General features: G+C 46.2%; 5 protein-coding genes, 1 long non-coding RNA gene, 1 other non-coding gene and 1 pseudogene across 19 annotated transcripts; 7 read left to right on the top strand and 1 right to left on the bottom strand.

Annotated features, from left to right (window-relative positions):
- The first annotated feature begins 18,932 nt into the window (after nucleotides 1–18,932).
- Nucleotides 18,933–19,880, top strand: LOC122201098 (olfactory receptor 6M1). The gene has a single exon (XM_042907010.1). The coding sequence runs from the start codon at nucleotides 18,933–18,935 to the stop codon at nucleotides 19,878–19,880; it is 948 nt and encodes a 315-aa protein (XP_042762944.1).
- Nucleotides 19,881–20,651: 771 nt separating this feature from the next.
- On the top strand, nucleotides 20,652–20,754 carry LOC122201501. Its single transcript, XR_006194207.1, has one exon. It is a non-coding gene; the product is annotated as a U6 spliceosomal RNA (small nuclear RNA).
- A 35,288-nt stretch (nucleotides 20,755–56,042) lies between these two features.
- Nucleotides 56,043–56,109, top strand: LOC122201579 (annotated as a pseudogene).
- Nucleotides 56,110–70,943: 14,834 nt separating this feature from the next.
- On the top strand, nucleotides 70,944–71,934 carry LOC122201149 (olfactory receptor 6X1). Its single transcript, XM_042907095.1, is given in 2 exon segments — nucleotides 70,944–71,269; nucleotides 71,271–71,934. Coding segments are annotated over 2 exon segments (948 nt in total). The 5' UTR covers nucleotides 70,944–70,985.
- Nucleotides 71,935–79,240: 7,306 nt separating this feature from the next.
- ZNF202 (zinc finger protein 202) lies at nucleotides 79,241–95,518 on the top strand. Of its 6 annotated transcripts, none has more exons than XM_042905645.1 (8): nucleotides 79,241–79,325; nucleotides 80,655–80,768; nucleotides 89,165–89,671; nucleotides 90,389–90,599; nucleotides 90,965–91,053; nucleotides 91,986–92,115; nucleotides 92,667–92,786; nucleotides 93,317–95,518. In XM_042905645.1, exons 3-8 carry the CDS (start codon nucleotides 89,270–89,272, stop codon nucleotides 94,309–94,311), a joined length of 1,947 nt encoding a protein of 648 aa, XP_042761579.1. In that variant the 5' UTR covers nucleotides 79,241–79,325; nucleotides 80,655–80,768; nucleotides 89,165–89,269; the 3' UTR covers nucleotides 94,312–95,518. The 6 variants fall into 6 exon arrangements, with proteins under 6 accessions (XP_042761579.1, XP_042761578.1, XP_042761580.1 ...); XM_042905646.1 differs by lacking the exon at nucleotides 79,241–79,325 and adding an exon at nucleotides 79,864–80,139; XM_042905644.1 differs by lacking the exon at nucleotides 80,655–80,768.
- Nucleotides 95,519–153,905: 58,387 nt separating this feature from the next.
- SCN3B (sodium voltage-gated channel beta subunit 3) lies at nucleotides 153,906–180,596 on the top strand. Its single transcript, XM_042906622.1, has 6 exons — nucleotides 153,906–154,071; nucleotides 154,498–154,579; nucleotides 161,154–161,317; nucleotides 164,170–164,395; nucleotides 168,476–168,614; nucleotides 180,366–180,596. The coding sequence occupies exons 2-6, from the start codon at nucleotides 154,525–154,527 to the stop codon at nucleotides 180,427–180,429; spliced, it is 648 nt and encodes a 215-aa protein (XP_042762556.1). The 5' UTR covers nucleotides 153,906–154,071; nucleotides 154,498–154,524; the 3' UTR covers nucleotides 180,430–180,596.
- A 5,071-nt stretch (nucleotides 180,597–185,667) lies between these two features.
- Nucleotides 185,668–427,087, bottom strand: GRAMD1B (GRAM domain containing 1B). 8 transcript variants are annotated; one of them, XM_042904719.1, is made up of 21 exons: nucleotides 354,902–355,290; nucleotides 320,891–320,968; nucleotides 232,367–232,577; nucleotides 226,039–226,059; nucleotides 215,467–215,551; nucleotides 214,575–214,678; nucleotides 213,720–213,815; nucleotides 211,735–211,815; nucleotides 208,348–208,463; nucleotides 206,378–206,534; nucleotides 205,016–205,205; nucleotides 203,027–203,170; nucleotides 201,946–202,064; nucleotides 201,572–201,714; nucleotides 200,060–200,163; nucleotides 199,287–199,490; nucleotides 198,103–198,193; nucleotides 193,869–193,976; nucleotides 193,431–193,548; nucleotides 190,769–190,862; nucleotides 185,668–186,745 (listed from the first exon to the last, which is right to left on the bottom strand). In XM_042904719.1, exons 1-20 carry the CDS (start codon nucleotides 355,273–355,275, stop codon nucleotides 190,773–190,775), a joined length of 2,634 nt encoding a protein of 877 aa, XP_042760653.1. In that variant the 5' UTR covers nucleotides 355,276–355,290; the 3' UTR covers nucleotides 185,668–186,745; nucleotides 190,769–190,772. The 8 variants fall into 8 exon arrangements, with proteins under 8 accessions (XP_042760653.1, XP_042760655.1, XP_042760652.1 ...); XM_042904721.1 differs by lacking the exons at nucleotides 185,668–186,745; nucleotides 354,902–355,290 and adding an exon at nucleotides 426,994–427,087 and having other exon boundaries at nucleotides 190,324–190,862; XM_042904718.1 differs by lacking the exon at nucleotides 185,668–186,745 and having other exon boundaries at nucleotides 190,324–190,862.
- A 7,111-nt stretch (nucleotides 427,088–434,198) lies between these two features.
- Nucleotides 434,199–465,107, top strand: LOC122199571. Its single transcript, XR_006193564.1, has 3 exons — nucleotides 434,199–434,242; nucleotides 460,008–460,986; nucleotides 464,466–465,107. It is a non-coding gene; the product is annotated as an uncharacterized LOC122199571 (long non-coding RNA).
- The last annotated feature ends 88,348 nt before the right edge of the window (nucleotides 465,108–553,455 follow it).

Genomic DNA, 553,455 nt, shown 5'->3' with positions numbered 1-553,455 from the left:
GAGACAATAGAGGGAGATTTTACCACACAAGAGATGGTAATTTGATAACAGAAGCAGAGAGAAATTTGAAGATGCTGTGCTACTGCCTGGAAGACAGAGGAAGGGGCCACGAGCTAAGGAATGCACTTCTAGAAGCTGGAAAAGGCAAGAAAATGAGTTCTTTCCTCTGGCACAGCCCACTGACACCTGTTCAGGCCCGTGGAAGCCGATTTTGGACTTCTGGTCTCCAGACTGGGATAAAATATCTCAGTGCTGTTTTAAGACCCCCAACTTTGTGGTAATTTGTTACAGCACCCACGTTCCTCTCTACGCCAACTATTTTACTTCACTTCTCCGTGCACACAGAAGGTAATGGCTGCTTCAGTCATTTGTAAATAATGCCTATAGGCAGTCATAGATATATATTCATACAAGCATATATATTGAATGCACTTAAATATGTTGATATACATGTAGACAGAGAATTTATTTGGATATATATTTAAAATGATCTCAGGTCAAAAGCCAAGTTCCTGGAAGGAAGAACCAATTGGTCCATTGGAGGTGAGATGCCCTCTCCTGATTCACTGATTGGTGACAGGAAAGGTTCACAAGGAGTTAAATTGCCTTCTATTCATGCAGCCACTGAGCAGGTGCCATGGAGACAAGCACAGCATAAGAACAGGGAGAAAACAGTAGGTATCTCTAAGATCAAAAAGAGTCCCTACCAGTGTGGTCATTAACCTTCTAGCTGCATGAACAATGACTGACACCTTAAGAATTGACGCGACTCTATCTTGCGAAAACAGGCAGAGAAAGTGCTGCCTTAAGGATGGATTCAGAATATCATAAAGGAACACCATCCATCCTAAGATATTGCGGCAAACAAATGTCTAAAGATCAGAAGAAACTAGAACAATATCACCAGGAATGAAGCACTCATATAATGATCTGCTATGCACTCATTACCAGACACTAAATGAGATAAGATTTAGAAAGTTACTATATTAGCTTCCTAATGCTGCCATAACAAAGTTAGCAGCTTAAAATAACACAGATTTATCATCTGACTGTTCTGTAGGTCACAAGTTCAATACAAGCCTCCCCAGCCCAAATTCAGCAGGCTGCATTCCTTTCCAGGGGCTATAGGGGAAAATCCATTCCCTATCCATCTGACTTGTTGACAGAATTCCCTTCCTGGAAGCTGTGGGACCAAGGTCCTGTTTTCTTGCTTGCTGGCTATCACCCAAGGGCCATTCCCAGTTTCTAGAAGATGCTTCAGTCCTTGACTCATGGCCCCCCTTCCTCTACCTTCAAAGCCAACAATAGCAGGACATGTATCTCTCAAGTCTCAAATCTCGCCTTCTTCCATCTCCCCTATGACTTGGCTGACAAAGCTCTCCACTTTTAAAGACTCATTTGACTGGAGTGGGCCCACCTTAATATCCAGGATAATATCACCAATTCAAGTGGATCAGTCGGTCAAGCATCCCACTTCAGCTCAGGTCATGATCTCATGATTTGTGAGTTTGAGCCCCATGTCAGGCTCTGTGCTGATGGCTCAGAGCCTGGAGCCTGCTTTGGATTCTGTGTCTCAGTCTCTCTGCCCTTCCCCCACTCGTTCTCTGTCTCTGTCTCTGTCTCTCTCTCTCTCTTTCTCTCTCAAAAATAAACATTAATTTTTTTTAATAAATAAACATTAAAAAATTATATACATATATATATATATACATATATATATATATATATATATATATATATATATATATATATATCACCAACTCAAGGTCCTTTTCTTGAACTACATTTGCAAAGTCCTTTCTGCCAAGTAAAGTAACATATTCACAGATTCTGGGGATTAGGACATGAATATCTTTAGGTGCCATTATTCTGCTTGCCAGCATTATGTTGCTAGTGGTAATGATCCAAGAAAGGAAGAATAAAGAACAGAGCACAGCAGGATTTCTTAAAGCCATTATTACATCCTTAGCTTTATCTTTCATCACTTAAAACCAGAAGAATTTACAAATTCCAGAATACGAAAGACTAGTGAAAAGCAGCAATGTTCAAAAATACATATATGAATTAGCTATGTTTGTTTTTATGTAAATCATGGTTTGCTAAAAATGAATATAGTCTTCCCTTTCTGCTGTTTTAATTTTTTAATGAATTCCCATGTTACTCAAAACCCCTATTCTGGTATCATTAACACAGAAAAGAAAAACCCAAGCAAATAGTGAATTTAAGCATGATTTTGGTACCCAGCTGGGGCTGGCCCCAGGTTGAGCCAGGCTTAAAACTGCAAATATTTTAAAAAGTTCATAAACTCTGAAAAATAACATAAATATACTGTTTTACTTTGATGTCGATTATTATGCTTATGATCAATATTGTTATAATAAAAGATAATCATAGCAGTTTCTACATTGATTCAAATTAGTTGAGTTACTTTTCCCAAATTTCGGGACATCTGGAAGGTTCCTTACTTTTCCCATCTGCAACTATGACTAGATATTTTAAACTACTCTCTTTTTCAATATGGAGGAAAGAGGAGGAACAAACCAAAGCACATCCACTTGCTAGATGAATTCTATTCCTCCAACTAAGGATGAAGGGCATCCCAACCAGGGAAACACTGTCAAATGTAATGAGTTTAATGAATTCATTGATCCTTCCACTTGCCAGGTAATTCTCACGTGCTCCTTCCTCCTGACTCAGTTGTAATACAATATTCAGCAACAACAACTATGAACATACACCTCAATCACATCACAAGAATGCGATAAAACATACCAAATTATTGTCATCGGTAGTCAAGAGTTTAGCTAAGCTACTCCGTTTGGCACCCATTTGGCCAACCATTTGGCCAACCAGCACCCATTTGGCCAACCCATTTGGCCAAGCAGCCTGCTGTGACTTTAAACTGACACTAGTCCCCTCACGCAAGCACACACCCTAGATAGCAGTCTGCAGAGTCACAGACATAGGTCACTTTCTGACACGACCTCCCCCACGGTCCTTGTGCTCAACCGTCTTCCCCATCCACCAGCACCTTCCCTTTGTGCGCCCCTTCAATAAGGCCCCAGTGTAACTTACCAAAACTCACTCTTTTGGTTACAATTGACCAATGTGGCTTTAGCCCGGGAACCCCAAAGCCCTCCAGGTTCTAATGAAGGCATATGCCCCGGGTGATTCCTCTCTGTCTGCATTCTGCCTCCAAGAGAAGCCCCCCCAAGGTATGCCAGGTGCCTCCTCCAAGACCTGTGAGTAATAAACTCTATCATAACTCCTCTTGTGGTCTGTTCGACTGCAGCTCACCCTTGGCAGGCACCGTCTTCTCCACTTAAGAAATGTTAACTTGACAAATTAATAACAGGGGGGTACAACTACATGACTGTTGGCTTCATTCTTAAAATGCACTGAAAAATAATTTGTGTTTGTGCATGTGTGCATGTGTGGTACATTTCAGAAGTGTGCATTTCTTCTGTGAACTTTAAAAACCTCTTATTAAAAACATCTTTTATCATCTAGGATCGCTGGCCCTCCCCAAGAATGTTGTTTAAAGTTAACTAGGGATTCCTTCATTAATACGCTTTCTTACTTTTAGTATTTGGCAGAAAGTAAGGTCCCTTTTTTAAGAGATGATAATGTTGGGGCACCTGGGCGGCTCGGTCGGTTGAGCGTCCGACTTCAGCTCAGGTCATGATCCCACGGTCCGTGAATTCGAGCCCCACATCGGGCTCTGTGCTGACAGCTCAGAGCCTGGAGTCTGTTTCGGATTCTGTGTCTCCCTCTCTTTCTGTCCCTCTCCCACTCACACTCTGTCTCTCAACAATGAATAAATATATTTTTTTTAATAATAATAATAATTAAAAGATGATAATGTTGAGGGGCACCTGGGTAGCTGTGTCGGTTAAGCATCTGACTTCAGTTCAGATCATGATCTCGAGGTTTGTGGGTTCAAGCCCTGTGTGGGGCTCTGTGCTGACAGCTCAGAGCCTGGAGCCTTCTTTGGATTCTGTGACTCCCTCCTTTCTGCCCTTCCCCCACTCATGCTCTGTCTCTGTCTCTCAAAAAATAAATATTAAAAAACATAAAAAACAATAAAAGATGACAATGTTGAAAATGATTATGTATAAACTCTAGCTATAAAATTGTCAGTAATTATTTTTTAATCTTAACCTATTTTTTTAAATTTGTTAATGTTTATTTATTTTTGAGAGAGAGAGACAGACAGACAGAGCACCAGCAAGGGAGGGGCAGAGAGGAAGACACAGAATCCAAAGCAGGGTCCAGGCTCTGAGCTGTCAGCACAGAGCCCAATGCAGGGCTCCAACTCACGAACCGTGAGATCATGACCTGAGCCGAAGTCGGACGCTTAACCGACTGAGCCACCCAGATGCCCCATACTCTTAACCTATTTTAGATTTTTTAGCCATTCTGAGATCTCGAAAAGAATTGACCATCTTATAACCACACAATCAGTGTAAAAGAGAAGAGCTTGAAATAACACGTCAAATGAGAGAATACTATCTATGACCAATAAATAAAATATCAAGTTATTCTAATACTATTAGTAGTTATATAGTCTCTTCATGTGCAGAAATGCATGTATATGCCCTCCCGACACTGTACTGAAATCAGAGACATCAGCTGACTTGAGGAGAGTGTATAAAAAATGCAGTGTATCATTTTACTTGTTTAGGCAAACGCATCTCATCTTGTTTGGGCAGCAGTCACGACACCGACTCTGAAAAAAACCTATACTTACATGTACAAAACCATTTCATTCATCATATCCCAAAATTAAAAATAACCCGAATGACTATTTGCAGGATAATGGATAAGCAGATATAGTATTTTTTTAAGTTTATTTATTTATTTTTGAGGAGAGAGAGATAAAGGCAGGGCAGAGAGCTAGAGAGAGACAGATGGATATGGAGAATCCCAAGCAGGCTCCACGCTGTCAGCTCAGAGCCTGACATAGGGCTCAAACTCTTGAACCATGAGATCGTGACCTGAGCCAAAATCAAGAGTCAAACACTCAACCAACTGAGCCACCCAAGCACCCCAGATATAGTATGTTTTTACAGTGGGATATTATTCAACATTAAATGGAAGAACCCAACGATGCAATAAGCTAGATGAATTTTGAGAAACATTATGTTGAGTGAAATAACCCCAATGTAAAAGAACTACATGATTACATTTGTGAAGTCCATGAACAGGCAAATCTGACCTATGCTCATAGAAATCAGAAAATCATTGCAGGTATGTAACGACTGGGAAGGACATGAGGGAACTTTCTGGGGTAATTAAAATTTTCTGCATCTTGTTTGAACTGGTGGTTTATGGCCATGTACCATCAACAAAACTTTTTGAACCAAATTTTAAATTTTAGTGCCTGTTATATACAAATTAAACCTCAAAAAACAATTTTCTTATATCTCTACACAAGGTAAACTCAGGCTCAAATTTACAAGTGAATTCACCAACTACCAAAGAACAAGTCATTTCAACCTTATAACTCACCAAAAGATTTTTAATATTCAATTCTCTCTTACTGGTTTTAAGGGTTACTTTAACATAGATCCCACCACCAGATTTTATGAGAAAGTAAGAGTATAGGCTAATCTCACCCATGAATCTAGATGGAAAAATTCTCAAGAAAATACCAGCAAACAAAATATATGAGAGTTGAGTGTATCCCAGGAATGCAAAAATGGTTTGACATTAAAATATCAAGAATTATAATTTACCACATCAGCATAAACTATTTTTTTCAGCAGAAGACAGCTGAATGGATACAATACAATACAATACAATACAAAACAAAACTGTGGTATCTCCAGACAATGGAATATTACTCAGGATTAAAAAGCAATGAGTTGTCAAGCTATGAAAAAACATGGAGAGAAATGCCAATGCATATTATCAAACAAAATAATCAACTTGAAAAGTTACTTCTCTATGATTCCAACTCTACGACATTCTGGAAAAAGCAAAAGTATGGAGCCTGTAAAAAGATCAGTGGTGGTGTGAATGGAGGGACATCACCAGGAAAAGCAGAGAGGATTTTTAGAGCCGTGAAATACTCTGTGTGGCATATACTGATGGATACATATTATATATTTGTCTAAACCCATAGAAGATACAACATCAAGAATGAGCCCTAAAATAAACTATGGGCTGTATGTGATGTGACAGTGTAGGTTCATCAGTGGCAACAAATGTACCATTTTGGTGAGAGATGTTGATAATGGGGGAGGCCCACACACAGAGGGGAGCGGGTATATGGGAAATCTTTGCACTCTCCTCACACTGTTGCTGAAAACCTAAAACCGCTCTGAGAAAATAAAGTCCTTCAAATAAATAAGGGAATTAGCATTAAGAAAAAGTATCTTTCAAAGAAAAAGAAATACTTAAAATATCCTCCCTGTATCAACAGTGAACAGTGTTAATATAACACAATAGTATAGAAAGTCAGTTTGGGGGCACCTGGTGGTTCAGTCAGTTAAGTGTCCCACTCTTGATTCCAGCTCAGGTCATGATCTCACAGTTGCGGGATCAAGCCCTGCATCAGGCTCTGCACTGACAGCGTGAAGCCTGCTTGGGATTTTCTCACTACCTCTCTCTCTGCCCCTCTCCTCCCCTCTCTGGCTCTCAAGATGAATGAATGAATGAATGAATGAATGAATGAATGAATGAAGAAATAAATAAATAAATAGATAGATAAATAAATAAATAAATAAATAAATAAATAAAATATTTTAAAAAGTCAGTTTGTTCAATCAGAAGTTACGATATCTTGGTGCAGGAGATATAGGAAGAAGAAAAATGACCAAAGAACTTAACACTCATCTTCATAACAGGAATTTAATAGACAATGTGTAAATCTGATAGATTCGGAAAGAAAAATATAAGCATTCATTTTAAAATATGAAGGTAACATTAGAAGAGACAAAAGTCTTTAAAGGACTAAGAGAAGGGAAGGAGTAAGTGACTTCTCTTTTTCTAGACCAAAGTTTTAATATTCATTAATTTTTAACTATGTAATCTGTTTAGGGTTTGTTTTTTTTTTTAAGTTTATTTATTTATTTTGAGAGAGAGTGCGTGCGCGTGCGTGAGGGAGGGGCAGAGAGAGAGAGAATACCAAGCAAGCTGGGAGCTGTCCGCGCAGAGCCCCATGCAGGGCTGGAACTCACAGACTGCAAGATCATGACCTGAGCCGAAATTGAGCTTAACCAACTGAGCCACCCAGGCTCCCCCTGTACCCTGTTTAGTTCTTAAAATGAAAATCAATTTTAAAACAATGGGAGGAAAGTGTATCGGTTCAGAATGAGGGGGAAATGAGACCAGAGGAAAGAACAGCTTAGTTCCCAACCAGGAGAGCATGGAAGTAAAGATGCCGAGCACTCCCAGAAATTCTCAGCTCACAGTGATGGAGCACAAGGTGCTTAGAGAGCCAGAGTTCATCTCGGGGTAGATGGAAAAGACATTCGAGTGTCTGAGTTGCTGGCCGTTAACACACTTGAGGTAAGCAGCAGGGACATTGGACTTGTGGCTAAAACAGTGAATGTGAAGGCTGGTGCTGAAGAAGCAAAGCAGGGAGACCAAGAATCCCCATCGCCAAAGCACAAGCTACGGATTCACCCAGCATGTTCCTCCACCATGGAAACGGACTTGTGCAGCAATACCCGTATCACGTACATGTAGAAAGAGGAACACCAGTCCACAAGGACCCACCTGAAAACACGCCAAGTTGAGTGGCAATTCTCCCCGAGGGTAGAGCACAGAGGAGAGAAACAGAGTGACTGTATCAGTATGTTAACACTGATTATCTCCGTAAAAGGATTTTAATTGAGGGGCGCCTGGGTGGCTCAGTCGGTTAAGCGGCCGACTTCGGCTCAGGTCATGATCTCCCGGTCAGTGAGTTCAAGCCCCCCGTCGGGCTCTGTGCTGACAGCTCAGAGCCTAGAGCCTGTTTCAGATTCTGTGTCTCCCTCTCTCTGACCCTCCCCCGTTCATGCTCTGTCTCTCTGTGTCTCAAAAATAAATAAACGTTAAAAAAAAAAAAAAGGATTTTAATTGATTGTATTTTTCCCTTCATAGTTTCAAAGTTATCTTCCTGTGTTTATGTATTATGCAAAGTGTTTAAATTTTTCAAAAGGGCCACTGCTGTTCAGATGAATCATTGCCCATCTGACCTTAGGGCAAGATTCAACTTGAATCAAACTTGGTCCTTGCCTCTAACTTGAGAAAGGGTTGGGAACTGTTCCTAAAATGTTCTATTTTATCAAAACAGCGTCTAGTTAGTCCTTCCCCAAACAAATTCAATATACTCCCCAAACAAGTTCAATATACGCAATCCATCTATCTGTCTGTTTCATTAAAAAAAGACGGAAAATCTTTTCAAGGATAATGATGTATTTAAAGAGTCACAGAAAGTCCAATGTCTGTAGCCAGAAGATACCAGAAGATACCATAGAAACAGTCCATTTTGGGTAATGTCTGACACCAAAAAAAGACCCAATACACAATGAATGCATGAATGACAAATGAGTGGATAAACAAAAAGAATGAAATAAACTATCTTAAAATTATTGGCTAGAAATCTTAAGGGAACTAAGAATATTTAAGGCAGCACGCTCAGAGACAAAATAGCATGACCTAAGTTGCAAAATTCTTCACAGGTTCTATTTCCTGACTGTTCTGAATTTGTTATAGCAGAATTATGTAGAACTTCTTCTTCGTTAGACTCTGCTCCTCTGGATTCCCTTTCCTTTTTGCTCTCAGCCTTCTTCCCTTGGTAATTATTTCCATACTTACTGTTCTCCGGCTCACTTCCCAAATCCACAAGGAATAGCCTGGAAAGGTTGAAGAGTTCAAGAATTCAAAATGTGGTGTTTGGGTTCTTGAAGTTTCAGAGTTAGAATACAAGATACCAACAAGGTAATTAAAACAACAGCATCAGAAACAAAAATCAAATAAGTCCTGCTGGGAAAATCTTATTGTCAGAAGAAAATGAACTAATATTCATAAATTTAATTTTTTTCATGTAGGTACAGGTTCATAGACTCCTTTAATAGGTAGGAGCAGTCTATAAACTTGGGACTAAGTAGCCTAATTCTAGACAGAAATGTATTTCTCCATCCACCTCTGTAGATAGAGACCTATCACAAGCTCTGTTAAAATCCAACAGCAGTCCATCCTAGACGAGTGATTCGAGAACAAAGCTACCACATTTTAGGGAACATAGGAAGCATTGCTACTTCCCCCTTCAAGCACTGGTCCTCAGGGACTTGATGAGCTTTACTCCTCGGCACAGCTAACTAAAACTGCTGAGCCCTTAACCATGGGCACATGCAGGGCAACCTTCCATGCCTCGTTGTGTCTCACTTTTAGATAACCCTACAGTGGTAATGTTATCCCCACTTTACAGATGAGTTAACTGAGGAGCTGAGCTAACTGTCCCAAAGGCACTCAGCTGGTAAGTGAAATCAAACCAAGAACTGTCTGACTTCAAAACCCATGCTCTTAACTTCCCACACCATCCTGTTTCCCCTCTGTGGTTAAAAAAAACTGCAGGAAAGGCGTTTGTAGTGACTATCTCCCACAGATACAGTTGTAAAATCAAAGACATGGAATGAGAGGATTTAAAGAGCATCCTGCTCAAACATTTCACGTTACAGGTGAGAGAACTGAGACCCAAATGGGGTAGAATTTTCTAGATCTAAGTGATAAGAAAGGCAGGACCAGAATCTGTCATTCTGGTTGCCGGTTTAATATTATTTCCTTTATGGCATCAAGCCACCTATTCAGTCCACATTTCTTAAACACATATTAAATGTTAGAAGAGAGTCCTATAAAGAAAAAATAGAAGAGAACAGACTATAACAAATCTGTAATGGTGTGGACATAGGAGAAGGAAAATTCAGGAAAACGCTACAGAAAATTTGCGTTCAAGTCAAATGTGTTTGTTCTAAAATAACACTCTTGGTGAGGGGCCTGGGGTGGCTCAGTTGGTTGAGTGTCTGACTCTTGATTTCGACTCAGATCATGATCCCAGGGTCATGGGACTGAGCCCCACGTGGGGCTCCTCACTGGACATGAAGCCTGTTTGGGATTCTCTCTCTCCCTCTCTCTTTCTCTGCCCCTTCCCCATGTATGCTCTCTCTCTCAAAATAAATAAACTTAAAAAAATTTTTTAATAAAAATAAAAAATAAATTAAAAGAACAGCCTTGGCTTGCTAGTTAGTTAAAAGGTCTGTTCCACCACAGAGCACCCCTTCCACGTTTTATCCCCATTACACTGGGCTCCTTAAAAACAAATTGTTTTGTTTTTCTAAAGGGTAAGAATAAGGAATTTGGGGGTGCCTGGGTGGCTCAGTAGGTTAAGCCTCCAACTTGGGCTTAGGTCACAATCTCACAGTTTGTGGGTTGGAGCCCCTCATCGGGCTCTGTGCTGACAGCTCAGAGCCTGGAGCCTGCTTCCGATTCTGTGTCTCCCTCTCTGCCCCTCCCCTGATCGTGCCCTCTCTCTCTCTCTCTCTCTCTGTCTCCAAAATAAATAAACCTTAAAAAAATTTTAAGAATAAGGAATTTGCTCTAGGTTTTGATGGCTGGGGTACTGAAAGTGGTGAGCACAGAGAAGAAATGTTTCCCTGACAATTATTTAAAAGCGATCATGAGATGCCATCCTATCTAATTTACCACGATTCCCATGTATTATTTCTTATATATTTTCTCACCAGCACTCCTTCTAAAACTGTGTCCCAACTTACAGTCCTTCTGAGTATCCCAAACACAACACAACACAATACAGCGCGCGTGCACACACACACACACACACACAGCTCAGGTGAAGTGTTGCACTACTCAGTCTTCACCCCACTGGTGAGGAAACGAGTTCTGCCTTAGGGATTTGGGGGTGGCTGACCACAAGGCTCTTGATACGGGACAGATAAGACTGACAGTAGCTAGTTAGTCACATATGCTTACAGCCCAGGGAGGAGGACACCACCTGCTGTGTGGGACCACGTGGGGGATGCCCTCAGAGGCAGAGTGAATAACTGTTTGCTTGGCAGTGAACCAAAGCCCTTTTCCTTTCATGTGTTTGTTTTGGTTTGGGTTTGGGTTTTTTTGTGCATCTTTAAAAATTTCTATTTAAATTCCAGTTGGTTAATATACAGTGTAATATTAGGTTCAGATGCAGAATTTAGTGACTCAACACGGCCATACAACCCCATCACACGTGCCCTCCTTAATACCCATCACTTATCTCCCCCATCCCCCCCACCACCTCCCCTCTGGTCACCAGCAGTGTGTTCTCTATAGTTAAGAGTCTGTTTCTTGGTTTGCCTCTCTCTCTCTTTTCCTTTGCTTGTTTTGTTTCTTAAATTCCACACATGAGTGAAATCAGATGCTATTTGTCTTTCTCTGACTGACTTATTTTGCTTAACATAATACTCTCTTGCTCTATCCACATCATTGCAAATGGCAAGATTTCATTCTTTTGTATGGCTGGGTAATATTCCATTGTAGATATATACCACATCTTCTGTATCCATTCATCAGGTGGCTGAGGACTGGGGGCTATGCAGCTGGTCTGGCTGAGAGGGAACTAGCCAGACAGGGGTCTTTTCTGATGCGGGGGATATATCTGGCAAAAGCAGGGGAACTTCACTAGGCATTTGGGGCCCTGTGAGGCTCAAAGATGTCATTATAATGCATCTCCCCAGTGTTACTTAAAATATATTTTAGAGGCACCTAGGTGGCTCAGTGGGTTGGGCGGCTGACTACAGCTCAGGTCATGATCTTGCAGTCTGTGAGTTCGAGCCCTGTGTCGGGCTCTGTGCTGACAGCTCAGAGCCTGGCACCTGCTTCCGATTCTGTGTCTCCCTCTCTCTCTGCCCCTTCCCTGATTGCTCTCTCTCTCTGTCTCTCAAAAATAATAAACATTAATATATATATTTTAAAATCTTGCCCTCAGGCTCTTTTTTTCATGTCAGCTTCCATTTTATGTATCTTCCGCTGAAAGAAACTATATATTCTCAGGGCGCGTGGGTGGCTCAGTTGGTTGGGCATCTGACTTTGGCTCTAATCACGATCTTAACAGTTCATCAGGCTCTCTTCTCTCAGCATGAATCCTGCTTGGAATCCTCTGTCCCCCCTCTCTCTGCGTCCCTCTCTCTCTCTAAAATAAATAAACATTTAAAAAAAGAAAATATATGTCCTCTTTCACTCTCTCTTCCCTCTCTCTCTCTCTCTCCTTTGCAGAAACATATAGATTTGCAGCAAAATATATTTTATAAATATATATTTGAAAAAACATATACACACACACATTTTTACAAATATACATATATCAGGCAGAAAAGCTGATAAGGAAAAATGGGATCTTCCATAGGCTGGAGATCTAGGTGAGGCCATGGAGTACGTGTTTAGGAAATAAAACTATAGAATTGGGAGATTATGGTCCAAGACTGATACCTTGGAGTTTGGGACTTCGGAGATTGAGTAATTCTACATAATGGCAATACTCATGTTAAAATAATGGAGTTGATGATTTAAAGGGGAACGCAGGTGACACTCACTGGAAGTAAGATTAAGAAATTCAAATTTTAGTATATTTTATTAGCTTTTCACATGGAAATTAAGGTTTCCCACAACAATAGCAACCCTTAGGATGAAGCGCAAGACCAGGAACCACTAAAAAAGCTTTTACTCAATGTGTCACCCATGGTTTTCCTGTTTTGAAATTCGATTTAAAAGACTCCTCCCTCATTGTCTTATCTGAACACTCGTGGAAGTTCTTCGCTTCTTTCTTGAAACTCAGGCAATATACCGCAGAAACAAAGAAAGCTTACAGGATTGTATAATGTGAGCCTTGGAGAAGTTTTACCAAAAACCAGAGGAATGGTGATTTGAAAGTGGAAATTGGGAGCCAAAAAATACCACCAACAATAGCAACAATAATACGGAGCCCGTCCTCCAGCCCTGCACCCCTTGCCCTCTGGTACAAGGAAGGGACGAGAGCGCACACGCTTGTAGGAGCCACAGGGCAATCAGTATCCTCCAGTGAAAGTCAGATTTGTGTTATGATAAAAAGGTGCTAGGTTTTTGGGTAAGAGGGGAATGTTTAAAGGAATTTTCATTGAAAAAATATAGGTATTAGGGAATACAGTGGATACTTTTGGCAAGCTTGCAGCTGGGGATAAAGTCAGGAGGTTGGGAGAACAGAGTCGAGCTGGGCTGACTCCAGCTCCAAGGGCTTCTCTTTCTGAACAGGAACATGACAGGAATGAAAAGCATAATGGCATTTGCTACGTCTCTCTGGAATTTGAAATAAAAACATTTTAAAAACATCCTACGCTGATAAGAGACAGAGGTATTGGATGGCATCTGAAACTCTAGAATATTTATTACTGGAAGACATTTTCTATTTTATCAATCACTTAAAAAAGACAAAAAGTTTTTTTAAGTATTCATTCTCCTTTAAGTAGATAGAGCAAAACCCCTGGGGAAATCCCTGAGGAGCCACTAACAGGACTATTTGGCACCTTCTAAAACTTTGTAATTGTGATTAGGTAGTTCAAAACCACCATTCTTTTATAACAATATTAATTAACTTCCTTTGACCCATATCCCCAAGAGCTGTTTTCATCTAAGTCTCTAAGGCAAATGAGCCTGTGAAAACACACAGTTCATCCACTTATGAAAAAAAAGTTCATAGAATAAAGGAAACTTTATAGAGAAAAGGAACAAGGTGACTTTAAAAAAAAATACTCATTCAAATACTTGAATTTGGCGATTTAGAGTATTCAAGACCATTTAGCAAAATAAATCTTCAGTGGAAAACTTAATATTCTAGTAACCATGAAGGTGGAATGAGATACCAAAATCTATAGTAAGTTCCCCTCCCTAGGCTGTCACTTAGCAAGGATGCCGTAAGGATTCTGAGTCAGCCACATCTAAGTCAGTTAGTTGTAGGAGTCTCTCTCTTCAAAACAGCCCAGTTACTAAATAATTCGAATGACTGAGAATTAACCAGAGCCAAAAATAGCCTTCTTGCAAGGGGAAAAAATACCTGTGAACTGAGAATCAATGATTTTCTGGGCTAATTTGTTTTAATGGAGTCAGGGAGGATCTACTCCAGTAGAGCTGATTCATTCCTGCAAGATTTTCAAGACTCTTAACGCTTTACTACCACATTCTCTATCTGCAAAACCAGACTCTAGAATCATGTTGTGTGGATCTCACCAGGAAGTTGTAGGGCAAGGAAGAGACCTAGATCGTTGAGGTGTTTAAGACCTGCCATGGCGAAAAGGGGCAGTATTTGGTTGGAAAGGTCAGAACATGAACGTGCGTTTGGAAGTTACAGTTTTCCATTCAAGACAGGAGTTTTTCATTCAGCCAGGGCTAAAGCAAGACAGTGACTTCCAAGTCACTGAAGGCATCCAAGCCGTGACTGGATGGGCATGTGGTTAGGACGCTAATCAGCAGGACACATATTGGGTTAGATGGTTCAGTGACTTAGTCAATTTTATCTTATCTTTAAGAAGTATTTCTATGAGCTAGAAATGGAATTGGCAAAAGAAAAGTTTCAAAGTGCAATATTTGGAGTAAATCATTCACACATAATAATTGAAGTTTGAACTTCTTACTATGTCTGCACGTACGAAACATGTTGGGAGAATCTTACATCATCTATACAATCAGGGAAATGTAAGTATACTTTTCCACATATCTTTTAATTACTAATGTATTACTTCTGCTAAACATATCTTCTTGTGTGTGGCCTCTCTGATCTGTCATATTCTTAGTGGGGTCGTATGCAGATCTGGGGGCTTCCGATTAAGTATGCATTAAAAATATCCCTCAGTCCCAATTAAACTTTCCATAATTTATCGTTATTTATTCAAGAAACAGTTTGCTGTAATTATTCATCTCCTTTAAGTTTATCCCAATCCTTTCTGAACAAAACCATATTTTTAGCAAGAATCTGTTATCGTCATGTTTATGATTTAATTTAAATCTCACAGTAGCTCATTTTGAATGTTGTAATTATCTAACACTTGAATCTGAAAGTGTGAACTATCATTTGCCTGTTGAACAACCTCATGGAAATAATAATACAACACACACACAAAACAGAAAACACAGTACCTCCGACAGAAAGTTCACTCAAGATTTCACATGCTATAATGTTGGTATAGGTATTCATAATTATCCACTTCTGTGTGGTAATTTATAGAATCATTCGAGAGCTTGTTTACTGGAGAATGAGTTAGAATCTTTGAGGTGGGGAAGGAAATTGAAAAGTAACTGGAAATAAGACTTGAAGACACTGAATGGATCTTATAAATGTATGGTCCAACATTTTAATTTTTCTGATAAGAATACTGACGTCCAGGGACACTGGGCTGGCTCAGTCAGTGGAACATGCGATTCTTGATCTCGGGGTATGAAGTTCAAGCTCCACGCTGGGTGTTGAGATTACTTAAAAATTAAAATTAAAATTAAAAAAATAAAGAGTACTGAAGTCCAGAACACAAAAGGAGGCTTTGAAAAAAAGACCAAGAGAGAGCACAGCAGCTTACCCTCGCTGAGGCATCAGCTACCCAGAGTTAGGTTTACGTACTGAGATTACCTCAGAAAAAGAACCCAGGAAAGAGATCTATAAGTGATTTTACAGGCCCTGCTACTCCAGTAAGCTGGTAAAATCTAATATTATAGGAATAAATCTTTTTTGGATTCTTTAATATTATGATAGATATAGAACAAGTATCTTATTAGAAAATAACAGTATTCTACGGAGTAGAAACAGCTGCACAAGGGGCACCTGGGTGGCTCAGTCGGTTAAGCGTCCGACTTCGGCTCAGGTCATGATCTCGCGGTCCGTGAGTTCGAGCCCCGTGTCGGGCTCTGTGCTGACAGCTCAGAGCCTGGAGCCTGTTTCGGATTCTGTGTCTCCCTCTCTCTGACCCTCCCCCGTTCATGCTCTGTCTCTCTCTGTCTCAAAAATAAATAAACGTTAAAAAAATTTTTTTTAAATAAAAAAGAAACAGCTGCACAAAGATTTATGTGCAAGAATATTTATTCAGTCATTATCTATGTGGGAACGAAATGCTGATCACCTAAATTACCAAAGCTAAGCAAACGGCTAAATATCTCACAGTCCCATCCATAGAATCAAACACTACACGACCCTTAAAAATGTGTTGTGTGAAGGAAGCTCTGGTAGATGTTGGATGTGTCTGTTACCTTAATTGTCGTGATGATATTATGGGTGTTTGTATATGTCCAAACTCATAAAATTATGCATATTAAATATGTGCAGTTCTTTGCGGTTGTTGTTTTTAGGATTTTCTTTCTAAGCGATCTTTATACTCAGTGTAGGGATCGGTCTCCCAACCCTGAGGATCAAGAGTCACATGCTTTTCTGACTGAGCCAGCCAGGCACCCCTATGGGTAGGTCTTTGTGTATCAATTGTCCCTCGAAAAAATCTGATTTTAGAAAGTGATTTTATAGAGGGGCACCTGGGTGGCTCAGTAGGTTGAGTGTCCGACTTTAGTTCAGGTCGTGATCTCACAGTTCATGGGTTCAAGCCCCACATGGGGCTCTCTGCTGTCAGCGCAGAGCCTGCTTCTGATCCTCTGTCCCCCTCTCTCTCTCTCTCTGCCTCTACCCCACTCACACTCTCTCTCTCAAAAATAAAGATAGACATTTAGAAAATGATTTTGTAGAGTTCTAGTAATTGACATGGAAAGATGATTTTTTTTTGAGAGAGAGAGAGAGAGACAGAGAGAGAGAGAGAGAGAGAGAGAGAGAGAATCCCAACCAGGCTCCACACTCATCACAGAGCCCGTTGTGGGGCTGAATCTCATGACTAGTGAGATCATGACCTAAGCCGAAATCAAGAGTTGGACACTCAACCGGCTGAGCCACTCAGGTGCCCCAAAAGATGAATGATTATTATTAAAAAAGAAAAATAAGAAAAGCTAGCTACAAAATAGTATGTCAGCATCAATTATTTTAGATATATATGTATACGATGTAATTTTGAAATGGCCCGGAAATACATTTGCCAAAATCTGGTCATTGTATCCCTAACAGGTTTGATTGCAGATTATAATTTTTTTTTTTTTTTTGCATTTGCATGCTCTAATTATTTGCACTGGGAAAAAATGTGAGGGTTTTTTTGTCATGGGAAAGACTTCAAATAAAAAATGAAATAGGAACTTTTTTATCTCGGAGATGGGGTAGGAGGGGAGGTGGGAAAAGGAAAATGAGGGGAACGGCTCTAACCTATCTGTTAAGGAAGAGCTAAGTAAAATCTAGACAAGGAAAGCATTGAACTTAAAGAATGGGTGCTTTTAACCTGAAATGGGATACTGTGCCAAAGAACACATCTCAGATACTGGGATAAAGAACAACTGTATGATCTTGATGTACACTTTGATGATTTCAACTGATCAAGTAAATGAAGTAAGCTAAATTACCTCCATTTTGCCATCCTGTGTATAATGTGTACCTCTCTGGTTTTATCACATTGTATAACATCCTCTTAAATAATCAGCCAGAAATAAGTCAGACAAAGACAAAAACCATATGATTTCGCTTATATATGGGATCTAAAAGTAAATAGATAGATAGATAGATAGAGAGAGAGAGAGAGAGAGAGATAGATAGAGAGATAGATGATAGATAGATAGGATTAAGAGAACCAAACTTCCACTCATAAAATAAGTCATGAGGATGAAAAGTACAGCATAGGGAATATGGTCAATAATACTGCAATAAGATATAGTGACAGTAACTACACTTATCATGGTGAAACTGAGTAATATATAGGATTGTTGAACCAATGTGTTGTAAACCTGAAACTGATATAACATTGTATATTCATTATACTTCAATAAAAAAATAATAATCAGCCAGATATTTGATGTATATATTATTACATACTTCACAGAATTTGTAGAAGGTAGGTTTTGGATACAGGATATAACCTAAAGATAAAATATCCAGTATTCCCTTCTGATGTGTCATCTAAAGTGATTAGCAGGAAGCCTGAACCATTGTCCATTTCAGATATTTCTTGTCTGTTTCCATAAATCTACTTGTGTAAGGAAAAGACTTTCAAAAATGAGAGACTCTGGAAATCACCAAGTATCGGAGGCAGGGAGAGTCAATCTTTATCTCTTACTCATGGCAAGTCATCATTATCAACTGTCAAAGTGAAAGAAAATTTGTTATAGAAAAAACTGGAAAGTATTTTAAAGGATTTCTGTCTCAGTGACTGTAAACTTCAGAAAAAATAGTTCTAGCTAAAGTGTGAGTCAGTACTTTATAGCATATTTTTAACTGGGAACATGAAGCTGGCTGCACTGAAGAGAAGTTTCATTTAATGAGACTAAATAGAATTTCATTACTGGAAGGAAGCTTAGAGGTTTTTTTAATCCAGTCTTCTCCCTTCATTTTATGGAAAAAGTTGTGTCTAAATGGTATTTTGACTTTCCCTAAGATGCACAAGAATGATTTTCTTTTTTTTTTTTTTTTTTTTTTTTTTTTTTTTTTTTTAATTTTTTTTTAACGTTTATTTATTTTTGAGATAGAGAGAGACAGAGCATGAAAGGGGGAGAGTCAGAGAGAGGGAGACACAGAATCTGAAACAGGCTCCAGGCTCTGAGCTGTCAGCACAGAGCCCGACGCGGGGCTTGAACTCACGGACCGCGAGATCATGACCCGAGCCGTAGTTGGCCACTTAACCGACTGAGCCACCCAGGCACCCCAGGAATGATTTTCTGATCAAGGGCTAAACCCGTGACCCATCTCCCAATGTAAGGCAGACTCTACAACACATTTTCAACAGATATTTATAAAATTATCTCCCAAGCTGATCTTCCTTTTCTTCTTTCTTAAGGGAGACCCTGCCTGCTGTGTAGCCATGCCCATGGGAAATTGGAGCACAGTGACTGAATTCACCCTGATCGCCTTTCCCACTCTCCTGGAGCTTCGAATACTCCTTTTTGTGGTTCTTTTGCTGACTTACACATTAACAGCAATAGGAAACATTGTCATCATCTTCCTAATATGGACTGATAATCACCTGCAAACTCCAATGTACATTTTCCTCAGTAATTTGTCTTTTCTGGATATTTTATACACCACTGTCGTTACACCAAAGTTGCTAGCCTGCCTCCTAGGAGAGAAGAAAACCATATCCTTTGCTGGCTGTATCACTCAAACATATTTCTACTTCTTTCTGGGGACAGTGGAGTTTATCCTCCTAGCAGTGATGTCCTTTGACCGCTACGTGGCCATCTGTAACCCCCTGCGCTATACCATCATCATGAACAGCAGGACCTGCCTCCTGCTGGTTCTGAGCTGCTGGGTAGGAGCCTTCCTGTCTGTGTTGGTACCAACCATTGTAGTGACAAGGCTACCTTACTGTGGAAAAGAGATCAAGCATTTTTTCTGTGACATTGCCCCTCTTCTGCAGGTGGCCTGTGTAGATACTCACCTCATTGAGCAGATCAACTTTCTCCTCTCTGCCCTTGTCATCCTGAGCTCCCTGACATTCACTACTGCGTCCTATACCTACATCATCTCCACCATCCTGTGCATCCCCTCGGCCCAAGGCCGTCAAAAAGCTTTTTCTACCTGTGCCTCTCACATCACGGTCATTTCCATTGCTTACGGGAGCAATATCTTTGTGTATGTGAGACCCAATCAGAACTATTCCCTGAATTTTGACAAGGTAGCTGCTGTCCTCATTACAGTGGTGACCCCTCTCCTGAATCCTTTTATTTATAGTTTGAGAAATGAAAAGGTGAAAGAAGCGTTGAGAGAGACAATAAACAGAATCATGTCCTTGATACTAAGGATAACCTGACATTAGTGCTTAGTACATCACACATTTCTTATCTTCAACACATTCATTCTGCATGAGTACTGTGCCATGTTGGCATTCCAGAAACGTGAGACTGTGTCAACAGGATGAACAATGACCATACCGAACTGAAAAAAGTTCTTCTTACATCTAGAAAAAAAAAATTGAATCCATAAACCCTTGTACATTCATAGCTTTAAACCATGAAACATTACCTAAGTAGGACCCAGAGGTTTCCAACTCTAGTCTTGACTAAGTCAGTTTATTTTCCAGGTGATTTTGACCATGTCACAACTTACCTGAGACTTGCTGTCTCCATCTCTACATGAAATAATAGGTAATAAAGTATCACTGTTTGTCATAAGACATTTAAAGTTAGAGCATTTTAACCTCTTGTTAGGCATGCTTGAAAATTTCAAGAGATTCAGTTTCCACCTCTTTTATTTACCTAGATCTCATGTGGTACGAGAAGTGAGGAAAAAAGAGGGAAGACTCAGGATGCCATCAAGCCTGTGTCTATAAACCTGAGTGAGTGCTCTCTTTGGCAGCACATATACTTTTATTAAAAAAATGTTTAATGTTTATTTCATTTTTGAGAGAGACAGACAGACAGAGCATGAGTGGGGAGGGGCAGAGAGAGAGGGAGACACAGAATCCGAAGCAGGCTCCGGGCTCCGAGCTGTCAGCACAGAGACCGATGCGGGACTCAGACTCACACACCATTAGATCATGACCTGAGCCAAAGTCAGACGCTCAACCAATGGAGTCACCCAGGTGCCCCTACAGTACATATGTTAAAACTGGAACAATGCAAAGAGGATCTGCGTGGCCCCTGCACGAGGGTGACATCCAAGTTCATGAAGCCTTCCATGTTGCTCAGTGGCAGATGGTAACTAGACTTGTCATGAGGATCATTTCACAATGTATAAAAACATTGAATCACTATGATGTACTCTTAAAACTAATTTGTGAATCAATTACATTTCAATAAAAAAAAAAAAGTCACTGAAAAAGAAAACCCAAGTGAAAGGTAGAGATGTTGGCCGAGAAAAGGAACATAAGAAGGGCAGGTCATGAATAACTTTGGTAAAATGTTTAATGGAATTTGGGGGGTAAAAGCCAAAATAAAGCAGGTGAAATAGTGTGCATACATAAAGAAAATATAAACATAGTGAACACTTTCAAGAAGGTTAGCGGATCATCAACAATAGCCAAATTATGGAAAAGCCCAAATGCCCATTGACTGATGAATGAAGTATATGTGTATATATATATATATATATATACACACACACACATACAATAAGGAAGATTTTCAAATCAGAGCTCCCAGCTGTTGTGTTAAAAGTCAGATTTATTAGTTCTTTTCTCAGTCACTTAAATCGTTTGCAATCTAAATATCTCTTGCCTTTTTCTGACTCTAAAAGAAAAAAGAAAAAAAAACAGAAAAGGACTGCCTGGGTGACTCAGTCAGTTAAATATCTGACTCTTGATTTTGGATCAGGTCATGATCTCATGGTTCATGGGATCAAGCCCTGCGTGGAATTCTGCTCTGTTGGCAAGAAGCCTGCTGGGGATTCTCTCTCTCCCTCTCTCAAACTAAATAAACATTTAAAAAAAGGAAGGGAAGGGAAGGAAAAAAAGCCTTAGTTAAATTGTACAGTCCACAGAGGTGCCTGGGTGGCTCAGTCAGTTGAGCCTCTGACCTAGGCTCAAGTCATGATCTCATGGTTCATGAGTTCAAGCCCCGCATCGGGCTCACCGCTGTTAGTGCGGATCCTCTGTCCCCCTCTCTCTCTGCATCTCCCCTATTCATGCTCGCTCTCTCTCTCTCTCAAAAATAAATAAACCTATAAAAGAACATTTATTGTAGAAGTACTCTCAAACAGTGGTCACCATTATAATCATTATCACTTATGACCATTCTCTTTGTCCTACACTTTCACAGCTTTAAAAAAAAAAAAAAAAAAACCTTTGTATTATTTTATGTTTTGTTAACAACCATTATTCTTAGACAGAGTTGGCCATGGTGATACCATACTCTCAGGATATTAGACAAAGAGCCTTGTAGAAAATGGGGGTTTTTTTTTGCCTGAAATGCAATATGCACGAACTATAGACAAAGTGTCCATAAAAAGGGTTTCCACTAGTTTTTCTACCCTTTCTCTTTCAGGCAGTATCACATGTAGGAGTTGGGACCCAATTTCCTCTTGACCTCACCAGTCTGTGGACACAAAGCAGGTCACAATAAAATTCCAAATGTCACTGGCACTTGCCTTTCTCACCCAGACACATACCATAAACTCTCACTCTCCTATGCAATTACTACAAAGTGTTTCTTGGATTCCCCAAGAGATGTTTCATGTGTAGGTATGAACTTCCACCTAATACTATCTGGTTCTGGCTGCCCTTTGCTGATTTACGCCTTTTTTGAAGAGGCTCGAAAGCACAACTTTCTCATTGTCACTGCAGACTATTCCCTCTGTAAGAAAGTGGATGTAAGTGACGAAGAAGCTTTTGGTGTCTTTCCATGATCCCAAAACAGCAGACTACTGAGATGCTGGATATGCTGCTCTGTGCTCTGATGTATCTGCTATAGGGACACGAAGCCATATCCCAAGTAGAAGTTAGGAGAATCCCCATTATCCTGCTTCACTACCTGGGCACAGATGTAACATGGCTTATGCCCTGTATCTCAAAGAGCCCTTCACCTTCTTCATATGGCCCCCTGCTTATAAGATTTAAAAATGAATCCACGTGACGTGGGTAGGTGATCAGTATCTGAAACAGATGCCCTGTTATCTTCACCACCATGATGCTACCCACACGTGCCCACCATCTCTAGCCAATATTCTGATATAAATTGACTCAGAATTTCTTTGCCCACCAGCATGTCACATATCCTAGTCTCCATCTGGGACCCCTAAGGCACATAAGTCAGACACAATTCCGACATAGTATATTTGAATATCTGAGACAACTTTATAAGAACTCTCACATCCCATCCAATTCACACAACTGTTCTCTGAGTAAAGTGAAGAAACTAGAGCACTGTTGTACATGCTCCGTACTGCCCTACATAAAACAGAGACAAAGAAGAGTAAGATATTAGGGGGCGCTGGGTGGCTCAGTCGGTTGAGCGTCCAGCTTCGCTCAGGTCATGATCTCGTGGTCTGTGAGTTCGAGCCCCGCGTCGGACTCTGTGCTGAGAGTTCGGAGCCTGGAGCCTACTTCAGATTCTGTGTCTCACTCTCTGCCCCTCTTCTGCTCACACTGTCCATCTCTCTCTCTCTCTCTCCCTCAAAATGAATAAACGTTAAAAAAAATTTTTTTTAAAGAAGAGTAAGATATTAAAATTCTTGCAAAAGGAGTGCTCATGAATGCCTTAGGAGTTTGAAAGTGATTAGCAAATACAAGAAAAATTCTCTGGATACTGTTATATTTAGAAATGTAACCCCTAGTGTTTTAATATAATCAAACAACAACAAAAAGATTCAATAATAAACCCATCTTAGTAGCAAACTGAAAATCCACAAAAATCCATTCTTTGAATTTAGTAATTTACCAGGTTTAGCCCTGACTGATAGAAATTTTATGCTCTGCCTTTTTTTTTTTTACTGTTTACTTATTTTTGACAGAGAGAGAGAGACAGAACATGAGCGGGGGAGGGGCAGAGAGAGAGGAAGACACAGAATCCAAAGCCGGCTCCAGGCTCCGTCCGAGCGGTCAGCACAGAGCCCGACGCGGGGCTCGAACTCACAGACCGCGAGATCATGACCTGAGCTGAAGTCGGACGTTCAACCGACTGAGCCACCCAGGCGCCCCTATGCTCTGCCTTTTTAATACCTAATCACGTTTTTGTTTGTTTTCATAAATACCATAAGGATGTTCTTCATCTTCTTGGGGTTAAAGTTGAGCATTAAGCTTCATTAGTAACACACTCTAACCACCAGGGGGAGTGCAAGACACACGTCACCTGCCACCCACCTCTCCCCCACCACCCCTCCACACACACACACACACACACACACACACACACACACACAAAACCCCCAGACAATTTATCTCCTCCGGTCAGAGGAGGAGTAATTAACAAGTCCAATGAATTGCACTATACCAGGGGGTCACTTGTGCACATTGTACTCTACGACATATTTCAAATTCAGGATCTTTTAGATCCAAAGTGTTTTGGTGCTTTAGATGTGATAAGTGAACCAGTTCAAATGTTTATGAATCTTCGGAATCCTCTTTCACATATACATGGCTGAGATATACATATACTGAAATATATACATACATATATATGGTGCAGTAAGAGAAACTTGAAATCTCCTACTGCTGGTTGTCCTTCCCCTATTGTAATTCCCACATTACCCATTGGTATAGGGCAGAGAGGCATGACCGCCTCTTTACTGAAGGCCTGTGGCTTTAGGTCTTATAGGCAAATTCTTTTTCTTCTCCCTGGTGTGTTTTCCCTTGGACCCTTGGATTCTTTCCATGCTTCTGCTTTTTTTTTCTTCAATCTTCAAGTGTTTTTGAAATATTTATTTTTTATAAGCAAACTTTAAACACAAAATGTTTCCATCTGAAAATTCATATGCAAAAAGTAATTTTAGGAGTGCCTGGGTGGCTCAGTCGGTTAAGCATCCGACTTCAGCTCAGGTCATGATCTCACGGTTCGTGGGTTCCAGCCCTGTGTCCAGCTCTGTGCTGACAGCTCAGAGCCTGGAGCCTGCTCCAGATTCTGTGTCTCCCTTTCTATCTACCCCTCCCCTGCTTGCTATCTGTCTCTCTTTCTCAAAAATAAACATTTTTTGGAAAAAAATAATAAAAATGTAAAATATATTATGCCCACGTCCATTAAAATAACCTGTTATCTAAATATTGACAACTAACATAAATAGAATACTTTTCATATACATGCATGTACTTTAATCAGATTTTCCAAGAATGCATCTTTCTGAGTTCAGTGTTACTTCTTAAACATTTCAACAAACAAAAAAACTACAATTTTTTTTCAAGGTTGCGTTCTTCTTAATTAAAATATATACCCAGGGAGAGTTACCGAAATTCCATTGTTTTCATCATGAGCTAATAGTGAATATAACAAAATTCAGTGGAATTATTATCTTTGTTTCTGTAGCCAGTTTGATTTTATACTGTTTGAGCACCTTTAAATTTTGGTTGCGTTTGGTTCAAAATTAATCAGCAATATTCAACCAAGCTGTTAACAGATAGTGCCAAATAGCTCCACGTTTTAAGATTTAGAAAATAACAATTATTGAAAACGGAGCTTGCAACCATTAATACATTGAAATGTATACATACTAAACCAAGGGAAGAATTGAGCAAACCATAAAATGAAAACTCCAAAGGTATACAATACTTAATTTTGAAATCCTTTTCATTTTTTAGAGTAACTTTGTGCATAGAGTAGTTTGTTTTTCAGGGACAAATTTAGAATGTCTAGAATTAAAACTAGCTAGTCTTGGAAAATATGAACTTTTCTAGAATTAAAACTAGTTAGTCTTGGAACACATGAACTTTTCTAAAAATGAAAATTGCCCTCTAAAAATTTTATATTAATTTTTATTACCAAACACTGTTTATAGGAACTACCTGAGTTAAAAAGTACCCCTGAAAGAATATATTGGGCCCATCAAGATAAAATCTCAGAAAACGAAGGCAGACTGATAGACAATAATATTAGTGAATAATTAATGCAATTGTGCCAAATTACATTACTTCAAGAGTAATTTGTTTTTATTATAGCAAGAACACTTCATATTAGACCTTCCCTCTTAACAAATTTAAAGTCTACAATACAGGATTGTAATCTATAAGCACAGCATTGTACAGCGGATCTGGAGGACTTATTTATCTTACAGAACGCAGACTTTAGATCTTTGAAGAGCAACTTCGCCCAGCCTCTGGCAACCACCATCCTACTCTCTGTTTCTATTAATCTATTTTAGATTTCTCATATAGGTTGGAATCATGCACTATTTGTCCTTCTGTAACTGGCTTTTCCATCATGTACTCCAAGTTCATCCATGTTGTCACGTGTGGTAGGATTTCCTTCATTTTTAGGGCTGAATAGCATTCCATTGGATGTATATGGCGCCATTTTCTTTATCCATTTATACATCGGTGGACATTGGGTTGTTCCCATATTTTGGCTATTGTGAATAGTGCTACAATGAACAGAAGTGTGTTATGGGAAAACTTTTCCTCTCCTCTTCTAGGTTCTTTGCCTGGCCTGATAATTAAATTGGCACAAGATGGACTAACAGAAATGAACTAAATTTAATTCCATACATACTGAAGCCACACAAAGACAGGAGAGGCTCTCCAATAATCAGGCAATTGAGGTTTGCCTGAGCTAAAGACAAGGTGGGAGGGGTCTGGGACCTTAAAGGGAAGGAAGACACTTCACAGAAAATGGGAAAAGCCAATGTTTAGTAAAGAAATGTTTGTCGTGCCACATGAAGTCTTCTTATGTTAAAAAAAAAAAAACAAACTGTGGTGCCTGGGTGGCTCAGTCCGTTACGCATCTGTCTTTGGCTCAGGTCATGATCTCACAGTTCATGGACTCGAGCCCTGCATCAGGCTCTATGCTAACAGCTCAGAGAGCCTGCTTCAGACTCTGTGTCTCACTCTCTCTCTGCCCCTCCCCTGCTCATGCTCTTTTGTGTTCATGCTCTCTCTCTCTCTCCCAAAAATAAATAAAAACATTAAAAAAATTTTTTTAATAGAAGATTATCTTTGGGAATAGCTCTCTTCCTGGAACATCCTCCCTATCTAAATTCTTTTAGGCAATTTAGGAGGAGATAAAAAGTTCTTTTTGAGCCTATTGGACCTTGAGTGTCTTCAGCTAAAAATAATTGACATGCCAAAGTGGCACATTCTGGGGAAGCTTGCCTTGAACCCCACCAAAGTGCAGCAATCTTTTCAAAATCCTGATTTCAAATATTTTGGGTATATATCCAGAAGTGGAATATTTTTTAATTTTCTGAGGGATCTCCATACAATTTTCCATAATGGCTGCACCATTTTACATCCCATCAATGGTGTACCCAGGTCCCAGCATTTTCACATTGTTGCCAACACTTGTTGTCTTTTGTTTTTTTATATCCATTCTGACAAGGGGTAAGATGATATCTCATTATGTTTTTGAGTTGCATTTCCCTGATGATTAATAATGGTGAGCACCTTTTCATATACCTATTGCCCTTTTTTTATGTCTTCTTTGGAGAAATGTTTATTCAAGTCTTTTGCCTACTTTAATCAGTTGCTTGGGGGGCTCTTTTCTGACTTGTAGGAGTTCCATATATTTTTTTGGAAATAACCTCTTATTACATATATGGTTTGCAAATTTTTCTCCCATCCTGTTGTCTTTTCACTCTTGATTTTGTCTTCCACTATGCAGAAGCTTCTTAAGTTAGATGTTGGTCTGCTTGTTTATTTTTGTTTTTGTTGTCTGTGCCTTTAGTGTCACATTCATGAAATCATGGCCAATCCCACATCATGAAGTTTTTCCTCTATGTTTTCTCCTAGCAGTTTTACAATTTTAAGTCTTATGTTTATTTTTGTCTTATGTTTAAACCTTTAATCCATTTTGAGCTCATTTTTGTGTATGGTGTGAGCCCAGTTTCATTCTTTTTCGCATAGATATCCAGTTTTCTCAACATCATTAGCTGAAGAGACCGTCCTTTCCCCATGGTGTGTTCTTAGCTCCCTCATCAGATACCGGTTGAGTGTGAATGCATGGGTCCATTTCTGGGCTTTCTATTTGTATGTTAAAAAGAAAAGAGCCACAGGCCCAAAATGGGGTCACTTAGACCAAGTTACCAAACTGGGGCTTGATATCTAAACTAACTGCAGTTTCAACATCCCCCAGAAATGTAGTCTTAACTGATCAGTCAGGAAGTTTCTGGTCAGCACCAAAGAGGTAATCTGTTACATGGGCCCTCTCCATCCACCCCGCCCCAGCAAGGAAGATGAGGGAATCTGCATGATAAGATCCACTACTCTTCCCCCAAGGGAAAGAAATCTTGCCTGAAATAATCCTTTCTTTTTTCCTTTTGCTAATTATCTCACCCTGTTTCTGCCTATAAAATCCTTCCTTTTTGTACAGCTCCTTGGAGCTCTTTTTTGATTGCTAGATGGGATGCTGCCTGATGCATGAATCACTTAACAAAGCCAACTAAATATTCAAATTTACTCAGTTGAAGTTTGTTTTTTAACAGGCTCCGTTGGTCTATGTGACTGTTTTTATGCCAGGGGCATACCGTTTTGATTACTGTAGCTTTTTAATACATTTTAAAATCAAGAAATGTGAAGAGGTGCCAGGGTGACTCGGTGGGTTAAGTGTCCAACTCTTGATTTTGGCTCAGGTCGTGATCTCACAGTTCATGAGCTCGAGGCCTGAGTCAGGTTCTGCACTGACAACACTTGCTCTGTCTCTCCCTCAAAATAAACTTGAAAGAAAGAAAGAGAGAAAGAAGGAAGAAAGAAAGGAAGAAAGACAAAAAGAAAGAGAAAGAAAAACATGTGATGCTTCCAGCTTTGCTCTTTCTCAAGATTGTTTTAGCTATTCTGGGATCTTTTGTGATCCCATATGACTTTTTCAATTTTTTTTCTATTTCTATAAAATATATATATATATATATATATATATATATATATATATATATTTGCCATTAAGACTTTTATAGGGATTACATTGAATCTGTACATCACTTTGAGTAGGATGGACACTTGAACAATATTAAGCCTTCTGATTCATAACCATAGATGTCTCTCCTTCTATTTGTATTTTCTTCAATTTTGTCATGAGTGATTTGTAGTTTTCAGTGAACAAGTCTTCCACCTCCTTGGTTAAGTTTATTCCTAAGTATTTTATTATTTTTTGCACTGTGATAAATGGGATTCTTATTTAATTTTTTTGGATCGTTTATTGTTAATGAATAGAAATGTGACAGATTTTTGTACGTTGACTCCTTTCTAAGCTTCTTTATGCCGTCAAAGGGGGAAGATGTTAAGGACCAATATTAGAGTGTGACCCTGAGGGATGAACCAAATCTACTTTTAGTCAAAACTCTACCTCCTCTACCAGGCAGGAGAAATCGTGGCATATCCCACATCAAAAAAATACGTCGAGATTGGGCTCCAAGACTAGTAACAAAGAGCCTTGCTTTTCTTGGCCTGACCCTCTAGGAACTCATGGGAGAAGCTGCAGCTGTTATAGACAGCTGGTCACGAAATGGAGACTTTGGTAGCCTGGGTCCCAGGCATCTCTCTCTCTCGACTGATTTTCACCTTAGACGCAAATCTTAAAATTTAGAGAGAAGTCTGTGGCGCACACAGGAGAAGAATTAAGGTTTTTGCTATTTGCAGATTACATTCCAGATAACAGAAATTAGCAATGAAGGCTCTGGAGACAAAATGCGTAACGTCGGCATTTGAAAAATTCAGTAACTCACACAGCAATGGACTTCCAACTTGCAACCCAGAAGGGTCCCCGTTTTGGAGCAGAATCAGGTTCACGGAATGGAAAACTCAAATTTCATTTCACGCAGAATAATATTTTAAGGAAGTGAGAAACAAAAGTCTCTTACATCAAGTGTGCCAAGGAGGTCACAAAGGAGCCAACTCTATAAACTTGGAAAAGCAGCCTCGTTGCCATAAATGTCACTAAGGCGTACGTGACGCACACTTGCAATCTGGGCCCGGGTCGCATGGCATATTGACAGAAAGCCCAACCGCGCTCTCTTCTGCGCATGCATGAGAACATACCACAACCACACAGTGCCCGAAGGCGACTGGCAGGGGAACCATACAGCTGTCTCCTGCATGTGGACCAAGACCGGACTCAGAAAGAACAGCTGACAGGAGCAGCTGAGGCTGACCGCACACTGACACAGATTAGAGAGGGGGGGAAAACCTGACCAGGGATGACCCCTGTGAAACCTGGAAATGCCAGAGTACTCTGTGGTGTAGAAAGAAGCCTTCAGTGAGAATCAGAGGTTCTGGGTTCCAGTCAGCGGCCCGGCCACAAACTAGATCGGTAACTTCGTGCAAGTCGCTCCGTTTCTGAGTTGCTCCAAGGATAAAAGGTGTGGTTGTGCTGTGTGCAATGTCAGGGCTTCGGCCAAACCTGTCACGGTGCTTCTCAAACTTGAATATCATGGCAAGTTACCTGAAGATCTTGTTAAAAACTGTAGATTCGCATTTGCTTGATCCGAAGCGGAGCTCAATGTTTTGCATGTCCAATAAGCTCCTGTGAGATGCAGTGTTGTGGATTTGTATATTATGCCGTGTGTAGTAAGGCGCGAGAATTTGCTGGTTCAGTATTCCTAGGCAGGATCAATCAGTAAGTGAATCCTGTCTAATCGGCCCTTGCGAACGAAGCGTCGAAGAAGGAAAGTGAGTAGAACAGAGATTAGGCCAGGAAATTTGGGGTTTTTTGTTTGTTTGTTTGTTTGTTTGTTTTTGTTTTTGTTTTTTTTTAGGCCAGGAAATTTGACAAGGACCAAAGCACAACTCCAAACCACAAAGAACTGAGACCAGGGCTTACCATGCGTGTAGGTGTTCAATAGTTTTGTCAAAAACCAAAAGATAAAAGTGTTGCTAAGAACTTTTGAAACAGTAAGAAACAGCAGCCTTAGGGGAATTTCATTTGTCAGTGGGTTAGGCTGCTAATGTTTTGGTTTTTTTTTTTTTTAAGTTTATTTCTTTATTTTCAAAGAGAGAACGAGGGAGGGACAGGGAAAGAGGGAGAGAGAGAGGATCCGAAGCAGGCTCCACACCAGCAATGCAGAGCCCAATGCGCGGCTCAAAGTCAGGAACCGTGAGATCATGACCTGAGCTGAAGTCAGCCACTTAACTGACTGAGCCAACCAGGCACTCTGCTAATGGTTTAAAAGTACTTATGAAAGCATTCTTCCAGTTGGTCACGTGTATATTAAACTTGTCCATGGTGTACCTTGTTGGAAAAAAAAAAAAAAAAAAAAGTCCTGGTTTTGAGATAACTCAAATTTATCAATTCTTGGAGTTATAATTTATGAGTTTGAACCCATCCCAAATTACAAAATCATTTTCCTACATTTTCTTTTTTCTTTTCTTTTCTTTCTTTCTTTCTTTCTTTCTTTCTTTCTTTCTTTCTTCTTTTTTAAAGGCTTCAGACCCAGCACAGAGTCCAACACAGGGCTTGAACTCACAACCCTGAGATCAAGACGGGAGCTGAGATCAAGAATTAGATGCTCAACTGACTGAGCCACCCAGGCACCCCTCTTCATTTTCTTCTTTACAGTTTTGTTTGTTTTATGTCTTTTACATTTGAAAACCTTCATCTCTTTGGAGACTTCCTTTTCATGAGATGTTTCATACAGATAAAGCTTCAGTTTTCTCTTCTGTTTTAAGCCTTTTCTTTTTGTAATCTTTTTCTTGTTTATTTATTTTTGAAAGAGAGAGAGAGACAGAGCATGAGCAGGGGAGGGGCAGAGAGAGAGGGAGACACAGAATCTGAAGCACGCTCCAGGCTCTAAGCTGTAAGCACAGAGTGTGATGCCAGGCTCGAACTCACGAGTGGTGAGATTATGACCTGAGCCGAAGTTGGACACTTAACCAACTAAGCCACCCAGGTGCCCCTATAAGCCTTTTCAATTAGAGACTTTTCTTTTTCTAATTCTGGGAAATGTGTCTCTATTATTTCCTCGAATATGACCTCTCCATTTTTTTTTCTTTCCTACTGGAACTCTTCTGTATCTCTTAGCTGTTTGGTTTTTTAAAAGAGGTTTTATCTTATCCTTCTTTCCTGTTACATTCTACAGAGTCCGCAACGTGATGTTCCAACTCACTAGTAAGATTCTCATTTATATCCATGCTACAGTTTATTGTGTTTTAATTATTACATTTTGCATACCAACATTTCCTGTTGGGTTCACGCTTGACTTCCCATTCTTTTTTATTTTTCTGGTATCTTCCCTGATCTCCTTGAATATTCTTATTTTGCATATTTAAATTCTGTTCTCTCAGTAACTCAGTTGGTAGGTGTCTGTTTTGTCTTTTTTTTTTTTTAATAGAAATTTCATTCCTTTTTGTCTGTTGCGTGCCTGTGAATTCATGTACCCTTGGAGACACCAAATGCTGGTTTTGGTAATGCCTGTTGGCAAGGAGCCAAAGGCCATGTATTAGTCTGCATCAATCTGATTAGTGTGAGAATAGTCTGAAAATTATGGCCCATGGGCCAAATTGGACCCATTGCCTGTTTTTATAAACACAGTTTATTAAAGTGCAGAAATTTCCATTTGTTTACATATTATTTATGGTCGTGTTAGCACGACAGGGACAAAGTTAAGTAGTTGCAGAGAGACCAGATGGCTCACAAAGCCTAAAATATTTACTATCTGGCACTAGTTGGGGGGCACCTGGGTGGCTCAGTGGGTTAAGCGTCTGACTTCAGCTCAGGTAATGATCTCACGGTTCATGAGTTCGAGCCCCGCATTGGGCTCTGAGCAGACAGCTCACAGCCTGGAAGCTGTCTTCGGATTCTGTGTCTCCCTCTCTCTCTGCCCCTCCCCTGCTTGTGCTCTCTCTCTCTTCCTTTCTCAAAAAAGTTAGTTGACCTCTGATCTAAGAAGTGGATAGAGTTGAGAGCCCGGGTGACGAGGAACAACTACGACAAGGCCTTGTCATCACTTCCAGCTGTGGCTCCTCTGTCAGGCAACACCTCTGGTCTGATGGAGGTGGCCACCTGGAGGTGGCTCCCCTGGGCCTTGGCGGTTTGCAGGGGAGCCGTGAGGGTGTGAAGGCTTGTGTGTGGCTGGCCGCTTCACACCTGTTTCCATCAGTTCCTCACTCAGTCCAGAGTTTTGCACGGCCCTGATATTTCATGGTTGGACTGTTTCTACTTATTTCTGTGATGAGAGGGCAGGCCAGGATTGGTTCAAAGCATTGCAGATGAAAAGCAATCTAGTCCCCCAATGCTTCCTCTTGCTGCCAGGGACTAAGTGGCCACTATCCACCCAGTTAAAAAAGACCACCTTCTGTCTCCTTGGAGTTTCTTATGCTTTGTTTTTTGGTTTCATCGTCATTATCATTCGGTTCTGGAAACCATGCTTCCCTCTTGTTTCTTTGGTTTCTCCCAGATTGTTTTTTTTGTGAGGAAGCCAACAACACATGTTGCTTCACTCTTTGACAGAAACCAGAAGTCTCCAATGTTTATATAGATTAAGCCCATCTCCATGGCAACATCTTTTCCAAGCCCTTCATTCATTCCTAATCCTTCCCAACACAGAAACCAATACAGGCATGCCTCTTCATTTTATTGTGTTTCACTTTATTGCACCTTGCAGATACTGTATGTTTTAGGAATTTGAAGGTTTGTGGCAACCTGGCCTCGAATAAATCTAGTGGTGCCATTTTCCAACAGAACTTGCTCACTTCATGTCTCTGTGTCACATTTCAGTAATTCTCGAAACATTTCAAGCTTTTTCATTATTATATTTGTTATGGTGATCTGTGACTCGCTGGTTAGCATTTTTTAGCAACAAAGTATTTTTTTAATATTTATTTATTTTTCAGAGAAAGAGAGTGTGATCGAGGAAGGGGCAGAGAGCGGGGACAGAGGATTCAAAGCAGATTCTGTGCTGACAGTAGCAAGCCCAATGCAGGGCTCAAACTTATGAACCATGAGGTCATTACCTGAGCCAAAGTCGGACACTCAACTGACTGAGCCACCCAGGCACCCCAGCAACAAAGTATTTTTAATTAAGGTAATCACATCGTTTTTTAGACATAATGCTATTGCACACTTAAGAGACTACAGTATGATGTAACTTTTATATGCACTGGGAAACCAAAAACTTTGACTCGCTGTATTGCAACATTTGCTTTATTACAGTGGTCTGGAACCAAACCTACAATATCTCCAAGGTACACCTGAAACCCAGAGGCACTGGGGAGCCAAGAGATAAGGAAGAGTCAGACTTCCAGGATTTTCTCCAGGAGTCTTATCTAGTGGTCCTTCCTTCTCATGGACTCCACACAGCTTATTATATACTGTTATGGACCAAAATTCATAAGTTGAAGCTCGAATCCTCAGTGTAACAATATTTAGAGATAGGACATTTATGGAGGTAATTAAGGTTATTAAATGAGGTCATCAGGGAGAGACCTAATCCAATATGACTTGTGTCCTTAGAAAAAGAGATACCAAGAGTATGCATACAAAGGAAAGGTCACGTGGGAAATTCACAGTTATAAGATGGCTCTATACAAGGGGGGGGGGGGGGAGGAATGGCCTCACCAGAGACCAAGACTACCAGCACCTTGACCTTGGACTTCCAGCCTCCAGGACTATGAGAAAATACATTTTTGTTGTTTAAGATACCTATTCTGTGGTATTCCATTATGGCAGCCTGAGCAGACCAATACACTTGCCAATTAACACTAAAAAAATGCCCAGAGGACTATAGGCTCTTATAACATCCTGATGGCAGGGTTGCTGCTTATAAAACATGCCCTCCCCAATATACTATATATATATATACATATATATATCTATGTATATATATGTATATATATATACATATGTATATATATATATAGATGTGTGTGTGTGTATATATATATACACACACACACATATATATATGTATATCTCACACCAGATCTCATACATCTTATCCCACAAGTGCAGAAAAGGAAAAGAACCCAAGTTGTAACCATCGAACTATATCCCAAATGGATATCATAAAAATATGCTAGATGAAGAAAAATACTTCTCTGGTAGAGAAAGTAGATGCTGAATCTCTACTCCCACATATCATGATTCCACCTTACCAAATAAGGGATGTCTTTTTTTTTTAATTTTTTTTAGTGTCTATTTATTTTTGAGACAGAGTATGAACGGGGGAGGGTCACAGAGAGAGGGAGACACAGAATCTGAAACAGCCTCCAAGCTCTGAGCTGTCAACACAGAGTCCGACGCAGGGCTCGAACCCAAGGACTGTGAGATCATGACCTGAGCCGAAGTCAGCACTCAACCAACTGAGCCACCCAGACGCCCCATGAGGGATGTCTTAAACATGCATGAGGAAAGACTGTTAATAGAAAAAGAATGAAACATCATCCAAGCACATCTGGGACTACCATAGAGTTTGTGAGGCACTTGGGAGATACTTCTTATGCTAATCACAGAAAAAAAGGGCAAAACATTTAACAGTCTGGAAAGAACACATACTGCCCAAAGCAATCTAGAGATTCAAAGCAATCCTTATGAAAATACCAACAGTATTTTTCACAGAACTAGAACAAACAATCCTAAAATTTGTATGGTACCCAAAAGACCCAAAATAGCCAAAGTAATCTCGAAAAAGAAAAAAAAAAGAAAGCTGGAGGTATCACAATTCCAGATTCCAAATTATACTACAAAGCTGTAGTAATCAAAAGAGTATAATGCTGGCGCAAAAATAGACACATAGGTCAATGAAACAGAATAGAGAGCCCAGAAATAAACCACAATTATATGGTCAATTAATCTTTGACTAAGGAGGCAAGACTATGCAATGGGAAAAAGACAGCCTCAACAAATGGTTTTGGGAAAACTGAACAGCAACACGCAGAAGAATGAAATTAGACCACTTTCCCATACCATACACAAAAATAAACTCAAAATGGATTAAGGACTTAAATGTAAGAATCAAAACCATAAAAATCCTAGAAGAGAGCACAGTAATTTCTCTGACATCAACCATAGCAACATTTTTCTAGATATGTCTCCTGAGGCAAAGGAAACAAAAACAAAAATAAACTATTGAGACCACATCAAATAAAATATGCACAGGGTAGTTCTATTTTTAATTTTCTGAGGAACCCCCATAATGTTTGCCAAAGTGGCTATACCATAAAAGACTTTTTTTTTAATGAAATTTATTGTCAAATTGGTTTCCATACAACACCCAGTGCTCATCCCAACTGGTGCCCTCCTCGAAAAGACTCTTAAATAAAGAGAACAAACTGAAGTTCCTGGAAGGAAGGTGGATGGGGTGGATGGGCTAACTGGGTGATGGGCATTAAGGAGGGTACTTGTTGGGATGAGCACTGGGTTTGTTTGGTTTTTTTTAACATTTATTTATTATCAAGAGACAGAGTATGAGCATGAGCATGGGAGGGGCAGAGAGAGGGGGAGACACAGAATCTGAAGCAGGGTCCAGGCTCTGAGCTGTCAGCACAGAGACCGACGTGGGGCTCGAACTCACAAACCGCGAGATCATGGCCTGAGCCGTCGGATACTCAATTGACTGAGCCACCCAGGCACCCCGAGCACTGGGTCTTATACATAAGTGATGAATCACTGCGTTCTACTCCTGAAACCAATACTACACTGTATGTTACATAACTTGAATTTAAATAAATAAATAAATAAATAAATAAATAAATATGCACATCAAAGGAAACAATCCAGAAAACTAAAAGATAGCCTACTGAATGGGAGAAGATATTTGCAAATGACATATCTGATAAAGTGTTAGTACCCAAAATATATAAAGAACTTCTACAACTCAACACCAAAGAAACTCCCAAATAATCCAATTTAAAAATGGGCAGAAGACATAGACAGACATTTCTCCAAAGAAGACATACAACTGGCCAATAGACACATGAAAAGATTCTCAACATCACTCATCATCAAGGAAATGCAAATCAAAACCACAATCAGATATCACCTCATACCTGTCAGAATGGCTAAAATCAAAAACAGAAGAAACAACAAGGGTTGGCGAGGATGTGGAGAAAAAGGGACGGGATTCTCCGTGCACTGCTGGTGGGAATGCAAACTGGTGCAGCCACTGTGGAAAACAGTATGGAAGTTTCTCAAAAAGTTAAAAGTAGAATTACTATATGATCTAGTAATCACACTACTGGGTATTTACCCAAGGAATATGAAAATACTGGTTCAAAGGGATACATGCACCCCTCTGTTTATTGCAGCATTATTTACAATAGTCCAGTTATGGAAGCATCCCAAGTGTCCAACAAGAGATGAACAGATCAAAAAGATGTGATATGCATACACAATGGGATATTATTCAGCCATAAAAAAGAATGAGATCTTGCCATCTGCAACAACACAGATGGATCTAGAGAGTATAATGCTAAGCAAAGTCAGAGAAAGACAAGTACCGTGTGATTTCACTCATATGTGGAATTTAAGAAACAAAACAAATGAACAAAGGAAAAAAAAAAAAAAAAGAGAGACAAACCAAAAAGCAGACTTTTAACGATAGAAACAAACAGATGGTTACCAGAGGGAAGGTAAGCGGAGGGGATGGGTGAGACAGGTGAAGGGGTTTAAGAGTATACTTACTTTGATGAGCACTGAGTAATGTATAGAGTTGTCGAATCACTATCTTGTATGCCTGAAATTAATATAACACTGTAGGGGCGCCTGGGTGGCGCAGTCGGTTAAGCGTCTGACTTCAGCCAGGTCACGATCTCGCGGTCCGTGAGTTCGAGCCCCGCGTCAGGCTCTGGGCTGATGGCTCGGAGCCTGGAGCCTGTTTCCGATTCTGTGTCTCCCTCTCTCTCTGCCCCTCCCCCATTCATGCTCTGTCTCTCTCTGTCCCAAAAATAAATAAAAAAAAAAAAAAAAAAAAAAGTTGAAAAAAAAAAATATAACACTGTATGTTGACTATATGGGAATTAAAATTTTTTTAATTAAAAGATCTAAATAAATAAATAAATGCCTGGAAAGACCAAAAATATGAAGAATATAATGAAGAGAGACTTACATATTCCACTTACATGTGGGTATCCCCTTTCCAGCCCTCTCAACATACTGCAGATAAGGGCATTGTGGGGATGCTCCAATCAGATATGGGACCACTAAATGTGGGGCATCCCAGTTGGGTGGGGGCCGGTGGTGCAGGCAGTAAAAGAATTCACCCAAGGCAGAACAAAAGAGCTAGAAGTGTATTGAATACACTGCAAGGGAGCAGCGGGCAGGACAGGAAAGGAAAGACCATATTTGCGGTGGTGAGGGGCCTCAGTTACAGGGTAGGGTGCGGAGGTATGGGAACCTATGGAATGTTCCCTTTTCCGGTAACTGTGCCTGGTTGTAAGTAGCCCATTGGTCAGTTAAGGCCTATGGCTATTTCGAGGTGGGTCACTTAATGAGTCTGTTTGTATTCAGCTCAGCAGTCACTATGGGCCCTTTGCCTGGCTCAAGTTTCCATTGTTCAAGCCTGTTGCCTAAAACCTGCCTTTCCAGGGACCATTTCCATGAATCATCTTGAATTTTCTAAAATCCTAAATGGAGAGGGTATTCATTAATGTGGGGCCCCTAAATATATAAGATGTGATTGCAACATAAAGAAAAAAAATTTTTCATTTTCTTGCGTGGAGAAAAGTCGGCATACGAAGTACCAACATTGCATCATACTACACCCATTCATTCTCTTTACAGGTTTCCATTTATGTGACCGTTGAAATCAGAACTCCTCCTCTGGTAGAGAGAGTGGCTTGCTAAATGGTGAGCTCCACCTGTCATGAGCCCACCCTTCAGGCTAAGGCTAACCAACAGTGCAAAGCAAATGGAAAGGAGTGTCCCTGAGAAGGAAAGCTGGTAAAAAAAAAAAAAAGCAGATAAAAAGGGGCAGCCAGATGTCCGAGGCCAGATACTCCCCTTGCATGCTTTTGGCTTCCTGCAAGCTGTGGATGCCAGGGTTCAGAAAATAGCTCGCCCGATATATCAATTATTAAAGGAGACTCAATCCCGCCTACTCACTCAAGTAAATAAACTGGGGTCTGACTGATGGACATTGTCTCCAGCACTCGGACGGTTACAAACAGAGCAGGGGCAATTACCGTTGCCGAGCTCACAGAGCTAAAAGATCATTAAAGCACTGCACCAGAGCCTTCATTTAGGGAGGGATAAGACTTATCAAACGGCCCAAAGGATGTTGACTGAAAAAATTTGTCAAGGACAGTTCAGCAAACAGTATCGGCCTGTAAGATATGGTAAACGGCTGCCTTGACTCTTTCTCTAATAGGACTCCCAATTCTTGGAAAAGTTTTACACCTCGAAATAAAACAAACTGCTTATACTCAACAAAACTATAACACCGCACAAACACTAAATGCTTTTAAAAAATTAAGTAAAGTTAGGGTTAAACTCTTGGAGAAGAGAGCCTCCATTGATAACTAAACAAAAATAGGTGATCTAACCCTAAGGCAACAGTTGGGGGAGGTGTGGTGGGGGGGGAGGTGCTTGGTTCTACCCTAAACCTTACACCACTGGGTAAGGGAATGAATCAACAAACAGAGGCAGAAATCAGCAGACTCAGTGGAACTCTTGAAGCAGCATATGGAATCGGGCATCCTGGCTCCTCCCTTTAGCTGGTCCTCTCCTAATGCTTTTCATAGCCCTCCTGTTTGGTCCTTGTATTCTTAATATGCCAACCAGGTTTGTTTCCTCTCCCCTAGAAGCTATAAAACTCCAGGTGATGCTCCAATTGGGCCATTCTAGTTGTCGCTGCTCTCCTTTGGATGGCGAAGAACCCTAACTGTCAAGAACCCTGTCACATTCCTCCCTCCGATGTTCCTGCCCAGCAGGAAGAAGCCAGATTGGTCTTCGTCCCTCCCCCTGGCAGCAAAGGGTTCCCTGCCCCAACAAACTGATTTTCTCTAAGTCTGCTAAAGCAGCTTGAGGATCAAGAGGGGGGAATGAGAAGGAAAGATGATCAAAAAACAGATAAAAAAGGGCAGCCAGAGGTCCAAGGCTAGATACTTCCCTTGCATGCTTTTGGCTTCTTCAAATCTCACTTGCCTCTTGTATCAGCCTGTAGCCAGGAACCAGAAGCTTGACTGTACTAGCCCTACCCATTCCAGAAGCACATATATAAGACCAGTACAAAAGACCAGTAAAACCCAAGCCGGATGCTCAACCTTTGGAGGTGACTCCGCTGGGCTGGCACCAGTCTTTTCTGATTCCCCGAGTGCTTGTCGCTTGTCTCTTCCTGGGTGCCGAGTATTTGCTATAACATCCCCTTGCCTCAAAGTGCTCCCACCGCATCTAAAACAATTCCCTGCACATAATTTGCATATCAGAAGTACTTGCCCAATGAAAAAAGTAAAGAAGACTAATGATGGCATGAGACAGATGAAAATGGCAATGTCACCATTTCTGCTGATTGAATTGATAGAACGTGTCTCTGGTTCACCTGTACTTCATGCAGGAATCACAGGTCACACGCTCTGGTCAAGAGCAGTGCCCTAAACAGACGAGCACGTTATCTGAGGTGGCACTTGCTCAAATAAGCCTACACATGGCGAGAGAACAGACTGAATACAGCACACCCTCTCAGAAGGTGGCAAGGTCTGAAAAACAGAGCTCCAAAAGGCAGGTAGGTCAAAGGTACTCAATTCTTTCTCCCAAACTTGCTGAAGAGATAAATCTGTTCTCCTTCGAATGAGTGTGGGTGGAGGTGTCAAAATATCCCCACAAGATAACATGCCTCCAGCTCCAGGCATCTTTGTTCTTTATTTTCCCACAACTTCTTAAGTTGGATGTTAGCCATGGTAATTTTCAGTCTTTCTCTTTTTCTTAGATGCATTTCTAAGCACTTTAAAGGTATAAAATGCCTTTTATATACCAATTTAGCTATGTTGCATATATTTTGATATTTAATATTTTCATTATCAGGCAGGTCCAAGCATTTTCTAATATACATTGTGATTTTTTTCTATCAATTTCTTAGAAGTGTGATTTCAAAATTTCCGAGATAGATGTCTTTAATTATCTGGGTTTTTTTTTTAATACGTTAATTTCCATCTAATTTAATTTCATCATAGTCTGAGGTATGATCAGGTATGATCCTGATTTTTTAAATATTTTTTAGGACTTGATTTATGATCTATGTAAACGTCCTGTGAGTTTCTAAAAAGAATATATATTGTCTAAGGGAGCCTGGCTGGCTCAGTTGGTACCTTGATCTCAGTCGGGGTCATGAGTTCAAGCCACATGTTGGGGACACAAACTACTTAAAAAAATAAAATAAAATATTTTTTTAAAGAAAGAATTCATATTGTCTAATATGTAAAGAGTTTTACATATATGTTCATTAGTTCAAGCACATTGTTATGATTCCAGTGTTCTATAATCTTATAACTTTAGTCATCCTGATCTATAAATTATTGAGAGAGATGTGTTAACATCTCCCACCAAAATGATCAATTTATCAATATCCCTTTGTACTCACTCAAGTTTTATTCCTATAGTTTGGAACTGTTTCATTTGGTACATGAAAGTTTAGATTCCTGTTGTGTCTATGTTTTGGTGAATTAAATGTCATTAATAGGGTCATTCTTTAGCTACAATAATACATTTTGTCTTAAATTTTATTTACTCTCTTATAAGTAAGGCTACACTTGCTTTCCTTTGCCTGGTCTATCGTTGTTAATGCTTTTGCCTTTAACTTTTTTTTTGTCCTTATATTTTAGGTGCATTTCTTGGAAATGGCATACAGTATGTTCCTTTTTTCAAATCTAATCTGATATTCTGTGTCTCTTACCTGAAGAGTTTAATTCAGTTACACTTATTTTTATTATTGACATATTTGCACTTATGTTTACTTGCAGCTTTTTTTTTCCATTTGTCCATTTTAGTGTTTCTTTTTATTTTTCCTTCTTTGTGGGGGCGGTTGTTGTTGTTTTGTTTTGTTTTTATTTTTTTAAAGTTTATTTTTGAGAGAGAGAGAGAGACGGCGCATGAGCAGGGGAGGGGCAGAGAGAGAGGGAGACACAGAACGCTGAGCTGTCAGCACAGAGCCTGACACAGGGCTCAAACCCACGAACTGTGAGATCGTGACCTGAGCCAACTTTGGCCGCCTAACCAACTGAGCCACCCAGGCGCCCGGAAATTCCTGAGATTTTTAAGTGCACGTTTAAAATGTCTAAATTGACCAATATCCTTCCCCTCCTTAATAATAAAAGACATTTTTATCTCCACTATCTCTCTCCTGGCTCATGTACTATTGCCATCCTGACAGCTTTGTCTTTTTTACGCTCTCAAATTAGATGTTTTATTAGAATTTCTTTCATTGAGAGCTTCTTGGTGACAAACGCTTTCAACTTTTGTTCATCTGAAAGTGTCTCTTTTCTTCTTCTTCTTCTTCTTCTTCTTCTTCTTCTTCTTGTATGCTGGGTGTGAAATTCCACGATGGCAGTAATTTCCTCCCCTACCTAGTTATCACTGTACTGTACCAATAGTCTATTTCATGTTCCTTCATGTGTAATGTCTTCCCTGGCTCATTTTATGACCTGTTCTCTTTGGTATCCTGCGATTTCACTCTGATATGTCTGTGTGTTGATTTCCTTTTACTTAATCCACTTGGGATTCACTGGGATTCCTAAATCTGAGAATTGGTATCATTCATGTTTCAGTGATTAACGGATTCATTTTTTGAATCTTGCCTTTCCCCATTATCTTGAATCTGTCATTTTTTTATATGCAGTTAATTGGTTGTTAGAACACTCTAGTCCAAGGGTCAGCGAGCACTTGTATTCACTGGAAGCCACCTGGTGTTCGAAAAATTACAACTGGAACACAGCCACATAAATTTATGAATTGACTATGGATGCTTCCAGGCTACAACAGCAGACTTGGGTAGTTGTAACAGAAACCAGAGGCCCACAAAGCCTAAAATATTTATCATCTGACTCCTGAAAAGAGAGTTATCCGATCTCTGCTTCTAGCCTTCATGTCTTTTATTTACTCTTTCATGTTTTCCATGTTTTTGTCTCTGCATATGAGTAATTTCTTCCTATCTTCCAATTCACTATTCACCTCTATGAATTTCTTATTGAACTCAACCATAAATTTGCTAAATTTAATTGCTTTTCTATAAGCCTCACCTATGTCTTTTTCACCTCTTGAACATTTTTTCATTGTCTCTAGCTCTTAACTCATTTTTGATTCCTTCTGACTTTAAAAACACATTAAATACACTTTTTTCTGGATCCAATAATTCTGCTGCTTTAATACTGAAGTCTTTACAGGCGTAGTTCTGCTGTTTATTGTTTCTGCCCATTGCTGTCAATGACCTTGTACCCTTGTGAGTTTTGTACCTTTTTTGACCTATAGGTTATGTTTCTTATCTCTCTGGAGGGTTTTTCAGGCCTCGTTTCACGATGCCTTCCTCTACAAAAGACTTGCATTCACTCCTGCCAGTTGCCTGGAAAGCACTATACTATCTACCCAGGTCTACTTTAAATTAACATTTACTGCTTATAGTTTTCAAAGAATAATGGTGTAAGGGTCATTAAATCACAAAATGACTATTTTCCCTCAATTTATAGCCAAGGTCAAAATAGAAAATTAGGATGGATTTCTTTTTTAGTTCACTCTTTTTCTGAGAGTGTAGCTCATCTTTGGTCTGTTTGTGGGGGGTTTAATCCTACCTCCGTGCCCTTCACAGGTGCAAGGCTTTGTTTCCTGTACCTGAGGGTACTCCCATCACACCAAAGCTCAAGTCCACCTGGTGTCAAAAGGTTCCACATACAGCTGGTTTGGTGCCCCCACTTTGTTCTGGCTTGAGAGAGTGCCCCTACTCTCAGGCAAGTTCACTTACGTAATTAAAAGAGTGGGATTTGGGGGCACCTGGATGGCTTAGTTGCTTGAACATCTGACTTCGGCTAACGTCACGATCTCACGATTCTGGAGTCCCGACCCCACATTGAGCTTGCTGCTGTCAGCACAGAACCCGCTTTGGATCCTCTGTCCCCCTTTCTCTGTGTCCCTCCCCCGCTTGAGCTCTCTCTCTCCAAAATAAATAAACATTTTTAAAAAAGATTAAAAGTGTGGGGTTTTATTTTAATATTTTATCCAGAATTACAAAGGTGGTATAGAAGGAGACTTTTAAAATATGTAATCTGTAATATTTCCAGGAGTAAGTCAAGGTTAATTATATCTAATTATTTTAAAATTAAAACTTCTGCATCATAGAAAACTTCCATTAGTTATGTGTGAGGTGGAGGGAGATGTTGAGACAAGGAGACGATATTTGCACCACAAGAAATAATGTGTATGCAGATTATACAAAGGATTAATTTTTTAATGGTTGAACAATCTCAGAAAAATAGGCAATTTTATATAGGCAAATATAGGCAAATTTATATTATCTATTATATATTATATATATTATATTATATATATATAAATATATATATAATATATAATATATATATTTATATAAAATATAATTATATAAATTATATAAATTATATAAATATATAATTATATAAAATAAAATTATATAAATATAATTTATATAAATATATAATATATATATTTATATAAAATATATAAAATATAAATATATATATAAAAACACAAAATCACTTATTTCTCATAGTTCTGAAGGCTATCAGGTCTAAGTCAAGGTATCATCAGATTCAATGTCTGATGAGAGCCTCCCAAAGGTCTCATCTCCTAATACCATCACACTGGGGGTTAGAATTTCAACATATGAACAAACATTCAGTGTGTAGCTACCTAAGATCAGGCAAATTCACTTGAGAGGTATATTACCTATAGAAACACTGCACAAGGCATGGGCAAGAAAATGGACACAATAATTTTCATTATATGAGTTACAATACTGAAAAATTGAAAACAGTATCTGTTCAGCAGGAATCAACTCCAGTTTATACCTACATGAAATATTATGCAATAGTTAACAAGAATGAATACAATTTTTCGGTGTCAACTTGGACAAATCTAAAAAAAACAATTTACTAAGAAGAAAAAAGCAAGGTATAAAATAACAGTTGCACTATAATATCATTTATTTACATTTTAAACACACAAAACAACACTTTATATTATTTATGGACACTTAAATATCTACAAAAATGTAAAAACATGTATGGGATCAATACCCTTTGACTTTGGGGAAATAGTTCCTCTAGCAAGAGAAGCAGGAAGAGAAAAGAGTGGTATTTTAGCACTATCTGCAATGTTCTTTTTGATAGAAACGTATCTAAAGCAAATATAATAAAATATTAACACCTCTTAAATTTGGTGATATATATATATATATATATATCACCAATATATATAAATTTTGTAATGTTTATTTTTGAGAGAGCCAGAGAGTGAGTGGGAGAGGGGCAGAGAAAAAGGGAGACACAGAATCTGAAGCAGGCTCCAGGCTCTGAGCTGTCAGCACAGAGCTGAACGCAGAGCTTGAATTCATGAGCCATGAGATTGTGACCTGAGCTGAAGTTGGAGGCTCAACCAACCAAGCCACTCAGGTGCCCAATATAGCATGTATGTGTGTGTGTGTGTGTGTGTGTGTGTGTGTGTGTGTGTGCCTGTATTATTTTCTGTGCGCTTCGGAATGTCTAAACCACCTTATAACTATTTTTTTAAAGGAATAAAAGAAGAAGGACAAAATTAATGAGTGTAAAAATTGCCAAATGATTTTTGACAAGAACACTTATGAACAGGGATTTGAACATAAAAATACTGCCACAGGAAAATAAAATAATTAATCAAGGTTTCAGAATTTAGTCCAGAAACCAGTCCAAGTATTGACTGGATTGTAAATTCCATAAGAACAAGAATTTTAACTGTTTTCTTTTCCCTGAACTGCCAGCACCTAAACAGAGTCTGGCACATATTAGCACCATAAAAATGTAAAACTTCTACATGGAAAAAGAAAGTACAATCAAAGTCAAAATGATAGAGTGGGGAAAATATTTGCAACAATCATAATGGGAAAAGGTTAATATTGCTGATATTTTGAAGGCACCTACAAATGAATTAAATATAAAGGACCACCTAATAGAAAAAAAGGTCTTAGATATTGAAAGGGCGGGCCTACCCCGGCCGACTCCATCTTGTTCTGTGTCCTTCACCTTGACCACACCTCCTCCCCTTGAGTAACCCCCCCCCCCACCTGCCTAACAGGACTCGGACCCTTCCCCAGCCAACCGGCTGAGGCCATAGCCATTACCTCACCAACTGCCCCTAGGCCCCAATAAAACCTTTGTCGTTTTGAAACTCGCTCTCTCTCCCCGGTATCTCACCGCTGCGTCGGTGCAGGTAGGGGATTGAGCTCGAGCTAGCTCGAATAAAGGCTCTTTTGCTTTTGCATCGGACTCGGCTCCCTGGTGGTCTTTGGGGATCACGAATTCTGGGCATAACAATATATGAACCAGCATGTCACAAAAGAGAAATTGCAAATGGCCAACAAACACGAAAAGACAGGCACCCTAATTATTAATTAGGGAGATATCAATTGAAACAATAACTTCTCTGCATATCTAATTGGCAAAAATTTCAAAAGATGGATAACATCCAAAATCGGCACTGGTACAGGGAAACTGACACATTTACAAACAGTTCATAAAAATGTAACAGCGAAGATGCAAACTATGCAGATAAATTTCCCTCAAGTCATTGTCTGACTCCTAAAATGTTCAAGATAGCCAGAGAAAAGCAACATCTGGAAGGCTGAGAAAGTGGAATTTCAGTTCCTGCTCAGGACAAAAGAGAGAAAGCTTGAAGCTTGAATTCCATCAATTTAGGAGGGATGGTGAGCAACTTGGAGTTTCCGCTGAAATTGCTGAGAACTAAAAGCTGTGCTTCAAGACTAAGGAGTTGTTCTAAGAATAAAGGCAAAACCAAAACAGACCAGCTTTAAAAAAGTACAGGAACAGGGGCACCTAGGTGGCTCAGTCGGTTAAGTAGCCAACTTTGGCTCAGGTCGTAATCTCACAGTTCATGAGTTCGAGCCCCACGTCAGGCTCTGCACTGACAGCATGGAGCCTGCTTGGGAGTCTCTGTATCCCTCACTTTCCGCCCCTCCTCCACTCTCTCTCTCTCTCAAAATGAATAAACATTTTTAAAATGTTAAAAAAAGAAGTATAAAAACAAATCTCTACAGGTTCAAAGTGAGTGATCAATAATTTGTCTTCCTGAATATAAATGCTCTCCAAAGAAACCTTATAGAACCGAGTCTATACAAATTATCATTCTCCGGAACACAGTGTATATGGAAACAATACAAGCAAAACTCACCATATCTGTGAAACATGTGACCCATAATCAAAAGAAAACGTAGTCAATAGAAACGGACTCATGGATGATCCAAACACGGGAGCCACCAAGAGCTTTAAAACAGATACTATAAATACACTTTAATTTAAGGCAAAATGTGGTCATAAGGGGCACCTGGGTGGCTCAGTTGGTTAAGCATCAGACTCTAGATTTTGGTTCAGGTCACAATCTCTTGGTTTGTGAGTTCGAGCCCTGTGTCAGGCTCTGTGCAGACAGTGCAGAGCCTGATTGGGATTCTCTCTCTCTCCCTCTGTCTATGCCCCTCCCCTCCGCTATCTCTCTCTCAAAATAAATAAATAAGCTTAAAAAGAAAGAAAAGATGAATATGGTCATAATTAATGAACAAATGGCGAAATCTCTGCAGAGGAACGAAAATATAAAGAAAAAAATAGAAACTCAAGAACTGGGAAGCAAATTATCTGGAATGAAAAAGCCATTGGTTGGGTTCAATGGTAGAATGAAATGGTAAAATAAGGGATCAGTGACCACAAGGACAGAGCAGTAAAAATTGTTCTATTTAGTGAAATTGATTTTTTAATGAAAAAAAGTACAGAACTTCAGTGACCTCTAGAATAATATCAAGGAAACACGCGTGAGAATTATCCCAGTTCTGTTTGAATTCCAATAGAGATGGACATTCATTATAAATATGCCAAACTATTTCGGGTCATTAAATTTTGTTTAAATAACTGCATTGCCAAATGTGACATTTTTATTCCACAAGATCTGAGGGTTGAAAAATATTTTCAAAGAGAATTTCACTTATTCTGTAAACAATGAGAAAGTATACAGAAGTGAATTGAAGAAATGAGACACCTGCTCGCAAGCCCCGCCTCTTTCCCAGTCCTTCCTTTTTCTTAAATTTTTGGCCATTAAATCATTGCATGACTCGCTTTAGGATTATAAAAATTAATGTGAGATTTGTCTAATTCAGAATAATAAAGTGTTTTTGGTGAGGGGATGTAGAGGATAGAGGAGTTTAAGCTGATCGCTACCTAAAAACCAATTAACATCTTTGATGGCGCCCTGCCATTGAGGTCCTTTACCTCCATTCCACTCCTCCTCCCCCAATTCTTTTCCTCCTCCAATATATTTCCTCTGAACTTGACCACAGCCTAAAATACTTCTGTGCAAACACACACAATTGAATATACATAAATAAACATTGATAAATCTATGTGGTCATTAAAATATTTATTCTGGGGGCGCCTGTGTGGCTCAGTCAGTTAAGCGTCCAACTTCAGCTCGGGTCATGATCTCACAGTCTGTGAGTTCAAGTCCCACGTCAGGCTCTGTGCTGACAGCTCAGAGCCTGGAGCCTGCTTCAGATTCTGTGTCTCCCTCTTTCTCTGCCCCTTCCCTGCTCGTGCTCTGTCTCTCTCTGTCTCAAGAAATAAATTTTAAAAATCCAAAAAAAATTAAATAAATAAATAAATAAGATTTTTATTCTGCCCAGGGCCTCATAGCTTACCTTCTATAACCTTCTTGGGCTCATCACCCTCCTCACAAGAGCTCTAGGGCCCTCTCTTCCTTTTCTAACAGATGCCTATTGTATACGTTGGAAGAAATGTTTGCTTTAAGTGAAAAATGCTCTTCCAAAGCTATTTGCTTGTTCCATTTTATTTCCTGGGAAATTCAACCCAATCACATCTTGTTTGATCTCTTACACAAGACCTGAAAATGTAGATTTGAAGAAATCCAGTCTCCAGGACCCCATCACCCACAAAGTCTGCAGGATAAGCTGGACAAGCTTGACTAAGGCGGGCCTGCCTGCAGCTGTTGGAGAACTATTCCCCGGAGTTTCTAGGGTTAGAGCTTCTTCGTGCCAAGTTCTCAGGATGTGTGTGACTCCTCTCCTGCCAGAATGCAAATTCATCTGAAATGTCCTCTCCCCTTTCCCCAAACCAGCTACTCTTCCCTTCCGTGCATGGTGATTCCTTTCTCTTAATGCTTTTGCAAAGTTTCACAATGAGACTCACTTTTTTTTTCTTTTTTTTTCAACTTTTTTCTAAGTGTAAATTAAATTAATGCATGGTCATCATAAAAATAGTTGTAAAATTGAAAAGGCATGTAAAAGCACTTCACCTCTCTCACCCAAATACAACTGGCTTTAATTTTTTACTGAGTGATTCTTTTTGGGTCCAAGGCCATTGGAAAATATAACCTCAAAAAGTGTGCGTGCATTAGACAGCCAACAATAACTTCATATTCGGCATGTAGAGCCCTATAGGGAGACATTGCAATGAAAGGTATGAGAGATACTATAGAGAGAGATCTGGAGAGTTCTAGAAAACCAAGATCCTGTCCATAGGTTCATTCACTCTGCAACAGTGACTACAATTGTTTTATCCCCCTGAGATCAGTTTCATTATCTATATAATAAAGGGGTTTGGGCTCCTGGTCGGCTCAGTCAGTTAAGCGTATGACTCTTGATTTCAGCTCGGGTCATGATTTCAAGGTTCCTGTGGTTGAGCCCCAACTTGGGCCCTGTGCTGACAGCCTGGAACCTAGTTGGGATTCTCTCTCTTTTCTCTCTCTGCCTCTCCCCTGCTGGCCTCCTCTCTCTCAAAATAAACTTTAAAATAAAGGGGTTAAACTTGGTACCTTTAGGTTTACTTCCACCTGGTATTGTTATATATTTTTTTGCTGTCCCACCCCAATTTGCATTTGACTTTCCTGTGCATTTGAGTTTTATGATTATTTGTTTGTATCTGTGCTCCTCTGTTAAATTAGTAAATTAGTCTTGTGGGGACAAGGCCAGCCAAACATGCCACTTTTAGCATATTGATTATTTTGAATTAAAGTTACGACAGAAACGGCCAATGCAAAAAGGACATTCTGTTTGTCCTTTGCCTCTCTGAAAGCAGGAAATAAATCTTGCAGAAGGAACCCTCCCTGTATCAGGAGGAAGAGAGACATCCTTATCACCAGAGACAGAGAATTTAGGGCCAGGAAGGTTGTATAAACAAACCTTGTTACTTTACTGATTTATACCCAAGGCCAACTTCTTTGTCTTGGAAATTCCTCACACATGTATCCTTTCTTTACCTAAAAGATACAAAAGCTGCCTGATTTGATCACTTATTTACTATTTTGGTCTCAAATTTCTAAGCACTCCTGCACCTGTGAATTAAATTCTTTTCTCCTATTAATCAGTTTCATGTCAATTTAATTATTAGACCAGCCAAAGAAACTAAAAGAGAAGAAAGATTTTCCCACCCCTTACAGTCTTATCCTTTGCATCTGCCCAAATACAGTGTTGGTTAAAAAAAAAAAAAAAAAAAAAAAGGAGAGAAAGAAAGAAAGAAAAAAGAAAAGAGAAGAAAAGAAAAGAAAAGAAAACTCAAAATGAAGACATCCCCCCCCCCACCCCCTCCTGCCATGGAAGCAAACAATGTCTGAATTACAGGTTAGATGGAAATGTGACCTTTTAATAAAAAGCTTCTGCTCTGCAAAGGAAACAATCAACAAAACTAAGGCAACCAACAGAATGGAAAAAGATATTTGCAAATGACATATCGGACAAAGGGCTAGTATCCAAAATCTATAAAGAATTCACCAAACTCCACACACGAAAAACAAATAACCCAGTGAAGAAATGGGCAGAAAACATGAATAGACACTTCTCTAAAGAAGACATCCAGATGGCCAACAGGCACATGAAAAGATGCTCAACGTCGCTCCTCATCAGGGATACACAAATCAAAACCACACTCAGATATCACCTCACGCCAGTCAGAGTGGCTAAAATGAACAAATTAGGAGACTATAGATGCTGGAGAGGATGTGGAGAAACAGGAACCCTCTTGCACTGTTGGTGGGAATGCCAACTGGTGCAGCCACTCTGGAAAACAGTGTGGAGGTTCCTCAAAAAATTAAAAACAGATCTACCCTATGACCCAGCAATAGCACTGCTAGGAATTTACCCAAGGAATACAGGAGTGCTGACGCATACCCCAAGTATGCTGACGCAAACTTGTACCCCAATGTTTATAGCAGTGCTTTCAACAATAGCCAAATTATAGAAAGAGCCTAAATGTCCATCAACTGATGAATAGATAAAGAAATCGTGGTTTATATACACAATGGAATACTACGTGGCAATGAGAAAGAATGAAATATGGCCCTTTGTAGCCATGTGGATGGAACTGGAGAGTGTTATGCTAAGTGAAATAAGTCATACAGAGAAAGACAGATACCATATGTTTTCACTCTTATGTGGATCCTGAGAAACTTAACAGAAGACGATGGGGGAGGGGAAGAAAAAAAAAAAAAGAGAGGGAGGGAGGCAAACCATAAGAGACTCTTGGATACTGAGAACAAACTGAAGGTTGATGGGGGGGGGGGGGAGGGGAAAGTGGGTGGTGGGTGATGGGCATTGAGGAGGGCACCTGTTGGGATGAGCACTGGGTGTTGTAAGGAAACCAATTTGACAATAAATTTCGTATTAAAAAATAAATAAATAAATAAATATGTGACCTTTTAAAAGTCAATCTGAAATTTCCTGATCAGCACTAGAGAAGTAATCTACATGATAAAAACCCTTCTGTTTTCTCCCCCCTCATCCCTCACCTCTCCCCTCATCCCCCTGCAAAAGATTATGTCCTGGCCTGAAACAATCCTTCCTTTTCTTTTGCTAATAACAACTTGCCCCACCCTCCTTCCTATAAAAACCTTCTGGTTTGTACAACTCAGAGCATCTCAGTACTTGCTTAGGCAGGATGCTCCCTGAATCATGAATTGCTTAATAAAGCCAATTTAGATCTCCCAATTTGCTTGGTTGAATTTTGATTAACAACAGTGTATAGCATCTAATAGGCGCTCAGTTAAGGGAGGGAGGATAGAAGGAAGGGTGCTCTTAATACTGAAGACAGTTTTTACCCTTTCAAAGACTCAGATAAGAGCTTTTGGAAAATAAAACAGATCTACTTGCAAATTTTTATTAGATAGTCTAGACTTTTGGAGAATTGGCTTACCAAACAGAATGAAAGAAAATAAGTTACCAAGTGTACAGTTAAATCTTCGTAGTGGAAAATGAGAATATTGTGAATGTTTTGTTTTTATTTTTGAGGAAGACCGAGCACAAGCCGGGTAGGGGCAGAGAGAAAGGGACAGTCAATCCCTAGCAGGCTCCACACTGTCAGCGCGGAGCCCTCTGCGGGGCTTGAATCCCACCATGAGATCACGACCTGAACCTACATCAGGCGTTGGCCACTTACCCGACTGGAAAATGAGAATATTCTAAAAGAGTGGTTACGGCCACAAGGCCACAATGTCGTTACGTATCTTTACGTATCAACATTGCAAAGGCTTGGAGCAAGGTTGTTTTTGTTAGACAGTCGGTAATTCATAGGAATTGCTCAAGGTTTCATTTATTTTAGGGACTAGAACCAGACAGGATGACCTTGCTTGTTTTCTTGGAGGGCTTGGGGGTAGGGATTGTTTATTTATCTCAGTACAAGGTGGTGGTACAGCTGCCAGTGTCCTTGTTACCGACCTTGCTCTTAACCATGGAGGTGATGTGCACCTTTACCCCTCATTCAACAGGGAAGGTAACAGCTTAATTCTCACAGCCCTCGAAAACAATAAAATCAAAAAGGGGGTTAAGTGAGCCAGAACAAGTATTATGAGGCAGATTTTTCCTATAAAGATATGACAAGGAACACTTTCAGTAAAGATAGATCTCCCAGGTCATTCCAATTTCTTTTTCCTTTGTTTGAAAAAAGCTGAAAATATCAGGCTGGAAAGGAATCCTTCTGTCATGTAAATAATTTTGCTCCCAAATTCATTGGTTTGCAAATGACAAATTAAAAAAAAAAGTTTTAATGTTTATTTCTTTTTGAGAGAGACAGAGTGTGAGCAGGGGAAGGGCAGAGAGAGAAAGAGAGGGAAACATACACAGAGTCCAAAGCAGGCTCCAGGCTCCAAGCTGTCAGCACAGAACCCGACGTGGGGCTCCAACCCAAGAACTGCGAGATCATGACCTGAGCCAAAGTTGGACACTTAACCAACTGAGCCACCAAGGTACTCTAGCAAATGACAAATTAAATGTCAAGATCATAATGTGAAGTATTCTGTGGAATAATGTAAGGGGCTGTCCCATTGGGAAGGACCTGAGAATTTGGGGTGAGGGAGGGGGCAGAGCAGTTGTCCCTACAACGGTAAGAATTTTTCCTCACCCTCAAAGACACTTTCACCCCCATACATCTTCATCCCCCACCCCCACCATAGTCTGGCCTTTTTTTTTTTTTTTTTTTTTAATCTTATCTTATTCTACTTATTTATTTATTTTATTTGGACAACTCGGAAGGCTTAACTTGAGCTAACTCAAGGCTTGTGTCCTCTAGAAACCAGGTTTGTTCTGTCATATCTTGAGGCCTGGAAGGGATGGTGGAACCAGGGATTTATTTGCCTGAAAATATTTGGAAGGAATGTGAGAGGAGCTGAAGATTTTGTAGAGCAGATGTTTGCTGGACCACAAAACGGTTGTTTTTAGTGACCATTTCCATGACCCTATGTCTGTCCAGGATTGCAATCACACGAAGCACTTGGCTTAGAAGATCTTTATGCCTATTTCCTAAGTCATGAGGATTAATGTACAAATGGTGTACTTGGGAAATTTTTGAGAAGAAAATGAATATTGAGTAGAGACTTCGAGTTTGTAGACTTCATACCAGGGAGAGATAATGGCTCGATAAAGAGGAAGGTGGCATTTCAAGCAGGGAGTATACTGTGTACCAAAGCTAAATGATGAAGTATAAAGATATTTTACACATCCAGTAAAATTGATTTCGATTGTGGTTAAACATGGGCTTTGAAGCTAGTAAAAGTAAAGAAATTTACTCGCTTGATGTTGCGTTTCTAGGAAGTTAGGGCTGATGTCCAATATACTCGCTTATCTAATAGCAATATATAATCAAAGCTAGTATAGCCAAGAGCGGTTCCTCAAAAATTTTCCCTGAATTTGAAAAACTATTTGAAGTTCATGTTGCCATAACTTTTTGGATCACTCTCCCCGCTCCTGATACACACTGCACTGTCGTCAATTCCCCTTGCGTAACTAATCCTTAGTTAGGAAAATCCTTAGTTAACTGAACATCCTCATTGATATACTTGGAAAGAATAACTTTTTTTTTTCAATATATGAAGTTTATCGTCAAATTGGTTTCCATACAACACCCAGTGCTCATCCCAAAAGGTGCCCTCCTCAATACCCATCCCCCACCTTCCCCTCCCTCCCACCCCCATCACCCCTCAGTTTGTTCTCAGTTTTTAAGAGTCTCTTATGCTTTGGCTCTCTCCCACTCTAACCTCTTTTTTTTTTCCTTCCCCTCCCCCATGGGTTTCTGTTAAGTTTCTCAGGATCCACATAAGAGTGAAAACATATGGTATCTGTCTTTCTCTGTATGGCTTATTTCACTTAGCATCACACTCTCCAGTTCCATCCACGTTGCTACAAAAGGCCATATTTCATTCTTTCTCATTGCCACGTAGTACTCCATTGTGTATATAAACCACAATTTCTTTATCCATTCGTCAGTTGATGGACATTTAGGCTCTTTCCATAATTTGGCTATTGTTGAGAGTGTTGCTATAAACATTGGGGTACAAGTGCCCCTATGCATCAGTACTCCTGTATTCCTTGGGTAAATTCCTAGCAGTGCTATTGCTGGGTCATAGGGTCGGTCTATTTTTAATTTTTTGAGGAACCTCCACACTGTTTTCCAGAGTGGCTGCACCAATTTGCATTCCCACCAACAGTGCAAGAGGGTTCCCGTTTCTCCACATCCTCTCCAGCATCTATAGTCTCCTGATTTGTTCATTTTAGCCACTCTGACTGGTGTGAGGTGATATCTGAGTGTGGTTTTGATTTGTATACCCCTGATGAGGAGCGACGTTGAGCATCTTTTCATGTGCCTGTTGGCCATCTGGATGTCTTTTTTAGAGAAGTGTCTATTCATGTTTTCTGCCCATTTCTTCACTGGGTTATTTGTTTTTCGGATGTGGAGTTTGGTGAGCTTTTTATAGATTTTGGATACTAGCCCTTTGTCCGATATGTCATTTGCAAATATCTTTTCTTATTCTGTTGGTTGCCTTTTAGTTTTGTTGGTTGTTTCCTTTGCTGTGCAGAAGCTTTTTATCTTCATAAGGTCCCAGTACTTCATTTTTGCTTTTAATTCCCTTGCCTTTGGGGATGTGTCAAGTAAGAGATTGCTACGGCTGAGGTCAGAGAGGTCTTTTCCTGCCTTCTCCTCTAGGGTTTTGATGGTTTCCTGTCTCACATTCAGGTCCTTTATCCATTTTGAGTTTATTTTTGTGAATGGTGTGAGAAAGTGGTCTAGTTTCAATCTTCTGCACGTTGCTGTCCAGTTCTCCCAGCACCATTTGTTAAAGAGACTGTCTTTTTTCCATTGGATATTCAGAAAGAATAACTTTAAATGTTATCCTACCAATTTGGATGTTTGAATTTAAAGGGGGACTATAGAAGACTCAGAATAATCCAAGGTCAAAAATAATTACTCTCCAATGGTGATTTTCGGGTAGATAACAGGGTGGATGATTTGGGACAGTTTACCACCTTGCTACTGCTAAACTTCTATAATGTAGCCTGACTTCATGTAAGGTAATCCCTGGGTATCCCTACAGTGGAAAAGAGTGGTATCCTCAACCATTAAAGGTTTATGAATGCTGATTTCTATCATTTATACCGAATTTGACAAAGACTACCTGTGCCCCAACTTATAGCACAAGCAAGTTCCAAAACACAAGAAATGATGATTCAGTACAAAAATGCAATGAGATCACTTGTGCTTAGTGGTTACATATCATAGAACTGCACTAGATTTCTCTCATAAAAATATTCACTTAGGGCCTGTTTACCTCATAAATTAACTAGAGTTATATAACTTGGAAGATGGGAAATTAAAATCACTGTGTAAATGTTATCAGTGTTCCGTCTACTTTATGTAGATTACTGTGATTCCAAGCTATTATACCATATATGTGCTAGCTCGTATTTATTTCATCTACTTTTAATCGCTTCTCGGCCTTTTGGCTAAGATCAAGTGTAGTATTTCATCTACTTTTTCTGCCAGACCCCAGGAAATAATAGTGATCTGTGGTTATTTACAGCAGAAAGAGACACTGGGAAGAATGTGAAGTTGGCAATGTGAAGTTCCACAGATGGAACAAAATAAAATTTCAGAGGATCCCAAAAGATGAAAATAAACCATCACAGAGAATCTGGGGCCGGTGATAGTCAGGAGCCAAGCAGGTAGGCATGTAGCATCCATGTAGATAATCAACCAGTAGGAAATGTTCCAGCTACCAGGATGATGTTGGGACAAAACTCCAATCCTGGGAGGAGATCTGGCAAAGGCCCAGTTATTACAGATTTAAGTTTGAGTTGGTGGAAGGTTGGGGACTGAAGAAAAAAATCTGGACCTCAGGATGCAGGCCAAAGTTCAGTCTTCAGAACTTACTGAGATTGGAAACTGAACCACTTGATTTTAGGAGATTACCTTCTGCTGTAGGTCAGGTTTGGTCATGGGAATGGGATGAAGAATGGCATTTGGAGTGCCTGGGTGGCTCAGTCGGTTAAGCATCCGACTTTGGCTCAGGTCATGATCTCACGGTTCATGGATTTCAGCCCTATGTCGGGCTCTGTGTTAATAGCTCAGAACCTACAGCCTGCATCAGATTCTGTGTCTCCCTCCGTCTCTCTGCTCCTCCCTCACTCACACTCTGTCTCTCTCTCTCAAAAATAAAATAAACAATAAAGAAAATTAAAAAAAAAAGAAGAAGAAGAAGAAGAAGAATGGCATCTGAAAAGGATTATCTAGCTATGGTAAAGAGGCATGCAGAAGCCAGGCCTATATTTGGACCAAACCCTTCCTTGGACATCATAGCCCTCCTTTGTGGTTCTCTTTGTACTTCTATAAATCTTTCCTCTTCTTTCAGAAATGCTATTTTCTCAAACTCAATCTCTGAAACCATATTTCCTGGGTTGAAATTTTCATTTAGTATTGATATGGCTTTGGTCAAGTTTCTTCACCATTCTGTGTCCCAGTTTCATTGTCTATAAAATAGAAACAATAATAATAATAATATTACTGCCCAGGGCTCTTGTAAAGATAACAAAGACGCATAAGCACACTGAGAATAGTGCCTGGCACACAGTGAGCGCTATGCAAATGTTTGCCTTGATTGTTATTATCTTTATTTTTAATTTGATTTTTATTTTTTGATAATTTAAAAAATATTGTTCATCTTTTTTATTTTGAGAAATTCATACTTTTTTCTGACTTGGGTCAACCACAAATTTCATACTTGAATTTGTAATCTCAGCTGAAGCTTTGGAGAACAGAAAACCGATACATCAGAATAATGTTCTGAATCTATAAATGTGGTGATAACCTAAGACTCTTTAAAAAGCAATGGGAGAGGCGCCTGGGTGGCTCAGTCGGTTGGGCGGCCGACTTTGGCTCAGGTCATGATCTCGCAGTCTGTGAGTTCGAGCCCTGCGTCGGGCTCTGTGCTGACAGCTCAGAGCCTGGAGCCTGTTTCAGATTCTGTGTCTCCCTCTCTCTGACCCTCCCCTGTTCATGCTCTGTCTCTCCCTGTCTCAAAAATAAATAAATAAATAAATAAATAAATAAATAAATAAAACGTTAAAAAGCAATGGGAGATTTCCTAACACTCTTCTGAATCTGTATACTAGTTTTCAGTTTTGTACCTAGTAATTTTTTTTCAAAACCCAGAAATTTCACCAGCAGTTCTGAGGCACCTGAGTTTTGAAACAAAAGATGGCATTTAATGTTTTGAGAACCAGAAAGAAACAATTTGTTTTGTTTTATTTTGTTTTTGGTGATGGCTGCCCACTCAGAGAAGATGCTAACATAGGTAATTGTCCTTGTAGCTGATGGTTTAATCTTTTTAATGTTTGTGATAATGGATCCAGAATTGTGGTAGCTAAAGCAATACACTTTAAGAATACTAGGGGCGCCTGGGTTGCTCAGTCGGTTAAGCCTCCGACTTCAGCTCAGGTCACGATCTCGCGGTCCGTGAGTTCAAGCACCGCGTCGGGCTCTGGGTTGATGGCTCAGAGCCTGGAGCCTGCTTCCGATTCTGTGTCTCCCTCTCTCTCTCTGCCCCTCCCCCGTTCATGCTCTGTCTCTCTCTGTCTCAAAAATAAATAAACGTTAAAAAAAAAATTTTAAAAAAAAGAATACTAAAGGCCATCTTTAAGAATACTAAATTGAAAATACAGAATAGGTGGAAAAATTAATGTGCATTATATATATATATTTATTTAAGTTTATTTATTTTGAGAGAGAGAGAGCACACATGTGTGAGCAGGGGAGGGGCAGAGAGAGAGAGGGAGAGAGAGGATCCCAAGCAGGCTCCTTGCTGTCAGCATGGAGCCCGATGCAGGGCTCAATCTCACAAACTGTGAGATCATGACCTGAGTCAAAGTCAAGAATCAGATGTTTAATTGACTGAGCCTCCCAGGTGCCCCTTAATATGTATTTTAAATGAGAGGGGAAAATAACGATCCACAATTTTAAAAAGCAGCCAAATAATGTATATATCACACAACCCAAGAAAACAACACAATATTTCATTAGCTGATAGCTTCTCTTGTTAGTGGAAGCTCATGGTTCTTTAGTTTATGAAACTATCTTTAACATATGTTTGATCATACAACAGTGACTTTGTATCACTTTCTGTAGAGAAAATGGAAAGTTAATTGAGATTTTTTTTTCGAACATGGTTAACAAATATTTTTAATGTGTTTATGTTAGAGAAATCACTTTTAGCTTCACAATATATTACTTATAATAGATAAGTATAATATATATATATATATATATATATAATAGATAAGTTTTGTATTGTATGTATTGTATTGTATGATAAACCACTACAGTGCATTTATGTACATTACAGAGTATACACCTGCCAGTAGAGAATTTCTTTTTTTTTTTTTTTTTTTTTTTTTCAACGTTTTTTATTTATTTTTGGGACAGAGAGAGACAGAGCATGAACGGGGGAGGGTCAGAGAGAGAGGGAGACACAGAATCGGAAACAGGCTCCAGGCTCCGAGCCATCAGCCCAGAGCCTGACGCGGGGCTCGAACTCACGGACCGCGAGATCGTGACCTGGCTGAAGTCGGACGCTTAACCGACTGCGCCACCCAGGCGCCCCGAGAATTTCTGCTTTGAGTAAGCACTGATGATACTGTCTGCTTACAGTTTCACATGACCAATAACGGGAAGAATCTTTCACAGACTCGCTTCTCATTCTGTATCCTTCTGGTTCTAAACATTCTAAAGCTTGCGTCTCCTCCATTACCCACCGTTGGGGAAATATAACTAAAAACAAAATCTTCCAACCCACAAAGGTTCTCTCCACAAAGGTGGTAGAGAAAGAAAATACTTTTATTATTAAGTAAGCATTAAACCAGAGTGTGATGCCTGCCACAGGCAACCCACCAAGAGCTTGCAAAGACGGAGAGAAATCTCACCCTTTTATGTAACCAAGCGAACACAATCCATTACATACACACTCTGAAGATAAACAATAACTGGTTCTCAAGTAAGAAGACTTGACAACACCATTTGTAACACAGAGTTCCTCCCAGGCTCATCTGGTGATTGGAATGACCATCTGTGTTAGCTAATTGGCTTTACCCAGAGGAAAAACAATCTTCTTATATCTTTTTGACGGGAGATGGTTTTGTAACTTAGAGTAAGGCACCCAAGGAAGTTAGGCTCCTACCCTCCCACAGAAACTGTGAGATAGAGTACGATTACCCTTGCAGTTTACGTTTCAAAGAGATGGTTCTCAGGGCCTTGAGAAAGACATTTCTGAGTCATAAAGCCAGCAAAAGGTTTATTTAGCTTCTAAAAAATTTATACACATTTCAAAGAGACAAAGAAAGAAATTATAATTAGATGTGTTCTATAGGAAATGCTCCATAAAAGGGAAAAGAGAGAAGTTCCTTCCCTTATTTTTGATAGGGAGAATTAAGTCTCTTATATTTTATTTGTATTTATCCCTACACCACATATTCCAGTGCTTGCCAGGAAAATCTCTAGTCCTGTCCTTTCGGGTCATGACATCCAAGTGAGTCAACCTGGTGGGCATCCTTGGAAAAGAATTCCTATGGCTATTTTGTTCCCTCATAACAAAATTCTTCATTTGACCCTGGTCTTCTCATTCCCAGTGCACAAAGGCACTCTAGGACAGAGGACAGATCAAGAGAGTGGGCAGCCATGGCTTCTCCTGTATTGGGAACCTCACTGTCTTCTCAAAAATTATCCCACTCATAAGCCAACCCTACCTACCAGATTTCTCACATATGGTGATTTTTTTCCTTCAGAGTTTAGAATGCTTGTCTGTAATACACTTCACTCAGGGGTCATCTCAATTTGCAAATGTATAAATATTCCAATTGTGAATGGGCTTTAAATTTGTGCCATCAAGATATATGATCTAACGATCTGATTTAAACATCCAAATATTACAAGATAGATGAGAAGTTTGCTGAGTATTACATAACAAAAGGTTGGTGTAATCAAAACGTATGGATGAGTTCAGTAGGGTGTTATTATATTATTGCAGGGACCTAAAGTGTTCTCATTTAATCAAGATGTCTAACTTAATGTTAAGATGTCTAACTTTTAGTTATTATTGGGGCTGGACTGGTTTTATACAAGAGAAAAAATAAGTTATGAAAAACTGAGACCTTCCCCTCAGAAATAAAAGACAAGGGGAAGGAGAGAGAAGGAGACAGAGAGGACAAGAATGTGTAGTCCTAAAAGGCAGGAGAGAGGAGAGTTCCAAAAAGGAAGTAGTTAGTGGTATTGACTACTACAGATTGATTTAAGGGGGAAAAAAAAAAGCACTAAGAAAATCCGTTTGGATTTGAAAGATAATTTAAAAATTTAAGAATAATCTTAGGTATATAAATTCAATAAATTATTAAGTGGAAACTAAATCTCAAGAATCGAAATACGGGCCAAGAAATAGAGGTGAAGTTACATATTATTTAAGAAATTTTGCAGTAAAATGAATCCAAGACACCTAAAGCAGTCAAAATTTTGTTTTGTTTTGTTTTAAGACAGGGAATTATGCCTTCTTTTTAAATTTTTTTTTAATTTTTTAATGTTTATTTATTCTTGACACAGAGAGAGAGAGAAAGGGCCAGCAGGTGAGTGTCAGAGAGAGGGGGAGACACAAAATCCAAAGCAGGCTCCAGGATCTGAGCTGTCAGCACAGAACCCAACGCGGGGCTCAAACCCACCAATCGTGGGATCATGATCTGAGCCGAAGTTGGACACACAACAGATTGAGCTACCCGGGCACTCCGGGAATTGTGCCTTCTTAAGGAAGAAGAAAAGGAGTCAATTTGGTATGGGAAGGGAGGTGCAGTTGCCAAAGAAAGTAGAAGAGAGATGATAAGAATATCAATAATACAAACAATAAAGCTAACACTAATAATTACACACATAAGTAGGATATGTGATTCTTCTTTCAACTTCTGCTAGAGAAAATCTTCCTTCTCTAGGATTATCATCTTTCCCCTTCCTTATGCTGCTTTCCTTGCTTTTGAACAATCTCATGTCTCTTTAGTTATGAATAGATCATCTGTTGGGTACCACTGCACCTTCCAATTTCCATGTCATTATTTTGGAAGAATCCAATAAACAGCCATGACAAAGTAATCCTACCAGACTAACCTTCCGATCACAAACACATAAGAAAAACTAGACAAAATATATGAAACAACAATTTTCAGGCACTGGACAAGAAGTCAAGGATGGAGATCCATGAGAGAAGGGAAACAAATTAGTTGAGCCCAAGAATAGCCAGGGCTCTCCACCTGGAGGCTTCTACTAGACAATAGTGGAGGGCAAACCCAAGCAAGGCACGGCAGGTGCAGAGACAGAGTTCGGGGTTCAAGGAGGCTGAAGCAACTGAAGGACAGAATACAAAAAAGAAAAACCTTCAGAAATCTGCAAAGGATTAGGGGATTTCAAATAGCGATGGTAAATATGTTCTAAGATTTTTTTTAATTTATTTATCTTGAGAAAGAAAGAAGGAATGGGTGAGGGGCAAAGAGAGGATCCCAAGCAGGCTCCAGGCTGTCAGCACAGAGCCCGACACAGGGCTCAATTTCACAAACCACGAGATCACGGCCCGAGCTGAAACCAAGAGTGAGACGCTTAACCCACTGAGCCACCTAGGTTCCCCTGAGATTCTTTTTTTTTAATGTGAACATAATGAGGGAAAAAAAATGGAAGATTAAAAAATAAGTAAATGTAACTGAAGATCACAAAGAAATGAAGTGAAAACTTTACTGGATGTATTTAACAGCTCATTAGGCATTTCAAAATAAAATAATTTGAAGATTAAGTGTGAAACTATCTAAATTACATGTCAGAGAGGGAATAAAAACTAAAAACAAGGGGTGTCTGGGTGGCTCAGTCACATGAGCATCTGACTTCAGATTAGGTCATGATCTCATGGTTCCTGAGTTCAAGCCCTGCATTGGGCTCGCTGCTGTCATCCCCAGAGCTCACTTTAGATTCTCTGTCCCCTTCTCTCTCTGCCCCTCCCCGCTCATGCTTTCTCTCTCAAAAATAAGTAGAACATAAAAAAAAAAAAAAACCTAAAAACAATGAACAGAGCTTCTGTGGCTTTTGGGACACCATCCAACAATCTAATGTATGTATAACTGGAGGGCAGAAAAAAAAATTTGAAGAAAAAATTCAAAGACATAATGACAAAGAATTTTCAAAATTGGATAGAAAACAAATTCACATGTTCACAAAGCTTGATAAATAGCAAGCAAGACAAGTAAAAGAAAATTACACCTACACGTATCATAATTATATTTCTAAAAATCAATGATAAAAGTTAAGACAATAGGAAATTAAAATAACCCCCCCATACACACACGTTACAATTCATGTTCTATAAATACAGAAGTATACATAATACACTGATGATGTCTCATAAGAAACCATGCCAGCCAGAAGACAATGGAACAAAATCTTTAAACTGCTTGGGGTGAGGGGTGGAGTGGGATAAACTACCTGGAATTCTTTATGCAGTAAATATATCCCTCAAAACGAAGGACATGTAAATATTTTGCACAAAAACTGACAAAAATTTTTTGCCACCAGACCTTCACTGCATGTTAAAAATTGCCTCAAAATGGAACCTACACTTCAACATCTAAGAGAAAGCATGGACAAATCTTTGCAATCTTGCGGTATGCAAATATTTCTTAGATAAGATGCAAAAAAAAAAAAAAGAACCATAAGAAAAAAAAAGAATAAATTAGGTTTCAAAAATTGTAAATGCTTACATATCAAAATATATTATTAAAAATTATTAGTAAGCCATAAACTGGTAAACAATATTCTCAATATTTTTTCTGACAAAGGACCCATATATAGAATAAAGAACTTTTGTGACAATAATGAAAGGAAAATTAATCTAATTTTTAGGGGACAAAATATTTAAACTAATTCTCTACAAGAATTAAATATATGAAGTCAGTAAACATATAAAAATTTTCTCAGTATCACTAGTCATTACAGAAATGCAAATTAAATTAGCAACAAGAAAGCCCTACCTCTACAATAATGCCTTTTTAAAAAACTGACAATAACAAATGTTGGCAAAGTATGGAGCGGCTAGAACTCTCCTATGTTGGTTGATGGGACTGTAAAATCTCACTGGAGAATAGTTTGGCTCTTTCTTTTTTAATTTTTTTTTTTAACGTTTATTTATTTTTGAGACAGGGAGAGACAGAGCATGAACGGGGGAGGGTCAGAGAGAGAGGGAGACACAGAATCTGAAGCAGGCTCCAGGCTCCGAGCTGTCAGCACAGAGCCCGACGCGGGGCTGGAACTCACGGACCGTGAGATCATGACCTGAGCCGAAGCTGGCCGCCTAACCGACTGAGCCACCCAGGCGCCCCTGTTTGGCTCTTTCTTAAAAAATTAAACCTACCCTTACTTCACACTCAGAAAATTCATCTAAAATCTGTTCACCTAAAACAAATAAAAACATATGCTCACAAAAAGATTCCCACATGAGTGCTCACCACAGCTGTATTCATATCATCAAAAGTGAACCAACTCAAAAGCTCATCAATCATTAAATGAATAAATAAGGTGTGGTTTGTTCCTAGAATATGGAATATGTAGGGAAGGAAAACTTTTCCTCTCTTCCCTTCTAGTTTCTTTGGCTCGTCTAATAATTGAATTGATATTAAGACAGATCAAGGGGAGGAAAAAAACAAATTTCAATTTTGTATGTCCAAGAACTCATAGAAATATAAGACTCAAAGAAGTGACCAAACCAGGCAGCTTTTAGATCTTTTAGACAAAGAAACAATAAATTTGTGAGGAACTGACAAGACAGAAAAGTTTGGGCTTCGGGAAGTAAACTGGTAAAGTAACAAGGTTTGTTTATAAAGCTTTCTTGGCCCTAATTTCTCTATCTCTGGTAGTTAGGATGTCTCTCTTCCTCCTGGTTCAAGGAGGGTACACTTCTCATGGGAGATTTCTTTCCTGCTTTCAGGGAGACCAAGAAAGGTCAGAGTTTCCTTCACACATTGGTTGCTTCTTAAGTAACTTTAATTTAAAATAATCAATATGCCAAAGTATTGTATTTTGGGTCAACTGCCCTGAACCTTATCAAATACTACTCAGCAGTAAGAAGGAATGAACTTTTGGGGCTCCTGGGTGACTCAGTTGATTAAGGACCCGACTCTTGATTTCAGCTCAGGTCATGATCTCATGGTTTGCAAGATCGAGCCCCATGTCAGGCTCTGTGCTAATAGCAAGGAGCCTGCTTGGGATTCTCTCTCTCCCTCTCTCTCTAACCCCTCCCCTGCTCATGCACATGAATGCACGTGCTTGCTCTCCCTAAATAAATAAATAAATAAATAAATAAATAAATAAATAAATGGAAAAAACATTTTTTAAAGGAATGAACTTTAAATTTTTTTTTTATTTTTTACATTTATTCATTTTTGAGAAACAGAGTGAGACAAAGCGTGAGCAGGGGAGGGGCAGAGAGAGAAGAAGGAGACACAGAATCTGAAGCAGGCTCCAGGCTCTGAGCAAGCGGTCAGCATGGAGCCTGATGCAGGGCTCGAACCCACAAACTGTGAGATCATGACCTGATCCGAAGTCGGACGCTCAACCGACTGGGCCACCCAGCCGCCCCAGGAATGAACTTTTCATATTTGACAATATGGATGAATTTCAAAAATAGTTTGCCAAGCGAAAGTATCCGGATACAAAAAAGTATACCTACTGTATGATTTCATCCATATAAAATCATACAAAAGTCAAGATTAATCTGTAGACGTAGAAATCAGATCAGTGGTTGTTGGGATGGGAGAGAAGGTGTTGAGGTAGACCAACAGAAAGCATGCACAAAAGAACTTTTTGGAGTGCTGAGGACGTTCTAAATCTTAATTTAAGGTGTGGTTCCATGGGTATACACATCTGTCAAAACTCGCTGAACTATATACTTAAAATGTCTGCATTTTCTTCTATGTAAGTCCACCTCATTAAAGTCCTTCTAAATTACGATTCCAGCTCTATTTTCCTGTTTTGTAGAGCGTCCCCCAACAATTAACGGCACTTGCTATCTCCATCAACTGTCTGCTGACCCTCAAGAGTTCAAAACCCCATCTTTTCACTTATCACCATAAGATTCTATGCTGTTCACTCTTGCATTTCTGCATACCTGGCTACTTTTCACGTTATTAATCAAATTTCCTACCCTTAAGCCGACTTAGTTCATTAGAGGATCCCATTTAATTATTAAGAAACCACTGATTTTTCTCCTGGCAGAAACTAAGAAATTCAAGATCTCAACCCCATGGATTCTCAGATTTTGGTGAATTATTTCAGGAGTGGAGGCATGACTGGTACCAATGAGAATTTAGAAAGCTGCAATGTCTCACCCTGACTTATGAATAAACTTTTAGCGAGACTTTGTTTTCTCTCGGGAGTCTCCGGAGCACATCCATGGAGACTAATGTCCCAGAGGAAGCTAGGAAAGTGCCCCACTAACAAATCATTATTTTGAGAGAAGAAACCTTGACCTAGTGTGAACTGATCTATTAATCACTTTCAAAACAATTCTCTTAAACACTGAAGCAATGTTGCCATTTCTTGAAAGCTTTATGAATAGAAGTCGGCAATGCATGACAGCACTTACCTTAAATTCTAGAAAGAGAGATGCATTTTCCTAATGCAAAAAAGAAGGAACTTTTCTGTTTCAATTCTGTGGCCTTATAAGAGTCTCCTTTTCTTTCAGTCCACATGTGGGCAAGCATGCACCTCAGGACCAGAAGTGTTTCCTTGGGAATCATTAGTGCTTGTGAGTATTTCTTTGCTACAGAGAAGCAAAGAGTACTGTTTGGGGTGAAGTTTTGCTTTTCTCTAGAATGAAAAGCTACGGCTAGCCTTGCTGCCTTGAAGCCTTCAAATGAATTCCAATAAATGAATCTCAGTCTCATACAGAAAAGTCATAACCCTGACTTGGACCAGCAAACAGTCTTAATTTACTGCATTTTACCCAGAACCATAAATCCTTGGAACGAATTTCAGACTGGCTATCTTTATTTGCATCTCAGTATTGCACAGTCCCCCAAGTAGTGATTCTTTTTTTTTTTTTATGTTTATGTATTTATTTTTGAGAGAGAGGTGGGGAGCAGACAGAAAGGGAGACAGAGAATCCCAAGCAAGCTCCATGCTGTCAGCACCGAGCTCAATGCAGGGCTCGAACTCACCAACGGTGAGATCATGACCTGAGCCAAAATCAGGAGTCAGACACTTAACTGACTGAGCCACCCAGGTGCCCCACTCCAAGTAGTGATTCTTGATGCATTTGCCTTTGTGGAACTGATAGAGTATAATCCAGGTTCCTCTGCTGGAAGGTCACACACTACTGGGCATCTTCACATTGACTACATGATCAAAGTCCAAAAATTCAAGAAATTGCCCCCTATCAAAAGTTAAAAAGACAAAATGAATAAGCAAACAAAAAAATGATGAGGCTTGGGACACATTGCCCTTAGCCCAAATCAAGAAAAGATACATGTTAATATTTTTGTACTTTTTGGGGCGCCTGGGTGGCTCAGTCGGTTAAGCGTCTGACTTCAGCTCAGGTCGTGATCTCACGGTTTGTGGGTTTGAGCCCCACATCGGTTCTGTGCTGACAGATCAGAGCCTGGAGCCTGCTTTGGATTCTGTGTCTCCCTCTCTCTTTCTCTGCCTGTCCCCTGCTCATGCTCTGTCTCTCTCTTCCAAAATAACTAAACATTAAAAAAAAAAATTTTTAATATTTTTGTACTTTTTTTCTTTTGAGACTATGAAAAGTTTGAGAAAAATGAAGGATGCTTGATTGCAACAACATAGCTCAGAAAAAATGATTCAACTGTGCCTCAAACCCTTGAGCATTAAGTGGGTTAAGAAAGCTCTCTGTGCTCGGGGCCAGTCTGGAGATCTGGGAGAATAATCAGAATGCAGTAAGAAACTCATATCCCTGAGTAGGGATAGACGGAAGAGCAGAAAGGTTTACATGCAGCAAAATTTACATAAAAGCTGGAAGCCGAAGCGGACTTGGAGACAAATTATTTAGCCAACAGTCCTTGTTATGTGCCTAGCCTTTGAAATAGAGCAGTAGCATTTCATAAACATAAGCATGTATCAGTCTATGTAAACTCATAGGTACCTGGGGATACAATGTCAACAAACTATCCATTTATATAATCCTCCAGAAAATATCTCTTGAGGGCTTATTTTATGACAAGCCCATACTTAAGCCCTACAGATATTATTGCCCTACAGATATATACCGCTTACGACCTTAAAGTTTATGGAGGAAGCCAAACAAACTATAATTAAAATTTTGTAAGCGTTCAGATATGGAAATGTCCAGGGGGTCACGGAGGGTAGGAGTAGCACTGGAACTAGATTGGAGATGGGAAGTCAGGGAAGGCTTCCCATGACATGGGTCCTTAGGTGAGGTCTAGACTTCAGATAGGACTTAGCCAAATGCTGGAAGAGATTGGGGGAAGGTATTCTAGGCCAAGGGAACAGCACACAGTGATTAGGTGATGAGAGAGCTGATGACACCTTCAGGGAACCAGAGCAGAGATCAGCAAACTGTTGCTGTAAAGGGCCTGATTCTGAGTAGTTTAGGCTTTGGGGGCCCTATAGTCTCTGCTGCAACTATTCAACTCTGCCATTGCAGCACCAACGAATTAGTGTAGTTCCAGTGAGATCTTATGTACAAATAGTTAGCCAAACTCTAAACTTGGGTAAGTCAATAAGCACAGAGCATGGAATGGGGAAAGAAAAAGGAAAACGGCAGATCAGTCTGGAAGATTGGGTAGGGTAAGACCAGGTCATCAACGGTCTTGAATGTCACACCAAGGATTTTGGATGCTACCCTCAAGGTTCTGAGAAGTGCCCTACCTGTTAGCTTATCACAAGTGCCTGAACAGGCCTGACTCCCAGCTTCAGCTCAAGCTAGATTCTATGCTTTAGTTCTATTTCACAAACTTCGGGCCTTGTCTGGAATGCATTCTTCCTCCCTGTCCCACTCTCTTTTCCTATTGAACTCCTTTAGACTCGGCTGAGGCACCTCCTTCTCTGGAAAACCTTCCCTAACGTCTGCCAGGCTGGGTAAGGGGTCTCTGCTGGCTGTTCCTAAAACAACCTGCGCACAACTCCATAGGATCACTCCCTGCACTATATTGTAATTATTATACATGGTCTCTCTCTCCCTATCAAATGATAAACTCCTTAATCCTCTAGTAGGACTTGGAACATAAGAAGCTCTCAACAAATGCCTATGCTATTTATAGGTCCAATTCTCCAAATTGTGGAATGTTTAGCGCTTAGAAAATTTGTATTAACCGGGAGAGAATGCCATTCTCCTCTGAGTGCAAAATGAAGATAAATCTATATCTACCCTATTTGGAGGGACCAGGCTCATGGCCGGTTATACTGGCCATTAGTACACATTCAAATGCTTCTCCGTCTCTTACAGCCTTCATGGGAAATAACCGAAGCTTGTGACATTATAGGCAAAAAAAAATAATCCTTTCCTGGTCTAGAAAAGAGGTGGGAGGAAATGGGAGTATTTTTCTCCCTTAGGCTCTCAGAGAATTCTTGTTCTCTAATATGGGGATAGAATTAATCCTCATATCAATGAACTGTGAGCTTCTTCTCTCAGGCTAAGTTTCTCATACTTTGAAAATGGGGCAATTCATTTCATAGCAATGTACCTTACCCATTGCAAAAAAGAACCACGTAGAAGAATATCCTCAATAGGATAGGAAGTAGATTTACTGTTTTCTAGTGAATTTTAATAGAACAGGAAGAAAAAATTCTCAGCTTATAAATTTTCATATGCAAATAGGAATGCTTCGGTTAGTATGGACAGATACTTAGTCATAAAGGAAGGTTTTGGTAGGAATGTACTTGCCAGGATCCAGTTTGTTATCCTAAGCATTTGCTAGCCTTTTTACTTTTTTAGGTTCGTGTTTAGGTTTGTGGGTATTTGTGTGTGTGTGTGTGTGTGTGTGTGTGTGTGTGTGTATCTTTATCCAGTGTACATTTATTAGGTACTTCTGCATATTAGGCCCTAATTCAGCTGGTCTTGGCATTTTGGTTTTTTTTTTTAATTTTTTTTTAATGTTTATTTATTTTTGAGACAGAGTGTGCGTGGGGGTGGGGGAGGGGCAGAGAGAGGGGGAGACAGAGAGTCCGAAGCAGGCTCCAGGCTCTGAGCTGTCAGCACAGAGCCCGACGCGGGGCTTGAACTCACACTGCGAGATCATGACCTGAGCCGAAGTCAGGTGCTCAACCGACTGAGCCACCCAGGTGCCCCAAGGCATTTTGAATTAAAGCTTAGTGCATTTTCCTACTTGCTAAGCAGTTCTCTTCATTTAGTTTGAATATTTTTTTAGTCTCCTTTGTTACAAGTCTGAACTAGAATTTGGAAGTGGATTCCTGAGAAAACATCTGTTCTATTATCTAAGTTGTATTTCACCACTAATATATAACAGCAAGGATTTTTAGTTGTATAAATACACACACAGAGACATGGGGGGAGTTGCAAAATCAGCTTTCTTAAACATATTTGTAATATAAATGGATAGTTTCTTTTCAAATATAATAGGAAAGTGTGGATTCACTTCTTATGAACCCACAGCTCAGTTTATGCAGACATACCATTATGTATACTTTTTTTTTAATTTTTTTAATGTTTATTTATCTTTGGCACAAAGAGAGAGACAGAGCATGAGCGGGGGAGGGGCAGAGAGAGAGGGAGACACACAATCTAAAGCAGGCTACAGGCTCCGAACTGTCAGCACAGAGCCCGACGCGAGGCTCGAACCCACAGACTGAGAGATCATGACCTGAGCCGAAGTCAGACGCTCAACAGACTGAGCCACCCAGGTGCCACTCGTTATGTATACTTTAAATACTAATTTGGGGTGTTCTATGTAAGTGATGAATCACTAAATTCTAGTCCTGAAACCATTATTACGCTGTAAATTCACTAAATTGGATTTAAATAGAATAAAAAATAACAATAATATGGATTATTGACAGCTAAAGCACATTGCAACGGTTATTCTCATAGCTATACATGGATGGAAAACTACTTTTCCACTCATCAAGTATACTAAGTACTTTCAAAGTCCATTAGGTGCTGGTTTAGTCAACCAAAGGATAAGCCAAATCATGAGTAAGGAAGGAGGGCTTAGGGTGTATATGTGTATGTGAAGGAGGGGGAGTGTCCTGAAGGATCTTAAATGGAATCAGAATCCTCCTTTTCTTTCTTTTTCTTTTTTTTGTCCAAATTAGTATGAGATTCTAAAGAGCTACTTTCTTGCCTGTCTTTCTAGAGAATCAAGGGACATGACAAATGGCACGACCATCACAGAGTTCATCCTTCTAGGCTTTCCTGATACCCAAGGACTACAAATCCCTCTCTTTCTCGTGATCTTTTGCAGCTACATATTAACCCTTGCAGGCAGTGGGCTCAAAATTGCCATCGTCTGGGCCGAGCCCAGGCTACAAATACCAATGTACTTCTTCCTTTGCACCTTGTCCTTCCTAGAGATCTGGTTCCCTACCACGGTCATTCCCAAACTATCAGAAACGTTTGTGGTGGCAAGAACAGCTATCTGCATCCCCTGCTGTCTTCTTCCACTTTTTCCTGGGAACCACCGAGTTCTTTATCTTCATTGTCATGTCTTCTGACCATTACCTGGCCATCTGCAAGCCCCTTCGCTACCCCACCATTATGACCAGCAACCTCTGACTGCAACTTGCCCTCAGCTCCTGGGTGGTAGGCTTTACCATCGTCTTTTGTACGATGCTACTGCTCATCCGGTTGCCATTCTGTGGCGACAATGTCATCAATCATTTCTACTGTGATGTTGGTCCCATTTTGAAAGCAGCCTGCACAGACACAAGCATTTTGGAGCTCCTGGGTCTTTTGGTGACGGTCCTGGTGATCCCAGGGTCACTCCTCTTCACAGCGATTTCTTATATCTGTATCCTGTCCACCATCCTACAGATCCCTTCAGCCACTGGCCAACAGAAGATTTTCTCGACCTGTGCCTCCCACCTGACAGCAGTCTCCCTGCTCTGTGGTGCCGTTTTGTTCATGTACCTGAGACCCACAGCACACTCTTCCTTGAAGATTAATAAGGTGGTGTCAGTGCTAAATACTATCCTGACACCCCTTCTGAATCCCTTCATTTATACAATTAGAAACGAGGAGGTGAAAGCAGCCCTAAGGAAGGCAATGGCTTGTCCAAAGACTCATCATCCAGAGGAAAACATGCGACACATCAAATGAACTTAAGGCAAATACAAAAATTAAATGTGAAAGAGGACTGTGGAGAAGATGAGGATGTGAAAGCAAACTATGATGGTAAACCTTCCGTGTAAGAATTTGTTCCATATAAATGAACCACGAGTCCTTCTTCAAAAGAAGGGACCGAATTCTCCAACAAGGAAATCCCAGAATACCTTCTGATGCATGAAGTGCCACTAAGGACTTTCTCAATTGTAAGCTGAAAGTAGAAACCACAGAAGTCAAGGACAAGTGTCAGTAACTTTTTAAAAAAATGTAAGGAATCCCGTCTCCCTCTTTGTTTACAGTAACTCCCTTCGCCTCATCTCCTTGTCAAAGGCATGAAGCATTCTCAGTACTTATCTTCTTCATAGTCGAAGTCTCACGTAGTCTCCTAATCAATTGTAATGGTCTTTCAAAAATGTTTCAAATAAACCACGGTTTTGTTTGACAATGTCTCAAAAAGGGGACTTTCATTTTGATATAATACAAATGTTTACATACACCTAAGGGTGTTTATTCCTAGATAATACCAAAACTTGAGGGCATGATATGAAAATTTCACTTTAGATTAGGTCAGTTCCTATGCTTCAGTAGGAGTAGGCCGAGTGCCTAGGAAACCAAAAGAAGTCTGAGAGACAATATACTATGAAGGCTTTCCTGCTGGAAAATTCAGCCCCAAGGTTCCATTAAATACAGAGTTTGCATGTGAGGTTTTCACAGAAGGTCCTCAAGGTAAATGATACACCTATAATTGTTTTAACCATTTTCTTGGGCAAGACATTTGACAGAAAAGTTTTTTATAGAATGACGGCGCAGGTAAGTCACAGTTCATAATAATGAGTGTCACAGATGCTTCTCTTCCGACAGCAAAGAAAGACTATCATTAAAAGCCCATTAAAGTGTGATTTTTAAAAACAAGGATTATTGCACATTCCTTTTAGTACTGAATTGAAAATTGCAAAGCAAAATAAAGTGTAATGAGGTGAAAATGCTATTATCTCAACTGCCTGATCTGATTTTATCTTACAGAGGAGCTGTCTTGGGGCTGGGCAGGTGAAATTGGTCATTTGAAGGCGAAGAGAGAGATCCTAAGGACGAATATTATCAAGAGCCCTATCGTCAAAAGAATGGTTTAAATGGCCCTGAGTGAGAAAATCCGGGTAATGACTAAATGCTCCTCAGAGAGGAAAATGGCACAGAAAGTAAAGAGAGGAGAAATGAGGCAGAAAGATGAACGTAGCTGAAAAGTCTGTGGGAAGAAGCCAGTGGAAATTCTCCACAGTTGAGGAGCCTACAGAACATTTGAAAGATGGAGATGCTTATACTCAATCTGAGGCCACATTTCTGTGCTGTTAAACTGTTTTCCCCTTCAACCTTCAGTAAAGTCTTCTACGTTAGCTAATGTATTATAAAACGGGATGTGTATGTCACACGCACCGGTGTATGGGTGTGCTGTATGTGTAAGGAAGAATTGAGTTTCTTGTCTGGAATGATGTGGTTTGAATTAGAGACAGCCCATAGACAAGCTCACAGCAATGGCCCCAGAATATGTAGAAATTTCAGGAAGAACTCCAGACTTTCATTGGCTTAGGTATGGCTCTAGGTAACCTAGATCTAGGGGAACTGAGACGCAGGGCTCATGTTATTACTTTAAAACCTGTTTAAAAAACTGCTTTTAAGTTGCACAAATATTAGTTTTCCTGGGTCTGGCCTATTGCTTTAAGAGTTACCTGCGTGACGGCCAGACAGAGGGTAACATAAAACACCTTGACAATTTTTTTTTTTTTTTAATTTTTTAGCGTTTATTTATGAGAGAGTTAGAGACAGGGCACGAGTGGGGGAGGGGCAGAGAGAGAGGGAGACACAGAATCTGAAATAGGCTCCAGGGTCTGAGCTGTCAGCACAGACCCTGACTCGGGGCTTGAACCCACGAACGGTGAGATCGTGACCCGAGCCAAAATCCAGAGTCTATCCGACTGAGCCACCCAGGCTCCCCAAAACCCAGATTCCTTTTAAAAAAAAAATCTTTTTAATGTTTATTTATTCTTGAGGGAGAGAGACAACACAAACAGGGGAGGGGCAGAGCAAGAGGGAGACACAGAATCTGAAGCAGGCCCCAGGCTCTGAGCTGTCAGCACAGAGCCCGATGTGGGGCTTGAACTCGGTTCATGACCTGAGCTGAAGTCGGAGGCTTAACGGACTGAGCCATCCAGGTGCCCCTAGACAGATCCTATAAAGGAGACAAGAACAAGTGTGAGAGTGCCACCTGGCTCCAATTCAGGAAATGCAAAATAGACACCATTTATTCACGCATGATTATCACGTTCTATGGATGTATTGGTATCATGTACTAAGCGATGTGCCAGGTACTGATTCTGTTGAAAAAAACCATTTTTTGTAGTCTGCCAGAAAATCAGTTCTAGGAATTGGAAATACCAAGAGTTGGAGAAGCCTATCCAACAAAGAAGCTCCAACAACCTGAACATCAAGAATGAAATGAGCTACGAGACTTCTAGGCAGCCCTGCCTTAGATCTTCACCAACATGGTCCCACCAAAGCCCCCAAGGAGTGTGTTGTGTATGTCTATTGCCTGCAGCAGCTGGAGTGTTGTTCTGAGGAAAAGGAGCCACGGCCACAAAGACAACATGCCAGAACTTGACCTTCACATTGTCCCTTGTTTCTTAAGGCTCTAGAGCCCAAATCTCTTCCCCAAATATACATACCCCAGCTTTCTCCAACAGAATAAGAAATTACACAAGAATTCATCCAAACAATATCATAAACAACCTCTTACTCAGATCCCTGGGTATTAATTATTTTTCTACTGCTGGTAACTCTAATGACAAGGTTGAGCTCATGCATACATCTGAGCCAAATCCTTGACAATGAGCCCTTGAGTTCATTTGTTCCCGAAAACGTACACACTTAATTTAAGCAGTTGTTTCCATGATGCGTTCCATAATACATTCGTTATTAAAAGCAGGGCTCAAGTATTCAAACTGGGGGAGATACAGAGTTAGACAAGGTTGAGCAGTTTCCTTTACCACTCAATTTCTCAGAATTTTTAACACTATGTTGAAAAAAAAATTCTAACTCCCAAGCTTATGCATATAAAACTGACTGTTAGGGGCGCCTGGGTGGCGCAGTCGGTTAAGCGTCCGACTTCAGCCAGGTCACGATCTCGCGGTCCGTGAGTTCGAGCCCCGCGTCAGGCTCTGGGCTGATGGCTCGGAGCCTGGAGCCTGTTTCTGATTCTGTGTCTCCCTCTCTCTCTGCCCCTCCCCTGTTCATGCTCTGTCTCTCTCTGTCCCAAAAAAATAAATAAAAAACGTTGAAAAAAAAAAAAAATTTTTAAAACTGACTGTTAGATCATCTCGGTTTTACTAAAAACTGTGCCCACTGTTTACTGATGTAAACCAGAGCAATGACCACTTTAAAAGGAGACTTTACAATCCTCTCCTTAACCAATCAAATGGCCTCACGATCCTGCTTTATCTGGGCAAAACTTCTGTTCCTTACCCAATGTAGCCCTTCCCTTTTAACTCAGAAAGACCAAAGTCACTTTTGAGCAATACAGCTCTCCCTTACCTGTCAAGTAATAAATTCAGCCTTACTTTTCCAGTTCTAACGATTTTCACATGCAGTAGAAACCCCCACGAGGAAGACATGCCTTTCCAAAGCTTACCCAGCTACAGACCACTTTTTTTCAATGTGCCTTAGACGAAAGATTTCCCACTATCTCTGTTAAAGTGCATCTAATGTCATTTATGTTTTTATCAGGCTGTTATAATTCCATTACATTCATAAGTGACCAACCTACTTAGATGTAAAATTTTATTTTTTTTTAACGTTTATTTATTTTTGAGACAGAGAGAGACAGAGCATGAACAGGGGAGGGGCAGAGAGAGAGGGAGACATAGAATCTGAAATGGGCTCCAGGCTCTGAGCCGTCAGCACAGAGCCCGACGCGGGGCTCGAACTCACGGATTGTGAGATCGTGACCTGAGCCGAAGTCGGCCGCCCAACCGACTGAGCCACCCAGGCGCCCCAAAATTTTAAAACTCCCATACAAGAAAAGCTGAAGTACAATAACACAAAGAATTGGAGATAATCATGTATTTACCTAAGTATCTAGCTCCTGACCAAGTGGCTCACCACCGCTTTAAACCACATATTCTCCTTGCAAGTTTAAATGACTCCAATTATAAAAGTCCCATTTACACATAACCCTTCCAGAACTATCCAATTTCTGTACCTGGTATTCAGCTAGGCTTGGCCCGAACAATTCAAAGAGTAGAGCTACGCACACTCTCAGATGAGCCCACTCTACTAACTACTCCTACCATTTCTTTGATTTTTGGAAAATGGTCTCTCTCTTCCAAGTGCAGAAACAACCATTTTCCTAAGAATTAGTTCTTTACCCTTCATCAGATATTGTTTAAAAAAAAAAGAAAAAGAAAAGAAATAATAACCGAATGCCCCCATCTCCACATTATGGCTTTAGTCCAAGCACTTGACCTATAATAATAACTCTGTAAATCACCTTTCCACATCCAGTCTTGGACCCCTTCATTCTCATCAGAGGCCGAAAGGATTTTATAAAAATGTATATCTAATCACGTCACTTAATTAAAATCCTTCAGTGGCTTCCCATTAACTATAGCAGGCAATGCTTACGTTAGTCCATAAGACTAAATATATAAGAGACAATATACTATGGAGGCTTTCTTGCTGGAAAATTCAGCCCCAAGTTTACATTAAACACAGAGTTTGCATGTGAGGTTTTCACATAAGGTGAATGACCTTTGGCCCATCAGATCTGATCCCTGTTCACAATATTAGGTCCATCTTACACATTTCTCTATTGTTCTCTGGCCCTAGACACACTATCTTTCTTTCAATTTCTCCAAGCTCTTCCCCAAGCTCTTTCCCACCTCGGGACCCTTGCATACACCCTATTTCCCGTTACTTCAAACATTCTCTCTTGGGGCACCTGGGTGGCGCAGTTGGTTAAGCGTCCGACTTCAGCCAGGTCACGATCTCGCGGTCCGTGAGTTTGAGCCCCGCGTCAGGCTCTGGGCTGATGGCTCGGAGCCTGGAGCCTGTTTCTGATTCTGTGTGTCTCCCTCTCTCTCTGCCCCTCCCCCGTTCATGCTCTGTCTCTCTCTGTCCCAAAAAAATAAATAAAAAACGTTGAAAAAAAAAAACAAAAAAAAACATTCTTTCTTGCTCATCCCACTTCTCACTCCCATCCCCAATCTCAGCCTGCCCCCTCATCCTTCAGAATTCTGCTCAAACGGTACTACTCCAGAAGGCCTCCCCTGACTGCTTCTCTCCCAGCACCACCATCAGGATGAGGACCTCCAGTTAGTTACAAGCTCTCATAACATGCCGTACCTCTCCTTGGTAGAAAGTCTCACAATCATAAGTAAGTTATTTAAAACTCTGTTTCTTTCCTCCCAAACACACATACCACATGAAAGTCAGCTCCATGAAGACAGATATTACAACATTTTTGTTGCCCATTATATTCCATACACCTATCACAGTGCCCTGCAATCTTAATTCCTCACTAAATAAGTCACTGATGAAGGAAGGACCAGACTGAACAGTTTGAGCCGCGTGTCAGGCTCTGTGCTGACAGCTCAGAGCCTGGAGCATATATTAAATGATTAGTATCAAGAATATGTAACATCTAACGATAAGAAAAAAATCCATCTGCGAAACAGGCAAACTCAGAGGAAGACTACAAATCACCAATAAACGTACAAAGAATGTTCATCTTCATTCTTAATCACGGAAAGGAAAGGTAAAACAATGAGACATCACTTCTTACCCATTTTGCAAGTTTAGCAAGCAGTGGCATGGACATAGGGGGAAACTATTCTTATATATGGCTGTTAAGATTACAAACTGATATAGTCTCTGGGAAGTTAATTTGGTAGTATCAATTGAATACATACAACCTATGACCCAGCAATACTTTTTCTCTGTCCCCAAGTAACATTTGCATATATGCACCAAGATGTTTATTACGGCATTGTTTATGACAGCAGCAATTATAAACAACATATATTATCCATAGGCAAATGGCTATTCACACTAAAGGATGTTATGCAAAAAGCAGAAGGAATAAAGGATATCTGTATGTGCTATGAACAGGCCCAATACTAGGAGAAAATAGCAAATTGAGGAATCCAACATGAGTCCACACATATATGCATATGCGAACAAAATAATATTATGTGATTTCTATGAATACGTATGTGTATTGTATGTAAAAGCACAGAAAAAAGTCTGGAATGTAAATGCATAAGAATAAAGATTTGGTGAGAGAGATGAGGAGGCCAGGATTAGTAAAAGGTCATTAGCTTTATCTGCAATGTTTGAAATGGTTAGAAAAACATTTATGTATCATTTATGACCTGAATATTAATACTTAAAAATATTAAATGAAATATAGACTGAAAACACGTGGCACACAGTAGGCCTTCATGAATTGTACATTCCTGTCCCTCCACCACAGGTAATGAATACTTTGGGTTCAAACACGGTAGACTGATCCCAGCGCCGTGTCCCATGAAACGCAATGTGTAAGACATAGTAGGGAGAGAGAAGGATCTCCCGTGGCACATGGAGAGTGGTGACTTGGGGGCTAAAGGGACAGATAGTAAAAAGGAAAATAGATGCAGGCAGAAACGTCACTGACAGAGACAACCTGAGCAAAGGAGATCGGGGAAGTCAGTCTTAAAGAAACACAAAGACGTGTCCAAGGAAACCAGAAAAGAACAGGATGCCACAACTATTCTCAGCAAGCTTCTGCTGCGTTCCAAAGAGTTCACGTGCAATATTTCCCTTCGCTCTCGGAGCAAGGGAATGGTTACACCCATTTTAGATGGACCCTGAGCTTCGGAGAGGTTGGAAGGGTTCGCTAGAGGCCCTACAAATGGTGGCCAGCGCAGGAGCCAAACTCAAAACTGCTGTTAGCAACCGTGCTTCGCGGACAATCAAGAAAAACGAGTAGACGCATAGACGCCAAAATCAAAGCAAAGATCAAAAACAGAGAAAAGCCTGCGTGTGTGCAAACCGAGGGCTGCGGGCCGCAGGAGCGGGGCGCGCGGGCAGAAGGGGTCCGGCCCCAGGCTTTCCCCCGCGACTCTCTGGGTCTCTTCCTGCGCGGCGCCCACAGAGACACCAAACCTCCCGGCGCCTAGAAGGGCTCCAGCCGCGAGGAGGCGGGGCCAAGCGCAGCTTCCGGTTCCGGGCGCAAAGGCCCCACGTGTTCCGACCCGCCAGGCCCCGCGCGGCTCGGATCCGGCGGCGCTGCTTCGGCCGGGAGTGGGTGGGGGAGAAGCCGGGGCAGGGGAGGAGCCGCCGGAGCAGTCGGAGCCGTGAGTGCTGAGGGGCTGGGCCGGGCCGGGCCGGGCCCGATCGCGCTGAGCCGGGCTGGGCAGGGCGGGGAAGAGAGGGAGAGGTCGGAGACCCCGCCCCCCGCCCCCCCCCCCCAGAGTCTGGGGAAATCGCACTGTCCTGGAGAAGGGGCGGCGGCAGTATAGTGAGGGGGCAGAGGCGTAGTGGTCCCCGGGGCTCCTGGTGGCAGGAGCGAGAACCTCCGGGGACGCGGATGGCGCTTTGGGCTTCTTTCGGTGCAGCCACCGCCCTCCGCCCCCTCCTGAGGCCTGCAGAAACGCAGTTAGTTCGTACCTCCCATTGCTTCCGCGCCAACTGGCCCCCCGGAACCGAGGGAGGAGTGGTCTAGGCCCCTTTAGTTCCCGTAGCTTTTTCTCACCCAGTCTTTCAGATTGTTAGAGGCCCCCCCACAGCACCCCCCGGCAGGCTCCTGGCCCGGGCAAGCCCCATCTCTTTCCACCACCAACCCCCCCCCCCCCCCCCCCCACATACACACATACACACACACACACACACACACACACACACACACACACTCTCACCCATGATCTTATCACCCTTGGACATCGTCTGGCTTGTGGCTTTTCAGCCCCCACTGTGACCGACCCCAAGCTTCCCCTCAAGCTAGTAGCTTCTGTCTCCACTTGCAACTTCCCTGCCCCCAACCCCTAACAGCCAGTTTTGACACTTCTGAACACCACCGTTACCCTCCGCAGGAGTACATAGGCCTCTGCTGCTTGTCCGGTTTGACCAAAAGTTTGTTAGTTTGTATGCCATGGATCCGCCCTCTCAGGTGTAAGGCGAATTTTTGTTTTTCTGGGCGTTAGATATTCTTGTGTCCCAGGCGCTTTGATTTCCTTGTCTGTCATGGGTAGGCTCCTAACCTTAGCGGTTTTTTGACCACCTGGGTCCTGGAGAGCACTGCCACATCCAGGCTCTCCCTTGGAAGTTAGGGTTAGAACTGTTACTCTTTCTCTGTCCACACTTGGCAGGTGACACTCAGGGCAGCCTTACTCAGGAGCCACAGAAAGCTAGTGGAGTCCTCCTTCTCCCCCCACCTTCTCTCCCAAGTTGCCCCATGGGCCTTGATCCAGAAAGCCACTTCAGAAAGGCTGTGAGGAAGGCACCGGGAGGCATGTTGGTGGGAAGTATGTGTCAGCCAAGCAGTTAGGGTTTAGGGTTTGGGGCCATTTGTTTTGGGTAACTTTCTGCTGGGACTCTTCTAGCGTCAGAGGGAGGAAGGGGATATTTCCTCTTTGGACCAGATACCTGGGATTCATCATCTTTCCCCCCCTTTCTCCTCCCTCCAGCTATACCCCTTTTGCACTCTTAAGCACTATTTTGCAGTAGACAGTCATTTCAAGGGCACAGCAAGGTTTACATGATGTGAGGGACTCTTGGGTGTTACAAGCGGTACAGATGAGGTAAGTTACAGGTTTACAACATTTTTTCCCAGTTAATTTGGCACAGGCAGAAAACAACAGTCCTAGGCTCTTTTGGCTTTTGCAAACCCTCCTTTAAATTTGGCCAGCACTGGAAAAGTTGGATCCTTTCTGCTTGAACCTCAGCTTTACTTCCTTTGCCTTAGGTACCGGCTCTCAAACCTATCAGGCGTCTTAAGCACCTGAAGGGAGGGTCTGTTGAACAGATGGCCCCCACAGTTTCTGATCATAGGGCGGGGCCAGGGCTTGAAAATTTGCACAGTTCGGACAAGTTTTTAGGTGTTTGTGCTGCTGGTTTGGGTTTCTCAAACTGAGCACCGCTGCCCTTGGCCAATCTTCACATAAGCGGTGCAGTGGTTTGGGCGATCAAAAGACCTGTGTGTTTACCTTCTGCACTAGAAGCTAGTAATATGATCTTGTGTGGATAACTTAACCACTGAGTTCTTTCGTTTTTAAAATTGAGAATGTGAGCTTAAAAAAAAAAAAAACCCTCCAAATGCTAGTTATCTTATGCCAACTGGAAGATGAAATATTGATGAGTTTTTCCCTTGATTTTCTTAATTCTCTTGTTAGGAGCTTCCATATAGCTTGTATCCATATTTAGGTTTTTGCTGTGAGTCGCTAGTGCGCTGAAGTCCTGCTATACCTTAACTACTTATTAAATTCTTTAAGGTCAGAGCCAGTGTTTTTCTCGTCTTTCTCTGCCTGCACCTTGAGTTGTGTGGGATGCACCATTGATGCTCAGTAGATACTTGGAGAATGGATAACCCCATCCCCTACTCTCTTTTCCCTTTGAAGAGGTTTCTCTCCACTAGTCCTGTGCCACATAGTAAAGCAGTATATGGCTATGCCACCTGATTCGCCCAGGAGATTGGGATTAATGTCAATGCCAAATTCCTGTAACTGTCCCTATGAGTGGTTTATTACTCAGAAGCCCCGGCACCCGTTGATTCTGAATTTTAGTGCATCTGTATCCATGTTGGAGTAAGAGAAATAGCTTAATAAAATTCAGCAGCTGTTTATTGAGTACCTTTTCTACCAAGCCTTTGACAAAGTGTTAGGCACTTGGAATATAAAAAGGAATAAAGAGGTCCTTGCCCTCTGGGACAGGGCTCACAGCGGGGAGGTAAAGACACTAAACTGTGTCCACAGCAAGAATGCCATTCTGGGATTCCTTCTACTTTGGACCTTCTACTTTGATTTAATCTGCGGTGGAAGCCTGCTACTCCTCCAGTTCCTCTGGTCTGGCAGGCGTGGGTCCCATCTTTCACCATCTCGTCATAAGCAAGGGAGCCTTGGGCAATGCCAGAAGGAAGTCCTCTAGATACAAAGCAAAGGGTCTTTTGACAGAGTATCAGTTACAAAACTAAAAGCATAATACATGATTTTTGAATTGACTGTTCTGAATTACCCATATTTACTCCTCAGGCCAAAAGCCCTATTTATAAAATATATTATCCTGTTATTTTTCATTAAATAATGGTTCCTCTCACTGCCTGTGTGATGGGCATTGACCATGTTTATTATAGGAATGAATTGGATATAGCTAGTTTAACCCTGGCTGCCCCCCCCTCATCAGGGTGGGTGTCAGGTATGATGACTGCCCTTTTCCCACTTCAGATTAGTTTGTGATTTTTTTATTTTTAGATTTATTTATTTATTTATTTATTTATTTATTTATTTATTTATTTTTGAGAGAGGCAGAGACGGGGGGAGGGGTAGAGAGAGAGAATCCCAAGCAGGCACTGCACTGTTAGTACAGAGCCTGTGGGGCTTGAACCCACAAAACGGAGATCGTGACCTGAGCCAAAACCAAGAGTCAGATGCTTAACTGACTGAGCCACCCAGGCGCCCTCGTGATGTTCTGTTTTAAACCGAAGCATATAGATTGACCTGCATTATTAAAGCCACTAACCACCTCTAGGTAACCCTTAAGGTTAAAAAGCCTCGGGGTGCCTGGGTGGCTCAGTCAGTTGATCGTCTGACTTCGGCTCAGGTCATGATCTTGCAGTCCGTGAGTTCGAGCCCCGCGTCTGGCCCTGTGCTGACAGCTTGGAGCCTGGAGCCTGCTTTGAATTCTGTGTCTCCCTCTCTCTCCACCCCTCTCCCACTTATGCCCTGTCTCTCTCTCTCTCTCTCTCTCTCTCTGTCAAAAATAAATAAACATTAAGAAAAATTTAAATATAAAAGCTTAGCTTCATGGTGGAGGCTCACCACTGTCATGATGGCCAGCTCCTCAATTGTGGACTCTTAAAATCTGTTTTTGGCCTCTAGCCCATCTTAACTCTTGAATAAATCCCTTTCACCATCTTAGGCTAATACTCTATGGCCCACATATTCAATAAAGAAGCCGTATATCCTCGTTCTTCTCCAAGCCCCTCTGTCACCATCAGGAAGCATGATGGTTTCTCAAAAGATGACCCAGCTCTCTGCCCTTAGGTGGAGAATCATTCCCATTTTCAGGATGACGCATCTTGAGGAGGTGGAACACAGATCACCCACCTCCAAAGACAGAGCAGCCAGCGGCCCAACACTGCCCCTGGGCCTGTAGGAAACATTTTCATTAAAAATAAAGTGAATTGCTATGGTATTTATAGCTATATTTTACATTATTTGTGTTTACATCCATCGACTCTCGATGACATGTTTCTACCCACTCTGTACCTTGATCCTAACTAACCACAAGGTGTGTAGAATTTCAGGGCAGAAGATGTTCACATCTTAGCTTCCACTGGTTTCCCTGTACCACCCACTGCCACTGACTTGTTTGGCTTTGTTTCTTCCTATCTTCTCCTTCACTCCGACTCATGCTGTATCTTTGAAACCCATTGCAGTAAGCTTTGAGCCACTTCTCTCCTTGCTACTCAGATATATTATGCTGAAGGAAAGAAATATTTAAATGGCAAAAATATTAAAAATTTTTAATGTTTATTTTTGAGAGCGAGAGAAATGGAACACAAGCAGGGGAGGGGCAGAGATAGGGAGACACAGAATCTGAAGCAGGCTCCAGGCTCTGAGCTGTCAGCACAGAGCCCGATGCGGGGCTCAAACCCACAAACCGTGAGATCATGACCTGAGCCAAAGTCGGGCACTTAGCCAACTGAGCCACCCAGGCACCCCTAAATGGCAAAAATATTTAAAAAGAAATCGTTTTTAAACGTGGTTTGAAGCATATTGCTCACGATGCATTAGAAGGCCAAAAGTCCATGAATGCGTTCCCTTTCATTACTTTGGCCTTCTGGGTTAAATTTTCAAGGAACTTAGTAGGTGTATTAACTGGGCTTGCCCCAAATTGCCTCCTCCCAGTTACAGGGAGGAGACAGGACTGTGACATTGGTAAGTAGAAGCACTGAGAACCTGTCTTTGAGTTTCCATCCCATCTGTGTTCCAAGGATTTTATTTAATCTTAGCTTGTAAGTCTTTCAAAACAAGGACTCCTTATAATACTTTACTTTTTATTTATTTATTTTTTTTGTTCGTTTATTTTGGAGAGAGAGACAGCGCAAGTGGGGAAGGGGCAGAGAGAGAGGGAGACAACACAATCTGAAGCAGGCTCCGGGCTCAGCTGTCAGCACAGAGCCCGACGCAGGGCTCGAACCCCTGAACCATGAGATCATGAGCCAAGCTGAAGTCGGACGCTTAACCGACTGAGCCACCCAGGCGCCCCTATAACACCTTACTTTTGATATAATGGTAAACAGACCAAGATTTTTCCTGTGCATTTAAAAATTTTTTTGGAATTATGAAATAAAGGACTGTTTGCTTGTTCAACGTTTAAATCTTGCCTTCTTCACAAAATGATTTAAAGCAATTTGAAGGAAAGAGAACAAAATATATTGAACATTTACTCTGTCCTGGGCTCTGTGCTGAAGTGATTCTATATGTAACTTCATTTACTCCTTAAAACAACCATGTAAAGTAGATAGTATTAGCCACATTTTGAAATTGAGACCAAGACTTAGGGAGTATCACATGGCCAGTAAGTGAGGAGAGGGATCCAAACCCAGGGCTCCAGAGTCTCGAACCCTTATATGGAAAGCACGGATAATTGTATATGGGACAATTGGCAATAAAAGATCATCTTTTCAGTAGAAGGATCATACTAGATAATCTTTAGTTTTAAACAAGAATACAGCATTAGCACAGGGCAGTTAACAAATGTTATTAGTTGATTTCTATTCTAGAACAATAGGAGCAGTGGCATGGTCTGGCTCGGCCCAGAGAGTAGACATAACCAGTTTTCCAGGTTATAGGCCAGCATTAGGGTAAAAAATAAGAATGGCAACAGGAGGGGAAATAGGGGTCTGCTAAATGCGATCATTTGAACCTCTCTGATCACTACTTCTGAAGACTATTTGCCGATAAATGAGTATTTCTCTATTAAGTAGATACTATATGACCACAAGCCTTGTCATTTAGGGTCCAGAAAGATCTCCTGAAGCAGTAACATTGTAAGGTAGGGAACCAGATGTCCCTTCATTGCCTACCGTTTTCTGTTGTCAGTAGAATGGAGTTAAAGCCTTCAGTGGCATGTGACTCATTTAGATAAGGGACATAGGTATTGTACCAAAGATTGGAGAGAGCGCTTTCCTTTTCCACATCTCCCCAGTCCCACTCCCTATACCCTAGAAACTATGGGTTCTAGTCAAGAGACTATGTCATGGAGCCTGCCCAGCCCTAGGCTTGTGAAGCTCTTCTGCAGACATTGTTTCAGAGCCTTCAGGAACCAAGCTTTGCTCTTCCTGGTCTGGCTTCTGTCTATATAGTCCTGTTCGCTTTTTATAGGTCGTCGCGGAGCCCTTCCAAGGACAGACTTTGAGGGAAGGTATTAGAAAAGCAAGGGCAATAAACTGCAAGGCCGACTGGGCAGTGTAGCATATCCTACGAACTGCAGAATAAAATAGATAAAATAGTGTCCATTTTCTGTTTGTGATAAGGACACTTGACATTTGCACAGCACATTTTAGTTCATAAGCTCCCAGAGTTCAGCTAATCCTGGGAGTTAGGAAAGCAGTTCCTGCAGCAGGCTCTCCCCTTTACGAGGGCTGTTGTGTGTGTCATCTCACGAAGCCCTCAGAGCTGCTCCAGTCACTTGACCATGTGGGGCTGGGACGCGCATCTTTCCACAGCACCGCCTGCCTCCCATTCCTTCCCATCCCTTGCCCCTTGACTTCTCTTCCTTCATCCCGCTGTTACCGATCCGTTTGCCTTCATCGATTTCTAAGCTGCCAAAGTAAATCCAAAACAAGCAATGGAAACATCAATTCCTGATTTCTGAAGAGCATTTAAAGACAGGTTTTATGTGGCGCTGTTCCGTTCCTTTTTCTTGGTGGAGAGTACCGCCCTGTGAGAGCAGGAATGCTGCTTTCCATGCAGACTTGGTAGAATCCATAGACAATCTGTTGTAGCTAGTGCCACGTGGAAACAAGGAGAGCTTCCTAGTCTGCCTCCCTGGGCGTGGATTCTTGGACTCTGAAGATAATAGAGATCCCTTCGTTAAGCCAAAGACCATCAATTCCATCTTCTCTCAGGACTCCCAAAGAAAATAATCTTACTGAAGAGGGGCATAGAATTTTAAAAAACTACAAGCCCCGTAGAGAACCGACCACCATGAGGTAGACTGATTCAATTGGTAGGAAAATTACCACGTAAAGATGTAGAAATTATGGGCCTGCCTAGAACAGGCTATGAAAATCTGTAGTGGATGTTTGAAGATCATGGACGTGAAGTAAAAGCACAAATGAATGAAAAGCTATTTGAGCCTGAGATAATAAGTAATGTAATTGAAATGAAACTCCATTTAATGGGCAGCATGACATTAGACCCAGCTGTTAACAGTGGATTGTTCGCTGAGACTTGTAATGAAGCCCAAAAAGACTAGAAAATGAAGAATCCCTCAGGTTGCATGTGGAGAGTGGTCTGGAGGGGGCAGGACCAGGAACACTGGTAAAACTTGAAGCAAGTTGTTCATTGCTTAACAAGTGCGTGTTAAGTGCCAGTGTGGTGTAGGAGAGGGTCATGTTCAGAAGGTCCTGTTAATACTTTTTTCAGTGGCTCAGAATGGCTCAACCAGGGGAGTGACAGCGGAGGGAAGATGGATGAATTTGAAAGGCATTTAGAAGGTGGGATTAGCGAAATTGATGAATAAGAAAGTGGAGGGGAAGGTGGACTCTTCCTGACAAAAAGGACAAAAAGTTTGTGAGGTGGAGGTTTATTTCTTTAAATGCACTTACTGAGCGCTTCGTTACGTGTGTTGGAGACTGATGGAGAACAGTCCCTGACTTCAAGGCGTGACATCGGGAGGACAGACACTGGCTGTATGATACCACCGCCGGCGTGTTAGAGCTGTGCCCAGGTTGCTGTAGAAGCACAGTGGTTTCCACCTGTTTTCAGGGTAGGGGGAATGGGATCAAAGGAAACCTCTCAGAACGCACGAAGCATGAGCTGTCTCCCAAGCGGTTTAACCCAATGAAGGGTAAAGAATCGCAAGGAACATGTTCTCAAGCCAAAGCGCAGAGGGCTTTTGGTGCTTCCCACGCACGTACAAAGTGTGTGTCTGTGTGAGGAGGGCAGAAGGAATAACAAGATGAAAGTCAGCCTGATACGTAATACTTAGAAGTCTGTCTGTCACTTACAAGGCAAGGAAGAATGACTAAAGATTTTAAATAGGGAGGGGACGGGACCAGGTTTGTCAAGAGTGCCAGTCACTCTTGAGAGCCCGTCAGTGCTAACTTGAAGGTAACCAATCCGGAGGCGGTTGGAGCAGTGCAGACAAGAACCGGTAAGTACCCAAAGTGTGAATCACGGGAATGAGGAGGAGGGGAGCGCCCCCTGCAGCCCTAGGGGAGCAGCCTTCCTGCAGACATGGTGGCCTGAAGAGACCCCCCCCCTTTCAGGAGATGAGCGGTGCACCCTTTTCAGTCCGTGAGACACAGAAAAGGGTAGGATAGGAGGCTTGAAAAACCAGCCGAGGGCCGGCGGTGAAGAGCTTCACGTGCCGTGCCAAGGATTGTAGAGCTGATCTACCCGACAGAAGTGTTTTCAAATGTGAGCAGTGCGGTTGGGACTACAATTTAGAAAGATAATAGTTAACATTGGGGTGCCTCCGCTCATCCAAGCCCTTCACAGCTTGGGATACGTTTAACCCTCGTCGTCGTGCTGTCGGATGGATGCCATTCTTCCCTCCGAGCCGTGAATGGAAACAGGCAGAAGGAACGTAGGAACTGAACGGTGGCCTCACCCCTGGGAAACGGTAGAGCCCGGATTTAAACCCTGGCAGTCTGACGCCAGGGCCCTCGTTCCTTACCTTACACACCCTAGATGTTTTCTCGGCCGCGAGGCACATCAGAACTTCGTGTGCCGTTTCTAAAGATAACGGTTGCCTCAGTCGACTAAATCGAAGTATCCAGAAGAGTGATGGTGTGATACTTGTCTTGCAAAAAGCTCCACCATAATTACGCTGCACTTTACTCCTGGTCCAGCACTGCAGGGATCCCAGTTGGGGAGTTCTGGCGGGAGTCCAGGGGAGAGCGGAGGGCCCAAACCAAAGCAGTCTGTGGGAAAGAGGAGGAGGAAATAGATCTAAGAGGCTTAAGAGGGAGAACTGGTTTAATGAGCTGTAAGCAATGGGGAAGGGTCAGAGTGGAGTCCAAAGGTCACAAAGTTGAGTGTTTACCTTAAGAAGTGACGATCGCAGCCGAGACAGGATCCCGGCAGGAGAGGTAGATTTGGGAGCACGCGTGACAAATTCAGTTTTGAACACCTGGGTCTGGAGGTCTTCCATGAAGACGCCTTGATAAGGGGAAGGTTGCTTTTGGGAGTGCCTCTGTGCCAGCCACTGGGCAAGTGGCTTTCCTTGCTGTTGCCTCATGCGGTCTGCCCCTCTAGTCGCCGAGAGTCCCCCCACTGTTCAGCGGCATTAATACCAAGTGAGTCCGTGCAAAATGATCCTTCATAAAGGCCTCCCCATCTGTTTTAGCCTGGCTGAGGTGTCTCTTCTCAGACTATACATCCTGGTGCGTACGTAAACGTGTGTGTAACACGGATGGTGGGCAGTATACCTGTTCCAGCAGGTGATTAACCGTGTCCTTTGTCCTCGACGGCTCACGGGTTTCATGAAGTAGAGATGCCTTTTTTTCTATTTCTCTGTGGGGTGTGAGCCTGGCCTGGGAAAAGGGGTAAGAGAACATACCTTCAGGCATAGATCATCTTATTTCAACCAAATCTATTTAGGGCTGATGGCTGTGAAGACGAGGGGCAGGGGATTTAATAGTTTGAGGAGGTGTGGTGCGTGCAGGGTTATGGTTGAACTCAGAAGCGTTGTCCCTGTGTGTGATCTCATGCTTATATGGTTGTCTGTCTCTCCTTCTCTGCCCCAGGTCCCTTGGGAGAAACTCCTTGAGGTGCCCAGGCTGAGACTGGGGGGTAATGACACTGTGAGCTCTAGATGGTGTGAGACCCCTCCCCACCCCCAGAGCCGAACAATGGCTACAGCCTTGGAACCAGAGGACCAGGATCTTTGGGAAGAAGAGGGAATCCTGATGGTGAAATTGGAAGATGATTTCACCTGTAGGCCAGAGTCTGTCTTACAGAGAGATGACCCTGTGCTTGAGACCTCACACCAGAACTTCCGGCGCTTCCGCTACCAGGAGGCAGCAAGCCCTCGAGAAGCTCTCATTCGGCTGCGAGAACTTTGTCATCAGTGGCTGAGGCCGGAAAGGCGGACGAAGGAGCAGATCTTAGAGCTGCTTGTGCTGGAACAGTTCCTTACCGTCCTGCCCGGAGAACTACAGAGCTGGGTGCGGGGCCAGCGGCCAGAGAGTGGCGAGGAGGCCGTGACGCTGGTGGAGGGTTTGCAGAAACAACCCAGGAGACCAAGGCGGTGGGTGAGGAGGGGGAGTCCTGATCTGTGTGATGTGGAGGGGGACTTTTGCTGGAAGGATGGATTTGGGGGCAGGGCATACAGGGCCCCCATAATTTACCCTTTAAAATTAATTGGCTCTGCTTGTGGGTTGCACCTGCATCTGTATGGGGCAGAGTGTGTGTATGCCGTGTGTGTTTGTGTGTTTGTGTGTGTGAGTGAGTGAGTGAGTGTGACTTTCTGGTTTTTGAAATGCCTGCCTTGGGACCACCTTAGAGACCTCAGCACCCAAGGATCGTAAGGCTTTGGTTTTCCTTCCTGTGAATGTCAAACCTCCAGTTCCTGAGGAGGCCAATTTTGTGACTTCCTCAGAGGTTCTCCTAGATGCTCGGTCACAGGGGCCCCCTCTCTTACCCAGGACAATAAGAGAGGGAAACAAACAGCAAGAAAGCTGCAGGTGGGAGAGGTGGGGATGGGAAGGACGGGCACCTCAGAGCCCTGGGTGACAAGGGCAGGCTTGAGGGAACTGAGCAAGCGGTGCAGCGTCCAAATGTCCCTGCTTTGTCCTGGTGAGGGTAGCCTTCGACAGCCCTTGCATGCCCCAGCGGGACTGGAGCGTCTCCTCCTCCTCTGGGACCCTCTGGGAGTTTTTCTGTTGACAGCTTCTCCTAAAATAAGCCCTGATGACAACTGAGACTTTCCTCTGGACTCCATGCTGACTGGAAATTGGAATCCTTCCCAGGTGACTGTCCATGTTCATGGGCAGGAAGTCCTGTCAGAGGAGACGGTGCATCCAGGAGCAGAGCCCGAATCACCTAACGAGCTGCAGAACGCTGTGCAGACCTCAACTCCTGAGGAGTCCCACGAGGAGACCACGCAGAGCCCAGACCTGGGGCCACCGGAAGAGCCGAGCGTGTGCCACGAACTGGAATTTCAGCCCCTGCAGCAGAGCGGTGGGAAGCCTCAGCAGAAAGGGGGCATTGTGGCGGGCAGAGTGCGGGAAGGGCGCTATTTCCCCTCTACTGAGGAGGCTAGGTAGAGCATCGTGGGAATAAATCACAGAATCCGGGGCATTGAGGGGAGACCGTACTAGTTGGAGTCCCCCAGAAACAGAGCCGAGCTGAAATGGCAGTATTCTTGGTGGTTCTCTTGGCCTGCCAGTGGCGTTCCAGGTGGCGGCATTGGGATGACCCGAGCTGCCCTTAGGCCAGTTTCTGGATTCCCACCAGAGATGATGAGAGCTGCCTGCCAGTTATTGGGAGGGGGGCGGGGGGGGGGGGGCTGCCTATTGCTGATCGCTGCCGCCTTTTCTTCTCAGAGGTTCCAGTGCCACAGGGCCCAGACCTTCCTGAAGAGAGGAGCCCTGGAAACCCAGAGATGGTTGCCTTTCTTACTGCTCTCTCACAGGTGTGCTCTCGTTTCCCTCTGTGCCACACAGAATTTGAAGAAGCAGCAGGCATTAGCTCACACCTCAGCACCCTCAGGTCAGGCAGGACGCCCGTTCCCGCTCTCCTCCTTGTCAGTTTAAGCTCTCGGTTCTAGACGTGTCTGCGGCGGGAGGAGCTGCATGTGACGAGATAAATCATAATTGTCGCGGCCAGCCCGTCAGGCTCCAGAGCCTCTTTATTTGCCGCCGCCCAGAGAGAGGGACTAACCGAATGCGATTATTTTGGAATACTCCAGCACACCTTGAGTGAGTTGCTGACTGAGGGCTTGTTTTTGTTTTCTCAGGAGTAAACTTGGTAGTCGTTTGTCAGAACGGCCACTGTGCTGCAGAAATGATTTCTGAACTTGTGTGGAATCCCCTTCCTGGGACCGCATTCGGTCAGGCCGTGGCCTGTGCGGAGCTGTCACCGTGGCCACGCTGTGAGGCTGGAGAGAAGCCGTAGCGTTCACCCGTGGTCGCAGATCATAGCCTAGCTGCAGGAAGGGGTCCCGCGCGTGCTGGGTCGACTGTGTGAACGATAGGGGTGCCCGGAGAAGGTCAGGGAAAGCTTTCTAGAAAAGGTGAATTCTTGCAGAAATGTAGGTGGCACGAAAGCCTCAAATAGGGAGTTAATGACGACTTTGAAGACTTCTCCTGTATTTTAACCAATATGCTCCAGAAGAAGAGCAGAGGCTGGCCCTTAGAGAAAGCAGGGGGACCGGAGGGCACAGAGCAGGGCCCATGCAAAAGTAGGAAGTCGGGGAGCAGCAGCCGAGGGTGACACGGATTTCCTGAAAGGGAGCCCAGAGTCCCGCGAGAGTCCCTTTTGTCTCCTGGCATAACCTTCACCCCAGGAATGAAATAGGAGGCTCCAGGAAGCGTCCCGTTTTCACTGAAGCCTGTGTCATTTCAGGGATTGGTAACTTTCAAGGACGTGGCTGTGTGCTTCTCCCAGGACCAGTGGAGCGATATGGATCCAACACAGAAAGAGTTCTATGGAGAATATGTCTTGGAGGAAGACTGTGGAATTGTGGTCTCTTTGTGTAAGGAATTTCAAGTGTTTCTAGAGGGTTCTGAGCACAGAAGTCTTTCCCTGTTGGAAATTACAAGGAGGAGGGTGCGGGGGGACCGGGTGGGTCTTAGACCCTAGACCGGATGCATCACTTTTCTCTTACGCCTCCCCCACCGATGAGATTGAAGGATTAGCTAAGGAAGATGGTATCTTTCAAGTTCAAGGGAGGAGAAGAGGCTTAGAAAGTGGTTGGAAACTTGTAACAAGAAAATAAAATGACAACATGACAGCTCTAGTCTATTTGAGGCAGCGTGTGAGTTTTGAAGCCAGCAGTAGAAGGGTGATCTGCTAACTTGAATGCGGGGAAGGAGAGAGCATTAGCAGTCGTACGACTATTGAGTTGCAGGTGAAGGGCAAGAAATGTGCAGGATTTGGTGAGAGGTGCTCAAGCTAAAAGACCAGCTGTGGCCCACTGATCAGGCTGTACACTTGTTCTATAGTCTACCCAGCAGAAGAGGTCTGCTCTTAGCGCAGGGCATCGCTGAACCGATCGTAATGTCCCGCTTTCCCTCTCTTGAGCAGCGTTTCCAATCCCCAGACTAGATGAGATCTCCCACGTTAGAGAGGAAGAGCCTTTGGTCCCAGATATCCCAGAGCCTCAAGAGCCTCAAGAGCCAGAAATCCTGAGTTTTACCTACACAGGTGAGGAACGACAAAAGGAATCTCTCCCTGCAGAGCTGGCAGTCCCCTTCCCCCTCTGGGGCGCCCCCCTCCATTGGTTCTTCCAACCTGTTGGCCATTCCCCCCGTCTGCCTCTGAATGCCAGATTCTGTCCTCACCCTCCTCTTTCCCCTCCCGTCATTCGTGTGAGGGATATGTCGTGCAACGTGGTGAAAGATAAAAAAAAAAACACGGAACTTTGGAACTGCAGCTCTCGTCATTTACTAAGCAGGTCACTTAAATTCTCGGTCCTCACGTTTCTGAAACGAGGATAATAATCTTTGTCCATACTAAGGCTTGTTGACAGCACGAGATAATCTATCAGAAAGTGCCTGGCACATGACAGAATTCAGCTGACTGGTCATTTCCTTCTCTCCCAGCCTCTACGGTGTGAAATGTGGGCTTCTCTCTATCCGGTCTCGCCTTCCCAAGACTTTAAAAACCCCGCCATTGCGTAGAAAGCATCGTTAACCTCTGTAATTTCCCCTTTTCGCCTCTCACCCTCTCTACAGGAGACAGGAGTGAAGACGAGGAAGAGTACCTTGAGCAAGAAGATGTAAGTTTGGAGGATATACACAGATCTATTTTGGGAGATCCAGAAATCCACCAGACTCCAGACTGGGAAATAGTCTTTGAGGATGATCCAAGTAGACCTAACGAGAGAAGCTTTGGTACAAATACTTCTCAAGTCAATAGTTTATCGAATCTTCGGGAAAGCATGCCTATCTGCCCCCTGTTAGGGAGACACCACGACTGCCCTGTATGTGGAAAAAGTTTCACTTGTAACTCCCACCTTGTTAGACACCTGAGAACTCACACGGGAGAGAAACCATATAAGTGTATGGAGTGTGGGAAAAGTTACACGCGGAGCTCACATCTTGCCAGGCACCAGAAGGTTCACAAAATGGGCACTGCTTATAAATTTCCCCTAAACCGGAAGAATTTGGATGAGACCTCCCCTCTGGTCCAGCCTGAGAGAACTCCTCCCGTTGAGAAACCCTTTAGATGTGACGATTGCGGAAAACACTTCCGCTGGACTTCGGACCTTGTCCGGCATCAGAGGACACACACGGGGGAAAAACCCTTCTTCTGTACTATTTGTGGGAAGAGCTTCAGCCAGAAATCCGTGCTGACGACACACCAAAGAATCCACCTTGGGGGCAAACCCTACCTGTGTGGAGAGTGTGGAGAGGACTTCAGTGACCACAGGCGGTACCTGGCGCACCGGAAGACGCACGCGGCAGAGGAGCTCTACCTCTGTAGCGAGTGCGGGCGGTGCTTCAACCACAGCGCCGCGTTCGCCAAGCACCTCAGGGGACACGCCTCGGTGAGGCCCTGCCGGTGCAACGAATGTGGGAAAAGCTTCAGTCGGAGGGACCACCTCGTCCGGCATCAAAGAACACACACTGGCGAGAAACCATTCACGTGCTCTACCTGCGGAAAGAGCTTCAGCAGGGGCTATCACTTAATCAGGCATCAGAGGACCCACTCAGAAAAGACCTCCTAGCTCGGTTCCCGTGGGAGGAGATGTGCGTTCAGCCCTTCCCCGGGGACGGGCTAGGAGAAGCCCTCTCGTCAGCTCGGGGAGACCTCTTCCAGGGAGTCTCCCTGACTTGCCCAGACCTCCATCACCTCTTCCCACAGCTAAATGAAATCCCCCAGGCAGAACCTGTCAACCTTCTTCTACACCTGGAGGAGAGCTTTTGCCCAAAGTACAACCCGGGTGGAGGCTTCTCCTTGACTGGAGGCTCTTGCCTCTACCTCATGGGTATGAAGTAGGAGATTTAGAAGACTTAAGAGGTCGTGGCTATTCTGTTTTACCCAAAATAGGCTGTTGCGTATCCTAAAGACTGCTTAACAGCCTCAAGTGTGAAGTTGCCCGGGACAACCCTTTAGGTTTGGCAAGGGACCAGCCTCTGGGATTGTGTCCTCACTGGGCCCTACTCTTAAAAGCACACAGCCCGGAACTCAAGGCAGGAGATTTGCATCCTGACGGCTTGGCCACACGCTCACGGGATGACCGTTCAAATATCTCACTGGTTCACTCCTTCACCATGCACTTTCCTTCGATCCTGGGGAGAGCGGGGAGGAGTGTCTGATGGGGGAAAGCCTTGAGGCTGTTCCACGTGGACCTTGTCAGGCTGCTCCCTTCCCCAGTGCCAAAACGGTGCCAGGTGCCAGACCCTGCTAGAAAGGAGGACCTGGTCAGAAGCCTCTTTCCCTGTGGGGTGTTTTCCTGTTAGGATTCTCATGCCCAGCCTTACCTACTGTTCTACCAGCCTCGGTCTTGCCCCCAGCACTTCTGCTACAAGTGAGGTGTAACAGTTGGGTGCTGGGGGATTCAGTAAAGCGTAATGAAATCATGAAATCATTTACATTCCCAGCCGTGTACAGGCCCACGCGTCCTGCCCACTCTGCGTGGGTTTGTGAAGGGATTTTGGAACAGTTGTCAGCTTACATAGATATTACAATAATTCTAGAATCATGGTTGACTGGGTCACTTCATTTACATGAAGAAAACAAGAAGATCTGAGACCAAATTATGGGGGGAGAAAAGTTTTTTTTAAAGCTGTTGCCGTTGCCTAAGGCCATCAAGACTATTCTGACACCCAGCCCCTACTATCCCTGCCTTGGTTCTCTGATATCAGGGAAAATTATGAACCCCAGCACCTGGGACCCTGAAGAATTTGCCAGGAGTAAATGGCTTTCATGTATTTGCGTTGTTTGCTTTTTTTTCTGTGATTTCATTTTTATGTGATTAAGAACTAAATAGTCGTATCTCATGGCCTAATGGTAGGATCTCTGTTGCCTGATAAAGGTTCCACAGAGATGAGGCTGAATAATTAGGAACCTCACCTGCTCTGCTTGTGGGAATGGCAAGGACCGGATAAGCGTCCTCCATAAATGGAGCACAGGGTATGGGATTAAAGCATGAGAAGGGCGATTTGTCTTTTGTGCCTGGTTTCTTCAGCTGTCTCTCAGTCCGTTATGTGCCAGTGCGTACAGAGAATACGGGTGTCATAACAAGGCCATTCTCGTTTAGGTCAGTCATGGTATTCCACCTGACCCGTCTGGTTTTAATACCAGTCAGCCGTTGTCCTGGAACTACACACAAATAAATAAATAAATAAAAGTAACACTGGCAGCCATGTTCCCTGGTTTCTGGAACTTCCCATTTTATTCACTTTCCAAAGCTTCAGGTTCCAGATTGTTCTGAATGTCATACATACAAAGAGATCAGGGAGTACAGAATAGTTCTCCACAAGGCTAGAAAAGGCTTGGCGTGGTTAGCAGAACCCCAGGTGGAGTCGGTGCATACTGAGGTAAGATCTGTGCCTGTGGTTTGCAGAAGGCACTCCTATCATGTGCAGACATTTCTGAGCCATAGAGCATTGAAGCACAATTTGTCCTGGGTGAAAAGTCCTAGCCTCCAAAGATAATCTCTCCTAGCTCATATCAGTTATGGGAGTTAATAAAATTCTAGAGACAACAGAACACATTTGTTTGAACAGAACAGCGGCTTTATTCACTGATTTACCTGAGGAGCCGTCAAGAGAATCTACAGGAGGGAGAGTTCGAGAGACCGGTCCAGTCTGTTGGAACATCAAATAGTTTTCGTTGCCAATCCCCCTGCAAAGTTTTCATGTCCCGATGCTGAATTTCTGCTTTCTTATAAGACATATTTTCTGAGGTTCGTGGAGGGGCATGCTGTGTCCTGAACCTGAGCGTGAGCAGAACTGCAGTCTATAGCAGAAGAGAAGAACCTGCAGTGAGCGAGAAGTGGTATAGCGGAACGTGGACGCGTGCTGGGGCACGGGTTACCCTTCCTGCTCTGAAGGGGCTCCCTAGAGAACTTTGTAAACAGTTGAATAGCGGTGCTCTGAACTACTGTACTAAATTAGTTTCTGGAAAATAAAGAGGCAAGATTTTAATGATAATATTTGGAAGAAGCTCCAAAATAAACCAACAACTTAAGAAATTTGCTAGATGGCTGGAAATGAAGTGCCATGCTAATGATGTTATGAAATTAAAGTGATAGTATCTGAGCTTTTGGCCATTCTTTTAGGGATAACCAAGGAATGTTCAGCCTCTTCTCCATCCCAGTTACCCCAGAGAAATAAGTGGAAAAAGATAAAGGCAGAATATAATTTTGTTATCTCGATCTTAGGCCTCAAGGTCTAGAGCCGAATCTAGTGATCTCAGATGAACTCCATGGAGAGTTTCATTGACTGTATTAACATCAACGTGCAAGAAGCGAAGCAAGCTAAAAAAAAACGTGCCTCTTTCGCCAAAGCCCAACCCAACCGAAGGATCTACTACGACGTGCATTCTTTCCACTAACCAGCAAAATAGGAGACAAGAAAATGCCCCACTGACACCTGCAAAGTTGGCAGAGATCATTTGCTCCAATCCTTGCATGTCAGAACAGTGACCTCCAGATCACCCCCTTGCCTAAGGAGAAGCCAACGTGCACCCCTTCCTAAGTCATTTTGATTCACCAAGCTCCCATGAAGGACGCCATTCCAGAGGAGCGTTAATCTGAGCCTATGGTGGTTTTGTACAATGAAAGCTGTACTGAGAAACAGTAAATTATGATATGCCATGCATGTTAGTAATTTGGTAGTCTAGTCTTCCACACAGGTATCTTTGGTTAGTTTTGTCTCTAACATCTCCCTCAGCTGACCAAAGTGTTCCTTCTAGCCACAATAACTCCCCTGAGAGAAATATACATGTAATTTTTTTTCTGTCTCTTTAAATTTCTAGTGGTGTTGGCCAACTGACCTATTAATCTGATTTATGGGAAAGGAACAAACTAAAAGTAAGCCAAAAAAAATGCGTGCCCTACCCATGTACTCACTAACCTTTGTTTTGGCAGAATACAGTGTTAAACGTGGAGCCTGTCTCCTTGTAGGTAGAATAACTTGATTCCTCCTTGGGGAAGCCCTGAGAAGGAGGCAAGGACAAGCTTTGCACTCTCTTTAGATATCAATTGTTGTAAATTATCCTTAAGAAGAAATGGGGAATTCTGGCCAAGGCAGCAAAAGTAAGGATATCCTGTAATGTATAGTTCCTGTTTTTACGGTGTGTGTATGCTCATGGGGGTTTCAGGTAAAAAGGAAGAAGAAGGAATGCAATTTGATTTAAAAAAAAAAAAAAAAAAAAAAAAGCACAGACTAACCTATTTGGAAATCTGTAAGGATGGGGCTCTTCAGTGGAGAGTGGGAGGCAAAGAACAGAACTTCAACAAAGACTTCCACCCACAAACAAGTAGTAGGTAGCTGGAGTAAGGAGACCCAGCCCTCTGCAGAGGTGTGTGAAAAATAACAATCTTCATTTAAGTAGAGTATAAATCTTAGTAATGATCTGCACAGACTATGACAAGGCTTCACAGGCCATTTGTACAGGAAGGTAATGGCAATTAAATTCCCAGGATTTCCCATAAGACTACTGCTCTGGGCTCTTATCTGTGCTTCCTCCATTAGTTGTACATCTTATGATCCCTTAGAAGAATTTAAAAGGCTAATCAAGGGAGGATCTCAGGAAGAGGACCATGGCAACATTTTGGTGCTTCAGTTTGCTTACTGAATCTCTGCAAAAGCTCTACTGAGAAGCAGTTCAAGGCTAAAGACCTTGGGGGGGAGTTGGAAGAAAGTACCCAGTGAGTTAACCTTGAGCCAGGAAACATTGATACTAAAACAGAAAACTGGATCCGTGAAACACAGGAAGAAGATCTCTGCTTCCTTCTTTACCTCTGAGGAGATATTCTAAGAGGCCCTCTACTACAATGAAACTATATTTTGGATAAACTATTAAAGTAGAGAACAGAAATATCACGTAAGTTGGGGTAGGGTGTTGAGAATTTAAGTGTTTTAGCATTCACCAATTGTTCAGCACAAGCTAGAAGATGTTGGTTAACCTTGGATATTAAGTGTGCACTATTAAGTTCTTAAATTAAGTATGCACTATACAATTTCAAGGATACTCATTCCAAGAAGTGGAATAAATAATGTCCTAAATAGTGGAGGGAAAATTGGAAATAAGAATTTAAAAACAAAAAGTAGGAAACTAACTCATATTGTCCAAAGGCAAAAAATAAGCATCTGAAGATGGGGCAAAAAGAACTAAAAAATGCAGAAAGCCCAAGTACAGGAAGAAAACAGACAAAATATTGGTTAAGTGATAGAGATTATTAAGGTGGGCTCAAAAGTCAATTAGAACAATAGGCTACATACCAGAGATACACAAAAATACAGGAATAATGAACAATTAAAAGAATGGAAAGAATATATATACCAGGAGAATACTAACCTAAAGAAGCTAAGGGAATTATTTTAATATTGACAAAAGGTTTTTTTAATATAAAAAGTCTAATTAGAAGTAAGACATCTACATACTTAAAAGTTTAATCCACCACAAAAGTATAACAAGTCTATATTTCTATGTTGTTAATGGAGTAACCTCAGATCACATACCAAAAATTGGTAGAAATACGTAGGAGAATTGACAAACCCATCACCTTAGTGAACCATTTGAATACACCTCCTCCAGTTATTGCTAGAGCAAATGGAAAAAACCAGTGAGGATATATATTTGTACAACACAATTTAGTAATTATGGGCAGTAAAAATCCATGCCTCACAATTATAGAATATATGGATATAGGATATATGGATATAGAATATAGGATATAGAAAGGAGATAACTACAGAAAGTAATGACCAAAAATACATTAACAAAGTAAAAAAGCTGGTTCTATGAAACAATGACTAAAACTTCTGACAATATTGACTAAGAGATGGAAATATATGCAGTAAATAATAAGCTACAGAGAGGTAAACATGTAGATAAATATAAATCAATACTGATTGATATGAAAATAACGTCTTATGAAAATCAAAATATGTGTCAATAACGTGTAAGATGGGGAGAGTGGGTGTAGTTAAATGTTCTAAGGTTCTAGCATTATTGGGAAAGTGGTGAAGTACTGTTTTTTTAGACAGTAATAAAGGAGATATGTTGTGATCTCTGGGTAACCACTAAAAGAATAGGAAAGGGAATATAATGAATGAACTTGTAAAAGATTAACACAAATGAAGGCAGCAAAAGATAGCACAATGAATACCACAATGAATAGCTAAAAACCCAAATATATAAATATTATATTAAATATAAATGGATTAAATCTCCCAATTAAAGACCAAGCTAACATTATGTACACACACACACACACACACACACACACACACACACACAGAGGAGACAGATCTTAGAGACCACAAGAAAGCTGAACATAGAAAGCACTCTTTATAATGAATTGTCCCTGGAGAATGGATGTAGCCAAGAAGGGAATGAGAAAGACCATCTTTATCACAGTACTGGAAGCAAAGAGGACACGTTATGAGAAGACCCGTTCTGAGCCAAAGAAGAATAGCAAGTTTGAGGGGAAAGAAATGGGATGGGAGGGGCAGGGGCAGGAAATTGAATGAGCAAAGAATCATCTGTCCTCCCTCAGTTTGTGATTCCTGCCCTTCAGTTACCACTCATTTGTTGAGTATAATCCACTCATTATATGCTAGATGCTTAACATAGCTTACTTAATCATGAAAATGTGTTACAGGTATTTTTATTCTTATTTCACAGATTAAAAACACCAAGTCTGAAAGGAGCAAAGTTGCTTATTCAGTGTATAGTCATTAGTGGAATGGGTTCAAAATCAGAACTTTGACTCCAAAGCCAGTCATTTTTACGTGAGCCTACTGTCTAGAATAGAGCCAAGGAGAAGGGATGCATAACGCCGAAAGAACGAAGAAGGAAGGGAGTAAAAGAAGATGGTGGTATTTCTATCCGTCAGTATTTCTATCACTCCTGTATAATAACACAAAACGTTGGTGACTTTCAACAATAAGCACGATAGTCTAGATTTCCAGAAGCTGATCTTGTCTGGATTTGGCTGAGTGGCTTTGCTTCTCCCTGGTGATGTGTGGGGCAGCAGGGGCAGTTGGGGCTCCACATGTCTTCCATTCTCTTCCTGGGCCCGGTGGTGCTAGCCATGGTATATGATCCCGATAGTGATTGCAAAAGTGTGAGATGGCCAAGCCCAACTGCCAGGAGCAAGCCACACCTAATGTCTCAAGTCAGCTAACACCTGTTGGTGAAAGCAAGTCTCATGGCAGAGCCCAAAGTCAAAGGGTGGAGACTTTCCCTGTGTCTTTAGTGGGAGACTGCTAAGTTCTATGGCAAAGTGAAATGTGGGGTGAAAATTAGATAAGCAAGTAAGAATGGAGAAAGAGACAAATTACAGAATGTTGAGGAGACGGAAAGAAAGCTAGAGATGGAAAGAAAGCATGTGGCAGTTTGGGGAGATTCAGTGTCAAAGTGGTGAGCTTTTGGGGTGCCTGGGTGGCTCAGTTGGCTGAGCATCTGACTTCGGCTCAGGTCACGATCTCATGGTTTGTGAGTTTGAGCCCCACGTCGGGCTCTGTGCTGGCAGCTCGGAGCCCGGAGCCTGCTTCAGATTCTGTGTCTCCCTCTCTCTGCCCCTCCCCCACTCATGCTCTGTCTCTCTCTCTCTGTCAAAAATAAAGAAACATTAAAAAAAATTTTTTAAAGAAACTTATAAAGAAAAAAAGTGGTGAGCTTTTCTTGGTGTAAGGGAGACTCCAAGCAGAAGACGAGGCAAACTAACACATATCCACTACCTGCTATTTTCCAGACACCATGCTAGCTGTGCCAATACATATTGTCAAGCTAAACAACCTGAGGAGAAGGAACAGGGGAGCCAGAAACATTAAAAATACAAAAGGGGGGATAGTGGAGGAAGCAAATCCTTAAGAGGATGGGATCAAAAGTACAGGTGCACAGATTAACATTTAAAAATAGCTCACTTTGAGACAAAAAGGACAAAATGTTCAGGTGAATACAAAATGTGATCATATTTGTATACGGGGGCAGGGGAGGAAAATCAAGGGAATAACTGAGGGTTTCTATCTTCTCCTGCGATAAGTGCTGTGTTCATCATCTGAAAATGGACAATGTAGAAGTAGAGAAATGGGCTCAGAAAGAGTAGGAAAGAGTCGTGCTTATTATGGAGAAGACTGTTACATGAACACAGAGAAAGTAATTGTATGTAATTAATTGTTAGTTGTAGAAAGTTGTTACTGAACTGACCAACAAAAAGTTACTCTGTGTAATTACTGCTCTATAGAAATAATTCTTATGATGGATTTTCACTTTTTTTTCTTTCTAAATTATTGTACTTTCTAAATTATTAGAACTTATTGTTCTAAATTATTGTGGGGAGGACAAACAGGGGACTGACCTGAGCCCTGAGTCCCTTATGCTGAATTTTCTTAGTGAATATCTATCTGCCTGTAGATGAGTAAGGAAGCGTCTCAATTAGAAGTCCACGGTCATGGGATCACAGAGCTGGAAACACACGTACAGCACGCCCGATCCAGTAGATCAGAACGTACAGTTCCTGAACTACATGATGAGTTTCTTTGCCTTTTCTTTCATATACTCAGAGAGCATTTAGTAAATACTTATCATGTAACAGATCCTGTTCTAGGTATTAGGGAAGTGGCAGTCAACAAGAGACAAGAATCCCATCTTCACGGAGCTTATATTATGGTGACGGGAAACAAACAGTGAACCAGATAAGTTACCGTTTAAGTGAGGTAGCATACTAAAAGGTGACAAATGCCAAGAAAAAGAATTAAGCGGGGGGAGTGTAGAGAGTGCTCCTGGGATAGGTCAGAGAGCCGGGAAGGAAGGCTCACTGAGAAGGAGATATTTGGACAAAGACTTCAAAGAGTTGATGGAGCAAGTCATGCATATTACAGGGAAGAGCATTCTAGAGTGTATACTAAGTGCAAAGTCCCTGAGACAAGGTTGGTGCTTGGCTTACTTGAGAAGCAGAAAGCAGTTCCTGAGAGCCTGGAGCAGGGAGAGCGAGAGTGAGGGTAGTAGGAGGTGTGATTCGGGGGATATGAGGAGACAAATCATGGAGATCTTTATAAGCCACTGGGACAACTTGGGCTTTTCTTCTGAATACAGTGGGGATCCACGAGTGAGTCTGTCATTCAAAAAACCGACATATGATCTCACTACAATTATAGAAACGTGCAGAGAATGAGAATGGAGTGTAGGGGACAAAGATGGAAGACAACCGGGCAGGCTGATACGGTTGCCCAGGCGACAGATGGCCGTAGTTTGGACAAGAACAGTAGCAGTGAAAGCGGTAAGTGGTAGGGTTCAAACTATATCCTGAAAGTAGAATTTGTGGGATTTACTGGTGGATGCGAGACTTGAGGCAAAGACAAGTTAAGAAACACTCTAAGGTTTTGGCCTGAGTAAATGGGAGAGAGTAGATACCATTTGGCTAGGATGGGAAGGATGTCAGGGAAAGCACATCCTGCCAGGAATAGGAGGAGCATGGTTTGAACACGGTAACTTTGAGAAGTCTACTAGACAGAGCAGCGGAGGTGCTGCCTAAGTGTCTAGTTTTAAGAGTCTGGAGAACAGAATAATAATAACCACCCATTCATTAGACATTTATGTGCACCTGCTCTGTGCCAAGCATCGTGTTAGATACAATGATGAGTAAGAGCTTTGCTTCCGAGGAATTCATGAACTGGTGGGAAAGACTAGCCGCTAACCTGATATATGAGGTGGGCTAAGTAGATAGAGAGCATAGAAAGGGGGTGGTCAACTTTGCTGGAAGAGACGATTCAATTCAGACAGAGACTGACCAGGGCAGTGGTTAAGAGCACAGACTCTGGATAAGTAGACCTGTATATAAGGACCTGGATTTGCATCCCACCTCCATCATCTATAAGCTATACGACCTGGGCATGTAAGTTACTTAACACCTCTAAGGCTTCTCCTCTGTAAACCGAGGATATTAATAGATCCCTTAGAAGCCAATATTTCTATGAGTTGTCATATTAATCCAAGTTACTTAATGGCTGGACATGTGGCCAGCCAGGCTCTACCTCCTCTGTGTGAGACAGGATGTGTGTATCAGAAAAGTCCCACCTATGTTTTCACGATCGCCTGACTCTGATTCTTACCACTCCTAGGATCAACGAGAAAACCAGTTTGGTGCCTCAGGACCATTATGAATGCCTCTGTTTTTATAATTCCAGAAGCCACTGAGGTGAAAATGTTACTTCACATCCACCTTCTCTATGGCACAGAATACACTGAGGGGGAGGCAGGGAATCTCTTGACTCAGATTCATTCGATATATCTACCCAAACTTGCCAGAAAAGGTTATCTAATGAGAACCAGATGATAGTCCTATAATAACCAGTGTATCACCTTAAAATATCTTAAAATTTAAGCCATCTTATAAAATTGAATAATATGAACTCCCTCCATTTTCAAGTAAATCTTCTTTTGTAAGTAAATTACAAAAAGTAAGTTAAATCCCCCCGCCCCCCAATAATCTTAAGTTTGTCTTTTACCATAAGGAAAACCTAATATCCCAACTGTGTGTTGAGTCTTTTCATTCTGGTCCCTGAATGGCGCCCAGTTATCTTCTCCAACCATGGGTCAGACTGCCTGCTGTTTAGGACTCAAAGTGGCTCCAAACTATATCACACATTTGTCTTACTCTTCCAAGAATCCAAAGTTCAAGGATAAAGGATTGTCCTAGCACCAGCCCCACACCCACCAAGTTTAGGAAACTCAAGGATGTCTCATTAAAAAAAATGTTTTTAATTTTTATTTGAGAGAGAGAGAGAGGAGAGAGAGTGAATCTCAAGCAGAATCCATGCTCAGCACAGAGCCAACATGAGGCTCAATCCCACGACCCTGGGATCATGACCTGAGTCAAAATCAAGGGTCAGACGTTCAACTGACTGAGCCACCCAGGCGTCCCTAGAAAACTCAAGGATGTCTCAGAACCTATGACATCAGCAGCCTTGCCAATTCCATAATACAAACCTGGTTCCCAACTATGGATCTATGTTCTTAGGTCCATATTGTCTCCTAAATCCACATTGCTATTTCCGGCAGTTTTCCAGCTATTTTCATAGCTGTTTGCAGATGCAAATAATGGCAGACATTTTAGTAACTGAGGAGAAGAAATTAAAAAAAAAAAAAAAAAGAGTGATAAAAAGACTATGGTTTTTGCTTCTATTAAGTATAAAGCAATTCATGTCCATCATTTACACTGAGAGAGAAATCCCCCCTTAAGAAGCTTCCTATGTCCTAGGGAAAAACTCATCTCTCTTGCAAACCCTCTCCTCTCCTGAAGAGTAGCTTTTGGAATCCTTCTCTGGCATGATTGGGAAGTTTCTGGCCGGTTTGTGGTTGTTTCTCAAAGGAATCCCTTCACTTAGCATCCACAATATGTTTTTCACATTTCTTAATTTCCCTTCCCAATTCTCACTTAATTCCGGAATATCTGGCTTCCCACTGTTGAATTCTTCAGAGAGGTAGTGAGGGTCTGTCTACCTTGATTGACAGCCTCCACTTCCCTGTGTTGTGGAGTCAAACAAGCGAAGTTCATAGGCTTGTACCCCTGCCCCACCCAAATCCCAGTCTCCTGCTCTTATCTCTGTATTTTTCCAATTTCAACAAAATCCTAAATCTTTCCTAGCCCTGTGATGCTGCTGGTGGTTCTTTCCAGTCTTGTACCTCAGGGACCTCCCCCCATCCACACCAAACCCCCCCACCAAAAAAATAAATAAATAAAACCCCCCAAAAACAATAGGGTGGATACTTGCTTATCTACTGTGATTGAGATCAGTAACTTGTCAGTTAATCTACAAAGCTGTTAAATCATTTTACAAAGATAGATTCATCCTATACATTTCTTTTTAATTTCAAACCTGCAAATCTGTTTATTCCCCATTTTGCAAGGCCAGTATTACATGGTGAGTAGTCTGAGTTTAAATCTGGTCACATTATTTACCACTTATGTGACTCTAGTGATTAATGAGAACAAACACTTAGGGAGCACTTACCATGTGGCAGTCAATTTCCTAAATGCTTTACTATGTTCACTAATTTGCTCTTTACAAGAACCCTAGCGTATTAGTTTTCTAGGGAATGCCCTACCACTGACCATAAACTAAGTGGCTTAAAACAACAGAAATTTATTCTCCCAAAGTTCTAGAGGCGAGAGGTCCAAAATCAAGGTGTCAGCAGAACCAGACTCCTTCTGAAGGGAAGAATTCTTCCTTGCCTCTTCCCCGATTTTGGTGGTTGCTGGCAATCCTTGGCATTGTTTGGTTTATAGCTGCATCACTCCAACATCTGCCTTCTACTTCCCACAGCAATCTTGCCTCTGTGTGTGTCTGCAAGTCTCCAAACTCTCTCTCCTTATCAGGACACCAGCAATTGGATTTAGGGCCCACCCTCTTGCAGTATGACCTCATCTTAACTGACGAGATAGGCAAAGGCCCCATTTCCAAAAAAGGTCACAGGTACCAGGGATTAGGACTTCAGCAAATCTTTTGGGGGATCCGAATCATACACCTAAGAAGAAAGAATAGCTGGTTAACTAATTTCACACGTAAGGAAAGCGAGGCACCAAACGGGTAAATAACTTGCTTCAGGTCACACAGCTCGAGATTAATAGAACCGACATTGAAATCCAGATTCCAATCTGGCTCACAATTCTCCCTCCTCACCACTGTGTAAGACTCCTTCTAGTCAGAAGAAGAAACCCGAGGGTAGTGAGGGGCTGTGCGTGACACCACCAAAACCGAAGCTGGAACTCCGAGCTGCCAGCGGGGCAAGCAATGGAATCCGGATCCTGATCTCCAAGGTCAGGTTCTGCTCCGTTGCAGTTTAAGGAATTACCACTAGAGGTCGACACCCAACGCTGGAGGCTTGGCTCCTCCACAGAGACTCCAGATCTGCAAAACCAAATGTTGGAAGGAAAGAAATAGGGATACGTCCGGGACCTCAATATTTTGAAAGCTCCCTACTACTGCCTCAAAGTTTAAAGAGGTATCTGTACAAAAACTGGACTGCCTGTGACCACCCAGATCTTTGGACCTCAAGCCTTCATATGCTGTCAAGCTGAGAGGCGATACATTCGCCTTCTGGCACTCTGACCCTGAACGGTGTAAACAGGCAAGTGATCAAGGTGCCTAAGGAATTCAGTACAAAAATACATCACGATGCCCATGGACCTTTTTCCTTATTACACCAAAAATGGTAAGTCCTCCCCCAAAACAAAAAGAAGTTGGGGTAAGGAGTGGGGACAGAATTGTAACTAAAGCCAGCATCCCCAAATCTATTACCCTTCTTGAAAGTGGCCGTCATCTACCTCAGGCAGAAACCTGTGATTTGTCCCAGATTCCTTCCTGTCCCTTTCTCTCTGTATCCCATTAATGATGCTACTCTTAAATTATCTTTACCGACTGCATCTGTGTCTTGCTCTCTTTTCCCTCTGCCCCCTTCCCCCACTGCAATGGTTCAGGCCTCATCGTGTGAGTTATTACAATGGCCTTCTGATATATTCGATTGCTTCCAATGTTGCTCCTTCTGAACTCCTCCTCTGCATGATTGCCAGCAAACTTTCTAAATATCAAATTCCATCCTTTTACTTCTATTCTATCCAATTGTTCAATGGTTGCACAGCACATTCAAGGTGGAATATCAACACCTTAGCCTTGCCAACAGGCCATTTGCTGAGGTAGCTTCTTCCGTCCATCCCCCACTCTGTCCATGGCTCCCTTCCTACTCTTACCTGCTAATTCCTTTTTATTTTGAAAACTCAACTCTTGGCGCACATCCTCCAAGAAGTGTGCTCTTATTTTCCCTTCATCTGCTTCTTACGTGGCCCTTTGATCATTGAGTTGTGATCATCTGTTACCTTTTCTCTTGAAGTTAACACTTAGCACAATTCCTGATCCATAATAGCAGGAAATCAATAAGTGTTTATTGAATACTAATCTAATGTCTGAAAAAGTGTAAGAGGATGTGTAGAAGTTGACTGATGCCGTCATAGGCACTATTTGGGAACTGGTCTAATGGAAGATAAAAAGAGGAGCTACCAACTTAATGAAGATGTTATTGTAGGGAGAGGATCAGGGAATACTTCCTTTGACCAGCTACCCTATACACCAAGCTCCCCAGAGGAGATATAAGCAGAGAAGAAAGTAAGATAATTAGTTGAGACTTTAGTCCCAGAATCCCATCCCAGAACTTGAGTGGTTCGGGCCGAACCCCATGTTCTACTTTCACCCCAAAGCCCAAATCTGCGTCTCAGGTCTTAGCACTCCAACATGAGAAATTCCAGAATATATCTGCTCACCAGAAGTACAAGAGGAAAAGCATGCTAGGATAAGTGTCCCAGGGCTTAGAATAAAGCAAGTCTAAGACACCCCCAGTGGCCTTTCTCAGAAGGGAATTGCTATGCAGGCCTATGCTACCTGAAAACATGGCAGTGTCTGAGAGGCCACACCATGTGAGCTCTCGCCATCACCCTTGGCAGAGACTTTACCTATGGGTAAAGGAGAACTATTATGTTTCTTTTCCTTTTTTTTTTTTTAAGAGACAGAGAGAGCATGTGTGAATAGTAGAGGGAGGAGCAGAGGGGGAAAGAGAGAGAGAGAGAGAGAGAGAGAGAGAGAGAGAGAGAGAGAGAATCTTAAGCAGACTCCACGCTCAACACAGAGACCAATGTGGGGCTCGATCCCATGACCTTGGGATCATGACCTAAGCTAAAATCAAGGGTTGGATGCTCATCTGACTGGGCTGCCCAGGTGCCCCACGAGTACTATTATGTTTTAAAGCCTGATCAGTCCTTTGCAAACTTTCTTCTCCTTGGCCGTGGATTGATTCAGAAGTAGTGAGTAGAGGAGACAAATAACTGAGAACTGTGAATTTCGCCACCTCCCGTCCACCTCAGTATGCCTCACGGAAAAGCATTTTTTACCTATGACCACCTTGCTCTATGTGTGATTTTTTTTTTAATGTTTTAAGTTTTTATTTAAATTCTAGTTAGTTAACATATAATGTAATATTAGTTCTGTGTGTAATCTTAATAAAGACTGGAGTCTCACATGGCCCACTGTCTGCAGGGATTTACATTGGAAAGACAAACATGTAAATTCAGAATCATTGAAAAATAATATGTACTTTTACTGTTAAGTTTTCTTAGAGTAGTCAGGTTTTAGACCACACACCTTTGGATTGCTATTACCTACATAGTACTTGGTGCTTGGTAAGTGCTTAATAAATATCTGTTGAATAATGAATGAATGAATGAATACCTACATCAGGCATTTATTACAATACTTCACTCTGATTTTTTGTGTTTCTCCCTTCCTTACCTATAAACCCCTCAAATCTCTTGAATATACTTCAGAGTACATGTTGGCACCTACCACAGGGCTAGAATATAGTAAGCACTGATTGTTTTATCTATAAATATCACACTCGGCTTTTGAAAATGTAATCACCCCAAGAAAAAGTTCTCCAAGTCCAAACTCTAAATAGATTTGAAGAAATTAAAGTACATTTGGCAAACTAAAAAAAAAAAACCAACAAGTATTCAGAGCCAATGCAAAAAAATAATTAAAAAGAAAAATCACATCTAAGGGAAAGCTCAAATAGAAAGCCTAATGAATTGTCTACAGCAGGCCTCGCATTCTTCCATTTCTCATTCACCCCATTGACACCAGATGGCGACATTTCATCATGATTGACTGCGTCCTGGACATTTGCTAATTTATTCAGCAAATGTATAGTGGGACGCTTATGCTAGGCCCCGAGAATTCATACCTGAATGACATCTAGACCTTGATGTCAACAAGTATCATTTAGGGGCGCCTGGGTGGCTCAGTCCGTTGAGCGTCCGACTCTTTGTTTCAGCTGGGGTCATGATCCCAGGTTCGTGAGATGGAGCCCCATGTGGGCCTCCACGCCGGGCATGGAGTCTGTTTAAGATTTTCTCTCTCTCCCTCTGCTCCTCTTCCTAGCTCATGCTCTCTCTCTCTCTCTCTCTCTCTCTCTCAAAAAAAAAAAATTTTAAGTATAATCTATTGGAGAGTAGATAGCTATATTGTCTGATCATTAAAAAGTACAATAGTAATGATACAAAATAATAGCTAACATTTTTTAAGGGACAAAAGACCTAAAGCAACACTTCATCAGCAAGAATTTCCAAATGGACAAAATGCACACAAACGTGGTCAAATTATTAGTCATCAGGAAAATGAAAATTACAAGCTCTGTGAGATGCTATATCCCCCTTACAGTGACTAAAATGAAAAGGACTCAGAAAACCAAACGATGCAGAGGCTGTGGAACATCCGGAAATCCTACACACTGCTGTGGGAAACAGAAACTGGCACATCTTTTGCAGAACTGCTTGGTATATCCACCAAGGCTAACCTTGTGACCTAGCAATTCCCCTTTTGGGTATATGACAAAAGAAATGAATGCTTATGTGCACCAAAGTCATACACAAGTATGTTCATAGCAGATTATTTATAATAGCAAAAAAAGGAAACACCTCAAACGTTGATCAATAATGTAGCATATAAGTCAACTATGGTATATGTGTAATATATTCAATAAGTGGAATGCTATACAGCCATGAAGAACAAAATACTGTTATTTATGGCAACATGGATGAATATCACTAAATATAATGTTGATTGAAAGAAGCCAGACCCTAAAGAACTATATGAGTAATGTGAAGTTCAAGAACAGGCAAAAATTAATCTGTAATAATAAAGGTTAGAATATTGGTTATTTGGGGGAGCAGGGTGGATACTGATGGGAAGAGGACAAAAATGAGCTTTCTATTGTGCTAGAAATGTTCCATATCTTGATGTAAGGGTTGCCACATACGGATACAGAGGTGCAGAAATATACAGAGCTAAAAAAAAGAAATTTACAGGGCTATCTAAGATTTGTGCACCTCACCACACGTAAGTTATTTCTTAGTAAGCAAGTTAATAAAAATAAAGCAACAGCTAACATCATTGAGTGTTTATTAGGTACCAGACATTTTGTCGCTGGTGATATAATGTGAGATATATAATCTCACTGAGTCATCATAATAATTCTTTTTCAACTAGCTCTTTGAGATATAATCAGCACACAGCATTGTGTGAATTTAAGGCGTACAAGGTCATACTCTGATACACGTATATGTTGCGAAACGGTTACCACAATAAGGTTAGCTAACTGATCCATCATCTCACATAGTTACCGTGTGTGTGTGTGTGTGTGTGTGTGTGTGTATGTGTGTGTGTCTGTGTGTGCGTGTGTGTCTGTGTCTGTTGAGAGCATTTAAGATCTACTCTCATGGCAACTTTCACATTTCAAATATACAATAAAATATCGTTAACTATTGTCACCATGCTCTACATTAGATCCTCAGAACTTATTCATCCTATAATGACAGTTTATAAACTTTGACTGCCTTCACCCATCCTCCCCATCTCCCCGCTCCTGCCTGCCTTAGGCAAGCACCAATCTAGTCTGTTTCTCTGAGTTCACTTTCTTTTTAGATTGCACGGGTAAGTGAGATCACACAGCATGTATCTTTCTCTGTCGGTCTCATGTATCTTTTTCTATCTTTCCATTTTACTTAGCACAATGCCCTCAAGGTTCATCCATGTTATTTCTAGTGGTAGGATTTCCTTTTTTTGGCTGAATAATATTCCATTTTGCATATATATCACATTATCTTTAGCCACTCGTCCACTGACAGACATTTAGAGTGTTCTCGTGTCTTGGCTGTTGTGAATAATGCTGCAGTGAACACGAAGGTGAAGATATCCCATCAAGACACTGATTTCATTTTTATCCCACAATAGAAGTGGGTATATACCCAGAAGTGCAACTGCTGGGTCAGATGGTAGTCCAGTATTTCATTCTTTTCAATGTTTATTTATTTTTGAGAAAGAGAGAGAGAGCATGCACGCAAGCAGGATAGAGGCAGAGAGAGAGGGAGACAGAGGATCGATCCGAAGTGGGCTCTGTACGGACAGCAGAGAGCCCAATGCAGGGCTTGAACTCACGAACCATGAGATCATGACCTGAGCAGAAGTCAGATGTCCAGCCAACTGAGCCACCCAGGTGCACATAACATACATGTGACAGAAGAAAAACCTAGATCAGGCTGGATATAAAGCCCAAGCTACTATTTAATTCTTTCCCCATTTTACAAGGCCGGGTAGGAGTGATGAATTCTGTCTTACAGGGAAGTAGGTTATGAAAGACTTCGAAGAAAATGATGCCACACTTTGAATCAAAAAAGTGAACCAAAATGTTATTAGTCTCCTTGTCTTCTAGCAGAACTTTGGAATCCGGGATTTGAAGGAGGTAGAGAGATCATCTAGTCTAGTCCAGTCCTTTGTTTTATTTGTGAAAGAAATAAAGCTCAGAGTGGCCACAACACTCACTTAAGGCTCGCAAAGAACATAGAGAAGGCAGTTGGAAAATGCTGACCTTAACCAGAGAGGTTAAGTAATTGCCCATGGCCATCTGGAAATCAGTGATGGCAACAATATCTGAATCCAGCCAGCGTGACTGTAGAGACTCTTAATCACTGTGCCAAACAGGGTCCTTCCTCCCAGCTCCGAGCTCCGAGCTCCGACCGGTGCCCCAGCCTACCTCCTTACACTGCACTGAAATGTCAGTCCATTAGGAGAGCCCCCAGGGGTTCCAGTCCGCTGGAGGTGGGGAGGCAGACAGGGAGACTGGTGTGCTTGCCATGTTCAAGCGGGCCAAATCCAAATGCAAGCAAATTGGGCAGGTAATTGGGAACGGCTGGCCAAAGTCAACTTTGAGCAGAAAGAAAGCAGGCATTGGGAAACCACCTAATCTAAACCAAGGGATCATTTCAAGACTCGAATTTAGACGAGGCGGAAACAAAGCTCGGTTTCAGCAAAGTTCAATTAAGGCATAAAAAATCCAATTTGGATGGAATGGGGAGGTCTGTCTCAGCCCAGGGTATGACGCTTATCTGGCCAAGGCACCTCAGCCCTGAGTCAACAGCTCACCCCTCCCTCCCTCTGTCTCCACGCTGTCTGTCCCCCCACCCCACCTCCCCAGCAGGAATTCTTCCTAGTATTTCCTGGGACTTCTGCCATCCTTGCCCACTTCTCAATGTTCCCTTCCATGTATCAGTGGTCTAACAGACTGGGGAGCTTTGTCTTGGTACACTTGGCTTTCCTGAGCCTTCCCTGCCTTATGTCAGATGACTGTGGTGGTTGTAACAAATACCACGATCTTGGCAGCTGAAAACAACAGCAATTTATTGTCATAGTTCCGTAGACCCAAAGTCCAAAACCAGTGTCACCGGGCCAAAATCATCCCATTAGCATAGGGGCAGTCCCTCTGGGGGAGCTAGCGGGGAATCTGCTCCTGGCCTTTGGCAGTGTTAGCTAGCTGCCCGCCCATGTGGCATCCCCGGGCTTGTGACTGCTTCACTCCGGTGTCTGCCTCCCTCTCCACGTGTGTGTGTGTGTGTGTGTGTGTGTGTGTGTGTGTGTGTGTCATCTGCCTCGGCCTCTCTCTTACAAAGACTCACCTGGATAAGCCTGGATGGCCTCCTCATTACAAGACCCTTAATTTAATCACAGTTATGACCATATAAGATAGTATTCACTCTTTTTCCAAATAAGGTAATAGTTACAAGTTCCGGGGATTAGGATTCAATCTCTTTGGGTGGCCCTCATTCAGCCTGCTGGTTTTCAAGCTGTAGAACTCCAGAAAGACAGACTTGTAAAAATAAGGAAAACCTCTCTACCAGCCCACTAAAGCTGTCACCATCAGGAAGGCCTCTCTTGAGCCCTCTTCAATCTGACTTTTCTTCCTCACTGTCCTCTGAAAGCACAGGGACTAGGTTTGACTAGGTTGCCAAATCCCATGATGATTTCTCAACCCCTATGCTCTTCTAGCAGCATTTGACACAGGAGAGCACTTCCTCCTAGAAATTACCCTCCTCTTCTCCCTCCTCCTCTACTGGCTACTTCTTTACAGTCTGGTCTCCTGGATCATCATCTTCATACAAGTTCTGAGCATCAACATGCCCGTGGCCCTGCCCTTAGACCTCTTTCTGTCCTTGCCTGTTCTTATCCTCTGAATGGTGTAATCCGGCCCCCGACCAGCGGACATCACCAGTACCCTGATGGTCCTGCGTCCCCATCCCAGTCTCTCCTATAAATACCCAACTTTTTTTTTGTTTAAGTTTCGGGTTTTTTTAGTAGTCCCCACACCCGACATGGGGCTCGAATTCACAATCCTGAGATCAAGAGTCGCACACTCTTCCAACTCAGGTGCCCCTAAGCATCCAACTTTAATAAAGAGCAGCTTACTTGACATCTCCATTTGAATGTCTAACAGGGATCTCAATCCTAACATGTCCCAAACTCCCATCCAAACCTGTTCTTTCTCCAGTGTTTCCCATCTCAGCAGAAGACTCTATTTGCCCTGCCACTCGGCCCCCAAATCCTGGGGTCATCTTTGGCCTCTCTTTCTCACAACTCCTACAGCCACTCTAACAGCAAATGTTGTTAGTTTCATCTTATCAAAAGTTTTCGAATCCTACTACTTCTGTCCACCTTGACCACTACCACCCCATCCAAGCCATCATCACGTCGTGCCCGGACTGCCACAGTAACCTCCCAACTGGTCTCCCTGCTTGCCCTCTTGCCTCCTTGCAATCTGTGGAACCAGGGAGATTATTTTAAACACAAATCCCATCATGCATTGCCCTTCTCAAAATGTTCTAATGGCTTCCTGTTATATTTAAAATAAAATCCAAAGTCTTTACCATGGTCCATCATGCTTCTCCAACTTCATTCCTTATTGTTTCTCACCCTGTCCCTTGTACCCCAGGCCCATTGGCCTCTACTATTCTTCAGCATAGGAAATATTGGCCACTCTCACTCCTGCCTCAGGACCCTGAACTTTTGGTACCCTCCCTTAGACCAATTTTTCCCAACTATTTCCCCAGCGTGCTCCTTGACTACATCCAAGTCTCTGTTCATTTGTCATTTCCCCAGGGAGACCAGTCCCCTCACCCCCCCCTTAAGAGCATTTCTGTTACCCGCCCCCCCCGCCACCCCATGCCATCACTTACTCTCTTCAAGACATCCATCACTACCTAGCATTATAATATGTATTTATTTGTCTAACTGATTGATTTCTATCCCCCCAACTAAAATATTGGTATTCCGAGAGCTGGAATCATGTCTATTTCTGTTCATCACATGATCTCTGGTGCCTAGAACAGTGCCTGACACAGAACATGTCAGACATTTTTTTAAATGAATGACTGCATGAATAGTTAAAGATTTCAGAGGGTGGCTGGCCGGGGATATAAAAAGGAAGCTCTTGGAAGCGAACTCCCTCCACTGCCCCCCACCCACCCACCACCGCAGACTCTGATCCTTGGAGCTCTGCTTCCCCGCCCCCTTGAACAGCCCTCCGGCTGCAGTGAATGTCAGCTCAGCAGAGGCAGCAACAGCCTCCACCCCCATCTCAGCTTTCCGCCCAGCCTCCCCTGGGAAGTGGGTAGGCAGAAAAGCCACCTAGGACAGCGCAGCTCTTGTGTGCTTGTGTTACAGCAACTGCTATGACATGCAAATGCTGTGTGTTTTAAAAATAATAATAATAAAAGTAACCTAGCAGGATTCTTTGCAAGCTCCCAGCAGAAACAGCTTCACGCGGTGCACCACTTGGGGCCGCAGCTGAAATAGACAGCAGCCACAGTGTAAGTGCCCTCCGTGTCCTGACAGGGGCCTCTGTGGGTCACAGCCCCAAACAGGAGGCAGACACCGCTCCCCCCTCCACTCCGCCCCCATGGAAAATCACTATGTGCTCAGTGGCCAGGAGGAACCCACGGAAAGTACAGAAGCCGTGTAACGCAATGAACAGCCCAAGGGTTGGAGGCAAGCCCCAGTCTGAATTCCCAAATTATACTGGTAGCGCTGTCCTTGGGGAAGTCACCGATTGAGCCTCTGTTCTCTCAACCGTAAAACCAAAATCACGCCTCTCACTCGGTTAAGCGTCTGACTTCAGCTCAGGTCATGATCTCATGGCTCATGGGTTCGAGCCCCGCGTGGGGCTCTGTGCTGACAGCTCGGAGCCTGGAGCCTGCTTCCCATTCTGTGTCTCCCTCTCTCTCTGCCCCTCCCCCACTCATGGTCACTCGCTCTCTCACCCTCTCTCTCAAAAATAAATAAATACACATTAAAAAGAATTATGACTCTCAGGGCCCTCGTGAGGATGGAACGGTCAAGCCCTGGGTCTCAGTGACTGGTGGTTGGTGGGTAGGAAGGCAGGGAGGAGGAAGGGGAGGGTGAGGAGGGCTAGGGCACCAACATCCCACCACACGATTGGCACTAGAGAGTGGCCAGCCTGCTCTGTGGAAGCCAGAGAATCACAGAATGACACGGTCACAGAAAATTTCACAGACATTGAAACAAGTAAACAAAAAAACCTTGCGTTTGACAAAAACGGAAATGGGCACCCACCCAGATCTCCGCTGTTGGTGTCACGCTCTTACCAGAGCTTCTGGGTGTTTCCAACAGCCTGGGTGATTCGTGAGCTCCCCTGCCGCCCAGACTCCCCGGCCTCAAACCGCACGGCAGGCCCAGCCGCTGTAGCCCGTGTGCCCCAGCTCAGCCACAGCCTTGCCAGCCCGCCAGTCCTGCGGGGCTCTCTGCCCCCGTGTCCCCATCCCCACTCTCTTATCTCCCTTTCTTCTGACCCTGAACTCCCTGCTTCCCACTCCCTCCGGGCCAGGAGGCCCGCTGGCCTGTTGCAGAGTAGGACATTTCCGGGAGGTGAGGGTAGGGGAACTGCAAGGTCACTCTGAGGCCCCCCTGTGCTTGTGTGGCATCTAAAGCCCTCAGGGTGCCATGTTTCCCAGGCCAGGCCTTTGTGGGGCCTTTCCTGTCCTCACAGCCAGTCTGTAAGCTGGTTGGTGATGCCATGGTGCCAGTTTCCCTAAATTAAAAAGGAAGGCAACCCCCGCAGATCTCTCAGGCCAAAGACCACAGGCCTGGGTGCCCCTTTCGTCTCTCTGTTCCTTTTGAAATCTCATCTCTTCTGCTGAGCCCTTCAAATGGAGGAATCACTCTGAACCAGGGCTCAAGTCCTCAGTTCCTCCTCAATAGCAGTGTGACCTCTCTGTGCCTCAGTTTCCTCATCTGAAACGCAGGAATCACAGTATTCTCTCTCTCCCAGGGTTGTTGTGAGATTGTGAATTGATACGCATAAAACACTTACATAAATGCCCGGAACCAAGGAAACCCTCAATAAATATTGTCTATGATTATTATTGTCATTATTATTATTATATGACCATGGAAACTGGCCTTTCCCATTTCAAACGGGAATTTACCTGGGACTCCAAAAGCCCCATCATGTGTATTTCTCCCTCTTTCTGTCCATAACTAAGTATGTATCAGTGCCTCACCTAATGTAGTCCCTCTTCATTATTGGTTGTCTTGTCTAGGGGCCAGTGTCTGAAGTAGGGAGAAGTTCCCAGCTGGGCTGGGACCAGACCTAGTTAACCGTCCTCTTCTGCCAAATGGATCTAATCCCACGTGCCTTGTGCTGCTAAAGGCGTTAACTGAAATGACATCAGAGAGTAACAGGTAGATAATGCGATCACCCTTATTCCTGGTTATCTATGTAACCTGACTTGTCTTAGGTTTATTATAAGAAAGCGTCCATTTAAAAACAATTTTTTAAATGTTTGTTTATTTTTGAGAGAGAGACAGAGCACAAGCAGGGGAGGGGCAGAGAAAGAGGGAGACACAGAATCTGAAGCAGACTCCAGGCTCTGAGCTGTCAGCACAGAGCCCGATGCGGGGCTCGAACTCATGAAGTGCAAGATCATGACCTGAGCCAAAGTTGGATGCTTAACCAGCTGAGCCACCCAGGTGCCCCGAAAGCATCCATTTTTAGTCGAATATCAGCAATTTCATATGGTTCAATCTTACAACAGTAACAATAATTACAATAGTGCCCTATGTTTATTTCATGAGACTGTATGCCAAGTACTATCCTTTTCAGTTCACACGGATAAAGCCATTTGATGTCCATGGCCCGTGAGGTATGCATCATTATCATTCCCATATGTCAGATGAGGAAACTGAGGCAGCAGTTTAGTAAATGTCCAATGATAAAATAGCTAGTAGTGGGATGCAAACCTTGGGGACTTAATTCTGAGCTCACACACCCGACAGACACTCTACCACTGGGCTTTCTGAATCCAGGACTCTGCCTTGTTCTTGTAAATTCATCATTCAAGCCTCAAGGATGAGAACTCTATCTTTGACACCCGGCTGGTGGCTAAGCTCCTGCCACCTGATGAGAAAATGCTCTGATTCTTCCTTTTGTCTGCTTGAGTCCTTAAATATTGCTTACTCCTAGTTTCTCTGTCGCTATGTTCTGTCTGTCCAAGGAACATTCGCCCAATTATTCATGTTAGACCTTCCTGGTGCAAAGTGCTTTACTGAATAGCTCCCATTATGTATGTAGTGCTGTTCATCACATGCCATGTCTACATAGCAGCCATTACTTGTTCCTTCAACTTCAGCTAAGCCTTCCTTCCTTCCTCCTCTCCCTCTTCAGCCCCTTCCCCATTCCTAGGAGGGTTCTAATGTCACCTCCGTGCCCATGCCCTCTGTCATTTCCTGCCAGTTCAGGCATTCATACCCAGCCCTGCTCAGGCATATGACACTATGGGGGAGTATCCTGGGGGTGCAGAGACCATGAGACTGGTCCCTGCATGCAAAAGGCTTGCAATCCCATTGGCAGAAGGGATACAGAAAAAGAAATGCAAGGGAGTGCATACTGAGTGATGATTAAGTGGCACGAACATTTATTATGCAGTAAAGGTCTAGCAATAGGAAGAGAACGAAGAATCGTGAGCAGGATACAGTCCAAACAGTTCCTGTCTAATACCCGCACCGAGCCCGGTTTCCCAGTATTAAAGGCAGCCCAGAAAGGGTACAAAGGGAGCTCACCTAAAAAGCTAGGGTGGCAAAGAAGCTCTCTACGTAATGCAGTAGTTGAATCTCGTTTCTGCGCCTCACTAGAGATATCCTAAGCCTTCCTCCACAAATCAGAAGCCCAGTAACCATAATTTGAATTCTCCCCAGGGCCTGGCCTGGCAGGGCCACAGTGAATTGCAGCCTAAAAGCCGCATTTATTTTTTGTTTGGACCCGCACAAACCATGCATTTTTTGGCAATTTTTTCCAGCCTCCCTTCTGCTAGCTGAACAAGCCTCATTTATCTGCAGCCATTAAGTCTGTCCACTGGCAGGTATCAGGCATGACCAAGAAATCAATACGAGCCAGTGAAACAAGATATGTCCTCCCTGTTTTGCTCATCTAAATGAGGAAAGCTTCCAGCGGTGATCAGGGAGCAGCCGGCTGCTCCGTGCCCTTTCCCTCTCTCCATGCGTGGCAGACACAGGAATTATTTTCTGCCAAGAATATGGGCCAATGCTAAATTCAAAGACTTTAATGGTGTGAAGAAGCCAGGCTCAAATACTCTTCACGTCTTGGAAGCTATTACAGAATCTGTTCGGGAAAGGGTAGGAAAGGGGGATCAGAGCGTCATCGGGTGGAGATGTATGAGATGATTAGGCTCTCTATTTCCAGATGGAACCACTCACATTCACCTCTAAAATTCTCAGAAACCTTTGTTTCTGGCCCCCATCGTAAAGACTTGTATCTTTACACACTGGGATTTGTTTACTACATCCAGCTTTTATTCATCTCAGATAATTTATTATTGATGACAGCCATTTTTTTTCCTGAGCCTCTGTTGTTCACTAAGATTTTGGAACTTAAGCTTTCCGACAAAACATCAGGCTCCAGTCACCGTCAACTGGTAGAGGTAGACACTGGGTGCGTTTGAGGAGGAAACCAACAGATAAGGTACACATCTTGGGGCAACAGATGAGGTACACATCTTGGGCTGCTTGGAGATGCCTGAACAAAATACCATGCCCTGGGTGGCTTAAACAATTTATTTTCTCACAGTTCTGGAGCCTAGAAGCCCAAGACCAAAATGCCAGCATGGGTGATTTCTGGCGAGAGCTCTCAACTTGGGTTACAGATGGCCACCTTCTCACTATGTGCTCATTTGACCTCTTCACTGCAAAGGAGAGAAAACAAGCAAGCTCTGGTGTCTCTTTCATAAGGACATGAATCTCATCATGAGAGCCCCACCTTTATGACTTCATCTAAATCTATTCCCTCCCGAAGGCTGCATCTCTAAAACCCTCACCACATTAGGGATTAGGGCTTCCACACACTAGGGCTTCGACGCAAAATGGCGGGGGCGGGGGGAGAGAAAGAGGGGCACAAGTCAGTCTATAGCAGCATTGTGTCATAGATGCTCTCTGTTACTATGTGCACTATCTTGATCGGGGGCTGAAGGGTGCATTAGACACACGACCACGTATTTCCCTGATGGCTTCTTCCGTGTTTCCTTGTGCACCTGTTGTTGTGTGACGTGATGTGATGTAGTTTTGTGTTGCGGTAGGATCTGCACTGGATTTGCAGTCAAAAGACAAGGTTTCAATGACCTCACACCCATTTGGATGGCTACTATTAAAAATACAGAAAATTGGGGCACCTGGGTGACTCAGTTAAGCATCTGATTTCGGCTCAGGTTAATGGGTTAATGGGACCTCACGGTTGATGGGTTCGAGCCCCACATCGGGCTGGGTGCTGACATCACAGAGCCTGCTTGGGATTCTTTCTCTCCCTCTCTCTGTGCCCCTCCCCCACTCTCTAAATAAATAAATAAATAACTTTTTAAAAAGCCCAGAAAATAGTAAGGGTTGGCGAGGATGCAGAGGCATTGAAATACTCATGCCCTGTCGCTGGGATTGTTAAATGGTGCAACTACCATAAAAACCAGTATGGCGGTCCCTCAAAAAATTCAAAACAGAACTACCAGCAATTCCACTTCTAGACATATATACAAAAGAATCGAAAGCAGGACCTTGAAGAGATATTTGAACACCCACGTTCCAGGCAGCATTATCCACGATAGCCAAGAGGTAGAAGCCACCCAAATGTCCACCAAAGGATGAGTGGAAAAACAAAACGTTTTGTTTGTTTATATACATACAATAGGATATTATTCCCCCTTAGAAGGAAACCTTGTCACATGCTGTAACACGGATGAACCTGGAGGACATTGGGCTAAGTGAAATGAGCCAGTCGCAAGAAGTAAATACTGTATGGTTCCACGTATACGAGGTATCTGAGGTAGTCAAAATCATAGAAACAGAAAGTAGAATGGTGTTTTCCAGGGGCTATGGGTGTGGGGGTGGGGGGGATGAGGAGTTGTTTAGTGAGTAGAGTTTCTGTTTTGTTTCTGTTTTGCAGATCTGGAGATCTGCCGTACAACAATATGAATATACTTAACGCGACTGAACCACTTATAAATTGTAAAGATCGTGAATTTTCAGTTATGTGGTTTTTACCACAATTACACACACATACACACATGTTCTAAGTCCAACCTCAAACAGGTGCCGGCAATGAGAGAACCATTTAAACTTTCTAAGCTTCAATCCCTTCATCTGTAAAATGGGGTACTAGTGTCTATCTCAGAGTTATGGTGACATCAAAATAAGACAAAGGGGAACAGGAGGGTTGTGGACAACTAAGCACGATACCAAAGCAGTGCGCTAGTCTGGAAATTGCTCAGCCACAATCCTAATTGTATTAAATGCATTAGTTACCTAGAAGTGTTTTGATTCTGGCCTCTGTTAAGAGCCTTAGGCAATGTAGGCACAGGAACTGCCCGCCAGATCAATTCCCAGTTTTGGAGAATGGTGTACATTTTAAATGAAAATTTAAGATTGACAACAAATCACTCAGCAGGAAAGAGAACAAATTACCCAGGTCTGAAAGCATTCAGCTAGGATTGGTAAATGGTAACCTGGACTCATTAATGATTTCTATTTGTTAGAGAATGGTCCAGAGGACTGGTTTTATGCGATTCATTCTCCAACTGCCATTCAGGAAAGGGCAAGCCAGTCAAATCCATTTGTGGGCTGTGAAACACTTAATGCTCATTTGTACTGATGTTCTATCATCAAGAAAAAAGCTCATTTATAAAGGGGACAGCAGGAATTAGGAAGTAGCACATATTCATACTGACCTGCCTGTGCATCTTCGAGAAGCTCTATTCCGAGATTCCTGGGTTTTAGATAAAAGATAGGGACCACACATAAGCTCCCTGCCACCCCCTCAGACTAGAAAGCCAGGGTCCTTTCTCCTGTTAGCAGAACTCAGTGGTCTCCTTTGGGCGTCTTCAAAAGAGGCAAGAAAATATTTGAAGGGAGACTTTTAGTATTTTTTCATCCATAGACCTTTCCCAGAGGGAACGGTCACAAAACCAGCAGATGTCTGTTCAGACGGCCCTGCTGCTCACTGTGGGTCTTCGAGGAGGATCGGCACCAGGGTGGGTCCTGGAGTGTCAGCGACAGGGTGTGACATGTCTGCAGTGCAGTTGACTGTCACCGACCCCGACAACACAAGGGAGCAATGAGCAGCGACGGGACCAACCCCAACGAGTACTAATATCTTTCAAACATTGACTATGACTTCTGTGTTGCTATTTCTTTTAGAAAGCTGATTGGGAGCGTGTAATTTAAAGGAGCTTTTCTCTTTGTTTAGGACCACAGTCTCAGTGTCTGAGAGGCCCGATCAAAAGCATTTTTGCTGTTTCTCTAAGACAGACTTGTATTGTCGTTCCAATTCCTATCTTAGCAGTCTGCCTGTTATGTCAAGAATCCTGAAACAGACCGACCCATGAGGGACCCAGCCAAAATATTGTTACAAATGCATACAAACTACACACCCAGACCTCACGAGAGTGTCAGCTCAGTGAGGAAAGAGATTTTTATGTGTTTGGATTGCTGTTCTAGCCCCATCACTTGGCAGAGTGCTGAGCACAGAGTGGTGCTCAACAAACTATTTTTCAAACTGCACACACGCACGCACACACAGAGGTGGTGAGAGAGTACAGCAAACAGTGTCTCGTGCAAGGGAAACACAGGCATGCCACATAGGATGGAAGATGGCCAATTTTTCCAACATGATGGTGAGGTCTAATACATCTATAACTGGAAAGAAAATATGTAATGACGCTTGTGCTTAAATCCAAAAACCATGTCCAGGACGCTAAGAATGTATTAAGCTCGGGGAATCTTTTTTTAATTTTCTTTTACGTTTATTCATTTTTGAAAGAGAGGGAGAGACAGAGCATGAGCGGGGGTGGGGGGGGGGGCAGATTGAGAGGGAGACACAGAATCCAAAGCTGGCTCCAGGCTCTGAGCTGTGAGCACAGAGCCCAACACAGGGCTCAAACCCACGAACTGTGAGATCAGGACCTGAGCTGAAGTTGGATGCCCAACCAACTGAGCCACCCAGACGCCCCTCTCTTTTTTCTTTAAATGTTTATTTTTGAGAGAGAGAGAGGAGAGAGAGAGGGCCAGAGAGGGGGACAGAGGATCCGAAGTGGGCTCTGTGCTGACAGCAGCAAGCCCGATCCGGGGCTTGAATTCAAGAACCGTGAGATCATGACCTGAGCTGGAGTCAGATGCTCAACCAACTGAGTCACCCAGGTGACCCGGCATCTTAAAATTTGAGAAAACAGCATGTAAGTAATGAGAACTATAAAAACAACCGATGTGGTCCTTTGAGCAGCCAAAAGATGTCAAACTCTTAAAAATTAATCGTATCATGATTATGGACATCAGGTGTCGGGGTCTAGTTACTGCTTTATTATTTTCTTTCTTAGACATAATTTATAAAGATTTTATCTGACTTGACTGTTAATCTGTGACCTTAATAATGAGTCCTTGTAATGCGACACACTTCAGATTTGTAAAAAATAGCTTCTAGCACATTACACCTTCCAAAGAATCTTCACATACGTTTTCAAATTTAGGACATCTAGGGGCTCCTGGATGGCTCAGATGGTTAAACATCTGACTCTTGACTTTGGCTCAGGTCATGATCTCACGGTTTGTGAGTTTGAGCCCCACATCAGGCTCTGAACTTACAGCGCACTTACACTTACAGTGCAGAACCTGCTTGGGATTCTCTCTCTCTCCCTCTGTCTCCTCCTCCTGTGTGCTCTCTCCTTCTTTCTCTCAAAATAAATAAAATAAACTTAAAAAATTTTTCAAGGCACCTGGGTGGCTCAGTCGGTTACGTGTCTGACTCTCGGTTTTAGCTCAGATCATGATCTCACAGTTTTGTGAGTTCGAGCCCTGCATGGGTGCTGTGTTGGCTTCTCTCTCTCTCTCTCTCTCTCTCTCTCTTTCTCTCCCCCTTCCTCTCTACCCCTCCCCCACTCACACTGTCTCTGTCTCTCTCAAAATAAATAAATAAACTTAATTTAAAAAAAAAAGACACACAAAGACTAAGACCAAATTTCTGAAATTCAGAAAGCCTGAGATCATCCAGTTTATATTTTAGTTTTTCCTCTGCAACTTGCCTTCAGTTACTAATCTCGACTCTCTGTGGCTTCCCTTTAGCACAAGCTAAGGGAAATGGAGAAGGAGAGGTAGAATTGAGATTTATTAGCCCCTAAGTAATTGAAATTAGAGTTCTGGATATGTGTGCCCCCTGGGTGTCTGTGAGGTCTGTAACGGTTCAGAACACAACAGGGAAGTGAAAATCAGGGTAAGTAGCAACAGCTCCCAGCTAGGCGTGGACAACTTTGCATAGAAGGCCAATGAGAAAGTGTGTGTGTGCATGTGTGTGCGTGTGCATGTATGTATGAGTGTGTATTTTGCAGGAGTCATCAGACTTTGGAGTCAAATGTCACCCCAGCATCAACAATTCCCCGCAGTCTGCCAAAGTACTGATTCTCAACCCTGGCTACACATTAGAAAAACCTAGTATTGACTGCACATACCCACTTTGGAGATTCTCGTTAATTTCATCTCGGTGGGGTACAGGCATCAGCATTTTTCAGAGCTACCCAGATCATTGTTATATACAGCTGGAGTTGAGATCCACTGGGTCATGCCTTGCAGCGGGTTGGATTGACATTGGAATTTACCATTGATGAGGTTGTTTGATCTTGAACCTAGGAAATTTATAAATACCATCTTGTGGGCTTTGGAAAAGGAAAAAAAAAAGGCTTTGAGTTATATATAGTGAATTAAATATGAGTTGGTCTATGTTCCCTCCTGAGTTTCCACTAAAGTGAGAGTACAAGTTTCAAACCCACAAGGACAGACAGAACAGAGAGGAGGACACAACAGACAAGAGACGTCAACAAAATGTGGGGAAATGGAATGCAAATAGAAAAATAGAAGCTGACTTCATGGAGCTAGAAAAAGCGAAAGCCTAAGTGTTTGCGGAGGGGATGGTTGATGAGAGTCAAGCTGATTTGTGTTCAAGAATCCTTGAAAGGCTCAGGAATTGGAGGCCCCAGCTGCAAAGATGGGAAGAGGGGATAGGATTGAAAACAGGAGGGCCAGGTCCCTTGGGAGTCTGTATAATGGGCAGTAAGTCCCCTAAGTCTTCGCCCCATCATGAGACGCCAGGTGACTCTCCTCCCTCTAGTGTAGAAGGAGCTAGGTTATTCCCTGGAAAAACCTAATCAAGTCTGCGGACAAGATAGGGAGGAGACACAGCCCTGGGCAAGCTAGATCATCACCTTTGGGCCTCCAGCCCCTTCCAGCCTCTTGGCCTCGAGACTGTTGACAGTTGACAAACAAATTCTTCCCCAGGCAAAGACCTGGGGAAAATCTTTCTTTGGAGAAACTGAAAAGCCCTAAGGGGGAAAAAAAAAAACCCTCTGAAGAATGACATTTAGAAGACCCACAGTAAAACGACCGCTTCTCTGCCACATGACCACAGAGTAAAGGCAATGATTTGACAAGCCACACCCATTATCCCTGAGAATCTAATCAGCTTTTTAGAGGCGCACTCTGAATGGATAACGCAGGATCTCCAGATCCTTGAAGAAAGCTCCCGTCTAGTGCAAAGAAATACACAAAAAGAAATGGAAGTCAAAGCAAAGAGAGACAAAAAGGATATTCAATTTATAATTGGTATTCTCAGAGAAAAGAGAGGATACTGCAGTCAGGAAGCAAGAACAGAAGGGCTGCAAAAAATATATAAAGCTTCCAAGAGCAAAGAGTTCTCAGGAAACAAAAGTCCGGTAGCTCTGGTAGCTAGTCCCCAAAGATGGACCCCAGTGAACCACGCTACCCAATACCCATGCCCTTGCACAGTCCCCTTCCACATGGAATCCTTGTTGGCCTTGTGGCGCACTCTAACCAACAAAATGGGAGAAAGGTGATGCTATGCCCACTTTGGGCCTAAGCCTTAGGAATCTAGCACCTTCTGTTTTCGTGCTTTTGGAAGCTGACCTGCCATGTAAGAAGTCTGGGCACTCCACTGGAGAGACCCCATGGAGAGCTCACGTGGAGAGAGAAAGATCCTCGGACTACATGAAAATGGGAGGCTCTGCCCTCCCAGGGTCGTCGCGGAGCCTCCTCCAGCCGTCTGGCCAAGGCAGATACATGAATGTGTTGGACATTCCAGCCCCATCTGCCCTCTGAGAGGAAGACCACATGAGAGTGCCCAAGTGAAACAGATGAGTCCCAATCAACCCACAGAATCATTTAAAAAAAAACAATAAAATGGCTGTTGTTTTAAGTTACAGATGGTGTGTTATGCAACCAATGATATCTAAAATAATTGCCAAAATAAAATGATGCATCTGAAGGGGATCAGACTTCTTTTTTTGTTTAATGTTTATTTTTATCTTTGAGGGAGAGAGAGAGCACACGAGCGTGATCAGGAGAGGGGCACAGAGGGGCACAGAGGATCCGAAGTGGGCTCTGTGCTAACAGCAGTGAGCCCCATGTGGGGCTCAGACTCACGAATCTTGAGATCATGACCTGAGCCAAAGTCAGATGCTCAACTGACTGAGCCGCCCAGGTGCCCCTGAGTGGATCAGACTTCTTAACAATAATCCTGAGAGCAATAGCTTGAAAAGCCAGTGGGGAGGATAGGAGGTACATTATTTCAATCTACAATTCTACACTCGGTAAAATTAGCAATCAATCATAAGGTTGGATTAAAGATTTCTTTCAAGGCCTCAAAAAAGGTACAGTTTGGGGTGCCTGGATGGCTCAGTTGGTTAAGTGTCTGACTTGATTTCTGCTCAGGTCATGATCTCATGGTTTGTGAGATCGATCCCCACATCAGGCTCTGTGCTGATGGTGTGGCGCTTACTTGAGATTCTCTCTCCCTCCCTCTGCCCCTCCTTGGCTCACTCTTTCTTGCCCTCTCAAAATTAATAAATAAAACTTTTAAAAAGTGTATAACTTATGCAACCCTTCTCCTGAAGCTATTGTCAGATGTAAGTCAGTCGAATGAAGGATTAAACCACAAGTTCTCAGCTGGGGGCAATTTGGCCTTCCAGGGATATTTAGCAATGTTAGGAGACATCTGGGTCGTGGAAGGGGGTGGTGTTACTGGCATATAGTGGGTTAAGGCCAGGGATGTTGCTGAATAGCCTGTAACACGCAGGACAGACCTCCACAGTAAGGAATTATCTGGCTCAAAATGTCTAGTGCAGAGGCGGAGAAACCCTTGATTAAGCCAAGAGAGAAGACATGATATCAGGGATAAGGTTTTCAACACAGTAGATCTGCAGAAGCAAGTCCCAAGTCTGTAGCTGTCTTACAGGCTTAGAGAACAGCCAGTCCAAATTGGAAAGGGATCATAAAGGATTCCAGGAGGAATATAGAGATATATCCAGGAGGAAAAAAAAGAGGAGAATGGAACTGGAATAACACCTGATTATTTGACTATATGGAAAGAGTATTGGGTGGAAAGTTTATAATCCTTTAGTGATATTTAGTGATAGGGACATGAAAAAGTAAAAAAATTTAAAAACGAGGCAATTACTAACCACAAAAGAAATGACAAATTATACAAGAAAGGACATACAGTAGGGCGCCTGGGTGGCTCAATCATTTAAGCGTCTGACTTCGGCTTAGGTCATGATCTCACAGTCCGTGAGTTCAAGCTTCGCGTTGGGCTCTGTGCTGACAGTTCAGAGCCTGGAGCCTGTTTCATATTCTGTCTCTCTCTCTCTCACTCTCTCTCACTCTCTCTCTCTGCCCCCTCCCTGGCTCGTACTGTCTCTCTCTCAAAAATAAATAAACGTTAAAAAAATTTAAAAAATAAAAGAAATATAGTTATATTCTCTTGGCTTAGCAAGTTGGTCTTACATAGTAGTAACAATGTAATCATACGTTAATGATAATAACAGACATATATATGGCTTATTATAGCACTGTTCTAAGTGCTTGACATATATTTACTCATTTAACTGCCACAAAGTTTTTGCAAGGTATCTTCAGCAAAGGCACAGAAGAATCAAGCCATTTGCCGGAGATCGCCCAGCTCTACGTAGTAGAAGCAGGATTTGAACTTAGGAAGTCTGGTTCCAGAATTTTGACATTTTTCTACTATCCTCGGCTGTTTTACTAATTTAAACAAAAAATGTGATATTCGTCTTATATGCATTGGTGTGGCCAGGCAGCTTGCAACTGTTTTGCTGTTCTCCAGCAGTTACTAAGTGTCTGGAATATCACTCCTGGAACCAGAGCGGAAGGACAGACGGTGGCGGGGCGGGGAAGGGGGCGGACAGAGTGTGAATGTACTAAACCTTCATCCACTATAATAGGATATTGATATATACACATCTAAAATTGACAAGTAAAGATACAGCAGCACAAGCATGCTGTTTTGATACATGGAAGAAAGCATCAGAAGAGAAGCTAAGAGATTAAAGCGGTTGCCCTAAGGGGATGGGACTTAGGAGCAGAGAGGGGAGAGCTTTTATTTTTATAAGGCTTGTAATACAATTTGGCTTTAAAATTATGTCTACTACTATATAAGACAGAGCGTGAGTGGGGGAGGGGCAGAGAGAGAGGGAGACACAGAATTCAAAGCAGGCTCCAGGCTCTGAGCTGTCAGCACAGAGCCTGACGTGGGCTCAAACTCACAGACCGAGAGATCATGACTGAGCTGAAGTCAGACGCCCAACCGACTGAGCCACCAGGTGCCCCTGAATGCTCTCCTTCTGTGATGAGGAATAAAGCAAGGATGTCCACTCTCATTACTCCTATTCACATAACAGCAGAAGTTCTAGTCAGAGCAATATGCCAAGAAAAAGAAAGAAAAGGCATACCAATTAGAAAGGAAGAAATTAGACCGTCCAAATCTGCAGACGACATATTAGAAAATCCCAAGGAACCAACGAGAAAGTTCTCAGTGAGTTCTAATGAGTGAGTTTAGCAGGTTCACAGGATACATGATCAACTGCAAAAACCATTGTATTCCTACGTACTAGCAACGAATATGTGGAAAACAAAAACTAAAAACACAATACCATTTATACTTGGTCCCTCAAAATGAAATACCGTGAGACAAATCTAATAAAAAACATGTAGATCTATATGCTAACAAAACACAAAATGCTGGTGTGCCTGGCTGGCTCAGCTGCTAGAACATGCGACTGTTGACCTCGGGGTCATGAGCTCAAGCCCCATGTTGAGTGTAGAGATGACTAAAAAAAAAAATTTTTTTAAACACAAAATTCTAATGAAGGACATCAAAGAAGATCTAAACAAATGGAGAGATGTACCATGTTCAAAGATTGGAAGACTCAATATGGTGAAGACAGTCCATTGGACCTACAGATTTAATGCAATTCCCATCAAAATCCAAACAGGAATTTTTGTGGATATAGAAAAACTTATTATAAAATTTGTACGGAAAGGCAAAGGAATAGAATAGCTTGAATAATTCTGGAAAAGGCAAAAAAAAGTAAAAGGAACAACTGTACCTGATGCTAAAACGTTATGCAGTGACAGTAGTCAAGAAAGTGTGGTATTGGTGGGGGGATAGGCACGTATATCAATGGAACAGAATAAAGAACCCAGAAAGTGACCAACACAAATATGCCCATTTAATTGCTGACAAGATGCAAAAGCAATCCAATGGAGAAGGATCGTCTTTTCAACAAAGGGCGATGGAACAATTGGACGTCTGTGAGCAAACGTAATGAATCTTGACACAAACCTTGTAACATAGACACAAATTAATTCAAAATGCATCACGGGGTTGACTGTAGTGTGAATCTACAAAACTTTTAGAAAAAACAAAACCGTCAGAGAAAATCTTTAGGCTAGGCAAAGGCTTACTAGACAGGACGCTGAAAGGACAATACATAAAAAGAAAATTTGGTAAATTGGACCTCATCAGGACTGAAAACTTGCGTCCCATGAAACACCTCATTTAAAGGATTAAAATAAAGTCTACCACGAGGAGAAGATATTTGTAAACCATATATCTGACAAGGACTCATATCTAGACCGTATAAAGAGCTCTTGAAAATCAACATTAAAAAACAAACAAAACAGCGATAAAACATGCAGAAGACATGTGCAGACATTTCACTTAGAAGGACATAAGGTTGGAAAATGAGCACAGGAAAAGTTGCTCACCGTCATAGCCATTGGCAAATTAGAATCACAATGAGATACCATTATGCATCTTCTAGAACAGCTAAAATAAAAAAATAAAAAAATAGTGGCAACGCTAAAGCTGGCAACGATGTAGAGAAAACTGGCTCACTCATAGCTTGCTGGTGGGAGTGAAAATGTTACAACCACTCCAGAAAACAGTTTGGCAGTTGCTTATACGACTGAACATGCAACTGCCATATGACCCAGCAATTTCATTCTTGGGCATTTATACCAGAGAAAAGAAAACTTAGGTTCACCCAAAAACCTATATACATGAATGTTCATAGCAGTTTTCTTCATAATAGAAGAATACTGGTACCAACCTTAAACTCTTCTTTGAACAAACGGTTAAAAAAACTCTGGTATATCCACACAACTGAATACCACTTTCAATCAAATATTCCAATATTTAAAAAAAATTTTTTTTTACATTTATTTATTATTGAGAGACAGAGAGACACAGAGTGTGAGCAGGGGAGGGGTAGACAGAGTGGGAGACACAGAACCCAAAGTAGGCTCCAGGCTCTGAGCTATCAGCACAGAGCCCGACGCGGGGCTCGAACTCACAAACTGCGAGATCATGACCTGAGCCGAAGTCGGTCGCTTAACCAACTGAGCCACCCAGGCGCCCCTCAAATATTCCAATATTTTTAAATAAAAGGCATACCAATTAGGAAGAAATAAAACTGTCCAAATGTGCAGATGACATGATTAGAAAATCCCAAGGAATCAATGAGAAAGTTCTCAGAACTAATGAGTGAGTTCAGCAAGTTCACAGGATACATAATCAACTGCAAAAACCATTGTATTTCTATGTATTAGCAACAAATACATAGAAAACAAAAACTAAAAACACAATGCCATTTATGATTACTCCCGTGAAATGAAATACCTTGGTACAAATCTAATAAAACGCATATAGATCTCTATGCTAAAAAACACAAAATGCTGGCACGCCTGGCTGGCTCAGTTGGTTTCAGTATTTTACTGAAAAATATTTCAATAGAAATAAATAAACTACTAATACATGCAACAACCTGAACAGATTTTAAGGGGATGAAGCTTACTGAAAAAAAAAAAATCAATCTCAAAAAATGACATGTATGATGCTATTACTAGACTAGAACATTCTAGAAGTGACCAAATAAATAGAGCTAGCAAACAGATTAACAGTTGCTAGGGGACAGGAATGGGAATAGAATGGGGTGGGGGTAGCTGTTCATCCAAAGATGTAGCATGAGAGTGGTCTTTTGTGGTGACCCAATAGTCCTGGATCTTAATTATAGGGATGGTTATACAAATCTATACATGGGATTAACTTGCTTAGAACTATACACACACAAACACATAAATGAATGCAACTTTCTGTTTATTTATGTGTTTATTTGTTTATTAAAATTTATTTATTTTGAAAGAGAGAGAGAGGAGAGAGAGAAGGAGAAAGTGTGAGCAGGGGAAGGGAAGAGAGAAAGGGACAGAGAGAAAATTCTAAACAGGCTCCATATTGTCAGCTTGGAGCCCAACAAGGGGCTCAAACTCACAAATTGCAAGATCATGACCTGAGCCAAAATCAAGAGTCAGATGCTTAACTAACTGAGCCACCCAGGCACCCCTGAATGCAAGTTTTTTAAATGGTGAAAACTGAATAAGGTTTGTAGTCTGGTAAACACTAATGTACCAATGTCATTCTGGCTTTGATGTTGTGCTACAGCTATATAAAGTGTCACCACTGGAAGCTGTCCAAAATGTGCACAGGACTATTTGTACTGTCTTTGCAACTTCTTAAGGGTCTATAATTGTTTCAAAACAAAACGTTAAAACAAGGGGAAAACTTAAAAAATGAAAAATAAAAATATTTTTTTATTTTATCTAAAAAAATTTGTTTAAATTTCTTTAATGTGTTTATTTTTGAGACAGAGAGAGACAGAGAAGGAGCAGGGGAGGGGCAGAGAGAGAGGGGGACACAGAATCTGAAGCAGGCTCCAGGCTCTGAGCTGTCAGCACAGAGCCTGGCACGGGCTCGATCTCAGACTGTGAGATCATGCAGGACCTGAGCTGAAGTCGGACGCTTAACCGACTGAGCCACCCAGGCGCCCCTAAAAAAAAATGTTTTTAATGTTTATTTATTTTTGAGAGAGACGGAGAGACAGAGCACAAGTAGGGGAGGGGCAGAGAGAGAGGGAGACACAGAATCCGAAGCAGGCTCCCGGCTCCCAGCTGTCAGCACAGAGCCTGATGCGGAGCTTGAACTCCTGAACTTCAAGGCCATGACCTGAGCTGAAGTCAGGCACTTAACCAGATGAGCCACCCAGGCGCCCATAAAAATATATTTTTAGAAAACAACCTACCTCCTTAACATTTCAAAGGCCTCTTGGTCTGTCAAAGCAGTCTAAAATAACTGTAAGAGAGCCTTTTCCTTATGCTGAAGACAGATGTGGTCATGGCAAGAAAGCCCAACAGGAAAGCAATTACTAAAGCGAACAAAGGTAAGTAGGCCAAATCTCTGGAACCTACAGGAGACAAATTATATGCCTGGAGCAAAGAAGTGAGCTACCGAGTTTAAATTAGAAGGAAGCTGTGTGTTCACTGACACCCAGGCACAGAGAAAGTAACAGTGACAGACGGGCTGGAGCAAATCTGGGTTTGGGAAGCTGGAGGGGGAGGAGAACATCTCTGTGAGGGTAGACGGATGATAACACAGAGTCTATGCTTTGGGTGCAGCGGGTGTGACCGTCCAACCTTGTGAGCGCTGAGACCCAAACCATCCCCTGTCCGTGGACACCTGCAGTCCTGCCTGCCTCCACAGCGGGAGCTCTGCTCACCTCCTCTCTTCTTCCCTCCACCTAAACCCAAGGCCTGTTAATAATAGTCATCATCACAGCCCACATTTGCATAGAACCTGTGCAGTTTTTCAAAAACGTTCCATATCTTTGACCTCATTTTAGCCTCACTGTTCACTTGTGAGATAGTCAGGAAAGGTGTTTTTTGTTTTGGGGGTTTTGTTTGTTTGTTTGTTAAGGGAAGACAGTTAAGCAATACAGAGGTTTCTCTGATTCATGTGGATACGGTGCTACATTTTGGGTCTCTGGGCCGTGAGAGTCAACACCACAGTGGCGAATTGTGACCCCTGTTTTCCTACTGGACCACGTCAAGTTCTGGAACTCAGACTATTTTGCAGCGTGCTGTGCCGGGAGTGAGAAATTCAGAGAGAAAAGCTACCAGCAAAATTCAGCCTCATAGAAAGAGCTCTGCTTTTCAAGGAGCCATAATAACAGAAAAAAAAAACCATCAGTTCGTTTCTTCGTGGGTTTTATTTTTCTTGCGAAAATAAAGGAAATTATGAGAATTCCATCCTGACTGGTTTTATGTTTTCAGGTAATTCCTGAGTCTTAGTCATACGTGGGTCTTGGATTAATCAGAATTTATTTTTATCTTCCAACCTTCCGGCTGACGCTTAGAGTGCTGTTCTTTGCTTGCTGGGTGAGGTTGCCATAGAAACTCTTTCAGGGAGAGCAGTGTTTCTCTTTACAATGTTGTGACAGCAAGCAGGGGCTGAGGCCGACCAACCACTCCCAGATGAAGGAGAGTACTCTGGGGCTCAGAAAGTGATGCATCCCCTCTACTCCAAGATTCCTGCGCCCTGAGATGTGAAGTGCTTCCCCATCAGTGTCCATGCACACAAAAGAAAATATCCTTGGGAATGCAAGCTGGTGCAGCCACTCTGGAAAACAGTATGGAGGTTCCTCAAAAAACTAAAAATAGAACTACCTTACGACCCAGCAATTGCATTACTAGGCATTTATCCAAGGGATACAGGTGTGCTGTTTCGAAGGGACACATGCACCCCCATGTTTATAGCAGCACTATCAACAATGGCCAAAGTATGGAAAGAGTCCAAATGTCCATCGATGGACGAATGGATAAAGAAGATGTGGTATATACATACAATGGAGTATTACTCGACCATCAAAAAGAATGAAATCTTGCCATTTGCGACTACGTGGATGGCACTGGAGGGTACTATGCTAAGCGAAATTAGTCACAGAGAGAAAGACAAAAATCATATGACTTCATTCATATGAGGACTTTAAGAGACAAAACAGATGAACACAAGGGAAGGGAAACAAAAAGGATATAAACACAGGGAGGGGGACAAAACAGAAGAGACTCATAAATGTGGAGAACAAACTGAGGGTTACTGGAGGGGTTGTGGGAGGGGGGATGGGTAAGGGGCTTAAGGAATCTATTCCTGAAATCATTGTGGCACTATATGCTAACTAATTTGGATGTTAAATAAATAAATAAATTAAATTAAATAAATAAATAAATAAATAAATAGAAAATGTCTTTTGTCCCCTGAAGCCTGATTAGGAAGCACCACCATGCTGGAGCTGGCTTGCATTGGATCCCAAGCCTGATGTGTGCATTTCTCCCCAACTCCGTGTTCGGAGATGTCATCTTGGTAGCTTGAAAATGCTTGAAAATTAGCCCCGGCGGGAATAGTTACACCACAGAAACTGGTAAATCCTGAAGATTAGGGCTTCCAGCTTTTCTGCCAGCCCGCTAGTGAGAACCTGTCTTTCTCAGAAACTCTAAGAAGCTTTAAATAATCTGATTCTGAATACTTTGTCTTTCAAATATTCCTTGGTTGTAGGTATCCCTGAGTCCAAAAGAGAGAAAGTGATTCAGATTTCCACCGGAGACTAGAACCCAGGTCTCTTCAACTTGCCCCACTTGCCTCATATGTGCCTCGGTTATCACACTGCGCAGTTTTATTTCAAACGCGGTCAGCTTCATTCGACTACTGGAGAGCAAATATTCCTTTTTATACATCTTTATATCCCTCGTGCCCAGCATAGTGCGTGATATGCAGTAAGTGCTCATCAGATACCTGGTGAATGAGTTACTGAATCAGTAAATGTGTGTTAGAGCTGGAGGGGCCACGAACTAATCTAACACAGTCATTATACTGGTAGGAAACCCCTCCCAGGAAAGTAATAGTCAATTGCCCGAAGACGCAATCATGTTGATGGTAGAGACAAGATGGGGATTTATGTGATACCTTTTTATTTTTATTTCTTAATTTTTTTTTATGTGATACCTTTTTAAACTCTACCGTGTTGTCCCCTCGTTCCAAACGTCCAGTACTTGTGACAAACACCACATTTGATCTGTAGCCTCAGCTTTTCCTATTACACCCGAACGTTACTTCCTATCATCTTGTTAGACAAGGAGCCCCCTGCACTGGAACTTCTTCATCCTTGTCTAGATGTTTCCACCATCTCTAACACCCCCTGTTCCTGCTCCAGTAAGAGATGTGACAGTAAGGGAAGCAGCTCCAGGGCACTTGTGTCAGATCATGTGCCCTACTGTCTTCCTCTCTTCCCTTCCCTTTTCTCTCCTTCTCTCCTTCCCTCCCCACCCCTAGTCCTGGATAGGCTTCTTTACTTGAAGGGTAGGAACCTTTCATAAATCATACCTTGAGTCCTTTCCCTACAAATTCTTAATGTACAATTCTAAATCTCATCAACGTTCCAAATATATAGGAGGATGTCACATACAAGGAAGGGTGAGAAAGGAAATCACATCAATAGATGTGTTTTAATGTCATCCCTGCAAATGTCAATATTCCTAATATGGTGTCTCACTAAATGTTGCTTTTCTCCCCTGCTTCTCCCCTATGATCTTGACCTAAAGCTCTTCTTTCTCTCCTCCTCCTCTTGATTGTTCTTCTCTTCCTTCTCATCTTCCACCTCCTTCATCTTCTTCATAAAATAAAATGTAAGTGTTAAAATTATGGAATAATGTACTGAGCGCCCAATGAGATCTTAGTTTGTCAAAATGGTAATATGTTTGGGGTAGTTTTTACTAACAAGTACTAAAAACAAAAAGCAAAGCAAAGCAAACAAATAAAAGGAAAGAAAAAAAAGAAAAGAAAAGAAAAGAAAAAGCTTTTGCCAGAACTATAGCTGCATACCAGGTTCTTGATGATATGTTGATTTGCTCCAGTAAAAAAAAAAGCACATCTCAAACAGCAACTGCTACTGAAGTCACCACCTGATGGAATGTCCAGGAATCCACTAGCATTCTTCAAGATTCAGCTGTCTTCTGAGGCGCCTGGGTGGCTCAGTCAGTTAAGCCTCTGACTCCCACTCAGGTCATGATCTCATGGTTCATGAGTTCTAGCCCTGTGTCGGGCTCTGTGCTGACAGCTTGGAGCCTGGAGCCTGCTTTGGATTCTGTGTCTCCCTCTCTCTCTGCCCCTGCCCTGCTCACACATACTCTCTCTCTCTCTCTCTCTCTCTCTCTCTCTCTCTCTCAAAAAAAAAAAAAATTAAAAAAAAAAGATTCAACTATCTTCTGTGCAGGTGAAAAAGTCAGCCATCAAAGCAAACTGTGAGAGCTACTCCCAGTCATTCAGGCTAAAACGCTGAATACAGAATCTCTGGTCAGTGCACCCGTATCAATAAGTTAACCCTGATCCAACCATTCTCATACATATTCCTCAGATTATTTTTCAATGGAAATTGTCAAAATCTTACAACTTGGTTATGTATCTTCTCATTGGTCACACTTGTACCTGATCCCCAGGGTCTGCCAGAACTTGTGCTTTGATCTGTAAACAGAGATTTAGAAGCAATGAGAGGTGGGGAAGGTGAGTCTTGAGGGTGATCAGTGCTCCCCTTCAGGACAGTGACCTCTGGAGTGATCATTAAAGCTTCCTCAGGCAAGGCAAGCTAACTTCCTCAGACAGGGAAGGTGAAGCAATTGCCACAAATAAAACAGGGTCGGCAGAATTTTTGGTTTTACGGACCTCAGTGTTATCAGAATCTGCCCATTTGTTCCCAGCCTGATTTTTTAGGGTCCCTGGTCTTCCCTATCAATACTCTAGCTTTATCAGGAGAGACCCTGTGAGGCTGTAAATGCAATTTGTGTTGTCATTCAGCTTTTGAAAAATTCAATTTTGCATTTGGTTTTCAAATATCTCGATGTCTAGGCTATAGGAGATAAAGGTTTATTTCAGGGGAGTTACAGAAACTCTCTGGTTCCTTATCTGGACCTTGAGCTGGGAATTTAAGCTCTGATGTCACCAGTTTCTTTCTCCAAGTCCTCCAGTGAACTTGGAAGAATCCATTTAACACCACAGCCCTTTACTTACACTTAATCATTCTATGGCAACATCTTCTTGAGCATTCAGAGCCTTTCCTTCTATAAACACTTGAGATAACATCGGGTGATGACCAACTAATAACTTTGCCGTTATTTGTTTTTGACTGCTGGTATCCTATTTACCAGTGACAACGTAGTCATTGATGGCTTTAAATTTAGCCAAATCAGAGAAGCAACTCAAATGCTCATCCTTCAAATTCTTCTCATCTAGAACTACATTTGGTTCCGAAAAAGTAGTAGAGAAAGAGAACTACAATGAGTATTACAAATATAAGAGATTTATGGTAAGAATTAGCCCTCTCTCTTTATTTAATTTTTAAAACAAATTTTTTTTAACCTTTATTTATTTTTGAGACAGAGAGAGACAGAGCATGAACAGGGGAAGGTCAGAGAGAGGGAGACAGAGAATCTGAAACAGGCTCCAGGCTCTGAGCTGTCAGCACAGAGCCCGACGCGGGGCTCGAAATCACGGACCACGAGATCACGACCGAGCCGAAGTCGGACGCTCAACCAACTGAGCCACCCAGGCACCCCTCTTTTTTTTAATTTTTAAGAAATCTCTACACCCATCGCGGGGCTCAAACTTACAAGCCAAGATCAAGAACAATGGAAGCCATTGTCCTTAGTCCCTGCCTCCGTGGGTACACAGCCAAGCCGAGGGTTGCTGTCTAGGAGACAAGCTGGTTACAGACAGAGGAGGATAGGAAGGTACTTCTGTGTCTGTCTATGATGAACTTCTGAGAGTAATGGCTACTGCTTCACTTCGGCCTTCTAGATCTCATGTAAGTCTGGCTTTCGGCCAACTCTAAACTAGAGCCGTACATGGTAGATGATTCTGAGAAATACAGTCCCCAGTTGGACCAAGTCGATGCAGCACAGCCTAACACAACCTAACCTTCTAGGGGTGCGCAGGCAGAAGCAAGTGACCTTAAGTGAAAAGCCAGAGCAGAATGTGCAAATACACAAAGAGCCATAGGATGTGCTGAGGGACGAACAAACTTGTGATGGCAATTGCATTGTGGTCAACTTTATCAGGCTGATGCTGAGAGGTGTCAAAAGCTGGGAATTGAAAAGAAGAGAATTATCACTTTGCACCCTTTTTACTCTGACAGACTTTGAAGTTAAATGTTTCCCTCCTCTATATTTTCAATATTTATGAATCAAAAAGCAAGGAGGATGGACAGTTACAACTCAGCTAATCCTCCAAAGAATCTACTCCTGGGGGGATATATTCACCGAACTTGTCATTCTAATCCTATTGTCTATAAAATTCCGCGGTTCTTTTTACTGTAAAAAAACATGTAGTATTAAGAAATTTTCCTCACTTGATTTATTAAAGCATTGTCCTGTTTACATGCTGTTTCCTTTTTGGATTGGTTTCGGTAAATCTTCACGGAATCATAGAGATAGGTAAACGAAATTATTTGTCATTGTCCCTTCCATGCCTCATTCTGTAATCTTACTAATGCCATGAAACACTTTCATTGCTATTTCCTAATAGGCACACGCAAGGTGACTTTAGGTGATATCTGGAAAATTAGATCGCAGTCCTAACAATTTGTGTCAACAAGGAATTTTGAAAATTACAAGGCACTTTCAAATGTTTTGACATTTGAGCCTCAGAACAATCCAGTGAAGTGAGCAAGGCAGATGTCCTATCACCATGTTTACAGATGTGGAAACTTGGTCTCTGGGCTTGTAAACAACTCGCTGTTGCCAGAGCTGTTTTGGTTCATCGTGAGTGAGCTAACAGAACTTACACAACTGATTGTGGTTACCGGGCCAGATGCTTTTCTTTTTCCCCAGGAGTGATGATGGATTGCGCTCCATTTCATCCATACTGTGTCGCCTGGTAGGTTGTATGATCAGTGCACACATTTCAAGGTAGAAGAAAATGTGTTTTGGTAAGAGGACAGCCTGGATCTGAAAAACGGCTCCATCCCTTACTAGTTTTTGTGGCTGTGGACAAGCTACTTCATCTCTCTGAGCTTCGGTTTCTCCTTTTTTAAAAACTGAAATAATTGTTGCAAGGGTGTAAAGATGACGTTATAAAATGCACGTTGTCGGGATGCTTGACGAACGCCATTTTTCATCTACAAATCCTACTTACTCCTCAGGGCTGAGTGCAGTTCCACACAAAGCCCTCCCTACTTAACCTGTCATTTTCCCACTTTCACTGTACCCCAAACCACTCAGAGCCCTGCTTAATTGTTCTCAAATTGCTTCATAACGTTCTACACATTTTCATTCATTCAACACATCTGTAGTGAGTGCCAACTATTTTCAGACACTGTACTAAACTCTGGATATAAAATAGTGAAGAAAGCAGACGTGTTCCAGCTCTCTGGGAGCTCACGGTCAAGGAGGAAGCAGACCTCTTACCGGTAAACACACAGGTAGATAAATGGTAACAAACAGTGATCAGTGTTGTAAATGCAAACACCAAGTAGCAGTGGGGAAGACTGAGTTTAGCTTGGGTGGTGGACGACCTTCTTGGAGTGACATTTAAGCAGAGACATGAGGGATAAGAAAAAGCCAATCATGTAAAGATCAAAAACTAGCGTCTCGTAGAGAAGAGTAGATGTGGATACCCTGAATGGGGGAGGAAAACACTTGAAAATCAGCTTGGTTGGAGCAGAGTGGATGAAAGGGCTGTGGCTTGAAACGAAGTCAGGAGGCAGGCAGGGGCCGGACCACACAGAGCCTTTAACTTCAGTTGGCCTCTCCCAGAAGCAAATCCCAAAACCAGATTTTGAGCACCCACAGTTTACTTAGGAGGTTGGGGAGCGGGGAAGTGAGAGGGGGGAGAAAAGGAAGGCGATAAAGGGTGCCTTAGTGGACGGGTTACCATTGGGTGCCCCTGGATCTCCACTCCCTGAGAAAACTCCAAGAGAGGATATATTGAACACCCACCCAGAAAGCCAGGAAGTTGGGCGCTTAATCAACCAGAGTCCCATGTTCCTTCTGGCATTCATTCTCTGGCACTTCCAGCTGGCCATGTGCAGGCCTACCACGCTCATGGCCAGGGAAGGAAGCCCAGAAACAGAGAGCTTTAGATATCTACTGAAAACAGCCCTCAATGTGTACAGATGCGTGCTGAGTAGCGGGGGTGGGAAATGAAGGAAGCCTTCCCGGACACACCGTTTATAATGAGGAACAATGGAAGGATTTTTAAAAATATTTTTTTATACATTTATTTATTTTTGAAAGACACAGACAGAGCACAAGTGGGGGAGAGGCAGAGAGAGCAGGAGACACAGAACCTGAAGCAGGCTCTGGGCTCCGAGCTGTCAGCGCAGAGCCCCACGTGGGGCTCGAACTCACGGACCGCGAGATCGTGACCTGAGCCGAAGTCGGTCGCTCAACGGACCAGCCACCCAGGTGCCCCACAATGGAAGGATTTTTGCAGTTTAATATGATAGAGTTTAGGTTGTTAGTTTTGTTTGTCCAGGTGCATTGTAAGATCCTTCAGAACAAAGAACGCACTTCACGGTCCTTCAGCACCAGCCACACTGATGCCACCACACCGTTTACATACCAAGTGCTAAGTCAATACGTTTGATTCACTGTCCACGAGTAAGAAGTATTGATGGCTCCAAGGTAACCGGACCACAAAAGATCAGATGAAAAGTTTTTCATAAGCGTGTTTGGCATCACTTTTTACAAAGTCTTTTCAAGTGGCCAAAGGGCACGTGGGCCACCTTGGTATCCAGGGAGTTCATTATAGTTTGGATTTTTCATAGGAAATATTCCAGAGAGAGTTCAACCATCAGACGAGAGACTCTAGCCCGCTTGTAACCCTGAGACAGGCGGAGTAGAGTTGTGGTCGAAGGTACTGGTTTTGGAGGTCCACCCGGATCAGACGGGGTCTGTGCTGTAATCCTTACCAACCGCGGGCCCGTGAACAAGTCCCTTCATCTTGTTAGCCCTCAGCGGCTTCATCTCTAAAATGGACATAGTGAGAGTTACATTACCTCACAGGGTTAGTATAAAGGCAAGACAAAATAATATTCTATGCCCAGAATGTGATGAGCATTCAATGAAGGTTATCATTACTGATATTTTGACTTTCCTTAGGGTTATTCTTACAGGTTTTCGGGAACACAGATAAAAATTGACTCTCAAGTTTAAGCCAGACACAGAGTCAGGAGAAGACTCTGGTCTGCTTGCACTTCAAGCCTATACTTTAGGGGGGGCAAAAATCCCCAAACCCTCATTTCCAGTGGATACTTTTTCCCCAGAAACAGACTCCACCTCCCTCCAGGAATTAAAGGACATATTTATAGAATGAACAGAAGTGTGGGGGAGGCCGAGTATGGACTCACACCCTCCCTTTCCTGGAGAACACAGAGGGTATCCTCTCTATATATAGATGTACATATATATAATTTATTTTTGAGAGAGCATGAGTAGGGGAGGGGCAGAGAGAGAAGGGAGCGGAGGATCCTAAGCAGGCTGTGCACTGACAACAGTGAGCCCGATGTGGAGCTTGAACCCATGAACTGTGAGATCATGACCTGAGCCCAAGTGGGGCACTCTCAACTGACTGAGCTGCCCAGGCGCCCCACGACCTTGAAGTATCTTTATGCCAAAGGCCCGACCAGCTGAGACTGCATTGGCCTGCACATTAGTATTCATCTTTTCCCATTTGCATTTTTTTTTCTGATTTCAAAAAGATATGTTCTCCTCCTGGAAATTCTAGAAAATGTGAAAAAGCATAAAACAGTAGGAAATAAGTTCTGTAAAGTTTCTCTAGGATATGACTGTATTCCCACAGGGCATGTTAGCTGAATTTTTTTTAATAACCTTAGAGTCACACGCTTTATTTTATTTTATTTTATTTTACTTTATTTTTAAATGTGTATTTGTTTTTGAAGGAGAGAGAGACAGAGTGTGAACAGGGGAGGGGCAGAGAGAGAGAGAGAGAGGGGGGGGGACACAGAATCCAAAGCAGGCTCCAGGCTTTGAGCTGTCAGCACAGAGCCTGACGCGGGGCTCGAACCCACGAACCATCAGATCGTGACCAGAGCCAAAGTCGGATGGATGCTCAACTGACTGAGCCACCCAGGCGCCCGAGTCACATGCTTTAAATGGTGCCTGACCTAAAGTCTTTTACAGCTTTCTTCCCTTTCTTCTTGCTCTGGTCTATGTGAAAACATACATTTCTCTGCCTCTGGGTGCCAGCAATTGTCCACTCTTGTGCCTCCAGCCCCTGGAAGAGCATTGGCCGCCAGGAGTAGCAATGCCCAGATCAAAGTCAAAATGACATTAGTGCAGGGGGGCAAACCCAGAGCGGGGCAACGACCAACGGCCAGGCGTGCCGAGCTCAGGTGAGGAGTCCCCACACTGCACGATCTGCTACTGTAGTCTTCCGGCCACAATTTTGAATCCAGCCCCGGGAAAGCGACTCCGTCTCCGGCCTCATCTCCCCGGAACAGATACTCACCCAAATGGAGAGCAGAAGGTGACTTTTTCAGGGAATCTAAATAAAGCTCTCGGATTCAGCAACTGTTCAGAATACCCGTCTTAACTCACTAGAGGAGAATGACTTTCGTGCTGCTGGCACTGGGATTTCTAGAAAAGTTGTGGATCTGGCACCGCTCATTCCACAGGGGGTGTTGACTCAGTGGGGTCTGGCTGGTGACGAGTGGAAGTTGGGGCTTCTCCAGTCCATGTCATGAAACCAAATAAGTGACAAGCTGTTGCTCTGTCCCTGTCCTGCCAGCCAAGAAAAAGAAAGAAAAAAGAAAAGAAAAAGAGAGAAAGAGAATAAAAGAAAGAGAGAGAGAGAGAGAGAAAGGAAAATACCTAAATCACCCCAGGAAGATGTCTCTATCCTTGATTCCCACTGTGTGTTAAGCACTCAGGAAGTTCTTCTTGAGCTCAAACCCAGGTTTCTCTTATTGCCATTTAACCTCATCTCATGTTTACTTCCTCTGAGAGATAAAGGAGAGATAAAAGTACCAAGAAAGGAGGTATAGGTGGGACTGGGGTCAGACAAGCGTGGATCTGAGCCCTGTGACTTCGCAGACTTTTCTTGGCCATGCTGTACATCAGTCTCCTTCTATGGAAAATGGGTGTAATGATAACACATGCCCATTAGTGTTGTTGTAAGGATTAAATGAGATAATACATGTGATGTTCCACAATGGCAAACGCAGTAAGCATCATTTATAAAGATAATAGTAACAGCAAACACTTACGTGGCATTTGCAGCGTCTTTGGTACTGTGATACAATTTTTTAGCTGAGTATGAATTACCTATAGTTCTCTTGGTTTTTTTCTTCCCTTTTTAAAATTTTATTTTAAAGAAAGAGAGAGACCAAATGCGCACGAGCAGGGGAGAGGGGCGGAGAGGGAGAGAGAAAGACAGAGACTCTTAAGCAGTCTCCGCGCTCAGCATGGAGCTCAACATGGGGCTTGATCCCACGACCCTGGGATCATGACGAAACTCCTCATAAGGTCATCAGTGACTTTCTGATCACCCAGTCTCCCAGCCAATTTCTATCTCACCTAAGTCTCTGCTACAGCATTCACTGTAGGTATGGAACATCCCCACCTTTCCTCCCTGATGCAGCACTATCTTGATCTCCTATCCCTTTGATCACTCTTTTTCCAACTCTGTTACTGGCTTGACTGCTTCCTCCTACCCTCCTAAATTTAGGTATCCTTAGATCTCCTAACACTTTATAGTCTCTCTTTCAAATATTATCCATTTCCATTACTTCAGTTATCACTCTATAAGAATGACTCTCATATCTTGATCACAGAGGAGAGCCATTATCTCCTCTGAGGACTGGTGCATCCACACGATTCCTGAAACAGAATGCTACGGGCACCAGTGACAGTCACAACAAGGTTTATTGCAATGAGAGGCAAGGCCGACCGATCGGGACTGACACTCTTGATCAGAGTGCAGCCTCGGACAGCTGGGGGTACAGAGTTTTTATAGCCGACCAAATCGTCTTACCATCACCTGGGAACAGAAAAAAGAAATAGTTCCCAGATGGGGGTGGAAACAGTTCAGACATGCCCTTGCCCCAATCCAATCAAACTCTAATCCAGTTGATTTTCCTTGAACTTTTGTCCCCTTGATTGATAGGACAAGGCTGTGATCTCTTAACCTACAGTATCAAAACAAAGCTGTTATTTCTCAAGGCTACAGGTTAGCCCTACACTACAATTTAACCCTTACAAGGACAGATTTAAATTTCCAGGCAATCTATCCGAATCTGCAACACAAAATACACCAAATAAAATCCAAAGTGCATTAGTTTTCTCCCCCAAATCAGCACGGCTGCTATCTTTTCTATAACTTTGAATGACATCAAAGTTGTTCCCTCTACCATGACCAGAGTGAACTTTCCTCCCTTGCCCCACACGTGGTCATTTGCCAAATTGAAAGTATGACACCTTCACATCTTCTTGGGAATCAGGTATCTCCCACTCACACTACCCTACATCAGCTCCTTTCCCCTTCTTACTACGGCTACCACAATCATTTCTCCCATCTTTCCTAGTCCATATTTCCAATTCTGCCAGATTAGCTTTCCTAAACCCTATTTTATATCACCTCACTCACATGCTTTAAAATCTCCAATGACTTCCAATTATCTCTCAGACTAAGTCTAAGCTCCTTAATGGGCATTAAAGACTATTTCCTTAACTTATGTGTCCAGCATTATTTCTCTATCTAATAGAGAAACTTTATCTAATTTATCTAACAGAGGTCTGAAACTTTTCTGCTTCTATGCTTTTGTTCATGTTGATTTACCTGCTAAGGACGTCATGCTTTTCAATCACTTCCTGTCAAAATCCTATCTTTATCTCAGGAAGGTTTTTAAATGTACCTTTTAGGTCTACCTTTTCCTGTTTGAGATGTAGCGGCCTTTTTATCTGATCCTCTATATCTTATTCTTATTCTGTTTTGTAGCATATCCATTTGTAAATGTGCCACATTCTCACCCCTGATGTCTTACCCTCACTATAGATTGTCTTTAATGCTGTCTTCCAAGAAATTTGCTAATTTCTGCAGATTCAAAGATGAATAAAAATTTTCCTAATTTCCCTGGGAAATTCAGATTTTCCTTACCCAAAGGAAGCCTGTATTTATGTTTTTCATCCTCATTGACCAATACAGGTTTCTCATTCATCCGAAAGGTGAGTGAGTTCCTACTGCCACTCCTTAAAGGCGGGAGAACACAGAGAAGGCGGGACCATGTTTACCTCCATGGCAAGGGAGCGTGTATTCTCAAATCCCCCTCTTGGAATTCAGAATGCAAATCTTTGCCCTAGAGGGGAGAGTGCCCCTAGTGATGGAAACAGACCCCAAAGCACCCAGCTACAAGGTTATTTGACAAACACTGTGGTAGAAATGTGTGCTGTGGGAGCCATATCCATCATGGTGTGGGAGCAACGAAATCTGAGGGCAGCGTGAAAGACCTGGGCAGCTACTCAGCTCAGTAAGGTTTTCTCAGTGTGGCTTCATGAATCATTCTGAGACACAACGTCCAGAACTGTGCCTTTCCCAAACACTAGGCATAGTCACATTCTCTTTTTACAGAAATGCAATTATTTTTTAAAAGCTATGTTCTTGTTTCGTATGGTCTGGATATCAAGGCTCTTCCCTTTCCTTCTCCAAGTCCTGGAGTTGAGCCCCTCCTGGCAACACACAGCTGCTGGTGGAAATCTGAGTCCTACCACTAGTGGGGGAGGTGCCTGAGGGACATCAGAGAGTAGAAAACAAGGAATTGGTTCCCCACAAAGAAGTTGAATGGCCAAGCCATTGAACTTCTCTTGAATTTAATTTCCTTAAAAACAAACAAACAAAAAAAAAAATGCAGGGGCACCTGGGTGGCTCAGTCTGTTAAGCAGCTGACTTCAGCTCAGGTCAGGATCTCGCGGTTTGTGGGTTTGAGCCCTGAGTCCGGCTCTGTGCTAACAGCCCAGAGCCTGGAGCCTGCTTCGGATTCTGTGTCTCCCTCTCTCTGCTCTCTCCACTTGCACTTTGTCTCTCTCCCTCAAAAATAAATAAACATTAAAAAAATTTTAAAAACCGCATACTCTTTATTTATGAAGAAAGGGGGAAAATAATATTTGTTAAGTTTATGTCAAGGGGCATCTGCCTGGTTCAGTTGGTAGGGCATATGACTCTTGATCTCAAGGTTGTGAGATGAAGCCCCATGTTGGGCATAGAGTTTATTAAAAAAAAAAAAAGTTTATGCAAAGGGCCAGGCATTGCTTCAGGTGATTTATATGTTTAATTTATTCAATCGTTATAAACAGCTACAAAGTAGGTCGTAGTAGTATTATTCTCATTTTATGACAGAAGAAACTAAGACTCAGGGGAATTAAATAGCCTGCCCAAGATGACAGAAGTAACAAGCAGAGTGTCCAGGATAAACTTGTCTGATCCCAAAGATATCATTCTTTTCCATTACTCCATTCAGCCACAACAAATCACGGCCTTACCTGAAAATGGCAGTGTTATTCGGTGATACATGCCCCAGATTAAGAAGTAGGAGAGTGCATCCACAAGATAAGTCCCTCAGAACATCCCTTAACCCCCAATCTACCATTTCCTTCCTTTGGGGAATTTTACTCATCTACTCAAATATTACTTCTTTCAAAACCTTCCCAGCTGTCTCCCTGCTCCCCAGGCTCAAAGCATAATCTGTGACCCCATCTTCCAGGCTACCTGTGTACCATAACCACACCATTTCACAGGTTTTTTTCTTTTAAATTTTTAAAAATGTCTATTATTTTTGAGAGAGACAGAGTGCGAGCAGGGGAGGGGCAGAGAGAGGGAGACACAGAATCCCAAGCAGTCTCCAGGCTCTGAGCTGTCAGCACAGAGCCCGATGCGGGCCTCAAACCCACGAACTCACAGTTGTTTTTTAAAGCCAGACACTAATTCAATACCCAGCATGGAGTAAGCACTCAGTTAGCCCAGAGCCGAACATTGGGCTCGAACTCACAAACTGTGAGATCATGACCTGGGCCAAAGTTGGGGCTTAATCGACTGGGCCACCCAGGTGCCCCTCAGTTAAAGTTTTATAAGTGAATGAATAAGTGAAGTTTAACAGTACACAAGTAATTTAATCTCTCTAGGTATCAATTTTTCCCATCTTTAAAATAGATGACTATTCTCTCATATGTCACAGGTATTTCATGAGAATTCAAAGAAATAAGTTGTGTTCGTAAAATAAAACTATAAGGTGAGGCGAAGCAGTTGTTGCTCTTGCAAATAGAGAAAGAATTCTCCCTCCCCCACCAATACACAAACAGACCAACAACAAGGAGGTTTTCATTCACATTAATCCATGTGAGCTCTCTTTTTTTTTTTAACTTTTTAATGTGTGAGTAGAGGAAGGGAGACACAGAATCCAAAGCAGGCTCCAGGCTCTGAGCTGTCAGTCCAGAGCCTGATGCGGGTCTTGAACTCACAAACTATGAGATCATGACCTGAGCTGAAGTCAGACACTTAGCCGACTGAGCCACCCAGGTGCCCCAGCCATGTGAGCTCTCTTAAATGATAAGTGATTATAAGCCCTCCCTTACTCTGCAAGAAAGAAAGAACAAAGAAAGAAGGAAGGAAGGATGGAAGAAAGGGAGGGAGAGGGGGAGGTAGGGAGAGAAGGAGGAAGGGAAGGAGAGAGGGAGGGAGGGAGGGAGGAAGGAAGGAAGGAAGGAAGGAAGGAAGGAAGGAAGGAAGGAGAGCCTGACTGGCTCAGTCAGTTGGAGGATATGACTCTTGATCTTGGAGTTGTGGGTCCAAGCTCCATGTTGGATGTAAAGATTACTTAAAAGTAAAATCTTAAAAAGGAAAGAAAAGAAAAGAAAAAAAAGAACAAACACAAATTATACTGGTTTATATGTTGTTGTTGTTGTTGTTGTTGTTGTTGTTTTGTCTACTGGAGAAGAAAAGCTAGTAAAAACAAGACAAAAGGGGCCAGCCAGATGCCTGAGGCTGGATACTCCCCTTGCACACTTTTGGCTTCTGTAATCTTGTTTGCCTCCTGTGTCTACCAACTGCCCGGAAGCACCACTGATAAGAGCCCCCTCCCCTTTTTCTTTTGTCTCTCAACCCCCTCCTATCCCAGCCATAAAAGGAGGCCAATGCCAATGCCTTTGGAGGTGATTCCATGGGGCCAGCACCGATGCACAATAGTCTTTTCCTGATTCCCCGACTGCATGTGGCTTGTCTCTTCCCTGGGCGCCGAGTCTTTGCTGTAACATACTTACTTAGATTCCATACTTTTCTAGAATACTTGAAGTTTTGTTTGTTAAGGGGTTATACCTAGCTTTCCTCACATATAAATACACACACACACACACACACACACACACACACACAGCACTCATCTTAGAACTTCACACTGCGGGGGCACCTGGCTGGCTCAGCCAAAGGAGCGTGTGGCTCTTGATCTCAGGGTTGTGAGTTCGAGCCCTATGTTGGGTGAGGATTACTTACATAAACTTAAAAAAAAAAACTTTTTAGTAAAAAAATAAAAATTAAAAATCACATCGCATAAGGAGTCGTTAACTTTCTGACTGATTTGCAGTCTTCACTTTCGATGGTGAAGATCTTATAGGAAGAAGTTAAGTCCTTAAGACTTGAAAGACAAAGAGCTTTGGGTCTGAGCAATAGCTCTGCCATATGCAAGTTGAATGAACAAGTTATTTAACTTCTCTTGTACTTATTTCCTCAAAAAGAGAAAGAGTAATAGTGTCTACTCGTTATAATCGGTTTGAGGATTAAATGAGTTAATCTAATCAAAGAGCAAAGCACTGTTCTGGGGCCAAAGCAGGCTCTCAAATATGATGATGATGATGAAGATAATGATGTTGGCGATGAAAATGATAACAAATGTGTTGACACATCATGAAAAGTTGATTATTCCTCGTCATGCTGAAGTTAACAGCTGAGTACATCTCTGGAAAGATTAAAGAAATAATCTAAACAGCAACCTAACACCTCTTGGTTTTATGAGACTTTACCAAGTCCAAAACACATCCACACATTAGTTCATTTGTGCTTCCAGTAACTCTGGGAGGCAGACAACTAGAGAGAGAAAATTGGTTCAGAGTGGTCAGGTGAAAATGTCAGTACTATCTCAGAGTTGAAAGAGGCCTGAGACAGGCTTCCTGTCCCCCACCTGGGGGTCATTTTGTGGTTTCTCTTTTCTCCTTCTTCTCTATCGTTTCTGGTGAGCATTTAGGCAACCGGGGCTCAGGTGTTGGCTCCTGCACCACACATCAGAATAATCATTTAGTTCAGCAGCAAAGGCAATAATGACACTTACTTCTCCAAAAGACTTTTTCCATCTGTCCAGCCTAAGAGCCCCAGCCAGAAATGCATAAGAAATTATGCCAGGCTAACAGCAATACTTGAAATATAGCTTTTCTTCTGAGGAGCTTGCAGTACCTTATCACCAATTATATTTTCCTTTTTTCCCCATTCGAATGTTTCGATTATTGTAACTACCTAGCGACAGCTTTCTCGTGAATGTGTACCAGGGGCTTCCTGAAGATGGGATAGGAACAGTGTGACACTGGCTTCTCTTGCACACAGAGTGTGTTATGAGTGTTTGTGGGCACTCCTGGGTGTCAGGAAAGTTCTGGCCTTGCTGACCATTCGGATGAAATTCAATTCAATTCAACAAACATTTTTGGCCTCTTTTTACCTGCCAGGCTGTCTGCCATGTGCAGATCCAGGAAGGGATTGCATAGTCTGGTCATCATGTCACTATTTCCTGTCCTAATCCCCAACTTCCCTTGGCTGGTGACAGTAACCACACAGCTGGCAGTCAGGATGAGGGAATGATCCGAAGGAGCCTGAATCTCCCAGTCCCACGTGTGCACTTTGGCCATAGCTTAAACATGTTTTTTTGCTCTCCTTGTCCCCTGGGTTATGTACTATTTTTCAAAATCCATTTAGAATAGCAAAGCAGGTCACTTGACTTGTCTACCCTGGGCTCTGATTCCTGCATCTTGACTCTTAGCTCAGGTATATGCTGATCTTGAAATGCATCAAGAAGGGGCCCACACCGTCTCTCTTGTCTGTAGCTCCCCTGTTCCTCCCCACCCCCTACTTTCAGTAGATACTCTTGCTTCTTGCTTTGAGAAGATCCAGATGTGTATCTTAAAGTATCTACTTTATCTTTACTCACAGGGTCACTGCTCCTAGTGCTGTCTCTAATTTCCACCCTTCCCCCCACCCCATAATCTTAGTGAAATGGGTTTCTTTCCTCAGGAAAAGCAATGTCTCCATCCATATCTCAGATGTCATTCTTCTTATTTACCTATCAGAGTCATCCTTCCCCCTCCACCTCAAAATCTTTAAATACCTTCGGCCCCATACTCTCCTCTCCTTTTTCTCAATCTCTGAGCCCATTTGGCTGCAGTCCCCTCTAAGGAGCAGTGCCCCTCAAGTCGTGATATTCTCTTTCCTCATCTATTGTGGCATTGTGTCTTTCTGGTCTCCCATTTCTCTGATGATTTTTTGTTTCTGTTCCCTCTTGATTATGGCCTGGGCTTGTCACTCTTCCCACACTATTCTCACTCATTCATCCACCCATATACTCATTCATTCAGGATTCATAGAGTATCTAATAATCTGCCTGGTACCAACCCCGGCATAGGAGTACAGCAGCACACAGAACAAACAGGATTGCTTTCATGAAGCTTACATCCCGATAGGAGGAAACAGAAAATAAGCAAGTGTGTTAAATTTCAAATAAAATCATTTTGGAGGGTAAGAGAAGATATAAAGGACAAGAAACTGGATAATGACATAGAGAGTAGCTTCAGGTGGGGAAAGTGGGCAGGAAACCAGTTTAGAAAGTGTGACCAGGAGTGCCATCACAGGAGAAGTCATTTGAGGCAAGACCATAATGATAAGAAACCAGACCTAGGATGAGGAGTATTCTGGGAAGAGAGGACATCTGGCACAAAGACTCTATGATGGGGAAAAGCTTAATACATTTGAAGTACATTTAAAAAACAATAAATGTGGTGGAACATTGTGGACAAGACAGGGAATGGTAGCATGGGTGTGAAGAGATAGCCAGGGTTCAGGGCGTGTCTTGTTAGGCCATGGTGAGGAGTCTAGATTGTATTAAGTGCAATGAAATGCTACTGAAGGGCTTTGAGCAAGGAAGGTACATGACCTTATAAAATATAAAGAGTGCTCTGGCTACTGTTTGTAGACCTTGAATGGCTAGTTTCATCCATCAACTGTAAGGGGAAGAGGACCATCAAATTGGAAAAGATTAAAAAACAAAGCAGCAAAATGGATTGAAGCCAAAATGGCAGAAAGGAGGAAGGCATAGCTTAAACAATTAAAATGAGTTAAAAACTCTTGGAGAAAGGCAGAATGTACTTCAGGGAACTTAAGGTACTTATGAAAGTGACTGAGAGCCACTGCCAAAAATCAAAGGAAATGTCAGAAAACTGAGAAGACCACATGCTCCTATTTTCAATAGAGGAAAGACAAGGGAAATGTCATATGCCTACTAGAGGCAAATACATTGTTCCTAAAATCTCATGTAAAATCCTCAGAGTGACTAAAATGGTATTGGTAAGCATTTAGAAAAGAACATTGTGATTATTTCCTAATAGCACAAATGGATGTGACAAAAATGTAAAATTAAGCCAATTCCCACTGTGGTAGTGGTGGTGTTGGTGGGGGGGGGGGGCGGGGGGAGGGTGGCGGTTGACAGATTTATCAGACTGAAAGTATCTCAGTTGCTCTATGTATTTGGGTGGGGCTTTCAGAAAAATTATAGAATCTCAAAGGCTGTTGGAACTTTATCAATAATCTATTCCAAACTTCAAATCTAGAAGATATTTTTCCCCTGCAACATCCCAGTAATTCTTTGGATAACAACTGCCTGAACATAACAAAAGGTAATTCATTCCACTTTGGAATGGTTTGAAACATATTGCCGAAAATCTATTTCCATGGAGAGATGAATAGGCCAAGCCTATTCATCAGGAACGTTCTTGGGGGATTCATGAATTGGAAAGATTGAATTAAGTCAACTTTAACTTCTCTTCCAAGTATAATGCACTGCGCTTCAAGGGTTGGCCTTCAAAAACAACATAGAGTTTATGGCCTGGTGGCTCCCTGCCCAGGAAGAAGATCCTATCTCGGAGACCTTCTGTTGTTCTGTCATATGTTAGGGAAGAGAATTTCCTGCCTATGGTTCGTTTACAGTCAGCTGTCACTCTGCGGTTCTTTTTTGGAATATCAGTGTCAAGTTTCCCCTTTTGGAAAGGGAATAGGAGGGGATAAGAAGGGGGAGGGGCAGATTTTTGTGTTAATCTTTCATTTCAGCTCCAGGCATTCCTAATCTGTTACGTCAATTTGAGTTTATAACAAATCTGAGTTTGAATTTAAAGTTTCAGGTTTCCCTTTCAGAGATGGGGCGGGGGCACTGACACAGCTGAGAAGCCTAGGGAGTGGCTAATAGAAGAGGCCAAACCACAATCTGCTTTTAAACTAAACTAAATAAATCATAATCATAATGATAATAAAGAAAATAAAGAAAGAACAGGGAAAAAAGCGATTAGAGCAAGAGGGAGCTGCCCCCACCCCCAGTGCTACTCTCGCGCTGACATTTGGATCGCCTCACTGGATGAGGAGGTGACCATGGGAACAGGTGCGCCTCACTCCTACCCCATGTCTCCTAACCAGGGATTATCTTGCTGGGTTTGGTGTGCCCGGAACTAATTAATCAAGGATAGACAAAGAAGAGTCTAGAAGAAGAGAAGGGGATGGGGTCGGGGAAGAGAAGCCGCGAGCTTCTCGTGTACAGTGTGCACGGCAGATGACATCATTGCCTGAAAGAGATTTGGCCCTCCCCTTCCCGGAGCTGGAGGCTAGCTTGCCTGTGCTGTAGCAGGAGTGGGGTTGCCTGGAGGGTGCGAATTGGTGGGAGGAAGTGTGCCCGCGCTGGGAGAGGTGTGGAGATGTGAAAGGGAGACCTGGAGACAGCCAGCGAGAGCAGAAACCGCGGGGTCTGGAGGTGTTTGCGCAGCTCCAAGCTCCGCCCCGCGCTGGGCAGCCTCGCTCGGCCACGGGAGGGACACGCCTGTTTGGGGGTGGGGAGTGTGTGCACGAGGGGTGGGTCCGTGGTGGCGGTGGGGGTGGACAGCCGCCTGCGCATGTCAAGGCTGACTGAACACACACGGTCAAGAAGGACCCGGAGAAGGGCAGTTGGTCACCCGCCACCCAGAATCGGGGCCCCGGCACTATCTGGGGGCGAGCTCCTGGGAAGCGGCCCACCCTCCCTGCCCCTCCCCAGAGATCTGCGGCCGACGGGAGCTCCCGCCTCTTGCCCCGCCCCTCCGGACCTTCCTGCGGAGCAGAGGGCGGGCGTGGACGGGACCGAGGTGGAACGAATTTTGGAGCTCAGACGGGAGGCCCCGGTGGCTTTGGGTGTGGGTGGCACGCCCAGCTGGAGAAGCCGGTGCAGGCTGATGAAGCCGAAGCTGCCGGGTCTTGGTGGATCCTGGTCGGAGCGTAGCTGTTCCCAGGGGAGGTGAGAGGTGGATCAACATGGACCCCTTCGACAGCCCAGCTGCCTAGAGCCAGCCGTGCTGCTCGCCTCCGAGCTGAGCTGTCACCGAGGCGCAAACCCGAGAAGCAGCTGAGCAACTGGAATTTGTGAAGTTCCGGGGTGGGCGGGGAAGGTACTGTCCGTGGTGCTGAGCCGGATCCCAGCAACGGGCTCCGGGGAGGGCGCGCGAAGCTGCTGATCGGCTCCCTCGAACTGGGGCGGTGCACTAGGGTGGTTTGGAGCTGAAACCCCCGCCCGGCTCGAAACCCCCTGAAAGCCTCCCCAGTCGCCGGCGCTTGGCCCTCATTTCAGTCCGAAAGTCGCCCCCTTGGGGCAGTTCATCCCAAAGGGTTTCTTCTAAAGTATCTGAGAGGGCGAGTTCTTGACCGAGGGAATCTCTCTGTTTAGCCCCGGAAGCCACCCGCCAGAGAAAAGATGCCTGCCTTCAACAGATTGTTTCCCCTGGTTTCCCTCGTGCTCATCTTCTGGGGTAAGTACCAGCACCCTGCCATGCGAGATGCAGATAACAGTAATAATGCCAACAATAATAACACTAATTGATGTCGTTTGTAACAAAAGGAGCCTTGGTTGGCTTCTCTCTATGCATGTCTGCCAGACATGGAGATCCATAAGGGTTACATGACAGCTGGGATTTTGAGACTGGAAAAACACCTCACTCCCCTGCTGTTAATTAATTCCAAAGTATTTTTTCCCTTTTCCTTTTGTTGAAAGGGAATGCAGTCACGTTCATTATGAAAAATCTCGGTTGCATTTACCTTTCATTTTTCAATGAAAAATCATTGGGTCTTCAAATTAATTCCCACGTATTTTTTTAAAAAGCTAAATGCATGCATTTTGAGAATGAAAACACGTTGTTGAGCCATTTATTTAATTTTAATAAGGAAAATAGGCTTCAGCCATTTGCAGCTACGTCTTTGATAAATAGGCACCTGGGCATTGCATCTTTATTCTTTTTCATGAACATGTGAAGCTAAGGTGCTTTGGTGTTTGGGGAGCTATGTTTTTTGCTTTCAAAAACGAATAGGTTCTTGTTTGCTGTGAGGAAATAAGGTGACCTTCTCCCTCCAAATAAGGAAGACCTTCACTTGCAACACTAAGGCTAAGCAGAGTGGTGTCAGAGTAGGGTACCTGCATGGGTGTAGAGAGAGCTAATGAGTCTACGTGATAACATCTGTATATGTGATTGAGAGAATGCTTTACTGTGTCGTTTATGCCTCAGTGTTTGAATGTGTGTTAGTGTATGTCTGAGCATGTTAGTATGGGCATCTGAATGGATTGGTGAAGATGTGTGTGTGTGTGTGTGTGTGTGTGTGTGCGTGTGCACGTGTGTGTGATTGCTGTATAGTTCTAGGCATCCCTCTCTTGGTGACTCTGATTAGATCCTCAGGTCAAATACAGGTGCTGTTCAGTTGATATATTGCTTCACATGATCGTCTACATTTCTACTTTTTACATGCTTTTACCTTTATGCTAAAAGTCAATAACCAGGATAATTGTGCCCACTTGCTTTATTGAAACTAGGCGTGTGGGATTTATTCTCCCGTGGTTGGCATGAAACTCATTCTACTTGTGCAGTGGCAAATATGCTGATGGGAATTGCCTCTTTGCCTTAGTATCACTTTATTAAACCTCCAGGACTTATTGGCTGCCAGCATTATCTGGATTTTACATGTGACCAAAAGCAGAGCCAAGCTTCATGTTGAACAAAATGCATGATGAGACAGTCTGGAAAGGACAAAGAGGGAGAGTAATGCCAGTCCCAAGGGCAGATTCATCACCATCCATCCCCAGTAGAGTGACTAGACCTGAAGATGAAGCAGACATAGTGGGTTGCCAATGATCTCACCTGCCTTGACGATTTAAGGCTAGGATTTCCTCAGGGGAGGCTAAGACTAGGGAAATGAGCCTTAGGAGAGGTTAGTCTGGCTGGAAAAGAAAGAGTATTGATAAATCAATGGAAGATAAAGTTGCAGAGAAGGACTGGGGTGAGATTCTACAGAGCTTTTCTTCCCAAACCTTAATTTAAATTTTTAGCATCCCTGCCTGAATTCCAGTGGAAGGGTTGAGGGTGCCACATGCTAAGCCCTTTTTAGGACTTATAAAGCCTGGCTTGGAGTCTTAGCTGTGCCATTAGCTTGCTATGTAACAACCTTAGAGTATCTGGTTCCTCACATGGAAAGGTCGGAAGTTGGGGCAGATAACATCTAAGACTGAAAAGTAAGGAAATATTTACAAAATATTGCTCGACTTGGTAGCATCCACCCCTCTCCTCACCTCCACTTTCCACCCCATCCCCAAAATAAAACCTTTGGAAGAAGCATGCACATCACACCCATCATGTGCTCATTCTCAGCTTCTTTGGCTCATGAAGCTTAAAAGCTGCAGAAGGAAAGAGGGATGGTTCAGGAAACCTGGTCATCAAATGTAAGAGAAGGGCCTCATTTCACAAATGCAATTTCATTTTATTTGAATGTAATTCTAGGACTGGAAACCACTTTGACTAGATGCATTCTCCCTTCCCAAGTTGCTTTATCACATGATGCAAATATAAATGGAAAGAATATTTTCCATTGTATTATTTTCTGCATATATTGAAAAAAAGTTCCCTTATTTCCTTTAATAAAGTATATAATAATAATTAAAAAAAAACCCTACACTTCCCTGGTGCTTTATGGTTTGCGAAGCACTTTTCAATCTGTTACTTCTTTTTGGTCACCATGTCAATCCTTGGGGGTAGCTAGGGAAAGTAATATTACTTCCAGTTTAGATGTGAGAAAATGAGCTCAGGGAGGGGGAAGGACTTGCCAGAGAGCTCTTGTCTCCTGATTTCAGTCTTCCAGTGCTTGTTCTGGCACTTCTAATGAACACATGTACTGCTATGCAGGATTGCCGGATGGGCTCTGTCCTCACATCCCTCTTCAGAGCCACCACCCTCCCACCCCTCCCGCCATGCCTTTCCTTTGCCCTCCCCATCCAGGCCCTAGTGTCTTCTCTGCTCTTCCTCTCTGGGTCTAGTCCCCCACATGTGTGCTCTGTTGGGGATGCTTTCCTCTCGTCCCCCAGAAGCTCATCATGCACCCCATTCTTTTCAAGGCTCTGCTAAGTGACTGGCTAACCTGATAGACAAATCATTTCAGGTTGTTAATGCCTACAGATAACTTCATTTATTACCCCTTTTGGCAAATATTTACATTCTAATAAAAGCCTGCATTATCTTAGCACAAAGGAATGCATTCTAGAGCAAGCTCAGGAGGGGCAAGCTAGTAATGGCCAAAGAAGAAAAAGATTTGAGGGTATTAGAGGAGTTGGTTCAACACATATTACTCTTCACCTCATGATAGATTGATACTATTCCTTAGTTAAATATAATCATTAGTAATATATCTACCTAGTCTACCTTCTCATAAGTTTCCTCATTTATTACTATAGAAATTGGAGAAGAGACCAGAAGTCAAATGATTTGGCCAAGATTATTCCAGGAGTTTATCATTTACAGTCAGCAATGTGGATTGAGTATCTACCATATGTACGACCTTTTCTTGGGTATCTAGAGGATTTCACAGAGAGGCAGTGGTGTACTAGAGACTCATGGGGTGGGGAAACAGATTTCACCTCTTGATGGAAGAAACATCACGTCATATGGCAAAGGGCAAGCAAAGAGACAGGAGAGAATTTTGTGACCATTTTGCAATGTACTATCCAGGACTTCATGAGCAGAATTCTTATGCCTTGAAACTGGACTTTGGCCATGAGAAGGGAATCAGTAGTGCTTGTTCTCTGATGGTACACTGGGTTGCTGTCATCTCAGGAGCAACTCAGGAAAAAGAGAGATTGCTGTGCAAGCCACAGCCATCCTCCTGATTGCATATATTTTGCCCTCCCTCCTTTAAATGAACTAAATGTGCTCCTATTTAAGACCAATTCATCTACTTGCTCACTAAAGCACATCAGCTGGCACGTATTCGAGGATGTTGGTCCAACAAATTGTTCTTTTTCAAAGCCCAGCAGCTCTGCTACCGCCTTCATCCAAGCCAAACCACTGAGCCATCTCTCAATGTGATCAGTGTACCAGCCTCTTAACTATCCTGTTTGCTTCCACATTGTCCTTAGTCACCTCTTCCGTTTATTCTCAACATAGCCAGGTCATGTCAGTTTGTACCAATCATGTTATTCTTCCACTCAGAACACTCCAATGGTCCCCATGTCACTCCAAGCAGAAGTCCAAGTTCTAATCAAGACCAGCCATGATCTGGCCCTGGCTTATGTCTCCTTTCTCACTTTGTTCCCTGGGCTTCATTGTGCTCTGCTTTCGACAGACACTCCTACCCTAGGACCCTTGAAATGCTATTTCCTCTGTTTGCACACTTCCATGGAGATATTCATATATCTCCTTTCTTGCCCTCATTTCTTTCCTTCAGTGCCTGCTCGATGTCACCGTCTCAGTGAGGCTGTCTCCGATGTTCCCATGCGCCTCTACTCTGTTTTACTTTTTCTCATTAGTACATACTACAATGTCATGTTTCTTATTTTTATTACCCTCCTCTGGAATGCAGGCTCCATGAGAGTAGGAATGGTTTCTGTTTTGTCCCCTGTTGCATTGTCAGTGCCTAGAACAGTGCCTGGCATACAATAAGCACGCAATATATTTGTTGAATAAGTGGGCAGATAAATGAAGGAGAAAATACATTAACAGGTGATATATGTCCAAAGCACATTCATATAGATCATTCCATAGAATTCCCATGATGACGCTATTAGATGTTATTTTCAGCATTCTGTTGATGAATAATCTGAGTCTCAGAGGTTAAAGAGTAGATACACACAGGCCTTCAGTTGCCAAATTCATTTTCTTCCTGCCTCTGTATTTGTAACTGTGCATTCCTTGGTACATCTTCCTATGCTACTTTCGAAGTCATCATCACTGAACTAACTTATCTTTACCATGTCTCATTAAATATGAATGTGCCTCAAAGCTGCCTGCCACACAGATTTCTCAGTGCACATTCTCTGCACCTGTATTCGTTCCCAAACTTTTGCACAGACCACACCTTCTTTTCTTTTCTTTTCAACCAGGCTTACAATCGAGACTTCAAACACATCACATATTGAAAGTGTTTCTGATCAGTTCTCTCTAGATAGAGATCCTCTCTCCATGAAAGTGATGGTCCATATACAGAAGCGGGAGACTCTTTTGCAGACTGCCTGATAAGACCAGCCCCAGCTAGCTTGAGAGTTTTAAAACCAATTAGTTTTATTTCCCCTTGATGTTTTAAACTCATCATAGTGCCACTTGTGTGTTTGTTTAAAAGATTTTTAATGTTTATTTATTTTTGAGAGAGAATGTATGAGCAGGAGAGGAGCAGAGAAAGAGGGAGACACAGACTCAGAAGCAGGCTCCAGGCTCTGAGCTGTCAGCTGGCTCTGAGCCAGACGTGGGGCTCGAACTCACGGACGGTGAAATCATGACCTGAGCTGAAGTCAGACTGAGCTACCCAGGCACCCCAGCGTACTAGGGGTGATATTTTTAAATATCAATGTGTATTGTTTCATTTTCTTTAGGAGTTTTGTTTTTATTATTAATTCATGGAAAGGTAGCACTAGAAGGGGACTTAGAAGTCCTGACATAAGATCATCCCATTTTTGAATCTTCCATACAATAAACTCTTACCAAATAGTTTTTTGTATTTGTAATCAGCTTCAGCACCAGAAAATTCTTTTTTTTTTTTTTTTTTTTTTTAATGAGCCAAGTTTACTTTCTTGTAACTTTTGGAATTAGACACAATCGAATTTCTCTTCCACAGGCCTTCAAATACTTGAAGGCAGATAAGTTCTAGAAGTGTCCAAGCCAGACACCCCCAATTCTCCCATCTGTTTCTCCCCAGACGATGTCTCCAGACCCTTCTCCATCTTGCTCCTTGCTGGGCATGCACTCACTGAACAACTTCCTGTTGTCAAGTGTGACAGCTGAACTGATCGGAACGGTCCAGATTTGTTCTGCACGGTGCACAGGCACTGTCTCTCCCTCGTTGTGCACATCGTGCATCTGTTAACGCAGCCCACATTTGCACTCGCTTTGTTGGCGGCCTCATCCCACTTTTGACTCATCCTGAACGTGCAGTCTGATGTACTCACCCTATTTTTATGGGCCACAAGTTTCTAGAGGGCAGAGACCATAAGTCCAGACCTCCATGTGGCAGGCAAGCTATCGCCCCAACCTGACCTCTCTCCAGATTTTTAACTTTGTCTCTCTCTACTCCTCTGCAAAAAGCATTGCTCTAGCCCAGTGGCCAGCTCACCGTCTTCCTCATCTGCTGTTCCAGCCTCCACCAGGCGTCGGAATTACCTACTTTTTAAAATAAAATTCAGACGCAATGATTATCTCTCCATGGCTTGCCAACATCTGACCCCTCATGTTGTGAAGGCCACACAAAGGTCTTCACAACGTGGTCCCCGCTCCCTTTCTAGACCCCTGCCTCATCTTCCTTCTCTTCCTCTCTCCCCAGCCCAACCAGGAATAACTGGCCCTCCTCTGGGAACAGAACACGTCACCAGCATGGCACTCGCCATGGTCCCGTTTGATGATACTTAGAAGTATGCGTTCCCTGCTAGATTATAAATGCCTTCACGGTGTGGTTGGTGTTTTATTCATCTTTGTGTCAGCCTCGCATCAGGCCTGGCACAGAGTAGATTTCGGTGAATGGTGGTTGAATGAAGGGTGCATGGATGGGTGGGTATGTGTGCCCCCGGTTTCCCACCGAGACTCTAAGTCTTTGAGGGCAGGGCTCAGGGCTGCACCCCGGGAGGCTTTCAGTCAACTCAGAGTCATCCGTGGCTCCTGCAGCCCATGCCCTGCCTGTTCTGAGCGCGCATCCTGGGGAGCCCAGGTGAAGACGTACACGCAGGTACATGCGATCTTCAGGTTTGTCTCATGATTCTTCCTTCTCTGTCTCTTCTCCCTCCCTCTTGTTCTCCAATGCCGCTCTCCTGGTGCCCTCCTCCCCAACACCTCCCTGTCCCTTCCCTGTCACTGGGCCCCTCTCCAGTCAGTGTCTGCTTCCCTGTGTGTGTGGAAGTGCCCTCGGAGACGGAGGCCGTTCAGGGCAACCCCATGAAGCTGCGCTGCATCTCCTGCATGAAGAGAGAGGAGGTGGAGGCCACCACGGTGGTGGAGTGGTTCTACAGGCCCGAGGGCGGTAAAGATTTCCTTGTATGTCTGGCTGCTGACTCCGGCCTTTCTTTTGCTTGCCTCTGCTGTTATGTGCCTGGCTCCCGAGAGTCTGGGGAACGAGGCTCTGACAAACCCTGGCTCTTTCTTTTCAAAGCGTTGACAGCTCCCCAGCAGATAACTGACGGCCTTAGTGTAGCCCAGCCTCTGTGATGGGAAGGGCACTTGGCCAGCCGCAGGCATTCCTGGTTACCAGCGGGGGAAGGGGGAGAAGAGAGAAATGGCATGTAGAGCCTACCGCGTGCTAGCCACCCCACAAGGCACTTTGCAGGTGCTTTCACGGGCTCTTGTGCACCATCACGTCGGACGGATTAAATTAGTAGAAAGATGGAAATAACACTCAGCCTCATTCTATGGGAGAGCATAGGTTAGCTCATTGAAATCTCGCAATCCCAGTGAAAAAAGAATGGCAGGGATGACCCAGGCTGATGTTCAACTGGTATACCCAGTACAGCCGCATCTGTGAGTGAACTATTCGAATAGGTCTATAATGGGCACTCGCCGTGCTAAGCTTCCCAAGCGGCCTCACCATCATCGGTCCCACTGGGAACCTCCAGACCTCCCCCACGCAACTACGGGATCATCCTGACGGAACGGGGCGCCTCCGAGACTCCGCTCTGTGCTGTGGCTGGTGTCAGCTCGGCCTGGTTCGTGCCACGGCCAGTACCGTTACATGCTTTGAATATCACCTTGGGGATGACCCTTATTCACACTTTCACGGACTCTGGAACCCACGCTGCCTGGGTTTGATTCTCCACTCTACAGCTTGTTAGTTCTGTGCCGTATGACAACTGGCTTCACCTCTCTGTGCCTCCGTTTCCTCATCTCTAAAATGGGGATGCAAACCACAGCTACCTCATACAATTGTTACCTTCAAAGTTGTTAGCTTTCTTTTTTTTTTTTAATTTTTTTTTTAACATTTATTTATTTTTGAGACAGAGAGAGACAGAGCATGAACGGGGGAGGGGCAGAGAGAGAGGGAGACGCAGAATCGGAAGCAGGCTCCGGGCTCCGAGCCATCAGCCCAGAGCCCCACGCGGGGCTCGAACTCACGGACCGCGAGATCGTGACCTGAGCTGAAGTCGAAGGCTTAACCGACTGAGCCACCCAGGCGCCCCATTAGCTTTCATTTTTAAGGCATTTAGAATAGCTCTGGAATATAGGAAGCATGATACACGTGTTTGCTAGAGAAAAGGTATACGTACGTGAGTGAGGTACACGGAGGCCCAAAGAAGTTAATAAGAGACCTTAGATTCGAACCAGGTTGTCTGACAGCACATACAAAGCCCTTTTTACTGAGCTATCTCACCTTCTTGAAGGCGAGTTTCTTCTGTACAAAGACTTAATGGAGACGATAGCAGGGTGAAATTGAGTGCTCCAATCAAGTGTTTGTTCCAGAACTGGAACCAGTAAATTTCCCTGAAATCTCGGGCTTCCCTCAGAGTTGACTGTGACTGAGGCCGGTCCCCAGGGGACAGGAATCTGGATGTCTAGGCCCGATGCAAAGGCCCCCATTGGCCTCAGGCCTGGTTGTGTGCCAGCCACCTACTCTGCTTCTGCGTCTGCCCAGAATGAGTAGAAGCTGACTCAGAAGGAGGAAAAGAAACTTTAAAAATTGTAGTGGACAAAGCGATGCTGTCTGCTAGAAATTCCTGTGAAAATGGAAATGTTCCATATTTGTGCTGTCCAATACAGTAGCCACTAGCCACGTGTGGCCACTGAACCCTTGAAATGTGGCTAGTGCAAATGAGGAAGTGAATTTTACATTTTCACTTCTAGTCATTTAATTTTTTTTTTAATTTTGTTAATGTTTATTTTTGAGAGAGAAAGACACACAGACAGACAGAGTGCAAGTAGGGGAGGGGCAGAGAGAGAGGGAGACACAGAATCCGAAGCAGGCTCCAGGCTCTGAGCTGTCAGCACAGAGCCCGACGCGGGGATCAAACTCACAAACCGTGAGATCGTGACCCGAGCTGAGGTCAGATGCCCAACCGACTGAGCCACCCAAGCACCCCATCTAGTCATTTGTTTTTTTGTTGTTTTTTTTTTCTAGTCATTTAATTGTTAGCATGAGTAGTCTCCATACGGCAAGTGGAGACTAGAATGGGCAGCACGGCTGTAGAGAATAAAAAGGTGTGTCAGAAGGTGGAAGTGCTTGAGAAAAGAAATTTCGAGACCACATTTCAGTTATAACTCAGCCCAAAGTGAAAAACCTGCATATCTTTTGGCAGCTCTCTGCTCAACCATGACACTTTGGCGCCCAGGGTCCCCTTCCTGTGGCCTGGCCCAGACTGACCACATCCCCTCAGTGGCAACCAGATCAGAGAGTCCAGTCTTGAGGCCAAGGCTTTACGATGTCTTCGTGACTCGTGAAGCTGCCTCTCTCGGTCTCTATGCTCTGTTCTCCCACTGGCTGCCCTCGTGACACAGCTTACTCTCTTGCTCTGTCTGTCTCCTTCCAATTCTTTCTTTCAGTTTCCCCCTCCTGGTCTATCTGCTTTACTCACCTTCTTTTGTTCTCTTTCTCTGTACCTCTTTTTTCCTGCCAGCCTTCTTCCTGTCTACTCCTGTCTGCGTCTTCCTTTGCTGTGTCTATACGCCCTGATACCTGTTTACCTTTGCTCATCTTTCCCTGCCTCTCTCTCTCTCTCTCTTCCCTGCCCTCCCCTGAGCCTCCTCATCACACTCCCAAACTTGGGATCTCCTTGTAACTTTGCCCGCTCCCTCCCCTGTCCATGCACGACTCTGCTCCTTTTCTCTGCCCTGTCCCCATCCCGGCCCCCCTACCCTGTTTTCTCTCCTGGCCCTACTCTCTTCTGCTTCTCTACCTGCAGATCTATGAGTATCGAAACGGCCAGCAGGAGGTGGAGAGCCCCTTCCAGGGGCGCCTGCAGTGGAATGGGAGCAAGGACTTGCAGGATGTGTCCATCACCGTGCTGAACGTCACCCTGAATGACTCTGGCCTCTACACCTGCAACGTGTCCCGGGAGTTCGCCTTTGAGGCACATCGCCCCTTTGTGAAGACTACACGGCTGATCCCCCTCCGAGTCACCGAAGAGGGTGAGGCTGGGACGCAGGGTCGCGGGGGTGCCCTCCTCTTAGGGGAGGGAGGACAGTGGGTTTCCACACAAATGAGACCTCTGCAGAGTGCAAAGCCCATATATCTGGAGGGGTGACATCTAAAAATGTCACCATTGATTTAACTTCCTTGAGTGGCCAGCTTCCTGCAAACTGCCTGACAGCTTGCCTGTCTGTGCCTTTCCTCAAAGCAGAAAGGCTCAGAGATGACGGGAGAAATACCTGTTCCCTGATCCCCTGACTTCTCATCCTTAGAGAAAGAAGTCAGCCTCCATGAAGCCTAAAACTGTCAACTCAGCTACACCTTCTTCTCTGATCTGTGTTGAATCCCTGACTCAATGGGCAGGGGAAATCTCATGAGCTTATCTAGAAGTCCTCTAACCCTCCTGTGTGGAAGCCATACATACCTCTGAACCAGTGGTGCTCAAATCTCAGCAAGCCTCAAAATCCTCTGCAGGACTTAAAATGCAGACTTCCTGCTTCTGTGGATAGAGTCTGAGAGTTTACATGTCTAACAAATTGCCTGGAGATGCCCATGCTGCCTGGGACCGCACTTTGAGAACCACTGCTCTAAACCAAGTCTTCTGTCTTCCCCAAAATGACCACACAAGCAATCCCTTTCCCATCCCCTGGCATCTATCAGTGCAAAACCTCATTCTCAACTGGAAGAAAAAAAACTTTCTAGTCTTTGGCTTAAAATCTTCAGATTTCCCACAGCCAATTTCTTATGAGGGTGGGAGGTGGGGGGATCCTTCCATCAACCCAATTCAAATGTTTCTGTTTTAATCCAGTCCAGAATCTTGAGGGTAAAGTTAGAATGTGCTCACACACTGCTCTGTTCTGGTTTCAAGGGACTCAGAAAACTGTGGTTTCCAGCCGCTTGCAAACACTCCCTCATGCGTCAAAAGACCGATATATGCCATCTCCTTTTGTGTCTTCTCATCCAGGCTACGTGATGGCTCCATTTTTCTTAGACTGTTCCCAGGCAATCTATTTCCAGCATACTCTTAGCATTATCACTGCCCCAAGAGGCAGGATGGTGAGCAGGTAAAAGGTGCGGGGCATGAAATAAGAAGTCAAATTCATGATAGCGTTCTTCCTAGGATTCCCAAGAATCCCGACTTCCAGGCCACAAATTTCCTCATTTTTTCCTCCTGTTATTGCGATAGAATTCATGAAGCAAACTTGAGAGTGCACGGCAGGGCAAGAGATGTCATGATTTTGTCCTGATGTGGACAACATGACTAAAACGAAAGGTAGGTCAATTTTTTTGAACGTGCAGAAGCACTCTCGGACCACTGGCATTTAGACCTGATAAGCCATTCTCCCTCTCTGAACCCATCACCTCTTGTGTACAGCGCGTGCGTTGGGCTAGAAGCTCTCTGAGGTATTTTTCTGTTTCGAAGTTCCATTTTCCCTTCTGTTTACACACCTCTCCTCCCCGGGGAAAAGAGGCTGGCGCCCTCTACTGGTCACTGCCGGAACTGTTGGCTGGTGACGCCGATACTAGGAAGGCGCCGCCGGTGTCTCTCAGGCTCTTGCCTCCAGAGTCCCTGGCGCAGCCCGTGGAAAGTGTGGCAAAGCTGAACCTGTCCGCCTCCGGGGCACCAGAGCCAGGCTTGGGTAAGAATAGAAGGAAGACGAGTTTGTTATCAGAACCACAAAGCCTCTTGGGATGTTAGGGCTGGAAGGAAGCTTGGCTTTCATTTCCTGCAGAGGTTCTGAACAAAGAGCAGGCAGGCCTCAGAATTGCCCAGGGGCTTTCCTCGCGTGTAGCAGTCTCCCTACCGCTCTTATGAGCCTGAGCTCTGTGGCCTGGAGTGAGGTCTCGCGTATGTAAGTAGAAATGACCCCCCAGGTGATTGATTGGAGGGTGCAGCTCTGGTGCCCCTCATTTTGCGGCGGGGAGATCGGTGAGGCGCTTGCCCAGAGATAGGAAGCGAGTTAGCGCCAGACGCGGGCCTACGGACCAGATCTTTTGGCTACCGGGCTAGCTCTATTTCCAGTACATCTTTCCCTTTGACCACCATCTCTCTTTCTGCTACTCCTTTCTTTTCCTTCTTTTCATATCTTTTCCTTTCTCCTCCCCCCCTTCTTTTCCCTCCCCTTTTTTCCTTCCTTCTTTCCTTCCTCTCTTTCTTTCTCTCTTTTCCTCTGTGACCCGTGGCCGCCTCTGAGAATACCCCCCTCCCCGCAGCCAAGATCTGCTTTCATAAGGCTCAGAGCGACAGGCGCCACCACAACGCAACGTGCTACATCTCCTCCAGTCCCGTGGTCCCACAGAATCTCCCTAGTTCTTGGCTCGAGCTGAACGTATCCTGTCCTAAGCTCTGACCTCCTGGCTCTAAGACAGAAATCTGAGATCTAGAAGCGACTAAAAATACTGAGCATGGATAGCTTCCTGTGTTCCTACTTCTGGGCTATTGCATTTAAAAAGAGCGTGCTTTAAGCCAAGAACATCACAAATCAGGTATTACCCAGCCCACAAAAAAGATACTTTATGTGCATGGCGTTCTGTGGCGCATGCTGTATTTATGACCTCCAGCTCCAGTCAGGAAGCCTGGATGATCGTGGAAGCTTTGGATTGCTTCTCTGAGCTGAAGGTCATGGCTATGGCTATTCTGTGCTTTTAAGCAGTGAGGCCTGATGGATGACTGGGGCCTATGAATAACCAAGGACCATGAATCTAATTTGCTGGAGGAGTTAGCAACAGGAAATGTGGCTACAAACTTCTTTCCCACTAGAAAGGACGATGTGGACCAGGACCTTTGCCTTATATCATCTTTTAATTGTCATTCTGGTTGGCTGTGAAACAAAGATCAATGTTTATTTGCATTCATTCACTCAACAAATACTTATTGAGTACTGCAAATATTCCAGGATTAGACAACAGGCTGATAATGTAGAAATAAGTGAAATATGTTCTTAATAAGCACACCGTCAGTGGAGAAGAGAGAGAAACACATCACAGCACAACCCGAGAGGTATTAGAATGCGCGGATGAGAAAAGTGCACAGAGAAGTACATGAATAGCTCTGCACGAGAGGCCGAAGAAGGTTCCACAGAGGAAGGGACTTTGGTGGAGTTTGGAAGAATGGTCGGGACACTGAAAAGCAGGAGGGGATGTTGGGAGAGAGGTAGCTGAGGGGTGTGCAATACAATTGAGGAAGAGGAAATGGGGATGAATAAACGTCTACAGATCCCCAAAGAGCCCACAGTGTAAATGAGAAGTGAAGTTTTGCTGGTCCACTGAATGGAAATGAGGAGAAAAGGGCTGGATTGTGAATCTTGCTTGCCACGTTCGTGGTCTGGTCTTTATCTTGAGGGCGGGATGGAACACAGAAAGGTTTAAAGCGTGAAAATAGCAGGGTCAGTTTTGTGTTTCAGAAAGCCTGGGTAATATGTGGAATGCTCCAATACTCATTTTTGTTTGGGTTTGGGATGGCCTGGAAGAAAGATGAACTGGGAAGGACCCTGTTTCCAGTCCAGACTTGTAGAGGCTATGCCCAGATCACTGGGTGGGCCGACCGCACTGGCCCCGTACATGTTTCCCATGCTCACTCGCTCTGCCACTCTATGCTCAGTGGTTGAACTAGACCTGTCCCTCACATGTGTGTAGACTTTCACATCTCACCGGATATTCCTGAATACACTAGGTAAGGTAAGGTTGTGAACTGTCACCCTTAATTTACAAGTTAAGAAAGAGAGTTTCCAATAAGGGAAGTGACTGTCCACACAAAATTGGGACCCGGTTCTTCCATCTCACCCCGTTCCAGGATTCCTTCCACGGCTCCCTTTTCCCCTCCACTCCTCATTCTTTCTCACCCCCATCCCCGCCCCCACTCCCACTCCTGAAAAAAGTCAGCGAGGAAGCTGACAGACAGGAGAGTCAGAGTCATTGAATCTCTTTGACGCCTTCTCAAGTTCCTTAGAGCCAGGGCTAATTTAAGCCATACTTAAAAAAAAAAAAAAAAAAAAAAAAGGTCTCATATATCTCCGACCCAATGACAGTTCCGGGTTTGTCGCACATGCACGTTCTGAGCCTCACTGTCCCCCTTGCAGCTGGAGAGGACTTCACCTCTGTGGTCTCAGAGATCATGATGTACATCCTCCTGGTCTTCCTCACCTTGTGGCTGCTCGTTGAAATGATCTATTGCTACAGGAAGGTCTCAAAGGCCGAAGAGGCAGCTCAAGAAAACGCGTAAGTTCCAAGATGCCAAAGTGATGGTAGCTAGCACCTTCAGAGTGTTCGCCCTCACGGACGAGGTGCTAAGCGATTGACACACTCCTCCACTTGCCTCACAACCACCTTTGAGGTAGGCAGCGTTCATATACCCATTTTACGGATAAGAAAACCGAACCTGGGAGAGTGTGCCCGGGACCGTGATAAGAGGCAAAGCAAGGTCTGGATTCATGCCTGCTAACTCTTACCCTGTACTCTTAACCACTGATGGAAAGCCCATAGCTACCATCACAATCCCATGAAATTAGCATTATTATGACCATTTTATGAAGCGGGCTTACAGAGGGTTGTGTGGCTTGCTGAGGCCATGCGGATGATGAACGGAGAGGCTGGGATTTACCTCTCTGTTCCGAAAGTCCGTGCCCTCTCTGTCGCGCTCAGCTGTTTGTTGTACACTGTGGAGCTCATCGGGCCATCTGGGCCCTGCCTTTTATCAGCTAAGGAGCTCCGAGCCACATGTTCTTGCCCCTGGAGCCTGGCAGCAATTGGATACGCGGAGTAGAGGCTCTCATCCTCCAATGTCCAGACTGCACCTCGGCCATTTTCACCAAGGCCCTAGTCACTCGGGAGTGAGCACATCTGAGAAAAAGATGGGGTCTGAGGGCCCAGGGGGCCCCTCTGGCCTGTTATTTGGGGAGAAGAAAAAACAGAACTCTCATAGATTTACAAGGCTGGCAACATGGCCGAGGGGATACCTAAAAGCTGTAGACTATTATCACCTAAAAATGTTCGATATTTTGCATGATATCTATGATCCCAGGCAAGTAAAAATTACAACTGATACAAGGTTAGAAAGTATTGATATACAAGGGAGGCTGTCGTTCCTGGCGGAACCTAGGGTGCTTGGGTTTTAGTGCTCTGACAGGAAGTGCCCACACTTGGACAGGAAGTGTCTACAATGGGGCCTGCACAGAAAATAGAGTCATATACCCACTTTATGGATGAGAAAACTGAACCTGGGAGAGTGTGCCCCGGACCATGTGGCCCGAGGCCCCCAGCAGAGCCCGGATCCTCAAAGAGCTACAACACATGCAAAGGACAGATCAGAAAATCAGTCCACCCGCCTGGGGCAAAGCCAAGGAAACATATCCATCTTGGCCTGACTCCCAAGTAGAAACCTAAAAGATTCTTGAGAATTAGTAACCGCAAGCCCACTCTCACAATGTTTGGGATTTAAATTTTATACTACTTACATGATCCAGAAAGCTTCAAGCTGAGAAAGTCAATTAAAAGATTAATCCTCAGACAGCGATCACCACGTAGAAGCAAATGAAAAACCATTCTGAAGGGACCTACCCCACAGCTGAGGCTTAACAGGATTCCCTACATAAAGCATTGCTGAATCTGATTTCACAATCTGATCCAAAGCTAAAAGACACAGCAGCAAACAATCCAGCACAAGCAAGAGAAGTAACAAATGGCAAGATTACATCCCAGGAACTTCAGACACAAAAAGGACCTGGTAGAAGTTAGAAAATAAGTTTATTTAAAAGAGTGAAAGCAAGGGGCACCTGGGTGGTTCAGTTGGCTAAGTGTCTGACTTTGGCTGAGGTCATGATCTCACAGTCCATGAGCTCGAGCCCCATCCACATTGGGCTCTGCGTTGACAGCTCGGAGCGTAGACCCTGCTTTGGATTCTGTGTCTCCCTCTCTCTCCGCTCTCCCCCACTCACGCTCTGCACTCTCTCTCTTTCTCTCTCAAAAATAAATAAACATTTAAAAAAAGTTTTTTAAAAAGAGTGAAAGCAATTAAAAGAGGAACCAAAAGCCTAAGAACAGAATAAGTTGCGAAGAAAAAAAGAACAGGCAGATTTTAAATAGGAAGCTTAAAATCTGGAAATGAAAAATAAAGTCAATAAATTTTAAAACTTGATGGATTGGTTCACCAGAACAGTAGATAACAGACACGCTGGAAACAAATGTAAGGAAGTTATAGAGAATGAAGCGCAGAGATATAAAAGGCTGGAATATCAGACTGAAACATGAAGAAAGAAAATGAGAATATCTCTTAGAATAGAACAGAGAAGGGGGAGAGGAGCCAAGATGGCGGAACAGCATGGAAGTTTTTTGTGTGCCTCGCGTCCCTGAGACAGAGCCAGACCAACACTAACCCATCCTGCACACCTAGAAAACTGATCTGAGGATTAACACAACAGTTTGCACAACCTGAACCACAGAATTCAGCAGGTACCCGGCGCGGAGAGGTGAACTGGGGGAGACAGAAGCCACAGAGGGCAGGGAGCTGCTTTTGCATGCGGAGAGAGGACAGAGGCCGCAGTCTCTGGGTGCAGTCTCTGGGTGTCAGCAGCAGCACGGTCCCGCAAATGTTCCCGGGTGCGGCCGGCACCTGGCCATTGCTCAGTGAGACCCTCTGCAGAAAGGGGCCAAAGCCGCAGTCCCTCAGAAGTAAGGAGTCGGGAAACACAGCCGCGTCTGAGACAAAACTCGGGAGGGAGGTGCTGCCTGGGGCTTGGTCACGAACCGTGTAAAAGCGGGGAGTAGATGGAAGCCGAAGACAAAGGACGGGTGCACGATTGCTGATCGGGGAGAACAGAATTCAGATACTACAGACCGGGTGGCTGGGTGACGCCATTTAACCGCTCCCGCGCATGCGCATACGCACCTACGAGCGCCACAACCATCTGCCCCAGTAAGCTAAGCAGCGCCATCTAGTGGAGAACAGAGCCATTACGCTAAGCCCCGCCCAACTGGGCCAACCTCGAGCTTCAGGAACACAAATCTCTCCGCCAGCTTAGTTTATGGACTATAAAGGGCTTCATAGTTTGACTTCTAAGGGAAAATGAAGTAATTTCAGTCGTATTTTTGTTCCACTGGCTGTTTGCCAGTCCATCTATTCAGTTTTCTTTTTTTTTTCTTTCTCGTTTCTTTTCTTTTTCTTGAATACAGAAAGAGAAAAAAATTCATCTTTATTTTCAATTTTTATTAAAATATTTTTCAATTTTTTTCTACTATATTTTTTACTTTTTTTGGTGTGAAAAAGATGATTTTTTTTAATTAATTTTTTTAACGTTTTTTATTTATTTTTGAGACAGGGAGTGACGGAGCATGAACAGGGGAGGGTCAGAGAGAGGGAGACACAGAATCTGAAACAGGCTTCAGGCTCTGTGCACTGTCAGCACAGAGCCCAACGCGGGCTTCGGACCCATGGACTGCGAGATCATGACCTGGGCCGAAGTTGGCCACCTAACCGACTGAGCCACCCAGGTGCCCCAAAGATGATTTTATTAAGGCATGGGGACAGGACCCATGGGCAGGAAGAGCTGCCTATATTTTTTACTTTTGTGTAAATTTTTTCAAATTCTATTTTACTTCCATCATTTCATTTTAGTCTACTTCAGTGTATTAATTTTTTTCAAATTTTCAAATGATTTCCTTTTTTTTTTCTTTCCTCTTTTTTCTCTAATCTGTCAAGCCCCTTTCAACACCCAGACCAAAACACACCTAGGATCTAGATCTAGCATCATTTACCCGATTTTGTGTGTGTGTTTGTTTTTAATTTTTTAATTTTTTTAATTTTAATTTTACCTCATTAATTCCTTTTCTCCCTTCAAAATGATGAAATGAAGGAATTCACCCCAAAAGAAAGGGCAGGAAGAAACAACAGCCAGGGAATTAACCAACACAGATACAAGCAAGATGTCTGAACCAGAATTTAGAATCAGGATAATAAGAATACTAGCGGGAGTCGAAAATAGATTAGAATCCCTTTCTGCTGAGATAAAAGAAGTAAAAGCTAGTCAGGATGAAATAAAAAATGTTATAACTGAGCTGCAGTTGTGAATGGAGGCCACGGCAGCAAGAATGGATGAGGCAGAACAGAGAATCAGCAATATAGAGGACAAACTTATGGAGAATAATGAAGCAGAAAAAAGGAGGGAGATTAAGGCAAAAGAGCACGATTTAAGAATTAGAGAAATCAGTGACTCATTAAAAAGGAACATCATCAAAATCATAGAGGTCCCAGAAGAGGAAGAGAGAGAAATAGGGGTAGAAGGATTATGTGAGCAAATCATAGAGAAAAACTTTCCTAACCTGGGGAAAGACACAAACATTAAAATTCAGGAAGCACATAGGACTCCCATTAGATTCAACAAAAACCAACCATCAACAAGGCATATCATAGTCAAATTCACAAAATATTCAGGCAAGGAGAGAATCATGAAAGCAGCAAGGGAAAAAAAGTCCTTAACCTACAAGGGAAGACAGATCAGGTTTGCAGCAGACCTATCCACAGAAACTTGGCAGGCCAGAAAGGAGTAGCAGGATATATTCCATGTGCTGAATCAGAAAAATATGCAGCCAAGAATTCTTTATCCAGCAAGGCCGTCATTCAAAATAGAAGGAGAGGTAAAATGTTTCCCAGACAAACAAAAATTAAAGGAGTTTGTGATCACTAAACCAGCCCTGCAAGAAATTTAAAAAATTTTTTTAACATTTATTCGTTTTTGAAAGGCAGAGAGAGACAGAGTGTGAATGGGGGAGGGGCAGAGAGAGAGGGAGACACAGATTTCTAAGCAGGCTCCAGGCTCCAAGCTGTCAGCACGGAGCCCGATGTGGGGGCTTCAACTCATGGACTGCAAGATCATGACCTGAGTCAAAGTCAGCCGCCTAACTGGCTGAGCCACCCAGGTGCCACCCAGGTGCCCCATCTACAAGAAATTTTAAGGGGAACTCTCTGAGGGGAGAAAAGATGAAAAAAAAATAATAATAAAGACCAAAAGCAACAAAGACTAGAAAGGACCAGCGAACACCACCAGAAACTCCAACTCTACAAGCAACATAATGGCAATAAATTCATATCTTTCAGTACTCACTCTAAACATCAATGAGTCCATGCTCCAATCAAAAGACCTAGGGTAACAGAATGGATAAGAAAACAAGATCTATCTATATGCTGTTTGTAAGAGACCCACTTTAGACCTAATGACACCTTCAGATTGAAAGTAAGGGGATGGAGAACCATCTATCATGCTAACGGTCAACAAAAGAAACCAGAGTAGCCATACTTACATCGGGCAATCTAGACTTTAAAATAAGGACTGTATCAAGAGATGAAGAAGGGCATTATATCATTATGATAATTAATTATAATTTATATTATTATTAATTATCATAATTAAGAATTATGATAATTATATCATAATTAAAGGGTCTATCCACCAAGAAGACCTAACAATTGTTAACATTTATGCGCCAAATGTGGAAACACCCAAATATATAAATCAATTAATCACAAACATAAAGAAACTCATTGGTAGTAATACCATAATAGTAAGGGACTTCAATACCCCACTCACAGCAGTAGACAGATCATCTAATCAAAAAATCAACAAAGAAACAATGGCTTTGAATGACACACTGGACCAGATGGATTTAACAGATATATTCAGAACATTTCATCCTAAAGCAGCAGAATATACATTCTTCTCCAGTGCACATGGAGCGTTCTCCAGAACAGACCACATACTGGGTCTCAACAGCCCTCAACAAGTACAGAAAGACTGAGATCATACCATGCATATTTTCAGACCACAATGCTATGAAACTCGAAATCAACCACAGGAAAAAATTTGGAAAGGTAAGAAACACTTGGAGACTAAAGAACATCCTACTAAAGAATGAATGAGCTAACCAAGAAGTTAAAGAGGAAATTAAAAAGTTCATGAAACCAATGAAAATGATAACACCACAACCCAAAACCTCTGGGACGCAGCAAAGGCAGTCATACGAGGAAAGTTTATAGCAATCCAGGCCTTCCTAAAGAAGGAAGAAAGATCTCAGATACACAACCTAACCTTACACCTTAAAGAGCTGGAAAAAGAACAGCAAATAAAACCCCAAAACAGCAGAAGGCAGGAAATAATAAAGATCAGAGCAGAAATTAATGCTATCAAAACCAAAAAAACAGTAGAACAGATCAATGAAACCAGAAGCTGGTTCTTTGAAAGAATTAACAAAATTGATAAACCATTAGCCAATTTGATCAAAAAGAAAAAAGAAAGGACCCAAATAAATAAAATCAAGAATGAAAGAGGAGATTGGGGCGCCTGGGTGTCTCAGTTGGTTGAGCGTCCGACTTTGGCTCAGGTCATGATCTTGTGGTCCATCCGTGAGTTCAAGCCCCGCTTTGGGCTCTGTGCTGACAGCTCGGAGCCTGGAGTCTGCTTCACATTCTGTGTCTCCCTCGCTCTCTGCCCCTCCCCCACTCATGCTCTGTCTCTCTCTCAAAAATGAATAAACATTAAAAGAAAAAAAAAGAGTGAAAGAGGAGAGATTGCAACCAACACAGCAGAAATAAAAATAATAAGAGAATATTATGAGCAATTATATTCCAATAAAATGGGCAATATGGAAGAAATGGATAAACTCCTAGAAACATATACACTACCAAAACTGAAACAGGAAGAAATAGAAAATTTGAACAGACCCATAACCAGTAAGGAAATTGAATTAGTAATCAAAAATCTCCCAAAAAAGAAGAGTCCAGGGCCAGATGACTTTCCAGGGGAATTCTACCAAACATTTAAGGAAGAGTTAACACCCATTCTCTTGAAGCTGTTCCAAAAAATAGAAATGGAAGGAAAACTTCCAAACTCTTTCTATGAAGCCAGCATTACCTTGATTCCAAAACCAGAGACCCTGCTAAAAGGGTGAACTATAGACCAATTTCTCTGATGAACATGGATGCAAAAATCCTCAGCAAGATATTCGCCAACCAGATCCACCAATACATTAAAAAAATTATTCACCACATCCAAGTGGGTTTTATACCCGGGATGCAAGGCTGGTTCAATATCCACAAAACAATCAATGTGATTCATCACATCAATAAAAGAAAGGACAAGAACCATATGATCCTCTCAATAGATGCAGAGAAAGCATTTGACAAAATACAGCATCCTTTCTTGATAAAAACCCTCAAGAAAGTAGGGATAGAAGGATCATACCTCAAGATCATAAAAACCATATAAGAAAGACCCAACGCTAATGTCATCCTCAATGGGGAAAAACTGAGAGCTTTCCCCTTAAGGTCAGGAACAAGGCAGGGATGTCCACTCTTGTCCCTGTTATTCAACATAGTATTGGAAGTCTTAGCCTCTGCAATAAGACAACACAAAGAAATAAAAGGCATCCAAACCAGCCAGGAGGAGGTCAAACTTTCAGTCTTCACAGATGACATGATACTCTATATGGAAAACCCAAAAGATTCCACCAAAAACCTGCTAGAACTGATCGATGAATTCAGCAAAGTTGCAAGATATAAAATCATTGCACAGAAATCAGTTGCATTCCTATACACCAACAATGAAGCAACAGAAAGAGAAATGAAGGAATTGATCCCATTTATACTTGCACCAAAAACCATAAAATACCTAGGAATAAATCTAACCAAAGAGGTGAAAAATCTATACACTGAAAACTATAAAAAGCTTATGAAAGAAATTGAAGAAGACATACAAAAAAATGGAAAAAGATTCCATGCTCCTGGATAGGAAGAACAAATATTGTTAAAATGTCAATACTACCCAAAGCAATCTACGTATTCAATGTGATCCCTATCAAAATAACACCAGCATTCTTCATAGAGCTAGAAGAAATGACCCTAAGATTTGTTTGGAATCAGAAAAAAACCCGAACAGCCAAAGCAATCTTGAAAAAGAAAACCAAAGCAGGAGGCATCACAATCCCGGACTTCAAGCTATACTACAAAGCTGTAATCATCAAGACAGTGTGGTACTGGCACAAAAACAGACACGCAGATCAATGGAACAGAACAGAGAACCCAGAAATAGACTCACAAACGTATGGCCAACTAATCTTTGACAAAGCAGGAAAGAATATCCAATGGAAAAAAGACAGTCTCCTCAGTAAGTGGTGCTGGGAAAACTGGACAGCGACATGTAGAAAAATGAACCTGGCCCACTTTCTTACACCATGCACAAAAATAAACGCAAAATGGATGAAAGACCTAAATGTAAGACAGGAAGCCATCAAAATCCGAGGAGAAAGCAGGCAAAAACCTCTTTGATCTTGGCCGCAGCAACTTCTTATTCAACATGTCTCCGGAGGCAAGGGAAACAAAAGCAAAAATGAACTACTGGGACCTCATCAAAATAAAAAGCTTCTGCACAGCGAAGGAAACAATCAACAAAACTAAAAGGCAACTGACAGAATGGGAGAAGATGTTTGCAAATGACATATCATATAAAGGGTTAGTATCCAAAATCTATAAAGAACTTACAACTCAACACCCAAAAAAATAATCCAGTGAAGAAATGGGCAAAAGTCACGAATAGACACTTCTCCAAAAAAGACATCCAGATGGCCAACCGACACAGGAAAAAATCCTCAACATCACTCATCACCAGGGAAATACAAATCAAAACCACAATGAGATACCACCTCACACCTGTCCGAATGGCTAACATGAACAACTCAGGCAACAACAGATGTTGGTGAGGATGTGGAGAAAGAGGATCTCTTTTGCATTGTTGGTGGCAATGCAAGCTGGTGCAGCCACTCTGGAAAACAGTATGGAGGTTCCCCAAAAAACTAAAATTAGAACTACCCTACGACCCAGCAATTGCACTACTAGGTATTTATCCAAGGGATACGGGTGTGCTGTTTCGAAGGGACACATGCACCCCCATGTTTATAACAGCACTATCCACAATAGCCAAAGTATGGAAGGAGCCCAAATGTCTATCAATGGATGAATGGATAAAGAAGATGTGGTATATATATACAATGGAGTATTACTCGGCAATCAAAAAGAATGAAATCTTGCCATTTGCAATTCCGTGGATGGAACTGGAGGGTATTATGCTAAGCGAAATTAGTCAGAGAAAGACAAATATCATATGACTTCACTCATATGAGGACTTTAAGACACAGAACAGATGAACACAAGGGAAGGGAAGCAAAAATAATATTAAAACAGAGAGGGGGACAAAACATAAGAGACTCAAATATGGAGAACAAACAGAGGGCTATTGGAGGGGGGATGGGCTAAATGGGTAACACCTAACAGAGGGTGTGTGGGGGGGATGGGCTAAATGGGTAAGGGGCATTAAGGAATCTACTTCTGAAATCACTGTTGCACTATATGCTAACTAATTTGGATGTAAATTTTAAAAAAATAAAATTAAAGATTAAAAAAAAAGAATAGAATAGAGAAAATGGAGGAGAAACAATATTCGGAGATACAATGGCTAAACAGAGCATGACTTCTCAGATTCAGGAAGCACGCATGTCCTGAGCAGGATAAATATTAAATGTAAACACCAATCAGGGTTGCTTGGGTGGCTCAGTTGGTTGAGTTTCCAACTTCAGCTCAGGTCATGATCTCACAGTTTGTGAGTTCGAGCCCTGCATGGGGCTCTGTGCTGACAGCTCAGAGCCTGGAACATGCTTTGGATAATGTGTCTCCCCCTCTCTCTGCCCCTCCCCTGCTCACGCTCTCTCTCTCTCAAAAATAAACATTAAAAAAAAAAAATCAAACACCAATCATCTTTAAAGTGATAAATGGCAGCCACTGAGATAACCTCCAGCAAATACCATCTGTGTTATAATATTAGACACGTCTCCCTGCTTCTATTAATATTATATTGCAGTTTGTGGGTAGTGTACTAAGTAAATACAAAGGGGAAAAAAAGAGTAAAAATTGTAAGGGAAGAAACTAAAGAATCATGATTCACACCCAGTATAATTATCTACTGTTGGTTTGAAACCTCCTATGGAGCTCCCCGGCTGTCACCTGAAACCTGCCCCCATACACGGAAGGCAGGGAGAGACTGAAGGAAGACGCAGGCCACCCCGGATTGGGAGCTGGCAGGTTGAGTGAGCCAGGGTGCGAACGGAAGGCTTTTCTAGGGCAGCCACAAGATAAGCCTGCCAGAGTCTTAGAGGTTTATGTAGAGAGGCCTTAGCTGGGTTTGGACATGTATATTGTCCAGATAGTCTTAACACCACATCCGTGTCCTAAGATGTGGCCTTGGAGCAGCTTCTGGGAGTGGGGAAGGCAACTGGAAGGGACACCCCAAGGAAAGTGGAAGGGGGAGCCCCTGATTGCTGGGGTCCAGCTTACAGGTCACCTGGCAGCCACATCCTTTCCATGACCCCCTCTACCACCTACATAGAAAATACAATGGAATCTACAGACAAACCATTAGAGTGAGTGAGAATGTTCCACAAGACTGTTGATACAAATCACAACATAAAAGTATAAAAACCACCTATGGTTCCAGCCACAAAAATTTAGAAAAACATTTAAATATTGAAAACATTGGAAAACATTTCCGTTACAGTAGCAACAAACAGTCTCCAGTACCTGGGAATACATTTGATAAAAACGTGCAAGACCTTTGAGGAGAAAAGCACAAAACTTTACTGAAAGACTTAAGACCTAAATAAATGGAGAATAAAAGCTCGCTGTTGTAAACACGGCAACTGTCTCCTAAATTAGTCTGCAAATTCAATGGCATTTCAATCAAAATACCCATTAGATTGTTCAAGGAACTCAATTAGCTGGTCTTAAAAGTCACATGGAAGAGCAAAGAGCCAAAACTAGTCTAAACCAAGCGATGGCCAGATAGTGAATATTTTAGGCTTTGCAGGCTACACAGGGTCTCTGTTGTATATTGTTCTTTGGTTTTTCTTCTTTGTTCGTAACCCTTACAACTGTTCTTAGTTCACGAGCCATAGTTTGCCTATTTCAAAAAAAGAACAATACTTAAGGAAGGTGGCTGGTAGGACTTTTCCTATCAGATATGTAGATTTCTTATAGAGAAATTAAAGAATTTGTTGATACTGTCTTAAGCATACAGCACAAAGAGAATAAAACAGAGAGCCCCCAAATAGATAAGTGTGTACATACAATTTTAAATAATATATGACAGAAGTGGCACCACAATCGCTTAGGGAAGAATGAACTCTCCAATATATGGTAGAAGGACAATTCCTTATCCATATGGAAAAGAAAGTAAGAGTCCCCATCTCTCACAGTAAACAAAAATAAGTTGTAAGTGGATGTAGAGATGAGATAAAACGTAAAACTTGAAAATTCTATTAAGGGAATAGAAGACAGTATCTTCATTACACACAGAGAGGAAAAATGGATAATTTTCATGACACTATATCTAAAAATCTTTTGTTCATTACAAGAATCCATAAACAAAGGTTAGAGAGAAACCACAGACTGGGAGAAGATTATTTTCAAGACACAAAACGATCAAAGAAAAATCCATGAGAGAGACATCTCAGAAGGAAAGCTGCCAAAGCAAATGAACAGTCTAATTACAGAAGCAGTAATCCAAATAGCCTATAATCTTATGAAAAATGTACATCAGCAGTGATCAGGGAAATAAATGTTAAAGCAACTATAAAATATAATTTCACATCCATCAGTTTGGCCAACATTTTAATCTAACAATAAGAAGTCCTGAGACCCATGTGGATAAATGGGAAGATTCACACACTGCTAGTGGAGGGAAAAAATAAAAACGCCTATTATTCTAGTTCCCTATGAAAGGACCATTCTAGTTTTCTCTTGGGACACACAGGAAGAAGGAAACGCAGAGCTATTCTATAGATGTCCTTGTTCCTGTGCCCTTGTTCTTTCCCTTTTCTTGTGTTCCCACCCCTGGGTACTAAAGTATTGATTCTCTCCCCCCATCTGCCCTCCTCCAGGTCTGACTACCTTGCCATCCCATCAGAGAACAAAGAGAACTCTGCGGTACCAGTGGAGGAATAGAAGGGTGTGACTGAGGTGATGTACAGGGAAGGGCAGGCGAAGGTGGATAAGGATGGCAGCTTGTACAAGTGACTTGGTCACCCACACCCAAGTGACTTTAAATTTGACCCCGTAGATTTCTACCCTACCCAGAGTTCCCACCCTCGGGGTACTTCTTAAAGTCGATATCCAGGTCACAAAGCTCTGTGTGACGTCAAGCCCTTCAGAAAGTGAATTGCTTTGGCCTGAGCAATGTGAACTTCTTACCCACAGCGACAAAAAGTAGTTCCCCCACTCCCTCCTTTGTAAGGATTGTGGATTTGGTCAGTGTCTTTGGCTGGCCTGGACTGGGCCAGGCTGGAAATTCTCAGTGAGTTGTTTTATTGTTGGTAGGTGGGCTGAACACTGAGGGACTGGATATTCCAGGTTCAGCGATGTTAACAGCATCAGGAGGGTGCCCCAGGGGCCAGATCACTTCCCTTCATGCATCCATCCTTCTATTCATTCATCATGCATCCACTCACCTCTGAACTTTCACCTCTGACTTCTAACTCCATCAGACCTCTACACACCATAAGACTTGGCCAGTACTGAGGAGTAAACATTTCTACACGGACTCAACCTCACCCTGTTCCAGCTTTCAAGCAAGGAGCTCCCATGCCAACTGGACTTCCCTGTGCTCCAAATGACTTTGTACAAATGCTGAAGATGGCACACCCCTCTGTCCCTAACTGGTTGGAACTGGCTCATTCTTCTTTGTTGCAAGTGAATGGATGTCTTAATGGAAGGAAGAATGATTAATTTGGTTAAAGCAGGAGCATCATGAAGTGGGATTCCTTGAAATCAGTCCCTCCACCCCCACCCCCCGCCAAGTTCCTGGCCCACTTGACTAGAGCATCAGAGCAAAGCATGCCTTTCTAGGATCTTCAGTGATAGAAAGTTTAAGCATGGACCAAGATGTTCTCTGGAACTTGGTACTCTGGGGCTAGATCCCGATAGGTCTCTAAGGACTAGGTTGGCCTCAGCCCTTCAAGAAGCCAAAGACAGAAGTGGCCCTCAAAACTCATACAACATGTTCATCACCCTATTAGGGTAATGTATGTGTGCCCTCCAAGTGGAGCACACCATCTGAGATGGCTGGGAAGCATTATATTCTTGTGGGCATTGAAACTGAAATTTCTAAATTCTTTTCCTCAAAATTCCTGTAGGTCAGTATTATCCCTCCTTTTACAGGAGGCAACTGAGACTCAGGGCTCAACTAAGAGATTTCAGAGGATAAACTGGAACGTAGTAAGCCTTAGGCGCTTCCCACTTGACACTTTCAGAGATGGGATAATTTTGGTTTTAAAAAGACCTTGAAACTGAGTTTGGCTACAGCCATGCCTCTTTCACAAGCACAGGGGTGGACTGTCTGGCTGAGGTTAACTCTGATAGACCCACACACCTGGAAAGTAGCCAAAAGGCAGAGAGGAGGACATGGGGTAGACATGAAGAGTTTCCTTAGCGAAAAGATTTGTGACTCTGAAAAATCCTCCAGAGACCGCATCTGGGAATATTTAAACTAAGAAACGTGCTTTTTAGTCTGAGAAGGATGATGAGAGAATGAGTGAAGTGATAGGGGCTCCAGGATGGGCTAGGTGAATCCATGATGTCTAGTTGTTGAGGGTTTCTTTCCTTTCTAGATTTTGGGAGAGCACAGGGACACTGGAAAACTTTCAGTCAGTATCTCGTTTCGTTTTGAGTGGCTGGTCCAAATGTGATGTCCTTCAGCACCTAGTGACCGAGGGGAAGGCTGCTTCATGGGTTCTGAGAACATGCAAGTGTCTGGGACTCAATGACAGGTGTCCCTCAGATCTGGGGGAATTCATGGGGAAAGATCACACTCCTCTGTCTTTGGGCCTCACCCGACGAACTCATTTTTTTTCCCAACTCTTCCATTCTTGGGGAAGTACTTGACACAAGTCCTTGTTCACACGTTCAAGAGTCCAATTTTATTGAAGAAAATACTTGCAGTAAACTTACGGCCTTTCTCATCGGTAACTTTGCACATGATTCCTCCGATATTGGGGACAGAATACAGATCATTTTTCGTACTTTATAGAGAATAGGCGTGGATTACTGTGCGGTTCTCCTGATCCCGTGGCTGGTGGATGGCTGAGCTTTCAGTAGGAGCGAGCTACTTCCTATCACCCCACCTTCCTCTTGCTTCCAGTAGACAATGCATCTAAGCATCGAACTCAAAATCAAGTCATATGCATGATGGCTGCCTTTTTGTTTTCTTTTTAAAAAAGCCCACCCCAGATATTTCCTGAGTGGTTTTTAATGAACTGAATGGCACCTACCATCTCCCCCCCACCCCCCGCCCTTATTTACGTTTTACAGGTAATCTTTTTTTTTTTTTTAACTTCTCAACCCTTCTCATTCTCAATTCTGTCATTAGAGCAATATGGTTTACAAAGTGCTTTCGTTTCTGTTACCTTAGTTCTCCACAGCTAGCCCTGTGGGGTGGGTATTACTGATACCCACATCACAAGTGAGCAAGCACACTGAGGCTGCTGGAGGCTAAGAAGCCTTACCACATGCTAAGGTCATACAGCCGGTAAGTGGAGAGCTCAGTTCCTTTTTCCACTTTGATCACAGCTGCATCGTTTCCTCTCATTGATGAGCTTTTGCCTCATCTTTGCCTCTCCTGCTTGTCCTGAGATGTCTGACGTCTTCTCTCACCCCTAGTGCCACCCGACGGCTCCTCTACCGCTTTGCTTCTTAGCCAGTGCTCCTAATGTGCTTTGAGAGTCTATCTCGTTTTGGTTTTCTCTTTCTAGTTGGTTTCCACGTCACTCTTTCTCCCTTAGCGTAATTCAGCTCCTTCTTGGGAGACTTGATCAGGACTACAGAACTAAGGGTAGTGTGACCCCCCCAACCTGCTTCAAATCCTCCCCGCTCCCCATATTCCTAGAGGACCCAGACCAAATGTGCATTGCTCTGGAAACTTCATCTGGCATGCTGTTCCTATAAAGGGCTTAGAAATGTTCTCAAGGGCTATTATCACTTTAGGAACCCCATCTGTTATCTTGGTGCTGGATATTTTCCATGACCAATCCTCAATAACACAATTCACTAAAGACCAGGCCAGGCTTAGGTCTTATTTTCCTTTTCCTACTGCTTAACAGCCAAGAACTTGACCCTGCTCAAATCAGTTGGCACTGTATACACCCTGTCCTACTGACCTTTACTGCTAGCTCAGTCTTATATCACAGCCCTGACTCCTGTGTGGACGTACTGTGACAGACACTGCCTGTACCTACTCCCACCTTTATTTTGTTTGTTTAAAAGCATTTTCCCTTATTTTCTCCATCCCCCAACATCCACACTCCCAGATTTCTGATACTCTTGAGTTTCTGGTTTCTCCTTCGACGCCCGACTAGATGTTAGTAGGAAAGGAATTTTTCAAAGCAGGAACATGCTGGATACATGTGTATAGCAACGAATGGTTAAGACAAGAGACAGTAGCTCCCTCCTCTTCCTAGGAAACTACTAGATCAAAAAGGAAAGTATACCCAACTCAGAATCTGTGAACCTGACATCAATCGGAGGGGAAAGGCTGTGTAACTGGCATCTTTGTAGGAAGAAGCAAAAGCTAGACACATTTCAGAATAGATCTTGGTTCTCCTTTCCCAAATTAACAAAGAAATAGAAAAGTACAGTAAAATGAAGCCTTCCTCACCCCTCCTTTTGTAAATGAAAGATCCCTAAGCCAGTGAATTCACCTAGTCACTGTGAGTGTATCTGAGTAGTACTGTGTTCATCCTCCAATCATCCATCCATTCTGCATTTCAGCACCCACTCTGCCTGGAGCACCAATCTAGAGCCTCAGTGTGCCCCGTGGTCTTAGGTCTGAAAAATACCATCATCCAAACTTGTCCTAATCTCTGAAACTCCACCATAGCAGAGAACTCATGTTGAGTTATCTTACTTGAGTCTAGTAGGACCCAGTAGAGAAGGACGTGCAGCAAGTCTGAGTCGTAGTAATCAAACTCAATCCCGATCACAGGCCAGATAAGCCTCAACGCTGGTAATACGTCTCCCTTACAGACCCCGAGTCACCCTCAGGCAAGAGCTGCATCTGATGTCAGCGTGTGTGATGGGGAGGGAGGCCACGGAAGCACCGTGCTTGTAGGTTTGGGAAACACCATCAGATACCATTAGTAAACTCCTGAGGTCTTTCAACTGATGGATCTCCTTGCCACATTGTCACCTTCATAGTGCTTTTTCTTCATTTTCCACAGCCAATCTTTTTCTGAACTCTAGCAATGTCGTTCCCGACCACCCAAGCTCTCGACAACCTAATGGCAGTATGTAGTGTTTTTCAGGAAATACCCTGTTCGTGTCAATAAAGCGTCTCTACACACAGCTTGCTCTGGTTTTGCTCTACAATGTGCGTCTGCCACGAATACTATGGCCTCCACCTCCCCCTCCAGCCTGCATCAATTCCTGACCTCACCATCAGTGGACATTTTCCCAGGCAATGAAAAATGCATTTAACAGTCTGAATTAAACACCATAAATGTGTGATCTGGCTGTTCTTTCCCTCTTCTCCTGCCCCCCTCCCCCTCCCCCCCCCCCCCCCCCCCAAATAAAAGAGTCAATAGTCCTCTCCTGCCTGACACCAAGAAAGTTTCCCACCAGGTGGCAAGGGGCTAACTCCCTTACCGGTCTAGGTTAAGGAAATAGAGCAAAGCTGTCTCTCAATGTCCACCTTCCTGGAAATGCCAAGGCACAAAAGGGAAAAGTTACATAAGAAATTGTTGTTGGGACTCAGTCTACCATATGCTCCTATCATAATAGTACTGGCTAATAATGGAATAAAATTATCTCAGTATGGTACCAGGCACTATACTAAGAAACACACACACACACACACACACACACACACACACACACACACACACTTTTATATTATCTCTAAACAACTGAGGCTTGGAATAATGGCTGGGGACCAAGGTCACACAGCTGATAAACAGTGATGCTAAAATCTCTACTCAGGTATGATTCCAAAACTCATCCATTCACCTTTATCAGGCTGCCTCCCTCCCCAGGAAAGGGCGTCCTAGATGTTGGGCGGATGGCTGTCCATATGTGTATGAGCATGCCTACACACACACGTCTTTGGGCCTTGCCCTCATCACATCTGGGAGAACCAAAAACATTTGGGACAATGAGTGCTGATGAGTCCAGCAATAAACACACACACCATTTATTATTTGTAGTTCAATACTTTTTTCTTTTAATTCATACTGTACTTCCATGGCTCTAGCTACTTTACATTAAGATTTGGCTGGGAAGCCGTGTATGGTTTCTAGGTAATAGCAGTTAAGTTTTCAGACCTTGCGCACAGCGCCAGGCAAAGTACAGTTACAGATCCAAATACAGATGGCCAGACAACTCGACTGCAATCAACCTGTGTTCTTTCCCATATATGGCCCAGTGCAGGTGTTGGGGGCTGCTCCCTCTGCCTCACCCCACTCCACCCCTTGTCAGGATTATCCAGGGGCCGCTATGGCCTCTGACCCATCCTCCCCACCTTGAAGTCTAGGCTGAGTGGGGGGAAAAGCACCATGGGTTTGGGAAGATGATCTGGTCCATGCAGAGAGTGGTCTGGCCCTAGAGTGCAGGATAGGGAAATGTGGGGAGCCACACACTACCGTTGGCAAATATGGTTGCTTTTGTTACGCGATCTCAGCACGTGGCATCCAAGCCCAGGGCCAACTCCCCAGACAGCCAGCTGTCTTGCCTGGAGCAGAGGCCGCCATTTTGCTTCTGCAGCGTCTCACTGTGTCGAGAGAAGCAAGGGGGCCAAGGGGCAGAGATGACAATATTCTTTATGCTTTCACATGTCGGGTAGATCGTCTGGCATCAGCTCCTCTTGGCAGGCAAGGTGCTTCTCGCCAGCAGCCAAGGCTCCAATCCAGGCTCCCAGGCCTGCTGAGGACCTCAAGTCACAACAGAAAACAATGCCCAAGACCCCTGAGCTGTCGTACAGAACACCAAGACAGGGAGCTGGCTGGGCCCATCGCAGCCATGGCTGGAGCAGGAGTGAGGTAACAAGGCTGGGCAGAGAGGTGGGGAGGGAGCTCTCTACACCTTGTGCAAATCCCTGCTCCACATCAGGGAAGCAGGGGCGTTAAAAAGACGGCCTTCCAGAAAATCGCTCCACTCGGACCCAAAACGCATCTTCTGGAAGAAAACATAGAGGTGGAGGGAGTGGGGATAGCCTGCTGGAGGCTAGGGGACGAGGGTCAAGGATGTCAAGTGGTGGATGGGATGATTGTCCCACAGCCTAGAGACAAAGGGTGGGGGAGGAGAGAGTTAGGAAGCCAGGTTCTCAAGTTTCTGACTGGAGTGGGGAGGTGGGGTCCGGGGGTGTGGGGAGGGAGACCACAGCCCTGCCACCTGGGGGTCCTAGAGAGGAAGGGCTGGCTTTGGCTGCCCTGCAGAGCTAAAGCAACAGCACAGTATGGCACAGAAAGCATCCTTCTGGGACCACAAATAGTCTAGAAAGAGTCTTCCCCTAGTCCTTTCTGCAAGATTTCACCCTAGAAATGCTGTCCACAAATGATTTAGACATGGTTCGAGCATGGATCAGGGAGAGGGACACAGAGGGAAGCCATTTCTAGCAAAGCATTCCTCTTTGAGGTTTCTTGATCCCCCTCCCCCTTCCTAAAATCCCAGATTCTTAGGGTCAGTGCTCTAAAGCAACCCAAGGATTTTAGCCAAAGGTTCACAATTAATCTAAAACCCAACAAGGTTTGGATTGAGCCAAAAGAGAAGTGCTAGGGCCAGGAATGGCTTCTCTCCAGTGTTTCTTCTAGCAAGGAGGAGGAAGGATGGACAGATGAAAGGCTTTATAGCCTAGAGACGAAAGATGAGCTCAATCCAAGATGGTGCCATTCTTGCCATTATCCTCCTCCCAACTTAGAGAAAGTCCCTTCCCAAACAAAGACTAAGCCCACAAAGGAAGAACCACCCTCCTAGGTTAATACTGGGAAGTACGACAAACTTTATCTCCCCTTCCCTACCTCACTAGGCCTCCCTAGTCCTGCCAGCCCATAAAGAAGAAAGTTAACTACCCTGGATTTCTTGGGAACCCTGATGCTGTCCTACTACCCCTCTAAACACCAGGGAAGCTCTAGCTCAGACGCTTGTTCTCTTCTGGCAGAGCACCTTCCACGTTTGAGAAAGCCCTGCCTTGCCAGTCTCTGACCCAGCCTCCAAGACAATGCTCAGCTAGAACCTATCTTCGAGACAGTCTAGCCTACCCCCCTTCCTATTACAAACGAGGATACTGATGTTCAGAAAGGGGAAGGGACTTGTCTAAGAGCAGAGCCAGGCCTCGGGCCCAGGTCTCCTGACTCAGCCCAGTGCCCTTACAGACAGCTTTAGGTTGCCGGTCTTGTTGCCCCTGTGCCAGGGAGGTGGACGGGGGACGGACGAGTTGTAGACACGAGTGGATTCTCCAAGGCCAATCTTAATCCCTTCAAGTACACTGCAGTTGGAAGTATAGACCCAGTAGTTGTTTGCCACCTGGTTAGAAACTTTGCAAAATCTTTGAGCGCAAGCTCTCAATTGTTACAACAGGAATCCTCACATAAAGACTCCTATGTGACCAGAGTTCTTACATGAACAAAAACAAAGCACTGGCTGGAAGAAGTAACAGAAAGGGTGGTAGTTTGGATGCTCCCAGGTAGACAGCTACAATCAAAGCTGCTGGATTTGAGTTGCAATGTTATGTATCAGTTTCACTCCCAGACTTATCTGCAAGGGCAAGATGAATCCCTTTTCTTCGACAGGCTATTGAATAAGGGGGGGGGGGGGAGCTTTTGTTTGGGAGTCAACAGAGGTGCTGAGCTTTCTCCTGGTTTGAAGGTTTAAAACGTTATTATATCAGAGAGGGCCCACCAGAGAGATCATGATTCCTAGGAAAGAGGCAGGTGGAGGGACGTTCCCTGTGTGTAGACCCTGTCTCCCGGGCTCACACCCCCAGCAATCATGATGATTCCTTGGACATACTAAATGCGTCCCTCCCTGTTACCTACTCCTCCCTGGAATGGCCGAAGAGGTAAAGCAAAAGCTGAGCAACTCTGCGTAGCCAGGCCCACTTGTATTGCTTTACTGCCGGCAGAGAACCCTTTGTAAGTCACCCCAAAGGTCCCACCATGGGACCTTCAACAATTGAATGGATTTAGATAAATAATTGTACATGGATTAAGTTAGAGAATTTATCATTTTTGCTTTCAAAGGTTTCTGACACTAATTTTGGCTTCTGGCCACTGCACCAGGAAAATTTCTAGCAGTCTGCACTATTCCTCCTTTGGCCCAGGGCCCACGAGCCCTGACCCTCACCAGGGTGTCTCCCATTCAGAGCCCCGGACAAGAATGAGTGGTGACCCACTGACCCGTGGGCCTATGCACCCTTCCCAAGGATTATGTTCAACTCCATCCCTCACATCTCCTTTTCTAGAGGAGGGATATCAATTCTAGCTGATTCTGTGGAGCCTTCTCAGCCTACTCCCCTGGGGCATGTATTCCTGCTCTTAGGGCAATAATAAGGCCATATTCTCAGACTAAAAAGTCAAAAACTTGTCTTTGATTATAAAAGTGGGATGTTCCGGCCGTTCCAAGAGAAGAACACAACTTGCCCTTCTTTTGGGCCACATCAGTGAGAAGCCCTGCGTTTCTTCTGTCCCTCGCATCAAGAGGCCCACTAGAATAACGAGCAATCTAAAAGAACTTTCCTTGCCAAACTGGTACGATCCTTTCCTGACTGAGCACTGTGAGCTCTGCCTGGGGCTGGCAGGATCCCTCTGGTCATTATATGTTAGAATAGCAGTTAGTGAATAAAAAATGGTAATCGTGGCTACAAGGGCCCGACGAGGTCAGATAGAGGTCAGATAAGTGCACGAATCCTAGTGAACCAACTCCAAAATGGATCTGGATGACTCCCTTTCTCCTCCTTAGTGCTCTCCTACCTCCCTGGGGCCAGAGACCAGAGAAGGCTTTGCCCCCTTTACCAGAATTCTCCTAAGTCTTAGAAACAGGATTTGGAATGGCCTCCAAAGGGCAGAGACTCAATCAGGCCTTTTCCTTCACAAATGCACGCATGTTTCCCAAATGTATTCCTTCCAAAAGCCTAGGTCTCCTTCCTTGTGCAGAAGGTCTCCAGTGTCTCCCTTGACTAAAGTTGGCTCTTCTCTTAGAGTAAACGATGCTGGCAGCCAAGTGAGCACTCACCAAGTTGCTCACTACTTACACAGCGTTCCGTGTGAACCCACAATATGTACAATGTGAGGGCACTCGCTCTCCCAAACCCCGGACGTCCCTAGGGCACCCTGGATCGTCCCAGAAATCAAATGGACAGCTCAAAATGAAGGAATTAGAGCCACAGGCCCGCCTTGCTTATAACCACTTAAAAAGGGGTTTAACAAGATCAAAAATGCTCCATCCTGGCTAATAAACAATGTGTGCTCTTAGGGCACAGAGAAAAAATAGGGCTTTAGGCACTAAAAAGTGACACTTCACCCAGATCCAGCCTGGGAGAAGACCAGAGAGAAGGGGGGTGGGAAGGTCAGAAATTCCCAGCCCTTATTGGGTCCACACCCTACACGGGTTAGGGGAAGGTGCAGGGGTGATGGAGGAGAACACCGTTAGGTACACAAGTCCCCAGGGGAGCCTTCAGCTACAAAGCCCAATCACGCAGGCACAGCCTTCCCAGCCCTCCAACCCCCCAACTGGGTTGGGGGCGTGGCGTCCACAGAAAGGGGCGTGGCCACAGGTGGCAGACTTTTGATTGGGCTCCGGCCCTGGATGCTTCCTGTTCACAAGAGAGCACCTGGGGAAGCGCGGGGAGGGGGCGGGGGGGGGGGGGGGGGGGAGATTCTCTTTTATTTTGGAGACAAATCAAAAGAGGATTGGGGAATGAAGCACCTTAAGCAATGCCCCCTTGAGACTTCGAGACCCCAGGGTCTTCACAGGCATAACTTTGGCTCAACAACATTTCCCTTCTCAGAGCCAAGGACGGCCAGTGAGGGAAAGGGTTGGGGGTGGGGGAAGGGATGGGGAGGAGGAGGATCAGGGGAGGTCGGTGCTGAGAGGTGGTCCCTGCCCTCCTCGGCCCCTCGGCCCGGCCAGCACAGGAGGCCGTCCGGCTCCTTCTCCCTGGTACATAGGCATTATCTCTTTTTAAAATCTGTATATAATATATATATATTTATATTCTGTATATATATATATATTTATATATATATATTTATATGGTCTATGTACACGTATTGCACAGGCCTCTTGCAGCCACCCCTGCTCCTGCCTGGTCAGTGATAGCGGTTCCTCTTCTCTTCACTTCCTGATGTGTAGTCGCGGGACCTGATGCCGTTCTGAAGATTGATGAGAGAGTCCTTCATCTGGAAGACAGGGAACCCCACCCAGCTACGGGTTTGCACCCCCAGTGGGCTTCTTTGTCCAGCAGCACCCACCACGCCCACCTAGGGCAAGTCCCCTATCATGCCAGCAAGTTCAAGGGAGCCGGGCTCCTAGGACAAGGTAGGACATCGTCTCAGGCAGAAAGGGGACAGCCAGTCTAGCACTGGGAACCCCTAGGGTGAGGTTCACTGTGTCTCAGTGATTTGTAGTCCTTCTGTTGCTGAATGAAGAATTCTCTCAGGGTTAGGGCATGTGGGTGGCTCAGTCAGTTAAGCATCCTACTAGTTGGTTTCAGCTCAGGTCATGATCTCATGGTTTGTGGGTTCAAGCCCTTTCCGTACTGACAGTGTGGAGCCTGCTTGGGATTCTCTCTCTCCCTCTCTGCCCCTCCCCTGCTCACTTTGTCGCTCTCTCTCAAAAAATAAAAAAAAAAAAAGAATTCGCTCAAGGTGCCTGGGTGGCTCAGTGGTTTAAGTATCCGACTTTGGCTCAGGTCGTGATCTCACAGTTCGTGAGTTCGAGCCCTGTGGGCTCTTGTGCTGACGGCTTGGAGCCTGCAGCCTGCTTCAGATTCTGGGTCTCCTTCTCTCTCTATTCTTCATGCTCTGTCTCTCTCTCTCCTCTCTCAAAAATAAACATTAAAAAATTTTTAAAAAAAAATTCCCTCAAAGCATTCAATTGCTATAAGGAACCACACTAGGCGGTCTTCTACTCATTGGATTTGGTTTCCCCATTGACCCTAACACTCGGTATTTCTACCTTTGTACGTTTTGCCACGTTGTTCCCCCCGCCTAGGACTCGTCTCTCTTGCCCATTGCAGTCTCACCCATTGTGGACCCAGCACAAATCCAAACTTTCTCTGGCGCATAATCCTCTTTCTTATTCCTGGCCACCTGGAAAGCACTCACTAGGACTCTGCAGTGGACTCCTCTGTAATCGCTTTGTTTCGTGTGCGTCTGGACAGCATATACACCCCGCATGTCAAGCAGAGAATGGACGGCTGAGTAGGCTTCTAGTTGTACCCATATCACGGAATTAACCTTGACTGAATTTCTTCCTCTTAACCTCCTTTAAGAAACAGGCACACTAATATGGTTAGGTCAGCGGCAGAACCCAACTGGCTTGTCCTACCACGACACATTTCAATACGGCCCCTGAATAAGCCGCTCTATGACAACACAATGCAATTAACATTTCGTGGCACACGGTCATGGATTTTCAGATCCTCTGATCTCTGCCTAATCTACAGCTTTCTTCTCTCCGGGTCTTCTGTACCCCCCCCTCTGCTCCTCGGGGATAGGGGGTTTGTTATTAATTCTTTTAGAAGCTACTCTTAAAGGGAATGAAACAAAACACCTATCCTGTTTTCCTCACCCCCGTCTTTCCTTCTCCCGGGCATATCTTTAATTCTATCAACCCTTCTTGATAGGACAGGTCTTTTGAAACGCCTGCTATGCTGTTTACCCTTAAAAAAAAAAAAAAAAAAAAAATCCATGGCTTTAAAGCTAAACATGATATCCTGAAACACCTTCAACCGGATCCTGACAGCTGCATTAAAACTCTCTCTCCTTAATTTAGAGCAAAGACCACACCATGAAGGGGAAATAAGATTTACTATTAAGGAGTGTCTCCCATGGACCATCAAATCCCGACAGCAATTTCATGAAGTTACAATTATAATCATTTTATAAATGAAGAAACTGTAAGTCAGTAACGTTATGTCCCTTGCTCAAGGTCTAGTTGGTGGCAAGGTCGGGATTCCACCTCAAGTCTGGCTGGTCACCAAACATAAGGAACGCCTTAGGAACAGAAATTTTAATGGGAACAAGACAAAGCCTCAGTCTCTTATCTTCTTAACTGTCTTTAGAGCAAAGGTAGCTTCTTGCTGTCTTGGCAACTACATGGCAGTTTTGTATAAGATGTTAACTTCTTCTGGGGGAAGTCAGACGCTCCCGCCCTTGATACAACTAAACTTATTATTGGTTTTGCCCCAGGATTTTCTGAAACAGATGCATCTAGTTTTTGGAAGGAATACAGGCACCTGTACTAGAAGATGTTATGGAAAGATGACTTAGTTCACCAACCATTTTCCCAGACTAGCAGCGCAGCCTCGGGGGAAGAATGACGTATTAGGGGTTGTGTGTTGGCTATGTGGTGTTCAGGGCGGGGGAGGGGGGATGGCATACATCAAAAGGGACTAGAAAATTAGGCCCTCTGGGAAGACAAATCTTTGTGAAATAGAGGTTCTCTCTTCAAATGCCTGTCAGATGGCTGTGAGTTGCCAAAAAAGAAAAAAGATTGGTCCTTCCGTGCAACCTACAACTTTCCCGCAAACTTCATTGTTATTATTTGGGGGAGTGCACCTGTGTTTCCAACAGCCCATCCCAGGATGGCTTTAAAATCAGAACATCGGATGGCCCAGGGTAAGAATGAAATGGGAGAGTGAGGTCCGGTGGGTGGGGATGGGGATGGTGATCTTTCCCAGAGCGCAGGGAAGGAGCTCCATCTCTGGAAGACGGGGGCAAGGAGAGAAGGTGGGGACATCTCACCTGGTCAAGAAGCATCACTGAGGATTTGATGATCTCCCTCCATTTTTGGAGCTCAGTATCGTGGTACTTTTGTTGGGACTCCAAGAGCTGGGCCCATTCTGTCTGAGACTGGGGTAACCTGTGGGGTAGAAGAAGGGGTACCCTGGCAGCTGGAGTTATGCTCAGTGGACTCTCCTGTGCTCCCAGACCCCTAGAGGACAGAGAGTCACATCAGACTGCTTTGTCCTCTGCTCAATGCCCCCCGGTTCCCCTGTGCCCCCGATCTGAAGCAGACTAAAGCTACGCGGACAGTTTTCATAGCTTGCCAACGGATGCATCCCCAAGGGTTACCCACTGGCCAAGGGCAGCAGGGCAGTCCCAAGGAGACTGGGCGGCAGGAACTGGGGCACGGTACCAGGTGGGGTGAACGTGGTGGCAAAGGGAAGAGGCAAGGATTACCTTTCTTGGAGCCTCAGACCCTGCCAGGCAGTGAGGGTCTGGGTGGTGTATTCCAACATCCAGAGTTTATAGAAGAGCATCATGTTAAGGATGACCAGCAGCACCAGACTAGGGAAGAGACGAGGGGGGAGGGGGAAGCAACGGCCATGAGACGTCATCGAGAATGCATGCTCCCTCTAAAAGCCAGGGATGTCCCCCACCCCAGAGGCAGCTGCTGTCCTTAACCACTGGTCACCTGAAGCATTGCAGTGAGTGAGGTGGAAGGATGCAGCAAGGGAGAGGAAGGGGGGTGAAGAGAGAGAGAGAGAGAGAGAGAGAGAGATAGAGAGAGACTCTCATCTGGAGGGGCCGGGACACAGCAGGAGAGCCATGGGGAGGTATGTGGGTGAAGGCATTGGGAAAGAGAGACACGCAAGAGCCACCCAGAGTCTGGGTGCCTGGGGGAAGAGGTAAGATGGAGAGGAAAAGAGATGAAGGGTAAAGGAAGCGATCAGAGAGCCAGTACCTGAAACAGATCCTAATGGGAGCAAGGAGGAAAAACGGGGAGGAGGCAGAGGTTAGAACAGACCAGTGCAGGGGGAGAGTGGGGAGAGCTGCACTGTAACCAAGCCAGAGAGCAACTGAGAGGCTGGGGGAAGGAAACACCGGAAGCAAGCATCCATGGATGAGGAGACCCAGCAAGCAAGGAGCCAGAGAGAGCAGCTGCAAACAGATCTTCGGTGACAAATCGAGGCAAGTCCTCCCACCCACCCAACTTGAGGCACAACAGAAGGTCAAACTGTGGAGCATCTGCCTGATCCACGTCACAGGTGTTAGCGGGATGCCTTAAAAAGGGCAGTCTCCTCCTGGTACCTGCCCAGTCCCAGCTGGGGTCACGAGGCTCCCCGGTCTGGGCCGGAACTGGTCAGAGACAGGGAGGTGGTAAGGAGGATCCGGGGGGACAGAGAGCCACCGAGAGAATGGGGACATTCTCTCCTTCCCTCGGTGTCATTGGCTGCCATCAAGATCATCTTAGGACACAAGTCACGGAATAGAGGGATGAAGACCTGGGTAGCAAGGGGACCGAGAGACGCACGGAACTGGGAACGATCCCGGCTTGCCGCTTCAAGGTTCTTAACTTCTGATGAAGTTCCCTAGCTTCTCCGAACCCCCTTCCTCAACAGGGACGGTGCCTACCGTGCTAGAGCTGTGACACGCATGGGTCGAAGTGGACATAAAGCACCCAGCACCCAGGAAGCCCTCGACGAAGGGCGGTTTTATCGTTAGAGGAGGTACAGGCCCGGATCAGGATACACACAGGAAAAGGGAAGATGGCACCCCGGGAAGACAGAGTGAAAGACGGAAAAGGACCAACAAAGAAAGTCCGACACTATGCCTTTGACCTTTCGAAGTGTGTGTGTGTGTGTGCATGTGAGTGAGAGAGAGAGAGAGACAGAGAGAGAGATTGAGAGAGAGAGAGAGAGAGAGATACTGTGCTGTTCTCTGCATGCAAGGTAGTATTCCTGGAGCTGGCAGCTGCAAATGCCTGACCCTACCGGGCCGTGTTCTCAGGGCTCTGTGAGTTCTCCAGAAGAATCTCTAAATACTGCGTTGACTTTCAGTGGATACTGTCTTTAATCGTATCAGCACACGCCAGAGGAGATCGGAATGCCCGCCTCTTCGGCATGTGCCGCACACAATCTCAGCTCCTGCATTTGGGTCTGTGTTTATTATAATCCTGCCTGTGCTCAGTGAAGGTCCAGGGACACCCCTGCATGCTGAGGGAGGGTCCTGCGGTGGTCTAAACAGAGAAAAGAGGAGGGAGAGCCGAGCTGCCTCGAGGCAGGCGGACGGCGGTGCGGGCCTGCCAGACGCAGGGCGGTCTGTGCCACACAGGTCCATTCCACACGCACACGGTCAGCAGATCCCTCGCCTGAGCTCCCTGGTGTTGAAAGGCGAGGTCTGATTATCCCAAACTAATAAAGCCCCAAAGTTAGTTAATGCCATGCTATACCACTGACTCAGGAGAGCAGGCCTACTTAAATAAGTACTTAATTAAGAGCAGGCCTGCTTAAATAAGTCAACATGCAGAAAAAGCTCAGGGAACTTACCTGAGGTTAAAGTTTTCTATCTCCCAAACCCAACCAGGAGAGACTTTACAGAACAGTACGAATCACATCAGATGGATGCTGCTAAATGCGAATTTTACTGGTCTTACAGCTGTCTTTGCATTTGACTTTTTCTAGGATTTATTTATTTATTTTGAGAGAGAGAGAGAGACAGAGAGAGAACATGAACAAGCAGGGAGGGACAGAGACAGATGGAGAGAGAATCCCAAGCAGGTTCCGCATTGTCAGTGCAGAGCCTGACATGGGGCTCGAACTCATAAACCATGAGACCATGTCCTGAGCCGAAACCAACAGACGGCTGCGTAACTGATCTGAGCCACCCGGACACATCCCTGCATTTGATTTTGTGAAAATAACTTGGCTTCTGAGGCCACTCACAGAAGAATTTTCCATCTACTTTTGTTACATACTCAGTTAAGGTTAGCAGAGAGCCTGCCTCACGTTCCTCACAGGGGCCTTGTCTGCAGCCCTGCTCTTTCTCGCCCCCACCCACCCCGCTGTCCTCGGAGGATGGTCTCATCCGCACCCACGGCTTTCATGCTACTGTTGACTAAACCAGCATCCGCGACCCATGCTTCTCTGCCTCGCTCCAGGTCCGCATCAGCAAGTACCTGTCACCTCCACCTGGATATAACCTTTGGCAGCTCAAGACACACGCGGAATGGAGCAGCTTCTCTGACAACCCTGTGCCCGTTCTGTTAATGACAACCATCTACGGGTGCTCGCTGCGGTCATTCCTCTTCTTCGGCTACCCAACGTGGCTAACGGGTCTTCCCCCTGCAGGACCTGTCAGCCCCAATCGCTCGCCTGCCGGACAGTCACGCTCGCCTACGTCACTGCCACTTACTCTGACTGGCCTGCCCGCCTCCAGCCCTTCCTTCTCTAGGCTTCCGCGCATGGCTGTCACAGTGACTTTTTTAACTAATGCAAAAGTGGGGCATCTGGGTGGCTCAGTCGGTTAGCGTCTGACTCTCGATTTTAGCTCAGGTCATGATCTCACGGTTGTGGGACTGATCCCCACGTCGGGCTCTACGCTGACAGTGCGGTGGCTGCTTGGGATTCTCTCTCTTGCTCTCTCTGCCCCTCCCCTGCTTGTTCTCTCTCTTTCTCTAAAATAAATAAATAAACATTTTGGGGGGGAAAAAAAAAGGCAAAACAAACCATGTCACCCCAGGGCCTCCTTCAGTGCTCCCTCATGGCTGGGCTGTGCCCCTGCTTCTGCCTCTCTGAAAACACTTTAGTGGGGGTTGAAGGAGGGAGGAGGGGGTGTCACAAAAGGAAGATCTGGAGGCAGGCTAGTGCCTGGTGCACGACTGTCAGGGCCTGCGTCTAGGCAGCCCCCACGCCCCTCACCAGCTGTGCCCCCATAAGCTCACGGCACAGCCCAACCCCCAGGAAAGGCGGGGGTAGAGGCACCAGGTGAACAGAGCGCGAGCGGTCAGCACTCGGCTGTCTCAGGCACCCCCAGCTCACAGGGATGCAGGGGCGTCCGGGGCGGGCTGCGGGCTTACTAAGCTGCAGACAGCTGTGCTCTCCCCACCCTACACCCGCATTCTTTCCATGCCCTCTCTCCCTGCCCGGCATCCTTCTGTGAATGGCACTGAGCCTACCGTTTTATAACATTATGGCACTATTATAAATTATTTACATGAATATAAGCATATGCCTTTCTGGACTGTAGTCATTGATTTTGTCTGGCTCTCCCGCCAAAGTGGGGGCCCAGGAGTGCATGGTCCTTGCACCTGGCACACAGCAGAGCCACAGAACATCCCTCCCAAATGAACGAATGGGCTCCGAAGATGCTGTGTAGCATCTCTATGTTAGCATTTTCCCAACGGTGTGGTAATTCTGAATTTGCTGCCTGTCCTATCCCCTTGAAACTGAGTTCCTAAGGGCATGGATGCAGAGAATCCCCTTCTCAATCCCGAAGGCCTAGCTTACAGCAAATGCTAAATAAAACAGAGAAAAAGAAGCAAAGAGGCAAGGAATGACGGACAGAGCGACTGATCTGAAGGAAGAAGCCTAGAGGACAAAGAAGAAGCAGGGCTGTGGTGTGGAGGTGCTCATACGCCTGAGGGGCCAGCAGGCAGGGAGGGCAGGTTGGGGAAGAGCCTGGAATCCCTTACACACAGCTGATAACCAGCAGCAGCTTGGACACACTCTGCAGGTGGAAGCCGTTAGGGGTGTCCTCGGGGACATGCCGTGTCTGCGTGGAACCTGTGGGGGAGAGTAAAGACGCTGTCACCATTGTGGCGCTCAAGTCCGCTGGCTGCTCTGACGGCGGTCACGCACAGAGCCTCAGGGGATGAAGGACAACCGTCCGTGGCGCTGTCATGATGACAGGATAGATACACTCGGCCTCCACAAAAGTACAAGGGAAACTCCTCGAGGGCAAGGTCTGGGGTGGGCCCAGCAACGTGGACATTAAAGTCACCAAACGCACGGGAAACTCAACAGCCTTATGTAACTGGGACACGCAGGGGCGGGACAAAGTGCCCACAGCTTAGCCATGGCTCAGGCAACAGCCCGCGGCGAGGACTAGAGACCGCTCTCCGCCCTCGCTTTATTTATAACCCGCTACGAGATGCTGAGCAAGTCTCAATGCTGGAGACTCAGTTTATTCAAACGCCGTGCTGGTCAGAAATCCTACGTATAAAACACCTAAGGCGGGGTGCTCTGGTTGAGACTGAGGGGAGGGACGTGGAAGGCTGGCTCTTTCCTCCTCTCCTGTCCCCATCCTGAGGAACGCCTACGGCTGTGCGAAGCATAGCCTAAAAACTGCCGGATTAGCCGTCTCTAAGGCTTCTTATGGCTGCATGTCGCCATGACTGAGAAGACATGAGGCTGTGCACGCTGGATGCAAGGGGGAGACAGGTCAAGGGAGTCCACTGTCCGGTAGGGCAGGTCCTCAGTGGGCCTGTGGGGGCCAGGGGAGGGGGGCTGCCTTGGGCTCTCTGACATTCAGGTTATGAGGTCATCTCTGGCGTCTGCACTGGGGCTTGTCCCTGGTGCATTTGCCCCAGGTTTGGAAGTTGCACATTTGAGTCTATCCACAGGGACACGGAGTTCAGGTCACGTCTATTCAGCAGGGGGTACCCCACATGTGGGTTCAGCAGGGACTGAGGACATTAAAGGGCAAAGGGAAACAGGTAGAGGATCCGGAGGCTGAAATTTAAGGAGTCGTGTGCAAATCATACACAATCTATACCCGAGGATGCAAAATGAGCGTGTGCACGCATACGCCTCGGCCTGGGCACACGGCTCTGGGTCAAAGCCCTGAGCCACGCCCCCACTCCCACCTGGCACGCACCTGCCACGTGTTTGATCCTGTGGCCCACATCTTCATCAGTGGGTGTGGTGACGGGGCTCATCACCTCTTCCAGGTGAGGCACCCGCAGGTGAGCATGGGGGCGCTTCCTCCTCCGTACCGTTGGGGGCTTGCTGGCCTTCTCTTTGGGAGACTGTCTGTGCATCTCAGCCAGGTAGGTGCTCTCCGTTTTGGTCAGCTCGCTCTCTGTCACAGACGAAAGGCCATCTGCCTATACCTCCAGCTCGACACACTGGCCTCCAGAAACAGCTGTCTGCTCCTAGCTGAGACAGCCATCTTCCCGTACTGTACTCTGGGACACTGAATGCGAGGGCGGGGGTCCCTCGGGGATGGCCACGGGCCTCAGGAAGCTGGGATTCAGCCCCACCCCAACCCCTCTTCAGGGTTGCTCAACATTTTGTAGACCTAGGTCCCCAGGATCTGCACCCTCATGCACACAGCTTGGGGCATACCCCATTTCCTAATGGAAGCATTCACAGGCCTTTATTTCCTCTCCATAACTGAATTACCATCAGTGTGATCAGATGGGAAAGTCACAGATCCCGTAAAAGTTACAGGCAGAACCTCTTGGAAAATGCACACGTTCCCATACATGCCCAATTCTGTATCCATTTCTGGGGCGGACTTAGGGACCCCATGATACTCCTTCCCCATCTCGGTCTGTGCCCCCCTCCACTCTCCATGTCTCCTGGTCCCCTGGATGGTGGCGGCCGGATGCAGTTCAAGCAGCACCGATGGCTACAGCGCATGCTCACCCAGGTGGCGGAAGTAGTCCTCCAGCCCACTCCAGAAGTTCTTCTCGATGAAGGTCTTCACTAACCCCCAGGGCTGTTTTCGATAGCGCAGCTCTGTGGAGACCCTGAGGGAAAAGCCAGAAACACGATCAGCCATTTCCTGGGCAGACCCTCCCCTGCCGCGCAAAAAGAATTCAGGTTTAAGTCCACACTTGATCTTAGCCAAAAGGCCGAGAAGCGATTTCAGGTTTAAGTCCAAAGCGGCTTCGCATTTGTGCCGCACTTTACGAGGTGAAAAGTCCCTTCACACCACACCCACCACGTCATCTGGTCTCCCTGGCCGCCTTTGGAGATCAGTGGAACTGGTGGCTTTATCCTCACTTTGCAGGTGAGACAACGGGAGTTCTAGACTAGTCTAGCGGACCAAAGGCTAACAACAGGGCTCTCGACTCCAAGCCCATGGCTCTATTGTGACACCACGCTCTCCTCCAGATGGTGCCAGCCAGCCGGCCAGCCATGGGGGTCCTTTTTGCCTTCTGCAGACACTTTCAAGTCCAAATCAGGCTCTAGGGTTCCATCATTCCCACCTTTCAGAGCATGATCTGCTACCAGCCCTGGCTCTTGCCTCCCCACCTTGACCTTGCCAGCTCTTGCTTTTTTCCAAATATTCTCTCTCCCAGTCATGGGTCTCTCTGCTTGCATACTATCCCCTTCCACTCCTACACAGCGGCTCTGAAACAGGGCTCCCGTCTTTTTAATGTTTATTTATCTTGAGAGAGAGAGAGAGCGCACACACACGGGAGGGGCAGAGAGAGAGAGAGGGAGAGAGAGAATCTCAAGCAGGCTCCAGGCTGTCAGCACAGAGGCCGACACGGCAGGGCTTGATCCCACAAACTGTGAAATCATGACCTGAGCTGAAATCAAGAGTTGGACGCTTAACTGACTGAGCCACCTGGGCACCCCTATGCTCCTATTTTTACGGCTGCCTGCCCTGCTCTCTCCCCAACCGTCCTCAGGGATGCCCTGGCCTGACGTCAGCATGCCTACGCTTGCGAGCCACCTCACCCTGTCCCCCGAGAAGTGTTCAGGGGGTTACAGGTGGGCGCCTTTCTACAGAGGTTTATCTGAGGTCAACAAGCTGCCTCTGTGTGAACTGAATAGAAAGAACGTCTAGTCAGGAAACTCTCCAAAGAAGCTGGAAGGGAGAAGCCTAGACACTGTATGGGGGCGAAGGATGGAGGGGACAGGAGGTACGAGGGGGCGGCAGGGGGGGGGTGATAAAGGAAGGAAGGAGGGAGGTTTAGATAAACGCAGACAGCAGCACAGACACCCCCCCAAAAACTGTTTTTTAAAGCAGAGGATGAGAAAGGTGCAGGCCCCTTTGAGATGTGGGTGTGCAGAATGTCCCGATTCCCAAGAGGGCTCCCTGTAGCCTTTCACCAAACACCCGTTTTATTGCCACTGCATGAGCGAGGACATCCGTGCACACCAGGGACTTCCTGTGAACCCGCTCAGGCCCTCCAGACGCCACACCTGAGTCGACTCTTGTTCCGAGCCACGCGGGTGAGGGTGTAGCGATTGATGGTGTAGAAGTAGTCGTGGTAGGGCACGTCGTGCGTGAGGACCTCGGCGTCTATCACGTAACATTCACTCTCCTGGCTCGCCTTGTACATGGTCTGTGGGGAGAAGGGTCCACCGGACATCGCTAAAGAGAAGCAAGGAAGGGAAGCATCTCCCCTGCCCACCGCACACTTCTAAGCGGAGGACCCAGAAACACTGGGAATGGAAGGACGTTAGGTGTTCCCACCTCAGGGCTAGACGATGCTTGCAACCCGGAAACTTCTTCCTGGCGTACTAGCCCTGATCCTTCTTCCTGCCGCTCTTCGGTGCCCCTGCCCTCAACTCACCTGTGTCTCCCTGACAGTGGCAGTTTTAGGAGCCAGAGGGTTGGTGAGGGTGATGGTATAGAGAATCACTCGGCTCTGGTTGCCATTCTCTTCCTTCTTCCATGGATGGAAGATGATATCTGAGGGTGGAGAAGAGCCCTGGGATGAGGGAGGGAAAGAGGCATGCCCTCACCATATCCGAATTTCCCCTCCAAGTGAACTCTTGACTGTACTGACTGCCGACTGACCCCCAAAAGGAAGCCAGTGGGAGCCTGAGGCCCCGGAGAGGAGGAGGGGAGGTGGGGGAGTCGAAGCAGAAAGAGGCTCATTGTAGCATTGCCGAAATTCTGCATAGGGCTCCGGAATGCTGATTGTTCCTGGGGCTGGGACAGGCAGTCTCGGGGCCACCTGCGGGGGTGCCGGCAACACTGGAGCCACTGTGACGAGGGCCTGGGATCCTTGGGAACAAGCCCTCTCCTCTAAGGCGTGTCCTCCCCGTGCCCGCAGCATGCCCTCTCCTCCTGGCAGAGGGCTACGCTCTAGATGCTCTTTCACAGACTCAGATGCCTAGTAGCTCTGCTGGGCCAGAGCCACACGCCTGCTGGGGAGCAGAACAGGGGCAAGGGGAGGAGACAGGAGCACGCAGGTACAAAGCAGGAACGCAGAGAGTCCTAGGTTTGAATCCTGGCTCGGGCTCTACTTGGCTGCGTGGCCCCGGGCAAGCAAGAACGGTCTGAATTCTGGTTTCCTCCTCGGTACCCTGGGGATCGCAGTGCTCGCACACGTGGCAGATCCGAGGGTCACATGAGATAACGTCATGTGCCTGGCACACCACGGGTGCCCACTGAGAAAGGGTCGCGGCTACTCTTTGTCAGACGGTGGACTCCGGGAGGTCTTGCCCGCTGGTGAGCCTCCAGGGCCTGGCACTGAGTGCTGGGGGGGGGGGGGGGGCGGGGGGAGCAACCAGCAGGGCCCTGGGGGAGCCGGAAAGGGGGTGCCCCGGGCCATTGGGTGGCCTGGAACAGGAGGGAGCTTGGGGAGAAAAGGAAGAAGTGTGGCCAAGAGGGAAGGGACGGGAGGCACCGGCCCCGGAAGGACTGACCAGAGAACCGCCGTTGCTCCATGAAGTCCCGCTGGAAGGGCGAGTCGGTGAACAGCAGGTCATAGAGCTTGTCCACACTGAAGTTGAAGACTTCATTCACGTACTGCCGGCCACTCAGGTCCTCGTAGAAGGCCTGGACCTCCCCTGCACCGAAGAGCCACGGAGAGTGAAGGCAGAGGGGCGGACGGCCCCAGGGACGCCCCCAGAGCAGTTACGTGTCTGTGGCTTATGTGGCCTTACCAAGGGTCAAGGGCGGCCGGGGTGGGTAGTGGTTAATGACCTCACCTCTGCCCTGTCTCCTCCTTCGCCCGCGCGCACAAACTTACTCTAACTGGCATTCTATTCAGCCTCGCTTGACAAAGAGTATGGAAATGTGCTATCGGCTCTTCTGTTTTCAAGGCTTCCTTCCTAATCAAGGTGATCTTAGACTAACACTCAGATCTCACTTCCTGAGCTGAACTGGTAACCTCAAAGTTATCAGTTATCCAGAGCTTGTAAGTTAACCACGACAGACGACAAAAGGCATTGCAATCATGGCACAAGTGCGTTAAAGGGACATGGATTCATCTGGAATAACCTGTTTATATAAAAGCTTCTAAGGCTGGGCTGGTCTGCAGGGCCGTGATCCCTTAACCATACAAGCCCTGCTCCGCTTCCATAAGGCACTGCGATGTTTCGCCCAGGATTTCCACACCCTCCACCTTTCTCCGGTCTCTATTTGCTCCGGGAGAATGTTCCTGAGGGTACAGGCGTGCTGCTAAAGCCCCAGAGCTCCTCCCAAGCCCTCGGCACCCCACAGTCCCTAACTGCCGCACCTACGGAGGCTGGTATGTGATCTCAGGCACGATGCCGCCATTGCTGGCACCCCTGTGGCTCAGAAGCGTCACACAGGGCCCATGACTGCACAAGACAAGCACTATGGGAGCGGTCATGTCTGAGTTTACGTGACTGGCGCCCTTGCTGCTATGCGGCACCCAACCCGTGCAGTCATTTGCACTGGCCCTGCATCCTAGATGGAGTAGGGAAACCAGGCATTGGGGAGAAAGACACTCGAGGTGACCACAGGAGGGACTGTCCACGGATGTTCAAATGAGCACCGTCCACATGCACTTACTAGTCAAGCCTACCACCAGTTCAGTGGATCAGCCAATTTCATGAAGACTGACAATTTGGCTTCTAGCCCTGGAATGTCAGAAGCAAAACATCCCCAAGCTGGGTCCTAGAAGCTAACCCTGTGCAGGAATGAGGTACGAAATACTACCTAGAAGTACTGGAGAGAAAGGCAGACTCTGGAGTCCGAGTGACCCAGCAATACCTTTCCTTGTAGCCTGGTCTGAAAGCCCAATGCTGGAGTCACTAAAGCAAGGTTCTAATAAAATCTGATTATTTCCAGGGGCGCCTGGGTGGCTCAGTCGGTTAAGCGTCCGACTTCAGCTCAGGTCACGGTCTCGTGGTTTGTGAGTTCGAGTTCGAGCACCGCATCGGGGTCTATGCCGACAGCTCGGAGCCTGGAGCCTGCTTCGGATTCTGTGTCTCCCTTTCTCTCTGCCCTCCCGCTCGTGTTCTGTCTCGCTCAAAAATAAACAAACATTAAAAAAAAAAAAAAATCTGATTATTTCCAGGAAGCAGCTGACTGGCACTTTCCTGTGGCATATACACTGCCCTGCATCGCATCTCTGTGGGCAATGAACAAGGCAACGGGGAGGTACACTCAGTGACAAGATGGGATGGCAGGACAAAACATTATCCATCGAGTGAAGAAAGACAAATATGGCATAACATGGATCCTGCAATGACTACCCTGAAAAATGTATGTTAAAAACAAATGAAATTTAAAAAAAAAAAAAAAAAAAAAAAAAGGCTCTGTTACCCACCCGCCCTTCCACTGGAAGCCCAGACACGGACTCCAGCCTTCCTACACAACATCCCATTAGCCTTCAAAATGGAGAGAGGAAGGGCCACGCTGCACACCCATTTTCCAATGCCCACCTTCATCATGGGTGTCGGAAGAGTCACTGAGCTCGGTGGGGATGTCCTCGTTGTCATTGAAGTCCAGCGAAGGGGAGGTCACGGGTGCGATGATCTCCATCTTCTCCCCGATGATGTTGTCAATGGCAAGCTCCTTCTCCAGGGACCCATCGCCATCCAGCACCTCCTCCTCCAGGGGCAAGCCATCAAACTAGAGTGGGGACGAAGCCGTCACCCGACAGGGGCAACCTGCTGGGGGGTCTCCAAAGGGAGATTTCCCCAGCCTGGGAGCACTCACGTTCACAACACAGCTGCTCAGGAGCTGGGCTGGAGTCACACTCCAGGGGTTTTCCCCAGCTCCACCGTGGAAGATGGGAGAACACAGAAGAAGGTTCTGCCCTTGTCTCGCTCACCAGGGAAGAGCACACCAAGCCCCAGCAGTGAGCAGAGTTAGTGCCTTCAGGCACAGCTCTGTCCCTGGAGCCAGGCGACAACACGTCAGCCTGCCTCTGGCTATGACCCGTCTGCTCAGAAGCTCAAAAGCTTCATCGGCGGTTTTAAATTTATTCTCCCCTTAGCCTTGGAAGGGAAGAGATACAGGTCTTTCCGTTTTTGAGATAACCCCAGAGACAGAAAATGGAGATTCGGCACCAAACGAATAACGTTTTCAATCCAAGGCCAAGTGGTCTGCCTGACCACTACGCCAGTGGAATAGGAGGCCCCCCTCTGGGGGAATCCTTTCCAAGAAACCCCACCCATTCTTCTACCTGCCAGCCACCTGACACTTCCTTCATCAGGTTTCCATCCCCTCTGTAACCAAGTCTCAGAGAATAAAGGTCTTTCTTCTGAACACATTTTTCTCTCTTTCACAAAGTCTAGCTACAGCGGGAAAATAAATCGGGAGAGTATACACACTAGGAACTCAAAACCTAATCCTTGAATGAACAGGGAAGAGGTATACAGTCCCAGATTCATCCATGATTTTGACCTCAGATCAAGGCAGTAAACACACACACACACACACACACACACACACACACACACACACACACAAAACCCTGGGATAATTCTCCACAGAGGGGCTGATCTGGAACACTCCGCCGGGAGTGAAGCCCACGTCAGTGAACTTGGAATGGTTTTTATCCACTCAGAAAGCAAACAAGATCTTATATTCAAGGCACCGAGAACCCGGCTCTGGATCCTGGGACTATGCTGTTAGAACAGAGAGCCCACCGGCTCTAGGATGCCTCCGTGAACAAACTGACCACAGGGTAACCAACCTCCCTTCTGCCCACTCCCCGGGCTGGGGTCCTGTGAAGTTAGCTCAGCTGGGAAACACCGGCCACTGGATTGGGGGAGGAAGAAAGGTCTTACTGCCCATACCGACACGGGGGCTTCGCTGCTCCCTGTGGATGTCAGCGTGCTGTTGGTGATGGATTTCTTGGGTAGCTGAGGACTGGCATCTGGCTTGGTCTCGATGCTGCTTTTCGACGAGCTGTCATTCACTTCATTCTCTTCCACGGGGATCTCCTCACAGTAGCTGAGAAAGGACACCATACATTCCTGTTAACCTTGCTGCCAAGACCACCAACTATTCTAAGAGCCCCAGATCTGTCCACCCCATCCCAAACTATCGGCTTTCTTGCTTCTTTGCTTTGTGAATGATCTTCCTCAAAACACCACCCCCCTGCTACACTGTTCTCCTGACGCCTTCTCCCCACCCTGCACCCCCAGCCCCACGTACAATGTCTGGCTCCAAAGTCACCTTTTCTTAGATTTAACCATGCCTAAATACAACTATTATGTGTCTTAAACTATCTTTCGCCCGCTGGCATCCCATCCCATCCCATCCCAACCTGACCCTTTGAATGAATTAACCGGTCTCTGAACACACATTTTATTTCCCACACAGTGATGAGGATGAGACCCCGGACACGAGGGCCTTTTGTTGATAATGCCCAGATTCTGTATCCTAACTAGTGAACTTCTTTGCCTTGGACACCTGAAGGGAAACCCTCCTTGAGGTAGAGGTGGGTGTCCTTGTAGGGACACTTCAGGGACGTCACTGTAGCCTTTCCTAAGGGAGCAATCATCACCGTCACCAACATCTTAAACTTTACCTATTGCCCCATCTGGATGCATGACAACTCTTGAGTAATCTATTATGTGCCTCCTAAAGATAATCAAATAGACAGATGTTCACAGAGATTAAGTGATAACTACCACTAAATGTCGGAAATCCTACCTGAGCCCGGGTCTACCTACGACACATTCGGTGCTCTTTCCTGGCCTTCTACTGCTCTGTGCCTCACACAACACCACTGGGCCCCCACCTACCCACATTCCCATCTTTCTCAATCCATCGACAGCATGAGATACAACGATGCTTCCTTCTCCCTAAAGCCTCCTTCCCTTGGCCTCTAGGATGCCAGGTCTCCCAGTCTTCCTCCTGCCTGGCTGGCTGTTCTTCCAGGATTTCTTTTGTTGCTTCTCCTTCTTGTTGAGTGTCCCCAAGCTGAGTCCCTGAACTTCTTTTCTTATGTTCATTCAGCCACTTGGTGGCTTCAGCCAATCTCACGGCTATCCACTCATAATTCCCTAATTTATGTCCCTCGCCCAGACTTCCCTCGTGAACTCCACACTCACAAACACAAATGTCTATGTGACATCTCCACCTGGCTAACAGTCCTCTGAGACCCAACCTGCTTGATCTTCTCCCCCAAATCTGGTCTATAGTATTGTCCATCTCGGTTTGGAACTTCTCTACTCTTCCAGTTGGTAAATCCAAGAAAACCTTAAAGCCATTTTTGGTTCCTTTCCAATCTGTCAGCAAATCCTTCAAAATGTATCTGGTTCTACTTTCAAAAATATATTCAGAAACTAACCACTTGCTGCCATTTTTACTGCTACCCTCCTGGTCCAAACCACCTTCACCTCTCATCTAAATGATCTAAATTATTCAAGCCTCTTAGCCTGTCTGCTCTTGCTCCTCCCTGATCTATTTTCAACCCAGGAGCCAGAGTGATCCTATTAAAATGTTAAGTCAGTTATCAATTACCTACTCAAAGCCTTCCCAGGGCTTCCTGTCCCACTCTGAGTGAGAGCCAATCATCATGTTGGCCAAAAGGCCTTCAGAATCTGGCCCCTGGCCTCACCTCTTCCCGCTTGTGCTTTGTCCATTCCACCCACCCACCCACCCGCTTGCTTTTGTCTCTGCCTGGGAAAGTCTCCCACAGGTAAGCTCATGGTTGACCCCCTCACTTCCTTCAGGGCCTCACTTAGACATCACTCCCCGGGAAGGCTGTCCCCACCATCCCAGTCCCTCTTGGAGAAGCTGCCCTCTGCCTTCTCACCCCATAGTGTTGAAGTCGTCATCGGGGGGCACGTAGTCCTCGTCGTCACTGGTAAGGCCCAATTCATTCCCATAGCACTGGTGAACAAAGTGCCAGAGCTCCTTGGGACAGAGGGGCTGCAGGAGACAACAGAGTGACTGTGACCCTTCCTTCCTCAGGACCCCACTCTACACGGAGGCACTGAGTTGAGCTGGACTCCCTTGAGGGAAGGAGAAGCTGGCCTCCATGCTCCCTTGCTGGACGAAGAGGAGAGTAACGCCTCTGTGACAGCTTCCTCCACCTCTTCTTCCCTTTTCCAAGCCCATCGTCAGACACCTATCTTCTGCCAACAATATGGCTTTCAGTAGAGCCAGGAACTTGACCTGTCCCCACAACTCAGGTTTGCATAATGGAATCAACTGGCCCCTTAAGGATGGTAACTAGCCATCTTTTGCTCCTATGGATGAGGTCGAGCATTAGGCGTCATAAGCCAGTGTTACTCTGGGGCCAAGGTGATCACAGAGCGTCTGATTCGGACTCGGTCCCTTGAGCCAGTCTCCCCAACACCTCAGAAATCTCTTTATACTAATGCTGGTCACGTAGGCCCTACTGCCTCATGTTCAAGAACGAGGTGTGACCTCAGAGGCCCATTCCATAGTTGGAAAGTTCTTGTGGTTGGAAAGAAACCTATATTCTCATAGTTCAAGGGACCTCAAAGGTCATCACATCCAACCCTCTCTTGGCTACCTGCACACTTCCTTCTTTATTGTCACGCAGAATCAGTTTGCCTACAGTTCTATGTATTAGTTCTAGTTTCTTATTTCACTGGGTGTCTACAGGTCCTCAAAAGTACTGTCCTCAGAAAAGTGAGCTCGCATGGGGTTCAGATTTTTGGGAAAGAGGCAACAGAATGTGGAAGAACTAAGACTGGAGGGACCATGAATGAGTCTTAAACTGGAAGGAGGGGGAGCAGGTGGTAAGGGAAGTATGTGAAAAAGAGAGCAAGAGAATTAAGAAAAAGAGAAGCAGTCAAAATACAAAGATAGATTTTTAAGTCAAACATAAAGAATGTTTCCCATCAATAGATTTGATGAAGAATCTGAGAATTCTCCGAGTCCATCCTTTCAAGGTTATGGTTTAAGAAGCAGGTGCTGGGGCGCCTGGGTGGTTCTGTCGGTTGAGCGTCTGACTCTTGATTTTGGCTCAGGTCATGATCCCAGGGTCATGGGATCGAGTCCCACATCGGGCTCCGTGCTATCAGCACAGAGCCCGCTTGAAATTCTCTCTCCCCCTTTCTCTGCCACTCCCCCCGCAAATAAAATTAAAAATTAAGGGAAAAAAAAAAGCAGCAGGTGCTGGCAGATTGCCAGGAGCCAGGGTTCTAGGTTTCCACCTAAGGAGAAATGCCTAGAATAGCATAGTCAGGGCTCTCCCTGGGCTGGCGGGTGCTGGCCCTCACAGAGCCAGAGGGAAACATCTCCTTTTCCTTTATCTGGACCTCCTGCCTCCTATCTTTGGCCCTTATGTATAGCATTCACCCCACCTGGGACGCCTTTGCCATTCTATATTCTCCCCTTCTCCATTCACCCTTCCCTGACCATTCCATTTGGCTTGGCTTGATTGACCACAACCAGGTCAAGGACAATCGGCACACATCTATTTTGTGAGAGTTCCTGTGAACCGTATGGACGTCCCTCTGTCTTATCCAGCAATGACAGTGGTTGTGAACTGAAGATCCAAACAGGCCAGTGGGCGTTAAAACACATTATCATGTTACTACTGTTGATAGCTACTTAAGGCAGAACATCTCAGCTCAAATAAGTTACCTGGATTTATGCCATGGCTGTAGATCTTCAGGTTAGAAGAAATTCTAAAATTTTTTTTTTTTAACGTTTATTTTATTTTTGAGACAGAGAGAGACAGAGCATGAACGGGGGAGGGGAAGAGAGAGAGGGAGACACAGAATCTGAAGCAGGCTCCAGGCTCTGAGCCGTCAGCCCAGAACCCGACGCGGGGCTCGAACTCACGGACCGCGAGATCGTGACCTGAGTTGAAGTCAGACACTTAACCGACTGAGCCACCCAAGCGCCCCATGAAATTCTAAATAATAAATCTACCCAGTTTATTTCAGATTGTTCAGGATAGAATCAGGGTAGATACATACATGTCATATATATAATAACTAATTATAACCATGTAACTTCTTCCTATGTCTCTTTCCCTGGCTTGGGGGCTATTTATCAACACACCCTCCGCCCTGACATCTGAGTGTGAGTTTTCTAAGGAATGTGGCCATGATATCACATTTATCTGTGTCCCCTCAGTGTCCTTCAGACACTCAAGCAGTCAAACTTGTGGCTGTATTAACTCTATTTCCCTATTTTCTGTATTTTTTTTTTTTAACGTTTATTTATTTTTGAGACAGCGAGAGACAAAGCATGAACGGGGGAGGGTCAGAGAGAGGGAGACACAGAATCCGAAACAGGCTCCAGGCTCTGAGCCGTCAGCCCAGAACCCGACGCGGGGCTCGAACTCACGGACCGCGAGATCGTGACCTGAGTTGAAGTCGGCCGCTTAACCAACTGAGCCACCCAGGTGCCCCCTATTTTCTGTATTTTTGATGCTCCGGGATCTGAGGCCTTGCTCACTGGGGAGGGACTGCCGCTCCTGGGGTTAGGTAATTCCCGCAGATAGAAAACCACGTGCCTGAAGTGCATCTTTCACACGCGACTGACCAATCCGAGGTGGATACCACCTTCTTTTCCAGCTCTTACAGTCCAGGTCCCTGGTATGCAGCTTTATGTACCCCAGGGACAGGTACCAGGCACCCAGAGACAGCCTCTGTGCCCTGAAGCCAGATGGAATTATTCAAAGTAGCTGATCCTCAACCTGTCCTCCTGCTTACCCTGCCTCACCTATTGCTTCCTGCAAAAACAAAAAATCACAACAGAAGCTCTGGCATGCTTTCCCCCTCGCTCTCTCTGCCTCCTGGCTGACGCCGGCTGGCACTTCCCCGTGTGTTTCTGCACGGTGGGATGCACCTCTGCCTCTAGGCCCCCGTAAGCCTGAAAACTGATCCTTTCCTAACAGTCACCTCCACCTCTGTGTGTCTCACCATTCCTGACTAAAACAAACGCTGGCACATTTTACAACAGTGGGACTGGAGTGTCTGAGGTCCAGGAAGGCCTCGGTGCAGACAGCGACGAGGCTGCTCACACCGCACCACGTGTGGGAGAAGACGGAACTCACCCCGAGTCTGGGGGGCTTTCCCGAACCACGTGGGCGGCTTTGGAGCAAGCCAATGTCCCAGTAAGAGCAATCTCTCCGTGGGGCCCCCACCTCAGGGGAAGGAGCATTCCAGACGGATGTGCGTGCTGAGGCTGAAGGAAGGAGCTGGGCGGCACTCACCTTTTCGAGGAGTGCATTCTGCCAGAGCCGGAACATCATCATGTACGTCCTATCCCGGGCTCCGAATGAAGTGAAAAAGTGCTAGATTTGGGGAAAACAGCAAGAAACATCTGGTAAGACTCACGATATAACGAATGGAGGACACAGGGTGCTTCATCCTTTAAAAAAAAAAAAAAAGAAGCTGCTGGGGCACCTGGGTGGCTTAGTCGGTTAAGTGTCCGACCGTTCAGCTCAGGTCACGATCTGATGGTTGCTGAGTTCAAGCCCCGCGTCAGGCTCTGTGCTGACAGCTCAAAGCTGGAGGGTGTTTCAGATTCTGTGTCTCCCTCTCTCTCTCTCTGCCCCTCCCCCATTCACACTCTATCTGTCTCTCTCAAAAACATTAAAATTAATTAATTAAAATAAAATAAAACAAAAATAAACAAAGAAGCTGCTGAATTCATCCCCAAATGCTACAGTTATCAGTGACCATGACACCAGGGTACTCTCGCGATGGGGATGAATCCTCGGGGTCTGTGTACCTGGGACCCCCTAAGTCCTCACTGTCACCAAGTCCTTCATTCACCCATGTTAAATGCTAAATGCTAAGTGCTTCTCTCTCTGGGTGGACGTTTTCACCTCCATAAAAGCTTCTTTTTCTTTCCAGCTCCAAAGAAGCTTCTTCCACCTACTGGCTAGAACTGGGTTATTAAGTGGTGAGCTGTGAACTGGCCCTTGAGAAGACAAACCCACTAACCCACTCACCCTTTCAATATTAAGTCAACAAATAACTGAATGTGGTACGTGCTGGGTACGATTTTACACATTTGGGATACAACAGCAATCAGGACAGGGAGAGAGGGACTCCTGCTCTTTGTGCTTACACATTAGTGGGGACCCTGTGTAACGCGCGGGGGGGAAATGATGGAAAACCAGATGGTACTGAACACGATCCAGGCGCTTCCCAAATGCTGCTGCTTCATTTTAATCACACAAAAGCCTGGGAAAATAAACATAACTGCTAATACCTAATAAACAGGCTGGTGGGGATCAGGTGACGTCTGTAATCACAAAGCTGATTCGTGAGGAAAAACAGAATTCAAACCAAACACCATCTGACCCCGAAGTCTCATGGTTGCTGCCACTGAACTGCCTCAGTCCAAGGGCATGGTGGACCTGTGTTCAAGCAGAAGCCTGGTCCACCCCTACCCCTGAAGCTATCAGTCTTCAGGCTCTGGTTAAAGATCAAAGATCACAGTGTTTTCTCTGCCCTAAATGTTACCTACCACATTTTCCCCATCCTGATGTGCTGAATCCATTTCCTACCAGACTCTCATCCCTCTTTTATTTATTTTTTTAAATCTTTTTTTTTTTTTTAATGCTTATATTTATTTTTGAGACAGAGAGAGACACAGCATGAGCAGGGGAGGGGCAGACAGAGAGGGAGACGCAGAATCCGAAGCCGGCTCCAGGCTCTGAGCGGTCAGCACAGAGCCCGACGCGGGGCTCGAACTCGCCAACGGCGAGATCGTGACCTGAGCCGAAGTCGGACACTCAACCGACTGAGCCACCCAGGCGCCCCTGACTCTCATCCCTTTTGATGAGCGCTACACGGATATATAATAACATCTTACATGTGTACAACGCTTTACGATTTAGTGTTTCCAAATATGTGATGTCACTTCAAGAGTGTTATAGGAATGGCTGGCTCCACTTTATACACGGGAAAACTGAGGCTGAGAGAGGCAACGGCACACACCTATGGTTACGGGACTCAAATTTAAGTGTTCCGGCTCCAAGGGCAACGTTCAGCCGTTCCATCTTCACCCCTGCTCAGAATCCAAACACCCTGACCCAGTGGAGGCGACCCCCACGATCTGCATCACCTGACCATCCCTCACTGCCATACTACTGGCTTCCATATTCATGCAACCGAGGGACAGAAGCGGGAGGCTTGGGGCCAGGGGCAGCGGGGAGCAGAAAGTCCAAGGTCAGACTCCACTTACCTTTTCTGAGTCAGTGCAAACTTGGATGGCATTGGGAATGAGGCGGGCTGTTTTTTCTTTAGTCATGGAGCAGATGTCTTTCAAACGGACAGTCAGCTGGCACCCCACAGGGAAGGGAGGGTGGATAACGAGAGGAGACATTAACTGAGTCGGCAGTGAGCATTCGCATGGCCCCAGTTCAGAGAGGGGAGATCACGTGTCAGTCTACGTATTTCTAAACCTAGAAGGGACCTCCTCGGAGATCACCTGGTGTAGCCCCCTACTTCACGGAGGCCACAGGGCGACGTGGTGGCTGAGCCTCGCCTAGAGCCCAAGGGTGCCTCAGCTCCTGGTGCAGGGAGCCTTCTTTCTCAAGTCTACACGGTCCGATTAACGTGCAGAGGCCCCGTGCTACTTGCCACTTACAGAGACACAGAACACCGGCACTGGATGCAACCATAAAAGTAACCCAGTTTACCTCTTCCCACTTGATCTCCTAAGATAAGGAAATAGAGAAAGAGCAAAGGACCAGCCTAGTAGCACACAGCTCACTAGGTGGAGAACGCAGATAACGTACAAGCCAGTTCTGAGGCCAATGTTCCTTTTACTCAACTATCCTACGCCTTGCAGGATACTTAACTGCATTTGCCGAAAGCAGATGCTCCCACACTCTCTTCCACACCCAAGAGGGAGGGAGGGAGGGAGGGAGGGGAAGACGTGGTAGAGGAGGTCTATCCCTCAAGACTCGGCCTGTACATTTAGGAATTGTGCAAAGGTGTGGGTGGAGCACGAAGTCAACAAAAAGGGGCAGGTGGGGGGCAGCTCGTTCAGTCACAGCCAAGGGGACAACCCCGGAGGCAAGCCCCAGGTCTTTACCAGAGTTTCCCAGCGGAAGATGTTGCTGTAGAAGCAGATCCAATTTTCAGAGAGGTAGAGTCGGCCCTGAAGAAGAATGTCTCTTTGGAGTGCACATGAGTAATCTGTGGTAGGATGGGGGGCAGAGAGCTCAGAGACGGGACACATCTTCAGCGAACCACGAGTTAAGCATGCGCGCCCTGCACCAGCACTGGGGGAGCCCAACTGCCTCCCACTCGCTAGGCTCACTAGGTGGGTGAGACCCTTGAACTCGTGGCCAAGGGAGTCCCTGGTGTCTCACGTGATTTGAAATATCACCGTGCTTCCGCCTGGAGGCAGAGGAATGGATGAGATGGCAGAGGCGGGGCAAAGACGTCGGAGGTAGAAAAGGCCACGGGGCGCCTGGGTGGCTCAGTCACTTAAGTGTCCGACTCTTGATTTCAGCTCAGGTCATGACCTCACGCTTTATGAGACTGAGCCCTGCATGGGGCTCTGCACTGACAGCATGGAGCCTTCTTGGGATTCTCTCGCTCTGCCCCTCCCCTGCTCATGCTCTCTCTCAAAATAAACACTAAAAAAAAATTTTTTTTTTTTAAAGTCAACGAACACCCCTCCCCTACACAGTTACCCCAACCCTTCACCGCTGGGCCATCTACAGAGGTTAAGAATGGCAGAGACTCCTTCCAGGTTGGGTTTTCTGTCAAGGCCACCACACACATGGTACTTAGCCCTGAGCCACAACCACCGGGGTCGGCGCTCTGGACATCTTCTCTCCCTGCTCCCGGACAGATGTTCTCGCTTGGGCTGGCTTTTATGTGGGCAACCTCAAGACAGAAGCAGCCTGAGTGCTGTCCTTGGGATCCCAGACTTCCTTCTTGCCCCCTGCCCTCCATCCCCAGGTCTCCCAGCTCACCAACAATGAGGCGCTCCGTGTCTGGAAGTTGCTTAAAGAGCTTTCTGAAGTCTTCATTTCTCTGCTTGTAAGTTGGGCTTAATACCTGCACGACAACGGCCAAGGTTAGCAGGATGCTTCCAGGTTCCGTGGGGCTGGGGAGGCAGATGCAGGAAAAGCACCTGCTTGCGTGTTTAAAAGGCAAAGATGAGGCCCTGTTATCCCACAGACCCTAAGCGGCCAGGTTAGGCAAAGGGAGCTTCGGTATTATGGAAAAACACCACGGAGAGAATCTGCCACTGAAAAAGTGGCCATCGACGCAAAAACGTCAAACAGACGAAGCAGGGCCCACATTGCATTCCAAGAAGAGAAAAGAAGGAGGGACACGTCCAGGGAGCTTCCTGGGACCCACCATGAGAGCTATTGCTGTGCTGCCTTCTGCCAGCAGGAAGTACCACCTTGACAGTGAAACAGGGGCTCAGAAGGGCTCCCTCAGCCCCCCGGGAGGACCCAGAATATGACGGTACTCAGTGCATCCCTCAGAAGTGGTTATCATGACTAACACAGTAAGTACTTGGCCGTGTATGAAATTCACAACAAGGAAAAAAAAAGAAATCAAAATGGAGGACTATATCAATGTGACATCTCAATTATATCTCAGGAAAACGGGGCAGGGAGAAGACCTGCACTTCACCAAGACTGGATTTTAAAAAACCCATAAAGCTAGTACTAGAGTAAGCACACAGAGAATTTAAAAGCACACCTGGCAACTAGAGGCACGCAGCCTTCATTCCCTCCCCACCCTTTATAAGACTATCCACTCCAACACTTACATTACTGATGAGGAAACAAAGGCCAGAGAGGAGACCCCTCCCCAAGGTTTCTCCAGCTGGTCAGGGGCAGCTTTCTGGATTCCTGGTCCTGAGCTCACCTCCCATCACTGGTGCCACCAGGTGACCCTGTGCCCACCTAGCTTTTTGGGTGCCTCCGTGCAGGCTCGTACCCATAAACTACCTTAGCAAATCCTCCATGGAAATTCCATCAGCCAGTTGAATAGACAGGAATCCTGATCTTTCCAAACTTACAGTCTTAAAATTAAAATGAAAAATTAAAAAAAAAGGTACCCGAGGATGATACAGGAAGACAGGTGCACAACCCAGAAGAGCCATGCATTGCGACAGAGAAACATGTGTACTCCACCCAGGAGGTTCACTGACCTACTTATGCCAGGAGTGCACGGGTGCACACAGATTGTCCTGATGATGGCGACAGATAGATCTTGGCCATTTACACTCTCTCAGCCACTTCCCTGGGAATCCACTGACATACAGCTGGGTGCAATGAATTGCAATGAAATGCACCTTAGACTGTTCGTTTTTGGCTTTCTGTGAAGCTCGCTGGCCTGTGAGCAAACTCAGGCTGTGGCCCGACCACATTCAGAGCCTGCAGTTGACTACCTGAGCTAAGTGGCTCAATGGCTTTTGTGCCAGAGGGAAGAGGAATATCACAGGAAGTTGAAGGAGACGTAATGACAGGACTTCAGTTTGGGGAGGATTTCTGGAAGAGATTTCCAGTGGATGCCGTGCTACCTCCCACCCCCCAGGCAATGCTATGCTGCAGAAGCCCAAACTGCAAAAATCACCTGCCGTGTGTTTGAACCAAGTATCAGGGCCATTGGGAGTGAGTATCTAGAAGCCAACCTCTCCTGTGGCTAGAAAAGACCTCCCAATATAACACTCCTCTGGCCTATATGATAGCTCCAAACCGATACTGAGATATCCAATCTAACTGGCTGCCTGGCCTTGCAGAACAGAGCCTGCACAATGAAAACCCCTGCTTGACCACCTGATCATCAGTAAGTTCCTAATTATGTCTGACCTTCTTTTTTTTTTAAGTGTATTCATCTATTTTGAGAGAGAGAGAACGCACAAGCTCATGCATGAGTGTGGGAGGGGAAAAGAGAGAGAGAGGGAAACAGAGAATCCCAATCAGGCTCCAGCTGTCAGTGTGGGGCCGGGCGCAGGGCTTGAACCAAAAACTGAGTCAGATGCTTCACCGACTGAGCCACCCAGGCGCCCCTTCTAGAGCTATAGTTAAGTTAATACAAAATGAGTTATTACCATGTACCAAGCATTGTCATTGTTAGCCCTTCATATACATCATTTCCTTTGGCCACAGATTGTTTTCATTATCCCATTTTACACACTAGGAAGTTGAGGCACAGAGAGGTTAAGCAACTTGTCCAAAGTATGTGGTTACCGAGTGGGAGAGGAGAGCACGAACCAAGGTGGTCTGAACCAGAGCCCCTGGTCGGAGTCACGGCTCCATGTTGCCTCAGGATCTCGGTGCCAAGAAGGAAACGACAGGATGCCCCAGCAGAGCACGCTCTCTTGCGGATGAGATGTTCACCTGCTTTGGGGCCCCTGCTAGCCTTTCAGGCCCACGAGTGGGTCTTTTTGTCCAGGGGCGTGGTAATAAAGTTTCAGTTTTTCAAGGGGAAGAAGTTCTGGAAATTGGTGGCAGTACAGTGTGAATGCACTTAATGCTACTGAACTGAGAAATACTTAAGATGGAACATTTTATGTTCCTTACCACGATTAATTGTTTTTAAATGAATGCAACGATCAAGCGGGTCTTCATTACCACACTCCAGTTATCAGCCTGAGGACCAGCCTACCAGATGGCCCCGAGCCCCCTGCAGGTGAAAGCGGGCATCAGGCATCCAGTTACCTGAAGCCCAGAAGTGTTCCTATTCCTAATGGGCTTTCCATAGTGCTCCTTCACCCGGATTTCCACTGGGAACTCGGGCATTTTACAGAGGTGCACAGTGCATGGTGTCTGGCCATAATCTCCACACCAAACCTCTGGCAAAGGGAGGGAGCCACTCCTCCCCTCTCCTCAGAACAAAGCTGCAGCTGTACGGAGGGGGAGGGCAAATCCCGCCTTGACCTCTGACCTCAGCCAGTTCTACAACAAGTGGCTTGGGTGTAGGGACTCCTCAACTTGGTCTTGCATATAAATGCTCCGATTTCTTCCCGGCTGGCTGCCGGTGTGGATGGCGGCCGCCTTTGCTTCCTAGACTCTAAGTAAATACACGGTAGGACAACCTGCCACCATAGATCCTTGTGACACAAGAGACCTGACCCCCTGCTCCCCGCCACGCCCCCCCAGCCCGCTCTTAAAGCAATCTTCTCCAAAAGTGAGCCATGGCTCACCTATTTTAATTTAAAATCGTCAAAGAACTTTGGCTCAAGGATTATCAAGATCTGGGGCCCCTGGGTGATCTGGGGCCAAGTGACGAATTACAAAGGCCCAGCGGAATGTCACTCAGGCCCGGAGGGGTTGGGAGGCACACTCACGGCTGGGATTTCCTCAGATCCGTGCCCAAAGCAGAGCTCTGCACCAGCAGGTGTATCTGGAAACTTCTTCAGGTACCACTGCAAAGGCTGGCTGTCCTGCTCCAGCAGGAGGCTCCAGAGGACCCCAGACTCCGTCAGAGATTCCATTGCTCCCCACGGCTCCGCCTCCCAGTGGAGCCCCGCTCCTTGAGCTCTGATTCCCTCAGGATGAAAACAGTCCGTCTTGTCTGGGCCGGACACAGATGGGCAACCTCTGGTGGCTTGGCAGAGAGCCTTCGTGACCCTGCCCGGCCTCCTTTTCCCTCCTAGAGCTCTGCTCTCAGCACGGAACCTCACGAGTGGGAGGGTGTCGTCCGCATGGTTCCTGGGACAGGCTGGCCAGCCAGTCTCCCATGGCCAGGTTTTGCTTTGTCCCACTTTGGCTCCCACAGTGTGGCCGGTTGTTGGGCTGAGGGTGACCCAGAGGGGATGTGGTGAAGCCCCTCCTCTAGTCAATGTGGACAGCCACTTCAAGAGGCAGGCAGGGGCCAGACGACGCAGACACACGGCAGGTGCACAGGGCCAGCTGAGGGCTCTGAACAAGCAGGCTCCTGGAGGACAGACCGACTGCACAGGAAGAGGATGACCCCACAGCCAGGTGCACAGGTGCACCCCGCCGGTTACTCACACACAGCTCATAGTTGGTCAGAAACTCCCAGGAGAGAATGAACTCCCAGCTTCCCAGCTCTGTCTGGCCTGTCCCATAAGGCGGGCTGTTCACCGTGCAATCTCTTCCCTGGGCGGGCGCCGGTCCCTATGACTCACGGCCCTCTCCCAGGCAGAGCGGCCACCACTGGCTGTGGCAACAAGGCCTGCTCTCACCCCCACCCCTACACACACCCCTTTCCTCCCAGACCGTGCTCTGCTTAGCTGCCCAGCAAACAACTTCTTTGTTAGAGTTGCCCGCCCGTGGCAGGAGGGAGGCAGGGTGGGTGGGCGGGCAGGGCCAGAGCCCTCCACATGCTTCAAGTTACAGGATCTGGGTGACGGTACTGGCCAACGTCCTCCAGTAACCCCCCGGCCTAGCCTGGCCTCCCCAGCAGATGTTTCCTGCAATGGAAAGTAGCTGGCCGGGGCTCCTGGTGGGGGAGGGGGTGGGGGAGGTGCCAGGAGCACTGCTGCTGTGGTGAAATCTGAAATCGGAGACTCTAACGGCCAGGGACTTTGGGGGCACACTCTCCCCTCACTGACCCACCGGTCCACCAACTACCCTGTGCGCAGGGGCAGCAGGAGGTCGGGAAGCTGGACTCTTCGCACTGTAGATATGCCAGGGGGGAGAAGTCGGGCAGATCGCCTGGAGAAGCTGACGTCACCAGCTCCGGGGACCCTGCCCTGCCTCCAGCACTGGCAGGAGGGGGACCGAAGGCCAAAAGGATTCCCAGGCAGCTCCTCAGACCTTGAGGGCCAAGTAGCAATGCTAAGAGCAGAGAATCTGACCCCGGGGTCAAAAGGAGACATGGCTCACCTATTTTAATTTAAAATAGTCAAAGAACTTTAGCTCAAGGATTATCAAGATCCTTGGGATCTTGGGAGCTGAAGCCAATGGGGCCAGGAAGGGGTCCAGGCAGAAGCGGGGGCAGTGAAGAGATAGCCCTGGGACTGGGAAGACTGGACTTGGGACCCCAGGAAAAGTCAGACCTCTGAAACAAATGGGGCACCTGCCCCACGCCCACAGCTATGCCCACTGTGTCTGCCTCAGGGGTCCCAAGTCTGCACATGATGAAGGAGGGGCCTCTGGCCTAGGAGTTTCCAAGGTTAGAGCCAGCGGCACTCAAACATGAGCATGCTTTAGAAGGACTACAGGAATGCATTACAGATGGAGATCCTTGACTCCCAAACTCCCAGATTCTGACTCTGAGGAGCCCAGGGTTTCCCGGTTAAAAGGTTTTAGAGAAAGTAGAGCTTGACTCCTTTCCCAAACTCCTATCTCCCTGTCTTTAGCATCTGCACACCGGACACAGCCCCACGGCCTCCACCCGTCACAAGCGCAGGCAGGTAGCTTCATCAAACCGCTGTCCTCCCCAGGAGGGGTCTAAACCTCAAACAGCCCTCTATCTTCTACAGCACCGAGCATGACGTGTTCCAGATGTCTGCTGCTCCAAATCTGTTTACCAAACGATCGCATTCCTCATACACTTCTAGAACTGTTCCTGTTTACGTCGCATCTCCTGTGTGCACAGCCACACAGATCCAGTAATACGTGCATGGCTTCCTGGTGCCCAGTCCCTGTCTACGCTCTTCAAACCATACACCTGAGCTTCTCTCTGGCCTGTGTGTGTCAGCCCTACCCTCTGCGGTATAGCAGGAGAACCGAGTAGTTCCATTTTGCAGGGTGACCAGAATGCCTCCCTCCTGGGCCATACCAGACCCCAAGATCTAGGCAGTACCTACACCCACGAAAGCTGCATCCTTACAGTAATTGCCCAGAAACGTTTATTGCTGCAGGCCAAACAAAGGGATGACCTCGGTGGGTCGGGTGAGGCATAGGCAGGATACACCCAGAGAGATAACTCTTAAGAGACAAGTCTCAGCGCTCAGCCTTTGTCTCCTACACCCCCGACAATGGGCTGGGCTGGGCAAGGCAGGACGTCAGGCAGCTTGGGGCTGAGACGAGGGAAATGACCCCGAGCTAAACATTAACTCTATGGCAAACACTGGGAGCTGGGACCAAGTGGTACCCCCTCCCTGGGTATGACACGGGGAGGGAAGGGGTGGAGGAGCCCAGGAAAAAAAACAGATGGATTTTGGAGGAGTCCTGGCCTCACCTGAGAAGAATTCAATTAAGACCCTCAAAGGAAATCCTGGCCCTTCAGCCAAGTCCAGGTAGGGAGAAACCAGATGTAGGAGACAGGGGGAGGCAATGAACAGAGAGGAGAGAGATAGGGGCAGGACGGCATCGTGCAGAAAGTCAAGGAGGGGGTAGGACTGGGAGGGGTTCTCATCAGGAGAGACGGGACCATTCTAGAGAAGGTGAAGGGTGGGGGTCGGGGGGCAGAGGTCAGGAAGACTCTTGGAGACCATGGGTAAACAGGTGCGGACAGACGGGCAGAGCTGAAGGAAGGACAGGTGGCCCCACCTGGAAAGAACAGGCTGCCGAGGCTGTCAGCAGGTCGTCTCTCAGACCCTCCATTTTCTACACTGTCCCCCTAATGTCCCCGGTTTCATGCCCACAGAGCTTTGTTCTCTTGCTCTCAATCTCGTGCCTGCCAGGCCTCCTTGGTCAGTCATTCTGTAGGATTGGCGCGATCGCTTTCCTCGCCACCAAAAAGCCAGCATCCCCGACCAGGGGCATGGGGCAACTTGGGCACTGAGTCTCTCCCAGCCACCAGGGTCTAGGCTCCTGACCTCTGACCTCAGACAAGCTCCTTCCCTGGGTTGCCATGACCACTGACCGCCACAAAAGGGGTGACGCAGAAGAGGACGGTACCTGTGCCCACGCGAGGCATCGGACAGGAGAGCTGTAACTGCTTCCTCCAAGAAGCGAGCCCACTGTACCCAGCAGGTGCCATCTTTTGGGGGGCAGACTACACCCCTTCCACCCCCAACTCTGCCCTTGGCTCCCTCCACAAACTAAAGCACTGTTTCTGCTCATCCCTCTGGCTCAGGTCTGCCAGGGGCTGTGCCTCCCAGGCTGGGGGCCTCGGTGAATAACGCTGGTATGGTCAAGTAAGTAGAGGGGGAAGGGTTGAGGGGAAGAAGCGTAGATATAAACAGGCCTGGGAGGGCCTTAGGGCAGTTGTGGATTGCGCTGCCTTCACATCCCACTCTTGACCTTCATGTCATATCCCTGGCTAGAGACCAGAAGCCCTCACACCTCAGCCTTTCCACGTGTCTCAGGACCTAGCCACCTCTTGCCACGGGCCCACTCTTTAGGCCCGGTTGGTCTGCCATCATGCTGACCGCTCTTCCCTGGCTAGATAGTAAAATGTGGAAGGGAGGCAGGTAAGGAGGGAGCTGGGAGTGGGCGGGGAGCTGCACACCCAAGCTACTCCGACAACCTGAGATGTTCTCTCGGTGGTCAGCAGCTCTGCGATGACCCCCCCCCCCCGCTCCTGAATCTGACCAGGACATTTGTGACTGTCTCCAGAGGTGGGATTACAGAGCCTTTGCCCATCCCGTCAATGATGGCACATCAGCCACCACCAGGAGTGTCAGGGGACAGATTACAAAGAGAGTTGTCAGTAGAGATAAGCAGGGGGGATGGGGCAACACAGTAAGTGTCTTCTGGAAAACCATGAATGGACTATCAGGGGGCAGTGCAGAGGAGGGGAGCGGTTTGAACTGAAGTTTCCTGATGGGGCCTCTGCACGCGAGAGCACAGGCACACGCGTGGCACACAGCAGGGGGGTGTCCAGCCACCCAAGGACGCAGGCACTGGGGGTATGAGGGCACCCCACACCCGTGTGCATCGATCCAGGTGGCTCTGGGGAAACACCCAGGTGGTGGCTTCTTCCTGATCGAGGCAGGGCAACGGTGACTCGGGGAACGGTCACGCTCAAGTCCGTGCTACAGATAATGAGCACACTGGTACCATCAGAGCGGGCAGAGACGGGGTGGGGGGAGGGGGGGCAGGGGATGACACCTGCTGTGTGGAACAGGCAGCATCTGGCTTCCCCCCCAGACACCCAGAAGTGGGCCAGGCACCAGCCTCGGCCTCAGAAGGAAAGCAGGGTTTTCACCCCAGGTTATCTGAAGCCAGCCTTTCTAGGGCTCTACCCACTATGCTAGCCGCTGATCTCGCTCCTGATGTAAAAACACACGGAGGCAAAGTGGAAAGGTCACCTAGATACAGCTCCTCACACCTCTGGCTCGGGCCGGCTGGAGGTCCCTCGTCACCTCTCCGCGTCCGAGCCTTTGCTCGGCTCTGCCTCGTCCTCCCAGCGTCCACCTAGCCCTTCTCTGTCCTTCTGACACATCATCCCATTCTGTGGCCTGTCCCTGTCCCGTGTCAGACCTCCACAGAGGCAGCCGGGGAGGAAGGCAGACAAGGAACCGCATCTGCCTGGCAATGCGGGATCAGGGGGGAGAGGAAAGGGGAGCCACAGGAAAACATTTCTGGAGGGGGCTCGTGGGGTCTGGAAGAAGCCCCAGAGTGGAAGCACGCGTCCAAGAGAGCGGTCATCAGGAGGAACGCTAAATGCTGCTCTGCAAAGAGTCCCCCTGTGCACTTGGCCTCTGTGAGCTAATGACTCGTGCCAAGGGGAGAGTCGATAGATAATGTTTCTGGGATTCATGCGGGGTGAGGGGTGGAGGCCGGAGGAGACACGGACCATCTGTGAGCCCCAGGGAGGCCCGGGAGACGAGACGGAGTGGAGGCCCGTTTTAGAGGGAGACGTGCGGTCAGCGAGGGTCTCCAGCCGCAAGGCATCGGTCAGGAAGCAGGGCTTTGGCGGCCCGGCTCCTCTACCATCTCCCACTTATCTGTCGCCGGAACGCCTGAGTTCTGGACCTCACGTGGTGGCTGGCCTTTCCAGCTGGCCTGCGAGAGGCAGCGTCCACTTCTGTCCTTCCCTCAGCCGCCAGCAGTGATGTGCGGGGCTGGGAGAGGCGCTGAGGGGAGAGTGTGGGGAACCTGCCGGTGGCAGACAGGAAGGGAGAGCCGGCCAGAGAACGGGAGTCAGAGGGGAGAGGGAGGAGGAGCCAGATGGAAGAGCCAAGGCAAGGAAAAGTGAGGTGGAACAGAGAAGCCTGACTGAAAGAGAATGAGAGCGAGAGGGGCAGAGAGAGAAGAGGCGAGGGTGGGGGCCGGCAACCAAGATGGGCACTTGCACGTCCAGATTTGGAAGTTTCGATGGTCTGACACGTCTGCAGCCACCTGCTTCCCGTTCCTTTCGGGGATGCAACTTTTTGGGGCGGGTTTCGTCAGGCAAGGGGCGCTGGAGCCCCTGCGCAGCTCGCAGGAAAGCGGCCCCCACCCTCCTCCCTCACAGAAGCAGCGTCTCTCTCCTCCAGGAGGTGAGCTGTAAGCAGCGCCGGGGTAAAGACCAAGGTGGGTCCACAGGGAAGGGCTGGGGAATGAGAGGGGACGGTCCGGCTTTTCCCTGACACAGGCCGCCTCAGTCAGCGAGGCCCCCCAACCTCTGCCTTGGCTGTGCCAGGCCAGAGGGGCACAGCTCCCCACGGAGCAGCAGGAGGTACCTGACCTGGGGGAATCACTGAGCCCTGTGGGAACACAGCCCGCACGTACACACAAGCGATCCTGACCCAAGTCCCTACGTGAAACCCAAGCCTCCCCACTCCCACCCCCGCCCCCGTGTCCACAAGCTCTGTCACTCACGGCCACCTTCTCCCACACTTGCTGCCCCCCCCCCCCCCCGAAGCCTGCTGAGGCCCGGCCCGGTGCTGGGGAAGGTGGTACCTGCATGATCAATCAGACTCGAGTGTGGGGAACAGCAGACTCGGAGCAGGAAAGACAGCTGACCTGAGGCCAGGCTCTCCACTAGGCAGTTCCAGAGGGCAGAGTACAATTCGGTGGCAGGGGCCAGCTGAGAGACTTCAACCGGCTGCTCTCCAGGGGGAAAAGTTCAAACTGCTGCAGCCCAGTCTACGCGATGGGGGTTGGGGTCTCGGAAGGGACTGTTTACCCCACTAAACAGTTTCTGGGTCTGCAGCAGCTGGCTGAGCCACCACCGTGGACGACATCAGGCTACGCCTCCATCACAGAACCAGGAGCAGTGGGCGTCTTCTAGAAGGAAGATGCCCCTCGGGACTACTGAGGTGTGCCTTGAGGCAGAAGTCAAATTCTCCTAGATGGGACAGCCTCTCTACTTAACGGGGGAAAGTTTTCTGGCTGCACTGCCCCCAAAATGTCTTGGCTGAAGGAAGGAAACTTTGCCCCTACGTTCAGGCCCCGGGGCTGTCCGAGTCCCAGAATTCTGTCTGGTCTCTGGACGCCTCCCCCAGCTGGGCCCCTCCACTGGGGCTGGAAGAGCCCCGTCCAGGAGTCGAGGGGAGGGCCATCCTTCCCAGGTCTCCCTGAATCAAATCCTCCCTCACCAGCAGTCCTGTCCTCCTGCACAGGAAAACCAGTCTATCTGGTGTTTCAGGGAGGGGGCTGGTCAGGGGCCCCTGAGCTTGCTTGAGCAAGCCCACGGGGCGGCCAAACCTCTCCTCGCCACCTCTCCGTTCCCCAACCACCTCCATCCACCACCCGCTTCCCACGTGCCCGGACAAGAAGAGAAACAGGGATACTTACGTTATACCAACTCTGGCTTTTCTGAAAGGACAAAATAAGAGAAAGCACAATTAGTCTGGGACGAGATGGTGGGAATGGCCAGGGTATTCCTGGCTCCAGAGGGAAGGTTACACAGACAGCAGAGGGCGGGCAGGGAGGAGGAATCCAAATGCAGCCGGATGCTTCCCATGTGGCTGCTCGAGAGGGGTCCTCCTTTCTCAAGACAGCTCCAGAAAGGAGGCCCAGGGAGCAGTCCATGCTGGAAACCTCACCGAGGTCGGGGCGGCAGGCAGCGGCAGCACCAGCCAGAGCTCAGCTGGAAGGGAGTCGGAGCCCCATCATGAGGTTTTCTGATGGGGGTGAGGGGTGCGCTGCAGGCATCCGAGACCCAGTCCCCAAATGGGCCCCGACCAGAAGCAAAGTGCAGAGAGAGACCAACCCAGCCTTCCGCTCCAAGTCAGACCCTCTGTAGAAGGCAAGATGGGGCCTTCGGGTAAAGGAAGCAAAGGGGCTGCCTGGAAACTTCCTCCCACTACGCTCTCGGCGAGCAGAGGCGTGAATTCCTCCTTCTGCTCAATAGCTGGCTGATGACCCAGGTGGCAAAGGGGTCCTGGGGAGGTTCTGCGCTGAGAGGAGAGTTGAAGCACATGATTGCCGGTTGTCCCTCCCCACTCTGTGCTGCTGTAACTCGGTTCCCAACAAAATCAAGACTCCGTCCCAGCTCCAGACTTCAGGAGCTGGTTCATTTCCTGCCCTGGGCAAAGGTTACTCGTTTTCATGGCAACTGAAAGTTCTTTAGAGCAAGAGGGATGGCTAACATTGTGCTTTGTCTACCTCCAGTCTCTAATCCCACCTGAAAGCTAGACAGGTGGACAGGAACACACACGCATACCTGCCTGGGCCCCAAAACCGTGAGGTGCTGATCCAACGGTTTTAGATTGGGGATGGGGTATTTCAGGTTGTAAAAAACTTGTCAAGGGTGTAATTCCAGCCAAGAATCACTGCATCAGGGAAACTGCTGGTCAACAGCTGTACACACAGGTGTGGATCCTGGGCACAAGTGGCAACTTTTACCCTCCCACCTCGTTGAAGGGGCCCCGACTCCTAAGGGGAGGAAAAGGGCAGCCACTGTCTCAGAATGTCCACCGGGAGCAGGTCTGGCTGGGAGGAGGGTGGTCATGTGACCACCACCCCCCTCCTCACCAGCTCCCCCGTTCCACCAGAACTCTCTAGATGCTCTCTGTAGTCATTTCCCAACAAAGGCTATCACTATGGCCCATCTGGAAGCCACACACTCGAACCACGGCCTTACCTTCTCCTCTATTCCAGAGGTCTTAGCAGGTAAAGGGGCCAAATCTGAATATTTAAAACCAACTATTTCACTGTTGAGGGAGCTGTTGCCCCATGGGAATCCTGGACCTCGATCTGAACATGAGCCTGTAATCATTTGGCGAGAGCCACCCATTTCTGGAGGCGAGTGGATGGGGCAAAGAAGCTGTGTCTGACCTTACTTGTACCTTGCGAGGTCTTCATTCCCGGGTCCTGTCTCTGAGATCACAGGGCATGAGGCTGTGCAGGTATCCACTGAACCACATCTCCCAACAGCGGAGAGGAACCTTCTAGGATGTGCCAGCCTCGCCCGCCCCATGGTTTCTGGCATTTCACCAAACCGAAGCCGGGCCCTCAGATATCTGCTTCACAGCTGAGAGAACTCTCCGTCACCCGCCCCCTAGCTTCTCACCCCACTGTCCTGGCCTTCGTGTTAGACCCTGGGAGAAAAGGGGACAGCAGGAATGAAATCGGGCTGGGTGCGGGGGACCCAAGATCCTTCATGATTACTCTTACGTGCTGCTCCCACTCCTGCCTTAGGTATTCCTGTACTGCCACACAGATAGATGTCCCTTTGGAATCCGTTCAGAGTGACAAAGAGCCTCAACCAGGGAACCGGTGTCCCATTTCTGTGTGACACTTTTGTGTAATACTTGCTCGTTCATAAAGGGGGGGAGGGGATAACAATTTGTGTTCCCAAGTACTGAAATGTGTGAAATGAACCAGCCAGAGCGAGGGCTTCTGTCCTGTCCCTCAGCATGACACTCTACCCTCATCAGCCATCTCCAGGCAGCTTCTCATCTGTCACCGCTAAGAAAAATGCCCCCCACCCCACCCCCCTGTCAAACCCATAGTAGCTCCTAGGAACACCCACTGCGGGCACGAGTCCCTCAACTCTGACCGGCCTCCTGGAGGCAAATTTCATCCTCTGGCTTCACTCTCCCAGGGCTGAGTCCCCAGCTCACGGGGGCAGGGAAACCAGAGGGGCTGCGGGCGTGGGAAGGGAGGAGGGAGCGAGAGCAGAGGCATCCAGGGACACAAGTTAGGGTGTCTGCTATTGCAGCTTCTTTAAAATGCCCCTCCTTCGCAGAGAGGGCCAGAGGCATGGAAAAAACAGAACTAGGGGGTGGGGGTCGAGGCTTCTCTGACAGGTTATGAATGGATTCGGCTAAAAGGGGAGCGGGGGAGTCAGGAAAAGTACTCAGAGCTGCCCAGGACAGGGAACTGAGCAGAGGACGGTTCCACTGCCTCCTAGAAGGGGTCTAAAGAACAAGCACTAAAGGAATACGAGGCCTCTGGAAACAGACCCACCTTCCCTAGAGACATCTCCCCAGTGCAAAGGCTCCTGGGGTCGGGAAGGTGGGGGCTGGGGGGCCAGAGGAGGGGAAGAGAGGAGCTCTACTTATAGGAGGTACGAAATAAAAGAGACTTCTTACTTTGATCAGGTTAAGTCTGTCATACTGGAAAGAAAAAAACCACAAAAATTAGGGTTGGAAAACAAGGAGAAAGGTCAAGGGGAAAAGCTGCAGCGAAGCCACGGGCTGGGTGACAGAGCACACCCAAGGCAGGAGGACTCCCCTACTGGGGTCATCGCAGCGGCTGTCCTAGAGCAGGAGCTGGCCGGAGCGGGGGAACGGCCGCTGGCTCCCCCTAGTGGCCGCAAGCCAGTACTACAGAGCAGAAGCTGGGTGGCCGCACAAACTCCAGGGGTCTGGGGAAGAGGAAGGAAAGGACGCCTTGACATCTTCTAGCTCGCTGCTCTGGGCGGGGCTGCACCCAGAAGGGTCAGCCTCAGCAGTACAGTTACACACTCACAGGAGAGGGGCCTTACGGATCACCTGGTCTGACCCCTCCATATTAATACGAGGAAATGGAGGCCCTGAGAAGGCAAGGCAGACACCGCCCATGCCTGGCTCCAGGGAGAAGTGGAAGTACTTTCCAGGCGGCCTGGAAAATATACGTGGTCGTCTCCTCTAGAAGGTGGATGAGAGACGGGGTGAGGTGGCCTGGTGGCCATAATAGCAACAATAGCTCTGGCGACCAGAGCCCTTTGCCACGGATACGTCTGGTCAACCTGAGACCACGTTCCAACTGGGGGAGGGGGTATCCTAACCACAGGAGCACGCCCTCCACCTCTCCTCACCTCACCTCTGCAGCTCTCCCTCACTTTCCGCTCCAGGCCCCTGACCTGTGTAGCACCTAATTCCTGAAGTCTGTGTGTCCCTCACACACAATGGTTTCCCAGACCGACCTCAGCTGCCACCATTTCCCGCTGAGCTGGCAAGGCACCCCCGTCACCCACAAGTCAGTCCTGTTCTAATGGCGTTTGGAGGATGGTGGTGGCAGTGGTGACAGCTGTGACTGGTGGGAGAATGGGGCCGAGGGGAGGCATCCACCCAAACCAGGGACTCGAGGACTATGTGTCTGCCTCACCGAAGCCCATCAAAGGGAAAGAAAACCTAGACCACCCCCCCTTTCCCAGCACCTCCCTCTTCAGCTCATGAGAGGGGGACCAAGGCTAACTTTGAATTCAGCTCTTGGCCCCTTCACAACGCCTCATTCTGACTCTCAGAGTCCCAGCCTGGCTCAGCGGACCAGCTGCATGAAACACGCCCGTCACCCCACTCATTTACGAGTCCTCCAGCCTCTGACGTGTAACGTCCCCAACTACACACGAGCCTCTACGAGTCGGGTCTGGTTTCCGGACAATCTAGGCACGTTTCTTAAGGTTTCTTATTTCCCTTCCTAGCCTGTAGGCTGCCGGGGGGCAGGCATGGGCCCGTTACTCGTTTCCCGAGGAAGACCTACCATTTAGGAGATTTTTAAAAAATCCTCCTTACGGACTACTCGCCTCAACCCAGCACCCGACTAAAAGAGGCTCCTCTGTGGGTGGTGGCTGACGGCCGTCAGTAACGTGCTCACCGAGCGCCCTGCTGGCATAGGGGTGAGAGGAGACGAAGCCCGCAGCTTCCGCTCAGACACAGCCAGAGAGATGGAATAACCCGATGCCTGGGTCTAGCGACACGTGTCCTCTCGCCAGCCAGAGCTGTGAGGGGCTGGGAGCGGGTGCTGACCCCACGGAGCACTCCTCACTCCCCACAGGTAGAGCTCCTCCTTCCCTGCCCACAGCGAGCAACCACCATGTGAAGTCTTCAGAGCCAAGATGTGCTTTGAGCCTGAAAGGTCACAGACTCTGGGCTCAGCCCCGTAGTCTCTTGCTCTTCCCTCAGGAATGAGAACAGCTGTTCGCCCTCCTCCTCCCCAAGACACTTACAGAGGCTCAAGACTATTATTAAGTCATCCCTCTCTTTTTCTTCTCCAGGCGACATCCCACCTCCTTTTCCCCTGTGGGGGTTATTTCCTGAGCCCTGCCGTTCTAAAATACCTACTGCTCACGCTGGACTCCCTCCAAGTTCTCTTCGGACCTCTGAGATCCTGGGGGCCAGGGCAGACTCTGGAACTGCCCCCTGACCTCGTCGCATTTCTACAGGGCCTGGCAGGGGCTACTATCGATGTCCATCGACCTCCAGATCCTGGTACCACGCCCTTCTGGAAGAATAGCTCCGATCTGATCACACTTCAGGATCCTAAGAATACCACAAGCCCCCGGGCTGGGCAGTGGGTGGAAGCCGTGAGGGATGCCCAGGCTGAGCAGCTGTCAGTGGGCAGGCAGAGGGAAGAAGGTGCCAGGTAGAGCTCCTGAGGTCACTTTCCCACACCGGGGAACTCACCTATGGGAATCTGTGACCCTCAATCATCACGTCCGGGGACTCTGGTCTCACCCACTAAAGCAGGTGTAAGCGGGTATATCAGGACCCAAAGCCCAGCTGGATGGGGCTTCCCTTCCCCCAGAGCAATGAAACTAAGCCCCGGCAGGACTCTGCTTCTAGATGGCTCCATGTAAGGAGGGAACAGATTCCCAACCCAAGGCGGTATTTGGGGAGCAGGCAGAGACAGGGGAGGATGGGAGACGGGTCTGTTCTCCGACTTTGGGTGCAATAGGAATGGTCCCTCTGTAACTTCAAGCCAGCCTGCCAGGGGGCAGTGGGGCCGGCCCTTCTGGGAAAGGGACCAAGCAAGACATGGGCCAGAGTGGGCGGGGGCAGAGGGAGGGGTGCGGAGCGCTACAGACAATTCAACACCGGAGGGGAGACCAAAGACAGAGACAAAAGATGGCTTACTTTTGAGAGGCGCTTGTGAGACTAAGACCATGCATGCAAAGGAGGTATTTGGGAAATGGTGGGGAAGAAGAGGAAGAACAAGAAAATCAAAAGACAAATCAGGTGGGAAGCCAGCTCCCGTGCCTCCCAGGGGCCCCTTCCCCTCCCCGGGGCCTAGGAGTCCAGCAGTAACGAGAAGCTTTCTGAAGGAGCATCTAGGCAAAGACCACCTCCTGCTTCCCAAAGGACTGAGGAGGGGGCAAGAAAATCTCTGGGGACCCATAAGTAGTCCGGGCCCCCCTGGGGCTCATTTTATGCCTTTCCTTAGGCAAAGGCCCAGGCCCTCGGCAGGTGGCACTGACACTTGCAGGGGATGGAGAGGCCCTGTCACCGTCCTCCTGGCCCAATGAGTACCAAGTGGGTTATTACCAAAGGTGAGGCAGAGTGATAGCCAGGGCGGAGGTTAAAAACCCCTCTCTTCCCTGAGGACTCTCTCTTCCCGGCACTACGCTCCTCCCAGATAATGCTCCCCTCTACCCCGAATTTGAAAAAAGGAAGCAGGACTAAACGGATGACCCCCTCCTGGTCCCCAGAGCACCCTTTCTCCAAATCTCAAGGCACGTGAGGCTCCCTACCCCAAAAGGAGACAACAGTCACCGTGGAACCATGTAACTAGTGCTTGGGGCACTCTGAGTGTTCCGCTGAGAAGATAAACTAGGGTCTCCCCCGCCTGTCCTACCCTCGCCTCACTGACACAAGGGCCCTCGAGGAAGGGGTTGTCTACCTCGCTGACCCCCAACACTGGCTTCCCCGCAGCCAGCTGACGAGCAAGTAGAGAGTCCCGGCAGCGCCCGACTCACCTTGGAATTTTTGCCGCCACTCCGGCCGGACTGCGAGGAGCAGCTGCGCTGGACGCCCTGCTCCGGCGTGGACGGGGACTTGTCCGAGGAGTGGTCTGAGCCCTTCTCCACCATGGTGTCTCCGTCCGGGCTCTGCGGGGTTGGCGAGCGAGACCGTTTCCGGAGGATGGGGGAGCAGGCCGGCGTGCTGCGGTTTGAGTTACTGGCAGTGCTGCAGGGGCAGATGGAGAGAGGGAGTGGGGTGGAAAGGGGGGAGGAGGAGGAAAGACAGGCAGTCAGTGATTGAAGGCCAAAGACGGGTCCCAAGGAGCCAGCTCAGGGAGCCAGGGTCAGGGGCTGGGGAGAAACAGGGAGAAAAGGGCCCAGCTATGATCTCACTGCACCGTAATACTGCTGCTGGCCAGGAGGGGGCGGTGGTGCCGATGTGAAATGGAAACAATGTGAAGTGACATAGAAGGGGCAAGTAGGGCAGTTAGACATTTAGATATTCATCCATCCATCCGACCATCTGTCTGTCCATCCATCCAAATATCGTTCGAGCCCCTATTACATGCCAAGAACTGTCTAGGGAAAACAGAATTTAAGAGCTGAAAGGCTCATTACAGGTCATCCAATACCACGAGCTCCTTTTATGCACACTGCATAACTAGTTCCGACATTTTGTTTTGCAGATATGTGCCCATAAAAATAGTTAAGAATAATCCTACTTTCAAAGCAGTCACATGCATATTATTTCACTGAGGCATTATTTCTTAAGGCATTCCTAACGGCAAGTGCCATAATCCCTATTTTTAAGGTCTTCCGACTTGCAACTCAAGCACAGCATAGTATTTCCTTGTAAGCCATGTTACTCTCTGCTTCCCCTGCCCAGGGGAAAGATGAACACAGCAGAAGTTCTCACATTCCATAGCCCCCTCCACCCAAATTCGTTTCCAACAGGCACCGTATACATCCCACAGTACCAAATCCGCTCACGCCAAGGCTTACAGGCTGTAATTATTTACTATTGGACACTTAGTGTGTGCTCTTGATGGAGCAGGATGGGCGTAAAGAAAGAGGGGAGGGGAAATGAAGTTAAGTTCTAACAAGTGTTTGCTTTGCCCTGAGAGAATGGAAGGACAAACATGGAAAAGGACATGGTTAAGTGGGAAAGAGACAGGGGGAATGGGAAGGGAAGCATGGACGAAACTGCAAAGGCAAAGAAAGAAGCACAAGGGTAGGGGGATGAGAAGCCGAGGGCCCCCTCACCCACTCCGGTCAGAGAGCAGGGTCAGGCTTCAGGGACAGCCCAGATCTGAGGCTGTGAGGGCCCCTCCATCCCAGCCTTCCCTAAGTGAGTGGCACGCAGGGTAGGGAACACTGTCATTTGCATGAAGATCCAGCTGTGACCTCCGATGTCCCATCGGACCCATTTGCAATGAAAACCATGCCCCTCTCAGCAGAACCTTGCACCTGGGGATCCTCAGCAGAGAAGGAAGGAAGCCCAAAGCCCAAACCGGCAAGTGGGGAAGGAGGGCGGCAGGGGGTGAGTGCAATGCTCTAACTTTTGAAGGAAACTGATGGAGAGAAGACAAAAAGGAGGCCAGACAGAGAAAAGGAAGACAAAGGTGACCAGAGGACGTATGGAGACACGTTAAGACCCAATGTTTTGCTTCCCCCTAAAACAGAATTCAGATAGATATTGCTTACAAAACTAATAATAACTGTGCTTTTGAAAAAGAAGCTCTTGGGCACCTGGATGGCTCAGTCGGTTGAGCGTCTGACTCTTGATTTTGGCTCAGGTCATGATCCCAGGGTCATGGGCTCAAGCCCCACATCAGGCTGCAGGCTCAGTGGGGAGCCTGCTTAAGATTCTCTCTTTTTCCCTCTGCCCCTCTCCCTCTCTCATTCTAAGATAAATTTAAAAAAGAAGTATTTCTTCAAGTTCTCACTCCCCCCCCCCCCACCCCACTCATTCACTACTGCACACCGAGGAGAGGGGAAATTATGTTCCTTTTCTTCACTTGGAAAAGCAGAGTCTTGGAATGGTGGTGAGGAGATTCTCGGGACATGGTCCCTGGGGGGAAGCCTCCGAAAGCTCCTGAAGGGTAAACTCGGGTGCTCATCGTTCTGGGGTAGCTGCCTCTCACTCAGGCCAACTTCAACCCACAGCCAAGTACTCCAAGGATTAAACTGTCTTCTAGGATTACTTTGCTGGAAGAACGGTCAGGAACTCTACCCCTAACCTCAACTAGTTTGCTCACAGACATACCAGAGTGTGGACGATGCCTAGCACACGTCCATCTCGGTCACAACAGCTCGGCTCCTGTCTTTCCCTTCAGTCAGAGACATCTTGACACATGGCGAGTCCGGGTGCGAGAATGGAAAGCAGGTCTCCTTATCCTTCTCCAAACTCTCCATCCCCACTGGTAACAGGCTGTTGAGGAGGGCTTCATTCAGCAAGGGCTGGGCACAAAATTCTAACCTGGAGGAAACTCGCTCCAACTACCCAAAACCACATGAATCTCCCACTCAGTGATCAAAATGCCCATGAGATTCCCTCAACCACTGAGTGGCCCCGTATCAGCTGACCTGACTGACACGTGCCACCCAATGGATACCTAAATTCCTACTTTCAACACATCCGTAAGCTTATCCTGTCATTTGTCGTGTTAGTCTCTGTGCTTTGAAGGCCACTGATGATCCGTGTTGTTCCTGAAGCGCTCTTCTCCGCTCCGTGATGCCACACAACTCTTTCTATTCCTCTTCTGGCCTCAAACGCTGGTTTCTCTCTTGCTGACTCCGCCTGAAGTCTGGTCCTTCCCCACGGCCCGAACCATCGCCTGCATAACTTCAACTGTACCTCGCAGCAGAAGACTCACTCCCCTGCCTGTTTCTGGCTTCGATCGCACTTGCTCCCTTCAGCTCAACAGTCTGCGGCCGAGTGGACAACCCCTCCGAAGAGAGGTCTCAGTTCAGACTGAGAACCGAGCTCACCATCCTTCCTCCCGAAACTTCTCCCACTACCACCCCTCGTCAGCGGCATTACCATTCCTCGTCTCCCAGCCTGCAAATCCACGTCTTCTGTGTCACTCCGCAAAAAGTGAGTCACCGGCTCACATCGATTCTATCTGCGGAAAGCTTCTTAACCCATCCTTCCTTCCCTCCCCTCCCCCACCCGGGGTCTCTTGCCTAGATGCTTCCACGAGTCGTTTAAGTGGTCTCTTTCATCTCCTTTCCCTGTCTCGTACTCATTCCCATCTCTGTCATTCGATCTATTTTTTTAAATTAATTAATTAATTAATTAAAATTATTTATTTTGGAGAAAAAGAGACAGGCACAGAGTACAAGCAGGGCAAGGGCAGAAAGAGAGGGAGAGACAGAATCTGAAGCAGGCTCCAGGTTCAAGCTGTCAGCACAGAGCCCAACAAGGGAGATCATGACCCGAGCCAAAGTCGGACACTTAACCAACTGAGTCACCCAGGTGCCCTTGTCATCAATCTTTCTAAGTACAAGCCTGATACGATCTTTCTGCCCACCCCCCCCCCACCCCCGCCACAGGCATGCATCTTAAAGTCTCAAATCCTCAGAATGGAAGTCAAAGTTCTCTACCGAAAATGATGTTGACACTTGCCTGTATTCCAATACTTTATCTCTCCTTATACAGTCTTTGAGGGTTTCCGTATCTTAGTCCCATGTATCTTCCACTGGTGTTAATACGCACTCGCTTCCTCCTGTCTCCAGGCTTCCATACCTACCACTACTTGCACGTGAAGGGCTCTTCCCGCCCTGTATCTATCTACCTACTGGAGTCCTATTCAGCTTTTAAGAGCCATCTCAAACCTCACCTTCCCCACAAATCTTTTTAAAATCTCCACCACTGAGACACCTGGATGGCTCAGTCGGTTAAGCGTCCAACTTCAGTTCAGGTCACGATCTCACGGTTCGTGAGTTCGAGCCCCGCGCCGGGCTCTGTGCTGACAGCTCAGAGCCTGAAGCCTGCTTCGGTTTCTGGGTCTTCCTCTCTCTTTGCCCCTCCCCTGCTCATGTGCTCTCTCTCTCTCTCTCTTTCTCTCAAAAATAAACATTAAAAAAATTTAAAAAATAAAATAAAATCCCCACTAATGAACTGACTAGAGCATTTAATATATTCTGCCTGGTACACACACTCTTGGGGGCACCCACCTCTGCACCTCCCACGTGGTTTCATGTGACACCTTATAAGTAGTGTGTGCTCCGGGGATGTCTGCTGAATTACGTAACAACCTAGTAAAGGTTTTCACAATCTCCGTGGCTTTAACAATCCCCAGGATCATGACACCTCCCAAACAGGTACCTCCAACCTGTTAATAAAAATAGCTAAAAGTTGGGGCGCCTGGGTGGCTCAGTTGGGTAAGCATCCGACTCTTGATTTCAGCCCAGGTCATGATCTCAAAGTTCCTGAGTTCGAGCCCCACACCAGGCTCCCTGATGACAGTGTAGAGCCTGCTTGGGGTTCTCTCTCTTTCTCCCTCTCTCTCTGCCCCTCCCCGACTTCTGCTGTCTTTCTCTCTTAAAATAAATAAACTTAACAGAAATAGCTAAAAGTTTATGAATGTTTATGAGTTCCTGGCATGGTACCAAGCACTGATGAAGCACTAGTTTATTTTATTTCCCAGCCAACCTATGAAGTGTTGATGGAGATTATCATTCGTCCTCTTTTCAGGTGATAAAACTCAATTACTGACAGATTTAGTAATTTGCCCAAAGTCACACAGACAGGTAAGTGGCAAGAGAGGATTTGACATGCAGGCCTATCTGATGATAGAGCCTATTCTTGGAACCAAGCATTCGGTAATATTTGCTGGGTGAATAGATAGAAGGATGGATGGGGTGGCTGGGTGGGTGGAAAGAAAGAAGGAATCAGCTTCCTGCCTGCAGTTTTTAATCCATTCCCTATTTTGCTGTTACAATGAACTTTCTAAAAAAAAGTGATTTTGCCATTTTGACCATTTTCTCCCTTGCTTGAAGTCCTCTATGGTGCCCAACCTCCTTAGAATGAAATCTGAACTCCAAACTATGGCAGAGAAGCTCCTCAATGATCGTACTTCAAGCTACCTCTGAAAGCTCCATCTGTGCAACTCTTCCCAGGGGACCCTCTGCCTCAGCCATCCAGGACTCCTTAGAGATCCTTGTGCCACGTTCTTGCCTTTCCCTATCTTTTCAGTCTCTCTCATGCTGAAAATACCATTTCCCCCTCCAGGCGCCCTCCCAACATTGACCCCTCAAGACTAAGCCCAACTACTCCCTACTCCATTCCCCATTCCACTCTAATCCTTCACTATACAAGAAGACAGCTGGGATTCTAACTCACCACAATCACTATTTGATTTGCTACATGCATACCTAACACTCTTCAAAGGTATCCCCTTATCCTATAGATTTGGATGTCCTGCTGAGCAAATAAAACCCAATTCCTCTGCATCTCATAACCCTACACTATTGTTGTCTTTCCAGCGAACTCTACAATGGGCCATTAATCCAATCCTGCCACCATTATTAATAATAGTATTACTTTCTATTTCAAAACCTTGGGGATTTAAAGCTAAAAGGGACCTTGGATTTACTACCTAAAGGAAAGGAAGACTGGTATTGTAGGAGCTACTGGACCATGACCTCCCTTCCAGAACTTTGCACATAGCCACACATAAGAAATCTAAGAAACACGGAGGCTGCATGGCTGCCAGAGTGATACGCTTTCAGACCTGGATCTTCTGCTCCATACACACACACACCCACACACACACACACAAACACACACACACACACACACACACACACACACACACACACACCGAGCATGCGGTGTTCAAGTCCATAATGGTGAGTGACAAAGGATCCCTGTGCTTGGGACATTATTATAGTCGGGAAGAGCCAGACACGTGTTCTGCTCCTTCCAACATAAGCAATGAGTGGCAAGACAGGGAAGAGTCCAGGAATCTTACACAGACTGCTTCCTTGAGAATTCAGCACTTGAGACGTGAGCTGGGTCCTAAATAACGTGTCAGAGTCAGCCAGGTGAAGGCATGGCAGTAGGAGGGAAGAGAATGTGCCCAAGCAAAACAAAACAAAACAAAACAAAAACCCTGTATAAACAAAGGTGTGGAGACCTAGAACAGCTGGGGATACACAGAGCATTGCAAGAAACTGTGTTACTGAAGCGTAACATGCTTAAGCTGACGCACATGAGACTCCTCAGACTATCAACTCTCCCCAGTAATAGGTCCGCTGAGACCCCCACCAGCCACTTTTAACCCACTCACTGCAGGCGGGGGGGGGGGGGGGGGGGCAGACCTCATTCACTCACTTCCCATCTCTCCCTTTTTTTTTTTTTAATTTTTTTTTTAACGTTTATTTATTTTGGGGACAGAGAGAGACAGAGCATGAACGGGGGAGGGGCAGAGAGAGAGGGAGACACAGAATCGGAAACAGGCTCCAGGCTCTGAGCCGTCAGCCCAGAGCCCGACGCGGGGCTCGAACTCACGGACCGCGAGATCGTGACCTGAGCTGAAGTCGGACGCTTAACCGACTGAGCCACCCAGGCGCCCCTCATCTCTCCCTTTTTAAAGATCTCCAACAACACTTTTTCATTCCTCTCCTGGTTACCCTGCTAACAAACAGTGAGTGCTTCCTTAAGCCTAATACCTCATGTCGCTCCTGGGTGCGGAGCGACAGGCATGTGTCTTGTAATCTCTGTGGCACAAATGATTACACGGAAGGCAAACAAGTGAACCTGAATGAGGAACACCACCTAAGCTGCTGGGATGGCAGCAGCCCCTTTCCTACACGCTAACACGTTCCACTGGCCTGGCTCATTCCCAGATTCCCACTCACCCTCCGCACACCTGGACACTTACTGTTTCACATCATCCCTTCCCCCAAGCCCAGCCCCGCCATGACCTGTCTGATCAAATGGTTCGGCCATGATAGTTTCGGTGCCAGGACATTGGTAATTTTTCTGACTCCCTGATATATTCCAGGGCACCCCCAAACTAACAGGAAGAACATTTAATTAGAAATTCAGAAAGCCAGTTTCAAATGAAACATCTGTTTGCTGAGGGCCTGCTTGGGCCGTTATGTCAGGATTAATTGCCGGCCTGTAGAGTTGTGTCAGCAGGCTCAGGCTTGAGTCCCAGCTCTGCTACTTGCTGGGTGACATCGGTCTCTGAGTCTCATTTTTCTGCTTAGACAAATGAGAGGTGTTAATGCGTATCTCATAGGACTGCTATGTCGAATGAAATAACGTGAGTGAAATATTTAGCGCAGGGCCTGATACATAACAAATGCTCAATAAATACTATGGAGCTTCTATTATTCTTCAGAAAACTGTTGTTCTGGGGCGCCTGGGGGGCTCCATCAGTAAGCGTCTGACTCTCGAAATCCGGCTCAGGTTGTGATCTCTCAGTCATGAGATGGAGCCCCCGTCAGGTTCTGGGCTGAGTCTGAAGGCTGCTTGGGATTCTCGCTCTCGCTCTCTCTCTCTCTCTCTCTCTCCCCACCTCGGTCTCTCTGCCCCTCCCCCACTCATGCTCTCTCTCAAAATAAATAAACATTTTTAAAAAAGAAGAAGGCGGCTTTTGTTCCTCTTTGTAAAATGTGGAATAAATACCCTTGCCCTCTTTCCTCAGAGGATTATATGGACATGCTTCAAATGCTCCCAAGCAGGACTTCCGGGGACCACATCCACCTGGATGTGCAGGATCCTTGAAGTGCAGAATCCCAATCCCACCCCCACGCAATAAATGACAATTTCCAGGAGATGGTGTTAGGAATCTGCATCCTGAACAAGCACCATAGTAGACATTGCGCTCTAAAATTTGAGAGGACTCCCAAGGATTCGTCAAAGGGTAAGTGACCGATCTGTCCCAGATGACAGATGACTCCTTGAGTGAACCGCCCATTCAGAGTCTCCCATGTCACCAACTCGCTGGAACAGAAAAGGAGTTGAGTCTGTCATAGAAACTGGCAATGGAGAATCGTGAGCTGATGAGGAGTCGGCTCAGAGATGTCGTTCTCGCAGTAAGGCCACGACTCGGCGCTCGATGGGATTGTGTCGCCTTCGTTTGATGTGGGAGCCTGACAATTATCATTAGAGTCCATGCCCACAACCATATGACAGGCATCGAATCCCTCCCTGCCTTTAGCAGCATCTAGTTAAAACAGATTCTGATCTCTGGCGGTCCCTAATTCCTAGCAGACGACCATTCTGTCCTCCAATTCTGTGCCTCCCATCGCCATGCCAATCGTGAGGTTTTGTCAGTCACTCTCCTCAGTTCCTTCTATCAGCACTGCAAACATCCATGTGAATTAGCCGGCTCCACTTTGAATCTCCCCATAGCACAAAGCCCACAGGTATATTTGGGTAGCATTGCCTGAAATTTACACGCTGCCTGCAAACGCCTCTGTGAGGTCTCTCCACCTAAACCGGTTTCCTCATTCAGTTTAGTAGGGCTCCCTGAAGCTGGCTTTTTTCCCCAATTCCTCTCTATACTCCAGCTTGCCACTTGACAATGTCTCTGTACCCTCTTAAAACCACAGCATACTAGATGGGAAGGGCGGGGTCCAACAGGGACTTTATAGACAGGGGACTATGACCAGAATCACAAATCCCAGTGGAGACCTCAATTCCCCTTGGATCCTCCTCCTTAAAAGAGCAAAACACCAAGTCATTGAGAAAAAAAAAAAAAAAAAATCTTCCCAGGGCCCAGGCCTGCTTCACTCCTTGTTATGATGTTCCGCAGTTGCCGACCTTGGTCCCCTGTACCCACGAAGATAAAGCCAGCCTCGGGTCCCCAAGAGATGACGGGTGCAGAGCAAGAGGTGGAAAGTCTCACCCTGTCCGGTCCTCTCACTGACGGATGGGAAGCACAGGCCCAGAGAGGTGCCACGACTGCCCACCAGGGGGATAAAAGGGAGCTGGACATCCCAAAGCTCAGCACAGGGGGCTCAACAGTGCAAGTCTCAGTGTCTCCCCAACCCTTCCACTTTTTAAGATACTGGATGGAGAGGAAGTTTCAAAGAATGAGAAATGTACTACGGTTTCTCTTAAGAGGAGCTCCCTGTGACCGTGTATGAAACCCACCCTCTGTGGACCTATTACTTGGAATCTAAACCTGGCGACAACTCTACCATTAGGTCGGTTCCTTCTTTACGGAAGAAAGCCAACTGTTGCCTTTTGTGTCCAACAGTGATTACCTGGTTGAAAACAAAGGCCAGGCAGCACCTAGGAGACAGAAGCTTTTTTGCTGTTGCTGTTGTTGTTTTTTGTGGGTTTGGGGGGGGTGGGGGGGGGTTGTCATTGTTGTTGTTGTTTTTGATGGTGCAGAGGTTCTCTTCCCAACTTCTGCTACAGTGGAGTCTCGGCCTGGCCCAGCATGCCATGCTTTGGCTGGTTGTGGCAGCACGCTGCATTTCAGCAAGGGGCAGGAAAGGAGAGGGCTCCCAGGACACTGCCTTTCTCCCTATCACAGTTCACAAAATGCCAGCAGCAGAGCCCAAACCAGAATGGGCCTCCCTCAACTGCTTCAAGAGCAAGATTTTGACAAAGATGAACATCTCGTCCCCTGTCCTCTGTTGGGGTAACCTGCTGAAATTCCCTGAGGACTTTCCAGGTTGGGCCTTTAGGTGAAGTATACAGGGTGTTCAGGGACAAGTTCTGTTTGAAATTCAGAACCCAGAAGGTAGAACTACAGGCTGTTGCCACATCAGATCACAGGCAGAGAAAACTGACAAATGGAAGACCAACAATTCTCCAGACTCACTAACTGGCCACTGGTTATCCACACACTGGCCCAGGCCCTGCCCTCTGCCTCTCATGAGTCCTCATCTCTGTAGATATTGTATAGATAATTCAGGTCACTTCCTATAGCCAACAAGCTTCGCTTACCCAATCTTCCATTCCTATCTTGCTCAAGTAACTACGGAAAGTTAAAAAAAAAAAAAAAATGTGGGTTTTTTTTTGGGGGGGGGGTAAATTTTACTAAGGAAATAAAGATAGCAGAACCCATTCAGAAACATTTGCAAAACATTTAATACCTAGATGTATCTCATTAGAAACCTACTTAAGCCTCGAGGGAACTACTTGTTGTGGGGGAAAGTCCCAGCAGGGACTTCAGTTGTTGATGAATTTATTAATTGACCTATTAATATAAGGGCCAGGTTCATGGAAAGTCTTTGGCCAAGCAGAGAAAAGCAGACCTTCAATTACCCTTCTACTGGTGTTCTCGGTCCAGGGAGGTGATGCGTGGAGAGAGAGCCCTGATCACAATGGCTGGAGCCTCCATCCATCCTACTCCCCCACTCCCTGGCTCTCCTGCAGCTTCTGTTCAGCCAGAGTTTGGAATTCAATCCAGGCACAGGCATGACAAACACTATTTTTCATTTCCATGGAGACCAAGGCCTGCAATAGAACCAGGACTCCATGCCTGAAATGCCAAAACAGCCTGACCCACTTTTCCCCCTTCCTACAAAAACAAAATAAGTTTGTTTGGGTCCTGCCAGAGCTCCGGTTATCTCTATGGACACTTTGAAGAGGAAGGAATGATAATAACCTTTGAAAACTCTGACGATGCTACAAAAGCTGTCAGAAGGCAGACACGAATTGCTTCACCCAAAAGGCTCTCAGACCAAACCCATCCTGTGTCCTCGTCTTAACCTTCTGGAGGGAGAGGGTCATATCCCCTAAGACATGTACTTAATGGCTGGCGACACTACTCCCAGAATCCAAAATCGGGGAACTGTTTTCTTCAATGTCCTCTTATGCCACTCTGCCCCTCACTCTCTTCTGGCCTCCCTGGACCCTTCTGTTCCTCGAACACACCAAGTCCACCACCTGCCCCAGTGTATTTCCCTTCTGTCTGGGAACTCTTTTGAGTTTTGAATTCTGGTTCCTTTTCAACCTTCAAAGTTCAAAGGCTACCTCCCTAGAGCAGCTGGTCTTGAAGGACCACTGGGTCTAAAGTGCCCTCCCTTGTCTCCCAGGCAATCATGATCATGGCCTGCCTTTCCCCCTTGATGGCATTTAGTAGGAGCTGAAATTGCCTTTGTCGTTGTTTTGCTGCGTTTCCTATCAATAGAGTGAACGCTCCGTGGGGGACAGGGCCTTGTCTACTTGTGTGGGTCGCCAGTGCCTCTAACACAATGACTGGCACAAATCTGGGACCACAGATGCACTGCATGAATAAAGGAATGAGCTCTTTTTAAAAGCCATTCAATCCACTGTTCGGCCACTCTGTTAGACATTTCTTTCTTAAGCCTGCCCTAAATCTGCCTTGTTGTAACACCAGCCCACTGGTTCTTATTCTGACTTCTGGATCCATGCAAACTGAAATTGGTGACATCACTTCCAGGTTCTATGCTGGCCTGGCCACTTTCTCTAAACATCAGTATGTATGTCTGAGTTTAAATTCTGAGCTGCTTCGTGCTCTTGAGAAAAATGATTTTATCTTTCCGTGAGTCTGTGTTCCTTGTCTGTCAAAGAATCACAACCTACCTTACTGGGGTGAGGGGCAGAATCTTAAAAAGCAAACAAGCAAACAAACAAAGCGATTTGGACAGTACCTCCCCCTAAAATAAAGGTCTTCCTATAATTGCTCACCGAGCAAAAAAAAAAAAAAAAAAAAAAAAAAAAAAAAAAAAAAGTGTTAGAGAAGCAGGAAGTGAATTCCTAGTTAAGAAACTGAATCCTGTTTCTAAATTCTGTCCCTTTCTTCATGGCACAGAGGGTGAGAATATCAGTTGTTGCTATGCACGCCTTCAGCTAGTTCCTCCCTCCATGGGGCTGGGAAGATAAGGACTTAGGATGGAGCAGAAGATGCTGAAATTACTCAAAGGAACTTAACTGGTTTCGTACCGTTTCCTTTCCCTGAGATTATTCACTGCAGGACAAACATCTACGTTGGGAGACAGTCGTGCTGGGTTTGCGGGCAGTGCTGGCTGAACTGATCTGTCATAACAGTCTGTTGCTTGGAAAGTGCCTTGGTGGTCATGTAATCCAACCTGTCACCAAGCGCAGGGGTTTTCTCCGCAAGGCCCTGACAACCACCATCCAGCCTCTGCTTCAGATCTCCAATGAGAGAGTACTCACTGGGTGGCCACATACATGCCAGGACAGCTCTCAAGGGATTTTTAGGACCATGGTCCTTATTTCTCCATGATTCTTGGAGATCATTATCCATCCAGCTCTCTCTGAGCTTCACAGTCTGTGGAAATTAAGCTAACCCTGCTGATTTGATGTCAGTGAACAAGCATTTACTGAACACCTACTATGCACCTCCAACCCTGAGAAACCTATTCATCCTGAGGGCCCCACAGGGCAGTGACTTGTGTCATGGTTCTATGTAGATACACAGAGATGAAATACACAATACTAAACATGATTATGGGCACACAGTAGGGACTTAATGCTTTTAAATTGGACTCACTATCAATCTCAGCCAAATCTAAGTACAATCCCACCCTAAGTATTTCAGAAGCCTCAACACTCAGAAGAACGGGACCTTGTAAAAGCAGACAGGTGCTAATAAGCTATCCCAGGAAGCCTTCCTTGAAAGAGATTTCCAATCCATTGGGAGGCCAGAAACCACCGGAGCAAGGCAGGGCGCGGTTCAACTGAATAGAACTTCCAGCTTCTTCTAACTTTGCCCCCATCCTCAGCATGAGAAATGTTGCTACTAAAACTGAAAAGGAACTTCACTCTGTCTCTCTCTCTCTCAAAAATAAACATTATCCCCCAAAAAAAATTTTTTAAGGGGGGAGGGCACCTGGGTGGCTCAGTCGGTTAAGCATCCGACATCGGCTCAGGTCACGATCTTGCGGTTCGTAGGTTTGAGCCCCGCCTCGGGCTCTGTGCTGACAGCTCGGAGCCTGGAGCCTGCTTCAGATTCTGTGTCTCCTCCTCTCTCTGCCCCTCTCCAATTTGCACTCTGTCTGTCTCTCTCTCTCTCAAAAATAAATAAACATTACCAAAAAACAACAACAACAACAAAAAACTGAAAGGAACTTGTGCCGGATCCATCCATCCATCCATCCATCCATCCATCCATCATCCACCCATCCACCCATCCATCAATCCAGTAGCTGAGGAGACCACACTCCATGCCGGGTAATGCTCTAGGCATTAGGGATACAGGCTCTACCTCTAAGGAACTCACAACGGGGTGGGAGAGACAGACATGTAATGAACTAACACCATGCGATAAGAGCTCCTTGGCCTCAATCAAAACAGCTCCCTTCACTACCTGCCAAAGAGTCAGCCAGTCCTGACTCAGCCCCTTCCCTGAGTATAACCTGGGAGCAAACCAGTCCTCTCTGAGATTCAGCATTAATTATGCAACAAGAAGGCGTGTGGATGCCACCTAGTCCCCGCAAAGATGTGACAGGAGGATGACAAAGAGTGTCTCAAGGATACACTGGGAACTAGTGAGAGGAAGCAGCTTCTCTGACATAGAGGGACTCCAATCTAAATTAGGTGAGGGATTCAGAAACGAGATCCTGGGGTCCTTGTTAATTCAGACTCATCAGCCTTCCCTCTCATTGAGGCTATGCCACATCAGGCACCAGAGGCTGCTGCCATGCTGTCAGAAGAAAATTCTGGGCCAAGCAGTCTCGTAGACTAAGGGGTACGTAGGGTGTAGGTGAATGACGGTTAAGTAACAGCACTCAGTGCACCCTTCTCTCCTATCACTCCTGCCTAAGCTCATGGTTAAAACCAAGTGCGGCGAATCCTTTCCAGACTTCTATGGATTCAAATCCAGTTCTGATTTCCTTTTCTGCTGGAGATCAAACAGAAACAGGCTGAAGAACAACCATTATGTTAAAATTACAGAAAATTTTAGAACAAAGAAGTCTGTAAGAGGTCAGCCAATATGTCTGGCTGCAGGCAAACAGAAACACCCAAATCACCCAAGAGGCTTCACCCTACTTTAGCATATATCCGAGGTACAAAATGCCAAGGCTCCCCTTTGTGATCCTTCTCACTGCCCTCTGCGATCATCAGGAAGTTCCTTACGATTAAAACAAAAGTCTAGTAAAATGCATTTAATACCACTTTCTCTTATTCCAGCTTTCCAGAACTCGAGGTCAGTTCATTAGCTAGAACCCTTTCTCAGTTCCCATACTCCTTTCTTTGGGTTGGAATGATTCCAATTCCTCAAACCTATTTTCAGAAGTGAAAAATCATTTCTCCTACAATCTCTCCAAATCTCTGTTTAGATTATACCTCAAGTGACAGAAAAGTCATTAATTGATCGTGCAGTTCATTTCACCTTTGGACAACTCTTTTTATTTTAAGCTCAAACTGTTTCCCGTGGCTCCCTACCAAAGGTCCCATTTCTACTCTCCCGGCAGACATAGAATAATCTAATTCCTTTTGCACGTGCAATCTGCACACGGCTCGCATGCTCGCTCAGTCTTTTCTCCTCCAGACCTGCCAGTCCCTCCAGCATCCCTTGTACAGCATGGCTATGGACCCCACAGCCACTGGCTGGGCTCATTCCAGTTCATCCCAATCCCCCTTACACTCTGGAGCCCAGGCATTGTAATCCCACAGAGAAGTGCTCTCTGATCAGCTCAGAATAGAGCAGAGCCACCACCCCATGGGCTCTGGAAATCAGAATGCAAACATGTATTTTTGGACTCCTGTTCTGAATCAGGAGACTCTGGAATTAGTCACTGTTCTCTTACGAAGTTTCTGGCTACAGCCTATAGGCTAAGGAGAGTGCCTCCATGTATGCCATACATATGCATATCCCTACAGGAAACACCCCACCCCCATTTTCCCCCTAACCTGACAAACCTGAGTTCGGTGAGATGATGAAGAATCCATCCAGTTCTTGCCCCAACTCAGGCTATATCCCAACTCTGAATGTGTTTATATGAATTATCTCCAGGCCAGATGCAAAACCACAGCCCTTAGAGATTCTCTCACCTGAGGAGGTCAGATCCTTAGAAAATGTTTTCTCTCCCCCTAGTCCACACACATTTGTTCCTTGGACCCTCACAGCCTGACTCACAGATAAGCTGAAGTTTCCCCTAACTGGCCGAAGCAATACTGTGAGGTTCTGAGGTCGTTAGGAAACCTGAATCCAGCCCTGTCGTGTCCATAACCAAGAACAGAAGGGTGCGTGTGTGCAAACGCATGTAGAGTGAAGGCTGTCTGCTCCCTTCACAGCTTTCTAAGGCGGTCTCAGGACTCTCCCATCAGGACTGTCTGATTCGGGGTCAGCAAACTATGACCCACAGGTCAAATGCAGCCCACCATCCATTTCTGTATGACCCGCGAGACGGTTTTTACATTTTTAAATGATTAGGGGAGAAAAGAAGAGTACCTTGTAACATGTGAAAATTATATGAAATGGAAATTTCAGAGTCCACAAATAAAGTTTTATTGGGAACTCAGCCACCTGTGTTCGTTCATAGGTCGTCTGTGCCTGTGGCTGCTTCTGCTGTACAAAGCAGAGTTGAGTCGTTTCAACAGAGAACAGCACGGGCCCACAAAGCCTAAAGTATTTACCATCTGACCCTTTACAGAAACAGTTGGCCAGCCTTTGGTCTAACAATATATGCCCCCTGGAAAGGTGGTTTCCGGGAGCCTGCTTCTCTTCTGACACATTCCATCAACCCCCGGGGCCCCAACCCGCCCACCCGTGTATGAGGACTTCACAAGTTGAGGGAAGGGGTTCCAGGCTTGCTCCCACCTGCAGAGGAGAAATGTAGGGCCAGGAAAGAGAGGAAGCTTTTTGTAGGTAGTATATAAAAGTTCCTCTCCTTCATTCTCTCCCCATGGGGTACTACTTTCCACGGCCTTGATGGTGACACTCTTCTGTCATGGGCAGCTCCCCAAAACATCCCTTTCTGCATCCCTTCTTTCAAGGCCCGCTTTTTCCACTCTGGTCCCAAACTTCTTAACCCGTGGTGTGCCACTCGTGGATGTCTGGGCAGAGAGGTGGGGCAGTAAGCAGAAGAGCAAGCGGGTGGGTCTACAGGAACACAGTTGGCTTAGCAAGGGGAAGAGGCAAAGTTCCCTGTCTCCAGCCCTGGCTGAGAGCTTGGCTGAGTCCCCAGGAAGACAGGGAGCTTCAAGCCCTCCTCCCCACTCCTCTACTTGCCTAAATCAAGCAAATAACTAACAATGCAAGGAGGTGCGGGGGAGTAAGGACCAGCCACTGGGTATCTATTTTCTGAAAACACATGGCAAATCTCTGAGCCAAATGCCTGCTAAGCCAAAGAATAAACAAATCCCTTTATTTCTCTGAGACAGGAGCTATCAACTTCCCCTCCGGTCCTTTCCTTCCGCTAGCCAGATCCATCGATCCCATGGTCCTCTCCCCGTGGGAGAAGCAGCATCTGTCAGCATCTAGGAGGGGGGCCTGCCTCCTCCCCCTTGCTAACCACTGCTCTGGTCACCTCACCCCCACCAGGGGCACCCCAGAGCTCAGTTGGTGGCTGGAGAGCACATGGCCTGTCCACACCTCCCCCAGAGGCTCCGGCCAGCTCTCCATGACGCATCGCTAATTCAACCCTCTGCCCTCCTTTCTCCAAGCTACAGGACCCTGAATAAGTCTTGCTGGGCCAAGGGGACCCCATCCGCCCAACTCAAGCCCTCCTTTCACCCCACCAGGGCCCACCGCTCAGTGCTCCAAAGGTCTGCTCAAGCTGTGCTACTATGAAGCAGGAGAGGAAGGGGGGGGGGGGGGGGAGGGAAAAGCTAGGGGGTGAAAAGAATGTGGCATCTCTGCAGGATGATGTCACGCTGGCTGCTTCCAGATCCCCCAACACAGAACAGAAGCAAACAACATGGACTCCGGATTTACTGTCTTGAAAGGTTTGTGTTCTCAGCAGCTCTGAGCAGCCTGCGCCAGCTGGAAAAAGCACACGGCCAGACAGACAGGTCCTCTCTTTACAGCCCCCGGGGGGGCCCCAACCCGACCCCCGGATGGAGAGGGGCGGGGGGAGGGGCGGGGGGGGGGGCAGAGCTACCCCTCCAAAACAAATGCCCAGAGGAAAACAAAGATAGACTGACACATACACACACACAAGCGTCAGTTAGCACTAACCTGGAAGCCATTAGGAACGGTAGTGGAGTGCAGTGCAGAGGAACTCATTCATTCATGCATTGGGCAGTGGGGGACGGGGGCGGGGAGCGGGGGCCCTGAGGACGTCGGAGGGCACTCACCTCCATGCCCACCCCGCAGCCCTGTTTCTAACCGGGGAGGGAGTGGGGGCGGGGTGCTCATAAGCTCGGGGAGCTGCCTTTCTCTGCTGTCTCGCACGGCTCTGGAGTTGTAAGCATGACCCTCCCCCTTTATTTTCTCCCCCTCCCTCCCGCCGCGGCTGTTACTTGGTGTGGTCGGTGTGGTCGCGCGGCTACAGAAGTCCCTCTCTCCCTCGCCCTTGCTCCCTTTCTCTCCCCGACTCCCTCACAGACAGCTGTTCTCCGGCCCCAGCACGCACGCGCACAGGCGCACACGCGCGCGCGCGCGCACACACACACACACACGCACACACTCAGACACGCACCCCTCTCGCGCGCCGACACACGCGCGCACACGCACAAGCGCGCGCGCACACACCCTGCCGCCTGCCGCTTTACATAATGCAACTCTTTGGTGCGGTCAGCTTGCCAGCTCTCAATTATTTATGCCAGTTTGGAGGACAGAGCCGCCGGGCGCCCCGCGAGCATGATTTCCCCTCCATCCCCAAACCGGACCAAACGCCAGATGATGCTCCCAGGAGATCCTGTGCCCTTTGCTGCCACCAATTATTTCCCAGGTGTTGCCTATTAGGTCAACCTGTATCAAGGAGGTGACGCTGAATCAAAACACAGGCGCCTGGCTCAAAATAGAGCCTTGCCTCTTTCAAAGGATGACAGCTGCTCTCATGGCCCCAGCCTTGGGAATACAGGAGAGGAGGAAGGCAGCGCTGGAGACCAGACTCTATGCAAGAAAATGGCTGAGGGCCTCTTCAGGGTAGCCTCTCCCAGACTCCCAAGACAGCCGGGCTGATCCTCACAGACAAGGAAAATAACACTCAAGTAAAGCACTTGCAGTCATGACAAAGGAGGCTCATCTGAGTTTTTGAACTCCTAAGCTGCGCCTCTTAAAAAGGTTTTTTCTGTCCTCTCCATTCACTGAAACGCAGTGATTTCAGTGGTACTGCAAAAGCCCCCAGACAAGTGTTCTTTCAGTCGAGAGGCAGGCAGTCTATTCAACAAGGGTAGTAATGAATATTTTGAAAGTCATCTACGGCCCGCAAGGCACTTTCCCTCACATTAATTTGCTTTCTACAACAATCATCTATATAGGCCTCATTATGACCACACCAAACGTAAGGATGCTGAGCCCCGGAAAGGTGGATGGTCCCGCGGCAAGAAAGGCTGAGCTGGGAATCATCACCAGACTAGAAATCCCATGACAATGAACTGCCTAACACCCCAGGCCCAGGCATGACCTTGAGCCTCTGGAACATCACCATCACCTTTTGACAGAGTAGCAAGGGAAGCCCAAACATGAGCCCAAACAAACAAATAACAAAAAGAATGATGGCGGTTAGCTCAGTGTTTCTCAAACCTTAATCCCCCAAGGATCTTGTTAAACCACAGATTCTAACATCTACGGGAGGGCCCAAGAGTTGGCCTTTCTAACAGACGCTCAGGTGATGCCCATGTTGCCATTCCACAGGCCACACCTGGGGTAGCAAAGGGCTGGTTTATGCATTCTTGCTCTCTGGATATTCCTAAAGGACAGAGTTTTGTCCGTCTGCTGCAGCTACACAGGATAACCTGCTGAAGGTGAATAATAATTATAATCTATTGATGTCCCCCGTGTCCTGCTCACCAGACTCATGCTGGGAGCTAATACTTCTTGGGCATCTGTTGGCAGAAAGTCTCACTCTGGGACTGTCAAGCCTTATCTATAAGGCTCAGCCTGAAAGGCCTTTCCAGGATTGTTTCTGTCTGCAATCATCGATAGAAGAGTGCTTTCACTGTATCAAGAAGCACACAGGTTTGGGTATCTGGCCTCCACTTCGGTTACCCGGAGGAAGTTCCTTCGACTCCAAAGAAAGGTGTACAAGCAATACCCTAAGACACCAATTCTGCCCCAATTCTACCCACCAGTACCTGTCTGGCTCAAGTCCTGCCCCCTTCTCAAATACCTTCCTCACTCTGGACCTTCCAACTCCCTCCCCTCTTCTCTTACTCCTTAGAAAGAGCTTGCACTGTGCAGTTGAATCTGCATGCAAAGCTAAGCTTTGCTGCTTTCTGGCTCTCTGATCCTTGTGTAAATCCATCTACCCCCACCCCCACCCCCTCATTTCAGACTCGGCCTCTTCATCTGAAGAAGCCAATAGTATCTTTCCTCTCTGATACTGTTGAAAAAATGATGGACTAAAACAAAGGCATGGAACAGGAACCAAGAAAAGCTGGTATCTCCCCCACCCCAGCCCTTATAAACTAGAAGGAACTTAACTGGAGATTCTTTTGTTCACTCCATTAGTTTTCTCTTCCTAAGAAGGTTGTAGGCTACTTTTCTCATGTCCTTCCAACATGTAGGAGTTCTGGGTACAGCACAGGTACTCGGTAAATATCTTTGTACTGACTGTCCTGTCCTCTATTAACAGACTTAACAAAGGGGTTGGTGGAGTCAACCAGCCAGAGGCTTCGTCTTGGCTCACTTACCGCGTGACTTTGGACAAATCATACTAACTTTTCAGAGGCTTTCCTACTTCCATATAAAATGCACAAATTCGTCTTTCCTCTGAAACACCTCCACATCCCCCTATCGTGTTAGTATCTTCAACAGTTTAGATTAATAGCGGTGGGTTAAAAGGGCAGGCTGAGATCGGACCAAGCAGACTTCATATACTGGCTCTCTCAATTCCTAATTTTGTCACCTTTGAAAAAAGTTAGCCTCACTAAGCTTCAGACTTCTTAATCTTTAGTCAAAAAATAACAGAAACTTACTGGATTCTGCGAGGATTAAGTGAGGTAAATACATGTAACAAGCTTTTCACTTTATCGGACACAGAGTATCAGTCCAATGAATCAAAATACCATGATTATCAATATTGGTCAAAAACAACAGCTATTTAAGAAAGAAAGAGAAAAAGAAAGAACTTCTAGTGGTGAGACAGGTATTCATAAGCCTTCAACTGAGTCTGAGTCTGGACCTAAGAAAAATCTCAGTTCCATAAGCTGCAGGTTATGCCCCCTGCCATTGTCAGAATGTTCTTTGCGACTCCCCAACTAGACCTCACTGAATAGTAGGAAAGTTACAGAGCAAGCAAATCAGAGAATCTGGGTTGTATCTACTGTGTTATAAAATGTAAACCTTTTCTCCATGATTTGAAGCTCCTCACTTGAGCTACATAAAACCAAAATTAACCTGATAATAAACAGAAATAGAGTACTTTCTGCGTGTGATGCAACTTGCTAAGTCTCTGAAGTGAACGATCTCATCTAATCCTGCCAACAATGTTATGAAACAGGTACTTCTCACCCCCATTTTTTCCGATGGGTTAATAACTTAAGAGGTGGCAGGTTTGCTAACTTTCCTATAGCATATGGTTCATAAACAGTAGAACATGTATCTGAAACCCCGACTGCCTTACCCGAGTCCCACTTTTTTTTTTTAATTTTTAATGTTTATTTAATTTTGAGAGAGAGAGAGAGAGAGAGAGAGACAGAGTGCAAGTGGGGGAGGGGCAGAGAGAGGGAGACACAGAACTGGAAGTAGGCTCCCGGCTCTGAGCTGTCAGCACAGAGCCCGACACGGGGCTTGAACTCACGAACCGTGAGATCATAACCTGAGCCGAAGCGGGATGCTTAACCGACTAAGCCACCCAGGCGCCCCCACCCGAGTCCCACTCTTAACCACTGCATCGTGCATGAAAAGAAGTGCTACTGACACATCATGGGGGGGGGGGGGGTGGGGGCGGGGCAGGCAGGGGCCTTCTTGTGCTAAGAGGGCTTACTAGATTTGCACTGCTTTCTCGTTGTCCCTGAAAGGCACAGCACAAACTCTGCAGAGGCCGCTGAGTCTAAGAGATCGAAGACCTGTGATCCGAAAGGAGCAAACCGGCTTTCTGCAGATGCAACCGACACCCCCAGACTCAACCTCCGCCTTTTAACAGCTGAGCTCTTTGGCACCTAAATTCCCAAACTGCTTTTCTGTAAATGAATTTAGGAAATGGGAGGTAAAAGTAGGTATCTTTTTCTGAATTAAACCTTTCCCTTAGAGATATGGAAAGCTGACATTAGGTTCTATTTTTGAAGAGACAAAGAGGCTTTCTGAGTCCTGTGCAATATCAAAAGCACTTTCCAAAGAGCACCCTGGAGGAATCGGGGGAAGAAAGAGAAGTTAAGGTGCACCTGCAAATCCAATCCGGTCCCACTCGACATAGTCCCGTTCAATCACATTCTACAGAAAGAAGGTTGGCGTGCACCTAGTATCTTGTTCACCTCAAGCACTTAGTAATTGTTGTTGACAAAAATGGGAGACAAAGGACAAGGTCCTATTCTGTCTTTGAACTCTACTCCCATCCCAATGAAAACAAAAGACTTTTTTAAGTAGTACTTTCATTTTAACGAAATCTGAATTTCTTGAATTACGGGGAATGATCGACTGAAGTGAACCCGATTACATTACTACCACCATCATCCAAAATACAGGTGCTAATCTAGGAGATCCCTGAAGTGTTTGGTAAATCAAAGAAGGAAAAGGAATAGAGATAGGACATTTACTGAGAATCTACCATGTGCTAGGCACATATCTTATTTACTTATAAAACTTCTTTTTAATCTGATGATAAGACTAAATATAGAAAACTATCCTGGCTCAGTTGGTTGAGTGTCAGACTTCGGCTCAGGTCATGATCTCACAGTTTGTGGGTTTGAGCCCCACACTGGGCTCTGTGCTGGCAGTGCAGAGCCTCCTTGGGATATTGTCTGTCTGTCTGTCTCTGTCTCTCTCTGTCTCTCTCTGTCTCTCTCTCTCTCTCAATCTCTCTCTCTCCTTGCCCCTCCCCTGCTCACATGCTCTCTCTCTCTCTCTGAAAATAAGTAAAACTTAGAAGAAAAAAAAAAAGCCTATCCTTATCCAAGGTCACATAGGTATTTCTAAAACCTATGTTTTCACCACACCATGCTACCTCCATAAACAAACACCTATGAAGTAAAAGGCACTTCAAAAGTTACCGCACTTGGGGCACCTGGGTGGTTCAGTCAGTTAAGCGTCCGACTTCGGCTCCGGTCATGATCTTGTGGTTCGTGGGTTCGAGCCCCGCGTCAGGCTCTGTGCCGACAGCTCAGAGCCTGGAGCCTGCTTCAGATTGTATCTCCCTCTCTCTGCCCCTCTCCCGTTTGTGCTTTGTCTCTGTCTCTGTCTCTCAAGAATAAATAAATCTTAAAAAAAAATATTTTTTTTTAAGTAACCGCACTTAACCAAAAGCAGTTACAATCATGATATTGCATTTAGCCCTTGAAATGACACTGCAAGTCAAGTCCCATTGCTCCTACTCAGGCCAGTTATCCATTTATTGCCCCTCAGGTCCAAATCCACCCTTCTTTGCCCTGACTCATGATGCTGGAGCTGTACCTGGTGAACACTCCGCTGGCCTAATAAGCCTCACTGGCGCCCCTAGTGGGCACTTGCCTGTTTACCAGCCCCAGCCTGCGGCACCTCAGCAACCTTCTGTGCCACACACTGGGCCACCCCCACACTGTCTCCAGTGAACGTGGATCTCCACCTTTGCATGGGGATCACCCTTGTAGGTGTTTTCCTTCGTTGGGTTCTCTGCCTCAATCCTAAAGGTGGTGGCTGCTCCCTACATCTGTTATTCCTACGTTCTTCAGAGCCTTCTGTTTACCTGTTAATGATTCTCAACGTTGTATCATCCCTGTTCAACTCACGGCTGTGCTGTCTCCTGACAGAAGGCTCACTGATACACTGCCACAGCAATGAGCGAAAAGAAGCACCGTCCCTGCCCTCAAGTGATGCAGTAATAATGGCTAAAAGTACCTAAGAGCATTCTATGAGCCAGACGGAGATTTTGTGGATTTAGAATGTGTTCCTTCATTTCCTCTTCCCATCGACCCTACTTTACAGGGAGATAACTCAGAGTTTAAATAATTTCCTCAGGTCACAGAGACAGTGGACCGAGAAGCCAGGATAGGTCTCTCAGCACTCCTGACTCCACAGTCATCCACGCTGAAATGCTGCCTCCATCAACTGGCTGCAAAGAGCGACAAAGGGCCAAGGCAGTGCGAATGGGACGTATAAACACATCAATCTTTCACAAAGATGGGACAGAAGAAGGAAGAAGTTAAATTGTTAGCCAGAGAGGTCCACATATACCCAAAGAAATCAAAATACGACAAGGGGCCACCATGAAGGGTCTTTCAAGTTGGTCTCTGTAGTGCACAAGAGCTGGGGTACCCTGGTCGACAGATGCTCCAAAGACCCCACTAAACAACTCGTTCCAGATTTAACGCTCAGGATATTGCCCACGTGTTATGAACCACGCATGCAAGAGAACTGACAATCGGCACGCTTCCGCCCTGCCCTGAGTTCCCCCAGCTCAGACTTTAAGCCACGGAAGCTGGGTCGGGGGTGTCCGAAAGGGTATATTGATTGCCTGTGACCCAGCTGTAACCCAAGACATCGCATTAATACTGCATCTCTCACATGAGGAGCGGAGATGTCTATGTAATTAAAACCTGAAGCAAGACATGGGGGAAGGCGCTGAGGGTGCGGGCAGCTCTAACACGGCTCTGCTCTCGCTCTGTGGAGAGCCTGTGACCCCACTGAGCCAGTGCCCAGTCTTTAGCGGCTATAAAAGCCACATAGGCTCTGGGCAGTCAGATAAGAAGACCTAGCCCCTAGCCCACTGGGAACAGAACTTTCAGGGCTTAGGGCTCCTTCTATACATTAGTCAAAGAAAGCGCCATTCGCCATGCCCGCCAACCCCCTCCTCCCAATTTTCTCCTAATCCTACACAAACAGAAGAATTAGCTTTTCTGAGTATCACCTTTTTCTTTTCCAAATGTTCCCAACCATCCATTCTAGATTTTCAGCCGGGATCAATTGTACATCCACTGAGTGGTCTATGCAGGTGGTTCCCAAACTTTGCCATACTTCAGAATCACCTAGACGTTTTTACACATTCCCAGTGCACAGGCGCACCTCCTACCAATTACATCAGAATGTCTGGGGATGTTTTTAAAGATCTCCAGGTGACTGCAAATGCGGCAAAAATTTAGATACCACTGGTCTGTATGACTTCAACCTTAATTCTCTAGTAATGTAATATAGAAATTATTTCTGGGGCGCTTGGGTGGTTCAGCTGGTTAAGCATCCACCTCTTGATTTCCGCTCAGGTCATGATCTCACAGTTCGTAGGATCGAGCCCTGTATCAGGCTCCACAGAGCCTGCTTGGGATGTTCTCTCCTTCTCTCTCTGCCCCTTCCCCGCTCAACATAAATAAATAAACTTTCAAAATATACAGGGAAATTACTTCTGAAAGTATAGTCTAATAATCTGAATTCCCTAGAAATCAATTATTTTAATCTAAGACATTTTTCCTCTCTTTTAATGATTTTCCAACTAATAATCAGAACTGATACTCATTGAGAACTACATGCCAGGTCTTGTTCTAGGCACATTATGAAGGTTACATTGGGTTATATCTCAGTTAATCTTATTATTCCAATTTCACAGAAGAGAATTTGACCAATTTCACAGAAGACAAAAAAGATTATGAGCACATCTGTAAGTGTATTCGGTACACCTGAGATGTCTCCCATCGAGAACTAGAGACTTAAGCAAGTTTTAAGAAAGTCAAAATTGCCCTCTGTTCTTTTCTCTGATATTTGGGTTTTAATTCCACCCAGTTACATTTGCTCTATTCTTCTGGTTTTGAAAATCGCTCTTTTTAAAAGACAGGATGGGGGTGGCTGGGTGGCTCAACCGGTTAAGCATCCAGCTTCCGCTCAGGTCATGATCTGGCAGTCTGTGAGTTCGAGCCCTGCATTGGGCTCTGTGCTGACAGCTTAGAGCCTGGAACCTGCTTCGTATTCTGTGTCTCCCTCTCTTTCTGCCCCTCCCCCACTCACACAGTCACTGTCTCTCTGTCTCTCAAAAATAAATGAAACATCAAAAAAAAATTTTAAAAAAAAGAGAAAGAGGACAAGTTTGGGTAAGTTTGGTGATATTCTTCAATGCAGTGAAAATTTCTCCTCCTAGATTTACAGAATCCGGGCAGGTGCTCAGTGGCCACAGCAAGAATCTATACAAGGTGGCCGGCATCAGACTGTTCTGTCCCCCACCCCCGCTGAGAAAGCACATGATCAGAACACCACACCTTGTGGGCAGAAAGTTCCAGGCAACTAACTGGAGTTGATTCCCGAAGAGGAAAAAAATGGAACTGGGGATAAATGAAATCATATCTGATCATGACTCTGTGGGAAGCAGGTAGGGGCAGGAATCGACACGGGGTCCAGAAGCCACAGAGACATCGAAGAAGAAAGGGCGAAGAGGTATCAGGTGGGACTGGAGTCCGAAGGGCCAAATGGAAGGTCACCTAACAGAAAAAAGCAAGTTGTCCTCTTTCCAGGCAATTATAACTGCTCAAGCAAGAAGGTCCTGAACAAGAGACTGCGAGGAGGGTGGCCACAAGCAAGGCTGGAGCCCTTTAAAACATGGGCAAAGAGCTCATCTAATTACTTAATTATGCAAATTAAGTAGTTTTAAGTTTAATTTAGCCCTCAATCCCCGGGTTAACACAAGTTAGCATGGAAGAGGATTAAACAATGACACAGACCACTCAGTCCAGTGTTCTTTCCGCCACCCAGTCACCGAGTTCTGGATATGGTCTGCCACCAGCTACCCTCAGACCCTCCACCGTGACCCTCTCTGTCAAAGGGAGATAGCACCTGTTGTACAAAAGGGCGACTGGGAGAAAGAGAAGATGTAAGTAAGGTCAAGTGCAAGTCCCTGGGTCCGAGACACATGCAGGAATATTATCATGTAGTGGTAATTCTGCCTCCCAGAAACAGGCATTCGCTTTCCCAGCTCCGAACTGCCCTTGACCAAAGAGAACAGCCTCACCGAAGAATAATGTCTTCTCCGTAAAGACAGACCACACCTAATGGACAATCCCTCCTCAAAAGGTCATGAAATCCTGCTCCTTTGCCTCAATTTGGGATAACTCTGCGAGGCCACTCCAGAGCCAGAGCTTTTCACGGAACTGGTCAAAGCCTCCTGCAAGTTCGTTAAAGTTTAACTTCTTCCTCTGTCCAATTCTGATTCGGTCACTTACTTACAGGTCTGTTCCCAAGAGCCATTTCCCAATAAAGCTCCTGCAAGGCAAATTTGTCTGAGTCCTTTCCAGAGTCTCTTTCCAACCTAAGACATACCCCAATTACCATGAAGGAATGTGTGCGAACAGGGAGGTGCTGAGAGACACACTGCTCAAGTGTAAGGAAATGGCCAAATCTCAAGACTCAGGAATTCAGTACAAGTCTGGGATGTCTAGAGAGTTCTGGCCCCCCCCCCCCCCGGGACAGGCAGATAACCATGGTAGGCCTTCTACCTCTGTCCACTACAGGATATTAGGGGAGACTAATCACCTCTCTGCAGAGGTAACTGACCTCTCTTTAATCCTGGATTAAGGTCTTTAAGAGGGAAACCTGCTTGCCGGTGCCCCAGTTAAGATGTTGACATGTACTTAAGAAGAGAACGTGAGTCCCTCCTGCCACTGGCCAAAGGCTTGGGCAACATGACCATCCCTCCATCTCCCTCCACCCCCTACCCACTGTCCGTTTAGCTTAAAGAACCAGGAAGCTTGGGTGGCTAATGGAGCGGACATCATGAAAATCGCATTGCTAGGCACAACACTGGGTGCTAGCGAGAAAGACAGGAAGAGTGCTACGTTAGGGCAGAAGGGGGTGGGGGGATCATGATGAGTTAAGAAGAAATCCTAGTCAAAGCAATGACTGCCCCCAGGTGGGAGGTCTTTGGGCCATGCTAGAGACGCTGCTGTTGCCTCCCGTTCGCTATGCACGCCCATGTGTCTTAGAAGCTTGGTTGGCCAGTGGGGCCAGGCAAGACCGAAAAAGCAGGTGGCAAGCAAAGCCCCGCAGCTCAGTTTTCAAGCATTGTGACCTAGCTCCTCCTAGAAATCAACCCTGAGTCTCCAGGAAGTCACTAAAAGGGCATTGGGAGAATTTCCATAATCTCTCTTGCCATGGGGTGGCACACAAGTATGGACTCCATTTTCCCCATACATGTCCAGCTGTGGCAGTCAGCCTGCTCAGTCACCCTCCCCAAAGGGTCTCGCTGGGCTGCTAATGCTATTGCTCCCAAGATGGGCCCCCCTCCGAGGCAGGGACCCAATATACACTTGATTCTAGATGAGGGCAATGCAGGCTAATGCAGGAGTGACTGACATATGGCAATCCCAAACTCGTGTTATAAAAGCGTCCACCTTCAGGAGGCTAGGCACCTAGAGGACTCTGGCGTGTGACCCTGGATGGGCCTCTGGGCCTCAGTTTCCCCATCTGGTATATGAAGGCGTTGGGTCTAGATGCCCCCCTCATTCTTCACCTCACACATGTCAAAGTGCTAATTAAGAACAAAAAGATGAGCTCTGTGACCACGGCGGGGGGGGGGGGGGGGGGGGTCGGAGGGGCAGAGCAGGAAAAGGCACTAATGCTGATCTATTAAAGCAGATAGGGCCAGTGACCCAAGCCATGAGTTTCTGGGTCCTAGTCTCTTTCTACTTTCCCCCTTTTGGCCACATCACCGCCTTGAACTAACTGCCTCTCCTCTTCCTACCTCTGCACCTCCAGCCTCTCCAGAGAAGAGCTAAAAAATGCTGTGCTGAGCAGCTGGCAGGTTCTCTCTCCAAACTCCAAGCCAATCCTCATTAGAGAGTTTCGGCACTGCCTGACCAGTCAACACCTCATTGGGGGGGGGGGCGGGGGGTGGGGGTAAACAGGTAGGGGCAGAAGAGATGCGAGTAAGGAGGCAGGCTGGTGACACTTACCCGCATATGCTAGGACATCCTGGCAGTACAACACCCTCCAACCAAATTAAATCTCACCACAACCAAATTCCCTTCTCACAGTCCACACAGTGTTGACCCTTCAGCCGCGCGCCCCGGACATGAGGCTGCCTAAAGCAGGGGGCGGGGGTGGAGAATAAGCCACTGGCCTGCTGGCAAGGACCTTTCTTCTCCAAAGCTTGAAGGAGTGTGGAAGGCTAGCTACTGGTGGGCAAAGACCAAAGCTCGGCACGGACCCAAACTACAAGGTGGCTTTGAGAATAATTAAAATAAATTCGCGGGGGCGCCTGGATGGCTCAGTTGGTTCAAGCGTCCAACTTCAGCTCAGGTCGTGATCTCACAGCTCGGAGCCGGGAGCCTGCTTCGGATTCTGTTTCTGTCTCTCTCTGCCCCTCCCCCCTGAACGTGCACACTCTCTCTGTCTCAAATATAAATAAACGTCAAAAAAATAAATAAACGTGGGCCTCATGTGGGCCTCACCGACAGAAGCAAGTGGAAGAGGTAATCAACTTCCCACAAATAATACTGGTAGGAGTGTACCTAGAAATACTGCCACACTTTACGAGGTCTACTGGTCAGACAAGATAAATAAGACAGCGTGGGTCTGCCCTACACAAAACTGCAGAGTAATTAGATATTTAGACTGTAGGACAGATGCCTCAGAGCAAGCAGGGCATCCCCTATTTGAAAAGAAGGAGGGAAGAAAGAAAGCCAACGGAGGAGCCTTATTTTTTTTGTTTCTCCAAAGGGAAGTTACCGGGTGGCATAACTGGGTTTGGAATACGAGGGGATATCCTAAGAGTTGTGGCAGCCACACGTTGCAAGAGGCCGGCTCACAGAGGGTGAGTTCCTAGTCAAGTTGCTGGTTTCACATCCCCATCTCCTCCAGGAGGGTCCAGATGACCTTCCCAAACCTCCCGACTCATCCGCAGTCAGCATCTGTGGCAAAACAGGCCCGAGTAGTAGATGATGTCCAGTGAGGCTCCAGCGTGTCAAAGAGCACACGGTCTTCCACTTTTTGTAGGGAAAACCACTGGGGATCTCCATCTGTTTCAATTCTGTACGTTCTTCTTCCCCAGACGGAGAGGTACGGTCTTCCTCTACTGTTAGGGGCCAAAAATAACATCCACAGCCTCTACCCAGCCCCAGCGTAGAAAGGCCTTTTGATCTCACTCAGCTCAGATCCTCACCCAAAGCAGTGATCTCCCCTGCAGCTCCTCTGAAGAGAAGGAAGGGGGGGAAAAAATGGAACTTTTCCATTGGCTTCCAAAATGATGAATCAATATTCTTAAGTGATAGGGCAGGTGGCCAAATCCTTCTCCTGGGGGAGGCTGACAAAATTAGTCTCTCCATCCACTGAGGTCCTGCTCTTGCACATCACTGTGGGTCTCTGAGCCACCAAAGGTATCAAAACCACCTCTCCCCTCCCCGCCCCCCCCCCAAGAACACAAATGGTCCTGTGAAGCTTCCTGGAAATCTTGTAAAATATGCTCCAGTAGGAGTGAGTGGATGCTAGGAAAACTCTGCCCACTGCCGCGTTCCCTGTATGCTGACATTTGCAATCAAGATGGAAAACATCCACGAGACGTGCCCCGGAGGACTGGCTTGTTTTCTTCTAAATAGTCTAGCATTTGACTCCCCCAAAACCCTTGTATCAGGATCTATAAAATACCACTGCCTGGGTGTATGGCATCAGAACCCTCTAGTCTCCCCACGGCCTTTTGTCCAGCCTTGATGATTTCACAGCACACCCTGGGGCGGGAATGGGGGCCAGGTAGGGGCCAAGTAGAAGTAGAAGAGCCCAGTCCTCCCAGGCTGGGTGTCTCTCCCCCAGCCTCCTCAACCTCACGCCATGTCCACAAGCAGCCGGAGAAATCTGACTCCTGAGTGCAAAGAGAAATGACAGAGCACGGGAAGAAAACGAAGCCCTGAGCTGGATACTTAATGTGGAAAACTCACGTCCAACAGGATCATTTCCAGAAAAGTAACGGTTTTGCAAAACCAAAAAGTTATAATAAAAACTTGTTTGCATGCTCAACCCTAGTGCCTATTTTGGCTCAGTGGTGCCCCTGAGGGTGGCGCCTCCCATGTACCCTTGGTTACACACCACTCCACCCCACCCCACCCCTGCTGAGCCCACCACGGACACTTCTGTCCATTCTCCTTCCTTGAGGTCAGGAAAGCTGTGCAGACGGTTCGATTTAACTCAGGGGACCGAGTTGGGTGTGGACAGTAATTATAATACCTTGTATTTATGTCGAGCTATTTCTGGCCTGAGTTTGTTTTCCCATCCTTCAATTCCCTCTGAAGAGGTCAGTCAGCCTTATAGATGTGGCCTCTGGCCTTTCTTGTGATAGCATTCCAATGCTTACCCACATCACCTCTCCTAGAGGTGGAAGCCAGGCAGGGATTTCTCTCCTTACTCTATAGGGCAGGGCAATGGTAGGCCGGCCTTTTCACAGCGAGTCACGGAGATGCACCTGAGAACTGCCAGTCATTTACTGAAGCCACCAAGGCCAGCTTAGCCAGGGGACTTTGCCACAAAAAGACTATTCAAATCATGATCTCTGACCTGGATGATCAGCTTATAGAAAGAAAGAAAGAAAGAAAGAAAGAAAGAAAGAAAGAAAGAAAGAAAGAAAGAAAGAAAGAAAGAAAGAAAAGAAGGGAGGAGGAAAGAAAGAGAGAGAGAAAGAAAGAAAGACAAAAAAAAGATTTCACCAAAAACGTATATGGTGCTACTGATGTGTTAATTCTATTGTAAGAACTCTATAAACATCAACTCTGTTAATTCTCATAATCACCCTACGCAGCACATACTAGATTATCCCTATATTCCAGGTTAGAAAACTGAGTCACAAGAGAGGTTGAGGAACTTACCCAAGATCATAGAGATAGTAGCTGGTGGGGCCAGGATTCAAACCCAGTGCACCAGCTCCAGGGTATCTGCTCTTAACCACTAAAGAGAGGCTCCCTTGCTCAAATTCATGAGCCCCACCCAGACAGTCTGATTCCACATGTCCCCACATGATTCAGATGGCCAGCCAGGTGTCCAAAGTACTGAGTTAGTGGTTCTCAAGCTATGGTGTGCTTGTTGCTATTCAGATTCTGCGGCCCCGGAGGTTCTAGAACCGGAACCTAGAACGTACAGTTTTAACAAGCACCTAAGGTGGTTCCAGCGACGGCGGTTCACAAAAGGCACTTTGTAGAAAACCAGTCCTGTTGCTTCACCTGGACAAGTAAACAACTCATGGGGCACCTCACTGCAGCCTGCAGAGACCATTCATTCTCCACTAGAGCGGCTGCCCTGGGGGAGGGGGAGCCGGAGGCTGTGTGAGGGCTAGTCTGTTCTTTAGCCTTGGTGACTGAGGCTGCCTTCTGACTGCGGAGGAGGAGGGGAGGGTGGGTGACTGAAGACAGCTCACCGTCCCTCCACACTTGACAGGCTGCACATCAGAGGGGGACACGCGGTTGGTAACGGGAAAAGAAAAAAAGACTGGGCGGTCTGGGCCCCCATCTTCCACTGCCAGAACAATGGCCTCTTCAAATCCCTGGCATCTGAACTGGCAGCCGGCCACCAGGAAAGAAAAGAGCTCGCTGTCCCTTTAAGGACGCCCTCTCTCCGCAAAGGTCAGAAATGCCAGCTCAGCCTGCCCAGCGGCTGCCGTTTTGCCACTTTGGTGCCCCGGGGCCCTGGGCCGTGCTCCCCCCTCCAGCTGGTTCTCTGGGCACCTGCTGTCTTCTGAAAAAGGCAGAGCACCTGGGGGGACAGCTGCCGCTCTAAATGAGGTTCAGCGATCCATCCGGCAGGAACTGCTGATGTGCAGGGAACCCAAGACCTCATTTGCCTCTCAAAATCATCCCCCCCCCCCCAGGAGAGTCAGCCCCAAGAAAGTGGAGCTTGGGGGCCAAGGTCAGAAAGATGACTACAGGAGGGGGGATGGGGTCAAAAAGAAAACTGACCGAGGAATGGATGCTCCAAGAGAAACATGGTATTTCGTCCAGAAGAGCAAAAGCTGATGAATGAAAGATCCAGAAATCACAAAGAGATGGGGGTAGAGGGTGGAGGTTGGGAGGAAAGGGCGAGGTGTGGGGTGGTGGCAGGCAATGCAGGGGAGGGGTGGGGCAAGGGCTCTCCTCCCACAGGGTTCAACTGCTACCACTTTATGTAATCCGGGCAGCTTCCCTAACTTCCCTGAGCCCCAGTTTCTCTGTAATTTGGCGTTTACTGAACAGCAAATAAATACCAGAAACTAATAATGGCTGCTATATTAGGGTACTAGCCACTCCACGTGGGTCTCCCAGGCAGCTCAGATGGTCAGACTATGTGCTCAAGAAGCCTGAATCCTAGACCACACCACCGGTTCGAAGTCATCTTGCAAATATGTGCCATGAGGAAAAGGGGCACTCATTTAGCAAATGGCATGGGTTGGTGCAAACCAGGATTCTCCTGGAAAAACAGCTCAAAATTAGTCATCTATTCGTAATATAAAGCAGGGGTCGGAAACTTTTTCTGTAAAGGGCCAGATAGCAAATATATTGGGCTTTGCAGACCACAGAGTCTGCCATCAGCACTGAACTCTTCTTTCCGTAGGGTTAAAACAGCCAGGGACAACATGGAAAGGAAAGAACGTGGCTGTGTCCCAATAAAACTTTATTTACAAGAAGAGGAGGCAGGCTGACGGAGGGCTTTCGTGGAAGAAAGGGTGAAATCCTTACGGGATTTATTCCTTAAGGAATAAAAGATATGGAGGCAGAAACCTATTTCTTGCTCTTCTACGCTGGGATTGTATTGTACCCACTAATTTGACTTCCAAGAAAAGCTTCCGGCCAACACCAGCCAACTGCAATGACTCACGCGGAATCCTTCAGCATCTAGGTCCAGAGTTTGCTTAGCATCTCTTTGCCCTTCCAAGCCCTCTTTTTCTTGTTCTTCTGGACTTCTATTCCTTGAGATTGGAAGCTCGGAAGAGGCAGGGTCTCCTTCCTCGGCAAGGTTAGCGGGGTACTGACCAAATGGCCCACCCTTCGAGGTGTCCTCCTCGGCATCCCTCACCGCGAAAACGTCCACCGCCCGCCCAGCTTCCCAGGCTGCGGCGGGCCGGGGCCCTTCACGTCTGTCCATCTTCCTGAATGGCTATGCATCTCAGTGCTATGCCTATTTTCACTCATTCAGGGGAATGTCTACTGTATGGTGAGTAAACCTTAGAAAAGGCCAACTTCACCTCCGTCTTGAGTGGAGCTGGAAAAAGACTGATACGGTGCGTCCTCTCAGAGGGCCACCCTCCTGTTCCTTGTGTTCCGTTCCCACTCCCTGGAGTCTTTCTACCCCAGAGCCCAAGCACTTCAAGAATAACTTTCCTCAACTGTACGAACAACGTTTGTCATGACAATTTCTAACTGGCACTAAAAGCAGGGAGCATAAAAAAAGCTGAGAAATGAGGAAACAGATCAAAAGCAAAGGAGGTGGGAAAAAAAAGCAAAAAAAAAAAAAAATCACTACTTCAAATTAAAAAAAAAAAAAATACTGTTTGCTTACATCATTCTATCTGCATAAAATGACCTCACTCCACGAATCCCTCCTATGCGGCCCCAACCTTCCTTCAAAAGCTCTGCTCTCAATGCACCTTCCCCAGGGCGACTTCCCTGATGAACTCCCCCATATCTCTACAGCATCCCCTGGAATTCTCCAGTGTGGTTCACTGTTGCTTATGTACCTAATGCATGGTGTATGTCAGCCTACGGGTCCTAACCCTTATAATGCCACCTGCTCAAAACCCACATGATAACTTTTCCTTCTTCCACATGTAATTGGCCAGTGCTCTCCTGAGACTGTTGCTTTGGCCAAGGCTCTGCTTCCATGGAACAGCTCCTGCTATCTCACGTTATCGTCAGTGACCTGTTACCACTGTTCACACCACCATTCCTTCCTTCATTCATTCGGTCATTCGTGCGTTCAATAAAACACACGTGGAATATTCACGTGCCAAGCAGTGTCCCATAGATTGTCGTTCATCTCATGTGCAAATTCATTTAATCCTCAGGCCAGACTATTATTAACACGTAACTGGCACACAACAACAGAGGTGATTTCAGAAGGAATTATGGTAAATGCGGGCACCTGCTGGGAAATGGTAGACTGTCGTACTCTGGGAAAGAAGTGCTCGTCTACCTGGTGCTCTGATGCCAGGAAAATGGACGGGACCTATCACAGTCCCCTCTAGGCCTGTGCTGTGTAATTTAATCACCCGGGTTTTATAAAAGTAGATGCAATTATATGTCAAAATGAACCGATGCATTAAACTTAAAAAACCAAATCCCAGAAGGACTCAAAGAAAGCAAAAGTGAATGTGTATACGGTACTGGTTTGGGAGGAACTTTCTGTGAATAATGCCAAACACAGAAACCATAGAGGACAAGAGTGATTAATTAACTGGATCACAAACAAATACACTTCTATGTGCCGAAAACAGCCTGAAGTTAAGACACACCGCCCAGGGAAAATACTTATTACATGTATGACCTAAGGGTGAATATCCTTATTCCAGTCGAGTCCTGAGAGATGAAAAAGACAAACACCTCAACAAGGAGGTGGGCAGAGAACAAAAAGGTATTTCACAGGAGAAATATACATGGGTAATAAGGAAATTAAAAGCATGTCACCAAGGATCAAAGAAAGAGACGCAAATGAATGCAACTCTAAGATATCACTTGTGGATTATCAGATTGGCAAAGACTAAAAAGAATGGTAATGCCGAGGCACGCAAGGACAAGGGGAAGGAACAAACACTCATAACTTGCTGGCGGGTGTGTAAATTGGAACGACCTTTCCGAAGGGCAACTTGGCGCTCTGTATTAAAGCTGCTGACCTAGGGGCGCCCCGGCTGGCGCAGTGGGTAGAGCATGCGAGTCTTGATCTCAGGGTTGTGACTTAAGCTCCACAGTGAGTGTAGAGATTACTTAAAAATAAAAACGGAAAAAAAAAAAAAAAAAAGCTGTTGACCTAGAAATCTGGCTTCTAAGGTATTTACCTGAAGAATGTTAGTATGACATTATTTTTAATCTTGAGGAATAAGAAATAACCTAAGTGTCAAACAGGAGGAGAATAGACAAGTACTTGCATATTTGCAATACTGCCCCTTAAACGTAATTATGTAAATCAATATTTATTATTATAGAGAGATCAGATGCTGTTAATTAAAGGATTCCAGAACAGTGTATAGAACGAGTTATAAATTTCACCTATGTTTATCTATGTATAGTATACATAGAAAAAATAGCTCAAAGGATAAAAACCAAAATATTAACAGTGATTATCACTGAGGGGTGGTATTATGATGGACTTCTTTGACTTTGTATTTTCTAATGTTTCTACCAACATTAGAATACGCAGAGGCAATGGGTGATGCAAAAAAACCATAAATATTCAAACAAGTTAAAACTACTGATTATCTTTTTCTGGAAAAAAGCTCTTTACTTCTGATTTTTGGAAGAGAGAAAATATGTAAAAGAACTCTGAAAAGCAGAAAGGACTATACAAATCCAAGAGGGCCATCAATTATCCAGCAAATCTGTTCTGGGCACCAACTATGTGTAAAGCCTTGTAGAGAGCACCAGAAGATAAAACAAAATTTGGAATGACTCTCTCGTTTCGGAAAAGATTTAATATGTTATAAAAGACAGAATGATGCTTTGATCCAAGACTGAAATGATGGGGATCCAACTGAAGTGCACAGAGAATGGGAAAGGACGAATTAATTCCTAACTGGAGATGAGATAAACCTGGGGTGGACTTCTTCAAGGTGAGAATGAAGACAAGTCTGAAAGAGAAATGGGATTTCTACAGCCAAAGACCGGAGAACCATAAGCAAAGGGGTAACATAACCCAAGACTGCAGTGATAGGACACAGTACGTGGGCGACACGCCCCTCGCTAAGGAAAGGAGTGTCGGGATGGTGGGGACAGTAGAGCCCCGTGGAAGTGTGGAGTGACGACGAGGCTGGACAGTCACCATGGAGCCAGAATGGGGAAGGCCTGAAGTGCCATGCCCCAGTGTCCGCTGTATTTTGTAGGTTCCTAGGGGCCAAGTTCAGTTTTAGGGGTTGGAAATCTGACCTGTATGATAGATGAATCATTAATGGACCTCAAGAGTTCCAGGAAGAGATGAGGTTATTCAGCCATAAAAGGGGGAAGAAGTGCTGATACATGCTATGATTTAAACGAATCTTGAAAACATTACACTAAGTGAAAGAAGCCAGTTCATGATTCCATTCATGAAAAGTCCAGAACGGGGGACTCTACAGAGACAGGAAATAGATTAGTAGTTGCCGGGTTGTGAGGGTTGGGATGGGGGGGTGGTGGTTACCTGCTAAAATGTACGGACGGGGTTTCTTTCCGAGGTGATGAAAATGTCCTCAAATTACCCGTCGTCTTGTTGCACATATCGTGAATATACTAAAATCCACTGAATTGTACACTTTAAATGAGTTGTGTGGTATGTGTATCGTATCTCAAGAAAGCTTTTAAAAAAAGAAGAAGAATAAAAAGTGATCAGCCAGGTGGCTACTGCAATAGGCCAAGCAAGGAATGGAAGGTTGGTTATGAATTAGGACAGTGACAGTAAGTCATGGGAAAGGACAGAGGACAAACCAGAGAGGCTGCAAAGAGAACTAACTATGTGGAGAATGAGGAAGAACAAAGGAAAAAATAGCTCTGAAGCTTCCAACGTGAATGATTAGGGCAAGAGGATGTGAAGAGAAGGCTGGCTGGGAGATTATCATAAATATGCTTTCTGCGCAGCCAGGGGCTTGGCCCCTGCAGGCAGCGAGGAAGCAGAGAGAGAGAGGTGAGGGCCTGGAGTTCCCAGCCCTTCTCCTGGCAGTGGTGGTGAGAGACGTCTTTTGTGACTGGTGACAAGTACCAATTCCGTTTAGCAGGAGGGATCAGCTCAAAAGTGGTCCTAACTTAGGCTTGGAAATATACTCGGGGGAAGGTGCACAGAGAAAGAAGGTTAGGACGGCAGTAAACAAGAAAAACCAATTGTACAGCTGCACACACAATAGTGTCAGCATTTAACAGAGCGGAGTACTGCTCTAGGTCCAGAGTTTTGTAAAAAGGAGTACCATCACGGCTTCCATAAACGTAATGGCTCATACAAAGACGGCTCAAGAGGTGAATGGCAGCGGTTAGCTCCTCTTACCAATGCGCCTCCCAGGAATACAGATTTACTCCACTTGTTTATATCAAAGAAGAAGACAAGAGCATGAAGTAGAAACGCTTGGTTCACGGAATCAGAGATTTAAAAAAAAAAAAAAAAAGCCGTTTGAGGGCCGCCTGGGTGCCTCAGTCGGTTAAGCGTCCGACTCTTGATTTTGGCTCAGGCCGTTATCTTACAGTCTCATGAGTTTGAGCCCGACGTGGGGCTCTGTGCTGACAGCACAGAATCTGCTTGGGATTCTCCCCCTCTCTCTGCCTCTCCCCTGCTTGCGCTCTGTCTCTCTCAAGATAAATAAACTTAAAAAACAAAAAAGTCATTTGAACAAGCAAGGGTCAACAGAGACTCCATAAATAAGAGTATGCTTTAGACTCAAAAGATGGCTAAAAAATAATAATCATCACGTGCACAGCAGATCACCTCCAAAAGCCCAGTGGTGACAGTTCCCAAAATTTGCATCCTGGGGCTTGTGGAGTTGAGCCTCTGGGAAACAAAGGCGTTTTGCATGTCATCATGCCACCGGATATAAACTCCGACCATTCAGTAAGGCATAAAGAGTTGAGGTCGCTGCAGGGAAGCTATTATGAAACAGTGAGGCTCCCAGTCTCAGGAGAATGGGTCCAAAAAAAGATCTTAACTGGAAGATAAATCTATTTGCACTCCAGCAGGAGAGGGATCTGAGTCCCTCTGTGGAATTTTCCTACAATATGCAGCACTGGGAGTCCGGGTCTGGCTCCCCACTACTTTAGTCAAGCCCCCCACCCCTCCACCCCAAGGCAAGGACTGGTTGCTCCTGGTCTTTGTGTTTCTACCACGAGCCCAGTGGGCACTCCAGAAATGTTCAAGTAAACAAACGAATAAATGATTAAGAAGAGGACGGCAAGAATCCAGTGGGAACTTGAGACTATTAAAGGGTCCTGTACTCCAGAGAACCTTAGCCTGAAGTCCATGGGCATCCAGAAGAGAGAAAATCTGCTGTTCTAATCTCAACTATCATCTTAGAGATGTGGGCGCTGGTGCCTTGACGAAGAAGGTCACACGCTCAGTGAGTGGCAGAACATATCCTAGCCTCCAGTTAAGTGACCAAGTGACCATACCCGGAGGGGGCAGCAGACAGAAGAGTTCCAGCAGCGAGACTGAAATACATGATTTGGGAGGCTGTTAACTTCAAAGAAGGAGTAAAACTGACTGAAAGTAAAACTTTCCTGGCTGTTCCAGGAAAGATCATGATCAGAGTTCTCTGTATCCATCCAGGGCGTGAGAGACAACTGTGGATGTTAAGTATGTGGAGAGCCAGGTTATGACCATGCTCTCTTTTTGCACAATGTCAAACGTAAGACAATGACAATTTTAACAGCAGCTTAACCTTTATAAGGTTACAATGGGCCAGGCCTCCCCCTGAGTACCTGCTCAGGAATTATCTTCCCAAAGCCCTCCAAGGTCAGGTGGGATTAGCTCCATTTTATAGATGAGAAAAATCAAGGCTTGACAGAGTAGGTAACTTGCCCAGAATCACCCAACCAGAAAGGAACAGAACCACCTATGCCTGTCCCTTAGGGTCCCCCACAGAGCTAAAGGGAGGGAGCCCTGTGCTAGGGGCAGCCATTCGAGTCCAGAGTCCGTCAGAACAAAGAGGCACTGCCTGAGAAGTGTAACATACCCGTAACATACCCCCTAGGGGAGGGGGGGCGGGGCAAGAGTACTTGGCCCAGGTGCAGGTGCACAGGTACATAGTGCTCAGTCCCCAAGACCTGCATTTTCTGGGGCTTATCCTCCCAGCCTTTGAATATTTTCACAAATCTTATACAACAAACAAACAAACTGAATGGCTTTCAAATATTTAGGCATTGTTATAATGCTTAACTGGATGACGAACAATGTTTAGTTTTTCTCCTTTAAGTTGAACAGCTATACATTATATGCTTTCTTTTGGATGCATGATACGTTCTACAAATTAAAAACAAAAAACAAAAAAAAAAAATTTTTTTTTTTTTAAATAAACCCTGACCCAGCCCCAAAGTGAAGCCACCAGATCAGCAATGACAAGGGTCATGGTTCAGCACAAAAGTGAACACTTTGCAAAACTGTTCTACTATATGATCGCCTGATACAAACGACACCACTCCCCAGAAAGACCACCACACCTCCGCACCAAACCCTTCCTAAATTGTTAAGTTTAAAGCTCTAAACTTTGGGGGCACCTGGGTGGCTCAGTCAGCTAAGTGTCTGACTCTTGATTTCAGCTCAGCTCATGATCTCATGGATCGCCAGATCGAACCCCACTTCAGGCTCTGCACGAACAGTAAGGAACTGGCTTGAGATTCTCTCTCCTTGCTCTCTCTGGCCCTCCCCCATGCGCTCTCTCAAAATAAATAGACATTTAAAAATAAATAAATAAAGCTCCAAATTTCTACCAATAAACACTTTTCCCACTAAGAAGTCAAGTACTTAAGTGTAGAGGTTAAGAACACAGGCTTTACAGACAGACAATTTCAGTTTTATCCCAGTTCTGCCAATAACCATGGGGTCCTGGCCCTGTTACTTAAACCTCTTTTGAGACACAGTTTCCTTACCTGTAAAAAAGGGATAAATACCACCTTCCCTGTCGAGTTGTGTGAGGGTTACATGAGATAAAAAAGAGAGAAGGGGGGGATAGAGAGAGAGAGGGAGAGAGAAGGGGAGGAAGGGAGAAAGGAAGGGAAGATGGAAAGGGAGGGAGGGGGAGAAGAGAGAGAGAGAGAAAGAGAGAGAGACAAAGAAAGAGAAAGAGAGGAAGGAAGGAAGAAAGAGGTGCACCGGGGCGGCTCAGTCAGTTGAGCTTCGGACTAAACTTCAGCTGAGGTCATGATCCCAGGGTTGTGGGATCAAGCCCTGCGTCCAGCTCCTCACTGAAGGTGGAGTCTGCCTAAGATTCTCTCTCTCTCCCTCTCCTCTCTCCCCCACTCATGCGCTCTCTCTAAAATAAAATAAATTAAAAAAGGAAAGAGACAAATAAAGAAAAGCTCACAGAAGCATTGTTTTTAATTTGCAACACTATTCTTCTTGCCTGCTCTCAAACCACCCACTTACGCTCCAGGCCCCAGAACATCTTGCCCACCAAGTTTGGAAATACATCTCCACCCTCTGTGGTCATCCTGAACCCGAGGGCTTCTGCCGGCTGAGTACAGCAAGCTCGCATGTCTCTGCCTCACCTGTGAGACGATCCTATCTGTAGGTGGAACCTGTCTTACCATTTGAGTATCTACCCCCGTGTCCCCACACACCCCTGCATTCTGATCAGGACACGCAGCTCTTGCTTCCTGCCACCAGGCCCTCAATGTGGTTTCTGTGGTCTAGTTCTTTCTCTTGAAATTTCGGGCGTCCTCGTCGTTCAAGGCTCAACCCTCAGGAGGGCTGGGTGGCTCAGTCGGTTGAGCATCGGACTGACTCTTGATTTCGGCTAGGGTCATGATCCCAGGGTTGTGGGATCGAGCCCTGCGTCAGCCTCCGCATTGAGCATGAAGCCTGCTTGGGATCCACTCTCTCTGTCTCTCCCTCTACCCCTCTCCCTGACTCATGGTCTCTCTAAAAAATAATAAAAATAAATACATACATACATACATATCAGGCACTCATTCTACCTCCTCTTTAGGCCTTCTCCATTTACTTTGCTCATTACTGCTCTCTCCCTCTCCGTTCTTGCATACCTTTCTAGTTGTGATTCGTCTTCATTAAACACCTTCATAGATTACCTTGCCAAATTCTTCTAACTTTTCAAGAGTATCAGTCTTCTCTCTCCTCACGGGCAAAGCCCGTGTTCCAGCTGCTTTATAACTGTGGTGGTTAAGAGCACGATCTTAAGTCAGACTGCCAGCTTGAACACTTTAGGGGCTATGTGATCTTGAGCTGATGACCTAACCTCTCTGTGCTTCGGTTTAATGATTTGTAAAATCTACACCATAATAACATATAGATCAAAAAAACAGCTCTGGGCTAATATATAGAAAACATTTAAGATACGCGTGATATAGTAAGTTACAGTAGAAGTATTAGCTATTACTATTAATATCCTTATCCTTACTATTATCCTTATCCTTACTATTAATATCCTTATCACGGTCACCGTTATGGTTTTTTGAACACTGTTACAGCGTTTCGAATAAGACCGCTAGCTCTACTAAAGTATCCAGTGAAAACATATCACTTTGCTGCATTTGAGAGGCATCTTTATCCGTCTAAACTAGGGGGCAGCAAACTTTGTGTAAAGGGCTAGACAATAAATAGTCTAGCTTTGTGGGCCATAGGTGTCTGTCGTAACTGCTCACTTCTGACACTGTACCACGAAAGCAGCCACAGACAATGCCATACGCCAACGAGTGTGGCTGGGTACAAATAAAACTTTATTTATGGACATTAATATCTTAATTTCATATAATTTTCACGTCATGAAATACCACTCTTCTCTTGATTTTTTTCAACCATTTAAAAAATGTAACAACAAACAAACAAACAAACCCCCAAAACATACTTAGCTGCATGAAAACAGGCAGCAAGTTGAACTTGACCCCTGGCTGTTGGGTGCTGACCCCCTGGTCTAAGGTTACACAAGTCCTTCCATGACATTTCAAATCAAGGCCTTTATCCTACAGGCAATAAGAAAGCCATGCGGGTTTTCAGGAGGGGGGTGGGCCCATGGCTGCACTTCCATAAAAGCAGCTATGTGGCCATGACTGGTGCCCAGCAAGACTCCTGGTTCTCCTCCCCTCCTGCCCTTCAGAAGCCTACTGTTTCCCGGCCTTCCTGTGGTCAGGCCACGTGATGACCATGGACCATGCTGAAGGGCAAGGGCAGCGTGCTCGCTTCCGAGGAGAAGCACCGAAGAGCCAGGCTCTCCTGCCCCCTGACCTCTGCAGTGACTGCGGAGGGGGCGCCAGGAGACTCTACGGCCTAGATCACCGAGCCACCGTATGCCTCACAGAGGACAGCCTCCCTGGGGTCTTTTCCAGAGCCTCAGAGGGGCTTGCAGTGCTCAAGAGTTAGCTTATGATGAGTCAAGCTACTGAGTTTGGAGGGGGCGGGGGAGGACAGTGGTTGCTGTCAAAGCAGAACCTAGCCTACCCAGTTTAACTCAACATCTTTGTGCAAATAGGAACCAAAGAACGGCGTTAAGGGTAAGGACACATAACGACATCTAGCAGTATCTACTTTACCCAGTCTTTCACCTTAGCTCATTTGGGAAACAAACGTCCGGCCTTCTGGACAAGGGATCAGAAGCGTTCTATCACGAGAAGCCCCAAACCATCTCTTCCAAAAATGAAATTCAATGACAAAAAGTCTCCGAATGGCCAGGAGAAAGGGTCTCTAACCAGAACAAAGAAGCCCAAGTGCCCCCTATCCGCGGGGGGGGCGATCCACTCAAAGACCCCCAGCGGACCCCTGAAACCACAGGCGGACCGAACCCTATACAGACGACCCTTTTTCCCACAGGTACACACCTGTGATTAAGTTTAATTTACAAATTAGGCACAGTAAGAGATTAACAACAAATAATAATAGAACGATTATAATATACTGTAATAAAAAGTTCTGTGAATGCGGTCTCTCTCATCCACACACACACAAAATGCCTTATTCTTCTATACTCACCCTTGTTGTGATGATGTGAGATGACAAAATGCCTACGTAAGAGGAAGATGTGAGGGGGACAGGGGGGTGTCATGGCACTGTGTTGGGCTCCTACTGACCCTCTGAGGACACGTCAGGAGGGTCACCTGCTTCCAGACCACAGCTGGCCACGGTAGCTAACACCTCACAAAGCAAAACCACGGATAAGGGGGGACTGCTGTCCCTCCAATCTGATTTGCTTTGACACCATCCCTGTCAACCATCTCCCACTCTAATACAGTACATTTCTTTCTCCTTAGACTAATGCTAATGGTGGCAAGAAGAACAATAAATCATGTGGCCTGCCATTCATTTCAAGCCAGGTGCAGTTCCCAACGTAGAAACCTGGGTAAGAGGTGGGAACGGCCCACCCTTTGAAAAAAAAAAAAAAAATCTGTAGAGTCAGATCACAGCTGTCCTGATCACTCATGGGATTTAAATGCTTAGGTGACCGGCACTCCGTGCCCTGGATGTGACAGACCATGGGGAAATCCCCGATTCCCATCCCACCAAATAATAAAGTAAATCTTGCACTGTTAGCTAGAGGGTGTGCCTGCTGGGGGATGTTTGTAAATGAGCATTTAATATTTTCAAATGAAGGGGTTTTTTTTTTAGTATTTCCTGCTGGCTAGGGAAGCACACCAGAGTCCACATTACGAGCGACTGCTCTGTAAGAACTGTGGCCTTTTTCTAAACCATGAGTGAAAAGGAAGCTGACAGACAGACTAATCCGCCCAGCACTGTCATTTAACCCTGCTTTCAAAACAACTACCACCCAAGGCAAACAGAAATCACCTACCAAGGCCACACAGCAGGCGAGGAGGTGGTTACAAGGTTTGGATTCTTCAGAGTCCAGTCGGCTCTCCAGAATCTCAAGCTACTGAGCGACCCCAACCTTCACTGCAGCTCACCTCCCGGTAAGCATCTGAATGCCTTGGGAAGCCTGGCTCTGAAGGAGGTCACACGCAGGCCTTCCTCCTCCTCGAGAGAAAATGTCTCACAGAAAGAACCTCGAATGAGAAAAGTATAACCTGGTCTGGACCCTCCCCAGAGAAAGAAATTCTGAACTTTTCCTTTATGTCTAACTTAAATCCTCCCAGGCACCGTCACCCGTTTCTCCTTTCACGGGTCTACAGCAGGGCTAAAGAAGGAACAGTGTTCCACTTGTTTGCAGGTCCAAAGGAAAAAAAGCATACTGGACGGCTGATCTTTGGTATCTAATGAAATACGGATGATCACAAATCTCCATGAAACACGGAGGAAATCGAAAATGAAGTTCGGTCCCCGCTACCTGGGGAGGCCCTAAGTGAGCAGGGTCCCTCACACAGCGCTCACATTCCTCAAGAAACGGGGTGAAAGCTCACTCACCTGCTCAAACACAAACAGGAGCTCAAAACTTCTCTATGTGCGGACCACGGCCTGGCCACAGAAATGCTTCCCCTGCAACGTGTCGAGAACTGTACTCTCGTTCCTCTATTTTCCCAGAACCACATTCTTGCAGCACATGGGCTTTCCTGAAGGTCTGGCAGAGCCTCCAGGCTCTGTGAAGACCGCACCCACCAACCCCAACAGATGTGAGGACCGGGAACACAAGGACAGCGAATGAAGACAGATGTCACTGCAGTCTGCCAAGTCCTCTGGGGGCCAAAACAATCTGTACATGGGGCACTCCACCACACTGGAGAGCTTCTTGGTGTTGGGACCCTACAGGGTTTAGGAATATCTTTACATATTTCACACACACACACACACACACACAAATAAGTAAATAAGTAAATAAGTAAATAAATAAATAAATAAATAAATAAATAAATAAATAGAAACTCTGTAGAAGCTCAGGACTGGTGAATGCTTCTTTAAAAACATTACACGGCTTCCAAATTGTCTGTGCTCCCAACTCTGCTTTGGCACGGCCCCATGTGTTTGCACGTGCCGTCCCCTCCACCGTTGCCCTTAACCTCGTGCACCAAGTTATCTGAAGACAGAATCACAGAATCATCTTTGGAGAGAGTCTAAAGACCCTGTCAGGGGAGGCTGAAAAAGCAGGATTTCCCTCTCACAGTCCAGCCGCTGTCAATCACGGCCACGTGCCTTCATCAGCGTCATCCAAAAGCATCTCCTATGATAACCTCCCAACACCATGAGGGGCAGTATTAATGCTGTACAAAGCACAGCCTCTACTTACCTAACATTGGCCAGGCTTCGAACCCCCCACTCAAATGCCAATTACTCTGGGAAGCTTCCGGGTCACCCCAGCTGAAATGAATCCCAGCCTCCTCTCAATGTCTACAGTGCTTGTTGTCTATTGCATGTATCTGTTCTTTAGCATTTACTGACTTGTTTTGGAGAGAGAGAGAAAGTGTGTGTTTGTGTGGGTGTGGGTGCGCGTACAGGGTGGCTGAAACTTATTCTATCTGTGAAGCTACCAGTCCCTAGAAGTCAGAGGCAATGCCCTTACATTTTTTTAGCCCCCACAATGCCTAAGCACAGGACTGTGAAAATAATAATTACTTGGCCAACATTTGTAGAATGAAGGGAAGAATGAATAATGGATGTACAGACCCTGACTCTGCCCTCTGGGAGAGTAGGTCTAATGCAGATACAATTGCTCGCAAAACTAAATAAGAGTCCAGTAACAGGAGTGCACCCTACCTTTTTCATTAACCAGTTGCATGAATTTAGGCAAAACTCTTTACTACTCTGTACCTCGGTTTCCCTGGTTCTCAAATGGAGATGTCAGCTGCTTCGTGGGGCCATAATAAGGATCAATTAAGATAATGCATTTCCTTATACTTTTTTTTTTTAAGAAACTTGTTTTTTTAATGTTCATTTTTGAAAGAGCGCGCTGGTGAGGGAGGGGCAGAGAGAGGGAGACAGAGGATCCGAAGCAGGCTCTGTGCTGATAGCAGAGTCCAATGTGGGGCTCAAACTCACGAACCATGAGATCATGACCTAAGCCAAAGTCGGGAGCTTAACCGACTGAGCCACCCAGGCACCTCACTTCCTTACACTTTTAAAAGTCTAACTAAAAAAATAAGTATAAGGCAAGGAGACCACAAAGCAGGGGGGAAAAAAGCGCCAATATATGGTATTGCTGCATGCAGAGGAAAATGATCTATAGAAAAGCAACCAAGAACAGGTGAATCACTAGGGAAAATTACCCACAAGTCCAAAGCCTGATTCCTATCTGTACACCCTCTCTGTGACTCAGTTTCCTCGCTCTGTAAAATGAGGATCTTAACCACACTGCCTTTGGCACTATAGGACTTCACGTATGTGAAGTGCTTGATATGGTCCTTGACACCCCCGTAAGCACTCAATAAATGTTAGTTGCCATTTTTATTCTTTTTTAATCAGCATTATTATCATTTTTTAATATCACTAACACATAGTAGGATTCCAGAAATGTTTCTAGAAGTGACTCAAACACCCAATTAATTCCATCTTCTTCCGTACGCGGATAACATTACCCAGCACAGGGTAGCCAATATATTTGGTCACCTTGTTCCTACCAAGTCTCCCCATGGACACAGAAGGACTCTGACAGGGGATACCACCAAAGGGAGCCGCATTTCAAGCCCACACATTCACAATACAACTACAACGTTGGCCCCTCGACCAAAATGGACCAATAGATCTGCACCTAATGAAAGAAAGAGGGAATCGTAGGATCTAACACTAGCCAGGCAGATACAAACGACAAAACTTCCCCATCTTTGTAATATGGTATTTGGCTGAAAAAGACAAGGTTACCCCAATTACAGTTCCCAGCATAACAATGATCTCCTGGTGAAATGCATCAAGAGATACTCAAGGCAGATTTTTAAAGGCACATGTCTCTGCATGTCCCTGAGGGACCAATAGGGGCTGAGCAGAGAAGCATTTCTGTGTTAAAGTGATGTCTCATCCTGAGAGACAGCCAGGCACCCCTTCAGTCCCAACCGTGGCTGCTGACAGTAGGGGCATGGAAGGACACGGAGGGATTTCCGAAGATGAGCCCAGCACCCCCACTCTCCCAGCAAGACCTGGGTCTTCCTTGGAGGCCTCATCCAAGTTACAGGCCCAGGTTGGCTCAGCTGAGGGACCAAGGGGCGGCTCTGGGTGCTGACTGGGCCTGGCAACAGATTCTGCTAATGCCTTTCCAATCCTGAAGAACAAGGAACCTGGCCCCAAGAAAGCAGGAATGGCATTGCAGTACCTCTACGTCCTTTTCTCAACCTCAGGGGGGTGGGGGTGGGGGTGGGGGGCCTTCAGCACAAGAGCTACAGATAGGAGGGAGTGATACCCAATCTTGAGAAGAGACTACAGGCTGGGGGCGGGGGTAACTGACTATTCACGACCTCAGTTTTTAAGAGTTAAGCTCACAAGAACTAAGCTCCTCCCTTTCCTTTCCGCAAAGTACCTTTTGAAGACCCACCGAAGAGCCCTCTTGCCTAGAGGAGGGCTGGGCTAGATTAATCCTGTTAGACTTTAACCTAGAGTAGGAGGTTCTGGAAGGCCAGATGTGAGCTAGAGCCAGGATAGGACGACATGTATTAAACTGCTCAGTACCTACCCCGATTCTGGAAATCACCCTCCCAACCACAGAGATCATTTCCCATGGTCCCACCATGGAGTGCGGGTGGACGGCTGGGAGCCACAAGGAAGGCAGGGCGCATCCCCGCAGGAAGCTTTCCCAAACTCTCCTCCTCCCACCCTCCGCTGTCAAGGAGAAAGGCACCATCCCCAGCCCAGAGAGCTGGTCCCCGGTAAGCTGCACACACTACCCCGTGGGGAGGGCCAGATCCCTGCCGTGACAAAGTTTCCCAGGCGAAATCTCCAGTTTCTCAACCAGATAAAAAAGCCAATTCACCCACCCACCCACCCGATTCCGAGGAGGAAAGGGAGAGGTGAGGGTTTTATTTTTAAAATGGAAGGTAAAAATATTCTGACTGCTTCTGCGGCTACCAGACAGCTAGCTCACATCCCAAGCAAGAGGAGGCTCTAATATCCCAACATCAGGCTCTGCAGGAGGTGCCTCCAAAGCCCCAAGGTGTGTGCGTGGTAGGCACGGCAGAGGGGCCACCCCACTCTCCTTTGGACGCCAGGCGTGCCAGAGGTCGGGGCCTGGTCCTCCCGACTTCTCAGAGAGAAGCCTCGAAGAGATCAGGGCCTGCCCGCTGGGATGAGGGTACCCTATGGAGCAGGGTGAGCAAGGCCCCTGGGGCTGGCTGTCAGGCTGGGTAGAGTGCCACTGCCCCCACCACCGGCCGGGCGTGACCCAAGGGACCCTTCTTTACCAAGTTCCCTCAGCATGCACCACCCATCAGGTCCCTCAAAGTTGGAGACTCTTTCCAGCTGCACTTGGATTCTCTTCACAGCCCCCCAACTTCCACCAACCCCCTCCCCCAGGGAAGATGCTGGCAAAACATAACTGCAGCGGGGTAGAAGCTAGGATGAGCCAGGGAGAGTGACCCAACTTTGTAGGGTGTGCGGCCCCCGTCTTGACTCCTTGAGAACCATGGGGGGGTGGGGGGGGACAGGCCTGTGTGAAGGAGACCTCGAGGATGCTCAGGTGCTGAGGAGGGACATGGGGTTGAAGAACGATGACGAAGAGGAAGGGGCCGTACCCCTCTCCTCTACTTACCAGGATAGCTTGAATCCTTTCATTAGTACAGGCACGGTAATCCACTGACCGTGTCCTTAGCATCCCCGTGACAGCTCCGGAGGTCCCAGGACATATTGGAAAAGATGACGAAGTCCCCAAAGAACAGAAGCCCATGTAATGTGACTTGAACACAGAGAGAGAAAGAAGACAGAGAGACAGAGAGAGAGCCAGCACCAGCCAGAAGAGCCGCGGCAGGCTGGGCTCGGAGGCCAAGGGCAGCCTCTGCAAATCCAGCCCCGGGGCTGGAGCTGCCTGCGGAGCCTTTGCTGCCACTGCCAGCTTCTGATGGGGACAGGCAACGGCAAGGCTGCAAAACAAGCCTGGAGTGGCTGTCAACAGGCAGGCCGGCCGGCCACCCGCCCACCCTCGCCTCCTGCCGGCTCAGAGCAGCCTTTGGGGGGAAAGGACCCAAGGAGAGCCCGGCAGGAGAGCAAGAACCGAGCAGAACCTGCACCTCTCTTCCCCCAGGCGGCGGCTCCCGCAGCTCCATATAATCTCCTCATCAATGCAGTACCCAAGCAAAGCACTGCCAGCCACTTCCGCCCATTTAAAGACACAGCACATGTTTTGTCCCGGGATGGGACAGAAAGTCAGGGAGAGGGTGGGCGAGCAAGGTGATGCCCAAGGTGGAAGAGGAGAGGGGGCAGGAAGAGCGCGAGTCGGGCACTTCCATGAGCATCCATCCAAGGTGTTAAAATGCCACACCCCGGGGCGGGGGTGGGGTGGGGGGGGGGTGGGGGTGGAGCGGAGCGCTGACCCCAGGCCCTCTGCAAACGTCCGGAATCCCGAGCAGACCTGAAAGCGCCCCCCCCTCCTCCCGCGGTTAGTGCCTAGAGGCCCAAAGGCGAGCTGCTCAAGACCACCTTAAATAGAATCCTCACCCTTTCCCCAGCAAGGCGGGGCCCGCGCAGCAATGAGATCCCAAGCAGTTCAAGGCATACGGAACACACAGTTCTCTTCCCCTTCTGGGGAAAGTGCTCGGCCCCAGGGCCACCACTTTTGGGGCGCATGGTGAGGCAGCAACTTATGGTGGTCCAGCAGCGCCCCAAGTCACCTGGGGCCTGGAATCCTTTTAAGGTGGCCACGAGGGCCTGGTGTGGGATCTCAACAACATTTTATCACCAATACCGGGCTCTAAGATGATTCAGACCAGACACAGCATCAAAGAGAGGAGGCACTGAGATTTTCAACTCCAACTAGAACATACAATTCGCTCTTAAAATCCTCCAACCTGGGCCCACTGTGTTCCAGCCCCAGCAACTTCCATGGTTATGTGACTTTCTTTTTTTTTTTTGGCCTCCCCTAGATTGCGGACTATCTGGGTCAGTAATGCGGATGGGTGAGAACAAACAAAGAAGAGATTAATTATGAAATAGCAACCTCCAACTGAACCATACTAAGCCTTTACCCTGAAACTTGCCTCAGAGCAATCTACAGACACCCATACGGGTTGTGTGCACATCATCTATACTTGACCCCCAAGGTGATAGACAGTCTTAAGAAAAACCAGAGCGCAAGATCCCCACTGGTAACGCTCGCTGTACTTGTAATTACTTATTACCTGCCTTTTTAGATGGTAAACTCTAAGTGGGCAGGGACAGTGTGTGAGTCCACCATCTCACTGACTTAGGATGGCTTATATACACTAGATACTACTAGCAAGAGTTTAATTGAAGTGGCCTTATTCGAACCTAACTAAAACACTGCAGCCTCTCTCCAGGGTCCAGATGGTCCAGCAAAAACACCCTTTAAGGGATCCTGAGCTTTTAGAGATGTACTCTCAAAGCAGCCCTGGCCTATGGAATTCTCCTCCGTCCACAGACCCAAGCCAGACAACACTGAAACGCTCTCAAGACCTCAGAATACATCTTTAGTTATGTATCCAGGCCATTCTTTCAACTTAGGTATTGTAGGGCTGCATAAGTTCTCCTTTACAACCTAGGTAATTCACTCCAAGGGCCTCCAGGGACCAATGATGCCAGCCTCTAGGCAAATGGCACCTAGAATTCTCTAGGTAGATGAGAATACTCTCATCCTATCCCCCCTGATCACAGGTAACACATGAAATCTGAATCAAAGCTTTCCAAGTATTACATTAGACACACATTACTAAATAGTGAAAATTCTATATTTTTCAATAAAAATTTTAAAAGCCGTCAAATAAAAAAAAAAAAACCTCCCTTGCAACTACTAACAAGAATTTTGGGGGAGCTTATTTATGTCAGGCATCGTGCTAATAAGCATTTTACTTGTATTATCTCACTTAACACTCACATCCGTATTATGAAGTAGTGACTATCAGTATTTTTCAGATGATGTTATTGAAAATTAAGACTGTAGCATCTGGATTTGCCTAATGCTAAATAACCAACAAGGTGCAAGCCTGAGACTTGAACTTGGGCATGTTCAAACCCAAAGTCCAGTCTCTTAATCAGGATGTATGCTTATTTAAAAAAAAAAAAAAAGAAAAGAAAGAAAGAAAGAAAGTCTGTGAGACAGGCTAATAAGGGCCCACACGCTCCCAGGGCAAAAAGAATCCAGGCAACAGGTAAAAAAAAAAAAAAAAAAAAAAGATGCTAAATCAAGTTAGCTGCTTCTTTCTATTACTATTGCTGATAGGTCAGTACATGAATGTGATGGGAGGAACATGAAAAGGAGAATCTAGTTGGTTGCGAGACCATCAACTGCCTCAAATTCCCCTTGGCTCTTTCCTGTTTCTGTAACCTGGGCTCTTCACAGAGCTCGGCAACCTGGCTCCATTTTTGTGGTCCATAAGAAGATCTCAAAATATGACCCAAATAGGGCTTTAAAGAGCCATGGGATTGCCAGCTTTCCTTGAAATATATTTAAAGAATAAGACCAAGCAAAATGAAGAGGTGTTCATCATTTAATGTATCTTCCCTCTTTGATCTTCTCCTAGAGGGCAGACAGTTCTGTAGGTTCGCCAAGTTTCCTGACCGGTGAGGTGTCAGCACTGACATCATTCTAGATGACTGTGGGGGTGAGTACACAGGTTAACGGTCAGGCAGGTGCTTTCGATTCTCCTGCTTCCGCCTGAACTGCAATCTGGCTGCTCCTTGAGATCTGTATTTCAGGAAGGATAAGAACTTTTACGGAAAAGAAGGAAGAGTTCCATTTCCGGCAATATGGCAGACTAGCTATCCTAATGGACCTTCCTGCTAAAAACAACTAAAAATGCTGGATGAAAGAAAACATTTAGAAAGAAAAATAGAGAGGAAATTTTTAAAAAAATACTTGATGAGCTATCGAAACAATAAGACAAATTTAGAAACCATAAATTCAGTGAGGGCAGAAACTCAGACAATTAAAGAAAGCCTTACAGATATGTTTTCTAGAGAAGGCACTTGTGGCACCCGTAAAACGGCCTTGGTTTTCTGGACCTCACAGAACACAGTGAGCAGAGACAGTGCACAGGCCCACTAATGGGAGGAGGAAAGGGGAGATCACCTCATACAGTAGGAGGCCCTGCTGGCCTCCCCTAACCCTACAAGTGAGCCTCCAACAAACTCCCACATGCTGCTGAGGAACTCAAAGACAGGCCTGTCTTCAACCTTGGCAGAGACCAAACAATCTCCCCTGATAAATCATAATTACCAACTGATCCTCACACAGGCGGCTGCCTGAGGACTTCCTAAGCAATTCACACACACACACACACACACACACACACACACACACACACACACGCACAGTGTCCAGAAAGGAGAAGGCGGATGAACTCCACCACAGTAAAATGAAGAACATCTGATCCTCAAACTGATTATAAAGAGGGAGAAAAGACCAGGCTTTCCTGGAAGAAGATAATTGCAACAAATGTAGCTGAAAAAGGAATTTTAGTTCACAGAATTTATAAATATAAATAAAAATATCTACAAATCAATAGGAAAAAGAAAAACAATTAGATAAAAAGACAAGGGATTTGAATAAGCACTTTCAGAAGAGGAAGTGATCAATCAATACACATATAAAAAGGTGCTCAACCTCATTAGCACTCAGGAAAAAGCAAGCTTAAAATGCCAATGAGGTGCTAACTTTGTACCTATCTGATTGGCAAAAGTTAAAAAGTCTAATAATATAAAGGTTGGAAAGGAACCGGTGGAGGGGGGCCTGGGTGGCTCAGTCGGTTGAGCGTCCAACTTCGGCTCAAGTCATGATCTCGCAGTTTGTGAGCTCAACCCCCACATCAGGCTCCGTGCTGACAGACAGAACCTGGACAGAACCTGGAGCCTGCTTCAAATTCTGTCTCCTTCTCTCTCTCTCTGCCCCTCCCCTATTCATGCTCTGTCTCTCTGTCTCTCTCAAAAATAAACATTAACCAAAAAAAAAAAAAAAAAAAAAAAAAGGAACCCATGGACATGTATGCAGTGGTTCAACTACGTAAGCAAACCATTTGGTATTTATAGTAGAGTTCAAGGAATGCATCCCCTAACACCTGATGGTTCCATTCTGCCAAATGAAGAAGCTCCCATTAGGAAATGTTCGAGAGAAACTTCACACAGCACTCACTCTGTGTGGTAACACGGTTTGTGGAAACAAACCCCCAAACCTGGAAACAAATGTCTACCGACAGCAGAAAGGATACACAACTAGCATTTTCTTAAAGTGTGAACAGTCTATAACATTCAGAAAATTTATAAGTTACTGTCACGTGCAACCAAGCGCACGAATCTTGGAAACAATGTTGAACACGGAAAGCAGATCAAAATGAAGAAAGCATGACGTATGATTGCATGCGGATACAGCCACAGGACAAACACGTAACAAGATAGATGCTTCACATTCATGTATAAAAAGGTACTCAACCTCATCAGTACTCACGAGTATCCAGATATTCTCTATCTGTATAGCTAGACGGTGTGTATCCATAAAATGGAAAATCAAGGAAGTGACAAACTCAACATTCTGAAAGGTGGTCAGTGGGCAAGAACATGGAGTCAGCAGGACAGGTAAGAAGTACACTGTTTGTTGTTCCTTCTTTCTGTATACTTTTTATGTACTTTTTTATAAATAATCTTTGTCTCTGTTCAATATTTAGCAAAAAACAATTTAAAGATAAACAACATAACTGGACACACCTGACACCAATCTTCTTCCAATCTCTGTGAACAGAATGGATGAGAGAGGAGGGCGGTGGCGGGGAATGGCTGACTGGGACAACGATTCGTGTTGCGTTTTCAACATGAATTTTCAAAATCTAAGTTCAAAAACCTAGCCTTCCCAGGCTCATGGATATTCATTCCAACGTCTGTTGTGTTTCTAAGGTCTGATTAACAGAAGGTTGAGCTGTGTCCCTCCAAACCTCTTGCTACAACGGTTTCTTCCAAACTTTACTGGGTTTGGAATACAGGTTAGAAAAAAAGAAAAAAGAAACTTTGATTTTAGCTGCTTTGACTCTCTCCTGGTCTCCAAGTCAAGCCTTAAGGTCTCACCACGTGGGTACTGCTCCTTTCCCAAGGCAACGAGAACAGGACTGATGCTCCTCGCCTCATCTGTAAGCAGGCACTGGACTGGCAGGTCTTTCCTTCGGAGCATTACCACTCTGCAGACCCCCAAGGCCTCGGCCAAGGGAAACGTGGAGTCCACGAACCCACCGCAGGATTCAGTTGCCCTGACTCCCACCCCTCAGTGGCTCTTTCCACCACCAGAAGCTCACGCCTCCTCATGACCTTGGGGAGTCACCGGGAGCCCATCTGGGGCAGAAAACAGACAGTGGACAGGATCCCCGGGCTCCCCTTCTATCCGGAGTCTCTGGGTTCTGCGCTCGCCTCCCGAGGAGAGGAGAGCCGCAGGACCAGGGCAGTGCCGCATGCCTCCAGGAGCTGGCAAAACTGGGGCAGAGCCTTGCTGCAGTCACACGTTGGGGAATCAAAGCTCCAAGCTCAGGCAGGGGAGTCGGCAGGCGCTGAGAGTGTTATATTTAAGGAGCATTTTGGAGGTCAGGAAGCTGGTGAGAGGAGCAGCGGGGGAGGAGTGGCGTCCTAAACACTGCATTTCAACAAGCCTCCTCGTCCTCCAGCCAGAATCCTCTTCCAAATCCCAAACTGCAGTCAATAGAGCCTGTGTGAGGGGGACGGCAGATGGCCAGAGCGGCACCCGATCAGGTGCTCCCCACCACTTCCCTGTCCCCTCCCCCCCCCCCCCCCCCCCCCCCCCCCCCGCCACTATTAGTCACTGGCTCTGGGGTGACAGTGTGGGCTGCAGGCATTGGCCTTGCCTTCTGGTCTGTTCATCTGTGTCAGCTCCCAGCCGGGAGCTTCCCGAGCCCGCCCCTCCTCTCCCCTCCCGTGTGGGGGACTCATGTGCACACCCCTGCCCTCCAGCCCCACCAGTCCACTGTGGAGAGGGGAGAGGCGGGGAGGGGAGGGGTGGCCCAGGCCACAGAGCAGCAGAGGTTGAGAGGTTTGTGTGGAAAGCAAGTGGGGGCTCGGTTCACTTCAGGCATGCTTCCTTGGGCCTCCATGACCCCAGGGATTTACTCGGGGGGCTGGAGCGAAATAAAAAAAAATCAAAATCGAAAATGGACAGACTCACCTCCTCCCCATCCTTCTCTGCCCCTCCTTCACAATCTGCTAATCCAGAATGTTCCAACAGGATGGGCAAGGGCAGAGCCAAACTCCAGCCAGCTTCATCCCGCCCCCGGCTGCTTCACCAGCACAGCTGACTGGAGAGGGAGGAAGACAGGATAGAGGCAGCCTGTCCACTCTAGAGCCTAAAGTGGGCCCCCCTACATTACGTCCTGTGAGTCTCACAACGCCCCGGGGAGGTGTCACTGAGCCACATCTAATGGAGGAAGACACCGAGGCCCGGCGAGGTCTGCTTCTCTTCCTACCGCTGGTGGCTGCTCCTAGAGCCACAAGACGAGGGGGTGCCGCGGTTGGTAAAATCGGGAAAAGCGAAGAGGTGAAGCCCAGTGCCAGCAGCACAAACCCCCTCACCTCTCCTCAGCCACCTCTCCTGCTCACCTCACTGGCAGAGCCCAGCTAACCTACGTCCCTCCCTCTGTCCCGGCAACTCTGGACATCCCTCCTCCATGGTGACCGCCTGACTTCCTCGTGCCCGCAAGGGCTGGCGACGGAAATCCCAGAGAGGACCCCCTCGCTCTGGCCTACATCTCTATCCCCTTCCTCTCCAGAATCTCTCCCCAGCTTCCTGAACACCTGCCCGCCTGCCTCAGTGCTGGCTTCTTGGGATGTCTTCTTCATTAGCGTGTTCTCGATCACAAGGCTCTCTGCTGCTAGACAGAAGGGCGGCCCCCAGGTGGTAAAGCCCCCCCTGTCAGGAAAGAGGCACACACCTTCCAAAACCCCCCACCCACCAGGAGAGGGGACCTCGCCTGACTTCCCTCATTCTAATTACATGCATAACAAAAGAAAACATCGCTCCTGCCAGATGGAAGAAACAAGGCAGATTTCTAATTACCCACCCTGATCCTCCTGGTTTATCCTCAGGAGAAATTCAGGGTGACTGATGGCATCAGGGACCCAGAAGGGAGCTTATAAACTCAGGTTCTCGCGGGGAGGGAGCGCCCAGACGCCCACGGCCAGCTGCTCCCGCTCTCCTCCCACCGAATGGAGACTTCTCCTTTCTCCTCTAAGTTACGCTTGAGAAGGACTGTTAACAAACTGATGAACTCATTTCAACAGGGAAAGACTCCTGGCCAAGGACGCAAGACTGCTGGCAGAGAAACCACTCCGTGATGTGACGAGCCTAGGAAAACCACATTCTTGACGGACACGGGCCGGACACCAGCCCCGGGGGCGTGTGCTGCGGTTTCTTCTGCGCAGCGATTCCGGAATCGGACGGGACTTCGAATCCATACAGCTCTGTGACCTTGAGCAAGTTACTTCGTTTCTCGAAGCCTCAGCTCCAACAGCACACAGAGGTGATAATGGCAACAACCCACGCGGCTGTTGGGTGTCAATGACACAACACACGACGTCATATCGAGTGCCCAGCACATTTTAACCATCATCATGACTGTTCCTAACCGGTATCCACAGACGACCAGTACCCCCTGCAGGGACCACAGGCTCCATTTCTGTGCTTCCTGATCTACTCTTTCTCCTTTATGTACACAAAAGTTTCTGATTTTTTTTTTTCTGTTTTGTTGGGGATGTTTTTATATTTCTACTTTATGTTTCTATTTCTATATGTGGTATTTCTGTCACATCAGTCAGCCATTTATTTATTCAACAACAACCATACTTACTGAGTGCCTACTATGTTCAGGACCCAGACAAATCATGACGTTATTTCAATAATAACCCAAATATCCTCCTTGATCTCCGGAAGCTTATGATCTCATAAGGAAGATAATACACGGGCATTAAGTAGTTGTATTAAGTAATTCTAACATAAAGTTTAAAGTAGTAAGTCCTGTAAGAGAGGCACAGGTAATCAGGACACAGTACTTCTGTTCACCAAAATGAACACAGGTTTGTAATCGTTATGCCAACTTTTCAATTAATAAGTAATGATGAGTATTCTCAGCCAACCTATGTTAAGTCTGTCTGCGATAATTATTTCTTGATTAGTCTGGTCTTAACACAAAAGAGTCAGCCAGAAAAAGGATCCAATATTTGTTATCATCCTTTATGGAGACAAGAACTTCCTATTTGCATGACAGGTGTCCAGAAATAGTGCCTTCGGAACATATTGCCATCATCGCTGCCAATAAATACAGGTTTATTTGGACAGAGCAGACTGCATCTAACGGGCTGGAATCTGAAATTGCATTTCCTACCATTAGGACGTTTTCTCATCAGGGCCTTAAAGCTGGGGGGAAACCAATGTGGAAGATGGTTCAGGCCCCTCTACCTGCTATATTCTCTAAACGTCACAACTGACGTGAGATGGCATAATCATGAGTAAACCTCCAGAGAGCTCAGGTTCCGTGTGTCTTATGACTACTCGGTAAATGCACCTGTGTCCTTCCATACTCTGCCACCAGCTACATCTGATGGCTCAAGGGCACTGTGAAGTATTTAGATGATCTGTGGACAACTGACAAAAATAAGGGCAACATGGTTAAGTTTTGAAAAAGCTAAATACACCGAATTTTTAGTTTTTGATAACATGTCCGTTGAAATTTGTATTAAGGGGCACCTGGTGGCTCAGCAGGTGAAGCGTCTGACTCTTGATTTCAGTTCAGGTCATGATCTCACAGTTCATGAGATCAAGCCCCGCGTTGGGCTCTGTGCTGACAGCTGGGAGCCTGGAGCCTTCTTGGGATTCTGTATCTCCCTCTCTCTCTCTCTCTGCCCCTCCCCTGCTTGTGTTCTCCCTCTCTCTCTTGCTCTCTCTCTCAAAATAAATAAACATTAAAAAAAAATAAATTTGTATTAAAATATTCTTTAAACAGTGGTGGTGGACGTTTTCTATTTTAGTTTTGTTACCTTCCATAGGTAAGACATGTGGCGATTCTGTGTCGGTCCACCAACTTTTTTCAACTTCTCTACCCGACGCACAAGCTCAGATCCCCCGTGTCTCCCACTCCCCGCCCCGAGGAAGGGCTGCTGAGTTCTGGGACCTCACATTCCACTCTAAGGAGAGGCTATGGCTCCCAACTGCTGGGAAGGGGGATCTGAAAGCCTGCTTCAGTCAACTCCCTGTCTTCAGGTGGTCACCTGCATCCCAGAGGTTCCTAATCCAGGGGGGCTTAGTGACATACTAATTGGCATGTCACATTCTATTAGTTTCAGGTGTAGAACATAACGGTTCATTATTTGTACACACGGTGAAATGATCACAGTAAGCTTCGTCAACATCCATCCCCACGACATTGTAAGGCTTTTTTCTTATGATGACCCGATCTACTCTTGAATGCTCTAACAAAGCCTTGGAGATACGCCTGTGCCTCCCAAGTACACGAGAACAACTACTGCCACTCCCCTGACCTCGGACACCCATTTCCAACTGTTCCGAACACCGTCACCTAGATGTCCCAAGGGCACCTCAAAGCCAGCCTGAATAAATGCAACTTCTCACTGCCCCTCTATACCTGCTGCTCCCTCTGACCTCCTGTGCCTGCTTCAGTGAACGGCACCAACTACAAAGTCGCCCAGACACCTGGAATTCACCCTATACTCCCCTTCCACCTCCCACTGAACTAGATACAAAGGCCTGTCCGTTCTAGCTCCCTGAACAACTTTGAGTTTGTATCTTGCTTTCAGTTTTATACGTGCCTTTAAATTCTCATCGTTAGGTGTGGCGTTATGCCTACCCCTCCTCTCCTATTTGTTCGTTTACCAAATTATTTATTGAGCCCCTATTATATTACTTGGTAATATAATAGGCGTGGGGGGGGGGGCGGGTTGTGGCTTAAAAAGCAAAATCACACTAGCCCTGCCCTTAAAAAAAAAAGTTTACGGTCTAGTTGGGGAAGACAGACATGTAAAACAAAGAATCTGAGATGGCACAAAATGAGGAAATGATCAATTATCTGTCTGCCTTGTAGCCAGAGAGTACTTTTTGTTTTAAGTTTATTTTGAGAGAGAGAGAGAGAGAGAGAGCACACGCACGCACAACGAAGCGGGGTAGGGATGGGGGCGGGGGAGAATCCAAAGCAGGCTCTGCGCTGTCAGCACACAGCCCAGTGCAGGACTCCAACTCACAAACCGTGAGACCATGACCTGAGCCGAATTCAAGAGTAGGACGCTTAGCTGACTGAGCCACCCAGGCACCCCAGAGAGTACTTTTTCAAAAGCAAATCTGATGCTATCCTAAGATATTTCGATTGTTCCCAGTATCTACATAATCTCAGTAATGTGCAAGGTTGTCATGGGATGTCAATCCCTATGTCTGGTTCCATCATCTGCCGCCTGGGGTCCACGTGCTCCTAAGCCCTGATCATGCCAAACTGTTTGCAGTGACCTGGGCTTTGCCCTGTGCACGCTGTCTCCTCTTGCCTAGCTACCGTTCAGCGAGCAGCTATGGTGAGCCAGGCATTATCTCATCTAATCCTCACGACAATCCTGCAGGGTTGATGGGTATCGCCCTCGTTTACAAATAAGGACGCGGGGACGAGGACAGGCCAAGATAACCCGCTCAAGTTCGCAGAGCCAGAAAGTGGCAGCACCAGCGTATGAAGGCAGATATGTCCAACTCCAGTTTATAACAGCACCTCTCTTCTCTTGTCCACCTGCTAAGCTCCCGCTGACACTTCAGGTCTCAGATCAAATGTCGCTTCCTTTAGAAAGCCCTCCTGCCTGCCTAGGCCAACATCAAATCGTTCTTTTGCGCTTCCCTGCTGACTTGAACTTCTGTTACAACCCCTGTTACCTTGTACCGTCATAATGTTTCATAATGTTTACTCATCTGTCTCCCCCAAGAACCCGTGAACAAACTGTTCACCGTGATCATGTGCGATCCAATTACAACCTCCATAGTGAAATCTTTGCTGGCAAATAACTGGCATTTAATAAACATTCCTTGAACGAACGTATTGACGAATGCCTACCAACCTCTTTTCTCACGGTTGAAACGAGAACTCTCAGGGTGCAATTTACTATCTACATATCTTAACAGTCACGTCAAGACATCAGACGGCCCCGCGCTGAAATTACAACCTTAAAAAAAAAAAAAAAAAAAAGTACCATGGCAATGCAATAACAGAGCCTCAAACTCCAGACTCCAGGAGATGAAATCATGCCTCCAACAGCCTTCCTCCAGGAACTGAACATGGTCTAAATAGGTAGTGCTGTCGTCCAGAGTGATCACACTTCCAAACCAAAAGCTCTTTCATTCTGGAGTAACTGAACCCAGTATAGTTGGGGCTAAGGGAAATCCTGGGAACAGTACCTGAGAACTGAAGGGGACAGGGTAAGACAGATGCATTTACATGTATTTGGCAATACACACAAGTAAAATGATATATTAAGGAAACAACATCCGAGTCATATATAAATGACGTACCAATGAGTCACGACGTGGATTTTTACTCAACAGCTCCGCTGCATTTAGATAGTATCAGAGATTCGGTACATCTGCCATAGTATATAGGTTCCCTTTGTACCTAGGCTGCAAAATGCAAACAGGCTTTTTGCAGGAGCATCTTCATTGGGTAAAGTTTCTTAAACATTTGTGACTTATAATCCTCCTGGGGACCTACGGAGAGCCACAGGTACTCTTCCCAGAAAAATGCAGAGAAATATAAAATTCCGCCTACAAACGATAGAGCTCATGGACCCTCTCCTAAGGACCTCAGTGGTCCGTGGGCCCAGACTGGAAATACCTGAACTAAACTCCCTCCAAAGGGTCTGGGGTAGAGAAGGTTAAAGAAAGAGAATCACAGCTCTGGGGTTAAAGCATCTGTCTCCACGGCCAACCAGGTTCATTCTTTGAGGTCCTGAAAGAAGATGCCTGCCTCAGGAATGGTCCGGCTCCCAAGACCTGATTGTCCCCCTGCGTGGACAATCTGCAATCTTGACTAGCGGATGGTAAGAGACTAAGAAAAATGGAGCTGCCTCTGTTTCTACCTCCATATGCAGCTGCAAACATAAACATACCCCCCTAATGAACCGCAGAATAACTCTCCAATCCCTGCAAACCACACCTTTCCCCCCAGCACAGGCCACCACCCACCCTTGAGGGCCAACTGGTTGATCCCAAACCGCTTACAACTTCATGAGCTAGTTGACCTGGAGGTTCGTGAGAGGGAAGCCTGGTGACAGATGACACCTGACATCACCAACAGTAGCATTACAACCACAAAACAAACTGCTTGGAGCAAACCGGTTTTGGATCCAAACACAGGGCTGCTCCCCCTGGCTGCCTCTGTGCGCGCTGCGAAGGGGGGAGGGCATCTTGCACCAACCGTGCTTAATGTGGGTACCAGGATGTTTGCGGAAGGAGGGGAGAGAGAGGGGAAGCGGGGACAGGGGAGGGAGGCAGTCCAGGGAGGCCTGTTCTCATTTAGTTGTGTGCTCCCCAGCTCCTTTCTTCAAAGAAAACAAAGTATTTGACAAATCTAAGCTGGTTAAAACAACAGCTGTGGGTAATTTTGCAGACTAGAAAATGAAAGCCCAGAGAGGGGAAGTAACTTGGGGCAGATCACACCGCATGCAGGAGTAGGAGAAAGGCACCAGGAGCTCAGATCTGTGATTCGCGGGGACATGTCCTCACCACCAGAACACATTACTGCCCACAGCACCCTCGCTGCTTGGGCCTCCAACCTCCTTCTCTCTTCCATATACACACGGGGTACCCAACCTGTTCCAAAAGTCTGAATCCTGTTCAGTCTTTCATCTCTGAAACAAAGGAGACCCTGCCATCTAGCCAAAAACGACCCCCCCCCCCCCCAAGCCCGTCCAAGGGCTGAGATATTCTACAAGGACACTAGGTCTCTCCCTGCATAAAGGTATTGGGGTTGGGGCTTGCAGACTTGGCCTCCTTAGGTTCCCCCATCCACTCCCAATGGCTCAAGTTCCTCCCTCGTCTGAGAAAATGCACAGGCACTGCAAATTCCAAACTGCAAGCAGGACTCAGGAGGGATTAGAAACTCATCTCAGGAACGCCCTCTAGTGAGCCTGCAGGGTCTGGGCGAGAGCACCCGGGCACATTCCCTGGAGGGGCCCAGACCCACACTTCCATTGGGGCATCAGATGAGCGGTGGGAGGGGACAGCAGCAGCACCTGCCACTCAGAGACCAACTCCCCGCCAATCCCAAGGCCATCGTCTGCTGCAGGGTGAGAGGCAGTCTCTGCTCTCAAGACTGTCCGGCCCACAACGACCCCACCCATTCCTTATACAACAGAGGAGGGAAAAGGGAAGCAGACAGAAGGTGGGAAGGAAGGGTAGGGAGGCACAAATGGATGAAGAGAGCATTGTGGCATGAGGAAGAGAGACCATAAAGGAGGGGGTGACTAAAGAGAGACGGGATAAGGATAAAGGAATAAGGAGGGAGAGCTAATGAGAAAGACACAGATCAGCCCAGACAGAGCTAGAGACCAATCCCCCCCCCCACCACCACCTGCTCAGACTTCTGGGCACGGAAAGGTGAGGAGTGCGTTCTGTCAGACCCAGCCCTCCCTCCCCTCTCCTGAGCTTCATGCTCGGGGGTCATTTCCCTCCGCTCTGACCCAGCCCCCGGACACTTAGGAGTGGTGAGCTGAGGGACAGGAGGGGAGAGAAAAGTGAACCAAAGGCAGAACTCGCCAAGCGAAGCCACTTACGCACAGTGCGGCCGGCAGCATTTCCATCCTACCTTTGCTGTCGCCATATCAGCCGGCTCCATGATCTCTGCTTGGCCTAAGGAGCAGTGGCCCCATCCAGAGAAAAAAGGCAGAGTCACAAATGTCCACCCAGAAAGAACAAACCACCCCTCTGGAAGGGCAGGGAAAATAAGAGACCAATTTCGGTTCTCTGGCCCCCTGGGATGTCCTCTACTGGCGGTGGGGGAAGGGAGGGGAGACAGGAAAGAGGCTCGGGGTCCCCAGCAAGTTGGGGTTGTGGGGGGGGGGGGCTGCCTGGGTTCCCACAGATGCTCACATCAGGCTGAGTCAGGGGGCGTCTCCCCTTGCCTGGTACTTCTTCCCAGGAGGCAAGTGTGGGTCTCCCAGGGCTCCCCCTGCTGGGGGAGAGCGCACAGAGGTGGAGGCCCTGCCCTCCCATCACCCGGCCAACTGGTACCCACAGGTCAGGAAGAGCGGAGCGTGTGGGCAGAGGCCAGCTGGCGGGTGCTGAGCAAGTGCTGGGGGTAGCAGGTAGGGAGGAGGCCGGGGGCCCGTGGGGGCGGGTGTGAGAACCTCAAGGAGGTACAGGCACTCAGATGGAAGCAGGAGGTGCTGTGCAAGGAGGTGCCGGAGGCTCAAGCCGGAGCCCTGCGCGGCAAGGTCGAGAATGCAGAGGGAGAGGAATCTGCCGGGTGAAGCCACTCACCTTGCAATAACATTCAGACTGACTGAGGCCTACACAGGAGCCAGGAGCGGGCGGTTCACACCCCCCCACTCCACTCCCAGAGACTCACAGCCTCTGTCTAAAGGTACATGAGAGCAGCCGGCAGCCCGGCTGGATCTGCAGAGGCCCCTGGCTCTCTCGGAGCAGCCTGATTGGAGGAGCAGGATGACTTCATCCGGCCCCATTCATCACTGTAGGTTTCCTGCCCAGCGGGGACAGGCCGCTCTGCTTGCAGTGACTACAGCTTCCTCTCTGGCCCATTTTACTCCAGCAACCTGGGATAGGCTGTGTCGGCCAGAGGCCGCCAGGGGAAAGGGATCGGAGCACCCCAGGCCCTAGAGGGAAGAAGGGGAAGAGGCCGTTCACGTTTCAAGGAAAGAGCAAAGCCTCTACTTAAATAAAACACGGTGTGGGTATTCACTGTGTGCATTTGCTCGCGCTGGCGCCCGGATAAACACAAAAGAGCAGGGCTCCTCGGAGGCAGCCAAGAAGGGAGGTGTGTGCTCTCCTGAACCACTGACCTTCCCGCCCCGTCTTTAGAGATATTCTCCCAATCAAAGCCGATAACCCATGGAAAGGCAGATCAATATACTCAGCTCTACCAGATCTTCCAACAGTGCTAACCTGGGCGGGCTGTTAAGCACATTGATTGCTTTATGCTTCTGGTTTCGGACCTGCAAAGTGTTAAGGTGGAAGCTGAGGCTCCATTTTACAGATGAGAAAACAAACAAAGACCCGGAAAAGAGCAAAAGGGTCAAAGAAAGGCCTGCCAACACTCCTTTCCAGATTCCAGATAGACTCATCCCTCAGAAAGGGTGAGACCCCAAGATATAAGCCCCTTCATGTACCCCCTCCCAATCCAGCTTCCAGAGCATAGAACAATCCAGCACAGCCAGGGTTAAAGAGAGAGAGATTAAAATAGAAGAGAATAAAAAAGACAGGCAAGGAACCTGTGATCACTCATCCATTCCTGCCTCCCTCACCCTTCATTCTTTTCTCTTACCTCTGCTGCTGGTCAAGCCTGGCTTCACAACAAAACTGAGCACTCAGGGGGACCAACACAGAGCAGGAAAAGAGTTTCCCGAAAGAACGACAATACCAACCATCCCACAAACAATTCCACTTTAACACAGCCTTTGTGAGTCTGGCTTAATGACAGGACAGTAAGAGTTAACAACTCCCATTTGTAAGGTGCTCTAATGCGTTTCCAAATCTGCTGCCTCATCTGACTCTCCGAGGAAGCCTGTGAGGTAAGTATTGTTTTCTCCAGTTCAGAGATAATTAAACTAGGATTCAGAGACTTTCCGTGACTTGCCCAAGGTCACACAGCCGGCATAGCAGAGCTGGGCTCCAAACCTGTGTTCACTGACACCAAACATCTTTCCACTAAACACTAAACGCCATGCTACCAAATTTCCCACCCCTTCATCTTTCCGTCCTCCATCTGTCCCCAACTCTTGCTGCCATTACCACAGACTCAGAGAATATAAAACCTGAATGAATTTAAGATTTCCTTTTGGGACACTCCCCACCCCCAACCCCCCCCCCCCCCCGTTTTCCCCTGAAGATGGCAAATTGTAAGAAAATGCATTCTCAAACATTAGGGGGAAAAAATCTTGGGCGTATCCAGAGGTTGGTGTATACACATTAAGCAAATCTCCTGTGTCCAATGATACTAGGACAGAAACAGACACTTAGATCAATGGAACTGAATCGTGGTCCAGAACTGGACCCACAACGTATAGCCAACTAATCATTGACAAAGCAGAAAAGAATATCCAATGGAATAAAGACAGTCTCTTCAGCAAACGATGTTGAGAAAACTGGACAGCGACATGCAAAAAAATGAACCTGGACCACTTTCTTACACCATACACAAAAAGAAGCTCAAAATGGAGGAAAGATCTAAATGTAAGACAGGAAGCCATCAAAATCCTTGAGGAGAAAGCAGACAAACACCTCTTCGACTTCGGCTGCAACTTCTTACTCCACAGGTCTCTGGAGGCAAGGGAAACGAAAGCAAAAATGAACTACTGGGACCTCATCAAGATAAAAACTTCTGGGGCGCCTGGGTGGCTCAGTCGGTTGAGCGTCCGACTTCGGCTCAGGTCATGATCTCACGGTCCGTGAGTTCGAGCCCCGCGTCGGGCTCTGTGCTGACTGCTCAAAGCCCGGAGCCTGTTTCGGATTCTGTGTCTCCCTCTCTCTCTGACCCTCCCCCGTTCATGCTCTATCTCTCTCTGTCTCAAAAATAAATAAACGTTAAAAAAAATTTTTAAAAAAAAAACTTCTGCACAGGGAGGGAAACAATCAGCAAAACTAAAAGGCAACTGACAGAATGGGAGAAGATATTTGCATAAAGGCTTAGATCCAAAATCTATAAAGAACTTATCAAAGTCAACACCCAAAGAAACAGTGAATGCAGTGAAGAAATGGGCAAAAGACATGAATAGACACTTTTCAAAAGAAGACATCCAGATGGCCAACCGACACAGGAAAAATGTTCAACATCACTCATCATCAGGGAAATACACATCAAAACCACAATGAGATACCACCTCACACCTGTCAGCATGGCTAACGTTAACAACTCAGGCAACAACAGATGTTGGCGAGGATGCAGAGAAAGAGGATCTCTGTTGCATTGCTGGTGGGAATGCAAACTGGTGCAGCCACTCTGGAAAACAGTATGGAAGTACCTCAAAGAATTAAAAATAGAACTACCTACGTCCCAGCAATTGCAATACTAAGTATTTATCCAAGGGATACAGGTGTGCTGTTTCAAAGCACCCCAATGTTTATAGCAACATTATCAACAATAGTCAAAGTATGGAAAAAGCCCAAATGTCCATCCACTGATGAATGGATAAAGAAGATGTGGTATATATATACAATGGAGTATTTTTCTTAAGTTTATTTATTTATTGTTTAGAGAGAGCACAAGCAGGGGAGGGACAGAGAGAGAAGGGGGTAGAGAGTGGAAGAGGGGGAAAGAGAGAGAGAGAGACAAAGAGAGAAAGAGAGAGAGAGCATCCTAAGCAGGCTCCACGCTGTCAGCGTAGAACCCAATGCACGCCTCGAACCCACATACCATGAGATCATGACCTGAGCTGAAATCAAGAGTCAGACATTTAACCGACTGAGCCATCCAGGCGCCCCATATATACAGTGGAGTATTACTCGGCAATCAAAAAGAATGAAATCTTTCTATTTGCAACAACGTGGATGGAACTAGAGGGTATTATGCTAAGTGAAATTAGTCAGAGAAAGACAAAAATCATATGACTTCACTCATATGTGACATTTAAGGCACAAAACAGATGAACATAAGGGAAGAGAAGCAAAAATAATATAGAAACAGGGAGGGGGACAAAACATAAGAGACTCTTAAATACAGAAAACAGAGGGTTGCTGAAGGGATTGTGCCGGGGGGCTGGGCTAAATGGGTAAGGAGCATTAAGAAAGACACTTGGGATGAGCACTGAGTGTTACATGTAGGGGATGAATCACTGGATTCTACTCCTGGAATCATTACACTATATGCTAACTAACTTGGATGTCAATTAAAAAAAAAAAAAAAAAAACCTCCTGTGTCCAGTGGAAATTGCCTTTAAAAAGAATCAGAGTTACTCACGTTCACTTTATTTAGGTAGCAGAGTAGACTAAGCCATCTGACCAAACTGGTCAATTACCAAGATTAAAATGAAGGTGGGGGGATATGTTCCTGGTTCCAGTCACCATAAACACTGAATATATCATGTATCCCTTGCCTATCCCATCCCATCTCACTCTATTAGCCAAGGGGCATGAAAGTTCCATACAGCAAAATGAAAAAGGACAGGAGTAAAAGTAGTGGGACACCATCTGGGCCGATGGATTGGTTTTCTTTAGCTCACTGCCCCATGGTCATAGATACAATCAACTTGGAAAGGGTACGGGGCGCTGCTAGGACAGCACTAAAGGTATTCTATCATAACCTGCACAAAAAAGCCAAGAGTGTGCAGGCTGCGCTGGTTCCACACGAATCACCTCTGCTCAGAGGCCTGTAATGTTCCTTCTGGCTATCGCTCTGGCCTGCGGTCCTCTCTGTTCCTGGGCTGACAGTCAAATGCACAGACAGATGGAGAGCAGAAGGCTAGTACCCACGAAGGAGGATGTTCTGTTTCATCAAAATCATGCAGAAATCAGACCCGTGTTAACAGGACCCCGCCCAGTGTCCCAAATGACCAAACACATGTACCTCCTCGGTTCTTAATGGCAACCAACCGTCACACAGCCCTGGATGCTGAACACAGCAGACAGCATTTCAGAAGGCTGCTCAGCCAGAAGCAGCCATGTTTTTACAAAGCAATTTATATGTCCTGGACTCAAAGCAGCAGGAAGAGAGCTGTTAGCTATAGAACAGATAATGCAGGAGATGGGGCACAGAAGGAGGTAGGGGATAATGCTTGGTTTCAATGAGAAAAGAGGGAAGAAGTATGTCCCAGAGTCCAAAGATAATTCCAGGAGGGAAGAAAGAAAATGACAATGAAAGGGGAAAAAGAAAGGAAAACTGATGCAGTGGATCAATTAACAAGCCACTGCATCCATACCTCTGCTAACCAGAAAGGAATCCATCTAACAATTTCTTCTGGAAGAAGTAACTCCTCTAGTCTATTCGTTTGCTCTTTGAGCTAGAGACCAGAAGCTCCCTCTTCTGCAAGTTCATTGCGCTCCATTTGACCTCATATTGAGTAAAAAGACAGAAAGATGGATAGAGAGAGAGAGAGAGAGAGAGACAGAGAGAGACAGAGAGAGACAGACAGAGAGAGAGACAGAGAGATGGATGGGAAGCTCTTTACCATATCATTACATCATTTTCTCTCCAGGGGAACTATTTGTACTAATGACTTTACCCTAGGTATTATATTCTAACTCCTTAATCACTATACTTATGTAACAAATTAAGGAAGAAAAACAAATAACAACAACAAAAAAAAACCCAGATACCTGAAAAGAGGCTAGAGTGAGTTTTGGTGGAGGATGGGTAGGGTGTCCTGGGAAGAACAGGCACCCAGTTTCCTAAAGACAGCTCAGAGGCTGGACACTGCACCTGCTTCTTTAGGAAGAGCCTCCTCTAAAGCAGCTGCCTATTGGTGGGCAGGGCACAAGGAAGCCAAGCAAGCCAGTTTCAAACCCTGGTCAGACCAGTGTCCTCCTGCTGCACCATGGGATATGTAGTTCTCTGAGCAATGGGCAGTGGTGCGGCCATATTTGCACTGCTTATCCAATGTGCAGCTTGACCACAAACGTGGGTCAGACACCTTAGCCAAAAAGGTACAACTCCTCCCTGCAGTCTGAATTTATTTTTTATTTTTAATATTTATTTGAGACAGACAGAGTGTGAGTGGGGGAGGGGCAGAGAGAGAGGGAGACACAGAATCCGAAGCAGGTTCCAGGCTCTGAGCTGTCAGCACAGAGCCCAATGAGGGGCTCGAACCCACGAGCTGTGAGATCATGACCCCAGCTGAAGTCCGACGCTTAACCAACTGAGCCACCCAGGTGCCCCCCTGCAGTCTGACTTTAAACAGAAAAGACGGTGAGGAAACAGGGAGAGGTTCACAAACTACAGGAGATCACAAACATGAGGACCTTGAGAGGTCACTTGATGTCTTTGCTCTGTGAGCACAGAAAATGACAGCTTCTCTCAAGAGAAGAGACAGAAAAAGAAAGAGGAAGGGAGAAAGAGAGGCAGATGAAGGAGAAAAGGGCAGCGTGTGTGTTCCCATGACTGTACATGTTGGATTCAGGGACCAGAAAGTGACTTCTCATCTTTTGCCGGTTAACCATCAACTCTGGAGAGAGGCAGTCGAGTGTGCTGATGAGCATGCCTCTCCAGCTATTCTGCGCAGGTTGGAATTCTGACCCAACTGCCCACCATCTGTGTGACCCTCAGGCTGGTTACTTAGCCTCTGTGCCCCCATTCCTCATCTGTAAGGCAGAGATGATGTTACTCAACTCATAGACTATATGCAGATAACATGCTAGAGGGCTTAAAACTGTGTCTTAAGTGTTAGATTTTTTTTTTTTCAGTATTATTCAGTGGTTTGCCCCTTCCCCTAATCCATGTGACCTTTCCCCCCACCCAGAACATGAAATTTTAAGTCCTCAGAGCTGACGATGGCAGAGGTAGACTGGACAGAAAACAATCCCACCTGCGTTTTTAGATGAATAAAGACAAGAGGGGAGGGGGGGGCAGTGAGACAGACATTAGAATAAGAAAAAGGGCAGAAAAGGAACAAGGACAAGAACTACAACCAGAGACACTTGCAAGTAATACTGAATGGCAGCGGACATTAAGGGGGACATGCGGGGGAGTTTGGGGAAAAAAATCATCAAAGAACAGTAAAAAGGAGTCCGAACAAAAATAAAGAAGGGGAGGAAAGACTGACAAAGAAAATCAGGGAAGCCGATCAGGTTGGAGGTGGGAGGAGAAAGGAGACGGAGAAATTAAAAACTCAAAATGGAAAGTTCCGAGAGGATATGACCAAAGCATCTGTGAGGAGCTATGGATGGACAGAACTGCCCAGCATGAGGAAACTAGAGAGACAGCAGCTAACAATGCAAAGTTCGAGTCTAGAATGGTCTTGCCAAGCGGGCCTGATCCCTGGCGATGGCCCGCCCCGGTGTTGTGGGGGTCTGGGCTGGAGGAGGTTGCTCAAGCAGGCAGGACTGGAGCGAGTGAGGTGGGTGGTAAGGGTTAAGGTTCAGGTTCCAGGAGGAAAGGAAGTAGACGTAGCTTTGGGACCAGTCACCTAGAAGACAGCACCCTCAGCTCTGAAGTCAAGAGGAGAGGGATGGGTACCTGGGCGGCACAGGTGGTTAAGCATGCAGCTCAGGTCATGGTCTCACAGTTCCTGAGTTCAAGCTCTGCATCGGGCTCTGCGGTGATGGCGCGGAGCCTGCTTGGGATTCTGCCTCTCTTCTCTCTGCCCCGTCCCCTGCTTGTGCTTGCTCGCTCTCTCTCTCTCAAAATAAATAAATTAAAAAAAAAAAAAATGAAGTCAAGAGGAGAGAAACAGGCCTATTTGAGTGCAAGTACTCCGGGCGGGACAAAGGGACGATGCCAGCTTAGGGAAATTCGTACTCTGTGCAATACTGAGTGTCTTTGCCGGTATCGGTGCCCTTCTGCATCTGAGTTCCTCAGGGTAAAACAAGATAGACAAAGGGGAGGGAGGCCTGCCTCCCTCAGCCACTAGCAATTCCTGAGGCCTCACAAGCAACAGGAATATAAATGCTACCCCCTCAACATTAGCCTCTAGAGCTGGACAGGGCAGCATTGCATAGCGGTTGAACTCTACAGTCAAGTTGCCTAGATTCAGATTCCAGCCCATCGTACAAGGGTTGTGTGATCTCAGAGTGCCTGGGTGGCTCAGCCAGTTGAGCGTCAGACTCTCGGTTTCAGCTTAGGTCACGATCTCCTGGTTTGTGGGTTCGAGCCCCAAGTCAGGCGCGCAGAGCCTGTTTGGGATTCTATCTCTCTCTCTCTCCCCTTCTCTGCTCCCCCCACGCTCACATGCATGGGCGCCCTCTCTCAAAATAAACATTTTTTTAAAACAGCCGTGTGATCTTATGCGAATTACAAAACCTCTCTAAGCCTCAGTTTTGTAAACTCTAAAATGGAGATAAAAGGACTACTGTTTCATAACAAAATGGAGACATTTTTAAAATGTTTTTCAATGTTTGTTTATTTTTGAGACAGAGAGAGAAAGACAGAGTATGAGCTGGGGAGGGACACAGGGAGAGGGAGACCAGAATCCAAAGCAGGCTCCAGGCTCTGAGCTGTCAGCATAGAGCTCGACGTGAGGCTGGAACCCACAAACCGTGAGATCATGACCTGAGTCGAAATCGGACACTCAACTGACTGAGCCACCCGGGCGCACCAAAATGGTGAAATTTAGATGTGAGCCCAGTGACTGACACATACTGGGAACAGTCACTAAATGTTAACTGAAATAATGCTGTCTTCACGATTACTGTCTTAAGGGCAGTCAGGGGTTGGGAACAATGGGAACTCCACGAGTTCCCCTAATGTCCCTCTGTCTTCACTTGGTGTCCACGTGAAGCTCGCAGCGCTCTGATTACACAAGCCCTTCCCTGCCACCTCCAGGCCTCATGATATGGCCTCCAGCCAGCAGCTGGTCCCCAAACTGGACTTTCACATGACAACTTTGTGCAAGTGCTTTGAAAATGCAAAGAGTTGGGGCGCCTGGGTGGCTCAGTCGGTTGAGCATCTGACTCTTGATTTCAGCTCAGGTCACGATCTCACCGTTCGTGAGTTCGAGCCCCGCGTCGGGCTCTGCGCTGACAGTGCAGAGCCTGCATGGGATTCTCTCTCTCTCTCTCTCTCTCTCTCTCTGCCCCTCCATGCTCACTCTCTCTCTCTCTCAAAAATAAATAAAAACATTTTTAAAAAGAAAATAAAAGAAAATGAGAAGGGTCACCAAAGCATAAGGCAGATAAGTGCTTGCACCTCCTGCTTTGGGGGTTTCCTTCTACACCTGCACCAATTTTCACAAAAGACCTACCGCAGGCTGCCAAGCCCTCTGGAGCCTTTCACACAGCCATTCAGGGTGAGAGCATATAAGAAGCCACAGGATTAACTGAGCCGGGGGTCAAAAGACACAGCTGTAGATCCCCGCCAATTCTCAGGCCAGAGGCAGGGGAAAAGACGCAAAGCCGGCACAAAAAAGGGCAATGTGGAGGGGAATGCTTCCAGGGACTACTGTCCCCTCCAGACTGCTGTTAGGTAACCCCCTCCCCATCCAACATCCCCGAGGGATACAGGCTCCACCATGGAGGGCTGTCGCAATCACATCAGAAAACAAAACACAGGGGTGCCTGGGTGGCTCAGTCAGTTATGTGTCCAACTTCATCTCAGGTCATGATCTCACAGCTCATGGGTTTGAGCCCTACATCGGGCTCTGTGCTGACAGCTCGGAGCCTGGAGCCTGCTTTGGATTCTGTCTGTCTGTCTGTCTCTCTCTCTCTCAGAAATGAAAAAAAACATTAAAAAAATTAAAAACAAAAAACAGACCATTAAGCTACAGAAGCTGAGTGGAGTGGGGAAGAAAAGAAGGACCAAGGAAAATAGACGTCCAAGGAAGAACTCCGCTGGCCCCAGAGGAATCTGAGTAGAGGGTCTAAGAAGAACGGACAAACCCATTTCCACAGCTCCTCTGCCTTTGCAATGGCAGGAGCCTTCTCCTAGTGTCCTCGTCCTAAGAGGCGGGAGTTGTTGGGCTTAGACAGTCCTACCCTCCAGGGTAGAAGAAGTGGGGTCCAGGGCACTCCCCTTGCCTCCTGCCTGCTGACTCACACTGATCTCACTACTGAGGAGGGCTCAGGTGGCCCCGCTCTCTCCTCTCCGGCAAAGCCACTGCCAGCAGAGGGTGCTGGTGAGCCCAGCGGAGAGACCCCAAGGGAAGGTGAACTTTTTGCAGCTCAGGCTGGTACCCATAGGGGCTTCACCTAGTACCCGCAGAGAGGTCAGAGTGACCCATTTTATCCTGAGGTTTAGGCATAATAGTGAAACTGAAAGAAAGCATCAGAAATGTACTAGAACTTTCCTATAAATAACTTGCTGGTGAAAAGTCTACAGCACTTCTCAATATCCACAAGGCATAAGGAACATACTCAAAACAACCCCAACTGTTTGGCTCTCAGGCATATTTAACATGTATCATTCAAAATCACCGGGGTCTATCCTCTCCTTGTCGATCTGTCTCCTGTTCTGTCCAGCTTGAAGCTTCACAAGAGATAACTTTCACTAACAAACTCGTTTACACACTCCACATTTGGAGCTTTAGGTCCAGGAAGCTGGTGAAGGAAGATCCATCCGACATAAGGAAAAGCAGAAGGTTCAGCACTGGGCCCCAAGTGTCCTGATAGCCACATGGATGCTGTCTCAAGGGGGAAGTCATAAAAGGTTGCAAATAAAAATCTCTGGAGTCAGGGGCACCTGGGTGGCACAGTCGGTTGAGCATCCAACTTCGGCTCAGATCATGATCTCGCGGTTCGTGTGTCCCAGCCTCGCGTCGGGCTCTATGCTGACAGCTCAGAGCCTGGAGCCTGCTTTGGATTCTGTGTCCCCCTCTCTCTCCGCCCCACCCATGCTTGTGCTCTGTCTCTCTCTATCTTTCAAAAATGAGTAAACATATTTTTTAAATCTCTGGAGTTGAATTTCAGCTTGATCACTTACAAAGAATGCCAGTGGGCAATTTAAGCCTCCATTTCCTTCTCTAGAAGACAATGGATAAAACAGCAACTGTCCTTATAGGCCTGCTATTACGGTTGAATTCTTAATCACGCTTTCTAAAGCACATGTAAAGTGCAGTGCTGAACACATAATAAACTCTCAAAACAGCAGATATTAGTAGTAATGACAATTGATACCTCACATGCCCACAAACTAAGTACACAGGCATTTTTCATAGTCTTGGATTTATTCATCACATGCGTAGATTCTCTGTAGTTTCCTATAATTCTAAGTTTCTTTACTGAGAGAAACCCCAGTTTATCTCCTGACTATGGAAGTTATTCACCGAGAGGCAGATAACCATTTGATGTAGGTACTGAAGAAGAAATCCACGAATCACGAAGGAGTAGAGGGTATTAGCCTCCTTAAATCTCTTCTTTAGGGCCACTTCAGGCCACTTTGTAAGGACAACTGATACATACACACTCCTGGCCAGATTCAAGTCCACCCACTGTTTAAGATGCCAAGAAAAGGAAACATGGGTGTTTTAATTCTAGGGAGAAAGGAGTTCAACAGGTAAGACTGGTCGCTCTGTGGATCCCCAAACAAACCTGTTGTGGTTCCATGTTCATAAACTCAAGAGTTTTGAGTCTGGCGTTGAATTCTACTTCATGAATCACCCAGCCAGTTCACATACAAAAGACACAAGGGAGGGGCGCCAGGGTGGCTCAGCTAAGTGTCTGACTCTTGATTTCGCCTCAGGTCGCGATCTCATGGTTTGTGAGATCGAGCCCCACATCAGGCTCTGCGCTAACAGCACGGAACCTCTGGGGAGGTACTCGGACACCGTCCGCTCCCTCAGCCCCTCTCCCAATCCTGGGACCATCCGAACCAGGGTTACAATGCTTTCCTCTGCATTTTGATGGGAGACCTTCACCTTCAGACTAGGAAATGGCAAAGAGAAGGAGGGAGCCCAGCTGTGAACTGTTTGTTGGTCACCCGTCAAAGGATAAGAAGAAAAGAAGCATTGAGCAGTCCGGAAAGTTGGTGACAGATAAGACGTAATGATTATTTTAATTACATATCCCCACGCACACGCACACACACCCCGCCCACCTTTCTCCTTGCTGCAGAATGGGGATTCTTGGTCTATGGAGCAACCAATAAGGGAAAACAGGAGCTAGGCATGACACCAGTGTCCCTGAGGGAGCCACGGGTCTGCCAGAGGCTCCCTGAAAAGAGACGCCACAGGCCAGGAACAGGGCACTGGGCTCTCCCTGTCCTGTTACTATTCACCGTTAAATTGCGTATTTGATGCTAGCTAGCTCAGGGATAACAGGAGGCTTTGGGCAACGGGGCACATTTCTCAAAGCCAGGTTCAAGACCACTCAAGTCAGAATCACTTTGGGATATGTGTTCACTGTGCAAATTCCTAGGCCCACCCCAGTCCACACCACTCACAAGAGCCCAGGAAATCTGCACACTGAACAAGTTATGCACACGATTCTGAAACCCATGCGATGCGGCCTCCCTGGTCTGCCAAGTAGGCTGTTCATCATCAAGGGACAGGAACACTTACTCATGCAAAATATTATAACTTATGTATATTATGTTTCTTTTTATCTAACCCTTTTAAAACGTCTGTAATAAGCAAAACATTTAGTACAGCAGTGCACGCATATAATTTATATAAATATACACTGGTGGAGACAGCTCAGAAAATTTTCACTGAGACAGGGGTTTGCAACAAGGCTGGAGTATCGACTTCGGGTACGACGGGGAAAGCAGGGAGTGGTCTCGGCAAACAGGTGCTCTGAGCTCACAGGATTCATCAGTGACAAGCTGAGAAGAGAACTCCGGATTTTGACCTCCAACTGCGTCTCAACCCTGGAGTAAGAGGGAGGCAAAAAAATGCGGTGCAGAGCAGGGCAAGCCGGAAGTGGAGTGCCTGCTTGAGCCCCCAGAACTGTCACCCACTCACATTCCTTCTTCACCCTGGCTATAGGAGGATGGGATTTCACCCGGGGGGGGGGGGGGGGGGGGGAAGCGAGGGAATGAGGTTTACCATCTGCCTGCCAGTTGTCCCAATCTAAATCCCAACTATGGCATCAGCAGAGTGAGCGTCGTTTGCTGAGCTATAATTAATATCCCCCTTTCTCGGGCAGGAAAGGAGAAACGCTGGGGTAGGAGAAACACTGAGCAGGTGACGGTTACACCTGCAGACAGTTCTGCTGACAGCGACGGAAGCAGCCAGGACTGCCAGCGAGGAACTACAAACTGGGAACTAGAGAAGGGAGGGGAAAGCAGGAACACCCACTTGCTTCCCTGCGCAGACCTAAAATAAGGTCCTTCTCCCTCCTATTCAAATGCCATGTGTGCTGTCTGTCCAAGACCAGACCATCCCCCAAGGATAGGAGTACGTGGATCCAAGAAAGGAGAACAACAGGTGAGGGGCGGTCACTAATCACAGGCCACGAGCATGAAAACGTCACACAATTAACAGATACAGAGGGGCTAGTCCGTGGCCCTCCGTCTGGAGCATAGTCACGGAATCCCAGGATTATAGAACGCGAGAGGCTGGCAAAAACGTCTTAGATAGTTACTCATGCGCCCATTTACTCATTTAACAAATCTTTTCTTTTTTTTTTTAAGGTTTATTTACTTATTTTTGAGAGAGACAGTGAGAGCACACACACACGCGGGGGAGGGGCAGAGAGAAGAGAGGGAAAGAGAGAGTCCTAAGCAGGCTCTTCACGGTCAGCACAGAACCCAGTGCAGGGCTCGAACCCAGGAACCTTCAGATCATGACTTGAGCCAAAATCAAGAGTCGGGTGGACACTTAACCGACTGAGCCACCAGGCGCCCCTCCTTTAACCGATCTTTCCTGAGCACCTACCACGTGTCAGGCACACACTAGTGAATGAAGCAAGGACAGTCCCCTGCTCTCATGGAGCTTAGTTAGGGCCCTAGTGGAGGAGACAGACGACAACCAGGCCAACAGATAAATACAGCGACAAGATGGTTAGCGCCAAAATGGAAAATAAGCTGGGCAAGTGAAGGCCGGGGTTTACGTTGACTGACTTCTCCTGGCCACTGCGGACTTGTTCGTGGCTTACCCGAACCAAGCTCTCCAACCTACACACAGCTCTCCAGCAGCTCAAAACTCACCTTCCGCTCTCCTCGCAGGTTTAGCCCGAGTCTGCTGTTGGCTGGCAGTCACAACGACATCTACTGTGTCCCACACACAGGGCCAAGACCTTCCTCCATTTTGTGTCATTTTGATTCTCACAGCCTCCACGAAGGAGGTACAGCTATCTCTATTCTTAAGGAAGGAAACATTCAGAGAGGGCAGGATTTTGCGAGAGCCCCAGAGCCAATAGGTGGTAGAGCCAGAGCTTAATCGAAGGTTGTTCGGTTTTCAAAGCGTTCCTGAGTTCCACAAGACGACCGCTGAGGGATCGTGTCTCTGCCCCCAGCACCGTACCACAGGGTCGGAGAATCTCTTCTTCCGCCATTATCCCTTGGATTTTTGCTGTGTGCAGGGTACTGGGTGGTCAGTACCTGAGGAGTCATCTCGTAAGAGGAAGGACTCAGTCTCTGTTCACTGCCCTCAAAACTTCTGCCATGAGAACACCTCAGGGGAGACAACTCTTATCAACAGTTGGCTAAACACTTATGGGCAGGCATCCATGCCTCCGTGTGTGCGAGAGAGTAAGAGAGAGACAGAGAGAGAGAATCAAGATCATCTACTGCACCTCCATCCCCAATCTACCTCCACTCAGCCTCCCTCACTACCTTTCCTCCATTTGTCCTACCTTTCCTTCCACTTACTGCTGTATTTCTCTTCACAAAAAAAAAAAAAAAACACCCGGAAGCCTGCCCATAGGCTTACGTGCCCCTCTCTCTCCAATGCCCGTCAGGCTCTGAGTTTAACTCAGACGCTAGGGGCTGGAACCTCTCTCTCCTCCAGGACACCTCCTCCCCTCTGCTTGTCACAAAGGGACATATTCACCAGAGAGCCACTGTACCACAGTTCCGGTACAGGGCCCCCCCCCCCCCCCACCAGGAAAAAGCGCCCCACACCCGGTTTATCCTCACGTCTCCCCGGCAGTCTGCTCGAGTGGCTCTGGAGTCAGAGCAAAGTCCCAAGTGACTACACCTTGTAAGAAGTGAACGCACAGAGTCCGCACCCCCCAAATACCCCACTCATAGGTTCTCTCTCACTGGAATGGAACTGTCGACACCCCAAAGGCACCGGACAGAATATTTCATTCTCTAGAGCACCTTTCTCTTGGGACCTCCAAGTTCTTTACCAACCTAATGATGTACCACGAGGGAGGAAAATTAACAATCCCTGGCCAGTTACGAAGAGCGGGGAGAGCTGGACACTTCCTTGGCAGACAGTAAGGCCCAGTCACGCGTTCCATCCATTCCGACCAAAGGCCACACGGCCTCGCCTGACTGCACCCCTCTATCCCTTACCTTCAGCCTCTTGCGACAGCCCGCTCCTCCCTCCTGAGGGGCTGTCACTTGGCAAAGAACCACAACAGCCCCCGAACACGGGGGCCAGCCCCCCAAAGCCCTCCTGCCTCTGTGAAGAGCCCCGGGTCAACCCCGACCAGGCCAAGGACCGAGTCCTCGTGTCCTACTTTCCAGGGGCCCCCTGCCACCTACTTGGCTCGTAGAAAGAACAGCTTCTTCCTCAGGGAGGAGACGTGGTAGTGACAGGCCTGCTTCACGGCCGTGCTGCAGGAGACCGTCTCGGAGCGCAGATTCTGTACCATGCTGGGCTCAGGGGAGGGCCCGCCACATGGCAGCTGGGACCTCAAGGGCTCGGGGCTCACCCCGGAGCTGCATGGACGTGCTGCTTTCGCGGCTCCCTCAGCTGTCCGCCGCAGCTCCTGCACGGGAGCCCTCCCGGCCCTGGTGTTCAGTCCCAGATATAGGCAGGTGGAGGGCCCCGGGGAGGGAGAGCCTGAGGCTCCCTGTTACCAGGATCCCCTCTGGCTGCGGCCCAAGCCACAGCTCGGAACAGAGCCCCGCTCCGTCTTTCAACATCTGGCAAGGCTCTGGGCACTTGGTGAGTTTCCTCCTCTCCTTCGTCCTCCACCAGGGAGGACGGGGCTGTACCTACATGTGATGTCAGCTGCTGGTGCCAGAGGGAGGGGGAGGGCCCGCGGGCACCGCTCCCAGAGGGTTTGCGACTGGGCTCCTTCCTCGTGGTGAGGGAGCTGGCCGAGAGGTCACCTGAGTGTCCACGGGGCCACGGGGAATTCAGTGCCCGGGCAGGTAGATGGAACTACGGTGCTCTTGGAAATATGCTATTTGGGGCCAATTTCTGGGATCGGATCAGCAGAACTGAAAACATCTTTCCTTCTACTAGGAGGCTATGGATTCTGGCGGCTAGACCTGAGGTGAAATTCCTGAGCCTGCACTCTGGCCTTTCCTTTCCTTCCACCCCGGAGGCTTGCCCTGTGGCCTCAAATTCCATTACCTTGGTTCCTCCTCCTCCATTTGTTCCTCACGAATTCCACAAGCATCTGCCGAGCACTTACGCTATGCCAGACAGAAGAGATACCGTTTCTGTCCTCCGGGGTCTCCTGGGCTAGGGGGAGACAGAGAAGGGAACCACACAGCACATACCAGGAGGCCAGTGCTGGACAGAACGAACCACAGCCTCTCAGACAGGGGTGAAAAAACATGCTCTCCCTTCCCCAACCGGAAGAAACAAGGGTGAGTTCTAGTGAGACACGGAAGACGTGGGCATCTTTTCAGCCCGTCAGAGAAAAGGTGACACAGTCAACCCCCAAACTGATTATACCCAAAGCTCACACTTATTCTCCGTCCACCTTCCTTGATCTTAGGAAATAATCTTTGTTCCTATTACACGGAGAAAACAGATCCTGCTGCTATCAGCCTCCTCGCCTTCCCACCACATGGCGTGTGAATTCACCTGCATCCACAGCCATTATGGTCTGTCCAAGGCCAATCTGTTGACCTGTGATCTAGATCTATCTTTCCTTGCCTCCTCCGAAACCTTGCTTCCTTATCTTCAGTAGGTGGTACCAGCCAAGCTGACCAAGTCGGAATCCCAGAACCAACTGTGAGGACCTCCCTGCTCTCTCACACTCTAAATCCAATCCATCACCAAGTCCTGGACATTTTAATCCTCTAAATGTATCCTGAATCCATCTGCTTCCCCCCCACCACCACACACACACACACACACCCCTACGACCACCATCTCAAATCCAAGCCACCAACATCCCTTAATTGGACTATTGTAACTGCCCCAGCTGATCTCCCTGCACCCGCCAGGGCCGCCTCCACCCTTTCCCCACACTGCAATCTTTCCAGGATGCAAATGTGATGCTGTCGCCTCCCTTCTTAAAGACTCTCAATTGCTTCCTGATGCTCTTGGCATAAAGACTCAAGTCCTGGTCGTGGCCAACCAAGTTCCTGCCCCATTTCATCTCATCTCATCCCACTGCTTCCTGCTCACCTGTTCTGAACTCAACCACTCCACTCTGGCCCTGCCCCCTCTGTCTGGGGCCAGTTTCTTTAATATATTCTCTCCCGGGACCCTTCCTTTAATGCACACACCCAAGTTTGTACTTTCTAAGCCATACCCTGAGGTGTGTTAATACTGTCTCCTCGACAAGCCTGGAAACTCGGTGAATACCTACTGCACAACTGGTGTTTGTTGAGTGCATCAATGGATGATGTCCTCTCTGAAATTCACATCCTTGACCTGTGGGTTTCTACTTCATAGATTTAAAGCATGCTTGTGTCTCCCTATATTAAAACAAAAATTCTCCCCAATCACCCCCGCTTTCTCCTCTAGCTTTCATCTCTATTTCTCTTCCTCCCAGGGAAACTCCTAGAATAAATTCTCCATGTTCAGTCTCTTCTCCCTTCCTTCCCATACACCCTTCTAAAACTAATTGGTGGTTCCCAGTGACATCCTAACGGCCACTGCAGAAGATCCTGTTTAGGGCTTACCTTCCCTATCTCTTTCCTCTTGGATTCTTCCTTCTCACATCTATATTTCTGTCTTTTCTACTTACTAGGCAATCTTTTGCAAATTCCATCTTCCTTTGCCTTCTGCTTACAATCTGCTGATCCTGACTCTTGCCTCGACCACAATCTCATTGCCAAACAAGTAGTTTTAGTCCTGTCTCCTGAGCTTCAAACAGGTGCAGGCCACTGGCTAGTGTATCTACCTCTCCACCAACACGCTCGACGTGTCTAAATTAAATCCACTATCACTTCCGCACTTCAAATTCTTCCCCCTTTACTCAGTATTTTAATAACAATAATATATTAATAATCATAGCAAGCACCTGTAAAATACCAGCCATGTACCAGGCACTATTCAAATCGTCGTAGACGACACACACATACACACGCTCCTCCCAATAACTCATGAAGTATGAACTATTATTATACCCATTTCATAGATGAGGAGACTGAGGCACAGAGGTGAAGTGGTTTGCCCAAGGTCACACAGCACGCAGCTGGAAGCATAATCAGAACCCAGGTAGGCATTAAACCTGTGGACTATGCTACCTTTTATTTGCTGCCCCCACTAGAAACCTTAGGCTCACACTAGGTACCCTTCCTCAACCCAGATGTAGATAAGCTTTGCCAAACCTACTTAACAAACTTCTTCAATTGGTTCCTCCTTTTCCGTTCTCACTACCATTAATTCAGAAATGTGCCCATCTGGTCTTGGCTTAAACATCACCAGGTCAATAAGGTGACCCTTCCCGCTTAAGAGTTGTCCTAAAAAGCCTTGGTCTGCTGTATCACTCTTTTTCATTTTCTTTATAGCCCTTGTTACCATTTGGTGCTTTCTTATTCACTTGTTTGTTTATATCTGTGTCCACTTGCTATAACATAAGCATCAAGAGATGGGGGACAAGTTACCTGTTCATGGCTGCGGCCCCCAACGTTTACAAGAGTAGCTAGCTGATAGTATGTGCTCAATAAATGCTTGTTAAATGAGGAACCGATTAGGTAAATCATTGTCAGTTTCCTTCCTTGTCTGTCTGCTTTCAACGAAGCCCCTTAAATCCATCTCTCCCACTAGGACCAAAGTGACTTTTGTCACAAGAGTATCTGTAAGTGATCTGGGCACCCCCTTCATCAAAACCTCTCCCTCATTTCTCCTCCCCTATGAGGAAGCCCACTCTGTCACAGCGGGCTGTGGCAGGACCGGCACCTGTCTACCTGTGCAAAGATGATTGCTAGCCACTCACTAGCCACTCCCCTCCTGGGACATGATCGGCAGCGATACCGAAGTATCTGAAGTCCCTGAACTTGCCTGGCTTTCTCACGCCTCCCTGCTTATGTACAGCTTGTTCTGTCGCCTGCGAATGCAGCCCGCGTGACAGATTCCTACTCATCTTGTAGCTCTCAGCGAGGCACATCTCCTTCTGTGGAGTCTTTCTGGATCCCTCGGGCTCCTCGTCCCTCTTCCCTGCTCTCGCCCCAAGCACAGTAGCTGTGCTACTCTGGGGCAAATTTGGTACCTCCACTGAGCCTCCGTTTCTTACACTCTAATGTGCAGGTAATAACAGCATCTGTTTGACGGGGCTGTTGAGAGGACTGCATTTCAGAGTCTGTGCAAGACGCATGGCACAGGGTTAGACGTGTTAAGTGAACAAATTCTTCCGTGTTATTACTGTATACAGAATTCCGAGTCCATTATAAAACATGACATTATAGGTGTGTCTCACCATGAGACAACAAGGTGCCCAAGGGGAACTACCAGGCTTTCATCTATTTATTCTTAGTGTCCACATCTGACATTTTACGGGCGATCAATATCCTACGTGTTCTTTCTGTCTCTGCTTCTTCAAGGACAGCAGAGTATATACAGATCCGCTAGGAAACAGAGTGAAATCTCACATCATCAGAGTACTAGCAGCTACCACTCACTAAGCACCTGCTAAGTACCGAGCACCTTACACATATTATCTCATTTATTTCTTTCAAGGAAAGACTTTCATAGATGAGTAAACGAGGGTGAGTAAAGCTAAGTAAGGTGCTTTTAAAAATGCAGCTAATAAGGAAGAAGGTTAGTCGAACACCTAAGTGGGTCTGACTTCAAGGTCTGGGTCTGTCTTTCTAGGACACCACACAGCCCGCCAGCGAGGAAACCTCTCTATCCATCTCACAGCCTGGACTCTAGCAGGCTCCCCAGTATCTTAACAAGGGTTTGGGGAGCACGTGTCTGCACGCAGAAATGGATACGTGAACGCACACAGCCTGGCCTCAGCGCTCGGTTAGTCCTGTCTGGGTCTCAACCTTCCTACCACTGAAAGGCTTCCTGGTCGACCGAGACCACGTTTCGTTGAAACTAACATCGTGTACATAAAACGTCCTTAGTAAAATAGCTCCTTTTTCTACAGCCCTGGCTGTTTGACAGTTCCTGCCATTCTGTGAATGTACCAGATAAAGATCTGGCAACGTGAGGAACCCTGACAATTGGTCCAGTTTGGGCTGAACCAGGGAACCAACTTTTTTTAAGTGTACCCCTGGCTTTACCCTAGAAGCATGAAAATGGATCTATGCCCCACATTCAATGACGCACACACACATACAGACTTTGGGAAAGCTGGATCTATTCTGCTTTCTTTCCACTAGAAACCTGAGGGCATTATTCCTATCTCTGAGACAACCCTCATTTCCAAAAAGCTGATTCTCTTCCTCAAATCAACTTTTCTTGATGCACACCTGCCCAGGAAATGACTTCCTCCCTGTACCCGCCCACCCTCTGCCCCTATCATAGTTCCAAAGGCTTTTTTCTTCAGGAATCAACACTGATGTGAATGAGAAGAAAAATTCTCAGAAGCCCTAGGACTTGGACAGCACACCGAGGCATTTCCCCCTTTGCTGTCACGTAGACATTTGTTAAGCTAAGTAGGACAGCTAGTTTATCTCTAAATATTGTATCTATTCTGAACCTCATACAAGAAAAAGGAAAAGTGATGTTTTATTTAACCAGTTGAAAGTATACCTCACCCAGACTTCAAGCTATACTACAAAGCTGTAATCATCAAGACAGTATGGTACTGGCACAAGAACAGACACTCAGATCAATGGAACAGAATAGGGAACCCAGAAAGGGACCCACAAACGTATGGCCAACTAATCTTTGACAAAGCAGGAGAGAATATCCAATGGAATCAAGACAGTCTCTTCTGCAAGTGGTGCTGGGAAAACTGGACAGAGACATGCAGAAGAATGAAGCCGGACCACTTTCTTATACCATACACAAAAATAAACTCAAAATGAAATGAAAGACCTCAATGTAAGACAGGAAGCCATCAAAATCCTCGAGGAGAAAGCAGGCAAAAACCGCTTTGATCTTGCCCACAGCAACTTGTTACTCAACACGTCTCTGGAGACAAGGGAAACAAAAGCAAAAATGAACTACTGGGACCTCATCAAAATAAAAAGCTTCTGCACAGCGAAGGAAACAATCAGCAAAACTAAAAGGCAACCGACAGAATGGGAGAAGATATTTGCAAACGACATATCAGATAAAGGGTTAGTATCCCAAGTCTATAAAGAACTTATCAAACTCAACACCCAAAAACCAAATAATCCAGTGAAGAAATGGGCAAAAGACATGAATAGACACTTCTCCAAAGAACACATCCAGATGGCCAACCGACACAGGAAAAAATGCTCCACATCACTCATCATCAGGGAAATACACATCAAAACCACAATGAGATACCACCTCACACCTGTCCGAATGGCTAACATTAACAACTCAGGCAACAACAGATGTTGGCGAGGATGCGGAGAAAGAGGATCTCTTTTGCATTGTTGGTGGCAATGCAAGCTGGTGCAGCCACTCTGGAAAACGGTATGGAGGTTCCTCAGAAAGTTAAAAATAAAACTACCCTACGACCTAGCAATTGCACTACTAGGCATTTATCTAAGGGATACAGGTATGCTGTTTTGAAGGGACACATGTACCCCCATGTTTATAGCAGCACTATCCACAATAGCCAAAGTATGGAAAGAGCCCAAACGTCCATCGATGGATGAATGGATAAAGAAGATGTGGTACATATATACAATGGAGTATTACTCATTAATCAAAAAGAATGAAATCTTGCCATTTGCAACTATGTGGATGGAACTACGTGGAGGGTATTATGCTAAGTGAAATTAGTCAGAGAAAGACAAATATCATATGACTTCACTCATACGAGGACTTTAAGAGACAAAACAGATGAACATAAGGGAAGGGAAACAAAAATAATATAAAAATGGGGAGGGAGACAAAACATAAGAGACTCTTAAATACGGAGGGCAAACAGGGTTACTGGAGGGGTTGTGGGATGGCGGAGGGGCTAAATGAGGAAGGGGCATTAAGGAATCTACTCCTGAAATCACTGTTGCGCTATATGCTAACTAATTTGGATGTAAATTTAAAAAAATTAAATTAAAAAAAGAAAAAAGAAATATTCTGTAAAAGAAAAAAGAAAGAAAGAAAAGAAAGAAAGAAAGAAAGGAAGAAAGAATACCTCATACTTAAGGATTAGAATTTTTATCTGTGAGGCAGAAGCAATCAATGTTAATTTTTTTTTTTTTTTTGCCTGCTCTATGAAACTATCCTTCATCTGATAATTGACCACGTGGTTTGGAGAATTAGGAGCAGCCACAGAAAAGGGTCCATATTTCCCACCGACTTGACCATTTTCGATCCATAATACCTGCTCTGTGGCCTCCCACGGAAATTCTCAAGGGTAAATGACATTCCACTAAGGCTTGGCCTCTGTAGGAAATGCCGCCATACCCAGCAGGGGGCACTGTCCATTCAATGGGGCCCACAGTGAGGAGCAGGAAGTGGGATCCCCACCACAGCTGAAAATCTCCCCAGGGTCTGGATCTCACGCTTGCCCCAGGCCAGGATAACTGCAGACCAACATCCAAAACACCCCAGAGAGTCTCTTAATTGGGTAAAAACATATTATAGGAAGGATTAGGGGCAGGGCGTAAGGGTTTGTTCTGAACTGAGACTGGTGATTAATTAGCACTCTGGGGACTTGTTCTCTCCAGGAGAACCAAATGGATGAGAAGAAAAGAAAAAGACTTCCTTCAGAATGGCCATCGTGGAACACATACCAGTCCTGAGCTTCTGGGAGGAGGGGGTCCGCAGAGATCACCATGGGAGGCATACTTCTGATCAGAGCTTTGTTTCCTGTACTGCCCAAGGGGAGCTGAAGAGTTTAGGGGCCTTTCAGGGGGCCAGGGATGGGAAGGCCCAGGGAAGACATCCGAGGACTTTTCTGGGCAGAGGTTCAGACTGGAGAACCTTTGCAACATTTCATTTGGTTGAGGAAGTGGGTAGAGAAGGAGCTAGAATATGATTCATGTCAACGTACAACCCCAAAGAGCAAAAGAAAGGCAGAGCAGTCTCTAGTGCTCGGGTAGTCACGTCCTGGAGTAAGAGATGAAGTTTGCCTCGGGAGAAACGTTTTAGAGCCTGCAACTCACGGCCTACTCGTCTCTCCCAGGACGGGACGGGACACTTCAGGAGATGTGCGATGTCCAAGCACAAGGGAAGGAAGTTGAGCCGGGGGACTCCACGGCCCCCTTTTTCAAATTTTTTTTTTTCTTTAACATTTATTTATTATTGAGAGACAGAGAGACACAGATCGTGAGCAGGGAAGGGGTAGAGAGAGGGGGAGATAGAATCTGAAGCAGGCTCCAGGCTCTGAGCTGTCAGCACAGAGCCCGAGATGGGGCTCGAACTCACAAACCGCGAGATCATGACCTGAGCCCAAGTCGGTCGCCTAACCGACTGAGCCACCCAGGTGCCCCCACAGCCCCCTTTTTTCAAATTTTTTAATTTTTTGTTAATTTTGAGAGTATGGTTGATGAAACCCAGAAAGCACTGACAAGACAGTGTATGGGCCACTGGAGAGACAGAGGGAACTGCCATCAGATGGTAACTGAGGAAGCATCTTAACAAGATTGATTAGTCTTTACCCCTGGGGGCTCCCTGCCTCCTATCCCCTCAGTTTGAATTGATGAGCTAAAACTGATACTTGAGGACTAGGGCAGAACCCATACAACTTTATAATGCAAAGAGATCTATGAAAGGATTAGCAAGGCCCCACCCTCTCCCCAGGAGACAGTCCCCTTTTGATCCACTACTAGCTGTAGCTTGAACACTTCTATTGAGGGGATAGTACCTATCTCTGCAAGGCCTATACCATTACAGTCCAGCTGTAACCACAGAATTCTTCCTTACCCAGGGCTGAAATGCTTCTCGCTATGACCTCTCCCGCTCTCGCTCTATTTCTTAGGCTTCCAGGTATTTAAAGAGCAGTTGTTAGAGTCACTGAAGCCCTTCTCTTTTCCAGGCTAAGCCATTTTCCTTCAACTGGTCCTTATCATACTACGTTATCATCACGATCTTTCCTTCTAGATTCTTAATTTATCAATACATGTATTTCCAAAGAACTAGATATGATACACCAGATATGGTCAAACCAGTACAGACCAGGAAGATCTTTTTCTCTTTCTAATCCATGCTCCACACTTCCAGGAATGAATTCGGACTTTCAAAGATCATCTGGTCCCTGTGTCATCCTTGGTTCGTAATTTTGCTGGTAAATAAAACGCCCAGGTTCTTTTTCACATGAAATCCTGTCAAGGTAGGCTCCCTGTGGCAATCCTATAGGTAAGCAACTACTCTAGGGGCGCCTGGGCGGCTCAATCGGTTAAGCGCCCGACTCTTGACTTCAGCTCAGGCCATGATTTCATGGTTCTTGAGGGCTCAGTGACAGTACACAGAGCCTGCTTGGGATACCTCTCTCTCTGCCCCTTCCCTGCTTGCGCGCTCTCTCTCTCTCTCTCAAAATAAATAAACTTAAGAAAAAAAAACACATTCTACTATAGATTTATAAGCACATAATATAAATATAATGGCACATTTCCTTCAAAAAAATCTTGTCATTTGCACCCACGGTTCCATCTGAAATACTAAATCCTGAGCCTGTCATCCTTGGTCTTCTCTCTCTATTCCCTCTCAGCTGAGTGTCTGCCAGAAGTCTGATAAATGACATAGAAGTACCTTCTCCTTTCTCATTCGGTATGTTGACAAAAACCAGAGCTGGGCCAAAAGCAGAGCCCCGCGCCGCGGCATGCCACCGAAACCCCCCTCTCGTCAGCATCAGTGCGGTCAACGTGCCCTGGCACAGTTTCACCGGCTACAGTGGACCCCTGTCCGCCGCACACGGGCACTACGGGACGACTGGTAGATGCCGGCTGGTGCTCCCATCCTCAGGGTTTAACGAGTCAGACCCCAAGAGCCTCTCCCTCCTCCCTGCCCCCTGCCTATCCACCCTCATTCACCTCTGACATCACAGTCCACCCTTACCCCGGTGCTCTGCCGCCACCTGATGCCACACACGGCACGCCAGGCCACGCGGCTCTTCTTCAGGCACCATCCACCCTGCAACCCAGCCGCTAAGATGTGCCTCAAGCCAAGTCCACGCTGAGGTCCTCCCGGGATCTCTGATTGGCCACCTACTGGCTTTGCTCCTTGCCGAACACCAAAAGCCTTTAGAGCCAGTCCCTTGGTGCTACACCCTCTCACTTCCCAGGCGAATGTCCGGCCTTCCTGGCCAGTCTCAGCACAGACATCTGGAAGCCTCCTCCCACCCTGCCTTCCGGTGCCCACGGTTCTCCAGGCACCGGAAGGACGATCATGCGCAAACATTTCAGCCCACCGCTCCCCCCACTCTTGGCCTTACCTTTCTTCCCGCGCTCGAGGACTCAGGAACCTGCTGGAATCATCGTCGTGGCTGCTCTGCTGGCTACTCTGCTGGCTGCTGCAGAAAGACACAGGATGTGAGCCGTTGACTTCTTTCTCAACCCTGGGGGAGGTCAGCTCAACTCCACAGCTTGACAAAGAAACCGGGTTACAAAATTTTAAAGACACAAGTTCCCCCATGCAACTCTGTACACAGAGAGTGTACTGACAGGCAATAGATAGGAGAAAGGATACAAATGTGATGCAAACTCCACCCAGCTCATTTGAGGCAGAAGTGGAAAATCTCGACCTGTTGCCTTATTCTTCCTTGGGGACCTAATCTCAGTGAGCAAATCCCTCCAGTACTTTTTATACGTGGGCTTCTTAATCCATATGCCAGGGTAACAATCCCACATTTCTTCAACCTCATGGAGACTCTCGAGATGCAGGTGCAGATGGGGGGGGGGGAGGGGGGAGGGGGGAGGGGGGATGGGAGAGTTCCAGTAGGGAGAAAGACCTGATGGGGGCAGGGGTCACCAGGCCTGCTTCTCTTCCTCCTGGGAAGGCCAAGGAGGAATTAGAGGGCAGAGTCCCTCCACCCCAGCCCAAGATGATTCAAGTTCACAGAGCTCTTTAAAATGCTTACACTGAAGTTATAGTAGATGGAATTCAGCCACCTTTCATTTTACTTGAGAGAGAAAAGCTGTTCAGACATCTTATGACACTAACTGAACATATGAACAAATAATTTTTATTTTTTTTAACTAATCCAAACATCTGATCAGCAGTCCATAAACTACAGCCCCCCCCCCCCCCAGCCAAATCTGAAGTTGCCTGTTGTTTTTTTTCTTTTACGGTCCCTTGAGAATGGTGTTTAAAAAAAAAAAATGATGGGGGGAGGGAAACTCAAAACAAGAATACTATTTCATGACACATGATGATTATATGAAATTCAAATTTCATAATCATTAATAAAGTTTTATTGGCACACAGCCATACCTATTCATTTACATATTATCTATGGCTGCTGTTTACCTACAATGGCAAACTGAATAGTTAAGGCACCACTGTAAGTTATGCAGTGAGCTCATTAGACCCACAAAACCTAAAATATTTTATCTGTCCCCTAACCAAAAAAATTAGCAAACCCTGTGCTTTGCATAGATTTTATTAATGGTAAATTCCTATTACCATAAATGTCCCTTTAACTCAGGCTCCAGTATAACCAAAATTGTTTTCTTGTTCTGATGGATTGCTCACCACTGAAAAATTCGTTGATCTCCACAGAGCATATTCCTTCCACTAGATCCCCAGGACGCTGAGCCTCTGAACAGTCTTGTAGGGTAAGGGCTTGTTCACTCCCAACCAAAGAAGCACATAATTTTATGTGTGTGTGTGAGGGAAGTTATAACCATGCTCTTATATTCCATTCTTTCAACAAGAAGTAAATGAACTTAGAAGCAATTGATATCAAGTTTTCGAACACATACACCCCCTAGAAATCAAAACAGCACCAAACACAGAGCCTCCACTTGCCTGGCAGAACTGAAGTGTGTATACCAGCCCTTCCTCTCTCATTTACCCTACACCTAGCACTTTTTTGCCACTTACTTGTTCACTGTGGAGTGGCTACTCATCACACCCCCTTCCCAAGGTCTCAGAGACTTGCCTGTTAAAAACTCCTCATCGCAAAACTGTGCTATAATGTTGTTGACCGTGGGATTTCTTACATTGGGACTAACTTGTCATAATGCATCACGTACCGTCTCCTACGTAACCTGGAATGTGGTCTGTACTCCAGCAGGCAACTCACAGATGGTCGCAACAGAGCAGACAGCTCCAAAGGCAAGGATTAAGAGAGGAATACCAGCCTATACCCCTAGCAGCACACGTGAGCAGAAGCAGAAGGGAGGGGGTCTGGAGCCCAGTGTTGGGCACTAACAGCCAATGGGGCTCAACCAACCCAAAGGACCACAATCAGCATCGCAGCCTCTTCAAGGAAGAGACTGGGCTTGGCTCCATTCAAGCTAGTCTTCCTTCTCACCCCACCTGCTCTCTGGCAATCAAAACTTAAAGTTAAGCTAATACTGGGGCTCCCAGAATGAAAGGATGATGTACCGGGGTGTCAGAAAAAGGATTCGGAGCTGTTATTAGCAAGCTGTCTCACTAGATGGCACTGTTGCCTTTGAAGTCAGAACTTCATCCATCCAACGCTTCTGAAATTCAAACTAGAACCAACATTCCGGTGCCCCCTCTTGGCCTTCCGGTGGCTCAGGAAGCAGTTCGGACGGTGGAGATGAAAGCGACAGTGGATCACCTCCAACCTGTTTGTTGGTTCTAAATAACCAAGAAATAACCTACATGCGCTAGACAAGTATTGACGTAAATGGCCTCCACGTGCACATGTGCCGACAAGAGGCGGCATCAAGGCAGCGATGAAGGTCTAGACTCTGGAATATGCTACCGGGGACGGAATCCAAGCTCCTCGCTTCCTAGTTATATGACCCTGAGCAAATTACTTAATGTCATTCTCCTTACCTACAAAATGGAGATAGACGTTGATGATAGTTCTTATCCCATAAAGCTGTTGCGAAGATTAAAGAATGCACATATGTGAAGTATGGGGAACAGTGAGTGCCTGGCGCACATTAAATGCTGTATATAACTGCTATTATTATTATGTGTTAAGGCATCGTTTCGTGGGTCACGGACAATGAAGACATCAATCGAGTTAAGGATCCTGCTCTCAAGGTGTTTAGGATCTGGAAAGTAAGAGTCGACGTAAGCAACTACCTTTAAAAGCAAACATCGTAACTCTTAGAAGTAAATACTAAATGCTACAGAAACATAAACTACTCGGGGCCAGGAAGAGAAGGAATGGCTGGATGACAAGGGTTTCAGCGCGCACACTTGAAATTCAGATAGATCCAGGACAGACAGAACTGAAGAGAAGGACATTCTATTTTAGTTCCATTTACCACACACTTATCATGTACCAGGCACTGTGCTAGGAGACAAGGACACAGAGGCACAGATAGTCACCATGCACTGCAGTGTGGCCACTCTACAAAGAGGGACGAAGGGCAGATGGCAGACACTTCTGTTGGGGGCAGGCGGGGACCACGTCAGACAGGTGGACGCTGAACAAGAGAGACTGCACATAAGTCCATGGTGGCGGCAGCCACAGGGTGCACAGGGTGCTTCCTCCTTTACAGCTCCCAGGAGGGGACTAGTCCTGTCTCCTCCCGTTCGTTCTTGGAACTTGTTTTTCGACAGTCTTAAGTAAGCGAGATGGATGCCAAGCACTCCTCCGCTCAATCCCCATGAAATAATATTGTTGAGCAGAAACTCCAGAGATTGAGATGTTGCCTCACCCTCTCACATAAACTCTTTCCATTCTGCTCTTAAATGAACCTGATTCAAATGAGAACAGAGCTCCTGGAAGCAGGGCAGCTCATCTTGCTCCCTGAATGACATCTACCAGTATCCTGAGGTCACGGAAAAAGCGACCACCAGAGTAGGGTGTTTCCGGAGTTATGGAATGCCAGAGGTCAAGGGCCACATCCCCAACCTCTCCATTTTAAGGGAAGGCCTTGGTGACACTGAGTGCCCCATCTGGGCTCTACAGCTTAAAGTGAAGAAGAACTTGGAAGAAGTCCAGCAGGGGGCACTAACAGATAAAAATGTTAGAAAACCTTAAAAAAAAAAACAAAACAAAAAAACCCCAACTCTGAACAAAGATTTGGATCTAGGCTCTAGGTGACTGAATATAGGCTTACCATGGAAAGGAAAGAAATTTGTACAGGCAACTGTTTGCTATTCCCCCAAGATGGCTAAAGAAGTAAATCCCTCCTGTTGTAAATTCAAGCTTTAGAGGAAAACCACTGTATAAATTAAATTTTGAAACACTAGAGTGTGTTACTAAATCAGGTGAGGAAGCGGCTTCTTTAAATTCCAGAATATTCCGAAGGGACACCAGCTGAAACAAATCAGATCCGTAATCCTGCTTTTATTCTCCACCAGCAAACTAGTGCTTGGAGCTTATCCTCGAAGGTCATATCAAACCAGTAACATTAGCACAAGCTGGGAAAAATACGTTGTAATCTGAGCCAAAGCACACCTCAGAAGACAGAAGATCAGAGACAATGGCCAGGAAGCTCCGCGGTGCAGGCTGGGTAAATCCCATGATTCCACTGATCTCCCTTCCTCCCTCCCCCAACCCAGAACACCTGCAGAAAGTACAGGCTAAACCCACAAGCCACCAGGAAGGTGTCCTTTTGCCCTCTGGTAAGTACAGCTTCCCTGATAGGGAGACTCAATTTGCCATCTTTCCTGAGTGGGTGCTTCGTATGCAAAAACAGCTTTCTCTCCCAGACAATACTAAAGGGGTCATGGCCTCCTAAGCCCAGAGTGGGTTTTGAGAGACTGGGGGGATTCCAAGCAGGTACAGGGATGGGCAAGCTGTTATTTCCAGAGCCTAATGGAAACCATCCATTTACCCACACTATGGCTGTACAGACTATTTATCAAATTCCTTTGCTTTCGGCTGTAACCAGAGCAATCTAGAGTGTTACCTCATGCTAACTGGAAGCTTCAAGACTCAGAGTGGCTTTGATTGATATATGTCTTTGATACGGGGAGAGAAATTATTTTCAGCAGTGGATGTAGTAGGAATAGCACAGAGAAAGACCAACCTAGGTTTGCCCTGGCTTTATTGGCCCTCTGCTTTGGCCAAGTCCCTTACCCTCTTTTAGCCTATTTCCCCCCAAATTAGAGAATGGTGTTGAGGATTAAGCGGTGAGTCATCCAATCACAATATCTGAGTTCAGGATTTAGAGTCAGCGGGACACAAGTTCTAGTCCTGACTTTGCCACTTAGCAGGACGACATTGGGTAAGTTATTTAACTTTTCTAAGTGTCAGATGTGGGTATACCCCCAAATGATTGCAGTGAGGATTAGACACAGGAGAAATCATGTATATAAAAAGTGTCTAGGGCAGTATCTGAGCTTTGGTGGGTGTACCATCAATGGTGGACGTCAACTGTATTCAATATTCAGTTAGTGTGGCAGGTAAATTTTTTGAAGCCTCCAATGCATAAGAGGAAGAGAGGAAGAAAGACACTGATGGTCAAACTTTTGAGAGCCACTGACCTGAAAAGTAGGGTCACCTGACAAAAGAGAAGGCTGACTTTTCATGCTGAATTCTATTCACCTGTGTAATGGCTCTGGCATTTTCCATTTTGGTGCGAGTAGGAAAGGTGCACGGAGGAAGAAAAGCAGGTGACAAAGAAGTAGAGAATGCAGGGGAATAGTCTGTCATTTGGCAAATGAATACGGGCAAGTCTAATAATAGAAAATAAGTAAACAGATGTGATTTGGGGCACTGCCAATGACTGCCAGCTTCTTAAACAGCATACCTGAATGTTTGCAAAAATTACTTAGAAAATAACACACTCTGCGTGAAGACTGACAATCTGTCCACAAAGTTAGCAGGAAGGGACCTGTGTAATGGCTCCCATGGAAATTTGCAGCTGAGTGGGGTGGATGGTCAAAGATTCAGGGATTCAGAATTTAGCCAAATATCTTTCAACTCATTACCACTCATTCCTTGGCCCTTCTCCAAACTTGCCAGGTTAGAGTCTGAACACGTCCAGGAATGTGTGGGGTTTTTTTAATTTATCTTTATTTATTTTTTTAAATAATCTCTACACCCAATATGGAGCTCGAACTCATGACTCCCAGATTGAGTTGCACGCTCTTCCGGCTGAGCCAGCCAGGAACCCAGAGGAATGTGTATCTTTCAAGCGCTTCCCAGTGATTCTGATGGGCAACCTAGATGGAGAACGCAGTGGACTCCACGCTCACTGACTCTACTTCCTCACCATTGCCTCGTGAATTAGTCCACTAAATCTGGACAGCACCCCCACCCTTCCATGCTTTCACCCACCAGGACCTCCATTACTGCCAGGCCAATGACAGCTGTTATGTCCTAATCTTATCTGACTACCCAGGCAGGTCTGCACTATTGTTCCCGTTCTTCAAACTTCACCCTTCTGCCTCCTATGGTACCACCTTCTCCTGGTTCTTGGGTTTTGTCCTACTTTGGCTTTTCTCTTCTTTTTTCGGGAGCTTCATGGACTCTTAGTTTCTGTTTCAGCCACTCATTTAATAAATTATCAAATACCAACCGTACCAGGCACTGTTTGGCAATCTCGATCCCGAGTGTAGAGTAGAAAGCAGATGAGATCCCCATTCTCAATGAGTTGACATTCTGTTTGGGTTCCTTCCTCTCCCAGCTTTATGCCAGGGGACCCTGCGTTTTGTGAACCTGTTATTACCAAAATACTGTGCAATAATATTATACATTCATGGGCGATGATTTATAGCTCCCACCGATTCTCAGATAGGCCTGTGACCCACAGAAGAATCCACCACAATACCTCTCTGGGGAATCGTATCCACACCAAACCTTCAGTTATGATGGATACACTGATGATTCCCAGAGACAGCAGGGCAGAAGGACTGAGCCATCACTAGTCACGTGTGGCTATTTAAATCTACATTCATTAAAAATTGAGTTCCTGGGGCGCCTGGGGGGCTCGGTCGGTTAAGCGTCCGACTTCGGCTCAGGTCATGATCTCACGGTCCGTGAGTTCGAGCCCCGCGTCGGGCTCTGTGCTGACTGCTCAGAGCCTGGAGCCTGTTTCAGATTCTGTGTCTCCCTCTCTCTCTGCCCCTCCCCTGTTCACGCTCTGTCTCTCTCTGTCTCAAAAATAAACGTTAAAAAAAATTAAAAAAAAAAATTGAGTTCCTTAGTCATACTAGTTATATTTCAAGTACTCAACGACTACACGTGGCCATGTGCTTCTGTATTAGATAGTGCAGACATAGAACAAGTCCATCGTTGCAGAAAGCTTTATTAGACAGCACGGAGGTTCCCCAATCAAACCCAGGATCTGAGCTCCAGCTCTGTCACTTCTCATCAGAGTCACTGAGACCCGCCTATTTCTCTCTACATTTCTATCACCTCACCTGTTAAGATGTAAGTAACTCCGTACAACTGTTTTGAGGATGGAGCAAGTTAACTAATATAAAGCGCTAACCAGAAGGCTTCCACAAAGAAGCCTTCCACCCAAGAACTGTCCCGAACACTTATTGTCATTCATTTGCATGGGTACTGAACTCTCTGGAGTCCAACATGAATCTCAAACTGAACACGGCCAATCCTGAAGGCACCATCTTTTTTGTCTTTCCCTTGCATTCCACAAGGATTCATTCAAACTAGTGTGAAAAAGAAAAAAAAAAAAAAACCACAGGTCCAAAATGGCGTCACACAGGCCAAGTTCCAACCTCCCCCGGAAATGGAGTCTGGAGTCCTAAGGGCTCAATCAGAAATTCTCCGGTCTGCACCAGCGAGGTAATCTGTCACCTGGACCTCTCCAAGGGCCAAAATCTGCACAAAATCTGCATGATAAGAAGACTCCCTCCCCTTTCCCCTAAGGGAAGGTGACCTTGCCTCAAATAATCCTTTCTTTTCTTTTGCTAATGTTTTACCTCGCCCTCCTTCCTACAGAAACCTCCTCAGAGCTCCCTCTACTTGCTAGACAGAAGGCTGCTTGATTCATAACTGGATTAATGAAGCCAGTTAGATTTTCAAGCTTTGGTTCATGTTTCTTAACACTAGACAGGCACCTCCATCTGGATTTAACGGCAAGGGCTGTAGATTCTACCTCCTTGTATCCCTCAAGTCAGTCCAGGCCTCCATTCATCACTCCTTTGGCCATTGCCTTAGGCCAAGCTCTCATCACTCCTCACAGGGATTACTTTAATAGGCTCCCAACTGCTTTTCCTGTTGCCAATCTGGCCCCACTCCAGTCTATCCTGGACACTTGATGGCCTTCCTGAAATGCAGATTCGATCCTGTCTCTTTAGGCTTAAAAGTCCTGCAGACTTCCCATAATTTCATGAGCCAAGTTCAAACTCCTTAGTTTAGCAATGAAAACCCTAATAAGCTAACTGCTATCTATCTTCCAGCTCCCACGTGGCCCACACCCCCTCCAGTGATCCTCCCTGTCCCAGGTTCAGGCACTTCCCCCAGGGCCTGGTATATCCTTTCCTCCACTCACCCCACCCTGGATTAAGCCTGAGGGCTCTAGTTTGGGACTGCTGGGGTTCCAGTCTTGACTCTTCTACCTACTCAATTCTGACCTCTATTAAATGGGGATGGCAATAGTTCTCTTCTCCATCGGGGTGTTGTGAATAATAGTACCCATGGAATACTTGGAAAGGGATCTGGCATTGGGTACTCACTATTATAGCTATCATTATCCTTCAAAAGCAGCACCTTCTCCGGGAAATCTTCCTTGGTGGCCCCTGCCTACACTATGGTCCTACATCGCTCTATCTTACCCTTTACCATAAAAATTAGCATATTCCTTGGGATACAGTAATTAATGATTCAGTTCCCTATGCCTTCTGCCACACTGTAAAGTTATTTAAGAGCAAAGATCCGGGGCGCCTGGGTGGCTCAGTCGGTTAAGCAGCCGACTTCGGCTCAGGTCATGATCTCGCGGTCCGTGAGTTCGAGCCCTGCGTTGGGCTCTGTGCTGACAGCTCAGAGCCTGGAGCCTGTTTCGGATTCTGTGTCTCTCTCTCTCTGACCCTCCCCCGTTCATGCTCTGTCTCTCCCTGTTTCAAAAATAAATAAAACGTTAAAAAAATTTTTTTTTTTAAAGAGCAAAGATCGTATTTTATGTTTCATTTCCACTTACCACTCCTGGCCCCTCCAGAGAGACACTTTGCTGAGTAAGTACTATCAAATCCGCACAGATGACACTCTCTCTCCAGATGACCACACACTTCCAAACGTTCATCAGCATTCCCAGATGCCTGTGTTGAGAGTACCCTAGGCCTTATTCAGTGTGTAAAGCATCGTTTGTGACCTCAAGAAGTTTCCAACAGACTACATTCCAGGCATGGGTGCTCTAGAGATACCAACTTGAATTAGACACATGCGAGCCTTCCGAAGAAAGCAGCTACTGTTAAGAAAACCTTCCTCGGGGCGCCTGGGTGGCTCAGTCGGTTAAACGTCTGACTTCAGCTCAGGTCATGATCTCGCGGTCTGTGAGTTCGAGCCCCGCGTCGGGCTCTGTGCTGACAGCTCAGAGCCTGGAGCCTGTTTCGGATTATGTGTGTGTCTCTCTCTCTGACCCTCCCCCATTCATGCTCTGTCTCTCTCTGTCTCAAAATTAAAAATAAAAAAACGTTAAAAAATTAAAAAAAAAAAAAAAGAAAACCTTCCTAAGGCCTGCCCTCCTCTGCCCCACCCCCCTGCCAAAGGTATGCTCCAACTTTTGATGACTGGCTTCATGCCTGACAGAGCCTCCACTGGAGGGGAGGTAGGAAAGAATGTGCTTCTCCAATTAGACACCAGAGGGAAAAAGTTAATAGAAAAAGATTTTGAAGCCCAAGGCTACAACTTTTTTGTTTCTTTCTTTCTGAATTGTCTATAAGTTTCAAATGTCACCAATCCTTGGCTCTCAGGTATACAGATATTTAAGCATCAGATGAGGAGGGGGAAAAAAAAATCATCATGTTCTCTTATGCCCTGTTCTGAGATATTTTTCCCAAAGCGTAAAGGTTCCCTGACCTACAGTGAAATTCTAGGCCCTTCCCCGCACACAATTAAAAGAACTATACTTACCCCATTATATTCCTCAAATGGCTTCTGAAGAAAGGGGGCAAGCGAACTCGTGTCCGCTTAAACTCTCTCTTCAAGCACTCTTAAGGAACATACCACTTTTCTCTGGTTCCCACGCCCTGGTAGCTTCCTTGGCCTCGACCACTACTTCCCCTTCGCTGTGAAATCTTAAGCCCTCGTAAGAGAGCACAGAGGCATTAACCAGGTCACTTAGTGGTAAACCTTTAATCAGTGATAACTGTGACCAACCAAGATGCTTCCCAGAACTTGAAGTCTCTGACAAGTTGTCGAGACCCTAGGCAGTGGCGTCTCATTGGCCAGCCTCCCCACCCTCTCAGCTAGCCCTCAGTGCCCCTCCCAGCCTTTAAGACATCCTTTGCTTCTTAATCCAGAGCCTTCTGGACTAAGTGGTAGGAAGATGCGTAGATTTCTCAAAGCCAATGCCAGCCAGAATCATTCTGTCCACAGATAACCCCAAAACATTTCATTTTTATTTTCTGAATAATCTCTACACCCAGCGTGGGGCTCGAACTCATGCCCCTAAAGTCAGGAGTCGCATGCCCTACCAACTGAGCTAGCCAGGCATCTCCCCCACGCCCCCACCCCCTGCGAAACTTTATGTTTGACAATCATCTTGATCCTGGTTCCTTCATCTAAACTATTCAAAACAAGAAGTTAAAGTCCCTTCTCTACCAATTTCCTCTCACAGGGGCAAGTCCAGAGACAGTCCCAGAACTCACAGAGAGCCCCACACCAAGAACCTTTAAACCATATCCCCAACTATGATATTTTATTTATTTATTTTTTTAATATTTATTTTTGAGAAAGACAGAGTGCAAGCATGGGAGGGGCAGAGAGAGGGAGGCACAGAATCTGAAGCAGGCTCCAGGCTCTGAACTATCAGCCCAGAGCCCGACGCAGGGCTCGAACTCACAAACCAGATCATGGTGGCAAAAATTGGCCACTTAACCGACTGAGCCATCCAGGCACCGCCCCCCATTATGATATTTTAAAAGATATCTTTCTGATATGGGACCAAACACTATTTGCCTCCTACTTAATTTGTGTGTGTGTTTTTAATCAAAGATACATAACCACCATTCAAAACTTCAGGTCAGCATCTAATAACATGCTCACACCACAGTTCAAACGCTCTTTGGTCACTCTTAGTACAAAAAAATGCAGGGGCGCCTGGGTGGCTGAGTTGGTTAAACGTCTGACTCTTGCTTTGGGCTCAGGTCATGATCTCACAGTCCGTGAGTTTGAGCCCCATGACCAGCTCTGTGTTGACAGCACAGGGCCTGCTTGGGATTCTCTCTCTGCCTCTTTCTCTCTACTCTCAAAATAAATACATAAACTTAAAAAAAAAAAAAAAGCATATGCGGCTTCTATTAGACTTTTGGAAATGCTGGAAAGAAGGAACTCCTCCCTCCATGGAACCACCGACTTCAGTAATAAGCAAACTGCTGTTTGCTGGACGTCTTCTTGGCTTCTCTTCTACCACTCTCTGAAAAGTCGTTGCTGGAGTCCTGCCCACCGTCCCCTTCTCTTCTCTACACATTCTCCCCCAACAATGCCCTCCAGATCCATACCTTCAACAACCCACATGTTGTCCCAAACCTGACTGTTCTACCAAGCACCAGGTTCCCTGAATCCAAATGCATGTAAGACATCACCAAGATCCTGCCTCCCTAGAGAATTCTCAGCATATCCAAAACCACCCTCGGCTCTCTTCCCCCCTCTCACTCCTCCCACCAAGTAACTCTTTTTTTTTTCTTTTTAAGATTATTTATTTTAAGAGAAAGAGAGAGAAGAGAGCACACTGGAGCAGGGGAGAGGGGCAGAGAGAGAAGGAGAAAATCCCATGAAGGATCCACGCTGTCAGCACAGAGCCTGACGCGGGGCTTGAACCCACGAACTGTGAGATCGTGACCTGAGCCAAAATCAAGAGTCGGATGCTTGACCATCTAAGCCACCAGGCGCCTTCTGCCACCAGGTAACTCTTATCTGCCTTCCTTAGCTCACCATCCATCCATCTCCATCCACCCACTGAGTTGTCCAAACAAGGAAACTCCACTCCCTACCTCTAATTGGCCACTGGGTTCTGTTGCTCCTACGTGACACATCTTTTATATCCATCCCTCCTCCCTTTCCCTACTGCCCCGGCCCTGAACCAAAGACCGGTACCAGACTGACTACATAAGAATCACCCAGCAACTTTTTAAAAGACAGGTTCCCACCCATCACTTTCCCTGGATTCTGATTCAGAGGATCCTGGGCTGGGTCCTGAAGGATTTGGAACACACGTCCCTTGTGTACAAACGACTGACGTCCAGACCCCATTGAAATGGCCCCTTGACTGAGCTGGTAAGTGTTTAACAACCAGCTTCAGGGAAAGAGGGAACTGATATGCATCATTTGCCACTTCTGTTCCCAGCGTGGTCAATGTCAAGCTAATATCACAGTTGGGGATCAGTGTGCACAACTGGCTGATGTAAGCCAGCCCCAGCATACGAATACGCCCAGACCACCGTCTGTTATCTTCTAAAACAGGTATCAACATGCCTCTTCCCAGGTTAAACTCCTTTGAAGCTTTCCTCTAATGCTTTACAATACATCCAAGGTTCTTTGCTTCTCACACAGGCTTTCTGACATGAAACCAGTTTCCTCTTCCCAACTTCTCAACTTCCCCTACAGTTCTGCCTCAGCCCCTAATGTTCTGCTTACATAGAATCACTTGTGTTCCCCAAATAAACCGTGCACATTCCTTCCTCTAAACTTTGTTCATACGGTCCCCTCTGCTTTATTATATTTTTTAACATTTGTTTTTGAGAGAGAGAGAGAGAGAGAGACACAGAGTGTGAGCAGGCGAGGGGCAAAGAGAGACGAAGGCACAGAATCCGAAGCAGGCTCCAGGCTCTGAGCCATCAGCACAGAGCCCGACGCGGGGCTCGAACTCACAAACCACAAGATCATGACCTGAGCCGAAGTCGGGCGCTTCACGAACTGAGCCACCCAGGCGCCCTCCCTTCCGCTTTAAATCTCTTCTATATGATCCCACAGCCCTCACGCCTCAATAACTGTATCTTCCACCTCAGCCAACTGAGCGCTGTGTCACACAGAAGCCCGGCCTCCTCTTCCCTCTGACATATTCAGGGCCTAATTCATTTTTTTTTTTTTTTTCCTACTGGACCCAGAGCTCTACCCCCGTTGAGGCACAGAGAGAGCTACGACAAATTCAAGCCTGAGCAAGTTAGCACTGCACTGCCCATGCCTTGGGGATGACCTGTTGGCTGCCTGAGAAAAAAATCTCCTTTGGGGCAAATACTGTCTGCTTTTTTCAGTGTATCCAAGATACTGCGTTCTAGTACGTTGTGTATAATATTAACAGTAAAGCTCCACATTTAAACAGTGCTTTCCAGTCTACAAAGGGCTTCCACATACATTCTTCCATCTGATCTTTCCAACCTCATAAAGTAGGTAAGAATACATACACTCGGATCCCCATTTGAAAGATGAAGGGGCCCCTGGGTGGCTCAGTCGGTTAAGCACCTGACTTCGGCTCAGGTCATGATCTCGCATTTTGTGGAGTTTGAGCCCTGCATCAGGCTTGCTGCTGTCAGCACGGAGGCCGCTTTGGATCACCGCCACCCCCACCCCCAACCTCTCTCTCACTCGCTCTGCCCCTCCCCTGTTTGTGCACACACTCTCTCTCCAAAATAAATAAACAAAAAAATTTTTAAAAGAAAGAAAGAAAAATGAAGGAAAGAAGGGTTTCCAGGAGTACATGACATGTCAAAGAGCAAACCATTGGTAAGCTAAGGAAAAAGGGTTTCCGTAGAGGTGTTCTGCCCAAGAATTCTTTGTTCTATCATCTGAAGTACATGACAATGCTGGCTGGCCATGGCACTCACTTAAAGCTGGTAAGGGGCGGGTGGCAGGAACGACCTCAGTGACGAGATCCAGGGAGATCTAAACTGGGGGGCCGCAAGGGGGATCTGGGAGGAGCTCGGGTGTTCATTCTGCTGAAATTGCCAACCGTCTCTGCTCTGCAGGAGGCAGCCCTTGGCCAGAAAGCACAGACATCTGGAAAGTCCAGTGCAGCAAAACTCCTGAGACGAAAGGTGACAAGAGGATAGTATAATGTATGGAGTTACGTACACTAAGCTGCACACATGAGACCACGTGTACATCGTGTGTCAACTATACTGCAACTAAAAAGAAAAAAAAATGGGACAGTCTGCCAGGTAATGGCACCTGCCATGAGGTCGCAAGGCCACAAGTGAAACCACGGAAATAAACAAGTCTCTGAACACACCTGAGGAAAACAACTCCTGCCTAAGAGCAAAGCTATCTCAACAACCAGCTGGTGAAAAGGCCACAGGGAAGCCAAATAAGACAGAGCAACGTGTCCACGGGCAGAGAAGGACTTCCTCGAGCTGGAGCCAGGCCTGGGGACATTTGTACGGAGGCCTGTGAAAGGCTGGCCTGGAGCCCAACAGGAAGCCTCTGGGGACAGAGAGGCCAGCACCATCCCATGTAGGGGTGAGGGCAGGACTGGGGGGGAGGGGTGGGCCGGCCGCAGAGCAGGGACGCTGGTGCCCTGAGGGCCCCTTCACAGAGATAATTTTAGGAAGCCATCCCAGTGGCCGTGCCAACTTGGTTCTACCACCGGTTGAAGCAGAAGGAGCCTGATTCAGGAACCAAGCGGGAATAGCTCCGGGCCCGATTCCCCAGAAACCACTGGCAACCTCCCACAAGAGCATTTTAGAAGCCCAAGGAAAAGTGGCAGGTGTCTATTTTACTTCTTTAAAGACCAAACCCAATTAAGAATAAATATGTTTTCAAGATGTTTCAGGACTGCAGCTTCCCAACTGGTAGCTAATTTTGTCACCACCTGTTTCCCTCTAGTGAACAAAAGTCAAACCCCTTAAGCTGAAAGCGTAGGAGTGCCGAAGGTAACAGAAGTAGGGAAGATACAGAAAGCCTGTGTCCTGCCCCAGGAAGCCACAGGAGAGGAGAGGTTGATGCATCCGGAAAGAGGGGGGACTTCTGGCGTCCTAAAGGGCAAAGGACACATGGGGATGGGGGAAGCACTTATGCAGAAACTCTATCACAAACTGCCAGATGCCATGGAGGGCCCCATGAAGCTATCAGACAACCTGCAGACTCTTCCAGAAAGAGTCCTTCAGCTTCCCTGTCTCCCCCTCCCCTTCCCCACGCTGATCCCCATCCCTCCTCCAACTTCATTTGTCCTTAGCCTCAGGAAAAAACTGGTTTAGGGTAAAACCATTATGTCGGTTTTTTTCCAGTTAGAAGAAAGACAAACAGTCCTAACCAAGAACTTGGGTGGTCATTTAGCAACTCAACAAAGAGCCCCGCAGGGGCCTGGGGAAGAAATAGCACTGACCAGAACCTGGAGTCAGGACCTCTGTGTGTAACAGCCTGATCGGTTTCCTCGGTGCCGTTTTCCACACGGGATGGAACACTGTATCTTCTGTGCCAAGAACTCTGACAACTTTCCCATAAGGTATACACCCATGGGCACTTTTCATTAGCAAGAAGGCAACAGATACTGGATTCATTTAGAATACGGAACAAAAGAAAACAGAAGTTGAATAGTCCCCAGATCACTTATTTTTGTCTCGAGAATGTTCGGCACTCCTGCCCTATATCTAATTTACTCTCTTCAAGTTCAACTCTGGTATCCACCCACACGGAGGAGAGCGCAAAAGAGATTTTGATGATCCATAAAGTAGATGATTCACTCAAGACTCATTCAAAGAACACTTTGAATGGCAACCTGCAAACAGAGAAAAGATGAGAAATCAAGCTTTGGCTGCGCCAAGTACTGTGCCAGAAAGCAGCAGCAGCAAAGTATAAAAACTAGCCCGTATTCTCAAGAATCTTAATGTGCGGTTAGGAATGAAGCTTAAAGTGTGAAGGTAAGTATGAATCACCAAAAGTCTGTATCATAGAGAAAGGGGAAACTGACATGTACCGAATGCCTAAAATAAGCATTTTTCAAATACTATCTCACTTAAAAGTTAGCATTTGAGGAAAATAACATTCTTTTTTATTCCAACTCCATTCTGTTTGTTCTATTTTTTAAGGCTATTTTCTTTTGAGAGAGAGAGACATAAAACAAGTGGGGGAGGGGCAGAGAGAGAGAGAGGGAGGGAGGGAGAGAATCCCAAGCAGGCTTTTCCCTGTCAGTGCAGAGCCTGACGTGGGGCTCAAACACATGAACCATGAGATCATGACCTGAGCCGAAATCAAGAATTGAACGTTCAACCAACTGAGCCACCCAGGCACCCCTACCCTTGGCTTAATTTTAATAATACTTACTGAAATCACATCTCTCATTCAACAAGCATTTCTGGAGCACCTACTATGTGCCAGGCTCCACTTGAGGGAACACAAAGATCAAAGAGAAAAAAAGTACATTCTGTCCTTAAAGAGTTTACTCTCTAATGAAGAGAGAGACATTTCACAGAGTTATGGGATTACATAAAATTAGCTAACCTCTTTGTGGAGGGTGGGATAGAAAGGTTTCTATACTAAGCACACTACCTACACGCAGAGAAAGAACACCTGGGGATCCATGGGACTCCAGAGTGAGCTTCACAGAGGAGGAAGCATTTGAGCTGAAATTTTATTTATTTAAAAAAAATTTGTTAATGTTTATCTATTTTTGAGAGACAGAGCACGAGCGGGGGAGGGGCAGAGAAAGAGGGAGACACAGAATCCGAAGCAGGCTCCAGGCTCCGAGCTGTCAGCACAGAGCCCGACGCGGGGCTCGAACTCACAGACTGGGAGATCATGACCTCAGCTGAAGTCGGTTGTCCAACCGACTGAGCCACCCAGGGGCCCCTATACTTTGTTTTAAATACCAACTCCTCCGTGGAGCCTGCTCCATCTAGAATGTCCTGCTGCCTCTGCCTGCCCACACCTGAAGGCACTTCTCCCTTCTCCCCTGGTATTCCCCACCACTCGGGCATGGGGCAAAACACACGCGAAGCAAGTAATAAATGCCTGACTCGTTCATCACTCCCACCTTCCTCGCCTAATAGTAAGAGAAGTCTACAGCGAGTCTTCCGAGGACCTCATACCTGGAGTGCGAGCAGGAGGCTGCTAAGGCAGGTTATGGGAAGATTTCAAGGCACCACCATCAGGTTCCACGTGGCATCCGTAAACACTCATCTTGGAGTCGTGCACGAAGTCACGCTCCCAAGAGTGAGAAATAAAACCAGGGAAAACAGAGCACAGGTCCAGTAGAACAACAGCCCTGGAGCTGGGCTCAGAACCCCGGGCCCAGCTCTTGCTCTGTCACCGACCAGGCGGGACACAGAGGAAGGAGCATCGCGTCGCCGTTCTGAACCTCTCGCTCTGCTTATGCTTCTCCGTGAGATGAACGGAGCGTGCTAGACCATCACAAGGGCCCCGCCGGCCTCAAAGCTCAGTAAGGTTTTAATGAAGGAAATCCTCCAGGAAAATCAGTTTGCAAGCTAAGTGACTGGCGGAGAAGGGAGTTGTGTGGGCTGAACCAGGCGGGTGAGGTGGCACTGGCCGGGCAGCGGGGAGGACAGAGAGAACAGCAACCTGAGAACAAGTGTGGTTTAGATCCCCGGAAAGGCAATTCACGGGCACAGAGGCACACGTGACTTCCTGGCTCACTTCCTGCACACTCTTTTTGATTCCTGCTTCTTTTTACTGCGATTGTTTCCAGCTTATCATTTTATCATAATCTGATTCTTGTAATAAGATCATGGACCAACCCTTACACAGGAAGGGGCCTAAGAGATGATCTAGTCTAATTTTTTCCCCTTCCAGACCAGGAAACTGAAGGCCAAAGAAGTTAAGAGACACGTAAAAAGCCACAGAGGCATTTAATGGCACGGTGAAAAAAATAGAAGATAAAACTCAAGCTGGCCTACTCTTAGAGCAGAGTTCTGCCCACGACACCAGGTACAGGAATGTAAACCCCCAGAGCGTGTAGAGAAAGTATCTTCCTTTTTTTTTTTCCTCAGCCCTTCGGTGCTACCACTCATAAGAAGGGTAACTATGAATAGCTGTTCGTTCCACAAAATGTACAATGTCATGTGCTGCTGGGGAGTGATTACCAGGTACCTGTGCTGTTCTAACCACTGGTGACACGGGAGTAGGCAGGGCCCCTGCTCTTAAGAACCAACCTCACGTCCTTGTGGTTTAGCCGGAGGGATGCAGAGATGAGACCGATCCATCAACAGAGACCAAAAAATAATAATAATAATAAAATAAAAAAATAAAAAACCCTGTAATTTTCAAAGGTGTTACAAAGATAATAAAAGGGGCAAGTGAGGAGTCTCAAGAAAGCAAAAATAAATAAGTAAGTATGTTAAAGTCACACTGATAAAAAAGTGTCAGAGTTTGGACTCGGGTTCACGAAGATCACCACAGAGCCTAAGACGTGACCAACCGGGTTGTACAGAGTGACTAGTGTGGCCACTGTTCACACAGTGTTCACAGAACAAACGGCTGATTGAATGTGAATGCATATAATCAGAAGGGTCTTTCGAGTATTTTTAATTTGGAGTGTTTTTAACTTGGAAGGGGAATTCAGAAGAAGATTCTAGTGAATTCTGTTTTGATTATAATTCATCCTAATGAATCTCTAGCTCGCCATAATGGAAACGTAGATTATAGTTTCATCAAATATTTTCCCTTTCATTCTATATCTCCATCTCCTGTGACAAAACAGACTTAAACGTTTGCTTTCTTATTCTCCTAAAATTTATATATAGCTGTTAACACGGTACGTATTCGAAACAATACTCGTCGTTGATGTCGATGGGGATATAACATATCACAATCCTCTTACCAATATAGGAACAAGTGCTCATGAAATATTCAGATATAACAAGTAAAACTATTCTCAAAATACAAGAATTAGATGTACCTGCTCTCACAAATACGGTCTCACAGATGACAGAATAAACACTGCAGAGCGTGCAAAAAAAACCAATCGTAATCTCACAAATGCCTCAGATCTCAAAGACCGTCTTTAAATCTTACCTTGGCTCTTTTTTATAAGATCTTCTCATTTTTCTAAAAGTTCTCACTCTGCATCTTCCCCCTAGCACCAAAAGCATCTTCTCTCCTAATTACACCTCATATCAAAGGATGTCACTCATTCCAAACTCAGAAGACAATGCATTCGTTTACAGTTCTCCACGGGGCCTGGTGGCTGTACTGATTAAGCCGAAATCAAAGATTCATGAAGCCATACCACGGGAAATTCAGCACCAGGCAAGACAGGCGCAACATCCCCTCAGCTGGTTCCTTGTCCCCTCGCCCCCCGCCCCCACCGCCCTCTCCCGTGACATGGGGAATCGGGTTCCAGAAGTCCACCAGCAAACACTGAGACAATACACGCCGCGCCTTAGCTAATCACACGCAGCCCTAACCACCCTCTGGACCACTATGTTTTTCCAGGTCTGCCAACCCCAAATGACTCAGCAAAGGAGCCACAATGAGAAACAACCACAAGCCCCAGGGCCTGCCCTTCAGATCAGATAAGCTTGGCACCAATATGAAAATGACACCAATATGCAAACACTTCTTTCCCTTCAGTTTAAAGGGATGAGAAGTAAAAAGAAGTCATCAGAAAGTGAGCACCCACTGTGCAACCAGGCGCTTTAAGGGATGCCTTACCTTCATTATTTCATCTTCAAACCAACCTACAAGGTAGGTGTTATCATAGTGCCCTCCTTATGTAGGAGGAAATTAGTGATGCAAAGCAGGGTGAGGGCCGAAAACTTGCCCCAGGCTGGAATTTTACTCTGTGGAAGCAGGATGGAAATTGCTACTGGAGTAAAAGGGAAACACAGCCGCTGGGAAGCCATCCACACTGGTGAGGGAGGAACACTGTCGGCCTGGACAGTACCGACAGTATTTTGCAAAAGTGAACAGCCTTGGAAGAGGTAGAAACACATTCTATTAATCAGCTGTCCCCAGTCCTTTTCTCAAATTCACAATCAGTAGCCACCTGTGACTACGGATGCTCCATCACTCAGCTCCAGCTGGGTTTACCCTAGACTCATCTAGAACAGGGCAGGCCAAGTCTCTAAGTCTCCCTGAGGTGGATGGATCGAACCCGACAGCTGATGTCCTTCACAGTAACGTCTGGCCAGTTACCATGATAACCGAAGGCAACAGCTACTGCTGCCCTCCCCTTGGATACACCTGCCACATTTCGAGATTTTACACTTGTTTGTATGAGTTGCGTCGACCACCTAACAGATGCTCAATAAAAACTTATAGTTGAGGGACACCCGGGTGGCTCAGTCGGTTAAGCATCCGACTTCGGCTCAGGTCATTATCTCACTGTTCTGGAGTTGGAGCCCCGTGTCGGGCTTGCTCCTGTCAGACTTAGCGCAGGGCCCGCTACCGATCTTCTGTCCCCCTCTCTCTACCCCTCCGCCCTTATTCTCCCCCTTACCCCAAAACAACAAAAAACGAATAATTGAACAAACGAATGCATGGGCAGTTAATAAGCTAGACGAAATCCTTAAACAGCAGAGGCCAGCCGAAGCTCGGTGGCCAGCACATAGCAGCTGGCCTATAAGGGTATGCGGAATTCAGATGTTCTCACCGTGGCAGCCTGAATGTTTCATGCGTCCTGCGGAGGAGGTGCAAATCCAGCCAGAGTTTTGTTTGTTTGTTTGTTTTTTAATATTTATTTATTTTTGAGAGACAGAGCAAGCACAAACAGGGAAACAGGAGAGAGGCAGACACAGAACCCAAAGCAGGCTCCAGGCTCGGAGCTGTCAGCACAGAGCCCAAGTCGGGGCTCGAACTCACAGACCGCGAGATCATGAGCTGAGCCGAAGACGGACGCTCAACAGACTGAGCCATCCAGGCGCCCCCAACCACAGCTTTTCACGGGAGCTGCTGCTTTAACAAAACAGAGGTGTGCTGAAACAGCAGCTTATGCTTGGTCCCTGTTCTCCATTTCCTGTGGATTTTAATTACCCACATTGCCGGCACACATACATAAAACTCAGTGGAACGTTAAGATATGTACATGTATCGTACTGTATAGAGAAAAGCGACATGACGACCTCCTTCTGAGCCAGGATTCCATCATTACTTAGCTGTATGGACGCGGGCACGTTCAGAGTTTCCATTTCCTTAGGGGGACCGAGTGGACACAGTCATTACAGCTGCCCCATAGGATGCAGGAGCAACTGAAGCAATGGGGATCCCCATGCCCTAAGCATGTGACTGGGGGCTGTGCCAGGCACTACGGTACGTGCTGGGGCAAATGCAGAGAATAATTGCACGCTGTGCTGCCTTCCTGGAGCCCACGGCCTGGTCAACCACTCTGAAAAGGAGAAAGTGCTGCCCAAATTGAGAGCTTATGATAAACTGCGTTCGCCAACATGGTCTTCCCTTGTGTCCACGAGGGCGCCGTGCTCGGCTGCTCTGACTGCAAGCTCCAGTGGCAAGTGACAGTGTCCCCTCTCTCCCCCGTACCTCCCCTCCCTGGGCTCCGGGGCCAGTTCAGACTCTGCACCCTGTGGTGTCTCAACACATGGCATTCAGAGCCTGTCTCTGAGGCTGTCGCTACACTGCACAAACAAGGGCCATGTCTCCTGGTGGCCCTTGGGCTCCTGGCTTCCACTAAGAGTCAATGCAAAAACACCAGAACCACCACCCGGGCTGCCGACAGCTGCAGAGATAGAACCTGCTTGAGACCACGGGCTCCCAGGTCTTGGAAAACGTCGGAGCAGCCAATGCATCTGCATTCCAAAATGCCTACACCCAAATAAACGAAGCCCTGCTGTCAGTGGTGGGGGTGGGGGGAGTCAGCTCCCACGCTCGGCCCCGCAGCGGCACCCCCATGAGGCACCCCACCCTCTTCGGAGCTGGGTGGAAGACATTACTTTCACAGTTCCTGATTTCTCAGTTCTAGAAAACAGACTAATTCTCTTGCGGTGATGTGCCGAAGGAATTTGTTTTTAAAATTTTTTTAATGTTTATTTGTGAAAGAGAGAGACAGAACAGAGGCGGAGGGGCAGAGAGAGAAGGAAACAGAGGATCTAAAGCAGGCTCTGCTCGCTCAGGACAGAGCCCGATGCGGGGCTCGAACCCTCGAACCGTGAGATCGTAGCCTGAGCCAAAGTCGGACACTTAACTGACTGAGCCACCCAGGTCCCCCTAAGCAACCTGCTTTCAAATAAACAGGGATGAATGTTGCATTGTTAATCCGTTTGCTGTCTCTCTACCCTCTGTAGAATCCAAGCTCTACTGTAAGGGCAGAAACGATTTTGTTCACTGCAGTTTCTGGGGTCTAGAATAGCACCTGGAGTGTAACATGTGGTCGATGAGTATCTGTTGGATTAATTGTGGGGAGGGGGGCAAAAAGGAAGGATATATGTATTCCCAAATCCTTCTGTCCTGCAAGAGGAACAACGGTTGCCCTGACCTGGAATCAGAAGGCCAGGAAAAGTACTGTTACCATGGCAACCACAGCTCCCCCAAATCAAAACATCCTTCAAAGCTGTCACAGGTCTTTGGCGGGAAAACGGTTACTCCTATTTGCAGACCGTACCTGGGCCCCGGGTCGACCATCGGCCAAAATGTTGCTTCCAATGTGTTCTTGCATCCTGGAGCCTCGTTTGGGGAAAAGTCAACTACTCTCCATCTAAATATGCCAAACTGGACTCCCTAAACAGAAACCACCCTTAGAAGGATGGCAGTCTCTGGTCTCTGGGCACCTACAGTCCGATGGAAGACACACGCACAGAGGAAGAAATGCACGAAGGAAACCAACAGGCTTAAAGCAAACGAGCCATTATGTAAGAATCCAGACTGACAAAAAATGGCATATGAGGGGGCAATTATTCAGCTTCAAGATGACTTCTCGCTTTGTGAAATGATTTGTGCTAGAATTCCGTGAAAATCAAATTTCTGTACAGTCCTTCATCCATTTGATTATTTACTCGTTCCCTAAATACCTATTTACTGAGCTCCTGCGATGTTCCATGCAAAGAGCTCAGCAGGCACTGACTAAAACAAACACTGAATAAAACCAACTCTGCCCTCACTGCTTATGACCCAGTAAAGGATGCAACGTGACCAGAGAATCACAATTTAGGAACATCATCACAAACCAGGAACGTGTAAGAAACACCGGAGTCTGGAAATACTTCCTGGAGGAAAGACCCAAAGGAGAAGAAGGGCAGGCTGGCAAGGTGGGTCAGAGCCACAGGAGGGCATTTCCAGCTGAAGGAACAGTGTCTGAGGAGAACTGGAAATACGAGAAAGCATCCCACTCGAGGCGCGGGGAGGTCACTCAGCTGGAGGCAGGTCCTGGGAGTAGCCTCAGCGAAGGAAGCAGGAGGGGAGCGGAAGTGAGGTCACGAAGACTAGTCCGGCTACTGAATTAAAGGACAGGGCTTCTCTGCCAGTATAGAGGCCAGGGAGGAGGACCCTGGCAGAACATATTTAAGGACCAGTTAGGACACGTGAAGATGGTGGCCTGGGAAGGAGCAACAGTGGTGGAATCGGGAAGACAGACTTGAAGAGCACTCTCTCCCAGGGTATCGAGGCCTTGGGAAGCTGACCCATACCAATCCCCAATGCAAGGGACCAAGGGAGAGGAAACGGGCTGGGGGGGGAAGAGGGCCAGTTCGAGTACAACCAACAGCTGAGTTCTGAAGAACACCTCCATGGAATGTCCATCAGTCATTTGGAGGTATGAGCCTGGGGCTCAAGAAAAAGAAGAGGTCTGAGATAGTGTGCGAGTCATCATCACATAGAAATAGTTAAGCCCAGAGTGGACAAAACAGCCCAAGGATAGTGTGTAGATTTAGGAGGAGGAGGAAGAGAAGAGGGAGGGAGAAGGGAAAGGGAGACAGAGAAATAGGAAGCCTGGAGTCAGAAGTCTAAGCACATGGACACTAAAGAGACAGACAGACAAGAGCAGCCCACAAGTTGTAAAACTTCATTTTCGGCACGGCACCTATCGGTAGATCCGAAAAGCAACGTCTCACAGTTAATAAAAGAAGTAACAAGCCACTGTTCCAGCTTACGCTAACCAGAGGAGCAAACTCAGAGGCCTCCCAGACCATTGGAAAAACTCTCACTTTTACTAGTAATCACATTAGCGTGCCTTCAGACTCATCAACTTAAACAGTCGTACAGGACGAAGGAGAAATGTGTATTTTCCATTTTACAGATGAGAAAGACACTGAGACCCAGACTGACTGAGTAACCAGCGCAGGACCACACAGCGAGGAAAGGAGCGGAACCATGGCCAACACCCCATGCTGCCGAGGACGGTCCCCTGGACTGGGGCCAGGGCGGTCATCCTAGGAAAAACAGACAAGGCCTGCCGGTGCTTCCTGGGTTCACTGATAAAGATAGGGTTCCATCCCATGCAAAATGGGCTCCCCAGACACACGGTGGGCTGAACATTTAGTGGCTCAGTCCATGTGCACAAGTACACCCTGTATACTCCAGAGCCATCTCTGCCACTGACCAGCTTCATGGCCTTGGCCATGAAGTTCAAAGTTCTATTTGTTCAAAGGTGAAATGACCACACAAATCCCCACACAAATCCCCACCGTGAAGACTAGATTCTCTAGGAGAGGTACAGAAGAACTGCAGGTACTAACAGGTGTCAGCCGAGTATGACAGAAGTCAGGCAGCACAGTGGTGCAATCTAGGTCCCAGGATCCTCCTCTCCTCTCCCTCCCAGCAGACTTTTTCCTCAGACCTATACACACACACACACACACACACACACACATATTTATGTGTATATATACACACACATATATGTATACACACATGTGTATATATACATACATGCACACACATGTACGTACATACACATACACGTATATATACACACATATACGTATATATACGCATGTATATACATATACATACACACGTATACATACATACACACGCATATATACACACATATATATACATATATACATACATATACGTGTGTATATATACATGCACACATATATATATTTTATGCTGTAGTCTGAATTCCATAATCTACTGAAATTATCTTTTTCACATTGCTCTCTTCAAAGAGAACAGCCCTGTGAGCTTCTCAATGGAAGGGCCATTTGTGTCGTCCCCTGTATCCCAAACACATAGCACAGCACCTGATTCCCTATAAGTGTTCCATAAATGTTTTGAACTGTGAGAGTTAGGTCTCCTGAGTTATCTGATTTCTCAGCCTACTCTCTCTAACTACAAACGAAAAGCGTGCCAACTGATAGGGGCATTTAAGGAACCAATCGGAGCATGCAGAAGGACTTGAGGGAGAGGAATCTTTCAGTGTCACTAGGAACTTCCTGAATGGGCGGGCCACTTTCTACCCTGGTCTTCTAACACGAGTGGCTGTCAATTCCTCCCACGAGTCTGTGGGGCCCACCAGCAGCCGTGAGGTCCAAGGAATCATCAGTACAAACCTAGGGCTTCCCTCAGAATCTACAAGCCACAGCACAAGTTACTGCTAAGAATAAGTCTCGGAAGGAATATTCTCAAAGGATGATGACCAGTCAGGCTCTCGTCTTCACTGAGGACAAAACTAGAGAAAATGAGTTTGAACTGTACTAGAGAGGATTTCACAGATCTCAGGAAGAACTTTCTCAGTAGTGGGCCTTGAAACTTAGAAAGAAGGAACCAAGAGAAGTGGTACAATCTTCTTTTCTGAGGTCTCTCTCTCTCTCTCTCTCTATCTTTCTCTGAGATCTTCACATATCAGGAAGATGTGGTTTGTTATGGACAAAGGAAAACACATGTTGTCACCCACGCGAAGGGCAAACTGTTCCCTGGAGAAGCTCCGCCCTGTACAGCGTAACCTTTATTACTGTCATTCCTGAGAAGGAAACAAAAGGTCAGGAAGAACTCCGGAGTGTAATGACCCAGCTAGAAAACAAACGCTTGCCAGACCAAGGCCGATGGCTCTGCGGGGTCAGACTGGCACTAACGCACAAGCTTGGTTATGCAAAACATGAGGACAAGGCTGAGTGGCATCTCTGATGAGCGGGCTCTCACCCCCACTTTGGAGAAGCGTCTCATCCTGATGGCTCCTCCAGAAATGGTGCTTTAGAAATTCTTTTCTTCCCCCCTTATTTCACAGACATACCTGTCCTCAACCTACAGACTTACGTTCGACCGTACCTTCTACAGGGACAAGATACAGAAGAGCGAGTGAAAAAGAAAAGTCTATCACTTAAAAAGGAAACCTGAGGGGCGCCTGGGTGGTTCAGTTGGTTAGGTGTCCCACTTTGGCTCAGGTCACGATCTCGCAGTTTGTGATTTCGAGCCCCGCTGACAGCTCAGAGCCTGGAGCCTGCTTCAGATTCTGTCTCCCTCTCTGTCTGCCCCTCCTCCACTCACACACACTCTCTCTCTCTCTCTCAAAAACAGTTAAACATTAAAAAATTAAAAAAAAAAAAAGGAAACCTGCTGGAGAAAAAATAGTGAGTGATAATACATGAAATATGTTACCTACAGTTGGGTTAGCACAGTAGAATGAGCTGTATTTTCCTCTTGCCTATTACCCCAAATTTTTACATTGGCTAGCTATTTTATTACACACACAATATGCACTGACTTTTATGACGTAAAATTTTCTTTTAAGACAAGCTGGAAGACCCCTTGGAGAGACTCACAAACGTGCTGCTAAACTAACCGCCCGCCATGTCTTTCTATATTGTCCTAATTGTTGGGCCAAATAACGCCAGGGTTACCATGTTCCCCTTTCCCTCCCTGGGCCCCAAAGGAAATCCTTTTTCCATAGTTGTAAGAAGAAAGGGGAAAAAACCAAGTGGGTCGCTGTTTGTTTTTCGTTCCCTCACTCAGCCCCCTCATTTCCTGACTCAAACTGCTAACCAAGAAGCAGCAAAGACTAAAAACCTCTGTGGTCAGACTGAGTAGGTGAGAGGCACGAGGCTGGGGCCAGGCAACACTTCAGAGATATGCTGACATGAGGAGATCTTTCAAAGAATGAAGAAGCCCCAGAGAAGTGATAGGTTAGAAACTGGCCCAGCCTTGAGGTCAGAGGCCTGAGTTCCTGCCCATAACCCAGATCTGCCACCGTGATGTGCCTATCGCCGTATTTCTTTATCTAGATGAGATAAAAAGCAGGGTTGAGCAACCAGAGCCTCAACAAAGTATGTACAAAGGATGCAGAAAGAAGGCCTTTATGCCATCGAATCAACAAGATGTATCGGGGCTCCGACGGAAAAGCCACGGATTTCTTCATCCCTCTCGTCTTCCACCGCTGACCTGATTAGCTGAGGCACAGCCACGTCGCGCGGATGATTCTGGACTGTATTATCTGAATTGGAAATCCAGACACGTGGTGTCTGGAAAACAGAGGAGAGTATTTGACACCGGGACTCTTTTTAGAAGGGGACCGCGGCTGTTGCCGGTGCCACAGGGGGTGGCCAGCCACTGCCTGACGGCTCTTTGCTGCAGCCCGAAGCGTCTCCACCCTGTCTCCCCCCTCTCCCATCTGAAGGCCCGCGTTTGATTTTCAGTTCTTGCACCCCCGGATGGAAGCTCTGCCATCTCCTCGGAGAGGAGGAAGATTCCGCAGGCCCCGAAGTCACAGCGCCAGAACTCACAGACCATCCCCTTACCCCCCACAAGATACCCCAAAAGCTGTATCTTCCTTCGCACCAGGTACGGCAGCCCCCTGGCGCATCACCACACCAACGTGGGCTACAGAGGAGAGAATCCCAAGAGGGCAAAAGCTCCAGAAAGAGCCCTCAGGCTGTAGCAAGCTCTTGTACGCACCGCAACCCGGCAACCACGTCGGGCTCTCAGGCCAGCTTGGTTCGGTATCTGAACACCTGCTCCAGGGCCCAGAGGCTCGCACACCGAGGTCAGGAAGGAAATTCCCCCCTGGCAGCTTAGCCATTCAGACGCCTTAATGGAAAACAGCGTTACCCTAGAAGCAATTATCAGTGACCAACCTAGCAACTGGTTGGATAGAGAGTACTCGAGAGAAACTAACCACACAGGGCCAAATCCTCACCTGCTCATCTGCCCCAAGATCACCTCTGTCTCCTGCCTGACACATCACGGGGGCCCCCTGAGCACGTAACCGCCATGGAAACTCTTAAAATGCCAACTCCCACAGAGGGCCTTGGCCAGGGTGAAGCAGCCCAGGGGGCTCCATCTCCACCTCTGTTTCCACAAATGGTTCGAATCTGGAAGCCGCGTCTACAGCCAAAGGCTGGCTGCCTCTCACGGACCGGTTTGCCACGCCGGTCAGCACGGGCCTCGCCCACGGCGGCGCTTGCCCACGACCGCTACAGCATTCTCCTCAGAGGCCGTCCCATCCTCCTGACCTCATTCCTCCCTTCTCTTATACTCTCCCCCGCATGTGTTTGCTTCCTCAAACACTCCAGAGCCAACGATGTCCAGGCCCTGGAGACACGGTACAGCGTGGCTGTGAAGAACTCAGGCTCTAGAATCAGAAGAACATGGTTCAAATCTCCCCCTTGCTTCTGTTAGACCTGGAGCAAGTTAATCTCCGAACTTCAGGCTCCTCGGCCGTAAAACCCACCTGGGGGCTTTCTTGCGAGGATTAATTGTGATTTTGCATTTAAGACGCTTAGCAGAAAACCTGGCACAAAGTTAAGACACAGTCCCCGCCCCCAAGGATTTATGGGTCTGGTAGAGGTTTTCACTGGTTTACATCTGGCACTGATTCCTTACTTAATCTGCTGACAAAGCACAGGTCTCCTCTGCATTTGTGTTTATTGTCTTTGTGTTAAGGAAAGAACGAAGTTTCCCTCTCCCACACTCCCTGGGCTTCTCATACACGGCAGGGTGTGCACAGGGGTTTGGATGCACACATCAACCCGCTCCCCTGGAAATGGGGCTGAAACCGGAAGCAAGACTCTCTCCAAAGCTCAGAGGAAAGGGCTGAAGAATCAAGATAAGTATACCAATGACACCATTACCTGCCAACCCACACACCAGCTAGGCTGGCACCACCAGAGGGACAACCGGACCTACCAGGCCGGGCAGAATCAGTGAGAGGTACCACTTGAGGTCACATGTGTAGCACAGCAGAAACCCCGAGGCTCCAAGATGAAAGGTCTCTAAGCAGGGTGTGGACGTTGCACAGAAGAGGGGACAGAACGGCCAGCCGGCCAGCCGAGGGAAAGTGGTGGCACAAATAATGACAAGGAGGGCACTCTGGGGAGAGAGCAGCAGAGAAATGCTTCTGTGTCCCCTGGAAAGACAGCCTACAGTCAGCCATCCACACCTACTCATTTGCCCCTTGTCCCTCCAGAAAAGGAGGACAGGATGCCATTCTGCCAGATGTGGCTCTAATTTCTTACTTTTACGGTAATCCAGCAGGTCCGAGAATTATGAACAATCTCTACAACCAGCTATGGCCAGGGTGTTTAGGGAGCCATGCAGGCGCTAATTCCAAGAGCTTGCCCCATCAACTTCGGACTACATTTTTCAGGCAGCTCAGAAGGGGACATGGCCAGCAAAAAAAAAAAAAAAAAAAAAAGTGCCATCTTCCCTTAAACGGTGGTGGCTAAGACCATTTCCAGTCAGACCACTGGAAAAACAGTGCAAGGCTTGGCCTCTACCTCCCCACTGGGTTTCTCTCCCCACCCCCCCACCCCCGCCCCGAGTAGCAAGAAATAGTTGCCTCAAATACCACTCTGCCCACCTCTCCCTGGTTCCAGAACCTACAGCGTCTCCCACGGAGGTGAATCTTCTTTGTATATAAAACACAATGTCCATGGGATCTCAGTACATGTTTGTTGACTGACTGATAAACTGAAATTCAAACTCTTCCGCATAAAGCAAGTCTGCCAGCCCATCAGTTCACCACTTCATTTTCCACATCCCTCATCGAGACCACTCTCTTGGCCATCCATTCCTGCTGCCAACACCCCCAAACTGCTCTCACCAACAAGCATCTGGTTCCCATTCAAAACTGCTCTCCACAGTAAGCAGATGTGTGGCCGCCTGGGGCTGGGGGGATGAGGAATAGGAGGACTGAGGGTGGTACGTATAGGGTACGGGTTTCTTTCCGGGGTCACGAAAATGTTCTAAAATGGACTGTGGTGCCTATGTATGAATATGCTAAAAACCACCGAAACGTATACTTTATAAATGAGTGAATGGTATGGTATGTAAATTACATCTCCATAAAGCTGTCACAGGAAAAAAACCTCAGCTCTGAAGTCATCCCCTCCAGGAAACTCTCCCTGACTCATGAATAAAGATAATTCCATTCCAAACAGCAGAGACAGAAAGAATCATTCATTCACTCATTTTTAATTTATTCATCAACGAACACGCATGGGTCACCATACAAGGCCAAGTGCGGTGCTAGACGGCAAAGATACAAAGGGGAACCAGACAAAACTGGACGTGGGTTATTTCAGTACTGTCCTCCAACGTGCTTTTCCACGCTAACTTTACCAATTTCTCCACTTCTTTCTTCCTAGGGTTAAAGGAGAAAAAAACAGCTCTCCTGATCTCTGTGTTCGACTTTGCGCAGTTAAGATCCACAGCCCCGCTGCCTTCCACCGCAGCAGATGCCATCACAGGTCTTTGAAAGGTGCTTTTCTCTACTGTGCAGAGGGAGATTCCGAGGTAGAAGGTGGAAAGAAAGGATACCACGCTGGGCCCGGTATGCTAATCCCCCCTAAGCCAGGCCGGGGAGGGCAGAGTAATTTTCCAACCATCGTTTCCAAATCCCATAATGTGTGAGGAGTCCCAGGTGCTGCTCCAGGACACTTGAGTCCCTAAGCTCACACTTTCAAGCATACATCCGCTCCACGGGAGATCCTCACTGAATACGGACAATAACCCTCCGCCCAGGCGTTCGGAAAACGTTTCCACGTGTATTACTCCTGAGACACATGCCCCCTTCCGTGGATGGAGAAGGTGAGACACACAGCGGTGAATGAAGTGGGGTGTCCAAGGTCCCACACTCACTACATTACGGAACTTACACGTAAACTGAAGTCTCCTGACTTCGCGTCCAATAGTCTCTCTGCTCTACTGTTTCCAAATGCCAAATCCTTCTCAGGGAATCCTGCTGGCCATCTCCAAGCACCTATTCACTCGAATGCTTCTTTTCTCTCCAAGAAGCCTTCCGCTTCTAAGGCCTACACGTGATGGGGTTTTTGTCTTTGCCAAGATCCAGAGATGCCAACAGGAGGCAGTGTAATAGTGGCTAAGAGTAGAGACTGGAGTGACACCAATGTGAGTTTGAATCCGAAGTCTACCTTTTTCTACACATATACACATCTTCTTCTAATCCATCAAGCCATCATTTAAAAGGTCTGCCTTCCTCTACACCTAGAAGGTGGAAATCCTTACTGATTTTTAAAAGTATGGAAGATTGGGGCGCCTGGGTGGCTCAGTCGGTTGGGCGGCCGACTTCGGCTCAGGTCATGATCTCGCGGTCTGTGAGTTCGAGCCCCGCGTCAGGCTCTGTGCTGACAGCTCGGAGCCTGGAGCCTGTTTCAGATTCTGTGTCTCCCTCTCTCTGACCCTCCCCCGTTCATGCTCTGTCTCTCCCTGTCTCAAAAATAAATAAAACGTTAAAAAAAAAAATTTTTTTTTTTTAAAGTATGGAAGATAACACTGCATCCTTAGACAACTCTCAAAACCAAAAAAGCCTTCCGTAATTTTAACCACCCACCCCCATCCTCACCCTGGCCAGCAACGCAAGACTCTTTCCCCCATATTTTGTCCCCCATATATGTGGCAAAATCCCAAGGTCAAAACAGGGTCTCTATTAGGGTCTCTCACATTCGAGGGGAAAAAGCTGACAAAAGGTGATGAACTATTTTCATTCAAGATTAGCTCCTGGCTGACTCAGTGGGTAGAGCATTCATTCACTGGGCTTTTGATCATGAGTTGGGGTCATGAACTCAAGCCCTACATTGGGCACAGAAATTACTTTAAAAAAAAAAAAGGGGGGGGGGGCGCCTGGGTGGCTCAGTCGGTTGAGCGTCCGACTTCGGCTCAGGTCATGATCGCGCGGTCCGTGAGTTCGAGCCCCGCATCGGGCTCTGTGCTGACAGCTCAGAGCCTGGAGCCTGTTTCGGATTCTGTGTCTCCCTCTCTCTCTGACCCTCCCCCATTCATGCTCTGTCTCTCTCTGTCTCAAAAATAAATAAATTAAAAAATATAAATATATTAAAAAAAAAAAAGATTAGTTCCCATAAAGTTTGCCCCTCTTCCCTCTACTCTATGGAAAAGTCAGCAGGATGAGGTACCAGACAGAATTGTTCTGGTCAGGTCCACAAAAAGCCCCGGGACAAAACTCTACATATTAAAAGGATAACCGGGCACCCGGGTGGCCCAGTAAGTTAAACTGACTTAGGCTCAGGTCATAACCTCATGGTTCATGGGTTCAAGCCCGCTTAGGGCTCCCTGCTGGTGCTGGCAGGGCAGAGCCTGCTTAGGGTTCTCTCTCCCTCTCTCTTTGACCCTCCCCCCGTGCATGCTCTCTCTCAAGATAAATATATAAGACTTAAAAAAAAAAGAGAGAGAGAGAGAAAGAGGGCCACCTGGGTGTCTCAGCTGCTTGAGTGTCCAACTTCGGCTCAGATCATGATCTCGAGGTTCTTGAGTTCAAACCTCGCGTCAGGCTCTGTGCTGACAACTCAAGAGCCTGGAGCCTGCTTCAGATTCTGTGCCTCCCCCCTCTCTGCCCCTCCCCTTCTTGCACTCTGTCTCTCAATCTCTCTCTAAAATATAGATTACAAAAAAAAAAAAAAAATTACGACAGATTCTTCCAAATGAGCCAGCCCGGTGCCCCCACCCTGCTTACTTTGCCTTTGTCCATACTGTTCCCCTTTCCTGATCTCATGCCCCTGACCTCGTACTTTCCATAACAGTTTGAGACTCTCCCTTCCATAAATCTTTGTCTTCCAATGGTTCCATCTCAACAGGAGAGAAATGCCTAGGTCTTAATTGCTGATCCAAGTTTCCACCCATCCTCCTTCTCAAAGTCCACATCCCCTCTTTCTACTCAGCCCTTCCTCCCCCTTCCAGGGCCCCATCAACATCAGTTGGTACCAGACTGAGCTCAGAACATTCAATAAATCCTTACTGAGGTGAATGAAATTGACTAAGCCAGGAGGAGAAGTCCTGGGGAAGGTGGCCAATTCTTCAGCTGCCCCACTCAAAGGCACAAACAGGGCACTTGGGGCTCTCAAAGCCGCCAGCTCTTGATTTCGGCTTAGGTCACGATCTCACCATCTCACCGTCGGTGGGATCGAGCCCCACTTCTGGCTCTGTGCTGAAAGCATCTGTGCTTGGGATTCTCTCCTGCTCTGCGCCTCCCCTGCTCATGCTACCTCTCTCTCAAAATAAAACACTATAAAAGAGAGAGAGACAGGGCCCTAGAGTCTAAACGTGAGTAGAGTCCATGGTATCAATGAGCCAGTGAGGACATGCTCCCCTCGCACATGCTCCACCAGGCAATGGCCTGGGCTCCAACACACCTCCTAGCCAAGGCTGTATCCAGCAGCCCTATGGTCTTCCACACCCAGTGCTAGAAAAGGGGAACCTGTCCCACTACTGGGATGCCACACTAACCCAGGCAAGAAGTAGCTAGCACAAGCCAGAGTGCTGGAGAGCAGCTCGAGACCCCTGAAGACTGTCTGCAGTGGGAAATTGTATCTCACTCAACAGGAATCCGCCTGCTCGTCCTCTACGCCTTGTGGGCCAGGCCACGCAAAGCTGGTGTGGCCAAAATAAAGAAATAAAAATGGAAATGGAGTTCAGAAACACAGGAGTAAGTGGAGGCACCACTGAACCTCTCTCACCTTCTGCTACGTCCATGTGTGAAACGGGAATAAGAGTAGGACCTAACTCAGAGTTTTTGTGAGGATTCAGCTTGGCGATACACGGTGCTTACCATAACGACCTGCATGCACATGGTAAGGGCTCAACAGATGTTGGCTGCCACGGGTTTTATTCATTTTGCTATGTGGATGGAATGAGATGGAACGCGGCTGGAAGCCCCAAGGAGATGTGGGACACAGGAGAAAAGTCGCAGGCCCCCAGCCCCGGCTGGGGGTGGGGGGCGACACGCGTGGAAGTCGAAGGACCACCAGCCCCCCGAGAGGGGCGCAGCAGTGCCCGGGCCCACTCTGGCGAGTCCCCCCCACCCCCGCCCCCCCCCCCCACGCGCCTCCGCGAGGCTTCGACCCCGGACGCCCCGGGGAAGGGGAGGAGGAGGAGGGGAGAGGGCGGCAGGCAGGGGGAGCCGCAGGGACGTACCTGCTTTCACTGCACTCCTTCCGCTCCCTCACCCTGAGCCACTTGCGGAGGAGGAAGCGCTTTCGGCGCGGGGAAGCGCTGGGTGTGGAGCAGTTGGACCACGGGGTGTCCTCGTCGCTGGAGGGCGTGATCTCGATGGACGGCAGCTGCAGGAACTCCTTGCCGGGGGCCAAGACGCCGGGCAGGTCCCGGGCCAGCCCGGCCTCCAGGCTCTGCTCCTGCACGTTCTTCATGCGGCGCATCTTGAAGCGCCGGCGGCGGAGCGTGGGGGTCGACGAGCTGGACCAGAGCGGGCTGCCCTCGGGCGCGCCCTGCGGCTCGGGCACCTGCAGGGCGGGCGGCTGCAGGTTCTCCAGCATGTTGGCCGCCGGCATGGGGGCCCGCGGCGTCCGCGCTCGCTCGGCGCCCTCCGCCAGCCGCCTCGCCGCCCGCCCCCGGCCGCGGCGCGCTCGGCCGGCTCTCGGGTGGGAAAGGCTCGCCGCTCGAGCCGCGCGGAGGGCAAGTTCCTCTCCCGGAGCGCCGCGAGGCAGGCGCGCGGCCGCCGGGGCCGAACTTTCCCGTGCGCGCTCCCCCGGCCGTCGGCGCCGGCCCGCCCCGTCCGCCCTCCGCCGCCACCCGGCCGCCCTCCTGGGGCTCCCGCGGCGCGCCCGCTTGTTTTTCTTCCGCGCTCTCCCCGGCCTGCTTGCGTCTTCGCCTTAGCGGGACTCGGCGGCGCGGGGCCCCAGGGGGGCGGCTCGGCAAACTCTCAGCGGCTCGCGATCGGCCGACCGGGCTGGGGAGCCGGCGTGGCGCTGCAGGGAGGCGGAGAGCAGGAGGGAGAAGGGGAGAGAGGGGGAGAGAGAGAGAGAGAGAGAGAGAGAGAGGAAGCGAGACACTAGATAAAAACAAAAAAGGAGGAGGGGGGGCGAGGGGGGACTAGGAGGGAGGGGAGGGGAGGGGAGGTCATTTCTGTCCAGAAAGGGCATGCACAGCCAGCGACGGCTAGGGTAACTGTACCCGGAATCCCTTGGGGAGGGACTCTACCTCCGAGTAAAGGCTGCTCCAATCAGCCTAATGCAACAGGATCACAAACCAAACTTTCTCAAAGCAATGATTGGCCGGGCAACTCTCATCAGTCTAACGCCCAGCTTTTTCTTTGGGGGAAGGGGGGGGAGGGGAAAAGGGGAACGGAGGAATCCGGGAATTCAGTCCTCACTCTCCAAGGCCACCCAAGACATAGGGTTGAGGGAAAAGGAGGGCGCTTTTCCGCTGGATGTCTTCTAAAAAAAGTGCTTTCTTTGAATTATTTGGGGGTGCAGGTAGGTGCACAGGAAAGCTGGGTGACAAAGGGTGACAGCAAGGTTCCCAGAGGCTGCTTCCAAAACGACAAGCTGAGAAGAGAGAACATTTCTCCTGTGGAGTAAGCTGAGGACAGCAGACACGACATACCAAAGAAGCACAGACAATAGGATGTGAGAGACATAGGACACACAGGACCAGTAAGGAAGAGGGACTGATCCCTCTAGATCTTGAGCGACCCTGTCCATACCATAGCCCCACCCCTAGCGCAAAAATCAAGTTAGAGGAGGGTGAGCACCCAGAAGGCAAAGCATTCAGCAAGGCCCCTGGGAGTTGCGTTCCTGGAGGACGTTTCAGTTCTGCTTCAACCTGCAAGGGGCATGGACTGGGTCACAAAAAGTCTAGGATATCCCCAGGTCATGGAACCCAAGAAAGTGAATCAGCCCTGATAGTGTCTGAAGATATGCTGACCCATTCACTCCCTAGACCCGGGTACCTACAGCCCTAAGACACTGCCCCTAAAGCTGATCCACTTTATTGGGGCACTCAGTAAACCAGCCCAGCTTCAACAACAGAGGCTTGTATGGTCCATTCTCCCTTCCAGCCCAGCACATATGCCTCTCCACTATTGGCCTCTCTGCAAAGTAGAGACAGTAGCTTTCAAATAGACCAAAAGGAGCACAGATGAATGCACCGTTAAATCCACAAAGCGATTCACCTATTCTTCTCCGCCCCTGTCTATTAGTCCAAGATCCAGTGAGGAGCGGACACCCAGCTTCCCTACCAGGGTGAAGGTCTCGGGAACATTGCATGAGTGTCCCAAAGCTGAGGCAAAATCACATTCCCAAAGACTACAAGAACTCACCGCAAGAAAACACACCCCTGCAGTTCAGCAAGACACCAAGCATGGTCTGACAACTGGCCACAGGTCCATGATGCCCGGGAATGACCCATGGACGGGAGCTCACGGCATCCAGACACCGCACCAGCTCCAAGAGGCCAGGAAACTGAGGGAAGTAAGTTTTCCCCCGGGCCAAAAAGCCAAGGCCAGGCCCACCTGTAAATGATGACTCCCCCGAACATCAGCTCGTCTTATTTCGGACTCCCCACATCCGGTCACTGGCTCACTCAAAGGTGGTTTGGTAGCACTCTATTTTAACTCCCGGACGTGGCATAGAAAGGAGAAACCCCCTCCCTCAGGTGTCAAGCCTGGCAAGGAACAAACACTTCCTCTGGCTCCAGGATTGCTGAGGAGTCTGGACAGCAACTTCAAACTTGGGGATCCGGAGTTCAGCCAAGGCGCCAGAGTTGCTCACTGCCTTGGACTTCCTCCAAGGACAAGTGCTTTGCAGGGGATCTGATAACTTCCCACTGCAAGGAACCTGCCTGTTGAGGGGCCTGCTGAAGTAAGAGACTGGGGTCTCAGGGAGGGAAGAAGGTAGAACACCACCCCTCACTTGGAAGCCAAACAAAACAAAACAAGGAAGCAAACAAAAACAGGAGGGATGGGGCTAAAGGATTTGATGGGTACCTGGCGGGGAGAGAGACTCACAAGGGGAGCAGGCTCCTTGCAGTTTATCAGGAGCATTCTAAATTTAAATGGATGCCTCTTAAAAGGCATTAAAGTCACCAAGCTCCCTCTTCCCACACACTGCAGCCACTTTTCCCACCCACGATAGATTCTGGGCCTAAAATCTAAAATCCTAGGAGATTTGATTTAAGCCTGGGCACAGCAGTGGTTGAGAACGATCATTTACATTTGTCACCTGGCCTGAGGGAAAACCTCCTTCAAACTAAAACTGAAATGGTTGCCCTTGGCTCAGAAGCAGATACCCTGAGTCCCTCGAGTCCCTAGCCCTGTCCTTGCTTATCTCCACCGGTGGTCCCTTCCCCACTTCTTTCCTTGAAGTCATAACCTTGTCATCCACTAAAACCCTGTTCAAAACACATCCTCCGCACCCCCCCCCGTAACCCCGCCCCTCGCCCTCTGTTTCTGTTTACTTTTTCCTATGGCCCTATTGAGTAAGATGATAAATAGGGAACTGCTTTGAGAAACAAAATCTCCTTCAAAGGCAAGCCATCATTACTGTTAAGACTACTGGCATGTTGAGGGAAGAACCAAGTGTCTCCGCCCTTTGAGTCTCTTCAGCATCCTGTGTCTTTTGTCGTATAGTAACCCTCACACTTTTGTAAAGGACTTTCATGCGTAATATTTGATCTTCCCAGCGACCTAGGAGCGAGGTAGAACTTTATTCAAGGTCACAGATAAGTAACAATAACAACAATCAAAGAAAAAGCCAGAACTTGGACCCAGGTCTTCTCAAGCCCATTAGAGGCCACCGGAATCTCACCAACTGCATCAACTCTGGCAAGCAGCTCTGTGTGGCACCAGAATTTTACCAGCCCTGATGTTAGCTGGGTATATCACGGAGCTCTATGCTGCTCTTCAACTCCCTCAGGGCGTCAGGACCAGAGTTTCCACCCAGAGCTCCAGAACCTGAGCCCCTGCTCTCCTCTGCAGGCCTCCCCTCACCACCTCTCTCCCATATTTGGCTCTCAGCAGACTCTCTGGCACTCTGGCCTCCCAGACAGGTGCCGGCCAGAACAACCTGGCCTCCCTTCCCCCACCAGCAGCCAGGCCTCTGACTTTAAATGAAAGGAGCTCATATTACCAAGCAACTGTTGTTTATGTTCAGCTGCTCAGGCTCCCTTCTCCTGCAGCCACAAGACACCCAACAGCTGTCTATTACTTCTGGAGGCCCACTAACTATAGTCCGTTCTTCGGCCAAAACGTCAGGAGAGAACCTAAGCGAAAAATACTAGCTGTGAGGCTAGATTTCTCCTGGGTGCACATCCAAGTGAGTGTGGGGTAGAAGGGGCAGGCGCAGGGCACCCACAGACGCACCGTCCCGCCTGCCCCCCGGGGATGCCAGGGGTAGGCAACTCACAGGCGGGAGGCAGGAGCCTCCCCTCCAGTAATGCCACCACAAGCCAGACGGTCCCCATCCTCAAGGCCGGGAAGTGGAGTCTGTCTCCTACACAACATGAGAACAACCAAACCCAAGGGCTGGCCCACATCACAAGGGAAAGAAGCAAGAAGCAAGCAACAGGTATACGTGAAGTAGACCCTGTTAATACCAGAGAAGCTGGAAATCTGACAGAAATGTCAAGGATGCTGTGGCGCAGGGTTATTATCTATCTCCGAATACAAAGTGCGGGACGGCAGACCTTACTCTCCGGCTCTCCTTCTGTGGCTGAGCAAGAGGGACTGAGGCTCTCAGTGCGGGAGATTCGGGCTGGATGATAAACAGCTACTGACAGTGAATCCAGTTAGGGACTGGAATGTATGAGCAAGGATAGAGAGAATGGCTTTCTCTGAACATCGTTAAATGTAACTGGAGCTTAGTTAGAGGCAGTGGCAGGAAAGAGAGGGTCCCCACCCCACCATCTGGATCTGTGAGCCCCCAGATTCTCTCTGTTTAAAAAAAAAAAAGCAGTTCAGGGACGCCTGGGTAGCTCAGTCGGTTAGCGTTGGATTTCAGCTCAGGTCATGATCTCAGGACTCGTGGGTTCGAGCCCCACGTCGGGCTCTGTGCTGACAGTTCGGAGCCTGGAGCCTGCTTCAGATCCTGTCTCCCTCTCCCTCTCTCTGCCCCTCCCCCGCGCACACGCACGCATGTGTGCTCTCTCTCTCTCTCAAAAATAAACATTAAAAAAAATAAAAACATTATAATTATGCCTAAAACAAAGTCCATTTGAAGTGATGCATTTCTGAACCCAGACATTTTATTACTGAATACTAAACACCTCCCCAAAACCTACAAACAGCATTGCATGGTGAAATGTATCAGGGACTAATCACTAGGGTGGTGATAGGACAAGGAGCCTGGAATGGGGAGACGGGAGCAAGAATTGGAAAGAACGGGCTTCAACCACTCCTGGTATATGGGTTCTGTTCCCTTCCCCAATCCCTACCTCATTTCCTCTGTGCAGAAGCTAGCTACTAGAGAAGTCAGAAGAAACCACACGGGATCTGTGTGGTCAGAGGAGGGCAGAGCGTGCGGGCTGAACACAATCTAAATAAAACCACAGTTGGCCAGCCACCACGTCCAGCATCTCCTTCTGCGGAAAAGGAAGAAAATGCCACGAGACTTGTATGGAGTCTCAGTTCCTGAGGACAGGGTGCTGGCGAGGCCTCTCAGCCATGAGGAATGCATAAGCTTGGCAGAGCGCTTCCGCTAGCCTTTGGCAGGGGCCAGGGTGAACAATGACGTCACCTCGGGAGGCCTGTCGCCAGATAAGCCTCCCTAGTTTAATTGCTCATCAAAAGGCTTAGGGGTCAAAGAAGAATGGTTTGCACAACGGTTGGCTGCCTGTGTTCTTGAAACTGGGATACCAAGGCACACACAGACATCATCTCTTGTCCTCTAAGGCTTTCAAGGGCGGTCTTTGTGCAAACCAAGGCCGGAAGAGACTTCCTGACGTCACCCTGTCTCCTTGCTGTCCTTGCAGGTGGCATGCTCTGGGCCTTCCACCGCTTTCCTTGGAATTGCCAAATGCGACTGGCAATATAACCTAATGATTAGGTGCACAGGCCCCAGGGATGCTATCTGAGCTTTAGGCCCCTTTCCACCATTTCACAGCTGTTTGCTTTGGGGGCACGTTATTTAATTTCTCCGTCTCGGCTTCCTCACCTGTAAAATCAAGGCAATTAATCCCATCTCTCTCCTGGGTTGTCGTGAGCATCAAACAGAACAAGGCACTTAGAAAAGTGCTTGGCACATAGTAAGCAGTCTATAAATGTTAGCGCTTTTTATGCTGAATTAAGTCCCTTTATAACACCCTTGTTAGGAAGCATGACTATTCGTGCTTTCAACTCAGTTTAACTCTGTAAGTATTTAAGCCAGAGAGCTGTGTGAGGTTCCTTACTAAGTGCTAGGAATACAGCAAGACAAATAAGACACGGTTTGTGCACGGGGCACCCCGTAGAGCAAGGCAGAATAAATTAAGTGCAAAATATAAGTGCAAACAAAGTATGAGTCGAAAGATTGATAAATTTTAACTAGAAGGAAAAAGGTGATCTGGGCAGGCTCCGTGGAGGAATTGGTATTTAAGACAAAGTATGGGGGCCCCTGGGTGGCTCAGTCGGTTGGACGGCTGACTTCAGCTGAGGTCACGATCTCCCAGTCTGTGAGTTCGAGCCCCGCGTCGGGCTCTGTGCTGACAGCTCAGAGCCTGGAGCCTGCTTCCGATTCTGTGTCTCCCTCCTTCTCTGCCCCTTCCCTGCTTGTTCTCTGTCTCTCTCACTCTCTCAAAAATAATAAACATTAAAAAAAATTTTTTAAAAGACAAAGTATGAATTTCAATAGAAAAGAAGAATGGGCCATTGTGGAATAAAGCAAAGGTTGTAGTAAAGGCACTGAGGAGTAAAAACTCATGAAGGGTTTTGAAAATAGGCAGAGATAAGTCGGGGCATACGGAAGGACATAAAGGAAAGGATAAATAACAATCAAAATGGTAAGTGTTCAAAGTTTAGATTTTATTCTTTTTTTTCTTCTTTTAAAGGTTTTTTTTGAATTGATTTATTTAAAAAAATTTTGTTTAATGTTTATTTTTGAGAGAGAGAGACAGAGTGTGAGCACGTGAGGGGCAGAGAGAGAGGGAAACACAGAATCTGAAGCAGGCTCCAGGCTCCAAGCTGTCAGCACAGAGCCCGACGCAGGGCTGGAACCCACGAACTGTGAGATCGTGACCTGGACGCTCAACCAACTGAGCCACTCAGGCACCCCTAAAACTAATTTATTTTTAATTTACATCCAAGTTAGTTAGCATATAGTGCAATAATGATTTCATGTAGATTTTATTCTTTAAACACAGGGATGCTATTCAAGTTTTTGGGGGGGCAGGGAGGGAGTGATTCTATCAATCTGTATTTGAGGAACATCGATTCTAGTGACTGCGAAATATGTACTGGAGGAGGGAAACATTGGATACACAGAGACCAATTTGGAGACTATTATTCTAAACATTCCGTATTTTGGAATGTCAACAAAACGCACGGCAAACAGTTCGGGTAAAAGATGGAGAAGATCTGAAATAGGACAGGAGAAAAACATAGAATAAGAGGTGAGCAAGCAAGAAAAGCCCTATGAAGATCTATTCAGAGGTGAGCAAGCAAGAAAAGCCCTATGAAGATCTATTCAGAGATGTAGATTGGAAGAAAACCAAGAATGAGGGATGATTCGGAAGTCAGGGAGGAAAGGAGCCAACATTTATTGAATGCCTACTGCAAGCCAGGCACTGGGCTAAGTGTTCACAAAATTCCATTTAACCCTCCCACCCACTCTGAGAAATAGATATCAAAACTCCATTTTAGGATGATAGGAGATTTTATTTTATTTTGAATATTTATTTATTTGTTTTCAAAGAAAATTAATTTTAAAAATATTTATCTACTTATTTTGAGAGACAGAGAGAGAGAGGACATGAGAGTGAGTTGGGGAGGGGTTTGAGCGATATGGAGAGAGAGAAATCCCAAGCAGGATCCACACTGTCAGCACAAAGCCCGATGTGGGGCTAGCTCTCACCAACCATGAGATCATGACCTGAGCCGGAATCAAGAGTCTAAATGCTTAAACCGACCGAGCCACCCAGGTGCCCTGTGACCAGAGATGTTAAAAGGTGACTTACCCACGCTAGCAAGTGGTAGATGGGCACACATTTAAACTAGGGTTTGGCAGGGGTGCCTGGGTGGCTCAGTCAGTTGGGTGTCCTGTTAGTTTTGGCTCAGGTCGTGATCTCATGGTTTTGTGGGTTCCAGCCCCGCATCAGGCTCTGTGCTGGCAGCATGGAGCCTGCTTGGGATTCTCTCTCCCTCTGCCCCTCCCCCACTCTGTCTTTCTCTCTCTCTCTCTCTCTCTCTCTCTCAAATACATTTTTTTTTAATTAAAAAAATATATTTTTTAACTAGGGTCTTGGGGAGCCTGGGTGGCTCAATCAGTTAAGTGTCCGACTCCTGATTTCGGCTCAGGTCATGATCTCACCGTTCCGAGTTCAAGTCCTGCCTCTCTCTGTCTCAGAATAAATAAATAAAACTCAAAAATATGTAAACTAGGGTCTCTCTACTTTAAAACCCATGCTTTTTCAATTACATCACATTTCAGAAAGATAAACAATACCAAACACCATAATGAAGTCAGGCAGGAGGAAGACCGAGATAATTCCATTAGGTTTTGTAATTCGGTCATTGGTGGCCTTCAAGAGAATAACAGCAGTGGAGTGGCAAGAGAAGAAATGCTACTGATAGAAGTTCAAGAACAAAGGGAATAAATGGAGGCTGCAAGGTTATAACACTTATTCCAGAAATTAAGCAGTGAAAAGAGTGGGTGCCTTCTATTCATTTAAGTTTATTTATTTTGAGAGAGAGGGAGAGACAGTGCATGTGTGAGCAGGGGAGGAGCAGAGAGAGAGAAGGAAAGAAAGAGTCCCAAGCAGGCTCTGTGCTGTTAGCACAGAGCCCAACATGGGGCTCAGTCTCAGGAACCATGAAATCATGTGAGCCGAAATCAAGAGTCAGATGGTTAACCCCCTGAGCCACCCAGGCGCCCCAACGTCTAGTCATTTTTAAAATAGCCACTGGGGGGCGCCTGGGTGGCTTGTCAGTGGAGTATCTGACATCGGCTCAGGTCATGATCTCCCCATCCATGGATTTGAGCCCCGAGTGGGGTTCTGCACTGACAGCCAGGAGCCTGGGGCCTGCTTCGGATTCTGTGTCTTTCTCTCTCTCTGCCTCTCCCCAGCTCACGCTCTGTCTCTCTCTCTCTCTCTCTCTCTCTCTCTCAAAAATAGGTAAACGTTTAAAAAAAATTTAGCCATTGAGCATCTTCTGTGTTAAACACTCTTCAAGGACCTACAGCTGGATTGTGAAAAGTAGTGTGTGTGTGTATGTGTGTGTGTGTGTGTGTGTGTGTGTGTGTGATAGAGAGAGAGAGAGAAAGAGAGAGAGAGAGAGAGGAGGGAAGGAGGGAAAGCAAGGGAGAGGGAGGAGAAAAGGGGTGGGAGGCATTTAGGTCATAGGGATAATGAGTTTTTTTTCCTTTTGTGTGTTTGTATTTTATCACTGGTAGAAGTTACATTTCAGAGGAACAAAACGTGCCTATATGATTATGCCACTTAAAATGGAGTTCTGCCTGGATCTGCTAAGAAAATTGAAGCTTGGTCCAGTATCTGGTAATCTAGCAAATCAATCAAAAAGTGTTTTTTATGCCCAGACTCTAAGCATACCATAATACTGGGTACTGTGATGGGTTTCTGAAAAGTTTCTGTGAAACTATTCATTTATTCCTAAAAATAATTTTTGAATGCCTATCAAAGGTGACCCTGGCCTCAGTTGCTTCAAACCTTGGGAGGGAAGGGAGAGCGGAAAACCAATCCAGGAACCACAATTTGGTATGAAAATCCCCTTCAACAGAAGCCATGTGTCAAACGCAGCGTGGGCCCAGGGGAGAGAGATCTTGATCCAGAGAGAACTTCATGGAGGAGACAGTACCTAACCAAGGTTGAGGGTCAGCACAGGAGGTTTCCAGGCAGATGAAAGAGGTATGCTTCCAGACAGAGGGGCCACACATGGGAAGGCTGTGGGGTGTAAAAGAGAGCCCGGTACATTCTTGGAATTACAAAAGAACAGTCTGAATCATAATGTTCAGTTGACTGAGGAATGAGAACAAGAGACTAGATGTACTATAAATCTTCCCTCATTCACCTATTCAAACGTATCTACGGAGCACACTCCGTTCTAGGTACTGGAAAAGCAAGTCTGTGCCCTGAAGGAATTTACATCCTGGTGACCACAAAATTCTGGAATGATGGAACAGAGATTTTGAAGGTCTGATCCATCACGTTATCTCCACAGCTCATTCTGTTTTAATTTTTTTTTTTTAACATTTACCTATTTTTTTTATTTTTTAAAAATGTTTTATTTATTCTTGAGAGAGAGAGACAGAGCATGAGCGGGGGAGGAGCAGAGCAAGAGAGGGACACAGAATCCGAGGCAGGCTCCAGGCTCTGAGCCTTCAGCACAGAGCCTGATGCTGGGCTTGAACTCACAGACCGCGAGATCATGACCTGAGCTGAAGTCAGACTCTCAACCGACTGAGCCACCCAGGCAACCCATTAACGTTTATTTATTATTGAGAGACAGAGAGAGACAGAGCGTGAGCAGGGGAGGGGCAGAGGGAGAGGGAGACACAGAATCTGAAGCAGGTTCCAGGCTCTGAGCTGTCAGCACAGAGCCCAACGCGGGGCTCAAACTCACAAACTTTGAGATCATGACCTGAACTGAAGTCGGACGCTTAACCGACTGAGCCACCCAGGCACCCCCATTCTGTTTCAGAAATTAGGAAACAGGCACAGGGAGGTTACAGGCTTTTACTGAGCTGCATATCAAAAAGGCACAGCTTCCCAGATAATAAATGGCTTTGCAAACAATGACCCAGACTCAAAGAGCTACAAGCTTAACTCACTCAAAGAGCAAGGCTCCAAGGCTCTAGGAAAAGATTTCTTTCAAGTGCTAAAACAACCACAAAAGGCCTTTATTTCCGCCCTGCACTGGGGCCACTCCACCTTCTGTAAATCAGAAAAGAGCCCCCTTTTACAGATAAGCAAACCGAGATCCAGAGAGGTTGAGATGTTTGAGTACTGTGCTCCAAACTGCTTCCAAGTTAGAACAGAACTGTGGTCACCTATTACCTTGAGACAGAGTGCTGAGATTGTAAAAACTGCTCAGCTCTGATGGGAAACAACAGCCTGTTTGCCAAGCACTAGGGGGATACTAGCCTTTACATACGATTTCACACACAAAAACTTAGATTCGTTTTGTTATAACTCCGGAAGGAGCTGGAGGCTGGGCTCAGCGGAGTCTTTTCAGCAGCAGCCCCTGTCATCCGGCTCTGGACAACCATTCCCACTACACCCGGAGCTCTTTATCTTTCTACAAGGAATGCATCCGGAGGGGGGGAACTGTAAATAATTAATTCCTGCAAAATTCTGCATTTAGTGTGAGCTCTTGCCTTAATGAAAGTCACACTTTCAGATGTTCCCACTTTTCAGGAATAGCCAGTTTGCTACCCTGGCCTGCACTCTGCCCTCAAGCTGTCCTTAGTGGCCAGTGGCCTCTGGGCCTGCATTTCCCCTACCCTTCTTCTAAGTTGCTGACACTCTGGACCACTGCCTTCATAACTTGCCTTGATTCAGTGACTGCAAGGTATTTTAAATGCCCTGAACTGGTATTTGGGGGATTGGTTATACTGGGTGAGCTCTAAAGTCTAGTGTAGCTCTCAGAGTCGATGAACTAGAAAGGTCTACTTTGCTTTAAAGCAATCCTGGTGTATGAAAACACAGGTTTTAAAAATGCACGTGTCGGACTGACCATTCATATAATACAAATCATTTGTTTTACAAAAGGAATCCAAGGGCGTCTGGGTGGCTCAGTCGGTTAAGCGTCCGACTTCAGCTCAGGTCATGATCCCGCAGTTCGTGAGTTCGAGCCCCATGTCGGGCTCTGTGCTGACAGCTCGGAGCCTGGAGCCTGCTTTGGATTCTGTATCTCCCTCTCTCTTTGCCCCTCCCCTGCTCATGCTCTGTCTGTCTCTCTCTAAGACAAATTAAACATTAAAAAATATATAAAAATAAAAATAAAAAGGAATCCACTAAAATAGATCGTTTCTTTACATGCATGAACATTTTTATTCAGTTACTAAACTTGAATAAGGCACACTCTATGAGGAAGCCACCTGTTGAGTAACTTAAGAGTGTCCAAATAAACGTAAAACGTCACCGAATGTTGAGTGACCTTGTCTCTCCCTATTTCTAGGAAAAGAAACAGTCCCGTTTCCCATATCCTCAACCATTCCCTTGAAGTAAGCTAGTACTCTTGGAAGACATTTATTAACTCTGTCTGAGAGTTGGAACACAGTATGAGCAAAAAAAGTTTCCTTAGGTGATAGAATTATAGGTATGCAAGAAACATTAGATATTTAGTCCAATTGCATTAGATATTGGGTCCACCCTTCCTCCACTCTCTCCCACTCAGGTTCACGGATGAGAAATGGAGGTTCTAACAAGACAAATCTTGGCCAAGGTCACAGGGCTGGAATCAAAACAGTGTAAATCAAACATCTTTTGGTCATATTCTTCCTTAATTAGTTCCAGTGTAGATTTTGGAGGTCGCATTTTTCACCCGTGAGAATAACGAAAAAACCAATCACACTTAGGGGTCCAAACATTCTGCTTTTGTTCCTCACACATTCTGCGTGCAATTCTCTCATAAGCCCACACACAGCAGGAAGCTAATGAAACAAAATTACCTCCATAGAATTAATCCCAACATATCAACATGTAGATTTGCACAAAAGATATAACAGAGTAGTTATTTGCTTCTGAGGCAGGCTGGGTGGCTCAGCCCCTTAAGCGTCTGACTTTGGCTCAGGTCACAATCTCACAGTCCGTGACTCAGAGCCGCGCTTCAGATCCTGTCTCCCTCTCTCTGCCCTTCCCCACTCATACTCTCTGTCTCCCAAAAATAAATTTAAAAAAACAGTTCGCTTTTGGAAAGGTCTTTAGCTTTACACAAATAGAGTTCCTTTATGTGGGGAGTTCCCCTCATGCATTTTAAATATTACTCGATTTATACACGACTTTGCAATTCTACCGCTACTTAATAAAAGTATATCTGTAAACTAGCAGGTAATAGGTTCATACCCTTTTGGTTCAAAGCAAATATAAGATAACAAGGACTTAAACCAAATGCAACACCAGTCGGGCATAGATTAGAAATGTTCCAGTATCGGGGCGCCTCGGTGGCTCAGCTGGTTAAGCGTCCAACTTTGGCTCCGGTCACAATCTCATGGTTCGTGGGTTTGAGCCCCCCGTTGGGCTCTGTGCTGACAGCTCAGAGCCTGGAGCCTGATTTGGATTCTGTGTCTCCCTCTCTCTCTGCCCCTCCCCTGTTTGCTCTCTCTCTCTCTCTCTCTCAAAAATAAACAAACATTAAAAAAAATTTTTTTTTAATGTTCCAATATCCTAAAATCTGTCTGATTCCCTAGGATTTCTTGAGTCAGGCACAGTCTTTTCCCATTTAGGTCTCATAAAAATCCAGTGAGCTAAGTGCCATTTTTTCTATTTTATAGATGAGGAAACTGAGGCCCAGAGAGGTTAAGAACTTTAAGTGTCAAGATCGGATTCAAACTCAGGTATTCTGAATCCAAAGCCAGTGTTTTCTCCACTCTGCCGTTATTACTCTATTTTGACTTCTTGTAAAATGTATGTTCCAGCCACCATTCAAACTGCTCTGTCATTTTTTTAAAATGTTTTATTTATTTTTGAGAGAGAGAGACAGGAAGAAAGAGCGAGCGAGCAAGCAAGCCGGTGAGGGGCAGAGAGAGAGGGAGACACAGAATTCGAAGCAGGTTCCAGGCTCTGAGCTGTCAGCACAGAGCCCGACACGGGGCTCAAACTCACAAACTGTGAGATCAGGACCTGAGCCTAACTCGGACACCTAGCCGACTGAGCCACCCAGGCACCCCGTTTTGTCATTTTTTAAATGAAGCCTCTGACTGATTTGCAATTTGGTAAACAAACTAATATCTGGGATCACAATTCTGCAAATCGATCCATTTCATTTCCCTGTTTCATTCAGTCAGTTTCTATTTGTCCCCTAGCTAAAATATGCCACAAAGTCAGTACCAATTTCCTTGACAGTTGCTATTGGATTCTAAATATTTTTAAAAGAAATGCTATCCCAGGGGCACCTGGGTGGCTCAGTCAGTTAAGCATCTAACTCTTGATTTCAGCTCAGGTCACGATCTCACTGTTTGTGGGATTGAGCCCTGCATCAGGCTTGGGCTCTGCGTTGACAGCCTAGAGCCTGCTTGGGATTCTCTCCTTCTCTCTCTGCCCCTCCCCTGCTCACATGTACACACGCTTTCTCTCAAAATAAATAAATAAACGTTAAAAAAAAAGAAAAAAGAAATGCTATCCCAAATATTTAGCAGAACTCACTTTCTAGAGATACTTGCAAGAAATATACATATGCATACTTTTTGTTTATTTCTTTATCTTTTTTGGTAACCTCTACACCCAACCTGGGGCTCAAATTCACAAGAGTCATCTGCTGTTCGGACTGAGCCGGCCGGGCAAGAAATCTTTTTGATGGCAAGGTCAGGCAGGCCACATAAGCCGTTCCTCATTTGCAACTAATAATGTTGGTATAGCCCTAATTTCTGATTTGTACCCAAGCGTCTCTAATACCTCTTACCTGTTAAGAAGTCTACTTGTACATCTGAGATGAGTCGGCAGGGCCCTCCAAGTGCTGGTGCCCAGAGGCTCCTATTATTGAGAACTGTCCCCACAATGTTCCTACCTCCTCCAAGCACAGAAGAGACAGCGGGCCTCTTACAAATGGGGCAGCCCAAGGCTCCACGCAGCTGGTTTGCTGACAATGAGGCTTGCCACCCCCTGCTGAAATGGGAGCTTACCAAAACACCTTTACAAGTCGCTTCTCTGGGGTCCTCGGGTTCTAATCTTGCCTCCCCAGGTAAATCTAACTTGTTTTCAGGATGTCATAAGGCATTGGCTTAAATCTTGCTGGCCAGAGCAAAGTCTCCGTTGTTGACGGCTTGCTCACGTGATCTCATCCTGTGCAAGTTCACCCTTGCATCCTTGGACCTTGGAACCAGAAGATTAAGCTCCATCTTCAACATAATAAAATCTCCCCAGTTTCACTCAAAGAACAGCCAGTCAGCACCTACTGCTCCCACTGTCCTTCAGGCGGTCTCAATAGGATACCCTAATCTAGGTTACCGCCCTACCTTTTTCTGTTTCTCCTTCTCTCTCTCTCTCTCTCAATCTCTCTCTCTCTCTCTCACACACACACACACACACACAGACACACACACACACACACACACAGACACAGACACAGACACACACACACACACACACACCATTCTTAGAGATACCTCTATTTCCTTTGATGACCAAACACTGTTAATCCAAAAAGAAATGGTGAGTTCCCCACCACGGAGGTGTTCAAGCAGAGACGGAACCTCCTGGGGATGTTCTCATACTGACGTAGAAACCAGACGACCTTAGAAGGCACTTCCAGGTCTAAAGTTTAATGAAGTTCTGAGGTTCTGTAGCCCGGTCTGCACACACTCTTGTTCTCCCCCTTCTCCTTTTGTGGCTTCTTCTCTTTCTTTTCTCCTTTGAGAATATCCTCCATATTCATTTAAATCAATCCTTACTAGTATTAAAAAAAAAAAAGCAGTTTACCCACAGTGCTTTGCAAACACATCACTATCTTCTTGTATTGTAATTATTGATGTGCGTTTCCCACCTCCTTTCACACTGTAACTGCCACCCAGGCAAGATTTATGTCCCCTTTATCTTTATCCTCCTGCTACAGAGCTTACTGCCTGACACAGGGTGTATAGTTCCTAAACATGTGTGAATGCATAAATGATGGAGGAGGGGGTGAGCAGCGAGGGCCGTGCAGGAGGTTTGAAGACATCTAGCGCCATTAGTTTCCCGGCTTCAAACTCTCTGGAGATTGCTTCTCCACTGTAAAACCCTTCTGGAGAGGCCAAGGCTGAAGAACATCGTCTGTCTCAGCCCTTCAGGGTCCCTGGGGACAGCTCTGAACAGAGTCATAATTTCCCTTAGACTATCACATCACACTCAGGACATCATACGGGAGGTCTCAGGAGAAGTCAGCTGGAACTATATTGCTCTCTGCCCAGAACATTCATTCCTGATTAACTAAAAGCTCAGGTTTCTTAGGGAAGAGGGTTTGGGCTATGGATCTTTGGGGAGCAATTAAAGAAAAGAACAAGAATGCATTTGGAAGCGGCTGCTTATCTATCCACTCTTAAGAAAACTCTCTGAATTGGGAGCGTAATCAATCCTCTTTCTCTTACTGGCGATGGTCTTGATGGTCTCTGGTCTCAGTGTATCCAGCGCCCTTTTGAAGATCTCCAGGTAAGTGAATCTCCCAACTTGTCTCAGTAAACCCAGGCAGACTCGAGTTCCGGTGCTCTCCCCACTCAAGAAAATAACCCTCCCCTTCCATAGTTTCCTGCCCAGAGGATGCCTGCCAATCCTGATTATAAGGCTGACATTAAGCCATAATTTATTTTCCCCCAACTGTCTGTTTATTCCATTTGAGTTTCAAAGCAGACAAATATACCTTAGAGGAAGTCAGCCCCCACGTCTTATAGATAAGGTGCTAGGCTTGCGAAGTGCCTACCCCGTGACTGCCTTCGTTAGCCTGTTTGCTAAGCCACAAAAGATAAAGTCAACCCACTAATTGTGGAAGAGCTGGGTCCAGAAACCCATTGCCACGACTTCTTAAAAAAATGAACTTTATTTCAAGAACAGTTTTAGATTCACAGAAGTTACCACCCACTTCTAAAAGCTAAACTACTTTATCCTTCCCGTTACTGTTTTACTCTTAGCACACTCTTATGTATTACCTCAGGACTATAACACGTTGTGAAGGTATTTTTTCCAATTTGTTGGCAGTAAGTACTTTATACGGGTAAGTTTGGCCCAGGTTCCAGAAACAATTTGCTTGTTTTCTGAGGGGAAATGTAATAAAGAACAATTTACATACACAGGTTCTACGCTGAAGGCAGGAAGAGAATTTGATTTGAATCAGGTCAATAGGCAAGTACAACCAGAGTAAGACTAGTTAACATTTGTTGCGAGCTTACTAAGAATCAGGCACCCTCTCAATTAATCCTCAAATCAGTCCAATGAATTAGGTGTTATCCTCATTTCCAAATGAGAAAAAATGAGGCTTGGAGAGGTCATTTAAAGATACACAGCTACAGGTGTCTGGCTGGTTCGATCCGTGGAGCATCCAATTCTTGATCTTGGGGTTGTGAGTTTGAGCCCCACATTAGGTGTAGAGGTTACTTAAAAATAATTTTTTTCTCTTTTTAAAGTTTATTTTTAAAATATTTTTAATGTTTATTTTTATTTACTCTGAGAGAGAGAGAGAGAGGGAGAGGGAGAGGGAGAGGGAGAGGGAGAGGGAGAGGGAGAGGGAGAGGGAGAGGGAGAGGGAGAGAATCCCAACTAGGCTTTGCACGGTCAGCACAGAGCCAACATGGGACTCGAACTCACAAACCATGAGATCATGACCTGAGCCCAAATCAAGAGTCAGACACTCAACTGACTGAGTCACCCAGGCGCCCCTAAACAAATTTCTTTTTTAAAAAAAGACATACAGCTATCAGCAGCTGGGTTGGGGTTCAGACTAGACAATTTGATGTCAGAGTTTATGCTCTCCCATGGTTAGCCTGGTCTCTTCTCTAGAAGGACTGCAATCTTCATAGTCTGCAATATTGGTCCTAAGTTGGTATCTGACTAGATAACTCATTCAAATACCTATAGTCCACAGTTACTGCATGTGCCTGTACAAAATACCACATAAACCTTAATATCCATCTCACGATCTGTTTGAAATAAATATAAATATGGTATGTGCAGATACAAAGCCTGGACATATGAATCCCCAAAGCTGGCACACATGCTTGCATATCCTTGACATCTGTAGTATATTTTTCAATTATATTAAGCGTGTGATACTCATTTATTTCCTCACTTAAGGGAGACGGTATAACTCAGCAATTAAGTGCAAATAAGTACAAGGGTTCTGGAACTAGAATGTCTGTGTTCAAATCCTGGACCCACTAGGTATGAACTAACAAGTTAACTAATCTCTCAGTGCCTCCGTGGACCCGTATACAGAATCAGACTGAGTACTATCTCATGGCCGTGTTGTGAGAGATAAACAAAATAATATACACAAAGCGCTTAGCACAGTCCCTAACACACAGTAAATGCTAAGTGCCTGTATTATTTTTATGTCTGCAATCATGTGTATAAGCATTGCATATTCACCACTAATGTAGTAACGCACATTAGGCAACCAGGGATGTCTGGTTGCACACACACATCATACACAGAGCACTATCAAAACCCACACTTTCTCTACACGGTGCCATCCACGCGGGATGTATGAAATCCACTGACGATTTCAGTAGCTTCCCACTCACACACACACACGCACACACACACGATGGATAAAGACTTAGGTCAACTTAACAGCTTAAAATATACGCCTCTGGAGAAGGGGGGAGGTGGAAAACAGTAACAATTGATACCGTTATGATCATTATCATTATCACTATTACTACTGCTGGCATGAAAAGAACACGGCTTTCAGCGGCTCCAATGTCTGTACTTGCCTTTTCCAAAGCAACTAGAGAATGCTCCATTGCTTCCTTACAATGGGAGTGGTTTTGCCATTCAATTATCATCTCTATCACAATCAACAGAAGTTAAAAGATAGCATTTGGGTCTTCTATTCAAGCAGGTGATCTTTGTGTCCCTTTCATTACGGGAGAAGCAACTGGTAAAGCTAATGCAATGTACTGTAACTAATGCCTCAGAGATGCCCAAAGCACAACATCCCTAATTCACTTTGAAGACAGTTTTCAGAATGCTAGGTTTTATATGAAGCTATATGTTATAGTAAAATCAGCTGCAGGGGAAAATCCTCTTTGAAGCAGAGCTAAACAATTTTTATTTATTTCGAAAACTTACAAGAGCCTGATGCAAGAGGAAAAAAAAAAAACCTCAATAACAAGATACCAATTTAACCCGTGGCTGAGCTACAGCGATGACAGCTGAGTGGGTCTGGCACAAAGGCTATGTGGTGTGCATGATGTCTAGAACCCTCGTGGGCATCAGGAGGCCAAACAGTAAGAGACTATTTTAATAAGAAACACTGGCACCTGGCTGGCTCAGTCAGCAGAGCAGGCAACTCTTGATCTTGGAGTTGTGAGTTCAGGCCCCACTTTGGGTGGAGAGATTAGAAAAAATCTTAATAAGAACCACTAAGGGGCGCCTGGGTGGCTCAGTCGGTTAAGCGGCCGACTTCGGCTCAGGTCATGATCTCACAGCTGGTGAGTTCGAGCCCCGCGTCGGGCTCTGTGCTGACCGCTCAGAGCCTGGAGCCTGTTTCGGATTCTGTGTCTCCCTCTCTCTCTGTCCCTCCCCCGTTCATGCTCTGTCTCTCTCTGTCTCAAAAAATAAATAAGTAAATAAATAAACGTTAAAAAAAAAAAAAGCAAGCCACAAAGTCACTGTTTTACCAATGAAGCAAAATGACAAAGGTTAGTGATTAAACAGTGACTAACAAGAAAACAGCCTCACTCCTCGTGCATGTTCTATGGCCCTTCAGAGAGGAAGCATTGGAGGGGAACTCCACTGCCTCTCTGATTTCTTCCCAGGTGCTTACTGGAACATTAAACTTGTTCCTGAACTTCAAAAGGAAAAAAAAAACGGGATATGCAAATAGCCCCTGAGTTCTAACGGAAGATTCCAATGTCTCCCCCACCCACCATAATTCCCGATGTTGACCTGTTCTCTATTCAAGTCATGTTACCCCAGTACCGCCATTAATGCATTCAGAGGAATGCTGGAAAGACCACAGCGCAGTGCCCCGTGGCTCTCATTTTGCCAGACTATGCTTTGCCACATTTCTCAGAGGGACGAAGGGAATGAAAAGGAGTGATAATAAATAAGGATGTGTCATTTCCCTCCTTTGCTGGTTTGGATGGCAGGAAACCATGTCTGCTGCACCTTCCAACTGGGGTGAGAGCCCCGGTCTAGGGGAACTCAGGGCGGACCGTGAGATACTCCACGCTCTGCTCCAGGCAGGTAATATTCAAGCTCAAGAAGGATCCAATCTAAAAACAGTACCTATGTGGGAACGAAGACGGTGGATGCGGATCTTTGAATTTCTTAGCTTAAAAAAAGATACTCAAAGTTATGGGGAAAATAGCATCCTCAGGGAGTAGGGCTTTCATGTAACAGCACAAAGCTGTTGGAAAGCAGCATGGAAAAACATAATGAGAGTCCTACACTAGAAACACCTTTTAACCTTCCGTGGTTTGGAGGAGGAAGGCGTTTGATTGTTGGGCAGACCGGACTGCAAATCCTAGCTCTGTAGTCACCAGCTGGGTGACTTAGCCAAGCTACCTACTTCCCAAGGGCTCTGTTTCTTTCTGGGCAAAGAGGGAAAATACTGCACACTACACGGGTTATGAAAATTAAGTGATACGCTGTGAGTAAAATGCCTGGCTAATAATAGGCACTCAATACATTGCTTAGGGCATTTTTTTAACAGTAATAATTATTTTTAAAAAATGTTTAATGTTTATTTTTGAGAGAGAGAGAGACAGAGCATGAGCAGGGGAGGGGCAGAGAGAGAGGGAGACACAGAATCCGAAGCAGGCTCCAGGCTCTGAGCTGTCAGCACAGAGCCTGACACGGGACTCGAACTCAGAGACCATGAGATCATGACCTGAGCTGAGGTCAGACACCCAACCGACTAAGCCACCTAGGCACTCCAATAATAATTATTTATTACTCAAGACAGATGGCTTATTTAATAGTGAAAAGTTAGCAACATGCCATAGACTAAGGAAATAATGGAATTTTCACTCAAAGGATAAACTATTTTCAAATATAGACATACATCTCCTGTGCATATAAATCATTTACTTACCTATTTTTTAAAGTAATCTCCAAACCCATTGTGGAGCTTGAACTTATGACTCCGAGATCAAAAGTCCCCCTCTCTACAGACTGAGCCAGCCAGGCATCTTTGTATACAGTTGTATACATCTGCTGGAAGTGAAATGATTTTGCACATACACCAAAATTACAATACTTGCTTGTGTTTGTGTGTGTCATTGTCTATGTTGTACTATGTGGAATTAGTATAGACGTTATTTGTTCATAATAATTGCTTTTAAGAGAATATATGTTTAATCTAAAAAAAAGGTCAAAGTTAAAATTCATTCCTTAATTTAAAATGAAAAACAAACAAACAAACAAAAAACCTAGAGATGTGTAAATGGTCCCTTCTGAGCCTCTGGGGAAATATCATCTAAGCCAGTAACACTGAGCCCACCTAAATAGTAGCAGATCAGTTCCAGAGCTGACGTCATCATTTCTAGAGATGCACTTCCTGGGACTGCTAAAAGAAAACCATCATCTTCCTTGTTTAATTATGAAATATGTTGCAGAGATTTGTTTTACCTGCTGTATACCAGGCACCATCCTAGGTGATAATAGGCATCCTGCCCTTGATGAGCGCATAACCTACTAAAAGATGATGCTCTTGACCTCAGGGTCATGAGTTCAAGTCCCGCACCAAGAGTAGAGTTTATTTAAATACATACATACATACATACATACATACATACATACAACCAAACTTTAAAAGAAGATAAACTGCAGATTTACACAGAAGGTACTGGAAAATGCCCCAGGAGGTACGCAAGGCACTTTAGGGATTGCCTCCTCATCTCAACAAACCACAGGGAGGTATGAAAATGGAGCTGTGTCTCATAGGTAAAAAACTTAAGCCTTGCCCGGAAGCCATTCAGCCATGAAGCAGCAAAGCAGGGGAGCCTGAAGACGCCTTCTAAGGATACTTTCTCTGATTTCTTCCCTCAGTCCCTGCCTTTCCCTACATAAAGTGATCTGGAAGTTTTGTTGGCCAGCATCTTCCTTCTAGGTCTTCCTTGTCCTTCCTCAAACCCCGAGGCAGCAGGCATGTGCTGTCCCCGCTCTCAAGAAGAGAAGATGGCTATCGTGCTCATAACTGGGGTGGGTGCAGCGGCTACTGCGTCGGAACCAGGGCTGGCAGCATGGGGCGTTGTGTCAGTAGAGAGCTGGGGACCCAGGGGCTTGAATCCCTGGGAGCTCAAGAGCCGCAGAGGCAGCAGCTCAGGGACATCCGGGCATGGCTGGTTTCCTCTGAAATACGTTTCTGCTCTCAGTAGGAGGCTGGAATGAAAAGGTCTCCTTTTACCCTGTCTTCCTCCCTCTGCCCCATCCTGACTCCCTTTTCCTCTTCCATTTCTTTCCTCCTTTTTCTCTGTAAGATTTCCCCCACCCTCCCTTTCCCCTTCTTCTCCTGATTCTTTAAACTCCTTTTCTCTTGTCCCCAAAAGCTTCTGTCCCGTGAATCCAGAGGGTATGGTCCCGGACCTCCTGACCACAACCCTCCACCTCGGCCTGCCTGCCTCCATCCCTGAGTTTATTAGAAGTAGAGATGTCCAACAGGGGGGCAAAGAGGGAAAGGTAGAAATGGAGAACCTGTTTCTAAAATCTGATCTTGTGACTCAGTAATTCTAACCTCCCAGCTCGAAAAGAACAACTCAGCAAGGGTAGGTCAGGCACCTGCTCCCGATCAATAAAGAAAAGTAAAGAGGACACTTGCTACGTTTTGGAAAAAGACGACTGTCAATGTTCTAAAGCCTCTTGCTTTTGCTGTTTGTTTGTTGTGGTTGTTAGTTTGTTCTTTGTGCAGGCCCCAACTCAGAGCAGAGATAAGGAAGCCACATTAGCCACAGGCAAAGTTCGGTGAGTTTCCAGCCAGCAGGTGTCCTATGTCTGCCAGGTGATTAGGCTGTTATTGGTACTTAGCACCAAGAGACCTGGACAGGGCGGTGTATTTTTCAAACCAAAGGCAACTGATTGACAGTGGTGACCTCATTCGCAGAAACTCCTGAGTGTCAGGGCAGGGAAGGCGGGCAAAACAGAGAAGACCAGAAGTCCCCCCCCCCACACCCCCCTGAAGTGCTCAGCAGCGTCAAGGGGGTGAGAATGGGGGATTTGAGATCAGATGAGAGGACGGAGGCACAGCTGCCCCAAATAAAACCCTGCCTCTGCAGAGCCCTTGCAGACAGTTCCACACATATGCACGATATGATATTTATAACATCAGGGGAGTAGAGTAAGTCTGATACTACTTCATGGAGGACAGAGTAGGATCAGAGATTACACAACTTGCATGGGTCCCAAAGGAAGAAGCCAAGTCAGGATTTCCAGCCAGGCGTGCTCTTTCTAAATTACGTGTGTGTGTGTGTGTGTGTGTGTGTGTGTGTGTGTGTGTGTGTATGTGTGTAAGAGAGAGAGACAGAGAGAGCGCAAGCGGGGGACTGTTAGCACAGAGCCTGATGTGGGGCTTGAACTCAGAAACCGCAAAATCACGACCCAAGCCAACTCTCAACCAACGGAGCCAACCGGGCGCCTCTCTGCTGTAATTACCGAAAGCTTTGCCTGGTAGTTCTGTGGTAAGGCAGTGACAGTGCGGGGGGCCCAGGTTTTCTTAACTCCTGTTCAAAGGTCTTTCCGCCACCTGAAAGTGCCTACATAACCAAATCATGTAATCAAAATTCTTTTTCTCTGGCTCTTGGTAAAGACTCCTGTAATCAGTGCTGCCTCTGAGCAAATACTAGATAAAATTTAGAAGAGGACAAACGTTACAGACTCGCTCAATCCTTATCATATTGCTTCTAGTCTTCTGAAATAATAAATGCTGTACTTCATCTGCAGGTTATGGAAGCACCCTTCTATTCCTGCTGCAATGGTCTTTTGACTATAGAGTACTTCTAGAAACCAAAAATGGGCAGCCTGAGATAAAGAAATATATACATATATAGATAGACAGCCTGGACTAGCATTAGTGTTAGGAGGCAAGGTTATCCTGTATGAATTCATGCTCAACAAGTAACAGTTCAACTGGAGCGCTTGGGTGGCTCAGTTGGGCAGGCATCCAGGTCATGATCTCGCGGTTCATGGGTTCGAGGCCCGCATCCGGCTCTGTTTGACAGTTTAGAGCCTGGAGCCCACTTTGAATTCTGTGTCTCCCTTGCTCTCTGCCCCTTCCCCAATCTCTCCCTCTCTCTGTCTCTTGCTCTCGCTCTCTGTCTCTCAAAAATGGATAAATGTTTAAAAAATAATAATAAAAAAAGAGATAGTTCAAATCATTCTAGCAGATTCCCCGCGCATCTCACTTATTCCACTTAATGAACAATGCTCACTACCCATCAGTGCCTTAGAGCACAGGTCATCTTGCCAAACTTTCAAACTTTGCCTTATGCTCTCAGCTCTCAGCACAGAGCCTGCTTCAAATCCTCTGTCTCCCTCTCTCTCTGCCCCACCCCCACTCTCTCTCCCTCAAAAATAAACATTAAAGAAAGTGAAATACATTTAAAAAAATAACAATTTGCCCTACGGACAACACCTCCTGGTGCAAAGGTTTGGTCCCCAAATTCTTCCCTCATCCCGTTCTCTTTTCTCAGCAAGTAGTGAGCTGTCCCATGCCATCCATTTCCACGCTCAACTCATCCAAACTATTGTGAAAAATAACATCCCTTGGTTGTAAAATTATTCACACCTGGGTTCCAGCACTAGTTCTAACGTGACCTGGACTCTGTGTCTACACAAAGTAAGAGAGGTAGCAGGGGGACCGCTAGGTGTGTGTTTGCAAACACACACCCAGCTATAAAAGCATAAAAAAGGAGCTAGCAGAATCCCAGTCGGGTTCCAACACTGGTGTGATGTCCTGTCATGTCATTCTCTTCCCTTTCACTTAGCTTTCTACTGGTAACAGTCTTAGCATCTTGGTCTTTTCTGAGGGCAGCTGGGAAAACTTAAGTCCAGAAAGACTGATCACTCCTGCAAATTTACACAGCAAAACAGACTCCTGGCTTAGGAGTCCAATGGAGTTATACCATCAGCTTGACACTGGTATTCAAAGGCATCAAAAGGCTATATTCCTAAAGCCATTCACAGAGATCTATGTTCTCTCATTTGAAATCATCAAGCTTATGATCCTCACGTCCAGAGCCTTCGCCTTCACTATAAAAGAGCCTCACGTATTTCTGGATTCGAGACCATGTGGAACCACGGTGGGGCAGCAAGCCATCTGCCTGTTATCTGCGGGAAAACCTAGACTGTGAGCCCCTGGAGAGCAGAAGCTTTGCCTTGATGAAGGCTGGATTCTCAGAGTCTAGCTAGGTGCTTGGTACATAAAAGGCACTCCTCAATAGACACCTGTTGATTCAATGAATGCAACTGTAGGTTTAATTTGGGGGGGATGAGAGAGACCAGCATCCAGCTGATCGATGTGCTTGTGGCACTGGCTTTCAGGGGCTGGGACTCAGCTCTCCTTGCTTTGGAAAGGTCTTTTTACCAGCCCTGTTTAAAGGAGCCAGGCTATATACCTAGACAGAAATGGGAAATCACTGGGTGATGGGGAACAATAGGTTCTTAATGCCCTCTGGTGGCCAAGACGATTTCGGATTCCAAAGTCCCCACAGGAATCCTAAAGCTTTGAATTCAAGCGTTCTGGTAGCCAAGAGCCTGCAGGTTTCATCTGACCGGTCCCCTCCTCCAAACAAGGGGGTCCTTGGCCTATGGACCAGAAAGACGCTACCCCATTCCCAAAGTCCTCCGATGAGGCTTCTCATCTCTGTACGGAGAGCAGACGAATATGTCAAGAAGCTAAAAGGGAAGCTTTCAAAGTGAACTGCCTTTCAGTGAATGCTCTGTGCTTTCAAGAGCTCCTAGAAAGAAAGACCATTCAAGGAAAATAATAATTTCCGGTCTGGAGCATCCACATTTCCCTCTGGAGGTTACTGGGTCAGGCCACCCTTCTGGGCATTAAAGAAGCCCTTTCAAAGCTTACACTGTTAGCATTCCATGATCACATTTCCACTTAAAGACGGGGAAACTGAGGATCCAAATGAGCTACTGCAATAACGGTAACTATCTTCTCAAGCCTACGGAAGGTTTTCAGTTTTATTCCATTTTGTTTTAAATGCATGGTGAGTGGAAAAAAAAAAAAAAAACCCACAAAACCACAAACTACTGCAGAGAAGGTAAGCAGCATATGCACAGGGATTTTTGTATTTTATCCCACTGTTGACTCTCCAGCCCCTGGAACAGCATCTGACACATCAATACACGCTTGGTGAATGAATGAATCAATGAATGAATGAACGAACGAACGAAGCCCAAAGAGAAAGAAGTACTTTTTAGAGATCAGTGGATATTGGAGAGGATGTCATCTGTTCTCTTGAGAACCTCTGAGATCGTCAGTTCGATCTCCCCATTTGGTTTCATCCATTCCCTTCGCAGATGAGGAAAATGAAGTCCAGAGAGGTGAAACAATTCACCACAGGTCACACAGCAATTTCATGGCAGAGCCTACAGTGAATCCAGGTCTTAACTCCTGACACTTTCTAAAACAGCAATAAGATTCAAAGTTTGGAGCTGGGTCTTCCGGTGAGCCAGTGCGTGCACACACACACACACACACTCTCTCTCTCTCTCTCTCTCACACACATAAACACACTCCACTAGAGAGAGTTTCATGAAACACCTCCCTGTAATGTACCCGGGTGTGTCTACTTTTCTACTCTTTTTTTTTTTTTTAAGTTTATTCATTTATTTTGAGGCGGGGAGGAGAGTGAAGGAGGGGCAGAGACAGCGAGAGAGAGAGAATCTCAAGCAGACTCTGCTCTGCCTGCATGGAACCTGATGCAGGGCTTGAACTCACAAACCTGAGATCACGACCTGAGCAGAAAAGCAAGAGTCAGAGACTCAATCTACTAAGTGCCCCTACTGTCTACTCTATTTCATTTTTTATTAAATTCTGATCACGTCTCATTAGATAAATCTCACTACTTAAAAATTTTTCAAACATTCCACTATAGCACCTTGGCTACTGTCCCCTCTGCTCTGTATACGGCTGAAGTCTTCCAGAATCTTCGGCCAAGGAAGAGAACTAGAGTGATCCGCTTCCTGGGACTCCTTGGCTCGAAGATCCCAATTTGATGACAGTACCGGCGTATCTCCCGCTGTCAAGTTTCATTTTGCTTCCAAGAGTGCAGTTCAAGCAACTCTCCTTTCCAGCCAGGGTAACCGCAACACTGTGCTTCAGAACACAGTCCAGGGCCAAGGCCACTGGCAACAGCCTTGTCCTTGTCCTTGCCTGACTCTCTAACCACAAGTTGCCTAGGATGTGCGTCCTTCCATGAAGGAGTGTGTGTGTACTTATCTCTCATTAGCCTCTCTTGGCAGTCACTCCCCACCCCTACCGGCCTAGGAGTGGGGCGCGGGGGACGGGGCATAGGGGGTGGGGGAAGAGGGCAGCAGGAAGAAGAAAAGCAGGGAAGGGGGAGCGAAGGACAAGGAGCTGGGTCTGAGAAGGTCATCAGCTACATAAGTAGGTGTGAACAGATGAACCGCTAAACAGTCTTTAGGAGGCAGGCAAACCTCCCAACCCGCCCCCCCCCCCCCACAAGTTACAAAATACTTTCCTTTCTCCTAACCCCATTTGGTCATTTTCTACCCCATCTCTTCTCCCCTCCACCCCCACGCCCCGCCCCGGCTCCAAGTTAACACGGTGGGGAGATGGCTTCTCCGAAATTTCCCTTCTAACAGACAGGTTGGGGCTTTTACTCTGACTTCCCACTTTCCTGCTGAGAATCGGCAAGACAGGATTTGGCGGGGGGTGGAGGGTGCTCCGTGGTGGCCAAGGCTGCAAACTTCTCCATGGCAACCTGGGCACCTTCCCACGGCTCCCTGGCACCTGGCAGAATTGCCAGGGTTGGCAAGTCTCCCCTCTCGGAGGTACCTCACCAACTGCAAGCTGCCCCCTCCCTTTCCAGTGAGTCCCAACCTGGCTCCAGGGCACGAAAGTAAAGGCAAAAAGCCAGGACGGAAGTCATGCTTGAAATGCTTATTGGCCATTCCTGATATTCTCAGAGACCGCTTTTGAGCCTAGGGTTCCAGATCTGTGGTTCTGCTCCTGAAAGGGGAAGGTAACAATGGACTGGGAAGCAGGAGAGCTCTGCCATCAATGTGCTGTGTTAAGTCACTTACTTAACCTGTCTGACTCTCAGTTACCGCATTTTTAAAGATTTTATTTTATTATTTCTTTAAGTTTATTTATTTTGAGATAGAGAGACAATGCAAGTGGGGGAGGGGCAGAGAGAGAGAGAGAAAGAGAGAATCTTAAGCAGGCTGCACACTGTCAGAGCAGAGCCCAACTCGGGGCTTGAACTCATAAATCATGAGATCATAACCTGAGTTGAAATCAAGAGTTGGACACTTAACTGACTAAGCCACCCAGGTGCCCCTTTTTAATTTTGAGAGAGACTGAGAGCAAGCAGGGGACAAGGGTGGAGGGAGAAGGGGAGAGAGAGAGAGAGAGAGAGAGAGAGAGTGAGAGAGAGTGAGAGAGAGAGGGAGGGAGAGAGGGAGGGAGAGAGAGAGAGTGAGAGAGAGAATCTTAAGCAGGCTTCACACACATCACAGAGCCAGACACGGGGCTTGATCCCACAACCCTGGGATCATGACCTGAGCTGAAATCAACAGTTGTATGCTTAACCAACTGAGCCACCCAGGTGCCCCTCAGTTACCTCATTTTTAAAATGAGAGAGTAGATTTAGGAGCGCCTGGGTAGCTCAGTCAGTTAAGTGTCTGACTCGTGGTTTCAGTTCAGGTCATGATCTCACAGTTGGTGAGTTCAAGCCCCGTGTCAGGCTCTGCACTGACAGCACAGAGCCTGCTTGGGCTTCTGTCTTTCTTCCCCTCTCTCTGCCCCTCCCCAGCTCTCTCTCTCTCTCAAAATAAATTAATAAACCTAAAAAACTAAAATGAGAGAGTAGATTTAAAATTGGACAAAAATTAATTGCGCATCCTCAACGGTCCCTTCAATAACAGTTCAGGTAATTAACTCATTTATCTTGAAAACTGGCAAATAAAGGAAAAGACTCAAGCACTTGTCCTTTTCTTTCTGTATCAGCTACAACACCAGCTACTCACAGAGTTGTCAAAGGGAGCGCCGCTTTTAAAAAGTATTCCAAGAAACAAACGAAAAAGAAAGGATGGAATATCGCCATTCTGCAACACCCAATGAACCGATGAATCTAGACTCTGAGCATCAACGTGTCACGAAGAGAGAGACAAAGAGACATTGTGTGCTTCCTGAGGGGAGAACACACCAAGACCCACGATCCTGTCAAAAAGATCTATTCAGATCAGTCCTATTCAGATCAGACTTCTGGGTCCAGCAACCAATCCACGGGAAATAAAGAGTTCGCAGAACCTGCCGACTGGAAATGTGCAAGCTGTGCACCCCAGACTGCGATGTAGGGCAAAGGCCCCGAGCTCTTCATCAAATAAACTTTAAGGAGCGCCTGGGTGGCTCAGTCGGTTAAGCGGCCGACTTCGGCTCAGGTCATGATCTCGCGGTCCGTGGGTTCGAGCCCCGCATCGGGCTTTGTGCTGACGGCTCAGAGCCTGGAGCCTGTTTCAGATTCTGTGTCTCCCTCTCTCTGACCCTCCCCCGTTCATGCTCTTTCTCTGTCTCAAAAATAAATAAAAGTTAAAAAAATTTTTTTTTTTAAATAAATAAATAAATAAATAAATAAACTTTAAGATACTGATGAAAGGTGGATTTGGAGAATATCAGAGACTTGTAAGGCACGTTGATTTTTTTTAACGTTATTTATTTGGAGAGAGCGAGCACAGGAGCCAGGGAGGGACAGAGAGATGGGGAGACAGAGAATCCCAAGCAGTGACAGCACAGAGTCTGACACAGGGCTTCATCTCACGAAGCAGGGGATCATGACCAGAGTCGAAATCAAGAGTCGGATGCTTCACCGACCGAGCCTCCCAGGCACCCCTGCAGGTCGATTCTTTTAAGCGGGAAAGACTATTGTAGAATGTCAGGAGAGTCGCAGCTGTATGGTAAACTACAATGAAACACAAGGCAGTGCTCACAAGAGGCAGCGAGGTCGGGGGGATTCCTTTGGGGAGGGGAGAGTCTGTGAGAACAGGGTACACAGAAGGGCTTCTGGAACGGCCAGCAGAGTCTTACTGCTTCTGTGTCACTCCCTGAACCTGAATTTTATTTTATAATGAGGTGTTTAAAAAAAAAAACGAGAGAATAGAAAAACCATCTTAAATTCCTCACAGACCTAGAACATTTGGTCCTGGGATTCTAAATCTGGAAAGCTCCAGGGGCTGTCATGGTGAGGTTGATCGTGAGACCATTCTGTGGCAGGCCGGGGGAGGGCTGAAAGTCTAAGTCTGTTCAGGCTACTTGGCCTTGAGTCCTGACTGCCACTAACTGGCTGAGACACTGGGAAATTCAGCTAATCTCTCTCATCCCATTTCCCAATGTACTGAGTGGAGACAGCAACAGTCCCTGCCTTGTCCCTGGGCCAATTAAGGAAGAACCCGTCAGAGTTCTTAGCGTAGTATCCAGCATTCATAAGTACTCACTATAAGTTGCTTAATAATAGCAATTTATTATTATATCTTGATCTTTATAATTGTATACTTTTATGTTTTATATTTATGGTATTTATAATAATTTAAATAACAACAGTAAAAATGACCTATGATTTTTATTATTAGGACATCCCTAACGTGGACAGAAGGAGACCAGAGGGCAGATTTCTCCTTCAGAAAAGGCACATGAGAACACGACCCCTTTGGGACACTAGCGGCTGGGATGGTTGTCAAAGGGATAGCTTCCAAAGCCTTCTGACTGGCTCTCTCCCCTGTGTGTGTGTGTGTGTGTGTGTGTGTGTGTGTGTGTGTGTGTGAGTCCCAGTGGACACATGCCTTTTCCATTCATTCTTCCTCCTCCCCATTAGGGAGGCACTAAACCAGGCTTCCACCCTGAGCCATTCTCATCAAAGACCACTCTCATCAAATGAGTCTGGTGGCCTGCATGCCCTCGGTTCTTCTGGTCTCCAGACGGAGGAAACCTCAGGGCCCCGCTCACGGTTTCCATTAGTCACTGGAGCCACTCTGTGTGAGGAAGTCACCAGGGTGAGGAAATGCCCACAGGAGGAAAGAGAGCCCGGTGATTAAGAACAGGAGCTCTGCACAGAGCTGCCCCACACCCCCTTCTGCCGTTACCGTAAAGATGACATTGTGAATGGGAACAACCAGCCTTTGGAATCCGCGAGGTCCCACATCTGTGAGGTCTCCGGCAGAAAGGCCAGAGGTCTTCTGCTTTTATTTTATTGTTGAATTTTTTTTATGTTTATTCATTCTTGAGAGACAGAGGGAGACAGAGCGCGAGCTGGGGAGGGGCAGAGAGAGAAGGAGACACAGAAACCAAAGCGGGCTCCAAGCTCCGAGCTGTCAGCACAGAGCCCGACGCGGGGCTCGGACTCACGAACCGTGAGATCATGACCTGAGCCGAAGTCGGACTCTCAACCGAGTGAGCCACCCAGGCGCCCCTGCCCTTTTTTTTTTTTTCTTAACTTTAACTTCTTGGGAGTACAGGGGAAGTCAAGGGGCCATAGCTTAGTCTTCCTTTGGGTTATTATTCCAACAGTTCCATCCTTATCTGCGTGACTTTGGGCGAGTCAGTCATTCAACCTTACCATGCGCTCATTCCTTCATCTACAAAATGAAGATAAGAGAATCCACTTCATATGGTTGTCATGGAGATTAAACGAGTTAAAGAATACAAACTGTTTTCAACGACGCTTGGCACGTTGTTTAAAAAAAGCTCTGTCTTCAGACCTTCTGGGCTCAAACACGAGCTCCTTCCCTTGTTAGTTCAGCAACCTTGGAGAAGTTGCTCTGCCTCTCAATAGCATTGCTTTTTCATCTATAAAATGGGGATAATAATAGTACCCAGCCTGTTGGGTTGGTATGAATATGAAATAGGGAAAAGCAAGTAAAGATCTTGGCTCACATCAAATATTTAATAGACACTAGCTCTTACTACCCCACCTTATCTGTGCCAGATAAGGTTCAAAGTTTCCTTTTCTTCCTCTCTGTCCACAGAAGAGGAAAGTGCAAAGGATACGCCAGCAGGATGCTGGGAAGACACCCTCTGAAGCAAAGTCCTTGTCTCCAGGCACTGAGATATTCTTGTAGACCACGAAGTGACACCCCCGGGGTCAAGGGCAGGCAGGTTTCTCCAAATCCATCACATTTGGGGGGGGCGGGTGGCACAGCATTTTTAAGCCAGAGGAAATGGAGATGAAAAAAGAAAGGGGAACCTGACTTCGGCTCAGGTCATGATCTCACGGTCCCTGGGTTTGAGCCCCGTGTCAGGCTCTGTGCTGACAGCTCGGAGCCTGGAGCCTGCTTCGGATTCTGTGTCTCCCTCTCTCTCTGCCCCTCCCCTGCTCATGCTCTGTCTCTGTCTCAAACATAAATAAACATTTAAAAAAAAATTAAGAAAGGGGAACCAGCAGGCAGACTTTTCCACGGAAGGGTGGTAAGTAAAGGGAGGATGAAGGAGCGGCAGAGAGGAAAAAAGCTGTCCTCTCCACCATAACTCGGTATATTCATCAACCCTGCCTCACTTTTCCAAAGAACGACCAAGCCATCACTACTAAGAAATAGCTAGAGCCCCCTGGGTAACAGGATTCTCAGAGTTTTTATTTCTAGGAGCCCTTTCTCTCCGCATGTTCATTTGATTCTCTCAACAGTTCAGCAGAACCCAAACATTTTGGATGAGAAACCGTTTTCGCAGGTGGACATCAGCCAGGAGACCTAAAGATACTTACCTGAGGTCATAAACAACTTGGGTCGACTTGGGCCTCTTCACCAACAGACCAGGTTGCACTCTCTGGTTGAGCACAGGGGTTCTTACCCTTGGCTACTTGTTGGAATCACCCGAGGACGTTTGAAAAGCACTGGTGCAGCGGCGCCTGGGCGGCTCAGTCGGTTAAGCGTCCGATTCTTTTTCTCGGCTCAGGTCATGATCTCATGCTTCACGAGATCGAGCCCCGCATCTGGCTCTGCACTGACGGCATGGAGCCTGCCTGGGATTGTCTCGCTCTCTTCTCTCTCTGCCTCTCCTCCCATTGCTCTTACTTTCTCTCAAAATAAATAAAAAGGGGCGCCTGGGTGGCTCAGTCAGGTAGGCGTCCAACTTCGGCTCAGGTCATGATTTCACCGCTCCTGAGTCTGAGCCCCACGTCGGGCTCTGTGCTGACTGCTCGGAATCTGGAGCCTGCTTCCGATTCTGTGTCTCCCGCTCTCTCTGCCCCTCTCCCGCTCACGCTCTCTCTTTCTCTCAAAAATAATTAAACATTAAACAAAAATTTTTTTAATAAAATTCAAAAATCTTTTTAATTAAAAGCACTGGTGGGCTAGACCTCACCCACAGAGATTCTGATTTATCTGGTCTAAGCTGCAGCCTGGACATTGGGATTTCAAAACAACCTTCAGGTGGTTCTAATGTGCGGCCAAGGCTGAAAATCGCTACTTTACCACATTTAACTTCTTGGATAATAAATAAAACCCACATTTCTCCCAGGAAAACTCTGACATTTCCTTTGTCCTGAGTAAGGCAGGCAAATAAAGGGAAGAAACAACGTAAAAACTAATCCCTTCCTTGAGAAAACAGTCCAGGTGTCATTTGGCCTTATGCCACAGGGGGATGTATCAGAAGAAACCAAAGGGAAAAAGGGTCCACTGTTTTCCTCTATACACTTCTACAATTTTACCATTAATTTTAATTTTTTTTTTACATGTATTTATTTTTGAGAGCCAGAGAGAGACAGAGCACAAGTGGCGGAGGGGCAGAGAGAGAGGGAGACACAGAATGTGAAGCAGGCTCCAGGCTCTGAGCCATCAGCACAGAGCCCGACGCGGGGCTCGAACCCATGAACCGTGAGATCGTGACCTGAGCTGAAGTCGGATGCTCAACCGACTGAGCCACCCAGGTGCCCCTAAAATTTTACCATTGGATGTGTGCTAGCTGAGAAAGAAAATCACTTTGAGCAGAAAAGCCCTTCCATAGTATGAAAATCAAATTATCTTTCCAGAAAGTTTCTTTTCCAGAACTTGATTTCATTAAAGTAAAATCTGTTAAGGACCGGCAATATTCAGTGGTTCGTGTGACAGTTACTGAGAGTTTGCTAAATAGGTATAACAGAGTCCTAGACTTAAGGGATTATAAACTTGTAGAAAGGACAGGACAAGTACATAAATAACGGTAAGAAAAAAAATTAAGTGCATGGAAGTACTTAGAACAGTTCTTAGCACAAAGACGACGCTCAGTAATTGCACAGGAAAAGGAGAGAGGAAGAAAGAAGGGTAGGATGGAAAAGGTAAAAAAAAAAAAACAAACTAGGGGTGGAGGTGGGGGTTGAGATGAAAGGTGCAGTGTGTTGGGAGAAGGTTACAACTGTATGTAGCCTTGAAGATGTCGGGAGTCCATAAGACCTGGAGAGTTAATTCCATGGGGAGAGAATGGTATACAAATAATCAAGAATGTGTGGAATCCTGACTGGGTCTGGGAAACACGAAATGCTATCACTGGAAAGAGCAGAAGGAATATCGATGCGGATAATAAAAGAAAATGACAAAAAAAAAAAAAAAAAAAGCCGTTGCCAGGATAAGAAAATGGACCGAATCATGTTCTAATTCTTAATTGGGAGGCAATCGGATGAACCTGAGTCCTGTTTTTCTCAAGACAGTATCAATGTCCCTCTCTCGTACATACATAATTGCTAAGAGCACCTTGTGGCACTCTCAAAGGTGCCACGGTTTGGATAATAAATTATATGATCTTGGCAAGAAACCTTGAAACTTTTTAAAAACCAGAGGGTAAAGGAGTGTAATGAGGATGACATTATCAGAGTTGCCTTGTTCCAAGACTCATCAGGCAGTTCCACGGGATTTGCACTCATAGGGAAAGAAATCAGAGATGGGAAGATCTTTCAGACGCTATAGCTCTACTCAGGGCAAAAGTAAAAACAACCTCCGCTGAGGCACTAACCACATGTGGTGGGCAGGCTGTGCACTAGTCCCAGTAACCCCCACCTTGTGGTGTTCAACCCTGTGTTAGCCTCCTCCCACACCGAATAGGGTGACCTGTGTACTCAGTAGGATATTACAGAAATGACGGAGTGTGACTTCTGAGGCCAGCTCAGAAAAGACACTGTGGCTTCCTCCTTGCTCTCTTTTGGCTCTGGGAGAAGCCAGCTGACATGTTTTAAGGATGCTCAAACGGCCCCCAGGAAAGGCGTATGTGGTAAGGAACAGAGACCTATCATCTTCTGCACAAATATGCCAGCCCTATGAGTGCGCCATCTTGGAAGTGAACCCTCCAGTCCCGCTCTTCGCTTCAGACGACTGCAGCCCCAGCAGCCATCTGAGTACAGTCTCATAAGAGATCCTAAGCCAGAGCCATCCACCGAGCTTCTCCTGAATTCCTGACCCACTGAAACTGTGGGAGATAAAAATGTTTATTATTGTCTTAACCTGCTAGGTTTTGAGTAATTTGGTACGCAGCAACAAACAGTAGACTACAGAAATAAAAAGGAAACGATAAAAAATGGAAACCCAGAGTAACTGGCAAGTGGGTCCTCCTCCCAATTCCTCCCCTAATTAACTGTGTAATGTTGGTGAAATTACTTAATACGGGAGTCTCGGTTTCCTCATCTGCAAAATAAACAGGCCTGACTAACGGATCTTTAATGTCCCTTGTAGCATCCAAATGTAATGATTCCATTATTCTAAAAGCACACTCACCGGTGATAGAGCAGGGTTTAGAAATTATCACATGAACTGGAGGATGGAGTCCATGCTTCTGGCCTCATCCCATTCAGTGATCTTATCAATGGCTGAACTGAAGATACCAAAGGCATTCTTGCCAAAACTGAAGATGATGTAAAACTCAGAGGGAAAGCAATCTCAGTGGCTGAAGCAAAATGCTTAAAAATCTTGAAATTCCGGAACAATGAGCCAAGTATAACAGGACAAAATATAACATAGACTCATAGCCTGTGAAGGTCTGAAAATTTATCTCTAGGCAGATAGGTGTGTGTGGTAAGAGGAATATTCACGATTGTATAATAGTGTGAACTGATTGCCAAGGAATGAATTCTGCCTTTCTTAAACTGGACTTACGAATTCATTCAGTGATCACCCAGGCATCGTGCTAGGCCTTAGAGTTAGAGCACTGACTAAGATACAGACCTAGGCTACATTTGTAAGATTGTAGAACCTAAAAATAAGGAAGGAGAGAATCTCATTTGCATCCTTGCTCGGTCAGATCATTTATGGATATTGGCCACAATTCCACTGATCTACAGATAAGCCAGAGTTAAGTCTGAGACGAGTTACCAGAATGGATATGGAACTCAAAGTAATCTGAATCAACTAACCTTTACTGAGTGGCTGCTCTGTGTCCTGTCCATAGACAGTATGTCCAGAGAGAAGAAAACATGGCTTAGGATAGAATCTTGCCAAATACCAATACCTAAAGGATAGACAGAAGAAGAAAATCTGCAAAGAGACTGAGCAGGAGTAGCGACAAGTAGGAGAAAAATCTGGAAGCTAAACCAAAAAAGCATTTCAAAGGTCTGGCCCTTACCTCTCCTTCCAATCTCCTCTTCTACCCTTCTAACTTGCCCACTCTGATCCAACGACATGGCTCTTTGGGTTTTCTTCAGACCATGCTTAGTCCTAATTCTGGGTCATTCATGGTCTGCTGTCTACACTGGTTGGCATGTTCTTCCCCCAGGTCCAAGTATGATCCAGTCCATCCCTTCATTCAGCTCTCAGCTCTGAGGCCACCTCCTCAGAGGGGACTTCTCCGGTCACCCCAGCTAAAATAGCCCTCTGCCTTACCCTGAGCCATTTTTCCACTCAGCATTTGTCACTGACTCACCCCCTAACGTTTTATAAATTCACTTGCTCCTTGATTACCTCCTTCTCCCCCAACTCCCCAGCCCACATATACTCATTGATTCCACTTGCCTCTTTCACTGGTGAATCCACACCACGCGGTACAGTGGTCTGGTGCATTGTAGGTGCTTTGTAAATATTTGATAAAAGAATTAAATGTAACCAAGATGCCAAGGAAGACTTCAGTAGTCTTGACAAGGGTAATTCCAGTGAGGGAGCAGACAGATACATAAGGAACAACGGAATAAACAAGGCCCGAGAAAGCAGGAGGGGATAAGATCCAAATCGCTGATGGTGGAATTCGCTCTGGATAGGAGACAGGAACCTCAAGAGGGGAGGAGCAGTGATGAGTAGGGCTTCAGGTGAGCTCCCAGGTAGGAGGTTAAGAAGTTGAAGGATTCCTCGTCTGATGCCCTCTATTTTATTTTTAAGTAGTACTAAGGATTCATCAGCTGAGATGAAGCAGGGCAAATGGTAGGACTATGGGTTTTGGAGATTTGAAGTAACCACTGTGAGGCAAGCCAGGTTGCACGGTGGGTTCGATAAAAGGGCCTGACCATGAGCGCTAAGGTACTGGGAAGAAAGCGGCTGGAGCAAAGGCGCCCAGAATGAAGTGGGATGGAGAAGAAATTCAAGCCAAGAGGGAGTTTATGGATGGAGTCATGTTGAGCAGTCACGAGACTGGCCTATCTGGAGCCCCAGGACACCGGCATGCCACCCTGCCATTAACAACCAGTTAAAGGGACAGGGAATATGCAGCCCACACAAAAAATAAGTCATGGGGGTCAAGGAAAGAAAAAAGCACGTGTCTTCAAAAAATCACCATGGAAAAACTGTATTTGACATGTATTCTGTATGGGCCTAAGCCAATAGATAGAAATTATAAGCTGACTTAACCTCCCCCAAATGCTAAGAATCAGAGCAGCCATAAGAAGATAAACAGCTGTCTTTCACGAAGGGGATACACATTTCCGGTGGTGTTCGTGGACAGGCTGGGATGTCACAGGGGAGGAGGATCCAAGGAGAGCAGGTGGTCCCTGAGGGATGCAAGGCCCTCCTCAGCATCTCAGCACTGCCTCAGAGGCACGCAGGAGGTGAGGGAGGGGGCCAGACGGATGGAACACAGGGGCTCTTTCCCACTTCAGCCAGAGCAAATCGACGTTTATTTATTTGTATATAACTGGGCTTCCGCCTAGTATTTTGTTTGAAGTGTTCTTGTGTGAAAAAATAAACGTTAAAAGCCATCAGATTAGGTTTTTTTAATGTTTATTTTTGAGAAAGAGAGTGCGCTGGGTCGGGGGGCGGGGGGTGGTAGGGCAGAGAAAAGGGGACAGAGGATCCAAAGCGAACTCTGTGCTGACAGCAGTGAGCCTGACGCGGGGCTGGAACTCACCAACAGTGAGATCATGACCTGAGCTGAAGTCGGACACTCAACTGACTGAGCTACCCAGGCACCCTTTGACTAGGTGGCTCTTAGGTTCCTTTCAAGCCAGGGGGCCTCATTTTTAACGAACTGATTTGAGCATAGCTATTTTTAAAATAAACTCTTTAAAGTTTAGAATAGTTTTACATGTACAGAAAAGTTGTAAAGATAGTACACGAAGTTCTTACATATTCCATACCCATTTCCCCCTATGAACCTTGTACATCCATATGGTATATCTGTCACAATTAGTGAGCCAGCATTAACACATTACTATTAACTTAAATCCATCCTTCATTCAGGTTTCTTTAATTTTTATCTAATATCCTTTTCCCACTACAGGCTCCCATCCAGGGTTACCACATTATATTTATTCATTATGTCTCCTTCCTTATTTTTGATGATCTTGATAGTAAGAGTATTGGTCAGGTTATCTTATAGACTATCCCTCATTTAAGATCTTTTTCTGATGTTTTTCTCATGATTAGACTGGGTTATGGTCGTGATTAGTTATGGGTCTTAAGGAGGAAGGCCACAGAGGAAGTGCCATTTCATCAACATCACTTATCCCTCTTGATGTTGACCCCAATCATCTGGTGGAGGTAACGTTTGCCAGGTTTCTCCATTGTAAAGTTACAATTTTTCCCCCTTCCATACTAACCACAGTTTTTGGTCTTGCTTTTGTTTCATGCACAATCTGCATTTCTGATACTGGTTCTTTCCAAGAAAAAATGTTACACGTTGTGACGGTTAATCTCAATGTGCCAACTTGACTGAGCTAAGTGTTGCCCAGATAGCTGGTCAGGTATTACTTCTGGGTGTCTGTGAGGTTGCTTCGGGAAGTCAGCATTTCAACCAGGAGACTAAGTAAAAATCACCCTCTCCAACGTGGGTGGGCATCTTCCAATCCACTGACAGCCCGAACAGAACAAAAAGTCACAATAAGGGGGAGTGTGCTGTCTGCCTGAACTGGGTCACCCCAGTTGCCCTTGGACTTCAAGGGCACTTGGACACTGGCACACCTGCTTCTCAGGCCTTTGACCTCGAACTGGGACTCATCCCATCGATCCCCCTGGTTTTCACCTTCAGACTAGGACTTCATTACACCACAGGCTTTCCTGGTTCTCCAGCTTATAGGTGGCAGAACCATCTGTAAACCAGGCCGCAGGCCTTTCTTCCTCTGTCAAATGATCATAGGCAACTCCCTGAGGTTCTAGCCGCAGGCTAGGAGAGAAAAGACAGGAATGGGGACCGGCGGCATTCGGGTCACTTCTTCACGTAACTCACTTGTGCCTTAGGAGCCGCTCGGGCCTGATCACATCTACACCCCCACTTCCATCCGCTGATGGGAGCGCTGCTGTGCACATCCGATTTTAAAGGCTCGGTGGGTCAGAGGACACCCAGTTCATGCTGGGCAGCTCAGGCCTCGTGGCATCTCGGTGGCCCACGGCAAAGTGTTTAGTTCCTACTAAGACCCAAGAGCTGTTTCTCAAAGGGTGGACAGTTACCCGCAGAGGATGGGAGGGCCTTGCTCCAAACTCCCAGCCGGCCCGTGCTGCAAATGACCCACAGGTGCCTGCCAAAGGCTCCAAACAGCATCCCCAGTGACGCTTTAAGTGCCGTTGGAGCTGCTGGACCGCACAGCCCGAGAAGCAGAGTGGCTTGAGCGGCCGCCCGGAACTGCTACAGAGCCTTCCTTTTGTTCTGGGCCCCACTCAAAACCAGCAGCTTTTCAGGTCACTCGGTAAATGGGCCAGAGGAGCACACCCAAATGAGGAACGTCTACGAATCCAAAGAATTCTCTCTTGTAGGAGGAGCCTGACGCCAACAACCGACCCTCCACCTTAGAAGAGAGATCTCAACGTGGCCGGTCCTGGTAATACTGTCTGTCTTAACTCACTTAGGCGCTCTAACAAAAATCCCAGAGACTGGGTGGCTTAGAAACAACAGAGATTTAGTTTTCACAGTTGCGGAGGCTTGGGAAGTCCAAGATGAAGGCACCTGCAGATTCAGCGTCTAGTGAGAACCCACTTCCTGGTTCACAGATGGATGGCTGTCTTCTCCCTGTGTCCTCACAACATTGGAAAGAGTAAGGAAGCTCTCTGGGGTCTTTTTGTTAAATAAAGGCCCTAATTCCATTCATGAGGGCTCTCTTCTGCCAGAGATCCCACCTCCAAACACCGTAATCCTGGGGATTCGGTTTCAACATATGAATTTTGGGAGGACACAAATACTCTGTCTATGGCACCGGGTCATACAGGGTACTTTGGGGACAGGAGCAGGCTGATGTTTGTCTTTAGGTACATTCGGGCCAGAAAGCAAAACTCTAAGACCTCTGGGGACGCCAGTGCCTAACTCTGAGATGTCAAGGAATCTATTACATCCCTTGTTTTGTGGGATATGGGATTGTAAGTGGAAGGCAGAAAGCGGACCGGGAGGTTTGTCCTTTCAGAAGCCTTCAAACCCTGCTCACCGTAGCACAAGAGCCCACACCTCCTGAAATCTTTCATTTGCTACACAAAGAATGTTAACTCAGTGATTTGGGGGGAGTTTCTGTTCCTCCCTTCCTTCTAAATGCAGTCAGTCTGTGCTGATAAACACTAGGCCTCCTGTATGTGTGTGTAGGCCTGTGTGTCAGAAAACACTGCCTTTCTGGAGCGTGTGACAATCCACTGTGAGCCGTAACTCCCCAAGAAGGCTGTGCCAAATTAGTCCTTTTCTGAAAAATCTTTTCCTGGGGATACTTCGCATCCAGAGCCATTACTCATAAAACCAGATGATGCTTCTTAAAATGCCAGCCTCTTGGAATTCAACAGCTTTCCCTACCCAGACTGAGGTGATGTGTCATTTGTCTTGGGAGGCTCAGAGATGGCCTCTGGCCATTTCGACCATTCTTGCCCCACCTGCCTCCCGAGAGGAACCCAAACACAAAACACCTCTCCCAAAAAGCCCGTCAAGCATTAAACAAATGGTTACAATCTTGGTCCAACAGGAACTCAACGGTGCGTGGTGCACTCATTCAATGTACACGTAAAAGACTAGGGGGTCCTTCCTATCTCCTTCACGCAAACCCAAGATGGGCTGATGTTACCACCCTCTTATTACGGTTCAGCCCAGAGGTGGGTAAAAAACCTGCTAAACGTCTCCCAGCCAGTGAAAGGGGTTTGTCTGGTGAGCATGCTCCGGCTGGCTGCTGCTACCTTCCCATCCACTAAGGCCAGCAGAAATCGGGCAGCTTTCTATTTTTTAAAACAGAAGTACGGGGGCGCCTGGGTGGCTCAGTCGGTTAAGCGTCCGACTTCAGCTCAGGTCATGATCCCACGGTCCATGAGTTCGAGCCCCATGTCGGGCTCTGTGCTGACAGCTCAGAGCCTGGAGCCTGTTTCAGATTCTGTGTCTCCCTCTCTCTCTGCCCCTCCCCAGCTCATGCTCTGTCTCTCTCTGCCTCAAAAATAAATAAATGTTAAAAAAAAAAAAATTTAAAACAGAAGTACGTTGTGAGTCACATTAAAAGTACAATTCTAAGAATCTGGAATTGGAAGAAACTGAGTGCCTTGAAAACACAAAGAGAGGGATTCCATTTGGGATACGAGGCCCCTGGATTCCAACCAGGGATCTCTGGTGTTGATGTTGGAAGTCACCCCTACAAACAAATCTGAAACTCTTTAGGAATAATGGAGAAGCTGTGATAGAACGAAGCCAGGTAGGGAAGGGAAAAGACATACACCAAAACTAATTTCAGCCTCCTAACAACCCTATGAAGTTGGTATTAGGATCTCACGTAACATACGGGAAAACGTGGACATAGAGAGGTTTAATAACCTGCTCAAGGTCAACAGCTAAGTCAAAGACTAGAATTCCAACTCAGATCTGTCAAATTTCAAAGCCTACATAATTTTCTGATATTCCAGGATGCCTTCTGACAGAGTCAGATAAAGACACTGAGACAGCATGTTCCCAGACCTACTCCAGCCACTTGACAAAGCCTAACAGTGAAGACCAGGAAGGAACCAGAAAACGCAGATGCTGGAAGAGGTGTATGGTCCCTGAATATATATATTCAATATATGAATATGAATGTGAGTATGAATATGTATGTGTATATATACATGTATATACACATATACATATATGTATACACATATATACATATATATATACACATACACACACACACACACACACATATATATATATACACATCCATACAGTGATACAGCCAAAGACCTATGATCTCTACCATCCATGATGCCAAGTAAGGGGTTTTATGGTTAAAGATGAACTTAAGTTCACCTAAGCAAGGCTTAAATTAAATCTGAATCTATACAGATGAAGATGCCATGACCCTTGCCTTGAAGAAGCTTGCAATCTAAGGAGGGGAAGGGAGGTGTAATCAACCATCCGACCACACTACCAGGCAGAATGTGGGGACAGCAGGATACGTGATTCACTCAGGCTTGGGAGGCCAGGGAGGCTAGGGAGGGCCTTCAGGTTAGTAGCACTGAATCTGGGTCCTGGAGCATAAATATTCTCATGAGCAGTGGAGACAGGAAGGCTCTTCCAGGATAAAAGGAAAAGAAAGAACAAAGGCATGAAGGAATGAGTAGAAGCCAAGAAAAGGGTGAACCAGGCTAAAGAATTTCAACTAAAAATTTCAAGGCAACTAGAGCACCTGGGTGGCCCAGTCAGTTAAGCGTCCAACTCTTGATTTTGGCTGAGGTCATGATCTCATGGTTCAGGAGTTTGAGCCCCACATCGGGCTCTGTACTGACAGCATGGAGCCTGCTTGGGATTCTCTCTTCCCCGCTCTCTCTCTCTGCCCCTCCCCTACTCACTCCTACACTCTTTCTCTCTCTCAAAATAAATAAATAAATACTCTTTTTTTTTTTTTTTTTTTAATTTCTAGGCAACAGAAAACCGAGAAAGGTGTGTGCGGGGTGGGTTGAGTGGCCCAGGCAGATCTGCTCAAGAGCAGTGGGATCAGTGACAAGGAGGCAAATGTAGTGAGCAAAGTAAAGTAACTGAGAACTTGAACTACAGCCGTGACTGGGTGAGAATCACTGCAGAAATGACATGGTCAGAATTTGGTCACTGACTGGACCGGGGGAAGGAAGGTAAAGATGAAGCGAACTCGGATTTGTTGGGTCTGCATAAGTAGCACAGAGAGAATATAAACTGAGCTAAGGATCACAGCAAGCGAAGAAGCTTTTGGAGAACGAAGAAAGACAAGATAGTAATTGCAGGTCAGACACACTGAATGTGAGGTGCCATGAAGTCAATCGTGTGACAATATTCACTGGCTGGAAACACAAGTCAACGAAAGGGTCTGCAAATTATGACCCGAACAGCATGTTCTTATAAATAAGGTTTTATTGGGACACAGCCACCGTCTGTTAAGTTTACGGTCTACGGCTGCTTTCACTTTCTGTCTAGGGCAGAGTTGAAGACTTGGAACAGAGACCACATTGCCTGAAAGCCTGAAATATTTACTACCAAGCCCTTTAAGAAAAAGTTTGCTGACCCCTGATCTACAGTTCAAAAACAGATGTCAGAAATGTTTCTCTGGGGAATAGATAGCTGAGAAGAAAGCTAAGAAAGAAACACTGGAGGAATATTATAATCTAGTCTCCATTCAACTAGTATTTGTTGAACACTCCCTACACATCAAGCACTGGGACACTGGGTCCAATGGTGGGAATAACACAGTAAACAAGACAGACAAGGTCCCCACCCTCATGAGCTTTACAGAAGATGGAAGCAATAGGAAGAAACAATCAGATAACAATCAGTTCCTAGCAACACCAATACTATGAGGATGAGAAAGCAAAGAGAAGTGAGTGGGGGCATCGGAGGAAATCCTGGGCAGGAGTGCTGAGCTAGGCCAACAGAAAACCAAGAAAGTACCCCAGTACAGAAACCAAAAATGAAGTACCCCAGTACCGAAACCAAGAGATAAACACGACCGGGAATGTCCAATGCTGTGAAGTAAGGTGAGGTCCAGCAAGGAGCCATTGGCATTTGGGAGTCAGAGACTTTGGAGACAATTTTTGGCACAAGGGTGGAAAACAAACCAGTTTGCAGGCATTAAGAAATCAGGCGGCAGTGAAAAACTTGGGGAAATGGGTGTACACTGATTTTTATAGAAAATCAGAACAAGAGGAGAACAGCCAAGATACGGCAGATCAGAGGGCTATTAAGGTTGAGAGAGTGATTTCTTTTTTTAACATCAAGAAGATGTAAGTATACTTTGAAGAGGAAAGAACCACTAGACAGCAAGAGATGGAAAAGTTGGGGCGCCTGGGTGGTTCAGTTGGTTAAGCGTCTGACTTCAGCTCAGGTCATGATCTCACGGTTCATGGGTTCAAGCCCCGTGCCAGGCTCTGTGCTGACAGCTCAGGGCCTGGAGCCTGCTTTGGATTCTGTGTCTCCCTCTCTCTCTGCCTCCCCCTGCCCACCAGCTCTCTCTCGAAAATAAATAAACATTAAAAAGAGAGAGAGAGAGGGAAAAGTTAGGAGAGAGGAAATAATTCATTACCCAGAGCGCATGTAGAGAATTTATTAGAAAAGTAGCCAGCTGGGGCACCTGGGGTGGCTCAATCAGTTAAGCATCCAACTCTCGATTTCAGCTCAAGTCATGATCACAGGTCATGATCTCATGGTTTGTGAGATCAAGCCCCATGTCAGGATCTGTGTTGACAGTGGGGAGCCTCATTGGGATTCTCTGTCTCCTTCTCTCTCTGCTCCTCCTCCTCTCATGCATGTGCGTGCACTCGCTCGCTCTCTCTCTCTCATGACAAATAAATAAACCTAAAATAGCTAGCATTTATTGGGTACTTAGCAGGAGCCAAACCTAAACTGGGAGAGAGAGACATCTGCACAGATAGATAGAGGCAAGGAATCTTTCATTCTCAGACCAGCCCTGAATAGTTAATATCACCTATCTTTCACAAATAAGGAAACTAGAACTTGGAAGTTTAGTAACTTGTCCAAGTCCCACATTTAGTAAGTAGCAGGGCTGGGATTTCAAACTACTATTATTTAGTTCCAGAGCCCGTGTATTTTCCACTTCATCAAGATGTCACAACTTGGAAGTGAGGTTCCTCCCTGCTAAAGAGGGCAACAAACAGAACGGGTGAAAAAGAGAGATTCTGAAGTAGAAAACATTAAGTGCAAATCCAGGCGAGCCGGAGTGCCCAAGTATTCTCAGAAAACAATCTTCGCTTACCTCCAGTTACCCATTCAACTCTGGCCCAGTGCTGGATGTTTTCCATCTACCCACCACATCTCCTCTCTAGGTCTCTCTCTCCTCCTAAGGCTGACCCTTACTGTCTCACTTGCCCTCTCGCTTCTGGTTGGGACCTGCTGAGGGAGACAACGGCTGAGGATGGGAGGGCAAAAGGAGAATGGGGACATAGAATTGAGGCCAAATGTCTCCTTGCCACATCACCACGGATGGACTATCCCCTCGTACCAAAGGCCACAGCTCCGGTCAGGCAGCCCTCTCCTACAGCTGCTGCCAACATGCTTTTCGGGTTTCCCCCAGCTCACCCACACCTCCATTACACTCTCCCCTATCACCCCGCCTGTGTCCCGCCAAGCCCCGACAAGCTACATGTTCCATATGGTCCCGGATGCTTTTTCACAATGCATAATATGGTCATTGCCACACGCATGCATCTCCCCATGACCTTACATATCACATGCATGTATGTACATCGACCAACTGCAAGGTCTTCAGAATGAAAAAAAATCGAGGCATTTTTCACAACAGGAGAAAGTTCTAAGCTGAACCTTGAAGTTCAGTATCAGTTTAAACCTCAAACCCAAAATAATAAGAGTCAACGACGCTTAATCATGACCTCAGCGTCCTCAACTCTTCTAAAAATCCCCCAGAGGCACAAATCCTGGATTTGACTGACCCCGGCTCAGAAGTGGAGAGAAATGCACCACATCTGAAGCTACGATCAGGTTCAAGTTCAAAGCTCTTTCCAGTTCTGGTCTTGAAAGAGAAGCCAGCCTAGCTTTCTGTTCTGATTCACACTCTGCGATAAAAACTTAATTTAAACTATTAATTTGCCTTTCAAAAGGGCAATGAAAATGCCCTCAGAATTGCTGCTTCCTTGTCTTCTCTCCCCCATCCCTGTCCCCCTCACCCCCACAAAAACACCCTAAGTTTTTTGGGTTTGGGTTTTTTTTTTTTTTTAATCGATGTCATTTCATTTCTTCTGGGAAGGTGAAACCACCTAAGTTTCAGTTTTAATGCCTAGTTTCTTTCTCGGGCTGTGAGCTAGCACTGTTAGGTGTGGGGGCAGAGGTCTCCTCTGCCCTGGGGACAGCACTGTCCACGGTGTGGGTAGAGTGCTGACTCCTGACACTAATATCTACCCTGCCCAAGGTCTCCATCCCAGCTTGAACCTTCAAGTCAGGCACCACCTCACCCTTTCTACCTGGGCCCCTGTTTGTTTAGTTTGTAAGGTAACGGGGGTTAAAATAAATCCATAGTTGGCAATCTTCTCAACCATGGGGATTGCTTTTCATCTTTAAAGAAAAGTGTAGTCCCAAGAGACGGCGGCGATGTTTATAGACCAAAGGGAGTCTGTACACATGGGTTCTCGGAGTCTTTGCAGTAACTCCGCGCCCCCCTGGGAACCTTTACTATGTGTTTGATACATGGCAGCTACATGTTAGCCCCTGTGGACTCTTGATATCCCTTCCAGTTCCAGAATGTTGGTTGTTTTGTGAATGCCTGAGACCTGGTATTCAGATAAAGACCTCACATGTGAGAATCTCACATCTTCCTGCCCTGGACTTCGTCGAGACCACTCTAAGGAATGGCCCAGTGGCACCTGGGTGGCTCAGTTGGTGAAGAGTCTGACTTCAGCTCAGGTCACGATCTCCCGGGGCTCTGTGCTGACAGCTGGGAGCCTGGAGCCTGCTTCAGATTCTGTGTCTCCCTCTCTTTCTACCGATCCCTCTCTCAAAAATAAATTAAAAACATTAGGAAAAAAAAAAAGGAATAGCCAAACTCTTAGGGATGTAAATCCCCATCTAGAGCCAAGACCTAAAGTACTTAAGAATCAGAGGTCAGGTTTGCCTCCGTTGAACCTCAGATCTAACCAAAGCTCAGACGTGAATCCCAAGGCAGTCCGAGATTTTAGAGGGGAGCACTGTAGACGCTCTCTAGGTAAGGATTATCTGTTGTCAAGGAAGAAGCCCAATGACAGGCCACAGTTTACACAGCCACCCCCAGACTTGCCCTAGATGTCTGGGAGGTCAGTGGATACTAAGAATCTACCTAAATGGCTCCCATTCAGCATCTCCAAACAAAACAAAACAAAACAAAACAAAACAAAAACACAATACTGGGGCTTGATCTCACGACTACAAGATCTTGACCTGAGCCGAAATCAAAGGGTCAGACACTTAACCGCTTAACCTACTGAGCCACCCAGGTGCCCCTGGGACTAGATTCTTAGTCACAGTTCAAGGTACTATCGATCCAGGCATCCCAAAGCCCAAAATCTCCTTTAGGATTTTCAGAAAAGCTTTGCCCACCATAAAGAAAGACACCTGGGTCAGTTGGCTTCCGTGTTAAGTGCAGCACCATCCAGAGGCACAGGGATGGCTGTGGTCACCTCCAGAAGCCCTTGCATGTCTGTCCACGAACATGAGCACGATGGTGGTGGTCTGGAACCCAACTCCTCCCACCAGGACTTGCCTCATGACACATACGAAACACACCAGATGAGTTTCTCGGAAGCTGCCAGACAACCACCCAGCAGCAGCCTCCTCACTGAGCTACAACTCTCAGGGCCATTGTCACCACCATCTGTGTCGTCCTAAGACACAGACTCTGGGGCTCCCAAAGAACCTTACAAAAAACAAAAAAAACCCCACACATCCAAGAGCTGCCCAGGGAAGGGTTCAGGAGGGAGTGGGGAGAGGGAGACACTCCCAGAACCCCACAGAAATGAGCAAAGCTTCATCATCTCACCCCTGTTCCAAAGTCCCCTACCTCTGGCCAGGAGTTTCCATGGAAACCTCATAAGTTCTATCTATAGGAAGGGAAAAAAATGTTAAAGCAGCATCCTGAGGTATGTATGAATTAGCTCCAAGGCAGGCAGGCAGGCAGGCAGGCAGAGAAGGAGGGAGTGGGGCTCATGTGGGAAGAAACAGAACTGATCATTACCTTGATACACAAAAAAAAGGCCCTGTGAAACCCCAGCTGCTTTCAGCCACAGAACCAGGAGGCAGGTGCGGTGGACAGGTAGGTATGAAGCACTGTGGGCAGGGCATTTGCATGAGGAAGGAGCTATAAGGAGAAGGGGAGACCTTGAGTCATCGCGAAAGGATTTCAGGCCAAAGGCTCTCTCACCTCAGGCCACCTGCCAAGAGTCAATCAATCTACCGCCCATACTTCTGTGTCACCTCAAAAATCAATTCGGACAATAATAAAGTCTTTGTGGAGAGGTCTCATACATCTCTGTCTTATCAAACTGCAATGCTTTGGGTCCCCTGTAAGGAATGACTCTGCTAAACTCTTTTTCTCCGAATCTTGATTTCAGGATGAAGTTTGAATGAGGAGGGAATTTCTGAGTCTTAAATGTCATGCAATTTGCGTTGTAAAAATAGACCATGAGGATCAAAGAACTAAATGTAAGAGCTAAAGCTACAAAGCTCTCAGAAGAAAACACAGGCATAAATCTTTGTGCCCTTGGATTAAGCAATGGTTTCTTAGATATGACACCGAAAGCACAAGCTATAAAAGACATATAAAGTGGACATCAACCAACTGAAGACTTTTGTGCTGCCCTCGGGAAGAGGGAAGTTCCAAAGAACAGGTGGAAATTTTTATAAATTGTATGTCTGATAAGGGACTTGTAGCTAGAATATATAAAGAGCTTCTACAGCTCAATAATATAGAGGCCGTTTTTAGGGAACAGACTTGAGCAATGGAAACTTGATCAAGGCAAGAGGGCCCATAGTGATCCCAACCCCCGGCTGAATACAAACAGGGCCATCACACAGCCCACCTCAAAACACCCGTAGGCTCCAAGTAACCAACTAAAAAGAGGGAAATTTCCCAAAGAAGGGGAAATTCCAAATGTCCCCATACCTCCTCACCTTCTCCCTTTAAATACAGCCCCGACCCACTGCCTCATTGCAGCCAGTCTCTGCTCCGCTGTCCTGCCTGCGCTCCCTTACAGCATATTCAAGAAATTTCTATCTCCTTTGTTCCGCCTCAGGTGAATCCCTTCACTGCCCACTCCACCGGCTTCCACCCAGTCCGGATGCCCCACATTTGGGGATCCCCATCCAAGGGGGACAGACACCACAAATGATAAAATAGCAAAAGAAATGGGAGAAGGATCTGAACAGGCATTTCTCCAAAAAAGATGTACCAACGGATAAGTACGTTTAAAGACGCTTGACGTCATTACCAATCAGAGAAATACGAATCAACATCACAATGAGATAACTACTTCACGCCCACTAGGATGGTTATAGTCAAAATGATGCAAAGTATTAGGAAGGATGTGGAGAACTGGAACACTTCTACATTGCTGGTGGGAATACAAAATGGCGTAGCCATTCTAGAAAAGTCTGGCATTTCCTCACAGGGTTTGACACAGTAACCATATGATCCAGCAATTCCATTTCCAGGTATACACCCAAGGGAAATGAAAACATGGATCCATGCAGAAACCTGCATTCATAGCCACATGATTCCTATCAGCCAGAACGCAGAAACAAAACTAAAAGTCCATCAACTGATGAGTACATTAACGAAATGTGGTATAAACACACGACGGAATATTATTCAGCCACCCATGAACCTTGAAAGCACCAGGAAAGTGAAAGAAAGAAGCCAGTTACAAAAGATTACATACTGTGTGATTCCATTTATAGGAAAGGCACAGAATAAGCAAATCCACGCAGCCAGAAAGTAAACTAGCAGTTGTCTATGGCTGGGAAGGTTGGGGGGGTGGGGAGTAGGAAATGTCTACTTGGATACAGGGCTTCTTTTTGGCATAATAAAATGTTCTAAAATGGAGTGAGGTGAATATATTCAAAACCGCCAGATTCTATACTTTAAATGGGTTAATTGTATGATCTATGCATTATAACTCAGTGAAGTTGTTAGTAAGAAAGGGGCCATGAAAGCCCGTAACATATTGATCCTGCGTTTACAATTTTGATACTTTGATCACCGCGGATTTTTCCACATTGCAATTATTTCAAAAATCATACAGCATTAATATATTATTTACCTTGATTACGGAGTTTTGGGCCGCCTCCTTGGATTTTGTGCCCGGGGCAAGCGTTTCACTGGTAACAAAAACATCCTCATTTAAAGAGCCTTCCCTGATCCCCAGAGGGCTCTGATGGAGGCCCTCCCACATTCCTCAGTTTCCTCCTCTCTGGGACCTGAGTTGTCAATTGCACACTTTACCATTACCTCCCCTAATGCAGTTCAGCTGCTCCTTCACACACACTTCCTCCCACTGGCTTCACTTGTGTGTGCGTGTGTGTGTAATTATGAAAAATAAAAAAGATCATGTCAAACTGAAAGTGGGCAAATATCCCAACTTTTAAAAAATGGGAAGAAAGCAGATTCTACAAATGATAGACCAGTGAGTGGGAAATGGATCTCTAGCAGAATCACAAAACTATATTATTTCACAAGATGATTTCATGAACATTCAGGAAGCAAAGTGGTTACCAACAGCAGCCGGCAAAGTTCCTCTAAAACCAAGGAATGTCAAAGGACATTCACAGCCTTTGTGGATACAGTCATTAGGCTAGAATAAAAGATAAGAGAATTGCTAAACACAGTGAATATCTTGATTGTAGCAATGCATCCAGCAGTATCTTTATATTATTGTGAACAGGATAAAGAGATGTAGGGAAATGATTGTCTATTAGGGAAAATTGTAGCATCTGATTGCCAGTACACAACTTTAGTTTGCTATAAGCTCAATATATGTCAACAGAGTAAAGCAGCTATAAAAAAAAAAAAAAATCTATCATGGATTTTGGGCTACATCCAAATTCAAATGTCTGAAAAGAGGGCTGGTCTACTTTTCAACGGACTTCCCAGGAGTACTGTGCTCAGTTCTGGGGGTTCCACTTTCCAGGGGACACTAACCAACTGAAGTACTTAAGGAAGAGAACAGTGGCTGGAATAGAGAATCAAAAGATTACAAAAGATTATGAAAAAGTCGGGTATTTAGTATACAGTAGTAAAGCCATAAGGGAAACCTGATAACCATTTTAAATATTTGAAGGACCGAAAAAAAAGAAAGAAAGAAAGAAAGAAAGAAAGAAAGAAAGAAAGAAAGAAAGAAAGAAAGAAAGAAAAACTTAATCAACTTAATGTAACCCAAAAAGGCAGAATTAAAGCCAGACAATAGAAGTTATTACCAAACAAACAAACAAACAAAAAGTCAGCTCAACAAAAGGAAGGGACCCTCCCGCAGCTCTCCCACAGTCAAAGAGGCTGCCTTGTGTTAACTAATCAGATGAGGTTGGAGCTCATGGCTTATTGGGTCCCTTCCAAATCGTCCATTCATAGTCCCTACTATGAATCTGAGTTTCTTCTCTTTTCTCCCACCTAGTCCTTTTTGATATCCTTTCTGCTGTGGTGAGTATTTGGAAGAGGTCCTTAACATTCAACCATCAGCTTTTAACGACAACCCATTGTTTTTACCTCATTCCATCCCCCCCCAACCCTCCTTCCTCCTGCCCTCCTTCCTTGCCGCCATCTTCCCTTATTCTTCTACAGGCTGACACAGCACAAGGCTTTATGTTCTTTCCACAAACTCCACTGCAACTGGGTTATATGAAAGAGTAGTAGGAAAAAACAAAAGAAGAGAATAATAGGAAAGAAGACGGAACTCAGGCAGCACGTTGACTCTGTTACACCCTGAGGTTAAACCTGCATTGCTTGCTTAGCCTCAGAAGTGTCTACATATGCTGTTACCTTGCTGCCTAACATTCAGTGCTCGTACCACACGCAGGGACTGTTTTCCTTGCTCTACGCATCAGTTCCAAAGGCCAGACCATGACAGCTTGGTCTCTGCTGTATCCCCACAGAGGCACTCAAGAGACAGTAATTAATGAATGGTAATTACATGAATAAAGAGTTTCTCTTATCCTTCCCGTATATATTCCAGACTGACTTAAGATTCTGATACAAGTCCTCCTTAAGAGCAAGCATTAGACAATGCACAGAACTTGAGAGCTAGTATGTAGGGATGTCAGAAAGCACCTAGCCCAACCCCTCCATCTGGTAGATGAGTAAACTGAGGTCCAGAGTAATGAAACACTCAGTTAGGAATCAACAGAGTGGAGAATCAAAACCAGTTCTTCCAGTTTCTGGGAAACAGAATATCCTAGGAATAAACAACAACAACAACAACAAAAAACCCCACAGGTTTTGGAGTCAAACGAAACTGGGTTCCAATGCCAAGTCTTCCTCTTACTAACTCCATGATCTTGGGCAGGTTAATCAGTGTCTCCGAGCCTTAACGTCTTCAGAAGTAAGCGGGAAAGAGAATGCCTTCAACCACATCACTAGCACACAGGATATGCTAAGTGGTAGCATTTGCTACCTATTGCCAAGACCAGTGCTCTGTCCACTACAACACATGGGTCCTTGGCTTTGTGCCTGTAGGAAAAGAAATATATCCATGCTAAGCGGGGAAAAGAGTGTAACGGCCAAACACTGGGTGCCCGCCATGTGCTAAGCAGCTTTCCATATTCAGTCTAAAACACAGACGAGCCACATACAAAGTGACAGAACTGCCATTCACACCCATGCCCCCTCTCTGCTGAGAGGTCATGACCACGGAAGGTGGTCCTTGAATATTTTTCGGGAGTCTTTTCTTTGGAGATCTATAAACTTTCTCCAGTTCCTACTTTCGGGCCTTTCATATGGAGAATGACAGAGAGCCCCTGGCACTTCTAAGTGTCTATTATCTCCCAGCTATTCTGGATGGTACTTGAGGGCAGAGGGCAGGGGAGCATGTTCAGTTCACAGATTTGTCATTGCGGGAGCTTCATAAAAGCCAGGAACCGATAAACAAGGCATGATGATGATTCACCCCTTTCCTTACAGCTTGCCTCCTTGCCTCCTTATCTTCTGCCTTAGATGCTCACCAGACCTGGCTCCAGCTTCCTTGGCAACACAGTCCTCTCCTCTATCTCTCTCTCTCTCTTTTTTTAAAGTTTATTTATTTATTGGGGTGCCTGCGTGGCTCAGTCGTTTAAGCGGCTGACTTCAGCTCAGGTCATGATCTCATGATTCATGAGTTCGAGCCCCACATCGGGCTCTGTGCTGACAGCTCAGAGCCTGCAGCCTGCTTTGGATTCTGTGTGTGTGTGTGTGTGTGTGTGTGTGTGTGTGTGTGTGTGTGTGTCTTGAGAGAGAATCTCAAACAGGCTGTGCGCTGAAGGCAGGGCTCAATGCACGAACCAGGAGATCCCAACCTGAGCGGAAATCAAGAGTCGGATGCTTAACTGACTAAGCCACCCAGGCGCCCTTTCTTCCCCTCTTTCTTGATGGCATTACTTTTGAGATGCCACACGTTGAAGAGTCCTTGACTCAGTTCCTCCAGAGGAAACTTCCCTTTTTTCTGTGTCCAGCACACGCGCTGCCCTCTTAGTCCAATATTTCGTGTACCCAGAACATCTCATCAGACTGGAGGTTGATCACTCCATAGCATGAGTGAGATAAATTCTGGAATTAATTTAGCTGCCAATGTTTTGAGGCATTTATCTTTGGATTTTTATAACAGCTATCATCCCAGTGCGAGGTGTACAGACAAGCCAGGGGAGGTGCTTCCGAGGATAAATAAGCCTAAAGGAAATGAGTGCAATAATCTTGTCTTATTGGACCTATTTATTTGGCTGTCAGAGGAATTCAGGAGCTGGAAAAGAATGGTTGAAGGGAGGGAGGGTTTGTCTGTCGAAGCAGACACTTGCGTTCTTTTAGAGCAGTTCTTGGGAATAATTCAAGAAGGTAGGAATGGATGAGGGGGAAAAGGAGGATTCTAACATAGCTGGAACTTCATGTAAATTCTGTGAGTTTAAGACTTGCAGAACTGAACTAGAAGAATCGTGAACTACAACAATTCCACACACATTCCTTCCGTTAACTAGCAGTTACCAAGTTTCCAAAATCCCATGGTCTACACAAAACACAGCGACTACTTGGGGTCACAGACTGAAAAGAAATAGCAACCCAGATGTTACCCCTGCAAGGGGAGAGAATTCAGATTCCAAGGACTTGGTCCAAGTCCCCCCACCTTTCCTTCAACCAAGAAAGTCCCTGTTGTTTGAACAGCCTCCACAAAAGGGCAAGATTGGTACAAAGAGACACAAAAAAGAGAATCGTGCCCACGATCATGCATGGGAGAGACCGTCTTTGCACTCAAGGTGGTTCCCGCCGGGGATGACGGAACCACGGTGATCTTTATCTCACTCCTGCCCACCAAGATACCAATTCTTCTCAAGTCTTCTGATCCCATGCTAAGATGTTTCCTATTGTCTATATCAGGACTCAAAGGCCGCACCATGAAAGTAGCACACTGGAAAAGCTCCACTGCCCCCATCTCCATTCAAATAGGGAACAACAATGGGAATGGGCGGTACATCTTGTTCTTGTGAAGACTGTGCATCAATATTCATTTACTCAGCACATTTTTATGAGCTCTAACTCTGTAAATAAAGCAGGATGCAAAATTGTACACATCCTCTGATTACAAGCATGCAAAAAAGCACGATATCCGTGCTGAAACTCCAAGAGATTATACCCTGGTTATAATAGGGAGGTGGGATCAGAGGTGACCGCCTATTTTTTTCCTACACATTTTTGTAACGCTGCCATATTGCTTTGATAGTTTTTCAAATTAAGAAATAAAGCGGTAAGATGGATACGGCAGAGCTGTTCTCTCTCCTTCTGACTTGCTGGCTAGGGAGGAGGGGCTGGAGACAGAACATACCCCAGCAAGAGTGTGTATGTATCTATGAAGGCACAGGGGGGTTGGGGAGAGTGGGGGCGGCCACAGGCCAAACACCGATTCCTGACACGTGTGTATGAGGCAGACCAGGCAGACAACTCTGCAAAGCACTGCTGAGAGAGGTACGCTGGGAACAACCAACCTTGAGTTTGTAAAGCCCAGTCTGCGGGAGACTTGTGGCCCAGGTGCTTGGATGGACACCCATCTTCCCTCATGCTACTTTAAATTGTTCCGCACAGAGAATAAGCTACTTGAGGAATGACATCGTTCTTCTTCTTCTACCGTCACCTCCTAAACTCCACCCTGGGTGTCCCCTAACAGTAGCTAGCATAATTCAGGCACTGCAATAAATAATGACTGACCGATCGATTTATAACGAGGCATGTAAAGAAGTAAAAGAGAAGTCGATTCCATGGCATCAAACTGCATTTTGTCAATTTTCGCCAACCAACCTGGGGCTGAGCCGGACGTCTACTGGTTTAGCAGGAACAAGGCCCTTATGATCCCCAGGCCACAAATGATGCTAACAGCACCCAAGCCCCAGTGCTCTTCCTCCTCTGGCTTTTTCTCTTCTAAAAGCTACAGCACATGTTGACTGTTTTGCTTTGAATTGGGTACTTTGCCTCCTTTACCGCCTGGCATAGGATTTTTTTTTTTCCCGGAAGGTGGTCCAATTACTGGGAGGCCAGAGACAAATGTGTGTGACAGGCACTATCGGTTGGCTAACACAACACTAATTCAAATGCCTCCTTTCTTTGCCGTTCCTTAAATATTTTGTTCCGGCCTCCTTTGCAGCCAGTGACGGCTCCTCCCGTGTCTGGCCCGTGAGATGCGAAGGAAGACGCACTGGAAACTTCTGGGTGAACCTGCGCTTCCTTGAAAAGGGGCAGACGATGTCGGTACCGCCACATTTCCCCTTCTCTCCACCTTGAACAGGACTGGGATACGTGGGCAGTAACAGCCGCCTCGTGACCACAAAGTAACAGCGTGAGGATCAAAAACAAAACTGGTGAGGACAGTGCAGTGAAACGAGCCTGGGTCCTTGCCTGCACGGTCAGGTGTCCACACCGGTGCCAGACGCCAGCTTTCTCTGGACTCGTTCTTGCATGAAAAATATCATCACGTATTTGTGCAAGCCGCTATTAGTTCAGTTTTCGGCAAACTGAAGCCAAAGACATTTTTAATTGGATCACTCTCCCGAATCAATCATTTGCAACCAGACTAGATCCGCACATAAACAGGATTATGACATTACCCTGCTTAAATTCCTCAACAGCTCTCCACTGTCTTTGGAACAAAGTCTAAGGATCTTAGCATAGTATTTAAGGTCCCTGATACCCTTACCCAAGGCGCCTGCCCAGGCACATCTCCTTCTGGCCGTTTACTTTTTACTCGAGTAACTCCAAAACAACTGCCCTATAAAAACCACACTTTCCTTGGTCCCTGTGCCTGCTTCTGCTTATTCTACCCAGTCTCATTTATCCTTCAAAATATAATTGCTTAAGCATCACCTCCTCCAGGAAACTTTTCTCCACATTCCCAGGCAGGGCTGAGCGCCCCTCTTGTATTACGATGGCACCTGGCCATACATACGTCGGTCTTTGCTCCAATCATGTCAGAGATAAAGCGCCCATTTGCAAATCAGACTTCTTCCCTGAAGAGTGAACATCCCTGACAGCAAGGCCTGTAACTTTACTCCTTTTTGCAACCTTCACACAGCCTCTGGCACAAAGTAGCTGCTCAGTATGCAAATGGTCAAATATAGTGTTTCAATATGCACACACACACACACACACACACACACACACACACACGTTCCTGGGTGGGTGATTCTTTGTGTCAAATTTTCATTCATTCATTCACTCGTCCATTCATTCATTTACACAAAAGAGAAAAGCTTCAGGAATCCAAAAGTCCTGTGTCACGAAGACGGACAACGAAAGAAAAACAGCCAAATAGAAAACGAAAGAAAAACAGCCAAATAGACAGAAATTTAAGGTGTGGTAAACACGCTCAACCAGAAACCCACCTGTTTGAGAAAAGAGATGGCTTCCACAATATATGCACAATCACTGACACACAGACAGCACCCAGTAGCAGATGGGTTTAAGGATGACACAGACTTATGATTTAAGGATAGAGAACCGAGTGGGGGATATGGAAAGGACATAATAACTGTGCCAACATAACCGTCCAGCTTGTAAAAGTTCTCATCCACTGCTCGTTTCGGCAGCACACATACTAAAAGTTCTACTCATCCAGTTATCATTAGAATGCTATAAAATCCCAGTGGACAGTAAGAGTTCCCTCTGTTACAGCCTTCATTTCCAATTTCTTCAATTTCTTCCTCTGTCTATATCCCAAAGATTCAAATATGGTTTTGCCCACTTTGAGGGAAAAAACAACAACACTTTGATCGATTCTGTGCCCCTGTTGTTATTATCTTTGTTTTCTTTTCCTCGGGCCACTGCACTTGCAAAATGAGCAGTCTATACTATCACGACCATCGGTCTCTCCTTTTACTTATCAATCTCTTGCAATAGGATTACCGTCCCCACCACGCCACTGAAACGTCCTCTCCACCATCACTGACAGAGCATCAAATTTAATCATCACATTCAAAAGCGTCAAGTTTCTCTTGGTCCATAATCTCATCTTCTCTTTAACATCCGTGACCCCTTTCCCTCTACGCTTCCTTGATGCTTTCTGTCTGAGCATTGGCGACACGACGTAGGCTAATTCCTCAATACGTCCTTCTTTGACTTTCCTTCTTCCCCTGTTCCCTAAACACAGGCATTCTCCATACAGCTCAATAGATGTCTCTGTCAGAAGAATGCCCACCCGCCAACATGAAGTCCAGGAAAAAAACCGTGAAAGGGAGAGAGGACAGAGATAACGGGTTTGGAACTCAGCATCTGGTGTATTGTTAATGATTTTTAAAATGACTGCTTGCCCAACACCGTCTGAAGCCATGAGGGGATGGGTGGTACCTCATGCCTCATTGCACACCCACCCCTGTAAACGTAGCAAAGGACCTTACGTTCAGGGGATGCCTGGTAAATCGTTTCTGGCGGCTTTGTTTCTTGCAACGTGGTTGTCCTGGAAGATTAGGCTTGAAATCAGAGAGAGATTTGAATCCCAGCTTTTTTTTTTTTTTTTTTAATTTTTTTTTTTTAACGTTTATTTATTTTTGAGACAGAGAGAGACAGAGCATGAACGGGGGAGGGTCAGAGAGAGGGAGACACAGAATCTGAAACAGGCTCCAGGCTCTGAGCTGTCCGCAGATGTGCGGACAGAGCCCGACGCGGGGCTCGAACCCACGGACCGCGAGATCATGACCTGAGCCGAGGTCGGCCGCTTAACCGACGGAGCCACCCAGGCGCCCCTGAATCCCAGCTCTTAACGCTAGTAAGATAACCTTGAGAGGCCACTGTCTCCTAAGTCTTGGTTTCCTTATCTGTAATAGGAGCACAGCGCCTGGCACACGGTCAAAGTTTCAATAACAGATTGCTGCTGTTGAAGATGATGATTCTTCATACATAGATTTAGACCTGAATCAACGCTATGGCGAAATGAAGATCTTTTATTGAAACCCTGCGATTACTCTGAAGGAAGCTCACTCGTGCAAAGGTACTTTCTTGTCCTAAAAGACCCTGGGGAAGACAGATGCCATCACGCCTCACCTAAGCTATGGCAACCCAGCAACGCAGCCCTAAATTGTGTTTTACTATAGCTCGTTTTTAGGACTGCTTCTTCCACGCCTGTCATCTCACAATCCAAGCACCGAGCACAGAAATGAGAGCCCATGACCTCTACACTGGGGTGATATGGGAATAAGAGCGGAGGGCCACTGTCTGTTGCTTTGCAATTACTTAACCAAATGGCAGGCAAGCGCACCGGGAGGCTCTTACCAAAATAAAATGTGAGGGTTGTAATGCCTGTAGGGTCAGTGATCTGAAGAATGGCAAGACTGTTTTTAACTTGTCCTTCCCGCATTAGACGTGAGCTAGGCAGCTCTCCAGCTTTTCTTCCAAAGATAGTAAATCTGTGGTAAGAAATCTCTGGACCTTAATGATACCCATGTTTGAGAGATGGCTCCTTGAAACTCTGGACTGTGGTTTCAGTTAAAAGTTCAACAGAGACAGTGGTCTATTATGAGAGGGGAAGGTGGCTATAAGTAGTAGAGTGGTGTTTACGTCACATGACCATTTTCTGTCTCCGAGACTCAACAACAAAATGGCGTACCTGGCAAGATGTGATTCAGTTTGACTGGGGCAGGGGAGAGCCTGACAGACAAAACACAGAGTCACTGAATGATCATTTCAGAACAGACGGAAACAAGAACACAGATAGCACAGGGACGATCCAGAGGACAACAGAGTTTAACATTTTGGAAGCAGTTAACAGCACTGAAGCAGACCAGGGAAACAGTCTTGGCATAGAGAGCACGGACACACTGAAACACCTACCCATCTCACATCTTTCTTTCTTTTTTTTTTTTTTTTATTTTTTTTTTTAACGTTTATTTATTTTTGAGACAGAGAGAGACAGAGCATGAACAGGGGAGGGTCAGAGAGAGGGAGACACAGAATCCGAAACAAGCTCCAGGCTCTGAGCTGTCAGCACAGAGCCCGACGCGGGGCTCGAACTCACGGACCGCGAGATCATGACCTGAGCCGAAGTCGGCCGCTCAACCGACTGAGCCACCCAGGCGCCCCTCACATCTTTCTTCATGGCTAGCATGTCTGAATGCACACTCAGTAAAGCTATTAACATGGATGACCGCATGGCTGTTAACTGATATTTCTGTCCAGATGGGATTCTCCCTGGGGAAAGCAAAATCAGACCGCAAAGTAATCAGCAAATAGGAAATAATTCTCCACGATGACCGTGAGTTCTGTACCGTTAAACCCTCAGGAATGTCAAGTTCTGGCAAAGAGAGCCTGTATGATTTCTTTGAGGGCTCTACAATATAACTTATTTTACGGCATGTTCCAGGGAGGCAGAGACAGGAAGCCAGGGAACTTTCTCTTATGAGCAGTTTAATTGATTCCCGGTCACTGGTCAAATGATCTTCTCCCACCTATGAAGGTAAGAGATTTACCTCGGAGATTCCCTTCTTTCTAAGCAATGGTGTTTACCCTTTTCCAGCAGGCCTTTCCTGTGGAGTGACAAAAATCCCAGAGTTAGAGGCCCTCCCTAGAACCCCCTTCTGCAGCCTGAGGCATCTAATCCACGAAACTGACCAACAAGGCCCAGGGCAGTGACTTGGGAGGACGTCTGCTTCTTCCAGGAGAGCAAACACTGGCTCAGGTCTCCCCGCCAGGGCAGGTCACACACACTCAGTGCCACAACCTCAGCAGCCCAGAAGCCAGGAGACCAATGATGGGCAGGGAGGGAACCCTGTGCCCACGTTATAGAAGATTCATCCACACCCTCCAACCTTCCACCTGTAAGATCAAGTAAACTCTCCTGTCGCTCTACGTGGTTCCAATCTCAGCTGTTTAAGAGACCAACACCATTTTAGAAAGAGTTGGCTCTCAATTATCAACGCAAATCTTGGCCTGTTAACAGAGGACGACATAACAATCAGAAGATCGATTTTTATCTGCCAGTCACACGCACATGAGTTTTAAACATGTCCTGGTAAAACAAAGTTTACCCATTCAAATGGGTAAACTCACCGAGGGAAGGGGGCGATCGATTCAGCGGGCGCAGGATGCAGCCTTCACAAGATAATCTGCACGCCGGGCAGACGGAGGGCCAGAAAACTTGACACGTTGCCCCCACAAGCTGTCACCTAAATGGGACACCGTTATACCTCACCTCAACATATCCGCCTCCAGCAACTGGAGATTAAATTGCTATCGCTAAATTCTGTGGCGAGAAATGGGGGTGCCAGTTCCCAGATCTGCCCCAACCAAATGTATGGGCCTGGATGACCGACTTTTCTCTGGGCTTCACTTTCCTCTTCTGCATAAGGTTATATAAGAGGATTCTAGGCCACTACGTAGCCAGGAATATATAAAAGTAAGCTACAGAAGGCAACAGGCATCCTAATTGTTAATATTTCTTATCCCGAGTTCACCATAAAGCTAAGTAATGACTGAATCGTCAGAAGGACACGTTGACAGATTATTACCTGGGTAATCGTGTTTGATGTCTACACTGAACTCCTGCGTTTAATGTGCTACTGTCACAGCCTCGGAAGAAAGTGGAACTGGCTGTAAGGAAGGATAGACTGACCTAGAAAGGATGCTTTCAAACGTTGCTTCCATGCTCTGGAACTGAGGTGAACAAACAAACAGGCAGATAAAACACAGCGGAGACACTTTTTCCCTGACTTCTGAAGCCTCTTTGGATGGCACCAGTTGCTCCCAGACCCCTAGGGATTGTGTTCTCTTGGTGTCTGTGTGCAGAAGACAGACAGGCAGTTGCCCCAGACTGCGGATGTTGCCATGATCTAGCCAACAACACCTAGAAACGGGGAGCCCGAGACCGAGTCTGGGGGCGGGTGGAGACAGGATAGACAAAGCACAGAGAAGTCTGACAGAACAAGTCAGAAAGGGTCAGACAGGCAGAGTTCACCACGTGCTAGTGCTGTTCCCTCACTGACAGAAAGATCCTTTGTCTCCCGCAGCAGGCCCAGCGTATGCTTCTGGTGACATCGCTGATAGGAAGCGTGCGGCCCAGTGGTGAATCAACCCCTCAGATACGCCAGATTGGATGAAAATGGAAACCACGGTGTTACCTGGCTGGACTGGGGTGCGGGGAATGGCCCAGAAAATTCACTTCGTGAACCTAAAAGTCCGTGAACTGAGAAACGGAACGTGTTCTCTGGAAGGGACAAATTTATTTTAAGCCACTGCAATAAAATAAGACAAAATAATAAAGCCCGTTAAAAAAACAACAACGACAACAACCGTGGCTTGGCGTTTCAAAAGTCTCAGGTGGAAAAAGGCTGCCGCCACATGTTTTAGATGTTCTTCAAAACACCTGTCAATCGGGCTGGGCACCTGGGGGACAGCAGACACGAGAAATCATCTAGCACAGCACCCTGTTCCCAGAGAGGCCACACCGCACTCACCCCAGATGGAGGGGGACCACCTAATGTTGAATTTCACAGCCCTTCTGGGTTACCCATCCAACAATAAACGACTCCACCTTTGATAATACAAATAGGACAACGCCAATTTAAGGTAGGTGGTTACTGACAACATCCCGCTGAAACGACCATTTATCCAGGTGTCAACCCTGGAATCTAAGTACCTCCGAGATCGTCACAATCTCCACCCCCCATCCTTTGACATTTCTCATCCTGTTGCTCCCTGAAACCACTTCCCTGTCATCACTCTCCCGGTTTATCAGCCACCTTCTGGCTTTACTTTCCTCTGGGTCCCTTTCCTCAACAATAGCCTCGACAGCCCTCTCAGCGTCTCCATGGTTTTGCCAAACCTACGTGACACAGCTCCTCCCCGGGAGAAATCCAGCCAGCTGCTCCCTCTGGCCCGGCTCCTGAAAGGGGGAGGGGGATGGAGACAATGGTGCCATCACAGTGTACGTTTTCCAACCTCAACCGGGGTCTGGTCTGTATGGAAATCTTTCTGCTTGCCCTCAGCCAATAATTTTGACTCTCGGAAAGCTTTCCATTCTTCTTGAGCTCCCCACATCACTTTCTACTCTAGCAGAAAGATTCTGGGAGAAGAGATTTCACCTCTTCTCCACAGAGGAAGTTAGAAGTTACCTCTTGAAGCTCCTTCCAATGGTTCTTCATAATTGCATTTCTGAAAGGGACACCTTTTGCTACTTTCCTATTTTCTCCAAAGAAAGGGGCATTCTTTCACTCTCCTTGTGGGGTTTTAGTGAGAGTGAAATAAATCAATAAACATCAGATACATAGCACAATGCTTGGCAGGCCAGAAATACCGGTACCCTTCCTGCCTTCCCTCTACAAATTTAGCCCCCCCCCCCCCTTTTTTCTTGCTAGATTCTGTTACCTTCTGAGTTCTTAAGAACTCTACTCTCTTAGCTGTTTCTTCTCTTTCCTGTATCTTTAATCTCTCCCTTCCTATCTAGAGGTTTCCCTCCTATTGAAAAGCATATTCAAGTGATTCCCCTCTTTTTAAAAATCTTTTCGTTCTTCCTTCTAGGTTTTCATGTTGTCCCCCCTCAAATATTAAGAGCAGGCCTCCAGAACTCTCTATTGCCTTCAATTCCTAAGCTCTAGGCAATGTTACTATCTTGCTCCTGTCCCATTTTCCTTCACAGTTTCATTGAAACTGTTTCTGAGAACATTACAAATGACCCCTTACATCTCTACTCCAATAGCCTCTTTTCAACCCTCATTCCGCTCAGGATTTGCTCTCTTTACCTTCTCTTTCAACTCTGCTTCTCTTCTGGTGTTTCACCTCCCAGTTTATGGCTAATGACCTAGTTCAGGTACCACCGAGCTAGCGCATTAATGCAATCGATGGCTCTTCTTCTTCCTTCCCTTAGCCTCCACCATCCACCTGCTACTAAATCTTGATGACTCCTTTTTAGACTAATTCTCAGATATGGACAGTCCCTTCCAACCTTTCCTGCCAGAATTCAGACCCCCATCAAATCCCATCTGGGCTACTCAGCAGCCCCTTTATGGCACCTGGTCTTTGGACTCTCCCTGGGTCTGTTCACCCTCCACACTGCTGCCGGCTACTTTCCTAAAAAAACAAATCTGTTCTTCTTGCCCTTCTGCTGAAAAATGTCTTGGCTCCCAGCTGCCTCTGTTAAGTACAAGCTGTATAAGTGGACCTTCATGATCTGACTCCAGGAGCTCCCTGCTCTAGCCTCATCACCTCACCTTCTAAAAGGTTCCTTCTCCATCTGGAACATGCCCTCACCCTTGAAAACCCAGCTCAAATATAACCTCTTCTGAACAAGCTTTCTCAGATTCACCTGGGCTGGTTCTGCTCCCTGCTCTGGATCTTGTGTTCCCAAGCCACCTTAGTCTTACCTCTGTAGAGCAATTAACAAGTTATCTTGGGCTCCTCTCCTTCATCTTCCTTAGGAGAAACCATGAGCTCTTTGTAGAAACCATGATTCTTGGATAAGAATCATCTTATTCAACCCTGCATCCTCAATGCTCATCTGGTTTCTTTTTTTAACAAATGTTTGTTGCAAGAATATAAAGAAAGGATGTGGTAAAAAAAAAAAAAATGACAGAAATAAAGAACGGAAAAAAATCGGGGTAAGAACATGTTACATCCTGTCCGCAGCTGGTGGAGATAAGATATCCTAGGAGAAAAGAATAAGAGATAAGGACACTTCACCAGTGCTCTGAAAAAGCTAGATTCCAATCCATCAACTCATTTCTTTCCACTACCCACACAGGAATAAACTCCATAAAAAGTGCAAATGTCTAGATTCTTCGCTCTGCTATTTCAGTCTTGTTTGTACCACTTTTTACCCTCTTCCAAAATCAGTTCTCAAAACTTGATCACAGAACCACCATTATAATGCAGGTATACAAGACAGCCCAAGGCCCAATCCCTAAATTAAATTGTCTGTTGCTAAGAGAGATCAGGCTTCAGATAGAAGAGTCAAAACCTAGCACTAGCATTGAACTCTGGTTCCTGAAGCATCCAGGTGTTAAGAATGATCAGATTTTAGACGAAAGAAAAGAACAGATGAAATTAATTTTTAAACTCAGTTTTATAAATCTTCTCATCTCATCCACAGTTGGGCAAACACTTTTAAGAACACAGACCTGCTGTCCCTGCTAACCTGTTCCTGCTTCTTGACAGGCCAAAATGTATCATTCAGTTGGGCTGGTCTGACTGCTAAATACAGCTGTCAACACAGCCTTATTTACCTGGGTTTGTGCTTTTTCAGACACACAGCAGGAAGCTCATGCATACAATACATCAGCCAGGACCAGAAATTCACATTCTCTATTGATTGTTGCCAACTGAGCTCAAATGGAGGGAATGGCCTCAGCCAAGATGAAGAAAGACCTCAGAAGACCCAATTTATAGGAGATTGGAATCCTGAGGGACTTGCCTCAGCAATCTTTTGGAAGTGGCAGTTTCCCTCAAATTCTGCTCTACTTTCTTCGCCTTGCAGAAGCTTTTGTAGCCACTGGTTCATCTGGAACAAACTATGGGGACGACTCTCCCTTCGGGATAATCCACAAGAAAAGGAGGGCTATCACAGTTATAAGGAGTGGGTATAACGCCAACTTCATTCAGCATTTTCTTGGGACTTAAACGTCAAGAAAATTTGGCAGTGATTAGCATACCAAAACATAAAAGGCAGGCGGGAGGTGCCAAGAAAAGTAATATAGCCTACTTCTTTGTTCTAAATTCCTTTCATTAGGTTTGCATAGGTATGTATATTTTGAGGAATCCTTTTGTGCCTCAACTACTAGGAGATGCTTGGGCACTCCTACCCGCAGAAATAAAGAACTAATGACCGATCATGGAAGACGCTAGGGACAAAAAGAGGACACTGGGAATTTAGGGTGGAATCCACAAGACAAAGGATGGTATCGAAGTATTTGAGAACAGTAGTGAAGAATAGATCACAGTATTTAAAAACAGAATGTTGGTGGAAGTCCCGGCTCTACCGTTTCCTGCCCATGTGAGCCTGAACATCGTGTCTCTATGTCCTGGTTTCTGCAACTAAAGAATGCGGATGATGATAATTTATTCTGCATAACAAAAGAGCTCCATGATCAGTAACACAGAATACCAATGGTATCTCAGTCATAAAATAATAATAAGGAAGGGTTCAAGACACTTGTTTGTTAAGTGTCCATACTCCTATGAGATGGCTAACTATGTCATTCTCACCAGCACAGGGGACACTTTCGGATGAAGACTTTGTGTAAGCTCTCTACTTCCAGACAAGCGGAGCAGCTCATTCTGGGGGTTCATTTAAATAAAGACTTGAGCATGAGGAGGCTCAGAGCCCCAAGTATAGAAGTCTGGGGAAAATGCACGACCCAGCAATGATGGGGACATTCACGTCTGGTTCCACGGGCTGTGGGGCTGACGCTGCTCAATCATGCACCATCGGGCTGAGCATCCCGAGTGACAGACTGAGGCTACACCTGGGAGGCCATACTTCGAATCTGACCGTACTAAAGAAGGTCCTGACTTGGGTTTTATCTTTTTTCCTTTTCCTCCGAGATGCAGAAGAAATTTCCTCGTGTACAAAGCTATGCCACACAAACCGCCTGAACCAGATAAGCAGGAAGAAAGAACGCAGGGAGAAAATACGCAGGGATGCTCGACTGGAGGGAAGGGAAGGAAACTGGCTTCTGCTTCTCTCTTAATGGACCGTCAATCCTTCATTTCCTCGGGTCTTTGAACATATGCCCATATGGCTCATGTCAATGCTTCCAATTGCTCTCTGCGTCAGAGACGGAGATACCTTTTTATAGTCACTGGGGGGAATATTCTCTGACTAGTAAGCCTATTTAGTTCTGGAGGGAAAGATCAGCCTCTACAAGGCTAGCCAGCGGAAAGCGCTCCTTCTGAGTCACACTGTCCGATCCGTCGCTCTTTTTGAAGTCAGAACGGATTCAACAGCAGTCTTGCCACCCAGTCTCTATTGCTGGATTTGTCAAAACAGCATCTTAAAAGTTAATAGGTGGAGAATCATATAAATTGTCAATGTCCATGGCAAAAGAGCCATAAACACCCTATTAAATACAAATATGTACACGGAAGTGACAAGCCTTTTGAAGCGTCTTACATTTTTATATCTACCCAACAACCTTATCTTATTAATTGGTCCCCTTAACGTGCGTTGTTATTTTTCTTTCCTCCAAAGAATGGCTATGTGCAAGGGGCATGCATTTAATTGCTACTAAATCTCCTGGGACATAAGGAACTAAGTCCACGTCTAAACCAACAAAACATTATCTGCTCTGTGTTCTAACCAAGTACAAGATGCACAACGTCCTTATTCTTGCTGCCTAAGCACTGTAACACCAGCATAGTACACATGAGCTTCCTGACCAGGCCAACAAATGAGGCGAGTGCCCAAAACGTAAGCAGGACTTCCACTTGGGGCAAGCTCAGCCAAAGCGAACACTTTCTTTTGCATCTAGCGAGATCTCCAAGAAGAAATGGACCAAGAAGTCTCACAAAGGCTGGAATCAAACCCAGTGCCAAAAAAAAAAAAAAAAAAAAAAAAAAAAGTACAGGAGGGGGAATGCTAAGCTCCTCCAGAATCCAGTTAACTGGAATTCTTCCTGCTAACAAGCCCAACCAAGCCAAGGAACAAGGTTCCTTTCTGGCTTCTGCCCACCCTCATCAAAGCATCTCTTCATAGGCTGTTATCAGAGCCCCGGCTTCTCTGGAGGATGCCTTCTTATCTGATTAAATGGAATATTATGTTAAATATTCAGCCACCCCGGCACTGGCTGTGTGGGTGTGCTGGATAAAATCTTCATGAACACGCCATCCCAGGGTCATTTGTTTAATTTCAATTCTGCAAAATGTAAAAATAGAAAAGAGCTGCCGTTGGAGGGCTGAGGTTTGACAGCTTCAATGAGAAGGCTCCAGGAGCACAAAACCCATGCTGCTGGCTGGATCGCTGGCTTTCTCCCTCTGCCAGAGGAAAAAGGGAAGAGAATGAACCTGCAAGCAACGTACCGCATTCACTCATCTTCGCTCTTTCCCTCTTTTGCCTTTGCCTGCACTTACTGTCTGCATTTTTCTCCTATTCCACCCGCTTTCTTCCTCCGCTGCCCCGCCCTGCCCTCCCACATCATTTCTACACGCCAATTTTCTCTTTCTCCTTCTCAGGGACCCTGTCTGCTCCAACAGCCTCGCCTGGGGCTCGCTTACCTTCTGGAGCTCCCCGGGTCCAGGCTCCCCGGGTCTCACACACTTTTCCAGGAATTGCTCTTCTGTCCCACTCCCATTCCTACCCCCGACCAGTTCCCCATGTTCCAGACACCAAAAAAGTTTAGGAAGATGGCGTTTGGGATTTTGGAGATCAGTTGGATTAAGTGGGAGAGGAGCCATAGGGACCGCCTATTTTCACCCCTCCCCCCCTTCACTTAAGCGAATATGTATGTTTATTACTCATTCAGTTCTGCAACTCCTGGTGGGAGTCAGGGTGCGCAGGCAGGGGCGCCCCGCTGCGCTTGTGTTTTGGCCAAATCAATTTTTAATTTTATGACTTTTTTTTTTTTTTTTTTAAGAAACGCTCAAGTTGCACTCTCCATTTCTGATCTTTTGAAGCCACCTCTGCATTGGCCTTACTGCAATTCAGGCCCAGAAAGAGAAATCTTGTTTTCACTAGGAGTTCCAGAGCGGTGCCAAAAGTCCCCGTGGATGCTGAGGGAGGAGAGCTGCCTCCTGCTTCAAGCCTCCTGCCCTCCTGCGGTCTCAGAAAGGTCCCACTGCTTGACCTAGTTTCAAACCAAAGCATTCAGATTGCTTCCGTTAATATGGCTGATGGAGCTATGGGTTCAGCTCACTCCCTGTGGCTAGCACGGGCTCCTCGCCTGTGGGGCCCATGAACTACAGGAGCCATCCTTTCCCTGAAACTTTCTCCGATCGCCAGTAACTTTCTCTGAAGACAGAACTTCCCGGCCGGTTTAAGGAAGGCCTAACAGAAAAGGTGGTTAGCAGACCGCTAACTCACAGATCCACCAGCATCAACCCACTGTAGAAAAGAACATTCCTGTTACCATTCCCATCTTACAGATCTATACCTGAGTCCTACTCTCTCCCCTGTCCAAAGAACTCGATTTCCACACACACCAAATAAGCCTTCAATAAATGAAGGTGACCCTCTAAACAGCATTTGCCTACTCAGGATCCCACTTCCTAAAACACACACACACACACACACACACACACACACACACACACACACACACACCCTTTACTAGAATACCGTCTCCACTCTCCTGTCTCTTCATCAGCAATGTTACTTTGCTATGCAGATACACAATACATACCCACCAGGTACAAAGTGGATACTGGGGCATCTCTTAGAAGCCAGAGCCTTGTATACACCAAAGTAAAGGTATATGGAACCCCGGCATCTAAAAGATACACGCAGTGGGCAGTCAGTTGAGCTCAGTCAGTTGAGCATCTGACTCTCGATTTCAGTTCGGGTCATGATCTCACAGATCCTGAGTTCAAGCCCCACATCAGCCTCTGTGCTGATGGTGCACAGCCTGCTTGGGATTCTCTCTCTCTCTCTGCCTGTCTCTTTCCCAAAAATAAAATAAATAAACTTAAAAAAAAGAAATAAAAGATATATGCGGTGTTTCTGTTTTGTGCACATTGGGATTTGGGGTCAAATCAAGGAAATGATTTCAGCACAATTTGAAGAACATATCGTTTTCTGCCTTGGCAGAAAATGCAACGTACCAATCTACAGATGCAAAGGGGGGAAGGAGAGGGAGAAAGAAAAGATCCTGATCAAGCTGAAAAAACAATGAAAATCAAAACAGTATAAACTACAGCAGGCACCCCTGGAGACAGCAACCCCCCAGCAGGGCAAGTGGGATGGGTGTAAACAGCGGCCCAAAGAGCCACAAACAGCCACCCTTGTAAAAGCAGCAGAGGGCGGCCTGGAGTGCAGTGGCAGCCTTGGGGTACCTCAGTTGCCAGCGTCCAAGCTACAGAGGGGTCTAATGGGGAAGCCCTGACGGAACCGACAGTGAGCTAATGCACAAAGACAGCAAAGGACTGCTAAGGTCCAAAAGCAAAGGTGGCAGGGACCACCTTTCCAATGTATTCGCCTTATAAAGATGTGATCTCATTCAAGGCCTATGACCCTTGAATACAGCTAGACAAGAAACCGACACAGGCACTCGTATTCGGTGACAGCGCTAAACGGGGGTGCTATAGCAATACCCCAGTTTGGCGACACGCTGATCAGTTGCTCACTAACAGTTTCTTTCCAACACTAACGCCAAAGCCCGGTTCCAAATCTCTGAAACCAAGCAGCCTTTGAGCGTGGGCAAGGGAAACCGGAACTTCCACAAACCCCTGAATATGGAGGATGATGCCTGGCAGATCTCTTGACCCAAGTTGCAAGTTGAGGACAAGATCTTCTGAGCAAGTTACAAAGTAAATGAGCCGGAGGGGAGGTTCAGGCAAACACTGGTGACCGCACCAGCAGCCTCGCTGTGCACCATCAAAGGCAGCCAGTTCGTTTTGCGCGCAGCAGGGAAGGCAACACGGACAGGGACACCGGGTAGAAGCAAGCGACATGATCTTCAAGTAAGGAACAAAGCCAGAGGCACCACTGAATAGAGGGAGTAAATGCTAACCTCCCCCAGAGCATGAGAATTGCTCATACAGGAGACATCTGTTTATACTTTGCCCTCTCACCTTCTCAACGCTGCTTAATGACAAAGGTCACATCACACCAGAACGGGGTGGAGGCCTCTCTTTGATGTGTGCCTGTTCTACCGTGAGCCTCAAGATCACGCTAGGGGCAAAGTGGGACTTTGGGGTGGGAGACAGAAAGGCAGCATTTCCAACTCGTTTCCCTTATTGGCTTCCAGAGCTCCAAGCCCAGCCCCAGCTGAAATATGCCCCTCTTGAAAAGCAACCCCACCCCCACCCCCCCACCCCCAGGCAGAGAGTTCCTCCTCCATAAAACACTCGTTGTATCTCCAAGAGGTGACGTGCCCACATAAGCACTGGCAGAGGAGACAGCTCAGCCCCCTGCACAAATTTCTTTATCCTCTCCCAGAGTGGTGGGAGTTTTACATCTGCTACTGTCATGAAAACATTTTATTATTTTTTTTACAAGTCTCTCTCTCTCTCTTTTTTTTTTTTTTTAACTCGCTTGGATACAGCTAGGGATCTTCCAAGTGTATGTGATGTGCACAGTCCTTCCCCCTCTTCAACAACTGCTTTAGGCCCACCGGAACACACAGCCTGGGAGCACGCCATCAAGTGCTTATTCCTACGTGGCCTTGGAGCCACGTGCCCTGCTGAGGGACTTCCAGAGGAAGGGGGTTTCTCCGGGCAGGAGGTTGGCTGATGGGTGCAAACGAGTTGTTTGGGCCCTAACAACTTCCTTCGGATGGCCACATCTCCGCATCTACTCCACAAAAGTAAATCCATTTCTTCTGGAATGGGACTCCGTGCATCCCTAGGCCCAAACCAGGCATTCGTCCAATTACTAGACCTCCCATCTCCACCCTAGGAGGAAATTAGGAAAAACAGAACCTCTCCTTAGCCTTTCTGGGCATCTTCAGACAAACCCTATGATGTCCACTCTGTCTGTGTCCCCAACTTTGGGCTTCTACAACAGAAGGGAAATCGGCATAAAATTGATGGGGGTGGCCAGGTAGGGTGAGGGAAGCATCACCCAGGCACAAGGAAAGCCGGCGTCCCCAGGACAAACTTTGTAGACTCAGTCTCCCTACCCACAGCCCTGCCCTCACCACTTGCCTGAGCACATCTCCAGAACTGAATGGAGGAAGAAGCCAGCCTCGCCAGCTCTTGGAAATTCATGAGGGAGGTAGTCTACCCCAGCGGTTTCCTGGGGACACCAACTCTCAGGTGTGGACAGCACAGCCAGGCCACAATCCATGTTAATAGCTTTACCGTGCCCTCTGGTAACTTCCAGGTTGCACTCAAGATTCCGAGAACCAACAGCACCTCTCACTCCTGCCCCAATGTTTCCACAGCCGCCAGTGTCCCCCGGGGCTACCCCATTCTCACCCGGGCAGCCAGCTATGGTCCTTCTGGGGCTGAGGAAGGTCCAGAAGTTCTTACCTGGGTTTTCTGGGGGAGGCGCTCATGGGGCCCGCCGGTCGGGGCGCCCCGGCTGCCGGCTGCTGCTCACCGCATCTCCCTGGGAGCCCGGCTTTGCAAAGAGGAGAGCCAGTCCCATCTGGAGCAGGGAGGAGGCGCGGACCCGAGGACGCGTGGAGCCGAGCCCGGGTGGGGGCCGCACCCCAGCTCCCCGAGGGGGCGTGGGCACAGTGGGCGGGGGCGGCTGCACCAGGGAGGGGTGGGGGGCGCGGGAGCGGGCGGACCCGTCCCCCGGCTGCGAGACTCCCGCTGGCTTCTCGCCCGCTGTCACGCTGTCACCGCATCACGTCCCTCGGTCTATATAGGCATTGCCCCCTCCCTGCCTCTGTGCTCCTCCCCGCGTCGTCCCGACTCTACCTCTGTGGTTTCCGCTCCTGGCTCAGTCCCTCTGCCTCGCGTCCCCGCGCTCCCCTCCCTCCTCCCCTCACCCTCCCTCTCCCGGTGCAGCCTGCTGCCTGGATTCTCCCGGTGTTGCCTCGCTCAGACATTTAGCACTGCAGTGCAACTCGGGGACACACAACCAGCCGGTGCCTTGAAAACCAACCGCTCCTTTAAAATCAGACCATCAAGTTTAGTGCAGAAACCAGCAGCAGAAGCGAGGCTGCCTGGGGCTTAGGAGGGGGCCTGGGTTCAACTGGAAATGAACTGCCGCCCGCCCCCCACCCCTCGGCTTCCCGCAGAGCTGTGAAAAGGGGTGTGAGGAAGGCGGATGGAATAGATCAGCAGAGTCCACAGGTGACCCCCAAGGTCTTCAGGATGGGGTGGAATCCCAAGTGGGTGGTGGCAAAATCCTAGCACTGCAGAGCAGGGCAGAACCTCAGGAGTCATCCGGTTCAAAGCGCTCATTTTGCAGAGACAGCTGATGCTCAGAGAGGTGCATTGACTGGTCCACAGTCACACAGCTAGCTAGAAAGGAGACCGGAGTCCTGGGATGGTCAGGACACCCAAGTTTCCGAGCCTAAAGAACACTGTCGAGCGGCCCAGGAAGTAGCCTGTGCCTCTCCCTCATTCACTCTTGCCTCTGTTTCACCCCCGTTTCTGGGAGGTTGCCTGAGCCCATCAAGGAAAAATAATCAGCCAATTTACAAGGCAATTCCCCGCTCTACCCAGAACCACTTCTTAACCCCTCCCTTCTTCCAGGAAGGCTGACCAAAGGTGCAGCAATGCTGAGGCCGACTGAAGAACAAATCCTTTCCTATTACTGTCTTCCAGAAATCCAGCTAACAAGATCTGCCTTACAAAATCCCCAGTTTCCACTTTTCACTCTCCTCCTTCCTCTCCATCCTTCCCGGAGTCCTGACTGCTCTCTGTCACATTTTCTGCACGTGCTTCCTACATGGACACTAAAATCCTCCCTGGCAGCATCAGCCTCTATCCAAAGGGCCTCCTTGCCAGAAGACGGGGGCAGAGGGTTGTCCTTGGCATGAATTCCCTCCCCAGGAGATGTTATTATCCCTGGAGGAGTCTTCTCACACACCGGTGTCCGGCCCCTTGGGCTGGAAGTGCTTCTGGGGCAATGAGATTAAGGGCCCCTTCCGGCTGGCTGAGTTCCAGTATTTTGCACTCAATAGACTCTCTTTTGGGAACTTACGATGTCTATTTCACACTGTGTGCCTTGGGGTAACAGAGAATGACCCCTACAGTGGAGTTACACTGTAAATCACCACGGGCTCCTCTATCAAATGTGGCCGCTAAAACGCAGGTGGTAGGAGTTTGAGCCCTGAAGCAGGTACCCCAGCCCCACCCTTTACCAGCTTGGTCGCCCTGAACAAGGTATTGCACACCTCTCTAAGCCTTTGGGTCCCGGCATGAAAAATGGAGACAGTCACGGACCCTTGCCTGGGGAGTGAATGAGCTCCAAATACGAACTGCCTGGAACACGGTAACGTTTTTTAGCTGTTACTCATACTGTTGTCCACGCTGCTATTCAGCACCAGGCCGCCCTCACAGAGACCTCATGCTTACACCTACTGAGTAACCCTGACCAAGTTGCTTAATCCCTCCCCTCTTCTCTCATAATCCCACCTATCTAAATCTCTCAAATGGGGATAATACGTCCTTCATGGGACCGTTGAGAGGATTAACTACAATAATATATGTGAAACAACTAGCAAGGTAGCCAGACACATAATAAACCACCAACTCCCAACTTCACCTCCAGTTACCAGATGTGGGAGCAAGCTATTTATCCTTTCCAAGCCTCACAGGGTTGCAAAGATTCATGTAACATCTGCAAATTATCTGGCACAGAGTAAGCGGTGAATATGTGCTAATTACCTTCCATCCTTTTCAAAACTGCTCAAAACTTATTTTTACCTGAAAGCATTCCCACCATATCTCAGTCACTCACGATTTCACTCATCCTTCACTTGAGACCCTGTAATACCAGTCTGTCTCATTTGCATGTATTTACATCCTTTTCCCATTCCCTCATTCACTTAGCAAAAATGTATTAAATACTTCCGTGCTATTAGGCACTGTGCTCTATTCTGACATGCATGTATTTCTTTTATATTGATTTTCAATTCCCAGAAGCTAGGAATGTGTTATGAGTGCGTGTGTGTGTGTGTGTGTGTGTGTGTGCGCGCGCGCACGTGTGTATGTGTTTAAGCAGGCTCCAGGCCCAACATCAGGTTCAAATTCACAACCTTGAGATCAAGACTTGAACGCTCTACCAACTGAGCCAGCCAGGCGCCCCTGGTTTTCCATGTGTTTTTAACCTTTCACCATCTCCTATAAATGATGCCACAGCCACAGGTACACTGAGCTACAAGGAGGCCCAAAGAGTCTACCAGGCAACATTTTTTTTTAATATTTATTTTTGAGAGAGAAAGAGAGTGCAGTGCGAGAGTGGGAAGGGGCAGAGAGGGGGACAAAGGATCAGAAGCAGGCTCTGTGCTAACAAGCAGATGGCCCAATGTGGAGCTCGAACTCCCGAACAGTGAGATCATGACCTGACCAGAAGTCAGATGCTCAACGGACTGACCCACCCAGGCGCCCCTATCGAGCAACATTTTCATTTTACAGCCCAGGAAGGATAATCGACCTACACTCATTACGAAAGCTAACATAGCAGTGATTTCTTGCCTCCTTATCCATCGTTCTTTCAACTGTGCAAACAAACCTTCCTTGCCATCTGCTCCACGGAACACTAGTTGCTTGGAATGTTAACAGGTAGCACTCCGACACAGGGTTCCATGGCCAAGTGCGTTTGAGAAATAATGGATTAAGCAAAGTGAACCACGTTTGACTTTGGTTTTTTGTTTTACTGCAAGACTTTTCACCGTGCATTTATGAGAGAGGGATATAGTACACCTCGCTTGTTAAATGCATTCAATCAGGAAAGCCTTTCTCATGAACATTTGGAAAACTACTTACCTAAGACACAGATTTAGGGAGCATGGTGCCACGCGATGTGACTGCTCAGTTGGTGTGACCTCCAGAGAGGTGTTTACTCATGACAGGCATTTGGCGAGTTCTCTTTAATGGTGATAGTGGCAGCTTAGCACTTAGCGGTCAATGTACGCTTTGGTGATACAGCAGTTTTGCTGAACCGAAAAGTGCAACCCTTCCTCTTTCTTCATTCGGTGTTAAGTCTGTTACAGTCATCCCCACAATAGCTCTGTTCTCTCAGAGCTGGGAGGAAGTGACTAGTAAATACTCTTTGAGCAAGCTCAGAAGTGAGCAAAAGGGGATATTCATCATTAATATAATAAAGAGCTTCCTTTAATTGAACAGCTGCTACACACCGGGCGTGGTGTTGGGTGACTTATGTTTATATTTATAGTCTCTGTTTTCTGTCTGTATCCTTATAGCCACTTGAAAGGGAAAGTCTCCACCTCCCATTTTGGAAACAAAAAGGCTCAGGTTCAGAAAGTTTATGGGGCAAGAGGCCAAATTAATCCAGTGACAAAATGACAACTACTAGCTTCCCTGTAGTCATGGCGATTTTCAGGGAGCGTAGGCATATTGTGTACTAGAACACCCTTTATGGGACATAGTTCTCTCTTTCACGGGAGAGGCAACTACAGAACAAATGTTGACAAATGTCCAATTAAATAAGAAATAGAGCCAAAGAAATTCCTTTCTCAATGGTCTCCCCCAAGGGTCCACGCACTGGACTCTGCCCGTCAGCTAGAATATGTGAAGGGTACAGGACTCCCATTAGCTCCTAAAAAGGAACCATGCTTCTTGGGGTCATCATTTCACAGTATATGTGAGTCAGTATGCTGTAGCCCTTAAAACACAGTGCTGTATGTCAATTACATCTCAGTAAGACTGGAAAAATAAGTAAACGAAAGGAAGGACAGCATCAACTGATCAGAGAGGACATTTTGTATAAACAGAGAAAGGAAGACATAATTTTCTCCCCAGCACTGGTAGGAACCCAGGCATATGGAAGCAGGACAGCAATTTAATTCTGCCTTTCTCCCTCTCACCTACAGAATCTGTGAAAATTAATCAAGGGAAACTTCACTGGAGTAAACTCCTAATTCTAGAAAGGGAGGCTAGAAGGGGAAGCCTGGGCCACTCCATGTCGATTTCAAAAAGAATTGTCAATTACAGACCCCACTAGAAGAAAACTCAACAAGAAAGCATCATCAATTACAGGTCCCAACTAGGAAAGAAGTACATTCCATCTCCTAAAAGATACCCAGTATCCCTGCAACTAAGTCAGCGAGACACCATCGTCACCTCTTGCTTTTCTCCCCTGGACTTTCCTTCAGAACATCCCCTCCCAATTTCCTCCTTCTTCTCCATTAAATAATGTTCCTCTACTTTGTGGGACTTGCCTATGGTTTTTGTGATAGTTTCCTTGTCATGCACTGCAATTGTGTTATTCCTGAATAAATCCATTTTGCTAGTAAAATAACTGGAAATCTTTTTTTTTTTTTTTTTTTTTTTTTTTTTTTAAGGAGAACATAGCCTTTCAGACTCCACACCCACCTCACCCTTCATCCCCAGCAAGAAAGCCACACCTGCCAAGAACATGGGACTCCTCCTTCCAAACTAAACCTTCCTAACAACTACAGCTCACTCTTCCCTACCTGTTCCGGATGGGGTCAAGTCAAAGCACCGGACATGCTCTGGTAGCAGCTGCAGGATGAGAAAAGGGCTCTCCCTCTCCAGGAGGTCAGAACCCTACAGGCAGCCATGGCCACGTGCACCTCCTGGCCAGAAATACAACTAGGATTCCCCCTCCCCCCTCCCCTCCAAGGGGATTTGGAGCAAAAACCAAGCTAATGAGACAGTAAAAGCAAGAGAAAAGAGAGCAAAGCTTTGTTATTTCCCCAGGCAAAAATCTACCAAGAAGCTTCTGAGATATAAATTATACCTGCATAGCTGAGCCTGGAGAAGTGAGAACAGGGACATTTGGGTGGTTCTGTCATCAGTGGATTCTACTGTTTGTCCTTCTCAGAAACACCTGCTGTGTGGCTGTGCAGGTATACAGCTGTGCATGTATTAAGGGTCCCAGGGTATGAGGGTGGGTAAAACATCAATATTATATAATAACTATTATAATGTATCAGCTACTGTACTGAGTGCTTGCAATTCAGAATTTCCTGTAATCCTCACAATAATCCTATTGAAGTTAGGTTTAGTCATCCCCACTTAATAGAAGAGAAAGCTGAGTCTTAACAAAGCTTGAGCGACTTGTCCAAAGACACGCAGTATTTAATGTGGGCACCTGTCTTTTATCTGTGACAAATAACAGCCTGAATGTAGCATTTCAAACATACTCTTTTTGGAGAGCAAACAGTCCTGTGAGGTAGATCAAACACTTCTCCCAATTTGCACGTGAGGAAACTGAGGCTCAGATAGGTGAAGTAGCCCTATTCCGGTCGAACAGGTAGAAAATGATATAGCGAGGTCTGGAATCAAAGGCTTACTCTACCACTCAGTCACTCTAGCAAGATAGGCACTTTCCAAATGTTGGAATCCTGATGCTTCCAAGAATCAGAAAATATGTCAGTCCTTGAAGAATGCCCCTGAAAATTCCCATGGCCAAACCAGTCAAGGCAAAGGGCAAATGCTGGGGGGGGGGGGGGGGGGGGGGGTAGAAGATTACAAAAAGCCACAGAAAGGCCAGAAGAATCCCTGGGATTTCCAGTCACTGAGTATGGGTTCCAGGAGCTGGAGTCCCTCTGCCTCTGTATCTCATAAACCTTAGGCCAAATGTTTAGTTTTTCCTGTGTAGAAAAAATATTAAAGATTAATGATAATACTAATAAAAGCGTATACTCCCAGGAATACCTTGGAGTATGGAGGTTCTGACCTCCTGGAGAGGGCGAGCCCTTTTCTCATCCAGTTCATCCAGGTTCCAATTCAGACCACCACAGTAAGGCAAATATTGCAATAAAGTGAGTCAAATGAATTTTTTGGTTTCCCAGTACATATAAGAAGTTATATTTACACTATACTGTAGTCTATCAAGTAAGCAATAGCCTTATATCTAAACAAATAATGCCCATACCTTAAACCTAAAAATACCTCATTGCTAAAAAATGGTAGCCATCATCTGAGCTTCCAGGGAGTCATAATCATGGATCGCAGATCACCGTAACAAATACAACACTACGATAAAGCTTGCAACATTGAGAGCATTACCAAAACGTGGCAGAGACAGGAGCAAATGCCCTTGCAAAATGGCGCCAACTATCTTGCTCGGCACAGTGTTGCCACAAACCTTTAATTTGTAAAAATCACAGTATCTGCAAAGCGTAATAAAAGAAGGTATGCCTGTGGCTAACTTTTGCAAATTTCAGGCACCATTAGAAGGAGACAAAGGACCTTTAATTTGTAAAAATCACAGTATCTGCAAAGCGTAATAAAAGAAGGTATGCCTGTGGCTAACTTTTGCAAATTTCAGGCACCATTAGAAGGAGACAAAGGACCATCAGAACAAGGTCCAAGTGAACCACGTTATGCACCTGGGGCACTTACCATTGGCTATCATTGTTAAACCGCTTCTCCTACGGAAAAGAAGTAGGAGGCGACCAAGATCAGCCCTTACCCCAAGCCGGACTTAAAACAGAGGACCCGGCTCCGAAAAGCGCCAATGAGCTGCCTGAGTTGCCTGCTATTGTCGACCAATCAGCACGAGGCGCTTCCAACCAATCAGGAAGGAGCACTGCCCCGCCTCCTCATTGGCACATCGGATCGGACCGGACCGGCCGGGAGTGGGAACCTGAGCGGGAACTTTCTGAATGTAAGTAGGGCCTCCTGAGTGCTCAGGGGGTGTTGTGTGAGCACTTTATGGTGGTTTTCTGTTCGGGTCAGGCTGTAGGCTGACTATAGCCTTGCTTTGGGTTGGGTGTTTTGTGTTTTTTTTTTAACTTTTTAGTATTTATTTTTGAGAGAGAAAGAGCGTGAGCAGGGGAGGGGCAGAGAGAGACAGAGTCACAGAATCCGAAGCAGGTTCCAGGCTTTGAGCTGTTAGCAGAGAGCCTGACGCGGGGCTCGAACTCACGAGCCGTGAGATCACGACCTGAGTTGAAGTCAGGCACTCAGCCAACTGAGCCACCTAGGGGCCACCCAGGGGCCGCCTGGGTTGGTCTTGTTCCTATAGTTGTCTTGCCTGGAAACGGGTCGCTGGTAACAGAAGTAGCTTACTTTTACTTAATTAGGAGTCATGCTATAAGTTATTTTCTCCTTTGGCAGATAAGGAAAATGAGGTGCCAAGAGGTGAAGGAATTTGCTCAAGATGATCTCTCTAGTTAGGGCAGAGCAAGAATTTAAACCCAGGGAGTGTGCTGCCAGAGTCCAAGGGGGAAAGAGCTGATGACTAGGGTGTTGTTGGACGCTCTGACAAGGCCTGTGGGTACCAGCTTTCCTGAATTCTTAGAGGAGACCCTTGGTAAGCACCTGCTTCTGAGGGAAGGGTGCTCTGGGACCATCATGTCCCTTCCTCCAAGCTGGCCTTTGCCCACAGGCCCTCAGCTAATGTTTCTGCCTATGACCCTCCCAGGGTCACCAGCTGCCCCTTGTCAGACCCGCAGAAAGAGAAACCAGGCTGGCTGGGGGAGGGGTGCCAAGCAGGGGACTTCTCTTCCTCTCCTCCTGGGAGCACCCATCTGGTCTGTATCACCGGCTGATTTGTGCTCCAAAAAGCCTGCTTTCAAGTGAGGGTAGTGGGATTTGGTCCCATAAACCAAGCCTGTTAATCCAGTTAGGACTTTCCCCCTGCCTATGGGCATCACCCAAGCCTGCAGGATCTACTTTGGGCATTGAAACAAGGCTCCACCAGGAGTCCTGCCACAGAGAGGGCTAGAGGCTTCTGGGCCTTTCTTTTAGGGAACACATTTGACCTAAGGGATTAGGATGGCTTCCTCCACTCTTTCCCTGCTGGGTGTTGAGACACATTGTTGAAAAACAGAGGCAAGAAGATAAGGGTGGGGTATGGATGTATGACACCTGAGGTGGTAGGTAAATCCAGACCTATCCAGGTAAATCTCAGGAAGCCCACACTCAAGTCTGGAAAAAGGGGGTTTGAACTTGGGGTAACCATTTCCCTTCTTTGGGCCTTACTTTTGTCCTTTATTAAATGAGAGTTGGATTGGAGGAACTGTATGAGGTTTCTTCCATATTTGAAATGGAAAGAGTCCTCCAAGGAGAGAATACGGCCAAGGTATTCCTCTCCTGGGACAGCTCCTAATGTCTCTCAAACACAGAACTCCCATTCTTCTGGACTCCACCCACTGGGCTGACGCAGAGGCTGTTGTGGGGCGTGAACCCAGGTGCCATGAGATCATGACCTGAGCCGAAACCAAGAGTCAGAAGCTTAACTGACTGAGCTACCCAGGTGCCCCCTGGGCTCCCGTATTCTCTCAGCTGAGCCTCACCGGCTGCCAACCTTGGGGTTAGGTCTTTATTTGCTTCAGACTTTGCTTTCCTCTTTTAATTAATACAATGAAAAAACTAATGAATCCGTATTGGGTGCCAGGCAATTAGCTAATCAGAAATATGGTTAATAAGCTTTGGAACATGAAGCGTCTCGCAGAGAATATCTATCCGATTCCTCAACCGTGTCAGGCTCTATTCCTGACAGGCAGTGGCTACTGAGAGCACAGCAGGTTAGGTTAGATGCTTTATTTTTAAAAGGCTTTCCCTGGCTCTGATTCCCCCTCGTGTGAAAGAAATAAGGCAAGGCCAAAAAAGAAATTAGGCTGGAACACGAGAGTGGAAAAGCAGAATTAGGAGGCCAACCTGGGATCTTGGGCTGTCCGTAAATCTTAGAAGTGGGTGCTGAGTCTTGATTAGATAGCTCTGTACAGCCACACTAACAAGCCATCCCTAAAGCCGTTTGGTAGTGACGACTGACGAGATGCCCTGTCCTTTGTCAAAGTCCCCTTGCTCTTTCTCTGCCACCGGTTGCTTCACCTAATGTTAGGGGCTATCAGAACTGGAGTTTGGCTGCAGGACATTCCAAACCAAGTCTAGGACTCGAAATTTAAGTCTTCTGCCCTTGGAGACAGGGCACAGCAGACATAATGAGAAAAGCCCATCCAGGCAGATGGCCCGTGACATGTGGGGAGGTTGGTGACAAGCACTAGGCAGTGATCCCAACAGGGAGGTCCCCAAACCAGAGCTGAACGGTGAAGTACAGTGTCACAGGCAATGTGGGAGGTCTGTGGGGGTGCCCAGCTTCTGGATCCCACTCCCGAATGGACTAGTGTGAACAAAGAGGGGTCCTGTCCCAGTGGAGCTGGGTACTGGCCAGCTGATAAAGTCAGGACCATTTATAGATGAGAAAACCGAAGACCAAGGCCAGCACGTGGCAGGGCTGGGATGCAAACTCAGGTAGCCAGGATCCAGATCTTAATACCCTACCCTGTTTCTTCCCAGCGCTAGGCTCGATCTATCTACACAGGCAGTGTAGGGGCCTGGCAGGAACCCGGGAGGTCAAGGCAGAGTCAATTCTGGAAATTGCCGACAGATTATAAGCCACCATGTGAAGGGTCCAAATAGGACCCAAATAGTCCAAATAGGACTCCTGTGGGTCCAAATAGGGTGCTATAGACTCAGGAGGCATATGGGAAGAACTAAGGAGTGAAACCCCAATTCAGTGAACAAGCACTGAGGAGATTCTGCAGTCTCTCTCCTACAAGTCAAGTGTCCATCCAGACTCTGACAGATTCATCCCAGAGTGCTGAAATAACATACCAAAAGCAATGTCAGACCCACATCAGTAATTCTGAGCAATTGTGGGAAAGTGAAAGACCAAAGCCCTGAGTTCTTGTTTTTAATTATTATTTAAAAAATTGTTTTAATGTTTACTTATTTTTGAGAGAGACACGGAGTGTGAGCAGGGGAGGGGCAAAGAGAGAAGGAGACATAGAATCTGAAGCAGGCTCCAGGCTCTGAGCTGTCAGCACAGAGCCCAAACCGGGGCTCGAACTCACGAATTGCAAGATCATGACCTGAGCTGAAGTGAGACATTTAACTGACTGAGCCACCCAGGCGCCCCCCAAAGCCCTGAATTCTATTGTCCTTTCCAGAAAAGCAGAGACTGGAGAATCTCTAACAAACGGTTAGGAGAGATGATTAAATACATAACTTAATGCTACCAAAGCAGAATCAGACTGGAGTCCCTAAGAACAAGTCATACCAACATAAATGAACTTACCGTTTAGATGGGCTTACTCTGGACGTCAAAGTATGCTTATTAAATCCTTGTGTATATCTTTTATTCATTCAACATCAATCGAGAATCTGCCACACAGGAAAGCATTAGTTAATGAGACAATTCAATATCTTTTCTCTCAGAGTGTGCTGGGAAAAATGAGAAAATAAATGTGTAAACAACAATTTCAGATAAGGATAAGTGTTAAGAAGAAAATTAAACACAGCCATGGACTTGCCAGAAGGATGGGGAAAGCTCCTCTGAAGGTATCTGAGCTGAGACGAGTCTGAGAAGGAGCCAGAACTTGTGGCGATCCAGGAGGAGTTGTTTGAGGAAGAGAAAATAGTCAATGCAAAGTTGAAGATGCTGAAGCGAGTTTGGCATGTTTCAGAAACCGAAAGAAGGCCTCAGTGTCTGACCTGCAGCGAGGGAAGGGAAAGTAAGGGGAACACGCTGGGGACGTGGGCAGCTTTGCAGAGATTTGCAAACTGTGGGCGGGAGTTCAGATTTCATCCTCGGTGAAAGTGGAAATGACTGAAGAGTTTTAGCAGGGGAACGACAGGATTCAATTTACTTTTTAAGAAGATGGCTCTGGCTGCTATGTGGAGAGCAGATAGGACCTCCACATAGCATAGTGGAACTCCACATAGTTCCCCGGGAGTTGACACGGGGAACCAGTTAGGGACTCAATGCGTTTGTTCAGGGGAGTGAACTTGGTGGCTTGTGCAAGGGTGGTCCCGGTAGAGAAGGTACAGTGAGTCAGATTCAGGATACATTTTAGGTGTTGTTGTTGTTAAGTTTATTTATTTACTTTGAGAGAGAGAGAGCAGGGGAGGGGCAGAGAGAGTGGGAGAGAGAGAATCCCAAGCGTGTGCTGCATGGACAGTGCAGAGCCCAAAGCAGGGCTCGAATTCGTGAAAACCGAGAAAACATGAGCTGAAATCAAGAGTCGGACGCTTAGCCGACTAAGCCACCCAGGTGCCCCCTAGGATACATTTTGGAGAGACAGATGATACCTTCGGCTTGCAAGCAAATAGAATTTATTTTTAATTTATTATATATATATATATATATATATATATATATATATATATATATATTTTTTTTTTTTTTTTTTTTTTTTTTTTTTTTAAATAATGAACAGGAGTGCCCCAAGAATTTGTAGTGTTAAATTCTACAAGAGCACGGCTAGACCTTTAGCCTTGGCCTTCTATTTGTTGAGACCATGTGCCTCCGTTTAGGGTATGAACTTGCACAGTCCCTGATTTAGTATCTCCCTGGTAGCCTTCCCTCTAACGTCTAATCCGGCTCCCATTTTTGTGAACTGCCTTCTCAGGCAGCTCTGACTGGATGCAACATGCGTACTTTGCAGTCGATCTCTGTCTACCTCTGGCCAGGGTCTTGGGGGGTCGGGAGGGCTGAGCGTGTAATGGCCGAGGGGACTCCAGTACCAGCTGAGGATTTCATGAGTCTCCAGCCTATTTCATCACGCTGATTGTCTAACTCCTCATTCCCAGGCCTCCAAACCACAGATTTGGTTGGCTTCTTCCTTCCTAGACTGTGTACCATTTGCATACGGAATATTCCCCTCTGCACTACCCACAAAAACAGCAGGGATGCGTGTGGCTCTTTCGTTAACTGGGCACAGAAAATTTGGCTGTCACTAAGCCCACCCAGAGTGGAGCCAGTTGAAGCAGGGAGAAGAAGGGCTTCCAGAAGATTCTGAAGGGTTCCTTTTCCTTTTAATATGCCTGTGAAAGAGAGGAAAGAGAGCTGTAACAGGGAGGAAACAACTTTGAAGTCCAAAGATTATTGAAACGGTCAGGCTTGTGCCAAGAGACTGGCTTCTAATTTCACTGGAGCTTCAGTTACTGAGTCCGTACTAGAAACCTGTGTCTCTTGTTGAGGATGTGGCATATTTTACACCCTCCAAAGGAGCCATTTACTCTGGAGACATAGAGTCATGTAGGATAATAATCCCAGCAGACAAATGGGAGAAGACAGCAGTAATAAATATCACTGCTAAGAGAGCATAAAGGAAGTAAAGGCTTGGGGCATCTCGGGAGCACCAGCTGCTTAATAATAAAGGAAATGATAACATGACTCCTTGGCAGAGCTATAAAAATATCTTTTAGTTACAGGTGTCAACGCCCGAGTGTCTGGCCCCTGCTTTATTACTGTCATTTACTATATGCTCTTGGTGTCTGCTCACAGCACAAGCTTTTTTTCCCCTGACACCAGAAACACAAGGCTTTCTCTCTCTGAATTCCCAGAGTCCCCTAGTCCTGAGTCCCATTTCCTCCTACATTCTCTCCTAACCCAAGATTGTCTGGTCTTTTTGCTATGGAGAGAAAGGGAACTTTCTTTCTAGAAAGGCTTAAATAATTACATCTGTGTTCATTGAACTATTAAGCCCTCTCCGATCTGAGGGCTGGGGTGGGGAATACAATTGTAAAAAATGGTGATGTTAAGAATATGGTTTTCTTTTTAATTCAATTCTATTTTCCGTTCATAAGCCTCAAGAGTTACAAGATGTGAGACAGCTCCCTGAAGGAATTTGCAATCCAGTAAGAAGGGTGAGACAAACACGGGATTGTAGTACAAGTGTGAAATAAATTGAGTGAAAATAAGGGATCCTTTGGAAATGAACAAGCCCCACCCAGCTGGGGAGAAGAGAAAGATCAGGAAGTCTTCCTGAAGTTGATGGCATTCGAGGTGAGACCTGGGATTTCGTTTGAGGCAGGGAGCAGTAGCAGAAGGCTGGGTAAATGAGCGGGGCCCAGATGGGACAGGAGAAATTGTCTTAGCTCTAGAGCCTGAGCAATTTAAGGACACCTCCAAACCACAGATTTGGTTGGCCTGTTCCTTTGGTTGGCCTGTACCAATGGGTACAGATCAAGAAAACTTAGATGTTTGGGGCACCTGGGTGGCTCAGTCAGTTAAGCATCTCTTTTTTTTTTTTTTTTTTTTTAATGTTTATTTATTTCTGAAGGAGAAAGAGCCAGAGCACGAGCAGGGCAGGGGCAGAGAGAGGGGGAGACGCAGAATCTGAAGCAGGCTCCAGGCTCCGAGCTGTGCACAGAGCCTGATGCGGGGCTCAAACCCACAGACGGTGAGATCATGACCTGAGCCAAAGGCAATACTTGACCGACTGACTGAGCCATCCAGGTGCCCCATGCGTTTGACTCATGATCTCGGCTCGACTCGTGATCTCGCGGTTCATGGGTTCCAGTCCCGTGTCAGACTCTGTGCTGATGGCACAGAGCCTGCTTGGGATTCTGTCTCTCCTTCTCTCTGCCCCTCCCCCACTCGTGCAAGCACGCTCTCTCTCTCTCTCTCTCTCTCTCAAAATAAATAAACTTTAAAAAAGAAAAGAGAAAACTTAGATGTAATAAAAGACAAAGTATCGATACCAGGAAATTATTCCCTTTCCTGGACACAGAAGTCTGAAATTCTAGGTGGTCAGGTAAGAATATTGGGGAAAAGTAAGCTGCACTATGATTCTAAGAGATCTGTTCACTTCCAGAGAATAACCAGGAGTTACAGGAATTAGAACCCCATCTACCAGGGGAGAAAATTGGGAAGAGCTGAGCAGGGTAAGAATCCCCGTCAGGTGGGCAGCGTTTGGGGCCAACATTCTAATCCTGAAGAGATATGTGGGCGTGGTGTGGGCTAACAGAGCTGGGACTTCAGAACTGGGAGTGAGGTTCAAAGCCAGAGCCCCATTCTGGGGCCTGAAACAACATGAGGAATCCAAATAGCTATTCCTGGGGCGCCTGGGTGGCTCAGTCGGTTAAGCGTCCGACTTCAGCTCAGGTCACGATCTCGCGGTCCGCGAGTTCAAGCCCCGCGTCGGGCTCTGGGCTGATGGCTCGGAGCCTGGAGCCTGCTTCCGATTCTGTGTCTCCCTCTCTCTCTGCCCCTCCCCCGTTCATGCTGTGTCTCTCTCTGTCTCAAAAATAAATAAACGTTAAAAAAAAAAAAAATAGCTATTCCTCAGAGACGTCAGCATCCAAACTCAGCCTGGTCACATTAGATACTCATCTCTGTGTAGTAATATGTACCCGTGCCAAGCCTCTCCAGATGGTCAGGCTGCTCTACTGACATTTTTTCCTGCCCTGAGCGGGCACCATGGTTTGTGTCTCTGCAGGCAATACCTTGTGTCAGGGATGAGAAAAGCAGGGAAAGGGGGGATAAGGGAAACTTCTTCCTGTTCTGGCAATATCTGACCGGTTGCTCCAAGGGGCACCTGCTACAGAGCCGCAAAGCCCCGTAGGATACATTACTTCAGACATTACCAGCCTCATAAGAAGAAAGACGTAAGAGGCAAGAAAAGAGAGAGAGAGAGAGAGAGAGAAAACGAGAGAGAGTTCAAGCCTGATCTATCAGGGGATGAATAGTGCAGCCAGGATGCTGAGTTTTGGCCCAATGTTTAGGGGGAGGATGGGAAGTCTGGGACTCCACCATGAATTGAAGCCCTCAAGGGAGAGCAAGGAGGATACAAAAGGTGGGGCAAGTTCACTGACATAGTCCCAGATCAGATGCACCCTCTAGTTACTGTCAAAAGCAAAAGCAAAAGCAAATCTTCTCTGCAAGAAAGTGTCTCCAATCCCCAATTTAAGCTCTTAGATGTTCCACCTATTATGACAATGAGCTCACAAATACCACTAAACATAAAATACAAGCCACTGAAGAGTTGGCAGATATAACATAAAATGAATTTAGAATCCTTTGGATTACAGATACCAGATCTGTCAGATATAGAATATAGAGCCGCTATGCAAATATGAGGATTATCTACATAGATGATCATGTCTTCTGTGAATAAAGACAGTTTTAGTTCTTCCTTTTCAATCTAGATGCTTCTAATTTTTTTTTCCTGGTGCTTCAAGAAACTTTTGATCACATTTAGTATAACTCCTCATTGTGCAGACACCTCTGAACTCTAGAGAGGTAATATTTCAAGTCTCTTTGTTTTTTAGCATCTAAAAGGCCTGAACTGAGATTCTAACAGAGCTGACAGAACCTATCAGATGTAGCACTTTAAGGCTGGTGTGTCCGTTATTTACTGTTTTAATGATTGTATGTGAAAAACAATCTCAAAACCTAGGTAACAGATGACAGAAAACACTTAGGTCGCTCCTGAGTCTGCGGGGTTTGCTTACCTTATCTAGGCTGGGTTCACGCATGTGTCAACAGTTACAAGATGGCACGGTCACCCTACTTGTGTTGGCTGGGCACACTCTTGTGCATGGTGTTGACTGGCTAATGGCTGATCTAGGGCTCAGTTGGCCTGACTGGGGTGAATAAACCCTGTTCTACGTGACTCTTACCCTCTACCCGGTTAGCCAGGTCGAAATCTTCTCATGGTAACGACAGAAGGCAAGAGTGGTAAATGGAAATGCACATACGTTTTCCAAGCCTTTGAAAATTTTGCTGACACCTCATTGGTCAAAGCCATGACCAAACCCAGAGTCAGAGTGGGAGGACTCTATGGAGTTAGAAAGGACACGAAGGACACGGATACAGGGAAGCATGAAGAATTGGGGCCATTAATCCAATCACCATTGGTTAGAGCCAAGGGATTAGTACAGATGATAGCAAGGAAATACCGTGTATCTTGGCTCTGAGGCAAATGCATTTGCATTCTGCCTTCTCTGGTGGAGTGATTAGTGAAGTTTACCAGCAGTTCTTTCCCAAATGGCTGTGCGAGATCTGAGGAGTTTGTAAGAGTAGAGTAGGTACTGTGTGGACAGTTAGATCTATCTAATTTTCAAGGAATCTTCAAAGGCAGAGGAGGCCAGGCGATACTGAGGGAGTCATTAAATAAATGGATTCCAGTGTCCAGAAGATCATTTATTAATTGGAATCGTTTTGGTTGCAAATGATAGAAATCCAAGTGAAAGTGGATTTTCTTTTAAGCAGAAAAGAAACTTTGTAGCTTCCGTAAGTGAAAAATCTAGGAATCTAGCAGGTTTCAGACACAGCAGGATCCAAAGCCTCAAATAATGACATTGTGACTCAGTCTTTCTTTATCTCTGGGCTCTGATTATCTGTCCTTCTTCATTCTCAGGCAGGCTCTCTCCACGTGATGGCTGCCAGCAGCTCTAAGCTTACAGCCTCCATTGTAACAATGCCATGTGAAGAGAGCCTCATTTTCCTTTTAATTCCAATAAAGTTCTAAAATTGACCTCATTATTCTAACTTGTATTATCTCCCCAACCCTATATCTATTACTTAATCCGAGGGAATGGAAAAGGCATATTGGCCTGTCCTGCCTTGGACTCATGCTTTAGAGAACTTTGCATCTCTCTCTCTCTCTCTCTCTCTCTCTCTCTCTCTCTCTCTCTCACACACACACACACACACACACACACACACACACACACACCATAGTTACTTAAGAACACTTGATCGCAGGGGAACAGTTCTCAACATCCATTCCTATGACTAACACCAGTCAGGGACAAGGAAATGTCCTTGCATCTCTTGACCTGTGTCGTCAACAGAAAAACCTCGTGAGAATGCTAACTTTTGTGGGTTATGCTGCCCCTGACATTGGAGATAGTTACTACTGTGGAGTAAGCAGAGGATTTCAGTGACGGAATTACTTAGGTAATAGAACAAGCACTTAGGCAATTCTGTGTTTTATCATGTTATTAATTGTCATGTCCTTCCTCTTAGCATGAATCCTGAAATATTTTTTCCCACTAGTGCTAATTATCCACTTTCTTATTTCGCGTTGTATTTCATTTTATGGTTCCATAGATACTCACAAATTAGCTTCACAATCACAAGCCTGTGGCTGAACAACATTTTATAATATGAAATGATTCAGACTACTCTTAATATTTATAAACACCTGGACATAGATATAAATGTAGCATGCATTCAGTATATTAAATCTTTACATAGGCAACTGGATGGTTGCTAAACACTAGAGTTGTAGATATTTTTATTTTTTTAAAAAAATGCTAATAAGATTTATGCAAATTCCCTCCCCAGAAATTAAAATTTTAGCTTTGTTTAAATAGTTTTTACTTAAAATTAGAATTTCTTTAGTCTTTTAATTTTAAGATAATTTTGACTATTTTTTTAAAAGTTTTTTTGAGAGAGAGAGAGAACACAAGTAGGGGAGGAACAGAGAGAGGGGGAGAGAGAGAGAGAGAGAGAGAGAGAGAATATCCCAAGCAGGCTCAGCGCTGTCAGCACAGAGCCCGACACGGGGCTCCAACCCACAAATCATGAGATCATGACCTGAGCCGAAATCAAGAGTCACCCAATTGAGCCATCCAGGCATGTCTGATTTTGACTATTTTAGAAGAAAAACATATTTGAAAAACATATCTGAAAATAATTTTACTTATAAATTTATTTATAGTTTCTGGATATAAACTATAAATATAGTTTCTGGATATTTATAGTTTCTGGATATTTCAAGTTTTATACATTTTTACTGAAATTATATTTTATCTTTAATTCCTTTGGAAAAGGGGTTGATAAGCTATTCAGACTACTGCCAACAGGCTGCCTACCTGTGTTTGTAAATAAAGTTTTATTGGCACACATCCATGTTCATTAATTTATATATTGTCTAGAGTTGCTTTCACATACAATAGTGGAGTACAGTTGTTGAGACAGAGACTACACATAAGGGTAAAATATTTATTATCTTGCCCTTTAAGAAAAAGTTTGCTGATCCCTGCTTTAGATTATTGTCAATGGAACACAAATTATATGAACACATTAATTATAATAACATAATGAGTGATTGTGCTAGGATGAAAACAAGACAAATAGATTTTGTAGAATAAACATGTAATAATTTAGGAAATACATAATTTACTGTGCATCTGGACATTGCCAGTCCTTCAACATCACGCCCAGAGGTGTAAGTATAATTAAATTAAACGATATTTTTGCTGATTTTAGGTCCTATAAAAACCAGAGTTTTACACAAAATTTAAAATTTTGGCATTCTGAGAGTAAAATCATAGAGCATATTTTATGTACCAATCTGCTCAATTTAGACTTTATAATATTTAGGTATGTAGTATGGGGTGCCTCCACTTTTTAACTCTTGTTTCTGGGTCTGTGAAAATTAGAAACAGAAGTTTCTAGGGAGAAGTTATGGGTTCCCTAAAGGAGAAGCATGATGTTAGAAACAGAAGAGGAGAGAAAGATTGGACAGATTACCAACAACAGATGTCGATTAGTTTAGTTGGTAAACTAAAGTTTGCCAACAGGAGTAATTCTATCAAATGCTACTGTTCTCTGATTCCAGAACAGGAATTAATGGGGGCAAGGAGAAAAATAGTAGAATAATATTCAAAATATTAGATGTTTATGGGGTGCCTGGGTGGCTCAGTCGGTTGGGCGTCTGACTTGGGCTCAGGTCATGATCTCATGGCTTGTGGGTTCGAGCCCCGCGTTGGGCTCTGTGCTGACAGCTCAGAACCTGGAGCCTGCTTCGGATTCTGTGTCCCCCTCTCTCTCTGCCCCTCCCCCGTGCTCGCTCGTTTTCTCTCTCTCAAAAATAAATAAATATTTTATAAAGCAGGGGGGTGGGGGGAGCACCTGGGTGGCTCAGTCGGTTAAGCATCCAACTTCAGCTCAGGTCATGATCTCACAGTCTGTGAGTTCGACCCCAGCGTCGGGCTCTGTGCTGACAGCTCGGAGCCTGGAGCCTGCTTCGGATTCTGTGTCTCCCTCTCTCTTTGCCCCTCCACCGCTTGTGCTCTGTCTCTCTCAAAAATAAACAAACATTAAAAAAAAATTTTTTAAATATTAGATATTTATTAAATAGTGTGTATTCATATTAGATTGGATAAAATGTTAGAAAATAGTAGAATAAGCAAGCTATCTCATGATGTTCCTGGTCAGCAAAATGTTTGATCAGAAGCCCTATGGCCATTATCAAGGATCCTGCGAAAGCATTCCTGCTTTAAAAAGGAGAGTGGGGGGCACCTGGGTGGCTCAGGCGGTTGAGTGCCCAACTCGATTTCAGCTCAGGTCATGCTCCCAGGGTTGTGGGATCAAGCCCGGTGTTAGGCTCTGCACTGATTGTGGAGCCTGCTTAAGATTCTCTCTCTCTCTCTCTCTCTCTCTCTCTCTCTCTTTCTTTCTCTCTTTCTCTCTTTCTCTCTCTCCCTCTGCTCCTCCCCCCCAACCTCTCTAAAAATAAAAAATTTAAATTGAAAAAAATTGTTTAAAGGAGACTAGACTAGATTAGTTTCATCAACAAATGTTTATTGGGAGCTGTTTTGTCCCAGGCTGTGTCCTACGCCTCAGGGTTTAGACAATTGTATGATTCCAATAACTGGCTGAAAATGCTGGGAACAAACAGACTAGTTCCCACTGTTACAAATGTACACATTTGTCCTGTCTTAGCAGGACAGTCTAGTTCTGTTATTAAGAAAGCTCTGGATCTATTTTTACATCAGAGACACAGACTCGGAAGCCATGACTGCAGGAGGTAATCTGGGAAGTTACCCGAGGACAGTCGATGGCCTTGACAGTTCAACTTCAAAAGGAAGAATTAAGCAATCTTGGTAACATAGATCCCCCAGATATAATTTTATTTCATCTAATCAGCCCACCAAAGGCAGAAGGTGAAATTCTAACAAATTAAATTAAAATGCAATATAAGCTGCTCTAAAAAGCAGAGTTCAAAACCAATTTTTCTCTGATTTCTTCTTTGAACCTGGAAGTTAAGAGGTCTGTGGAGGGGAAAGGATGCATCCTCTTTGATCAAAGTTATCAAATCAATTTATTCTGTTTCTAAAGGAATTAATGGCAAGAGAAGAGACAAAGGCGTTTTATCTCACAGTACAGGGAAGGAATGGGACTTCATGAAATCTCTGGAGCCAGACTTAGGCAAATGACAATGAACAGCATAGTCTGTAGGATTAGAATGCTCTGCTTCCCTCCTTTCCTGCCATTGCCTCCTGTCCATGAAATTGCACCTTTGCCTTCTACCGATCTCCAAAGCTGTAGAACACTTTAGTTAGCAGGATTTTTAACTAAAAAAACTAACTAACTAAAGATTTTTAGTTAGTTAACTAAACTAGTTAACTAAACTAGCTAACTAAAGATTTTTAAAGTCAGAAGGAGCCTTAGAGATCATCTTGAAAACTTCTTCAGTGCCCAGGAAAGTTAAATAAATGGGCCCCAGACTTTTTGGTAACAGAAAAAAGTCTATAACCCAGATCTCTCAACTTTCATTTAAACATTCATGGGGTGCCTGGGTGGCTCAGTCGGTTGAGTAGTTAAGCGTCCGACTTCCACTCAGGTCATGATCTCGTGGTTCGTGGGTTCGAGCCCCACGTCGGGCTCCGTGCTGACGTCTCAGAGGCCGGAGCCTGCTTCAGAGTCTGTGTCTCCCTCTCTCTCTCTCTGCCCCTCCCCCACTCACATTCTGTCTCTCTCAAAGTTCAATAAACATTAAAAAAATTTTTAAACATTCTTTCAACGGTACCACTCAATATGGCACTATGGTACGATAAAGGGCTGCAGAGAAATATTCTTGGTAATTCATACATAAAGTCCACTATGGACTCCACCGTCTCTCGGATATTGGCTTGGCGCCCGAACCATCCACAGAGTTCTTTTGGGAAATGCTGGCTGTGTGCTCTGACTCTGACACTTCTCGGTTGTTGATCAAGGGCCGATCCCTTACCCTTTCAGACCTCAATTTAATCATCCCTAACGCAGGGGGAGTCCCAAAAAGCCCCTCGTAGGATCGTGTAAGGATTTTATTGTTTAAGATAAAATATAGGAAGCGCTTCACAAACTGCAAAGAAGTCCACAAATAGCAGGTGTTATCCCCACTGCTGCTGCCGCTGCTAAGAGACACAGCGTTTCTCCGAGACATTCCCTGGGTAAACTTTCCACATGCCGTAGTCTGTTGCTCTTTCTTCTCACTTGTTCAACATTTATGGGGTATCTGTTGCAGCCCCGGCGCCATTCTATGCCACGGAGCTCCAAAAATGAATGAGGAAAAATGCAGGCCATCCAGAATTCCACACACTGGTAGCAGGTGTGTCAATAGTCAACGGGATATACGAAGTGCTGTGGGAGCACCGAGGGACTCCTTAGGCGGAGGGGGAACTTATGCCGAGATCCTTGGGAAGGCTGCACAGTGCAGGTGCTGTCTGGATAGTTTTGAGTCAAAAGTGGAAGCTCTGCAGACAGGATAAGGAAAAGAAAAGAAGCGTGGAAATTGGTGGCTTTCCAGGCAGTTGCAATGGATTTGCATGTTTGCACAAAGAGAAGTAGCCTAGAAATGGCAGATATAGAAGATAGAACAACAACATCAGCAAGAGCTTTTTTTTTTTTTTTTTTTTTTTACAATGACTTCGAAGCTCTACGTTTTTTTACCAACATGTATAACGGGCACAAGGACCCTTCAAGGTGGGCGGCATTTCCTAAAGTTTGTGGATAAGAAAACTAAGGCTCAGAGAGGTTAAGTAACTTGCCTAAGATCACATAGCTGGTAAACAGGGAAGCCAGGTTTTGAACTTACATCGCGATGCTTGTATTTAATGTACCACACTGCTTCTTATAAACTGGGGGACATCAAGACATGACTGGAAATGTAGGCAAGGGACAGAATTTGTAGAACATGGAATACCAAAGCCAGGGGGCTTGGATTTTATTCTATAAACTGTGGGGATCTCGGAAAGATTGCTAAACAGGTGTTTTTTTAAAAAGCTCGATGGCAGTGTATAAATGGATGGGACAATGAAAATAATAGAAACAGGAAGATCATTTTAAAAAGTGTTATAAAGATCTTGGCAAGAGAAAATAGACGGCTGAAACTATGTGTTTATCTGCTGACTCATCGTACGTGGGCGCAGAGCACCGTTTTGTGAAATAAGGACATTTTTACCTCGCGTGACGGAAAGTCCAGAAGTCGGGCAGGCCGCTGGTTCATCTGAAGCCCTAAGTCTCTGCCCCAGTCTATAGTTATCCTAAAGCGGCTTTCCCTGGGAGACCCAAAAGGACTGCCAGTGGCAGTTAGAGGTCTCCATGCTCCCTGTTCATATCCTACCAGAGAGAGGAATCTGTCCTCACAAACCTTCCATCTGACTGGGTCAACTTAGGTCACTGGAGTGAGTATTGCCAGGGCACTGATGGGCTTAAGAGGAATCAGGATTCTCCTCAAGAGCGGGGCAGGAAGGCTATGCTCCCCTGTGCCTTCTGTGGCAGAGGTAGCTACTTGAACCAAAGTATAGCTTTCTTAGGAAAGGGAAAGGGCGAGCTGATACCAAATGGACAACACGTAGCATCCACTAATGCCATCCGGCTTTGGGCACGGAGACGTGAAACAAATGGCTTTCCATACACAGCCGTCCCCAAACCAATCTGCCTAAGCGTGTGCCCATGGTGAAGGCCTTAGACTAGCTCTTCTCCAACTCTCTTTCTCAAATACTCTCCTGCCACTTTATAAGAAAGCCACACTCCCACCGATTCCAAATATTCCCATAGTGCCTTGCCTCAGGAAAAATTTTCTGGGGGGCCCCAAAAGAAGAGTATTTAAAATATTGCGGTTGACGGGACGCCTGGGTGGCTCTGTTGGTTAAGCATCCGACTTCAGCTCAGGCCATGATCTCATGGTCCGTGAGTTCGAGCCCCGCGTCTGGCTCTGTGCTGACAGCTCGGAGCCTGGAGCCTGCTTCGGATTCTGTGTCTCTCTGTCTTTCTGCCCCTCCCCCGCTTGCACTCTGGCTCTGTCTCTCAAAAATAAATGAACATTAAAATACTGCAGTTGATTATAATGACGAGGTAATAAATACTTCTGCATGTCAGATGGTTTCCAGCTTTTTGAAACTCAAAGGAGACCTCATAGGGTTATCACCTGATAAATCACTAAATACACTTTTTCAATGATAGATCGCAGTGCTATTTTTGATACATAAATTTTAAAAAGTAATATAGGGGTAGAATTGGTGCTGAACCCTGTTTTGTTCTAATAATATGTTATATTAAACCACAGGTACATGAACTGATTGGGGGAAACCATAAAAGTCTCATCTATCTCATTAAATGATAAATTTGCAATAAAATGTACTTTTTATATTTAATTTAAAAGGTCAATAAATTTGACTATGTATTAACAATTTTCATAATAACTCTTTTGAACACGTAGATACTTATGTCATCAAAATATACATTTTTTTCAACTTCAATTTATATTTTTGTTTCACGAAAGTATGAAGGGCCAGCAACAGAAGATTTCCAAGCGTTTAAATGGGGAAAGTTAAAGTGGAAATAATAAGGTCAAGGAGAAATATATAAAATTTTTAACCATTAATCAGGTGTTGGGGGTGGGGGAGGGGGAATTGGAGAAAGGTGGTGAAAAGGCACAGATTTCCAGTTACAAGATAAACAAGTACAAGTACAATGTGACTACAGCTGACACACCTGTAAGGATCTATAGGAAAGTTTTTGAAGGTAAATCCTTTACACAGAAATCTTTTGTTTAAGGTCACCCTGGGGTGATGGGTTCACTCTTTACCGGTGAATTTAAAACATAAGAGCAGGAATTAAATACGAAGGGAAAGGCAGGGTCACTCAAAAGGTGAACAAGTAAAAAGAGAGAGTAAATCCTGAGTCCTCATCACAAGGAGAAACATTTTTCTTCTTCTTTCTTTTTATCGTATCTATATGGAAAGATGGATGTTAGCTGCACCTGTCACATTAACCATTTCACCATATAGGTAAATCAAACCATCATGTTGCATGCCTTCAACTTTTACAGTGAAGTATGTCAATTATTTCTCAATAAAACTGGAAAAAGTTCGTGTATTTCCAAATGAATGATTCTGAGTATCAAACTGGTCATTCAGGTTCCGTTGGGTAAGTTTTTTAAGTGCTATAGTAATTTTATGTTTAAATGTTAATACTTTAAATGTTAATACACTGTGTTACAAACCGTACCTCTTGACATATATAAACTTATAACAATTCTGAATGTCCACTTAAAGATGTGAAGGAGGGTATATAGTCTTTCCAAATTATTTTATTTTATTTTATTTTCAATATATGAAGTTTATTGTCAAATTGGTTTCCATACAACACCCAGTGCTCATCCCAAAAGGTGCCCTCCTCAATACCCATCACCCACCCTCCCCTCCCTCCCACCCCCCATCAACCCTCAGTTTGTTCTCAGTTTTTAACAGTCTCTCATGCTTCCAAATTATTTTAAAGATACAAATCAAAAATGCGAATCCTCACTTGTCTAAAGGAGACAACCAAATTGGGTCTTAGGGTAGCAGACTTGCTACAGGGCTGGGCCCATCACTCATACAGTTCCATTCTAGTGGTGCTGGTTTTGAGGTTCCTATAAACACCCAAGTCAAGATATCTTTTAGGCAGTTCAAATTCAGCAGAGGAATCTGGGCTAGAGATATATTGTTCGGGGATCATGTAGGGACAGAGATTGGTCAAATCAAAGGCAGATTTGCCAATATCAAGAGAAAGTATGACCATGGAGAAGAGCACCGGAATCATATTTGGGGAAATAACACTGGCAAAGGGAACAGAAGAGAGATCAGAGAAGAAGGAAGTGAGTAAGAAGAACAAAAACCAAGAGAAAAGTTTTTGAAAGGAAGTAATGGCCAATGATCCTAAAAGAGGTCCAGTAAGATGAAAGCTCTCATGTATCCATTGACAACAGTGATGTCAATTGCAGTGGAGCGGTAGGACAGAGGCCTGATGACACTGCCTGGCAGCGGGGGCAGGGTATTAAGCAAGACAAAGGTGAATTTGAGGCTCTGAATATGAGTGAAAGAAATAAAGTCAGAAAAGGGAGCTAAGTGCTTTGCCTCCTGGCTGGGAGGTAATGACAACAGTGCAGCTCTCTGACAGGTGAACTTACTAAACAGGGTTAATTTGGTTTTAGAAATTTGGGGATCGAGAAGATCCAAGTTTAGGTGAGCAGTGAGAATTGGAGACCTGAAATCAAAAGAAGTCAGTGCTCTATCCGTGAACGTCGTTCATTGTATTTTGGCTCCAGTATATGAGGTACGTATTCGGGTACAAAGATACAAGAGATAAATAAGATGGTCTTTGCTTCCGGGAACCATCTACACAGACGTGTTGGTCAAAGATGGACATAACGAGTGGGGTCTGAGAGATGGATAAAGAACCAGATCACGGCAGAGCCGGGGAGTTCTGGCCTCACAACGCACTAGGGAAGGGGAGCCGTCGGAGAAGTAGTAAGAAAATCAGAACAGCAAAGCCACCCCAAAAGCCAAACAAACATGAGATTTCAAGAAGTTGGTGGAATAGGACGCTGCAGAGAGCAAGAGAATTGAGAACAAAGGAAAAACTCACTGGGTTTAGTAATTAGAAAGTAATTGACAACCTTTGAGAATGAAATTATCAGTCCAGCTACGGAGGATGCAGAAACCAGTAGATGGTGAAAAAAAAGGGAGGGGATATTGGTGTACTCACTCAGAGAAGCTTCTTCATGACTTTTCTATCCCAAAGACTCCTTTTGCTGCACTTGTGTTACGGTTGGTGTATGAATGGCAATGTGAAGATATTGCACATTTGGTAAGTTAAGCTCCCAAGACTTTAACGTCTTGGAAAATGAGAGGTGCTTTGCCAAGTCACAGTCATATTACAGTTATGGACTCAGTAATAGTGTGAATTTCCCCATAATAATAGTACTTATCTCACCACCTGAAGCAAAAAGGATAGTTTCTAGGGCCCAGATACACTTTCTAATCATTAGTTAAGCAAGTCTCCTTTCTTGTGTGCACCCTCCTAAATGATCGGATTAAGCTTTTATCTTCCCCCTGGAGAGCTAATCAGATGTGTGGTAAAACCACTTAGAATCACGTCGTAACTTTCTTTTCTTCCTTACTTCTCCCTCCTTGGCTCTAAAAATTTGGTACCCATCCAGAACAAAACAAAACAAAAAGAATTGAAAAAAACAAAACAAAACCCTACCACATTTCCCTAGCAAGAACAAGTGTTCTATTTTCCTCTATGAAGTCATTAGCCCTACTCTCAGAGCCTCTACGACCTGGGATGAGCCTGGTACCCTGTATTTTCGTAGCAGGTAGTAGGAAGACGTAGAGTCTGCCTTCCAGATGCTCACGGTTTGAGGGTTGGTTGGGGCCTCGGGATAAGGGCATGTTTCTCATAAAATGGTAATGATCAGAACCCAGTGTGGTTCTTCCTACTATAGATATTGAGAACTTGAACTTGAGTTGAGGAGGGTAGACTCTCATGTTTGAAGGACTTCAAATTACAGCTCTACCTCCCCGATACTTGTATACATGCCTCCCCACCAACATTTCCGCTAAGTGAAATGTCAGCTAGTGAATTCGCTAGCTCGTGAGGACAGCTCTGACTCTTAGGAAGTTCTTCCTTATAAGGAGTCCAAATGTATCTCTTGTATTAACATTGGTCCTAGTTCTACCAAGTCCGGCCACTCGGAGCAAATGTGGTCCCTCTAAACCCTTACACATATTTGGAGGCAGTTTCAGTCCTCAAGCCCTTGAGTCTCCCCCTTTCCTTCAGCTTCTACTCATAAGTTTGGCTCTAAGCCCTCCACTGCCCTAGCTACTCTGCCTGAATGTACTGTGTTTTGTCCTTGTAAACTATCCTCCTGATACAGGACACAATTCTGATTCCTGGGCTGCCCTCGGAAGGACATGGAGGAGGCTGCCATCTTTTCCCATATTTGAGGTTCAACAAGTCTGTGCCACTCCAGAGAACATGCATTTCACGGACACGTGACATGACGTGCTCCACACCACTCCTGCCCCACCAGCCTTCAATGTTTTCTTCTTTGTTATGGAGAACATCTGTTTCCCTGCTTGATTTTAAAGGCTTTTTCTCATCTTTTCCTACTGGAATCAGTTGACTTTATTTTACATTCCACTCTAACAGACACCCATCCTTTGGGTCAGTCTAATTCTATTAATGTATGTCAAACATATCATGCCTGTTCACCTCCAACTCCGTGCGTGTTCTCATGTTGGTCCCCATCTGAAAAGCTCTTCCCTTTGCCCATTTACACTCCCTTTGTCTTTTAAAACCCAACTCAAATACTACCTCCCCAGTGCGGCCCTCCTGTGCTATTCTGGCCTGAATTATCTCCTACTTTTCTGAATGTTTTTCTCCCTCAGAAGGTGATACAGCAGGACCCACCTTACACCTCATGAGGACAAAACATTTTGGTCATTTGCTATCAATGATATGCATAAATATTACACTCAGAGTAAAATATGAACCGTGTTTAAAAATTCACTTTTTTTCACTGGTTGTGATGGACTGAACGTTTGTGTCCCGCCAAATTCACATGTTGAAATCCTAACCCCTAGTATGTTGGTATTAGGAGGTGGGGCCTTTCGGGAGGGAATTAGGTCATGAGGGTGGAGTCCTCACGAATGGGATTAGTGCCTTCTAAAAGCAACTCCGGAGGGCTCTTTCACCCTCTTTCCACCATATGAGGAATGCAAGGAGAAAGGAGTCTGCAGCTCAGTTCTGACCCAAACCCAACCGGGTTAGACTTATTAGCTTCCAGAACTATGAGAAGTAAATGTTTGTTGTTTAAGCCACCTAGTCTGCAGAACTTTGTTATAAGAGCCTGAACAGACTAAAACACTGGCGTATTGCCAGGGCCTGCAGCAGTGTCTGGCACATAGTAGGTACTCAATAACTACTGGTTGAATGAATGAATGAATGAATGAACGAATGAATACATGAACGAATGAATACGTGAATGAATGAATACGTGAATGAATGAATACATGAATGAATGAATGAATACGTGAATGAATGAGTATGTGAATGAATGAATACATGAATGAATGAATATATGAATATATGAATACATGAAAAGTGCTTAAATGCTTGCCAATTGATTGATTGCCCTGGATTGGCCAGATGATTAGCCAGAGAGACTAAATGGCGGAGAAGGACAGGAACATCAGGCTTAAAAATCAAACAGTACTCCACCTCCTTGGTCTGATCCAGACTTGCGGAAGGAGAGGAAAGAGGTGGAGGAAGAGGTGGGCTGTCAGCAGAGAAAGTCACCAAGTTCTCAGGAAAATAAGATTATGTAGGGAGTTCTGACTCATCCCGGGAAATCATCAGGAATGTTTCAACACTCCCTAAAAACTGCGGCCCCCGGATAAAGCTTTGAGGCAATTTTGGCTCCTCTCTTGTCTTTCCCCATTGATACGAGGGAGCTCTTGTTGCGGACTGATGGGGCTGTGGTATTTGGTGCTCAGTATGACAGGGTTTGCCCTGTGGTATCAGTCACCTTCAGCCTCACATATCTTCTGAGCCCAGGAAACTATTGGAGGCGGGAGTGATGGAGGCAGGAAAAAAAAAAAAAGGATTCAAGGGCTGATGTAAACTCTGTTGTACAACCTGAACTTTTGTCTTCACCCACCTCATCTGCCTCCCAGATACCTGAGCCTTCACATGTAATATACTTTATGTGTAAGGCATAATAATAATAATAATGACTTAGAACAAGAGCAACCGTTATTTGGCTCCGGATTCTGCAATTTGAGCAAGTCTCAGCAGGGACACCTTGTTTCTACCCCCCACGGTGTTGCCTGGGGCAGCTTGTCTGGGACCAGAGACTGGAATGGATTGCAGCTGGCTGCGCCTCTCTCAAGTGGACCGGTTGGACTTCTTTCCAGCCAAGAGGGCTTCAAAGAGCGGGCTGAAGCTTCACAACCTCCTAAGGCTTAGACCCAGAAGGCACACAATGTCACTTCCGCCACCACCTATTATCAATCAAAGCGACTCATCAGACCGGTGTAGAGGTCAGGAGAGGGGAAAAACCCTACCTCCTGGTGGGAGCGGTGTCAAAGTCACGTTCCAAAGGACACGTAGGATGGGAGCGATTTTTCCGATCATCTTTGGAAACAGTCTACCATAGTGATGTTTATCGCCATCTGTCTCTCTACTAGATTACCTCCCTAAGGTCAAATCCCTGTTTGTACTCATTTTATGGCTCTCACAGTGCCTAACCATCGTAGCTAAGGCATAGGAGGTGCCCAGACAGATCGAAAACCTACCAAACACGTAGAGGAGCTGGTAGCTTTTCCACTCACAAGCTGACTCGTGCTGTTTCCTCCACTCAACGGTAAGAACACGGGCTTTGGAATTAAGCACACCTAGGCTGGCATCCTGGTTCTACTACATACGAGTTGAGTGAGCATAAACAAGAAGCCTGAATTTTCAATAAATGTTTCTACATTGTCAGCTGCTTCCTTATTTTGAAATGGGGATGGAAGTTTGTATCTCACCACTGTGAAGATTAAAGAAAATAACGTGTGCAAAGAGATAGCAGAGTGCCAGGACTATAGTAAATGCTCAAAATATGATAACTACATTTAAAAAAATTTTTTTAATGTTTTTTAAATTTATTTTTGAGAGAGAGAGCACGAAGAGGAGAGGGAGACACAGAATCCGAAGCAGGCTCCAGGCTCTGAGCTGTAAGCACAGAGCCCAATGCAGAGGTTGGACTCACAAATTGTGAGATCGTGACCTGAGCCGAAGTCGGACGCTCAACCGACTGAGCCACCTGGGTGCCCCTGATAATTACATTTTAATCTTCCTCCTCTGTCTCCCTCTCCCCAAGACTCTCCATGAGTCCAGGCATGATGACTCCCTCAAAATCATCTCTTCTTTGGAGCACTCGCTGGTCTTCCAAATGGAAATGAATTCTGCATCCCCTGGATCAGAATTTGACTTTGGTTTCTTCCCTCGCATTTTGAAAACTATAGATCATTCAGCGTTGAGCTGCTAGGAAAGGAAATCATCTGGTCGCATACACTTTAGTTATAGATATGGAGAAATTCAGGCCAGATGGATAAGGCAACTTGACCGAGGACTCATAGCTAGAATTGGACCCTAAGACTTCCTCATTCTGCAATGATACCAAGTTTTGTACCCCGTGAACACATAGCCAGAAAGGCCATGCTATCAAATTCCCAGAAGGAACCGGAAATCGGAGGACGCCAACCGCAGAGTGGGTAGGCTTAAGCTCACGGATAGAATGAGGCCGGTGTATGTGTTTTGTGTGGCTCACAGGCATTTGCCACACACACACACACAAAATTGAAGAAGTTGCCAACATTTAAAAAAAAAACGTTCATATCAAAATCCAGATTATCAGCTTCATTTGAAAACAACTGGACCCTCTGGCCACACTGAGCCTGCCTGCGAGCGAGACGACCGTCTGCTGGAACCATATGGCGGCTGCCCTGTGAAATGTGGCCATGGTCTCCCATGTGTCCGGGTTCAGGAAAGTTCAGCCTGCTTTCCTCACTTGGGTTAGCTGCCTAGCCAACGGAGGCAAGTGAGTGCGTGGCTCCTGCCTTAGATGAAGGCGTTGGAAAATCACACAAACATCTTCTTTTGTATGGCAATTGTGTTTCCGTATGTTCCATCTCCCTGCAAATTATAAGCTCCCTACGGGCACTTACCGTGTCTTAGGAAACTTTGATAGAAGTAATAATACTTGTTTAGCACTCACTGCATACCTCCCAAATAGCATTTAGGTACACGATCACATACAGTACTCAGTAACTTAGTGATGTGAGTCTTACTGAATTTGTTTACCTTCTAGATTTTTCTATCAGCTGAGGAAACAGAATCAGAGAGGTTGATCCCAAAGATCAGCCAGCCATGAAATGTGGAGCTGGGTGTGGAGGACATCTGGTGTTAATTTTCCTTCGGGGAACCGTCCCTTTCCCTCCCAGTCCTGTGGTTTGGGTGAGGCCGATCCCATAGGAATTGGACTCAGGCCTGTCCAATAAGGGTTCTGATTACCCCTAACCTTAGTGATTGGCTTGTGTGACTATGTCACCCAAGCTGGGCCAATCAGAACGAATCAGAAAAGTCCTCAGTCTTTTTCTAAAATTCTTTCTTCTTGCATTAAGTTGATCACTTTCAGATTAGACCAGCCTCCCCTTTCTTCAGACTTCCACGGGCAAGTGACGAGTGTCCTAGGAGGAGCTCCCCAGCTCTGCAAAAGGCCATCCCACCCCTAGACTCCAAAACACCACTGACAGGAGTAAAATAGGCTGTAAACTCTGCTTGCTCCTAAAAAAATACTCTCACCTCCCTGCCAATCCTCACTGGCCTACCACAATGTGCCCCGAGATCACCAAGGCTCACTCAATATATGCATTATCTGTTTATGTCAGTCTCCACAAAAGCATAGGGCGCCCAGATCATCCCACATTCCCAGGAGGCTGATCCTCATACTTCTTTCTGGACAACGAGGCATGCATAACACCCTCATAGTCCTTATCCTCTTTTCCTGCTATTTTGTTTTCCATAGAATTTGCATTCTGAACATACACAGTTACTTATTTCTTGGTTTTTCCCCGACTTTATTGAGCCATAATTGACATGCAATGTTGTGTAAGCTGAAGGTGTACAAAGCGTTTATTTGAGCCTCTACTACTGGCTCAGTCAGTAGAGCATGTGACTCTTGACCTCGGGGTTGTGAGTTTGAGCCCCATGTTGGGTGTAGAGATTACTTAAAAATTAAAAAAAAATCTTTAGGGGTGCCTGAGTGGCTCAGTCGTTTAGGCATCCGACTTCTGATCTTGACACAGGTCATGATCTCATGATCGAGCCCCACATCTGGCTCACTGCTGTCAGCCTGTCAGCACAGAGACTGCTTTGGATCCTTTGTCCCTCTCTCTCTCTCTCTCTGCCCCTCCCTGCTCACGCTGTCTCAAAAAATAAATAAAACATTTTTAAAAATCTTCGAGATTTAGGAAAAAACGTGTTGATTTGATACACTTATATATTGCAAAATGATTACCAGCAAGGCGTTAGCTGATACCACATCATGTCACATAATTACCATGTTGTGATGAGAACATTTAAGATTTCCTTTTTTTATGTCTGTCTGTCTGTCTCTCCCTACTAGAATGCAAGCCTCGTGAGGAAAGGGACCTTTCCTGTCCCCGCTTAGAACAGGGTCTGGGACAAAGGAGGAGTTCAGGGAGTATTGAATTAATGAAGGAACGCTACCCATCGTACCTTATAGGGATAAGCCCACCTGAGAAAGAAAACAATAAAGAAAGCAGACGCAGGGGGAGGAAAGAAAAATATTCCTGCTATATATATATTTTAAAAACCTGCATTTTAGTTTGCGAGGGTCCTGTCAGATTAGGACTCCTCTCTCCTCATCTCATGTAACCTTGATTGCCTCCTAAAAGCCTTATTTCCAAATACAGTTATACTTGGTATTAGGGCTTCACCGTATGAATTTTGGGGAGGACACCTTAACCCTGGATGTGCCTTAAGCCTTTCAGTTACATGAAGCAATAAATTCTTCTGTTTATTTCAGCCAGGTTGAGTTTGGTTTCTGAAGATACATTTGGAAGAAGCCTAACCACTCCACAACAACAACCAAAAAAACAAGCAGCCCGGTTAAGAAATGGGCAAAGGACTAGAACAGACATCGTTCCAAAAAGATATACAAGTGGCCAATAAGCACAGGAGAAGATGCTTAACATCACTGGTCGCTAGGGAAAGGCAAGCCAGAGCTACAGTGAGATATTTCTTCACACCCACGAGGATGGCTCTGATCAAAACACAAACAAACGGAAAACAGGTTATTTGGGGAATAATGATGTAATGTTGATGAGACCGTGGAGAAATTGGAACATTTGTGCCTTGCTGGTAGGAATATAAAATGGTGCAGCTGCTGTGGAAAAGGGTATGATGAGTCCTCAAAAAAAGAAAAACAATTACCATGTGATCCCATAGTTCTGTTTCTGGATATGCAGCCAAAAGAAATGAAAGCAGGGCCCCTAGTAGATATGTGCACACCCATGTTTATAGCAGCATTATTCACAACGGCCAAAATGTGGGATGTGCTCAAAACAAATCAGGTAAATAAGTGAAGTGATACATAAGTGAATGAACGCGCTATGATTTATTTTTAATTCACATGACATCACAATGGCATGACATCATCATCTCCTGGCAAAAAGCAAACATTCCAGTCGGTGGTCCTTAACAGGCTGGCAAGTATCATGAAAGTTCAACACAACCTCTTACTTCGGGAAGCCAGGGGGTCCCTATGCGTTCACACTTGCCCATTCAGCCCAGGAGAGTTTGTTTTCCCTGTGAGTGTGTGCTTCAAGTGTGACTTTTGAGGAGAAACACTGGGAAGGTAGAGGTGCTTTTCTTTGCACCATCGACTGTTGCTTGCATGCCCAGGCACTACCCCAGAGCCTCATGGCGGACATGGCAGTTTGGCAAAAGTAGACGTGACTTTGAGACCAGCCGTGAGCTTTCATTCACTCCTTCACCAAGCCCTGGTGAGTTTTACATCCTGGATGGCTTCAACCTTCTCCACCCTCACTGCCACCACCCTGAGCGAAGCTATCGTCCCCTGTCCTCTGACTACTTGCAGAAGCCTCCTAACTGGGGAGTCTCATTTCCGGCTTGTAGCCTCCCCCCCACATCCGGGTCCATTCCCTGCAGAACAGCCGAGCTGTTTTCCAGACCATCGGTCTGATTACATTCCACCCTGATTTCAACCTTGAATGACTTCCTACCGGGGAAGGATAAAAGATAAGCCTCCTAACTTGTCCTACTTGGCCCTCCTATGTTCTGGCACCTGTGTAAACGTCCAGGTCTCAGTGGAACCACGTCCTACATCTTCCTTGGCCTCCAGCCAGATGCTGTGGGTCTTCTGTTCCTGAAACGCATAAATATTTCCACCACAAAATCTTTGTGCACCCTGGCACTCCTCCCCACCCCCACGCCCCCTACCTGCTCAATTCTTCTATCTCCTTCAGCTCTTGATACAATCATCTCTTCTTCCATAAAATCTTCCCTGATCTCTCACATTCCAGCCAGGCTAGGTCAGTAATGAGCTTGCACGGTTCAGTGTTCTTTTCCTTCAGGGTACTAACCTCTGCTGCTAATTACACACGCCTTCAAAGCACTGTTTGATCAACTGTCTCTCCTGCACTGTGCAGTTTCTAAGCTCCTTAAAAACAAAGGCAATGTTTGCTTTCGCCCATGATTGGATCACTGTCATCTAGCACAAGGCCTGGCATTTAATAGTTGCTCAATAAATATGTGGGGGGGGGGGGGGGGGGGGGAAGAAGGGAAGGAGGGAAAGAAAACGACAGGATCCTCATCTGGAATTTTAGGGAACCATATAACAGCATGTGCACACAACACCAATGCCAGTTAGACGTAACAGCGGGAGCTGAGCAGACAGAGTTCCAAGTTTCATCTTGATTTTGTTGGCTTGGTCAAATTGCCAAAAGTCTCATTTTTCGTTTTCTTCCATTTATTTCAACAGACAGAGGTAAAACCCCTACTAAGTGCAAGGCATGTGTTACTAGAAAAATGTTTCTTGGGGCATCTGACTGGCTCAGTCGGTAGAGCGTGCGACTCTCGATCTCAGGGTCATGGGTTCAAGTCCCACAGGGGACCTAGAGCTTACTAAAAAAAAAATGCTCCTCAACTGGAAGGGGTGCCTTCCATAGAGGAATGTAGCAGAATTTTAAGGGGAAGTCTTACTCAAAGTACAAAAAAACCCACAGCCAATGTGATGGGTGCATGTTGGGTGTGTGAGTGAGCGAGCAGGCAAAAAAGTGATAGAGATGTGAATCAGACAGTTCAGGACATCAAAAACTTACTCTCAAGTGTGGGAAAGACCTGGAGCTCAAATGATGTACTACACAGATGTTTTCTAGAATAGAGACGAAAGGTGCATGCAGAGCTCAGAGAAGGGGTGATTAATTTCAACCTGGGGAAGAGGGCAAGAGGGTTTGTTGGGAACTTTGGAACTGTCTGGAAGGGTAGGTAGCACCTCCCGGAGAGCCCTGAGGGACGGCCGCATGGACCTCTTTCCAAGAAAGATGGTGAGGGCTAACTAGTTAATGTTTGGGAGGCCCTCTGAAGCCTTTCACCAGAGGATCTGTGGGTATCAGGTCCAATTACCCCTTGAACAAACATGAATTTGAACTGTGCGGGTCCACTTACACGCAGACTCTACACTTCTGTACTAAATGTGTTTTCTCTACCTTCTATGTTCTTAATAACATTGTCTTGTCCCTAGCTTCCTCGGTTGTAAGAATACAGTATATAATACACACACCATACAAAATATGTGTTAGTTGACTGTTCATGTTATCAGTAAGACTTCTCTGGTCAACAGCAGGCTAAGAGTAGTTAAATTTTGCGGGAGTCAAAGACTTTACATGGATTTTTGACTGTGGGAGGGGTCAGCACTCCTAACTGCCCACGCTGTTCAAGAGTCAACTTCACTACCTTGTGACAGAGGATAATTCTAATATATTCAGCTACACAGCGGCTGTGCTCGGCTGATGACGTTATTCCTGTGAAGTGAATGTATATAAGCTTTTTCCTTCAATACAGAAAAAGGTCTTGATTTACCAGCATAATCAGTTTGTGAGAGAAAAATCTTGCAGCTGCCAATAGGGGATTAGCTTGGACGGGGTTGACTCATGTCTAAAACCAACCGGTGAGTTCTGCCCTATTTCTGTTCTCACGGAGCCGGCCAAACGTCTGGTGCTCTCTGTGACTTTATCAATTCAGTTTGACCCCTCGAGAAACACACAAACAAGGGCAAGTCTTTCTAGAACAAGATAAGGGGAAACAGAAAACAGTGGTGGTGTTAGACAAAACCGTGACGTCACCACACGTGCCCGTGGAACGCCCCGTCACTCTGGCTCAAGAAGAGCACAAGACTCAACGGTTGGCTCTTTCTGGGTTCTGGAAGCCATGCTAAATGCTTTGTGTGTATTGTGTCATTGGCTCCTCACCACCACCTGAGACAGACAGTCACTGCCATCCCCATTTTATAGGGGACAGGGCTGAAGCCCAGAGGGGCTGCGTAACTTGTCCGAGGTCACGCAGTGGTGGGATTTGAACTCATGACCACCATACTCGACGGCCTCTCACCCACACAGTGGAAAGCAAGGACATTAGAGTCAGGAAAACTGGCTATCACAACACTTTTATCACTTTCTAGCTGTGTGATCTTGGGCCTATTATCTAACTTTTCAGGGGCCTTTGCATTGGAATAAGCCCCAAAACCTTCAACTTGGGAAATGACTTTCATTTTGGAGGAATGTGCCATCTCAACCTGCTGGTTGACTGACTGCCCATGTCCCCAGCCCGCTCCCCCAGCTGAGCCGCTGATTTCATCTCCTGCGTGCTTGACCAGTTCTGAGTAAGGATGTGCTGAAGTAGGCTGAGCTGTACCAAAAGGAGGCCAAGTCTTGGAATACTCGGGCCTTCCTTCGGTCTAATCCAGTTTCCAGAGCTCTAACAGAGGCCCCTGAGCACCTGTGTGGCTGTTCCACTCTTCCCCTCATGTGGTTCCTCAGTCCTACCAATGGAGCACCCGACCTTGCCTTCTTTATCCAGATTCCCCCATGCACTTGGATTTGTATGACTAGGCTCGTGCTCTGACACCGTCCAGGTTCTGGTTCTAGAAACCTATCTAACGCCCAGTCCCGGTATATGGATTGGGCCCTGCCTTGCACTTACCGGTCCCGTTTCCCAGCTCAAAAGAGGAGCGCTGCTCTTTAGGTGACTCTAGGAGCTGGGCCTCTGCCACCTCGAACAGACCTCTTCATTAGATGCTTATCTGACCACTTGGCACACCTGTGCTCTCAAAACTGCTCCATCCACAGGCAGGGAAACCTAGCCATTCTTTTTTTCCTTCTGCCCTCCCTTCCTTCCCCCCTCCCTCCCTCCCTTCCTTCCTCTTTCTTTCTGGTATCTTAATTTCTTATTTTTTTCTTTCTAGACAAATTCACATCACATAGAATTCACCATTTTAATCACCGAGAGCATATAGTTCAGTGGGTTTCACCGAACCTTAGCGTATTCACAAGGTTGTGCAACCATCACCGCCATCTAACTCCAGAAGATTTTAGTCTCCCCGTAAAGAAACTCCAGAGGACATTAAATCTGAAAAGCAAACCGGAAGGCTGGAAGGGACAGGGCTTAAGGTGACACAGCTGGGTATGCAGAGCTTCCTAAGTGAGAAGCAGGTGTGCAGAAGATGATGACGGGGGGCAGAACGTCCTAACCCCAAATGTGGCCCTCGGCACACTGGATGTTTCAAGCGGAAGGAACTTGAGAGATGGCAGGTAGAGGAGGGGTTTTCTGACTTTCTTCTGAAGCAGACTGTAAGGTCCTCCCGCGAGAGGCTCCCTTCCCGTACTCAGAGGAAAGGAACGTCCCTGTCTCTGAAGACCGATGGACGCCGAAAGGAATCTGAGTGAACAGACCTGGCTGTTTTCCCTAGTTTACTACTCTTCGCTCGTACCGTTTTTTTGTATGATCACACTTTTCCATGACTCTCCAGTCTTCATCTAACCTACCACAAACACTTAGGTTTAACTGCCCCCAAAATAAAAACCAAAAAAAACCACACCATACTCTTTACCAGTCATTCTCCATTTCCCACCCACCCCCCCCCAACCCCCGGCAAACATTAATGTACTTTCCAGCACTGTGGATTTGCCTCTTCTGGCCATTTTGTATAAACGTACGCATATAATATTTGGCCTTTCTTTGGCGTCTTCCGCTTAGCATCATGTCGAAACACAAATCAGGACTTCATTCCTTTTTACGGCCGCATAATACTCCATTGTGTAAGTTAACCATATCTTGTTCACACATTCATCAGTGGGACCTTCGGGCTGCTTCTGCTTTTTGGCTGTTATGAATAGTCGTTCTACCGGCATTTGTGTATGCGTTTTTCTTTATATGCTTTCAGTTACATCAAGGAGGGGAATTGCTAGATGATAATGGTGACACTATGTTCAACTTTTGGGGGAATTTCCAAGCTGTTTTCCAAAGTGACAACTCATATTCTCGCCAGTGACACACAAGAGTTCCAACTTTCCACATCCCTCTCAGTACTCGTTATTGTCCTCCCCTGTCTTGGCCGTCTTGGTTCCCCTGGCAGGGGGTATTTTCTTGACGTTGGTGATTCTTTGAATGAAATAGTTAAAGCATTTGGGCTTTGATGATAGAGCTCTAAGTCTGGGTTTGCTCTGCCATGCAGGGTACTAAGGCAGATATATATCTGGAGTAAGTTTTTGGTTTCTTTTTTAACTTCTTGACCCTCAATTTTCTCATCTGTTAAATGGGAATAATAGGGCTGTTGCACTAATTATATGAGACAATGCATGTCAAACCCTCAGTATAATGCCTGTAAAGCCCCTTGATAAATGAAAGCGGTCATTATTACTGTCTATCTTTCTTTGCCTCCACGGCTAGACCTCAGGTCAATGGGTCATTACGTTGGTTATTTGACCAGGTAACAACTATGTATGGAGAGTCCATCATGTGCCAGGCACTGTTTTAGGAGCTAGGATTATGGTGCTCAACGAGGAAGAGGCCCCACAAGTAGGAAGCTAATATTCTACTAGGGCAAGGGCCATGATAAATATGGAAATTCAAAACTAAAGGAGCTAATCATAGAGCCTTGACAAAATGAAATAGGGTAATGCCATAGTGAGCAGGGTGAGGGTTAGCAGATGCGGCCAGGGCAAGGCCCTCAGAGGAGGTACATTGCAGTTAAGACGCAACTGGAGAGGGGTGCCTGGGTGGCTCAGTCGGTTGAGCGTCCGACTTCGGCTCGGGTCACGATCTCACGGTTCATGGGTTCGAGCCCCGCGTCAGGCTCTGTACTGACAGCTCAGAGCCTGGAGCCTGCTTCCGACCCTGTGTCTCCCTCTCTCTCTCTCTCTCTCTGCCCCTCCCCCACTTTCTCTCTCAAAAATAAATAAACATTAAAAAAAATTTAAAAAAGAGTAAAAGACCTGACTGGAGATGGAGATGGGGAGGCAGCCACAGAGAGGCGTAGGGAAGAGAGTTCACTCAACAGACCCTCCAACACAGAATCCCTGTGACAGGAGCAGCTGGGAGAGGCTCAGGGGCTGAACGAAGGGAGGGGGAGAGAAGGGGATGGCAAGCCTGAGACCCCAAGAAGACACAGGAGCCGAAGAGCTGCCCAGGCACCGTGCTGGTGACAGCACCGTGCCGATGGTGGGGCCCCAGAGAAGGACGTCAGTGAAACTGGGCCAGACCCTGAGTGTGATACGGGGCAGGAGTTCTGGGGACTGAATGTTCTCCGCGGTTTGCAGGAGCAGAGGAAGTCTCACTGGAGAGCGTCAGCGTGGCATGCTCCCTCCCCGCAAGCCCCTGTCACTCACTCCTGGGAAGGCCTGTCCTCGTTTGGATTTCTTAATATCTGACACAGAGCACTCGGTCACACGTCCGCTGCTGGCGTATCCACAACGGAACAGTGTGTATGACACAGGTGCTGGCACTTTGAACAGTTGGGAGGAGAAAGCCTGGACTCTCTCTGCCTCTCAGGGAACATTCTGGGTGGGCCTGGTGGGTTCGAACACTCGTCCTGTGACACCACAACATCCAAACACAAGCACCGAGGTGGCATCATAGAAAGCCCAACTTGCATCCCGTGAGCCGGCCTGAGTGCTGCCCTTGACCTCTCTGTGGCAGTGCCCGTGGCAGTGGAGGAGTCGGGAGCACTCGTGTGCCACTCGGGGAAAGGATTTCAGACTGGCGCTCGTGTGTTTGTGCTCTGTGCTCTCACACTTTCCAGCTCTCTGGCCCTGAGACAGCACCTATGACACGGCAGCAGCAAGTCCGTGGCACGGAGAGAGCTGAACAGGGAGCCTGGTGCTCAGGAAGCCCTCAATAAGCTCGCTTATTGTCATTTATTATTATTATGTTTACCTACTCCTGCCGCGACGGTTTTAAGAGCCTCCGGTTATGAAGGGTCACCATGCTTTGAAAAGGATATGAAGAGGTTGGAGGTTATCCCAAGAAGGGCGATGATTAAAATGGTAAGAATTTGGGGGGCACCTGGGTGGCTCCATCGGTTAAGCGTCCGACTTCGTGTCAGGTCATGATCTCACAGTTGGTGGCTTCGAGCCCCGCGTAGGGCTCTGTGCTGACAGCTCGGAGCCTGGAACTTGGTTCAGATTCTGTGTCTCCCTCTCTCTGTGCCCCTCCCCTGCTTGCGCTCGGTCTCTCTTTCTCTCTCAAAAATAAATAAACGTTAAAAAAAAATAACAAAAATAAAACGATAAGAATTTGAAGATTTGAAGAAAAAGTTGGCATGGGAAGGGTGAGATTATATGAAAGAGTGTTATTAAGCAGTTTTCAAGCATGAAAACTGAAGAGTTACAAGATGGGGAGGGGGACAAAACCAATATTTTCTTGGTGTAACCCACCATATGCTAAATCCCAGACCAGGGTCTTTCCATTTATTATTGCATTTAATCCCTATTGCAACCCTCTGAAATTGCTGTTGTTGTTGTGATCCCCATTTTACAGATAAGGAAACTGAGGCTGGGAGGCCAAAGGCAAACACTAAGTGATGTGCTGGTGTCTAACTCTGATCCCAATGGTCCTTTCTCTATAACCTAAACCAGGAAAGCCCCAGCTAAACCTATCTCATTATTCTGGAGATTACGAGCTCCACAGATCCCAGTATAATTCCCCAAATGTTACGGTTGCACACTGGTAGTTCTCATGGAGCAACTAATCCAGCCCAGAGGGGCAGATGTGTGACCATGTAGGTGGAATATTGAAATGAGAAAGTCTCTTTGTGTAGCAAGAACGCGCCTCTGGCAATGTGCAGAGGAAGTGGATTCCTTCTCCTAGGGCTGAGAAAGTCCTTAGGGAGGGGAGAAGAAAGTCAGAGGCCTTTTCCAGGGGAGGAGTTTCTCCCCCCTGGAGATAAGGCTCTCCGGGGTTCTCTGGTGGAAAGGCATGGGAAGGGCATCCTTTTCAGCTGGGGCTAAGGAAGCCACAGTATGGAGGTGGGAAGCCATGTGGTTCATTCAGGAAAAGACTTAGGCCACCTGGACAGAAGCATGGAACAGGGTTCCCAGGGGCAGAGGAGCTGGAGAAGGAGAGTGACACCTGAAGGTGACGTGCTTTGCAGGACAAGCTATGGACTTTAGATTCTGTCCTGTAGGCAGTGGGGCTTCCCAGTAGGTGAACAGCTTGATCGTATCTATGCTTTAAGACATCACCTCTGGCGACTGTGTAAAGGATTCAGCAGGGAAAGAGTGAAGCCATAAAAGTCAGGTTCTTCTAATTTACTTTGCAGTATGCTTGCCTTTGGACCCCATAGGGCCCTTTTGGTAGACAGGAAAGGGGACATTTCAAGGAAGCCGCTGAATCTGGTCTTTCAAAGAGCTCCCGCTCCGTGCCATCTGACCTGGTCTTCTCGGATGCCTGATCAGGAAACCTGCTGTGGTAATGGTGGCACCACCAACCGTCATTTCCACTGCACTGAAAAGTAAGGAAGGCTTTCCGAGTGTGTCATTTACTTTTGAAACAGTCTCTAGCTGAGATACCAGCATTTTTGAGGCAGAGAGAAGTGGTTGTCTCCAACAATTGAGAAGTTTCCAGAAAAAGACAATAGTTCTCAAGACAGGCAGGGTGAGCAGCATGGTCTGGGGCATTGGAGGAGGCTCAGGCTTCATTCATTCATTCATTCATTCATTCACAGCTGCTCATTGAATGCCTGTTTGTGTCAGGCCTCATGCTGTAAATTGGACACGCCAAGGTGAAAAAGGTAAGTTTCCTACCCTCAACAAGGTCTCGGTCTAGTGTAGAAGATGGAAAAGTAAACAGAAAACTATGAAAAAAATGAGAAAGACGTAATAAGGGAAATTCTCAAGGATCACTCAGGAGCAACAGCTAGTTCAAACATTCAGGGAGGTAGAATAAATATCAGGGACCTTGTTGTAAAGATCTTATTTATGAGCATGATTCATGTGCCAGGTTCTGGGCTGGACATCAGCTGCATCATGGAGAATCAGTAGCCATATGATGAGGAGGTAAAGGGAATGATACGTGGAGCAGAGAGAAAGAGCATGACCCATCTTGGAACCTACAAATAGTAAGGCTCAGGATTGAATGAAAGAGATAAGGTTTAGGATAGAATAGGGAGAGAGGGAGCTGGAGAGGTGATAAGTGTGTAACTACAATGGGTCTTACATGTGATGCTGAAGGGTTGGAACAGTCATTAAACTACGGTAAGAAGGAGAGTGATGTGGCACCTGGCTACAGTGATATGGTCAGAGGTTCACATGAGATGATCCCGAGGTAAGATTAGAGCATGGTTCAGAAAATTATTTTGAACTTCAGTTAAGTGAAATTAACACAGAAGAAACAATTGAGTCTCTGAACAAAGGCAAGGGCAGTGGGGATGGAGTGGAGGGGACTTACGGGGGAGATACTTGGGAAGGAGAAAGAATTGGCAGGGCTTGGTGACCACTTGGAGTGAGAAGGATCAGGAGTAAGCCTCACGATGTTGGCTTGCCACCAGGTATATAAAAGAAAGTAGTAGATGGCTGGATTGGTCCAGAGACTGGAATTTTGTTGAGGAAAGCAAAATGACAAAGGAGAAGTGAAGATACTCAAAAGATGGTTATGAGACAGTATATTAGGTTTTCTAGACTGGACGGAGAAGGAAATGAAGGAGGAGGATTGATAGATGGCTGGAAACGGCGAGGCCATTGGCCAGAGGTCTTAGTAAAGTCAGACACTAGACGCAACAGGAGTGAAGGAGTTCGAGAAATGGAAAAATAGGAAACTGGTGGCATTGAGGATTATTGGAGGTTGGAGATGAAACCATTCCAGGGTGTGGCCATCAGTGCGGGTGGCTTGGGTGGAATGGACTAGACTACTGGGCAGGTCGCCCTTATAGACAGAGCAGCCAGGATGATGGCAGGTCTTGGGATGGAGAGGACAGACCTTGAGCCAGGCACTATGGTCTTCATGAAGCAGGCGAACGACAGCTATAAAAGTGGGTAGAGAAAGGGTGTGGGCTTCTCAGGAGCAATGTTTCTACGAGGATCGAGAAGGTATGGTTTGGAAGCAGATCCAGGAACCTGCTAGGTTGCTTGTCTGGGTGGGACCTGGGCTTCCTCCAGAGGAGTGGGGAGAGAAGGGGCTTTGTCCAGGGGAGGCAAATGTTGGTGAAGCAGAGCCCTCTTGTAAGAGCAGGTTTCAATTCAAACCAGGAAGGGGTCAAGGTGAGAACACAGGGGGTTATGTACTGCGGTGTCGTGTTCCAGAGGCCCCAGAGGAGGAAGGGCAGGAGTCGAGGGAGAGGGTGCCCAAGTCGAGCAGTGCTTGTGACTGGTGCTGCCATTTTTAGTCATCCTGGTCTCTCCCCCTTCACCCCTGCAGCCAACTGGTAACCAAGGCCTGTTGATTCTGATTCATAAATAGCTCTGGGGTCTCTCCCCGGCCTTCCTTTGCCACCGCCAGAGCCCTAAACAAAACTCTCAGGGACCACTGCAATGGCTTCCTTTTGGGCCTCCCTGTCTCCTGCTTAGTTATGCCTCCCCACCCCCTCCCACTGCCCGCCCCCTCCGTCCTCCACGTAGCTGACCGAATGTTCTTTTTTGGTCCACAAATCTGATCCCGTTTTCCCACGACTCAACATTCCTCAATGGCCCCGCGATTGTTAACGAGACACCATCTGTCCCATTTGTTTGGCTTCCAGAGTCCTTTGTAATCAGTCTCCCGCTGATCTGTCCCTGTGTCGTCTTCCACTGCTCCCCACCCCCCAACTCTATGCTCTAGTAATACTCAATTATTTATAGCGCTCAGAACATGTTACTATGTCCTCTCACGTTTCCAGATTCTGCACGCTCCATTTCATCTGCCTACACGTTACTCTCATTTGCCACACCTCGCCCCTGCCAGGGCCCGCACCCAAATCCACTCACGTCCTTCTTCCTCTTTGAGTTCGTCCTTCACTCCTCTGGACAATCTAGGGGGTCCTTTCCTTAAACTCCCCCTATACCTTGCACATCACACCACGAAAGCAGGTGTGCAATTATACTATACTGCATGTATGTGACCATTCATCTTCCTACTTGACAATACGCCCTCTTTAGAGAAAAACATTATCTTTTCAGAAAGACTTTTTTTTTAAGAGCAGTTTTAGGCTCACAGCCAAATGGAGGGGAAGGCACAGACATTTCCCACATATCCCCTTGTCCCCACACATGCACATCCTCCTCCGTTATCAATATCCTGCCCCAGAGTGGGACATTGTTAAAATCATTAAACTACACGGGCTTACCAATTAGCACCCAAAGTCTACAGATGGCCTTAGGGATCACTCTTGGTGTTGTACAATCTATGGCTTTGGACACGTGTGTAACGACATACATCCTCCGTTATAGTACCATACAAAGTATTTTTACCGCCCAGAAAATCCTCTGTGCTCTGCCTATTCATCCCTCTCTCCCGCTAATCCCTGGCAACCGCTGATCTTTTTACCGTCTCTGTAGTTTTTTGCCTTTTCCAGAATGTCAGACTGTAATATAGTCTTTGCAGAGACATTGTCTTTTAAGGCTTACATCCAGTGCCTGTCGTATAACTTGGCACATAGTAGGGGTAAACGACCTACAGAATTAATGGTTGACTTAGTGTGTGTTTAGGGAAAGGACACTCGGTGATCTGAATGAAGCACGGTGTATATAATTAGGCTCTAAACTCCAAATAATTAGGCTCTAAACTCCAAATGCAGCTCTGCTCTTTTTTTTTCTTCCTTTAAAATTTTTTTACATTTATTTATTTATTTTTGAGAGACAGAGCACAAGTGGGGGAGGGGCAGAGAGAGAAGGAGACACAGAATCTGAACCAGGCTCCAAGTTCTGAGCTGACAGCACAGAGCCCAATGCGGGGCTCGAACTCACAAACCATGAGATATGACCTGAGCTAAAGGCAAGCACTCAACTGACTGAGCCACTCAGGCGTGCCATGCTCTGGGCTGTCTTGAAGCCAGTAGACTGTGTCTGATCCAGTTCATCTCCAGACCTCATCCCCAAGGCTAGCACATATATATATATATATTTTTTTTTTATATGAAGGGGACTCAACAGATGTGGAACGAGGACACAGTCCCTGACCTCAAAAAGTCTATGGTAGACCGGTAGTCTAATGTTTCCGCAACATGCTACTCCACTCTCCTGCCTCTTCAGCAGTCACTAGGAAGGGTCTAAGGACTACAATCACTTGTTCATTCATCCATTTCTTCAACAAGCACTGCATTCTGCTTTTTAACTGGAAGCTTTTGGAAGGGCAAGGCTGTGGTTAGATGGCTGGTGCTGTACTGCACAGGCTGAGAATCCCATGGGAATAGACTCTTGTCCTCAAGGCATCCCATGCCTAAACCTTGGGGCTCCAGGGAGCCTTCCCTGCCCCTGCCTGGCTGACTATTCCAGCTCCCCAGGCTCTCTCCCCTGCGAGCCTTGTTGTACTCCAGTCAGAACCAGACAGTTTGGCATTAATTGCTCTCTAATTGTTTCAAGTGTGCTATTTTTATCTCCGGAGGACTTTGCACTCTCCTTGCAAACCGCCTGGTCTTTTAGTTTCACATTGCCACTGTGCCCCCAGCGCCCGGTAAAAGCTTGCTGATTGATTTGCTATGAGGGGTAATTATTTCCGAGGCTGCCCTGGGATATGGATCTCTCCCGAAATTGTTGCTGCTTCTGCCCCTGCGATGCCCTCCCACTCTCAGCACCTCCCACTGGCTGTTGCTTCCGTGGGTGTCTCTAGAACCTCCTCCGTTTCTCCTTCTCTCTGTCTACTCCCCCTTCTCTCTGTCTATGCCTCTGGGGTTCTCTTTCCACCAGTGCTCCTTTTGCATAAGGGCTCTCTTGGCCAGAGCTGTTATTCTTATCAGCTGCCTCACCATCTATTTTTATCTCTCCACGCAAAGTATTAAATACTTCTGGGACCTGCTAGGGTGAATGAAGCTTCCACTTTGAATTTCTGCATTTTCAGTTTTACTATCTCAAGACACAGTTAAAAGAAAGGGGTCTTGGGGGAAAGATGGAGCTGAGGTGAGGTCAAGTGGGAAGAGAGGCTTCTTTCTAGAAGGGCAAGCAGTGATTGCTGAGAGGAGGGCTAGGGAGGGGCAATCACCGAGGCTCCCAGCTCCTTGTTATTTAGTCTCAGAAAAAAAGACAGCAAGGCGGTAGGGACAGCATGGAGTTTTGCTTCCGAAGTGCATCTTAAGGTTCAGAGAAGCTCAGAAATTTTTCTGAGAATTGCCAGCATGGCTCTCCAGACTGTTTGAAACTTGCTTACCCTGACAGTAGACTGAATCATAAGATCTGTTACAGCTCTTGGGGCCTTAGAGAGGGTTTTGTCCCACCTCTTTCCAAGTGTGAGCTCTTGGGCAGAATCTGAGCCATTCAGATTTACGAGGCCACTACTTCCATTGAGGAGAGGAGCAGTGGTGATAACTATTTGGCAGATCAATCCAGCAATATTTATTTGCCGCCTAGAATGCTGGTACCAGAGCATCAGGGTTAAGAGGCTGGGCTTGGCTTCACGTTGACCTGGGTTTAAATCACAGATGCAACATTTTCTGCAGGAGTTCAGGCAGGTTACTCAAACTCTCTGAACCTCAGGTTTTTCATAGATAAGTGCGCATAATAATACTTCATGGGATTATTATGAGGATTATTGAGTCAGGGAAAGCACTTAGTGGAATGCCTGGTGCAGAGCAAGTGCTCATTTGAGAGCTCATAATATTATTATCCCAAGGGCAACTATTACCTTTTTCCTAACCAGACTCCATCCCGGTGCTCACCCAAATCCTTTGGGAACCCTGGGCAAAGTCATCCACATGGTGAGACACTCAGGGGACACATGAACAAGCCCCAAGTGACAACCATGAGGCACCTGGGGCGCTTTCCGTTGGCTGTGATTGTTAAACCGCTTCTCTTAAGAGACCAAAACCAGGACGTGGCCCCTCTACAAGCCGGACTTAAAACTGAGGACCCGGCTCCAAAGAGCACCAATGAGCTGCCTGAGTTGCCTGCCAATATCGACCCGTCAGGGCGAAGCCCTTCTGACCAATCAGGACGAAGCTCTACCAGGCAGGACCAGACGCTTCAAACCAATCAAGATGAAGCACTTTTTTTTTTTTTTCCTTTTCCTTATTAGCACTTTGGCCTGCCTGGGAGCCTGAGCTGTTGCTTCCTCTGTGTGAGTAGCGCCTCCTTTCTGTTTGTGGGTGCTCGTCTGACTCCTCTCTGTCGGTGCTGTGTCTCGAGCTGTCTCTCTGATAAAATTGTTCTCGGTGCTTTTGACTTTTGGGTCCTTGTCGGACTCGAGAACCCGACTCCGGTACCGACAGCGACCAATCTTGGGGACTCCAGCTGTGTGTTCCGTTGGGTAGGAGCATTTAGAAAGAACACAGGGTGACCGGAGCCCCTTGCAGAGCTGTCTTGGGTGGCGGGGACTCACTTGGCCTTTTCTGTGAATACAGTCCGACCCTCTTCAACAGAATATCCCTGCCATGAAATATATCCCCCTCCTTGCCAACCAGTGCGGTGATCCAGGTCATTTATCGCGTCTTTGGTGAGCAGGTAATGTAGGGCAGGTGTAAAAAGCAAATGATCTGAATATGGAAATCCCTGGATTCAAATGTTGCCTCCATTATATATCGGTAGGCTAGTTGTCGAACATTGCTAAGAGAGCTTTGTTTCCTCGCGTCCAAAAGTGGGGTGCTAAGAATGCATGATTAACAGACCATGCATAAGAAACACTCAACACGGTTCCTAGCCCATAGGGCTTGTTCCGTAGATGGTGGTGCACGTTGTAGTTGAAGCGCGGTGGTGATTGATGATGTTGCTTCCTTCCTGGGACACCTGCTGCGTTTTACTCCTTTGCAAATGCCTGCCGCTCTCCTTCACACCTAGCACTTGAAGCTCAGTTCAGGCCGGCCTAGACTTGAACCTAAATTTGTCTGCAAACAGCCTCAGAGCACTTTCAGGTTACTGTGCTTCATCAGTGAAGCTGGGCCCAGAAGCGGTCAAGAACCTGGCAAAGCTCCTTCTGGCTGACTTGGCATCGCGGGGGGGGGGGAACCGTGTCAAACACTTCTTCCCCTGAAAGGCTGCAGAGGCTGCCTTTCACAATGCAGAGCAGACACCACACTCCCAGACAAGTTCCTAATTAACGACACATAATCAGTGCCTTTCAAATGTGCATATGTTATTCTCTGCCCAGCTAATTAAGTGCACTAAACATTTCGTGGTTAAAGATGGAGCCTGGGTTATCAGAAAAGCCCATTAGAACCAGCCCAGATTCAGAGCTCAGAAGATGGAAAAGTTCAAGGAGCGCCTGGGTGGCTCAGTCGGTTAAGAGTCAACTCGGTTTCGGGTCAGGTCATGATCTCACGGTTTCGTGGGTTTGTGTCCCACATCCGGCTCTGCGCTGGCAGCTGGGAGCCTGCTTGGGATTTTCTACTTCTCTCTCTGCCCTTCCCCCAGTCATGTTGTCTCTCTCTCAAAGTAAATAAACTTAAAAAGATGGAAAGATTCTGATCCAGGTTCCACTGAGCTGATAGTCTTTTTTTTAATTTATTCATTTATTTTGAGAGAGAGAGAGAGAGAGAAGGAGGGGAGGGACAGAGAGAGAATCCCAAGCAGGCTCTACTCTGCACAGAGAATAACATGGGGCTCAGTCTCATGAACCTCGAGATCATGACCTGAGCCCAAATCAAGAGTCAGGTGTTTGACCAACTGAGTCACCCAGGCGCCCCTGAACTGAAGGAGCCTTTAACACAGCCCCTCACCCTCTCTAAGCCTCTCTGCAAGTAGGGCCACAGAGGCTTTCTACCTCTTAAGGCTGTTACAACTGAGGCAGTCACCATCATCCCTGGGGAAGTAGGGACCTACACTAAGGCACACAGTAATTACTCCTTGGCTTTGCTAGAACCTTGTTTTCTAGGCAGGAAGGGTGGTCAGCTTCACATAAAAGCGATGTGTGTTTGTGCCTTCTGGGGTGTGGGCTTTAGACATCATCTTGTGCGATCCTCACCACCATTCCTACCCACCAGAAAAGGAAAGTGCCTTCAAGGGGCTCATCCAGATCGTGAACGGCTGAGCCACAATGTGAATCCAGGTTGACCCAATCTTAAAAACCCAGAACTCATTCTTCTTGCTCCCTCATGCAAAATATCATCCTCCTTGGCTAGGTCCTCTCAGGTAGCTTCTCCCTCTTTTCCGGTTCCCTCTCTTCCCGCCCCTGTATCTCACCACCCCGCCCCGTTAAAATACACTCTCTTCCGTCACATCCGCCGAGGACCCCGCAGCGTCTCTTCTTCGGTGAGGTCTATCTAGTTAACCTGATGGAATATTCTTTGCGGGTTTGTGAGCCTAATGCTACCATTCTCCTTCCTCCTCCCAGCCCCAGTAATTTAATTACTTGAATAGGAGCCTTCTGGAAAGAATGTGATACTCTGCAATCACACCAGAGATTACCTGCTTGCTCCACCCCTACCAGGAGTTGCCCTGAGCAACCACGCTTATGGGAGTTGCGTGATCATGGGAGCGAAGCCAGAAGGTTCACTGGGTGCACAATTTATGGAGATTAATATAGAACAGGGTTACAAGGTGAGGGGAACAGCCAGCAGAGATCGGGAGCTGATGCGGACAAAGGCAAGATGACAGAAGTTATAATGTGTTAGAGCCGGAGGGCTGGCTTTACTCGGACAGACCAGAGGGACTGGGGAACAACAGATGTCCCTTCTCTCGGAAAGCCTGTGTTCTCTCCTTTCCCTTGCTCTCCAAAGCCTTTCTGGTCACAGAGGCAGCGCTCGCAGTAATGAGTTGCAGGTGGTTGCGAAGCCGTCGTTTTTGATTTACCACCAGGTTCCAGGCATGGAAGGGGCAGCTGAGAGGGCCTCATCCAAATCAGTTGCACGAGGATGTTTATTCCACATTATTACACTCTGGAGTCGTCTTCCACGACTGCAGGGTAGATAGGGACTGGGAGGCACTGTGTTTGAGCACAGGGAGGGTGACCACCATCTAGGCTGCCCCTCGTTTGCATTCTCTCTCCGTGCCTCCCCCCCCCCCACCTCATGATGGAAATCAGGAGCAGGTGGACAGTGGTTCATTGTTGCTAGACCAGAGAGAGAGAGAGAGAGAGAGAGAGAGAGAGAGAGAGAGAGAGACTAACAAGCAGGGGAGGGGCAGAGACACACACACACACACACACACACACACACACACACACAGAATCTGAAGCAGGCTCCAGGCTCTGAGCCGTCAGCACAGAGCCCAAGGCCAGGCTTGAACCCACAGACCTTGAGATCATGACCTGAGCCAAAGTTGGACACTTCACTGACTGAGCCATCTGGGTGCCCCACCTTTCTCATTTTCTTAGTCACCAACCTCTTGCTTTGTCACTAGACCTCTTCCCTTCTAATCCCTCTCCCTCTCCCTCTCCCTCTCCCTCTCTCTCCCTCTCCCTCCCTCTCCCTCTCTCCCTCCCTTTCTCTCTCCCTCCCGCCCTCCCTTCCCCATCCCCCCACCCCGTTCCTGCACCTTTTTAGGCAGAGCAATGTAGCTACCTCTTACCCCCTCTCAGCCATGTGCCAAGTCCTAAGGGATGTCTTTTCACAGCCCAAAATGACCCAGCAAGGTGTTTTGCTAAATCTGTTCTAATTTTTAATTTCGATTAATTACAATGAAATAAAATTCGAATTTCAGTTCTTCCGTGGCTCTAGCCACGTTTCAAGGGACTTCACAGCCACACGTGGCTAGTGGCTACTGTGTCGGGCAGTGGAGACAGCAAAAAGTTCCACTGGTCAGCACCACAGCTGAACGAAGACCGATCCCCCCGCCCCCATGAGATTGTGTCACTGGCCATCGGACTAACCCCTTTCCCTGCCTCGCTCGTTAAAGTTTACTGAGTCCTTTCCCTGTGTGGGGTACTTTTCACACGTTTTGTGTCATCGTCCCAACAGTTCTTTAAAGTAGATAGCATTTTCCGGGTCGCACACAGGAGGAGCCTGGATTTCTGACAGCCAGTGCAGCTGGTCCGTGTTCTTTCCGCTGCGCCAAAGCTCACGGGTAGTGATGGAAAGATAACACCGAGCAGGTAACTGGGGGGGCCAGACGGGGAGAGAAGAACAGGGGACGGCGTCGTCAACCACGTAGTATAGTCTTAATTAAGTTTTAGGTAGAATTTTGTCACCCTTAAGGGTTCAGTCCCCAGATGGGGTTACTGACCAGGAAGCTCAAACGCTCTTTTTTCCAGGGGATGGAATCTGTACTTTGCTTTGATGGCTGCTATTGCTTGCGGCAGAAACCTGTGTGGAGGGACAGACCGGAGCCCTCCTTGGAGAGAAACCAGCAGCGATGGAAAACTGAGGTGGTGATAGAGCTAGCGATCCCTCCCCCACACCAGCTGCTCCCAATGCTTCCTTCTGTTCTTTGCTCCACAGAGCAGCCTTCCAGGTCAGAGCCACCCCCTCCTGCTTGGGAAAACCTGCGTTTCTGTAGGTTGAGCCCGGAGCTGACCCAGTTCCATCAGTCCCCCCCGGGGGGAGGCCTGGGTTCGATGATGGCGCCATCTGCTGGCCCTTTCTCACGCTGCAGCCGCTGTTGTGTTCTTTCTCGGAATCCGGTGGTTCTCCAGCTTTGGTCCCTGGAATCACCTGTATCACCTGGCACTTGTTAGAGATGCAAATTCTGAGATTCTGCCCACTGAATCAAAAATTAGATTGCGTCCCAGCTGCTCGGGTTTTAACGCGCCCCTCGAGTGATCCTGCGGCACTTGGGAATCACTGATTTAGGAGATCCAACACTGTTTGTTCGTTCCTCAAGTCAGCAATTATTCTTCCCCCTTCTAGGCAAACATGACCAATGCCCGACCCCCTCCTCCAACACACACACGTGCTGTCGCCTCACATCTCTGTGCAGTAGGGAAGGGAAGCACTATGATCACCCCACTTTCCAGACAAGGAAGAAGTGATAACAGCCGACTGACCCAGGACCACACACCTTGTAAATAGCAACGTTGGGTCCCATGCTCAGGTCTTTGCGTGTCAAAACCTGGGCTGTTCACCAAACCTCACATTACCAACTTTTCCATGAGTTGGGGGGCGGGCGGGGGTGGAGGAGGTGGGAGGGGAGAAACCTTCCCAAATCGTATACGACTGAAACTTGCCGCGCTGCCTGAACTTGCCAGCAACTTTCACATGGGGTTACGTATTCCTTTCCGAAGGCCAGCAGAGAGGCTAATTATCGCCCTGCTGTCACCTGCCACCTAGCCGGTCCCTCCCCATCCCTTCCATTGACCGCATAGGACATTACTGGGTGGATTGTGGCAGGGAAAGCAGGGGAAGACTTAAATGCACTGCCTGGGTGCAGAGCTTCAGGGCCCACAGAAAGGCAGGAGTTGGGGTGCCTGGGTGGCTCAGACGGTCAAGCGTCCGACTTCAGCTCAGGTCATGATCTCACAGTCCGTGAGTTCGAGCCCCGTGTCGGGCTCTGGGCTGATGGCTCAGAGCCTGGAGCCTGCTTCCGATTCTGTGTCTCCCTCTCTCTCTGACCCTCCCCCATTCATGCTCTGTCTCTCTCTGTCTCAAAAATAAAAACGTTAAAAAAAAAAAAAATTAAAAAAAAAAAAAAAAAGAAAGGCAGGAGTTTAACTAGACTGCTTAATTGGGGATGGAGAGGGAAAAACAATGGGACCCAACAGAAGCAGAAACATTGTGGAAGGAAGAAGAGGTAAGACCAGAAGGCAAACTCGGGCTCCTCTTTTACTGGTTAGCAGCCTCTGAAGCAGCCCTTCAAGCCCACGACAGGCTGTCCGTCCACAGCAAACGTTCGTGGAGCACCTGTGACAAGCAGAGCATCACACGATCAGTCCCCTGCCTACAAGGGACACGCTTGTTGTGCAGCGGAGGAGACACAGGGCTTAAATGTGTACAGACACTCCGGGTTTAAGTGCTCTTGGCCATAAAAATATTTTAACAAATAGCAGTGTTTTTGGAATAACAACGGTAACATTTATTGAGCACTTAACCAAATGCTAGGCAGGGTTCCAGACCTGAGGCGACCAGGGTGGCCGAGGGAGAGTTACCACCACTTTAAAAAGTTCCACTTCTGGTCTTTAGCTTTGCAGGCCTGGGAACTGGATTTTGTTTAGTCTCCTCTCTGTTTATCTGGCTCATCGCTATCAGATTCACAGGGAAATATATTCACCAGAACGGCAGTACGTCCATTTACAGCCCAGTCTACGACATTCGTGAGTCCGTTCATCTTCTTTCCTTATGAAAATCTATAGGCACGTCACTTGGTGGGCATGGGATCAAAGCAGGGGGCGTTAGGTGAAGGGATTGGGGAGTGTCAGAGAGAGAGAGCCTGGATGCTGTCTCATCTTTGGCCCTGGAAACACCTGGATGGCTCAGAAGACACCTAGATGCTCACATGAAGGCTCAGGGGACCCTCTGCCTGGATCAGGGCTGGAGACACACGAGCCCCGGTCTGGCTGCCCATCCTTTCTGCCTCCCTGCGGGATTGCAGCCAGGCTGCAATGCGGGTCATCTGATTTCAGCTTTAGTCTCAAGGTTCTCTGGTCCCTGTGGTTGGTGTTGTCTTGCCACACTCCCAGGATTATACCCACGACTGTCTGTCAAGGTAGTTTCACCAGCACATAAACTCAGCCTCGTGTATTCTGTACTGATACTTAAGTTGCTCTATCAGGAAGATGGCCTTTTCCTGACCACAACCCCCAATGCCCAGGCTGCCCTCGGAGCTGGCTGGCCATAAGACGGGCTAAGCATCTGCTCTCAGCCACCATTTCTCAGCCTCCCCTGTTCTCCCCCGTCTTTACCTTCAACACACACAGAGTCAGAGAGATCTGGAACAAAAACGCAGAGGGAGAGACTTTGAACCAGTCGGTGGCTTCTCTGTCTCTCCCAAGAGCTGTTTCTTCCTTATTCATCTTTGTATCCCCAGAAGCTAGAAGAGTTTCCAGTGCTGGTTACAGATTAATAAATCCATAAGTGCCTCGTAGACGAATGGAAAGAGTTCTGGTCTGTGGATCAATACATTTAGAGTCTAAAATTGTTTCGGTACCATCACTAACTTACTTTGGGGTCTGTGACTAATCACTTGATGGCTTTGTTCTCTGTTTCCCCAGACATCAGATAGGAGGATCATCCCTCCTCCCTTCCTGCTTCAAAAGGACATTAGGCAGGTGTATTTGATCACTGCCAGAGATTGAACTTCTGCCAAGTTATAGAAGTTATGTATCACTTTTCCATCTTTTTTCCATCTTAAGATAGGCAATAAAGAATGAAGGCTTCTGGGCACTAAATAATACGTTTTCTAGTTCCATCACGTTGGTCTAACAGGGTCTCAAAACGCAGGAGGACACATCTTGTCCCACCAAGCTCTCGGGAATAATAAGATGATGTCTGTAAAGTATTTGATGGCTCCTGAAGTTGCTGCTGATCAATTTGCACCACTGTTTGGGTTCGCAGTTGATTCCACGTGCATGGTTTCAATGCTCAGAGAAGCGTTTTAAAAATGTAGGAATTACGGGGCGCCTGGGTGGTTCAGTCTGTTGAGCATCCGACTTCACCTCAGGTCACGATCTCACGGTTCGTGAGTTCAAGCCCTGCGTCGGGCTCTGTGCCGCCAGCTCAGAGCCTGGAGCCTGCTTCGGATTCTGTGTCTCCTTCTCTTTCTGCTCCTCGCTTCCCCCCTTTGTGTGCTCACTTTCTCTCTCTCTCTCTCTCTCTCTCTCTCTCTCTCTCTCAAAAATAAATAAACATTAAATTGTTTTCAGTGTAGGAATTAGGCCTGAAAAAGGGATATGAAATGAAATGGTTTCTAGAATTTAGTGATTTGTGGCTCTTGGTCAAGGAAACCCTGGTGCTCACTGAGATTGTGGGTTCTTCACTGAAGACCAAGTCAGACCTCATGATGCCAGGCCCCTGGATAAAGAGTCCCTGGACCAGGGCCCCAGCTCCTTCCTGCCCCTTGGCTAAACTCCCTCCTCCCAGCATGATGTCTCCTGGAGCACATTGACTGATCTACCCTGTGTGATGCAGATGATCCTGGCTGGGTCAGTTCTCACCCAAGGCTCTGTGAGTGCTCTGCCCTCTAGCCAGCCATGCGCGCACTTTCTTTCACACTGGAAATCTCAGCCTTCAAGAACTCAGAAAGTATAATCAGCTGTTCAGATTTTCAAAGGACAGATGTAATAGGCAAAAATCCATTTCAAAGCCTGGGGCTAGAGTGAATAGTGGTAATAAAGTGAGGACAGTTTATAATCACTAATCCTCTCCTGAAAGCATTTCTTGGTAATCTCTCTCGATAATCTCCCTTTCTGCCTCTCGCCCGGCCTTCATTTTCCCTGCCACCTCCACCCTCCTTGTCTGAAACACATAAAGAAATGGTTTTTTTATCTAATGAATTTTTGAATAAAATTGCGTAGTCTGTTTCTTAATTTTAAAAGCAAGAGAGGTGAGCATTTTGCATTGCCTAAAGGAAAACCAAGTTGTTTTTCATTTTTATCTGGGGGGAAGGGAGTAGAGGGAAGGATTGACTGTGTGGGTAGGAAAATGATCCCCTATCTTTGACACGAATTTTAACTTTTCTCTTTGGCTTTCAGACTTTTTCCTAATTCAGTGCCACCCTATGTAAGCAACTGTATTTCCAATCTTCTCCCAGCATGGATGCCGGTGTCTAGCCAGAAGAGTCTCCGTGGGGACCTTGACTTTCTGTACCGGTGGCCTCCTGAAGGACGGGCGTGGGTTCTGATACCACAGGCTGGGCCACTTACCAAATCATTCAGATTCTCCGAACTTCAGTTCCCTTATCTGCAGCTCAGTGCCTGGCCGACCTAATTCACAGTCAGTGAGAGGAAAAATTATAAAATAAAGCTGTGGGTACGTTGGAAGTATTCGGGGAAATGTAAAGTTCTGTGTGAATGGACAATGCTTTATTTCCTGACCTCTGGAATGCGTTTTTCCAATTTCCTGGTCAACTAGCTCCCATTCATTCATCAGTGATCACTATCAATCCCTACTTTTTTTTTCTTTTTATTAAGGAAAAAAATTAAACCTATACAAAAGCAGAGAGACTAGCATAATGAACTCCCAGCTACTCATCTCACCCAGCTTCCATGATTGCATTAATGGACAGTCTTATTTCATTTATATTCTTGCCTACCCCTGATTATTTTGAAAAAAAAAAATCTCGGATAAAAGATACATGTATATATATACTATATATATAAATATATATGCTATAAATACTATATATACTATATATATACTATATATACCATAGCATATATATATACTATATATATATACATACTCTGTATATATATAGTATACTATATATATAGTGTATATATATAGATATATATAGTATATATAGTATATATATAGTATATATAGTATATATATAGTATATATAGTATATATATAGTGTATATATAATATATATAGTATGCTATACTATATATAGTATATATATACTATATATAGTATATATAGTATACTATACTATATATAGTATATATATATACACTATGGTATATATATAGTGTGTGTGTATATATATATACATATATATACATATATATGTATATACATATATATAGTGTGTGTGTATGTATAGTGTGTGTATATATATATATACACACACATATATATGTATACACACACTATATATACATATATATATAGTGTGTATATACATATATATATATATAGTGTGTGTGTGTGTATATATATATATATGTATATATGTATATATGTATATATATACACACACACACACACTATATATATATATGTATATAAATGTGGTTGGTTTTGGTTGCTATGTCTTGCTAGTCTCTTTTGTCTATGAATTACCTCTGTCCTTACTGTTTTCTTTGCAATTTATTTGTTGAAGAAGCTGAGTATGAGCTCTGTGGAATCCATGACGTTTTGGATTTGGTCGACTGCAACTCTGTGCTGTTCTTTAATATTTTCCTCCTTTCCCTGTGTTTTTTCTATAAACTGGTCATTGGATCCTGAGGCAAGACCGGATCGCTTTGGTTATTTTTCAGGAAGAATGTTTGTGGCCCCGTTGAGTACTTCCTATCATTGCCTATCACTGCCTGTTATTTGCCGTGTTCGTATCTCGGGGACGTTCACTAGCATCGCCAATGGAGTCAGGAGGTGCCAACCGAATCTGTCACTTTACGAAGCACCCCATCCGCTTCTCACCTGATGGTTTCGGCGGCCACTTGTGATGGTTTTGTAATGCGTCAGCATGCCGAAGCAAGACTAGTCTTCCTGTGTGTTTCCGGTTGGGATGGGATGCAAAGGAAATTGTTGGGAGGGGCGGTGGGCTAACGGAAGTGGCAGCCACCATCATCTCACACCCATTTGGCTTGGCCGTGAGCTCCCCTCATTGCTGGGAAATAGCAGCCAGGCCTGCAGCACCCCAGCCACCCCAGCGGGTCCCCTTTCAGCCCCCCCACCGCCCGGGCTGTTGTGTGTGTTAGCACCACGACGAGGCCCCAGCTTCCGCAGGACACCCAGACCATCAGCATCAGAGACCAGAATCCCCAAGGGTCGGGCCATCTTCCTGGACTCGGCTGCAATTTACAGCCGTCTTCCCTTTCCAACTGCCTGCCCCGTGGACTTGAAGCCTGAGCCCCAAATCGGGTCCGTTTTTCATTAGCGGTTGCAAGATGGTGATCTTCCAGTTATAGCAATCCCTTTGCTGAAACGTTTAGTTGAAATTACTGAGTTGCAGTCTCAGTAGTCGATGCAGAATACTTGTTTCTTTCCCCTCAGTTTTCTTCTTCACCAGCTTTCAAAATAATGAATTGATTCCTAAGCACCTTCCAAAGGTAATCACTTAATTTCATTTGCTTGCTTTCTTAAGGATCATTTTCAGCTCGCAGACTTTAATATATTTGCCGTGGCACTGTAGTTGTTATTACTATGATGTTTACATTATCTTGCCTTTGGCTAATGGGAGATCATTCACGTGGGCTCCTAGATCTTTTTGACACAGTCCCTGTGGTCTCTGACAACCTCCCTGCCTTCCCGTGAGACAGAATGTTCCAGGCTGCCCTTTGATGTTTCCTGTCCCAGCCTTGAAAACAGCATTTATCCAAGAAGGCATGGCTGCTTTCAGTTGGAAATCCTATTTAGAGACACAATCTGGGTGTAGGGATGCTCATTATTTGGGGGTTAGTCATGGTTTCCAGACCTTTGCAGTGAACAGAGCAAAGAAATACGGCTTTTTAAAGAAAATACGTCATAAGTTCTCATTTTTCAAGTCAAATTTAAGATTATGGGATTTTCCATTTGGCTCATTCATTTTATATTTACATCTCTCCTTTTTAAAAAATCCTTTTTTTAAGTTTATTTATTTTGGGAGAGAGAGAGTGTGAGCAGGGCAGGGGCAGAGAGAGAGGAGAAAGAGAGAATCCCAAGCAGGCTCTGCGCTGCCTGTGCAGAGCCCAATGTGGGACTCAAACCCACGAACTGTGAGATCATGAGCTGAAATCAGAGTCAGATGCTTAACTGACTGAGCTGCCCAAGCACCCCTCTCTCATCTTCTGCTAAAAGGCTTGGACCCTAGGGGCGCCTGGGTGGCTCAGTCGGTTAAGCGTCCGACTTCGGCTCAGGTCGTGATCTCGCCGTCCATGAGTTCGAGCCCCGCATCGGGCTCTGTGCTGACAGCTCAGAGCCTGGAGCCTGCTTCTGATTCTGTGTCTCCCTCTCTCTCTGACCTTCCCCCCGTTCATGCTCTGTCTCTCTCTGTCTCAAAAATAAATAAACGTTAAAAAAAAAAAAATTAAAAAAAAAATAAAAGGCTTGGACCCTAAATATTTATTTATTTATTTATAAATAATTATTTATTTGATATATCCTAGTATACATACACACTTAATCGTTCCTGAGTAATACTCACATAGCATATATGCTAATACAGTATATATAGAGAGAATTTGATGTATATTCTCTAAAAAAATTATATTTTTTATTTTTTTAATGTTTATTTATTTTGAGAGAGAGAGCAAGCACATGCACACAAGCAGGGGAGGCACAGAGAGAGAGAAAGAGAGAGAATCCCAAACTAGCTCCTCTCTGTCAATGCAGAACCTGACAGGGGGCTCGATCCCATGAACCATGAGATCGAGTGAGCTCCATGCCCAACATTGGGCTTGAACTCATGACCCCAAGACCAAGAGTCACATGCTCCACTGACTGAGCCAGCCAGGTGCCCCTGTCTGTCTCTGTGTTTAAACCGTCAACCTGATCAACACTTAAGTTCATTTCTTTAATTTTGCTCTCAATATTTAGGGATTGTATGTATGTTTTTCAGTTTTCCTTTGTGATTATATAAGATATTAGTATATAGTTCCAAATTCACATGTATAAAATTCGATGCCATGTTGATTTAAAATGTGTCCACAAATGCTTTAACACTCCCCTTGAGTGCGGATTGGACTCAATATCTTGCATCGAACAAACAAAATGAGAAACAAATGTCAATGTGTGATTTCTAAGACTAGGCCATAAAAGGTATTACAATTTCCTCTGCTGTTTTTATTTTTTATAAATGTTTTTAAACGTTTATTCATTTTTGAGACACACACACACACACACACACACACACACACACACACACACACTCACACGCAGCAGGGGAGAGGCAGAGAGGGAGGGAGACACAGAATCCGAAGCAGGCTCTAGGCTTTGAGCCCTCGGCATGGAGCCCGATGTGAGGCTTGAACCCACACACCATGAGATCATGACCTGAACCAAAGCCAGAGGCTTAACCGACTGAGCCACCCAGGCACCCCTCCTCTGCTCTTTTTAGATAACTTGTGGTAGAGGACACCAGCTCCCACATCATAGGGAGGCCCAAGCAACCCTATGGAGAGATGAGGTCCATGAGGCCTCTTGCCAACAACCGTGTGAGGGAACCATAGTGTAGGTGGATCCTCTAACCCAGGCAAACCTTCTGATGACTGAAACTCAAGCCAACATCTTGCCTGCCATCTCCTGAAATACCTTGAACCACAACCCAACTAAGCTGCTCCTGGATTCCTGATGCTCAGAATTTATGTGACATAATAAAAATGTATTGCTGTTTTAAACCACTAAGCTTCTGGAACAATCTGTGATGCAGTAATTGACAACTAATACAGGAGCATTCAGAGAAGTCTAGTTTCTGTTCCTGTCTCTTCATACCCTGGAAGTTAACCAGTTGTGTTTTTTGTTTGTTTTTTTTTTCCTGGCTAATGTTTGTCCTTCCACTGCTTTTGTTTTATAAATATAAGCAAATATGTATATATTTGTATTATGCATGTTTCTTAGATTAAAATTACTATATTATACAATCTTCTGAACTTTGCAGTTTTCTTTTTTTAATGCTTATTTATTGATTTTTGAGAGAGAGCACATGAGTCGGGGGAGAGAAAGAGAACACCAAGCAGGGTCTTGAACTCATGAACCTTGAGACCATGACCTGAGCCAAAACCAAGAGTCAGATGCCCAACTGACTGAGCCACCCAGCCACCCCTGAACCTTGCGGTTTTTAATTAACAGTGTTTAATGGAAATTATTCCAAAGCTGAGTAGAGAGATAGTTTTCATTCTTTGTAAAAATTTATTTATTTAAATTCAAGTTAGTTAACATACAATGTAGTCTTGGCTTCAGGAGTAGAACCCAGTGATTCATCACTTACATATAACACCCAGTGCTCATCCTTACAAGTGCCCTCCTTAATGCCCATCACTCATTTAGCCCATCCCCTCACCCACCTCCCCTCCAGCAACTACAGTTTGTTCTCTATACTTAAGACTCTCTTACGGTTTGCCTCCCTCTCTGTTTTTATCTTCTTTTTCCTTCCCTTCCCCTGTGTTCATTTGTTTCGTTTCTTAAATTCCACAGATGAGTGAAATCAGAGGATATTTGTCTTTCTCTGCCTGACTTACTTAGCATAATACACTCTAGTTCCATCCATGGTGTTGCAAATGGCAAGATTCCATTCTTTTTCATCACCGAGTAATACTCCATCGTATATATACACCACATCTTCTTTATCCATTCGTCACTTGATGGACATTTGGGCCCTCTCCATAACTTGGCTATTGTTGACAGTGCTGCTGTAAACATTGGGGTGCATGGACCTCTTTTTAACAGTTGCTTAGCCTTCTAATCTGTAGACGAACCGTAGATGACTCAGTCTGCCGGAGTTGTGTTGCTTCCGTCTTTAGCACTGCAAACAGTGCATATGAAATAGGGTGCCTGTGTGTTTTCACAGTTTTGCTGGTGTATCTTTGGAATCCGTTCTTAAGCGCGCTCTTTTTGAAATGGTTCTCCTATGACTTCAGCTCTCGCGGCTCTCCCTTGCTCCCCCCCCCCCCCAGAGTTTATTCCGTATGATACGGCACCTGTTTGCCTTTATTTTGTATGATTCTGAGCTTCCCAGGTGAATCTTAGTTCTGTACCTATGAGACTGTGCCGTGGTACTGCCCACGTAAGGCAGTCACAGTGCCAACCTAGTGCTGTCAAGAGACGGGGTTTACAGATGTGACCAGGAGAGGGGTGCGAGGACAGTGGTGGGGGTCAGAGCACGCCACAGGGGAAATCTTTTTTATAGTAGGTGTTCCGAACAGGAAGCAACTCTTCCTGAAAGAGAGAATAAATAGCATTCCATCCCACTCGTATCCCGATGACAAGCGAGGTAACGGACATTACTTGGAAGAGTAATGTGGGAGATTAGTAAGATCTAAGATACGAAATACAGAGGACTCAGGTTAGAGGGAGAATCGTTTCTGTGTGAACCGGCAAAGCAGGCAGCCCGGGCCTCACCAAGCACAGCGGCTGGATGTAAAGCCTCTGCAGAGACAGATTCTATTTAAATTGAACATCTAGAACTGGGGGAACAACGATTAAGAACCTGGGGGTGGCTCAGTCGGTGCAGCCTCTGACTCTTGATCTCCGCTCAGGTCTTGATCTCAGGTCGTGGGTTAGAGTGAGCCTGGAGCCCACTTAAAAAAAAAAAAAGTAAAAGATTAAGAACCTACAACTGGACAGTGATTCTCTAAGGGACGGTCATCCTGAATGGTGTCACCTTCAGAACAGAGGTGCCTGCGGTGGTGGATACGTGCGAGACCGGCCTGTGAGCCCGATTAGCTTGATCAGCCCTGGTGACCAAACCCAGGTTCAGTGACAAGCACGTGGTACACAGCAGATTTTCAACAAACCCCTGATACACCGATCAGCTCCTTAGCTTCACATCTTCATCGCAACGTTCTTCTTATCCTTGCCTTTCTCCCACTGTCTTCATGTGAGTTCAATGTCAGTGCGCAGGAACTTTTATTTCTGCCACAGATGGGCTCCTCCAAATGTTGCATGTGAGTCTGCTTTTTATTATCTCAAAATATTTTTATACACACAGTGTGCAAGTCACTGATGATGCAAACGCACGTCGGTGATAGACATAGTTTCTGTATTTTAGAAATTGGTTATGTAGCCGGGGAAACTGAGTGCAAACACGAAGATAAGGACAGTCATCACTACATGATTTCAGTAGCACGGGGGTTCGCGTAGGGTGTTGCCTGCTGGTAACACCACTCACGGGCGGGAGAGCCAGCTGAATGTTGAAGGGTTTGATGACAGATAAATGGAAAAGAGAGAGGAGGGTTTTTGGCAGGAAGGATTGTGTGAGCTAAATCAAGAAACTGGTAAGGTGCCATACTGATAATATGAGCTGTGGTGAGGAGGCCGCGGGGTAGAGTATCCCATCCCATCGGAACTGAGACTTTTTCAGCAGGAGGGGAAGAGGGCGAAACACAGGAAGACGAACAGGCAGCGATGTGTGGGACGGAGTGGAAAGAGAGGGGGCTGGAGGCAGGCGGGCTGATTCAATGTCTGTGAATAGAATCGTGTTTTTCACACTGAGATTGGGAGCCCAACGACAACTGATCATCTCGAAGAAGCTTCATCTTCACTTCCGATTAAACTTTAATGCAACTTTGGGGCGCCTGGGTGGCGCAGTCTGTTAAGCGTCCGACTTCAGCCAGGTCACGATCTCGCGGTCTGTGAGTTCGAGCCCCGCGTCAGGCTCTGGGCTGATGGCTCGGAGCCTGGAGCCTGTTTCCAGTTCTGTGTCTCCCTCTCTCTCTGCCCCTCCCCCGTTCATGCTCTGTCTCTCTCTGTCCCAAAAATAAATAAAAAACGTTGAAAAAAAAAAATTTTTAACTTTAATGCAACTTCAGTCTCCAGCGTCCGTCCCGCATCCGACCTCAGTGTCTACATGTCAATACTGACACGGAGCTGGGCTTTGTATTCTTGTTTATCCATTAGAAAGGGGAGGATATGTTTAAAAGGTAACTAATGGCTGGTTCATTGGTGTCTGGCAAATTTCAGTCTCGCATACTGGGTGGGACTGGTCAGAGTGGGGGCACGCCCCCAGGCCCTGCCTGTGTGCCGAGGATGGCTTATCCTTCTTCCTCGGTTTAATTTTTGTGTGTTTCAGGAACGTGGGAGTCACAGACAGTAAAATATATTGGATGCCTTTTTGACTTTTTTTTTTTAATTTTTTTTAACGTTTATTTATTTTTGAGACAGAGCATGAGTGGGGGAGGGTCAGAGAGAGAAGGAGACACAGAATCTGAAACAGGCCCCAGGCTCCGAGCTGTCAGCACAGAGCCTGATGCGGGGCTCGAACTCACGGACCGCGAGATCATGACCTGAGCCGAAGTCGGCCGCTTAACCCACCAAGCCACCCAGGCGCCCCTCCTTTTTGACTTTTTCAAAAAATATTTCATTTTTAGTTAATCTCTGCACCTAACGTGGGGATCAAACTCACAACCCCGAGATCAAGAGTCAAGTGCTCTACCAACTGAGCCAGCCAGATGCGCCTTTGAAGCCCTTTTTAAGAGCGAGATTTTCACATGCGTTGTCCTTCGTTATCCCAGCCATCCCATCCATGGTATTAATTCCAATTTACAGATCGGAAAAATGAGACCTACAGACACAAAATGACTTGCTTAGAATTACAAGCTAATAAATGGCAAAGCCAATGTGCAAACCCGGTTTGGACTGATTCTAAGGATGAAGTTCTTTCCTCCACCCCACACGGTTGCATTTGAAGGGAAATTATGGTAGATTTGAAGGTAAGAAAGGGGGCGGTGGTGCAATATTTGAAGTGAGAGGGAGTAATAAATACTTGCTACCTACTGTTAAGGGGAGAATTATAAAATAGTGCAGCCATATCAGCTCTTCCTTGCCCTAAAGCTACAAAAATTGCTGCTGGGAGATGAGACTTTTCCCGCTTAGGGTTATTTGTTGTAAAGAAAAATTTAAAACTACGTCACTAAGTTATAATTTAATGCCATTAAGATTTTCTGCCTGGGCAGAGGACCTTAACAGACGTCTCTCCAAAGAAGACATCCAGATGGCCAACGGATACATGAAAAGATGCTCAACAGCACTCATCATCAGGGAAATGCAAATCCAAACCGCAATGAGATATCACCTTTCATGTGTCGGAACGACCAAAGTCAAAAAGACAAATAACGAGTGTTGGAGAGGACGTGGAGAAAAAGGAACCGTCGTGCACTGTTGGTGGGAATGCAAACTGGTGTGGTCATTGTGGAAAACAGTATGGAGGTTTTTCGAAAAACCATAAATAAAACTATACAATCTAGTAATTCCTCTACTGAGTATCTACCCAAAGAAAACGAAAACACTAATGCACATCTATGTTTATTGCAACATCATCTACGATCGCCAAGATATGGAAGCTGCCTAAATGTCCATCCATAGATGAATGGATAAAAAAGGTGTGGTATATATACACAATGAAATATTTTCAGCCATAAAAAAAGAATGAGATCTTGCCATTTGCAACAGAAGGGAAATGCTAAGTGAAATAAGTCAGAGAAAGATACCATAGGATTTCACTCATGTGGAATTTTTTTTAATTTTTTTAATTTTTTTAACGTTTATTTATTTTTGAGACAGAGAGAGACAGAGCATGAACGGGGGAGGGTCAGAGAGAGGGAGACACAGAATCTGAAACAGGCTCCAGGCTCTGAGCTGTCAGCACAGAGCCCGACACGGGGCTCGAACTCATGGACCGCGAGATCATGACCTGAGCCGAAGTCGGCCGCTCAACCGACTGAGCCACCCAGGTGCCCCTGGAATTTAAGAAACAAAGTAAATGAACAAACAAGAAGACAAATTAAAAAACAGACTCAAATACAGAGAACAAACTGGTGGTTGCCAGAGAGGTGGGGGGGTGGGCTGGGTGAAATAGATAAAAAGGATTAAATAGCACACTTATCTTGATGAGGGCTGAGGAATGTAAAGAATTTTTGGATTCTTATACTACACACCTGAAAGGAATATAAGTCTATATGTTAATTTGACTCCAAAAAATGTTTTTTAATCTTCATTTATTTTTGAGAGAGAACGTGAGCAGGGGAAGAACAGAGAGAAAAGGAGACACAGTATCCGAAGCAGGCTCCAGGCTCTAGGCTCTGAGCTGTCAGCACAGAGCCCGACATAGGGCTCGAACCCACGGACTATGAGATCATGACCCGAGCTGAAGTGGGACGCTCAACCGACTGAGCCACCCAGGTGCCCCCCAATTTTTTTTTTTTAAAGAAAGGATTTTCTACCTGGAATGCCCTCCTTCCCTTGACGCATTCTTTGAAATGAGTTCAGCTCAACATCACCCCTCCTCTGAATGCTGTCCCAGTGCTTTTCACATCCAGTGACTTCCTTGTTCTGTGTGCCGCACTTGAGAAGGGACTCAGGTGTTATCAATTCTAAAAAGACTGCCAGCCTATCACAAATCCACATGAAGTCCAGAGCCTTGATACAGTTTTCCTGAATTTTCTCATCAGTTTATATCTAGACAAACTGATAATGGGGCAGGGGATGAGTATCTATGACTCTTTTTTCCCTCTTGCCTCTTTCTCTCTTCCACCCCCCTCCCCCCAGCAGTCTTCTCCATCTTGACCATCCCTCTGTCCTCTCTTCCAGGGCCCTGAATCCAGCCTGGAAATAGAAAGGGAAAGTTATGATGCCCATTGCTCTTGGCCATGCTGGAGGGGTAGCCACTGATTTCTATGCCTACACCCCCCTGGGCCATCCCCTAGAATGGCGCCCGCACCATTGTTGGCCCATAATGAATATGCTGAATAACAGACATAAAAAATTGCTCAAGCCATTTGGATTCTCCCAGGTGGAAAATACATTAGATTTATAAAGGTTTTTTTAATTTTTTTCCCCATTTTTTTCTGTTGATGATATTTCTAACCTCTTAGCACAACTTTGACATGTAGTATAACGGACATGTATGGTTTTCCTTCACCAAGCCAGAGCAATGACAATATTGCATTCCCTGCATGCGTGGACCCCCCTCCAAGTCAATGAATGTGACACTTCTGCTCTATGTGAACTATAGATAAAGCAATATTGTTCTCTACCAGACGGTTCTAAGCTGGTTGGATATAAACCCAGAGCAGCCTGCGGCCTCCGTGCCACCCTGTGGGAAGGACCTAACTAAGAAAAAATTTCAGAAAGAAGAAGGCACAACAAGAGATGGAGAGACTGTCTCTTTGGCTTGAGATGTAGCGTCAACCATGCCTGAAGCTAAGTTCTGCCTGGACTTCCCAGTCTTGAGAGCCAATAAATTTCCTTTGTCACTTAAGCCACCTGAAGTTGGGTTCTTCTCACCTGTAACAAGAAGTCGGTACAGTGTGGTTATTATGCTAATGAAATCCTTGTCTCTCTAAACAAAGCCCCCCCCCCCACCTCCGCCCATGAAAGATAAAAGAGGGAAGAAAATAAAAGGCCAACGGGGAGCGAGAAACTTGTCTTATCTTATGCAAGCATATGGTAATAATTTATCTACATGCCGGTAAGAATATGAGTATCTTGCAAGCATGCGTCCCCAGAGCCTAGCACAGTGTGTAAACATGGTTAAAACTCAGTATTTCTTGGTTGAATAAACCTGATTTAGTCCCAGTTTTTAAGCTCTGGAGTCAACTGAACCTGTTCAAAGCCTGACCATTATTTTTTTTTTTTATTATTTTTTTGACGTTTATTTATTTTTGAGACAGAGAGGCGCAAAGCATGAATGGGGGAGGGTCAGAGAGAGGGAGACACAGAATCTGAAACAGGCTCCAGGCTCTGAGCTGTCAGCACAGAGCCCGACACGGAGCTCGAACCCACGGACCGCCAGATCATGACCTGGGCCGAAGTCGGCCGCTTAACCAACTGAGCCACCCAGGCCCCCCAAAGCCTGACCATTATTTATTAGCCGTGTGACTTTGGCCGAGTTACTTCATCTTTCCGATTTTGATTTCCTTCTCTGTCAAATGAGCGAGCACACTAATGATTAGTACCGACTTCGCGTGTTGTAGGGAGAACGATTCGAATAAGATCATGCACGGGGCATTCACGTGGTCAGTGTGCCGTGACATGCAACGGCTGTGGCTATTACCAAACAAGAATGATTAGGACCTAGGCTTCCTCACGTTAACATTTCTATTAAAATGTTATTTGCTATCATGGCCTTTTTTTTTTTTTATGTGTATTTTAGAGAGAGAGCGCGAGCAGGGGAGGGGCAGAGAGAGAGAGAGGGAGCCAAAGGACCCAGAGCAGGCTCTGCACTGACAGCAGTGAGCAGGATGCGGGGCTCGAACTCACAAACAGCCAGATCATGACCCCAGCGGATGCTTAACCGACGGAGCCACCCAGGTGCCCCACTATGATGACATTTTAATGTATATTGGTTTGTCATATAACTTATGTGCCAGTTACCCTGAGCAGTGTGGGGGTTTAGGGGCCTGACCCCTCGTGCAGTTGAAAATTTACATATAACTTTTGACCCCCCCAAACTTAACTACTAACAGCCTGCTGTTGACAGGAAGCCTTACCGATAACACAGACGGTCAATTAGCACAGATTTTGAGTGTTGCATGCATTATATAGTCTTCGGACGGTAAAGCCAGCTAGAGAAATAAAATGCTATGAAGAGCATCCTAAGGAAGAGAAAATACATCTACGATACTTAGTGTATTTATCGAAAAAAATCCATGCATACGTGACCCACGCGGTTCCAATGTGTGGCCTAAGGGTCAGCTGTATAGCCATGTGATCTTAGGCAAGTTACTTAACCTCTCTGAACCCAGTTTATTTCAAGTGAGCACGAATCTAACACCGCACATATCTGTTCTTGTGTTAAATGACCCAGGGCGTATTAAAACGCCTGGGTGGGATATAGTGGTTGGAGTAGGCAGCCTGCAAGCTGGGCCCCAGTGACCTCCACCGTCTGGCTTTCATGCCTTGGGTTAGTTAGTTCTCTCTCTTTACAAATGCTGCATTGAGGCCAAGAGACCTGTTCTCTGTTCCTTGTTCCACGCTCTGCTCATTCTCACCTTCTAATCTTTATTCCTTGGCTGGAGCCCGCTCCAGTCCTTGCTTGTCCACCTTTTAGATGGCCTGGAGGCCCTTTTAATGCCCTCTCTTTCTTGAGGCTTCTCTGATCCCTCCACCCCAATGCTGGCTGTTGGGAAGTCACCTCTTCTCCCTCTACACTTCGCAGCGAGTATTTATACCTTTCTTACGCCGTCTCCATGCTTCCCTCCTACCCTGTCAATTTTTATCCTGTCTGATCTAGCAATGCTCAAGCTGTACATTTGAAAAGTTAATGTCCATTCGTCTTTGCAACCTGTTCCGTGCCAGCACACGGCGACGTACGATAATGGGTACTCAGGTAAGTGTCGGTTGGGTAAATGATGCTGTGAGGAAGCGTAGGAGTAAATGGAGAATCATGAAAATAATTACATTTATGTTATCTCCTTCTTCTTGAAGGCTGACATTTTCCACTGCCTTCAGTATACCCCCCTGAAGTCGCATTTCTAGGATTCCAGCATTCATTAGTGAATTCATGTGCAACTACCTCAAAAAAAATTCCAAGTCAGCAGAAGGGAGCATTTCTATCCTATTAGCAGTATAGTGTTAGTACAGCTAAAACGTTAAGGCGTTTTACAAATTATATTAATGATGCATCCATCCATTTAGTTATTTATCAAAAAAAAAAAAAAATGTGTTTGTCCCCTGAAAAGATCAGCATGGAGGGCGATAAAATGAACACCATTGTGTGATTCCTGCCTTCACAGCCCATCTGGGAAAACCACAAACTAGGGACAGGTTCACCAAGGCAAGGTGTTGAAGGACTTGACCTCCTTCGAGTGGTACTGACCAAAACATTTCAAGCAAATGTACAGACAAAGGAATCGAAATCCATTACGATTTGGAGGCTTAAAATACTTTCAGGCACTGCCCTGAATTCACTGCTCCAGGCCTCTCCAGCCTAGTAGGAAACGGACAATAATTAAAGTGTCAGTAGAACTGCCTTTGGATTTCCATGAAATGAATACCTGTGGTTCTGTATTTTCCTCGCCAACCTGTCCAGGTAGTTCTGAGAATCCATTCCAAAGCTATTCATCCCCTGATAATGCAGATTTATCAGGTACCAAAGACGTGGGCGTTGTGGCGAGGATGTGCTCCCACGAGGAGAGCGAACCCTTGGAATCCATCCGTGACCCTGGATTCGGAAGCGGAGTGGTGCGTTCTACCCCCTCCACTTCTCAATTGTCTGCAGGTTTCAGAGTTCGAACCCCAAGGCAGAAAGGGACTAAAAATCATTTCACATCACATGCTACAACCTTGAGGACATCATGTTGATGAAAATAATCAAATACCCTATGATTCTAGTTGTATGAGGTACCTTGTCAGATTCATAGCGATGGGGCGCCTGGGTTGCTAGGTCGGTTGAGGGTCTGCCTCTTGATTTCGGCTCAGATCATGATCTCACGGTTCGTGGGTTCCAGCCCCACATGGGGCTCTGCGCTGACAGCATGGAGCCTGCTTGGGAGTCTCCACCCCCCCCGCCCCGCCCCGCCCTTCTCTCTGCCCCTACCCTGCTCTCTCTCAAAATAAACTTAAAAAAATTTCATAGAGACAGAAGTGGGATGGCGGATGGTGGGGGCAGGGGAGGGAGGAGTAGGAAGTTGTTAGTTAACAGGCACCGAGCTTCTGTTTCGCAAGACGAAAATGTTCTGGAGGCTGGCTGCACAACAACGTGACTATCCTTACTACCAAATTGTACGCTTAAACATGGAAAAAATGGTAAATGTTATGTTCTGTGTTTTTCACCACAATTAAAAGAAAATCATTTCAACACCCCCTCTGCCTTCAAACTGGACAAAACTTTAATGTGCCCCAACAGAAGGGAATTTCTTGTGTCCTTAAAGATCTGGAGAAAATACTCCACCGTCTACTTCCTGCAATCCTGCCTGCCGTGCTCTGGGCCCTCCTTTATAAGGAGTTTCATATTGAAATACACCAGAATACCTCTGAGGCAATGTAAGCCTTTTCCCAAAGGTTGCTCCCCAAAACCTCCTAAAAAAACCAAAAACCCAAACCCAAATTTACCAACTTTTGGCACATTGGAAGGTAACTTTGGAAATCACTGGATGAAATCATTCCGTTTCCTTTCTCTCCTCCTCTCTGCCAAGCAGAAGCAGGAATGGATATTGGCTGTTGTGATCATACCAGGCCAAGTGACCATTAAAAAAAAGAGGGAATCTTGAATGCTGGTTAATAGTTACAGCCACACACATTCATGAGTGCTTTTGCACGTGTTACCTCATTTAGTCCTTGTAACAACACTGTGAGGCAAGTGCCTGGCTGTCACCCCTGTCTGGTCGAGGAGAAAAGTTCGGCAGGGAGGTATGCAGTAAATGACCCAAGCTCATACTCCAGAAAGAGTTGGAACCAGGATTGAATTCCATGTAGTCCAGTCTTTATGATGATGCTCTAAAGCCCCAGCCCGCACAGTTGTTAGACCTAGTCAGGAAGAGCTCCCCATTCTGTGCTCTATGCTCTAAAGGACGCCCTCTCCCACCCACTGCACCCCTCCCCATGGAGAGGAGCCTATAGGCCAAGAAGCCATGACCACCTGAATCCCGTGCCAGGTACTCTGACCCCCGTGTCCTCTTCCCAAACAGTCCTGGGCCCGCCTCTAGGACCTGCGCGGCCTTCCTTCTTAAGCTGCCCCTTGTGGGTGCTACTGAACCCCCATGGTGCACACCAAGAGGCACCCGAGGGGTGACTGTCTGGGGAGCGAGGATGGGGCCCAGACGTGTGGGCTAATGTATCCTCACGATGCAGGTCGAAACCAGAAGTGGACAGAGAAGGGAGAAGTCCTGAGGCTGGGGTTGGTTGTGGCCCACATGTCTCCATGCCACCATGTTCTGGCAGAGAACCCCAAGGACTCTGGGAGCTCCAAATGTGGACTGGGCCCTCCGGCTCATTGCTATGAAGATTTGTTTGTTGGGGGCACCTGCGTGGCTCAGTCGGTTGAGCCTCCGACTCTTGATCTCAGCTCGGGTCTTGATCTAAGGGTTGTGAATTTAAGCCCCGCGTTGGGCTCCACACTGGGCCTGGATCCCACTTACACACACACACACACACACACACACACACACACACACACACACAGAATATAAAGATTTGTTTGTTAAGAGCATAGAACATATTTCATAATAGGTTGTTGACTTGTTCCAAACTTTACACATTCAGAGGCAAGTGGGCTCCATTGACCATCTTACCCAGGACCCACCAATGTGAGGGGTGGGCCCTCTCCTTGTTAATCTGCTTTTCAGTAGTGGCTAGCCTCCGCGAAGTCCCCCAGGTGTCAGACGCTGTTGTGAGCACTTTGTGTATATTCCCATTTTGTCCTTGTAGCAACACGACAAGACAGACGTCTCCATTTTTCTTTTAATTTTGTTTTTTTAATGTTTATTTACTTTTGAGACAGAGAGAGACAGAGCATGAACAGGGGAGGGTCAGAGAGAGAGAGAGGGAGACACAGAATCCGAAACAGGCCCCAGGCTCCGAGCTGTCAGCACAGAGCCTGACGTGGGGCTCGAACTCACGAGCCGTGAGATCATGACCCGAGCCGAAGTCGGAAGCTTAACCGACTGAACCACCCAGGCGCCCCAAGACATCTCCATTTTCCACACACGGTTATGATCAGAAGCTGCACTATGGTAGCGTTTTCTTCACCTCCCTTATCCTACAACAAGACTGAGCTGAGAGAAAGAAAAAGAAAGAAAGAGAGAGAAAGAAAGAAAAGGAAGGAAGGAAGGAAGGAAAAAAGAAAAGAAAAAGAAAAGAAAAGAAAGAAAAATAATAACTCTCCTTTTGTGACTCTAAAATCCTTTAAAAACACCAGGGACACCTGGGTGACTCAGTCGGTTAAGCGTCTGACGCTTTGATTTCGGCTCAGGTCATAATCCCACGATTTGTGAGTTCAAGTCCTGTGTGGGGCTCTGTGCTGACAGTGCTGAGCCTGTTTGGGATTCTCTTTGTCCCCTGCCCCTGCTTATACTCTCTCTGTCTCTCTCTTTCAAAATAAAAATAAATAAACATTTAAAAAATGCAAAAAAAAAAAAGTTATTTCCCAAATGATCTCATTTTAACCTCATGGTGTCCTGTGATCGAGAAAGTTCAGGGACTCTTTGCTCGTGTTACCAAAAGAAAAAAAAAAAAAAGGATTCCAAGGGTACTCAAGAGATTTGCTCGGGAAATTTGAATCTGTCTCTGGAAAAAGCAGGCCTGTGAACCTCTTATTTCCAGATTACCACCCTCGTCTTTGAAGGAAACCTTAAGGTGACAGATATTCATTTTGCCAGCTGGGAGGCCTTCACTCTTCCAAAGACACTGAATTAAAATGTCACTGTCCTTTTCCACAGGCGCATTTCCAAGAGGTAGTTACCGGTGTCCAAACCTCCAGGCGTGGTCATTATGGAGATGGGTGGATGGGTGTCTTTTCACCATTATCACCATTATCAATAACCATGTGCCAAGGCTGGCCTGCTTTGTCCTTTTATTTAAAAATAGGAAGAGGAGGAGGAGAGGTTGAGGGAGGGAGGGTGAGCAAGGAATATCTTGCTTCCTGCACCGCCCCCCCCCCCCCCCACCACCTTAAACTTGAATCTGAGAATTTGCCTCCGGCTTTCTCTTTCCAACCAAGCAAAAAAAATCTTAAAAGTGAAGTGAAAAGATGGCCTAATGATGGTAGTTAAATATTTCCGATGTGACAATTCTGCAAAGGCCGGGAAGGGACGTAAGCTTATAATTGGGGCGAAGAGTATGTTCTGTTCTGTGCTGGGCACACGGTTCCTTGGGCCAGGTTGTCACAAGGCTGGGCCTGAGACTCTCAAGGCTGCATCTACCGGGTCCTTACCCGGCCCCGGGACATCTCACGTATTTGTATCGTCATGCTTTCCGTTTGGCACAGTAATTCAGTTAGCATTAGGGCAAGTTCCCGGGGAAGCAGACTCCGCCAGAGGGAGGTTAGCTGGGGTTGCTCTCAGAAACAGCACGGGGAAGGGAGTGAGGGAAGAAGAAGTGGGTGGAGGGGGAAGCTGAACCGCCATGCACTTGCCCGAGGGGCCACAGGCCGCTCTGGAGCCGGGCTGGCCCATCAGAGTTACCCTAACCTGGCGTCCCAGGGTGGGGCTCTGCCTCTGTAGCTCCATACGGACTCTGGACTCTTCACGCTGGGGAGCGGCCTCCAGCTGGGGAGACAGAACCTTGGGCCGGCAGTTCCCTGCAGCCCGGGGCAATTTCCAGAGAAGGAAGGAGGTACCAGAAACCGGGGGAGGGATGAGTGCCTTGGTCCTGAAGGGGACCGGGGTGGCCTACTCCATTATTCGTTGTAGGTGTCCTCTTCCCTCAGAATACAAGGTGGTGGAGGCAGCCATCTTGTGTTTGCCCTGCATTTGTTCCCCCGGGGCCCACAGCCCCCGTTGGCACACAATAGGTGCTCAGTGCACGGTTGTGGAAGTAATACAGGATGGGTTGACACTTTTCATTCTGCATATTTCTCATCGCCTTAAACATGGAGGCAGATGGATTCCTGTAACACATTTCCCTAGAAATATTTTGTAAAATTTTTTAATGTTTATTTTTGAGAGAGAAAGAGAGACAGAGTATGAGCGAGGGAAGGGCAGAGAGAGAGGGAGACACAGAATGGGAAGCAGGCTCCAGGCTCTGAGCTGCCAGCACAGAGCCCGATGGGGAACTTGAACCCACAAACTGCGAGATCATGACCTGAGCCGAAGTCGGACGCTTGACCGACGGAGCCACCCAGGGGCCCCTTCTTTCTTTCTAAGTCCGGTCTAGAATCACACATCGCATTTAGTGGCCCTGTCTCTCTAGCATTTTTTAATCTGGAGAGTTCCTCAACTCCTTTTTGTCTTTCACGACACTGATATTTTTGAAACACTCGGTCTAGTTGTTTTGCACAGTGTTCCTCAGTTCGCTTTTGTCTGATTGTTCCCTCATGATACATGCAGGTTAAACATTTTTGACAGGAATACTATATACGTGATGCTGTGTTCTCAGGAGTCACACCGGGAGGCAGATGATGCTGTTTGTTCCATTATTGGTCATGTTAAATTGGATCATTTGGTTAAGGCAATGTCTGCCAGGCTGATCTATACCAAAAATATCCTTTTCTTGGGGCGCCTGGATGGTTGAGTCAGTTAAGTGTCTGATTCCTGATTTCTGTTCAGGTCATGATCTCACACTTCATGAGTTTGAGCCCCACATCGGGCTCCATGCATTGGTGCAGAAACTGCTTGGGATTCCCTTTCTCTGTGCCCCTTCCCCACTCATTCTCTCTCTCTCTCTCTCTGTTCCCTCCCGCACCAAAAATAAATAAAGTTAAAAAAATTTTTTTAATGTTTATTTTTTATTTTTGAGAGAGAGAGAGAGAGAGAAAGAGAGAGAGACAGAGCTCGAGAGGGGAAGGGCCAGAGAAAGAGGGAGACACAGAATCCAAAGCAGGCTCCAGGCTCTGGGCTGTCAGCACAGAGCCCGATGCAGGCCCCGAACTCACCAACCGTGAGATCGTGACCTGAGCTGAAGTCGGATGTTCAACTGACTGAGCCACCCAGCCGCCCCTAAATAAATAAACTTTTTTAAAAAAAATTACCCTTTTCTCTTTGTATTTTTAATGATTGTGATGTGACACTCTGAGACTGTATGAGTTCCCTGTTTCCCCCAAATTGTTCTGTCAATGACTTTAGCATCCGTTGGTGATTCTTGCTTAATGCAAGTGTTATCGTGATTATAAAATAACATAACACTTTTGGAAATAAAAATATCTCACCTGGCTGGCAAACACTAGTTGTAGCGTTTCTGTAGTTGGACATTTGACATGTTATAAAACCATCATAAGGATCTAGATCATAGGATTCCTCGTCGGAAGTGCAGCTCAGGCCCAGACTTCGCCACACTGGATGACTACCCTCTAAAGTTTTTATTGAATGAACTGGAGATGAGAAATAGAAACCCATATCGTTCTTGGGACTCAAAGCAGAATTAGACTCTCGTCACAATGGGATCAATCGAAGAATTCCATGTGCCGTGCCCTAGATGTGAATGTGGAGAGGCTGGAAGGACACCCAGGGTTTCTTGGACTGTTCAGTCTCTAAGATCCGTGCAGAATCAAACAACAAAGAAATGAATACTGTAGGAAGGAAAAGTACTCCTACTGGCAAAACCCCACTGAGTCGTCAGCTGTTAATAGCATGGAGGTATATTCAACCTGATTTTCCCGATGTGTTTTCTAAGTATCTATCTATCTATATACCTACATACATGAATGTTTATGCTTACACGTTTCAAAGGGCTTATATTTTATATATTACCTGTATATGACCAATACATAGAGTAGTATGTAAGTAAACCTATAAAGATAGGTTGCCTCCCTAATAAAAACATTTTTTTCAGTTTACTTATTTTGAAAAAGAGAGCAAGGGAGGGGCAGAGAGAGGGGGAAAGAAAATCCACACTGTCAGGCTCCACACCGTCAGCACAGAGCCCAGCACGGGGCTCAGTCCCACAAACCGTGAGATCACGACTGAAGCCAAAATCGAGAGAGGGACGCTTACCCGGCTCAGCCACCCAGGCGCCCCTACTTACAATCTTGGTGAGATGACAATGGACTATTCATGTCGCGGTGATCGTGTAATTGTTCACGTAGCTGTGCAGTGCCCTGTGCTTTTATTTATTTATTTTTTTGGGCAATACCAGTTTTGCTTGACTTCAGTGATATTCTCGTTCCTTCCTTCGCATAGTTTTCTAGCTTCCTGGCACCAATTCACTCCCAGACTCTCAGCCAGCAGTATAAACCTCTTCTTATTGTATTCACTAATATCAGGTGATGCATCTGTTCCCTGTTCCTCCTGGTGACGTAGCTTCCGGCTCCTTCATCCTCCTCCTTCCCCTCTAGATCTGCACGGCCAGGGAATCCAAAATTGCCACCCTATTCCTGGGGACTCTCTCTCCTCTCTCTGTTGCGTCTGCTGTTTACTAGATTCCATGTCTGTCTCTTCCTTGGTTTCTTCCCTTATTTTTGATGGAGAACATTCTCCAGTAGCTTTCTAAGAAAGGTGCGCGTGATATGTATGTTTGGAGATCAGGCGCAATTGTAACTTGCACGACGCTATTCCCTGATAGGTTTCCTGAATATAGAATTACAGATCAGAAAGAATTTTCCTTTGTGATTTTTAAAGCATGGCCCTAATGTTTTCTTCTGGCGTTACTATAGAGAATTCTGGTACCGTTCTGATTGCTGACCTTTTCCATGTGAGCCGCTGTTGCATCAGGGAGCTTGCGCGATGTTCTCTTCATCTCCAGGGCCCTGAAATTGTACTCGGCTGTATCCTGATGGAGCTCTTCTTTTGCTCATTATACCAGGCCACTCAGTGCAGAAACTCATGGCCTGTAATTCTGGAGCATTTTCTTGAATTATTCCTTTGATCATTGCTTTCCCTCAGTTTTCTCTGTCCACAATGCGTGTTATTTGGATATTGTACCTCTCCAGCTAATTTTCTGCTATTTCCCCCGACTCTTGTCTTTGCTGTTTTCTACCTTTTGTTTTGTTTTTATTGTTCTATCCTCTGAGGCTGTTCTTCCAGTTTATTCTTTTAGCCCTTCTACTAAACTGCTACTAAGTTTTTTAGATTTTCTTCTGCTCCTGCACTGTTCTGTTTTCTCCAAGTTCTTGTTTGTATTGGTTAGCTATTAGCACGAGAGGGCCGCATAAGGGGTCATCCCCAATTTACTGGGCTATATTAATAAACACTTATTTTTCACTTGTGAGTCCTCATATGGCTGCGGGTTGGCTGTTGTGTCTCTGGTGTGTGTGTCTCACTCTTCTGGAACCAGACAGCCGTCCAGGATATGTTCTCATGTGGATGGCAAAAGCTGAAGAAGGTATGCCCCAGCATAAGAGCTCATTTCAATCCTTGGTTTATGTCACATTCACAAACATCTCATTGATCAAAGCAGATGATGTGACCAAACTTAACACATTGGAACCGGGTGCTACGTGGGTCCACGATGGAAGGGAGAAGGGGTAAGATATTTGCTGAACAATAGACCAAGCTTTCACATCATTCTTCCATGTGTTTGTTGGGGTTGCTGTGTTTCACATTAGAAGCTCCTAGAATGTTTGGTGAGCCTTGCTGGTTCTGCTCATACTCAAAAGTGAGGCACCGAGAAAGCGATTGATAAGCTTTATGGCAACGAGCTGGACTTGCTGACTTGTGAGCTGTGTAGGATAATCCGACTGGGTTGTTTCACAGCAGGTTCCAGTGGATCTTGTTCTTTGAGTAGCTCAGTTGCTAAGAGAAAAATCTTACAGTGTTCTGCATAGGAGGTATAACACTGGCTTCCAGCAACCTGGGAATCAGGTGGAAGAAGGGGGGCCAGGGATTTCGCTATTTTTGGTTAACAACCCCTATTTTCAATATGGTTCCCCTGCTTCAACTATGCCTGATATCCCTGATCCCAGAATATCTCTGGTTCAGCCTCTTCAGAAAGTAGACCTTTAGGCTTCTGCTGGTTGGTAGAGGGGAGGTCACCAGCAGAGTGGAGTTGAGGTAGGAATCTGGGGCCTGCTTCTCATGTAGGCTTTCAATAAATGCTCCCATTTTTAGATCGCCCTGGACACCCATCCGTCGAGGTACCTTGTGCCAGCCACTTAGGAGCCATTCTGGAGCTCCATGGCATCAATGTCCTTTCTTCTAGGCTTCTCCCATTGCTAATTTAAGATTTAGCTTTACCTGGTACATGACGTCAGCTGTCAACTTTCCAGTCTCCAAGTGTTTGTTCTGTCGTTTCCTTTTCTATTCTCTCTCGGGTTGTGATTTTGTGCATTTTCGTACTCTCACTGTCACCTTAGTTCTGGACAGAGTGGCTCTAGCACAAGGGCTTAATCTACCACAATTTACCAGAAGTTTCTCAACTTACTAGTATTGTTTTCACTAACCCATGTATCTAGAATATCTTTCTATAGCAATGTGAAGATAACTTTTTGCTTAATTTTCTTACTGTTGTATATAACTCAATCAGTCTTTTTCTTATGGCCACTTGGATAATTTCCGGCCCTTTGTTACTAAAATAATGCAAGGTGAACATGTCTGTGAACATTAGTGGATATTTATTTATGTATTTATTTTAATGTTTATTTGTTTTGAGGAGGCGGGGGAGGGACAGAGAGAGAGGGAGACACGGAATCCGAAGAAGGCTCCGCGCTCTGAGCTGTCAGCACAGAGCCCAGCGCGGGGCTCCAACTCACGAACCCATGAGATCATGACCTGAGCTGAAGTCGGCCGCTTAACCGACTGAGCCACCCAGGCGCCCCTCCATTGGTGGATATTTCCGAACAAACGTTCTGAGTAGTGTAACTGCTGGATGTGAGTTTTAAGGCTCACTGCTTTTGGAAGCGTGGAGGGAGCAGCAGGTGTCTGGGCCCTTGAAGTTTCTGCCTGCCCAGATCTGGTGTCCTAGGGACCTGTCCAGCGTGTTCTCACAAAACCTGATGCCGGGAAATGGCAGTCTCTTATTCATGATGCAGATGGAGCCCTTGGGTCAGGTTTAGAACAGAGTATCGATCCCAAGACCGTGCACAAAGCAGTCAGTGATGGACAGCTGAAGAGGAGACAGAGTCTACGCTTCAGGAGTTTAGAATCTTTTGCAGCCATGAAACGGCGGCACTGAAGAGGAACCACCTGGACTTCCTCTTCCCTGAAACTGGGCATGTGTACGATGATCACGTGACAACCGATGTTTGCCCTGACTGTCTTTGTAGGCACCTCTGAACATGCTTCTTACAGAATAAATGGAAGAGAAGAGACAGAGTACCAACTCCCAAAGCCCCGATGAAGTCACAACTCCACATGTCCCCAGGTTGGTGACAACCCCCGGGGGCTGCTCAGAAATGACTGCCAGTTTCTCCTTTACTTGCCCAGTAATACCTGCCCCCCGCCCCCCGCCCCCCGTCCACCCTGCAGCTGTCCAGATGGTCCCCCATGCCTCTGCCACTCGAGAAGGAAAGTAGATGAGATTAACTTGTTTAAATCTGTGCTTCAAACACTCGGGGCAGGAAGGAAGCAAAAAAGGCTGGCTATAGCATTGAGTAAGAATTTCTTTTTTGAGGGTATTTATCATATTTATTTCACTCCCAGAGTTGGTCACATGTCAGGTAGGGTTAGGATGCCAGGATAAAGCAGAAGCAAAGCCACAAAGACCACACAGAGAACATAGCACCTAACAGTTTCTTCTCAATGTTTTGTTGAATCCTGCTTGGGTCCACTTCACCCATTAAAGAGAGTAATGATTTGTTACTTGTGCGTTTTTTAAAATATTGAGGCAATCTACCTGTAATATATTTAAAATAGAAATTGCTCCTAGTAATAGACACCATTTATTATTTTCAAGAACCAAAACCTTTACATGCGGGGCACCTGGGTGGCTCGGTTGGGTAAGCATCCAGCTCTGATTTGGGCTCAGGTCGAGATCTTGCAGTTCATGGATTCAGGCCCCATGTCGGGCTGTGTGCCGACAGCACTCAGCCTGCTTGGGATTCTCTCTCTCTCTATCTCTCCCCCACTTGTGCTGTCTGTCTGTCTGTCTCTCAAAATAAATAAACTTTAAACAGTTTTTGTTTTTGTTTTTTTTTTTAAAAAGGGATGCCTGGGTGGTTCAGTCGTTTAAGCGTCTGACTCTTGGTTTCAGCTCAGGTCAGGATCTCCTGGTTTGCGGGATTGAGCCCCACATTGGGCTCTGTGTTGACAGCTCAGAGCCTGCTTGGGATTCTCTCTCTCCCTCTCTGTGTCTGCCCTTCCCCCACTCTCCCTCTCTTTCTCTCAAAATAAATAAATAAACTTAATTTTTAAAAATTTTACATGCAGTATCTCATTTGGATGCCCTTAACTCCTTGTGGTGGGTATTTTTATTACACCCATTTTCTACCCTCCTTTTATAGATAAGGAAGTAAGCTAAGAGAAGTTGCAAATCTCACCCAAGGTCACAGGCTAATAAATCATGAGATTTGAGCCCAGCATTCTGACCCCCGAGCCTGTGCTGTTCCCCCACAATACTTACATTTCTTCAGATCACCTCCCAGTCTTAATCATGCATGATTAAGGCCACATACTGACAGTCGAATTCAAGTGTTCAAAGTGGTTTGTACTCTGCTCTCTTTCCTCCCACTTAACGTATCAAACATGTTTCCACGTTTCCCCCGTCGGTATAATTGTCATTTCCATTTTAATAGGCTCATAGTATTTCACTGAATCGTCATAGCGTCAATTACCAAACCATTTCCCCCCGTCGGGGTTTTACGTTTTCACTGTTTTTGGTTCTCATGGACAACGCTGTGATGAGCTCTGGGCTCTCGGCTTTTGCTTTAAAAACCTGTATCTCCTTAGGATAGTTTCCTAGCGTTGGGATTTGCCGCGTATGATCAGCTTGCTTTCCAAAGTGTTATTCGTTACATTACTGCCAGGAGTGCGTCGGTGGCCCAATTTCTCTGTATCCTCCCTAGACTTAGCCTAACGGAGCACATGCAAACAGGAGGACGGACTAAATGTAGGGCTGTTATGATTATTGTTGCAATGAACACTATCACGAACGGTCAAATGGTCATTGGTGCCGCTACCCCTCATTTCTCTGTGGTTCCCCTCCCTGTCGCTTTAATATCCTCACTTGAGGTCGCAGTGCTGAGTTTGGCTCCGTTCCAGGACACTGGCAACCTGGGGAGGAACTGAAAAAGGCAATCCATTATGCAGACACCAACAGCTGGTGCTGAAAGTTGTTCCTTCTCCTGCATTTGCGATCTCTATACCCCACCTCTTTGCATTAACCGAAAAAAAAAAAAATGGGAACATTTTGGTCCTCCCCCTCCCCCCTCTTCCCTCCTGTTTCCGCAAGTTAAGTGGTTGCCCTGCCGGTGTTGACCCGTCCTCTCCACCCCCAAAGCCATCAGGCTGATTTCTGATCCTTGTCCTCACTTGCCTGTCCACACGTTTTCTAACCCGACTCCCTTCTTCCCCTAACCCTCCCCATGCACAGCTGCCCGTGAACCGACCTGAGGCAGGTCCCTGCCTCGAAGTTGGCCCCTCAGGAATGGGTGGCCCAAAAGTTGGCCCAACCTGCGGTGTCTGGTCCCCTCCACAGTGTACCCCCCCCCGCCCCCCCCAGCCTCGCTTCCTTCCGCTTTCTCCGTTTGCTCCCCATATGCCTCATCAGTCCTTGGGACGGGGTCTCCCCGGCTCTACCAGTTGCATAACTGGACAGGCGTGACACGCAGAAGCTTGGAGACCGTTCCCCCACCGACGTCTATCTGTGTCCGCCTCTCTGAATCACTCTAGGGCTGGGGGAACCTGGGAAAGTGTCTGAGGCATCTTTAAAGCCACCATGAGTACGATGGCACGGGCACTCAGCAGGTTTTCCGCTTGGAATCGTGCCAGCTCCCTTTCCCCATCTAGCACGGAGCTAGAGGGATCTCTCTGACCGCAGCCTGGGCCCCGTCCCTGCCCCAGCCTCCCACTGTCTCCGTAGGGTGTCATCTCGTGCCGAGTAGGAGCTGCTCCGTCTCTAGCCCTGCACTTTCATCCTCCCAGAGCTCCATCCTGCTCTCACCCTGTCTCCGGCCCTCTGCCCAGCCCTACGCACCTGCTTACAGGTCCCTGGACGGAGGTTCTCTTGGGAAACTCCAGGCCATCCACAGGCGCTGGCCTCGGCCTGGAGCGCCTTCTCAGTCCTCCACCTTCCTGGCGTACTTCTCTCTCATGGCTCCAGCCAGACGCCACCTCCTCTGCAAAGTCTCCTAAGACCTTCGCGGACAGAGTTAGGCATTGGTGACCGCGTGACGCCATCCACTTATGTTTATACACGCATCGTGTTATACTGATTGGTCGGAATCTCTCTCCACTAGATAGCGACTCCAGGGAAAAGGACTGTGTTTGATTCATTTTGGCTTTCCCCGTGCCTGGCATCAGCCCTCGTACAGGCGGTTGCTTCTGGACAGAGTATAGCTAGAGTTCTGTCTCCTCTAACAAATGGGATGGACCAGATCTCCAGCCCAACCATCTCACGAAGAGCCCAGCTCTGGAGGATGGGAGGATATAGGTTGGAACAGAAGTGGACCCTGACCCCTGTATCTCCCTCTCCCCTGGCCCCATTAGGGTAAAGACTGGAAACTTCTCTGGGAGCCTTTTGGTTCTGGATAGAAAAAAAGAAAAGAGGAAGCAGCGTCTGCCCCATCACCGTGAAAGGAGAGGCTTGGGGGTTTCCTCCGCTCCTCCAGACCCGCATGTCTCCAGACTCAGGGGAAAAGGGAGGAATTGGTGGGTGGGCAGGAAGTGATCAAAACTGGGAGTTATTAACTGATTATCTGCTTTCAATGGACTGTCTGTTCATTTTGAAAACAAAGGGTTGCAGACCCGGAGAAAAGCATACATGTGGTGCCTGTTTCCCCAGAGCATTTAGCTGCCTTCCGCCTGAACAAAATTCCGGTTCTGTGAATCACAAAGAAGGGAGTCTGCTGGTTCACGGCTGTGGTTCAGTTCCCAGCCCACACTCCACACTCTTCTGTGTGATGCTGGGACTGGGGCACTTTGGCCTCACTTCTCCTTTGCCAGAGGGTCCCTGTTAATTCTGGCCGACAGCATCATCAGAGGGAGACTGGAAGGCAAGAGGAGGGAGGAGGCAGCTCCCATGCTTGTTGGCCTGCTGGTCCTACTAACATCACGGGGACGATGCTTCTTTACCCACAGCAGGGTTGGCTTCAGGAACAGCTGGTTCCAGTTTCCAGAATCTTTCATTCTCCCCGAACTAGCCTTGTGGTGTGTCTGCACCAGTCTGTCCGTGGCCGGGAGTCGGAGTCTCGTTCCTTCAGCCCCTCCTCTGAGCTCCTGGGTTCCCAGCACCCACTGGGGAGCACAGCCCTCCGGGGAGTTCTGGGGCCCACCGTGTGCAGCCCCTTGCTTCTGAGTCTCAATAGGCCTCAGTCTCTTTTCTTCGTTCTTGCAGCAGCTCTGTGTTTCCCCCCTTGTCCTCCCCTTTGGCTTTTTCAGTCTCCCAATCCCTGCAACCAATTTCTGGTATTAAATTATCTCTGCTAAAATAACTGGTCTGGTTTCTCTTTCCCTGACCAGTCCAGGGAGAATGGCTGTTGGGAAGCCACCACTAATGTCCAGCTCAATTGCAATGTCAAAGTCTCCTCTGATCATGGTCATTGTCATAATAATGGTTCCCATTTACTAATATCTGGGTATGGCACACACCATGTGTCAGATTTGAATGTATCATGACAGACTGGACATACAGAAGGACAACGGCTAGACCATGTGTGACAACAGAACTCTGGCCCACAGGGTGCAAACTGGTGTAGCCGCTCTGGAAAACAGTGCGGAGGTTCCTCAAAAAATTAAAAATAGAACTAGCCAATGACCCAGCAATAGCACTACTAGGAATTTAACCAAAGGATACAGGAATGCTGATTCGTAGGGGCACATGTACCCCAATGTTTATAGCAGCGCTTTCAACAACAGCCAAATGATGGAAAGAGCCTAAATGTCCATCAACTGATGAATGGGTAAAGAAGATGGGGGGGGGGGGGTGGAATACTACTTGGCAATGAAAAAGAATGAAATCTTGCCATTTGCTACAATGTGGATGGAATGGGAGGGTATTGTGTTAAGTGAAATAACTCCGAAAAAGACAGATATCATATGTTTTCGCTCATATGTGAAAGTTGAGAAACTTAACGGAAGACCATTGGGGAAGGAAAAGGGAAAAAAATAGTTACGAACAGAGAGGGAGTCAAACCGTAAGAGACTCTTAAATACAGAGAACAAACTAAGGGTTGATGGGGAGGATGGGGGAGGGGAAAATGGGTGATGGGCATTGAGGAGGGCGCTTGTTGGGATCAGCGCTGGGTGTTGTATGTAAGCGATGAATCACAGGGATCTACTCCCAAAGCCAAGAGCACACTGTATACACTGTATGTGAGCTAACTTGACAATAAATTATATTACTGCCCCCCCCCCCAAAAAAAGAACTCTGACCTACAGGACTCAGTCACCGACCACCAGCTTCCCTAATTTTTGCTCTTGCTTCCAACTCGGGACCAACCACAGAAAGCCAACTAAGTCTCCCAAACCAATCACAGAAGATGGCCAGCCGGCTTCTAGTTAGCCAGCCTCCAGCTTCTCCATGGCAATAGCCTCCAATCGGGGCACACCCGAAACCTTCCCCTTTCCTCCGCCTCCTTCTGAGTCTCTGCGAGCTCAGTGATGGTGGCTGCTTCCTTGCTATGGCAAGTTCTGTGTGCTATTTGGGTCATCTTCATTTATTTCCACAATTAATGTTATTTCCTACTGTCATCCAGCAAAGCAGACGTAATTCCGCCCATTTCCCAGATGAAGAAACTAGCATTCAGAGAGGCCCAAGTATATAACAATTAGGTGACAGATCCAGGGTTCAAACGCAGGTAAATCTGACTCCCAATCCTGAACTGGCCCCAGCCTACCTCTATCATGGCACTCCTCCCCCAGTGTTTATTGTTTCCTACTGTGATTATACCTTCACGAGGTTGCCTCCCTGACTAGCCCGTGCCTTTGTCAAAGTCAGGGCGTGCAACTTACAAATGTTGTATTCTCAACACCCACTCAAGGCATGACACCCAGTCGATGCCCCTAAACGTTATTCAGTAATAATGCTGAGGAAATGTCTCCGATTATCCTTCCCCAGCTGACAAACACTTTGAGAAGGAAATGACATCAGTTGAGTGAATGATCCAGGATGTATAAAACTCTCTTTTCTCCCCCCCCCCCCCCCCCCCCCGTCCTGGGGCTGTGGTGTAGACTGTGGACACAGATATGGAGGAAGGTAGCACCCGCCATCTGCACGTCATGGGGGCTTACAAGCAGGTGTCAGTGGGACCAGGGATCTGATAGAAACAGGAGCCAAGGCATGCTTGTGCTGTACCTGCATGAGGTCAAAATGAACAAAGTTGCCCGAGTCCAGAATCATTCATCGCAGTGAATTAGCATTTTGCAGTTATGTGAAGTAGCTGGTTGTCTTCTTCATCAACTCCCACACACATTATTTTTTTAACTGAGTTTTCTTTTTTTTTAAATTTTTTTAATGTTTATGTTTGAGAGAGGGAGACACAGTACCAGGAGGAGAAGGGCAGCGAGACAGAGAGAGAGAGAGAGAGAGAGAGAAGGAGGCACAGAATCTGAAGCAGGATCCAGGCTCTGAGCTGTCAGCACAGAGCCCGACGCGGGGCTCGAACCCACAAACCACGAGATCAAGACCTGAGCCGAAGTTGGACGCCCATCCGACTGAGCCACCCAAGTGCCCCATCGCACACATGTTTTTTTTGACGAGGAAATGATACCTACTCTATTTTATTTTTTAAATTAATTCACTTATTTTTAAAATGTTCACCTATTTTTGAGAGAGTGAGTGAACGGGGGAGGGGCAGAGAGAGAAGGAGACCGAAGATCCTACGCGGGCTCTGTGCTGTCACAGAGCCCGATGTGGGGCTCAGACTCATGAACCGTGAGATCATGACCTGAGCCAAAGTCGGATGCTCAACCGACTGAGCCACCCAGGGCGCCCACGCACAAATATCTTGTGTGCTGTTGTCAAAACCCTGTGTCTGCCAACCTGGAGAAGGCAGAGACCAAAACCCCACCCTGTAACCAGAAATGCTGGGAGGACCCGCCACACCAGGGCCGACCACCAGGTGGCACTAGTGCTGAGCTAATATGGGCTTGGCTTTTCCGCCCAGCTTTCCCGAGAGGCCGCGGCATTTAACAGAGGCCAGTGATTAGCAGGTAAAATAAAAACGAGCTGGAAATCGGGCTGCTCTTATAATCCCACAGCGAGCCTTTTATGCGATTGTGACTTTTATCATTAAGAGGGCGTTTGTTCTGCAGCAGAGGCCTGAATTAGCAGTGGTTTTAAGAACTGAATCCAGCCTAATGTTCAGACTACACTAAGCAAGGTCATGAGGGCTTTCAGAGAAGTGACCTGAGCGATCTCCCAGCAGGATTAATGTAAATAAGGTTTTCTTTGATTAGCACCGTTCTCCTGCCCCGGGGCTTTCAAAATTACAGGATTTCTGAGGATCACAGTTTAATTGCTTAATTGTACAAAAATAATACTTAATAAAGACCCAAGCAAACAAAAATGACAGCAACGTCTTCCGGGCTATCAGCAGCTCCTGGAGGCGGCCTGACATGGGCGAAAGAATGGGTGTTGGATTTGCACTTGGGTTCAGGTCGTAGCTCTGCCTCTTCCGACCTGCACATCTTCCAGCAAGTTCTTTAACCTCTCAGAGCCTGTGTCTTTATTAGATCTGGGTGGTACAGTGTGCATCATAGACTGGTGGGGGTTAAACCGTGTGGCATCTGAAAATGCCTAGAACAATGCATCGCGCCTAGTAGGTATGTAGTAAGCACAAATTTCTTCCCTCCCCCCGTTGCCTGAATGGTGGGGCTTTCCGTTGATAATTAAAGTGGATGTGCTGTCCTTTTTCAGTCTGCATGCCCAGGATTTCAGTCCTTGGAAATCATTCCTCATCGACTGTTCCATTCTGACTCACACGTTTTGAGACACAGCTACCCAGGGCAGATAGCTGTGTGGGATGAAGGGTTTTTGTTTAAAATGCAGATTATGGATAAATGCAGACCTCCGCATCATGGGCTGTACTGTCGCCTCCTTCCCCTCCTACGTGGCTGGCTTTCAAAATCCCTCCGCCTTCCTGAAGACGGCCTCTCTGAGGAAGCAGGGGAGGGTCCCCGGGACTGCCAGCACCTTTCCTGCTTCAGCTCTGTCCCCTGAGAAATGTGGCAATTGGATTGTGGGTTTGGTCCGGTTCGGGGGGGGGGGGGGCACACTGGAAGGGTAGGGTGTGGTTTTTGAAATCTCTGAGGCCTCTCTCCGGGTCTTCAGGAGGTCAGACTACGACACGATTTCTCCCTCTCTCCTCAATGCACAGCCAGAAAGCCAGGTGGGAGCCAGGTGCTGTGTGGGGCCACAGACAAAAGCCTTGGACCTAGATACTAAAGATGTGGGGTCAAGGCCGGCTCTGCTGCAGTCATATAATAAACATTTTGTCTGGTCTTTGTCCCTGGTTCCTGGGACCAAGCTAGTAAAACCCTTGGAGAGAGTCTCCTCCATGAACCCCTTCGATCCACTTGAGTTTATGGTAAGGCGAGGGTTCGGGATGGAGGCTGGTCACCCGAAAGACCGACCATGTGACTAGAGGGATGAGACTTTGAGCCTGGGGGGGAGTGGGGGGCTGGAGAGTGAGTTACCAATCATGCCTGTATGATGAGACCCCAGGAAAAGCTCTAGACACAAGCTCCGTGAACGTCCTGGTTGGTGAACACATTGATGTGTCTGGAGGGTGATGGACTCTGCAGAAAAATGCTCGACCCCCGGGCTGTACCCCCAAGGGTAATGTACTCTGATTCCATGAGGAGAGGACACAGAAGCCCTGCGTTCGGGACCCTCCCAAACCTCACCCGATGTGTCTCTTCGTTTGGTTGGTCCTGATTCATATCCTTTAGCATAAAACTATAATGGAAAGTATAGAATTTTCCTGAGTTTTTAGGGTCGTCTAACAAATTACCAAACCTGAGGGAGGTAAGAGGAATCCCCCCGATTTGCAGCTAGGTGGTCAGAATTGTGGGTGGCCTGGCGCCCCCATCTGCAGCCGATATCTAAGTGGGGGCAACCTGTCGGGGACCATGCCTGCCACTTGTGGGGTCAGCACCAACACGGTGGTTAGCGCGGAATTGAAATGCAATTTACCAGTTGGTATCAGAATAGCTTTACAGGTACCTGGTCTCTGGCAATCATTCACCTCTGGGGCTTGTTTCCTCATCTATAAAGTGAAGTTGTCTGTGGTGACTCCCATAACCACTCACAGTGAGACCGTATCAGTGAGCCTGCGTGATGTGTTCCTGTTCACGCCGGTTCACCTGGCGACCTTAGGCGAGTGCCGCTCGCCTAAGCCCCGCCTCCGTATCAGGGAGATGGTCCCCTCTGTTCCTATACCTCACTGAATTTTTACCGGGCGAGAGTGAGATCATCAATGTGGGAAGGCTTTGAAAAATACTCCACAGTATTTTCAAAACCAAAGTTGCTGCCCTTTTTTTTTTTTTTTTCCTAATTTCTGAATGCATCACCCAAATCCAGGTGAAGTCACCTGGTCATTTTGACTGAATTTTGAGAGTGAGATAGGCAGACTTAAAAAGTGGATGGCAGGGTAATAAAAGAAATTCACCCCACGGGGCGCCTGGGTGGCTCAGTTAAGTGTCCGGCTTCGGCTCAGGTCATGATCTCATGGTCTGTGAGATCGAGCCCCTTGTCGGGCTCTGTGCTGACAGCTCAGAGCCTGGAGCCTGCTTTGGATTCTGTGTCTCCCTCTCTCTCTGCCCCTTCCCTGCTCATGCGCTCTCTCTCTCTTTCTCTCAAAAATAAACATTAAGAGAGAGAGAAAGAAAGAAAGATCTGAGAAAAGAAAAGAAAGAAAGAAGGAAAGAAAAAGAAAAAGAAAGAAAGAAAGAAAGAAAGAAAGAAAAAGAAATTCACCCCAGGAAACCCCAGGGACACTCAAAGAGCTAGACAATCTTCCTCCTGAGGAACAGAAATTAAAGGGTAGTGACAGGCTTTAGTGACTGCTGTGTGCAGGGTCCCAACAAACTGTAAATGCCACATCAGGAGAAAACAACCAGGGGTTTTGACAGGAGCCCTAAGAGGGGTAGACAGTTAAAAACTACAAGTGTCGATTTGCTGTGGATTTCCCTTTGGCAGGATATTTAATGATTCTTTCCAGCCACTCTCAGCAGGACAGCTAGTAGATAGATATGAATCTAATGCAGTGATAGATTCTGATAGGTAAGTTATGGAAATCTAGATGAGAGAGGTTTCAAAATTATGAGACTCTTATGAATAAAATCCTTTCCCTTCTCCTTTCAATTTAATACCTCTGATCACCCAGGATGGGAGGGGGAGGGATGTGCCTGTCTTCTGTTCAAGAAAAAAGCAGAATTGAAACAAGCTGATTTGTGCCCAGGCTTTGCGCTGGGACCTCAGACTGTGGGAAGTGGAAACCCTCTCCCACCCCCCACCCACCTGCTCCTCCTCTTGTGGGAACTTGGGAAAGTTCCCCAACTAAGTGGGATCTTAATGGAGGCCACTGCTCATTGCCCTGATGAGAAGCCTGGGGGTCACTCTCCTCCCTGTCCTCTACTTCCGATCTGTTAACAGGGTCCACTCATTCTACCTCATAAAATCATGTCTCAAATCCGATTCTCTTTTCCAGCTCTCAGCGCTGACCCCTGTTCAGGCCCAGGTGGCTCTGAGTCTGCAAGTGAATCTCCGGCCAGACGCAGATTTGTTCAGGAAATTGGACAGCCAAGACCGCAGCTTTGGGTAAGTGGGCACCAGTGACTTTATCTTGAAAGCAAAAGCTACCAACGTCCCCGTCTCTTTGCTAGACGTGTCTTGGGAAACTAAGACGCTACTGTGGATTCTTACATGAGCCTCGTATTTTGTACCCATTCTGTTCAGAGCAGTATAACCTTTGCTTTATGGCTAATTATCCTGAAGTCCACTTCAGAGAATGTCACTACCCCTGGAGTTTCTGAGGCTGTCAACGACTAGATCCGCATTCACCTGGTGAAGGGTGTGAGGGCAGTGGGAGGAGTCAGGAGAGGGAACCCTGGAGCCTGAGGCCTGCCACTGCTCGGTTGCCATGACAATGACAGGACCTCAGGCTCCACCCAGGTGAAATCTCCCGAATCTTAAGACAAAGGCAGTCAGTTTAAGGGTTGAACCTAACATCTTTGCAATTACACATTTGCAAATCTGAACAACTTGCTAGAGAGTCAAAATGGGGTCTCAGAGGAGCTCAGGTCTGAAGTACATTCTTGAAAAATGCATTCCCCCCGAAACATGAGTGAGGGACCAGAAGTAGACGGCGGAGGGGAGCGTCTTTGGAAAGTACCAGAAGGCAAAAGACACAATGAGTAGGAGGGAGCAAGAGAGCAGAGATGTGGCTCATCGGACCGAGATCCCACTGGATCCCAACCATGGGGCATTCATCCGTGCCCTCCAGTGTTCCACAAGCCTGTCCTGAGCGTCTAGTAAGTGTCTCCCCCTGATCTACACACTGGTGACACAAAACAGAAAAACAATCTCTGTCCTGGAAGTACTGCTTGGAGGAGAAGACAGATCTGAAAAGGGATTGAGAATCTAGATGGCAGAGGCCGAAACCATCAGTTAAAGTTCCCATATTTGGGACCAGCACCACAACTTGGTACTTTTCCTACCTGGTTAGTTAATATCTGAAAACATCTTAGTGAAGTAGCTATTATACCCCCATTTTACAGATGAAGTAACCTACTGTAAGAGGGTAAATTACTTGCCCAGGCCCCATAGCTATTGCATGGCGGAGCCAGGATTCAAACAAGGGTCTCAGTTCCTAAACCTTCATGTGCTCCCTTCACTCTGCTATTCTCCCTCCGCCATATTGAAAATCCTCACGCGGCTTAATCCTGTCTACGCAGAGGCTCTGCCCACACCTTTGGGCTTCTTCTCCCTCCTCTTGTTCCTGAGCACACTGCCCAAGCTGTCATCAGTTTCCCTTTCCATGCATGGGCCATGCAGGTTTGTTAGGGGGAGACAGACCAAAGCTGTCCTCCAAGTTAAAAAAAAAATAAATCCCTCCACAAAGGTGTAGAATGAGGAAAAGAATCCCCACCTAAACATTATATCATGTAAAGAACGAAGGTGACCAAAGAATAAACCAGCCTTCTTCCCATGGGCCAGCCCTCCATTCTGAAAGAAAGCTGGTTACCAAAAGTGCAAAGGAAAAAAAGGAGGAGAGAGAGAGAGTGGCAAACCAAGAAACAGACTCTTAACTACAGAGAACAAAATGGATGGTTCCCAGAGGGGAGGGGGTTGGAAGATTGGGGAAATAGGCAACGGGGATTAAGGAGCACACTTATCTTGACGAGCACTGAGTAATGAATAGACATGTTGAATCACTATATTGTATACCTGGAACTAAAATAACACTGGACGTTAACTATGCTGGAATTAAAATTAAAAATGAATAGGGCACCTGAGTGGCTCAGTCTGTTAAGTGTCCAACTTCGGCTCAGGTCACGATCTCACAGCTCGTGAGTCGAGCCCCGCGTCGGGCCCTGTGCCGACAGCTCAGAGCCTGGAGCCTGCTTCGGATTCTGTGTGTCCCTTTCTCTCTGCCCCTCTCCCGCTTGCACGCGCTCTCTCTCTCTCTCTCTCTCTCTCAAAAATAAATAAACATTTTAAAAAAGATTTTGATTAAAAACTGAAAAAAAAAGAAAGAAAATTGATTGCATCTGTCCTGTGTTTGTGAAGCCTGAGCTACTTGCCAGTAACTAAACAAGTCTCCTCAGAACTGAACAAGCTACCCATCAGTTCCCGGTAATCAGATGGCACGACTTTCTAAAACCCAGGCTTGTGCCTAAACACAGACTACGTTGCTCAAGTCAAAATATCGTTCTACCGGGGGGCACCTGGGTGGCTCAGTCGGTTAAGCGTCCAACTGCGGCTCAGGTCATGATCTCACGGTTCGTGAGTTCGAGCCCCGCATCGGGCCCTCTGCTGTCGGCACAGAGCCCCCTTCAGATCCTCTGTCCCCTTCTCTCTCTACCCCTTCCCCGCTCATGCTCTCCTTCTCTCAAATAGTAATATTTGCTGTAAATAAATGCATTTTTCAAAAACGGGTACTTAGGAAGACACCCCCTCCCAAACGAACAAGCTGTAAATGACGTTGAAGGGCAAATATCTCATCCGGCTCAGCGGTGCGTCCCGCGGGCTCTTCCCGCACAGCATACGCAGAGCTCGCCCACTCCTTGCCACCCAGCTGCTGGCATTCATGTCCAAGGCGTGCTCACGTCTTATGTGGACCGCTACAGGAGCTTCCCTGGTCTTCCTTCTGCCTGCTACGCTTTCCTCACGGACCATTTGTCGGGGAGCAGCCGGAAGGACCCTTTAATATCACAAACGAGAGCACGTTATGCCCATAAACTCCTTCAGTGGCTTCCAGTCACGTCTAAAATAAGAACAAAATTTGCCTTGGCCTCGCTACCTCCCTGTGCCTCTTCTTCTCTCTGCTACAACCTCAACAGGTTTCATTTAGATCTTCAGCAGCAGCAAGCCTCCCCACACGGTGGAGTATTTGCGCTCGTTATTCCTTCCGCCCACAAAGATTTGCCCCAGTTTGCACATTTCTGGCTCCTGGTCATCGTCAGTTTCCAGATCAAATGTCACCTACCCAGAGCAGCCTTGCCCTACAGCCCTACTCATGCGGCAGCCGCCTCCATCACTTACCAAAATCTAGAACTAGTGACTTGCTTTCACGTTTCGCTTCCCTCCGTGAAAGCAGAAACCCCATCTCTCCTTTGGAAATCACTGAATCCCCAGAATCGAACAGCACCTGGCTCAGTGTTTGTTGAGGGAATGAGTGAAAAGCTTTTATGGCAGACCAAGGGTTAATGCCTCTACTATGTAAGAGCCTTTATTAATAAGCAAGAAAAATATGAGCAGCCCCCCACCCCCGCCAAAGGCTGCAGAAGCTGTCAGCCAGGATCTAAGAGAACTAAGAGAACGGTCTCCGTCCAGACAGTAATACTTAGATACTTTTTCTTGTGCTGCCACTGAAAATCAAGAAGGGTGTTAAGCCAGAGGGGGAGGGTATTTTGAGTCTGCAGATGGGATTGATGATGAAGAAGTCAAAGAAGGAGGAAGAGGGGCTCTGGGGGCAAGGTGGTGTTAATGTGACAGAGCTGAACAAATCAAAGAATGCAAGGCGTCTCCCTTCCCGATAACTACAGCTAGCACGGAGGAGGAAACGAGAGCAGCATTATTTGCTTTCTGTGATCGTCTAATTTCCCCTCCCCTCCCCTTTTCTCAGTTTTCTGGTTTCCGGAAGAAATGAGTAGAATTCAGATAGAACCGGAACAAAGTGAGGAAGGAGGGATATGGGGGTGTGTGTGGCGATAATACATGGAATGATACATAGCAGAATATTGGTAAGTGATAGGATTGCGGGTGTAATTTTTTTCCCTAAAAGGAACATATTGCCTCTGTAATTTTTTTTAGATTTTAAACATATTTCTATTTTTAAATATGAAATTTAAAATGTGTCGAAAAACACCTCGATCGTGAAGCATGGCATTCGTATGGACAGCGCCCACCAGTGGCACCAAATGGTCAGATCTCCCTGTTCACCAACACCTGATCCCCACAGCTGCGCTCGTGTCGTTCTGCTGGTAACATTTCTATCTCCCCAAATCAGCATGGGGCTGATGAAAATTCAAATGGCCATGGAAGCACAGGGTGGGAGAAGGAGGAAGAGGAGAAAGGCAAGCCTTAGGATTTCACCAGTGACCCTGCGGAAGTTTGAGCGAACGAAGCAAATCAGAGGCTCCCTGCGCCCAACAGGATGCGGTGAGACGGGCTGCCCACAAGGGGGCGGAAGCCAACCAGTCGTGAGCTTGGCCCCATAGAGCCGCGGTGGGAGGAGACTGTCAGAGACCAGCCGCTGATTCCTGAATGTGTCTGTTTTGCTATCATTTTGACCCCAAATGCAGAAAGGTTAGAAATGGGTGCCCGCTTTCAGAAATAGCTTCTCAGGTGAGGCGAAGAGCATTGGTTCAGCTCTTTGATGACCTCCCTGCCTATCGCACCCCTGGAGCCTGTTTCGGATTCTGTGTCTCCCTCTCTCTCTGTTCGTGCTCTCTCTCTCTCTCTCTCTCGCTCTCTCTCTCTCTCTCTCTCTCTCAAAAACAAACATTTTAAAAAATGATCTGAATAGAAGGGTGGCCTCTCGTGCTAGTGACATCTAGCTCCTTCATTCTGCTCCCAAAGAAAGAAGCCCCCCACCCAAGACAAGCCCATATAGAGGCACCAGGACTGTGATATTTGAGGTCAGATTCAGGACCTCCCCAAATCCTCAGAACTCAACAGACCACGCTGTTCACTCCTAAATCCCCGGTCCCCGAGGCTTAGCTTGACAAAGAAAGAGAAAAAATAGTGATCAGACACTGAAGACCAACTCTAAATAATTTAACTGCTCTCCAGTTCCACCTCCATGACTTATTTCCTTTAGCTGTATTTGTGAGTAATACAAACACCTCGTCGCGCCACGAGCACCACATACACGCACACACGTGCACACACACACCTCTTCCCCAATTGTAAACACACAGACACACCATGCTGGCCTTTTTCTAGAAGCAGTGGCTCCCAGACCTGTGTGCATCAGTGCATCAGAATCACCTGGAAGGTTGTTAAAACACAGATTGTTGGGGGCCACCCCTCGAGGTTTTGATTCAGCCAAAGTGAGGTGGGTGTTGATGCGGCTGGTTGGGGAGCCCCCCTTTGAGAACGACTGTCATAATTACACAGAACAAAGGGATTTGTCTCTCTCTATGCGTTGATTACCCGGAAGCACCAGAATGCTCAGAAACTGATACTTACCAAATAAGGAAAAGAAACCAATGGTCACCGAGGCTCCTGTAAGCTTTCTGTTTTGCATTCATCCCCCCATTTCATTTAACCTGCACAAATTCCTGGAAAGTAGGCATTATTATCCCTACTTTCTTTTGTTTTCATTTTTTTTTTAATGTTTATTTATTTTTGAGAGCGAGAGAGACCAAGAGAGAGGGAGACACAGAATCCGAAGCAGGCTCCAGGCTCCGAGCTGTCAGCACAGAGCCCGATGCAGGCTCGAACTCACAAACCACGAGATCCTGACATGAGCCGAAGTCAGTGGCTCAACTGACTGAGCCACCCAGGCACCCCTATTATCCCCACTTTCAAATGAGAAAACAAAGGTTCCAAGAGGTTATTTGACCACAGTCATCCACCTAGCAGATGTTAGGGCATGGGCATGATCTGCCTTCAGAGTTCATGCTGAGTAGTCTGTCTCCCGCGTGAGAAGTGGATGCACTGAAATGAATAAAAGTGTAACAATAAGCAGGCTCTTTTTTTTTTTTTTTTTTTTTTAAGGCAGAAGAGCAAGCAACGTAGGAACGCTTTGCAGTCGCGATTAGTATGGGAGGTGGAGTGAGGGTGCCCCCACGCCCCCCGAAATGGACAGCTTTTGGAAGGGAGGGCAGACTAAGCTCGCTGCTGTTTCAGACGAGATAGCTGCTAGCAGTTGTAACCGCCTCACAGAATAGAGCACTATACATTATTCAGAATAGAAAGTAGTTTCTATTTTTGCATTTGAAGAAGCGGTGTTTGTTTAAAAGGGTGTTGGAGATGTTTGTTGAAAAGCTTCCTACAGATAAGAAATCCCCAAGCTGGAGGCTTGCTGAATTTAAAAACTGGAAAAACAAAATGGGATGAAATGTTTAAGTGCCCGAGAAACTGATTAACACCCCTCACCGTGTTTAGGTTTCTGCCTTAAAATGGAAGGGTTTGCTTCCTTAAGCACTTCCTTTCTGTTTTTTTTAGGCAAAGAGTAAGCATTTTGATTCTGAGGTGGTTCTTAGTGTGTGTGTGTGTGTGTGTGTGTGTGTGTGTGTGTGTGGCGGGTGGGGGGAGTTTCCATTCAAAGTAATGCAATGTCAGGAAATACACCTTTTGCATAACATAATCTTGATACCCAAAACAGACTCAGAGTTGGTACATCTTGGAGAACAGCTAAACAGATTTTCATAATGACAATAATCAGTGAGGAAAAACTCGAATTTCAGCACATTAGGTGACACACAATTCAATTCAACCAACAGAGCCTCCTCTGCAGACAAGGCATTGCCTTCAAGAAACTTGCAAGTTAAGCACAATAGTATGATAGACATATTAATTATTATGATAACTGTTATACACTGAATTTCTGCATCCTTTCAAAATTCATGTGTTGAGATCCTAACTCTCAGGGTGATGGTATTAGGAGCTGGGGCCTTTGGGAAGTGATGAGGTCATGAGGGTAGGGCCCCATGACGGGGGTTAGAGCCCTTATAAGAAGAAACATGAGAAGGGTTCCTGGTAGGCTGTCTGTAGAGCATGATACTCTTGATCTTGGGGTTGTGAGCTTGAGCCCCCATTGGCTGTAGAGATCAGGTAAATAAATACAACTTTAAAGAAGAAGGAGGAGGAGGAAGAGGAGAAGGAGGAGGGGGAGCAGGAGAAGAAGGAGAAGAAACACAAGAGGTGATTTTTTTCTCTGCCTTGTGAGGACACAATGAGAAGACGGCCTTCTGTAAATCAGGAAGAGAGCCCTCACCAGACACCAGATCTGATGGCACGTTATCTTGGACTTCCCAGCCTTGAGAACTGTGAGACATGAATGTTGTTCAAGCCCTCCAGTCTTGTGAAAACAGCCCAAACAGCTACCATGATTCAACCCGGAGGAAACAAGCACCAAAAACTGCTTCTTTCTTCATGATCTGCCTCATGCATCTTTCAGTTCCCATCCGGGCTTTTTCTCTGCCCTCTGCCACCTAAACTATTTCTGCTCTCCTAATGGCCTTGTTGCCTCTGACTCTGGTCTATACTACCACTGGGTTTACTCTTAAATTCAAGGCAATTGGATGCCCCCTCTCAGTCTTTCCACGGACCTTTGTTGCCTGCAAAGCGGAAGTGATCCTGGCTCTCAAAGTCCCCCACAGTTCTGCTGTGAACCACTGTGCCAATATTATCCCCTTTCCCTCCACTGTGGGAACCCTCAGGTTCATAAACCACAAAGCTTCTCACATAAAACCCAGTAGCACTGACTATACCACTGTTGAATATTTGGCATGTGCTACATTAAGATATTACCTACTTCAGCGTGTCTGTCTCATGGCTGATCACAATTTCTTAAAAAAAATTTTTTTTAACGTTTACTTATTTTTGAGAGAGAGGGAGAGACAGAGCGTGAACAGGGGAGGACGAGACCGATACGGAGACAGAATCCGAAGCAGGCTCCAGGCTCCGAGCTGTCAGCACAGAGCCCGACGTGGGGCTCAAACTCGCAAGCCACGAGATCATGACCTGAGCCGAAGTCGGACGCTCAACTGACTGAGCCGCCCAGGTGCCCCTCGTCACAATTTCTAAGAGTAGGAATTGTGTACTATTTATCCTTACTCTGTACTCAGCACAGGATGGGTACACAGTAGGTCTTCAATAAATCCAGCTAACTTTGACTAGGGCTTTCATTAAGGATATCAAGTCTTGGGGCACCTTGGTGGGTCTGTTGGTTAAGCGCCCAACCCTGATTTCAGCTCACATCGTGATCTCACGTTGGGCTCTGCACTGACAACATGGAACTTGCTCAGGATTCTATCCCTCCCTCCCTCTCTGCCCCTCACCTGCTCACTCTCTCTCAAAATAAATAAACTTAAAAAAAAAGATACCAAGTCTTGTTTATAATACTCCATACTTAACTCCATCCAGAATAAATCTGAATGTGCAGGGTCATATCAGCATCTCATGGAGTGACATAAAATTAGAATCAAGAGTTAAGACACCTGTAGACTTGTCAAATGGATGCATCTGTTGCCCCCCCCCCCCCAAGAGGATAACTGCCCTGCTATCTTCAAAATCAATGTCAAGGGTCACACAACAATATCAAAACTGGGTAAACACCTTTTCAGTCTACTTGTATTTATTTCTTAGGTTAGAAGGACGTGGCCCTCTGCATGGCCGTGTGCAAAAGGGGGCCAAGCTGGGAATCATAGAATTCTCTGAAAGAGCTTTGACCAACTGGGTGTGAAAAGCCTTGTGACAATTCTGCTAGACTCTTTAGACTAATTAGCAGTTTTTCAACACAGGCTTCAACTGAATGTGCCTTCTGGTTATAAGACTATTACTCCTGTGCTGCCTCTTGGATCAATTTCTTTGGCTACTTTGTTCTAACTTGAAAAATGGTAAAATAAGACAGTTAATTTCCTCTGATCTATAAACACAGCTCTTGGTTATTATTGAGGATTGCAAGCAATAAATTAAAATAGCAGGATGCATATAAATTGCAAAATGCTTTTCTTCTTCCTCGTCTTCACACCTCTTCATTCACCACAATGGCTGATTAGCCATTCACTTCTGTTCAGGAAAATGACTACATTTAATTAAGTGTTAATCCGAGAACAACACAGCACTGGCAGCATGTATAGGCAGGTCCCACCAGCAAACACCACTCACCAAGAACAGTTGCATATAAATGTATTATTTATTTAAGAGCTGATGAGCCAGAGGAAACGTCAGCTGTGAATCAGTACGTTTGCCTATAGTTGATTTCCAACTTGGCAAAATTAGAGAATCACTATCATGCCAGGTTCCTGGAATACAAAATAGTTGAATGATTCAAAGAGGAATTGCTCAGAGTTACTGGCTCTGAATAGTGATGTCGGGGTCCTCATGGATTCTCAGTATTTTAAATTTAGTATTTCAGATTTAGATTATTTTAGATTTCAGAACGTTAGTATTTTGGGATTTTCTTATTTTAGAAGTCTTGCTTTTACGTATTTCTCAAATCATTGAGGCAAAGCCTCGCTCACATGAGTATAATGAGCAGAGTCAGACTCAGCCCTCTCCTGCCACCCACTACTTCCGGTGCCTCAGCATGTGTACTTTCCAAATTAGGAACTTACAAAATCCGCTAAACGACCATCATGGCTGCTGTCTGCATCCCTATGTACTGCTTAGAGCCCAAACTCGTATCCAGACATGTAAGCCCTCCAACAGGTGACCTAACAGGGAGCCTGACTCTCCCTCCTGATGTCCCTTTACTCCTTTTATGTCCCAGTTAGACAGCCCTATCCCCAGTCCCACAGACTTGTTTCGATCACTTTTGACAGTTGCTATAAAACGAACAAGCTATTACTGATCACCTATTGTATCGGACAGTACCCAAGACACGTTCACGACGGTGCCATGAGGGGTTTTTCAAATACGGAACGGAATTCAGAAATGTGTGACATAACAGTAAGGGTTGGGTTATCTGTAACTCCAAAACTCCCAAGTCCTCCCACTGCATACTGTTCTCTTGTTTTCGGTCAGTCTTCCCCGCTCAGTGTCTCTTTTACAAATTCTGCTCGTGCTCAAGACCCAGAACTAACTCTGCCTCCTCCTGAAACCTTCTCCTTATTCTTCAGAGACATCGCCCTCCTTGGAATTCATAGCACTTACTGATACTTCAGTATTCTTCATAGGATTGAATTACATGTGTATTTCATGCACGTGTGTGCTGTTTCTTCCGCTAGACTGAAAGTTCCTTAAAGCAGGAGTCACAGGTTGCTCTTGGTGTTTACTTAGTGCGGTGCACAGAGTAGGTGCTGAATAATTGTTTGTTAAGGAACATGACACTACTGGATGTGTCTAATACCACCCTCGCTGCAGTCTGTCTCCTGTAATTGAACCGGTTCAGGAAAACATCTAGCTAGCTTAAGAGAAAGCAACAGATGCTTGACAAACAAATGGAGTCTTTTGGAGAGGATACAGGGAAAGAATCAGGTTTGGAGGTGGCTTATACTGTCTATGATGATTGTTGTAAAGGATAAAAGTAAAAAGAGATCCATGGTTGTAATCGAATGCTAAATGGAGATTAGGACAAGAGCAATATGGCCATAAGGTTGGCTAAGTCCTCCCAGGAAAGTGCCCATGACAAATGACGGTCTGCGACAGCATTCTCCTCCTCTGCAAACACATATTTAGCACCTGCTCTGTACAGGGTATCACCAGGGCTGCAAATTGGTATTAGAGTCTGCTTGAAAAAGATCCCCAACTTCACTGGCAAGAGATGACAAGTACCTACATAGAAGAGCAAAAATACCAAGATAAATGTGCTCGCTACGGAATGAATGAAGTACATTGAAGGTCAGTGCCGGTGAGCTCAGAGAGGGAGAGACTCTGTGGATGTCATGTCAGGAAGGTTCTATGGGGAAGAAGGAACTAGAGTTTACCTTGTAGTAGGAGCAGGACTAGATAGGGGATGAGGAATGAGGAGAAAATTCCAAGCAAATGAGTGGTGGACACTCACATTCCTTATGAAGGTCGCATGCATGTACCACGTGGCCAGGTGTATAACATCCGTGCTTGGCTGCTTATGTCGTAGCCCCGTGTAATGGCTACCTAATTACATTGCCTTTTACAACATTGCACGGAGGCAAAATGAAAACAACCAGACAAAACACATTTATAGGTTACTAGTTTGTGACAATTTACGGGTAGGAATCAAGTGATATGTGTGTCGAGCTTGGTGGTAGAGACTGTAGAAGTAACAAAACAGATTTAAGACCTGGTCCTTGGGGCGCCTGGGTGGCTCAGTCGGTTGAGCGGCCGACTTCAGCTCAGGTCATGATCTCGCGGTCCGTGAGTCCAAGCCCCGCGTCGGGCTCTGTGCTGACAGCTCAGAGTCTGGAGCCTGTTTCAGATTCTGTGTCTCCCTCTCTCTGACCCTCCCCCGTTCATGCTCTGTCTCTCTCTGTCTCAAAAATAAATAAACGTTAAAAAAAAAAAAATTAAAAAAAAAAAAAAAAGACCTGGTCCTTGCCTTCAGAAAGCTAAATACCAACTTTGCGAGGAAGGCTAACTCCTATGGAGATATTTAAATGAACTTTAAAAAACACTATAATTGGTGCTAAATTATATTCTTCTGAGTGTATAACACAAACCTATTTTAAAGATTAAAAATATTAGTAATGACAGATGTTGGCGAGGATGCGGAGAAAGAGGATCTCTTTTGCGCTGCTGGTGGGAATGCAAACTGGTGCAGCCACTCTGGAAAACAGTATGGAGGTTCCTCAAAAAATTAAAAATGGAACTGGGGCGCCTGGGTGGCTCAGTCGGTTAAGCGTCCGACTTCGGCTCAGGTCACGATCTCGCGGTCTGCGGGTTCGAGCCCCGCGTCGGGCTCTGGGCTGATGGCTCAGAGCCTGGAGCCTGCTTCCGATTCTGTGTCTCCCTCTCTCTCTGCCCCTCCCCCGTTCATGCTGTGTCTCTCTCTGTCTGAAAAATAAATAAACGTTAAAAAAAAAATTAAAAAAAAAAATTAAAAATGGAACTACCCTGCAACCCAGCAATTGAACTACTAGGTATTTATCCAAGGGACACAGGTGTGCTGTTTTGAAGGGCCACATGCACCCTAATGTTTATAGCAGCGCTATTGACAATAGCCAAAGTATGGAAAGAGCCCAAATGTCCATCGATGGATGAATGGATAAAGAAGATGTGGTATATATATATATATATATATATATATACATACATACACACACAATGGAGTATTATTCGGCAATCCAAAAGAAGGAAATCTTGCCATTTGCTACTACGTGGATGGAACTGGAGGGTATTATGCTAAGTGAAAGTATCAGTCAGAAAAAGACAAATATCATATGACTTCACTCATATGAGGACTTTAAGAGACAAAACAGGTGAAAATAAGGGAAAGGAAACAAAAATAGTATAAAAAACAGGGAGGGGGACAAAACAGAAGAGACTCATAAATATGGAGAACAAACTGAGGGTTATTGGAGGGGTTGTGGGGGGGGGGATGGGCTAGACGGGGAAGGGGCACTAAGGAATCTACTCCTGAAATCATCGTCGCACTATATGCTAACTAACTTGGATGTAAATTTAAAAATAAATTAATTATTGAAAAAAGATAAAAAATATTAGTAGGGACAACAGGGGTTTAGTAGAGGTAGCGTTACGGTAAATTCCCGAGATGGCTCATCACAGTGCAACTTTAGGTTGGGCTGGGTTTGCCCCGATATCTACTTTCACAAGCCAATGTCCACCAGGCACTGAGAATCTCTCGTAAATGTTTCAGAAATGTTCAATTGTACCCTCAAGCCCTCATGAAGGCGAACAATCTAAAGGCCAGGCAGGAGCCACCTGACTTGAAAGGTGGGAGAAGCTGATGACACCGTCCTCCATTTCTGCTGGGATCCACCAAGTGAGGGACACCCAGCCAGCCTGCAGGATATTAAAATCGATAGAAACGGTCACCCTGTGAGGGGCGTGGCGACTCACAGCACTGAGTCAGTGTATTATCCGTGAGGCATCTTCTAATGTCTTAACGGTTATAAGACCCACCAACCGAGCCTCTGGCAGAAGCAGCTGTTTTCTGCTGCCACTTAAAAGTCCGTCTGAAATCGCACATGTGTCTTATTTTAACAGTTCCCGAAATGTTACGCCAACCCCCGATTCAGCTCTTGAGCTTGCTAAAAACTCCTCCCGCACAAGTCTCTTCATTATCCCTGTGATCTGTAGAACCCTTAACGGCCCAGCCAGCGTCTCCATGATGAGTCAGGCTTCTGGGAACAGGATGCATAGGGCTGCTTCCCCCTGGGAGCACGGTGTCTCCCCGGTGGTGAGTTGACTTTCTCGGCTCCGGTGACCTCTGGAGAAGGAAAGGATAAACTCTTCCAGTGACTGACAAGACTGCAGAACCGGAAAAACAGTATGAATTCAGCCACTAAGGATCCAGTTGGCCGGTAACCTGTCAATGTTCTTACAATACGAGAAGCACAGGAGCGCCACATCTACATGTAAGCAATGAATTAATCATGAGTGACGTCACAGTTCTCGCCAAACGAGGTGCTGGCTTGAAATGGTGCAAGAGGCATCCATGACAACAGAAGGCGCCATGACTGAAGGTTACTCTGGGCCAGCCACTTTTAAGCACTTTTCCTGTAGTACCTCATTTTGCCGTCCCCGGCCTCTGGAGTGCGTGCTATTATTATCATCCCCTTGGTGCAGAGAAATAGAGAGATTAATTAGCTTGCTTGACTTGACCTAGTAAGAGGCAAAGGCAGGATTCGAACCGGCACATCCTCACTCCAGAAGCCAAGCTCTTTAACTCCATGTTCTACAGCCAGGTGTATAAACCAGTTAGGGCACATACCGAGAAAGGAAGCTACATCTTCATTGACGGCCCCTGGAAGGCAGGGATTACAAGATGGTTTGCTGTCTGGGGGGGGTGGGTGTGGCTGGCCAATGGCTGGGCCCAGATTGGGGTGCGGTGTGAGGAGGGCTATGAGGGTGGTCAGCTCAGAAGTTACACAGGTGGACCAAGGAAGGGCAGGTGAAGCTTCCTGGAGAAGGTGCTACTCAACTGAATTTTGAGGCCTGAGCGTATATTAGAATCGGAGAAGAAGCGTGTGGTAGGTCGATGGTAAAAAGGCCCACAAGGTTTCATTCCTCCATGTATCCTTGTCCCTTGCAACTGACTTTAGAGCTCTTCTCATGAAAACGTTGAGTCTGTTTCTCTGTGCCTTGAATCCTGTAACTTGCTTTGGCCAACAGTATGCAGTCAAGTGACGTGCCCGTTCTAAGCCATCGCCTCAAGGGGCCTCTCGTGTTTCTCTCTCTCTCTTGAACTTTGCCACCGGCGGAGCCCATGAGAAGCCTGGGCTAGCCCCCTAGGTGCTGGCATGCCGCATGGTCCAATCACCCTTGTCACGGCTGCCAACAGCCCGCAAACCATCAGACGTGAGAGTGGACACCTACAGACCCAGCCAGCCCCCCGCCAAAGCACCAGTTGACTGCGGAGACCTGAGTGAGCTCAGTCAAGAGCAGCTAAGCCTGGCCCGGGGTTACCAGAACCGCCCAGCGGACCTCTAGCCTCAGGCGGAAAAGTCAAAGTTTATTGCTGTAGGCCATTGAGGTTTTATGGTTGGTTGTCACACAGCAGTATTATTATAATGGAAGTAGGCAGGCCGTCTTTCATAAGGATGAAGTCAGTGTGGCACAAACCATACTGTAATCCTTCTACACTTTGCTTCAGAGAAGAATATAGCATTCTTCGATTAGTCCAGGGTCCTTGACCCTATTGGCAGTTTGGCCGGATCATTCCAGTAGGGGACTGACTGTTCTGGGCCTCACACGATGTTCAGCAGCATTCATGACCTCTACCCCCCTAGATGCCAGTAGCAATCCCAGCTGGGACAACCAGAATGTTCCCAGACTGCCAAACGACCTCTAGGGGGCAAACTCGCTACCAGGTAAGAAATCCTGGTCCAGAAGTACACACAAAGTTTAGTTTACCAAATGCCCAAGGTCCCCCCAACCCAGCAGTCTTCTCTTTAAGATAGTTCCAATGGTAAACCCAGCTCAGGCTCCATATGAACGCGAGTGCCTTCCATGGCAATGTGTGGTATTATACTGGCCAGAGCCGGGTGGGGCTCAACAGGAGGCTTCTGGGAGCTGCCCCAGCTCAGGTTAAAACTTGCCCTGGGCGGGGCAAGTGCTGGCTCAGCACACTGAGTGTCGCCCATACAATGACATTCCAAAGAAAAGAGAAATTAATTTTTTTTTAATGTTGATTCATTTTTGAGAGACAGAGTGTTAGTGGGGGGCGGGGGGCAGAGAGAGAGGGAGACACGGAGTCCGAAGCAGGCTTCAGGCTCTGAGCTGTCAGCACAGAGCCTGACACGGGGCTCGAACTCACAAACCGTGAGATCATGACCTGAGCCGTAGTCGGACGCTTAACCGACTGAGCCACCCAGGCACCCCCAAAGAAAAGAGAAATTAAACACAGGCCAAGAGGCAAGTGTTAGAGGCCACCTTGTAGAGCAGACCACTCATGTCCCAAAATTTCTCCCAGTTTCCCCCTGACTTAAACGCTTGCTCCTAGTGTGTTATTTTTTTCCAGGCTGTTGTGAAAAAGAACAAGTCATCATCACATTGCCATACGTATCTGGATATTCAACATGAGGATTCCAATTGCCTCCCCCGTATCAGCAGAAAGTTTCTTCATTTGGGGCTAAGAAAGACGGTGACCATTTCTCCTATTCCAGAGCTCTCTATTAGATGTTGATTAGAGTTCAGATCAACATCTCTGATCACAACTGTGCTTCCCAGGAGGGCTGATTCCTCCTCATGACAGAATGCCAGATCCAGGTCTGAGAAGAACTTGTCCCCTCTTAACACCACAGCTTAATCAGCAACTTTGCTGGTTCCAGAGGACGGAAGGCAGTGAAAGGAGAGGGCTGAGTGTTTGTTAATTTCTCACTCACCGCCAACTCACGCATTTCATTGATAAACATATCTGAGACTTGGTCCGTTGGGGCCTCAAGAAAATTGCTCATCAATTGCACAGGCTTCCGTTTTCCTCTACAAATACAAAAACCACCTTTTACTTTTCCTGCTGTACAGAAAAAAACTGACAGATTCAGCACAAGGGATGTGCGTGTCACAAATGCATGAACAGCAAAGAGCACATCCATTAAGAAAAAGAAGGGCAAATTTGAGTTGAGGCTATCCTGAATTCTAAATTTGCGTGTCTCACAGACACCTCTGTCTTCCTGATTTATTTACTTTCCCAGCGGAACTGTGCCTCATCCTACACTTTAGGAGTGCTTCAGAAAAAAAGGATGAAGTCATAGATTCTTGGCGTCTCAGTGTTGGATGCAGCCAGACTTTATGGAAATGAGCTATTAACTCACTCTCTGTGTAATTCAATTGTTATTTTTCCTGCAGGCCTTGGTGGTGGCGATCCAGCTTTGTGAGCATATGAGCATATGGGGTGGAGAAGAGAAAGGATTTGAGAGGGCAGGTGAGGGTTCCCCTAAGGTTGTTTCTGGGAATTTGCATCAAATCTAGATGGTAGGTTTGACAAATTAACCATAGGTTTCAACAAGTATGACTCTTTGGGCAGAACAGGTGATGGAAATGGGGTCTCCACTAGCCAATGGCAGAGAATCCCGCTCCAGAAGGCACCATCAGAAGCAGTCAAGCATTGTCTGCAAGACTGAGGTGACAACCTCAAAGTGTGCCCTGATCCTACGGGTCCATCTGGGTCCAGCCGGTGATACTCAACAGCACCTGATCCCCAGCCGGGCCCACATCCGTGCAGAAGGCTACAGATATTCAACTGGAAAAGAAAAGGTAAAGCTTAGGCCCGTATTCCTACGATGCCCACAAGCCAAAAACCTGCTTCCTTGCCTCTGCAGAACTAACAAATACATTGAGAAGAGAAATGACCATCTCCATTGTTTATTGTGCCTTGCAGAAACTTTTCATAAATGCTTTTTCCTAAATGATGTCGGTTGAACCTCCAAGCCCTGTAACATACACCGGAGAGAGATCATAACCCAGAGTTAAAAAAAAAATTTTTTTTTAACGTTTATTTATTTTTGAGACAGAGAGAGACAGAGCATGAATGGGGGAGGGGCAGAGAGAGGGAGACACAGAATCTGAAACAGGCTCCAGGCTCTGAGCTGTCAGCACAGAGCCCGACGCGGGGCTCGAACTCACGGACCACGAGATCATGACCTGAGCTGAAGCCGGCCGCTCAACCGACTGAGCCACCCAGGCGCCCCCATAACCCAGAGTTTGAATGAGGAAACTGAGGATGTTGAAGGCCTGTCCCATGATCTCAGGGCAAACTCACAGGGGAATCAGAGGTGGAACCCAGTTTTTCTGACTCCAGAATTCACACTTGCTTCTCCAAACAGACCTGGAGCCTTCAAAAACATGGCCCCCGGGGGAAGTTTCATGGACCCCAGCCCCTTGTAGCAACACCACCCTCCCCTCCCTTCACTCTTATTCTCCAACCAGCCTCCAAGGAATTTAGCACGGGGCAGCAACCACCCCAGAAACTGACTGCAAACGGGTTCTTCTTCCTTTCTTTCCTATGAAGTCTTAGGTCCTCTTGGCGTGCTCTGTCTCTAAGGATTGCTGAACATACGATAAATAATAATGACAGCAGTTAAACATCCTGAGTGACTAACTGTGGTAAATGGTACTAATAACAGTTCACAGATCCTAACTGGCTAAAAGGTGCAAGTAGATAGGTTTGCTAGGTGTAATCGAGGGTTGGGTTCTGTTGAGCCCAGGGCAGTGGTGGGAGCTGAGGTCAGCCTGTGGCGCCCCTCACCAGCCTTGCCCCCCTCACACAGCGCCGTGTTCACCCATGGAAGGGGCACTCTTTTAAAATTCCTCACCTCGATCGGCTGTGCTTCTGAAAGGTAACATCAGCCAAGAGGGTGGCCTTTTCCTTACGCATAGCAAGGTGCCCTGTGGGCTAGTGGCAGCTTGGTACAACAGCTATGATCTCACATTGACCAGAACCCTGTGGGTGGATCACATTATCGCCATCATTTTATAGGTGAGGCAAGCAAAGCTTTGAAGAGATTAAACGATCTGACCGAGCTGGTAAATAAGAGAGCCCCTCGGCCGATTCCCATGGGGGTAACCATGCTCTCAGGCTACCTTCCCAGGGAAGTTCCGTCTCCCTCTCTCCTATGGCATGTTCAGACAATTCCCACACAGGCAAGGTGCCCTTATGAGGGAGCTTCAGAGTGTAATTCAGGGAAGCAACCTCCAGATAGGCATCAGAAGAACTATTCAAACCCCTTATGCTTACAGATCTGAGCCAAGATCCTCAGGCAACAAGTTTTCATAGGTAATAGGAGTTCACACTTTATCATTCCTATTTCCCAAGAGAACCAGGGAAACAAATCTAGTGCTATCTTCCAATGCAAGGAGGAGTTTGGGCGAAGAAGATTTTATTTAGAAAATCAAGGGGGTGCCTGGGTGAGGCACTTGGTTGAGCGCCTAACTTCGGCTCAGGTCAGGATCTCGCAGTTCATGAGTTGGAACTCTGCGTTGGGCTCTGTGCTGACAGCGGGGAGCCTGGAGCCTGCTTTGGGTTCTGTCTGTCTGTCTCTCTCTCTCTCTCTGTCTCTCAAAAATAAATAAAATCTTTTTAAAAAGAAAAGAAAAGAAAGGAAAAGAAAAAGAAAATCAAAAGGACCTGGAGAAATAGAATGAAGTCTGGCTTCCAGATCCTGAAGCTTTAATAAGGCCACAAACAACCAGCCCTGCCCCTCGAGCCCTCTGGTCCCCTTCCTCCCCATCTCCATAATTAAATATTCTTCCTCCTCAGCTGTTGTCACAGTAACAGCTTGGGTCACGTGGCTGTCACTTTACAACCTGCTTATGGTGCTGCTTGTAATCCTCACTCCAAGGCATAGTGACAGCTCATTTAGAATCAATCAAACATTTATTAATAGAGAGAGAACCAAGGGGCACAGACCCTCGATTGAAATTCTCTGGTCCTTGACAAGGGCAAGAGCAGGGGGTGGAAATAACTCACAGGTGGGGGTTAGGGGAGGTCATATTGCGTCGTCGGGGAAGGAGTCCTCTCTTAAAAGTCGACCCCCGACCCCAGCTCTGTGTTCTAGGCAAGGAATGAACCCCTGCCGAGTCTCCAATTGCTTTCAAGAGGTCACTGGGAGGCTCAAAGATAACGAAATGAATAAATGAAAGGCACCCCCCTTGGGAAGGACTTAATCAGCAGCAGCCATTATAAATGAGAGAGTAGGAACGACAGGAAGTGGAGGGAAACAAGAAGGAAATGAGGATTCAAGGCTGACTGCGAAAGACAGGGAATTATTTAACCTGGCAGCTACGTTCAAGCAGGAGTCCTTTTAAACACAGAGAGTAACAAGCGATGTGAGGAGAAAACAGGGAAAGGCAGACTTGTGGAGAAGCTGTCAGCAGGAACTCATGAGAGTGAGCTTTGCGTTTTTGTTTTGTTTTGTTTTGTTTTGTTTTGTTACCAGCAACATATCCAGGGCAATGTCTTGCAAGATCTGTTGTTCTTCCGTCCAGCGTGTGATCTCATCTTGATGGCAGACGGTGGTCCTGCCGGACGCCCAGCCAACGGAGCCTGCACAGCGCGTCTGGTTTGCACCAAGCCCTTGTTAAATAGTTGCTGAACGAACGAATGAATGAATGAATGAAAAGCGAGCGATTTAATGGACCTAAAGATCCCATAAGAACACTTGGGAGAAAGTGATGCTACCACGCAATTTTCTCCCCTCTACGTCCTAGTTTCTTACATCTGAGTGTGTTAAATATTCATCCTGGCAGAGGCATTTGGAGAAGAAAAATAAAAAAAGCAGAAATGTCCAGATGGATCTGACATGGGTGACAATCCCCAGCAGTGAAAAAGCTCAAAGATGGATGAATAGACCTCCTCCCTCCAGATTGAGCCAGGGGAGTCTCATCCAGCATTTTTCCATTTGATTATTTACAGCCAGAGAAGATGCATCTGACTGCAGTCTTCCAGCCTCCCCGTCTCCTCTCGGCCAGCTCGAGCGGCTGACTTGAGCCAGGCAGGCCGCCGCGGCCAGGGCTGTGCGCAGCCGCCAGGAGCAGAACGCACCCCTACCCGTGACCCGCCTCACTTTCTTCCTTTCCTTTTCTCCTCTCCCCTTCTTCCCTCTTCCCTTAGTCTTTCACATTCCTTTTCTTTCTCATCTTTCTTTTCCTGCACTCAGGGATTGTTATTCAACCTCACTGTTGCTCGGGGCTAAAGAACATGTTGCTTTTTTCCTAAATAAAGTTGCCTTGTCCCCCTGGGTCCCTGAAGACTCCAACTGTAGGAGTGAGAACTAGAAATCCTTACCTGAATTTACCCTCCCAAAAATCTATCCTAAGTCCTCTTGTCTCAGCCCGTCTTAACCCACGATAACCCCAACCTCTCTCTCCCAAGGCTTTTGTTAGAGAGTGGTGTCACAGCCATCGCACCGTGACATCTGTAGAGAAGGATTTTGGTGGCACCTGCTTCCAAGTCCATCTCTGAAGTGTGGACCCTGCTTTTCCCTGGGCTGTGTCTTCTAGTGACTTCTTCCACAATTCGCCCAATAGGAATGTTGCTTATGAAACCTGTCACTCTTCTGCTGAACGCCTCCAATAGCTTCACATTTTCCACAAGATAAATTGCCAGTGTTCTGTCACTTTGAACCCTAGAATACCTGGTCCCAATTCACCTGTCTAGTCGCACCTTTGTCCAGATGAACATCCTCCTTTCTACTGCCTCTACGTTCATTGCATCTTCCTGCCTCCTGGCTTTGTCTTGCTGTTCCCTTTCCCGCCTCCACCTATAGAACTTGGGGACCCTCTCTCAAGGCCCTGCTTAAACACTCCTCCCCAGGAATCCAGCCCCGAAACAAGAAATAATCACGTTTTTCTCTGCTATCCTATAGCTCTGGTGTAGATGCCTCCCTTATACCACCCCACGTTACAGAGAGCACCTGCCATGAGCTCAGGACTGCTCCAGGGAACTTACAGAAATTATCTTTACCCCTCACCACACACCCATTTTACAGATGAAGTAACAGCGACCCCACCCAACATCACAAAGGTGGTCAGTGAAAGGGCTGGGAATTCAAACCAGGTGTACCGGACTCCAGATCTCTTTCCATGACCTCAGGCTGTCACAGAAGAGATAGCACTCTGATTCACATCCCTTCATTCGAAGCAGGAAGTAATGCGGGGTGGCTTCGGTAAGAACCAAAGCAGCAGGATGAATCACTGTTTTCAGCAACACCTCCGTGTCTTATCTATGAGGTTATCGACTTTTTAATGTGTGTGTGTGTGTCCCACAATTCATTTTTTGCCATACGAGTAAGCTTTTTTCTTTAAAGAAGAATTGGGGCGCCTGGATAGCTCAGTTGGTTAAGCAGCCGACTTCGGCTCAGGTCATGATCTCTCAGTCCGTGGGTCGGAGTCCCGTGTCAGGCTCCGTGCTGACAGCTCAGAGCCTGGAGCCTGCTTCAGATTCTGTGTCTCCTGCTCTCTCTCTGCCCCACCCCCACTTGCACTCTGTCTCTCTCTCAAAAAATGAATAAACGTGAAAAAAAATTGTTTTTAAGGAAAGACCTGGACTTAAGTTATGTAGACTTTCAGAGATTACCTTCTTTGAGATCATCTATTTCTTAGTCACTTTTTGCCTGGGTGGCTCAGTCAGTTAAGTGCTGACAGTTGATTTCAGCTCAGGTCATGATCTCCCAGTTCGTGGGTTCGAGCCCTGTGTTGGGCTCCAAGCTAATGGCATGGAGCCTGCTTGGGAGTCTCTCTCTTTCTCTCTCTCTCTCTCTCTCTCTCTCTGCCCCTCCCTTGCTCATGCATGCACACACTCTCTCACACAACATAAATAAATAAACTTAAAAAGAAAAAAAAAAGATTCTATGGGGCTCTGGGTAGCTCAGTCAGTTAAACGTCAGACTTCAGCTCAGGTCATGATCTCACAGTTCGTGGGTTCGAGCCCCGCGTCGGGCTCTGTGCTGACAGCTCAGACAGAGCCTGGAGCCTGCTTTGGATTCTGTGTCTCCCTCTCTGTCTGCCCCTTCCCTGCTCACACTCTGTCTCTCACTGTCTCTCAAAAGTAAATAAACATTGAAGAAATTAAAAAAAGATTCTCCCTCTTTCTGCCCCCCCCCACCCCCCACTTGTGCTCTTTCTCTCTCTCAACAAAACAAAGCATAAGCTCAGGGGCACCCGGCTGGCTCAGTGGGTGGAGCATGTGACTGTTGACCTCAGGGTTGTGAGTTTGAGCCCCACATTGGGTGTAGAGATTAAACAAACAAACAAACAAACTTAAAAATATGTATCTAAATAAAAATCCATAAGCTCAGTCCTGGAGAGGATATACTATCTGTCTAGAGGCACGTAACAAAATCATGGCAGGGCCAGGAGGAGAAGGCAGGCCTTGGTTCCTGCCTGGGTGATTTGCCACTTGTCCCCACTGGAGGTACAGGCATTTTACGTACACCCCCTGAGCTACTTGTCAACATTTAATTCTGGACTGTTTTCCAGGCTGGAGCGTTCAAGTCCAGGTCAGCAGAAGCCTGTGAGTTGCAGTGAGAAATTTCAAATCTGACACTTGCCAGTTCCCATCAAGCTCCGGGTGGGAAATGTCCCGGGTTTCGTCCATTGCTAATGTCACAGCCAGTCTAGCGGAAGAGATCACCTCCAGGTAAAGTCATTCAAAACAAGGGTTTGTCATTTTGGTGCCATTCGACTGAGATGGATCACGGGCCACTCTGCTTCCCAGGGGGTGGTCCGGGGATGAAGGACAAAAGCTGGTTTTCCTGCACATCTGGCCTACGTACCCCAGGGTGGTGAGACGAATCCCCACCATGGCAAAACCCTTCACAAAGCTTCCTGGGGCTCAACTCCCAAGAACTCAAAACCCTTGCATTCTAGTCCTGGTTCTGTTGCTGACTAGCTGTGTAGCTTTGAACCAGCCTCTTGTGTCCCCAGCCTCTCATGTCCCTGTTTCCTCATCCACAGAGGACTAAAGGTACTAAATCCCCACTCGACTTTCAGAGTCTAAATGAGATAATCATGAAGGCACTTTCTCAATGAGAGATCACCGGAGAAGCATAAAGTGCCGGTGTTTCAGGTTCTATGAAGCTAATTCCTGATTTCCTTCGGGATACAAAATGCTGGGGACGTGGGGTGTTCAGTATCCAGAAACAGAAAGAGCCTGCTTTGCAGCTCTATGTCTCATAGCACCCAGAAGCTTGTCATTCTTAGAGCCACCTGCTTTTCTTCATCCTCACAAAGAACAGAATGGGAGGAAACTGTCAGTCAGTAAACACCACACGTTCATTTACTCATTCTTTCAAAGAACATTTATTAAGCACTGAGATATAACAGGCATTACACTGAGCTAAGTGCTAGGGATACAGAAAATAATATCAAGTTATGTGTATAAACATTTAGAAAAAAGTCTGGAAGGATATCCAAAAAGTTCTTCCTTCCTCCTTCCCTTCCTTCTTCCCTCCCTCCCTCCCTCCGTTCCTTCTTCCCTCCCTCCTTTCCTTCCCTTCTTCCCTTCCTTCCTTCCCTTCCTCCCTTCTTTCCTTCCCTTCCTCCCTCCCTTCCTTCCTTCCTTCCTTCCTTCCTTCCTTCCTCTCTCCCTCCCTCCCTCCCTTCCTTCCTGTTTTCCTTTCTTTTTTAAAAATTTGTTTTACTATTTATTTTTGAGAGCACACGAGTGGGAGAGGGGCAGACAGAGAGGGGGACAGAGAATCCAAAGCAGGCTCTGTGCTGACAGCAGCGAACCTAATGTGGGGCTCGAACTCATATGAGATTATGACCGGAGCCTGAGTCGGACGCTCAACCAACCGAGCCACCCAGGCACCCCCGCCTTTTTTCCTTTCTAAGTAAAATTAATTTCACGAAACCCCAAGTCCTGGGTCAAGGTAACTCAAATGTGGTTAGCTGAGGCTCCGTGGTGTCTTACCTGCCATCTTCAGGCAGCTCGTGTTGCAAAGGCAAGACGAACGCAAGATTATGACTGACCCGCAGAAGCAGCACAGTTCTGTCTTCCTCTGAAACCCTTTTTATCTGTCAAGAAACTTCTCCAAATAGATTGAAGAATTCCCTTCATTTCTCTTTTGTCTGAAGGGAGTCACGTGCCCATCCTAAATCACCGGTAAAGGGAACGGTAGCACCAGTTCAGACCAGTGGTTCTCAAAGGGTGCTCCAGGAACCCCTGTGGAACCCCCAACCCTAATCAGGTCTATGAGGCCCAAACTACGTTCATCATGGTGTTAAGATTCTTTCTTGCCTTTTTACTCTCATTCTCTCACAAGTGTCCAGAGAATACAAAGGTTTACAGATACGAAACTACCACGTTTTGAGTGTTGATATAGTACCAAATTAGAGCATCAGCGATTATCTAAAGAAGGTACTAAGATACTTTTCCTTTTTCTAACCATCTAGCTGGGAGACCACGTTGTCTTCATCTATTATTTAACCAAAACAACATATCACAACAGATCGAGTGCAAAAGCAGATATGGAAGTCCAACTGTCAAGCCAGACAATAAAAAGATTTACAAAAATGTGAAACAATGCCACTTTTCTCATCAAATAATCTTTGTTTGGGGAGATATATTTATTATTTTGTCATAGAAAGTGTTATGTGTTAACCTTTGACAGATTTATTGTTGTTTTTGGAGGAATTAATAGATATTTTGAGAATTTTTTAAAGATTTTTTAATGTTTATTTTTCGAGAGGCAGAGCATGAGTGGGGAAGGGGCAGAGAGAGACGCACGCACACAGAATCCAAAGCAGGCTCCAGGCTCCGAGCTGTCAGCACAGAGCCCGACACGGGGCTCGAACCCCCAAACTGTGAGATCATGACCCGAGCTAAAGTTGGACGCTCAACCAACTGAGCCACTCAGGTGCCCCATACAGTAAATATTAATAAATGTAACTTACAAAAACTAAAGCTCTTTGGGGTTTTCAACAGTCTTTGAGTGTCATGGGGCCCAGAAAGTTTGAGAATCCTTACTTAACCAACTGTGGATATATCACTGCATCACATACAAGGTAAAGTAGACCCTAAATGTTGCCAGGAAGGAAGATGTAGGAAAATGGCGGTCGGTGAAGGACCCACAATGCCTATGGCAGTTGTTTCTAAATTCCACGGTTATCGGCTACTGTTTTTTCTTCGCTTTTCTTTACGTATCATCTGAACTTTTAAAGGAAAAAATTCTGCTTTTTTTGACAAGAAGACGATCAACCAGTTTTTACTTCAAAATAAATAAGCAAACTCAAGGATGTATAAGATCCCTAGTCACAGAAGCAAAGAAGTCAAGTGCCAAGGGTGAACCAACTGAAAGTTGTGGCTTTCTCTTCCAAAGCTTGGGTGTGAAGAGAAGGGGAGGGGGTGGTGAGGTTGGGTCCAGGAAGCGTGGACTTCTTTCACATCAGAGACGCATAAGCATAAGCTATGCTGAGGGAAGGATCCAGGGAAGGAGGGACAGTAGATGGTACAAAAGAGGCGAAGAGAAGGGATGAAACACTATGGGCGAAGGGGCTGCCCGGGAGAAGAGGGAAGAAGGCATGAGCTTTGGACAAGAAGAGGAGCGCTCCTCCCAGATGGGGGGAAGAAAGAAGAGAGGGGTGCAGGCAGGAGATGGAGGGGAGAAGAAATAGAGGCAGTTCTCGTCATGTGTCTTTGTAAAGACACCTGTAAGCCCTCTGGGACCATGGAGCCTGATAAAGAGTGCCAAAGGCAAATCCAATGAGCACAGAACAGCAACCGTTTTTCATTCAGAGAATTGAGATAATGCCTCGATACGCCATGCTGTTCATGTAGACAGATTGGTCTCAATCGTTTCCACTCTCGGCTTTCAAGTATCATAGGGTTTTGAGCTATTCAAGCAATAATAACTCCAAAAAGGGGGACAAAGTGATAGCTGATACTGGTTCTTCCAGTAGAGCTGAAGCAGTGTAAAATAAATTGTTTACCACTTCTCTGAAGGAAATATAAATACAACTGATTATTTAATACAAGTTACAGCAATCTGAGGCTGCGGACAAATCCTGCCCATCGCCTATTTTGGTTGAGCCTGACAGTTAAAAATGTTTCTTATATTTTTAAGTGGTTGAAAAAAAAAATCAAATGAAGGATATTTCATAGTGTGAAAATGATCCGAAAGTCACCTCTCAGTGTCCAGAGATAAAGTTTCACCGGAACACGTGCGCGCACGCGCACGCACACACACACACACACACACACACACAAATTCAGTAAGAACGTGCAGGTATGATCAAAGGTGAACTAATGACAGCTTATAGAATGTGTATCAATAGATATCAACATCTGGGAAGGCTTCCAAGAGCAAGTGCTTTTCACATTTTGAAGAGGCTAAGGGCCGTGGTTTGGCGGGAAATGGGAAGGTCAAGCGAAGACAAGGTATCTGCCAAACGTCTCCTCTGTTCCAGAGTTCCCGGGAGTGGTGTGGCCTGGGGTTCCAGAGGGCAGAGCCCCTGTACCAGCTCCACTTGGGCCGCTCGCGTCCACACAGGCACCTTCAGCTGAAGCAGGACCTCCTCCATCACCCCATTGTCTTGAGTGTGTGTAGCCTGGTGGTAAGAAGGAAAACAAGTGGAAAACGGGGTCCTGGACTTTGCCTGAGGACACCAAAATCGACCCGGGTGGCTGAGATTTCATCATGGAAAAAAAAAAAAAATTAGAGAAACTCACAAGCTACACAGTTTGACACAGATCATGTAGACGTTTCCAGACTCACCACGGTCCAACTTACGACTTTTCGACTGTACAATGATGCCAAAGCAATACGCATTGAGTAGAAACTGTACCCGAAACTTTGAGTTTTGCTCTTCTCTTGGGCCAGCACTGTGTGTATGATGTTCTGTTGTGCTGCTGGGCAGCGGAAGGGGCCACAGCTCTCAGCCTCCCAGAGATCACGAGGGTCAACTACCGATACCCTGACAACCTTTCCGTACCCACACAACCGTGCTCTTTCCCTTTCAGTACGGTATTCAGTCAGGTACACGAAATAGTCAACATTTTATTATAAATTAGGCTTTGTGTGAGATGATTTTGCCCAACCGTAGGCTAATGTCGGTGTTCTGAGCATGTCTAAGGTGAGCCAGGATGTTGGGGGCAGGTTAAGTGTATTAAATGCATTTTTGATATTTTCAACTGACAGTGGGTTTATCAGGGCATAACCCCATCCAAAGTCGAGGAACATCTGTGTGTGCGATGAGATGGACTGTATTAATGATAAAGAATGCCTGAATGTTCTCCCAGAATGGTTTCCCAAAGTGAGTCAGAGAAACGTGTGAATGGACATCTTATTTTTTGATCCTACTTAACATTGTTCAGAAATCATGAGATCCAACCCCACTTTCCACAAAAATTTTCTTTCCCTCTTCTGTCTTACCTCCTTCGTCTACCCAGTCTGTCTCCCCTTCCCGCCATCTTTCCTACTCCCTCTCTTCCTTCTCATTTTCTGGTCATTTCTCTCCTCCTATCTTCCTGTTTTGTTTTCCATCTTTCATTGTAGCAACGAAATGCGAAATGTTCCATTTGCGACAGGGGATTGCCACTGAATGAAAAGACAACTCCCCTTGGCTCGAGAAACAACTTTAATAATCTCAAATCTCTAACTGCTTTCTGTCCTACTATTTATATGGGCATAGTTTTGCATAATTGCCATCATAAAGTCTGTATCAAAGCAATGGTTGCTGAGGGCAGAAATTAGAGATGTATGTGAGTTCTTCTTAGTTTTAATGGCCCACTGTTCGCGAACCCAGAGGCAGAGCTTCAATAAACAGGCATGTTCATTGCAATCGGATGACAGTGAGCTCTAAAAAGGAAAAGAGTACAAGCAAAACCATCCACTCTCCAATACCAAGGCCACAGGGTAGGACGGCTCTCAGGAGTCCCTTATCCTCCCCACACAGAATCAACCTGCCAAATTCAGAGTCCCCCTAGCTGAATAAAGACCACCCATCCTCTCTTCTTTCCCCTCACCCAATAACAAGCTAGAAAATGAGCCTGTTTATTTCAAGGTATGGGCTGCTTTATATACCCATAAGCTATCATTTTGCGTAAATGCCAATTTGGGAATCTGGGATCAGCTGCCTGCAAAATCACTTAGCTCAACTTTGATAATTCTTTAGAGAAAAGTTATCTGCTTTCCCAGATAACCCCTTATTTGGATGCCAACTTCTGGGGCTACAAGGTTGAGAAAGAAACAAACAGGGTGCCTGGGTGGCTCAGTCTGTTAAGCATCTGACTTCAGCTCAGGTCATGATCTCATGGTTCGTGAGCATAAGTCCCACAGCTCGAGCCCCGCTTCGGGTGAGCCCTGCTTCTCTCTCTGTTCCTCTCTTGCTCTCTCTCTCTCTCTCTGCCCCTCACTCACTTGTGCACTCTCTCTCTCTCAAAAAAAAAAAAAAAAAAAAGGAGGAAAAGAAAAGAAAAAGAAACAAACAAAAATCAGCGGTGAGTGAACCAGGAGGAACTTCCACTTGTATCATCAGTGAAGCGACAATCTGGGGCTGGGGAATCTTCTCCTTGAATGTTCATAATAATTCTGTGATACAGGTAACACAGTTATCCCATTTTACAGAGGAGGAAACTGAGGCTCAGTCTCACGTCAGAATTACGCAAGTCGTTAACGGCGAGATCAGATCCCAGATCCTGAGTCCTGCCTCGTCAGTTGGACTCTAGCGTTTGTTTTTAAAACCCTCACATCATGCTCCTTACTCAGGCTTGGTTGGGGGGCCATGACCTCCGTGAAACCTCTCTCCCAACCAACAGGCATGAAACGTTCTTGTCTCCTCCTGGAACATCCCAAACAACCTTCAGTAGAGCCCTCATCATGGCACTAATTTTTTGTCTCTTACCTGGACAGTGAGCAGCATCTCAAGTATAGAAAATATGTCATTTTGATGTTTGTTACCCCAACCCCTGGCTCCAGCTACTTCTCAGTAGATGCTTATAGGCTGAATGGATGGTCCATGAAACACATCCTTCATTACCCTGAGGGGTCATACCATCAAGTGTGTGTTCTGGCTGGTGCCCACTGGTATTCTCAACCCAAATCCAAAACCCATCTTTTTTTGTTCTTTTTTAAGTTTATTTATTTATTTAGAGAGAGAGCATGAGCAGGGGAAGGGCAGAGAGAGAGACAGAGAGAATCCCAAGCAGGCTCCACACTGTCAGCTTGGAGCCTGATGCAGGGCTCCAATTCATCAACCTCGAGATCATGACCTGAGCTGAAGCCAAGAGTCGGACTGTTAACTGACTAAGCCACCCAGGCGCCCCCAAGCCTATCTTTTTAAAATCATTCCTTCTTTCCTTGTTTTTGTCGGACCTTGGCAGTCTTTTGCCTAATTGCAACCTCTACCCAGGTACCCTTTCCCCCTTCAGCCAACACACAAAACGTATTTATTTTTCTGGTTTGATGTATTTCTCTTGGAGATTGGGAGCCCTCTGTTATGCGTATTTGTTTGTTAGAAACCATTCTAAAACAGAAGGGATTTGATAATAAATCCTGGCAGAGGAACTGGAACCTAGTAGGTGCTTCGTAAATGAACAAATAGAATTCTCCTGGGACAATCTTTCAACCTAGCACCACACACAATCCAACATTCTGTCAGGATTGGTACCTTCATTCATTCATTCATTCATTCATTCAGCAAAAGAGTAAATAGCTATTGCATTCAAAGTCACGTGTTACAGACTGAGAATACAGTATGTCTACAAGGAGAAGTAAGGAATGTTCTACCAAAAGGAAATAGAAAATGTGCTATGACCATTTCCAGCTGAACAGACAGAGAGGACTTTGCACAAGGCCTTAAGGATCAGTAATATTTAGAAATTTGGCAAAGAAGGAGACAGAAGGACATTCCAGATGGAGCAAAGAATTTGAGCAAGGGCAGAAAAGTGGGAAAGCCTGGGGCATGTACTTGGAACGAGCAAAGTTCATTTGCCGGAGCATGGAGTGGAGGGAGAGGCAGGGCAAGGAAAGGAGATGGAAATGTTTGGGAATGCCGGGTGAGGAAGCACTCCAAACGAGGACATCAGGCCACTGGAAGAGCCCCCCTGGTTTGCGTAGCTCATCGGAGCCGTCTCTGTACCAGCCACCGAAGGCTGCATGGCATTGGCCTTTGGCCCCATGGCGTTGGCTGATGTACGCGATCTAACACAGTCACCTCCTAGCAGGTACTTCTTCCTTTTAGCAGATTATCACTTTTGAAAATATCACCCACATCATAATCCCATTTTGTAAAGTTTATTTCTTTTAAGAGAGAGAGTACCAGCAGGGGAGGGGCAGAGAGGGTGGGGGGAGAGAGAGAACCCCAAGCCAGCTCCACGCTGTCTGCACAGAGCCTGACTCAGGGTTCGATCCCATGAGCTGTGAGCTCATGACCTGGGCTGAAATCGAGAGCCAGACATTCAAGGACTGAGCCTCCCAGGCGCCCCCATAATCACATTTATGAATGCCTTTTGCCCTTCTGTTGCTTGGTAGATACAAGAACCTCACTAAGCAGCGTGTTATTAGGAGCTCCCGTAGCGCCTTGGGAGGAAACTGCCCCCACGTCCTCCCTCCCACCCAAATCCTTCTCCATCACCCACCTCCTCACGAGACTGGAATGAAGCCCAAGGCAATTTGAGCAGCACACCGAGATTCAAGGGATCCAGGGACTTGACCTCCTATGTTGCAATTGGAGAAAACATTCCAGATATAGGGGGATGAAGTCATGCGTGCGTGTGAGTGGGGGAGGTGCAGAGAGAGGGAGAGAGACAGAATCCCAAGCAGTCGCCGTACTGTCAGCACAGAGCCCAACGCAGGGCTGGAACCCACGAACCACAAGATCGTGACCCAAGCCAAAATCAGGAGTTGGACATTTAACCAACTGAGCCACCCAGGCACCCCCTAGGCTGGTATTTTTTGATGAAGTATGTCTAGTTGTTAAGCACTGTTGCACAGAGGCCAGTTCGTAAGCTATCAATCACATTCCTCCCCCCCTCCTCTGGGCTTGCTTTTTCTTTCTTTCTTCCTTTCTTCTTTCTTTCGATTGTTTTTAATGTTTTTCATTTATTTATTTTGAGAGGGAGAGAAAGAGAGAAAGAGGATCTGAAATGGACTCCGAGAGCCCGACGTGGGGCTTGAACTCACGAACTGTGAAATCATGACTTGAGCTGAAGTTGGACGCTTAACGAGCTGAGCCACCCAGACATCCGTATTTATTTATTTATTTATTTATTAGAGTGTCAGTAGGGGACAGGGGAAGAAGGAAAGAGAGAGTCCCAAGCAGCCTTCACACTCAGAACAGAGCCCATGAGGGGTTCTGTCACTTGACCCTGGGATCATGACCTGAGCAGAAATCAAGAGTCAGACTGCGGCCAGACCAGCAGTGGGCAAGGTCTTCCGTGTGCTCCCGTCCCCCACAGCTCTGTGGTGCAAGAAACCGTAAAAAGAACCCCGAACCCCATAACCAGGAGCTAACGAGATTCAAGCCGAAGAAAAGTTTGCAGACTTAACGGGAGTTTTCTTTGAACTTTGAAACTTGGACTGTTCTTCTCTTTGCTTAGCGAGACCTTTAGCAAAAAGAGTACGGGGTGTGAGAAAAGGGATGGGCAAAGTCACCTTGAAATCCTGTATCCAGTTTTGCCCCCTGAGGCTGCAGGGTGAGCCCCGGATCCTCCAGAGTCCTTGAGAAAAAAAAGAGGGAGTCAAACCACCCTCTTGAGCCGATACCCACCAGAGAAGCAGGCAGAACAACCCAACACGTAACCCCACCTCTGCCTCCAGAGCCAGAGGAAGTCAGAGACCCAAATTAGAGTGTTACCTCGCTGGCAAAAGAAGCGTGAAAAGCCGCTGTGGCCTTTTCTGGCAATCCCAGTGAGCTCTTGTGTTTTCATTTTGAGGTGTGAAATATTGCCAGGGAGAGGGCATGCTGTGGGCATTTAGGTCACATGCTAGGATTTCTTTTTACCCTTTAGAATGTTAGCCCAATTCCAAGGATGCTACATTGAGATCCTCCAACCCGCGGAGCTGACTTTCTGGAAATTTACAGAGTAACCACTAATGTCGTTTTAAAAAAAGAAACCCACAAAACCGTCCGATCTGGGGCAGAGCTGCATCATCCCCTTCATCCCGCTGCAATGATTCCTGTGTGAAACTTCCACAGACCAGCAATACTGTGCAGGGGCTCTTCCCTCCCCGACCTCTTTACACCCCACTTGCAGTTAAATTGAGACCCAGATCCCGGACGGACTGGGTGAGGATTAACTTCTTCGCCTGGTTACCCCCCTGAGAATTATTTCAGGTTTTTTTTTTTTATTTTTTACATGTATTTATTTTTGAGAGACAGAGCATGATGAGCAGGGGAGGGGCAGAGAGAGTGGGAGACAGACTTGGAAGCAGGCATCCAGGCTCCAAGCTGTCAGCCCAGAGCCCAACGCAGGGCTCGAACCCATGAACCATGAGATCATGAGCTGAAGTCGATTGCCTAAGCAACTGAGCCACCCAGGCGCCCCAAGAATTATTTCAGGGTTTAAGACAAAGCAAAAGTCATCACTTCTCAGCTTTCTTACCCAGGCAGGTCTCCGCAGGCCATTTGGAAGCCCTAAATCTGGCACTAAGAGATGGCTTTCAAAGACGCCAAACTGGTAAAGAAGCCAAACTGGTAGAACTGGAGTAGAGGGGTGGTTACCAGGGGCTGGGGGTGGGGGAAATGGGGAGATGTTGGTCAGAGGGTGCAAACTCCCAGCTATGAGATAAACGAGATCTGGAGATCTAACGCACATATGTACTTGAAAGTTGCTTCGAGAATAAATCTTAAATGTTATCACCACACACACACACACACACACACACCCCATAATTTGTGAGGGGACAGAGGTGTTAACTAACCTTATTGTGGCAATAATTTTGCAATAGATACATGTATCTAATCATCACATTGTATACCTTAAACTTAGACGCTAGACACACAAAAAAACTTCCATGCTGTTCCGCCACCTTGACTCCTCCCTTACCTTAAACTTAGCTATGTTATATGTCAGTAACCTCGTAATAAAGCTGGAAAAAAGCAAACAAAGAAATAAAGACCAGAATTGAAACAAAGCCTAAGGAGATGATGATAATTCCTGGGGTTTCTTCCAAGAGTTGCTCGGTGTAGAGAAATCACTTTAATTATAATTAAAATACACAGAGCAAAATGATTCAAGGGAAGCCCATGGTTTCTAGTCAAATATGCTACTAAGCACTGGGGCATTTTATCGGGCAGTGGCTGAAGGCCGGAGGGTGACAAGGTGTGTGTGTGTGTGTGTGTGTGTGTGTGTGCACACGTGCTGCCAGTGGCCTGGTGGTGGTGTCAGGGGCACAAGCAGGATGTTCAATATTTTAAGCATCATTTAAAAAGTCCCTGGGAATGAACCAGTCTGGCAAGAAATTATTAACAATCTACTTCATCCTGGAAAGATAGACCAAATTCTCCCTTAGTGCCAGCTGTCACTACACTCTAAGAAGCCCCCCAGAGGGCACGTGAAGGGTCGTTCAGGCACCAATCTGTTAGCTCAGGTGCTCGATGTGAGGTGTTAGGGTTAAGGAAATTCCGTAATCTGGCTCATGCACAATTATAAGAGACGTCAGTAACTTTCATATACACAAATAAGCATAAGATAGAACAAAAAAAAAGGCCTGTTTTTTTTTAACGTTTATTTATTTTTGAGACAGAGAGAGAGACAGAGTATGGACAGGGGAGGGGCAGAGAGAGAGGGAGACACAGAATCTGAAACAGGCTCCAGGCTCTGAGCTGTCAGCACAGAGCCTGACGTGGGGCTCGGACTCACGGACCGTAAGATCATAACCTGAGCCGAAGTCGGATGCTCAACCAACTGAGCCACTCAGGCGCCCACAAAAAGGCCTGTTTAATAACAGTTAAAAAAACACGTAACAATACCTGGAAATAAACTTAAGAATTATGCGAGATGAATAAAACGTTCAAATACTGAAACTAGGGTACCTGGGTGGCTCAGCCGGTTGAACATCTGGCTCTTGCCAAGGTCATGGTCCCAGGGTCGGTTGTGGGGGGGGGGGGGGGGGAGAGATTGAGCTCCATATGGGGCTGGGTGCTGAGTGTGGAGCCTGCTTGGGTTCTCTCTCCCTCTGCCCTTCTCTCCCACTTGTGCTCTCTCTCTAAAATTAAATTACAATACAATACAGAAACTAAACTGAACAGAAAACCTGACAAAATGAAGAGGCTTATCATGTTCTTTGGTAGACAGACAAGATTGCGCTATTAAGAAATCAGTTCTCAGGGCACCTGTGTGGCTCAGTCAGTTAAAAGCATCCGACTTCAGCCCACAGTTCACGGGTTCTAGCCCCGCATTGGGCTCTGTGCTGACAGCTCAGAGCCTGGAGCCTGCTTCGGATTCCGTGGCTCCCCCTCTCTCTGCCCCATCCCTGCTCATGCTCTGTGTGTCTCTCTCTCTGTCTCTCAAAAACAAATGTTAAAGAAAAAAATATTTTAATAAAAACAAAGAAATCTGTTCTCCCCAACACATTTGTAAATTTAATGCACTCTCAATGAAATACCAAGATTTTTAAAAACAAACTGACCCCAGAGTTGATGTGGGGAAAGAACCGTGCAGGAATCTCTTGGAAATGTTTAAAAGAAATGTAATGAGGGGAGCACAAGCCTCAGCAGAAATACATTTTGCTACAATTTAAATACATTTTGAAGCTACATTAACATAAATCATGCAGTTCTCATACAATGAATAGACAGATCATGGACTAGATGAGGAAATTTATTTTTTTTTTAATTTTTTTAAACGTTTTTATTTATTTTTGAGATAGAGAGAGACAGACCATGAACGGGGCAGGGTCAGAGAGAGAGGGAGACACAGAATCGGAAACAGGCTCCAGGCTCCGAGCCATCAGCCCAGAGCCCGAGGCGGGGCTCGAACTCACAGACCGTGAGATCGTGACCTGAGCTGAAGTCGGACGCCCAACCGACTGAGCCACCCAGGTGCCCTGAGATGAGGAAATTTAAAAAAAACAAACACTAATACATAAGACAAATTAGCGTAGAATCAAGCTGAAGACTCTATTGGATGGATTATTTAAAGATTATTTGAAAGAGGGCTCAGGAACAATAAGGTAACCATTTGAAGAAAAAAATCGAGCTGGACTCAAACTTCACACCTCACATCAGAATAAATTCTTAATGAACCAGAGATTTACATATGAAACATAGGACCATAAACTTACAGAAAGAAATCTAGGAGAGTTCTTTTGTAATCTCAATTAGGAAGGACCTTTCTAACTATGACACAAAGCCAGAAGCCATAAAAGAAAAGATTGACAAATCCAACAACATCAGATAAAAAGTCCACGTAATGTAAATCACCATGAATAAAGTTTAAAAAGATCTATTGTTTCTGAGGCACCTGGGTGGCTTAGTCAGTTAAGCGTCTGATTCTTGATTTCTGCTCAGGTCATGATCTCATGGTTCATAAGTTCAAATCCCGCATTGGGCTTCATGTTGACAGTGTGGAGCCTGCTTGGGATCCTCCCTCTCCTTTCTCTCTGCCCCTTCTCTCTTTTTCTCTCTCACTTTCTCTCAAATAAACAAGCATTAAAAAAAATACTGTTTTCCAGGGAAAACAGTATTTGTAACTTATATCTTAGATTAGCAAACCCATAGAAAAATTGGCAGAGGATGTGAGCAGGCAGTTATCCCCAAAAGAAATAGATGAAAGGAATGCTTCATTTCATTATTAATTAAAAAATTACAAGTGAAAATTACAATGAGATAATATGCCCCTTCTCAAAGTTCAAAAATTTCACAACACATTGCTGTAGTGTTAACACGGGCTTACATGTTACTGGTAGGAGTATAAACTGATACAACCTTTATACAGAATAATTCCTCAAACACTTCAAAAATAATAAATGCATATGTCCTTTGACCAATCATCTTCACTCCTGGGAATTTATAGATGTACAAGATGATATATGTACATAGTTATTTAATGCACCATTGCCTGCTATTTCAGACAATTAGAAACAACCTAGATATCTATTGATAAGAGAAAGGTAAGATAAATGACTAAATTTATCCAGTGGAATAATAAATACATAGCCATACACAACAATGAGGGAGTTCTTCTTGCATTAAAATGGAATAATCTCCAGGTTATATCGTTAGATGAAAAAACCAAGTTGCAGGATAGTGTGTAGAGTATTCTGCAATTTATTGAAAAAAAGCAAACAAGGGGCACTTGAGTGGTCCGGTCAGTTAAGCGTCTGACTTCGGCTCAGGTCATGATCTCGCGGTTCATGAGTTCTAGCCCAGCGTCAGGCTCTGTACTGACGGC

This window comes from Panthera leo, chromosome D1 (genome assembly GCF_018350215.1).
Source record: "Panthera leo isolate Ple1 chromosome D1, P.leo_Ple1_pat1.1, whole genome shotgun sequence".
Taxonomy (NCBI): Eukaryota; Metazoa; Chordata; class Mammalia; order Carnivora; family Felidae; genus Panthera; species Panthera leo.
Note: the sequence above shows the minus strand (reverse complement) of the source record. Positions and strands in the feature narration are given on the sequence as shown.

Coding starts and splice junctions, on each gene's coding strand:
- LOC122201098 (XM_042907010.1), top strand. CDS start 18,933: ATGCCCATGGGAAATTGGAGCACAGTGACTGAATTCACCCTGATCGCC.
- ZNF202 (XM_042905642.1), top strand. CDS start 89,024: ATGGCTGTGAAGACGAGGGGCAGGGGATTTAATAGTTTGAGGAGGTGT. Junction 89,672..90,388: donor CCAGGAGACCAAGGCGGTGG/GTGAGGAGGGGG, acceptor AATCCTTCCCAG/GTGACTGTCCATGTTCATGG. Junction 91,054..91,985: donor TTCTTACTGCTCTCTCACAG/GTGTGCTCTCGT, acceptor GTGTCATTTCAG/GGATTGGTAACTTTCAAGGA.
- SCN3B (XM_042906622.1), top strand. CDS start 154,525: ATGCCTGCCTTCAACAGATTGTTTCCCCTGGTTTCCCTCGTGCTCATC. Junction 161,318..164,169: donor AGGGCGGTAAAGATTTCCTT/GTATGTCTGGCT, acceptor CTCTACCTGCAG/ATCTATGAGTATCGAAACGG. Junction 164,396..168,475: donor CCTCCGAGTCACCGAAGAGG/GTGAGGCTGGGA, acceptor TCCCCCTTGCAG/CTGGAGAGGACTTCACCTCT.
- GRAMD1B (XM_042904719.1), bottom strand. CDS start 355,275: ATGCCGGCGGCCAACATGCTGGAGAACCTGCAGCCGCCCGCCCTGCAG. Junction 198,194..199,286: donor CAGGATCAAACACGTGGCAG/GTGCGTGCCAGG, acceptor TCTCCCCCACAG/GTTCCACGCAGACACGGCAT. Junction 193,977..198,102: donor CTGCTGGTTATCAGCTGTGT/GTAAGGGATTCC, acceptor TCTCTTCCCTAG/TCTGGTGCTGCTGGTCATCC.